General features: G+C 38.6%; 80 protein-coding genes, 4 long non-coding RNA genes, 1 other non-coding gene and 13 pseudogenes across 149 annotated transcripts in view; 53 read left to right on the top strand and 45 right to left on the bottom strand.

Annotated features, from left to right (window-relative positions):
• LOC148295343 (uncharacterized) overlaps positions 1 to 1,255 on the bottom strand; it is a 2,641-nt gene extending 1,386 nt beyond the window's left edge. The window contains exons 1-3 of one of the 7 annotated variants that reach the window (XM_088252102.1): positions 826 to 1,252; positions 178 to 240; positions 1 to 53 (exon numbers count right to left, since the gene is read on the bottom strand). The exon at positions 1 to 53 is cut by the window's left edge and continues 69 nt beyond it. The gene's annotated coding sequence lies outside the window, so the exon portion shown is untranslated. Of the gene's footprint in view, positions 105 to 177 lie in introns of all 7 variants that reach the window. The other 6 variants (XM_088252101.1, XM_088252106.1, XM_088252100.1 and 3 more) reach the window with 6 other exon arrangements.
• Positions 1,256 to 4,181: 2,926 nt separating this feature from the next.
• Positions 4,182 to 12,485, bottom strand: SS3 (starch synthase 3). The gene is made up of 16 exons (XM_088251956.1): positions 12,269 to 12,485; positions 11,681 to 11,747; positions 10,244 to 11,581; positions 9,846 to 10,060; positions 9,200 to 9,470; positions 8,521 to 8,699; positions 7,979 to 8,086; positions 7,436 to 7,545; positions 7,098 to 7,203; positions 6,601 to 6,771; positions 6,178 to 6,306; positions 5,696 to 5,878; positions 5,335 to 5,466; positions 5,110 to 5,221; positions 4,778 to 4,901; positions 4,182 to 4,633 (listed from the first exon to the last, which is right to left on the bottom strand). Exons 1-16 carry the CDS (start codon positions 12,371 to 12,373, stop codon positions 4,504 to 4,506), a joined length of 3,480 nt encoding a protein of 1,159 aa, XP_088108082.1. The 5' UTR covers positions 12,374 to 12,485; the 3' UTR covers positions 4,182 to 4,503.
• Positions 12,486 to 26,234: 13,749 nt separating this feature from the next.
• ATPC1 (ATPase, F1 complex, gamma subunit protein) lies at positions 26,235 to 27,855 on the bottom strand. Its single transcript, XM_021965842.2, has one exon. It carries the CDS (start codon positions 27,641 to 27,643, stop codon positions 26,513 to 26,515), a length of 1,131 nt encoding a protein of 376 aa, XP_021821534.1. The 5' UTR covers positions 27,644 to 27,855; the 3' UTR covers positions 26,235 to 26,512.
• Positions 27,856 to 28,237: 382 nt separating this feature from the next.
• DUO3 (Homeodomain-like superfamily protein) lies at positions 28,238 to 35,899 on the bottom strand. The gene is made up of 9 exons (XM_021965841.2): positions 35,414 to 35,899; positions 33,287 to 35,000; positions 32,813 to 33,173; positions 32,558 to 32,642; positions 32,017 to 32,073; positions 31,679 to 31,738; positions 31,154 to 31,375; positions 29,009 to 30,493; positions 28,238 to 28,776 (listed from the first exon to the last, which is right to left on the bottom strand). Exons 2-9 carry the CDS (start codon positions 34,920 to 34,922, stop codon positions 28,327 to 28,329), a joined length of 4,356 nt encoding a protein of 1,451 aa, XP_021821533.2. The 5' UTR covers positions 34,923 to 35,000; positions 35,414 to 35,899; the 3' UTR covers positions 28,238 to 28,326.
• A 1,553-nt stretch (positions 35,900 to 37,452) lies between these two features.
• Positions 37,453 to 42,548, top strand: LOC110763082 (Met-10+ like family protein / kelch repeat-containing protein). Its single transcript, XM_021965829.2, has 9 exons — positions 37,453 to 38,287; positions 38,481 to 38,880; positions 38,971 to 40,158; positions 40,472 to 40,601; positions 40,724 to 40,959; positions 41,386 to 41,521; positions 41,746 to 41,822; positions 42,044 to 42,150; positions 42,245 to 42,548. Exons 1-9 carry the CDS (start codon positions 37,564 to 37,566, stop codon positions 42,349 to 42,351), a joined length of 3,105 nt encoding a protein of 1,034 aa, XP_021821521.2. The 5' UTR covers positions 37,453 to 37,563; the 3' UTR covers positions 42,352 to 42,548.
• A 2,339-nt stretch (positions 42,549 to 44,887) lies between these two features.
• On the top strand, positions 44,888 to 46,934 carry PRXR1 (Peroxidase superfamily protein). Its single transcript, XM_021965880.2, has 4 exons — positions 44,888 to 45,184; positions 45,290 to 45,478; positions 45,877 to 46,042; positions 46,159 to 46,934. The coding sequence occupies exons 1-4, from the start codon at positions 44,963 to 44,965 to the stop codon at positions 46,569 to 46,571; spliced, it is 990 nt and encodes a 329-aa protein (XP_021821572.2). The 5' UTR covers positions 44,888 to 44,962; the 3' UTR covers positions 46,572 to 46,934.
• Positions 46,935 to 47,978: 1,044 nt separating this feature from the next.
• LOC110763116 (uncharacterized) lies at positions 47,979 to 52,070 on the bottom strand. 2 transcript variants are annotated; one of them, XM_088251403.1, is made up of 7 exons: positions 51,827 to 52,070; positions 51,277 to 51,575; positions 50,014 to 50,844; positions 49,531 to 49,721; positions 49,194 to 49,400; positions 48,899 to 48,959; positions 47,979 to 48,745 (listed from the first exon to the last, which is right to left on the bottom strand). In XM_088251403.1, the coding sequence occupies exons 2-7, from the start codon at positions 51,490 to 51,492 to the stop codon at positions 48,143 to 48,145; spliced, it is 2,109 nt and encodes a 702-aa protein (XP_088107529.1). In that variant the 5' UTR covers positions 51,493 to 51,575; positions 51,827 to 52,070; the 3' UTR covers positions 47,979 to 48,142. The 2 variants fall into 2 exon arrangements, with proteins under 2 accessions (XP_088107529.1, XP_021821563.2); XM_021965871.2 differs by having other exon boundaries at positions 47,979 to 48,742.
• A 2,022-nt stretch (positions 52,071 to 54,092) lies between these two features.
• On the bottom strand, positions 54,093 to 58,517 carry LOC110763059 (uncharacterized). Its single transcript, XR_002527668.2, has 3 exons — positions 54,950 to 58,517; positions 54,774 to 54,830; positions 54,093 to 54,509 (listed from the first exon to the last, which is right to left on the bottom strand). It is a non-coding gene; the product is annotated as an uncharacterized LOC110763059 (long non-coding RNA).
• Positions 58,518 to 58,648: 131 nt separating this feature from the next.
• On the bottom strand, positions 58,649 to 62,963 carry LOC110763058 (calcium-dependent protein kinase 2). Its single transcript, XM_021965796.2, has 8 exons — positions 61,858 to 62,963; positions 60,980 to 61,123; positions 60,735 to 60,887; positions 60,347 to 60,462; positions 59,925 to 60,092; positions 59,691 to 59,818; positions 59,093 to 59,192; positions 58,649 to 59,016 (listed from the first exon to the last, which is right to left on the bottom strand). The coding sequence occupies exons 1-8, from the start codon at positions 62,636 to 62,638 to the stop codon at positions 58,942 to 58,944; spliced, it is 1,665 nt and encodes a 554-aa protein (XP_021821488.1). The 5' UTR covers positions 62,639 to 62,963; the 3' UTR covers positions 58,649 to 58,941.
• A 3,992-nt stretch (positions 62,964 to 66,955) lies between these two features.
• LOC110763083 (protein S40-5) lies at positions 66,956 to 68,068 on the bottom strand. The gene has a single exon (XM_021965830.2). It carries the CDS (start codon positions 67,858 to 67,860, stop codon positions 67,243 to 67,245), a length of 618 nt encoding a protein of 205 aa, XP_021821522.1. The 5' UTR covers positions 67,861 to 68,068; the 3' UTR covers positions 66,956 to 67,242.
• A 6,277-nt stretch (positions 68,069 to 74,345) lies between these two features.
• LOC110763040 (uncharacterized) lies at positions 74,346 to 76,828 on the bottom strand. Its single transcript, XM_021965772.2, has 2 exons — positions 76,518 to 76,828; positions 74,346 to 75,988 (listed from the first exon to the last, which is right to left on the bottom strand). The coding sequence occupies exons 1-2, from the start codon at positions 76,764 to 76,766 to the stop codon at positions 74,477 to 74,479; spliced, it is 1,761 nt and encodes a 586-aa protein (XP_021821464.1). The 5' UTR covers positions 76,767 to 76,828; the 3' UTR covers positions 74,346 to 74,476.
• Positions 76,829 to 79,529: 2,701 nt separating this feature from the next.
• LOC110763132 (uncharacterized) lies at positions 79,530 to 80,173 on the top strand. Its single transcript, XM_021965892.2, has one exon. It carries the CDS (start codon positions 79,604 to 79,606, stop codon positions 80,027 to 80,029), a length of 426 nt encoding a protein of 141 aa, XP_021821584.1. The 5' UTR covers positions 79,530 to 79,603; the 3' UTR covers positions 80,030 to 80,173.
• A 1,341-nt stretch (positions 80,174 to 81,514) lies between these two features.
• On the top strand, positions 81,515 to 85,831 carry LOC110763100 (putative GPI-anchored protein At1g61900). 2 transcript variants are annotated; one of them, XM_021965853.2, is made up of 8 exons: positions 81,515 to 81,829; positions 82,792 to 82,971; positions 83,076 to 83,684; positions 84,256 to 84,501; positions 84,627 to 84,638; positions 84,866 to 85,006; positions 85,162 to 85,206; positions 85,450 to 85,831. In XM_021965853.2, exons 1-8 carry the CDS (start codon positions 81,739 to 81,741, stop codon positions 85,518 to 85,520), a joined length of 1,395 nt encoding a protein of 464 aa, XP_021821545.1. In that variant the 5' UTR covers positions 81,515 to 81,738; the 3' UTR covers positions 85,521 to 85,831. The 2 variants fall into 2 exon arrangements, with proteins under 2 accessions (XP_021821545.1, XP_088108282.1); XM_088252156.1 differs by lacking the exon at positions 84,627 to 84,638.
• Positions 85,832 to 85,923: 92 nt separating this feature from the next.
• On the top strand, positions 85,924 to 89,032 carry LOC110763099 (protein DETOXIFICATION 40-like). Its single transcript, XM_021965852.2, has 7 exons — positions 85,924 to 86,899; positions 87,056 to 87,687; positions 87,878 to 87,934; positions 88,045 to 88,283; positions 88,379 to 88,497; positions 88,659 to 88,745; positions 88,880 to 89,032. Exons 1-7 carry the CDS (start codon positions 86,582 to 86,584, stop codon positions 88,943 to 88,945), a joined length of 1,518 nt encoding a protein of 505 aa, XP_021821544.1. The 5' UTR covers positions 85,924 to 86,581; the 3' UTR covers positions 88,946 to 89,032.
• Positions 89,033 to 91,797: 2,765 nt separating this feature from the next.
• Positions 91,798 to 94,895, top strand: LOC110763048 (protein DETOXIFICATION 40-like). Its single transcript, XM_088251304.1, has 7 exons — positions 91,798 to 92,174; positions 92,354 to 92,985; positions 93,419 to 93,475; positions 93,591 to 93,829; positions 94,145 to 94,263; positions 94,392 to 94,478; positions 94,566 to 94,895. Exons 1-7 carry the CDS (start codon positions 91,860 to 91,862, stop codon positions 94,641 to 94,643), a joined length of 1,527 nt encoding a protein of 508 aa, XP_088107430.1. The 5' UTR covers positions 91,798 to 91,859; the 3' UTR covers positions 94,644 to 94,895.
• A 2,693-nt stretch (positions 94,896 to 97,588) lies between these two features.
• Positions 97,589 to 101,353, top strand: LOC110763128 (protein DETOXIFICATION 40). The gene is made up of 7 exons (XM_021965887.2): positions 97,589 to 97,983; positions 98,133 to 98,764; positions 99,409 to 99,465; positions 99,577 to 99,815; positions 100,408 to 100,526; positions 100,740 to 100,826; positions 101,133 to 101,353. The coding sequence occupies exons 1-7, from the start codon at positions 97,648 to 97,650 to the stop codon at positions 101,202 to 101,204; spliced, it is 1,542 nt and encodes a 513-aa protein (XP_021821579.2). The 5' UTR covers positions 97,589 to 97,647; the 3' UTR covers positions 101,205 to 101,353.
• Positions 101,354 to 101,623: 270 nt separating this feature from the next.
• Positions 101,624 to 105,788, top strand: LOC148295342 (protein DETOXIFICATION 40-like). The gene is made up of 7 exons (XM_088251800.1): positions 101,624 to 102,237; positions 102,360 to 102,991; positions 104,150 to 104,206; positions 104,299 to 104,537; positions 104,801 to 104,919; positions 105,208 to 105,294; positions 105,539 to 105,788. The coding sequence occupies exons 1-7, from the start codon at positions 101,902 to 101,904 to the stop codon at positions 105,611 to 105,613; spliced, it is 1,545 nt and encodes a 514-aa protein (XP_088107926.1). The 5' UTR covers positions 101,624 to 101,901; the 3' UTR covers positions 105,614 to 105,788.
• A 1,114-nt stretch (positions 105,789 to 106,902) lies between these two features.
• Positions 106,903 to 107,557, bottom strand: LOC110763133 (uncharacterized). Its single transcript, XM_021965893.2, has one exon. The coding sequence runs from the start codon at positions 107,338 to 107,340 to the stop codon at positions 107,005 to 107,007; it is 336 nt and encodes a 111-aa protein (XP_021821585.1). The 5' UTR covers positions 107,341 to 107,557; the 3' UTR covers positions 106,903 to 107,004.
• Positions 107,558 to 109,357: 1,800 nt separating this feature from the next.
• Positions 109,358 to 111,296, top strand: LOC110763134 (SWI/SNF complex subunit SWI3B). The gene is made up of 2 exons (XM_021965894.2): positions 109,358 to 110,026; positions 110,231 to 111,296. Exons 1-2 carry the CDS (start codon positions 109,439 to 109,441, stop codon positions 111,119 to 111,121), a joined length of 1,479 nt encoding a protein of 492 aa, XP_021821586.2. The 5' UTR covers positions 109,358 to 109,438; the 3' UTR covers positions 111,122 to 111,296.
• Positions 111,297 to 113,063: 1,767 nt separating this feature from the next.
• On the bottom strand, positions 113,064 to 115,874 carry ABCI8 (ATP binding cassette protein 1). Its single transcript, XM_021965815.2, has 2 exons — positions 114,366 to 115,874; positions 113,064 to 113,514 (listed from the first exon to the last, which is right to left on the bottom strand). The coding sequence occupies exons 1-2, from the start codon at positions 115,794 to 115,796 to the stop codon at positions 113,296 to 113,298; spliced, it is 1,650 nt and encodes a 549-aa protein (XP_021821507.2). The 5' UTR covers positions 115,797 to 115,874; the 3' UTR covers positions 113,064 to 113,295.
• A 280-nt stretch (positions 115,875 to 116,154) lies between these two features.
• Positions 116,155 to 121,006, top strand: LOC110763101 (DNA binding protein). 4 transcript variants are annotated; one of them, XM_088251752.1, is made up of 3 exons: positions 116,178 to 116,301; positions 118,093 to 118,560; positions 119,209 to 121,006. In XM_088251752.1, the coding sequence occupies exon 3, from the start codon at positions 119,264 to 119,266 to the stop codon at positions 120,740 to 120,742; it is 1,479 nt and encodes a 492-aa protein (XP_088107878.1). In that variant the 5' UTR covers positions 116,178 to 116,301; positions 118,093 to 118,560; positions 119,209 to 119,263; the 3' UTR covers positions 120,743 to 121,006. The 4 variants fall into 4 exon arrangements, with proteins under 4 accessions (XP_021821547.2, XP_088107878.1, XP_021821546.2 ...); XM_021965854.2 differs by having other exon boundaries at positions 116,181 to 116,301; positions 118,103 to 118,560; XM_088251753.1 differs by having other exon boundaries at positions 116,214 to 116,301; positions 117,999 to 118,560.
• Positions 121,007 to 121,817: 811 nt separating this feature from the next.
• Positions 121,818 to 123,459, bottom strand: MED21 (mediator 21). Its single transcript, XM_021965882.2, has 5 exons — positions 123,318 to 123,459; positions 122,732 to 122,952; positions 122,402 to 122,479; positions 122,250 to 122,301; positions 121,818 to 122,062 (listed from the first exon to the last, which is right to left on the bottom strand). The coding sequence occupies exons 2-5, from the start codon at positions 122,936 to 122,938 to the stop codon at positions 121,986 to 121,988; spliced, it is 414 nt and encodes a 137-aa protein (XP_021821574.1). The 5' UTR covers positions 122,939 to 122,952; positions 123,318 to 123,459; the 3' UTR covers positions 121,818 to 121,985.
• Positions 123,460 to 123,626: 167 nt separating this feature from the next.
• Positions 123,627 to 127,781, top strand: LOC110763124 (uncharacterized). 3 transcript variants are annotated; one of them, XM_021965881.2, is made up of 8 exons: positions 123,627 to 123,768; positions 124,228 to 124,337; positions 124,462 to 124,512; positions 125,656 to 125,799; positions 126,210 to 126,330; positions 126,668 to 126,773; positions 126,920 to 127,044; positions 127,414 to 127,777. In XM_021965881.2, exons 1-5 carry the CDS (start codon positions 123,660 to 123,662, stop codon positions 126,312 to 126,314), a joined length of 519 nt encoding a protein of 172 aa, XP_021821573.1. In that variant the 5' UTR covers positions 123,627 to 123,659; the 3' UTR covers positions 126,315 to 126,330; positions 126,668 to 126,773; positions 126,920 to 127,044; positions 127,414 to 127,777. The 3 variants fall into 3 exon arrangements, with proteins under 3 accessions (XP_021821573.1, XP_088107881.1, XP_088107880.1); XM_088251755.1 differs by lacking the exon at positions 126,210 to 126,330 and having other exon boundaries at positions 127,414 to 127,781; XM_088251754.1 differs by lacking the exon at positions 124,462 to 124,512 and having other exon boundaries at positions 127,414 to 127,778.
• Positions 127,782 to 128,660: 879 nt separating this feature from the next.
• Positions 128,661 to 132,695, bottom strand: LOC110763077 (polyadenylate-binding protein RBP45). The gene is made up of 6 exons (XM_021965821.2): positions 132,318 to 132,695; positions 131,609 to 132,077; positions 129,514 to 129,569; positions 129,309 to 129,439; positions 129,120 to 129,216; positions 128,661 to 129,032 (listed from the first exon to the last, which is right to left on the bottom strand). The coding sequence occupies exons 1-6, from the start codon at positions 132,591 to 132,593 to the stop codon at positions 128,850 to 128,852; spliced, it is 1,212 nt and encodes a 403-aa protein (XP_021821513.1). The 5' UTR covers positions 132,594 to 132,695; the 3' UTR covers positions 128,661 to 128,849.
• Positions 132,696 to 132,964: 269 nt separating this feature from the next.
• LOC110763098 (zinc finger MYND domain protein) lies at positions 132,965 to 135,771 on the top strand. The gene is made up of 2 exons (XM_088251703.1): positions 132,965 to 133,120; positions 133,211 to 135,771. The coding sequence occupies exon 2, from the start codon at positions 133,488 to 133,490 to the stop codon at positions 135,384 to 135,386; it is 1,899 nt and encodes a 632-aa protein (XP_088107829.1). The 5' UTR covers positions 132,965 to 133,120; positions 133,211 to 133,487; the 3' UTR covers positions 135,387 to 135,771.
• A 1,608-nt stretch (positions 135,772 to 137,379) lies between these two features.
• Positions 137,380 to 138,796, top strand: LOC110763104 (HSP20-like chaperones superfamily protein). The gene is made up of 2 exons (XM_021965858.2): positions 137,380 to 138,229; positions 138,484 to 138,796. The coding sequence occupies exons 1-2, from the start codon at positions 138,094 to 138,096 to the stop codon at positions 138,747 to 138,749; spliced, it is 402 nt and encodes a 133-aa protein (XP_021821550.1). The 5' UTR covers positions 137,380 to 138,093; the 3' UTR covers positions 138,750 to 138,796.
• A 784-nt stretch (positions 138,797 to 139,580) lies between these two features.
• On the bottom strand, positions 139,581 to 147,831 carry LOC110763037 (binding / calmodulin binding protein). Its single transcript, XM_021965768.2, has 20 exons — positions 147,065 to 147,831; positions 146,446 to 146,914; positions 146,257 to 146,342; positions 145,847 to 145,960; positions 145,543 to 145,731; positions 145,366 to 145,428; positions 145,147 to 145,203; positions 144,301 to 144,423; positions 144,092 to 144,208; positions 143,790 to 143,897; positions 143,576 to 143,708; positions 143,166 to 143,303; positions 142,503 to 142,679; positions 141,807 to 142,420; positions 141,472 to 141,649; positions 141,140 to 141,381; positions 140,653 to 140,845; positions 140,309 to 140,534; positions 140,072 to 140,227; positions 139,581 to 139,986 (listed from the first exon to the last, which is right to left on the bottom strand). The coding sequence occupies exons 1-20, from the start codon at positions 147,734 to 147,736 to the stop codon at positions 139,887 to 139,889; spliced, it is 4,155 nt and encodes a 1,384-aa protein (XP_021821460.2). The 5' UTR covers positions 147,737 to 147,831; the 3' UTR covers positions 139,581 to 139,886.
• A 229-nt stretch (positions 147,832 to 148,060) lies between these two features.
• LOC110763079 (derlin-2.2) lies at positions 148,061 to 150,266 on the top strand. Its single transcript, XM_021965824.2, has 6 exons — positions 148,061 to 148,323; positions 148,837 to 148,936; positions 149,048 to 149,262; positions 149,369 to 149,452; positions 149,639 to 149,692; positions 149,886 to 150,266. The coding sequence occupies exons 1-6, from the start codon at positions 148,225 to 148,227 to the stop codon at positions 150,066 to 150,068; spliced, it is 735 nt and encodes a 244-aa protein (XP_021821516.1). The 5' UTR covers positions 148,061 to 148,224; the 3' UTR covers positions 150,069 to 150,266.
• Positions 150,267 to 150,816: 550 nt separating this feature from the next.
• On the bottom strand, positions 150,817 to 155,146 carry TOM1 (tobamovirus multiplication 1). Its single transcript, XM_021965823.2, has 11 exons — positions 154,642 to 155,146; positions 154,187 to 154,277; positions 154,028 to 154,080; positions 153,711 to 153,803; positions 153,491 to 153,562; positions 152,863 to 152,935; positions 152,656 to 152,701; positions 152,461 to 152,524; positions 152,009 to 152,062; positions 151,423 to 151,500; positions 150,817 to 151,320 (listed from the first exon to the last, which is right to left on the bottom strand). The coding sequence occupies exons 1-11, from the start codon at positions 154,795 to 154,797 to the stop codon at positions 151,228 to 151,230; spliced, it is 873 nt and encodes a 290-aa protein (XP_021821515.1). The 5' UTR covers positions 154,798 to 155,146; the 3' UTR covers positions 150,817 to 151,227.
• Positions 155,147 to 157,878: 2,732 nt separating this feature from the next.
• On the top strand, positions 157,879 to 157,950 carry TRNAS-CGA (transfer RNA serine (anticodon CGA)). Its single transcript has one exon. It is a non-coding gene; the product is annotated as a tRNA-Trp (tRNA).
• An 82-nt stretch (positions 157,951 to 158,032) lies between these two features.
• PPR336 (pentatricopeptide repeat 336) lies at positions 158,033 to 159,643 on the top strand. The gene has a single exon (XM_021965828.2). The coding sequence runs from the start codon at positions 158,170 to 158,172 to the stop codon at positions 159,346 to 159,348; it is 1,179 nt and encodes a 392-aa protein (XP_021821520.1). The 5' UTR covers positions 158,033 to 158,169; the 3' UTR covers positions 159,349 to 159,643.
• A 126-nt stretch (positions 159,644 to 159,769) lies between these two features.
• LOC110763080 (chaperone protein ClpB1-like) lies at positions 159,770 to 164,402 on the bottom strand. 4 transcript variants are annotated; one of them, XM_021965826.2, is made up of 9 exons: positions 164,030 to 164,402; positions 163,553 to 163,705; positions 163,212 to 163,441; positions 162,820 to 163,107; positions 162,336 to 162,661; positions 161,901 to 162,237; positions 161,600 to 161,809; positions 160,469 to 160,870; positions 159,770 to 160,362 (listed from the first exon to the last, which is right to left on the bottom strand). In XM_021965826.2, exons 2-9 carry the CDS (start codon positions 163,692 to 163,694, stop codon positions 160,303 to 160,305), a joined length of 1,995 nt encoding a protein of 664 aa, XP_021821518.1. In that variant the 5' UTR covers positions 163,695 to 163,705; positions 164,030 to 164,402; the 3' UTR covers positions 159,770 to 160,302. The 4 variants fall into 4 exon arrangements, with proteins under 4 accessions (XP_021821518.1, XP_088108112.1, XP_021821519.1 ...); XM_088251986.1 differs by having other exon boundaries at positions 163,553 to 163,694; XM_021965827.2 differs by having other exon boundaries at positions 164,207 to 164,402.
• Positions 164,403 to 170,497: 6,095 nt separating this feature from the next.
• On the bottom strand, positions 170,498 to 171,951 carry LOC148295341 (large ribosomal subunit protein uL29 pseudogene; annotated as a pseudogene).
• A 567-nt stretch (positions 171,952 to 172,518) lies between these two features.
• Positions 172,519 to 175,322, bottom strand: CLS (cardiolipin synthase). The gene is made up of 8 exons (XM_021965767.2): positions 174,763 to 175,322; positions 174,541 to 174,607; positions 174,363 to 174,437; positions 174,196 to 174,247; positions 173,512 to 173,597; positions 173,338 to 173,412; positions 173,107 to 173,201; positions 172,519 to 173,017 (listed from the first exon to the last, which is right to left on the bottom strand). Exons 1-8 carry the CDS (start codon positions 175,248 to 175,250, stop codon positions 172,927 to 172,929), a joined length of 1,029 nt encoding a protein of 342 aa, XP_021821459.1. The 5' UTR covers positions 175,251 to 175,322; the 3' UTR covers positions 172,519 to 172,926.
• A 535-nt stretch (positions 175,323 to 175,857) lies between these two features.
• LOC110763049 (putative serine/threonine-protein kinase PBL23) lies at positions 175,858 to 177,873 on the top strand. The gene is made up of 5 exons (XM_021965787.2): positions 175,858 to 176,119; positions 176,432 to 176,613; positions 176,721 to 176,910; positions 177,007 to 177,398; positions 177,518 to 177,873. Exons 1-5 carry the CDS (start codon positions 175,936 to 175,938, stop codon positions 177,800 to 177,802), a joined length of 1,233 nt encoding a protein of 410 aa, XP_021821479.1. The 5' UTR covers positions 175,858 to 175,935; the 3' UTR covers positions 177,803 to 177,873.
• A 139-nt stretch (positions 177,874 to 178,012) lies between these two features.
• LOC148295340 (uncharacterized) lies at positions 178,013 to 178,910 on the bottom strand. The gene is made up of 2 exons (XM_088251324.1): positions 178,416 to 178,910; positions 178,013 to 178,244 (listed from the first exon to the last, which is right to left on the bottom strand). Exon 1 carries the CDS (start codon positions 178,843 to 178,845, stop codon positions 178,438 to 178,440), a length of 408 nt encoding a protein of 135 aa, XP_088107450.1. The 5' UTR covers positions 178,846 to 178,910; the 3' UTR covers positions 178,013 to 178,244; positions 178,416 to 178,437.
• Positions 178,911 to 180,155: 1,245 nt separating this feature from the next.
• LOC110763053 (phospholipase A I-like protein) lies at positions 180,156 to 187,142 on the bottom strand. Of its 3 annotated transcripts, none has more exons than XM_021965790.2 (18): positions 186,291 to 187,142; positions 185,708 to 185,855; positions 185,496 to 185,574; positions 185,217 to 185,370; positions 184,913 to 185,122; positions 184,580 to 184,825; positions 184,329 to 184,491; positions 183,987 to 184,247; positions 183,780 to 183,901; positions 183,228 to 183,389; positions 182,952 to 183,144; positions 182,688 to 182,824; positions 182,338 to 182,476; positions 181,954 to 182,160; positions 181,382 to 181,856; positions 181,077 to 181,293; positions 180,888 to 180,977; positions 180,156 to 180,777 (listed from the first exon to the last, which is right to left on the bottom strand). In XM_021965790.2, exons 1-18 carry the CDS (start codon positions 186,810 to 186,812, stop codon positions 180,328 to 180,330), a joined length of 3,975 nt encoding a protein of 1,324 aa, XP_021821482.1. In that variant the 5' UTR covers positions 186,813 to 187,142; the 3' UTR covers positions 180,156 to 180,327. The 3 variants fall into 3 exon arrangements, with proteins under 3 accessions (XP_021821482.1, XP_021821483.1, XP_021821484.1); XM_021965791.2 differs by having other exon boundaries at positions 181,382 to 181,853; XM_021965792.2 differs by lacking the exons at positions 185,708 to 185,855; positions 186,291 to 187,142 and having other exon boundaries at positions 185,217 to 185,381.
• An 873-nt stretch (positions 187,143 to 188,015) lies between these two features.
• On the bottom strand, positions 188,016 to 191,187 carry LOC110763065 (adenosine/AMP deaminase family protein). Its single transcript, XM_021965808.2, has 11 exons — positions 190,950 to 191,187; positions 190,763 to 190,833; positions 190,379 to 190,470; positions 190,237 to 190,296; positions 189,902 to 190,135; positions 189,732 to 189,808; positions 189,562 to 189,631; positions 189,371 to 189,484; positions 188,900 to 188,966; positions 188,614 to 188,718; positions 188,016 to 188,529 (listed from the first exon to the last, which is right to left on the bottom strand). The coding sequence occupies exons 1-11, from the start codon at positions 191,030 to 191,032 to the stop codon at positions 188,411 to 188,413; spliced, it is 1,092 nt and encodes a 363-aa protein (XP_021821500.1). The 5' UTR covers positions 191,033 to 191,187; the 3' UTR covers positions 188,016 to 188,410.
• A 157-nt stretch (positions 191,188 to 191,344) lies between these two features.
• Positions 191,345 to 195,230, top strand: LOC110763064 (Pseudouridine synthase family protein). The gene is made up of 9 exons (XM_021965807.2): positions 191,345 to 191,740; positions 192,224 to 192,352; positions 192,461 to 192,715; positions 192,791 to 192,872; positions 192,993 to 193,108; positions 193,197 to 193,251; positions 193,428 to 193,539; positions 194,058 to 194,227; positions 194,737 to 195,230. Exons 1-9 carry the CDS (start codon positions 191,505 to 191,507, stop codon positions 195,013 to 195,015), a joined length of 1,434 nt encoding a protein of 477 aa, XP_021821499.1. The 5' UTR covers positions 191,345 to 191,504; the 3' UTR covers positions 195,016 to 195,230.
• LOC110763062 (beta-glucosidase 45-like) lies at positions 195,150 to 206,822 on the bottom strand. 14 transcript variants are annotated; one of them, XM_088251433.1, is made up of 15 exons: positions 205,015 to 205,086; positions 204,801 to 204,888; positions 203,963 to 204,714; positions 203,783 to 203,849; positions 203,329 to 203,551; positions 202,587 to 202,800; positions 199,495 to 199,570; positions 199,326 to 199,400; positions 199,077 to 199,164; positions 198,742 to 198,994; positions 198,520 to 198,635; positions 198,182 to 198,440; positions 198,002 to 198,104; positions 195,660 to 195,795; positions 195,150 to 195,423 (listed from the first exon to the last, which is right to left on the bottom strand). In XM_088251433.1, the coding sequence occupies exons 3-15, from the start codon at positions 204,119 to 204,121 to the stop codon at positions 195,228 to 195,230; spliced, it is 1,965 nt and encodes a 654-aa protein (XP_088107559.1). In that variant the 5' UTR covers positions 204,122 to 204,714; positions 204,801 to 204,888; positions 205,015 to 205,086; the 3' UTR covers positions 195,150 to 195,227. The 14 variants fall into 14 exon arrangements, with proteins under 14 accessions (XP_088107559.1, XP_088107560.1, XP_088107572.1 ...); XM_088251434.1 differs by having other exon boundaries at positions 199,326 to 199,397; XM_088251436.1 differs by lacking the exons at positions 195,150 to 195,423; positions 195,660 to 195,795 and adding exons at positions 196,591 to 197,568; positions 197,797 to 197,905.
• Positions 206,823 to 207,645: 823 nt separating this feature from the next.
• Positions 207,646 to 212,424, bottom strand: LOC110763105 (beta-glucosidase 45-like). 2 transcript variants are annotated; one of them, XM_021965859.2, is made up of 12 exons: positions 212,017 to 212,422; positions 211,837 to 211,903; positions 211,659 to 211,717; positions 210,177 to 210,252; positions 210,008 to 210,082; positions 209,760 to 209,847; positions 209,425 to 209,677; positions 209,208 to 209,323; positions 208,870 to 209,128; positions 208,693 to 208,795; positions 208,488 to 208,596; positions 207,646 to 208,259 (listed from the first exon to the last, which is right to left on the bottom strand). In XM_021965859.2, the coding sequence occupies exons 1-12, from the start codon at positions 212,173 to 212,175 to the stop codon at positions 208,064 to 208,066; spliced, it is 1,560 nt and encodes a 519-aa protein (XP_021821551.2). In that variant the 5' UTR covers positions 212,176 to 212,422; the 3' UTR covers positions 207,646 to 208,063. The 2 variants fall into 2 exon arrangements, with proteins under 2 accessions (XP_021821551.2, XP_088108153.1); XM_088252027.1 differs by lacking the exon at positions 208,488 to 208,596 and having other exon boundaries at positions 208,102 to 208,259; positions 212,017 to 212,424.
• A 2,191-nt stretch (positions 212,425 to 214,615) lies between these two features.
• On the bottom strand, positions 214,616 to 217,912 carry GPT2 (glucose-6-phosphate/phosphate translocator 2). Its single transcript, XM_021965860.2, has 5 exons — positions 217,134 to 217,912; positions 216,768 to 216,993; positions 216,419 to 216,641; positions 215,678 to 215,891; positions 214,616 to 214,958 (listed from the first exon to the last, which is right to left on the bottom strand). Exons 1-5 carry the CDS (start codon positions 217,641 to 217,643, stop codon positions 214,947 to 214,949), a joined length of 1,185 nt encoding a protein of 394 aa, XP_021821552.1. The 5' UTR covers positions 217,644 to 217,912; the 3' UTR covers positions 214,616 to 214,946.
• Positions 217,913 to 219,340: 1,428 nt separating this feature from the next.
• Positions 219,341 to 220,613, bottom strand: LOC148295339 (putative F-box/FBD/LRR-repeat protein At1g78760; annotated as a pseudogene).
• A 2,234-nt stretch (positions 220,614 to 222,847) lies between these two features.
• On the top strand, positions 222,848 to 228,716 carry PCFS4 (PCF11P-similar protein 4). 2 transcript variants are annotated; one of them, XM_021965798.2, is made up of 7 exons: positions 222,848 to 223,427; positions 224,083 to 224,184; positions 224,308 to 224,562; positions 225,052 to 225,783; positions 226,391 to 227,377; positions 227,476 to 228,024; positions 228,410 to 228,716. In XM_021965798.2, exons 1-7 carry the CDS (start codon positions 223,044 to 223,046, stop codon positions 228,452 to 228,454), a joined length of 3,054 nt encoding a protein of 1,017 aa, XP_021821490.1. In that variant the 5' UTR covers positions 222,848 to 223,043; the 3' UTR covers positions 228,455 to 228,716. The 2 variants fall into 2 exon arrangements, with proteins under 2 accessions (XP_021821490.1, XP_021821491.1); XM_021965799.2 differs by lacking the exon at positions 228,410 to 228,716 and having other exon boundaries at positions 227,486 to 227,677.
• A 3,090-nt stretch (positions 228,717 to 231,806) lies between these two features.
• On the bottom strand, positions 231,807 to 237,511 carry LOC110763118 (protodermal factor 2). 2 transcript variants are annotated; one of them, XM_021965873.2, is made up of 12 exons: positions 236,622 to 237,511; positions 235,609 to 235,947; positions 235,391 to 235,508; positions 234,938 to 235,126; positions 234,383 to 234,841; positions 234,183 to 234,284; positions 233,856 to 234,056; positions 233,595 to 233,769; positions 233,208 to 233,479; positions 233,014 to 233,109; positions 232,359 to 232,766; positions 231,807 to 232,269 (listed from the first exon to the last, which is right to left on the bottom strand). In XM_021965873.2, the coding sequence occupies exons 2-11, from the start codon at positions 235,866 to 235,868 to the stop codon at positions 232,386 to 232,388; spliced, it is 2,253 nt and encodes a 750-aa protein (XP_021821565.1). In that variant the 5' UTR covers positions 235,869 to 235,947; positions 236,622 to 237,511; the 3' UTR covers positions 231,807 to 232,269; positions 232,359 to 232,385. The 2 variants fall into 2 exon arrangements, with proteins under 2 accessions (XP_021821565.1, XP_021821566.1); XM_021965874.2 differs by having other exon boundaries at positions 237,287 to 237,511.
• Positions 237,512 to 239,558: 2,047 nt separating this feature from the next.
• On the bottom strand, positions 239,559 to 240,131 carry LOC110763051 (uncharacterized). The gene has a single exon (XM_021965788.1). The coding sequence runs from the start codon at positions 240,129 to 240,131 to the stop codon at positions 239,559 to 239,561; it is 573 nt and encodes a 190-aa protein (XP_021821480.1).
• Positions 240,132 to 240,817: 686 nt separating this feature from the next.
• Positions 240,818 to 243,208, bottom strand: LOC110763127 (COBRA-like protein 10 pseudogene; annotated as a pseudogene).
• Positions 243,209 to 244,201: 993 nt separating this feature from the next.
• On the bottom strand, positions 244,202 to 247,195 carry LOC110763041 (CRIB domain-containing protein RIC10). Its single transcript, XM_021965773.2, has 5 exons — positions 246,640 to 247,195; positions 246,200 to 246,346; positions 245,974 to 246,071; positions 245,688 to 245,799; positions 244,202 to 244,812 (listed from the first exon to the last, which is right to left on the bottom strand). The coding sequence occupies exons 2-5, from the start codon at positions 246,237 to 246,239 to the stop codon at positions 244,610 to 244,612; spliced, it is 453 nt and encodes a 150-aa protein (XP_021821465.1). The 5' UTR covers positions 246,240 to 246,346; positions 246,640 to 247,195; the 3' UTR covers positions 244,202 to 244,609.
• Positions 247,196 to 248,405: 1,210 nt separating this feature from the next.
• Positions 248,406 to 250,430, bottom strand: PMEPCRA (methylesterase PCR A). Its single transcript, XM_021965769.2, has 2 exons — positions 249,371 to 250,430; positions 248,406 to 249,238 (listed from the first exon to the last, which is right to left on the bottom strand). Exons 1-2 carry the CDS (start codon positions 250,347 to 250,349, stop codon positions 248,547 to 248,549), a joined length of 1,671 nt encoding a protein of 556 aa, XP_021821461.1. The 5' UTR covers positions 250,350 to 250,430; the 3' UTR covers positions 248,406 to 248,546.
• Positions 250,431 to 252,735: 2,305 nt separating this feature from the next.
• NTL (NTF2-like protein) lies at positions 252,736 to 253,512 on the bottom strand. Its single transcript, XM_021965795.2, has 2 exons — positions 253,026 to 253,512; positions 252,736 to 252,919 (listed from the first exon to the last, which is right to left on the bottom strand). Exons 1-2 carry the CDS (start codon positions 253,326 to 253,328, stop codon positions 252,845 to 252,847), a joined length of 378 nt encoding a protein of 125 aa, XP_021821487.1. The 5' UTR covers positions 253,329 to 253,512; the 3' UTR covers positions 252,736 to 252,844.
• Positions 253,513 to 255,239: 1,727 nt separating this feature from the next.
• On the bottom strand, positions 255,240 to 256,616 carry LOC110763056 (Oligosaccharyltransferase complex/magnesium transporter family protein). Its single transcript, XM_021965794.2, has one exon. It carries the CDS (start codon positions 256,468 to 256,470, stop codon positions 255,433 to 255,435), a length of 1,038 nt encoding a protein of 345 aa, XP_021821486.2. The 5' UTR covers positions 256,471 to 256,616; the 3' UTR covers positions 255,240 to 255,432.
• A 142-nt stretch (positions 256,617 to 256,758) lies between these two features.
• LOC110763055 (Tetratricopeptide repeat (TPR)-like superfamily protein) lies at positions 256,759 to 258,736 on the bottom strand. Of its 2 annotated transcripts, XM_088251405.1 has the most exons (2): positions 258,170 to 258,736; positions 256,759 to 258,049 (listed from the first exon to the last, which is right to left on the bottom strand). In XM_088251405.1, exons 1-2 carry the CDS (start codon positions 258,579 to 258,581, stop codon positions 256,821 to 256,823), a joined length of 1,641 nt encoding a protein of 546 aa, XP_088107531.1. In that variant the 5' UTR covers positions 258,582 to 258,736; the 3' UTR covers positions 256,759 to 256,820. The 2 variants fall into 2 exon arrangements, with proteins under 2 accessions (XP_088107531.1, XP_021821485.1); XM_021965793.2 differs by having other exon boundaries at positions 256,759 to 258,736.
• Positions 258,737 to 259,250: 514 nt separating this feature from the next.
• XTH8 (xyloglucan endotransglucosylase/hydrolase 8) lies at positions 259,251 to 262,713 on the top strand. 2 transcript variants are annotated; one of them, XM_088252186.1, is made up of 6 exons: positions 259,251 to 259,857; positions 260,382 to 260,445; positions 260,640 to 261,231; positions 261,371 to 261,471; positions 261,584 to 261,786; positions 262,164 to 262,713. In XM_088252186.1, the coding sequence occupies exons 3-6, from the start codon at positions 261,036 to 261,038 to the stop codon at positions 262,564 to 262,566; spliced, it is 903 nt and encodes a 300-aa protein (XP_088108312.1). In that variant the 5' UTR covers positions 259,251 to 259,857; positions 260,382 to 260,445; positions 260,640 to 261,035; the 3' UTR covers positions 262,567 to 262,713. The 2 variants fall into 2 exon arrangements, with proteins under 2 accessions (XP_088108312.1, XP_021821523.1); XM_021965831.2 differs by having other exon boundaries at positions 260,577 to 261,231.
• Positions 262,714 to 263,244: 531 nt separating this feature from the next.
• On the top strand, positions 263,245 to 264,772 carry LOC110763095 (postsynaptic protein-like protein). Its single transcript, XM_021965846.2, has 4 exons — positions 263,245 to 263,400; positions 263,587 to 263,704; positions 264,267 to 264,358; positions 264,439 to 264,772. The coding sequence occupies exons 1-4, from the start codon at positions 263,385 to 263,387 to the stop codon at positions 264,501 to 264,503; spliced, it is 291 nt and encodes a 96-aa protein (XP_021821538.1). The 5' UTR covers positions 263,245 to 263,384; the 3' UTR covers positions 264,504 to 264,772.
• A 298-nt stretch (positions 264,773 to 265,070) lies between these two features.
• On the bottom strand, positions 265,071 to 266,054 carry LOC110763096 (MYB-like transcription factor ETC1). The gene is made up of 3 exons (XM_021965847.2): positions 265,785 to 266,054; positions 265,441 to 265,525; positions 265,071 to 265,326 (listed from the first exon to the last, which is right to left on the bottom strand). The coding sequence occupies exons 1-3, from the start codon at positions 265,840 to 265,842 to the stop codon at positions 265,239 to 265,241; spliced, it is 231 nt and encodes a 76-aa protein (XP_021821539.1). The 5' UTR covers positions 265,843 to 266,054; the 3' UTR covers positions 265,071 to 265,238.
• Positions 266,055 to 267,701: 1,647 nt separating this feature from the next.
• On the bottom strand, positions 267,702 to 270,025 carry LOC110763093 (polyubiquitin). Its single transcript, XM_021965845.2, has 2 exons — positions 269,871 to 270,025; positions 267,702 to 269,262 (listed from the first exon to the last, which is right to left on the bottom strand). Exon 2 carries the CDS (start codon positions 269,260 to 269,262, stop codon positions 267,889 to 267,891), a length of 1,374 nt encoding a protein of 457 aa, XP_021821537.1. The 5' UTR covers positions 269,871 to 270,025; the 3' UTR covers positions 267,702 to 267,888.
• Positions 270,026 to 272,176: 2,151 nt separating this feature from the next.
• On the bottom strand, positions 272,177 to 273,031 carry LOC110763076 (ubiquitin domain-containing protein 7SL RNA1-like). Its single transcript, XM_021965820.2, has one exon. It carries the CDS (start codon positions 273,029 to 273,031, stop codon positions 272,177 to 272,179), a length of 855 nt encoding a protein of 284 aa, XP_021821512.1.
• A 604-nt stretch (positions 273,032 to 273,635) lies between these two features.
• On the bottom strand, positions 273,636 to 278,599 carry TDP1 (tyrosyl-DNA phosphodiesterase-like protein). Of its 3 annotated transcripts, none has more exons than XM_021965816.2 (16): positions 278,357 to 278,599; positions 278,087 to 278,269; positions 277,719 to 278,003; positions 277,404 to 277,601; positions 277,107 to 277,167; positions 276,845 to 276,921; positions 276,498 to 276,755; positions 276,241 to 276,330; positions 276,005 to 276,139; positions 275,510 to 275,659; positions 275,032 to 275,135; positions 274,775 to 274,828; positions 274,559 to 274,649; positions 274,209 to 274,283; positions 273,925 to 274,075; positions 273,636 to 273,836 (listed from the first exon to the last, which is right to left on the bottom strand). In XM_021965816.2, the coding sequence occupies exons 1-16, from the start codon at positions 278,369 to 278,371 to the stop codon at positions 273,736 to 273,738; spliced, it is 2,028 nt and encodes a 675-aa protein (XP_021821508.2). In that variant the 5' UTR covers positions 278,372 to 278,599; the 3' UTR covers positions 273,636 to 273,735. The 3 variants fall into 3 exon arrangements, 2 of the variants coding, with proteins under 2 accessions (XP_021821508.2, XP_021821510.2); XM_021965818.2 differs by having other exon boundaries at positions 273,636 to 273,833; XR_002527673.2 differs by lacking the exons at positions 273,636 to 273,836; positions 273,925 to 274,075 and having other exon boundaries at positions 274,208 to 274,283; positions 275,500 to 275,659.
• A 1,024-nt stretch (positions 278,600 to 279,623) lies between these two features.
• Positions 279,624 to 282,541, bottom strand: LOC110763075 (Chaperone DnaJ-domain superfamily protein). The gene is made up of 10 exons (XM_021965819.2): positions 282,322 to 282,541; positions 282,162 to 282,224; positions 282,000 to 282,066; positions 281,810 to 281,869; positions 281,516 to 281,566; positions 281,304 to 281,384; positions 280,920 to 281,032; positions 280,650 to 280,767; positions 280,360 to 280,486; positions 279,624 to 279,977 (listed from the first exon to the last, which is right to left on the bottom strand). Exons 1-10 carry the CDS (start codon positions 282,438 to 282,440, stop codon positions 279,874 to 279,876), a joined length of 903 nt encoding a protein of 300 aa, XP_021821511.2. The 5' UTR covers positions 282,441 to 282,541; the 3' UTR covers positions 279,624 to 279,873.
• Positions 282,542 to 283,482: 941 nt separating this feature from the next.
• GA2OX8 (gibberellin 2-oxidase 8) lies at positions 283,483 to 286,929 on the bottom strand. Of its 5 annotated transcripts, none has more exons than XM_021965781.2 (6): positions 286,813 to 286,929; positions 286,294 to 286,344; positions 286,093 to 286,172; positions 285,188 to 285,685; positions 284,095 to 284,416; positions 283,483 to 283,943 (listed from the first exon to the last, which is right to left on the bottom strand). In XM_021965781.2, the coding sequence occupies exons 4-6, from the start codon at positions 285,679 to 285,681 to the stop codon at positions 283,713 to 283,715; spliced, it is 1,047 nt and encodes a 348-aa protein (XP_021821473.1). In that variant the 5' UTR covers positions 285,682 to 285,685; positions 286,093 to 286,172; positions 286,294 to 286,344; positions 286,813 to 286,929; the 3' UTR covers positions 283,483 to 283,712. The 5 variants fall into 5 exon arrangements, with proteins under 5 accessions (XP_021821473.1, XP_088107971.1, XP_021821469.1 ...); XM_088251845.1 differs by lacking the exon at positions 286,093 to 286,172 and adding an exon at positions 285,803 to 286,041; XM_021965777.2 differs by lacking the exon at positions 286,093 to 286,172 and having other exon boundaries at positions 286,801 to 286,929.
• Positions 286,930 to 291,101: 4,172 nt separating this feature from the next.
• LOC110763034 (PPDK regulatory protein) lies at positions 291,102 to 292,759 on the top strand. The gene is made up of 3 exons (XM_021965765.2): positions 291,102 to 291,587; positions 291,673 to 292,312; positions 292,441 to 292,759. Exons 1-3 carry the CDS (start codon positions 291,129 to 291,131, stop codon positions 292,542 to 292,544), a joined length of 1,203 nt encoding a protein of 400 aa, XP_021821457.2. The 5' UTR covers positions 291,102 to 291,128; the 3' UTR covers positions 292,545 to 292,759.
• Positions 292,760 to 293,794: 1,035 nt separating this feature from the next.
• On the bottom strand, positions 293,795 to 296,909 carry LOC110763108 (uncharacterized). Of its 3 annotated transcripts, none has more exons than XM_021965863.2 (6): positions 296,532 to 296,909; positions 296,247 to 296,403; positions 295,868 to 296,050; positions 295,345 to 295,459; positions 294,361 to 294,574; positions 293,795 to 294,259 (listed from the first exon to the last, which is right to left on the bottom strand). In XM_021965863.2, the coding sequence occupies exons 2-6, from the start codon at positions 296,265 to 296,267 to the stop codon at positions 294,169 to 294,171; spliced, it is 624 nt and encodes a 207-aa protein (XP_021821555.1). In that variant the 5' UTR covers positions 296,268 to 296,403; positions 296,532 to 296,909; the 3' UTR covers positions 293,795 to 294,168. The 3 variants fall into 3 exon arrangements, with proteins under 3 accessions (XP_021821555.1, XP_021821556.1, XP_021821557.1); XM_021965864.2 differs by having other exon boundaries at positions 296,551 to 296,909; XM_021965865.2 differs by having other exon boundaries at positions 294,361 to 294,562; positions 296,532 to 296,902.
• A 6,579-nt stretch (positions 296,910 to 303,488) lies between these two features.
• LOC110763107 (peroxidase 27-like) lies at positions 303,489 to 305,217 on the top strand. Its single transcript, XM_021965862.2, has 4 exons — positions 303,489 to 303,751; positions 303,831 to 304,016; positions 304,110 to 304,275; positions 304,673 to 305,217. The coding sequence occupies exons 1-4, from the start codon at positions 303,527 to 303,529 to the stop codon at positions 305,080 to 305,082; spliced, it is 987 nt and encodes a 328-aa protein (XP_021821554.2). The 5' UTR covers positions 303,489 to 303,526; the 3' UTR covers positions 305,083 to 305,217.
• A 419-nt stretch (positions 305,218 to 305,636) lies between these two features.
• LOC110763114 (Late embryogenesis abundant (LEA) hydroxyproline-rich glycoprotein family) lies at positions 305,637 to 306,614 on the top strand. The gene has a single exon (XM_021965869.2). It carries the CDS (start codon positions 305,728 to 305,730, stop codon positions 306,406 to 306,408), a length of 681 nt encoding a protein of 226 aa, XP_021821561.1. The 5' UTR covers positions 305,637 to 305,727; the 3' UTR covers positions 306,409 to 306,614.
• Positions 306,615 to 306,724: 110 nt separating this feature from the next.
• Positions 306,725 to 308,513, top strand: LOC110763042 (protein NDR1-like; annotated as a pseudogene).
• Positions 308,514 to 310,113: 1,600 nt separating this feature from the next.
• Positions 310,114 to 311,025, top strand: LOC110763120 (protein NDR1-like). Its single transcript, XM_021965878.2, has one exon. The coding sequence runs from the start codon at positions 310,135 to 310,137 to the stop codon at positions 310,711 to 310,713; it is 579 nt and encodes a 192-aa protein (XP_021821570.1). The 5' UTR covers positions 310,114 to 310,134; the 3' UTR covers positions 310,714 to 311,025.
• Positions 311,026 to 311,110: 85 nt separating this feature from the next.
• LOC110763102 (putative UDP-3-O-acylglucosamine N-acyltransferase 2, mitochondrial) lies at positions 311,111 to 313,809 on the bottom strand. 2 transcript variants are annotated; one of them, XM_021965857.2, is made up of 10 exons: positions 313,597 to 313,808; positions 313,297 to 313,504; positions 313,108 to 313,184; positions 312,840 to 312,889; positions 312,462 to 312,526; positions 312,283 to 312,334; positions 312,139 to 312,209; positions 311,905 to 311,971; positions 311,593 to 311,664; positions 311,111 to 311,447 (listed from the first exon to the last, which is right to left on the bottom strand). In XM_021965857.2, the coding sequence occupies exons 1-10, from the start codon at positions 313,721 to 313,723 to the stop codon at positions 311,379 to 311,381; spliced, it is 858 nt and encodes a 285-aa protein (XP_021821549.1). In that variant the 5' UTR covers positions 313,724 to 313,808; the 3' UTR covers positions 311,111 to 311,378. The 2 variants fall into 2 exon arrangements, 1 of the variants encoding a protein (XP_021821549.1); XR_015835472.1 differs by lacking the exon at positions 311,111 to 311,447 and having other exon boundaries at positions 311,796 to 311,971; positions 313,597 to 313,809.
• Positions 313,810 to 314,617: 808 nt separating this feature from the next.
• Positions 314,618 to 317,485, top strand: LOC110763088 (cysteine-rich receptor-like protein kinase 25). The gene is made up of 7 exons (XM_021965840.2): positions 314,618 to 315,528; positions 315,617 to 315,727; positions 315,817 to 315,989; positions 316,095 to 316,305; positions 316,392 to 316,629; positions 316,772 to 316,922; positions 317,013 to 317,485. The coding sequence occupies exons 1-7, from the start codon at positions 314,742 to 314,744 to the stop codon at positions 317,310 to 317,312; spliced, it is 1,971 nt and encodes a 656-aa protein (XP_021821532.2). The 5' UTR covers positions 314,618 to 314,741; the 3' UTR covers positions 317,313 to 317,485.
• A 734-nt stretch (positions 317,486 to 318,219) lies between these two features.
• Positions 318,220 to 321,556, top strand: LOC110763087 (cysteine-rich receptor-like protein kinase 15). 2 transcript variants are annotated; one of them, XM_021965833.2, is made up of 7 exons: positions 318,220 to 319,256; positions 319,463 to 319,582; positions 319,669 to 319,859; positions 319,952 to 320,162; positions 320,293 to 320,530; positions 320,665 to 320,815; positions 320,916 to 321,556. In XM_021965833.2, the coding sequence occupies exons 1-7, from the start codon at positions 318,473 to 318,475 to the stop codon at positions 321,210 to 321,212; spliced, it is 1,992 nt and encodes a 663-aa protein (XP_021821525.2). In that variant the 5' UTR covers positions 318,220 to 318,472; the 3' UTR covers positions 321,213 to 321,556. The 2 variants fall into 2 exon arrangements, with proteins under 2 accessions (XP_021821525.2, XP_021821526.2); XM_021965834.2 differs by having other exon boundaries at positions 318,222 to 319,256; positions 319,466 to 319,582; positions 320,916 to 321,555.
• Positions 321,557 to 331,374: 9,818 nt separating this feature from the next.
• On the top strand, positions 331,375 to 333,082 carry LOC110763052 (cysteine-rich receptor-like protein kinase 10; annotated as a pseudogene).
• A 2,465-nt stretch (positions 333,083 to 335,547) lies between these two features.
• LOC110761577 (cysteine-rich receptor-like protein kinase 10) lies at positions 335,548 to 338,879 on the top strand. Its single transcript, XM_088252742.1, has 7 exons — positions 335,548 to 336,593; positions 336,788 to 336,919; positions 337,027 to 337,148; positions 337,297 to 337,507; positions 337,625 to 337,862; positions 338,170 to 338,320; positions 338,405 to 338,879. Exons 1-7 carry the CDS (start codon positions 335,750 to 335,752, stop codon positions 338,732 to 338,734), a joined length of 2,028 nt encoding a protein of 675 aa, XP_088108868.1. The 5' UTR covers positions 335,548 to 335,749; the 3' UTR covers positions 338,735 to 338,879.
• Positions 338,880 to 345,129: 6,250 nt separating this feature from the next.
• On the top strand, positions 345,130 to 347,804 carry LOC110761579 (cysteine-rich receptor-like protein kinase 25; annotated as a pseudogene). The gene is made up of 6 exons (XR_015835343.1): positions 345,130 to 345,684; positions 346,229 to 346,356; positions 346,491 to 346,701; positions 346,790 to 347,030; positions 347,119 to 347,276; positions 347,385 to 347,804. The product of XR_015835343.1 is annotated as a cysteine-rich receptor-like protein kinase 25 (transcript).
• Positions 347,805 to 350,580: 2,776 nt separating this feature from the next.
• LOC110761588 (cysteine-rich receptor-like protein kinase 10) lies at positions 350,581 to 354,593 on the top strand (annotated as a pseudogene).
• A 952-nt stretch (positions 354,594 to 355,545) lies between these two features.
• LOC110761578 (cysteine-rich receptor-like protein kinase 10) lies at positions 355,546 to 358,677 on the top strand. Its single transcript, XM_088252741.1, has 7 exons — positions 355,546 to 356,422; positions 356,619 to 356,753; positions 356,861 to 356,982; positions 357,131 to 357,341; positions 357,456 to 357,693; positions 358,001 to 358,151; positions 358,237 to 358,677. Exons 1-7 carry the CDS (start codon positions 355,561 to 355,563, stop codon positions 358,564 to 358,566), a joined length of 2,049 nt encoding a protein of 682 aa, XP_088108867.1. The 5' UTR covers positions 355,546 to 355,560; the 3' UTR covers positions 358,567 to 358,677.
• A 2,166-nt stretch (positions 358,678 to 360,843) lies between these two features.
• On the top strand, positions 360,844 to 364,211 carry LOC110754814 (cysteine-rich receptor-like protein kinase 25). Its single transcript, XM_088252004.1, has 7 exons — positions 360,844 to 361,714; positions 361,848 to 361,982; positions 362,127 to 362,248; positions 362,370 to 362,580; positions 362,857 to 363,094; positions 363,419 to 363,569; positions 363,667 to 364,211. The coding sequence occupies exons 1-7, from the start codon at positions 360,901 to 360,903 to the stop codon at positions 364,000 to 364,002; spliced, it is 2,007 nt and encodes a 668-aa protein (XP_088108130.1). The 5' UTR covers positions 360,844 to 360,900; the 3' UTR covers positions 364,003 to 364,211.
• A 1,495-nt stretch (positions 364,212 to 365,706) lies between these two features.
• On the top strand, positions 365,707 to 368,913 carry LOC148295338 (cysteine-rich receptor-like protein kinase 25). Its single transcript, XM_088252005.1, has 7 exons — positions 365,707 to 366,543; positions 366,676 to 366,810; positions 366,979 to 367,100; positions 367,251 to 367,422; positions 367,635 to 367,872; positions 368,174 to 368,324; positions 368,425 to 368,913. Exons 1-7 carry the CDS (start codon positions 365,730 to 365,732, stop codon positions 368,758 to 368,760), a joined length of 1,968 nt encoding a protein of 655 aa, XP_088108131.1. The 5' UTR covers positions 365,707 to 365,729; the 3' UTR covers positions 368,761 to 368,913.
• A 2,568-nt stretch (positions 368,914 to 371,481) lies between these two features.
• On the bottom strand, positions 371,482 to 372,171 carry LOC148295337 (uncharacterized). The gene is made up of 2 exons (XR_015835213.1): positions 371,915 to 372,171; positions 371,482 to 371,816 (listed from the first exon to the last, which is right to left on the bottom strand). It is a non-coding gene; the product is annotated as an uncharacterized LOC148295337 (long non-coding RNA).
• A 1,039-nt stretch (positions 372,172 to 373,210) lies between these two features.
• On the top strand, positions 373,211 to 376,194 carry LOC110754831 (cysteine-rich repeat secretory protein 38-like). 2 transcript variants are annotated; one of them, XM_088252007.1, is made up of 3 exons: positions 373,216 to 373,860; positions 375,661 to 375,865; positions 375,964 to 376,194. In XM_088252007.1, the coding sequence occupies exons 1-2, from the start codon at positions 373,271 to 373,273 to the stop codon at positions 375,842 to 375,844; spliced, it is 774 nt and encodes a 257-aa protein (XP_088108133.1). In that variant the 5' UTR covers positions 373,216 to 373,270; the 3' UTR covers positions 375,845 to 375,865; positions 375,964 to 376,194. The 2 variants fall into 2 exon arrangements, with proteins under 2 accessions (XP_088108134.1, XP_088108133.1); XM_088252008.1 differs by lacking the exon at positions 375,964 to 376,194 and having other exon boundaries at positions 373,211 to 373,860; positions 375,661 to 375,866.
• Positions 376,195 to 384,965: 8,771 nt separating this feature from the next.
• Positions 384,966 to 385,804, top strand: LOC110754816 (cysteine-rich repeat secretory protein 38-like; annotated as a pseudogene).
• Positions 385,805 to 388,928: 3,124 nt separating this feature from the next.
• Positions 388,929 to 391,631, top strand: LOC110754830 (uncharacterized). Of its 9 annotated transcripts, none has more exons than XR_015835210.1 (4): positions 388,935 to 389,860; positions 390,451 to 390,540; positions 390,713 to 390,985; positions 391,407 to 391,631. It is a non-coding gene; the product is annotated as an uncharacterized LOC110754830 (long non-coding RNA). The 9 variants fall into 9 exon arrangements; XR_015835208.1 differs by having other exon boundaries at positions 390,053 to 390,540; positions 390,920 to 390,985; XR_015835211.1 differs by having other exon boundaries at positions 388,940 to 389,733.
• A 648-nt stretch (positions 391,632 to 392,279) lies between these two features.
• On the top strand, positions 392,280 to 393,412 carry LOC110754817 (cysteine-rich receptor-like protein kinase 25; the record flags this gene model as incomplete). Its single annotated transcript, XM_021955927.2, has 3 exons — positions 392,280 to 392,829; positions 392,937 to 393,065; positions 393,142 to 393,412. Coding segments are annotated over 3 exons (813 nt in total), but the record flags the coding sequence as incomplete, so codon positions are not given.
• A 3,882-nt stretch (positions 393,413 to 397,294) lies between these two features.
• On the top strand, positions 397,295 to 493,528 carry LOC110754829 (cysteine-rich repeat secretory protein 38-like). 2 transcript variants are annotated; one of them, XM_088252006.1, is made up of 2 exons: positions 397,295 to 398,172; positions 493,233 to 493,528. In XM_088252006.1, the coding sequence occupies exon 1, from the start codon at positions 397,342 to 397,344 to the stop codon at positions 398,149 to 398,151; it is 810 nt and encodes a 269-aa protein (XP_088108132.1). In that variant the 5' UTR covers positions 397,295 to 397,341; the 3' UTR covers positions 398,152 to 398,172; positions 493,233 to 493,528. The 2 variants fall into 2 exon arrangements, with proteins under 2 accessions (XP_088108132.1, XP_021811633.1); XM_021955941.2 differs by lacking the exon at positions 493,233 to 493,528 and adding an exon at positions 398,271 to 398,993 and having other exon boundaries at positions 397,300 to 398,172.
• Positions 404,606 to 407,233, top strand: LOC110759112 (cysteine-rich receptor-like protein kinase 7). The gene is made up of 7 exons (XM_088252010.1): positions 404,606 to 405,484; positions 405,573 to 405,701; positions 405,776 to 405,903; positions 405,993 to 406,203; positions 406,315 to 406,552; positions 406,644 to 406,794; positions 406,907 to 407,233. Exons 1-7 carry the CDS (start codon positions 404,656 to 404,658, stop codon positions 407,222 to 407,224), a joined length of 2,004 nt encoding a protein of 667 aa, XP_088108136.1. The 5' UTR covers positions 404,606 to 404,655; the 3' UTR covers positions 407,225 to 407,233.
• LOC148295336 (uncharacterized) lies at positions 408,155 to 412,471 on the top strand. The gene is made up of 5 exons (XM_088251666.1): positions 408,155 to 408,595; positions 409,352 to 410,461; positions 410,579 to 410,751; positions 410,838 to 411,920; positions 412,009 to 412,471. Exons 1-5 carry the CDS (start codon positions 408,550 to 408,552, stop codon positions 412,189 to 412,191), a joined length of 2,595 nt encoding a protein of 864 aa, XP_088107792.1. The 5' UTR covers positions 408,155 to 408,549; the 3' UTR covers positions 412,192 to 412,471.
• Positions 412,889 to 413,744, bottom strand: LOC148295335 (uncharacterized). The gene is made up of 2 exons (XR_015835519.1): positions 413,352 to 413,744; positions 412,889 to 413,265 (listed from the first exon to the last, which is right to left on the bottom strand). It is a non-coding gene; the product is annotated as an uncharacterized LOC148295335 (long non-coding RNA).
• On the bottom strand, positions 414,544 to 415,396 carry LOC148295334 (inorganic pyrophosphatase 2 pseudogene; annotated as a pseudogene).
• LOC148295332 (cysteine-rich receptor-like protein kinase 11) lies at positions 424,094 to 451,810 on the top strand. The gene is made up of 6 exons (XM_088252471.1): positions 424,094 to 424,737; positions 435,331 to 435,491; positions 450,800 to 450,928; positions 451,003 to 451,130; positions 451,220 to 451,430; positions 451,542 to 451,810. The coding sequence occupies exons 1-6, from the start codon at positions 424,094 to 424,096 to the stop codon at positions 451,808 to 451,810; spliced, it is 1,542 nt and encodes a 513-aa protein (XP_088108597.1).
• On the top strand, positions 435,507 to 441,428 carry LOC110761575 (cysteine-rich receptor-like protein kinase 15; annotated as a pseudogene). Its single transcript, XR_015835175.1, has 14 exons — positions 435,507 to 435,522; positions 435,998 to 436,150; positions 436,276 to 436,406; positions 436,550 to 436,760; positions 436,851 to 437,091; positions 437,180 to 437,333; positions 437,445 to 437,659; positions 438,341 to 439,155; positions 439,662 to 439,844; positions 439,971 to 440,092; positions 440,236 to 440,446; positions 440,535 to 440,775; positions 440,864 to 441,017; positions 441,126 to 441,428. The product of XR_015835175.1 is annotated as a cysteine-rich receptor-like protein kinase 15 (transcript).
• On the top strand, positions 449,861 to 450,775 carry LOC148295333 (cysteine-rich repeat secretory protein 38-like). The gene has a single exon (XM_088251812.1). It carries the CDS (start codon positions 449,861 to 449,863, stop codon positions 450,773 to 450,775), a length of 915 nt encoding a protein of 304 aa, XP_088107938.1.
• Positions 458,630 to 459,349, top strand: LOC148295331 (uncharacterized). The gene has a single exon (XM_088252009.1). The coding sequence runs from the start codon at positions 458,630 to 458,632 to the stop codon at positions 459,347 to 459,349; it is 720 nt and encodes a 239-aa protein (XP_088108135.1).
• Positions 477,730 to 478,303, top strand: LOC148295330 (cysteine-rich receptor-like protein kinase 29 pseudogene; annotated as a pseudogene).
• On the top strand, positions 481,914 to 482,922 carry LOC110754818 (cysteine-rich receptor-like protein kinase 25; the record flags this gene model as incomplete). Its single annotated transcript, XM_021955928.2, has 3 exons — positions 481,914 to 482,505; positions 482,614 to 482,742; positions 482,822 to 482,922. Coding segments are annotated over 3 exons (822 nt in total), but the record flags the coding sequence as incomplete, so codon positions are not given.
• Positions 488,492 to 489,124, bottom strand: LOC148295329 (uncharacterized). Its single transcript, XM_088252470.1, has one exon. It carries the CDS (start codon positions 489,122 to 489,124, stop codon positions 488,492 to 488,494), a length of 633 nt encoding a protein of 210 aa, XP_088108596.1.
• Positions 490,752 to 498,755, top strand: LOC110754826 (cysteine-rich receptor-like protein kinase 26). Of its 4 annotated transcripts, XM_088252003.1 has the most exons (8): positions 490,775 to 491,715; positions 493,311 to 493,337; positions 496,977 to 497,094; positions 497,171 to 497,298; positions 497,379 to 497,589; positions 497,682 to 497,919; positions 498,041 to 498,191; positions 498,279 to 498,755. In XM_088252003.1, exons 1-8 carry the CDS (start codon positions 490,918 to 490,920, stop codon positions 498,606 to 498,608), a joined length of 2,001 nt encoding a protein of 666 aa, XP_088108129.1. In that variant the 5' UTR covers positions 490,775 to 490,917; the 3' UTR covers positions 498,609 to 498,755. The 4 variants fall into 4 exon arrangements, with proteins under 4 accessions (XP_088108128.1, XP_088108127.1, XP_088108129.1 ...); XM_021955935.2 differs by lacking the exons at positions 490,775 to 491,715; positions 493,311 to 493,337 and adding an exon at positions 495,893 to 496,858 and having other exon boundaries at positions 496,966 to 497,094; XM_088252002.1 differs by lacking the exons at positions 496,977 to 497,094; positions 497,171 to 497,298; positions 497,379 to 497,589; ... (1 more) ...; positions 498,041 to 498,191; positions 498,279 to 498,755 and having other exon boundaries at positions 490,752 to 493,134; positions 493,214 to 493,528.
• Positions 498,756 to 503,763: 5,008 nt separating this feature from the next.
• LOC148295328 (cysteine-rich receptor-like protein kinase 26) lies at positions 503,764 to 510,613 on the top strand (annotated as a pseudogene). The gene is made up of 7 exons (XR_015835203.1): positions 503,764 to 504,440; positions 506,276 to 506,283; positions 508,994 to 509,204; positions 509,303 to 509,431; positions 509,845 to 509,972; positions 510,056 to 510,266; positions 510,359 to 510,613. The product of XR_015835203.1 is annotated as a cysteine-rich receptor-like protein kinase 26 (transcript).
• Positions 510,614 to 513,050: 2,437 nt separating this feature from the next.
• Positions 513,051 to 515,820, top strand: LOC110754821 (cysteine-rich receptor-like protein kinase 29; annotated as a pseudogene). The gene is made up of 6 exons (XR_015835202.1): positions 513,051 to 513,775; positions 513,925 to 514,045; positions 514,221 to 514,348; positions 514,431 to 514,971; positions 515,104 to 515,254; positions 515,342 to 515,820. The product of XR_015835202.1 is annotated as a cysteine-rich receptor-like protein kinase 29 (transcript).
• Positions 515,821 to 523,707: 7,887 nt separating this feature from the next.
• LOC110754823 (antimicrobial ginkbilobin-2-like protein) lies at positions 523,708 to 525,112 on the top strand. Its single transcript, XM_021955933.2, has 2 exons — positions 523,708 to 524,561; positions 524,677 to 525,112. The coding sequence occupies exons 1-2, from the start codon at positions 523,787 to 523,789 to the stop codon at positions 524,760 to 524,762; spliced, it is 861 nt and encodes a 286-aa protein (XP_021811625.2). The 5' UTR covers positions 523,708 to 523,786; the 3' UTR covers positions 524,763 to 525,112.
• A 10,360-nt stretch (positions 525,113 to 535,472) lies between these two features.
• Positions 535,473 to 541,489, top strand: LOC110754819 (cysteine-rich receptor-like protein kinase 6). Of its 2 annotated transcripts, XM_088252034.1 has the most exons (9): positions 535,473 to 536,434; positions 536,593 to 536,602; positions 536,670 to 536,708; positions 539,535 to 539,650; positions 539,787 to 539,914; positions 540,007 to 540,217; positions 540,330 to 540,567; positions 540,687 to 540,837; positions 540,955 to 541,489. In XM_088252034.1, the coding sequence occupies exons 1-9, from the start codon at positions 535,621 to 535,623 to the stop codon at positions 541,312 to 541,314; spliced, it is 2,067 nt and encodes a 688-aa protein (XP_088108160.1). In that variant the 5' UTR covers positions 535,473 to 535,620; the 3' UTR covers positions 541,315 to 541,489. The 2 variants fall into 2 exon arrangements, with proteins under 2 accessions (XP_088108160.1, XP_021811622.2); XM_021955930.2 differs by lacking the exons at positions 535,473 to 536,434; positions 536,593 to 536,602; positions 536,670 to 536,708 and adding an exon at positions 538,461 to 539,436 and having other exon boundaries at positions 539,525 to 539,650.
• The last annotated feature ends 7,592 nt before the right edge of the window (positions 541,490 to 549,081 follow it).

The raw sequence follows: 549,081 nt of genomic DNA, 5'->3' as shown, positions 1-549,081 counted from the left end.
CCAGGAGAGAGGAGAAGCTTGTGATTGTGAGAGCACTTTCCCCTGGCCCTGGCCTGTTAAATCCCTCCAAAAAAGATCACAAATTTCAATGAGCCAGCAGCACACTGCAGGATACATACAGATTACAGAGGAAGAAAAAGACAACAAAAACGATATATGAAAGAAATAAGTTTTTACTTTTATGGGATAGCTTAGCTGCTCTCCTATCAGGTACTGCTACAGTGCTACAGTGCTACAGTGCTACGGAAAAGAAAAGGCAAAAGAAAATGATGATGAGAATCTCAGTTCCCTTCCCGGACTACTTTCTAACTTACCTGAAAATGGTCAGTGTGTGTGAGGTTGGTTTATCAGAAAACACCAAAGGCACACAGAAAGGAGTAACCAGAACTAGAAAAAGATAGAAATTTGGGGTCAAAATAGGAACAGAGGAGGTGTATTGAGCAAACGCAGAAACCAGCTTGTCATGATCAGGGCATTTTTACCATCTATGGGAAAAGAGTCAGTATTGAGAGACTTCTTGGTATGAGGTTTTATATATATATGCAAATATATATTGTTGTTGTTGATGTTGGTGTGTGGCATTTTTTAATGCATGATGGGAAAAGTATAGATTATATATATATGCAAATATATATTGTTGTTGTTGATGTTGGTGTATGCATTTTTTAATGCATGATGGGAAAAGTATAGATTATATATATATAATAATATATTATTTAGAGCTTCTGAAAAGCCTGGGTGTTGATTGGGAAAGGTGGAGAAGAAGGATTGGTTCGTCTGAAACCAAAAACCTCACTGATTTCCGTAACCTTATCCTCAACTTACTCACTAGAACAGCTCAGCTCATCGTCCGGCGTTACAACAGAGGAAAAGCTCGAAAATGTGAAGCAACTTTTTTAAGGATGCATAGGATGGGGTGCTTAACAAGTAAAAGCACTTAAAAGCACTTGGTTGACTGCGACTCTACTTTTCTGTATCTCTCACTTCTTACTTCTTTCTTCAATGCTTCCTGGGTTTTTGGGGATTATTGCAAAGAGAGAAAGAGAGAGAATAAGAAAGTGAATTTGGGAGCAAACAAAGGCACTGTGATTGCCAAGGTGAAGGGTCTTCTCAAACTCAAATCAGTAAGATCTGTTGGACAATGACCAAAGGGAAGTGTGTGGGTCAATTGCCTCCTCTTTTATCTCTCTCTCTCTCATCAATTCCATCATGGTTTCATTTCATGCTTAGAGTTGCAATCACATCCTTCATATGTGTACATCTGACTTTGCAACTTTACTCCTCGTCACAGGCCTCATCATGTTTCAATGCAGTCACTAGTGTAGAGAGAGAGGTATCTTTGGTTGCTGATCAGGGGTCACCACAAACAACAAACAAAATTTGTGGCTCTTGATGCTTCGCAATTTTGCCAAGCTACCCAAAAAGTTAATGGGGTAAAAAGCTAAAAAGTTGCTACTAACTTTCACAGGTCTGGTTATTTCTCACCAATTTCAAAAGTTATTGCATGCTCTTGTGTGATTCAGCTGCTTCTCATATACGACCCAAAAAAAAAGAAGATGCTTCTCATATGAGCTAGGCCTTCTTGGCCGACGCAAATCATTACTCTGCTAGCAAGTTTACCAAAAATGAATCCTTGCCGTTGTTTTTTTTTTTTCATGGTATATAGTATATGACAGTTCAATACAAATTTTTCGAGCAGAGGAAAGCTAAAGACAGTCATCATGTGAGATCGTCAATGGACGTTAGCCCACAATAGGATCCACACTCTTCGACGATTGATGGTCACCCGCGTATGCCATGTCTTGTATGAGATCATATCCCTAGCAAAACTCTTTTCTCCCATTACTTCTTTTGTTACTTTCTTGCTCAAGTTTGTTGAGAAGGGCGTCATTAACTTTGTCTCAACTGAAAATGATTCTTTCTTTTGAGCTGGAAAATGATTCCATTAAAAAAAATTTGGAAACTATTCTAAACATGTTCAAGAGCCTCCTTAAACAAACAAGTATAATTATAATGAGACGAGGTGATTAGTGGCTCCTAACGTTTCATTAGTGTAATCGAACTAATTGGCTTTTTCCGAAGTCGAAGTTTTCTTGATTCTTTCATACAATTATAAAGCTATAATTCATGTTCCTGAATTATCAAAAACAAGCAATTAACATATTGTAAGTAAGCTTTTGGTCCATTGAATGGCCTAGGATATAGATAGATTACGTACGTTGGAATAAAGGTCACGTGCAAATTACAATGCATGGCAGTATAACTAGTGGCACAAGAGCTGAGCTCAAGTCAGATTTTGCTTTTGGTCACTAGGGGCTCGTTTGGTACACAGGACTGTCTTGGCATGGACTATGCTTAGGGGCTATCTTGGCTTGGCTTGGCTTGGTCTAAGTTGAATAACACTTATCCTGCGTTTGGTGTACGCTTGGACTAGGACTAGATTTTTTTTAGTTTTTCAAAACTATCTATGTATATGTATATATGTATAAATACATATATTATGTATGTGTACACATGTATTTTATAATATATGTGACATTTATGTGTATATACATGTATATTTGTATATTATAAATAATATAAACATATGTATGTATATATATATATATATATATATATATATGTACACATACATGTATATACATGTATATATATTATATTATAAAATACATACATATATATATATATATGTATGTATGTATTATACCCATGTATATATGTATATTATATATATATATATACATTATACATATATAATATATGTGTATATAGGTGTATATATGTATATTATAATATATACATGGGTATAATACATACATATATATATATGTATTTTATAATATATATATATATATATAATATATATATATATATATACATGTATATACATGTATATATGTATATTACAATATATATAATACATATATAATGTATATGTGTATATATGTGTGTATATGTATACTATAATACATACAGGGGTATAATATATATACACATATATGTATATATACGTATATATATATGTATTGTAATATATAATATATATTACATATATACATGTATGCTATTATTATAATATTAATATGTATATGTGTATATGGGTATATTATAATAATATACATGTATATATGTATATGTATATTATATATGTATATATGTGTATGTATATATATACACATAAATGTACATATATACATATATTATAAATTTATGTGTATATACATGTATATATGTACATTATAGTATATGTGTAAGTAAGTTTAATAATAATAATATATGTTATTAATTTTACAATATAATATATGCATTTTATACATTGGTGAGCATTGGAACTAGCTAATCCTCCCCTTCCACATGGGATTACTAGTCCCCTCCTAAGGAGGTGTTTTTGGTGGGCCCGGTATTAGCAATCCCATCTAAGACTAGGATTAGATAAAACAAACATGGTACTAAATTTAGTCCAAGCCAGTCCAAACAAATCTCGTGTACCAAACGAGCCCTAGGAGTACAATTCCAAGAGTACAATCATATACATGGAATCCTAGTAAGAGGCATTTAGTGGAGAAATATCGACTTTTATCAAAGCTTTTCAATGATTGAAGAAAGAATTCAACTTCTACCATCCAAAGAGGATCTGCTTGATTTGAAAGCACTTCTACGATAAGCACGCTCATGCCTGTTTTATTCCCCCTCTCTTTCCCTTTGAGGAGATAAAGTTAGGGTCTTGGAGCCAAGTTGAAATTAAAGCAACTACTGAATATATTTATAAAGTCATTTTATAGTGAGGACTTTATCTAAGACCCTTAGATGAGACCCTATCTCTTACCGTTGAATCAAATTAACGGCGAACAAATTTAATCCTACGATCAAGGGATAAGGTCTCATCTAAGAGCTTTAGATTAGGCCCTCACTATAGAATTCTACGTACTTTATATACAGGCAAGTCATAAGACTGTCATTTTAACAAGGCTCTCGTTCGCTTCAAGGTTGAACTGTGAAGATCCACTCACTTGCAGGTTCTTTTTCGAATTTTAAGTTTTGAAGAAATTAAAATAATGAGATGGGAAAGCTTTGGGATGCACTTATACCTACTGTCTTTCAGATTAGTTAGAAAATATTTTTCCAAATGTATGCAATAAAATTACATCGCAGTTTTCTTTTTGGTCTTTGATATAAGGACATGAAGAAATTCAAACTTATAGATCTTTGTATTCTGAACTCTCTCTTTACTCTCACAATCACCTTTTATGGTACATTGAAATAATTATAATCAACAAATTATTGCTCAGTACAAAGGATACGCTAAAACGCTACAAAGCAACCTATTAACATATGTAACAGAAAAATGGATGAACCATTTTTAGCTCCACAACTGGTGTCACCTTTGCATTATTTCACTTGGGTGAACTATATGCAGCTCTTTAAGCTACTGAATGAGAAAAATTATGGAAATCTATCACTGAACCTGTACAAAACCATCTCTGAGTATCTGATATCTTATATTCACTTCCGTGCTGCGTGATAAAGCTCCATGTAGTCGAGAGCTGGCTTGTTCCAAGACCAATCTTGCTCCATCACTGTCTTGCACAACGAGTTGAACCAATCCCGCCCATCATACCAAGCAGAGATAGCCCTGAAAACATCGTTTATGAGTACTCCACAAAGAAACAAACTGAACAAATTTATTGTCCATAAAGGAACATGGACATTCTTCAAACTTTTGTTTAAAGAAAACACCATGTTTACCCAGTCATCAGCTAAATATAAACCTACACACCTATTCAGAGCATAATCGACACCAGCAGTGTCAGCTCCATCAAAGCTGAATCCATTTGGTTCAACACCCTGGGCATCTGCTCTCTCTTTGTCATGGTCAACATCAAATACAGTATCGTAAAGTCCTACCAAGAAATAACATTAAAATGGAAAGTTAAACTTAATATCGAAGTATGTTTAGATATTTTTTATATCACCATGGTGTCTAGTGGCGAGCTAGAAGCTTTCCTTTGGGGAGCCAATAACGTAGTGACAAGGTTACTTAGGAGCATATATCAATTGCGAAAAACAATATATACACTATTAAAGCACACTGGTAAGGTATGTACACACCTCCAGTTTTACGAACAACAGGTATAGAACCATATCTCATTGCTATGAGTTGTGTCAGTCCGCATGGCTCAAAAATTGAAGGAACTAAGATGAAATCAGCACCAGCGTATATCTATAACAAAATCCAATTAGTCTGTTATTATGGCAGTGAAGAAGTAAGAGGTCAATGACTCAGTATAAATAGAAAAATAAGTAAAACAGAATATAACTTTCACAAGAACAAACCAAATGTGAGAGTGGCTCATCATAAGTCAAACAAAGGCGCGCACGGTCACCATAAGAAGAGCGTAATTGATTTGCCAAATTTACAAAATCATTTTGGATCCGAGGATCTGGAGCTGAACCAAGCAATACAACCTGCAAATCAGTAAGTTCCGTTTTAATTTAGAATTTGCTTTCCTACACTAGGAAATGAGAAGGGAGGATTGTCTTACTAGGAGAACATCCAGTGGAATTAAATAACAGTGTTTGTGCAATATGAGGATTCAAAGTATAATAATTCACTCACAAAAAGAGAGGACATCCATGAAGAACAGTGCTTGTGTTAATATTCACTCACAAAAAGTGGGAGAGAGATGAAAGTAACCTGTCCATTGCGTTCCAAGGTACGCCAAATGGCATGCTTGATGAGATGGATTCCTTTCTGGTGAGTTAAGCGAGTAATAATACCTACTACAGGGAGATCGGCTGTTTTCAGACCAAGCCTTTGTTGCAAGGCTTCCTTGGCAGCTTGTTTGCCTTCAACAACATTTTCAGAAGTATATGATATCTGGAATGATATGCATTCTACATGTTAGACACAATTGTATTCAGAGTAGTAGGGATCAAAAGTTATGAATGTAGTTGTGGCTAACTTAAAATCAAGCACAGAGATTAGCATATGTTCCATCTTGAGCATCCTAATATGACCCTGGTATAACCAGCATCCTAATATATAGCCCAAGTACCAAACACAGAGAATTCGGCAAACAGCTTAATACTTATTCCAAGAAATATATATAAAAAATCCTTAATAAAAGTTTACAATGGTTAAATGCGAATAGAACAAAGAAAGTATTATTTACTTACAGGAATGAATTTATCATTGTATGGATCCCAGATATCTTGATCAATTCCATTTATTATACCATGGAACTTGTAGAGATGTGGAGCAATTGCAGGATTTCCAGCAACCTCCTTAGCATAAGTGTCGGATACCTGTCGATTAGAGATGAAGGACTCAATTGATATTACAGTAATTTTCAGGAAAAGAAACAGCAACCATCACGTGTAAAGGATTGGATTGTTGATATCACAATTCAATCAATTTAACAATTGACAGAACAGAAGAGCATAGAAAGGTGATTCCAGGGCCTACTAAAAGGGAAAATGTTCGAATTCCAATAATTAACATTGATAGGTCTGCTCCTATTATTCACAAAGGCAAAGTATCCTAAAATAAAATAACAAAGGATAAAATGAGAGAGTTTTAGGAAATTTTTAAGTACTTACAGTTGTGGTCTTGTCTGAGTATCCCACAGCTTTTCCAATAAAGTGGGCTCCAAACTCAAGGTTATGAATTGTGAAGACAACCCGAGCTTTACTAAGACCATAATGCATGTAATGATCTTTATATAACCAGGCAACAGGTGCGCTAGACCAATCATGGCAGTGAATGATATCCTGCCATCATAAGCAACAGTTTCAAATAGCTACCCTCAGTTGCTATCCTCAGATTCACACACACACACGCACAAACCAATACAATGCCAAAAGAGCCATACATTAGCCAAAATATGATTTGACTGTTCCATATACATAACTTCCTCTTGCGTAATTGACCTTAATCTACTTTTTTTCATAGGCAGTTTTCATTTATCATCATATGCGTAGGTCTAGATATATGATAAAAGTAGGCAGAAGAACCAACTTCCACTACTAGTAGGATTAATTGAATTTCTCATCGTAGGAGGCGTATATAAACTGCATGAGTCAAGCACTGAACTTACAGGATGAAATCCACTTTGGAGTAAAAATTCTAGAGCAGCATGGCAAAAGAAACCAAATCTCTCTGCATCATTCTTACAACCATATATGCAACCTGTAGAAAAGAATCTGCAAAGAGAAAAGGAAAAAGAAAAAGAATTCTTGTAAAGAACAGGTTGCTGGATCTAGCACCACGGCAGTATTATTTGCAAGATAATCAACTGTGAACTTCCCGAAAATGAAATTGAAATACATATTGACCATTAAAACAGAAAATAAAAGGTAGTGAACTTGATAGAAGTAAACGTGAAAACACATATGACGGTTTGTGACTTTGAAGGATGCAGAAGAGGACATGTACCTATTATGAGGCTCCAAAAAGTAGACTGGAACACCTTCCACTTTACCAAACCAAACTTTTATTTCAGTTCCGCCCCAAGAATAGCTTCTGTTGTACTGGAATTCCTTCACCTGTATCAGAGATTCAGAACACAGCCATTTAGTAACTTAGAAACAAAATTCATCCCCAAACTAAGGTTGAAGAAGAACAAGTGAAAAAACAGCACAATCTAAGAACTCAGCAATAAGTGTCAAAAGATATACTTACAAGTGGGGTTAAACAATGCTCTGATAGTGCCATAAAGCCAAAAAAAAAAAAAAAAAGTTACGAAATCTATGTAAAAAAAAAATTATTTCACAAGAATCCAAGAGGCACCCCATATTTCAAAAATTCCATGACATGGAATTCCAAGACGGGCAGGCCTGGCCAATGCCCACAAAAGTCCCTACAGTGAGCATTCTTAAAATGCAAAAGAAAAGAAAGAATGCAAGCGCTCCATGACAGGAAGAAAGAAAAAGGTAAAAAACTAGATGAGGTAAAAAAAGAAATAGAAACGAAACTTACATTGCTAAGGTTCAAACAGTCATACTTGGGAAGAATAATGTCAACATGGTGATTTAAGTCTTGCACAGCTCGGGATAGACTAGTAACCACGTCACCAAGCCCTCCAACCTAGAATAGATGTTGTAAATAATGGAGGGGATAAAAAAGAAATAAACAACATCAGTAGGGTCCTTATATGCAAGAAAGTACATACTAGATACTGATAATGGATCACTTCACATGGATATTACAATTCATGGTGGCCAAGAACAAAAAATTTCATCCATTGAGATTAAAAGGATTAGAAGGGAACTAAAACAATTAAAAAATAATTGATATTAGGAAACTAATTCTGCTCAGAGTTGACAGTCAAGTATCATAGCAGTAACACAGTAAGCTGTTGTGTGGCTAGAAAGTGAAGAGTAAGATAACTCAAAATGACAGCCCAATTTGAAAGTAGCAAGAAGATTGAAACTAATGTGAAACATCTATTGACAGTTAAATACACTGAAGGTATAGAAGTGTTTCATCCAACATTGCATTAACTTAGTTGCTAAACTTGCCTTTGCAATGGGAGCCATTTCAACAGAAATATGAACAATGTGCATTGGTGACTCCTTCAAAACTCCTCCAAACACTGGAATGTGGTAATCCGTACCGTTTTTGTTGTCAAAGAGTCCTTCATCATCTTCCTTCTCAGAGAAAACAAAGTCCATCACATATGCATCGAGCGGAACTTTAACTGTAGAGACATCAACAAATAGTTTAACTGATAAGTAAAGTTAACCTCATAGCCTCACATTGAGATGCTTAGACATTAAAATGGTTGCAAAGGGTCAAAATAAGCATAAACCAATATGCCAAATGAGCTAGCTTCTTTTCATTCTTTATATGTTGACATTCCTTGTGGTTATGTCACTCACCTATGCATAGGATCCATTTTATAGTAAGACATTCATTTAAATAAGAAACTTCTTAAAAACTCCTTAATCTTATGGAAACGTTAGCATAAAGCAGGGGAATAAAATTACCCAAAAAAAGATTTCGGTGGATGTATTATTATAAATCAAACAGAACTGAAGTGAATTATAACTTGAATGGTTTATGGGTATATATGTATATATCAACCGGGGAGGGGGGCGTAAAAGGAAACAAGAGATTATTTAACCACTTGTACTGAAAAGATAGACCATATAAACATCAAATTGTTCTTATGAAAAGTATCTATAAACTCAAACTCACCAGTTGTCTTGACATGAGAACCAGTCTCTGCAGGTAACATCTTCTGTGGTGGCAATGGACCCTTGCGATGGGTCCAACGGTTAAAAGAGCCTCTGAACCAAACCTCAGGCTTTCCATTCAGAACTGTACTGGCAGGATTGTAGAAGACCGTTGCCATGCTTCCAGCTTGAACATCAAGAGGCTCAGTGTACACTATATGCTTCTGAGACAGCAAAAACCTTTTCAAAGTTCTTTCCTTCATTTCTGCTTTCATATGTGCTGTTCTTTCGGCCTGCAACAAGAGAAGAGAAATGGAATCGGGAAGTAATATGCCATAAGATAAATTTGAGAAGTTGAATCCCAAAGTTGGCAAGATAAAGATAATAAAATTGAACAAACAAATATATATATATATATATATATATAGAGAGAGAGAGAGAGAGAGAGAGAGAGAGAGAGAGAGAGAGAGGAGAGAGAGAGAGAGAGAGAGAGGAAATCTCAAGTACCGATTGGCAACATTTTAAGGATAGTCCAGAAAATCCACACTTTGCATAAAAGAACAAACACTAGAGGGACCCACCAGTCAAAACCTAAGAAGGTGGTCTGAGTCTCACATCATGCAGGGCTCAATGTGATTGTTCTAGATGTAATTTTCAGTAAAACTCACCTTGGCACGTATTGCCTCCTCCCTTAATCTCCTCTCCTCCTGGAGCTTCCTATATATCTGGTGTTCTTCCTCAACCCAATATAGTTCCTCAGGAATGGACTTTGGAACTATCGTATGGAAATCATGGCGGTGGTTGTTATCATATAGAACAGCATTTTGAGGTGGTCCATCGGCAAAAACCCAATCCAAGACAACAGCTTGATCAGGTACAACAACTACAAGAAATAAAATTGACCACAAGGATGTTGTTTATAACATGCTATATTACCATCACCAAACAGAAAATTACACATTAAAGGAAATAGAACTACTGAAAAAGAGAGAGCCATCTCCAACAATTTACAACCTTTTATATACGTTAGAGGAAGAAAAGGACAAGAATATAAAAGAACACATACCATTGGCATACCACCAGTCACCATCCTTTTTCTCAGAGCTAACTAGCCTCTGAACAATAGATAATCCATCCTTCCAATTATTATGCCCCCCATGAATCCATAGTTCCTTAGCATGAGCAAGAGGACCTGAGCTTCGGTTATAGTATAAGTTCACCAAGTCCTCACCTTTAAACTCACTAGGCTCTATGTACCAAACATTCTCTACAGACCTTACAGCCTTTTTTATCAACTCTTGCACCATTTTTCGTCTCCTTTCAATCTCTGCTCTTGCCTCTGCTCTGTCAGCTTCACTTGCTGCCTTCTCTGCTTCAATTCGCCTCTGCTCCTCCGCTTGCCTTTCCCTCTCAGCTTGCTCCTTTGCAAGTTTCTCTAGTTCTTTGCGCTTCTCATCAAGCAAGAAATCTTCAAATGCAATGAGGTCCATTCCACCTTCCACGGCTATGTAGAAATCTTTCTCATCATTATTGTCATAAACATTTTGACCATTGAAGAACACGAAGTCTATCTTATATGATTCTTTAGGAACATGAAACTGGCAAGACCACCAATCCCCTTTGAGTTGTGTTTTGTTCAACCTGAAGGTAAAAGATTTCCACCGCCAGTCATTAAAGGCTCCCATTATGAAAATCTCTGGCTCATTGCTTAGGGTGGATAGACTTCTATTAAGAAAAATATCTATACCTTGATCAGGTTTCACCACCTGAGGATAGGCAAAGATTTTGTTCCCTCTTAAGAAGTTCTCCTCAGCAAGCCTCACAATCTCCTCTTCACGCAATTTTTCTTCCATTTCCAACTTTGATTTTAAAGAAGCTTCATTGGTTAACTTTTTATCAGTATCAGTGCCTTTGTCATCCACAGAGTCATCCATCTTTCTTTTAGCCAAACGCTGTTTGTCAGAAAGTATTGCTTCTGCCACATTCTCATCATCACCCTTGGAAGCTGTTCCTTTTGGCTGTATCTCTGCCAAGTCCTCAAGGACCTTACCTACACTCCCATTTTCTATCCCTTGAATACCTCTAGCAATATCTGACGGTTTGCTAATTGAAGATGATCCCTCAACTTTACTACTAGTTTCACCAATTCTTTTTTCCTCGACATCATTCTCTTGTGAAGGTTCAACTGCCCATTCTCCTTTGGTATCAACTCTCAATTCAATTGTTTTCTTGTTGGGCCCAGCAAGTTCACTGGATGTTGAAGATATAGAACCCTTTTTATCCCCATTACTCTTTTGATTCGTCTTCTGGACGCTAGTTCCTACTGGAGTTTTTGGCACTAATCCCTTGGGACCAGGGCTGTTAGAAGGAGTGGTCAATTTTCTCTGTCTCCTCCTTGAAAAATCTACCAAGTTACAGAGTCGGATTAAGCTAATAACAACAAAGAAAAATTAAGGTCAAGTAATCCACTTCAAAACTAAAATAAAACGATGAGATAACTCACCAGCTGAACTGGCAGTAATTTGGTATGAAACCCCACTTGCCAGGTCTCCTTTGAACCATGAAGAATACTGAAATCAAAGAGAGGTTCAGTTTGAGATGCAGCAGTCACTAAAATGACCATAGTTCAGTAATTTTATTCAGAAAAACTGATTGGAAAAGTAAAAACCATCATTACGCAAAAAAGAAAATTATTACAATTCAATCCTATCCTACAGTAAAATCAACCGAACAGTGAGTACCCACCAAGAAAAAAGGACATGAATTTCATCTATAAAGCTTACACTTTTCCAGAAAATCTCCTATCAATAACACCACCACAAAAAGACCCAGGAAAAGTATCGATGAACAAATATTTAAATAGTTGTCGATAGAAAGGAAAATACCAAATTACAAAAGTCGACCGCAAAGATCAAAGAAACCCGCAATAGTGCTCTCGACAGAAACACATACTCTTACATGGGTGTGATCAATACCAAAAAACTCAAGGAAACGGAGAAATTTCAGAACAAGAAGAAGAAAATGTACACCAGAAACTATACATATATGCCAATGATAAACGAAGCTGATTACTCGTGAGAAATGACTTAACTCTTCCATGAGGAGAAAACCCAGTAAATGGTTTGAGCTTCAAATTGCTTCCTCTCTCTTGGAAGACTGTTCGCCAGCTGAGTGGCCTCTGTGCTTGCAAAGACATTATAAGAATGTTTGTTCTGCTTCTTGGTCCTTCGAACACAAAATATAATCCGTACTGATCAGCATGCCATTTCTCGAAGGCTCCGGCACTGAACTTATCAAACAATTAAATAATAATAAATATAAAATATCTTGATTTATATATAATAAAAAACCAAAACCAAGGAATAAAAAATAATAATAATAAGTGTTAACATGCTGTGGTTTCAGCTAGCAGAGAGAGAAGAAGCCTGCACTCTCAGCCACGTGTTCGGGACCGTTCATTTGCGTTGGTCTTTGCGTTAATTGGTGGGTTTGGCTGTGACGTGGCAGAATTTTAGAATTTTCCAATATTTTGAAGGGAGCATTTTTGCTCACCACTTTAACCATAGGTGTACTCTCACCACCCTTCTCAATGCTTGACACGTGTTCATAGACATAACTATGATTCCATAAATACAAAGTAAAAGTTAACTATGGTTATGTCTATGGACAAGTGTCAAGCATTGATGAGGGTGATGAGAGTACATCTATGGTTAAAGTGGTGAGCAAAAATGCAAAGGGATTGTTGTTTTTTTTTCTAGAAATGAAATTTTTAATGGGTAGGCTTTTGAGAGGCTATTAGCATGTGATATAGACTACCCCATCAGAATTGATGGAATCAATCAGGAATTGCCACGTCAAACGCCAACATGGCACGTGACAACAAACTTTCCTAGGTTTTTTGGTTATTCCTAGGAAGGAGGAGCAAGCAGTATAAAATAATTTAATTACTATATTAATGTTTTTTTGGGTTGAAACTATATTATTAATCAATCTTAGTTGTCCTTCTGATCACTTCTAAGGTTATGTAAAGAATACTGTTTAATAATTATATGCACAAATAAAGTGCCTAGAGGGAGTGCAGCTCTCGTAGTTGTTGTGGGTTGTGATTATTTCTCTCCAAGATTAATCTTCACCATGTTCTGCCATGGCCAGCATTGACGTTGGCACCAAAGTCATGACAAAACATGACTGAACTTGGTAATGGCCAAAGGCAAAGGTGTAAACCAGAGACCTTGAATTAGTCGGTATATTCTTTAACTTGTTGGCTTTGTGATAGAAATAAAGATTAGCATATCTTAAATTCAACGAATGTCATCCGTTGAATCATCGTATTAAAAAAAAAGGATTCTAAACTAAAAAACTAAAATAAAATGCAAAGTGTAACCATCAAGAAAAAAACATCACATCGAAATGAATTCGCATGAAGGCGAGAATTTGAGTACAACAACAACATGCATAAGTCAAACAACAAATTAATTAAAACTCACAAGAGAATTATTTGATGCAAGCATTCATCAACAAATGTTTAATAAGAGGATATGAAGAATATGGAGAAACAAGAAACTAGAGATGAGGGAATATAAGTCTTACCTTAATTAGAGAGACTGAATAAATTGAAACCAGAGATGGAACTGGTTTTGAAGACGAAGGCAGCCAAAGAAAGATAGAGGGAACAAGGAATGGCCAAATGGGAATTGACACCGAACGATGTGGGAGGGAGAAATGGGGTTTTGTTTGGTTGAGATTCAAAGATTACAAGTGGCTTTTTCCATTGGGCTTCTTCAAAAAGCTAAAATTAATCAATGGTCCAAATCTGAAGTGGGTTGGGCTGGAAGGGTTGGCTTTTTTGTTTGTGGGTGCGTTGAAGTGTTTAAAAAAAAGTTATATTGGCTAAGCTGCAGCCCGACCCAATTAACCAATAAATTGGGTCCCCCTCGCCTTACCTAATCCGAAAACCATATTCCTTTTTTTCTTTCTTTTGATGGAAAAATAATAATAATTTCCCAAAGAAAAGAAAAATGGACCGTTGCTTCCCGCCGCAAAGTTCCTCTTTAAAACTGCCTTCAGGCAGGCTAAACATCGATTCAAGATTCCAAGCCATATTTCTTTCTCAGTTTCTCAAAAGCAACATTGATTGATGTGCAGTGCAGGGCAAAGTAAACATTTCATTTCATATCCATCATCAATCCAAAATAGAAACACTCTCTGTTGAATTGAAAGCAAACTCATCATAAACTCATTTTCTAATTACTAGTGTCCACTAAACATAATTAGCCACTAAAACATTATTTTTTACAATAATTAATCAATCAGGGAGCCAAGACTATTTGGGAATGTTCGATATGAAGAAGAAAAACCCGGACATATGTATACGGTGAGGCAATTGTTGAGCCTCTTTTTATCTATTAGTTACAAGAAAACAAACTAATAATTGGATGGTCTATGAACACTAAAAATTAATTACTTTTCTTAAGGGTACAACAATTGCAACTAATGTAGAGATGGGGTACAATAATAGTGATTATTGACTGCCTAACCTAATATTCTTCTAGTGTGTTTTCGGATATGTTTGTTACCTTGAGAACTCATAATCTTTTAATTACGCCAGCTAATAGTAAATTGATTTTCTCTCTAGTGCTTTCTCTAGAGCGTCCTAGGGGATTGAGTCTCAGTCTTCCCGGACTTAAGGTGTTAAGGCGGAAGGATTGCATGCAGTGGCTGAAGGATTGACAAGTGCTAGTCGACTCTATTGGTGTCTGGATTATGAGAGGTTGCTGGTTCACTGACTCCCTCTTCGCTCGTATGGAAGCTATGTTGACCGAGTTCTCCTCACGTTTCGCCCTTACTAATGCTGAACAAGAGGGGGTTGTTATTGATTCTATAACAGTCATTGGAATCAGAACCAAGCGTTTTCTACTCGTGGGCAAGCTTTTGACTGATAAACCCTATAACAAAGAGGCTCTCCGTAGAACCCTTTATTCTATTTGAAGACCTAAGACGAAGGTAACTATTGTGGATATTGGATATCAAAAGATTTATTGTGCTTTTAACTCCAAGAATGAATGCGATACGGTTCTTCGAGGAGATCCATGGCTCTTCAATGGATACCTTATGGTGTTGGCAAAAGCTGATGGCATCACCAACCCAAAACACATTCCACTGTTGAGGCAAGATTTCTAGGTACAAGTTAAAAGGCTACCTCTCGGATATATGACCAAAACTATGGGAAAGATTATCGGTGACGTCCTGGGTGGATACGTGGTGACGGACCAAAGTTAAAAAAAAACTAGAAAAACTGGAGAGTTATCTTCGTATTTGGGCCACCCTGAATATCTCCTAACCGTTACGACGGAGTCTCCTACTCCGGCTAGATGGGGAGCCCATTGAAATTGATGTGCGGTACGAGAAGCTACCCACTACATGTTACTGCTATGAGATCATTGGACACACCGAACATTCGTGTCGCCTACCAAGTGATGAAGAAGATGATGATTTGTCCAAACCTTATGGACGTTGGTTTCAATCTGATACGTATCGGCCTGAGTATCGTAAACCAGCCGGGAGATATTTTGTTTTCCCTAGTTCCCCAGGGTAGTCTATACGTGTGCTGAAAGAGGGTGACACATCCCCGGCAATGGCGGAAGACAACGGCAGTACTGAGTCGGGCATGCCTCACCACCCTCTCATGAATGATTTACATAATATGGAAGGTATTCAAACCTCGCAAGCCTTGGCACTGACACAGTCTATTCCCCACCTCATTCCCAATATTCCGGACCTAAATGAGCAAGTTGACTTCTATGATGAGGATTCTCTAGGTTCGCTGGCCCTTATTCCTTTTAGGGAAAACGCAATAAAATTTCCCATATTTTTAGACGATGATCACGTTCCTGCTTCCCTCCTAGGGCCTGAGGATTGTGGTCTCTCCTTCAATTTATCAATAGGGAGTCAGACCAACAACCATGACTATTGTGATAATGGAATTTCAAGCTGTAATTCCTCCTTGTTGAGCTATACGGATTGGAAACCACGCACTGGCACGACCTTGGGCCCTCCAACCAATCAGCCTATGAACCCGCATATTCTTCATCTTCCAGACCTAAGAACCTCAAATCCTAACAATCGGCAGTTTAATGAGGCAACCCAAAATCTATCACTGGGCTCTGACCCTTTCAACCTTAGCCCGTTGATAAAGCGAACATCTAAGGCCCACAAATGTCAACAGAAACTAGGAAGAGGGCATAGAGCTCTCCAGCAGCCTTTTACTACACGTTCCCAAAGTGATTCTTCGACTACTTCTCTCATAAGCACCTATCATAAACGTGCTCGACTATCCCTTTTTTTATGCAAGTCCACCTGTTCCCAAGAGGTCCTGCATCCATGATGAGAGGAATGTTTTTTCAACGATGGAGACTGAGATTAGGGATTATCTTTAAGCTCTAGCTGCCCGTATGAGTATTTCATTAGCGGTTGATAGGGGTTTTATGAATTTTTTTTTTAGAGTGATGCTCTTCAAATTATGTCGGCACTTTAAAGGTAATCCATGGATCGATCTTTTCTTTGACCGATTATGGAGGATACCAAGACTGTGTTGACTCAGATCACTGGAAAAGGTTTTATCCATATCCGCCGAAACGCCAACGGTGTGGCTCATCGTATTGCGAAGTGTGCAACTCACATCGATAACCTTGTTAGTTGGTTTGAGGAACCAACAGACTTTATTGTTGATCTCCTATTTGTAACTTTTAGTTTTTTCGGACATGTTCTTAGGGGGATAGGGAAGGGGACTCTATTGGAGGTAAGGTTTCTTTTCCCACTTGCGGTTGAGAAGGTAGGCTACTTAGGTAGACCGACGACCACTACGCTTCGTTTGGTGTAGAGTACTCGCCTAATCTTTTAGGACATAGTTTGGTTTTTTGTACTTGTTACTGATCGGTGCATAATTACATATCATTTTGTATCCTTCTAACTTATGATTTGGGTATGTTTTTGAGTTAAACTTGTGCTTTTAATAAGTTTTGTGTTTGTTTCAGTGTAATAAGCTTGAGACTCATTAAATGCATTTTGGAGACGAGTTAGCTCATCGATGTCTGCAGATCAGTCAACTTCACGAATTGATCTGTACTTGCTCAAGAAGAACCAGATGATGAGCCATACATCATTGGAAAGATGCGGAAGTCTAGTTTCTAGAGAATTTTACGGTTCATGATTCCGAGTTTTCATGATTCCGAGTCTTCTAGAGAAAGTTATACAAGTTTTGGCAACTTAAGGTCAAATTCGGCACCATCTGCGTTACTGGGCCGAATATCACATTTGAAGGGCTTTCTGATTTTGCCTTGAGCTGGGCTGCATATGCTTGGAAAGATAATTCAAAGGGTTTGAAGATCCAGATTTTTCCAAATTTTGTAGGAGGGAAGATCAAGCCCAAAACAAGCCCACAAGCTGACTGCAATGAAGTCAATTCCAATCTATTTTCGGCAGTCAAATTGCAAGGCCCAAAACGTACACTTGTACTGCTCATATGGGAATACATTCTTGATAAAGGTTGTTCCAATGGGTGTCTATTATGACATATCCAAATTTGAGCCTCATTGGATACATATTGAAACCTCAAGCCTTCCTACACCAAGTCTGGTTCAGAAGAATCATTTCTTTTCAGCAACCAAAAGAAAACCACATGGGTTGGCAGCAAAAGGCAGCCACAATTGAACACCTTTAAAAACCCATGTGAAGAAAGCTCCAAGAGCAGCAAAAGAAGTATGGGATGGAATTGATTCCAACCACACTAACATAGACAAGATGAAGTGAGAGTTATGGGTTGTATTAAAAGAGGAATGGTGGTGTTGGAATTCATCATGATGTTCCTCCCTCTTAGCCCTATAAATAGAGAAGTCTTCAAGCTTCAAAACACAACCCCAAAGGGGGGGAGCTCTCAAACACTTCTCTAGAGCTCCCCTCCCTTCTCTCCTTCAAATTCTCTTAGTTTCTCTTTCTAGTTTTCAATTGTTGTAATAAAATATTTGTGCTGAAATTCTCCTTAAGTTTTTCTTAGTTCCACTTTACTTTTCATTGTTATGTAAATTCTTTTCTTTAGTTTCAAGTTTGATTAGTTTCCAAGTTTCAATTATGGTTTTTGTTCTTATTTGTTGGCACTAAAACTGAACAGATAGAGATGAGTGCAACTTACAAGCGAGATGGACGATCGAGAGATCGATTGAGTGTTGGATGCCGATTCTTCCTGTCCTTGGATGCTGATCCTGAATAGAAAGAAGTCGAGACTCGTAAGGTTTATGGAACCGGTGTGGAACCAGCCTAAGACCCTCCGATGCCGAAGTAAGTTTGGTTTCTAAGAGCTCTTGCTGTTGACAATATATCAGTATATAAGTCAAGCTGAAAAGTCTTACCCCTGTACTGTGGTGAAGGGGTGTATTTATAGAGGGCATTTTGTATGCTCTTAGTACTTTCTTTCGATGTGGGACTCGTGGGAGGGCCCTGTGAGGTTGACACGAGTCCTTAGATATTTCGGGCGGGTGCTTCGAGGTTGATTGTGCAGAATCGGTAGGGGGCACCGATTGTAGACGGGATGGGCCTGTAGCAGCTGTTGGTAGCTTTGAGACAATGCCATCGGTAGCCGATACCGATTGTTCAAGGCCTTGGGTACTTGGGTGAGTCCCCATGATCCACGTGTCGTTGTATGAGTAGAGGATCAGATATGGTACAAACAGTAGTCCCCCAAGTTACCGATTGAGAAGCTTCTCGGTTGGGGACTTGAATCTGTCCTCGGCATTCTGATCCGGACTCGATGGTCTCATTGTCGCCGATGGTGGCATGTAGTCCCCCAAGTACCCGAGCGAGTGAGCTTGGAAAAGAGACGGCGTTCGGCTCAAGAGGTGAGTGAGAACTCATCAATGTGCGCCTGCCGTTCGGCACGAGGGGTGAGTGAGGACTCATCAATGTGCGCCTGCCGTTCGCTAGTGGAGTTGTGTTTGAAGGTGGCAATTTATGCCACGTCTGGGAAGTTGAAGCGTCTCTAAGGATTTGAAAGGTTTCAACTGACAACGTCTGGGCTTCTCCATGCATGCGTGACACGTGTCGGTATGGCTGTGAAGAGTCGCGTCGATTCGTATCCCGATGCATCGCTTCGCTTCCCGATGCGAGATCGGCTTTATAAATATGAGGGGTAGACGAGAGTTCGAATTTGTACCATATCTGATCCTCTACTCATACAACGACACGTGGATCATGGGGACTCACCCAAGTACCCAAGGCCTTGAACAATCGGTATCGGCTACCGATGGCATTGTCTCAAAGCTACCAACAGCTGCTACAGGCCCATCTCGTCTACAATCGGTGCCCCCTACCGATTCTGCACAATCAACCTCGAAGCACCCGCCCGAAATATCTAAGGACTCGTGTCAACCTCACAGGGCCCTCCCACGAGTCCCACATCGAAAGAAAGTACTAAGAGCATACAAAATTCCTTCTATAAATACACCCCTTCACCACAGTACAGGGGTAAGACTTTTCAGCTTGACTTATATACTGATATATTGTCAACAGCAAGAGCTCTTAGAAACCAAACTTACTTCGGCATCGGAGGGTCTTAGGCTGGTTCCACACCGGTTCCATAGACCTTACGAGTCTCGACTTCTTTCTATTCAGGATCAGCATCCAAGGACAGGAAGAATCGGCATCCAACACTCAATCGATCTCTCGATCGTCCATCTCGCTTGTAAGTTGCACTCATCTCTATCTGTTCAGTTTTAGTGCCAACATTATTCATTATGCTTATAAGTTAATATGCTAGTTTGAATGATTGATCACCATTTAGGCTTGCATGTTAGCTATCTTGGTTTGAATTAAGAGTAGACACCATGCTTTAATTCGAATTGAACTATGAATAGGAAGAGTATGTATGGACATTCGACAACAGGGATTAGATACACACATGGTTGTTTAAAATGTTCTTCTATGCTTAATGGATTCCTAATGCTTAGTTTAGGTTAGACAACAGATGATCAAATTAGGGAATTAGGAATACAAGGTTAGGACCAGACACCATGGCTTAATCATACTTTAGCTAGAATCAATCCGTTAATCTAATTGAACTTGGGAACTTATCTGCTTGAGTTATTTTCTTTTCTTTTTTTCTTGTTTTATTTATTTTCTTTTTTGTTTTTCTGTTTTGTGTAGGAAAACTGAATTGGATTATTCAATCACCAATTCCTGTGGAATCGACCTTGCACTTACATATGCTATACTACCGAACGGCTCGTGCACTTGCGAGTATCACAAGTTGAGGATGCAGCTGAATCGACGCAACAATTACTCCTTTTCCTCATTAAGAACTTGTGGGTTGTGACTACCGTACTGCATTGGCGGGTGAATCAGAGAAAGAAAAAAGTCCAAATGTAAGTGACGTTTTGCTAGGTATGTCTGAAGAATAAGATGATGTGAACTCAAATTCCCTCAGTCCATCTGAAATTGTTGAAAAAGAACACATTGATTCACAATTTTGGTTTATAGTTGGAAAGATGGCAACTTTGGTTTTGCAGAAAGATACCAGTGTTCTGACATTGGTAAACTCAATGTCCCTCAACCCTCCTCTTGATTCTAAAATTGCTAATTCTAAAGGAGTTAAAAAAGATGTGGATGAAGATGAGGAAATGGATGTAGACCTTCAAGGTGCTCCTCATGTTCGAAATGTCAAATTGTGGAGATTTTTGAGAAACAGGAATTGGTTCTATTTCAGGGTCGAGTCAACTTGGCCCGGAGAAGGAGAAGCAATTCTGGTATTCTACATATTTGCTTTATCAGAAATCAGATATTGGTTGAAACCTTTCTTAGTATTTAGTTTCTTAATCTTGTAAATTTGGAATGCTAAATAGGGTCGTTAGTATGAATGATCCTCTAATTTCTGATATGTTAACTTCTAAGGTAGCTAGCTAACGTAGCTAGAAACCCACTAATAAGCACTAATTTCTTGCTTATTTAATGTAGCTGATGCTAATTTATTTAAGGCTTAGGCACATTATATTATTATCTGTGTTTTTGGGTTTCTACTAATTCCAAAAATTAGGTAAGGCAATGTAGTCAGTCTACTTTCTTTGTTGAGCTAAGTTGAATTATTTGAATTATTTGTTCATATATTATTTATTTTTTGTAGTGATCGATCCGCTCTTATGGTTGTCAACAACTTTGAAACTCTAATGGGTCACAAACCAGACCGACTCTCGAAAGGAGTCGTTGTGGTAAGAAAATATATTTAGGGCTCGTTTGGTACACAAGACTGTCTTGGCATGGACTATGCTTAGGGGCTATCTTGGCTTGGCTTGGCTTGGTCTAAGTTGGATAACACTTATCCTGCGTTTGGTGTACGCTTGGACTAGGACTAGATTTTTTTTAGTTTTTCAAAACTATCTATGTATATGTATATATGTATAAATACATATATTATGTATGTGTACACATGTATTTTATAATATATGTGACATTTATGTGTATATACATGTATATATGTATATTATAAATAACATAAACATATGTATGTATATATATATGTACACATACATGTATATACATGTATATATATTATATTATAAAATACATATATATATGTATTATTATACCCATGTATATATGTATATTATATATATATATATATATATATATATATATACATTATACATATATAATATATGTGTATATAGGTGTATATATGTATATTATAATATATACATGGGTATAATACATACATATATATATGTATTTTATAATATATATATACATATGTATTTTATAATATATATATACATATGTATTTTATAATATATATATATATATACATATGTATTTTATAATATATATATATATATATATATATATATACATGTATATATGTATATTACAATATATATAATACATATATAATGTATATGTGTATATGTATACTATAATACATACATGGGTATAATATATATACACATATATGTATATATACGTATATATATATATATATAGATATGTATTGTAATATATAATATATATTACATATATACATGTATGCTATTATTATAATATTAATATGTATATGTGTATATGGGTATATTATAATAATAATATACATGTATATATGTATATGTATATTATATATGTATATATGTGTATGTACATATATACATATATTATAAATTTATGTCTATATACATGTATATATGTACATTATAGTATATGTGCAAGTAAGTTTAATAATAATAATATATGTTATTAATTTTACAATATAATATATGTATTTATACATTGGTGAGCATTGGGACTAGCTAATCCTCCCCTTCCACATGGGATTACTAGTCCCCTCCTAAGGAGGTGTTTTTGGTGGGCCCGGTATTAGCAATCCCATCTAAGACTAGGATTAGATAAAACAAACATGGTACTAAATTTAGTCCAAGCCAGTCCAAGCCAATCCCGTGTACCAAACGAGCCCTTAAAGTTTAAACATCTCATAACTTAAATTAATTATAAGTCAACCTTTTGTTTTCTAAACTCTTGCTTGTTTTTTTCTTGGTTTACAAGGGGACTCGAGGTGATGATCATGGTTTGGTGATGGCGGAAGAGGCGATGGGGATGGTGATGGTTCGAGTTGAGATCGTTCTAGCTCTGACAGTGGTTCTGATTCACTGGATGTCATCCTAGTTATGTCAGATGATGAAGAACTTTCTGCTGGTCATGTCCTCGACTTTAGTGACTGTGTTAGCTCTGCTATCCTACAAGAGCGAGGGAAATATGTGCCAGTCAAAAGGTTCACACACCTAATGTATACCGTCTAATTTATTTTAAAGATTGAAACTCCTGGAAACTACACTACTGTGGACATGGGACGCTGTTGTTGTAGCTAAGCTTGAAGGGGTGTACGCCTACAAGCAATTTGACATATAGTCATCAGAAAGTAGCAATTTCTGTCTGTTCTATGAAATGTTAATGTTTCTATTTTTTTCTTTTGATTAGGTTCTTTTCATATGGATGAAGATGACGGAGTGGATGAAGATGAGGGAATGAATGTAAACCCTCAAAGTGCTCCCGATGTTCCAAAGTTCTGGGTGTGGAGAATTTTTATAAACAGAAATTGCGCAAGAATTGCATATATGAACCTCCCGGAGCCTACGAATCTGATGGAGTTGAGGAGTGGATGACAAATCTTCTCCAGCGGTATGAGCCAAATGTGGCCGAGTAAACTTTTGACTACTATGATGCTTTTGTTTGGTTGTGATAAATGGGGACAAGGAAATGGGAATTGACACCGAACAATGTGGGAGGGAGAAATGGGGTTTTGTTTGGTTGAGATTCAGAGATTGCAAAAGTTGCCTTTTCCATTGGGCTTCTTCAAAAAGCTATAATTAATCAATGGTCCAAATCTCAAGTGGATTGGGCGGGAAGGATTGGCCTTTTGGTTTGTGGGTGGGTTAAAGTGTTAAAAAAAATTAGGCTTATTATCACAAAACGTCCCTGACGTTTGGGAAATTATCACATTGCATCCCTAACATTTTTTTGTATCATTAATGGTCCCTAACGTTAATACAGGTACTCTTAAATAGTCTCTCTGTCAAAAAAACCGTTAAATCTAGGGGTATAATCGTCAAATCAATCCAAAATTATAATATTTTTTTTCCTTCCCTTCTCTCTCTCTCTCTCTCTCTTTCTCTTTTTTTTTCTCCTCTCTTTCCTCTTCTTTTCTTCTTCTTATCCTTCGTTGTTTCTTCTTTCTCTCCCTTTTTTTTTTTCTTCTTTCCTTCTTTGTTCCTCATTTTTCTTCTTTCCTTCTTTCTCTTTTTTTTTTCTTTTCTTTTTTCTCTTTTTTCTTCCTCTTTCCTTCTCTCGGGGTGGTGATTTGGGTGGCTAGAGTGCTGGGTTGGTGGGCTGTGGAATGGGGCAGGGAGAGAGTTGCAGAGAAAGTACATAGAGGGGCAGGGGTATAAGATCCCACGGTGGTAGTTATGGAGGTCGAGGTGGTGGTTTGGGTGGCTAGAGTGGATGGGTTGGTGGGCTGTGGGAGGGGGCAAGGAGAGAGTTGCAGACAGAGTAGAGAGAGGGGCAGGGATATAAGATCCCACGGTGGTGGCTTTGGTGGTCGGGGTGGTGGTTTGGGTGGCTAGAGGAGACAAAAAGAGAGAGAGAGAGAGAGAGAGAGAGAGAGAGAGAGAGAGAGAGAGAAGGAAAGGAAAAAAGAAAGAAAGAAGAAGAGTGAGCGGGGCCAGGCGGAGAGAAAGAAGAAAGAAGAAGAAAAGAAAGAGAGAAGGGAAGGAAAAAAAATTATAGTTTTGGATTGATTTGACGATTATACCCTTGGATTTAACGGTTTTTTTGACAGAGAGACTATTTAAGAGTAACTGTATTAACGTTAGGGATCATTAATGATACAAAAAAACGTTAGGGATGCAATGTGATAATTTCGCAAACGTCAGGGGTGTTTTGTGATAATAAGCCAAAAAATTATATTGCCTAAGCTGCAGCCCGACCCAATTAACCAAGAAATTAAAAAAAAAATTGTATTTTTTTTTATCAGATTTTTAATAAATTCTATCAAAGAAAGAAATCTATACGTCTTTCTGAATTCGTCCAAAAAAAAATACTTTTTTTCCCAATTAACCAATAAATTAAAAACAATTTGTATTTTTTTTCTCAGATTTTTAATGAATTCTATCAAAGAAAGAAATCTATACGTCTTTCTGAATTCGTCCACCAAAAAAAAAACGTTTTCTGAAAAATGTCCCCTGAAATTTTAGCTGTGGAAGCGAAGCTCTCTATGATATCAGGTCAATAAGAACAAAATAGAAGTAAAGAAACATTTTTGTCGGCATAGAAGAAAATTTGCGGGGATAAGTCTACCGACGGATTTTCCGGGCTAGAAGGAAATTTGCCGGGATAAGTGTATCTCGACGACATTTTGTCAGCATAGATGAAAATTTGCCAGAAGTGACAAAAACGGTGAAAATAAAGTTTTTATATTAAAAAGTCCATTTTTTTGCGTCTGAAAAAAATAAAGCAAATTGTATTCATTGATAAGGCATGCATAGATTATGGGCAATCGCGACCCCCCGCGCCTTACCTAATTTGAAAACCGTTTTCCTTTTTTCCTCTTTCTTTTGATGGAATAATAATAATAATTTCCCAAAGAAAAAAAATGGACCGTTGCTTCCCGCCGCAAAGTTCCTATTTAAAACTGCCTTCAGGCAGGCTAAACATCAATCCAGGCCATCTTTCTTCTTTCTCAGTTTCTCAAAAACTTTAAACCATGAAGCAAAAACTTTCATTCTCAAGGACCTCGACGACAACAAAGAGACACGAAGGTTCTCACAAGTTCTCAAGGACCTCAACAACAACAAAGAGACATGAAGGTTTTCACAAGTACCTAAAGCCAGGAACACTTGCCAAACTCAGGGACACCAAAATCACTGCAACATCTCAAAGACACCATCAACATGACCTCAAAACTATGAACTCTCTCTACCAACTTCTTCTATCTTCAAGTTCTATAGCCTCCTCTTTCGGGTCATCGCAGAGTGGAACCTATAACCAAAGTGATCATGGAGGCCCTCATTTTCCTCTCCCCACAGTGAACCGCCCTCGGTGTTTACAGCGAAAGAAATTGGTAGCAGTTAAACCAGTTTTTTCTGATAATTAGCAAAGCGCTTGTATACAGAGTACTTACATGCCTGACAATTCTTTTATTTATTTATTATTTTTATGTATTTTTATTGGCCATTGATCATATTTGCCTATCTGTAAAATTAATATTACCAATTTGTTTTTGCTTTCTTCATGGCTGTACCAATTTGGTCGTTTGATTAGAAAAGGAAAGGCGGAGTTGGGTTTGAAATCTTAATTTAATCGTTGGTTGATTTACTAAATAGCTTGTATGAAGAGATGGCTTGGCTTAGATTTTGTGATAAATTAATACCATGGCAATGGTTTTGGTTTTGGTTTTGGTTGGATTGAAAGTAAACCCAAACATGAGAGGTTCTTTAAGAAAATCTATATGTAATTGAACAAGAGACAATATATGAGAAGAAGGGATCTTTAATTACATTAGCAGTATTATTGGCTATGATGGAGAAAAAAGGACATACAATATATGTGGAATGCCCTGTTGTTCCAAAATACATTTCACTCTCATTGTGTGCACAAAGTTTATGCGCTGTTGAGAATTACAATCAAGTGTGAAATCTGCATAAGTACCGATCTTCATTATATTTCGACGAATAATGGAACATCCATACCTACAAATTAAGACGCACAAACTCATGTGGAGGAGAAAAGAAGCACCCCCATTATCCAGCGATCAAACTAAAGCATTGGCACCAGAAACAATCTCCAATATCTCCCCTGTGATTTTGGCCTGGCGCTGCCTGTTGTAGACCCTGGACAAGTTCTTCTTCAACTCCACTGCATTATCAGTTGCATTGCTCATAGCACTCATCCTAGCAGCAAGCTCACTAGCTAGTGACTCCTGCAATGCCCTCAAAATCTGACTGTTGAGGTACAAAGGCAGCAAAGCATCAAGAATCTGAACTGGATCCTGCTCGAATTGCAAAACCGGTGTGAAATCCACGGTTGTTGTCCTCACCACATCTCTCTCTACAGTCAACTTCCCTTCCTTTGTTGTCAACCTGAAGAACTCATCATCAGCAGCATCCACACACACACCATTAATATCACAAATCTCTCCTTTTGGTGAGAGTGGAAGCAAGGTATGAATCACAGGGTCAGACTTAACCAACGACACGAATTTGGTGTACAAAAGCTCAACTTTGTCAACTTCTTCACTCACAAAGAGGGAGAACACATCATCTGCTATGGCCTGTGCTTCTTTGGCAGTTGGGAGGTTGTTTCCCTCAAGAAACTTATCAACTGGAATGTAAGGCCGCCTTAGAAAATAAGAGTTACCCTTTTTGCCAACGCTGATGATCGTGTATTCGAGACCAAGAGCCTTCAATTCAGATATTCTTCTCTCAGCTTTCTTGATAATTGCATTGTTGAAACCTCCACAAAGACCTCGATCGCCGGTTATGACAACAAGAGCAACTTTCCTGACAGGCCTAACATTGGTCAGAGGAGCATCTATGTCTTCCACTTGGAGCTGCTCATTGATGTTGTAAAGAACTTCCACAAGAGTTTCCGAGAAGGGTCTTCCATTAACGACAGCTTCTTGAGCTCTGCGGACTTTGGCAGCTGCCACAAGCTTCATAGCCTCAGTGATCTTCTGGGTGTTCTTTACAGAATCAATACGTTCTCGAAGCTCACGGAGACCGCAGTGAATCGGAGACACAGAAGACGATCTTGAGGGGGTGGCAGGGAGAGAGTTTTGTGAAGGAAGCTGAAAAGGGCCGATAAAAGAACGGCAGGAGAGCGAGGAGGTGTCAGAAAGGGCAGGTTTTGAAGACACCCACATTGTCAAATTTGAACAAGACATGGTTTTAATGGGGCTTCTGAAGCTCTGAAATGTAGGGAAGAGAAGCTGCTGATGAGGAACAGAGAAGAGGGTCTGATATGTGAGATTTGGTTTCTTTTAGACTGTTTTTTGGGTTTGTCAATTCTTATCTTCATGTGAGTACTTCTGGTGTATGGAGGCAAAGAGTGGGAATGAGTGGAGGGAGAAGGAGGAATTGGATGAGGTTTTGGGATAAGGATTTTGACCGTTGGTGATCGCCTGGGGCTGGTAATTGATTCTCATTTTATCATTAATTCATGGGTGGGTCCTATCTTACGTGGCATGATCTGAGTGGGATGATACTTGGACGGTATATGCGGCTAAGCGGTAGAGATTGCCTCTGTGTAAAACTCCAGTTCAGTTAAGAAAGGGTCAACGTAAAATTTTCTTTTCTTTTTATCGAATAATTGAGAGCCACAAGCTCACACAAGCAATGCATCATTGCCAAAGTTGTCAATTTGAGAAAAATATCAATCTAACCCAGTGAAAGATGCTCATGTCAGTTGAATTGATGTAAAAAAGTTTCAACAGAAACACACCCAAACGTTGAGTTTTAGGCACCACTGGCTTAAAGGGTTGAGGTTCAAGAAGTAAGATATTATTTATTTACTGATCAACTAGAAAGGGGTTAGTATAAGCGCATAAACAAATTAGTATGTCTTGTGTTAGCCATCACTGCTGGAGTTTGAGTTTTCTACAGTCAAACCTATGTTCAAACATGTATTGGTTCTGCACACACGCTTCCTAGGTTTCCTTATTGTGGGATTTGCTAGAGGACCCAGGCTCAGTTGGTGCGCCATGTCCACACCTTGTCTCTGTGCCACAACTTCTCTTGTGCTGAGTTTTGCATTCTTACAAGACCGAGCGGGACGAGATGAAGACAGATCATTGGCAGCAAGACCACTGTCATTTGTGCTTTCGTCATGCTTGGACATCATGTGTGAAGGGCGATCGGGTGCACATGAATCCAAACTTAACCATGAAGAATTACTGGCATCGTCCAAGGATGGAGTGCTGTGAATATTGTCCTGAGTATGACAGCCGGCTTTTGGCTCACACTGTTTGCCATCAGGATCTACTGTTGCAGGTCTTTTTGTTGCAAACGTTGGAACATCCTATAAACAAGAAAATAGAAATTCAGAAAAGGAACAAAATGATATAGATATAAACATTGAGAAAATATTAATAAAAAAACTCCTCCCAAACAAGATTGGTGGCACCAACAACAAGAGAAGATGAAGGTCGCAAGTAGAATTAGTCAGTTAATAACTTAGACCAGAAGATACAATACGTGTTTCCCACAGCCAATAGAACCTTAGAACTAACCAAATAAAAGAGAAAACTCACCTTATTCTGCATCTCAGCAATTCCTTCACACGCCGATCCCACCTCTCCTTCAGAATCAGTCATCTCTTCACACTCAAACTCAACATTTTCTTCATTTTCTTCATTTTCTTCATCAGAGTCACTCAACTCTTCCTGTTCCATCTCAATATCAGGTTGAGACTGCTCACCTGTATCATCTGCATTGTATCTGCTGAGATTATTACTTGGTATAACCAATGTAAGGCCACCTGAAACAGGCTCGCTACCACTTCCAGAAGAATTTTCAGCATGCCGATACAATGAACTATTAGCACATTGAGTTATCATAATAGTTCCAGAATCTGAAGCAGTTGTTCTTGATTTAACTGAATTATGCACAGCAACGTCTCTCCTTTTCAAAGTTTTTTCCTTTTCGGATGTAGAACTTAGGTGGATCTCCAAGTCCAGTTCATTAGCTTTCTCATTAGTGCCCAAAGCCTGTGGATCAGTATTGCCCGGCAATGGAGTCTGACTAGTATTAGAAAGGGGTGCAGTTGAGCATGTCGTTACTGGGACACTACTTACATAATCAGTTCTTTGCATAAGTGGATGAAAATCAATGGCATGTGATGTTGAGTTGGATGTCTTCAATGATTTGTCAAAACAATCAACTTGGCTTCCTTGATGAGGATTATGAAAAAGGCTTAAATTTAGCTGAGGCTGATTTGCTGAAAGAAAACTGAAAGTACTGGAATTTCTGTTGCTGCAGTTCAACGGGTAATAGGGTAGGCGTCCATCTTCAGGGGCTTGGAACAGCAAAGGATGCATATGAAGGTCAGAATCAGTATCTCTTCCTTCCTCTACACATTTATCCTTGACGATCCTAGAATCTTCCGGACGCAAAGTTGTAACGCTGTCTTTTGGAGAATGAGTTTTATTCTGTCTAGATGTCATGGCATCAGAAATCCCCAACCTTCCAACTTGAGAAAATTTAGAAAACAGATTGTCTGTTGCAGAAGAACCACTACCACCTCCAGAAGCAGAAACCGTAGAAGATATCCCACATAAAGAGCCTTTGAAGGCAGATTGTGAGACTATACGAACAGATGGTGGAAGATTCACAGGAGGCAATTCTGGTGCTAACTTAACTAATTGTGCACCATTAGTTCTACGAGCTCGATACCGCCGATAATTGAATTGAGATTTGAAGGCATTTGAAGTCATATGAGAAACAGAATGATTCGTTTGTGTGGTACCGGATGCAAAATGTCTAAAACCAGTGATTAGAGATGGGCTCTGCTGATACTTTGACACAGTCTGGGTTCGGGGACCTTCCTTATGCCCAAAAACATTTGCCCATTCACGGATAGCTTCTTGGGATAGGGTACCACTATGAAGATTTCTTTCTCCACTGGAAGTACCCGGTCTCCAATCTGCTAAAAAGGCCTCATGAACATAAGTTTCACCTGCATTGTCTGTGAAACCATCTGCGCTGTTCTCTCCACCAGACTTTTCAGCCTGGCAGTCCTGCAGTCATTACCACAGTTAAATATAATCATCATCCACTTAATGAGCTTTCAATCATCTACAACCCAAGCTGAGCTGAATTAGAGGTTTGAGGGAAAAGAAAAAGGGTCCAAACGAAATTCTGATACAATTCTGAAAAACGAGTAAAGTCAGAATGGGCGCACACTTCCCGCACATTCATGCTAAACTGGCTAACTTAAAGACTCTTTGATGCATTTCAATGTAACTATTAGAATCAAATGGTATAATAGGCCATGTAAGTGGGGATAGCCCTCTTTTTCCTAAATTGTTTTCTTTCACAGGCTGAACCCAAAACCTCCTATTTCTTACATTTTTTAATTTATTTTTAATTCCTAAACTTCAGAAAATTCTACACAAACTATACTCCTAAGCCTCAATATATTCATCAACATTTAGGAAGCATAGAATATAATTAGCTAAAATTAAGTCTAGCAAGGCAGCTAATTTAAAGCCTACCCATAACTTTTCTAATATAATATTTGATCTCGTCTATGAGTGTTACTATGAGTGTTACTATGAGCAGTTCAGCAGTCAACACAGCATTTCATTTTTTATATTTATCACAAAAAAATTACTTAAAAATTAATGCAAATAGATATGGGATTTTGTCCAATGTTCTAGGTTTAAAGGAAATCAGACCTCTTTCTCATATGAATTTTGCCAACTTGACAAATCTGCATTTTTATGCTTCCTTCTTTTTGATTCATATAACCTTCTCTTCTCCTTTTTTGCTTCATCAAGCTTATATGACTTCTGAGTTCCAAGAGCAATGCGCCACTGCCGGGGCAGCAAGTTTGGATCTCTATGTGGGACAATGAATTGCCATATGGACATCCAATCATATTTATAAGCCTTAAGTCCCTGAGTATGGGGGTCATAATAAATCAGACAGCTTGATTGCATGAGAATCTGATACATAAACATGAATGCACCAATACATACTATATACATAAACATGTATTTATCCAGATGCAGTGTGTGAGATGCATCTAAATGCATGTTAGCTGTCAATTCTGATCTAACAACTGAGACTTGGTACCTTATATGAGAAAAAGTCATTATGCATTTCAAAGCTTTCATATATGAGAAAATGAATGTAATGCTTTCAAAGCTTATATATACATATATGTATGTATAATATTTATAGGTTTCGGATAAAATTACCTCCTGAATACATGCTAACTCTTCTGCAGTCAAAGGTGAGTTTTTCATCCTCCGAACTGCCTGCATGAAGAAATAGACAACTACATGAGTTGCTGAGATAAAAGACAGGGTATTGTCCAACTACCCTAACAATATTTGACTTTTCATGCCTTCGCATGAATTAAACTCCAATAAATGACAAAAGTCACCTTCTCATAATGGTGCTCATTTACTTTTTATAGAAAAATGTAGGAGGTGAAAGCACAAATCATCTCATTCCACCAATAATGCCTGTGTACCAAACAGTAATACTAATAATTTAATATAGAAATATTTCAATTAATAAGTTCATCACATACCTTTATGGGATTTTCTGGTGCTTTTGATGAGCAGCGGTTTTTCTGCCTAACAAAAATCTGTAAAATAAGAAGTTCATGTCAAATAAAATAGGCCACCATTGCTTATAATTTTATGACATTCATTGTACTTAACCATCAAGCAGACACTGAACTGAGTCCACAATAAGAAAGTAGTTAATTCTTAATTGAATAGCAACTGGCAGTATTCTGAGATAAAAAAACTTGAGCATTTTGACTTCAATCTTCTCAGATAAAACATGTGGTTGCTCTATTGCTGAGCAAAACAAACATGAGCAAGCTGAAGTTCTGGTTCAAGCATAAATTACTACAAAATTATGTGGTTGCATTACATTACAAAGAAGTGGGGCTTTATTGAATACAAATGTTCCATACTAGTAATGATGCTTTGACTAGAATGTTCTCTGTACTAAAACATATGGCTCGTCTGCTGATTAGAAGAGCATGAATAATGAAAGACTTAGCAGCAAAGAAAATAATCAGAAAATTTTGTGCTCACAATACATAGTCTAGAAAAGATTACCTGGCGCTCAGATTTGCAAGGAAGAAAACGTTGTTGAATTGCCTTCCAATCCATATTATATTCCATCAACCCCAATGCTAATAATCTGCATTGCAATTCCAAAATAAAACACATGAACCTTCGTAAGAAAGTCTATACAACTACAATAAAGGAATACTGCAGATTGATACTAAACATGATATCTAAATTCTGACAGCAGCAGCAAATCAGGATAAGCCACCAACTTAAGAATAAAGGAGAAAGCGTGCAACTCACTCATCTTCTGCATCAGTGAAAAGCACTCGATTTGCCATGTTTCCAGCCGGTGGCTTATGGGGAAATAATGCTGGATTGAACAAAGGAAAAAATATCTGGGCTAACTTTGATATTTCCCTTGGGACTATAGCAACCGATTGCTTCTTGGTACTTTCAACAATGGTAGCAGCCAGTGACTTCTTGGGTGGTTGTTGACTAGACGAAGATGGAGCAACATTGGAAACTGAGGAACCGGTTCCACTTACAGCTTCAAAATTGGCTTGAACACATAATGGAAAGTCAGGAAGTGGAAACAAAGGCTCTTTTTCAAGGCGTGTATCAGAACTAGTTTCCACGTAACACCGTCGATTTTCCTGAATAGCTGTCAAAACAATTCAAATCAATGGCAGACAGATAAAGATCAAACTTCTCGACGCAAATGTGCTAGCAAAAGCATGAAAAGCATGAAAAACACTTGAGACCTTCATGGTATACCTGTATCAACTTCATCCATGTATCTTCCAACTAAACTAAGTGGAGCTACATCCAAGACAGATAGCACAGGACCACTTATAGAAGGCACCCAGAAAGCACCCCCCATATTCTGAGAGAACCCCACCTGTCCATTAGGAATGCATTCACGTCTACCTTTGGAAGGAGAAATATTTGGGTAAACTGCCATCTGATTATTCGAAGAAAAACATTCTCTACATGCATCATATGCGAGGGATGACACTAAGGCGCTTTGTGTCGTGTAGGAATTAGGGAACTCAGTTGGCACTGCTGGGAAAAAGCAAACAGCAGGATATGGTACACTCTTCCGTGACAGTACCTCGTCACGCTTATGGAGCATCTCAAAGATCAATCTCTTAACCTGGGAGGCAATATGTTGCCGAGAGTAATCAGGAGCACACAGAGAAAATACTTGAATAAGTAGCTGCACATGTTCATGGATCAAGCAGTGCAACTGGCCAATCTGGTGAGCAGTGAATCCATTTATAGAACGATCTTCTACTGTGGAAGACAAACAGCTTGAAGTTGTCCCAGGCATTAGAGTTCTGCTGGCCTGGGTAGAGAAAGAGGACATTGGTCCCTTTGGCAAAACTGGTAAAAGGGGGCGCAATGGCCTTTTTGTCTGTCCTAAAATCTTCTTCTTACATTGAGCAGGAGCTTTTTGGCATCTATTCTGCCTAGTCTTCGGTCGTCTTCCAGCTCCTCCATTCTCCTCCACAACTTTGTCCTTTACATTTTCATCCACATCACTCTCAAGTAACTCTTCAAGTTCTATCTCAAAGTCTGCATCATTATCCTCATCTTCATCATAAGCATTTTCATTTTCTTTAGTTGACTGGTCATCACCTTCACCCTGTAAAACAGCAGTGAGAAATTTCCTGTATTCTTCTTCATCATCAATATTTTGGAGGTCGTCATCATCATCTGTTTCTTGAAGAAAAGTCTCGAGTTCATCAAGTGTGAAACTTGCTAATGAATAGCGGGCCCGGGTGCGTTTACAAATAGCATCCTCATCCTCATCATCTAAATCCATAGTGGGATTCTGGATGTCTTCTGTGTTACTCAACCCTCCTACCATAGCATCATTAACATCAGTTCCACTGCCTGAGACATCATCCTTTTCTTGAACAGTTTCACTGGCTGGTTGAGTGATGAAGGCAGCCATTCTCTTGTTAGTATTTCCAGGAACTGTTTTTTCAAATTCATTTTCAGATGCACCTTCAGGAAAAACAGTAGTTTGCATCACGATTTCTTCCTCCCCATGCTCAGATTCTCCAACAGAACACTTTTGCACCTCACGAGCCACGCTCAACGAATTAATGCCAGCAGTTTCAACAGTGTTTCTGCTGCTGTCAACAACTTCACCATCTAAACCTTCTACTTCAGAGCTCAGACTTGAAGAAGCTTCTGGTGAAAGGGTTCCTTTTAGAAAAGGATTGAAATCTACATCTTCGTCCTCGTCCTCATCCTCATCCTCATCCTCCTCAAGTCTCAAACTACTCTCATGCTGCTCACTCAAGCTTTCAGTAGCAGGAAGAGCATTTTGATGACGAAGATACCCAACTTTTGTTGATTGTGCATTTGGACACGAAGACATTTTGGCCAAGCAATATAGCATGCAGCTGATCCTTAAGATTCTAATTAAATCTTGAAGTCATAACAGGCCCAAAAGTCTCTGGGATGACAATTAAAACACCTTTGCCACATGAACCATGGCAGAAAATGAAAAAAAGGTTAAATTTCAGGCTGACCAGTAATGATACACTGAATTAAGTACGAAGTATGTTTATTAGAAATTGAATTAGGCAATAATGAATAGTTGAACAAATGGGCATATCTCAGACTAAGCTACCAAGTACACTCCCCCCCCCCCCCCCCCAAACGCCCATCACCCAACAAACAAATTCAAAGTAAAAAATCCCAATTTTATATTCGATAAGAGTCTCTAAATAAATCACTTAGCTCAATGCTAAAATCACTCAATTGAACTCTTCAACCTGAACTGACAATTTATTAAAAAGACAAAACAAAACTCAAATTCAACTAAAACCAAACGTTTAAACAAGCAAACAAATACAACACAATGTTGATGCAAAGCGAAGCCCTCACCTTTTAAAAGAAAGAAAATAGATATATCAGATGATGTGTTGCCCTGCCAATAATTCAACTTCTGAATGCCAAAGCTACGATGATTGTGATTGGGAAGAAGAAGGCCGCCTGCTGCCTGTTTTGAACTCTAGTAAACTTGGACTTGGCGTCTAATTACACCAAAAACCCAATGCACCTTCGAATTTTAAGATCAAAATCTAAAATCCACAACCATCAAATTTTATCTAATTTCACTCCCAAAAACCCTACGTCCCAAAATGTCAAAACCAGTGATTGCGAGCGAAAATTGAAATACGGAAAATGAGATGATAGGCTCGAGAATTGTGCAGCCGCTGTGAAGCCTGTAAATCGGTGTTTGCTCCTCTGGGACACAGCCTCTGTAACACCGTTTTGGGCAACGAGGAAGGAGCGGGTTGGAGATGAGCCACGTCGGCAAGTGTCGTTTCGTCCTGTCTACCAATACTCGAAACGCCAGGGATCTTAGCCGTTTCGCTTCGCGGTATTTGCCCTCGTCCCTCGCTTACAAAACGCTGCGTTTGGATGATTTATAAATTAGGCGGGTACTGTGGTGGAAGTGGAACACTAGAAAAGCTGAATTTATGCTCCTTATTTTTTAGTTAAAACTAGACTCTCTGCACGTGCTTTCGTGCCTACAAGAGGCTTTTTTAAAAATTTATTTTAAATTTATTTTAGAATTAAAAAAGATAATGGATTGTTGTGTTCCATAAAAATAGGATCCATTATTTGATTTTTCTTTTAATTTTAATTTTTTAAAATATGAAAAAAAATGTGAATTTACCATATTATCCTCATTTAATTAATAATTTCAATTCTTAATGTTTGCATTAACCAAAGACATTTTTTGGTATTTTGAATGTTTCACCATTCTCTGCCTTTTGCTTTATATATATAGATTTAGCTAAAAACACTATAAAGTTATTTTATGAGTTCTTTATAAAATTTCAACTCCAACCATACTCCCTAGTTTAGAGAATCATAAACATTATTTCTTTTTTCAGTTTAGCATAAATACTCTCTCTTCATATAAAATAATAATAAAAAATAGTTAGCATAAAATAAATACTTAAAATAACATTAAAGTAAAGAAGTATTTAATTATATGGAACCACTATGAGTCATCTCTCTCTCCTCGTATTTAAGAGCTCCTAGAGGTCTCTATTTTAGGAGTTGGATAGGGAGCATGGGTGGAGGTGGGTTTTCTCACTTCCTCCCTAAATTTTATTTAAGGAGGTGGTTTAGGAAGTCCATTATGGATGCTCTTAAAACAAAGAAGTTTTTGACAATGGATTCCTACCACAGTGGTGGTGGCTTCCCCTCCCCTCCAATGTAACCAAAAAAAAAAAACTGATTTTAACCGTAAAAGTCCCTAAATTTCATTTTCGTCCTTTAATTTTTTCAATCATGCCAATTCAGTCTTTCCATCACATTTCATCTATTTGATCAATTTGAACACAAGTATCTTCTAAAACAACCTACCCAACTCTCTACATCCAGTTTTCCCAAATTGAAACCCTAATTCACATATCTATCCCATTTCCCTCAAATAGAAACCTCAATTCACCAAAATCCATCAAATCTCCAAATTCGAACCCAAAGCATCAAAAGAATCCCAATTTAGCCCCAACTTTGCTTTGGATAGCTCAAGATGGACTAAAAAGAGTCGGATTTATTCCCAAAAAATTTCATCACGTGCAATTCACGCAATTAAAATTGATGAGAAATATGACGAAATGACTAATTGACACGAATAAGAGAGCTGAAGAACTAAAATAACATGTTAAATTAATAGAATGACCAAAATGAAACTCGAGTATAAGTTCATGACAACCAAAAAGAAAACTAAAATGTTTTGTGACCCGACCCGACTTAATAGGTCGGGTCAAAAACCAAAATCTCTTTGTACTTGTTCGGCCCATGATACTCTCAGTCTCGAATTAAACGGGGCAGCTCGTTCCCAACTGGGCCGCCTAGTTCCTCAACTTAAAACGATTAAACAATCGAACTTCCCAAACTACCCCTCACTCCTTTGTTTCCCAGACGAACTCTTCCTTCTGCCTCAGCAGTTGAGCTTGAGCTAGAGATTTTGCGAGGGTTTTGAGAAGCTGCAAGTCTGCAACAAGAAGAAAAAGATGGAGTTCGAGAAAAGAAAAGCGGCGACGCTAGCGTCACTGCGGTCAGAGGAGACAGACAAATCACCGAAAGGCACGGTGGACGCCCCCATCATACCTCTCCTCAACACTCTCAACAGCCACCTAAATTACTTCACCACCAGTTCCTGCTCCGGCCGTATCTCTATCCTCTCCCAACCCACACACTCAAAACTCAAGACCAAGAAGAAAGCCTTGGGCGGCACGTGGCTCTTCATCACCCACGACCCGGCCGATCCCGACTCAGTCCTCAACCGCCTCTTCGGTTCCGACTCAACTCGTAAAGACGAACAAGACAACCAAAACGACCTCGTTTTTAGATTCGAGCCTCTTATCATAGCTGTTGAGTGCAAGGACTTGGCTTCGGCTCAGTCTTTGGTTTCAAAGGCAATAGCTTGTGGGTTCAGAGAGTCTGGCATTACGAATTCGAGCAAACGCGTGATTATCGCGATACGTTGTTCGATACGGTTGGAAGTGCCGCTGGGGAGTAGTCACGCGATTATGGTATCGCGCGAGTATGTCAGGTTCCTTGTTGGGGTGGCAAACGAGAAAATGGAGGCCAACAGGAAGCGGACTGAAGCATTTTTCCTGGCTTTGCAGAGTGAGAGTGGGGGATTTTTGGGTCCGACTCCTGCGAATGGTGGGACTGTAGCAGATGGGGAGGCTGAGTTGGAAGCAACAGATGACAATGCCCATTCTGATTCTGGTATTTTGATTTTGATGATTTTGAACTCTGAAATTTACTTGGGTTGTTTTGTTTGTGTTTTTGGTTTCTGTGGTATTTTTTTGAAGTTGCAACCTTTATTTTGATGGAAAATGAAAGTGGATTGCAAATCTGTATTGCAGGACACCTTTCCTTTTAATGTGAAAGCAAGTCTGAGTCTTTGAAACATTGGCAGGGTCCGTGGAAGTTCCTGGTTGTAGTCTGTCTGTGGTTGAGATGGCAATTTCTGGTGAACCCGAAGAGAATCTTTTCCTTTGGGGTCATTCTGCTTGTGCATTAGAAGCTAAAAACCAGAATGGTGTTCTTGTGTTTGGTGGCTTTGGAGGCATAGGAAGGCATGGAAGAAGAAATCATTCTTGGCTGGTTGATCCTTTTTCTGGCACTGTGAAAGCAATTAATGTAGAGAGCAGCCCATCCCCGCGATTGGGTCACACATCTTCTTTGGTTGGAGATTGTGTGTTTGTTATTGGAGGCAGGTCTGACCCTGAGAAAATTATGAGTGATGTCTGGGTCCTCAATACATCAAAGAATGAATGGAAGTTCTTAGAATGTTCTGGGGACGTATTTCCTCCTAGGTGAGACTTTTAACTGCATAATCTACTAAAGTGGTCGTTATTTTTGTTTCTAAAAAATGCATCTAAGTTAGTTATATTTATGTCAAGCAGGCATCGGCATGCTGCAGCAGTTGTAGGCTCAAAGATATATGTGTTTGGTGGACTTAACAATGATACAATCACTTCTTCCTTGCATATCCTCGATACAGATAATCTGCAGTGGAAAGAGTTGTTTGTCAGTGGGGAACATCCATGCGCCCGACATTCTCACTCAATGGTGACATGTGGATCTCAACTATATATCTTTGGAGGGTATAATGGTGAGCAAACACTTGGAGACTTGTACGTTTTTAATATCCAAACATGTAAATGGAAGAAGGAAAAGGCGGCTGGGAGAAGTCCACATGCAAGGTTCTCCCACTCAATGTTTGTATACAGGAATTATCTTGGAGTTATTGGTGGTTGTCCAGTTAGACAACATTGCCATGAGTTGGCAATACTTGACTTGACGCAAAGTGTGTGGAGGCATGCGAAACTTGAATCTACTAGTGAAGATTTGTTTGTGCGCAGCACAGCTAATATTGTTGGTGATGATCTTGTTATGATTGGTGGTGGCGCATCTTGTTATGCATTTGGAACAAAGTTTAGTAAGCCTATGAAAATCAACCTGCTTCCCCTGATGAGTATAGATAATAATATTAAACCAGTTGTCGGAGAGAGGCATGCTCACCGTTATGAAATGGTTAATAGTGAGAAAAGTGGACGATTCCAAGATCCACAGGCTGAAGATGCTCAAAGCTTAACTGAAGCTCTTGATCTGAATTTTGAGAGTGACTTTCCCCGGGAAAATGGCATAGGTCAGCAGGTAGAGTCATATTGGATTCTACAACTCGAAAGAAAATATGCAAAAGTAGGCAAGGATATATTGAAAAAGTTTGGATGGTTAGATCTTGGAAGGAAGGTTTACTCCAGGAAAGGTGGTTTACATATTTGTTTTCCAGTAAACGGAAAATTTTCAGGTGTATTTAAAGAAAATAAGCGTCCTTTGACAGATTTATCTGAAGGAGAGAGTGATCACTTTGTTAAACCAGTTATCGGGGAAGAATGTTTGTTGAATGAGGTCACCTGTTCAAAAGCCTTGGACATTCTAAAGGAATGTGGTGCTACTAAGCTGGCAGATGAAGTCCTTGAAGTCAGGAGAGCTGCCAAATCTCCCTTGAAAGTAATGAATGAAGCTGTGGGCTCTCTGATAAAGGATAAAGGACTACCTGAAGAACTCTTAGAGGAGCTACCAGCAAGGTTTGTGTTTGTGTTCTCCTGTGCAAGTATGTATTTTTTTTTTCTTCTTTCAATTAAGCTTATTATAAATCATGTAAAAAGGCAAAAATTGTCTTAATGGAGTAAGGGTTGATAATGTATAAGAGGAATATTTGGGGAAAGGAAACAAGTATGGACGCAAGAGGAGTTAAGTTAATAATAACACAGAAGATTTGTTAGTTATATATCACATATCACGTTTTTCAGTTAAAACCTATAGATAAGGGCTGCATTGGTGATACAATGACCATGAATGATAGTGATTCTCATATTAAATGGTTTTGTCTTTTGTTAGATGGGAGCGACTTGGAGATATAGTTGTGCTTCCGGCAACATCATTCAAGAATCCATTATGGGACTCAATGCAGGAGGAGCTTTGGCCTGTTATTGCCAAATCAGTTAATGCTCATCGCCTTGCACGCCAAGTAAGTAATATACATAAATACTTATAAAGAGTGGTTTTTCTCATTAAAGTTAAACTATTCTCGAGTAGTTATTTGGTTTACTCATTTTCCATGCCTTATTTTGGTTTGTATATATTCACCAGGGCCGAGTTGCATCAAACAGTACAAGGGACAGTACTTTGGAGATTCTTCTAGGAGATAATGGATGGGTTGATCATCGCGAAAATGGCATTCTCTATTCTTTTGATGCTACTAAGTGTATGTTCTCCTGGGGCAACCTTTCTGAGAAGCTTCGCATGGCCTCTCTGAATTGCAGAGATGAGATTGTTGTGGATTTGTTTGCTGGAATTGGTTATTTTGTTCTGCCATTTCTTGTCAGGTACCTCTCTCTCTCTCTCTCTCTCTCTCTCTCTCTCTCTCTCTCTCTCTCTCTCTCACACACACACACACACACAAATCTTGGTGTATATATAGAACATAAAAATAGTCAGCCTATCAGAGTCTGTTTGTCTGTCTGCAATATGGATTTTATTAAAAGGAGGAGGATAATAAGAATAGGATTTCATACTAGAGATGCAAGTAAGAAAAATATGCATTAAATTCTATATTTTACTTTTACTTTTTCTTGGAATAGGTGAAATTTTCTTCAAGAATAATTATCATAGGAAAACATTTGTGACATTCGTTGGCAGACTTTAGGTGCTTGGATGAATCTTCTAGATACATATTGCTTTATCATTCTTATACCTAAGATGCACCTGATTGCTGCTGATGTTGTTTCTAAGTGATAATGTTGGTTGACCAGGGCCAACGTGAAACTAGTTTATGCTTGTGAATGGAATCCCCATGCTGTTGAGGCACTGCGGCGAAATCTGCAAGCCAATTCAGTGAGCGATCGGTGTATCATTCTTGAAGGAGATAACCGGACAGTGGCACCTAAAGTATGTTCAAAGACTGACATCGTTTTCATTACTAACTGATATAGATATCATTCAACTTCATCTGTTTATGCGTGCGTGTGCACTTGCTTTTTGTTTCACTTCATTTTGTGTTCACATAGTGCAAGCATTCATCATTATCATAGTTATAATAGTATACAAATCAGGGATATTGTCCAAGACGAGGTTCTGCTGTGTGTGGCTATAACTTGATTGTTTTCTCACAGGGAGTGGCTGATCGGGTCTGTCTCGGTCTCATTCCAACAAGTGAGGGTAGCTGGGTCACTGCTGTTAGGGCATTAAGGTGATATGTCCTTATATTGTGTTCTTGTCATCATTTTTTCCGATTTTAAATGCTTTCTGCAAATATTTTCGCTTATGAGCACTCTAAATAATTAGTTCCTATGCGAGATCAATGCTTTAATTGTATGTCCAAAGGATGCTTCAGCATCATAAGCAGTTGAAGCTCTCTCTCTCTAACATATGGACCAATGTACACAATTTGATGTAATTCTGACAATGCAGGAGTGAGGGCGGGATGCTACATGTGCATGGTAATGTCAAGGACTCGGAAGAGAGTTTATGGACTAAACATGTATCAGAATCAGTAGGTGAAATTGCTAAATCTGAAGGTATTATTTCTCAGACACATGGATATTAAATACATAGGCATAAGCCATTTCCAGTTTAGAGGGTGGTGTAAGTGTAAATTGCTTTTGTTTGCAGGTCATTGTTGGGAAGTTTCAATAGAACATTTGGAGAGAGTGAAATGGTACGCCCCACATATTCGTCATCTTGTTGCAGATGTAAGATGTAGACAGAGGCAGAGATGACCAAATTAAAGCCTCTGTCTGTTGTAAAACTTGTAAGCAACAAAATTATTCAAGACCCGCATTTTCACGGGGTCCTGGCCCTCCTGGCAGCACACTGGGGTTACTGAGTCCGATTAGTTTTGGCCTGTTTGATACTATCTTAGTTTATTTTTCATTTCTGATAATCTTATATTTGATTATTAGATTAAACTTCATCCGATGGTGCATATCCTGTCATTTATGTACTTGTTGTTTCTGAATTTAGATTGGTCTTTAAAATTGGAAAGCCTGCATGTTGTGTCATCTATCTACTTCCCCACCCGGGTTGTATTGCCCTCTTCTTTCTATCTCTCTCCTTGTTTAACAAGTGACATGAGAAGAGAGAGAGAGAGAGAGAGAGAGAGAGAGAGAGAGAGAGGAAGAATGGGGTAATACAATGGAGTGTGGAAGTTTTTCTGGTAGATGGCATGTAGGCAAACATCTTGTACTTTGAAACAGTCAAATTAATTCAAGTCTAAAAAATAATTTTGGAATGCGGATTATGGTTGTGGTCCATTTAAATTGATGTAGTAATTCAATGTACGGATGGATTAAAATACTAGGTGGATCGTAGACCCGCCAGGATCTAATGCCGGATCCTTGTGAACTTGTTCGTTGGTCATAATAAATTAAATTGACTCAATAAAAATAAAAAAAATGATGTAATCTATAATCCAAAGATGTTACTGAGATTCTACGTGCAAGAAAAGAAAACTAGTAAATTGCTCCTACTTGTTGCTTTGTCAGTGAGACTCAGACAGGATCATTAATACCATTGTAAATTTAATAATTTTGGGAAATTAAAAATTAAATAAATAAGTGTCCTATTATTTGGAGGAGTGATCCTACACATGACAGGCACGTGCATGAAATGGGGTATCTGACAAAACCATGCAAAATTATTTATTGAAAATGTGGATAAATGTTACTGTTTTTCTTTTAAACTTGTAGTGGTAGAACAAGTTCCAATATATATTATTAGAAATTTAAGATGCTTTGACCAAAAAAGAAAAAAGAAAATATGATCATCTTTAACAGCTAAGATGCGTGCTAATTAAGTAGACAATTAATTAATACGTGACGATGAGTCATAATTCTTGGGCTCCACCCGCCATCTTCCATCTTTCAGTGCATGTAGACCCAACAAATGATGTTCACAATTCTCTCTCAACTTGAAGGCCAAAGTGTCGGTAGCCATAGTGTTTTACTGTTTACAAATGAATAGCACAGTTAATTAGCTTAGCTTAAGTTAGGTTTAACATAATTTAATATAAAACGACACCAAATAAAACCAAACTTAGTTTGTCCCACTCGACTCACCATTTAAATTTTCATATGTTTTATATAATATTTGTTTGTTAATAAGATCTAAATGCTTTTTCTATAATCAAAAATAAGAACTGAATGTCACTAAATCAAATAGTTATTCTCGGTGCGCTTGCGAATAGAGCAGATTTTGTTGGGAGAGGTCCCCGCTTTGCGCCCGACAGTACCTCGAGGGTTAGTCCCCGCAATCACGTGGGGGATACCTTGATTTTCACCAAAAAATAGTTATTCTCGGTTAATTGAATGTTTAGTTTTTGTCTTGAAAGATAATGCTAGTTTTCTTTCATTTTCTTTTCTTTTTGTGGGCCGCCACGTGTCATCATAGTTTTTTTTTTTATAATCATAATGCCATTGCCTTTCCACATTACATTTGGCTTCAAGAAATGCATGGCATGTAATTTTATGTTGTTTAAGTTGCATTAAGCTTGCACATTAGTGGAAAACCTCAACATGAGAGGTCAGTTCAACAATTACCTGACGCTTAATAAGTTAAATCATAGATATAATTTAATGATTATGTTGAAATCAATCGTACTTGCACTCGCATGCCCAAGGTGGTGTCTTCATTGTACTTTCATTTTTGACAGCCTTGGCATTGATTTTCTTTTTTTGGGTGGCTTCAATGATGCCATCTCCAATATCGGGTGTGAAAGTAAAGCAAGGCACTTGTAGCTTACTTTATTGGATTCTCCCTCTCTAATATTGGTTGAAGAAGTCAAATTTATCAAATGGAGGATTCAATTCAATTACGAAGGTGGTGGGCACCGAAGTTTGGAACAAGTTATGTGATGTGAGTCACCAAAATGTGACTACACAAAATTGGGAAAAATAGATAAGTAACGTAAGCCATTTTACACAAATACTTGAAGATGAGGTCGAGATCAAGCAAACTGTGGTCCATCTTTACAAAATATTACATGGATTGTAACGGCTCAACCTTCTGGCATTTTCTTCTGTGAACTGTATATGCAGTGCAAACACGACACAAGTGTAACCACGTGCCAGCTTCCAGCACAAAAATTAGCATATTAAAGTTTGAGCCTCTGCTTTGCGGTAAATGCTTGCGGTGAAAACAACACTGAAAAAGGTCAAAAGGACATCTCACAGAGCCCAAAATTGCAACAAGTGTCTCTTATTTTAAATTTTTAATGCCATTTTTATCCATATTTCTCCTATTTAAGAAGTAGCCAAGACCCCAGAGCAAAGCAAGGCAAGGCAAGGAGCTTTTAGATTTAGTGAAAGCAGCAGCAGCAGCAGAACAGAAACCATGAGTTCCAGAGCTCTCTTCTTCTTTGCTTTGCTAGCTTTCTCAGCAGTGTCTTGTTTTGCTGAGAATGAAGAGGACCCAGGTCTTGTTATGGACTTTTACAAGGACAGCTGTCCTCAGGCTGAAGATGTTATCAGAGAACAAGTCAAGCTTCTCTACAAGCGCCACAAGAACACTGCATTCTCTTGGCTCAGAAACATCTTCCATGACTGTGCTGTCCAGGTATATATATTTATATTTCTGATAAATATTTGCTGCTTTTCTGTTAGTTAATTATTTAACCCTTTTCTTTTCTTTTCTTTTTTGGGTTTTGTGGGATTTTTACAGTCATGTGATGCTTCCCTGCTGCTGGATTCAACCAGGAGGTCCTTGTCTGAGAAGGAGATGGACAGGAGCTTTGGGATGAGAAACTTTAGGTACATTGAAGAAATTAAAGAAGCACTGGAGAGGGAGTGCCCTGGAGTTGTTTCTTGTTCAGATATTCTTGTTTTGTCTGCTAGGGAGGGTGTTGTTAGGGTACTTTCCTCCTTGACCTTTCTTTGTCTTTGACTTGACTCTCTTTCTTCTGTAAAACAGAGATCTCAAGTTGGTACAATTTGGTTTTGATCTTTATTTAGTAAAATTTGACAAGAACTCTAGTATAATTTATTATTCCCTTTCCAGCTATAAGATAACAAGGATTTCTACAGATTTTTGTCCAAAAAATACCGCTAAAGCTGTTGTTACCTTTTTTTCTTGTGGTTTTTGGTACATTTTTCATATTCTGTTGGTCTGTAAAACAGAGATCTGAACTACTTGTACAGATTTTTATCTATTTCTGGGACCCCAAGGCTATTTCCTTTTAATTGTGGATTTGGTAGATTTTTCAAGTACAATTCTCTTAATTATTTTCAACTTAATTACTGTGTTTTCAGCTAGGAGGCCCATTCATCCCTCTCAAAACTGGAAGAAGAGATGGAAGGAGGAGCAGAGCAGAGATCCTTGAGCAGTACCTTCCTGACCACAATGAGAGCATGTCCACTGTCCTTGAGAAGTTTGCTGACATGGGCATTGACACCCCTGGTCTGGTTGCCCTGCTAGGTATATATGCACATCACCATCCATACATACATACATAGTTTTAAAGTTCTTAAACATCATTAGCATGATTAGCATGCATGTTACTTCACTGATTATGGTCTAATTGTAATTAACAGGAGCTCACAGTGTTGGTAGAACACACTGTGTGAAGCTGGTGCACCGTTTGTACCCAGAAGTTGACCCTCAGCTCAACCCTGACCATGTTGGTCACATGCTCAAGAAGTGCCCTGATGCAATCCCTGACCCCAAAGCGGTTCAATATGTGAGAAATGACCGTGGTACCCCCATGATATTTGACAACAACTACTACAGAAACATTTTGGACAACAAGGGTTTGATGATGGTGGATCACCAACTAGCCACAGACAAGAGGACAAAACCCTATGTCAAGAAAATGGCCAAGAGCCAAGACTACTTCTTTAAGGAGTTTTCAAGAGCCTTCACCATTCTCTCTGAGAACAACCCTCTTACAGGAACAAAGGGAGAGATCAGGCAGCAGTGCAATGTTGCCAACAAGATCCACAACTAGATCAAACCTTTACTTTGTTAAACAAAAAAGTCTTGATCCACTCTTTTTCAACCGAGAAAGAAATAAAGTGTGAGAGAGACAAGCTGCATAATAAGATGGGTTTTCTAGATGCTGTTCTGTTTTTATGGCAGTGTCCAGTGCTCTGGTCAAAAGGCATGTGAGCCTTTGATCATGCACTAGTTGTTGATGTAGGTTTTGTTTTGTTTTTTTTTCCTTCTTTGGCGTTGGATGAGATGGGCATGGGGATGATGGGATGTGTGTATGTATGTATGGATGGTTTGAACTTTGAACATGTATGATGCATGGATTTCAATGATGATGGTTATTGATGATTCATGCTTATAAATCAAGCATCTTTCATGATATCATGATGTTGTGGGGAAATACATTATAATCAGTCAAAAAATAAAAAAGTAGCTCAAATTAAAATGGAAACAAAAGACAAAAGATAGAAAGGATAAGACTCTCAATAACACGTAAGCAAATATATGATCAATGCACTAATGAATTAATTAATATCAGTTGGTGGGTAGGGTACTCAGATAGTAATGTGTGCATTGCTTGGAAGGATATGGTTATGAAAGATTTGCATAGACACAATAATTAACTAGAGGATGGATGGTTCCAAAAGCTTCACATTATTGCGATATTAAATCATTAGAAAATTTCAAGATAGACAAAGAGAGACAGGAGGCATCAGATCCATAAACCTTTAGCTATGTATTCTAGAGAGAGAGATTTGTTGACACATGTCATAAGCTATTGCTCATGTGGTTCTCCTTGTTGAGAGTATTTGTCCCACATTGAAAAGTTAAGGGACCAAGCTTGGGTTTATAAGGAGTTGGGACTCCTCCCATGGCCAATTGGTTTTGGGGTGGAACCTTAACTTTCTTCATGGTATCAGAGCAAGGCTTCACGTGTTGGGCCCAACGGCCACACGTGCTCCCACGTCATCTAATATGTGTTGCCCACGTGTTAAGCTTGAAAGTTTGTCACACGTGCGGGGGCATGTTGAGAGTATTTGTCCCACATTGAAAAGTTAAGGACCTCAACTTCCTTCACTCCTCAGTCTCTCGGATAAGAGACTTGGTTTTCTGAAGCATGGCTCATATCTTTATCCATCAATTTTACTGTGGAAATGCGCAGTAAGAATTGCGGTTATTTTTGTACAATTGCACATTATCATGGATTATACTTTGTTATTCATTGAAGAGATGGAGATGTATTTTATTATTATGTATTATGGGATTGTTTTGTCAAATTTAAAGTAAAATGATTCTGTTTAGCTATGTAAAACTCTGAAGGTGATATGTCAAGTGAAAAGTGCAATGTGGACAGGTCATTTGGTTTTCACAAGACAAGGATTGCTTTCAACAGAAAACTGTTGCAGATGCAAGAACAGCATTAGATTGAACAACAAAGAATTTGGAAATTACATACCCTCTGAGAAGTGGAGGACCAAAAATGCATCATTCTTTCATTTCTTAAGAATAAGATAACTCTCTCCAGTTCTGATAATTTACAAGGAAGACATATATGTATGATAATTGATTGGCTGTCATAGCACCTTGCTAATTCTTCTTTGGTTCAATACTGCTTGAACTGCAATCATAGTCACTATCAGCTTCCTCTGAGGCCACAACATTTTTCCCTACTGCTTCTACCATTTTGGAGATCAAAGGACTGCAAGAGGGATGGCTGTAATATGGCCGTGGATGGACAAAGTAATTTCCGGTAGAAGGAAAAGACGGGTAGCCATAACTAGATTGATAAGGTCCAGGAGAAAATGTGTTTGGGGGAGGCCAAAATACCATAGGCACAAAAGGGTTTGCTGGTTGTGGGGGGAAAATATGATATGGGGTTTGGCTACAATAGGAGATATTATTATTAGTACCACCAGCATTGGGGATCAAAGTATTTGAGATTGGTGGAGCATCTAATGGTGTCTGAGACTGAGATGGCATGGACTGGAATGTTGCCATTGTGTGAGTTTGAATAGAGGTATGACCAACTAGTCCAAATTGAGCAGAAGGTGCAGAGGTTGAAAGGGTAGTCGGTGGGAATGAGGACCTCTGCATATAATGAGGCTTGCTATTTGAGTGAGTTTGTTTCTTCCCCTTTGTTTTTGTTGGACAAGTCTTACCATACAACTTCTGAGAACCTGGACTAGCCTGCTGAAGGAGCACAAGATCATTAGCAAATTCAGAATCAGAAACTCAAAACTAGCTTTTCTTTTTGACACATGCATACTAAGTTTTAATAGTTGTCAATCTTTAACATAAAAAGAGAAGTATTCAGACATATGAACTGGGAAGTTGTGATATTACTGTATCACAAGGCATGGGATGTGGAAGAAATAATTCCTCTCCTTCAGCATCATCATCTGTCCTGCAACGAAAAAAAACTATGCTCTGTTAAAATTATGTACTCTTCAGGAAAACCACACAAACAGCATTAGGATGCTTAGAATCCAAAAAATTTATAGATACGAAACTATCCAAATAGGTTTTTCATTCTTTTTTTTCAAAGAGAAAAAAAAAACCATAAAACTGACACTCATCTCATATCTTGCATTCTGCTCCACAACTATCCATTTCCAAGTAGTATATTAGTTCTGCATACCTATAATATTTCTGAAGCAAGTCTAAGTTCCGGTATTTGGTTTCCCTTTGAACCAGATCATCAGGAAAACCAGCCATGAAAAGAAGTGCGATGCCCAAGGCCTTGAAGAAGAAGCTTCCACTGCGAATATGAACTAGCATTGCCTTTCGGCACATTAGTGGCCCAAAAGACTTTAGCTTGTTTCTTCCCATACGCTGCCTCACATATCTGAAAAGTATTAACGCACAGATAATTTAGTTAAGCTGCAAGTAGAAATTCTTAGATATTTATAGGACATGAACAAGTGACCTTGGCCTTGATCACTCACACAAAAAACCAATTACTCAATACTACTTACTCATTTTGGGGAAGATTTCTTGTCCTTCCACCATACTTGATGCACAGAAACAGCCATGATGGGCAGCTAGGATCTGATGGCCGCATAGCCTTCTCTTCTTCAAGTATTTGAACAGGACATAATGTTGGGTTCTGTTGATTTGGATATAATAGCTTTCTCCGAACACCAGGATTCTCATATAGAACATGCTCCTGGTAATAAATAAATAAAATTTCTTTTTTGATGATGAACAAAGAATGATTAAGATCAAAAACTTGTATTTTGGAAGCAAAACTTATCATATGATAAGCCGGCAACTGGATAGGGTTATCTCATAAGAGTTGAATCAGATCATTCATCTTAGCATTAAACACCTCAGTTGGTGATCACTTAAATGTCATAATGAAATGGCATAAAAAGAATTTTGTGTAATGACAACAGCAATTACAAGAACTAGAGCAAGAAGAGACCAACTTTGATAGCATAATATACTAATTTTCTTACCCCAGGATCTTTTGGAGACATATATGGCTCTCCCTTCCTTAAAATGCTAAAATGATTGAAGTCTAACTCATATATATCTTCGCAACCATGCCTAATACCAAGAGATGCAAAAACTATGATCTTCCTTATGGTGTGGGATTGAGCATTTTTCTGTAACAGGGATTCTGAATCAATTATTCTCTTCACTTCTTTTGGGCAGAATGCCACCTTTGGAGGTTTTTTCTGTTGTGATATGCTTGCAGATCCTGTATGAAGAAACTCCTTCTCCAAAGTAAGGATATTAGGTGGTACATTGTAACTTCCGAAATCATTCGTTTCTTTCTTGTTTTGGTTTGTAAGTTCCATCTCATTACAAACTGGTCCTGTATCAGGTAGCTCATTTGTTTCTTGGTTCACATTTGAAAATACTGGCTCACCCACACCTGAGAAATCCTTTGTACATGGCACATCTGATCCTTTATCAACAACTTCATATTTCAGGACACTAACAATTCTTGAAACATCATCAGCCTCCCCTTCTTTATGATCATTATTAACACAATCCTCTTCACGGAAATCATCATCAGTATCATCAGTATCATCAGAGTCTGCTGAATCACCATCTTTAACTTTTTCTAAATGCAAAAACTGGGTTTCCTCCATGCTCATCCAGTTGACTAAACGGTCTTCAGGAATTGGATCTTGAAGGGCCAAGCATTGCTTATCATGCTTCTTCTGTGAAGCCATTTCAGATGGGATAATATTTCTATCTTCAGTCCCTTTACTAGTGAGTTCTATCTTCTGTCTCTTGAACTTCTTGAAGCTTCTTTCCATTGCATTGGAACAACTTCCCTGAAACCAAAAGTTAAGAGGTTAGCATAAACATGTGAACTTGAGTGCAACAGTTATAAACCCTTTGCAAATCAGCATTTGCTTTACTCAGTACTCATCCACAAAGATTGATGAAAAAAAAACATGATCATTGAAAAGAAATAACAGAAATAAAAAACAACTAACATTTTTTACTCCTTATTCGACATGTTCAGATTATCCAAAATGTCAAAACGAAATAGTGAAGACGTGAAAACCAAAGGAATGTGATCCCTGCTTGATAAAACTATGCCTCTCATAAAAAATTAACACATGATTAATGGGACCATAAAGTAAAACGCTTTAACTGAGCCTCTAATTGCTGTAAGTTTGTAATCAAAATTCATAAAAAATAAAGCACCAGATACTAGTGGAAAAACTAAGAAACTACCAAACAAAAAATGGTGCTCCTACTTGTCCATCTGTTCGAGGAGGTTCCTTATCTCTTTCCTGTATTTGAGCTTCAAGAATTAGTATCCTCTCCATAAGCTCTGCATTCTTCTGTCTTTCTCTCTCTAATTCGGCTGAAATTTCAGCAATAACATTGACACTCTCTCCTCGCATTCCTTCCTCTATAACGCATAGTGCAGAAGCATTGACCAAGGGAGCACAAGACTGAAGCTCCACCATTAGGCCAAACACCAATTTGAAAATCTTTAATCTTCAACACCAATTAAGAATCGCATGAAATGGTAGATACCCACCAAGGAATCCTATAAAAAGATGAAAATCATGAAAGAAAATTAAAATATTGAAGCAAAACCCTGATACCCCATGAAGCAAAACTGCAAAATTGCTCAAGAACTAAACTTGAAGACAAACCCATATCAAAGAGATAAGCTTTCAAACAGAGCATATGCATAGTGGCAAAAATAAATATCAATGCATTAGATGAGTAGGCCTTGTTGAAATGGGAATGAAGTGAGTCAAAGTGTCAATCAAACAGAAGGAAGAAAGCACCAACTTTTGTTAGTTTAGGATGATCAGAGCAAGTGTTGAAGTCTTGGAATGTAAGAAGAGAAACACCAAGAAGAAAGTGATATCTCTAATTCTCCATACAATGAGTGATGCTGATCGGAATAAGAAGAGGCTTTTGTGCTTGGTTTTTGTTTCAGTTTTCTAAATTGGAAAGGGAAGAACCACGAGGGGGCAGACATGCAATTGCACGTGCACCTCTCCCTTTCTCTCTCATTGGACTTCAGGGATCCACATCAAATCTATTTTCCAAAAGCAGTTTCCTTTTCTTATCAGAGTTGCTAACAATACCAAAACATGATTGAAAAATACATTTTTGGAAATTGATTGAATCACATTCACAAAATTAAAAGCCAGTGTGAAGAAGAAGACTATGACTTTAAGTAATGTTGGCCATAAATTTTGCAACTGCTACTGAAAACACTGTAATTCATTTGTTTTTTTATATTAGGAACACTAAAACTTAGAACCCAACAAGGCCTCTGACCTATTCAACTTTTTTTCTCTCTTTAAAAAAGAGCTTTGAGTCTCACAATTTGGTGACAACAACTCACAGTTCTGATTAAATATCTAACAACATTGTCTTCTTATGGAAGTGGTGAAGCTGGTACCCCATATTTCAGCAATGCAAGATTAGAGCATCCTATGCACTTTCTCTATATTTTATGTGAATAAACAATGCTTAGTTTTCTCATCAAGTAAAGACATATAATAACTTACCCCTTTACTTTACCTCTGACCCAACCAGTCTTTGTATAGTTCCCTCCCGTTTGGATTAATATGCTTCTGAACCTGTTATATGCTAAACCAGTTTTGCAAAATTCCATTAGTGTAGGGATGGCAATCGAGCTGTATCGTGTCGTGTTCTTGAATTGAGCACTAATTAATCTTAATCTGAAGCATGTCTTTGTATTTTGGTACCCTTAGTTACAGATTAATCATTCAACAATTATGTCAGTAATGCAAAATTAACAATCAAGGGGTGACGATTAGAGAAATGAAAAGTTAGTAATTTGATGTCCTTCTTGACTTGGGGAGTCTCATTGTCATTACCCCTGTTTCCCAGGTATGCATGTATAAAAAAGATGGTGTGCACACGTGCACATAAAATGGTCAGTGGGCAACATTATAGAATTGCAACCTCACGTGGAACGGGAACTTAAATGCTTGTCTCTTTGATGCAATTTGTGTCAGGGAATATGAAGGTTAAAAAAACCTTGGATACCATCCTTCTAATTTTAAACAAAAATCCACCATCTGGGGCGCTTTGCTCTTTCCTAATCAGGTTTCTGCAGAAGACAGATGAGCCCTGGCAACGTTGACTAGGTCAGGTGATCAAGGCTTGATTGAAGCCAATGTAATCAGGGGCAGATTAGTCTTTTCACTTGGAGGGTTGTCCAGGTTATGAAAACTGTGGGTGCCCAAGACCATTGCCATAAACAAATCTGTCTTCAGGGTTCTATGGAAACTGTGCTGCAGTGCTGGATGGAGGGTGAAAAAGAAAGCCCTGATTAGTGCACACAAACACCCCTTGATTCACATTCACTGGCTTTCTAATTTTCAAGACAATAGGGGCCGCCGTTCGGTATCATTTTCTTGGGTCATTTTCACCAATGCCAATCTTTTTAGAAACAAATAAAGGTAGTAAATTAATGCTAGAATTCAAATCACATAAAGCTTTTTCAAACAAATTATTTTCAATAGTGCATGAAATTTTAAAACTCCCTCTATTTTTTCTTTTGTGGAAGCTTTGGTTGCAGGATGGCACTGCATTCTTCAGTTAGTTGGATTTTTCATGATCATCAAATTTCCTTTTCTTGGAGAGGATGTCTTTCATGAATTTTGCATAACTTGACATTTGTTCCAAAGTTGTAGCGAATGGAATGTTGATCTGCACCTTTTTGAACATCTCCAAGAAATTAGAAGATTGCCCATTAATATTTTTTTTTCCAACCTCTTCAGAAAAGGGATAAATGGGACATATGGCTTCTATGGAGGAGAATGAGTCGGCATAGCAGCATAATTTTCTTCTTCTTGAGATTTCTCAACTGCTTCCTCATTTTCTAATTTTTCTTTTTCCAAGTCGACTATTGTATTCATTTGCTTCCCTAGCTAGAAAATTGTATTGTGTATGACAGGGCCTAAAGTACTCAAAACTACAACAACCACCAACAACAAAAACATGGTAACCAAATCCTCATCAACTACTAAAAACAGTAGTTACGCAAAGTCTACACATCGATAAAAAAAACATCGATAAAAAAATTCTACACATTCGTTATAAATAGTAATTAACATACAATGTTTTAAAAATAATTGCTTTGAATTTAGAGTCCCAAAAACTTGTCTACTATTTCAATTGACAGAAGTTGTAAGAAACCTGAAAACAAGCAAACCTCAGAAGTTCTAACAGAAGTCCATCATGAAATATCTTTCCCCTGGCGGAGTGGGCTTGGGCACGTTGTAGGCCAGTGACCAATCTCCCCACAAATACAACGCACCTTGGAAATCGCAAATCCTTCATCTCCACAACAGTTGCCTCTTAAAAACTGACCACAACCCGAACAAACTATCTCACAACCATTGCCAACTGTTGCATTCTTTGGGACACGCTTCCTGTAAGGGCAGTTTGACGAATGATGCTCATCTATCTTTAAACAATACACATTCACCTGTGCAATTTTGCATATCCATTGTTAAATACAATAAAAACAATAAAAGAATGAGTGAATGAGGATGACAAAACCCAAAGATCATTGCTGCGAGCACATGAACTTAAATAACAACACATATATAGAGAAGCTGCATATGCAACGGATGAATGAAAATGCCTGGGTGTGGAAGGGCAGGCAAGGAGTTGGGACAAGAAGGGAGGAGGGAGGAAGCTATCTATTGATTTTTTTTATTTTGTTTTGTCTCTAAAATCAAAAGCATACCAGGAGGAATAGAAGGGCCCCAGCCGAAAGGCATATAATCAAGATCAGCCTTGCTACCTGTTTGCAATTACATTGTCTAATACCAATAAAAAAAAGGCCGTGATGTGAAAACCCAACAAATCAGTTGAATAATAACAAATAAATCAATATAATGACTACATGGAAACAGTTTGCACCTATTTATCAAAAAAATTCATGGAAACAGTTTGCCCTAATATATCATCACGGTCCGCTTGGGTGTCACTGTCAATGCAGATTGGCGTATCGCGATTGAGGGGAACCATATCTGGCGAGAAAATTTCTTTTTCACCGACGTTCTTATCGAGCACCACTGACTTCTGGCGCTCCAAGGATGAGACGAGGTCCATGGCTATGTCTGGCTTTAGGTTAAATTGCGAGAGAGAAAGAAGGGCAATTCTACTTATATAGGCGTGGACAACAATTCTTGTAATCAATATTAATCATGTAATTACTAAATACATTGTATTATTGTAAAGCCAACCGACCATATTAATCAAATAAAGCCTTTCCCTTTTTAAAACTTGAATAATAAATTATTATTAAAAACTAACATAAACCCCAATATAAGTATTAATCAAATAAAGCCTTTCCCTTTGTCAAACTTGAATAATAAATTATTACTAGCCTCTCCGCACGCGCTTCCGCGCCTGCAAGAGGTGTTTTTTTAAAAATTTAAATTTATTTTAGAATTAAAAAAGATAATGGGTGGTTGTGTTCCATAAAAATAGGATCCATTATCTGATTTTTCTTTTAATTTTAATTTTTTTTAATACGCAAAAGTGTGAATTTACCATATTATCCTCATTTAATTAATAATTTTAATTCTTAATATTTGCATTAAACCAATGGCATTTTTTGGTATTTTGAATGTTTCACCATTCTCTGCTTTTTGCTTTATATATATAGATTAAAATCTAACATAACCCCCAATATAGGGCCTATTGTGGGTCTTGGAGGTCCATTTCAAGGAATTTTTGAAATATGGGGTGCCTCTTGGATTCTTGTGAAAAATGTTTTAAAAAATAATTTCATGTTCTTGGGTTTTTTTTTAACATATATTTCGTAACTTTTTTGTTCTTTTTGGCTTTATGGCACTATCAAAACATCAAATTTCAGATAAGATTTTCAGTTGCCACGTGTCCATCAAATTTCAGATAAGATTTTTGGATGAGATTCTCGGTTGCCACATGTCTTATTTCATATAAGATTTTCGGATATTTATTAAAAAAATTCTAATTTCAAATTTCAAATAAGATTTTCATCCTCTAAAATTGCCACGTGTCCCATGTCATATAAGATTTTCGGATATTTATTAAAAAATTCTAATCTCATATTTCAGATAAGATTTTCCCACATTTGTACTTGTATAATTTATTAAAAATAAATAATTGTAAATGCAAGAAAATATAAACAAATTGAAAATGCAAGAAAAAATATTGAATATGGGACATGGAAGCTCCGTGCCCAGCAGATTGGGGTGTTTCCCAATTTCCCATTTTATCAATCTCCCAAAACTTAAATAAATTCACCAACCAAAACCCTCAAATCCCAATTTCTCGTCTTTTAAGCAGCTGGACCATGACAATATATTAGCTGGTGACAGTCCTCTGGATTTGATGGACAAGGCGGTGAAGAGTAGGAGGGGTGGTGCGCAATGGGATATTGAGCCATGCACTTGAACTTGTTCCCAGTGGGGTGTGTATATAGATGTATTAGGGTTAAATATTAAGTTGGATGATCTTTTTTGTCTTTGTACACAATAATAAAACTTAATAGCTTAATGATTTAAGTATTGGGGGAACAAAGAGAACAAAGAGAAGTGTGGGGTTTAAATAAAAAAAACTATTGGTTAATGCAAATATTAAGAATTGAAATTATTAATTAAATGAAGATAATATGGTAAATTCACACTTTTTCATATTTAAAAAATTAAAATTAAAAGAAAAATTAGATAATTGATCTTATTTTTATGGAACACAACCACAGTCTGAAAAATCGATATTATCGCCGAAATATCGGATTTTTGGAACTGCGATATTTTCAGCACCATCCAAATGAATTTCGTGATAATGTCGAAAATATCGGCGAAATATCGCTGCCGATATTATCGTGAAAATTCAACCTGAAATGGGGAGAATATGGGGAGAATCCAACCTGAAATGGGTTGCTGTTGGTGTGGGTTGGTGGGGTGAGAAAGGAAGAGCAGCATTTTTAGGAGGAGAATGAGACATTGGGAAGAAGGGAAGAAGGGAAGAAGAAGATGAAGCTGAAATTGAAAGGATTGACATCTCTCTTTGCTTCTGGCTATGCACTCAAACGCATAGCATGAGCTGCTTTGCACACTTCAGACTCAGAGAGAGAGAGGAAGAAGAGTGAGAGAGGGTTTTCTTATCCTTTCGGAATTGGGTTTTGGGAGAGGATACTGGTATTTGGGACCACCGAAACTAACTTGGGCTTTAGAAAGAGTGACTTTTTGTGTAATTTTTTCCTTGGCAATTCTTATTTCTATTTACACCTCACGACAAGACCCAAAAGAAAATTTTATGATGTCTTTTTTTTTTATTTCTTCAAATTATCCCTTCCACCGCGTCTTCAAAAGGATCAGTCATTTCAATCCATGGTGTCATGGCCAGAGTCTGAAAAATCGATATTATCGCTGAAATTATCCCTTCCATCGTGTTTGTGATTATATTTTCGGCGTGTAATATCTATAATGTCTTTAAAATATATGTAAGCTAATATTTATTATATAGGATAAATTTCTATATTAAAAAAGACACCAAGGGGATTCAAACCCCTCCCATTTTACTCTTTCAACACCTTAACCACCATATCACTTATGTTTTTGTGAAAATATACTAAAATATTTATATATATACGTGGTTTTGTTTTGAATTTTTTTTGCAAGAAACAAATTGTTTTGAATTCTTTTGACCATTCCTTTTCAAGTTTCTACTTTTGATTATGGTGTGTTTAATCTTTTTTCATTAATTACTACATATTTTCTACACTCACAGTGTTTGCCAGCTCGCTATATAATCAACTTAAATCAGTTAAATCCATCATGCAATGCATTTCTTTCCAATTTTTTATGATAAATTAATAGATAATTGACTAAATAAACATCCTGCAAAGTTTTAATAAAAACTTCCAAGTTTTTCTTACAATTTCCGTGGTTTTTATTCAATTTTTATCGATATCGATAATATCCCGATATTTCCATCGAAATTTTCATGTTTTTGGCCTACCGATATTTCCGATATCACCGATATTTTAGACCTTGAACACAACTACCCATTATCTTTTTTAATTCTAAAATAAATTTAATTTTTTTTTAAAAAAAGCATCTCACAAGCTCGGAAGCGCGTGTGGAGAGACTAGTACCGTCTTAAGCAAAAACTCTATTTAGCCCCATTCTTTTCTAAACTCGTCATTTGATATTAAAACCCTTCCTTACACGTGGCAATCACAGACTTAGCTGTTGGTCCGAAGCTCACAGTGAACAGAGAACGTCCTTCTTATGCATCTAACAGCAGCCGTATATTATATGATCATAACCGCCTATATTATATTGTCATTGTGGAAGAAGTAAATAGCAACAAAAGAGGTCGGGTTTACTTGGATCACAGAATTAGCCACTATATTGCTCTATGGAATATCTATGGAAGATATCAATTATCACACAAAAGGGTAAATTCCAAAGGGATTCGAAGCATTTTAACCACTCACACAGTTATTACTGAAACTTCTGCCAAAATCCTGTTGTCTTTCTCGTTTCTGTTTTCTGTCATTGCTCCTCTTACATATTCATCATCCGCATACTATTATTCAGCATTTATTTCACAATGAGAACCTTTTCAGTTGAACAAAATCATTGTATATTCAGGCAAAAAGTTCAAAACAAGATTGAACAGGAACTTCAAAAAAAGAGATAACCGGTAAATAGATGCAGAGAAACACAACCCAAGTAATCAAAACCAAACTCTATCTTCACATGCTAAAACTGCGCATTTTTCAATCAAGATTCACAACGGTCTAGTCTATCTCATACCTCCCGGTGATAATGCTCAGTTAAACTCACTAAAGCAGCTCACATCCATGATAATTCACTTCTGCTTGTAAAATTCAGAAGCACCCATTAGTGGCATTAAAAGAGCTTTCCTGGTTGTTGAGTTCCACTTCTCATCATAGCACAGAACTCCGAATAGTTGATCCTCCCGTCCTATTAATTTGAATAGATCAGCATAAAAAGTTACAGAGAAAAAGTTACAGATATTTGAAAATTGTAAATCACTTACATTATCTGCATCAACCTCCGAAATTATTTCTCTTATGGTGTTTTCATCGCCCATTGCGTGCTCCTTCATAGCAGCCTCTAATTCATCTCTTGTAATATACCTGTTAGTGGAAATTGACAGTGATGAACTTCATTAACTTTCCTTATATGACTGAATGATGTAAAGATATAAAACCCTACAACAGTTTGGCTCCTTAAATTTATATTACAATCTAATCAACCTATTAATTATTAACTGCCTAGTTCTTGACAAACAGGTTGGATAAATTCCACCTTGATTAAATTCATGAATCAAAAGACTTTAGGCAAGCCATAAGCCAATGAAACTTCACTTCAACATCAATACACCATAGTTTAGAAGGTTGAAAAAGAAGACAACTGAAATGTATATAAACAAGAAAAGTATGTAAAGTTAAATATATGGTATAATCATAATGAGAAAGTTATCCAATGCTTTTCATTTCCGCCAGTTGGATCAAGTAATTGAATTTAACTTTATTTATGATAAAAATAAACTAAAAAAGAAAAGAGCAGAAATCCAGTAAGAGATCAGTAAGTACACCGGAAGTACCAAACAAAAAAAAATCAACTCAACTCACCCACTGCTATCCTTGTCAAAATACTGAAATGCTTTGTACAGGTGCTCATCTCTTTCTAATCTTTGTCTGTGCATAGTAGCAGATATAAATTCAATGTAGTCAATCGATCCATTTCCATCCACATCAGCCTGAAATGTATTACACAGAAATGACAAGATTTCCAGACATTTATGAAAAAGCGAGGCATGACAGTCGGCAACAGATTGAGTTCCTGGAAAATTGATAGTTACTTACAGCATCCATGAGTTGCCTAACTTCGGCTTCTGACAGCCGCGACCCAATACGCGCTAAACCTGTCTTCAGTTCTTCGTAAGTTATTGTACCACTTTTGTCAGTGTCCATATTGGTGAACATTGCTTTAAGACCTTTAATTTCTTCTTCAGATAGATTCTCTGCTATGACCTAGAGGAAATTTTCAAAAGGCATCAACATTATTAAGGAATAATACGGGTAATGAAAGAAGGAATCCTCTGAACCCTTCAAGACAAATACCAAGAAAATCTTTGTACTTTTTTTAAATTACGTTCAAGCTTATATAATGCTTCTGTTTCTGGAAATAAACTTCAAGCCTGCAGCTGATATACTATTTGAAATGCAAACTTTACCAATTTTTATTGGGTAAAGATAGGAGCTTTTGAACATAGTTTGGTAATTACCTTCAAAGCAAGTTGCTTGAGCTTGTTCATTGCCCTGAATTGCTTCATTCTAGAGAGAACTGCACTATCTATTGGCTTGTCTGATGCTACTCCACCTACTCTGAGCCAGGGATGCTCTAACCATACAGAATATTAAATGTTAGTCAAAAGCAAACGAGCATAAAACAAGAGCCAGTGGTAATAAGCGCAATGTAAACTGATGAAATTTTATTTTAACTGATTCACTAATGAATAATAACCACAATGCTAAATCAATTATTTTAATGCTTTAAAATTATCCTTTCAGCTTCAGTTTAACTGCTACATTTGGCTTGTTGATGTTATACAGCATGTTTTACGTAGTTAAAACTTTCAGTCCAACCAAAATAGTATTTAAGAGATAAAATACCTAGAACTTCTGCAGAAGTAATTCTCTTTCTTGGGTCCTGTGTTAGCATCTTTCTAACTAGATCCTTGGCACTGTCTGATATTGATGGCCATGGTTCACTTTCAAAGTCAATTACTCCTTCCAATATGGCATCAAATATACCCCTCTCAGTTTCTGCAAATATAAAGGAGAGATATATTGAGAAGAAAACTACAGCCAAAGAGAACATTGAAGGTTTAGCAAGAATACACTGAAGTTGTATTTACCAGCCCAAAATGGAGGTACACCACTCAGTAGAATATACAGAATAACTCCTGCACTCCAAATATCTATTTCCTTTCCGTAACTACGCCGCAACACTTCAGGAGCAACATAGTAAGCACTGCCTACTATATCACGGTACACCTTTCCTGAGATGAAGATAAAACAAGTGTCGCAACACATAAGAATTTATTCACTATACTAAATCTTCAGACTATGATTTCCTTAACTGAAGCAAAACAACCACATAAGAATGAGAATTTTATGGAGGCTCCAAAAGTAATAAATTTGTTTATAAACATCATAATCTAATTAGCAGCACTACATAAGGCAGGAAAATGACAGGGGCTAACTACTCTTACTACTCTTAAACCTTGGCTTTACTAACAATCATAATATGTTCCCAGTAAACTACACAACTTTCTTTTCACAAGGTATAACATCTGCAACTAAATTAGAAGAATAAATTTGTTTATAAACATCATAATCTAATTAGCAACACTACATAAGGCAGGAAAATGACAGGGGCTAACTACTCGTACTACTCTTAAACCTTGGCTTTGCTAACAATCATAATATGTTCCCAGTAAACTACACAACTTTCTTTTCACAAGGTATAACATCTGCAACTAAATTAGAAGAATAAAAATTTACAGCAGAGCATTACTCTAACTACTTTTTAACCACTGCATTTAGAAACCCAATCAGTTCTGCAAAAATGGACAGACAGATGTGCATAAATCAAACATATTGTAACTATATATCATTTTGGCAGTCCAGGAGATGGTTAAATCAGCAAACTGAGAACATCTAGTTCTAAGTTCTACAATTTGCAACTGGATATGGTTAACATACATAGATCATAAAAATTTATACTACTCACCTTCCTCAATGAAAACAGACAACCCAAAATCCGTTGCCTTCAACATTGCTCTTTCATCCTTGCTAGACAACAAGAAATTCTCAGGCTTGAGATCACGATGAAGCACACCCATAAAGTGACAAATGTGCACAACATTGACAATGTCACGTAAAATTGCAGCTGCTGCTCTCTCTGAATATTGGCCTTGTGCTATAATCCTATCGAAAAGCTCCCCGCCAGCACAGAGCTCCATCACTAGATGCACAGAATACCTGTCCTCATAAGACCCCTTGATTTCCACAATGTTTGGCTGTCCAGACAAATGCTGCATAATCTGAATTTCTCTCTTGATGTCATCCCTGTCATTCTTGCTCACAAGTTTGCGCTTGAGGATTGACTTGCAGGCATAAGAGTGACCAGTAGAGTTCTCAGTGCACAAGTATGTGATGCCAAATTGGCCTCTGCCCAGTTCTTTGCCAAGAGTGTAGTATTGCTTAATGTCATCAAAGGGCTTCCCGAGAATGCTATTTGGTGGTGCTGCTGCTGGTTTAATTGGAACAGGGATTGGCTGCTGTGGCTGTGGCCTTGGCTGTGGCTGTGGTTGTTGTGGCTTTGGATGTGGCTGGGGTTGGGGTCTGGATGGTGGTGGTGGGTTGTGGGTTTGTTGGGCTGAGACTTTCAGAGGCTGAACCGCTGGCTGTGGCTGCTGATAAGGTTGGTGGTGCAAAGCACCACCTGTGGCTATGCCATACCCATTAGAACCCGGTTTTGGAGCATTTGCTTTGCTGCTAAAACAACCCATTTTCTGATCAGGACTTTGGTGCTGAATTTCAATGAAAGAAACCAACTTTGGAGCTGGATTTCTTGGGATTTTTCAGAGCCAATCTGAGACGATGAGAAATTAAGAGGGTAGGACAAGAAAGATGAAATGGTGGATGAGGGCAGGCAACCCAAAAATCTGATCTTTAAGGAATTTAAGCAAAAGACAGATCAAGTTTGATAGTTATTGAGAAAGTTGTGCGACCATAGTTTCGTCTACATAGAAAGTTTTGAATATTGCGTGTTGACGCGGAGCTGAATTTCAGTAGTCTAAAAAGAAACAAGAAAATTTGCTTTTCTTTCCGGGAAATTTGAAGGTGTGTGGTACCAATTTGTCGGGATTAAACAATTTCACCAAATATAAACCCAAACGGTAATGCTTTGAGTTATGTAAAGATTTTAATACTAATTTTTTCTTCAACGGAATTTTAATGCCAATTAGTAAAGAAGTATAATTAATAAATTTTACTTATATTGTAACTTGGGTTTGTGATAGTTTTCCTTTCGTTTTCATAAATCTTGGATTTTACCCTTATATTAACAAATCTTAGGCCCCATCCCCATGTGGCAGTTTCCATTCAAAAAGGAGATACCAAACCAAGGTCATTTAATCTGCTTTGCTAATTCACTTGGTAAGTTTATCAAGCAAATTTGCAAATACAAAAACTGAAAAAAAAAAAATCATTATATTAATTTTCCCAAGAGAAAAAAAACAATTATATCTATAAAAGAGACAGAAAATTGCGATTTTATAGAGTTTTTGATATTTTTGTATAGGCAATGTGCCTTAAACTCTAATTCACACAAAAGTGACTGCTTAGTTAGCCCCACCCACTGCTACATTTAGGATTTGCTATATTCTATCCTCTTCTCTTGCATAAAAAGATTGGCGTGTAAAAAAAGTTATCACGCATAATATGTTGTACATAAATATTATTATGCATAACATGTTGTACACAAATGTTTCTCCTTCTCTTAGGCTACATTCTTATTATTATCTTATCATTATTGATTTTCTCCGTTGAGGGCAAAGTTAGTAATTAACTACTTATTACAGCAGAGATGGCGGGCAGTGACCAAGTCCAAAAAGAAAATCATAGTTGGGATTGGAATTTGGACCCATAAAGAAGAATAAGATCATGATTTATTGATAGGCTAGGAGATTATAATTGTTGAGCTTGAATCTATGAAAAATAACAGTTAAAACTATATGATTTCACATTTCCATTATTATTTTCATTGCTTGAAATGGAATAATTTGGAATTTTTTTTAGGAAGCAGTTGGCAGAAATGTGATTAAAATTAGTTTTTTTCGAGCATTCGCAATTATGCTCCTTATTTTTTTTAGTTAAAAATTAGCTAAAACACACACAAAAGCTATTTTAGTAACTCTCTATAAAATTTGAACTCCAATCATACTCCTTAGTTTAGAAGTCATAAATACTATAATTATTTTTTAATTCAACATAATTGGTCCATTTCTATAAAAATTAATATTAAAAAATAGTTAGCATTAATTTAAAGTTTAAAATATGCATAAAACAAAATAGCATTAAATTATAAGGAGCCATAGTAATCTTCTTGTATTTAGGAGATGGATGGGGAGTATGTTGGAGTTGTATTTTTCTAATTCCTCTAAAAATTATCTAAAAGTGTGATTTAGAAAGCTCGTTACATTACAGATGCTCTTCGTCCCATCACTTTCTCTCATTTATTATTTTATTACCCCATCTATGTATGTTCATGTTCTGTCGTGCTGTTTTAATCTCATTGATTCCACGACAAACAAACAAAAAATCAAAAAGAGAAAAATCGTGTGGATTCATTTTTGGTAGCCGTACACGTGTTGAAATCAAAACCAAACCAAACCCAGGTGTTTCACGTGCCCAAGAGACCGACCTCTAGACATAAAGCTTAATGATGGGTGCTCCTCTCCTCTTGGTTTAGGTAGGTTTGTGCATGTATATTATGTACCTACGACTTTGAAAAACTGGACCCCCACACATCTTAATTATCAATAGGGAATGTGTTTGCACTCGCTCTAGTATTACAACTAGAGATTACATTCCATGATACACTTTGCAGCCCAAAATCTGATTCTGGCTCCTCGTTGAACGGGAATTTTGCTACGGTCAATCGCTCAGAAAACCGAAGACGTTCCCTAATTCAACAAATTTGGGGTTTAGTACTATTCTCTTGTACTCTTGGTGTCAACAATTCACATGCAGTCAGTCTGTCACCTACTAGTCCTACCATTCCATTTTCTCACCAGCACAAGTTATCCTACGTAATAATCCTCCCATCACAGCAAATGCACATTGCATATGAAGAAGGCCATCAACTCGTACAAAATGCCAATCCCACTCTGCATTGGGCTTCGGTTTGTGGTTCAAGTTGGATTTTTCTTTTCAATAAAAGCCCATACAATGTAGAGAGAGAGAGAGAGAGAGAGAGAGAGAGAGAGAGAGAGAGAGAGAGGACTTTTGTTTGAATAATAGAAGAGCATGGATGTTTATTTTTAAGTAAAGAACAAAGGAGGGCGGGGAATAAATGCCGGAATTGCATATTAAAAAGAGTCAGAATTAGAAAATATGGACAAAAAATGAGGAGGCCCGCCCACTCCCAGGAGCGAGCAAAACCAGATGCTTTTAGTGGAAGCTGATGGATAGTGGGACAGAAGGGCAGGACAGGTTGACAAGGTCCAAGCCAACGAAAATGCAATATTTACTGTGGGAAGCGGATTAGAAATTTATAAGGAATGATGGAGCAAGAGGTTTATAGCTTAAATACCTAATAACAATAATAATGATCTCTCGAGATATAGTTCAAATAGTTAAAGTAGTTACGCTTACACTCGAGATATTGTGAATCTACTTCTCACATTATCGCTTGTATAAATTTTATTTATTTTTTATAATAAAAAATTGGATGGATGGCAATGCAATGGCATTGTGAAGTTGAAGCATATATAAGTGTATGGTATATGGGCTAAAACTTTTTCAAGAAAAGGACGCAACTCTTTTTTATTGCCTCTCTCACTCATGAACTCACAACTCACAGGCTACGAGAGCCATTGGTTTCACCTTTGTCTTTGTGCTATTAAATCACCTTTGTCTTTGGAAATTTGGATTTAACACTAAGCTTTGGATATCAGTGGCCCCCCGCACCTTATGCTCCAATGCTCACCATCATCATCATCAAACTCTTATTTTCTTTCTTTTTAGATTCCAATGCTTTCTTCATGCAATTGACACGACTTTGAAAATATGAGGTGGATGAAATGAAACCACATACCATTGTGAGATATTTTGTTTTATTTTCATTTTTAACACTAATATTATACTATTTAATTTCTATAAACAAACTATAAATAAATAAAAATCCTACAGCCAGCTGTCTTATTTTCTAGTTTACTTAATATACTAATTTCTGGTTTTATTCTATTGTTTTTTAGTGTTTTGGGTTTTTTTTTTTTTGGTGAGGTTTTGAGGTTGGGTTTGTTTTACAAAAATCAACTGTAGTTTTGTAAATTATAAGATGTTCAAAACATCTTTGTTATGTTGTAAATGGGTTTGGGTGTGTTTCTAATGTTCATTTCATGTATGGTTTTTTTTATAATTTGGGCTCCTATATTGGACATAGTAGTGAAACTAACTAATTTTATTATTAATTGTTACTAGTAGGAAGACCTGATTTTAGTCAATTTTTTATTGTAAAGGGTAAATAATATAGCCACTAAATTATCCATATATATATATATGTGTGTGTGTGTGAGAGAGACTATGAAAAAAAAAATTGGGTATCATGTTATGTGATATTATTAATTTATGTGTTATTATATGTATAAATGATATTGTTGGTTTTCGCCGACTTAGCATATTAATATAAATAAACAAACACACGATTGTAGTGTGACAGTAACACAAATTTAAAAAACAAAACAAAATTCAATAAATAAGATGGTAAACTACAAGATTGCACTCAATGACATTATTATTTTTCATGTTCAGTTTTTGATTAAATTACCACGTATCCTCAAATTTTATTTAACTCAAAGAATGACATTTAAAAAAGGCATCTAAACCATATTGCTGGAAAAGCCTACATAGTTTATCAAGAATTGAGGAAAATATGAGCTAAAAAATTTCATAAAACAATATTCTTGAAAGTTGGCAAAGTTTCATTAATGTAGTGGATTGGAGTAATTGTTCCCCCAAGTAAAGTTTTGGGTTTAAATTCTAGCATCCGTATAACATGTGTGAGTTTAATATTTTTTAAAAAAATAACAGGAGGCTGTACCTGAAGCTCATAAATTACCAAATTATATAAGACAAATTGATTTCCAAAATTCAACCCAGGACAGAAAAAGACCAAAGAAGGAACTCAATACAATCCCCAGATTCAGAATTCAAATGTTTGGGCAAATTGGGCTCACTCGCAACCGAGGCTATTAACTCAGCTGAATCATTGCCCAATGCAAAAATACCATTTCACAACAATAAGATTAAAATCTCCACTACGACGTCTTCCCAAATCCAATCATTTTTAATAATAAAACTCCCTTCCTAATCCTAACACTAATCACAATTAACCATCAAACCCGGTCCGGCTCCACACCGCGTCCCTTACCCGCCGCATGTCCCGGCCCTTCAGGGTCCGCCCCACGCCTTCGAAAACCGACGTTGCGCCGCGCGTGTACTCACGCGCTAGGTACTCGTGTGGCGGGATCATCTCCGAGCCATTCCCATCCAACTCCTCGTCCAACTCGTACAGGGAGTCCACCGAGTCGACCCGGAGAATCTTGCTCCAGTCCGGCACGTTCACGGGAGCTGACGTGGCCATGTGGTGAGCACGTGGGGACGCCACGCTGTCGTGTCCGCGGAACTGGTGCACGATCCTAGGTGATGACGCCGTTTTTCCTGAATCGTCAAAAGCCAATGACAGGCCACCCACGTTGCCATCTTCCCGCGCAATTCGGCGGCTCCTCCTCGACGAGACGCCCCCGTTTGTCTCAGCGGAGGCGCGTGGGCTCCAATCTCCGTGCGAATTCTCGATTTCGGGGTCTTCCCTTTCGTCCACGGTGTTCACCATCGACCAGACGTCGTCTTCGCCGAGCTCCGGCGAGTCATGAGCGTGGCTGTAGCTGCTGTAGCTTCCGAGCAACCGTTCGCTGCGGCTCTGCGTCAGTTTCCGGCCCTTCGCCATATGTCATAATCAATCAGATTCCGAAGACGGAATCAATAATTCCCGGCGACCCAATTAAGGAAAGGAAAAAACCCACGAAACCCAATTTCACAGCTCCATTGAAATTATTTATTATATTGGCTTACGCATAAGCTGGGTTTTGGAGGGCTGGGCATGTATATATATAGAGAGGATTTCCATTTGGCAAGGCCCCCACAAGCAAACCCAATAATTCATTTCATTTGCATTTGAGTCTCATTTTGTCCGCATTTCCTTATGAGCTCTCTCTCTAACAAGATGCATGGTGGTGTGGTATTAAAAAGACGCCGCAAGTTCACAAAACTGTAAAAAATAGTGAAATTCCAATGGAGTCATTCATCCATTACACGCGCTTCCATCAGCACGTGTGGACCACTTGCCTATCTAGCGTGAAACTTTTGTTTTTGGACGAAATACTTGATCTTGATACAAAATCGTAAGAGGAAAGCTAATGACAGTTGTGCACGTGCACCTCGATAAATAATTGTACGGTATTAAAGTACAATAATGTAATATAATTTTTACATATATTATAATATAAGTGCATGATAGGGTTACAATTTCTCACTTTTAAGTATAACATTAGAAAACATAAATTTTTATCATAACAAGAGAACGAGTTATATCACGTACTCATACTTATGCACTATACTATAATTACTCATACACCTCATAAAAGTATCAAATAATAATATTTAACCCGTTAATATACTGTTAATTAAATAATTAATAAGTGATTAAAAACATTTAACATTGTATCCGAGATTTTATTTTAGGTTATTATGTTTTTTGTTATCGGTTGTACATGAAAAAGAACTAGAAGGAAAAATGAAGTTAAAAAAAACTCAGCAATGGAGATTGTTAGGAACGCGCTCTTATGTAAAAATTCAAAGTATCCATCCACCACGTCGGTATTCCCCTCTTCACAAAACGGGGCCCTAACGCCAAACCCGTCTTGTTTGACTACGTCAAATGACAAATGCATATAATAATCAACGTGGGCACGTCCTCCTCTGAAAACCCACCACGTGGGTGCTTCCAACATCTGCGGGTCCCGCTTCAAGGGTCTCAGTCCATGCCAAGTGGATGAACAGTTATCCGCTAAATAATTTGAAGAAGGAAAAATAAAAGGTTTAGGATGTTGTGGGGGGGTGGCTAATGATGGTGACTAGAAAATTAGCCTCTGCATAATTGATGGTTTAGGAGGTAATCAGTTTGGGTTTGTGGTTAAAATAATCCCCACTTGGGATAGAAAAGCAAAGTCTTGTGAAGGCCACATTAGACGGTCCAAAATAACAATAGTGGGGTGGGGGCCAACAAGGACTTGTCGTTTGTGAAGTAAACAAGTGAAGCCTTATCACACTAATCATTTTCCAAGATTTCACAATTTCCACAATCCAATGGCCCAAATTCAATGGATTAAGCTTGATATAGTTAGTAATGGAGTTTTATGCTTGAATTGCTAATTGGACCCAATATATGCTTGAGATTATAAGAAGTAATTGGATTCTAGAAACAGCTGGCCATATTATTGTCCTGTCAAAAATTTTGGAGAGCGCTAACGCTTTGTGTATGTATCATGGATGGACGGTGTCAATTGTTGATTGGCTTAAGTTATGTTCTTGATGAATGATTGATGTATGTAACAAATGAATGCACAGTTGGCATTAGGTTACATAATAATGTACGGACAATTACAGTTGCAATTGTTGATCAGCTCATAACTGCAAGTTGCAGTTGTTATCCAGTTGGGACTCTAAGAACCTTGGAGGATAATAAAAGGATAGGGTTGATATTTCATGTTTCTCTCTCAAGAGAGGACCCCTCTCCCTTTTGTGAGGACCCCTCACCCTTGTACTGGCCTCATTGTGTGGGATTCTGTTGGGGGACCTGGGCTTTCAATGACCAAACATTAGCTGGGACCCGCTAGCCATTGGCCCCATGGATGATGGACCAATCAATATTGCAATCAAAGTATCCTATGCTATCGCTTGTTATGCATGTCAGCTCCACCAGATCAAAACTATAAAATGATCCATCGGTTAATAATGAATCACTAATTGATCCATCGGTTAGTAATTTTGAAGTGTGGCGCGGTGATTGTGTGCATGTGCCGCAGGACTACTATGTTGTGTATAAACCGTCCAATAAGATAGGAACCTGTCGAATCCGCAAGATCAATGACGGCAATAAAACAAGTACTTGCATGGACCCCACCACCCCCATCACCACTGTTTTAAAAAACACAAAAATTATTATATCAAGCTCCATATTACGTCATGCGTACAATGAACCATCTTCGATTGATTGCCAAAAGCAATTATTTTTTCGATACAAGCGAGATATTAGAGATTAGAGATTAGAGAATCGAATTTAGGACTTCGAATGTAAAGATAAATGCTCATAATTACTTGAGCAACAAGTCCCATGCAAATTAGTGCGTTGGTAATGTATGTGTGTCAATTATGTAGAATAAGAATCCCAACTGCTACTTAATTACAAAAATAAAATAAAATAAAATATAAAAACCCTCTGCTAAGCTCAGTGTTTAGCATATGATCTGATGGTGGCAAGATGGGTACTTTATAAAATTCAATTTGGGATTAAAATAAATGGATCCAGAGAATCACAAGGCGAGGAATGAATGATTGTACTAAGGTGAATCATGGGATATTATTTTATTACGAATATGTCAAGAAAGTCACCCCTTTATTTTAACATGAGATTCTTGTATATTGTACTGACATAAAATTATATATATATATATATATATATATATATATATATATATATATATATAAAAGGAGAAGTATTATCAGAGATCTTTTGTTGGAGGTTTTGTCGGGTAGCAAAGGCTTTGTGTTGTCAGGTTGGCCAAGAACATGTTCTTCTTGCACCAGATACTTCGTAATATTTTGTAGTTGCAGCAAACACCTCTGTCCGTGCAGAAAAATTTACTTATAATGGGGATAGCAGCACTGTTTTATAGTCTCCAACCAATAACACAATTATACGGGAAAAGGTTATCTCACGTATCATTGTATTATTGGTCGAGGATAGTAAAAAGTGTTATCTCCGTTGCTTGAAAATCTTTCTTCTGTTTGTGGGGGCTCCAATTAAAATTATCACATTTTAATTTTAATTTACCCTTTTCTTGATTTGATTCTTTTCTGAAGACACCAAATTTGATCGTCCCTTTTTGTTTTCTTGCAGGATTTTCATCATCTGCACTGCACATGAAGAGCTGTAAAGCTAAGAAGAGTGCAATTTGTGTGACCCTTTTATACAAATTTTTTGCTTTATCTTGTTCTGTTTGGTTTTGTTGACTAGCATCCACTCAATCTTTGTGACGTTCTGCAACTTGGCGCTCCAGTTTGAGTAACAAGTTGCATGAATTACCAAAATCCCAATTATATAGGTCCTTTAGGTCTGCAATTTTTGCAGCAACATCCTAGCATGAATTATTTTTACAATAATATTTGATGACATTTTCAACTGGGTTGTAAAATTTTAGAGGGATCCAAATTATAAAAAAAGCTACATGAAATGAACTTTAAAAACACACCCAAAACTCATTTACAACATAATAAAGAGGCTTTGAACCCATTGATTTCTTAAAACAAGCCAACTCCAAAATCTCATATAAAAAAACCCAAAACACTCAACAGGGCATCAAAGTAATTTAATAATCAAAATTAAATTCAACAGGGTCATCATTTGTTGGTTTTTTTTTTTGGGGGGGTTTGTTTATAGAAATTAAATGGTGTAGGGTTAATCTATATCACTAGTACTAAGAATGGGTATATAACTAAATATCTAAAAAAATTAATTAGGGTTAGGTTAAGAAGATCATTATTTTGCGAAATTATTGAGGCCAAGTTTGGTTTGGAAGATTGAATATCAAATATAGCTATCATCCAGATGGAGATGGAGGAGGGAGGGAGGCAAATAGAGGTCACAATCAACCCTTTTTCAAGAAGGAGCTCACCACAAAAAAGAAAAAAAAATCAATGCCTAATATTTCTTGTTAACATTATTGTTTGGTTGTTTGGTTGGCAGCAGCAAGCTCAGCTCAGGTGGCAGGCCTTTGTTTCTCTATCCTTATGCATCAATCAACGATTAGGAAGGACCGATCGTTTTCTCTGGTTTGAGTTGTTACAATCATGTTGGGTCAGCCATGGCTTCTCTGTCATGTGCCAGTCCAAATCTAATCCCCCTTGAGGATTTCATTTTTTGATATATAAATTTAATCTCTTTTTTTTCCCCATTTTTCATGCTATTATCACCACAATCTCAACAACCAGATTGATGCCAATGCCATGCCACTTCCTCCATGAAAGAGCCGACCACCAATATAGCAACCTTGATAAAAAAATAATCAATCAATCTTCAACCAAATCACATTAGTTTATTATCAAACCACCCATTGGTTTTTTTTTTTTTTTAAATCTTTGGTTGCAGTTGCAGATTCAATTTAGTATTTGTTTTCTGTCAATAATAGTTTCCCCACTCTAATCACTGATTGAAAATAATTGGAAGAATCTTAGCCTTTTTTTAATTCAAAACCTGAAAGGGGTCCTCTCAACAACAATGATTTCAATCACCTTGATGCAATATCTAAACCTTTGTTTCATCAGATTCAGAGATCATAACAGCCTTTAAATGGGGTTTCATCAAAACTTACACAGAGCCAGCATCTCCTACACGACACTGATGCACGATGCTGCTCAACTAAAAATGAACGGTTCGAATCATGAGATGATATTGTGGGTTGAGCGTGCATATATAAAAACACGTGAGAGTGGAGATTGGTATGAGGTCATTTTCATTCTTAGAGTAGTGTCCATCAAGTGGTACAAAGTTTGCTAGTTTTGTAATGACAGTTGAGAGAAAGTGTAGGCAGAGTTGAGGTTATTAGGAAAAATGGTCGTCCCACTTGCATGACATGTTGCCTAAGTCTGTGGCTGTGGCATTGGCGGCAACCCCCATTTCTTCATCAGGTCAGGTGGGAATTTTGTTTGTACAATCATTAACTCCAGGACTAGAAAAGCTCTTGTTCGGCCGAAACTCAAAGCATGATCAACCATCAAAATATCATCTTAAATCTTAATCTCTCTGTTTTTTTTTATAGGTAGGCCAATTATGTATTTGCCATGCCTGCTTCTCTTAATTGGTGACTACTTCAAAACCATTCATTCATGAGCATCTTGCTTTCTTTTTTGATGCATGTGTTTGTGGAAGCCTACTTGTGCACTTTGTTTTCTTAATCATAATCACCAAGTCAAGTTGTGTTTGGTCGATTCGTCGTCCAATTCCATCAATCCTTTAAAGGGTTGTCTTAATTTCGTCTCTGTTTTTTTTTCTTTCCCAAATCATCATCAGACTTGAAATGATAAATTGGATCATGAGTATGGTCTTCTAAACACTTACGCCTACCCAAGCAAGAGGATAAGATAAGCATCTAAACTGTGCTTTGAAAAACTGGTTTACTCGGAGAATTTGGGGATTAAATTATTGGTGCCAGGTCTTTTTCAGTAATCGATTTGACAACCCAGTAAAAATCTAACAAATGAGGTTCTGCATCCAAAGTCATGAAAGTTGTATTACTCACTGTATCTTTTTGTCTTAATTTAACAAACCCCACCCCCCCAAAAAAAAAAACCAGTACATGATTTATCCATTGGTTTGGACTGGACCCAGGGCAGATCATTCAATTAATCACCAGTAAATTTGGGCCCACAGGCCTTCTGATGTTGGGCCTCATGCCTTTTTTTTTCAAAGCGGTGTGGTGATTTGATTTGGAGGGGAAGAGGCGGGAAGGATTTCTTGTTTTTTTTTTTTTGGTGGTCTTTTTAGATTTTGTTAAAGTTTAATCCTCCCCTAACCCTAACTGAATATAAACGATATCTGCAGCAAATTAACTGATGTAAAGTATTAGTTAATGTTATTTGTTGGGTTTTCTTTTCAGCTTACTCAACTGTGTACAAATACAATTGCACGCATTTATGTAAAAAGCTATGTTGGTCTTAGAGGACCTTATAATAGTCTACTTTTGCGAGCAAAGTTGATAGCTTTGCAAATTGCATGAATTATTTGGAGACAACTTTGTTACATTCTACAGACATGGGATCCACCACCAGGTCCTCAGCAAGAAGCAAACAGGGGAACACACAACACTCACATTTTTATCAGCTTGTGGAGAAAAAGAGAATCCTACAAATTCCTAGTTCTTCTTTCTTGGGATGGGAGGAATGACCAAAAGAGTGGGTCAAAAACACTCTCAACTGCCCCCTCCCACCTGTATAGAAAAAGCGCACACACAATGATTGGCTGTCTAGCTGGAAATAAATGGCTATAGCCTATAACATGCTTCTCATAATGCCATGCTACTCATAATGCCATGTTAAACAGCACCACAACATGCAATAATCAATACCAGTAAAGAAATATAGCGAGAGAGAGAGAGCTTAAATGAATTGTTCTTTCTCATTTGTGTCCAAATAAACATACAATATAGTGAATTTTGCTCTTTTGTGGATAGCAACCAAAAACTAAGAAAAGAAAACAAGTGTCTACTTCTAATGTGTAAGCTCCTAGTTCACCTAGCCTTCTGTTTAAGAACATGACGCAATTGTGATTTCTGGCTTTCTATTTTTGCATCCAATAGCTTGATCTTCGAACCATTCTTTTGAATGGCTCGGGGCCATTCGATGGACCCTTTCATTCCTCGAGTTATGTGTGGATTCACTGTGTCTGTTGGGATCCTCTGTCCAGCTGAATCCCGGTGTGTAGTATCATGTTCAAACAACCCTTTATTTGAATTTTCTCCCCAACGTGATGTAATCCCATTTGAAAGCCTCCCTTCACCCTCATCGAAACCTATCTTATAAAACTCACCATTGCTTGGACATGATCCCCAAAGCTTAGATGCAGAAGATGTCTTGGGCTTTGATTGCTTCTCTGATGCTGTGCATACCCCACTGATTTCCCTATCTGGAGAACATTGAACTGCATTATCATTACTATCACTAAAGCTCCTTGAAACAGTTTTTCCCTGGCCAACCCTGTCAATTGCGGGATTACCCCCTTCCAATGAATCACAAGAACCTCTGGCATCTTTCTGTAAACAACTATTATAATCATTATGGCAATTCAACTGCTTTAACAAATGAGTTTGGTTGAACCCATTATCCTCATGGCTAGAAGGGGTGTGACAAATGCAGGGTTCAATCTCCCTCTCACTACCTTCACATCGCCAGAGCTCTTCAAAAACAGAGAATATATCATTTGATTTTGGAGGAACATTAGAAAATTCTTCAATACCATGGATATTCAATGACTTAACTGCCTGCAGGATCAACTCAGCTTTTCTTAACTCCGTCATATCCAGAGTGCCAAACCTTGACCTTAAGAAAGTTTCAACATCTGTTATCAGCTTGTTCAACTGACAATATTTATCTTCAAGAGCTAGTTTTGCATCGATCAGCTTCATCTGGACCCGTTCTTCACGCCAAACCTCTGCCATCTGGAACATCTTCCTCTCTTCTTCCACTTCTGCAATAATTTTCTTTGATTCTCTCTTCAATGCCTCAACTTCAGCCTTGTCTTCTCCAATTTGTTCAGCTAGTTCATTAGAAATTTCTTGCATGAGTTTTCTGCTCTTTTTCTCTTCCTCATATTTTTTCATGAAATGCTCCGCAGAGAACTTGGCACCTGCTAATTGATTTATCAGATTGGTGTTAAGGTTTTCCATCTGCTGACGACTTTTCCTTTCCCTACCTAATTTTTCCTTCAATTCGTCAAGAGCACGATTTTTCTGCTGTGCTCTGCTCTTCCAATAGATTCTTTCCTCTTCTAGCTTCCTCAAAAAATGTTTGACTTTCTGCTTAAGGGACTGCCGCTTAGCTTCCAGCGCAAGAATACACAATCTAGCTTCCGTTAGTTCTGCATTCATTGTCGAAACAACAGAGCCAGTAGTAACTGGCCTATCTTTGAGAAGCTTCACTTGGTTGTAAACACGATAGATGTCATCAAATTCTTTTGAGCCGCCAGAGCTCCATTTTGTTTCCCTGTTTGATGCACATTCGGGATATGGCGAAGACGGTTCAAGCTAGAAAATCAAAAGAAAATGAAACATAAATACTAGAAGTTTATAATTTAGGTATTGAAGCTTGAAATCTTAATAATTAGATAAGTCAAAGTTGTATAACACATTAGGTTGCTGAGCCGCAATTTTGTTGTTGAGGCTAAGGGCAGTTTTTGCATAACTGAGACAAGCAGCTTATAGTTTGACAAAAGATCAATCCTTTCCTTGCCCAATGATGAGTTCAATATTAATATATTCAATTTCAAGGCATGAACCATAATGACTGATTTCAAAGTCTTAAAATCTATGTAAAACCTCTAACACTTTGACAAAACAAAATTGGCTTTAAGATCTGAACCCAAAATTGAACATATCCAAATGATACCAATGCAGTCATTCTCTCTGAAGTTCCTATAATAACCATTTCATATGCAAAATTATACATTTCAAATAAACAAACACATAGCAGAGTTCAAACTCACAGTGGCAGTCACATAACAGAGTCAAAAACTAAACTTTTACAAAAACGACATGAAAATCGAAGCAGAAATACCTGAAGCTGAGGCGGGGGAGGATCAGAAGGGCCAGAATTGAACTTGAGGTCTTGATCCCCTGAAATTTCGTTAAAGCGCAATTGCCAGAGCCCCGCTGCGAGCTTCCGAGCGGAGGCCCGGACGACACCGGTGGTTTTGTCGTTGTCGAACTTCCACTGAAGAAATGGACTCGACGGGGGTCCGAAATTCCGGCGCCGGTGCGCCCAAGCTTTCCGGCGACGGGAATGGGCACCGCCTGACAGGTTCATTAGGTGGTCATCCGAGTCTCGGTTTTTGTGTGCTTTGTTTGTTGTTGTGAGTGAGAGTGGTTCCAATCCTTTTATAAGGAAAGGAAGGATGGTTCATTGTCTACGTGTCTGTTTTTACATTATTTTTTCCAAAACCTGGAGAGTATACTATTATTTATACAAAAATAATGTATAGAAACTTAGGGTTAAAATTCAAAAATCTGTCCAAATGATTTCCTACATCAATATATTAAGATGTGACAAGACTATAATGTGGAGCTTGAATTGAACCCATCACGTTTGCAGTGCTAAGTTGCTAACTAATAGAATTAAATTTCCTTTTAAAAATGTTAGGAAAAATACGGTTTGCAGGTTTGCAGCTGATTATCCAAAATCTCAAATGTAATTAGTCACTTTAATGTAATGCTGCCATTATTAATTATTTATTACTGGGTAGTCATGGGAATACGGTAATAATACAACGTTTAAATAATATTCAATTTTAAAACTGGATGATAGTGTGTCCATGTAAGTTGAGTTATTTACAAAAAAAAAGATAATAGGTACGTTATCCACAAAAACATCCTAGATGCATTAAAAATGATAGGTATATTCATTTATACATAAGATAATAATGATGTCATACAAATTTAGCAATAAATTGAATAGCAAACTTTTTGAGAGTATATTCATTCCCTCTATTATTATTATTGATGATGTTGGTGATGGCAATGGGAGTGGGAGTGAAGAAGTTGTGTTTGTAACATATTAAGATGTGCGTGGTGGTGTTTATTTCTTTAACAGGGTGTATATACTCTTTAATATTTATACAAATATTTTAATAGTATAGCCATGCGGTCTTTAAATATATAAGAATATTTAAAAATATACTCTTTAAATATATATATATATATATATATATATATATATATATATATATTTAAAGCGTATCCCGCGTGGCTATACTCTTCAGATTGATTTGAATATTTAATAGTATCGCCGCGCGGCTATACGCTTTAGATTTATTGGAATATTTTAATTGTATAGCCGACCGGCTATACGTTTTAGATCTATTCGAATATTTTAATAGTATAGCCAGGCGGCTATACCGTCTAGATTTATTCGAATATTTTAATCGTATAGCCAGGCGGCTATACTGTTTAGATTTATTCGAATATTTTAATTATATAGCCGCGCAGCTATACGTTTTGGATTTATCCGAATATTTTAATAGTATAGCTGCCCGGCTATACTCGTTAGATTGATTCGAATATTTTAATAGTATAGCAGAGCGGCTATACTATTTAAATATATACGAATATTTTAATAGTAACGCCGGGCGGCTATACTCAATAGATATGTACGAATATTTTAATAGCATAGCCGAACGGCTATACGGTTTAGATTTATTCAAATATTTAAATAGTATAGCCGCTCGGCTCGACGCTTTAGATTTATTCAAATATTTTAATACTATACCTGCGCGGCTATACTCTTTAGATTTATTCGAATATTTTAATAGTTTAGCCGCGCGGCTATACGATTTAAATGTATAAGAATATTTTAATAATACAGCCGCGCGGCTATACTATTTAAATATTTGCGAATATTTTAATGGTACAGCCACCCAGCTATACCTTTTAAATATATATAAATATCTAAAAATATATTTTTATATATTATCTTTATACCATTAAATATTCGAATATTTAAAAATATATATTCAATTCTATACTCTTTAAACATATTCAAATATTTTAATAGTATAAAGATAAGAGATAAATATATTTGCGCCATTTGTGGAGTCATGCATCAAACTTGTGGCTGCAAAACACGTACTCCGTCACTACGATTTATTGTCCCGAGAGAAGTAAAGTTTGTCGGTCAAGATTTTGCCGCGAAAGACTAATTTTCTTGTAGTATATCTCAATTAAGATAGCAAGGAGAGAGCAAGAGGCTTATAACTTAAGTGGTTAAGAGCATTTACCCTTGTATATAAGCCCTATATTCGATTCCCTCCCCTAATATCGCTTGTATAAAATTTAAAATATATATAAAAGATAGTAAATAGAGAGAGGGAGTTGGGTTAAATATGATGATATGGCGTTAAAGCGAGCCAAGTGGAAAAAAGGAGTGTGAAGCTATTGTTGTTTAAAGAAGAATGAAAAGGGGTTTATATATTGTTGTTGACCAACTACGTACGAAGTAGGTGAAGGTTTCAAAGACCAATAATATAGAGATTGACTAATTAAACCCTAAAGTCAAGGATTCCATTTGCATACTTATGTTCACACTCTTCCTTGTCCGATCCCAAATATTCCATTTCAAAAGCCAATTCACACTCCAAAATTGACAATATTCTCCCTGGAACTGGTGTAGGGTTTGACCACTCTGATTCTCTAGAATTTCAAGTCGTAGAAGCCATGCAATTACCAGCCAGCCAGCCAGCTACCTCAACACACACGTCACGTCACGCCACGCCACACGTATTAGAATTAGACCAAACCAAATTAAACAGCTCCATATATATATATTCAAGCAGCTAAGCTAAGCCCAGCCGCGCGCTAATTAACTTCTGGTCGTAGACCCCCTAGACCCCAAAAACAAAGAAAAATTTAACCATGTACGGCCCTTTATATATGTACTATATTCATGCATGTAATTTCCTGGAGGTTGCAATAATATTGTAATTTTTTGTGACGGTCTCACCCCGCCAACTCTACCTACCTTTTCTCTGCTATATATAACACAAACCTCCCCATTGCCAAACTCTCTCTTCTTCTCTCAACAGCCTCAATTAGTTTCTAAAGCTATATAAGCTTAATTATATCTAGTTTAATTAAGCTTAGCTAGCTAGAATGGGAAACTGTTTGAGGTGTGATTCGGCGACGGTATGGGCCGGCGGCGACGAGGACGACTGGGTCGACATTAGTTCTCAGCTACAGCTGCAGCCTTGTGATGATTGTAAAAATAGTAATAAGAAGAAGAAGAAGAAGAAGAAGGCGTACAACCACTTGGTCGAAAAGCAGAGGCTTCTTGATGAGATAAGATCATCAGCTTCATCATCTTCAACTTCAACTAATGGAGATCAGGTGAAGATCAAGATTGCTAAGAAGGAGCTGGATGAGTTGGTGCATGGAGGAAACCTGCAAGGTCTTTCGTCTGTCGAACAACTCTTAGATCGCCTCTTGAAGATGAACGGCCCTGATGAGGATCAGAACTTCTATGAGATGGATCATCAACGGCCCTGGAGGCCAGTCCTCCAAACTATTCCAGAGTATTAAGGACTAATTAGGATAAGGCCCATTTTTTATTTTTATTTTTTGTCTCTCATTTATTATTACTATTCTTTTTTCTTTTAATTTTGTGTTTAGAGATTCAGATTTGTCACCCTCTTTTACATTGCATATATAATAGAGAATAGTTTTCCTTGGTATATATGTTATTTTGGACTGGTCCATATCATGCGCACAATCTAATTGGGCTGCTCAGTCCAATATCATTATAGGCTTCATCCAGAATAATATGTCTCACAAGTCCTACTTGGGCTTAGCTTAGCTTAGTCTTGTGTTTGATTTTGGTATTGTTCGATTGGGAAAAATTAATTTTAGAAAAACAACTTTATCATTATTATTTTATTCTAATGGGGAATGAGGAATCGAACTTAGGACCTCGGATATATAAGTAAATACTTTTAACCACTTGTTTATTTTGTTGGTTTTGAGCTTGAGTGAAGAAAGATTCATCCGAGTGTTGGAAACTTTATTCCATGTCTTTCCTTTTGTCACTAAGGGGGAACGGGAGGTACATTGTTCATTGGGCTAGGCTTGCTAGCTAGGAGTCTATTCATAACCAGTGAAAGTTGATGTTAGCTTGATGCTTTCCACCTTTGTATTTTATTATCCTTAATTGTTCTTTAATCATGCAATGCTTATTGTCGAAGACAAGCAGTGAATTCCCTCCTTGGAAGACATATCCACATCAATTATGCTAATCATTTTCATATGCTTTCCCAAGTTAACACTTAACGAATTTTTAAAGTGTTAACGTACATTATAACGAATCATAAAATCATGACAAAGATAGATTGATTATCAAAAGATACAATATCAAGTTTTGAACTTTATTCTCAAACCCAATTCACTGATTTCATGTTAAAAAATATAGATTGTTTTATTAAATTCAGATCCTTTTATGAATGGCCAGAAGAAGGTCAAAATTTAAAAGGGTAATGCTAGGCTTACCACATTTTTCATACCACATTCATACCACCTCTCTAATAGAGGTGGAGCCCACTAATACAATGGGGCCCACCTCTATTAGAGAGGTGGTATGAATGTGGTATAAAAAATGTGATAAGCCTAGTATTTTTCAATTTAAAATGAAAATAGTATTTAATGACTGCTCAAGCTTATTGCCTACACAAATAAGCACCAGAATTTTTTTGAGCAATGGCCGCTTTAATTATCCCTTGGCCGCTTTAATTATCCCAACAACCACTACCACAGTGCCAGCCCTAGCCTTGTATAAAAGTAGGCCATTGGAGCTTTCGCACTTGTGAGAGACACGAACCAATGGAGCAGGTCATCACTGCCACAGGTGTCACGCGTGCCAAATGGCTGGTGTAGAAAGTAGGAGTTGGCCATTGGGGAGAAAAAGGCAATGGGTGGCGTTAATGCGCCAGTGCTCTTCTATCTCAGTTTTCTGGTCAGTGTGGGGCCTACCTATTCTCTCCCAAGCAAGACAGCTATTACTCTCACACTGCTTCTGGCCCCACCCCACTTTGAAGCTCATTCATGGCTTCTCTCTACTCTGTCTCTATCTCTCATATCTTCCTGTTTTCACAATGTCTCCTTTATTTTCTCACATACGCCAAACCATTCTCTGAGAAATTCCAAGGCAGATACTTGCAAGCTGAGTTTCAGTCCTTCATCTATCTCCTTCTCTCTCTGTTTTTCTTCAGTTTCACTCCACTTGGTTGTAGTCTTTTGTGATGGTTTCACTATTTGGGGGTAAGGAAATTGAAGGCATGAAGGAAATGGTGTCTCTGAAGCTCACCGTCCCTATATTTATGTTGTTCCTATGTGAGTATTCATATGTTTCTTGTTGATTTCTTTACTGGGTTCTGCTTAATTTTGCATGATCTTGAGTTTTGTCTTCTGGGTCATTATTAAAGTTGCTTTATTTTGAAGAATGTAACTGGGTTTTGGGAAAATCTCGTGATTTTTATAGGGGGCAGGGGAAATGGGTTTCGAATAATTTGACCTTTGGTATTTTTGTGCAACTCAGATTCTGTGAAAGGCTCTAGATTTTGATTTCAGTTTCCAAGGATATGGTGCATTTGGCTCTCAAAGTGATTAAACTCCTATTCTCCTCAATCTCCTAATGTGTTGCTTGTTATAAGCCACAGCTTCACTTCCACTACTATTTAGTTCTTTAGTCACTTGTTAGAATGAACTAAAAATATCCCAGGTTTAGGGCAGTGTTGAGATTTTGATTGCTGTTCGAGTTGGTATAGGTTTGCTCTTATAACTTTGTATGACATACATTAGTATGGAACTGCGGAATTAAGATTTCACCCTAATCGCCATCATTGCTAGATTTTGGACACTATTGAGGCACATTACTTGCCTTTGGTTGAAGTATTCATTGCTAAGCAGTTCTAGGATTTATGATAGTTTGTATATAATGCCTTTTATCTCATTCTTTTTCGTTTTTGACTTCCTCTTAGTTACCTCAACAATACTAGTTGATTTAAGGCTTTAGAACTACTGATCGAAAAATTCATGAACCAACATGAGTTGGTCCAAGTGGAAGGGGCTTGGATCCTTTAAACAAGAGGTCCTGGGTTCGATCCCAGGCACTTGCGAATAGAGCAGACTCTGTCGGGAGAGGTCCCCGCTTTGCGCCTGACCGTACCTTGAGGGATTTAGTCTCCGCAGTCGCGCGGGGATACCCTGGGAAACCAAAACCAAAAAAAATTCATGAAGAAACTATCCATCTAAATGTTTCTGATAGTAATCTTTGTAAATGATTTGTTTTATAGGTCTCCATATATGTTGTGGCAGCACGTTAACTTATGTTAAAGATCCAGTCTTGACGATTAAACAAGAAGATTCTATGTTACCGATGATCTCTCCTACAGGGACTCCTCAGCCCTTTCTTCCCCTTCTGGCTCCTTCACCACTGGCACCATTCACAAATGCCACTGTCCCAAAATTATCAGGTTCCTCCCGCCCTCCTTAATTTCTCTAGTTAAATTAGATTCCCCAACGCATTTTTTGGTTAAGATCTGAAGTTATATATTTTCGTGTTGATCTGTGGGTGCAGGACTCTGTACGCTAAACTTCAGTGTTGCTGAGAGTTTGATGAGTGTGACCTCAGTTGATTGTTGGTCGGTTTTTGCACCACTGCTCGCTAATGTAATTTGTTGCCCACAGTTGGAAGCCACTCTCACAATTCTCCTTGGTCAATCCAGTAAAGAGACCAATGTTCTTGCTTTAAATGGGACGGTTGCTAAACATTGTCTATCAGATATTGAGCAGATTTTGGTGGGCCAGGGTGCAAATGACAGTCTTGCACAAATATGCTCGGTTCATTCATCAAATCTGACTTATGCATCTTGCCCAGTCATTGATGTTAATGAGTTTGAGGATACAGTTGATACTTCCAAGTTGCTTGCCGCTTGTGAGAAGATTGACCCTGTGAAAGAATGCTGTGCTCAAACTTGTCAAAATGCCATATTAGAAGCTGCTACGAGGATCGCATCAAAAGCTTCTGATCTTTTGAGCACGGATGGTGCTCATGATATCTTACCTGATGGAGTAAGTAAAGTCAATGACTGCAAAAGTATTGTCCTCCGGTGGCTGGCAAGTAAACTCAATCCTTCTCATGCTAAGGAAGTTCTAAGGGGACTATCTAATTGCAAGATTAACAAGGGTGAGTTTAGAGTAAAACATGGTGCTACACAGAACCTCCATCAAAGTTCTGTACTTTTTCTTTTATTTTTTATTTTCTCTAACAAAATATATATATATATATATATACTAGTTATTATTTTAACAGTTTAAAACATGGGGTCCTCATATATTTTTCTAGAAGTTTGTCAGAGATTTCTCCTAAAAGTAAAGTATCGATGTATTAGTGCTAGTGGTTAAGGAATATCTGTGATTACATATATCTTCTGATAAAAACTCTCTCCATCTTTCTCTCTCTCTGTATGGGAGAGAATTTTCTTGGCATTTCCTACAGTTGGATTGCCATCTTTATGAATTTGGATCAGACATTTCGGAGATATTATTGGAATTTTATCTGTATACCTTCATCATATTCAAGGCTTACACCTGCATTATTATAGTTTATTATTCCATGATTTTTGTATGTGGAGTGTGTGCGAGAGAGAGTACTAGTTTATGTTTGCTCAGTATCTTATATCAGTTTGATTTTACTTAGAGATGCCAATCTCCAATTGGAGTATCTGATCCTGTAATGTATCTGGTGTTCACTTCAGTTTGTCCCCTGGTTTTCCCCAACATGAAGCATGTTGCAATGGGTTGTGGGAATGGGATAAGTAACCAGACTGCCTGTTGTACTGCCATGGAGAGCTATGTGTCCCACTTGCAAAAGCAGAGTTTCATAACCAACTTGCAAGCTTTGGATTGTGCTGCATCACTGGGCATGAAGTTAAGAAAATCAAATATTACTGAAAATGTGTACAGCCTATGTCATATAAGCCTCAAGGATTTCTCCCTCCAAGGTTAGTATGTTCCTCTAGTCCCCTTTTTAAAGCAAACTTTAAGCATTGGATCATGTTACTAATACAAAATTTTATGTGATTTCTCTATGTCAAATTGATTTGGGGATCGGATTTGTACAATTCAGTTGGAAATCAAGGTAATAAACTTGGTTCGTTTGTATTGTCCAATTATATTATACTGCTTAGCTTTACCAGAAAGGTTCACTGTAGCCGAAAGATGAAATTACACCTTTTCAATTGTTAGCATCTTTTTATTGTCAAAGTAACTACTTTTGACTTTGCCAATAATTTCATGCCAGTGCTTTTGCTCTTTTCTTGTTCTAGTCTTGTAAACTGGTCTATTTTTGTACTTTTTGCATCATAGTGTCTGGATGTCTTCTGCCGAGCTTGCCTTCCGATGCAACATTTGACAGTTCAGGGGTCAGCTTCCTTTGTGATCTGAATGATAACATTCCAGCTCCCTGGCCCACCTCTTCTCAAGGGGCAGGTTCATCATGCAGTAAAAGTATGTGTAAGCTATTAACGTTTATTCATTTGTATGGAATACCCTACTATTCCATTTGATATTAAAATTTGCAAGACTTTGTTGTTAATAAAGGTTGTATGTATGTCCTTTCTGTCATGCTCTAATGATTTTTGCCTGACTTGTTGGAATTTCAGATGTCAAGATTCCTGCACTTCCTGCAGCAGCATCCGCTGAAAGTGGTGAGTAGGTCCATTCATTTATCTTCATGGGGGATCATTTACTGCCTCAGTGCTAATTTGGTTTATTTGAGTAGTCCCCAAGTGCAGTATAGTATGTAAGGCATGCTCAGATATTTTGACCTTATGAAAACTCTTAAGAACAAGTTGCAAAACAAATTAATTGTGATTTTGTTTTTTCTTTTCCTCCTTTTGGGCTGTTTCTGAATTTAACTTTAAACATATGTGTGCTCTCATGTTCTTTAGGTCTGTACAATGATGATGTGATGCTTTCTCTACTCCTTGCTTCTGGGGTGGTCCTCATGATGATTTTGTAATAAGTATTCCCTTGAAAGAAACTTGTCGGTCCTTGAAGGAGGAGGAGTGATTAGTTCTTTGTTATGTTAGTCACCCCAAGCTAGTCGATAGAAGACCGTGAACTGGGGATAGAAGCTAGATCTGAGGTGATTTAATGTTTGTGCTTCCAATCCATATTAATTCATGATTCTTGCTTGCTTCTGTAATAAATATTTTTTTTTGTAAAGAAAATTAGGAAAGTGAGGGAGGTTATATTGTAGCTGACACTATCGAGATTGCATGTGTAAATTCAGATTGCAGCCTAAATATAAGTTTAGTTCTTTTTGCCCAATTAGTATGTGCAGTAATATAGCGGCTCCTTCCAGTCACTTTGTGGTACTGAATTATGCACAATGGACCAACTCAACTTTTGTCATGATAGGAGTTTTCATGTGCTTCATTTCTTATTGTCGTTCTTGTTGGCCCTGACCATATTTTTGCGCTAAAACTGCACCAGTATTAAGTCAGTGTTTGGGTTCAGAATTTCAGCGCTGTTCTAGCCAATTTTTCAGAACTGTATAATGAGACCAATCAATGCATGGGATATAAATCTGCACGGTTGGTATTATGATTATGGGGGAGTTTTTGGCTTGTATTTTATCATCCTGTAGGTTCCCAGAAATAGTACATTTTGTCTTTTACAGTACTTGAATAGTATGGACGCTGAGCCGAAAGCATACGCCTCTTCGTGTAAAACATTACAAATCTTTTTCCCCCTAACCTAAATATTAAATAGTGCAGCAAGGGGTGTAGGTTGTTTCATTTTCCCCTTGACAAATTCTTCTAGGCTTGGTTGAACTATTGTCATGTACAAAGGATGGGACGATTCGATCAAGATCCTCCTCCCCAAAAATAAATGGAGTTTACTAAAAGAAAGCAAGTAGGTGTTGGACCATCCAACTATGAGTTAATTTAATCCCTGCAGGGCCTGCATAAATTTCCAATATTTATACACTATATAAGTCATTTGGAGCAAGTGTTGTTGTTTTAAATTTAGAGGCAGAGAGCCAGAGAGTGATCAAGACGAGAAAATCGATCGAGCATGGAGAACATGGACAGCGATCAGCACAATGAAGCCTTGTTACAATCCGAAGAAGCATCAGCAAGAGGGCCTATAAGTTCTGCACTGGAAGATATACTAACCAACCCTGACCTCTCATACTTCCAGCGCCTTGGACAGGCTTCTTGGCGCGAAATTAAGACCCTCTTCTACCTCGCAGCTCCAGCCGTTGGGAATTACTTGCTCAGCAACATCACTGCAGTAGCCACCCTCATCTTCTGTGGCCAACTTGGCAATCTTGAATTCGCTGGTGCCTCTCTAGGGAACACTGGAGTCGCTGTCTTTGCTTACGGTCTCATGGTAATATTTGTCATAAGTAACGTACACATGTCTACTTATTGTTTCATATTTTTATGCACAAATTTTGTGATCCTAGAATTATAATTTTTATCGAAAATACGTGCAATATATATGCATGATGTTAATAATATTATGCTTCGTTTTGTGCATGCATAGCTTGGAATGGGAAGTGCAGTGGAGACATTGTGTGGCCAAGCATTTGGAGCAAATAAGAACGAAATACTGGGTGTATATTTGCAGCGAGCAACAATTCTCCTCACGGCAACAGCAATCCCAGTGATGTTCATCTACATCTTCTCCAAGCAAATCTTGATCGGATTAGGCGAGACGGAGAGCATAGCATCTGCAGGAGCACTCTTCGTCTATGGCCTAATCCCACAGCTCTTTGCCCTGGCTTGCAATTTTCCCTTACAAAAATTCCTACAGGCTCAGAGCATAGTGTGGCCTAGCGCCTGCATATCTGGCGTTACAGTTGTGGTGCACTTAGTACTTAGTTGGGTGGTGGTGTACAAATTAGGGTGGGGTTTGCTGGGTGCATCTTTGGTTTTGAGCTTGTCTTGGTGGATCATGGTGGTGGCCCAGTTTGTGTACATCTTGGTGAGCCCAAGGTGCAAATATACTTGGACTGGGTTTAGCTCACAGGCTTTTACTGGGCTCTGGGAGTTTCTGAAGTTATCCGCTGCATCCGCGGTCATGCTGTGCCTTGAGACTTGGTACTTTCAGATTTTGGTCTTGATTGCTGGGTTGCTCAAGAATGCTGAGATTGCCTTGGACGCACTCTCTGTCTGGTAAGACGAAACTCAAAAATCATTTGTAGTAAGTGGTTAAGAACAGTTACTGCTACACTTGAGGTCTTATGTTCGAATCCCCCCTCTCCATTATCGCTCATATCAACAAATTCATACTTTTTGCTTATGTGGTTTTGTTGTTGTTTAATTATTGGTACACTAAAGAGTATGTATAACTGAGTTTATGCAGCATGGCTGTATCTGGATGGGTGTTCATGATCTCTGTTGGGTTCAATGCTGCAGCAAGGTCAGATACTTATTCATATGTAATTAATTGAAATGGTACATACAACTATGGACTAATTATTAATTAATGAAATTAATTAGTGTGTGGTTTAATTAATGTGAAAAAAACAGTATAAGGGTGAGCAATGAGGTTGGTGCTGGGCATCCAAAATCAGCATCATTTGCAGTGGTGGTTGTAACTACAAGCTCCTTAGTCATCTCCTTAATCCTTGCCATAATCATACTTGCACTCCGCCATTACCTCAGCTATATATTCACTGCGGGCTCCACTGTTTCTAATGCCGTCGCTGAACTTTCTCCCTTCTTGGCTTGTACTCTTTTACTTAACGGCATCCAACCTGTTTTGTCTGGTAACTTAAGAACTATGTTTGGATAATTAAGTTAATTAATACGAAAGATGCTTGTTCATTAATTCTTAATTTATTTATTTTTTGAATTAATTAAGGGGTGGCTGTTGGGTGTGGATGGCAAGCAATCGTGGCATGGATTAACATAGGATGTTACTACATCATTGGTATCCCATTGGGTTGTGTTCTCGGCTTCAAGCTCGACTTGGGAGCTAAGGTACGAATTTAGGGTAGCGATTTTAACACTCGTTTTTCTTAATCATTTTCAGTTCAAAACTGAATAATTTACACTTTGGGGTGTTAAAATCACTAGCCATGAATTTATTTACATAACTTTGGGACTGACTTTTTTTTTTCTTTTTCCCATTGTGTGTGTAGGGAATATGGTCGGGAATGTTGGCGGGCACTTTTATTCAAACTCTTATACTCTGTTGGATCACATTCCGGACTGACTGGAATAAAGAGGTAACGTTGGCAAACTAGTATTTCAATTTGATTTTTCCCTTCCAATAAGTTAATCATACAATCATATCCATATAAATATAATTTGGAGGTGTATCAAGCATTCAAATGTAAATTTATTATTATTATTTTTTCAGGTTGAGAAATCAAAAATTCGTATAGATGAATGGGAAGACAAGAAAGAGCCTCTTCTCAATGAATAGACTCAAGTTTAGGAAACTTGGGACAAAACTCTCCTTTTAAAAATAAAAAAAACTTTGTTTGTCTGAGAGGCAATTGGCATGCCTTGTCTTTTTACATGGGAAATTCTAATTCATTATCTCACTCTTTCGACGCTTAAGTTAAACTCGAGTACTTTTTTAACAAGTTTTAACTCACCACCCCCTACAAGCACAACATAAAAGCGATATCGATGAAGAAAGACGTTTCCCGTTGAATGAAAAAAAACAAGCTAACGAAACAATTGAAATCAACATTTGAACAGAAACTTGTTTATATAACCAATTTCAACAAGAGGGATTCACAACTTCTGAACCGTAATCTGTTGCAGCAGCAAAACTGCCCTTTTCAATTTGAATTCATAATTATTGGGGCTTGACCTAAGGATTCATCTTGTGTGCTCCATTCCGATTCCCATTGTCCTTGAAAGTTGAAAATTATTCCACAACTCTAGTTTGAAAAGTGGAATTACAAGTAGATAAACTGCACAGTCTTATATTGCAGATACACCAAAAGTTTGTCCTCAAGCTCCACTGTGGCAAATGATCCATATGTAAAAAAGATAAGTGGTCTGCATCAAACCTCTTGGCCCACCTGCAGCATCACCTTCCATTCCATTTCATTCCCACCTAATAAATTGCTATCTTCTTTTTTTTTGGTAACAGTAAATTGCTATCTTCTCATCTACAACTACATACACATACCACACCCAAAAAAAGCAACCATACAAATCGTTGACTTCTCAATCATAAACTGCATCATGTTCAGTTGGCAGCAGCTTTTTATTATTTTTATAATACATACGTTATTTGGGGAAGGACGAATAGAGTATAAGAACTGCGATCATGTGGATAAATGTTCTTAACGACTTTTTAGTTACGATATCGTTTTTAAACAAGTTTAATAAACCAAAATTCCTTTTGCGCTGCTGGGATTGATCAAGTAAAGGGATTTACTAGTTTGTTGTTGCAAAGAACAATTGATTGAGGGCTTATTATCACAAAACATCTCTGACGTTTACGAAATTATCACATTGCATCCCTAATGTTTTTTTGTATCATTAATGGTCCCTAACGTTAATACATGTACTCTTAAATAGTCCCTCTGTCAAAAAAACCGTTAAATTCAAGGGTATAATCGTCAAATCAATCCAAAACTATATAAAAAAAAATTTCTTCCCTTCTCTCTTCTTTTCTTTCTTCTTTCTTCTTTCTCTCCGCCTGGCCCCGCTCACTCTTCTTCTTTCTTTCTTTTTTCCTTCCCTTCTCTCTCTCTCTCTCTCTCTTTTTGTCTCCTCTAGCCACCCAAACCACCACCCCGACCACCAAAGCCACCACTCTATCTGCAACTCTCTCCCTGCGCCCTCCCACAGCCCACCAACCCATCCACTCTAGCCACCCAAACCACCACATCGACCTCCATAACCACCCCCTCTATGTACTTTCTCTGCAACTCTCTCCTTGCCCCATTCCATAGCCCACCAACCCAGCACTCTAACCACCCAAATCACCACCCCGAGAGAAGGAAAGAGGAAGAAAAAAGAGAAAAAAGAAAAAAAAAAAAAAGAGAATGAAGGAAAGAAGAAAAATGAGGAACAAAGAAGGAAAGAAGAAAAAAAAAGGGAGAGAAAAGAATAAACAGCGAAGGAAAAGAAGAAGAAAAGAGGAGGAAAGAGAGGAGAAAAAAAAAGAGAAACAGAGAGAGAGAAGGGAAGAAAAAAAAAAGAGAAAGAAGGAAAGAAGAAAAATGAGGAACAAAGAAGGAAAGAAGAAAAAAAAAAGGGAGAGAAAAGAAGAAACAGCGAAGGAAAAGAAGAAGAAAAGAGGAGGAAAGAGAGGAGAAAAAAAAAGAGAAACAGAGAGAGAGAAGGGAAGAAATTTTTTATTTATAATTTTGGATTGATTTGACGATTATACCCCTAGATTTAACGGTTCTTTTGACAGAAGGACTATTTAAGAGTACATGTATTAACGTTAGGGACCATTAATGATACAAAAAAACATTAGGGATGCAATGTGATAATTTCGCAAACGTCAGGGACGTTTTATGATAATAATTTCTTTTGGTTTCATCGTTTTGTGGGGGCAGATGTAGCCAAGTCACATGCATGACTCTGTATGTACTTCAACAACAAACGAATTTGGGAATTTCCGGTTACTGTAGGATTCAAAAGCGAACCTTAATTTATAGCTATTAGCTACTACCGGTTGCTGTCCTAAATAAAACTAACAAATTAGATGCGCATGCGCGCAATATAACCTTAATCTCTCACATACGTAACAGCTTAGCAAATCCAAGTAATGACAAGATCTATGATTACTTAATTACGTGGACAACCAAAAAATCAAAATAATATATATTTTTCTTCTCCAGGGTGCAAAAATGAATATTTGCCTCGACATTACGTTATTATTATAAAATAATTATTATTATTTTTTAAAAACCACCATAATTTAGGTAGACAGATATCAACTCGTAATGGTCGCTACATGAGTGGTATGCCTTTGATCTGATTTGTCAATAAGAAAGCAAAAGACAACCTTTACATTTGATTTCAAAAGAAGATATATATATATATTTTCTCCATATAATTAAGGTGGCCGATATATTTGACCCATACGAGAAAGAAACTCAGAGAGGCACAAACGCCACTCGAGAAGTAAATGTGACACACCATATCCATGTTCCTTTTATTTATTTACATGTAACACTCAATTAATAAGTAAAATCTGTTTTTTTAAATTACTATTATTATAGCTTCTTTTTTTATTTTATTTATTTATTAACATCTGGCAAAGGATTTGCCATCCCATCTATATATATATATATATAAGCAGAGCTTATGAGCTGCTCGCAGTGGAAGGCTATAGAGAGAGAGAGATCGGAGAGCAAGCTAGCATGGAGCCTTCTAGTGATAACGAGCTCTCTGAACCCCTCTTGCTTTCCAAATCATCTTCAATGCAAATAGTGAGCCGTGAACTGGAAGACACACTAAACAACACTGAGCTCTCATACTTCCAGCGCGTCCGAACCGGCACATGGCTCGAGCTGAAGACCCTCTTCCGCCTGGCAGCTCCGGCGGTTGTGGTTTACTTGCTCAACAATGTCATATCCATGTCCACCCAAATCTACTGTGGCCATCTTGGCAACCTTGAACTCGCTGCCTCCTCTCTTGGCAACACTGGCATTCAAGTTTTCGCCTATGGCCTCATGGTACAACTAATTAATTTTTTAATTTTGCCTATGTTCTTTTATCGAATATTATGTTATGTTATTTGACTGTGAAATATGGTATGTCTGATGTACGATTTGACAACATAACATATTCATCGGATTGCTATGTTCCCAGGGATTAATTTGGTATAATTAATTCATGTGTGTTTTTGGTGCAGCTTGGTATGGGTAGTGCAGTGGAGACACTGTGTGGTCAAGCCTATGGTGCACATAAGTACGACATGCTAGGCATATATATGCAGCGATCGACAATCCTCCTCCTAGCAACTAGCATCCCACTGATGATAATTTACATCTTCTGCAAGCCCATCTTGTTAGGCCTAGGTGAATCAGCCTCCATTGCCGCCGCGGCAGCGATCTTTGTCTACGGTCTCATCCCTCAAATCTTTGCCTACGCCTGCAACTTCCCCATACAAAAGTTCCTCCAAGCCCAGAGCATAGTGTTCCCTAGCGCCTACATATCGCTGGGGGCACTGGTGGTGCACATAGTGCTAAGTTGGGTGGTGGTGTACAAATTGGGATGGGGCCTGTTGGGCGCCGCGTTGATGTTGAGTTTTTCGTGGTGGCTTATAGTGGTGGGGCAATTTGTGTACATATTGTGGACGCCAAGGTGCAGACGCACATGGACAGGCTTTAGCATGAAGGCATTTTCTGGGCTGTGGAGCTTTTTGAAATTGTCTGTGGCATCGGCCGTCATGCTTTGCCTGGAGACTTGGTACTATCAAATTATAGTTTTGCTTGCTGGGTTGCTTAAAAATGCTGAAATTGCATTGGACGCTCTCTCTATTTGGTGAGCCAAATCAAAGTTATTAATTCTAATTAATTAGTTTGCCTATTAACCTTAATGATCAGATCAGGACAGGAGGTCCACTCACTACTCTTGCTCTGCTTAGCACCACTCACAAAAAACAACGAAAAACAAAATTTGGTAGCTACTAGTCTGGTAGCTGGGCACAACAACTAGTCAATTTATTTATTTATTTTTAAGCTGTGACCAAAGTCAATGTGTTATGAAACGCTCAGGTATTTCTTTTTACACGGTTTTCATGTGATGAGGAGGAGACATGCTTTCTTTGCTGTGTCGTTTGTATTCGTATCTATCTAATTGTTTTCTTGTACTATTTATGTAAAAGTTGGACATGCATGTATCAATATCTAATATCTAATATCTAATATAAAAAATTATTATCTTTGAACTTATGATGAAATATTAATTGATGCAGCATGACCATAACTGGATGGGTCTTCATGATTGCTGTGGGGTTCAATGCTGCTGCAAGGTCAGTATATTTCACAAAACACACACGACATCGGATACAGGGATAATTGTTCTTAATCACTTGATCGAGCTATAGTAGTTATTTGAAGCCTAATGACGAATAAATAATTATGCAGTGTGAGGATTGGGAATGAGCTTGGGGCAGGACATCCAAAATCGGCAGCATTTGCAGTGGTGGTGGTGACTTCAAGCTCCTTCATCATATCGGTGGTGTGCGCCATAATTGTGATTGTTTTACGACATGATATAAGTTATGTGTTCACTGAGGGAGAAACAGTCTCCAATGCCGTCTCTGACCTTTCTCCGTACCTTGCCATATCTATCGTTCTCAATGGCATCCAACCTGTTTTGTCTGGTACGTGAGATTGATCAAGTTTTGTTTTTTTGTTTTTTGTCAGTATATGTGTTGGCAGACCATGAATGTCTAATAAACTAACAGTCAACGATCTAAAAATCTACGTGATGGACTAGTAGTTGAACATCAAGATCATACGACGTGGTCCTATTTTTTTTATTTTTTTTATTGTTACTTTATTTATTGCCATCAGAATCTGCCTCTTCTTTGTGTCGTTTGTTGGCTTTACCATGCAATGCAATGTGCGTTTTGGAGTGTTGCTCTGGTTATATATGCCCTAATGTAGGATTCTATCTTTTTGGGCCAAAATAAAAGGAGTGGCTGTTGGGTGCGGATGGCAAGCATTTGTAGCATATGTTAACGTGGGATGTTACTACGTCATTGGGATCCCAGTGGGTTGCCTTCTTGGATTCAAGTTCGATTTCGGAGCTCAGGTGACAATACTATTTTCCTATTTTTAGCACTTTAATTATCCAAAATTATATATATATATATATATATATATAGGTTTGTGTTGTGGTTTTATGTATAATTAATTTTAGGTTTGTTTTGTTTTTGTCAGGGAATATGGAGTGGCATGATAGGAGGCACTTTTATACAGACAATCATCTTAGTGTGGGTCACATATCGGACTGACTGGAACAAAGAGGTTAGCCTAATGTATAATAATTAACTACTTTAATCTCACTATCATTGGACAATTATATTTAAAATAACGTTAAATAATTGTTTGCAGGTTGAAAAAACACAGAGTCGTTTGGAGAGTTGGGAGGACAATAAGAAGGAGCCCCATGATGAAGTGCTGACCAATTAGTCGAGTTTGGCGTTGGCCAGTTTTGAACTTACTCTTTTCTTGTTTTTCTGGCGGACGTCGTCGTCGGGGAGGTTACATGGAGAGGTGTGCTTGCTTTTTTACATGCATGGAAAGTTTTGCATTATTGTATTTTTGGGCTAATTTTGTGGTTTGTCTGTTTTGTTGTATTTGGCTGCTCTCATCTTTGTCATTTTGGGCCAACCTATTTATATCAATCCAAGAATTGTTCATTGGCCAACCAAAAAACAAAAACCTCCCTCCTTCAACCCTTTTATTAATTTCTACTGCAATGTGTGTCACATGGAATTACTTTTTTTTATTTTATATATTTTTGCTAATTAAGGAAATTAAAATTACAAAAGAAAACCTCTAGGACACGCGTAGGTTTTTACATAATATACAAGGAGAAAGCATGCGCCACAAAAGGAGGGCTCATCAGATGAACAATATCCTGTGATCGTTTGATGCATGATTTATTTTACTAGTGCGACAACGAGGGCTCATCAGTGCCCAGCCAGCAAGCAATGTCAAGTCACAATTAATATTGTGTAAAATCAATAGAAAAGTAACAACCGTGGGATCCAATTTTCAATACTTGTTTTTCCAAACCATAAATGTTGAATAAGTATAAAAATACAAATCGGATTTGCTTTCCACTTTTCATCCTCCTGCATCATTCATCTGGGCAGGTTTGCTTTCACTTTCCCATTAGCCCGGGGGCCTTTAATCATGCATTGCCTTTCACTTTCAATGTTGCTTCACTAATTGATTGGGTCCCGAAGGCTCCGTGCTATGGAAAAAAAACCTCTTTTATACCGGGTATATTACTGTTTTGTTATTATATGCCAATAGCACAATAACACGCGAAAAAGTTATTTAATAATGTGTCATTGTGTTATTGGTTAGGGATATCTTATCCATATCCCCGTTGCATGAGAGTTTCTCTCCCTACTATGCTATGTATTAGCTTCAGTTTCAATGAAGTACCAATTGGTAATGGGGGAGTAATCCAACTCCTTAGAGCATTTCCAGCAGTGCAGCCAAGGGGAGGGCTGGGGGGGGGGCAAGCCCAAAATCGTGTTTCCAGCAACAAACTTTGGCCCGGGCAAGCAGTGGGGCCTACCGAACTGGGCTGGCCCTCGGGCAAGGCTAGCCCCAGGTCCAAAACGAGGGCAAGGCTGACGTCAGCGATGACATCAGCGCGCGCCAACTGTAATGTGCCATGTGTCAAAACCAGGGCGCTCCGATGGTATTTTCCCTCCAATCCAACGGCAGACAATATTTTGGCAATAAAAATATGAAAAAAAATCCGAAAAAAATTCTTAAAAAGACCAAAAAATACTGGAATTTTTTTCTATAAATATTACCTTATTTTCATTTTCAACATTTAAGTAAATGTCTTTGTCCTTTTACTTTTATTAATTTTTATATTACTCCATTTACTTAAGTTTACAATGTAAATAAGGAAGTACCCCCCATTTGGATTCAAATAAAAATACTAGAAAATCAAATTCCCACCAAATCAAAATATGAAAAATCGGTTTTAGTGCAAAATACGATTTAGGCTAAAAATGATGGCTCATTAAGTCAATATATACTTCATAATAAAATCCCATAAAATCAAGTTTTCTTATTTGATGTGTAAGGAACAAAAGCCGCCAAAAATTATCTTGAGAAAATGATTATTCCGAAAAATCATTTTTCATACTTAGTCAATATTGCACCTCCGCTAAAAAATTCCTGGATCCGCCAGTGCACGTAGGAACCCAAAAATCTTACCCGAAAATATTATCAAAAATAATTATTTAAGTAAAAAAATTTGTGAAAAAAACAAAAAAATGAATAGTAGTTGCCATGGCAAGGGTTTGACTGCTGGAAACACACATAGCTAAAAAAGGCAAGAGCAGCCACTATTCACATGAATAGTGTCAGCCTTAGCCCCCCCTTGCCATGGCAAGGGTTTGACTGCTGGAAATGCTCTTATAAGCCCTTTGTAGCTAACCCTGTTTGCTTCCTCATGCAAGATGCACGCACTTTCCCTTCTTCTCATCTTGATTTCCTAACGCACTCAAACTGCACCTCAACTTTCAACTTTCCTAATTAATTTCTTCGACCGTTATAAAAATAAAAATCTTTAATTGACTTTTCTTGTATTAAAATGATTGATCTACTTTTGTTGTTTTTACCGGTCCCATTGCTTTTTTAAAAAAAGAAAAAAAAGAAAATTGATTCCATGGTCCATCTTGAAATTGAAAAATAAAACATTTATAGGTATAAAAATAAAATGGATTCTACATTTTGGTTTGCGATTTAATAATAAAAATTTATTGGAAAATCGAAGATAGATCATGAATGTGTAACAATTTCTTAAATGAAAAGTCAAGTGAAAACAAGAGAAGCATAATGATGTGGAAATATTTTTGTTCACCATTTTAATCTAAGGTATACTCTAAGCACCCTTCTTAATACTTGACGTTCATAGGCGTAATCATAGTTAACTCTTTGTTCTATATTTGAGAAACCATTGTTACATATCAAGCATTGAGAAAAGTAGTGGTACACAAAAATGCTCACAAAGGATGTAGTAGGAATGTGAGTAGATTTGAGTGTTAATTAATTGGCAGCTAATATCATTAATAACATGGGATCGGTCGATGGCAGCTAATATCATTAATTATTTGAGAAATCATTGTTGCACGTGTAGCGAATTTTCAAACTTAGCACGTGAATAATATATAGTGGGTGACGTGGAGCAAGATGTAGCCGTTGAGCTTTCACACATGAACAAACCTGTTCTGATACTATGAAGGAAGTTGAGGCTCCACTCCAAATGAAAATAAAAAGTAAAAAATCCCACATCGTGTAGAAAACAAATTTGTTCTCTTACATGGGGCCTTGTCGTTTAGTATAATTTCTCCTCAGTATATCATTCCTTCCAAGCACCTTCCTCTATATATTTTGGCAAAGATACCACAAACACCATCAGTATAGTTGTAAGTCCAATATGGTCAATGATCAAGACCAACTCCGGCAACCCATCTTAGACTCCGAACCCAACACAACAGCACCCGAAGCCTCCAACCATGGCGATGGCTTGGAGTCTCCACTTGAGAAGGTGCTATCTGACACCCAACTGCCCTCCTTCAAGAGACTCCGCTTGGCCACATGGATTGAACTCAAGCTCCTCTTTCGCCTTGCAGCCCCTGCCGTCTTGGTTTATGTCGTTAACAACTCCATGTCACTTTCCACCCGTGTCTTCGCAGGCCACCTCGGCAACCTTGAGCTTGCCGCCACCTCCCTTGGCAACAGCGGCGTCCAACTCTTCGCCTACGGCCTCATGGTACGTATAAATCTCAGAACCTTAACTCATGTTATATTGTCCCTCTGTCAATTATTAGAATATGAATTCGTGTGATAAAATGTTTCACATTAATAGTTTAACAACATAACAAGACATTCTTCTATTTTACCGTCTCTTGTCTCATGCAGTTAGGCATGGGAAGTGCGGTGGAGACTCTATGTGGGCAAGCCTACGGTGCCGAAAAATATGACATGTTAGGCATATACCTCCAAAGAGCAACCATAGTCCTAACCCTCACTGGCCTTCCACTTCTTCTCATCTTCCTTCTATCCAAACCCATCTTGATCTTATTCGGTGAGCCACCAAAGCTAGCTGCAGCAGCCGCCGTTTTCGTCTACGGTCTCATCCCACAAATCTTTGCCTACGCCATCAACTTCCCGATACAAAAGTTTCTTCAAGCCCAGAGAATTGTGGCCCCAAGCGCCTACATATCAGCCGCTACACTTGGAGTGCATATACTGCTGAGCTGGGTAGCTGTGTACAAGTTGGGCATGGGGTTGATAGGTGCGTCGTTGGTTCTGAGCTTGTCGTGGTGGATCGTAGTTGGGGCCCAATTTGTTTACATCCTAAAGAGCAGTCGGTGCAAGGAGACGTGGACTGGGTTTAGTTTGCAAGCGTTTTCTGGGTTGCGGGATTTTCTGAAACTATCGGCTGCGTCGGCTGTGATGCTGTGCTTGGAGACTTGGTACTTTCAGGTACTAGTGTTGATTGCTGGGTTGCTCGAGAACCCTGAGCTCGCGTTAAATTCTTTGGCCGTATGGTAAGAACAAAAATCATCTGATGGTGATGTCTAATTAATTTTCATTGTCTACAGTAATTTCACAATGATATAGCTAGCTGGCTTGGTTCTGTTTGGTCAAATAAAAATAGGGGTTTGACTGTGACTACCGAAATATCGAAATCACAATGATCGGTCATCATCAGTGCATTTTGTGGTGAAACACATTTTTATAATGACATCCATGAGACCACTAGTTAGAGAATACATTTTTATTGATCACAAAACGACACATGTCATGATTCATACCCCAATTTTTCTATCAAACAAAAACATATAGACATGTCCTTTACTTTTTGGGTGGACTATAGATACGCATATGTCATTCACCCATCAAATCCTGTTCTTCTAGACTCTATGGGACAAGGAATTTGTGGTCATCACTCTTAAATCTAATTCAAAGGTGTTTATTTTAAATTCAAAGATGATGACCACAAACTCCTTGAATTACAGGTGTCAGGAGAACGGGATTGCTTAAACTAATTAGTCAAATTAATACTCAAAACTTCCTCATGAACCCTAATTAACTATCAACACATCTCTACTACTTACGTGGGCAGGCATGCATAGACGTAGAAATTTATTGATTTAATTTTAGTGTTGGTTTCGTGGCCTTATGCATGCAGCATGGCGATATCTGGATTGTTGTTCATGGTTTCAGTCGGGTTTAATGCAGCTGCAAGGTATAATATTGGATTATTATAAAAATAATTGATCGTATTTGTTGAATAATTAAGTGTGTAATATTATGGATATAAAATTAACATTCAGTTAATGATATTGTATGGGAACAGTGTGAGGGTAAGCAATGAGCTAGGTGCTGGGAATCCAAAGTCAGCAGCATTCTCAGTTCTAGTGGTAACAATTGTGTCGTTAATGATTGCTGTCGTGGAAGCTGTGGTTGTGCTCTCCTTCCGTGACGTCATCAGCTACGCCTTCACCGACGGTGAAACCGTGGCCAATGCCGTGTCCCACCTCACTCCTTACTTGGCCATCACTCTTATCCTTAATGGGATTCAACCAGTCCTGTCCGGTAAGCACTCTTATCCATCCAGCTAGCCACCATCAATTTCGTATAATCAGGGACCAAATTGGATTTTAATTACAGTTACATCCGATATGACATCTTTTTGGCTGGTGTATATAATAATATATGTAAAGACAAGACAATAAAGTGATATGTATGAGGTGTCAAATGGGACGGGTCGGCCCAGCACGGCATGAGCCCAACCTATTTATATGAGGCACGGCACGACCCAATAAATAATTTTAGTAAATAAACCAGCATGACACGACTCAATAAATTAAATGGGTCAGTTTGACTCGACATGAATATGTTAAAAACACAAGTTTAAATAGGCCGGCCCAACCCTACTCGGCCCCTTTAACAGCTCTATGTACGTGATATTGTTTTCGCTGGATTGAACACTAGTTCTTGACTCGTCGTTGTGATCATATAAGAAGACAACATAAGTATATTTCAAAATAGTGGTGGTCCATCTGCAGAGAGTATATTTACAACACACCAAGTTAATCAACATATATATATATATATATATATATATATATATATATATATATATATATATATATATATATGTGTGTGGTAATGAATTGAATTGTAGGGGTGGCCGTTGGATGTGGATGGCAAGCATTTGTGGCGTATGTGAATGTTGGATGCTATTACGTGGTTGGGATCCCAATTGGCTGTCTTCTTGGATTTAAGTTCGACCTTGGTGCTGAGGTAACCATATAATAATACTTGTTTCAACTTAGCATACAATGAGTTTTTTTCAAAAAATAAAAATAAAAATAAAAATAATTTTTTTTTTTTTATGCCATGTGCATGTGACGTGCCACTGAATTGGACAGGAAAATGTTGGGTTAAGAAGGACAAACACAGCGTGAAAACTTTGTTTTGAATATGTGAAAAAAGTAATTGGAATTGAACATGCAGGGGATCTGGTCGGGGATGATAGGAGGAACATTCATGCAGACTATCATCTTACTGTGGGTAACATTTCGTACGGACTGGAACAAAGAGGTAATTTCAACTTGCATATGTTCTTGTGTGAGAAATACTTGTGCATTTGGCACCGCATAACAAAGTTTTCCTAAATAGGAGAACCGAGCCTTTTGATATTCCTTTTATTGTGCTTAAAGCCAATTAGAAACCTAGTTGGAACTTGACTCACTTCCAATGCCGGAAACATTGGAGTCGAGTCTAAGTCAGTCCTTCTCTTCTGAAAAATCAGACCCACGAAACATGGCACTTAATCATTTGCACAGCTTAATTATTTTGAGGTATATATATATACATATATAATTTGAGGTATCGAATTGTTTTTAGGTGGAAATAGCCAGGAACCGTTTGAAAAAATGGGAAGACAAGAAGCGGCCTCCTCCTCTTCTGAAAAGCTGATGTGCTCAAATTTAAACAAGCTTTTCTAGTATGTTGTTGCTCGATCGGGGCAACCCAACTTTATATTTTGGGTGTACAAGTCAAAATTCTTTTTCATCCAACTAGACGTCTGTCTTGTCTTTATGATTTTGGCAGAACCATGTTCATTTTTAGTGGGTCTGATGATGTGGGATTTTTTAAATTAATTAGCTCCCTGGTCCATGCTACTAGTAAATGCGCCAACCAGGCCACGTCAGTGCCCAGCAACGCAGCAATGACAAGTCACAATCAATATAGTATAAATCAATTGAAAAGTAAGAACTAATTTTCAGTTTTTCTTTTTCCAACCAATAAATATTGTTGAGTAAGTACAAAAATACAAATCGGATTTGCTTATGCATGCGCTTAAACAGACGACCCGTCGCCTTAATACTGAATGGATGATCGATAAATCATATATGTTCCCTTTATATATTTTTGCAACTTCATATCATATATCTATTGCAATATAATATATATTATAGCCTGATGCCCAAATAAACTTATTTCCCCCCACATCGTGTCGAAAACGAATTCGTTGCCTTACGGTCAATATTATTCTTTCCAAGCACCCATTTCGTTTTCGTCCAAATAAAAAAACAAAAGCACCCATTTGCTGGATAGATCAAATTGTGGCAAAGCCTCCACAAACGCCATAACCATAGTTTGTTAGTCCAATATGGTCAATGATCAAGACCAACTCCGGCAACCCATCTTAGACTCCGACCCCGACTCAGCAGCAGCCGAAGCCTCCGGCCATGGCAATGGCTTGGAGTCTCCACTTGAGAAGGTGCTATCTGACACCCAGCTGTCCTCCTTCAAGAGACTCCGCTTGGCCACTTGGATTGAACTCAAGCTCCTCTTTCGCCTTGCAGCCCCCGCCGTATTGGTGTATGTCGTTAACAACATCATGTCACTTTCCACTCGTGTCTTCGCCGGCCACCTCGGCAACCTTGAGCTCGCCGCCGCCTCCCTTGGCAACAGCGGCGTCCAACTCTTCGCCTACGGCCTCATGGTACACGTCCCACAACCTTAACTCTTGTTATGTTTCACTCTGTCAACTAAGAGTTGACGTGTCACATTGTTATGTTGTCATTCTTTACCTTTTTCCGTCTGTCTGGCTCTTGTCTCATGCAGTTAGGCATGGGAAGTGCGGTGGAGACTCTATGTGGACAAGCCTACGGTGCCGAAAAATATGACATGTTAGGCATATACCTCCAAAGAGCAACCATAGTCCTAACCCTCACTGGCCTTCCACTTCTTCTCATCTTCCTCCTATCCAAACCCATCTTGATCTTATTCGGTGAGACACCAAAGCTGGCTGCAGCAGCCGCCGTTTATGTCTACGGCCTCATCCCACAAATCTTTGCCTACGCCATCAACTTCCCGATGCAAAAGTTTCTTCAAGCCCAGAGAATTGTGGCCCCAAGTGCCTACATATCAGCAGCTACACTTGGTGTGCATTTAGTGCTGAGCTGGGTGGCTGTGTACAAGTTGGGCATGGGGTTGATAGGTGCGTCGTTGGTTCTGAGCTTGTCGTGGTGGGTCATAGTTGGGGCCCAGTTTATTTACATCCTAAAGAGCAGTCGGTGCAAGGAGACGTGGACTGGGTTTAGTTTGGAAGCGTTTTCTGGGTTGTGGGATTTTCTGAAGCTATCGGCTGCATCGGCTGTGATGCTGTGCTTGGAGACATGGTATTTTCAGGTATTAGTGTTGATTGCTGGGTTGCTCGAGAACCCTGAGCTCGCGTTAAATTCTTTGGCCGTATGGTAAGAACAAAAATCATCTGATGCCTGCCTAATTAATTTTCACTGTCTACTGTAGCTTGACCTTTATAGCTAATCACAATGATTGGTCTATTTTTTTTTTGGATGAAATGGAGTCAGTAGGACTCGGTTAGTCTGTAGTGAGTTGTTACAATTATTGGTCTTTCTTTCCTTCCTACTTTACCTTTTACCATAAAAAATTTAAAAAGTTAAAGCTTTCTACAATAAATATGTACAACCCTACAAGACAGAAGGACAGACAAGACAATTAATGACGTTATCGTTCCACGTCAGTATCCCCGACTAATTAACTCCTGACAGCTGTCAATTACTTTTGACACTTTTAATTTTTTTATTTTTCACGCCTGCTCCGTCATCCGTGTTCTTCTCTGCAACTCAAATCCCTCTTCTTCTCTCTCCCTCTCTTGCCTGCAACTCAAATCCCCTCTCTTTCTCTCTCATCTTACTGGCTCTGATATCAGCCACCTCAACATTTATTTCGTTTGAAAAGGGTTCAAAGTTGTCTTTTTCTTCATTCTTAGAATTCTAATAATTGGCTAGATTATTGCTTCATCTTTCTCAAATTTTTTGTCATAGTTGCATATATCGATTGGTTTGCATTATTATTGATAAAAATTGATTTTTTTTGAATTAGTATTCGAAATCTTTTGTTAAAGTTGCAAGGGAAAAGAGGGAGAGATGAGAGGGAGAGCTGGGAGAGAGAAAGAGAGTAGGTGAGAAGAGGGATTTGAGTTGCAGAGAGAAACATGGACGACGGAGCAGGCGTGAAAAAAAATATTAAGTGTCAAAAGTAATTGACAGCTGTCAAGAGTTAATTGGTTGGGAATACTGACGTGGAATGCTTACTTTGGCATACCCTTTCCTGGAAAGTTTTTCCCGTAAAGGAGAACCCCAGGCCCTTTAGTGTAAGTGTAAGAGCTCCTTTCCATTATTGCCATCATTCACTCGTGCATGCAGAGTTCAATCTAATTCCTTATATAAACACACGTAATTAACCAAATTAAATGTTCAAGTATATGTATGATTATACGTACGAATAGGGATATTTCCACCCACTTATTAATTTATACATGTATAAATGTATAAATTTGTGGGTTAATAAGTAATTAGTGTTGGTTTCGTGGCCTTATATGCATGCAGCACGGGGATATCTGCATTGCTGTTCATGGTTTCAGTCGGGTTTAATGCAGCTGCAAGGTATAAAAATAATTGATCGTATTTGTTAAATAATTAAGTGTAATGTTATGGATATAAAATTAACATATAGTTAATGATATTTTTTGTAACAGTGTGAGGGTAAGCAATGAGCTAGGTGCTGGGAATCCAAAGTCAGCCGCATTCTCAGTTCTAGTGGTAACAATTGTGTCGCTATTGATAGCTATCGTGGAAGCTGTGGTTGTGCTCTCCTTACGTCACGTCATCAGCTACGCCTTCACCGACGGTGAAACCGTGGCCAATGCAGTCTCCCACCTCACTCCTTACTTGGCCGTCACCCTTATTCTTAATGGGATTCAACCAGTCCTGTCCGGTACGTAATATCTTATATACTCCGCTAGCTAGCTATACCATCAATTTTTGGTATAGTGAATTCGGGATCATATTGGGGTTTGATTAGTTTTATTATCCGATATGATACTTCAAAATAGTAGTCTATATATTGTTTTTGCTTAATTGAACTAATAATTTCAGCAAGAGAACATAATTATACATCAAAATAGTAGTCTATGTATTTCCAATAGGTGAAATTGATCAGCATATATATAATTAATTAAATTGTATTAATTAATGTAGGGGTGGCCGTTGGATGTGGATGGCAAGCATTTGTAGCGTATGTGAATGTTGGATGCTATTACGTGGTTGGGATCCCATTAGGCTGTCTTCTTGGATTTAAGTTCGACTTTGGTGTTGAGGTAACTATATAACGAAAGGCTATAATGAGGAGTTTAGAGTAAGGAGTTTATTTGAGGGGTTCAATCGCACCATCAACAAATGTGAGGAAATCAATAGACTTAAACATTTGAAATGATTTGATGGTGGGATTGAAACTCTCAAATAAGTTCCTCACTCTAAACTTTTCATTGTAGAAGCTCACACTATATAATACTACTTCTTCCAACTTAGCATACATCGAGTTGGAAAAGAAAAGTCGGGTGAAAAAGGGGAGGTGAGAAAACTATCTTTTGATTTTGAATGTACAGGGGATCTGGACGGGGATGATAGGAGGAACATTGATGCAGACCATCATCTTACTGTGGGTAACGTTTCGTACCGATTGGAATAAAGAGGTAATTAACTTCAATGAATATGCTAAATTTGGCACCGCAGAACAGAACAGACCAAAGTTTCCCCAATCTTATTAGTAGCCCTATAAGGCCCAACTGTAATTATATGTCAGAAACCAGTCTTGAACCGTCCACATCGCGGTAGCAAGATGACTCGGCATGGACATGATTGAAGTTGTGTCCAAGCCAGTCCTTCTCACCAGACGTGTCGTTTATTCACACTCTTGTGCATCTTAATTATTTTCAGGTGGGCACAGCTATAAACCGTTTGGAAAAATGGGATGACAAGAACCGGCCTCCTCCTCCTCTTCTAAAAAGCTGATGTGCTCAAATTTAGACCAGTAGTTTTTTCTGGCATGCAGCCCAACTTTATATTTCACTGAGGAGATGATCGATTTCATGTTTGTATTCTCATTGGATCTTTGATTACCAATATCAAAAGTTAATAAGCTAGCTACGTTCGTACGTACATTACGTACGTACAAGTATTGTGTTTAGGTAGCTGTTGCATCGGGCTTGAGAGGTGATCTCAATTATACTCGTGAGTTAGCTCAAGTTGATTAAATTTGAACACAAACTTATCCACAGATATAATATAAGTCCGAGACCACATGGCTGAACTGAACATGCTGTCGTCCTAATCAATCACCTTGAAACACCTGTTAATTAATCTGGTGGAGCCGCCGAGGGCCTGACGTGAACTGAACCTCTTGCCATGCATATATGATATGCATCATGCATGAGATGAAATATAAGGAAGGAGGAAATCAATGAGATAAAGGCGTGCCATGCATAAATGATGAAACGAGCTTGCTACTACACTTGCTGGAGATTTAGCATAATTAATTTTTATTTAGATAATATTATATGTGTAAGAAAATGAAACAAAGCGTGCCAAGCATGAATTCAGCCGACGCTTGTGATTAATTATCTTAATTTAGTCAGCTTTGAAGAACCTAATCGAGGCAAGTTAATTAATTACAACATGGGTTTGTCAAGTCTAAGTAAATAATTAAAGCCAAAACCCAGAACTTTTCCAGACGGGAATTAGGCTAGTTGGATTTATGGGTTGGTCTAGCTGGGCCAATTATATGTACCCACTGGCCACTGCCCAACAAAATATATGAAATAAATTGTGGAATTACTTGAGGGAGTTGACTTCTTTGCAAAAACTGAGAATATCTTTGAAAATTGAAACAACATCTATAATTTATATCCCATAACTTTCCAACCTGCCAGCCAAATCCCCAGAAAAATAAGGTAAAAACACTTCAATACGTTACAGGGCAGCCATGTTATTGGTCAGTAAGTATAGCATGTTGATTAGATCCATATATTGATGGGTTCCAAATACTAATTAGTAGAACTATACTTAAGCCGTAAGCTGGACGTGCTTTTTCCCATATATAAGTAATTTTGGCCCTCATAGAATCACTCACAAACGAGTCCTTATTTATCTTTAATTATAAAGTGCGTGTTCATTTGCATGTAATAATTTCCAAGCGTACGAACGAATGTTTGAACCCAAAATTTCTTCAAGCTAAAGCCAAGCTGAGATTGCTTGTTTATGTGAAAAGAAGCATCAAGCAAGCAAACTATTTAACATCCCATATTATATTTATAAATTATATGTGAGCAAAAATCAGACACCAAAATTACAACCTGGTATTTCTCAAAACGATAAGAGACACAACACAACCAAAAGTGGTTCAATTAAGTGAACAAAGCTGGAAGACTGGCGCCAACGGCTCCCTCCCCGCAGCCAAACAAAGTCTTGCAAGTTTTCAGTTGACTAAAAACTTGCTTATAAACGCAGACTCTGGCTGCAGATATACTTAGCAGCATGCTCTTCCTCAACTTCTTTAATCTCCTCCCAATCTTCACCTTCAACTTTCGTATTCTGATCCTCAAATTCAACGGCCTTCTTCGCGTTTCTGCTTGCTGCAACACTTTGTAGATCAAGAACTGCGCTCGTCGATGAATGACCTCTTCTGGGTCCTCCTTGTCTATCTTTGAGTAGGCATATGGCTTTCTGATCATAACAGCCATTTCCTTCAAGAGAGAGAGAGAGAGAGAGAGAGAGAAAGAGAGAGAGAAGAGGAGAGTTAATGTGTTATGGTTATGTGAGCTGAGATGAGATTAATTAAGTGGGATATATAGAGAGAGCCTTGAAGAGTTGGTAATGGAGGTGTAGGGTCAGGTCAGAGAGGAGGTCATATTTTTGCTGATGAAGCAGAAGCATGTGCACTTCTAATGTTTGTTTGTTTACATAAATAATGGAGAGAAAAACTGCAGGCACTGAGCTGGCCTTTAATATCATCTCCTTTGTGTGAATTAACTAAAACCAATTCCATTATAAAACCCAGTTTAATTTTCCATGATTAAAAAAGAAGGGTTCATTTAATTTGTCATGCAGAGTGCCTCAAGGCATGAACATCAGTAGAAAGCCTAGAGCACTACTGAATTATATGTTATAGTATAATTAAAAAGATCTAATCCTTTGGTTTTGGATCAGATGCCAATTGGGGTGTGAATGGTTGATTCAGAAAGGGGTAATGTGTACGTAAACCATGTGGTTCAATCAATTGGATGATCAAGAAATTCAGAGCAATGATTGTGGCTGGTATTTAAGTATCAGTTCATGCATTTACTTAATCGATGCATACAACTTATTGAAAATTGTGTAGTTTACACTTCAAACCAAGAGAGTTTTTTACTTAGGTACATGAATGTGAACACCATATAGTGATCTATAAGGCGAAAATACGTGTGGCGACATATCTCATATCTTGAAATTTATTCAAATTCACAAATTGTTTAACTACTGGAGTTATAAATTTTCGTTATATCGTAACACGTAGTATTATTATTTGTCTTAATTTGAAAATATAAAATTGAAATAAGATTGTATTATTAGTCATTAAAGACCAGCTTTGCAAACATAAGCAAGCACACCGCCAGAGTAAAGTATAGTTTAGGAAGTGAAAGGTGATGCAGGCTGGCCGTCATTGGATGATTGATGAGGTGAGCTCTGAAGTCAAAGGAAGAAGAAGAGGAAACATGAGGCTTGCCATGCATAGAACAGACAAAAACCTCCACCGGCCTGAGGGATCTTTGAAAATAAAAACTCATAAATAATTGCCATTAAATTAAATTATAGAAAGAAAAAAAGCTTTAAAGAGTCAATACAGAGTGAAGAGGGGGCCAAAGGCAAAACAGATCAAAACTCAAAAAACTAACGGGGATAGCAAAAGTTATTCTCGATAATGAAAAAATTATCATATATGTCATTACGTTATTGATCAAAGATAGCAAAAAATAATATCCCGTTCCATGAGAGTTTCTCTTCCAAAGAGGACAAACATGTTGTCCTTCAAGTGGTTTCGCAGTGGCTTTTGATGTATAAGTCAACCCTCCAACGGCTTGGGCCTGACAAATACAAGAGTGACATTGTTGCCATTTTTAAATTCAAGGATGCAACAAGAGAACGATGACGTTTCATCAATTAAATCATAGTATATTATCAGACCATGCTTGCATTCGGCATCATCATAGAGACATCAATAATTAATATTATTCATGTACAATTTATTTGGTTCAGTTTCGCACGTCTCTCATCCCCAAATAGCTATTCAGTTTCCTGCATGAACTAGGAATTCAATTATTTCACATTAAAGTATTCATCGTGAGTTAAATTAGGACAGTAAGTTCGGCCCTTTGCACTTAAGTTTGAGTCCCCTTTCTTGTAAATAATAAGTCCAAACTACTTTAAGTGAGTCTAATTTACAATAAGGGGAAGTTGAACTTGGATGAAAGGAGGTGAGCTTACTAAAAGAGACTCGAACTTGAGTGCAAATGGATGACCTAACAGTAGTACTTTATTTCAAGGTTAAGCCCAAGTTTTCAAGGGTCAAGGCCTTCCCCGGCCTTAGTGGGCTAATTAAGATGCCCAACTCCTCAAGGAAGGGCAGACTGTAAGTATCTGAGTGGGCCTTGTCCAGGCCCAACGATTATTGACAAGAAAGAATAATACACACCAAGACAAACCCCAGGCAGAAACGCTCGTTTCTGGAAAACTTAAAAAAAAAACGCGTTATCTGAAACTGGAAGTGCTTTCACTGCCAAAATCTCAGATCGGCTATAGCCCATGGCAACCTCCTCCGACAAGCCCCCGCCAGCTCCTTCACCGACCTCCGTCAAGCCCGAGACGCCGGGCTCCGCCACTCCACGTCAAACCCAACCGAGCCCGAGCGCCGATGCTAACGTCATCCTCGTCCCCAGCTACTCCAGCTGGTTCTCACCGGACCATATCCACCACTGCGAGGTCCGGTTCCTCCCGGAGTTCTTCGACTCTCGCTCTCCGTCCAAAAACCCTAGCCTTTACAAGTACTACCGCAACACCATCGTCAAGCACTCCAGAGCTGTCAACCCTTCTCGAAAGCTCACCTTCACCGAGGCCCGCAAGGCTCTCGTTGGCGACGTCGGCTCCGTTCGGAGGGTTTTTGATTTCCTTGAGGCCTGGGGTTTGATCAATTACACTCCTTCCGCGCTCAACAAGCCCCTCCGGTGGGAGGACAAGGACAGCAAGGCCGCCGCCGCCTCTCATGGCGGCGCTGAATCCCCCTCCGGCGGTCCCAAGGACTCTGCTTCCGCTCCCAACAAGGAGAGCCCCAAGAAGAGGACTTGCAATGGCTGCAAGTCTCTTTGTAGTATTGCCTGCTTTGTTTCTGAAAAGGTCTGTCCTTTTCCAATGTCATTCTTTTGCTACCATGATATATTGGGAATTGAATTGATTCATTTAACATTTGTTGTAATTATTGGGAATTGAATTGATTAATTTTGATTTTGCTTGTAAAAAAGACTGACTTGCAATCCGTTAGTGTCATATTGCTGCTATGGTTTCTGCAACTGATGTTTTGAATTTAATTGTTGGGAACAGTATGATATGACGCTGTGTGCAAGGTGCTATGTTCGTGGGAACTATCAGATTGGTGTGAGTTCTTCAGATTTCAGGCGGGTTGAGATCAATGAAGAGATGGGGAATGGCTGGGCTGATAAGGATACTCTGCATCTCTTAGAAGGCCTCATGCATTATGGTGATGATTGGAGGAAGGTTGCACAACATGTTGGTAGAAGTGAGAAGGAATGTGTTGCTCATTTTCTCAAGATTAATTTCGGTGAGGAATTGAATGGAGATTTGGATTCTGGGAATTTGGATCACAAGCCTAGTAGTGCATTGCAGGACAATGCAGGTGATGCCGAATTCGGAATGGAGGGTAATGGTGATGGTACAACACCGTCTCTAGGTAAACGAATGCGTCTCACGCCTCTTGCAGATGCGAGCAACCCAATTATGGCTCAGACAGCCTTTCTGTCAGCGTTGGCGGGCGTAAAGGTTGCAGAAGCTGCTGCTTGCTCCGCTGTAACTACGCTGTGTGAGGCAGATTATGAGACAAGTAGAATGAGTGCTGGATTTCGGGCTTCGAATGCAAGACAGCATGAAACTGATGCTGCATTGAATGGAGATACCAACACAGACACCAACCTAGATGCACTGGGGGCAAATTTTGTAGATGCAAATTCACAGCTTGAGAAGGAAGGGCTGGATGTGGGGAGAGCACTTTCTGGGATTACAGGGGTGCAGATGAAAGAGATCCAAGGGAAGATTGATCGTTTTGAGGCGTTGGATTTGCAGATGGAGAAAGAATGGGAACAACTGGAGCAAATGAGAAACATGCTCTTTGTTGACCAGATGACTCTTTTAATTCATCAAAGTTCTGCACCAAAAACTGCAGAACGGATGCAGGAGAAGAATGTAATAATAGATTGATTTTCCATAGTTCATGTAAGCTTTTTTTTAGCCAGAACTCATGTATGAATTAATGTTTTCTTACATAGACGAAATTAATTTGTAGGATTGATTGAGTGATCAATACTGAAACATCTCAGGCTCTGTAAGAGACCTTTAACAGAATTACATCTTTCAGCTTCGCGTTCGTTTTGAATATATTTGAATATAGATATACAATTATGTCATATTATTTTAGGGTTTAGGGCTAAAATACCACTTTAGCCCATTGGGCTTGAGTTATTTATTCAATTATTTTATTTATACAAGCGATATTGGGGAATGAGAATTTAAATTCTTTCTGATAATAAATAATATGGGTTAAACTCATAAATACAACAAAAAATAGGGATCCACTAACATTTTGTTGATCAAGAATGTTGAATTTCAGAGTATAAAATTGCTTGTATAAGAATTTACTTTCTAAAATGTATCCATCGTAATTATGAACTAAACCCAATTACAACCTTTTTCTCATTGCACTTGACAACCTTGCTCTTATGCTATGAGATATATTGTATTATTTGCATATGAAAAATTGGATACAAAATAGTCTAATGAGACAACGAAGAGAAGTTTACAGCTATGTTTTGAAATACATTGAAGGTATCAGAGGTCGTATGGCATTGATATACGAACTATTCTAAATGAGATTTCAAACAACATGTGTTAGATGAGAAGTAGCATCTCATTCTTATATATACAATACCCACGTACACTTGAAATTCCCAATGTGAAGAGGGGAGAAAAGTGCAATACCTATCTTGTATCTCGTAAGCATAGGAAATCCAACCTTTCACGAGGACGCCGGTTTGATAAAGAAGTAAGCTGCATCCAATCATACATTAATACCAGCAATCATAGCCCACAATATACTCAATTTTAATAAAGAGAAATATAAAGTTACCCAGAAGTTGAAGCGCTCAGGATCTCGTGGTGATGGCATCATCGCTTCCACGACGAGAAGTCTCTTAGGTTGTCTTCAATCTATAAAGAGAGACTATCATATATCAAAAGGGCACATAGAGACACTGAACACAAGAATAGGGAAAGAAACTATTCTTATGTACACTGGCATTACATATAGACTGAAAATTTTCATGGCTTGAATAAAGACAAATTGTCACAAGTAAATAAGATATGTTGATCTAGAGATAAAGATCCTCCCCAAATGTTCCAAGCAGAACCTTGAAAATATTCCTGAAGAAGGTTGCTACAAAATACCACACAAAAGATAAAATAATATAACACTTTAGAAATTCACAAACCGAATATCATAGCATAGCCAGCTGGTATTAAACAATATATACTTAATATCTATGTTTTGTTAAATAAACATAATTCCTTCCAATAAACAAATCACTCAATTTCTTCATGGTTTCCCAATATTTTCTTAGCAACCAAAAAAGAGAAACCACACTCACCAAAATGTAGTCGTCCACGTCACCAGGCACGTACCCGGAGGACGAAGGCTTTGCCTCGGCAGACATTGAAAGAGCCCAATCCAAGAAAATCAACGCAGCAGCCGAAACTAAAGAAAAAAAAATCTAAGCTTGAGTTGAAAGAGGCTCAAGACTGAGTCTTTGAAGCTTGGAAGCGCTTATAGAGAAGTGAAATGGCTAACTCAGACTAGGAGTGCAAGCTTCGTGTTTGTTTAGAATATATTTAAAAAGTATAGCCGCCCGGCTATACTATTAAAATATTTGAATATATTTAAAGAGTAGAGCCGGGCGGCTATACCGTTAAAATATTTGAATAAATTCAAAACGTAAAGCCGTGCGGCTATACTATTAAAATATTTAAATATATTTAAAAAGTATAGCCGCGCGGCTATACTCTTTAAATAAATTCTGATCATACGTTATTTGACATACACATCCGTTAGAGAGCTTTTATTACACACGGATTTTTTATATATTAAAGATACGTAATAAATCTCAAATTATATCTCAATACGTTACAGTAGGTACTTTGACAGTAGAGGATAAACATTTACAACAAATATCTATGTACATACTTTCCATCTTCGAGCCATTTTCACAACATAGCTATCAGCTAAAACGTCTCTTGCAATCTACTTGAATTTGATTGTAACAAATTGACAAAAAGATTGAATTTCCTCGACTCAGCTTATTTGCATAAACCATTGCTGTTGTCTAACCCACAGATCCTTCAAGCTTCAAACCAATCAATTGGTTCACCTCAGACCCAAACTCGTCAGGGAGCTCATTGAATACATCCCGGCAAAACCCGGATATCATAGCGGCCATGGCTTTCTCATAGTCGATTCCCCTTTGCTGAAAGTAAAATAGCTGGTCTTCACCAATTTTGGAGGTACTGGCTTCATGTTCAATACGAGCTGAGGGATTCTTGACCTATTAAACACATGAGATGAATTCATTAAGGAATTTAAAAAAAAAAATCCATGATAGTTTGACATTCTATGGGCACTAACTGGATGAAAACCAACAACTTTGGAAAGGAATTTAGTAATTGAGATGAAACCAATGCAAAAACAGCCACTTGGCTAATCCTTGAACCAACCAACAAAAGAATTATACCATTTAGTGCCATTATCACCCAAAAAAATGTATTTACTGCAAATTATAGAGGCCAATTATGGCCATATATATTTATATAATTATAGTCTGAATGCAATTATCAGCCAAAAAATTGTAATGGCAGTAAGATAAGGACCATATAACTTAAGAATTCTGTAATCTACCTAGAATATATTAGATTTTCACCAGATACGGGAAGTCTTGAATGTGCTGGAAATAGTTTGAATAACTAGTGCAATATGTGCCTAAGGCAGTTTTTTTTTGGGTCAATAAAGGCAGTGTTGTATCAGTGTGTCTAATCTTTTCGACTAACACTATTGACTAATCTTGGTAACTATCTCAATAGCATCTTAGGCAAGCAAGTGACCTACATATTGAACACCAGACTCATCAGACCTTTCTCCAAAAGCAAACCAACTTTTAAACGTTCTTCTCCAATTGCTAACACCAAACTCATGTGAATTATTTAAACAAAATACAGTTGGCACAAGATGGGAGGGCCAGGGCTCAGCAGAAGGGCAGAGTAACACAAAGTAATGCAAGAATGTCATCCCATGAAGGATCAATCTAATTAACCATCACACTAAGGTAACCTTGTAACCAAAAACACCAACATACGTGATCTTAATGCCAAAAACAAAAGAGGCGAGATCAAAGTAAATTACCTGGATATATGGGTAGGTGTTGGCAGCCGCACTGTCTCCAATAAGCATTGAATCACACTGTGAGGAGTTTTTAGCATTCTCTGCCTTTGATTGAACCTGCACAAGGCCCCGATAACAGTTCCTTGAATTCCCAGCTGATATGCCCTTTGAAATAATTCTACTTCTCGTATTTTTGCCTTTGTGTATCATCTTTGTACCTGTGTCTGCCTGCTGATAATTATTAGTCAAAGCTACTGAGTAGAACTCACCCACAGAATCATCACCCTCCAAAATAACACTTGGGTACTTCCAAGTAATGGCAGACCCTGTCTCCACCTGGGTCCAAGATATCTTTGAGCGAGCCCCAGCACAAAGCCCTCGCTTGGTGACAAAATTGTAAATCCCTCCCTTCCCTTGCTCATCCCCGGCATACCAGTTCTGCACTGTGGAGTACTTAATCTCTGCACCCTCACCACAATACAACTCCACTACTGCAGCATGAAGCTGGTTTGTATCATAAGAAGGTGCAGTACACCCCTCCAAATACTCCACAAAACTCCTATCATCAGCCACTATCAAAGTTCTCTCAAACTGCCCCGTCTCCAATGCATTTATCCGAAAATAAGTTGAAATTTGCATCGGGCACTTAGTGTCCTTGGGTATATAACAAAATGACCCATCACTGAATACCGCAGAGTTCAAGGCAGCATAATAATTATCCCCAGTGGGCACAACTCTACCTAAATACTTCTTAACTAAATCCGGGTACTCCCTAATCGCCTCCGATATTGAACAAAAGATCACGCCTTTTTCCTCCAATGCCTTCCTATGTGTCGTGGCTATCGACACACTATCAAGAACTGCGTCGACTGCAACATTAGCCAATCGATTCTGCTCATTCAACGGCACTCCTAATCTATCAAAGTACTTAAGAAGTTCTGGGTCTGCCTCATCGAGGCTATTCAAGGCGGGTTTCTTCTTGGGTGCTGAGTAATAACACATATCTTGAAAATTAATCACAGGGTATCGATTATCAGACCATTTGGGCTCTTTCATAGTCAAGAATTTTTCAAAAGCATTCAATCTAAACTCAAGCATCCAATCAGGCTCTTCTTTCAGCGAAGAGATTAAGCGTATGGTCTCCCTAGAAAGCCCTTTTGGAATCGAAAACGAATCTATATCTATATTAAACCCAAATTTCTTGTCGTACTCACGGTTACGAAGAAATTCCTCGATTGAGAGCTTACCTTGTGAGACATCCGGGTCGATCGTTTTCGGGTCGTACCCAACATCTGCTCGGACCTTGAAGACCCTTTTCGGAACAGAGGTTTTCTGACCCGAAAGCTTCAAAAAATCGAGCTTTGGATGAAACCCTTTTGGGAGCAGCTTCGGTTGCTCTGAAGCAGCTTGAGGACAGAAGCTTGAAATACCGTTAGCTAACAGAGAAGCCATGGTTGTGGCTCAGACTTCAGAGAAAGTTGGAGAGGACGCGACGCGAAGACAAATACGAGATGAATTGAAGAAAGCTTTAATTGCAAAAATTCGTGGCCATAGCTTTCGTAGCTATCTCGTGCGCAACACACGTACCCTCTTTGCCTCTTGGGCTCTTGGATCTTTCGGTAGGCACACACACATTGTAAAACTTGGGCCTCACAGAGTCTCTAAGCCCATACCAATCAAGATGGGCTGAAAAACGTTACGGCCCACTAGACTTACGCGACCGTAATTCCCGCGTCCAAACACCTGGGAATAGGTTCCAGCGCCAATTCCTGGTTTAAAGAATCCCACGCCCAAACAGAGCCTTGTTCTGGGCCCAAAAAATAAAGAAGCCCAAGAAAGAAAGAAATAAAAAACAAATGAAATAAAATAACGAACAGGAAAACGATTTTCCCACCATTGCCACGGATTTTGGATTTTCTTGATTGATTTGCGCTTCTCGTTTCCTCGCCAGCCACATGTAAGTGCTTCAACCTGTGTTAGCATTGTGGTGATTGTAATTTCTTTGGCGTTGCATTTTTGTTTTGATTTCATCAATGCATCAGTGAAATATTACTATATTTGATATGGGTAGCTTTAGGGTTTTGATCTGAGGAACCAGGGAGACCCTTTTCTTTGTTTATGTGGGCTGATTCATGACTGAGCTGAAATTACATGTTTGTTTGATTGAGTGAGATGAGTAATGGAGTGGAAAAGAAGGACTGTTTCCATCAGAAACAGATTCTACTTATTGTATTTCTTTTAAAGATTGAATATTTTTTGGTGCATGTGTGCTTATACATTTACGTTGTTAAATTCTTTATTGTTCATAGGGTGTCTGTTTTTGGGTTTATTTGCTTCCAAACAATTGTTTAGTTCACTTGGAGCCAGAATGTTTATTTTAATATTTTTGTGTCCAAATTTGTCTAACACAAACTTGGAAAACTTTCTCCTTCATTTATGCTTGTTAGTGCTTGTAATATTGACTATTCAATTCATTTATTCACACTTTCATAATCCAATTATTCTAAACTTATTTTGAATAAGAGATGTATTGTTACTTCCTCAAGGTTTCTGAAACTTGGGACATTGCAGACATTAGAGTTTAAACGTGTTATGAATGAGAATGCAAAGATGCATAAAAGGAGAAACAATTATGTAATGGTGACCATGAAGAAAACATTGAGAGATAAGGAGATTGAAATATCTAATTAACTTATTTCATTTTATTGCTTAAAATCGAACCGTGATAGTATCATTAAGTTCAATTATTGTATGCTGAGTTGTGATAGTATCATTAAGTTCAATTATTGTATGCTGAGTAGTTTTATAATCTACTGTATTAATTAACATTTATCTCTTTTCAAATAATATATGAATTCAATTCCATATGTGCCACTGAAGGTACTTTTAGGATTTTTTCTGCTCATGGAAAAATAATTGTGGATATCTTGGTGATATGGTAGAAAGTCTTGCTTCATGGGTGTTACATGTGGAAGGGTTCTGGGGAATCGGTGTATCATCTATTATTACATTCTCATTTGGCCTAGGAGTGTTGGGGTTATGTTGTCATTATTTAGAATTTTAATTGGATTATTTCAGGATATGATCAAAACTTGCTACTAGAATGATGTCATAGCTTTGTGGGAAAATCTGATAATGCTTTACTATGTGGTATGTGGTGCTTGTGTTTTCGGGGGAATACAGAAGCTTTAGATGCTTTAGAACATTCAATCATGGAATTAAGGGGTCAATTGTTGAGATGGCTTTTGATCGGTCAAATTCCTTGGTGGATTTAGTTGCTTCCTTTCTGTTTATAAGCTCTTGGATGCAGCTTCTGTACTAGGCTAGGTTTTTATTTTATTTTATTTAATAAATACATTTAACTTACAAAAAGGGTTATCAAACAATGGTTCCTCTGTTAGTTTCTTAAATCTCTTAATGCCTACACGGCTTTGGGGAATTCAATTGTTAAAACTTCTAATCTGTGGCATTTACATGTTGGGAGATTCTTAGAACCACATAAAGAAAATGGAAGTATATGATTATGATTGTGAACTTTTCAATAGCTTCCTCAAAATTAAATATCATCAATGAACTAAAAGATAAAGCTAACATGGTTCTATACATGCATGAAATCATATATTATCTTTTAGTTGGATACTCACTTTAATGCAGTAAGTGGAGCTGCCAATGCTTGCTCGTTGAGCCTGAAGTTTGGGGTGTCCAGAAGGAAAATTAGACACTACTCTGATTAATGGAATTCCATCAGTGAATTGCAGGATTTGGGGCTAGGAAGCAACTCTACTTGGGAATTCCTAAGGTTAACATGACAGGGGGTGGGGGTGAGGGGCACGTCTGTTCTGGACTGTGCCTTTAGGAGGACATTCCTGCTTCTGAGGTTTGAATGCACCGGGCTATGATAACTTCGGAATAGCCAAAATTTGGACTACATTACAGGCCTGACACAATGTTTTTCGGAAACTTCCGGCCCAAATTATAGAAATTTTTTTTTCTCTTTTAGGTAAAATTGTTAATTATAGCTCTTACATGGGCTCTTCAAATGTGGATCTTTGCCATTTTTACTAGGGTTCTTTATAAATAAGAAGCTTTCATCTTTCTGCGCTGCGGACCCTCTCACTCTCTACTCTACTCTTCACCCCCCCTAAGTAGTGTTGATAATGGCACAAGCGTGAAAGAGTCAAGACGGCTTAATCCTTCATCCTGATCATAAATCTTGGTGAGAATTCTGAGGCCTTGGCTCTGACTGTTTTTTTGTTGTTTTTTTTGGGTTAAAAGGATAAACATTTACTTTGTACATAAATCAATGGAGATATAATGATCCAGAGAGATCTAGCTGAGGTCTTTTTCAAAGTAGACTTTCTTAGCATTTTTTCGGTGTGATTTTATATTAAATTTAATTGTTATATTTCTTGGTTATTGCATTAACTTTAAGCTCTTTATAGATTTGTCAATCGATTGAGGTTGTATAAGTGGAGATCTGAAGTTCCAAAGAGATCTATGTTTGGTCTTTTGCAAATTAGACTAAGCATTTCTTGAGTGTGATTTTAGATCTATATAAATTAAGTTAATCATATTTGTCTGTTGTAATGAAAATTTAAACTTTTGATAGATCTGTAAGTTGATTGAGGTGAAACAATATTATGGTGTTATAATTGGTAAAGAAAGAATAGGTGCTTCTCTATGGTTCAGGACCGTATTGTTATGTTTGCACTCATTTCAGTTTCATTTCTTTCCGTTTGTTGTCAATCATATTATAAATTTGTAGAACAATCTTGTACTGTAGTCATACTCATATCATACTGTTTTCAGTTACCATTTGTTCTTACAGATAGGAAAGGTCATGAGATTACCTTTTTCCTTGCAGGGGAGAATTTTAGAACTGGTGCAAAATCTGTTACTTTTGCGTGCTTCTGTGCAACATGAATCAACAGAGTCAAGGAACGAGCTCTTTATCTTCGCCAGACCCCCCTATGAAGCGAAAACGTGGACGCCCACGTAAGGATGAGAATCTTGTTCATGCAGAGAGCGCGACTGCAGTGCCTGGATCTGAAAGTTTGAAGAAAAACAAACAGAGTACAAGTGATGATGTTGAGAGTGAAATGGTAGGTCAGGTAGTCACTGGAGTGATTGAAGGTTCATTTGATGCTGGCTATCTTCTCAATGTCAGGGTAGGAGACACCAACACTCAGCTGAGGGGTGTTGTATTTCTACAAGAGAAAATCGCTCCAATTACTCCAGCAAATGACATTGCTCCTCATATTAAGATGTGCAAAAGAAAAGATATTCCCATACCGCCTCTCAACCTGCAATCTCAGCTTTATGGCTCTGCCCGCCCATCAGAGCAAAGTAATAGGCAACCTGCTGAGGTGAAAAACCAAACACCTACAGTTCCAGACCAAACTCAATCCTCTATCCCTGGCGTACCGGAGTCACTTGAAAGCAAATCTTTCTCTGTTATGATTCCTCCGGTTGATAATTTGCTGAAGAATGATGTAGGCCCTTCATTGGAAGGAAAAGTCATGCCACAGCAAATTTTGGAGCCTCTAACTCATAGCCAATCTGCCCCTGCAATGGGACTGTCAGAGCTTAATAACGTTGTTGAACAGAATAAAGTGTTGGAGGAAGTTGAAGCAGCCGAAATAATGGAAGGACCAAATAGTGCAGAGGCCAACAAAGCATCAAAAACCGAATCAGCATCTGAACCAGTTTCTGACATACCAGGCATTGAAGCGGTATTTAAGGATCCTGAAATTCAAACTCAGGCTGTGGATTCTGAAAAGAGTGCATTGGTTCATGATGAAGTAAAGAGCCTTGATCTTGAACTCAATCAAACTCCTGTAGTTGCTGAACCTGCAGCAACTGGTGTCACACCAGCTGATGAAACCGTAGGTAAGGATCCTCAAATTCAACCTCAGGCTGTGGATTCTGAAAAGAGCGCATTGGTTCATGATGATGTAAAGAGCCTGAATCTTGAACTCAACCAAATTCCTGTATTTTCTGAATCTGCACCAGTTGCTGTGATACCAGGCATTGAAACCATATGTAAGGATTCTCAAATTCAAGCTGTGGATGTGCGTCCTGAAAAGATTGCATTGGTTCATGATGTGGCAAAGAGCCTGAATATCGAACTCAACCAAACTCCTGTATTTGCTGAACCTGCATGTGTGTCTTCTGATCTAGCCAGTAAACCAGTCGACATTGTGATGGAAGAACAGGCTTACCCTGCGCCAAAGCCCAGCCAGAGGTTTGGGGAAGAGACTGTTCCATCTGAATTGAAGCTTGTATCTGAAGGATCTCTTCCTCGAGGAATGGTTGAACCTCAAATCTCTAGTTCTTCTGGTGCCATTAGCAATGTGGATTGTGATGTCGAAGATGTCATTCCACCTACACAATCTTAGATCCATCTTGTAGCATCAAACAATGTGGTTGGGTCTGAGTTCTGTTTGTGACAGAAAAAGCAGGAGAGGTAGACGGATGATGCATGCCGTATCAAGGCTCTAGGAATAAACAGGTAAAAGTAGTTGCTAATGGTTTCAATTCATAGGAGTATGGCAAAGACACAGCTATAGTGTCAGACTTTCTTTACTATTGACAGCTAAGGATGGTTATGGTTTTTGTTATCAGTTTATTCATTTCAGTCTGGTTCCAATTTTTACCGTTTGGATGATGTTGGTACTTGTTCAGTTGTTTGATGGTTATCCCTCCATTATCTTTGAAGGGCTTTCTTGCAGGCAACTAAGAAGTTTCTATACTTTCTGGTTTTCTCTTTTCCAAATCATGTTTTGCTTTGTGCGGTGTTTAAGTATCAAATGCAGGGTGACCTGCGTTCAGGTCGCTTTGTGCGTCTGGAAAATGCGTTCCTTTTGGTACTACAGGACAGGTTAGAACTTGGATGCTGATAAATGATAAATTCCATGACGCAATATGAGCGGAAAATCATATTGCAGCAGGCGGCCCCAACATATTGTTTTTTTTGTTAAGCTGAATGTTTGGTTGGATTTTGACTGGGTTCTTTTATTAATATGTTAAAAGAATGGGATATCTTTAAGGCTTAACCAAGGAATGAGCTGAAAATCAAATTTTCTGACTCAATGAAATGTGTCATTCTCAGATGGATCAATCAAAGTTGATATTGAATCGGCTTGAGATGACCACCCTTGCTAATGGTAACATAAGTAGAAAGGATGTCCTGAAACACGTTACACAACAATCTTTTATTTTATTTTTTGCATAGAAGAAACAAATCTTTTAAACTCATCTTTGTTTGGTTACTCTCGCCTCTATAACATTAATTATGATCGAGTTATTAGTGTTAATTAACTAGTTTATTTTATTTCTTCACCCATAATCACAATGGTCATTGGTCACACCCATCTTTACCATCTCCTCAAGTAGATGGGTTGTCATCGTATTGTTGAGGTTATTATGTCCCTTCCTGGTCATGCGGTATATTAAACAACAAAAGCCAAAACATACACAAGAATCACCTCTTTTCATTTGTTATAAGACCAAACTCTAAGCATTTAGGAGTTCATAATTTATAAATGTTTTCAAAAAAAAAGTCGAAGCTGTCATGAAAATTTGAACAGGGAGACCTGAGAGATTACAGATTGTTTTACATTTACAGAAGACACTACGTCTTTAATCGGGTTTCTTCAAGTTCAAGCAATTATCTGCTGCTTGGCTGAACAATTCACGGACCTCCATTAATTCTTTCTCTGACATCACAATACGATTGAACTTGTTAGTTATCAGAGTCATAACAAGAACAAAGATAAATAATCTGGCGCAAGCACCATGAACCATAGAAAAAAGCTCATGACAAATTTGTATATTTAGTGAAAGGTAGTAGTTCTCAAGAGCACAAGTATGATAAAAACAGCAAGATGGAAGGGAAAGATACACCTGCAGCTTCCAGTTGCCTCTGAAGTTCTTGGCCAACAGCGTCATTTTCAGCCTAAACAATTTCACCAAAAGTTTAAGAAAGAAGGAGTACAAAGTCCAGTCAAATGAAACAATATGAAGACCTTGGATGCAGAAATGTGTGAACTCCATACCTGCAGTTCTGCAATCCTTTTCAGCTGTGCTTCTTCCCCTCCCTCAGCTAATGGAAGTGCTGCAACTAATGCATCAAACTGTGCAAGAATCAGTGGCGGTAGTATCTTAGTTGAACAACTCAAGAAGCGGATGAATCAAATTGATAAATGAGATGTTCTTGGCACATCAAATCATATCACATAACGAAAAGAAAGGATTGCACTGACAAGAGAAGGATTATGCCGTTAACAATTTGACCGCAAACAAGCTAAAACTAAGTAACAACATTTTGATTAGTTGATCATGATTCATGATAATAGTAGATTATCAAACACAGAAAAATGATGCACCTGCTTAGCAGCCTTAACCAGAGCTGCACTCATGAGCTTGGCTTGTTCAGCAAAATTCTCTGCATCCTCCGTCGGATTCGCAGGTGGTTCTGGGTAATTTGGTGAAAGTCTGACTGGAGGAGAATCCCTTTGTAGTGTTCCAAAGGTATTGAAGGCAAGAGAAGCAATTGTGTTGACTTGTTCCTGTAGTTGGGAGATTATGTCCATCGAGCACGCTAGCCCTGCCAAGAAGAATTTCCTCAAAGGTTATACATCTTTAACAACAATGGCATGAAGCAAGGTTCGTATCATATGAACAATTTTCTTCCACTTCAATTCGGAAATTTAAAAAGAGAGAGAAAGAACAAATCTTTGACAATGCAGTTATTTTCTACAATGTACGGTCGATCAAAAGGCAATGAAATTGAACTAGAGAAAACAGAAACAAACCAAAACCAGAAAAAAGCAAAGTCTAGAAGCAAAGAGAAGAAATAGCAATGACAAAAACATCAAAAAGATATTGTATCGTTAAAAGACTAAATATTTGTCTGGTCAGCGACAAAAGTGAAGCGAATCGAAGCTCCGATGAACAGAGAGAAGACTTTACCTCGCCACTGAAACGTTTTCGTCGGAAGAAGAGATCAGAGCGACGAAGCTGTATGTGTAACTGAGAGAGAGAGAGAGAGAGAGAGAGAGAGCGCACGAAGGTAGTAGTAGATTATAGAAGCCTCTAATCTGGCAATCTGGGCCTGTCGCATAACAAGTGACATTAGGTTTTCAAGCCCAATAGGAAACAAGACTTTCAAAAACAATTTCATTTTTTGTTTTCAAAACGATGGGTAGAGATGAACTCAATTCTTTTTGATAGAGGAAGGCAGAAGTTGTAGCAGCCTTCACTCTACCGTCTCGCCGGCATGACCATTCCTGAACCATAGGAGTGGGATCAATTATGTTGAGAAGAAATACTAGATTGAGGAAATATTTGTACAGAAATAGCTTAGAAGGCAAAGAACGCCTTATCTACGAGAAGAAGCGCAAGATTAGAGAAGCTCTGCAAGGTTCCCCTCTATCTTTGTGTTTGCAGTTGAAGTTTTGTTTTTTTCTACTTAATTTGTTGCAGAGGGAAAACCGATTCCCACTGAGCTTCGGAATGAAGAGGCGGTGCTTCGTCGAGAAATCGATCTCGAAGATGAGAACTCTGCTGGCATGAGTGTTCTTTGGTTGTCTAGACCGCCAATGTCCTTTTTGTTTTATGAAAATGTGGCAACTTTTTGTTCTATGAAAATATGGGAACAAAGATGAGGGTTTACACAAACTGATCACATGGTACATGGTTTTTGGATGCTGTAGAAACCTTTTATTCTTGATGTACTAAACAGAAAGTAGGAAACGTTAGTATTCTTCTATAATTTAAAATAAAAACTCGAAATATTCTTAACATCCAACTGCCCTGAAATTTTTAGTTTTACATTTTATCATGTGGTCAATTCTTCATGGTTTTCGTTTCTGAATCCTAGTATCAAGGACACATATCGACGATGAGTATGCAAAGGCAGCAAAAAGAGATCCCAAGATTTTGATAACTGCTTCCTGGAATCCGAGTGCTCCGTTAGTACAATTTGCAAAGGTTGGTTTAGCCTGGTTCAATTTCTTATTCATCTAGCTGCACTTTTTGTGTTCACTTTGTTTGGTCATATTATGCAAATTTGGTTTTGGTTAGTGACATTGTGGTTCACATAACATTGTTGTAGGAACTGAAACTTGTTTTTCCTAATGCACAACAAATGAACCGTGGTGGCCGGGTTGGTGAACTTTTTTTCTCGAACTTGTTCGGCTTATTTTTCTTCCCTATTTGTCTTTACATAAATCCTCTGTTTCTTGATGTGCGTTTTCCAAGTTTTGCTTTTGTTGTTCTTACATTGATATCAAATATATGCCCAGGACTCAGGGGTTTAGTCTGGAAATTAGGACTTAGGTACGTGGGACGTTTTGGTGCTAGGAGTGTTTGTGAGATTGGGCTGGGCTGTTCGGTCTCCTCTTCCTGTGGGCTTGTTGAGAACCCTGATCTGTTGAATCTTTTATATGAATGCAACAGTGAATTATTTCACAGTTCTATTTTTTATGTGGACATCTAGTTTTTGAAAATAATTTGTTCACCATTTTAACTATGTTGTAGGGAACCGACTAGCTCTTAGTCTACTGGTGTTTCTCTTCCTAATGTTGGAAGAGATCCCAAGTTGGAATGCCCCCTCCCTTGTTTATAAAAAAAACTATGTTGTAGGGGGTGTTACACCAGTAACAGAAATTGAGCCTACTATGAAGTTAATCAATTAGGATTAATTGCTATTTGCTTAACATGAACTCATAAATGCAAGACCTGCTAAGAGAAAACTCCACTTACCTTGTAAAAATCAACCTAATCGTTGCACTAGTAATAAAGTGGCTGGACTAGTGTTTCTTCTAACAATATTAATGTACAGGTTGTGTTTCTAAGTCCATAAAAGTATCATAGACCCCAAAGCTCTGTCATTTCAACTTTTCCATAGGCACCAGAAATTAAAAAAGCTCCCCCGGAATTGTTATTTGCTTCTGTTATGTGTCACATCGTTAACCACATGCTACTCCACATTCCGTCATTGGCACATATTTTCCTTCGATTTTTCAGTTCAGTTTGTTCAGTCTTTTATGTTCACCATTTATCTGGTGTTGCGATTATGTCTAGATTGACCCCTACATTTGAGAACATGGTGAATATCTTTTTCCAGGCAAATGACTGCTTCAATTTTTTATGATGTTATTCTATTTATCTCAGATGTTAGAATTCTTTCTCGATGACGTATCACATTTGAGGATATACCTGCCATAGTTCTGATCCCTTGGTCTGTTTTCCACAGTAGACTATCTAATTGACAATAAGTTTTTTTTTTTCCTCCCAAACCCTGCAGGTTATTTCTGAAATTATTGAAACTTGCCGTGCACATGATATTACAGATGTTGTGTTGGTTCACGAAAATCGTGGTGTACCTGATGGTTTGTTTATAATCCACCTTCCCTTTGGTCCAACGGCTTTTTTTGAACTTCTCAATGTGGTAAGTAGTGTAATGATCTGTGTTAATGTAAAATAAATATTTGATGTTAAAACTGACTTAGGACTGCAGAAAAAGAATCCAGACAACAATTTTCTAGGGTTCTTCAGCAGCAAAACATAGGAAAATTGTGGCAGAGATAGAGTTTTTAAAAGTGAAAGAGAAGAATGATGGTCAAAAGATTATAAATTTTTTTCAATATAAAAGCATCAGCTTCCTAGTGCAAAGAAATTAATAGGAAGAGCTGATAGTGACAATTGAAGTATGCCAATCATGATGAACATTGAAATTTAAACCCGTTAAATTAATGAGATTTATGAGCTTGATCCTTTTTTGACCTTGTTGCTTTTTTACTGTATTTCTGCTTGAACTTAATAGTTTGGGCATTTTGCTGAAAATATTTTACTTAATAGGTTACAAGACATTACATCAAGGACAAGAAAGCTATGGGAACGATGCTGCAGGTTTATCCACATTTGATTCTTGACAATTTCACGACCAAGGCATCTTCGTCTTGATTGCTCTCATTACACGGTATATTTGTGAAGAAAGATAAGACCCTATGGATTAATAGCATTGTTCACAGATTATAATTGTTCTGCAAATAAATGACCAGTACTGTTTTCATGAATTAACTACTGACTGAAATTTTGAGGAGTCTCACCCTTTGAATCACCATTTTATCCTCTGCTGGTTTATTTTGGTGCTTGTCTGTATTAATAACCTATCCTGATGGCTTATTATTTTGGGTTTGCATATAACCTTAATCTTATGTATAAATACGTCACTCCTATTTCTGAGTTGGCCTTCTTAGTTATCACCCTATTAACATAATATTATATTATCTTTTCTCTTCCTGATGTATTGATAGTTGAGTGAGAGATAGCAAATATTTTGAAGCATCTCTTTCCAGTGCCAAAGCCAGATACAAAACGCATAATCATTTTTTCCAGTCGGTCGGACTAGATTTCATTCAGGTTTGTTGTCTCATTTGTGCTTTTATTTTCCCTGCTGTGTCTTTAGGTATTGATTTAGTAAGTGAGTTTTCTTATTTGTGATTCTATTCTTCGCTAAATGTGCACATGTTGCTTTGCTTTTCCGTTAACAAACTGAGAACCTACAGGCATCATACTTATGGGAAGCATGGAGGTCCTAAATCCATCGAGCTGGAGGAGATTGGCCCTCGGTTTGAAATGGAGCTTTTCAAGGTTATACCTGTACGGTCAAGGATTTGTGCTTCTTGCATTGGTATCACAGTTGCTCTCTTTTATTCAATTTAATTTACTGTTTTGTGTATATTTTTCTATTTTTAGTCTTTTTGCCTTTATGTCTGTGCACCTTTTGTATTGTTTCATACCGCACCCAAAATGCTTCAATATGTCTGGTTCTAAGGTTTCAGGCATTTGCGGAATGGTAGGTTTTGCCCATTGAAGCATGAACATCTTAGCCTTTCTTCCCTATGGCCCTACCCTTTCTCCTAAAAAAATTGTTGGGAAAGGGTGGGTGGTTATTCTCCAAGACCAAGAGTAGTTATTAGACAAATCAAGTTAAATGTTTAAATTGGCCTGGCCAAAATGGTTTAAGTTGAACCTGAGGTTTCTGTCTATGATGTTGCAGATAAAGATGGGAAGACTGGATCAGACTGAAGCCCGGGATGAATAGCGATACATGAACACAGCCAAGAAACAGAAGTTTATAGGGATTTGAGGTGCTGCAAATTTTTGATCGGTCGCTGTTACTCTCGCTTTGACAAATTATGATTGTGGGAAGAGATCATAACATAGTTCATTCATACAAATATTTCAATCATAACTGAATGCCATAACCTAGTATTCAAATTCACAGATGTAACTAGTTGTCTTACAAACGTTGCAATCATGCAACACAAAATACTTGAGAAACATGAGCAGATTTCATAATCTAGTTCATTCATACAAAGTATTTTGTTGAATGCTTCAATGCCTCCTATGTTCAAATTTACAATTTACAAACAAATTCGATGCTTGACAACAAGAAGTTCAGCCTTTCATTACCTTTCAAGCACAGATCAATCATTAAATTTTAAAGTAACAAAGGTGCGTCGAAAATGACCAAAGAGCCAAAATAAGTTAAAACTGGTTCGCCGTTCCATAAAACTTTACTGGGTTGTTTGAATTGAAGGATCACTCCATCAATTTCTCGTAAAATACTAAATAATTAAGAGAAGCCCATTGTCAATCTTTTTTGGCAAAGTGCCAACAATACCCTTATTAAGATTAAGCTAAAATATATAAAATATAATACGCGTAAGGTACACTTTTGATCTACAAACCCCTTGCTAGGGTTTTGTGGCCTCGGAATGATACACTTTTGAATTTTCATATACTTAAAGCGTATAGCCGCACGGCTATACCTTTTAAATAAATTAATATTTAACGAGTACAGCCGAGCGGCTATACTTTTTAAATAAATTAATATTTAAAGAGTTTAAAGCGTATAGCCGCCCGGCTATAATATTTAACAAATTAATATATAACGAGTACAGCCGGTACCCGACCGGCTATACATTTTAAATAAAGTAAAAGAGTATAGCCGTGCGGCTATACCTTTTAAATAAATCAATACTTAAGTAGTATAGCCGCGCGGCTATACAATTTTGTTTTTGGCCTCTCCAATTGCTTTATTTCCTCGCCACTTGAATTAAACAAAGAACCTAAGAAAAACTGGTTTTAAACAGCTTGAAAGCTTTCTTTGCAATCTCGATCGACTCTGCTCTTTGTTCGTAGCTCTTGTTGAAACCTTACAGATTCATGACTATGGCCTCGACAGACTGCATGGAACTATAATTCAAAGAAAATTGTTCCAATTTTAAAAACAGTGGGTCATTAAAACAGAGCTTGCAAAACTATAAATAGATATTCCAGAAGGCTTTCCACAAGTAACATGCAATCTTGGCAATACAAGATCACATCGCAAAAAGTACTTCTCATAAAACATAGAAAGATGTTCAGCCTCAAACAGTATCACAATATTATTATCGGTCTCTAGTGAACACTGAAAAACGCTCTCAACACTCAGCTATATCCCACTTGCTGCTGCTGCTGCTGTGACGGCTGTTGGTAATTACTGTACCCAGCAGGATATCCTCCATAGTACATGCTAGGGTCTTGAGAAACTTGGGCGTACCCATAACCATCGGGAGTAGGTGCATATCCATAGTAGCCACCACCATTCCATTGGTTTGGATCTGCCTGAGGCTGAAAAAGCCAACATAGACATATCAGTCAAGTTCAGGGGGAATCTGCAAATTTCCAAGTTATAAATGTCAAGTGAAAGCAAAGCACCTGCTTGTTTGAAGGACTGCGGCCCCATGAAAGACGGATATTTTGTGCACCCAGCTGAGATCCATTTAACACGCGCAATGCTTCTTCAGCACAGCTTCTGATGCATAAATACAAAACAGAATAGTTAGTTTCTGTGATATCCCATCATAAAACATCTCCAAAAAGAAGACTATCAGCAGATCTGCCTACCTGTCTTGAAACTGAACAAACCCACATCGCTTGCCCGCTGGTATCTTCACATGTACTAGGTCGCCGTACTGGCTGAAGACTTGTCTCAAATGGTCATCAGTAACATTACCATCCAGGTTACCTACAAATATCTGCAGCAGAAATCATCAAAGTCAGAGATATGTTGCTAAGTGATTTCCAAAGGAAAATTCCAAAAAGTACCCACAGTTGTATTGTTTGGATCACTCTCATTCTTTGAACCTTGAGAATTCTGATATGAACCTGCATGTGGAAAAGTTCAACTAACAGCTGAGATACTTTTGGAACAACAGTTTACAACCCCTGATCCTATCAATCTAAAAAAGGAACACCAGAGGAGACAAGCTGACAAACTTGCTGGCTATTCTTTCTCCCAACAAAGAAAAAGAAGCAAAATGAACAAAAAGAATATAAACAAATCAGCTGCCAATATCCTATAGGTACAGACCAAAAATACAAATAGCCACTATCCTAATACAATTCAAGAATGCTCACGGGATGCTCACTGTGTTTCTTAGTACTTGCATTGTTGAACAAATCAAAGAAGACATTCTCATAACAATTTGAAGACTAAGTCTCAGAATTAATATCATCTATCCACCTTGCACCAATGGTAAGAGACAAGCATCATACACACTAGAAAACCATATGCATGTGCACCTGTATGTGCTGAAAAATAATGAGGACGAGGCTTTTAATGCCAACCTGCTAATCCCTAAACGAACACAATCTATTTGGTCTAACCAACATATGGTGTGAAACTGTAATGCACATTAAACCAGGTAAGAGAGGCCAATAGCAAGCCCGACTCATTAGTTAAATAAAATCAGACAGAAGAAAAAATAGAAAAAGTTGTTAATCTGAATACGAGTTTCCATCAGTATGGATGACCACAGTTAACAATCGATATTACCATAGAAAAAACAGGTCAGAATTTTGTTTGCCAAGGCTAATGCCAAAACAAAATAGAGAAGATACCAGGCTTGGCATACAAGCAAAATAACGGTTGGAGTTATTGACTGGTGTTTAACTGTACAAAAGAAAACATGGAAAAGGATTGTTCAAAGACTGGCAAATCATGGGTATACCGTATACTCATGGTGGTGCCACATTTCTCCATGTGCTACTGGGTCAGAGGTTTGAAACTTAGCATGTAAAACCTACTTATTTGGATGTCAAAGTTGTTTAACCAGTTGCACCAACTAGTTCTTTACCAGCTTCCCAAGTAACATTCCTATCTACATGGAATTATCCAGTTCACAAATTTGGTCCAATGAATCAACCAACCTAAATTAAGTAGCAATGCATGGTTATCTCGGTCGAACAGACTTCGAGACCAGTCTGGCTTATATTACCATGGTAAATCCTAGTCATATCATGACAAAGACTAAATTATAACGCAAGATTCACAATGATGGCCAGCCTGCTAGGTGCAGTAAGTTCCAGTGAGTTGTAAGTTGCAACATGCACTCCTTCCAGAACCCTTTCTCAGGGATTAAAGACTACAAGATTAATCAAAATTAGGAAATATGTGGATCACAAGGGGGAACAATAAAATTTAACTAAATGGAAGAAGGGTACGATACATAAGGAATCACAGATGTAAATTTAGCGGACATATTACTAAAAAAAACAAGCGAACTTCTCTACCAGTAAAGTGGGAACATGCTCGAGTGAAACTAGAACAGTCACAATATGTAACTTATTGAAAGTTGAACCAACTGAACGCGCTGGAAAAAAAGATTAAAATTCGAAAATGTAGCATGACAAATGCCACATCAGAATAAAGGCCAATACATTAAATGGGAAACTGACCTAAGCGAGGCCACGCACTAAAGGGGAAACCATTTCAGCTGAAATCAGTAGCAGGCCCTTAGATGACAGAGCCTCCTGACGCCCTGCTTTGAGACAACAGGAGTTCTTTTAGTTCTCGAGATTTTAATATCATTTACCTTGCCCAAATTTTTTAAAGAAATTATAGGAATTAAATGACTTGGAAAGTACTGCTCATCTTCGAGAGTATAGCTGAAAGGAAGCAAACTTAGCCAACTTAAAAGTATTGTTTGGCACACTGGATACCATATCAGAACTGGAATACATTGCCTCACCATTCCATATTCAAGTTAGTAACGTGTATTGGAAAAAACGAGTAAAGGAATACTAGTCATAGAGAAAGGAAACCCAATTAAAATACTTGTTCTCTCTTCGCAAAACACAACACAAGAGAATTTCACAGACAGCCACAACGAAACCACACATACATGAAACCATCAAGACTATACCTTTTGAATATTGCTGACTACCCCCAGCATTTTTGTTAGCAGCTGGCCCAATTCGCATTGGCCTTGTTGAGCAGAGAACTCCATTCATCTCAGTCATGGCACGCAACTGTTCGGACTCATCTCCAAACTTAACAAACCCATATCCCTTGGTGCGCCCTGTGAGCCTGTCAATGACAACCTTGGCACCCTTGCATGAGGGAAAACGGGCCCGGAATGTTTCTTGAAGCATGTAATCCGTCACATCAGACGCCAAGTCTCCAACAAATATGGTATAATCAGGGGTATCATCAGAACGCTTCTCCCCTGCAGATGCCCAGTTCAATCTGAAATTCTGGGCACCATTTGGCATAGGGGTACCGTTGTACGACTGAAGTACTCTTTCTGCAGCAGCGCGGCTATTGAATTCAATAAATCCATAACCTTCTGATTGTGTAGTTTGCTTATTGCGGATGACTTTCACAGAAACAAGCTGAAAGCACAAACGCATCATTAAAAAAAAAAGTAAATATTGTATGAATACCAGAACGCATTTGTATACCTATAAGCCATCACTATCTAAATACACAGAAACATACCTAAAATAGAAGGCAAACCAATTTTTTTTATAAAGGAATTTCCTTGGGTTGATATAAGGCAAACCAGAGATCTAATAAATAATAATCAGAACTTTCAGCATTGAAAACAAAAATAAATAAGATAAGGCACGAACCTCGCCGGTGTGAATGAGAATATTGTAGAGATAGGTCTCCTCCATCCAGTACTGCAAGTCGCCGATCCATAGCGTACGGACCTCGTCGGCGGAGGCGGGCTGGGGCTGCTGCTGGACGATCTGCCCAGGCGGGGGGGCCACATGGGACTGCGAGGCCCACATCGGGGGTGCCTGGGCCGTCGGCGGGGGAGGGGGCGCCATCATCATGTAGGGCTGCTGCCCGTACTGCTGGGCTAATGCTGACGGAGCCACACCGCCTGCCCCAGGTTGCATCATCGTGTGAATCTAGAGAGAGAAAGAGGAGAGAGAGAAACCCTAATCACAAGGGCGAGGGAGAGAACGAGACAATGAGTGAGTGAGAGATTTTGAATGTCGAGACAGTGATTTGATTACGTTGGATTAGGGGTGGGTTCTAGGAACGGCCACGTAAGCCGTTCGCGTGGTAGAATTTTAATATATTTGGGCCAGTCGGGGCATGTTGGGCCCAGTTTTAATCTAAACAAACGGAAACGGTTCTCTCTCTCAGACGTCCCAATATTCATCAGAACCGACAATCGTGAACAGTGCTGACGAAATACGACCATGAAAAGACAAAAGATGTCGTCCGCACTGTAAAAAAAAAAAGTCAAAACAGTTTTCAGCTTCACTTTTACTTGCTAAGACAAACAGTTGAATGGTTCAATCTTGGGCAATGCTCTGGATCTGACTCTCTCTCTTGAACTGAGTCATTGGGAGGCAGCAGCATCAAACACTTCAAAAAGAGAGAAAAGTCTTCAACTTTACTCAGCCTGCGAAGCTGGTTGGTATGGAGCACTAATCTTTCTGTTCATGAAGTGCTAGAAATTCATATTGATCCCCATTTGTTTAATTCAGCTTTTTATGTAATTTTGTAGCCATTGAATTGAAGTGAATGATCTCAGCTCTCATATTCATGATTTGATGCTTTTTTTTCCTTCTGAAGTTTGGATTTTTTACTTTACAACTGTGAAGTGATCCATGGAGTTTCTGGGTTTTTGTCTTAGAAGCAATACAGAGTGAATGAACAAACTTTGGTCGACAATTTTTAGCCTTAGCAGATTGGAGTTATTGGATTTGCTTGGTATATAGTCATTTTGTATAGGGTTACTGGTGTGATCAAGGAAGTAATTAGATCTTGTACTTGGGGTAAAAATGGATTTGCATTTGAAGAACGTGTTTGATAGATTCCAGGAGCAATTTGGGTCTGGTCCGGGGCTTGGTCCTGGATCCGGGACATGTCTTATGAAGGTAGAAGGCATTTCTCCAAATTTTATTAAGTCAGTGTTTAAAGCTTCGGCAGCTCTATATAGGACTGATCCATGGAAAAGATTGTGCCCAGGGCATCTGTTTGGTATCCGGGTTGGGAAAGATACGGATTGGTCTGGCAAGAAACAGCCCTTCCCATGTGTCCAATTCATTGGAGGGGATGGTGGCGATATTGGCTTTAACATGTTTCGATCTCAAAATGATGCTAAGAGGATGACTGGCTCAAGAGAGACAATTCAGGTGCCCAATGTTGAGCTTTTACGGGTCACATATGAACGCGAGTCATTGATGTTTCCCTCTAATAGGAAAATGATCAAATCTTTGTCATTGGAAGCATCAGGGATCGATCGCTTCCCTGTTATTGATGTTGCCCGCTGCACGTCGTCAGGGACTTTCAGATTTAGGCATCCAACTCCTGAAGAGCTTAGGTTTGTGTATGCATTCATGAAAGCCATAGCTCTGGTGCACCCATTGCTTCAGGAAGACAAAGAAGGTGGTCCAAAGTGGTCAAGGTTAATGTACTTTGAACCATTTATCGAGACGGTTGATGTTCAGTGGCCACAAGAAATGGCCAAAGGTTATGATCTCGTTGCAGTTACAATCTCACACCCACCTGGTCAGGCATATGAAGAAAATACTATTTCAACGGCTAGCTCAACCCCAACCAAATATGCAGAACTATCAAGGGAGGACGCTTTTGTTGATATAAGAGTCTACACAAATGGCAGCTTGAGACAGTGTGCAGCATGTGATAAAGAAATCCACGGTGAACAGGCTCTCTCGTGTGTACGATGTCAAGCAGTGCTCTACTGCAGTACTGTCTGCCAGAAGCAGCATTTGAAGGAAACACATAAGAGCATGTGTGGTCTTTACAAGGCTATGATGGAAAGGGAAGAAGAGCTGGCAATGAATATCTTCATGTTCCCCTGTGCTGCTGACCAACCTTGTAAATGGCTTGAATCATTGGGCATCCATCAGAAGGGCATGTGGAGGAGAAAGTGTAGTTGCTATTCTCACTGCCCCTTTGGTCTTCTTCCTGTTAAAGGTGGACTCTGGGATTCTTGGGGAGGGCTCGATGATGAAGAGTTTCCACGTGACTCATCCTTTCACCATCATGTAAGAGATGGTATGTCAAGTCCAATCCTCCTCTCTGGCTGGTCGGAATACTATAATCTTCGCTCGCTGCCATTGTCAAGCCCCGTTGCTGACATCCTCTCCCACCCATTGACTGTTTATTACATATTGACAACTCTCAACATCAGTTCAAAGAACTTACTAATGAAAGGTAAGGAAGTGGTTGTCCACTACCTAGGTCCAGAGGGAGAGTTGGATTGGATGCCAGCATTTGCAGAGGTTGGTCATTTGCTCAATGGATTGGGCAGTGTACAAATTATTATGGTGGGTTCTGAAGTTCCAACAAATTTGTCAGGGACAACTTCAGGAATTGGTAGCAGAGTGAGAGTGAATCTTGTTAGGGGTGTTTATGAGGAGGAAGCCTCCTATCTACCTTCACCTCATGTTATTGTTGCACTAAACTGTGGATTGAGTTGCTATTCAACTTGGGGCGGAGCTCTTAACTCAATTAAGTCCATGGGCGTTCCCGCCTTCTTCACAGATCAATCTGAAATCTCATGTGCAAACGCTAAACAGGTTTTACGAAGTACTGGACTGCATATCACACATCCTGTGACACCAAATCCTTTCCGCTCACCGGTGAAACATCACGAGCCTTCTAGCAATCTTCCTTCTTATAGCAATGGTTTTGTGCTTGGGGTAAATACATGAGTTGGGAACCATGAAGTTTGAAGTCTCAACCTGAACTTATTTCTGATCGTTATCCTTAATTCTCTAATGATTTTCTCTTTCTGTGATGGCAAATGGCAATGACTTGCTAGGGATGAATGGGACAGCTAATCACCATCTTTGCCATGAAGATTGCAACTTTAGCATTACTTCATCTACTTGTTTTCTCCCATTGAATTGTGAACTCAGTTCCTGCTAGACTTAAGCTTTATCTTGGTTCTATATATTTGTTCTCAGCCACTGTCTCAGGCTGGGATGGCATCAATTCCGGTAGAGGCTCATGTAATAATTCATTTTTGATACTGGGAGTTTTGTGTCAGTCCTCGTGAATGTATATCAGGCAATATGATATTTTCAGTCGCTGGAATCCCTATTTCCATATAAGTCATCTTGAACTCTATATAGTGGTCAACGTTATAACCCGAATTGGGATATGACAATCGACGCTGTAGAGGTTTGCTACGAACAGTCTTCCACAATGTGGGCAATTTTATTTTAATTTTTTTAAATTATTGATGGATGTGAGGCGCCACAAACATCAATGGTCAAATTTTACCCACGCGCATGGACAAATTCTTCGTCAACTTTTATAGCAAGAAAACCTTGACCAGATGGAAATCATACGTGGTCAGATCAATCTTCCTCAAAAATTTCAGGCCTGCCATTCTGTTAGTTATTTTGCAGAACCCATTGCAATAAGGCCCTCCAGCGCAAGGGCCTGGCCCCGGCAAAAGGCAGCCCTAGGCCCCAAACCCATCTCCTGCCCGCACAGTCCAGTTCGGGCAAAATTTGACTGGGCTGTTGCCCGATGGCTGCTGATGTCAGCGGCTGTTTTTCATATATATATTACTGTTGGTGTGTGTATTCCACGCCCCAATAGTATAAAGAACTTGAAAATCAGCAGCTGACATCAGTGCTTACCCACCAACCCACAGAAACCAACGGCTACAAGCCACGTGGCTTCTCCTAGAGCCTCCGATCCAAAAATCTTATTCAATCCAGCGGCTGTCCAATTTTTGGCTAAAAAAACTGAAAAAAAATATATATCAAAAAATTTTGTAAAAAATATTGAAAAAATTTGGAATTTTTTTTCTATAAATACCTACCAATATTATTCACTTTCCACACCAAATCTTCATACAAATTCATCTCCTTCCAATATTTTTCACTTTCCACGCCAAATTTTCTACTACAAAATTCCATTTGTGCAAAAATACAAATGGCCTCTTCCATCGAAGCCGAAGGGTCGTGGATGAACTTTTGAAGAGGTCAAAATCTTGGCGACAAGGTAAAAGAAAAATTTGCCGTTTTATTCAATTTAATGTCATTTAAAAAAAAAAAATCTTGCATTTCCAATTTCATTTTTTTAATAGATTATTTAAGGCAAATCAAAAAAGAGGAAAACCATTACACATGGCTCCTCAAGTGAACAATGCCCGTAGTCGGTTCCAATGGTGAGTTCCATGTCGGAAATAATGGCACTATTATGTCCTCCGAAGGAAAATACTTCCCCACATCGTGATTTGGTGGAACCGCCTCTGTCAATGATTGAGTCGTCCTTGTACTCGATTGTGTCGGACTATGAGGACCGAGAGTATTTTAATTGTATGATGAATGAGATGTGAATTTTATAATAAATATGGACACATGGCAACCGAAAATCTTATCCGAAAATTTAATTTGAAAATTTTATTCAAAAATGTTATCTGAATTTTAGGTGATAATTTTGTAATAAATAGTGACACGTGGCAACTGAAAATCTTATCCGAAAAGCTTATCAAAATTAATGGTTTAAGTATAAAAAATAGAAAATAAATTAAAGTAAATAGTGTTTGCCATTGCCCTTGCCCTTCGGGGTGGAACCAAAAAAGGGAAGGCTGCCACTATTCACATGAATAGCGACAAACCTAATAAAGCCAGCCAAACAACCTTTCTTTCTCTCTGTGTTAAGCTACTGCCTGTCTCATCCCAGTCTAGATTTTCTATATTTATACCCTGCCCTGCAAGAAAACCTTGCCTTGCCTTTGTCTTGCTCTTGCCCTTTGGGGTGGAGGTGCTCTAACGTACGCAAGCGGTAGATGATAAGCTCTTTCAATTAGTCCACCACATTTTGAAGCTTTTGAGCAACTACCAGAGATAGGTCGCAGACAATGCTCTATCAAAGTTTGAAAAGCCAACTCAACCAACCTACCTTGAGTCCAAGTTTTTGGATCCCCTCGGCCTATAAAAGCCACTAGGACTATAAAAGCCAGCCAAACAACCTTTCTTTCCCTCTGTGTTAAGCTACTGCCTGTCTCATCCCAGTCTAGATTTTCTATATTTATACCCTGCCCTGCAAGAAAACCTTGTCTTGCCTTTGCCTTGCCCTTGCCCTTTGGGGTGGAGGTGCTTTAACGTACACAAGCGGCAGATGATAAGCTCTTTCAATTAGTCCACCACATTTTGAAGCTTTTGAGCAACTACCAGAGATAGGTCGAAGACAATGCTCAGTCAAAGTTTGAAAAGCCAACTCAACCAACCTACCTCGAGTTCAAGTTTTTGGATCCCCTCGGCCTATAAAAGCCAGCCAAACAACCTTTATTTCCCTATGTGTTAAGCTACTGCCTGCCTCATCCCAGTCTAGATTTTTTGTATTTATACCCTGCCCTGCAAGAAAACCATTTCCTCTTGGCTCTTGTAAATTAAAGCAATGGAGCTCCCAGCCTTCCACCCTTACCAATATGTCTTCCCTTCTCATCTCATTTATCCATATCACTTGGCCCCTGAAAACTACGTCCACTGGACTGAGACCTCAGAGTCTCACATTTTCTCTGTTGACCTCCCTGGTAAGTTTAAAAATCCCTCTTACTTTTTCTTTTATGGGTTTTTATGCAAGCGATAGTCTAAACAACTGTAAATTAATCTAATTTACCAGGAGGCAATTTGAACTTGGGTGTAAGAAATGGGCTCACTGCCCTAATCAACTGGCATGATTGACGTCTGACCTCTTTTGGTCTTTTTAATTCACCTTTCTTGTTATGTTTCCATTGGAATGGTTATGAAGGTTTGTTTTTGGTTGTTGTAATATGCATATGAGCAGGTGTTAGGAAAGAGGAAATAAAAGTAGAAGTAGAGGACTCAATATACCTCATAATTCGAACACAGAGAATTGATGAAGCCACAGATCCCAGCAGGAACTTTATGAGGAAGTTTCGGATTCCGAGTAGGGTTGATCTCGAACGGATTTCAGCTGGATATGAAGATGGAGTATTGACAGTCACAGTGCCAAAATTTTCAAGGAGGACTTTCTTTATTGACCCAGCTGATGTCCCAGAACGGCTTGAAGTTCTTGCAAGGGCTGCTTGATTTCAAACATGGCAATTATTAATAATTTTATTATTATTATGTTATAATTAGGTGCGAAGTTCTAGTACTGATGAGAGTGATGTTTCGTTTCCAATGAAGGAAATATAACCATATATGGGAAATTGAAGAAAGAGGATAAAACTGTGGGGCCAAATAATTGAAGCTGAACTGTGGGGCTTGTTTTTTGGTCTGAAAATGGCTTTGGATAAAGGCATCAATAGGCTCATCATTGAAATGGACTCAGCTCTTGGTGTTCAACTTATCCATCAAACTGATGTATCTCGGTTCCACCCACTTGCTGGCTTGTTGCAAGATTGCTGCACTCTTCTAAGGCAATTTGAGAATTACCAGTTACATCATATCTATAGGGAAAGGAATTGCCTTGCTGACTGCCTTGCTAGGTGGAGCTACAACCTTGACTTAGGCATTTGTTATTTTGATAATGCTCCTGCGTGGGCTAATGATGTTTTGGTTGATGACCTCTTAGGGGTCTCTCGCTCTTGTCAGGTTTCTATTGCTAATTTGTAGCTTTTTTTGGGGTTTTACCCCCCCCATTTCATCAAAAAAGAAAGAGGATAAAACTAGTGCCAAAAAATATCTTACGTCACGTCCCAATCAAACCAAACAGATAACTTGCACAGTTGGCCACATTTACGAAAAGGATTTTGTTCAGTCAAATTTATTGTGGTAGATATTTTCCGAGGCGGATCGGGAATCTGCTGGGAATTGAACTCGAGAAGATAATTTGCGGGCGGCAGTCATGGGGCCACAAGATGCAATGTCTCATAAGAAACCCGTTTACTTTTTTTTTACTTTTTGTTTAATAAAAGTTTTGGGGGAGTTTGGCTAATCTCACCACCAATGCCTGGGCAAACCCACAATCTCGAGCGGGAGACTTACCCCGGCACCCAAACCATCGTTGGCTGAAAACCATGTGCTTTCAACATCACATTGCACCAACTTTGTACAGTGGTAAAAACCAAGCATTCAATTTGAGATACGTCATAAGTTCTTACCCTACGCAATCAAATTGCCCTGCCCTTACCCCTTCTTTTCCCCATTGAACGTGTAAATTCAATTGCAAATATGCACATCAGATCCTAACAAAACACAGGTTTTTACACATTGCCTGCAAACTCAAAAACCTAGCCCTCCTGCAGTGGCCAGTTTCAGAATTTCAACAGCCTCCTTTAATCTTCTCTCTGTATATTCTCTACCAACTGTAACTCGGGCGTTCCTGCATTAAGATAACACTAAGGCTTAAAGCTCAACTGATAACACAGATCACATAAAAGAAGAGAGATTCTTTGCTGAAATCCAACCTCTTCTCATTGTTGGCCTTCTTGCTAAGTTCCTCAACAAGACTGTGGAGCCTTTTCAAAAGGGCAGGTGATTTGCGTACAGCTTCAACGCCTTTACGACTAGCGCATATCTTCTTCAGAAGCTCAGAAGCAATGAAATAACCCTCCTCCTTGTTCCTGATATTAAATTAGGTTATAGCCCTTAACCCAAGATGACAAAAAGGCCCCATACAATCTAACTTCCAAAATAATACGAACCTTAGGAACTCCCCTACAACAGTTTCTACTGACCCAGGACTATCAACGAGCACTTCAACCAGATGTGGATAGCGGGCAAGGTTCCTTAGAGTTGAGAGGACGTGCTTCAGAACCTCCTGATCAGGTATGCTTCGGCTGGCTGACCGAAAAAGCTTCAGCAGAGTTTTAATAGCTCCTGCCTCCACAAGTTTCTCACAACATTTATGAGAATGTTGTGTAGCCTTGTCTGTAAATAAGATTCAAAAGTAAGTGTATAACGCAAGAATTCGATTTCATGTAGGAGAAATGGAAAGACAAGATGTTGGAAATGGAGTTTTAGCATCATACAATTATTAAACACTTACCCAAAGTAACACAAGTATGAAGAATGCCACTGACACTTTTCATTGTTCGTAGTTCTGAAAGTGCTGCCACAAGTCTGTTAATAATGCGCATGCTATCATCCACATTCGCAGCAGACTTTTGCACTCTCAAGCGCAAATCCAGTAGCTCACCTCCTGTCTCTTTTTTCCTTGCCAAGTAACCTCTCCACCATGACTGTCACTCAAAACAGTTTTTATTTTTATTTTTAAATTTGCCGAATTCCGAAAATCCAATTCAACTAGTTTAACATTTCTAACTGCTAAAACATGCTTTTACATTCATGTCAAATCAAAATCATGAGAAATGTACACGGACTATTACATGAAACAAGTATATGTGTGAGAGCCCATCTGGTACCACTTTGGCCACATCAAGTGACATTAGAGATCCACAGAATAAAAGAAATTAAGGGAACAAAAACATAAATGGTATGATATGGTAAATTGCAACAAATATAGAATATCTTACTTGTATTACAACAATACATTGCTTCTCTCCAGTAGCTTTTTGCCTATCCAACCACCCTCGAATATGAGACTGAATAATGACTGCAGACTTTGTTCTTAACTTTAGCAACATAGCACCTCTCCACCACCTTTGCAATTTCAACACAGAGCAAAAGACTTTATTTAGTTCAGCACTCTTATAGAAGGCTCCTGTGCTCTTTGAAATACAACCATTGGAGATGACTGGACGTAGGGAAGAAGCACCTGCAACAAATCAAAACCATAAACATTTCTAAACTATAAGTAAAATTTAACTCACAACTAGAACCATTCGGGATAATTGTACTAATATACCTAAGAGCCTATTTCGACTAATCTGCCCCCTGACTATCGGTTGAATTTTCATTGCAGCTTGTCTACAACGATGAAATGCCTGACGGCATATGATGTATCGAACAGCACTTTGGATCTTTACTGCAGCCTCTCTTTGACACAAGAAGTAACTTCTGATCAACCAACCACGGCAGTATCTCTGAATTCATTAAGTACGCCTAATGAGATATGATATTTACAAAACAAAAACAAACACAATTGGCGCTCATCCAGATCATAGAAATATTGGGATAATGGAATTAATAGACAATGTTTTTACCACCCTATATGCTCAGAAGAGATGGAAAACTACTTACCTGGATTGCAACAATGACATGCCTACGTTGATCAGCTCCTCTCCGGGCAACGCATGCACGTACATAAGATTGAATAACGGTGGCTGATGCAGTTGCAATTTTGTATTGCTGATAAGCCATCCAACATATTGACATTCGCAAAGCACTTTGGATTTTTATTATTGCTTGCCTTTGAGTGTGAAACCTTCTTCTCAATAGCCAACTACGAAAATGACTTTGAATTTTGGTTGCAGCAAACTGCTGATAGTGAAGAGAGTGACGGACTGAAAAATTCTTCCAAGCAAGCTGGATTTTAACTGCTCCCCATATTTGAAAATCATGCAAACCATTTTCCTGGCACAGATTGGAAGATTTATCAACTAGACCAACCCCATGAATGTATCTTGATCTTGTAAGCCACCCACGAATATGTCTTTGGACAACAATGGCAGCATTGACTAGATCAGAAGTGCATGCATCATGAGTTAAAATGCTTCCACCTCGATGTCTTTGAGTGATCCAATTCCTTACAGCTCGTTGGATGAGCAAAACTGACCTTTTTAAGTTGAGAAACCCATGTCTGCCAATAATGAACATAGCATATCTCCTCCCTGTTTCTCGTTGTCTCCACCTTTCTGTATGATTAGCCAAATCAATCATGTTCATGAAAAATTCCATACATAAAGGGATATGAAAGAATCACAGAAAGGAACATACCACATGCTAACTCTTGAACTTGAATAGTGCTAAACTTTATGCGAGCCGGTTTTTGCCTCACACTTAGCCAAGCACGGAAAACTGTTTGCAAAAAAGCTGCGGCTTTCAACATCTTCAAAAACTTGCGACGTTCAATAGCTCGTCTGAAATGTGATTGTATCCTTTTTGCAGCATTTACTGGAAGTAATAGATAAGGATTCCTCCGTCAGAGAACGAATATAGCATACCATACTCACGATATCAGGACCAGAAGTAAAATGATAGCATAAACTTATATATTGAAAATAAATTCTTCCCTCCCGAGTAATAGAAAAAATAAGAGACAAAAAAAAAAGACAAATCACAAACCAATTTTACTCTGGACTCAGAAAACTGAATGGAGAGGGAGAGGAATTAATGGAACATGCATGATCTCCCGAAGTCAAAATAATTAAAATTATAAACACTAAACCATAGTTGACAAATAATAATAGAACATAGTAACTACTAAGAAAATTAGAAGAGAAAAATTAATGCAAATTACCAAAATATAAACAAAAATATTCCATTTCTCACCAAGATTTTTTTTTTGTTTGGTCGCAACCTAGAACCTGGTAAGAATAAGAAATGGAAACATGATGATGACTACTGTAGCATTGAACTACAGAAGATAATACTAATTACCTTTTTGAATATTAATATTGTCTTCGTTTGTGGAAACGTTATGTAAAGCAGGAACAGCTGGTTTGGTAACAGACTTATGGTTCCTTTCAGCCATATCTTGCCACCAGGCCTGAATGGCCTTAAACTTTATTACAGAATCTGTTTGTATATGCAAACATTAGAATACACAAAATTGTACTAAACAATCAATTTTAACAAATGAATAAAGAGTTCTAGTTAAATACATGACTCCAACAAAAATCATTTCCAATTATGTGAAAACCAGAAAACAGAACTCCTTAAAAGAAAACAATGAAATTATCTCCTTTAAGTTGTCTAAGACCTCTTTTACTCCATACTGGTAAATGAATCAGTTCTAGTGACATGATCATATGCTAAAGGACAACTACTAGAAAGCTTAGAAAAGAAACCTTCAGCACTGTGGTCATATGTTTCTTCTTGGATATGTGCTGCGTCCGGTCTTACAGAACATTGCATACATGAATATTTTCTCTCTAGACTCTGGCAATCACAACGCAAGAGTTTATGGAAATTCAACTGATCCTGCAAAGGAGACAGTCAATTTTAATCTATGATGACAACATCCACATCAATTTCTTTCCACAACAATACATCAGGCATTACCATATTTTTCTTGACAATCAGTTGAGATGACAGGAACACCAATAGGATCACCACACTCCGGTCATTACATGCACCATTATATTCAAGAATGTCACTTATTTGCAGAACCTGTTGAAATAACTCAAGATGACTGTGATAACAAACCATAAGATTAATTATAGAACACCTAACTAAATCTAAATGCAATTCCAACATTATTTTGACTTATTCTCATAGGTATCCAGATCATCCAGAACTAGGAAAAACAAAAACTAGATAGGAAGTTAATGATTAAACGATAATTAGCAAAGACTAGCACAAACCTCTGGAAAATTTCCCAATAATGTCAACAATTTCTGTGATAATAAAAAGTTGTGCACTGCATCTGAGTAATCAGTTGCTAACATGATTGATTCTTCGTGACTGGATTTATCAGGATCCTGTAATGTAACAGAAATTAATGAGAATGAAGTGAAGGAAACTAGATCTCTATATTCACAAAATCTGCAAGGCTGGAACAAATATATAGCACCTTTGATGACCAACCACAACAAAGTTGCTTACGAAAGTAAAAGTCCAGCAGGCACCATATAGCTTTTCCATCCACCAATGAAGAAAAACTGTCGACCTTGCAGTCATAATTTTCACAAATTGCCTGGAAAACCCAACGACAATGATTGTTAAGTGCAGAGCAGTAAAAAAATTTGTTTTTTAAATTGTGAACAGCTTTCAATCCTCCAAAAAATCCAAATAAACATTTAATAAGCCCAGGAATAACAGATTAAGTGATACAGTCCTCATGAAAACACAGTGAGAGACCTGACCAAACATCTATAGTTAATTGCCAAAAGAAGGAGGACACAACACTAATACCAAATCCAGTCTCAATTGAGATTAAAAAAAGCAGAATGATCCACTCTTATCCCATAAACCCCCCCTCCACCCTAAAAAAAAAGGGAAAAGCAAAAAAAATGGTGAAGGCCCTATTCAATCCCATTCTTGAATGAAACTCAAGGGACTTTACCAACTAAGTTAATGGGCACCTTCAAGTTGTCCACTTATTCAAACAGAAAATAACCTCCAGCCACAAGTGACTGATGAAGCCCAAGCTATTGATAGAAAAATATAGTTCCACTTTCGTAGTACAAGATGTTATCTAGACTCTAACTTGAACAGTAGGGGTTAAAAAGAAGAAAGAGCATTCACATCTGATCATGTTCTAGTAAGAAACACACACAGTAATATTCATGATCCATGAGTAGGACTCGGATGAAGCATATGCATCAATACAGATTATTTGTTTGTTAGATTGCATAAGAATGCTATTGAAACCCCAAAATAAGAATAAACTAATTAATTTCACATATAGCGGCAATACCTGAATCCACTTTAAAAGCATTTCCAAGGAAGAGGATTCAAAATTGATCAAGTTATCCTGTGAAACAGAAGAGGATGATTCAAAGATAATTGTGATGGCAACTCTAGAACATGTAAAGATAACAAGGAAAAAAAACGTTTAAAATAACACAAAAGGAAATAGAAATAGGACCAACAGATAAACTAAATTAAAAACTGATCCACATTGAGACAGACATACCCCATTTCCACGAATCTTGCAAATTTCCTCAGCTAAGTTTGTTTTCTTGATCAAAAGAGGTAGCTGCAAGTTCAATGAAAAAGTTAGAGGAGATTGTTACTAACAAGTAGATGATGGTAAACTCGTGAACCTGTAATATAATAGTTCTGAAACAATAGGAGAGAGAAAGGAACAGGCCTGAAAATGAACAAACATGTTCCAGAGCAATGAGAGAGTAAGTTCCTTGTCCCCATGAGCGATATCATCTTCCAGAATCATCATTCCATCTTCATCATGTAAAGCAACACCAGCCTGCCTAAGGTATTTCAGGGCAATGCCACAATTTGCCAAGTGCTTCTTATGCGTATCTGCTGGAACAACCATTTTCTGTTCATCCAATAAAAAATTGAAATCAATAAATAATATATAATATCCTGCTAAACAATAGCTGAACCTGCCTATTCATTCAAAATATAAAGAAAGAAAGAAAGAAAATAACAACCGTGAGGATAGATGTGTCATCTTGCAAAAGTTGAATGATCCTACAGAGGCGCACCCCATCTTGAAGATCAACAAATAAATCTGTAACTCGGAAGTCAAATTCAACAAGCGGATCCTGCTCAAGAACAAATTTCATTGGTAAATTAGCCAGTGCATAAATAATTTTTCTTTACGCTAAAATCTGAGTAAGAACAAGTTTCATTGGTAAATTAGCCAGTTTAAGAATAATTTTTGTTTACACTAAACTCTGAGTTGACTTCATGCCTCATTTTTTTAATATATAGAAATGGCATTCACATTAGGGTAAAGTGCCTAATCTTAAATCAATATTTCTTTCCCTCGCACCCTGAAAACACACACACAGACCAAATCTCATGTAAATGAGTGTCATACATAAAACGAACCACCTACCTGCTGATAAGATACTTTGTATCCTAAAATCACCAGATGTGCGAAAATATTACCTTCTCCAAGCATGACATCAGATGAGAGAAAATCTAGTTTGAACCACAAAAAGACAAAAGTCAACCATACAGTTGATAAAGCACAGTTATAGAACAATGGACGAGCAACTGAAGAGAGGAGTGAATCGACAATTACCATGGATCACCTGATGACTTGATTTAATATTAGATTCAACAGTAAACAATAAAGGAGAACCCCCATCCAGTCCATCAATACCATACTTAAGGGAAAGACTGCTCTGACATTTAGCTCTATCAAGGATAAGAACAAGCAACAGAAATCTCTTCAAAATGACATTTCCCAGAGCTTCATAATAACCGGGTCTGTAAAGACCCTCAACCATCTTGTTATAAGCATAATCCTTTGCTAGACTCGCATGTGCAAAAATTTGCTTCTCAATGATCATTTTCAAAAATCTGATTTCTTCATCAGAATTAGCATCTCTGTCGGACAACAAAGAATCACCACCAAAAACAACGTACAAGCCAATTCGAAGCCAAATTGGGTTGTAGCTCATGAGGATTCTAGTGGCCTTCTCCTTGAACCCTACATCAGTTACTAAGGGGCAATGAGCCTTCATCTTCAACCTCCCCTCATCAATATTCTGGAAAGAAGACAGACAGTCAACATGGTTCAGTGCTTATAAATATTTACAAGCCCTGTTTGGTCAAATGCTACAATTTTCAGACCAACCAAACGTATTCAAATGAAAACATGTAAAGGAAATTTAGCATGAGATTATAAGAATCCAAACCTTAGCTACTTGAGTCATCGCATCAAAAACCTCTTTGCAATTGCCCATGCTCAAATATAGTCGCATTCGCTGCGTCAAATCATCAACACTACACACATGTTCCAACGAAGACCGTAAGTTCGAATACTTGGAGCTTGAGAATGCCACAGCACTCACGGCCCGCCAAGATGAGTCTCGCTGCCGCTTCGGGTCCCGCCACGCCGAGTCGACCCGGACCGCACTGCCGGGCTCGCTATCCCTCTTCCCCTTGGGAAGCGTTCCGCCACGATGATCCTCATCAACTGACAAAGTGCAGCCGCAGGATCTAGGGTTTTGGAAGAGGAAATTGAGCCAGACGGTGAGAGACTTGGCCAAGGACTTGAGCTTTTGCTCCTTTTGAATTTGGACCTTGCGAGACGACTGTGACTGCTCGACCTCGAAGGCCTTGAGTTTTCTGGCCGCCGCTTTGGTACGTCCGGAGTTCGACTGAGCGAGAGATGGCCGGCGGCGAAATGACGAAGAAGTACGCGGGGTCTGCTTGGAGGCTGTGAAGAAATGGGGGCCAGGGGAGTGTAAATTGGAGATTCGCGAGGGGCGTTTCGGGGTTTTGAAATTTGAGATGTCTCTGAAGAGAGAGGAAGGGTTTCTATACGGTGACGGTGACGGGCATGACGGTGGCTCTTCGCCTTCCATTGCGAGGGCTTTGTCTGAAAATGGTTTTGGATTTGAATTTGAAATGCGGAGAAGAGAAGCGGGGAAGGGTGATGATGACGGTGGAGCGTCGCACGTGCCGGGAAGTGAAAGGACTTGAGCCTAACGGGTTTTTGTTTTGTTTTTTGAATTCAAAAGCCCAATGGGCCTTGAGTCCAGAAACTTGAGAATATATAGCGCCTACAAGTCCAACAAGAGCGAAACGAGATGGTTGGTTCGTGAGGAGCACGCGCTCTCTGATTGGAAGAGCATTTGTCATTCTTTACAGCCCAGAAAGACACGAGAGCTTAGCTATACCCGTCTCGTCTCGTCTCGTCTCGTCTCTTCAGCTTTGCGTGGCCCTCTCAGAAGCTCTCTCTGCAAAACTTCCAAACCCTCTGGTTTCAATTCATCTCCTGAGCTCTTGATTTTACCTCCAAGAAAGAAAATTGTTGATATTTTGGTTCGAGCTGTAATTGAATAATACAATCATGGCTCAAGCAGTGGAGGAATGGTACAAGCAGATGCCTATCATCACCCGCTCCTATCTCACGGCCGCTGTTGTCACCAATATCGGTTGCTCCCTCGATGTATGTCTCTCACTTTGAAATTTGAAAATCTCTCTCGTTCTGTAATTACCCATTTGGTTTTGTGCAAATGGGTTTCTCTGATTTTGTCCGATTTCAATTTGGGTTTTGACTGAACTTTAGGAATTAGTCTCTTCTGCCATTGATTTTTACTTGGGTAGCTGCATGTTGTTTGTTTGGGTAGCTGAATGTTGTTTGTTTGGGAAAAAAATTGAGGAATGATTACCTGGAAATTTGTTACTTTATCTAAGTCTATAATTGTTATTATTACTATTAGTGATTTATTCAATGGAACTTAAATTCTGATAGCTGGGTTCAATTAATTAGTGCATGTACTGGTGTTGTTCAAAAATTTCTTAAATTTTGAAACCATCCTTTCTAGATTTCATTTTAGTTTATGCTCTATTGCAATTTTAATGCTCCATTGGATTTAATGGAAGTTCAGAAGGTTAGGCAGTTCTTGTAGTAATTTCTTTCTCCTCTATTACTGATGCCTAATTTTAAAACCTTTTGCAGATAATCTCTCCTCATAATCTATACTTGAACCCTATACTAGTTGTCAAGCAGTATCAATTCTGGCGCCTCGTCACTAATTTCCTGTACTTCCGGAAAATGGGTAATTCCTAGTGTTTATTTATAAAAGATTTCCATTTCTTGGGAGCTACGTTGTGTCATTTAATTGTTAATGTTTGTGTTTCCTAACATGGTTATATCTTGGCGTTGCCAGACTTGGACTTTATGTTCCACATGTTCTTTCTTGCTCGGTACTGCAAGCTTCTTGAAGAGAACTCTTTTAGGGGAAGGACTGCTGATTTCTTTTACATGCTCTTATTTGGCGCCACTATGTTGACTGGGATAGTTCTGATTGGAGGGATGATACCGTATTTGTCAGAGTCATTTGCGAAGATTATATTCCTCAGCAACTCTCTAACATTCATGATGGTTCGTTACTTTTCTTTGTTGGATTGTAATGGATTTGTTTCCAATTCCAAAGCTCAGTATGTTATTATTGTTTTTTTATGCATTGTCATGAATTCTTATTTTACAGGTCTATGTGTGGAGCAAGCAAAATCCTTTCATCCATATGAGTTTCTTGGGCCTCTTCACTTTCACAGCAGCTTACCTACCGTGGGTCAGTATGGTTAAATGTCTGCTTGATTTATATTGTTAATCCGTTACCTCTTCGGAATTATTAGTATTTTGGCCTCCTGTTTTTAACAAACTATTTGGCCTTTGATTTTAATCTTAGACAAGTCCTCCTGCAAATAATTCTTGCCTCCTTGATTATGTTGTAATGTCTGTTTCATTTTTCATCCAGGTTCTTCTAACGTTCTCCGTCATTGTTGGGGCTAGTGCTTGGGTGGATCTTTTGGTGCGTTATCTTTCTATAAGAATTTGCACAAATATTGAGATAAAAATTTTGCATCTCACCTTAGAGTTACAAAATTCAGTTGTATTAATTCATGCACAAATGGCTTATGATTCTGCCCCACCAGTTATACAACAATACTTAAAGGTTTTTCATGTACTAATAATGTTTTACATGTTGATTGGTTTTGAATCAGGGAATGATTGCTGGTCATGCCTATTACTTTCTGGAAGATGTTTACCCACGAATGACAGGTCGCCGGCCCTTGAGAACCCCTTCTTTTATCAAGGCACTATTCGCAGATGATCCTGTTGTGGTGGCACGGCCAGAAAATGTGAGATTTGCACCTCCACCTGTTGAGGAACTTCACCAAGATTAATTTAGACCTTCAGGAAAGCCAGGTTGATGGGGGCTTAGCTTTCAGGATATTGATCTGGCATTTAGGCAAGGCTTTGGCATGTAGAATGGCTTTTTGGCTCTGTAATATATAGACATCTACACAGATATACTAATTGTTTATTTGTGAATTTTTTATAACGCAAAGCTCATGTGCAATCAGAGTTTATTTTTCTCTCTAGTCGTGATGATCTGGTTATTTTAATCTCTAACGTTCACCTCAGGTGCACAATTACTTTGATCAGAGTTTATGCACAATTTCCACTTACGAAAATGTATCACAATGTTCTCCATTAGCAACCATGTCTTGTTTTACTTATCTATAAGATGCACCAATTCCAATTACAAGTTCCTCAAGTGGGGAAATGTATCTTAGTCTCCTCTCTTCCTTACCACATGAGAATTAGTTGTGGAAGATTATCAACAAAGCGCCATCAGATTTCTCAAATAGCATCAATCATATTCTCTTGAGCTTTCACAGTTATTTTTATATAATCTATTCTAAACTACTCTAATGTACAGTATGGGAAGGGAGATCGAACTTAGGTGCAAGAGAGCAGGTACGTTTTCACTTATTTGGCCTAGTCATGACATCTATGAAAAATAAGGAAAAGGAAAAGCAAGCCACAGCAGGCCTCAAGTATTGTTGTATTGGCGACATGGTCAAGCCGTTAATGGACGGAAGAGTACCTTAATTACACTCGTATCGATTGATCATCAAGCACTGGGCATTAAAAAAATGTACTTTATATTATATCACATCAATTGTCTACTGAGGGCAAAGAGAAGCATTATTTCTGCTTCAACAAACCATGATGTGAAACTCTAAAAACAAACAGAAACAACACCTACAATAAAATTACAAGAACATTTCCTTTTGTCACATGTTGATCAAATAAACCGCTAACTGTCAAAATAACCATGGAATTAATTTAACTATTTTCCCTTGGCTAGCTCCGGAGAGCCGTGTAATATACATACATCTAAAAAAATGCCGGCATCATGAGCCACACCAGAATACTGCTTCTGGTCTGTTTTTCTGGCTTTCCTACTGTCGCTCAATTTCATTAGCACCAAACTCCCAATCCGTAAAGAATTTTACTAGGGGGGGCAAAATTAACACAAAGAATAGATAGACCAGGCTAACGGATAGGATGATACTGAGCTGATACTCTCTTCGGGGGCAATTTGCGCAAGATGTAAAGGACTAGAGCTGAAGGCAGGATCTCAACCAGCTGCAGAGGACAGATATTTTAAGTTTTGAAGGGGAAAAAGTAAAAGAGTTTGAAGAATAGGACAAGAAATAGCTGTACAAATAAACAAGCGTAATACACTACCATGTAATAGATCACATTCAAAATTGGATGATCCAAAACATCAAGTGATGCATCTGTATCAAAAGCAGATAGGACAACCTGCATTTTGAATCGAGTTAATGAAACTCCCAGAAAATTCAATATACGCTGATAAAAGCAACACCTTATAAAGCAAATCAAGAAAGCCGTACGGTCATATGACTATCACTTTCTACCAGTGGAACAAAGAAATATGAAGTCTTAAGTTAAAAATTGTTGGGTCAAAGTTCAAAAGTTGATACTAGTTTGAAGCAGAACTGTTAATGCACCCCTAGTAGCCTCAGATGAGTCCTATAGCGTAAAAGCTAATGAAGAAATGTTATAGCTCTCGTGGGTTTCATTTGATTTCTATTCTACTTGATGTAAACACCAAAGCTGTACTTCCTATTTGGGATCTTGCAACTACCGAGACTTCGTTTTGTTTGGCTACAATGTAGATATTTCCCGGGTAAAAGCTCACAGGCACAAAGAGAACTCTTTGTAGACTAGAATGTTAACTATTCTTCTATGAGAATACAAGAGAAGGTTTCTTTGAATTTACAAACGCATAGAATGGTTTGAAGCTTACCACAAAGCATCTTACGAGAAAGCAAGTGAAACATATCGCTGTAACAGATCCAACCTGCAATGACAACCAATTGTTAGTCAATAGCACTAGTTAACAGAATGATTTTTTTTGCTGTAGTTTCTCTCGCTAGTTTAACCTTGAACCTTGATCTACATAATACTCACAATGCTTAAAGGAAGATTTTAAAAAAAACAAAAAAGTTGGTTGCAAGCAATTATGATGGTATCATATTTCAAGATAATTAAAAACCCTCCCAATTTCTGTGCATTGTATGTGTGTTTTAACTGACTAAGGTTTAATCCACTGCCCTCTGCATGCACATATCTAAACGATATCCTAAGAATAGACTTTGCATTCATTCAGAATAAATCTAGCCAAGAAGATTATGTGCCATAAATCTAGCAATCAGGCGTTCTAATCTGATAGACAAAATATATAGGCAAGGCACAAACCTCGTGAAGTTTCTTCCTTCTCCCTTTAGATTCAATGGGGAAGCGTCTCAGCATGAAAAATAACCTGAACGCATTGTTTATAATAATCCACCCATTACAAATGCAAATGCACAGGCACCCAAACAGAGACAACCAGGAGTAAGCTAACAGAATGAGCACAGCTCCATATGCTTAAATACGATGCAGAACACTCACCTTCCTCCGTATATCAAAAATCCTAGGGCAGCCACAAATGACACAGCTGAGACAAAAACAAACAAAATAATGAGTATTCTCATTAAACAAGAGAAGCAATGACGAGTATGCATAACAAGTATGCATAAGGCTTTGAGATGACAAAACAATCATTCTCAATAATGGGAGCCCTGTGAAATCTATTGCATGACTCGAAACAGGCCTTACCTGCAATGAATATCTTTCCAATGAACTCCACTACACTGTTGTCGTCTATCCAGAGGTATATCCAGATGCAAACCTGAAGGGAAACACACATATATCATAAGGCAAATTAAAATTTCTGAAGAGCTCCTTAAGGGACTTATTCCTGTTTATGCTAAGAACTCTAAAGCACACTGTCCAGCTAAGTTGACATGTGCCCTAGTGGTCAGGAGTTGAATCATCAACAAGCCTGTCCCATGCCTGGTTGCTCAAAAAAAACTACAGTTGTATATTAAATAGGCAAACCAGAAAGATGTCTTTTCTCTTCTATGTAACCTAGCCACAAAATGGGTAGGAAATTCAACCTAGGAGGGCAAAACCCAATATTTCGACAGTTGTAAAACTTTTTTCCCCAACCTTCTTGAGAAAGAACATGCAGGATGAAGCAAATGATTACAAAGTTAAAAGCAACCGGAGATCAAGGAGATTGGTAAAGCAAGAATGATTGGAAGGTGAGTGGGCTGCTTATGTAAGTAACACACATAGACGGGAAAAAAAAACATACTAGCCAGACACAGATGTTATGATAACAGCAAGGGATATAGAGAAACCACGTGATGAAGCATGCCAAGAAAACAAAAATGGGGCACACCTGTATAAAGTACATTGCAGCATTGACTGAAATATAAACAACCCTGAGCTTATCTGTTGGTAAACTTCTTGCCTGTTCATTTATAGTGAGAAATGAAGTCAGAAGTCTTCATTGATCAAAAGAAACAACCACATTTAAAAGTTGTACACCACAGTAGAATTGAAGTCTGGCTAACACTAACACTACTACCATGCAAAGAATTAGGGAAACATGCTGTTACCTGGTGATATATCTCTGCCCAGAAGAGAACAAGAAGTGTGTACGTAGAGAAGAACAGCAGTCCAGGAAGATCCAACAAGATCAATATTAGTACCTGGTTCAAGATGCAGCTGCCCAATTTTAGTATACAACCCCAAGGTTCATTGCTTTCTTTTTATGTTCTTGTCTTTCCAATAAACCAAACAGAGCCTTAATGTCCCTCAGAACCCCCAAAGTAAAATGGACAGTTAACAAGATGTAAAAAGTGAATAGAAGTGTCAAGTGGGATAACAGGGGTAGGTTTAAGATTTGAACTAACTGAAGCTTTACAAAACTAACCTTCGGGTGCAAAGCAAACACTTGATGATGAAATCCGAAAACAATTGCTCGTACTGCAAGAGCAACACCAAACAATGACGACAAAAGAATTTCAAACTGAGAATTAAAGGACAGAATAACAGGAGAGACTCTGAATGGGAATAATGCACTGAGTATCACCTCCATTAACAATGAAGTTCATAAGATGAAAAACCTTCTGCGTAGTCCAACCGTATTCGGGCACTCTCAATTCAATCCTTATTAGTTGAAACTGTGCATCACGAACACAAGCAATCAACTTAGGATACTCATAATAAACACTGTTCATAATTTTCTTGATAAACAAGTGGCACTTAGTAACATGTGCACTAAATCCAGCTAGTTTTGTACATCAACAGCGACAGTTGTTGGCACTTAATTTTATCTAAAATTTGAACTACGGATACAAAACTAAATCGAACCATGCTAATGTTTGATGTAATTTCGGGGTGATTGTATAAATTCCAGCTTATTGATGATTCCGATCTCGAAATTCATACAAAATTAGCTACTGAAGAACCAAATAAGAAGCTAAACTAACAAGCACACGAATATCTTTAGCTCGTTGGAGAGAGATGGAAAGAGAAAGACCAGACCAGAGCGACGGAGGAGACAAGGGCGTATGCAGCGCAGAGAGCGTAGAAGATGCCGTCCTGCCATCGGGTGTTCTCGTTGATCTCGTCCCACCAATTGGAGAGGAAATAGGCGAGCTCCATGGGCGCGGAGGTGAATGTGAATGGCATTCTCGTCATATTGGGCGGGAGCTCCTCCGAGGCCGAGAAGCTCAGCGAAGGTCAAAATGTTGAGAAGCGGAGAAAGGAACAGAGAACCTCTCTGCCTAACTCGTCAAAGCAAAAGCACACAGCTCACAGAGAGACTGAGAGAGGAAGATGGAAGGGGGGGTCTACCAGAACTACCCCTACCAGACGGTCCAAGAGAGATCGAGATAGGGTGGGCTTTTCAGGGATTTGGAGGACTTTTGTTTACGCACACCACAGACCATGCTTTGGTCGCTCTCACCTAAGCTTCTACGCTCACGTCTTCCAGCCTCTATAATTCAATTCAATTCATTTTCTTCTTTTCTCTTTACAGTCGCAACTCGCAAGTGGTGGTGGTTGTAAACTTGTACTCGTCTTACTTAATAAACTATAACTAACTGCTCTTATCCTCACTCCCTCTGTCTCTCTCTGCGCTTTTTCTTTTTTTCTTTTTTTCTTTTTTTTTTCTTTCTATTTTCTTATTTGTGCTTATTATTTTAGGGACGTTGAAAAATGAAACAGCCCCTTTTTGTCCTAATTATGGGAAACGAGTCTTATTTACGATTTTACAAACATACGCATCAGTGGACTGAATCCCTTTTCTTACACTCAAGTTCAAATTCTCATTTTCATAAATTTAATTCATTTAAAGTCTATAAATATATATATATATATATATATCAAAAATTTAATTATATGGTATTTAAACATGTACAAACATATTTTAAACTCGGGCTTTGATTTTTGACTTTTGGGGAAAATTTACTTCCACCATCAGTCCGAAAGAAGAGAGCATATGCTTCTAGTTCCAAACAGTTAACCTTTTTTTATAATTTCTAACCTGTCGCAAATTACCATTCCCATTTTTATAATAAAAAAACAAGTATACAAAAAAAGCCGCCCATGTGAAGATGTTATCGAAAATGATAACAGAAATAAAACATTCAGACTTGCTTGTGAATCATGAATTTTCTTTGTAAAAAAAATGTAACATTTAAATGCATAATTTTATGTCTTATGTCTTATAGTTTAAGTGGTTACGAACGATTAATCTTATGCTTTATGTCTTATGTTAGAATTTTTTTTTCTTCGACATAATTTGTATACAAATTAAATAAATAATTAAAAAAATATATTGAATTTAAAACTAAAATTATATAGATGTGCATTATAAAATGAATATGTGTGTGTGTTTTTTCTTTGACATGGAGTTTAGGCGGCAAAGAAATTTAACCATGGCGCCTAAATTTGTGAATTAGTTGGTTTGAATTTAAAATTTTGAAAACGCCTTCACCAAAAAAATAAAAGGATTTTACAACGTAGTTAGGCTGATAATCACGTGATGCAGGTGAGGAGATGCGTTAGAAGATTCGCCGATGCGGTGGGGTCTGCATCTCCCGTCCCATACACCATTGATTGGTCGGCTAATAATTCTATTTTCACATGAAGGTGACGAGAAGTTTCTTGCCAGAATTACGTGGCATGGACGGTTTGGCGGTGTTGGTTTGCGCCAACTCATTTATTCAATTTCATCAAGTACACCACCACTAATTCTCCATGCGATGCGATTTTGATGCAAAGGTGGAACAAGCGAGGATTTTACACCAATATGGGCGGTACATGTTTAAGAAAATGTTGGTCCTGCTCCATTTTTCTGATTTTATTTTTCTGATGTAGGGTGATGATTTCTGTTGGTGGCATTCCGGTTTCCATGTGCAGATCGAAGGGGTGTTCAGGCTTTCTCTTTTTTCTTCTTTATTTTTTTTGTAGAAGATGTCGTCCTGCCATTAAAATCACGCATTAAACCCCAAATCTTAAGTCTTTTTTAAGATCATGCATTTGTTCATGTCTCTAATGCTTGGGTTTTGGATAGTATTGGATGTTTCAGTGCTATCTTTTGTACACTCTTATGGTGCTTATTATTTTTTAATAAAGCATCTTTTCCAACAAAAAAATATATACAATCGATAGTCTAAATAAATTGCTATGCAAGGGGGTTTCCCAAACACACACTATTAAAGTGTTATGGGGGTTCGAACATAAAACCACTAGTTTGCAAATAAAGTCCCATTTTTCATTGAGCTAGACCTTATTGGCCTCATCGTTTAATTAATAGCAAGAACATTGTTTTTTTTGGGGCACCATATCACCATGGCTTGTTATTTTAGGACTTAAGTTGTAACGGCAAGTGGTTTGTGGATTAAGTGATTAATATTGGTAATTTATGTAATTTATGTCGCTAACTTTGTTATGTAAATAAAAGAAAAACAGAAATTTGGTAGATACTAAAATAGAGGAAAAAAACAAACAAACAAAGAAGATGTGAAATGAGGTTGGAAGAATATGTGCCTTTCTTTTGTATGAATTAATTGCTACATGCGCAGACATATGCAAAAATTTAAAGTTTCCCATTGCCTTTCGCGACTTTGACTACATTTTAAAGCAACCCTTTGAATTGTAGTTTAAACTTTGAAGAAATAAAGTAGATAGATGATCATGGTAGCTACTAAGTGTTAGTAATGCGATTTTATTTAATTATTATGTCGTTTCCCCACATGTACATAGATGTGGTGGTGTGGATGTCGTTTTCTTGCAATTCGTTATCAATACATTAGTAGAAAATGTAAAATTATTCATTTCCGAAAAAGGACATGTCGACATAATTCTATTTACCAATACTGATTTGGCATCAGTCAGTCATGTGCCAACGAAATTCTCATTTTAAAAATAATATAATAACAAAAAAAAAAGGTCAAATATTGCAAATCAATATAAAACCCAAAAATGAAAAAAATAAAAAAGCTTGAAGGTACTAAACTATTATATAAAAATTAGAGACCGGCCGCATGCAAGCCCATGTGAGTATTTGATTGACTTCATTCGTTAATCTAAGTGCACCTTAACTGAAAAAAATATATGAAATTAAATTAGTAAAGCAGATCAGATTAGATTCTTTTATTAGGACAGAAGCCACAGACACAGACACACAGACACACACAAAATCCCTTCTCAACAATCCCCAAAAAACAAACACCTTCTGATAAATTCTATAAGATTGCATCAACAACCAATCGGGGATCCGTGGCGCAATGGTAGCGCGTCTGACTCCAGATCAGAAGGTTGCGTGTTCGATTCACGTCGGGTTCAATACCCTTAACCCCCAATTTATTTTTTATTTTTTATTTTTTCAACTTCACAACGAGCTCACCAATCTCACACTTTTCTTACCCACAGCAGATCATCCCCGAAATCATTGCCTCAAGTCTCACTCGCTCTCCTTCTCTGAACCCCTCCCAACCCAATCCCTCTGTAAAACCCTAGCACCCTGCCAGCTCCCATCTCCCTCTCTCTCTCTCTCTAAAACCCATGTCTCTATTATCTCGCCTCCGCCATGCAACACTCGCCCACCACACTCGCCACCTCTCCACCGCCGCCTCAGTCTCCACCAAGGACAAGACCAGAGCTGCCCTCTCTCTCCTCAAGACCGAGAAAGACCCCACTAAAATCCTCGAAATCTGCCAAACCGCGTCCCTAACCCCCGAGTCTCACCTTGACCGCGTCACTTTCTCCGTCGCCATCAACAAGCTCAGAGACGATAACCACTATGACTTCATCCGCCAATTCCTCGACGACCTGTTCGTCTCCCGCCCCGACCTCAAAACGCAGCGTTTCGCTTCCCACGCCATCGTCCTCTACGGCCAGGCCGATATGCTCGACGACGCCGTTCGCACTTTCGAACAGTGCGACGAAATGGGTATCCCTCGGAACGTGAAAACGCTCAACGCTCTGTTGCTTGCTTGCATTTTTGCCAAGAATTACAAGGAGGTAAATAGGGTTTTTCTAGAGTTCCCAAAAGTTTATGGGATTGAGCCCAATTTGGATACTTACAATTATGTGATCAAGGCGTTTTCGGAGTCTGGTTCGACGAGCTCAGCCTATTCGGTGTTGGCCGAGATGGAGAGGAAGAATGTGAAGCCGGATGCGAATACTTTTGGGCATTTGCTTTCAGGGTTTTATACTGAGATGAAGTTTGAAGATGTTGGGAAGGTGACGAATTTGATGGAGAAGCATGGGTTTCAACCTGGGCTTAGTACATATAACATTAGGATCAAGAGTTTGTGCAAGTTGAGGAAGTCTGTGGAGGCCAAGGCATTGTTAGATGGAATGTTGTCTAGGGGTATGAAGGCAAATGCAGTCACTTATTGCCATTTGATTCATGGGTTTTGCAGGGAAAGCAATTTGGATGAAGCAAAGAAGCTGGTTAAGAATATGGTGAACAGGGGCTTCCAGCCTGATTCTGAGTGCTATTATACTCTTGTTCACTTTCTATGCAAAGGTGGGGAGTTTGAGAGTGCTTTGCAGTTTGCTAAGGAGAGTATTGAGAAGAATTGGGTTCCGAATTTTGCAACGATGAAGTCCCTTGTGGAAGGGCTTGTGAGCATTTCCAAGGTATCAGAGGCTCGGGAGCTTGTTGGGCAAATGAAGGAGAGATTCACAGTAAATCAAGATCAGTGGAATGAAATTGAAGCTGACTTGCCACAGTAACTAAGCGAAGATGGTTTATTGATATGCTTTCGTTAATTAGATTAGACCAGGAAGTTTGAAGTGAAATGAGGGCAACATTTGTATGAAATGGGCTTTTTCTTTCTTTCTCATAACATAAACTTCTGTTTGAACGTTTTTGGTTTAGGAAATTTTGTTGATGCCCTATTTACATTTGCAGCTGGATTCTGGACAAATAAATTTAGATTTCTGTGTAGTGCCGATTGGCTTTTATGTGGATGCTTGAATGTCTTGGAAGATAGACAAAAATAAAAAAAAGAAGTATTTTTTCTACAAAGGAATGTTGTAACCATCATACATTTGAATGACCATAGTTCTAGAAATTTATATCAACAATTCAATTACTGAAGTTGCTTTGGTCACTTTATATCGAGTAATTCTGCGCAGCTGACATCTTAACATCTTAACAACTTAGCATAAGGCTTTGATCAGAATCAGATTATGATGAGTGGCTGATGGAACAAAAGTGCTTAGGAGCTGTCTATACACATGCATTCGATCGTCGCCTGAAATGAATTCTGCTGAGACTTTTACAACGTGACTAAAACCTATGTTCTCATAAAACAAAGTTAAGAAATTCCAGTAAATCCTTTGCTGTAACAGTTGGAGAAAAAAAAAAACTTTTTGTTTGGTTAGTATGATGCCTATGACAATTTACATCTAATTGGGACTTCAGTCAGCTTGGCGAAGTAAAAGCTCAAGAATCCTCTCAGCTCATCCTGTCTTTGCTAAGTCCCTTTGAGGAATGGGATGCAGCGAAGACTCATGTTGACATTGTAACAGTCAATGCCATACCCAAAAAGGCAAGTTAGCTAATGGCATTCCAATAAGCTTCAAACATCATAGTTTGGGGCTTCTTCATATGATTAGCTTACTCAGATCAAAAGTTCTGTAATTCGCCTCGCCGGCAAATCTCTTAGCAACTCAACCCTCATTTCACTTTTTAGCCCTCTTGTTCTGCCTAAGCTCATCCTCGTTCAAGGCAGCCATTGCCACCTAAAAACAGTCATGAATAGTGTAAGTATATATTCACCCATACTGAACTTAGTCAATTAAGAAATATTCAGCAAGAGTGAATGCCAGTGAAAACAAAATTACATACCATTTTAGGATTGTCGAGGAAGGACTTGATACCACTGGGAATTGTAACTAGATCCTGAATTGTATTAATCAGCTCTTGAACAACAGCAATAGAATGACCCAATTCAGCATTAGCACTAGTGATTAATTTGTTGTGAATTTTTCTTAGAATGTAGACGTTCTTTGCCCGTTCTTTCTCTTTACGGTACACCAATCTCAATTCCCTCAAAGATGCTAATTGATTAACATCTTGTTCTTCAAGTGAATGTCTGCAATTTGCCCAACTGAAAGACAATTGGTTTGTCTCCGCTGAGGCTTCAATATATATAATAGAAAAATCATTTATCCCGTTCTTTGCAAGCTTCTCGAACAGCACAGGGACCAAGTTCTCTTCAAGCCACATCCTTATTTTCTCCCCACCATTCTGTTAAAATTAAAGAAACAATTAAAAGTTGTACACCCCAAGCTCAATTACAATCAGAAAGAAAGCTTATTGTCTGGTGCAATGAACATATGTTTGATCAATGTTGCACAAAATTTGGAAAAGAGCTGTTTGATAATTATATTTATTAAAAAGCAGGAGAAACTCAAACATTCTATACATTTGAAAATGTATGTGTGTGGACATAAGATGCATGTTCATGGCACATATGAAAATGTGGACACGTGCCCTACACATCAGAATAAACATTTCTGAAAGTAAGATGGATCAATAAAAGAAAAGAGTAAGAGTCTACACATGTGCACTACTGACAAGATTCAATATCCAATAAGATGCAATAAGATATGCATCTGCATGAGTATAACTCATATAAATGTTTTATTGTAATTATCTTGAAAATCATTATTTGTTCCTAATTTCACAAAGAAGCAGCTTTAGTCAGTGCAGTGTTAGGAGTAACAAAAAATCTAAATTGACAGTGAAGTGGAGAGAGTAGTGCGGAATGGTAGACATGAGGTCTCGCAGCATGCACAGTGGTGATCTGTCTATAGAAATGCTAAATAGACTATGGATCCTTTCTCCTCTCCACAATGCATCTGAAGCTTGTTTATTTAGTTTTGCTAGCTGTTTGTTTTTTTTTCTAATAGAGTTATTGTTTCTCTTCCTTTCAATAGTTCCAATAAGAAAGATCATCGAATATGAAAGACATACAATTCTATCTCCAAGCCAAGTTGACCTCTGCACGATAATATCTAATGCAGCTTCAGATGGGTATATGATGAGGCCCTTCTGTGTCATGCAGCTGGCAATGTCCCTTAGCTGGAGCCTAGCAACAGCCTTCAACTGCTGAAAGGACAGAGACCTAAATGCAATCACATCATCCACATTTTCAAGCAATTGAGGTCTGAAATGCTGTTTTGTCTGCGAAAGAGAAGATGCGAAGGTCATTTGGGTGATATGATAATAGTTTCCCTTAAACAAAACAATATAAATCGACCTTCCAACATCTTACCTCCCTCAGAAGAGAATAATAACAGTAATTGTGTTTTGTTTCCCATGCATCTTCATATAACCCTTCTTTGACAGGGAACTTTTGAACTTCGTCGGCACATTTGCAATGCCATGGCCAGAATTTATCACATCCAACATTTGTTGTCATGATTACCAATGTTTTAGTGAAGTCAACAGTGTTCCCCTGACCATCTAATAGATAACCAGAACCTATAATCTCAGCCAGAATGTCAATAATAGACACATGAGCTTTGTCAACATTGTCAAACAAAATGACACCTAGAGGCCTCTTCTTAACAGCCTCTGAGAGCTCCCCCTTCATGCCTGGCTCCATGTGACTACAGGAGCAAAAGTCCAGAAATAATGCATAAATAAGCTCAGGAAATATTTTAGCCTGAAAAAAATGTAAGAATACTCCAGTCAATTAACAAATTACCTTGAGAGAACACCAATTAGGCGCGAGAGAGAATTTGGACCTGTGTGTTTTGCCAGATCGAACTCTGTTATCATGTCTTTGTTTCCAAAAAGTAGTTCTGCCAAAGCTTTGGCAATTTCTGTCCTCCCATGACCGGAGCCACACATGAAGAGGAAGGATCCAATAGGGCGTCGCTGAGGCCTCTGCCTTGACAGAGCAGCAGTAACTGCATGTAGGACGTGTTCCTGTCCAATTACCCTCTTAGCAATTCTTTGTTCAAGGTTCTGAAGCAGTGGTGGTTCAGAAAGCAACCATGGTGGTGGAGCATCAATCAAGGGGCTCACTGCCTACATGAATGTTAACGTAAAAACCATTGAGACCATGGAAATGCACCACTTTTGAATTTCTAATAGGTAATAAAAAGCCAGTCACCCAGAGTGTCATGCAGTATTGTCAGTAAAAGAAGAAAAATTCTAGCATAGGAGTAAGTAAAAGATATATCCACCTTCGCAATAACATGCGAGCTAACGGTTAGCTCATGCCTAAAATCTTTTCGAGTTGTATATAAAAGCTCAGTCACATGGTCATCAATCCATTGCAACATCCCAGAGAAATTGTTCACCTTCTTTAATCTTGCCTCATTTATACAGAACACCAACCTTTCGTGCATCCTTTCCAACAAAAGTGCCTCTCGAGCTCTGATGTCATATCTCTGCCGCGAAGTTTGTAACTGCATCCACTTCATCTCCAACTGGTTCCATGTACCCTTCAATTCTTCATGTTCCTTTGTCACCTGAATAACACCAACCCCACATTACATATTTCTCTGGAAAGCAGTGCATACTGAAAAGACCAGAAAAAGACCAATGTTGCCCATAACAAATAAGAGTAGCTTACACGATCACTCCATTTTTGGGTGGATGGATCTCTCTCTTTCTTGATTTCATTTAACTCAACAAGTGTTCGACGCAACAGGTACTCAAACACATCGAGATCATCCTCTTCTTGTCTAGAGTACTCAAATTTATCCCTCATTTTTACACAAGCTTCCTCTAAAAGCTCAACCACCTTAACTTGCAAAATTTCCTTTTGGGTGTCACCAACTCCTCTACTATCAAATTGAAAAACTGAAAATAAAAAAGAAGAGAAACCCTGACAAATTAATTAACGAAACGTCGAATAATAAGGCATTGCCAAACTAATGATTGTGAAAGGAGTAGTGGTACCAATTGACTAACCATCAGGGTATTGCATGATGATGCGACAAGCAAGAAACACGGCATCTGCTTCAATTTCGACACCATAAGCCAGCTCTAACTTCTCCTGATCTTCAAATTGGAGTTTCTTAATACACTCTCTCATCCATTCCTCTGTATCCATCTTTGTCAAACCTTACAAGTTCAAGATAATTTTCATGTCAGAAAAAAAAATGTAGGGGACAAGCCATCAAAAGAAACACGCCCAATTTAATTTAATTTAATTTAAAAAAAGATAAATACTGCACACGTTTCCTATTAGAAATAGAACTCTTCCCGAAGCTAGCAGAGCAAGAAAAATGGGAAAAGAGCTAGACTTTAAATTGAACTAGGCTTCTATGAAGTGCTCTGAGACTATCGCGATTCATTTATATTTATTAAATTCTCTAGCTTTTGGACTTGTGAAAACAAACCCAAACCCGACATTATCCGCAACAACATAAGACTTGAAGTTCCTACCTTTTCTCGGCAACGAAATGGAATTTCTGCCTAAATTGACAGAAATGATGCGCACGGACGTTGAATTTGGGTTTTCTCCTTCGACGGGAAAGGCATACGAACGAGAAAGACGAGAGGGACAAAGAAAAGAGAAAGCCCTAATTCTCACGTACAACGTTAAAATCTTAAAACCCTAACCTGTTTTGGTAGTATCGGAGAGAGAGAGAGAGGATTCCGCGAGATCGCTTAAAGCCCTTTGCTTACTAGTTTGTAAAGAGAGCGCAAAGGAGGGAGAGTGAGGTTTTTAACTGCCAAATGCCAACCGACCTCACCCGGTCGTCCGAACCGGCTGGACGATCCCCACCAAGTCGTCGTTTCGTTCTTGCTTGGGTCTTAAAGCTCACTATTCTGGGCACCTTCTACAGTGCACCAGGTGCACCATGCACCATTTGTCCTTTATGATGCTCCCAGATTTTTTTAAAAATTGGTTACCGGTTATACAAGTTATCAAGTTTCCACTTTTTGAAAATGTAATTGCATAAGGGTCATGCAATTATGCCCTTCCTGTTTGGCAATTGGCATATGATTGGATAGTGATTTACAGTAGTTTGGATATGAGAGTACCATAACATTGTAAGAGGATCCTAAAACTTATAAGTTACAAGATTTGGGCAGCTGTTAACAAGTTTTTGAACTATGATTACAACATTAGGGTTCACCTAATTCATAGTATTGTAAACATCCCAGTTTACAAGTATAAGGACCCAATTTACCATCCGAATGTTCCTATTTACCCTAATATTGTACTACATGTCTTTATCTTTGTAAATTACGATGTTACAAGATTAAGGATGAGTTTTACAATGTTCTGGAATATAACTATCCATAAAAGAGTAATACAAGACCTTAGTATTGTAAACATCCGAGTTTACAAGTATAAGGACCCAATTTACCATCCGAATGTTCCCATTTACCCTAATATTGTACTACATGTCTTTATCTTTGTAAATTACTATATTACAAGATTAAGGATGCATTTTACAATCAAATGGAACATAACTGTCCAAAACCGAGTAAAACAAGACCTTAATATAGTAAAAGTTTGTGTTTACACATATAAGGACTTAATTTACTTTCCTAATGTCCCTAGTTACCTTAATATTGTACTAAACGTCCTTCTCTTTGTAAATTACGATATTACAAGATTAAGGATGGGTTTTACAATGTTCTGGAACATAACTATCCATAAAAGAGTAATACAAGACCTTAGTATTGTAAATATCCGAGTTTACAAGTATAAGGACCCAATTTACCATCCGAATGTTCCCATTTACCCTAATATTGTACTACATGTCTTTATTTTTGTAAATTTCGATATTACAAGATTAAGGATGCATTTTACAATCACATGGAACATAACTGTCTAAAACCGAGTAAAACAAGACCTTAATATAGTAAACGTTTGTGTTTACACGTATAAGGACCCAATTTACTTTCTCAATGTTCCTAGTTACCTTAATATTGTAATACATGTCCATCTCTTTGTAAATTACGAAATTACCATAATAAGGATGAGTTTTACAATCTCCTGGAACATAACTATCCTAAATAGAGTAATACGAGACCTTAATATTGTAAACATTCATGTTTACAATACTAAGGACCCAATTTACCTTCCGAATGTTCCCCTTGACCCTAATGTTGTACTACATGTCTTTATATTTGTAAAGTACGATATTACAAGATTAATGATGCATTTTACAATCATATGGAACATACCTGTCCAAAACGGAGTAAAACAAGACCTTAATATAGTAAACGTTTGTGTTTACACGCATAAAGACCCAATTTACTTTCTCAATGTCCCTAGTTACCTTCATATTGTAATACATGTCCTTCTCTTTGTAAATTACGAAATTACCATAATAAGGATGTGTTTTACAATCTCCTGGAACATAACTATCCTAAATAGAGTAATACGAGACCTTAATATTGTAAACATTCATGTTTACAATACTAAGGACCCAATTTACCTTCCGAATGTTCCTCTTGACCCTAATATTGTACTACATGTCTTTATATTTGTAAAGTACGATATTACAAGATTAATGATGCATTTTACAATCATATGGAACATACCTGTCCAAAATGGAGTAAAACAAGACCTTAATATAGTAAACGTTTGTGTTTACACGTATAAGGACCCAATTTACTTTCTCAATGTCCCTAGTTACCTTCATATTGTAATACATGTCCTTCTCTTTGTAAATTACGAAATTACCATAATAAGGATGAGTTTTACAATCTCCTGGAACATAACTATCCTAAATAGAGTAATACGAGACCTTAATATTGTAAACATTCATGTTTACGATACTAAGGACCCAATTTACCTTCCGAATGTTCCCCTTTACCTTAATATTGTACTACATGTTCTTTTTTTGAAAAAAGGAATGCATGCACGTTTGCACTTTGAAACTTACGGTTTGTCAATTGCATTCATTTGTTTTCAATTTTCAACTCACTGTTTGGCTATTGTATTATTCTTGGTCAGTTTCTAATTTATCGTTTGTCAATTGCATTATGCTCTGTCAATGTCTTAGTGACTGTTTGTCAATTAAATTATTTCCTTTTCCTCCTGGGCGAGCCAATCTATCAGTGGCCTGTCCATCTTATGGTAACTTCCTTTCAAATTAACTCATTCATTCGATTCACATACAACAATAGACGATCATATTTGACATCATTATTGTTTGTACCAAAAATTAAATTTTTGCCTAAAATGGAAGATAATTTGCCATGAACATCAAAATGGCCAAAATATGGCTAGAATCAATTTCCAGCACTCAAATCAATTTTCGTTCTTCATGAGAGTTGTTCATCTCTATGTCTACTGCACCATATCCAAATTTCGGTATATTTGGACAAATTTGGAATCCTAAGAGCTGAAAACACCAGAAGCATACCAACAACAGCGAAAGCTGAAAACAGTGCAATTCTGGCCTAATTATGGCCCAATTCTGGCCAGCTTCCAGTCCTCAAATGAACCTTCGTCCTTCATGAAAGTTGTTCAGTTGGATGTCTACTATGACATATCCGAATTTGGCGTCATTCGGATAAATGTGGGATCCTCGCGACATCAAACATCAGAAGCATACCAGCAACAGCGATGCACGAAAACAGTGGCAATTCTGGCCTAATTCTGGCCCAATTCTGGCCAGGTTCCAGTCATCAAATGAACATTCGTCCTTTATGAAAGTTGTTCAGTTGGATGTCTACTACGACATATCCGAATTTGGCATCATTCGGATAAATGTGGGATCCTCGCGACATCAAACATCAGAAGCATACCAGCAACAGCGAAAGCTGAAAACAGTGGCAATTCTGGCCTAATTATGGTCCAATTCTGGCCAGCTTCCAGTCCTCAAATGAACCTTCACCCTTCATGAAAGTTGTTCAGTTGGATGTCTACTACGACATATCCGAATTTGGCGTCATTTACACAATTATTGAATCTTCACAGTATTAATCATGATTTGTGTTCGTGACAGCAGTCTGTGACGACCAGTCAGTTGCTAAATCAGATTTTCTACTGCTCAACTAGAATTAAGTTCTTCATGAATGTTGTTCCTACTTACGTAGAGATCAAAATATCCTACATTTGCAGCATTGGATCAATCTAGCATCCCCAGTTTATTATGCATCAAGGCATGTTCAGAGAAGAAACTCAGTGGCTGCAAATAACGGGTGAAACAATTATATACTACGTTTATAGCATCAAACAAGTTACATAAGCTTTGGGGTTAGAAAACTATGTCGAACGGGAATTGAAATCCTATGGAAAACCAAGCCAAAAGGGATGAAAAAAGGCATGGATGCACGTTTGCAATTTCAAACTTACGAATTGTCAATTGGAGTATTCTTGTTCAATTTTCTGCTCACTGTTTGTCTATTGCATTATTCTTTTTCAATTGCCCACTGACTGTTTGTCGATTGCATTATTTCCTTTTACTCTTAGGTGAGCCAATCTATCAATCCCCTTTCCATCTTATGGTAACTTCCTTTCAAATTAACTCATTCAATCCATTCACAGAGACCAATGGACGATCATATTTGACATCGTTATATAATTAATTTATAGCATCAAACAAGTTACATAAGTTCACATCTACCACAAAATATATAATCTCACTTATGAACGTATACCACAATGACAAAATACTCATAATACAATTTATGTTTTCTTCCTTAGCCTTAGCCGCTTACTAATAGGGCGTGGTTCTGGTTTCGGCAAAGTTGTCTTGTATTTTTGTGGTGATGCTTTGCCTTTCCCTTTAATTGCAGCTGCTTTTTCTTTGGAATGCACCGCCCCTCCTTTACATTTTGTTTTCACCACAACTCCTTTTCCTTTTGTGTTAGGGGGTGGTAACTTGGTTGTGGTCTCCTCCACCACATTTTGATATGCTACAAATATCATGTCATTTGCATTACAATTAATAAATTCTATCTAGTGTTTTTCGAATGAGTCACAAACTTTTCAACATCAACAATATGCCCAACATACCAAAACACACACACAGAGAGAGAGAGAGAGAGAGAGAGAGAGAGAGAGAGAGAGAGAGAGAGAGAGAGAGAGAGAGAGAGAGAAATGCAACCAGATTATCATAAATTTATATATTGCAGACCCGAAAAAGGGCCACACCATAGAAAACCAATCATCTCAAAAGAAAGTAATTGTAATGAATGTATTGCCTATTTCATAACAAAAATGCAAGGCAACAAATATAATGTCGCATAATCTAATTGCAATAACAGATTAGTCAGTTGGTAATTGCATTATAAAAATGCTAAAATGTAAATGTATGAATTAAAGAGTGAATTAATGCACATGGAACTAAGACTAAGCAGAATTCAGATAATAGATGATGCCTTAAATAATCTATAATGTTTAATAACATATATAATGATGAAAATTTAAAACTCACATACATGAAGGGTAGACAATCCTAGGATAGTAAGCATGAGAGAGGAGGTAATAAGCAGGGCTTCCTATGTATATGTACACATGATGAATGAAAATCAAGCAATTCATAGAAAATTACAGCACTCTTTCTGAAATACAACACCAAGTGAACATCCAATTGTCAGTTAGTAAGAGAAGGCACAAGGTCAGCAAAAAATTAGAGAGACTAAAAGGAAACTAAAGAAACTAACAGAGGCTTTTATTGTTTGGTTGTTATGTAGCTTTCATTAAAACCCCAAAAAAGAGGCAACCTTCACACGCATTTAGTAGAATACTGACAAGAAGAAAAAAAAAATCAATCATAACAAGCTTCCAAAGATTATATTCATAAATCAATGGGGCTACAGGAGGATGAGAAATCCGCACAACCCATCCCACACGACCAAGACTACAAACAAAAGCAAAAAAACCACATAAAAAAGAAGAATCCGGGCTAAACAAAGGCAAACAAAGCAACACTCCAGAGCCCAGAAAAAAATAAATAAATAAATAAAGAGACTTAAGACTGCCATCATAGCACATTCAGGAATCTGAATACGAAAACAAGATGCAACTTGTAGACACAAGAACCAACTCAGAAAAAAAAAATCAATTGGAAAAGAAAAAAAAACACCAAAAATTGATGAATGCAGCAGTAAACTCAAAATTAAACTAACATTACCAAATCTACATCTAGTTCAACACTAATATGAAATCCTCACATTGTCTCCAAATTAATGGTCAAAATACAAATTAAAAAGTTGAAAACCTGCACAGACCATAGCCCAATATTAAAACCTAAAACTTACAATATAAATTAGAAAACTCAAACCTTGAATAATTAAAATTATCTTTTGGCATAGGGAGTGATGCCCATAAGGATGCCCATTACTAAACTTTCTGGCTAAGATGGTTTCAGTTTAACAAAATTGAAACCCTAAACTTTCTATTTCAAAGGATGCCCATCACTCACAAATTTGTGCCCACTTAGTTTGGTGCTCGTATCTAAGAGAGAGAGAGAGAGCAAGCCAAAGCTATAGAGAAAGAGAATCAAGTGAGGGAGGGAGAGTGAAGGCTGAAACGATTGAGAGAGAGAGAGAGAGAGAGAGGGAGACTAGGGGTGGGCACGGTATGAGATGACATGGGATGGAGGTCATCCCGGTGTCAATCCCGAATAGAGGAATCGGTACGGGATGACACGGGATGGGAGTTTTTGAAAACACGTTCAAATCATACCGGACCCAAACGGGATCGGTATGATTCGGTATCAATGTTGATACCGTAAATAATCTGCAAATTTTCAAGTTCAATCAAATCTGAAAATCAAATGGCTGTTACAAGAGTTCAATCAAATCTGCAAATTTTCAAGTTCAATCAAATCTCATATAGGCTTTTACAAGAGTTCAATCAAATCTGCAAATTTTCAAGTTCAATTAAATCTGAAAATCAAATCTAATAACAAACAAAACAATCAATCAAGAGTTCAAGTTCAAGGCATGTCCCTTTCCCTTTGGATCTACACCAAATGTGTTTGTACTGGTGGCAGCAGCTTCAGTACTTGCATATTCTGCAAAAAATAAATCCACACATGTTCAACACTCTCAAATTAAACCGTCTATTTAATATTTTTGTATTGGTTGGAAAGAATTTAACAAACTAAGTGCTTATGGCCTAAAATTTTTAATGATAGTAAATTAATGCACAATTTATCTGCTTATGAGAAAACAAACCATGTGGGCAAACTGGTGTAGGGAAGGACAGTTGTGAAAATAAGGAATATGGTGAGAAGTGAAATGCATATTTGCTTAGATTCATCCTTGAATACAATTCAGCAAGTAAATTCGGTCTCTTAGATACCATTTTTTTTATAACATTTCTCACAAAAACTAGATTGGGTAAGCGAATTCAACATAATTAAATGAACTCATCCACAACAAAAGAAATGATTATTACATGGCTCATGGGCAGCATCCAAATAACTACGCAGCTTAATATCAACGAACTGAAATGGGTTTAACTGGGAATGAAAAATTAATAGTACCTAATGCTTGGTCAGACGCCTTCTGATGGCCCTGGTCTTCTTTGGGCGCAAATCCAGAGGAAGAAACTTCTTGTTCTTGTAGACTTCCCTTAGAGCCGCTTTTTGCTTCTGGGAAATCACTGTCAACACCTGTGCTATTGAAAGCCTCACCACCTTGCTGAAACCACAAACACAAAATTGTAAAAAGAATTCATAAATCAACAATTCAACATATAAAAATTATAGAGAGAGAGAGAGAGGGTACATTTTGGAGAGCTTGTTGGGAGCTCCACCGGTGACCTTGGCGACTCGGAGGAGGGCAAGCTCTGCCTTCAGATCCTTCAGTTGACCCAAAAGCTCTGCCTTTGTCTTGTTTCTGAGCTCGTGGACCTTGATCCTCGCTTTTTTACATAAAAAAAAAAGTTCACAACAATGAAAAATTAGAACGACCCAGATTCAGTTGAAGAAGATAGATATATTATGAAATATGAATACCTGAGAAGGACCATGAGATATAGAGATTACAGAGACAATTAGGGAGAAGAAAGAGAGAGATACCTGAGAGGAGATGAGCTGTGTTCGTCGCGCTGTCTCGTCGTCACAGAAGGAGGAGAGGAGCTGCTGTGGAAGGAACTCGAAGGGAAAGAAATGAAAAAGCCAACCCTAAACTTGAAATGTCTCTTACTGAGAGAGCAAGTATTTTTTATTGGTTTTACCTACAGCAACCAATTTAACCGGTAACCAACAATCAACGCTTTGGATTACCCCACATGCCCCAGCTACTCATCCAATGGTCTATAATAAATGGCGCATCAGTGCGCCTTGCGCATTGTAGAATTTTCCCACTATTCTGTGGGGCGCACCGCACTTATGAGATGCCCAAGTAGGCCCAAAAGAGGTTCCACGAACTATTGCAACCATTTGCCAAAAATTATAGCTTGTATTAAAAGAAAAAATTAGGATAAAAAACATTTTTGGTCACTGAGATTAAGCTTGAATTTAAATTTGTCATCAAACATTCAATTTTCCCAATTTCTTCATCACATTCCACGTTAGCAAATCAGGCCAAGTGTGTTACTTCCGTTAATTAACTTAAACCCAAGTGCCCAGTGCATGCAGAGGCATTATTGAAACAAAATTTTTAATAAAAAATAAATTAAGAGATGAGAGTTTGACATTGGAAAATGGGAACGGACACAAAACCTCATGTAAAAAGGAAGTTTTTAATACATACGATATTGGGCTGCTCACCCAACCTAAGTACCAAAGGCTTTCGAGGCTTACACACCTTACCTTAATACAAACGATATTGGAAAATGAGAGTTCGACATTGGAAAGAGGAATTCGAACACAAATAACTGCTCTTAAGAGCAGCTTCTTTGCTTCATAACATTTTTTTTATTCTTGTTATGAACAGACTTTGTGTCGAGGAGTGATACACATACGCACGAAGCATGTTCTTTAATCTCATTTGCACGCATTGAGAGGCTTAAGACCAGAAGAGAAATCAATTAATAATTCAAGTAACTGGTGTACGCGAGCTGAAAGAAGCTTTCGAAAAACTATACAAGCTTGGACATCCAACAACTCTTGTCCGACATCAGCATCTGTTACAATTTCCTTTTCAAAATTTCTCTAATTCTATACAGGTCAGCTATCTATCATTGCTACTGTTCACAGCTTTGTTCACAGCTTCGCTGAGTTGACATCCCTTGTCATTATTTCCTTCCACGCAATCTTCGCTCGTAGCTCACGAGAACTGCGAGAGTGATTTGATTTCCCAAATGTGAATAACAAGGAGCTTGTTCGTCAAAATTCTTCTCATAAGTACATAGCTTATGTTGCATTTGAAATCCATGAAGGTTGCAGACTGAAAGATTTGCCGTGTTATTTGAATTAGGATTTCCGTGCAGCCAATGCAGATCTCCTCAAGTGTTGTGCTCCGTATGCTGCTGTAGAAGCCACTGTTGTTGATGCCACTAACCAACTGCAGCAATTTGAAATGAACAAAGGCTGTCTGGGCATATATAATATCAAAGAAGATGATTACAGAGCTAAGGTTCTGCGCCAAATCACCTCAAGTATGTAATGTATATTTGAGTATCTTGGGTTCCAAACTCTGGTTGAAGCAGAGCTGCCGCAACTAAAATCAACTGGAAGACCGTGTTAAGCTGCCAAGATCGACAGTATTGGTTACAAAATTGCGGATGTCTATATCTTAATCATACAGCAATCACAACACGTGCAGTGATTTTTATCCCAATAGAGCCTTGAGCACTGTACGAAAAGTAAAAGAATAATGCTTACCTTACTAATAAAGAGCGGTTCAACCTTCTCGGGACGGGTTTCACCAATGTTGAAAAAGTCGGACCAACTTTTCCACTGACAAAATTCAACAATGTCAAATCCAGATTTTGGCTACACGAGCAAGCAAGTTATTTTGGCCAAAACACTTACAAGACAAAGAGAGAAAGGTCTCACCTTCCACTCCAAGTTACTAGCTCTTTGATATACTGCACCACCAACAAGGCCAACATCCCGAAACACAATGAGTCCAACAAGTCCAGCTTCAGAACACAAAATCAAATGAAAAATTAGTTTCCCAACCACACAATCTTTTAAATCATCTAATTAAAGCAAACCAATTAAGACGTCAGAAACCAAACGAGATAAAAACCAGAAGGTAAACAACAAGAGGAAAATAAGCAAACATGAGCAAAGTATCTACTTAATTTAGTAGGTTCAGAATGCAACTGTGAAACACAAATCTCATTATGAAGCTCCCCAAAATTACTTTGGAATACAAATTCTACAGGTACAATGATAACAAACAACAAGTGCGGGTGAATATAGCCCCTAACCAGACTCTAGAGTATCCCTTCTTTGGGAATTTCTTTCATCCTGCTTCTTTACAGTTTTGGACAGTCTAAAATTTCAGCACAGTGTGTGCATGAATATGCAGGTGTGGCATCTATGTTCGTATCCAAGGCTAAAAGGGGATGCGGTTATGTGTGTGTCTGAGGGAGGAGAGGTATAAAAATAGATGTATGTAACCATTCGCAACAGCCTAATTATCAATGTGATAAAAAAAAAAAAAATGCATATGCAGACAGGCATCACCTTCCAAGTCTCCTAGAAGAAAAAAAGGGACTACTTGGTACTTACGGTGAAGAAGACCCTTATGCACCATGGCCAAAGCAACGCATCCAATAAGAACCTGTATCATAATTAAATGGAAAACTATAATTAAACGCCAAATAAATAATTCAAGTAGGAATCAAAGTGTTACCTCTATCCTTCTGAGAAAAATGAAAAACAAAAAAAGCTTATACCTTGTCAGCAAGGGGATCCAGGTAGGAACCAACAACAGAATTGATCTTCATCCTCCTAGCCATGTATCCATCCAACTACACATGCAAGGAAAAATGAAAATCTCATTGCAGAAGAATAACATTCATCATTAAAGCTTAAATTGATGTCTATGTGAAAGAAAGGCTTAGTAATAACTACCCAATCAGTTGCCCCAGAGATAGCCAACCCCACCATTGCAGAAGAATACCATTCATTTGCAATCATCCTGTATATCAGTTACAAATTCAATTCCCAAACTTGAACAAGAAAAACAAAAAAGATTAAGAACATATATAGAAATCGAAATTAAGCCAAAAAATAATTTTCTTCTCACAAAATAAATTTAGAGCAATTGCACTATTTTAATAACAAAATGTCTACCATCCAAGCAAAGGACCCGAAGCCATCCGACTTATGGAGATCAAATTGGGCAAATTGACGAAATCATCACTGGCCTCTTTCAACCCGACACCACTATCCAACACGGTCGGAGCAGGCGAGAGTGACCCGACCTCAAATGGGAGCGGGAAGCTCGGTCTCCTCCGTAGGAGATTCAAGCTTAAGGAAGCTTCGATCTTTCTGAGAACGACACCGTTCTCACGAAGGTAGAGCGGAGTGGCGGACTGCGAGAGCTTCCATGGAGGGCAAGAGAGGAAGAGCGGTCCATGAAAAGGAATGATCCAATTGGAGAGTGGAGAGAGAAAGGTCCTAGAAATCTGAGACGGCAAGCGAAAGAGAGGGTGAGAGAGAGGGTAAGAGAGAGCAGGATACTGAAGAGGCGCCGAGATGGATGAGGCTGTGGCCGTGAGGAAGGTTCTCGATCTTTTAGGGTTTTCAATTAGGGCTTTCAGGGACCTGAAGACCGCCATTACTGAAACATTTTTTGAAGAAAAGGATAGCCAAGACTTAGCAGTAAATTTGGGTTTTGCAGGGGCTTAGCTTAGCGGTCTGTATGACACGTCACACGTGCATGGCTCTCTCTTGTCTTTACACTTGGAATTTCCACAATTCTTTTATTTATTATTTCAGTTTTTCATGGGCTAGGAATCTAGGATACTTGTAATAATGGACCCATAGAACTCAAGTTACGTAAGAGTTTGGGTTGTAATATGAGCTACAAACCCATTGCGATCAATTATAATTTTCACATCCGAAACTGAATTGAAATTTTTTGGTGGTAAGCAAAATTAGAAAACAAAATTTAACATAACAAAAGTTAAAAATTATGAGACTGTGATGACGTGGTATGATAATCTTATTCGAATTTCTTAAAAGAATAGAAGTTAACTCGGTTTAAGCTTAATAAAAGCGTGTCATAGAGAGCGCGTTCTGTTGTAGCCGACAGCTCAACTCAATGGTTTAATTTTGTGAAAAAAAAACCAGAGGTAGAACTAATATTAACGCTGCTATATAGAACTTGTTGTAACATGCCAACGCACACGTATTAACAACTTGTTACTGGTCTTTTAACAATGTTGGTTTCAAGTCCAAGATTTTCTTGATTTGTTTGTTGCCATTTCCAGGGACTCATTGAGAGAGTTTGCAGAAAAAGTAATGTTTCTGCAGCCGGAGGCAGAGGCGCCAGGGAGGAGAGAAAGGATGGGCTGCTTCTCTTGTTGCAAGCTGGTGGATGAGCCTGAAGAATCTGTAAGGAAGACCAGAACATGGAGGACATATTCTAATTCTAGTGGCGGGAGGAGATTGACCGCCCTTATTGCAACTTTCTCTATTAAGTCAGGTAGGATGGTGGCAAGAAAAGCTATTCATTCATTTTGACATTTTGACATTTTGTTTCAGTCTTGATTAATGAAATGCAGAGGGTTTGGTGGGATTTGATCTGTTCAAGTCTGTGTTTACAAATATGTTTTTGTTTAAAGTTTGGTTTGCTAATTATGAATTAAGGTTGGATCATATATTTGCTTTGAAACACATAAATACAAGTTGCAAAGAAATTTATATATAGGAAAAATGATCTGATATAGAGACCAGGCTTCCTCGGTGAACTTTTTGCGGACATCTCTTATATGGCAGGCATGTGATGAATATGCAGGTAGCAGCCAATGTAGGAATTTGCACAAAGAGATACTCAAAACTGGACATGCAAAAAAATCTGCTCAGCTCTTTACATATCAGGAATTAGCTGCTGCAACTGATAACTTCAATCCTGATTCTCTGGTGGGAGAAGGTGGATTTGGGAAGGTGTACAAAGGACACATAGACAGCATAAAAAAAGTATCTCTCTCTCTCTCTCTCTCTTTCTCTCTCTCTCTCTCTCTCTCTCATGTGCCGATAATCGTAAGAAGGTCCTGCGATTTATGTTTTTGATTTGTTCCTTTCAGGTTGTGGCCGTGAAGCAACTGGATAGGAAAGGATTGCAAGGGGGTAGAGAGTTCTGTTCTGAAGTTATCATGTTGAGTTTGGTTCAACACCCAAACCTCGTCAATCTGATTGGCTACTGTGCAGAAGGAGGCCAGAAAATTTTAGTGTATGAATTCATGGCCAATGGTTCTTTGGAGAATCACTTTCTAGGTATGCACAAAAACTAATTTGGACCCAAAAGTTTCATATGGTGTGATGGGCTACTTTTGTGCAACCAAACTGAATGTACATTTTCTTTTTGTTCAGATCTATGTCCAAATAGAGAGCCTCTTGATTGGTATACCAGGATGAAAATAGCTGAAGGAGCAGCTAGAGGACTTGAGTACCTGCATGAGACTGCCAATCCACCGGTGATTTATCGCGACTTCAAAGCATCTAATATACTGTTAGATGACAAATTCAGTCCTAAGCTCTCTGATTTTGGACTTGCTAAGTTAGGTCCAACCGGAGACAAGGACCATGTGTCTACAAGGGTGATGGGAACTTATGGCTATTGTGCACCAGAGTATGCTTCAACAGGACAGCTGACAACCATGTCTGATGTATATAGCTTCGGCGTTGTATTTCTGGAGTTAATCACGGGAAGGAGAGCTATTGATGATAGAAGGCCAGTTAGAGAACAGAACCTAGTCAGTTGGGTATGTTAACACTCATGAATTAGAAAAGCCAATGTTAAAAGGACAGAAGAATCATATATATAAGACTACATGTTCTTTGCAACATTAATTAATACTGATCCTCTTTTTTCATCATGCAGGCAAAGCCAATGTTAAATGACAGAATAAAATATGCGTCAATGGCTGACCCGTTGCTTGGAGGGAAATTTCCGGTAAAGGGTCTGAATCAAGCTGTTGCAATTGCAGCAATGTGTCTCAATGAGGAAGCTGACTGCCGACCTTCGATGGGTGATGTTGTAACCTCCCTTGAGCATCTATCCTTGCCAATATATGATGAACTGGATGCCAAGGGTGCATCAGGAAACAATGGTGGGCATGTTGAATCAGTAAAAAGAAAAAGTTTTAAAGGAGACCGAGAGCTATAGCAATTTGCCTCAAGGTGCAAGCTGAAGAAGGTGCATTTCAGATTCAAGCTGAATCTTATTTCCATTACTAACTATGGGGATCTTTTATTTGTATTTTCCTGTACCTATTATAATTAGCTTGTTCAATTGATAAAGCTGAATCTGTAGTTTGTGTATATAATCCATTCCCTGTACCAAAATTGTTGACAAAAGAAAAGAAAAAAAATCAAATTCTAAGAGATCATGTTTCAGTTTTGCACTACTGGACTGAAATCAAAAGCCTTTTGTCCACTTTAAATTCTATTACTTAGTAAGTTCGCTGCTCTTCTAGAATCCAGATCAATTCACAAACCACATAATCCAACTCCTACTTTATCAGACTAAGACCAACTCCTATAACAGAGTACTTAGGAAACAAGATGCAGTTTCTGGTTGCCTTGCCCACTATATCCAGTTGCTCTCTCTGGCAGCATGTCCATCCCAATTCCCATGAAAAAGGAAAAAAAACAAAAAAAAAAAGGAAAAGAAAAGTATTAACAGAGAGACTATGGCAAGAGAGAGTCTTTGAGTTTCATTGAATGTATGTTGTGAACTGGCAAAATGGTATATAAAGCTCAAAAAACATTGTCAGCACCTCTTTGAGAAGATGGTCTAACTTAAATGCTCAAGTTGTTCATGTCATCCTTGAGGATCCTGTAATTAAACCCAGGAATGCCATTTAGCCGATTGGTTTCTGCAACTTTTGTAGCAGAGCATATGCTTGATAAGAACCTTCTGCTGCTTCTCCTCTTCTTCCTTTTCCAGGTCATTATCAAGAACCAGAAGCTAGGCTTGCTAGAATGAGTGCAACTGCTGGAAGTCATGTCAACTATTTGTCCCTGAGGCTTCCTCGAGCTTGAGCTTCCACGCAGCCGGTCGAGCTCAAGCTTGCTGAAATACTCGATCTCCTTCCTGACAAGCGAACCTACAGTGCCTCGCGTGCCTATTGCAATTGGAGCTGGTGCAGCCATTGTATTTGTTTCAGGGAGCTTGATTTCTGTTGTGCTGCTGGCTTTATACTGCATATTTTTTTAAAGGTGTAAAGTGATGTAAGAAGCTTCAGGGTGAAGAAAGTGGTGTCCCTGGGGTCTTTTTCATGAGACTTAAGGGAAAGTTTGCTTCAAATTTGGATCATCTTTTCTTTGATATTTATAAAACTCTTTTAATGCAGTGCTTTTGGTAAAGTGGACAGCATGAGATTTTCCATAATTGGTGTTTCGGTTAGGCCCTGGGTCATCATATTATCCCGGTGGTTGCAATAAAAGCATGCATAATCTCCGGCTTAATTTTTTACCCTTTCGATTCACTTGAAACTGTAGGGTTCAGTTCACTATCATGGTAGTAGGGTCAAAACAAGTATCTGAAAAGTTAAAAGAATGCTTTTGTGTGTCATTTCTTAAAAGATTCTACAGAGAGAGTAAAAGGAAGAGAGATGAAGTTTTGACTCTCTTGTTTGTTGCTTGAGTGGTATTTAAGTCTCAGGTGGGTATATATCTTTATTTGCTTTCATTTGCTTTTTTCTATTGTTAATTATTCTGCTGCTGGCTGCTGGCTGCTGGCTGCTGGCTGCTGGCTGCATGAGAGAAGTTGAATGATGCATGCAACTGGTAAATGCAGATAACTTTTTTTATATAAAATATGCGTGGGTTCAAGCAATTGATTAAACTCACAAAGGGTAGGGCAGCGAAGTGACAAAAATCATTTGTTGCAGTTGGTAAGTTGGTAATGGAATAGGATAGGAGGGCCATGTGAAATTCTTAAAAATTGAATGGTGGTTGGTCCAATTGTGTTCTTATTCTGAAGCCAAAGTTGATCCATTGAATTGAAATTTGAAGTGGATTATTAAAGGTTGAACGAACGCCATACCCATCAATAGAACAGAATGAGAGCTTTCATATTAAATGGTGCTCAAATGACACTTGACTTGGCCAACATTATCAAATTTGTTTGTTTCTTTTAGCTTTCATTGGGTTTTTGTTTTTCTTTTCCAGGCACCCTCCTCCCTCCTCAACTAACAACACCAAGGTTGAGTTGATAAAACAATAAATGGACGTTTCAACAAAACGAAACTTTTATGCTAATGTCTTTAACATCTACCAACTCTTCAAGTTAATAACATGTCGATTGCAGCCGCGTAGTTTCTACTTAGGAAGCAGCAAGTAAATATGGTCAACTAACTACATCGGCACGGCACGGCACATACTAAGGAAACATAAAAGTTGTTAGAGTAGAAATGAAAGTTTGGCAAAAACAATTATCAGAAAGGGAAATGAGAACATTTGAGACCATATATATGTATATATTAATATATTATAGATGCAGAACACCACACACGTTAAACAAACAACATTTCATTTTTCTTCTCTGTTTGTAAGCCTCAAAATTGGAAGTTCCCTCTTATTTCTTAACATTCACTAGCTCCTCTATGTTCTTATTCTCTCTTTTCTATTTTTCCTATGCCTTTTGTTTTCATTTTTCATTTTCCTGTATGAGATATAGTTAGCAATCTAGTTTATACCCGGAAGATGGCAGGAATACCTCAACTTCCGATGTGAGGCAAGTGCATGTCGTAGAGAAACATCCACACTCGCACCCTCTCGGAACAGTGAATCATACAATTGACAAACAAATTGTGACACTTCTTCCTCATCATCATCCCAAAAACCTGTAGAGGGGTCCCCGTTTTCACTATCTTCCCAATCACTCACCGGACTACTAGGCTCAGCCTCCTCATCTTCAACGTCATCTTCAGCCTCTTCCTCACCAATCTCAAACTTCCCATTTTCAAAAGCACTGAACTCTGCAGATCCATGGAGTGTTGTCAGCTGTGATTCTGGGGGCTGACCTGAAGAGCATATAACAGCTTTGGCACCACAGTCTAAAAAAGACTTAACCAAGGTTGGCGTAGGCCCATATGTCCCTGTGCAAATAATGATCCTGTCTCTCCAAGCTCCAACCTGTTGTTATTTAAAGGCATAAAACATCAATTCTATTAGTCAGGTCATGCGATGCATATTTTACATAACAAAAGAGAAAATGCTTCAAATAAATAGAGATGGAAGTGTACCATCCAACGAACATCATCAGGTGATAAATGGATAGAAGGTACAGTTCTACGAAACAAATATGCTCCAATTTCTTGGCCATCTTCCATAACCTTAAAGAATGCCATCATACAACAGAACCAGAGTTAAAAGTTATAAATAACTTCCAATAAGTAGCAAAAACTATGGTTTTAATGCTAAAGGGAGCATACTTGGGTTTGGCGTCCCATATAACGGTGAACAATGCCTCCAATTTGGAAGTATGGTCTGCAAGCAACCAAATCAGAAACAGTTGAAATATTGGAGAGAGATGATGCAGCCTTCCTGCGGCGGTTTCGCATCACCGATATCAAACTCGATTTAACACTCTGCAGAAACTTATCTGCAAGCTCTCCAGGTTCAGCAACCACAAATACATCATTCTGCCAACTACAGAAATAAACAGCCGTTAAATGCTAACTACAACTGAAATAACATCAACTTGTAATTATAACAAATCAACCAGCAGCATGTTGACCTTAATATCGAGCCAAGTGAGTCATTCTGAAGGGCCAAATGTACAATGCCCACTTGGGGCGAATTCTGCAACTTCTCATGCAATGACTGGACGGGTAAAGAAAGCTGTCTAGGTCCTGCAGGAGACTCGGGTGGTGACGCGGCTCCCTTTCCAGATTGACCATCTAAGCTTAAAGGTGGGACCATATCAATTCGGCCAGCCCTCTGTGGGCCAAAATCAGGACTGTAGAAAAGTGGGCTTGATGGGATGCTTGCAGGAAACAAAGGTGAAGCAAATGGTGTTGGGAATGTTGTTGCCGGCACCGTTTTCACAAATCCTGATATCCCTTGCATTAGGGATAATCGTATTCCATTACGGGCACAAAATGACTCAAGTACATGAGCATGGTTAGAAGCTCGACCAGAATTGGGGCTATGTGAAGCTTCAACAAGTAGTACATTACGCCTCCAACCTAGAGAAGGGCCTTTTTCATCTACTAGATCAAAGGACAAATTGAACTTAGGTTCTTGTAAAATGTGTACAAAACCTAAAATGCATAGAGATAGATTGAAGAAAAATGTCAGAATCAATACCCTCATTTGATGCCTTTGACTTGGGGAAATGTTGAGATCTCAAATTCTCAGACCACTTCTCATCATGTTGGAATGGCATAAGTAGTCTCTCACAGGCATCCTTAAATGCATGAGAGTTTTTCTGAATATATTCCTCAACGGCAGCTTCCAATTTCAGCCAGATCGCTGGATCAGTCTCATCCAATTCCATATCACACCGTTCATCAACTGCAGGGGAAAACATAGAAGTGCTGATTCAGAATTAGTTCTTTCACTAAAAATCCACCTTAGAGAAAAAGTTAACAGATGGAAACAAAAGTAGTTAAGGTTGCTTTTCTGCGCGAGGGTCAAGATTTCTGACATTTCATCCTCATCTGGACATATTACTTCAGAATCAACACATACCTGGATTAAACCGAAAATATTGCATTCCAGGGAGCATGGGTAGCAATGTACTTAAAGCCTCCTCCACCCTTTCCACAGAGCATGCACTTTCTATCAATACTTGCCCAGTATCCAGATAACGCCAACCACCTTTTCGCACCTACACTAGCAGATTTTGTATGAATCTATAAAGCAGAGTAATCACACTTAAATGCCGTCCAATCTATTCTGGAACGTTTTGCAACTACAATGTTATTAACTTGTTTTTCAGTTAGCACATCAAAATTAGTAGCTCTGCATTTCCTGGGATTCCTAGACAATAAGACCAGAATTTCACAACTGACTCTTCAACAACAAAGGTTACGGTTTACCTTTGTTGGAACAGAACCACAGCCAATGGAAACCAGGCAGTCAATTCTTGTGTCAGGCCATAAAAGTTGTGCTTCTCTAATGGAAAAAATTGTAGGATTGTTTGCCACTATTGCACCATCTTGCCACCGGTTTACATCTATAGAAATGGTAGGATATAAACATTAAAGGATATTAAAACCAAGAAAGAGTTGATATCCACATGCTCACCTTAATCACTAAGGTCCTAATGAAAAGAATATTTCCACAAGTGCATGAGAGATTACCATCGGAGAAATCATCAAGATAATATGGAGCTGCAGACGATGCTCTTATAGCTTGCCATATTTGATGTTTACAACTTCCAATAAAAGCACTGCGCCTATAGCCAAGTTCAGCACCCACAGTAGGTGATCCTTGCACAGTGATTCCTAAACTCTCTGAAACTGCAAGAGGCACTTCTAGTGTTCCCGCCGGGTACTACAAATTGAGTACAACATACCAGGTAAAAATTTCAACAGTGAAGTGATGATGTTTGCACAAAGGAACTACTAGTCTCAAACCTGATAGTTCCGGAATAAGAAAGGCTGAGCTGGCATCACGCTCACCAAAGTTGACACAACAAAAACTTTGGGAATATTTTTTACTGCGGACTCTATTAATAGATCTCCATCCTCATCTGCACACATTTCCTTCAACAACCTCTCAAAGTGATCTGCACTATGCTGCAAGACAATATGTTATAGATATCCTTTCAGAACTCAGAGGACATGGTCAACAGCAACATATAAAGAAAATATTACTTTAATGTGTAGGCTTGTATCAACTATATGCTTTGCTTCACTAAGATTCCACTCTTTTTGCAATATATGAGGTGAACAACAGGATGAGACAGACAATAATCATTGTAGTAAAATGAAAAAAGAAGAGTCATAAAATTAGAAATTTTCTCAATCAGATACATGCAAGGAAAGAGAAGAGAGGGGGGGGGGGGGGGAGGGAAGAAACCTATACAAACTTGCATACAACAAAAAATGCAATATAAGGAAAAATAAAGGCTTGGCATATAATGGAGTCTAATAAATAAAAACAAAGATAAAACATTAGAAACATACTTTAGATCCATGTACAACAACTCTAAAACTCTGCGAAGAACTTTTATAGAGCTGATCTAACTTCTCTCTCCAAGTTGCAGCTTCATTGTCCTTTGGCGCAGGTTCAGCAAAGACAAGTTTTCCTGTGAATCATGATATAAGAACTGATAAATAATTCATCAACGAGCAAAGCTTTATGCAGGCTCATTCCTAATACAGCATACTCACCAAGATTTTTGTATATTTCTTCACACTGATCTAATGACATAAGCTTAATACCAAGGGCAACAGCAAGCATGCCACCCGTTGATGTGCCGCATATGAGGTCAAATAACTCATGGATCTGCTTTCCAGTCCCCTTCTCAATTGCCTTAAGAATTTGCACAGTTGCCAGACCTTTCATGCCACCACCATCCATTGAGAGTATGCGCAGTCCTTGCTTTGGCACCTGTCTCCCCCTTATGGCACGTCGTAGATTTCCATTCTCCCCTACAAAAGGCATGACATGAACCAAGCCTATCAAGCTAAGAATCTCAAACCAAATAAACAAATAAAATTTAAGAGACAAACCAAGAATTGCCAAAGCACGAGCTGCAGCTTTATGCACACGTGGATCAGGTGCAGCCATCAACCGCATGAGAAGTTCACACAAGCTTTCAGAAGTAACCAAAAGACGGCGATTCTCCAAACAGAAGGCCAAGTTTCCTACTGCTAACAGAGCTAACCTTTGTACCTAATGAAACATAAACCCAAATTAATTGACAATACTATACAACAAAAGTATGAAAACAATTGTGTTTTTGAAAAAGTAGGGAACTTGCCTCTGGGGTTTTGTGGGCACATAACACTTTTAAGGACTTCAATACATCCTTGGTCAGCATCTTCTGAGCTACGGCATCAGATGCAAAAGCCAGCTTCACCACAACTTGTAATACAGAAATGACTTCCCCTTCGGGAACAGATTTCAATACCGTTTCAATGGGTTGCATGATGTCAGATTTCATCAACTGCATGGCAACTGAAACATCTGCAGCAAGAGATGAAAGAGCAGAACATGCCTGTTCAACCTGCCAGAAGTTGGAATTCTTAAACCATATGTAGCAGAAGAGTAAATAAGCAAGTAAAATATTTGTCAGGACAGCTAATCGACGTACCACATGATGGTTATCACTGCTTATCATACTTATAAGCTGCCGCACTGCATTCTCATCCTTACCAACCACTACACGGTTTCCGTCGTCTTGCATTATCTTTGCTAGTGCAGATGCTAGTAAAGGGTGATGACAAGAAGAAAAACGGAATATGAGAGAGAAAAAGGCACTTAGCTTATGCCTAGATGCACCAAAATAAGAACTGTTTTCCATCTGCAAGTACCACCAATTTTTTTTCAACAACGTATAATCTGAAATTAGAAGTTCTAAAGCTGAAAACTTCTATACATATTGCATTAATCACTACCTCTATCTGCACATTCACTGATCTCAAATTGTCATCAGCCACAATCCTGATATTTGCAAGAGACAAATGATGAAGTTTGTGGAGCGGCAAGATTTCAGGAAGAAATTCCAGAGGATTCCCAAATAGCCTAAGAACCCGTAGCTCAGCCATAGCCCTGTCATAAAACTGGAGGGAACCATTAGACCCAGAAAAGATCATAGACTTCACAAGCATGGCTGTAATTATGAGTGGAAGAAATGTATAGATTAATTGAATAAGTTGAAGTGCTGACGAAATGACCTGAAATCAAGCAGAGGCCGAATAAGCTTGTTGTGTTCCAATGACAGTTCCACCAATCCAACACACTGTCTCAGTTCTACTGCTTACAAGTGCAACAAGAATCAAACAAATGAGTATAAATCAACAATCTAACCTACAAAACCTAAGCTTAGTTATGTAGCTCTATCTAAACCCTAATGCTGTATAGATTTAAAAAATGATTTCAAACTTACCAGGTACTGAAACCAGCATGTTGTAGTCTACCCTCAGCACTTTTAAGGTTTTTAACTCACCAAGCTCCGAAGGCAAAAGAGACAACTTATTGTTATCAAGGTATAGCTTCTCAAGAAGAGGCAGACGAGTTAGCTCTACCGGTAATACCTGTGAGTAGTATGCAAGCCATTGAGCTAGAAACTCAGAACTCATCTCAACACTCCTTAAACTCAATCAATCACTAAATAGAAAATATATTTCCCTAATAATTTTTAACTCATCGAACAAAACAAAGAACACAAGTGTATCTTTACAGTACCTATTAATCTAAACATACACTTGAAAGAACAGTGGATCTTGCTATTATTAGAAAAGTTAGTAACAGAAAGTTTGGAACTTAGGATAAATACAAGTTCAGGTTGGCTCGAAAGTTGAAAAGACTAAACCAAACAGGTAAATTCAAGACCAAGAACTTATTGTCATTTTTTCCAAGAGCCACGCAGCATTCGATCATGGTCTAAGAGATCAATTACTTATTTATACAAACAGTCGAAAATATAATAAATACAGGAAATGAGCAAACAAATCTACAGAAAGACTCACCGACAACCCACAACCACCGAGATTGACGACGGTGACGCACTGCCAATGTACACCGCAAGCCGCCACACCGTCGGAAACTGCAGGCATTGACGATGTGAAATTAGATCGCAACAAACGAGTCAAGACCCCAGTGCCATCGCTTTGCTGGCCCGACCCGGCGGCCTTGGTCATGGTCACGGCTCTCAACGGCTCTCTGCGCCTCACCACCCTCATATCCACACCCACATTAGCCTCCTCGGCTTCTTCAGGTTCCTCGGTTCTCAATTCGACCACCACCGTGTCCTGTGGCATCGGCAAAGCCACCATTAGCTGGGACTGGAGCCTGAGCGCCACCTGCTCCTCATCGTCTCCGGCCGACCAATCCAAGTCGATTCGAAACCCTAATTCTTGATCCTGCGAAACTATTGAAGACGAGGACGATGACGACGTACGGTTGAAGTTCTCCGGCGGACCCTCGGTGCCGTATGTGAGCGTGAGATGGAAGATCTCCGAGGGCCGCTTCCAGCCCAATCCCCAAGACATTGTGATTTGATCCCAATTAGGGTTCAAATCCAAAGACGATCTGATCGGACGGCGGGGAGTTCAGCTCGAGTGGCATTTGGTTTCATGTCGTGGCCGTGACCATGTTTGTGTGTGCATGAAAGAAGGGATCTAGTGAAGTTGGAAATGGTGATGGGAGCTGGGGTTTGGATGAGAAATGGGGGTTGAAGGTTAGGGTTTTTGGAGGAATAAAATTGGGATTAATGGCGGGAGAGAAGGGAGACGAGTCTGTATGTCAATCGTTGTGTCGCGAGCCTTGGAGTTTTACACACAGAGACAGACAGACAATTTACAAATGTGAAACGGAAACAAACTGAAGGAATATATAATAATATTCTGATTCAGGTTATTTACTTGAAAGTCTGGATACGGCGTCGTTTAGTTCTTATACATACAGTAAAGATACGAGTCTATGAGTTTTGCGATCAAAAAGCTGTGTGTCCAAAAATTGGCCTAGGCGGGTCTAGGCGCCTGGGCGGGTCGAGTGTTTTTCCTTGACTTTGAATAAAGAGATCCTCTGCTTTATGCTCAACTTTTTACCCATGTTTAATTCCAACAAAAAAAATAAAATTTATGGTACTTTATAATTTATATATCCTTTTATTTTGCAAGACTTTAGTATAAATTTATAATACAAAATAATTATAAAAAAAAGAAACTCTGCATAGGCTCTAGGCCCCTGCTTGCCACCCGCCTACTGCCTAACGATTTTTTAAACATTGCCAAAAAGAAAAAAGTTGGAAGGAAGGAGAAAATGATAATTGAATTATTGGGAATACATGCTAAGGACGTGTAACTCACGTGATCAAGAGTAGTTATTTATACACGTCCCATATTCCAATTCCCCTATCTCAATATCGTTTGTATAAAACAGTGCATGGGAGATCTACTTGTAGCAAAGACTAAGACAGTGCCTTGTGTTTTCCATGAATCAAAATGCTGCTTTCTTGAGGGAGATACCGATATTTAGCAATTAGCTGATATGATGGTGAAATTCCAATCAAGAAGCAAAAACCAAGTCACACTATAATGGAAAAAGCACCACAAAATTCATTACCCTCATTTTCTCTTCAATTCATTTCCCTTTCAAACCTAGAGCCAAGCATTGAATTACACCTGACAAGCTCCGAAATGTTGGAATAGCCAAGCTGCATATTGTTCTAATGACCCATATCAGAAGCACCATTTTCAAACATGAGAAATAAATTCTTATATGAAACATCTGTGATAAAGTTTGTTCTATTATTCAATCAAGATTGTGATATACTTAAAAAGAAAATCATTATTTTAAAAAAATTCAATAACTGAAATTGGAGGCCTGGTCTACCAGCTACTTCTGACTTCCCTAGGACATTCTAATAACTTTATTATACTCCAATTATCATATATGGACTTCCAGGACTGGACGGCTGAATACTTGATACGATCGAGCTAAGAAATCTGCAAAGTTGAATGCCAGTGTATCAGCTGGTGCTCGGCCACAATTGAGATATGATTTTTGCTGCAGAAAATGAGTAGCTCTTGTGCTTGCAAACAACTGTACTATGAGCAGTTACGCATGCCCCTTAATGCAATTGAAATCATTGATCAAGCTCAGCAGAATTAAAGATCTCCTTCAATTCTCTCTTCACTTCATCATCAGCAAATATATATTCAATTGCATTTCGTGCTAGCTGAAATATTTCCCTCCTTCCAAGACCTAAGAAGTCAAGAAAGTAAACAAGAAGTGAGTGTTAGCTATCACTCTAATTTACATTACATGCTCCAATGAAATCAGACCTACCAAACGCAGAAGCAGCGAGGTTGTACTCCTTTGAAACACTGGTAGAAAACACCCCAGAATCATCGGTGCAGATGACTAAAGGATGTTTTGAATTATACAGATCAGCTGCATCATCAAATAAACGTTGTTACAAGGGACTTCAAAGCTTGTCTGTAGTAAAGAAAAACATGGGTTCCAACCACCACAAAATTATAGCAAATGCTTGTTTAGGAGAGGAAATTTAACAAATTTTAAAATTATTACTGACTATAGATAATTAAGTCATAATAGAAGCAAAAGACCGAACCAAAATGATGAACTTCAATTGAACGAACTGAATTAGTCCTGATGTTGGATGTCAAACAAATCTCAACCTGAAAAATGCAAATACAAACCAATTTGAAGATGCAGAAAAGTTAGCTAGTCAAATTTAATAAAACTATACAACTAACAACTTCATAAAAACAATGTGTAAGTTACGACAGCAAACATAAAACAAAGGCATTAAAGATGAGAGGTTTCATTGTACATGAGCAACCTAAAAGATGTTTGTCCCTGGTTTCTTCTCATAATGTGTCTAAGCAGAGATGGAACTGGCCAGAAACTCAATACCCTATTTGGAAATAATAGCTCAGCATTTGATGTCTAAAGCTCGTTTACTTATCATCCACAAGGATATTTTAAGATTGAACTGGCATCTATCCTGTGGCAATCAAAAAGCTATTATCTAGAATTGTGTTATAATAAGTTATAATGATTGGTTGCACAATTATCTCACCGGGATATTCAAAGATTTCAACCTTTTCCATTCCTCTTCTTCGAAGCAACATGCATGACCAATCCTCTGCGGTAGTAAATCCAGCATTGCTCGTATCTCCTTTGGATTAGGCACCTATGAGCGCTTAGAGAAATAAATTAATCAGGGTGATTATATGGCACAAGCTGCAGGCATAAGAAGAACAAACGCACCTCTCCACAATGAAGGGTTATATAAAGACCCTGCTCTCTAGCAAATTTTAATGCTGGAAAAAATGTCATCCTGCCACAGATACAATATACGTATATACAGGGTTATATTATAACTATACATAAAAAATGCAACACTCTTCTTCAACAAACTCTCAATGGTGATTAAGTACCATTCTCCCACAATTGGATTTCCAGAAAGGTCAATACCAACTACCCCTAAATCTCTCATTTCCAGTGCAAGCTTCACCTACAGTACGTGAGAAAAACAGTCAAATGCATTGTCCATTGAGAAAAAAACATGTGCTCAAATATTTCTTCAGAATACGGTTTCATGACATACAGTTTCCATTGCAGCCTCTGTGGTTTCCCTACGGTCAATGCTCAAAAGAAGCCTAACATAAATCTTTTTTCTTGTACTTCCGTTACATGTATCATTTATAAGTGAAGACCTCTTGACATTGCTGACATCAGCATTGTGAGGCCTAAAAGCAACATCAACTGTATTGACAGCCTTTATACCCTCCAATACTGCTTCCAAGTAAGAGCGCTTGCTCATTCCTATGGACTCATTTTTCTGCATAGATTTAAACACATTATTATCATATCAATCAAGTATATAATATAGGTCATTTTAGTAGGAATAATTCATACACTTGGCTTGTTTTAGTAAGCCACCTTAGGAGTTGTTCTTAGCTCCAGATACACAACATTCTCAGAAGCAAAATCTTCAATAACCTGTTTGCGAGAAAATCTAGTATCAAGTATCAACATTGAAATGTTGGAAGTAAAGACTAAATAAATTGGAAAGTTATCATACTTCTTTGGTAATTCTTGTGATAATTTTGTGGTCAGTAGTAAGAATGTGGATCAGGTCAAACAACCTGAACACTTCGGTTAAAGAACGTTCATCTGAGTCCAAGAATAGATAGAGTTCCAATGTTAAGATTCAAGAAAACATTGAAATTGCATTGCCAAAAAACATGTGTTAGCACAAATGAACTGAAAAAAATGAGGTAGAAAATCAGTTCAGTCTTTAATTGATATGCAATGGGAACATTTGAGTTGAGGATTTTGACATCCCAGGCATAAAAATGGAAAATTTAAGATGAATGGAAAAGATAAATTCCCTTGCTTGATTTTCTTTCCTACGTTTTCTCAGCAACCAAACAGTACAATAAGCAATTAAAAGAAATGGGCGTACTTTTCAGTATAACGTGCTCCACATCTGAGAAAACTATGACACCCTTCTCACCCAAAACTCTGGCAAGTTCTCTGCAGCCAAAACAAAACACCAAAGATAAATTATGCTTCCTAAAAACACAGCAAAGCTTAAAGCAGCAGATAACCCACTACAAGAAAGACACAGAGAGGGAGAGAGAGGAGCAAACAGTAAAGTGGAGTCTCTGACAGATCCATTGAGGTGAGCGTGAAGTTCCACCTTTGGCATTGACACCCAGCCCTCCATCTCCATGCTTTTCTTACACTTACTTAACTCTGTTTTTTGTTCTTATCTTGCTTTTAGCTGCTGCGTGTAGCTACTACGGCTAAATTAGCTCCTCTCCTCCACTCTCCTCTACCATGAAGGGTCAAGTCAATGACATAATACTCAATGAGTAAGAGAGAGCACGAAAAGAGGAACACAGACACAGAACCAAAAAGAGAGAAAAATGAAAACAAAAAGAGTAACAGAGACAGCACCAAAAGAGCCCAAATTGACTTCAATGGCTTTGACCCATTGAATTTTGACCCGTTTGCTTTCTGGTAACAGAGGCCCAATCAGTCGTGGGTCGAACTTGGGTCATGTTTCACGGACCTGGCCCTTTGCAATGTTAAAACCCGACTCCTACCCGATTTTCTGAAATCAAAATCTCAGTTGAACCTCGCCTCATAATCACCTCAAGCACCGCGGTAGCTGTACTTTCAGCTTCAGGCTTGGAGGGAAGATGGGGTCTGTGAGCTTTACCTCAATGTTGGCCAATGGTTGCCGGAATTTCAGTGCGCCAGTGGCACTTGTGCGCACGTTAGCACTCACCCATGTCGCTCTCAGTGAACACGCCAACAACTACAAGCATGTTAAGGTGGCTTGTTTTTCTCGGAGTTCAAAGAAACGAACTACGTTTGCATGCGAATCCTTGAAACAAGACGTTACCCAACCAACTGCCGTTTCTTCTGTAAATGGGTACCTTCAAATTTTCCAACTTTAATGCCTGAGATTTTGGCTTAATTTTTTATTTTTATATTCTTTTGCTGAAAGTGAGCATTTTACTAAACTGGTCGAAATTTGGTGCACTTTGATTGGAAATGAAGATGCTGGAATCCAAAGTTTTTAATATTTACTGCTTATATGTTGTTGGGTATCTGCAATTTCGGCATTTGGATTGTTTAAAACTTGAAAGTAGATGCTTTAACTAAAACTGAGTGAAACTACATTTCATGAAGTTCTAAGTTATTTATTTTCCTCATTGTTTATGGCTTAAGAATCTCAAAGCATCCTTTTTATTCCCCAACTTTTGTTTTAAAAAAGGGTATGCAATTGTACATTTAGCACTTATTTCTGCCCTTTTTCGTCCTAACCAATGAGAAACTATACATTCTTTATGTAGTTACCTTTTTAGTGCCTACTCTTTTAGTTTACTGACTTTGATAGCATATCTTCTTTCAGCTACCCTGAATATACTCGCTTGCTTCCATGTCCCTCACACAATGGACCACCAAGAGTTGAGCACTTGGTTGTTTCAGAAGGGGGGCCTGTTCTAGAATATATCTGTAAAACTCTGGATCTTCCTCCTCAGTGAGTACTGCTCTTTTGTATTCTCATTGTTTTAAGTTGATGTATGACATATGATTTCTGTCATTCTCAAATTTTAGTGATAAATAGAAAAAATTTCATTCTTTGAAGGTTTGTTGCAGATCTCATCCATTTTGGAGCTGTGTATTATGCCCTTGTATGTCCAAAGCCTCCTCCAACCGCAACCCCAGAGCAAATGAGGGTATTTAAAGAAGTTACAGCACCCTCAGTACTAAAGAATAGAGCTTCGATCAAAGGAAAAACTGTAAGAGAAGCGCAGAAAACTTTCCGGATAACACAGGCAGACGAATTTGTTGAAGCTGGAACATACTTACGTGTGCATGTACACCCAAAACGTTTTCCTAGGTAGAACACAATATTTGACAGGTCTATCATCATTTTTACAAGTGAAATTCTTGTTCACATCAGGATTTTCATCAGGTGCTATGAAATTGACTGGAAATCAAGAATTATAGCTGTATCTGAAGAATTTGTGGTTTTGGACAAACCTGCGGGTACAACAGTACGTATCATTACAGAATCATGTGTTTTGCCATATCTTTTTATGGCATTATCAAATATTTTTCTTTTGAATAGTTAATTAGTTGCTTACTACTATGATTTTATGGCAAATTTTTTTCAGGTAGGAGGAACTACAGACAACATCGAAGAAAGTTGTGCAACCTTTGCCACTCGTGCCTTGGGACTTACAACCCCCCTGAATACTACACATCAGATTGATAATTGTACAGAAGGATGGTATGGTATATTATATTAGTTCTTGTCCTGGTTTTTGTTGAGACATAGAGGTTGTGGTATAAATACTACAGTACTAACTCACTTGCAGTGTTGTCTTAGCTAGAACCAAGGAGTATTGCTCAGTTTTTCATGGGAAAATCAGAGTAAGTTTTGCAATACCATACGTTGGCATGTATTAGATTGAACTAGCCTTAATTACAGGGAGGGGAAGGCCAGCTGCTATATAACTATGAATCTGAGTGGTTCCTTATTGCAGCAGTCCAACCCCGAGCTCCATCTTCTTAGGTCATTAAGTTTATTTTTCTTTTCTTATACCTAGGAGAAAAAAGTGAAGAAGGTTTACCTTGCTCTTGCTGCTGCTCCTGTGCCAACTGGAATAATTACTCACTACATGCGTCCAATTAATGTGGCTCCTAGACTCATTTCAGAAGGTAATAATCTATTTCTAGCACTGCATTGAAATTAGATTGGAGTTTGAGTAGTTTCATTTTGAATGCGTCAAGTACTTAAAGTCATTACCTTCTCACCACATTGTTTTGCAAATTATATTTCCTTTTCTATTTTCCTTGTTGGAGCTGAAATGATGACTTCAGTATGTGCTACTTGTATGTAACATTAGGAAACCATTACTTTCCACAGGCATTTGGTGAGATGATTCACCTAGACAGGCTGTTGTTAAAAACAAGCTTTAGGATTATGTTTCATTTTCTTTTATATAAATGTTGTTTAAAAACTTGCATTGAAACTAGACAGAGTTTAAAGCTTTCTTTTACTTACTGTAACATTGTGGCTACAACTTCAAAGATATTTCTTCACAAACTCAATTGATGAAAGATACTTTATGAATGTAACCTGAAAAATAAAATAAAAATTATACACCATGAGACTTCTATGCTTGATAGGAAACTCCTCTCCTTCTGGATGATGCTCAAAAAGTTGTGGTATGCAGATTTCATTGAAAGGTGGAGTTTGTGTCAACTTGAGGTTATGGAATGCAAGGAGGTTCCCTGGCCAAATGCTGTCGTTGAAGAGAAATATTGTGTTGAAGACTGTGGGTGGCCTTCAAAAGATTATGCGTATGAATGTAAAATCAACCTTTTGACTGGGCGGACTCATCAGGTAAGGAGCAAAAGATTGTATTAATATATGAATTTAATTAGTATCATTTTCTTTTCCCACTCTATTTGGAGCAAGATGATGACCACTCCCTCAATTTGTTTCTCTGAGATCTCTGAGATACTGTCTTCTTAATAGTGGCTTCTGATTGGCCCAAAGAAAGGAAATAAGTTGTGCCTCCTGGATGAAACTACCTTTTAATTTTAAAGAGAGGTCCAGCTGCCTCAAGAGTATATAATACTTCAAAAGGCAGAAATTTCAGTAGTTTCAAGATTGTGGGAAAGTGATATATCAATTAACTGTTCAGAAAACCGTGATTTTTAGGTTCTTTGGCACAAGGGACATATTGCTCGACTCCGTCATGGTTATTGCTTTCTGTTTCATTTAGTTTTGTCATTGACTACTCAGGAATTAAAGATTAAAACAGTATGGACGATTGTATTATTAGTTGGTGTTACAAGTAAGATCAGATTTGGATTATTGCTTTGGAAATAACTACATTTACGATGCAGGTTCGAGCGCAACTGGCAGCCTGCGGTGCACCTATAGTGGGTGATTCCATGTACATGCCAGCTGCAGTTGCAGAGATGGAAAGTCCTGGACTGAACCCGTTTGGCCAATATAAGAAGCATTATACTACTGAAAATGATAAAGAAACAGCCGTTGCAGGGTGGATTGCACGGCATGGAAAGGAACCTAATGTTGCTATCGGTCTTCAAGCATGTCAGATATCATGGGATGATGAGAAGCACACTTTTGAGGCTAGAGCTCCTTGGTGGAGGTGTCAATAAATTTAGAAAAGGGGGATGCCAATCAATTGCATGGTATGGTCTTTTCCGTTTGCTAGAGTTAGGGTGCCTGTCTGTCTCATATGTTTGATTTCTAGAATTTCAAGATAGATTGTACCCGTAATATGTAAACTATATGATTGGGAAGTAATGGCTTTATTGATTGATTAAAAAGATAGCTTGCTCTTGAGTGCTCGCTACATTGATTTTCTTGATCATGCTGTGGCACTTAAAATTTGCACCGTATGATTAGAAATAAATTTTTTGTACCAGGCTGCTGAGAGTCTTTGAGTTCTCTTGAGAGTGGCATAATCAACATGGTGAAGTCCAAACCGAACAGTATATCCACTAGTCCACTCGAAATTGTCAAGCAATGACCACACAAAGTACCCTCTTACATCTGCTCCTTTCCTGATCAAAAATAAAAAATTCAATTAGTTTTCCACCACATTTGAACTGTTTGCAAAACACCACAATGTCACTACCATATATGGAGAAAATTATAGCATCCAAGGAGTGTATGCAGTGATCACGTAATTGATTATTATGATAAGAACATTGCGTGCACTCATTTGGTGACAATGATAGCTGAGTGTAACTTAAAGTTCAAGAACTAAATGCAAGAGGTCCCATATGCCTTGGCATACCTCATTGCTTCTGCTAGTGCATGTAAGCTCATTGCTTCTGCTAGTGCATGTAAGTAGGACCTCATGTACTTCACTCTCTTGACGTCATTGAGTAATTCTTCATTGGTGGAATTCGGAATCTCAGTCTCACCAAACCCTACAAGACCCAGTCCAATGATATAAGAATCTTTTTCCGGATTCAATATTTGACCGGCTGTATTTGGGGGAGGGGAGGGGTCAGTTTTAATCAAATATATGACTTTACACCTTACCATTTTCTGTGATGAAGATTGGAGTATTATTGTATCTGTCTTTTACGTAGGTTACAATCTTGTCCATTCCTTGAGGGTACACATACAGCCAGTCAACGGAAGTCTACATCAACAAAAAGCTTAGGTAAATTGCACAAGAAATTAAGTGTTGTTGTGGTGATGATAATAAGATGAGAGATTACATACTGGTTCTCCAAGGAAGACTCCATCTTTTTCTGCGGTTCGCAAAGTGAAACCCTCCGTCCTTGAAGCTCCTGGTCCTGGTTCACATGCAGAAAAGATACAGTCTTTTATGTAAAAGCTGGTATAGTGGTTGATGCCAATGAAGTCTAATCTGTTCTTCCTCAGCATCTCCACATCAGATTTTCTGAAAATATAGGCAAATCAGCTCCCAGAATCTCATGCATTTCTGCAGGATATCTCCCATGCACAATTGGGTCTAAGAGCCTGCATTGAACATTTTCGTTGTTGTGTGACCATGCTTCAGTATGGATGCATAGCTAGAGAAATATTACATGAGAAACTTCTTATTACCAGTTCATATAAAAAGATTGAGCCCTCTCTGCTGCTAACTTGTCTTCTAAGGAGTTGCTGATGGGTTCAAACCGCTCGGCCATACTCCATAAATAGAATATTTTAAACGTATAACCGCTCGGCTATACTCAATTCAACAGGGCCAATTCATACATCAATTCAAACATTGTTCTTATTTACTAAAAAATGTACAATACAATTTTTCCAACCGGTGAACAGAAGGAAACCTACAATACAATTGTCTAATTAAACCATATCCCGCGGAACAGAGCATGATTTTTTTAACCAAGTCCATGGCTATGATCTTGATGATCAGATACCCTGTGTTTTGATTGTTAAACACTTCAATATAGCATTGTCTCTCTAGATCATTCTATGTTTCAGAAAACCGGGATTTTTAGGCTCTTTGGGAAGATACACACTACATGACTGGGAAGATGGCTTTATTTTTTGACAGACACAATATTATAGAGAGATATTTAGTCATATACCCATTCTTAGCACTAAAACTATAAATAAAACCCACACCATTTAATTTCTATAAACAAACCCCAAAAATGATAGCTGACCCTATTGAATTTAATTTTGATTATTAAATTACTTTGATGCCCTATTGAGTGTTTTGGATTTTTTTTATGAGGTTTTGGGGTTGGGTTTGTTTTAAGAAATTAATGACAGTTTTGTAATTTAAAAGAACTTAAAAGTCTTTTTCTTATGTTGTAAATGGGCTTTTGGTGTGTTTCTAAAGTCCATTTCATATAGGGTTTTTTTATTTTTTATAATTTGGGCTCTTATATTGGATATAATAGTGAATCTCCCTATTATAAACTGCTCTAATGTACGAGGAGGAGAATCGAACTCTGGTGTAAGGCGGCGCATTCACTACTCTATAGCTGCTGTTGAGTGCTCTCTACATTGATTTTCTTGATCATGCTGTGGCACTTAAAATTTCCACCGTATGATTAGAAATAAATTGTTTGTACCAATCCGCTGAGAGTCTTCGAGTTCTTTTGAGAGTGGCATAATCAACATAGTGAAGTCCAAACCGAACAGTATATCCACTGGTCCACTCGAAATTGTCAAGCAACGACCACACGAAGTACCCTCTTACATCTGCTCCTTTCCTGACCATATTATCAAAAATTCAATTAATTTCCACCAAATTTGAACTGTGTGCAAAACACCACAATGTTATTACCATAAAATTATTGTATCCAATAACTGTGTGCAGTGATGACATGATTGATTATTAAGAGAGGAACGTTGCGTGCACTCGTTTGGTGACAATGATAGCTGAGTGTAACTTAAAGTTCAAGAACTAAATGCAAGAGGTCCCATATGCCTTGGCATACCTCATTGCTTCTGCTAGTGCATGTAAGTAGGACCTCATGTACTCCACTCTCTTGACATCATTGAGTAATTCTTCATTGGTGGAATTCGAATTATCAGTCTTACCAAACCCTACAAGACCCACTCTAATTATATAAGAATTTTCTGGATCCAATAATTGGGGTTTGGAGGTCACTTTTTAATCAAAGATCTGAGTTTGCACCTTACCATTTTCTGTGATGAAGATTGGTGTATTATTGTATCTGTCTTTTACGTACGTTACAATCTTCTCCATTCCTTGAGGGTAGACATACAGCCAGTCAACCGAAGTCTACATCAACAAAATGTTTGGGTAAATTGCAGAAATTAATTGTTGTGGTGATGATGACAAGATGAGATATTACATACTGGTTCTCCAAGGAAGACTCCATCTTTTTCTGCAGTTCGCAAAGCGAAACCCTCCGTCCTTGAAGCTCCTGGTCCTGGTTCACATTCAGAAAAGATACAGTCTTTTATGTAAAAGCTGGTATAGTGGTTGATGCCAATGAAATCTAATCTGTTCTTCCTCAGCATCTCCACATCAGATTCTGAAAATATAGGCAAATCAGCTCCTAGAATCTCCTGCATTTCTGCAGGATATTTCCCATGTACAATCGGGTCTAAGAACCTGCATTGAACATTTTCGTTGTTGTGTGACCATCCTTCAGTATGGATGTATAGCCAGAGAAATATGAGAAACTTCTTACCAGTTCACATAGAAAGATTGAGCCCTCTCAGCTGCTAACTTGTCTTCTAAGGAGTTGCTGATGGGTTCATACCATACAGCATTCATGATCATTCCAATGCTACCTCCTTGTTTTTTCTGAGTGTAAAAGACATGCATTAGAACAAAGCCGAATCAATTCTACTCACGAATCAATCTTAAGTTAAACCTACAAATTTGATGAAGACAGGACATTATTGAAAACCTGGTATTGGGTTCGGTATATATTCACAGCAGCTGCATGGGATAGAATGATGTTATGAGCTGCAATGAAAGGCTCCTTCTCTGAATTCCCACTAGTACAATTCCCAAATGGGCTAGAGCAACGAGATGGTGGGTAAACCCCTGACCTATAGCCACGAATAACTACAACATTGGGCTCATTGAAAGTCACCCAGTACTTAACGCTGTCCCCAAAGAATTTGAAACATGTATTTGCATAATATTTGAAATCCTCCCTGCAAAATTAAATTAAATTGCATCCCATAGTTCTTGCTTATTAGTAACTTGTTAAGACAGATGGGGAATCTTGCTACATACTGCAGTTTGGGGCTTAGCCAAGCTCCATATCTGTCTTCAAGTTCCTGAGGAATGTCGTAATGAGACAATGTCACGAATGGCTGGATCCCTAGAACAGGACATGGATATTGTTGAGGAAGTACTTAAATATTTGTCATATTTGTTCAAGAACTAGAAGTTATGTGATCAATCAAACTGAGATGATTTTTGACCAAGTAATACAGCAAAAATGAATTGGATGATCACATCAACAATGGTAACAAAGAAGACCTCTGCTCAGAAGAGCGTCGATGAACTTGTTATAGTAGTCAATGCCGGCTCTATTCACTTTTCCAAATCTTCCTTCTGGTTCAAAGTTACAATACAAGTGACTTAGATATGAGAACATTGGATGCTATTAATCAAAGTGGACACTTTCTGAAGGAATGAAAATACTTACTGGGTAGAACTCTTGCCCATGATATAGAAAACCGGTAAGAATTGACTCCAATGTAACTCATGAGATCTAAATCGTCCTGTTTTTTCATAGGAACGGCAAAGCAGGACAGGATTATCAGCAAATCTAATCCAGATTAGCAATTAAAGTCAACACACATTATTGTTTTATCTAGAGCGATGAAAAGTTTCAATGTCCACACCCGCTCTAATTCTGACTTGGACACGTACATTTCGAACGGTAATGATCTTACTAGCTCAAATCAGTTGATAAACTATCCACCAGAAATTCCCAAAATAAATGGAGGACATTGACAACTGGGGTGGGGTTTATAATCTCATTAGTTTTTCTTTTTTTGGTCTGAGCAAAATTTATTGTTCCATCCTAAGATTCTGAGAGGTTGTCCAGGCTCTTAATCAGCTGTCTATATCCAGAATTTGGAAGGATTTAACATATTAACCACTAGTATTTAGTCATTCCCACATTTAATACCATTCATGTATATAGACAAGGAAATTTGGCGTCTCTTTATGGGACCAGCTCCATGGTAAACCCTTAGTGGCGTAGTGAAGAAAAAAGGAAAATACACAACACATGATAGATCCTGTTTCTGTATGTAAAAGAATGAAAACTGCAATTGTTTAAAGAATCTGGGGTGCAAATCCAACTCAGATAAAGTCTTCTGCTTGAGCTGGGTTAAAGAAGGATATTAAGGAATTCCAGCCCCACACTTAATTCCAAGTTTAACAAAACAGTAAGAAGGATTTTGGCATGTTTACTAATCTGTAATTGGATTAGGAGGAATTGAATTGAGGAGGAGTTGGATTGAGGAGAATTAGATTCCGGATTCCCATTGAGTTAAAGTAGATGGAAAGTTTGGGGTAGGAGTGGTTCTAATTATTAAAATGTCCTTGTTGTTGGGTTAAAGTAGATGGAAAGTTTGGAATTTTTAAAATTGTGTTAGGATATAATAGGTAAAAAAGATGAATTCCTAATGGGTTAGTTCTCCAAGAATTAGAATACCACCTCCCACCTAAGAATTGAATTCCTCCAAAATCAGGAATTCAATTCCTAATTTTGTATGAGCCTCACTTACTTTTTAGTTCCTTGATGCGAAGTAAACTCAAAAATCCTTCACAAGTGGAATTCAGTTCCAGATTAGTAAACACACCCTAAATCAATTCTTCTTATTAATGACAACTGTAAAAAGAAAGGAAAAGAGTAAAAAGGGATTAATGGACATGCAACGTTGTCATCATCATTGAGAAGTAGATTGCAAGTAAGGTTTATTCAAGAGCCTAGCTAACCAGATAAAGATGGAACTGATCAACAGCAATATCTCCATTAGTTCCATCTGAGATATGACCTGTGAGTGTGACAAGCCAAAATAACTCTACCATTGGATTTGAAAAACAATGGGGGCTTGGGAGTGAGGGAAAGTAAAGCATCAAATTCAAAGGAGTAAAACACAAGCATTAATCTAACCAGGCTTATGAGTAAAAACATCCCAGTTGTTGAGGCCTTTACCATCAGTCAGAAAAGCTCCCTCAAACTGAGAAAAAGAATGAAGAAGAAATGACAATATATAACTAAAACAAACTGATTCTGTGTGTGTGCGTGCTCGCTTGCCCGCGTGTATATATATAAGAAGAGAAGGCAAGATACCTGGTAAGAAGAGGATGCAGTTCCAAGGAGGAAGTTGCTTGGGAAAGGGGATGATGAAGCTGAGCTTCCTTTCAAAGATATGTGATTACAAGACACAATGAGAATTGAAAAGAACATCTCAACCACAAGGACAGCATGAAGTGCTGACAAATTCTCCATAAAAATGCTTAAAAGGACGATGAAGTATGAATGAATTAGTATAGTTGTTTTTTTCTTTCTTTTTTTGATCAAACTGGAACTTATGAAGTTCACATAGAAAGAAGCCTATTTAATAATTGGTCGATTTGCTAGCAGTAATCAGAGCATCAGCAAACAGTCTTTGTAAAGCAAGGAATTGAAATGAAGACCAGACAAAGAGATGTGACATTACCGAGCGAGAAAAAAACTCAAAATCATAATCACGTTGACAAAAACGTTAAAGTTTAGAAAAAAGATGCATCTCCTATGGAGCAGGAAATTTGAAACATGTACAGTACCACAGTCACATCGAAGAGATTTCCACATCATTTTGATGGATCACCATTCTCCAATGTCTGGCCACCAAACCAATCATATGACTTGAAATGGATAAATATCTAGGAAACTGTTTTACTAATAATCCTAAGATAATGCAAAATCCATCTAACCAACCAATTGTAACCCAGCTTTGGCAAAATTTGAAGGGCCATATTTACCTTTATCCCTCCAACCAAGCCAATTGTAATCCAGCTTAGGTCTAGGCCAAATTTTTTTTTTGTGGGTCCTATGCAGATGCTTTTCAAGAAAAGAAATTATTAAATGTGGGCAAGAGGTTCCACCCACCCTAAGAACCCTGCCTTCGTTACGCGTACTTTTTGAAGCTGTTGTGCCAATGTACTCTGTCAGGACTTGGGCCTGATATACAAGTCCAATATGACACAGACAACTGTGGCAGTTTGAACAGGCCAAGTTCATTCATCAATTTGGGTCTTACTGTAGCAAAAGAAATTGCGTCGACTTGAGAAGAAGGAAAGATTGCCCCCTTTTTGTTTAGTGGCTCTTGAAGAATTAGAAGGCCACCTTCCGGTGTTTCTTTTGTCACCATATAGACAAGTGGCTTGTCACCGTTTGGACAAGTGGCACGAAGTACGCAGAATAAAAACAATGCACAAACTTTGTCCCAAACTATGCAGCTTATGAAGTGATGCTATGGTTATGCACTTTGATTATCCATGAGGTGGCAATTAGGTGACTTCCAGTTGAGCAATTGTTATGCACTTTGATACCAATTATAAGGGGCTTATGTGATCAGATATCATCTCCAACTTAACTACTCAATGCCTATGGATGAGGAATATAAAGTGTCCCAATCTTAATATTTCCCATATTTCATGGTCTTAAATCCAATGTGAAACTAATTATGTTATCTGCAATTCCTAAAAAACACTTATATAAGAAGGTGAGGAACATACCTGTGAGTAGAGGAAGGTGCCAAGGATTGCAATGGCTGCTCCTAGTGCATTGACGGGTTGAACAGGTGTGTGGAAGATAATGATGGAGGAGACTATGACGGATATCCGCTTCATTGTGTTCCCAATGCTGAATGTTAAGGGAGATATCTGATCTAATGACATGTACGAAACCTGATTATACAAGTGATAGAAGATACTCTGGGCTGCCACCCACCTGTTTAGATATAGATGTACAGATTTCATAAGTAAAACAGTTTAGGAGGAAGGGAGTGAATGCTTTAAACAAGTACTAAATAATCTTTTCAAGGCTTTAGGATCAAAATTAGCAGATTAGCCCTTCTATATAATTTACTGCAGCAACTAAATGCACAAAAACAATCACCTGATTCACTTAGCCAGGTTGGGTAGATTTGTCTCACTAAACCTTAAAGAAAGAAATTCTGAAACCCACTTGTGCAGATGATACCATCTTATTTTCAAATCTTCCACAGATAAGAAAATATATGCTTTTTCTGATAGAATATTTTGAGAAACTGAAGTCCAACTTCATTGTCTAGAATTATACTCCTCTATGTCTATAACCATGCAAGATATCTCTTTTACATTCAACACTTTAGTTAATTGCTGAAAATGGTCAAACATATCGAAGCTACCACAGCAATTATAAGTCCAATACCGTGGACAAACAATAGAACAGAAAAGGCAGCAATTTTACAGACTGTTGCAGGTAATTGAAAATTACCAGACAATATTGGGACCAATCTGTGCAAGAGCTGTGTTCCATCCAGCGGCCCACACCTTGGGGCCCTCCACGGCAATGGCAAATGGTATCAGGATCAGTAGAGACAACATAGACAGACAAGCATAATAGTTCATACCACTGACAGACTTCCCCTTCATCCCTTTCTTCGAAAATATGTTTCTGAACACGAATGCCAGGTTTGATATCATAGCCCCCATGAACCCTGATGCACATAGCAGCATAATTTAGTACTCGGAACAATTAACACCCGCCAAAACTCTAAAACCATAACTCTACCAGCAATATCTCCATTAGTTCCATCTGAGATATGACCTGTGAGTGTGACAAGCCAAAATAACTCTACCATTGGATTTGAAAGACAATGCGGGCTTGGGGGAGTAAGGGAAAGTAAAGCATCAAATTCAAAGGAGTAAAACACAAGCATTAATCTAACCAGGCTTATGAGTAAAAACATCCCAGTTGTTGAGGCCTTTACCATCACTCAGAAAAGCTCCATCAAACTGAGAAAAAGAATGAAGAAGAAATGACAATATATAACTAAAACAAACTGATTCTGTGTGTGTGCGTGCTCGCTTGCCCGCGTGTATATATATAAGAAGAGAAGGCAAGATACCTGGTAAGAAGAGGATGCAGTTCCAAGGAGGAAGTTGCTTGGGAAAGGGGATGATGAAGCTGAGCTTCCTTTCAAAGATATGTGATTACAAGACACAATGAGAATTGAAAAGCACATCTCAACCACAAGGACAGCATGAAGTGCTGACAAATTCTCCATAACAATGCTTAAAAGGACGATGAAGTATGAACGAATTAGTACAGTTTTTCTTTCTTTCTTTTTTTGATCAAACTGGAACTTATGAAGTTCACATAGAAAGAAGCCTATTTAATAATTGGTCGATTTGCTAGCAGTAATCAGAGGCATCAGCAAACATTCTTTGGAAAGCAAGGAATTGACATGAAAACCAGAGGAAGGGATGTGACATTAGCGAGCGAGAAAAAACTCAAAATCATAATCACGTTGACAAAAACCTTAAAGTTTAGAAAAAGGATGCATCTCCTATTAGAAGCAGGAAATTTGAAACATGTACAGTACCACAAAGTCACATCAAAGAGATTTCCACATCATTTTGATGGATCTCCATTCTCCAACGTCTGGCCACCAAACCAATCATATCACTCGAAATGGATAAATATCTAGGAAACTGTTTTACTCTCAAAATCATTAGGCCATAGCAACGAGATGGGGGGTAAATCCATGACCTATAGCCATGAATAACTGCAACATTGGGCTCATTGAAAGTCACCCAGTACTTAACTCTGTCTCCAAAGAATTTGAAACATATATTTGCTTAATGTTTGAAATCCTCCCTGCAAAATCAAATTGAATTGCATCCCTTTATAGTTACTGCTTATTAGTGACTTGTTAAGACAGATGGGGGAATCTTGCTACATACTGCACTTTGGGACTTAGCCAAGCTCCATATATGTCTTCAAGTTCTTGAGGAATGTCATAATGAGTCAGTGTCACGAACGGCTGGATCCCTAGAACAGGACATGGAGATTATTGAGGAAGGAATTAAATATTTGTCATGTTTGTCATATTTGTTCAAGAACTAATGCAGAAACAATGAATTGGATGAACACATAAACAATGGAACCAAAGAAGACCTCTGCGCAGAAGAGTGTCGATGAACTTGTTATAGTGATCAATGCCAGCTCTATTCACTTCTCCAAATCATCCTTCTAGTTCAAAGTTGTAATACAAGTGACTTAGAGATGAGAACTTTGGATTCCATTAATCAAAGTTGACACTTTCTGAAGGAATGAAATAACTTACTGGGTAGAACTCTTGCCCATGATATAGAAAACCGGTAAGTATTGACTCCAATGTAACTCATGAGATCTAAATCTTCCTGTTTTTTCATAGGAATGACAAAGCAGGACAGGATTATCAGCATATCTAATTTAGATTAGCCATAAAAGTCACACACATTATTGTTTTATCTAGAGCTATGAAAAGTTTCAATGTCCACACCAATTGTTCAGCTGCTCTAACAATTCAGACTTGGACACGTACACTTCAAACGGTAATGATCTTACTAGCTCAAATCAGTTGATAAACTATCCACCAGAAATTCCCAAAACTCTATATACAAATGGAATACAAGCGACACGAGGTACAGGACAATGAGTCAACTGGGTGGGGTTGATAATCTCATTATTTCTTTATTTCTGATGATAATCTGTCGTTCCATCATCAGATTCTGAGGGATGGTCCAGTCTTACAATCAGCTGTCTATATCCAAAACTTGGAAGGATTCAACATATTAACCAACCACCAGCATTTTAGCCATTCCCTCGTTTAATACCATTCATGTATATAGACAAGGAGATTTGGCATGTCCCTTTATGGGACCACCTCCATTAGTAGCAAATGGAGTGAAGTAAAAGGTAAAAATACACAACACAAGATGGATTTTGTTTCTGTATGTAAAAAAATGAATACTGCAATTGTCTCGGATAAGGTATTGTGCTTGAGCTGGGTTAAAGAAGAATTTAGAAGTCCAGCCCCAACAATTAATTTCAAGTTTAACAAAACAGTAAGAAAGATATCAGAGGATTTTAAAGCTATTCTTCTTAATTTTTGTTAAGTAGCTTCTGGACTGAATGGATTAATGGAATATTAATAATATGTCTGCATTTGACGTAAAACTGAAAATAATAGACCTGCAATATTGTCATCATCATTGAGAAGAAGTAGATGCAAATAAGATTTATTCAAGAGCCTAGCTAACCAGATAAAGATGGTACTGATCAACAGCAATATCTCCATTAGTTCCATCTGAGATATGACCTGTGCGTGTGACAAGCCGAAATAACTCTACCATTGGATTTGAAAGACAATGGGGGCTTGGGAGTGAGGGAAAGTAAAGCATCAAATTCAAAGGAGTAAAACACAAGCATTAATCTAACCAGGCTTATGAGTAAAAACATCGCAATTGTTGAGGCCTTTACCATCATTCAGAAAAGCTCCCTCAAACTGAGAAAAAGAATGAAGAAGAAATGACAATTTATAACTAAAACAAACTGATTCTGTGTGTGTGTAAAGAAGGGAAGGCAAGATACCTGGTAAGAAGAGGATGCAGTTCCAAAGAGGAAGTTGCTTGGGAAAGGGGATGATGAAGCTGAGCTTCCTCTCAAAGATATGTGATTACAAGACACTATGAGAATTGAAAAGCACATCTCAACCACAAGGACAGCATGAAGTGCTGACAAATTTTCCATAACAATGCTTGAAAGTATGAAGGTAGAAATAGTATAGTTTTTCGTTTTTTTTTTTTTTTTTTTGTGTGTGTGATAAAATGCAACTTATGAAGTTTCACAGAGAAAGAGGTCTATTTAATAATAAGCATTGCCGTTTTGATCCAACATCTGTGGCAGACGTGGAATGGAACCAACTAATTGATACTGTTCGATTTGCTAAACAGAAGCATCAGTAATGGTCGGATGGTATATATATATGCTAACTATGGTCTTTGGAAAGCAAGCAATTAAAATGAAGACAAAAGGAAGAGATGTAACATTAGCGAGCGAGAATAAACTCAAAATAATCATAATCACGTTGACAAAACCATTAAAAAAGTATAGAAAGGAGATGGCATCATGGGAACATTTGGATGAAGCAGGAGCAATTAAAACATGCATGCACCACAAAAGTCACATCAAAGAGATCTCCCCATCACCCTGCTGTGTTAGCCCATTCCTCTTCTTTATCTGTCATTTTATCTCTTCACTTGTAATATAGTTTCAGATTCTATCTTGATCTGTATTTGCTATACAGAAAACTAATGACAGATAAAGTTGATCTGTATATTTTTAAAGAGTATCGCTGCACGGCTATACTCGATAGATAAATAGTATATTTTACGCGTATAGCCGGGCGGCTATACTACATACATAGATTATTTTAACGGTATAGCCGAACGGCTGTACTCCATTAATAGAATATTTTAAACGTATAGCCGATCGGCTCTACTCCATAAATAGTATATTTTAACAGTATGGCCGAGCGGCTCTCCTCCACAAATAGAATATTTTAAAAGTGCAGCTGCGTGGAATATTTTAAGCGTCTAGCCGCGCGGCTATACTCTATACATAGAATATTTTAAACGTATAGCCGGTCGGCTATACGCGATAAATAGTATATTTTAACAGTACAGCCGAACGGCTATACGCCGTAAATAGAATATTTTAAACGTATAACCGCTCGGCTATACTCAATTCAACAGGGCCAGTTCATACATCAATTCAAACATTGTTCTTATTTACTACAAAATGTACAATACAATTTTTCCAACCGGTGAACAGAAGGAAACCTACAATACAATTGTCTAATTAAACCATATCCCGCAGAACAGAGCATGATTTTTTTAACCAAGTCCATGATTGTTTTTAATGATCAGATACCCTGTGTTTTGATTGTTAAACACTTCAGTATAGTATTGTCTCTCTAGATCATTCTATGTTTCAGAAAACCGGGATTTTTAGGTTCTTTGGGAAGATATACACTATATGACTGGGAAGATGGCTTTATTTTTTGACAGACAATATTATAAACCGCTCTAACGTACGAGGAGGAGGATCGAACTCTGGTGTAAGGCAGTGCACGCACTACTCTATAGCTGCTGTTGAGTGCTCTCTACATTGATTTTCTTGATCATGCTGTGGCACTTAAAATTTCCACCGTATGATTAGAAATAAATTGTTTGTACCAATCCGCTGAGAGTCTTCGAGTTCTTTTGAGAGTGGCATAATCAACATGGTGAAGTCCAAACCGAACAGTGTATCCACTGGTCCACTCGAAATTGTCAAGCAACGACCACACGAAGTACCCTCTTACATCTGCTCCTTTCCTGACCATATTATCAAAAATTCAATTAGTTTCCACCACATTTGAACTGTGTGCAAAACACCACAATGTTATTACCATAAAATTATTGTATCCAATAAGTGTGTGCAGCGATGACATGATTGATTATTAAGAGAGGAACGTTGCGTGCACTCGTTTGGTGACAATGATAGCTGAGTGTAACTTAAAGTTCAAGAACTAAATGCAAGAGGTCCCATATGCCTTGGCATACCTCATTGCTTCTGCTAGTGCATGTAAGTAGGACCTCATGTACTTCACTCTCTTGACATCATTGAGTAATTCTTCATTGGTGGAATTCGAATTATCAGTCTTACCAAACCCTACAAGACCCACTCTAATTATATAAGAATTTTCTGGATCCAATAATTGGGGTTTGGAGGTCACTTTTTAATCAAAGATCTGAGTTTGCACCTTACCATTTTCTGTGATGAAGATTGGTGTATTATTGTATCTGTCTTTTACGTACGTTACAATCTTCTCCATTCCTTGAGGGTAGACATACAGCCAGTCAACCGAAGTCTACATCAACAAAATGTTTGGGTAAATTGCAGAAATTAAGTGTTGTGGTGATGACAAGATGAGATATTACATACTGGTTCTCCAAGGAAGACTCCATCTTTTTCTGCAGTTCGCAAAGCGAAACCCTCCGTCCTTGAAGCTCCTGGTCCTGGTTCACATTCAGAAAAGATACAGTCTTTTATGTAAAAGCTGGTATAGTGGTTGATGCCAATGAAATCTAATCTGTTCTTCCTCAGCATCTCCACATCAGATTCTGAAAATATAGGCAAATCAGCTCCTAGAATCTCCTGCATTTCTGCAGGATATTTCCCATGTACAATTGGGTCTAAGAACCTGCATTGAACATTTTCGCTGTTGTGTGACCATCCTTCAGTATGGATGTATAGCCAGAGAAATATGAGAAACTTCTTACCAGTTCACATAGAAAGATTGAGCCCTCTCAGCTGCTAACTTGTCTTCTAAGGAGTTGCTGATGGGTTCATACCATTCAGTATTCATGATCATTCCAACGCTACCTCCTTGATTTTTCTGAGTGTATAAGACATGCATTAGAACAAAGCCGAATCAATTCTACTCACGAATCAATCTTAAACCTACAAATTTGATGAAGACAGGACATTATTGAAAACCTGGTATTGGGTTCGGTATATATTCACAGCAGCTGCATGGGATAGAATGATGTTATGAGCTGCAAGGAAAGGTTCCTTCTCTGAATTCCCACTAGTACAATTCCCAAATGGGCTAGAGCAACGAGATGGTGGGTAAGTCCCTGACCTATAGCCACGAATAACTACAACATTGGGCTCATTGAAAGTCACCCAGTACTTAACTCTGTCTCCAAAGAATTTGAAACATGTATTTGCATAATATTTGAAATCCTCCCTGCAAAATTAAATTAAATTGCATCCCATAGTTCTTGCTTATTAGTAAATTGTTAAGACAGATGGGGAATCTTGCTACATACTGCAGTTTGGGGCTTAGCCAAGCTCCATATCTGTCTTCAAGTTCCTGAGGAATGTCGTAATGAGACAATGTCACGAATGGCTGGATTCCTAGAACAGGACATGGATATTGTTGAGGAAGTACTTAAATATTTGTCATATTTGTTCAAGAACTAGAAGTTATGTGATCAATCAAACTGTGATGATTTTTGACCAAGTTTACAGCAAAAATGAATTGGATGATCACATCAACAATGGTAACAAAGAAGACCTCTGCTCAGAAGAGCGTCGATGAACTTGTTATAGTAGTCAATGCCGGCTCTATTCACTTTTCCAAATCTTCCTTCTGGTTCAAAGTTACAATACAAGTGACTTAGATATGAGAACATTGGATCCTATTAATCAAAGTGGACACTTTCTGAAGGAATGAAAATACTTACTGGGTAGAACTCTTGCCCATGATATAGAAAACCGGTAAGAATTGACTCCAATGTAACTCATGAGATCTAAATCTTCCTGTTTTTTCATAGGAACGGCAAAGCAGGACAGGATTATCAGCAAATCTAATCCAGATTAGCAATTAAAGTCAACACACATTATTGTTTTATCTAGAGCGATGAAAAGTTTCAATGTCCACACCCGCTCTAATTCTGACTTGGACATGTACATTTCAAACGGTAATGATCTTACTAGCTCAAATCAGTTGATAAACTATCCACCAGAAATCCCCAAAAATAAATGGAGGACATTGACAACTGGGGTGGGGTTTATAATCTCATTAGTTTTTCTTTTTTTGGTCTGAGCAAAATTTATTGTTCCATCCTAAGATTCTGAGGGGTGGTCCAGGCTCTTAATCAGCTGTCTATATCCAGAATTTGGAAGGATTTAACATATTAACCACTAGTATTTAGTCATGGTAAATGCTAGAGGCACCAACTTTGGGCACCAACTCTCTAATAGAGCGTGGGACCCGTTGTATTGGCGGGCTCCACCTCTATTAGAGAGTTGGTGCCCAAAGTTGGTGCCTCTAGCACCACCCTTTAGTCATTCCCACATTTTAATACCATTCATGTATATAGACAAGGAAATTTGGCATCTCTTTATGGGACCAGCTCCATGGTAAACCCTTAGTTGCCTAGTGAAGAAAAAAGGAAAATACCACATGATAGATCCTGTTTCTGTATGTAAAAGAATGAAAACTGCAATTGTTTAAAGAATCTGGGTTGCAAATCCAACTCAGATAAAGCCTTCTGCTTGAGCTGGGTTAAAGAAGGATATTAAAGAATTCCAGCCCCACACTTAATTCCATGTTTAACAAAATAGTAAGAAGGATTTTGGCATGTTTACTAATCGGAGGAATTGAATTGAGGGGGAGTTGGATTGAGGAGAATTAGATTCCGGACTCCCATTGAAGTTGTTTACTAAACCATATTAATTGAGGGGAGTTAGATTCCGGATTCCTATTGAAGTTGTTTACTAAATAATGTGTAATTGGGGTAGGAGTGGTTCTAATTACTAAAATGTCTTCGTTGTTGGGTTAAAGTAGATGGAAAGTTTGGAATTTTTAAAATTGTGTTAGGATATAATAGGTAAAAAAGATGGATTCCTAATGTGTTAGTACTCCAAGAATTAGAATATCACCTCCCACCTAAGAATTGAATTCCTCCAAAATCAAGAATTCAATTCCTAATTTTGTATGAGCCTCACTTACTTTTTAGTTCCTTGATGTGAAGTAAACACAAAAATCTTTCATAGGTTGAATTAAGTTCCTGACTAGTAAACACACCATAAATCAATTCTTCTTATTAATGACAACTGTAAAAAGAAAGGAAAAAAGTAAAAAGGGATTAATGGACATGCAATGTTGTCATCATCATTGAGAAGTAGATTGCAAGTAAGGTTTATTCAAGAGCCTAGCTAACCAGATAAAGATGGTACTGATCAACAGCAATATCTCCATTAGTTCCATCTGAGATATGACCTGTGAGTGTGACAAGCCAAAATAACTCTACCATTGGATTTGAAAGACAATGGGGGCTTGGGAGTGAGGGAAAGTAAAGCATCAAATTCAAATGAGTAAAACACAAGCATTAATCTAACCAGGCTTATGAGTAAAAACATCCCAGTTGTTGAGGCCTTTACCATCAGTCAGAAAAGCTCCCTCAAACTGAGAAAAAGAATGAAGAAGAAATGACAATATAGAACTAAAACAAACTGATTCTGTGTGTGCGCGTGCTCGCTTGCCCGCGTGTATATATATAAGAAGAGAAGGCAAGATACCTGGTAAGAAGAGGATGCAGTTCCAAGGAGGAAGTTGCTTGGGAAAGGGGATGATGAAGCTGAGCTTCCTTTCAAAGATATGTGATTACAAGACACAATGAGAATTGAAAAGCACATCTCAACCACAAGGACAGCATGAAGTGCTGACAAATTCTCCATAACAATGCTTAAAAGGACGATGAAGTATGAATGAATTAGTATAGTTTTTTTGTTTTTGGTGATCAAACTGGAACTTATGAAGTTCACATAGAAAGAAGCCTATTTAATAATTGGTCGATTTGCTAGCAGTAATCAGAAGCATCAGCAAACATTCTTTGGAAAGCAAGGAATTGAAATGAAGACCAGAGGAAGGGATTTGACATTAGCGAGCGAGAAAAAACTCAAAATCATAATCACATTGACAAAAACCTTAAAAGTTTAGAAAAAGGATGCATCTCCTATTATAAGCAGGAAATTTGAAACATGTACAGTACCACAAAGTCACATCAAAGAGATTTCCACATCATTTGATGGATCACCATTCTCCAATGTTTGGCCACCAAACCAATTATATGACTCGAAATGGATAAATATCTAGGAAACTGTTTTACTCTCAAAATCATTAGGCCATAGCAAAATATAGTCCTAAGATAATGCAAAATCCATCTCCGGTTATGGGCTGAAAAAAAAATTGGCCAAATTTGAAGGACGACATTTAGCCTTTATCCCTCCAACCAGGCCAATTGTAACCTAGCTTTGGCCTAGGCCAAGTTTTTTTGTGGGTCCCATGCATATGCTTTTCAAGAAGAGAAATTATTAAGTGTGGGCAAGAGCACGAAACATCTCATGCAAATGCATATCCAATCCAACAGCCAATATTAAGGGCGCGTTGAAGTCATTAATGATGTCAGCTAGCCATTAGGATATATATATATATATATATTTTAAATAGCCTTTTTAAATGTTATCAATGTATACGTATCATATATGGAATATTGTCTCTAAATAGTAGTTTAATTAAATTAAACAATACATAGTTGTGAAATGTATGAGTGTTGTACCATAGTTTTTCTCAAAATAATAAAATATGGAGGACTCTAAAATACAGCTCTGCATGGCTGGAGATGGAAAAATTTAACCCTACACTATTGTTTAAAAAATTAATATTTTGGAGGGCTAAATTTATAGCCCTGATGGCCTTATGACATGGTCAACATTGACACTTAAATTCTATGTAACAAAACAGTGGATGGGCTGCTTTTCGAATCAAAATATCTTTCTTTGTCTCTACTTTTGGCTAGTTGAGAGCAAGGGCTGCGCGAAATTTTTTTACTTTATAATATATATTAATATTATAAAAACTGAATATATACTCTAGTGTGTAGTATATTAACACAAAAGTGTATTTGGTGGAGCTTATTTCTAGTGTATCTCTTGGTACAAGGCCCAAGTTTGAGTCTCAATGATGTCATTTTATTTGTATTTTTATTCTTTTACATTATAATGAAATTTAAAATATTTTTAAAAAAACATAAGCACGTGAAAAGAAAAAAAAAGGGAAAAGAACCAACTATACTAATAGTATATATCACACACCCATACGCTTTCTTCTCAAAAAAAAAAAAAGTACTTTCTTCCACTCAAACCAAATAAATAAAATAAATAAATAAAATCATGCCTTCTTCTTTCTCTTGCTCTTTTTTTTTTACTTATAAAAATAATTATTTTATAACATTAAGTCATGGCAAAAAAATTTAATTAGTATTTTTATATTAGATTATGTGAGGGCTCCAGTTTAAGTTTCGTACAAGGCCCTCAAAATCTCAGAACCGGCCTTGGTTAAGAATACTTGTGCTATATTCTTTTTGTTTGTGTTTTGTTTGTTTAATGTTAAACTATTTTAAATTAATCTAATTGGTGGGGAGGGAAAATTTGAACTTAAATGCAAGTAAACAGACTCATGCCTTAACTAACTAGCTTAAGAGCATCCACAATCATGCTCTCCATTTTTTAGTTAAATTTTAGCTAAAAGTATATAAAAGTTATTTTAGGAGCTCTCTATAAAATTTAAACTCCAATCATGCTCTTTAGTTTAGGGAGTCATAAATGCTATAACTTTTTTTAATTGGTTCATCTCCATTAAAAAAATAATATAAAAAATAGTTAGCATTAATTAAAGGTTTGAAATACTCATTAAATAAAGTATCATTAAATTATAGGGAGCCACTAAGAATCTCCTCTCTCCTCAAATTTATGAGCTCCTAGAGATCTCCTTATTTTAGGAGGTGGATAGCGAGCATGATTTGAGTTGTATTTTTTCAATTCCTACGTAAAATTTGTCTAAGAATGTATGAATGCTCTAACTCGTCTGAAGTTCGTTCAATGAAGTTTAAAGTTGATCTTTGTCTCGGTGGGAATAAGAAGAGGTTCCCACCCACCCTAAGAACCTTGCCTTCATTTCGCATACTTTTTGAAGCTGTTGTGCCAATGTATTCTGTGAGGACTTGGGCCTGATATACAAGTCCAATATGACACAGACCACTGTGGCAGTTTTAACAGGCCAAGTTCATTCATCAATTTGGGTCTCACTGTAGCAAAAGAAATTGGGTCGACTTGAGAATTGAAATTGGAATTCCAAGTATTATTCTGCCGCAGAAAGGTCAAAGGCCTCAACATACATTGTTCTTATTTACTACAAAATCTACAATACAATTTCTCTCAACCGGTAAACAGAGGGAAACCTACTATCTAATTAAACCATATCCCGCGAAACAGAGCATGATTTTTTAAACCAAGTCCATGGGTCCATGACTGTGATATTGATGACCCAAAAACAATGAAGTTCAATTGAACATACTCAAATACCCTATGGTTTGATTGTTAAAACACTTCAGTATCTCTTGTCTCTCTTCATCATCTATGTTTCAAGCAACTTGGCATCTTTATATTCCTCAATGCTTGCCCTGCACCCAAAGTTAATAGGAAATTGTCAGCCAAATGGAGCCATAACTACATTGAAAGTCCCAACCTTCAAAAGGATAGTCAAGCACGCTATAAGAACTTTGAAGATGGTAATTCTACTAGGTGGTTTAAATGAAACATCAAACTTTCTAATCATCCATATTAAATGAAAGTGTCACTGTTGTTCACTTGTATGTCTGTGTATAACTTGGGGTGGTCTGCACATGCCATTGTGATCTAACCATGCCTTGAAAAAGGCCAAAAATAGAAGAAGGAAAGATTGCCCCCTTTTTGTTTAGTGGCTCTTGAAGAATTAGAAGGCCACCTTCTGGTGTTTCTTTTGTCACCATATAGACAAGTGGCTTGTCACCGTTTGGACAAGTGGCACGAAGTATGCAGAATAAAAACAATGCACAAACTTTGTCCCAGACTATGCAGCTTATGAAGTGATGCTACATGGTTATGCACTTTGATTATCCATGAGGTGGCAATTGAGGTGACTTCCAGTTGAGCAATTGTTATGCAGTTTGATACCAATTATAAGGGGCTTATGTGATCAGATATCATCTCCAACTTAACTACTCAATGCCTATGGATGAGGAATATAAAGTGTCCCAATCTTAATATTTCCCATATTTCATGGTCTTAAATCCAATGTGAAACTAATTATGTTATCTGCAATTCCCAAAAAAACACTTATATAAGAAGGTGAGGAACATACCTGTGAGTAGAGGAAGGTGCCAAGGATGGCAATGGCTGCTCCTAGTGCATTGACGGGTTGAACAGGTGTGTGGAAGATAATGATGGAGGAGACGATGACGGATATCCGCTTCATTGTGTTCCCAATGCTGAATGTTAAGGGAGATATCTGATCTAATGACATGTACGAAACCTGATTATACAAGTGATAGAAGATACTCTGGGCTGCCACCCACCTGTTTAGATATAGATGTACAGATTTCATAAGTAAAACAGTTTAGGAGGAAGGGAGTGAATGCTTTAAACAAGCACTAAATAATCTTTTCAAGGCTTTAGGATCAAAATTAGCAGATTAGCCCTTCTATACAATTTACTGCAGCAACTAAATGCACAAAAACAATCACCTGATTCACTTAGCCAGGTTGGGTAGATTTGTCTCACTAAACCTTAAAGAAAGAAATTCTGAAACCCACTTGTGCAGATGATACCATCTTATTTTCAAATCTTCCACAGATAAGAAAATATATGCTTTTCTGATAGAATATTTTGAGAAACTGAAGTCCAACTTCATTGTCTAGAATTATACTCCTCTATGTCTATAACCATGCAAGATATCTCTTTTACATTCAACACTTTAGTTAATTGCTGAAAATGATCAAACATATCGAAGCTACCACAGCAATTATAAGTCCAATACCGTGGACAAACAATAGAACAGAAAAGGCAGCAATTCTACAGACTGTTGCAGGTAACTGAAAATTACCAGACAAAATTGGGACCAATCTGTGCAAGAGCTGTGTTCCATCCAGCGGCCCACACCTTGGGGCCCTCCACGGCAATGGCAAATGGTATCAGGATCAGTAGAGACAACATAGACAGACAAGCATAGTAGTTCATACCACTGACAGACTTCCCCTTCATCCCTTTCTTCGAAAATATGTTTCTGAACACGAATGCCAGGTTCGATATCATAGCCCCCATGAACCCTGATGCACATAGCAGCTTAATTTAGTACTCGGAACAATTAACACCCACCAAAACTCTAAAACCATAACCACTAACACCCTTCAAGATTGTAGAATCAAAATGTGGAATTTAACAAGTTTTCTAACCAATCATGTTAAAATTGAGCTCGGTTATAGCAGCAAGCGCACATCCTCCAATAATTGGAAAGAGAGAGAGGTAAACCGACAGAGGAAAGGATTCGCCTAACAAGAACCTTGAAACCAATACACTGAAGGCAGGCTCACTGCTCTTGATGATGTGGGTAAACGAAACCGCAACCTTTGCCATACTCACAGTCGCTGCTACATGCCCAATTGTATGTGCCACGGCAACCTGCACACACATAACCAACCAATGTAAATAAGTAATCAGAATTCCAAAACCCAAGTGCCATGTTTGGCTGCAAAGGAAAAACTATAAAAAGAAACAGAGCAAACTGTAAGGATCTGAAAAGGCACCATAATTTTGCTTACCGGAAACAGAGTCTTCCAGAAATCTAAATCAGTTTTTGGGGCCTCAGCGATCCTGGTGGCCCAAGAAATGAGCATCATGAGCGACCCAGTTGCGAGTGAGAGAGTGGAGGTGAGCCATGGATATGGAAACACATTCAAAACCTTCTTGTTGTAGATATTGAAAACCACATTCAAAGCCCACCAGGTAGCAAAGTATATACCAATCTTGAACCTCTGAGAGGCCGCCTGCTGGTCCGGCAATTCAATGTTGATCTTCAAAGGTCTTGACTTGTCTGCCTCATAGGCCTTGCACTCTGTAACTCGCTTCTGGGTTTTGCTCACCAATGCGAAACTCTCGGTGGAAGAAATGTAAAGGGGTTTGAATGAAGAAGAGAGTGAGTGGTTCACACTCTGTTGGGCATTCTGAAAACTGGGTAGGGAAAAAGACTGAGCCTTTATCGAACACCTCTGGTTCAAGAACTCTGAGGACGTGAAAGTCGAGGTTCTGAGCTTTACTGAAGAGATCTGCATGTTGGGTTTATGTTGAACCAAACCAGAATGGAGAGTTTTATTAATGGAGTTTGAGGTTCAGATTCAAAAAGAAAAAAAGTTTCTCGAGATTGCTCGGTGGATTATAAAACTAATGAACGATTGTTTTATAAGTTTTTGAAGGAAAAGGGGTTGGTGGGCTTGGAGAGAAGGTAGGGTGAGAAAACCGAAGAGAAAGAGAGGGAAAATGTGGGTGATGAAGGAAAGCTTTGAAACGGTCTTCCCTGGGTATAAGAGAGAGGCAGGGGAAGAGGGGTTTATATATGAGTTGGGGGAATGAGGAGGTGAGTGGAATTTTGACCATTCAGTACGCGAGTTTTTGGGTTGTTTCACACCAGTGTTTGGGTGGTGACAAACTACAAGTAAGATCTTTTTCTCAATTACTAACAAATCCTTTAATTAAATGAAGAAACTAAGATTTTTTTTAATTTTTTTTTAAATATAAGTGATAATTAGGGGAGACAGATTTCTTACACACACGATCACGGTGTCATGGGGATTCGAACATAAGACCACTAGCCTGCCAATCAATGCCCTTCTCTGCTAACTAGAGCCCGTTAGCGAGAAACTAAGATTTAGAATAAAGGCATAAAGTTTCGTGATTTTAGGAGCCAACAGAAATAAGTTTGTGTTAGTGTCTACTTCTGATTAGTGGAATCTTTTTTCTGTATTTGAAACAGAATTCTGAGAAATTTCCTCCAAAGACTGAGGCTCTGACTAAAATTTAGAATATGCTCTTCAACTATTCTTTCATCACATTTTTTTTTCTTCCATTAAACTTCATAGATTCCTTTTCATCACATTTTTTTTTCTTCCATTAAACTTGATAAAAACCTTGTCCTCATTCATTCAGGGTTGTCGGCAAGGAAATATACTTCACTTTGATCTTTCCCTCCTTTGCTTCCCACAAAAATCTCAGCCATCATTATTTGGAAAAACAAAACTGCCCCTGTTTTTTTAATTCACCAACTTCCATTCAAGCCACCTAAACACACCTTTTCTCCAGCTGCCGCCAATTCTAGACCGCAAACTCATGCCACGTTCCAACTCTGCATATGTAAACGACAAACACTCTGAGTTGAATGATTGACAAGAAGGAAAAAAATCTGATTGAGAAAGACAGACACCTGGGGCCTTGTTGTGGATAGGTATGCATCTTAAATCCCAACTTGTTCTTTTAGTACATGGTGATGATGCTGATTTCCAATGTTTCTTTTGCAACATATTTTAATTTTGGACAATCGAAATTTGTTTCAATTGAAAGGTATTTATTGACGGCTGATAAAAGATGTTACTAAGTTGGCCTAGTTGGGTCTGTCTGGCTGATAATAACAGAGGTTTTGTTTGGATTAAGGAATGGTGTCTTTATTTGACCCTAGACCGAAGCTGTAATTTGTACATGTATGAGTTTTTGGTCGTGGCTTAAACAAGTGGTAGGGGACCTTCTTGCTTTGAGGTCGTTTTTATGTTTGGTGGGATACATACATGGTGCACTGCTTTACTGCACGTGACTTTAATGCAGTTGCACGTGACTTTAGTGCAGGTGCTTGCAGAAGGTCCATGGCATCTAACATTCACAAGAAAAAAGATTAGTACTTTGGATTATAAAAGGTTTATAAATTAGTTAGTTATGAATTAGTCGGGCAAGCAAAGGCAATCAGATGCCCAGAAAGTAACCCTTAACCATTGGTTGCTAACTTGCTATTGACTGTTTTGCCAAAATGTGCACGTGCCAAGTGTTTCTGCAAATAGTTTACCAAATAACACAGAAGGTCATTGCAAGTCAGTAGGTTTAAAAAGAAGCTAAAGTCTACACGATCATCTTCTTCTACACGATCCGAGGACAGGCCAATCCCCTAAACCATCGAAACTTAGCCGTTTTAACAACATTACACAAAAACACCATACAAGAGAAAACCTTACTAGTTCTTATGAAGTTACCTCAACGAATACCAAAGTTTCAAGACAAGGACAGTACTGGAGCATCGTCAACAGTGCCTTTATTATCAATACATACTGAGTCTTCCAGTACCAAAGTGGTCAGATCGTTGAGCAAGGGCATCTGGGCAACAAGTTCTGGTGCATTACTTAGAACCACCTAAGAACAGGATGAAGCCTATATTCAAGACTGAGTGATTTTAGGCAAGCTACTCATGGCACAGACTGCTAATGCAATAGAAGAGAAGAAATCATACCTCAAAGGCATTAGAATCAGAGAAAACTAATTCCTTCACACTAGAGAGCCCTCTAAGGAGCTTATACAAGCGGTAAGCAGTAGGTCTCAATTTCTTAGTAAAATTATAAGAAAGATGAATCTCAGCTTCATTACGTAAGGACGAGTCATACAAGCAGTATTCATTTAGGAGCTTGCCCCTGTAATAAAAATATGTCAGACTAACTCCAAATATCATAATCTGACAACCATCTGAACCTCTGGAAACGAACAGTAGAAGGAGCCTTGAAAAGGAAAGGAATATCTAGTTCTGCGGCCACCAGTGTTGTACAAGTAAATAAGGAATGAGGCAAGTAAAATGGTTCTTTGAGGCTATGCAGGTAGAGATAAAGCTTTTTAACATTGCGCCTTACAGTGGCATCAATCCATGCATTAACACGACATGCATCATCTAGCACTGGAAACGTAAGATCGAACGTTTCTATATCAGCAGGACCACGAAGAAGAAGTGCTCTTTCCACAATATTCACCAAGGGAGATCTTGCAGCAAACAGCCCTTTATAAAAGTTAAGATTGGGAATTGATGTCCATAAGTATTCCCATCTTTTAGACAGTATGCTTGTTCTGATAATTGCGTCTTTTGTTTCAAGCAGGGAGATAATTTTTTGAATAACCACATCAGGCAAATTGCTTAAACTCTTGCTGCTTCCTTCCACCTCTTCTCCTCCATCCAATTTCTGCCTTTTGGGGTTTAGAATTAAAGAGCTTGCATCCAGAGTTCAGATAGTTTCCCAATTATACCAAATTATCTGTCAGTTCAGAAATAACTTCAAACCTTCTTAAAAAACAGTGAGGTGCGAACAATGATTTACACTTTAACAATGATTTACAGAAATACCGCCGTCCAAAAGTTATTTCTCAAAACATGGACAATTACAATTCCAAGTAAAACCAGTCCCCTCCTTTTGGAATTTATCCACACTTCTATTTACTTCCTGTTCTCTTCTATTAAGTACAGTAAAATATTCATTTTCAAAAAATTTAACCCGTGCTTCCAATTAAGTCATTCCAGATCAATTTTAGCCTTTAGAACAGACAAAAGTAGACACACTTCAACCATAAACAAAAGCTGAATGAACAAAAGGACTATCCATAAAAATAAACTATGGGCATGAATCCCTGAATTCAGCACCAACTATATCAAATTGTTATACACCTTTCTCAGCAACCAAACAGAAGGTAAAGATTGGAAACGAAGAATACCTCTAAATCCAGTCCGAAAATGAAGCAATTCGGCGCAATATCAAAACCTGGGGTTCCAAAAACCAACAATAACAGATTCAATTCGATAAACCTTCACAAATGCAAAGTAAAATTCCATTGTAAAAAAACAAAAAATCAAATGATCACCGATTATTAAGGCGGCAAAGTATTGATTACCAAGTCCACAAAATAATTTAAAATAATTAATTACTATTTATTAGGTAATTTATGAAATTAGTAAAATATTTCAATACTAATTATTTACTCAATAAATAATAATTAAAACATAATTATTAATTAGAGTAATTAAAAAAGGCTAAGATATTACTTAATTACAAAAAAGAAAACCATTTTGTGCATTCTAGCCGCACGGCTATACTTATAAAATATTCGACTATATTTAAATGGTATCTCCGCACGGCTATACGTTTAGAATATTCGTAATATTTAAAGCGTATAGCCGTGCGGCTATATGCTTTAAATATTAATATATTCGGCTATACTTATAACATATTCGAAGATATTTAAATATTTTAGCCGAGCGGCTATACTCTTAGAATATTCGTATATATTAAAATAGTGTAGCCGCTCGGCTATACTATTTAAATATTAATATATTTAACAAGTATAGCCGCCCGGCTATACGCTTTAAATATTAATATATTCGGCTGTACTTGTAAAATATTCTACTATATTAAAAGAGTATAGCCGCCCGGCTCGACTATTTAAATATTAATATGAAATGCATCACACACCATATCACATGAGACTCTGAGAGAGAGAAATTCTGTAGACTTTCAACAAACTTCCACGCACGACTTGATCTTTCCCTCAGTTATATTCCATTTGGATGCAAATAATGCAAAAACATTCATCAAGAACAAAGAAAAGGCAAAATATTCTTATGAGAAACAAACCCAAAACCTCCTTGAAAGGATTTAAAAAAAAAAAGCCAGTGAGCCGTTGAACATATTGATTCAGTATCAGAAATCAGAAATCAGAAATGCATGACTTGAATGAAAGGTAGAAACTAACCCAAAAAGGAGTCAAACTCCTGTTGGCTGTCGTATCGTATTAACTCCTTCTCCTACTCGGAGTGGGTTTGCAGAAATCCTTGTGATGTTTGGGGTTTTGGTGTTGGACGCTATTTTATTTGGCTTCTTAAACATGGAGAACGACATGTCGGGGCATTTACTTTAATCGGAAAAAAGTCACTTTTTAGAGTCCATGTAATTTTATTTTATTTTATGGTAAATACCACGAGGTATCCCCACACCTGAAAGGTGGGATTAATTCCCACTTGAGATTCAACTTGTTCCTAGCCACAAAGTGCTTCCAACGGATTTCGAACCCCAGCCATTGAGTTATCGGATAGCTCGTCAACTGAAGGTGACAATTTACCAACCGCACCACACCTTGTGGTTCATGTAATTTTAGTTTTGACAATTTAAAACATTTAGTTTGACTCTATCACAATTCCCAAATTTTCATCTAATTTCATCCAAAATTCCGTCCAAAATACTTCTCCAAAACACATGTTTGTTTCATCATGAATGCGAATTTAGACGTGTCCTTCAATTGTGATCAATATCAAATTGCATGGGTAAAAAAACCACAGAGAGGAAAGTAGAATTCCGGAGAACTATAGGCACGAAAAATGACTTAGTGCCTACTTTAATAGGGAAGTAGACGACGGTAAACGGCTTGTCGTTCCTTGGAGGAGAAGTAGAATAAAGAAAGAAATTTAAAAGAGGTAACGAGGAGGACAACACGACTCGTAGCAGTTGCTTCCAGAATCAAAATCACACCGTATTCTTGTATTTCTATGGTGGTGGGAGCAAACCCTAATGCAATCCTCACCCTCCCGTGGTGGGAGAAGACCCAGACTTCAATAACCCTAATTTCCCTAACCCAAAGCACTTACCATTATTCTTTCCCAAACTTCCATGGCCTCGGAAAAGCTCTTACTTTCCCGAGAAAACCCTAGAACCCTCGCTTTCCCACACGACCGCTTAATCGCGGCCTCCAGCGCAGCCACGGGTACGAAGGCCATGCCCAGCAATGAGTTAGCTCAGAAGCCTCAACCTCCGACTCCGATAGTCGACCGCTTCAGGGCACTGTTGAAGCAACGAGACGATGACCTAAGGGTTTCGCCCGAGGACGACGTGTCGCCGCCCAGCACTGAGGAAATTGTGCAGCTTTACGAAATGGTCTTGGCGGAGCTCATCTTCAATTCCAAACCCATCATTACCGATCTCACCATCATCGCCGGCGAGCAGAGAGACCACGGAAAGGGCATCGCCGACGCCATCTGCGCCCGGATTCTCGAGGTCTGTTTCGGTACCCGCGGGTTGCTTCTACCTCTTTTTGATTATTGGGCGGAGCTTTGCTGGGGGTTCTCTGTTTCTCTGCATCCCGGATTTAACTCGTGTAATTGTTTGAGTTCTAGGAATTGTAAAAAATAGCAATCTTTACTCTAAAGTTCTAATTGCTACGACGCGGCCCAGCTTCATCTTTTTCTCATAGAAATTTAAATTTTAGATGCTCGATGTCACTCAATTGGGAATAACAACTTCAAAAGTTGTAATATTTTCTTTCTTTCTTTCTCTCTCGCTCCTTTTTTTTCCATTTACATTTGAGTATTATGAACAGAATGACCCGCAAAAAAAAAAAAAGTTTGTTACGCCTGGGTTACAAAGAAGCTTGGTTTTGATGAACAAACAATAAGTGAAATTTCCCAGTGTTTGTAGCTATGATTGAACCAACAACCTTAATACTACACACGCATGGTGATAAAAACTAGGACCAGCACTAATTTTGTGATAATATTTTTAAGATTCCATCATAGTTTCTCTCTTTAATTGAAGATTGAACTCCAGTTGAATTGGAATATGTGTCAAGCCTGCAGCAAAAGAAGTCGCAGTGCTGTTTATATGTTAGTCAGTTTGAAGTTTGCGTTAATTGTTTAATACTTGTCTATTGCAGGTCCCAGTTGAGCACAAACTGCCTTCACTATATCTATTAGATAGTATTGTGAAGAATATTGGCCGGGATTATGCCAAGTACTTCTCTTCCCGTCTACCTGAGGTGATCTAATCTGACCGCAGAATGTGATATATATGTTTTTTTTCCCAATTTTCCAATTATGTGTTCAAATATTTCTTTGAGAATCACACAACTCTAGTTTCACATGAGTTTATATTTGCATAGGTATTTTGCGAGGCATACAGGCAAGTAAACCCTAACCAGTATCCTGCCATGCGCCATCTCTTTGGCACTTGGTCAGCAGTCTTTCCACCTTCAGTCCTTCGCAGGATTGAAGAGCAACTGCAGTTTTCTCCACAAGTAAACCAACAATCATCAGGATCAACTCCTCTGAGAGCTTCTGAATCTCCTCGACCGACTCATGGCATCCATGTCAATCCAAAGTATTTACGCCAATTGGATAGCTCAAATGTAGATAGTGTAAGCTCTCCATGTAATCTCTTTGTTTTGCTCTTCTGAAAATATGCCGCAGCCTGCACTTATTTGATAATTGATTTGGCTTTACCACCAGTGATCTTAGTAAAGTATTTCTTCTCATTTTGCACAGAGTATTTAAATAAGCGAAAGTAGGACAATTGGCTGATTAGGATTTACAATTACTAATGGGATTTGGATTTGATGCCTATATAAAGACGGCTTAGAATTGTATTTGAAGCTTTTCATATTATCAATCAAAATTTGTGACTTTTCTCAACATAGAGAATTCCAATTCATATGTATTGCTTTCTGTAACCAAATTTGCGTACATAAACATTATAAAACTGTCACATTTCGTACATATAATTTGTTATGAATCTTAAAGAACTCAGCGTTTAATAGTAACTTAAACTTAAAAATTTATAAGCTCAGAAACCTGCCATTATGTATGACTAGTATGATCCTGATAATGCAATGGTTTTATCCTTTCAGGTTGGATCCCAAAGATTGAACTCAACTGGAAGTGTGAGTCATTCACCTTTTTCCCTGGGATCCAATCGGTTGCACCCATCTTCAACTACTAGGCTTGCAAGATCATCATCACCTTCAGATATTGGGCTTGATAGATCTCTACCATCGGCAGTTGATGAATTTGCAGCAGAGAATTCCCCTAAAAGGTTTGGTGAAAGGGCATCTCCATCTAATTCTGTGTTTGATTATAGACTTGGTGGAGCAATTGGTAGAGATGAGGAGCCGAATGAATTGCGAGGAAAACGCTATCTTGATGGTAGTCAGAAACGATTTGACACTTCTGTTACATATAATAACCTCAGTAATGGACTTGAACATCAGAGACCAAGAGCTTTGATTGATGCATACGGGAAAGACAGTGGGGATAGAAGTTTAAATGATAAACCTCTGGTTGGGCGGCTGGGCCTGAATGGTCTAGACCATAAGGCAACTCAAATGTCGTGGCAGAATACCGAAGAGGAAGAGTTTGATTGGGAAGATATGAGCCCAACTTTAGCAGACCAGAGTAGGAGTAATGATTACTTGCCTTCAACTGCACCACCTTCTAGAAGCTACAGGGCAAGGCCCAGCCTTGGAACACTGAATGCGAGCCCCTTGGAGTCAGATATTAGGAGTACTTGGTCTACTCAGGCACATCTACCTTCAGCCGAACAGTCCTCTGTTATAACTGAAGATCCAGTCCCCCCGCTTGGTGTATGTTCCCTCTACAATTTTATTGAGCATTTTTGTTTAGTTAGAATTAACATGATATTGATGTTTGCAAGTGTGTTTTTTCACTTAGTTATTTGCATTGCAATTTTTTTAAATGGCTTCCCTGATATTTACAGACTATTCGGTACTATTATCCTGCTATTTTGATTCTTACATTTCTTGTATTTATTTATTAGTATGTTATGGCTTTATTTATTTCTTTTTTTGGGGCGGGAGTTGCGTTTTTGGGCCTCTGTGTGCCACCAGTAGTTTGGACTAGTTAGAGTTTCCTGATTCTGTGGTACCTTTAATTGAGGTCCTGGTCAAATTTATTTCTTTGATTCTTCTTATGTGCATCTGTGACTGCTTTGAAGTTTCAACCACGAATATTTACTTCTTTCTAAATTCCTATCCTTTACTTAACGGAACATTTTTGGTTTTCTTTCCTAAAGTAGCCCAAACTGATCCCAATGTGCACATTTTTTGTTGACTTTTCTCAGTAAAACATAGTAAAGACTCATGTATTTCTTCACTGATGCCCTCTATTATGGACTTCAGTTCTTGAATTTCATTTGTGCTCATCTGTGAAAATTTAATATTGTTCCTGCAGTTCAGTCGTGGATCAACAAGTACGGTATCTCGATTCCAATCTGAGACAAATCATAGTCTGGGTTCTCGCTACCCTCAAGAAGCTTGGAATATTCCTTTCCATCTCTCTCAGTCTTCGCAGAATATCCTTAATGCCAGAGGAAGGGGTAGGAATTTCCAGATGCCCTTTGTGGCAAGTGGTGTATCTTCAGGTGGTGAGAAAATGTCTGCCTTTGTTGACAAGATTCCAGATGTTGATGCACGACTACATGGGCCCATAGCTGTTGCATCAAGAATGGGTTCTTCTAGTGTTGACACTGTTAATGCCGACTCTCGACCCATTATACCAGTGTCAATGGGTTCAAGGCCTCCAGTAAACGTACATAATTCTCACCCTCCTCCTGGCCACTCAATTTTTGCATTGCAGAACCAGAGGAGTCAGTATGGTTCAATAAATTATAGCAACACTGTAAAAAATCAAGCTCCATATAATTCTTTATATGTGCCTGAGCAGCAGTTGGATGGTTATGAAAATAAGTTGTTGAGGTCGACAAAGTTAACTCAATTGACCAGTCAGAATGCCCGGCCGATGCCTGTTAATCAGCGAAACCAGGTGCAGGCCAGTCCTTTACAGCCACAATTTCTTCCACCCCAGGAGGCACGAGAGAATTTTATTTCATCTGCGGAAACTCCCGGGCCACCTTATTTGGGGTTACCATCCTTAAATCACGGATACACTTTGCAAGGGCATGGTGGTGCTGTTAGCACAGTTATGGCAAATCCTGTTCCTCGTATCCCCTATGTCCCAAACAGCGCTTTGCATTTACGAGGAGAAGCCTTGCCACCTCTACCACCAGGTCCGCCTCCCCCTTCCTCACAAGGCATACTTTCCATTCAAAACCCTGGTCCAGTTGTCTCTAGCAACCAGCCCGGGAGTGCATATTCTGGTTTGTTTAGTTCTCTCATGGCTCAAGGTTTGATCTCATTGACAAATCAAAGCCCTGTCCAGGTATTTGAATGATATCCCTCTATATTGTCTAATTTTGAATATTTGATTTTATAATGCATTATTTGGGTCGTATCTCAACCAAGTTATTTAATGTTTAGGATTCTGTAGGAATTGAGTTTAATGCCGACCTTCTCAAGGTGCGTCATGAATCTGTAATAAAGGCCCTATACAGTGATCTCCCGAGACAATGCACAACATGTGGCCTTAGGTTCAAGTGCCAAGAAGAGCACAGTAGTCATATGGATTGGCATGTAACAAAGAACCGTATGTCTAAAAACCGTAAGCAGAAGCCCTCTCGCAAATGGTTTGTAAATACGAGCATGTGGCTCAGTGGTGCAGAGGCCTTGGGTACTGATGCAGTTCCTGGATTTATGCCTGCTGAGACCATTGTGGAAAAGAAGAGTGATGAAGAAATGGCTGTTCCCGCTGATGAGGATCAAAATTCATGTGCATTATGTGGAGAACCTTTTGATGATTTTTATAGTGACGAGACAGAGGAATGGATGTATAAAGGTGCTGTGTACTTGAATGCACCTGATGGATCAACAGGAGGCATGGATAGGTCACAGTTAGGTCCTATAGTGCATGCTAAATGCAGATCGGAGTCAAGCGTGGTATCCTCTGGAGGTTTGGGACAAGATGAAGTGGTATGTTGCCATATTTCGTTTTAATTTGTGTTTATATCTTTTTTCCAGAAAATCTTATCTGAGAACAATAAATACCCTAATTATGTTTTAAATTTTTTTCATCAATGATTCAATACACATTTTCTTCCTTGGAAGATCATAATCTTCAATATTCATTAGTATTATTCCTATGCCCGAGTTTGAATATTATGGTGTGCATGTGAATGCTACTATAGATGTTAGTAATTACTGAGGTTGAAAATGTTTAAGGTTTACTAGAAGTACCATCCTGATAAAAATGGGAACTGTGGGTATGGTATCCTGATAGTAGCAGTATCCAGTTTGTAGAAGCTGTGCTGTAAAATTATGTATTTGTTTTGATTTTTCTTTTTCTTCTGAATCGCAGGGAATTATTGAAGAGGGTAGTCAAAGAAAACGATTGCGGAGTTAGCATAGTTAGGTCGTCTTCCATGTTCACTGTAGCCTTATATGAGTTTCTTCTTTTTCTCTCAACTTGTTTACATTATTGTTGGGGCATGCACCACATTGGCTTCAAGCCAGCTTGTACATGTATAGTGGAATTTGTACCATGCACATTATCTCTGCAGCAAAGGTCACAATTTCTCTTGCCATATTGTTATCTGGCATTTCATCTTTGCTGTCAAAACAACCCAGATGAGGCTCTTAAAAACGAAATTTATTGTCTTTTATCAGACTTTTAGACTATCTTCTACTAAATATGATGAGGGGTTGGTGATGTTTTTCCTTTGTAGGAGAGAACTGTTGGATGAATTCTGTTAAATGAGGGACTTTTCTGCAATCCATATTTTGTGTCTTGCTTATACATTCTGCAGGGGATTGCGCAGTGGTAGTTCTTGTAAGCAAAGTCATTCAAAGGCTCCATAGCTTGCTCTGATCAAGACATCATCATCATGCATGGAATTGAAGATAAAGCTGAATCAAATGTGAAGGATGCTGATGTGATTTGTCAAATTCCTTTTCTTTTCTTTTATTATTTTATTTTCATTTGATTTTTAGTGTCTTTACAGTGTAATAACTGTTCTAGATAGCAGAGTTGTGATCAAGTTCCCGAGATTTCCAAATGCTACTATTCGGAAACCTGCCCTCCATGATAAACTGTACTCCGGATTCTGATCAAGTTTAATGAATTTCCTTTCATATCATTCTATTTGTTTTGTCTTCATTTGCTACGTAGTGCATGAAATGTATTTGTGTCGTGTGCCATTTGCTAATGGTCAATCGACTAGGCCTTAGTATGACTTAGCTTCGGTTTCGTTTTCTCAAAATTCTTAGTAAATATAAATATATATATATATATATATAAATCCATATCAGAATTTTGTTAAGCTGGATACTGTGATATGAAAGCGTAATTAAACTGAAAAAAAAAAAAAAAAAAAAAAAAAGGGGAAAAGAGTGAAGGTTACGCTTAACCATAAAGCCTCTGTGGGGTCGGTAGGACCATGGGACACACTATTTGTGTGTAGAAAGTGTCTTATTGTGTGTTAAAAAATATGTCCCCTGATTTGGGAAAGAAACTCTTGTGTAGGAGAAACACTTGCCTGCATCCTATCCCCCTCCAATCGCAGCCCGTCACTTGTCCATTTTCTGACAAAGTTGGACACATGGCGGGCTGTGATTGGAGGGGGATAGGACTACAGTGCAGGCAAGTTTTTTTCCTTGTGTAGGTATAACACTTTTTGTTATTCCGACTAATAAGACAATGACATGTGGGATAACTTTTTCACTTGTTATTATGTTATTGGCCGAGAATAGCAAAACAATGTTGCCCCTGTTACAAAAAAGTTTTTTTTTCTTGATTCTGACCATCCTATATATATACCATAAACTTTAAAATATCCTTTGTAATCAATAAATTTATTATAATTAATGTCGTTTTCTTATTATTTAATAAAATCAATGCACTTCCCAAGGCTGATGATGTTTCGAAACCGTGAACAAAATCCTGTTTAATTTAGTGGCTCAAGTCAAGACCTCTTTCTCATGACCAGGTTATTCTACTGTTGGGTTTGGTCATTGAAATCGGACAACCATAACCAGATAATTATTATTTTTTTTTTTAAAACCAATAGAACAAGTCACTCTAGCAAGCTCTCACCCACAGAAGAAATAAAAGCACCAAAGCAAACCTAACCAGTATGACTTCTCCCATGAACTCAATAAAAGCACAACTAACCACCATCCGTCTGTTTCTGTGCCTTACCCTAAATTATATAGAAAGAAGGCAAGGAGAAAGATAAGGAGAAGAAGAAGAAATTAAAGGAAACGCGATTTAGTGTCTGCAAATCAACAGTTGTTAATTCTCTGCCAATATGCTCAAAATGTATATATGGTACGTAGCTAATTGGCTATCTTCCTATATTCATTCATCTACATCTGCTGTTCCTTTCGCACGTCCTTTTATTATAATTCAAATTTCTGGGAACGAATTTGATTGCCAAATAAAGAGACCCTGCTCTTCACAACCATCGTTTTTAATTACCTTGTCTCAAGCATCACAAATTATTACTTGTTTTCTTTTTCTGTCTCTCAGTCAGAAATATTTAATTTTGTTGGGTGTGGCATATACGCAATGCTATAAGTTTTTCATCTGTGCAGTTGCTAGTTTACGGCCATCATGTTCATGTGGAACGTTCTAGTTCTTACAATTTTATGTGATTTTCATTTACATCATTATAAATACATGCATGCATATATACATACATAAAATTATGTATGATATGAACGAACAAATAAATATTGAATGCTAGGCGACAAAGGAGGACACAGAGACAGATGAAAGCAGATAAATTGAATATAAAGCTTGCAGTGCAGCAGAAGTTAATTTCTTCCCTCGCAATTAACACCACTTCTATATTTTAAAGGGGATGCGCTGGGCGCTGCGGGGGGCTTGAAATTTTCTGCTACACATTGAATCTTCTCAACAACCATTAGGTTTAAACCATAAATTTATTTGGCCCCATAAAAATCGAGTTTCGTATGTGATTGCAGTGAACTTTTATAGTCATCATTAGGTTGAAACCATAAATTTACTATATATAGTAATAATATTGAAGTTCATTTCTGAAACTTCCAATTTCAAATCATTTCTGCAGATATATAGAGTGAGTGAGAAGAGATGATGCTGTGATTTTATTACTTGAAATATTTCATCACAAGCAATTTATATATGGCATCAAAAAGGCAAGCTATAACCGATGTTGCTGTCACTTCCTAAAACGTACGCGGTTGCATTAGTAAAATATTGCTGTATATATATGTAATGAATTTGGATGTTGACTTGCAAAAACACTTACTTATAACGGGATATCACTGTTTTGCTATTCCCGGCCAATAACACAATGACATGTGAAAAAGTTATCCTACATGTCATTGCGTTATTAGCCGGTTGCATGAGAATTTCTCTCGTTCACTCAACTTTATTTATTTATTATCTTTTTCACATACAAGGAAGGATGCACTTGCTTGTCTTATCCCCAAGGAACTTGAACTAGAACTCATGGGCATTTAGGGATAATTTATTTGTCTAGGTAACTTAAGAGGCTGGTTAAGATATGAGTGTTCAAGAATCAAATTGATCTTTTATTAATTCATATCCAAAGTAATTGGAGTTGGCAATGATGATCATGATACGATGTCGTGCCCCAAATAAAATCTTAGCAAGAAGATTATAGGCTCATTTTTCCTTAATCCAGCATCCATGATTTCTGGATATGATAATTAATTAACACATAAACAAAAATAACCCTAACAACTCTTGGAAGTTACAAAACATGTGAAATTGAAACCATATATTGTTAATGTGATTTCAAAAGTCCAACTAAACATTACCTCTTTTAAACACATACATGACAAGGAAAGTAAGACGCTTAAACAGTAATAAACTTACCACCCTACTACAATGAACCCTAATCTCCTAACCCTACCCCCCTAATCCTAGGGCAAAACAGTAATTTTAAGGTGAACAGAGTTATTCTGAACTTCATAAACTAACAATTAACAAGGCCTGAGAGTTTACTTTCCTCTTTGTTCAGGGAAAGTCAATACCCGAACCCACTAACCTTGCGAGGTGGTGATTTGCTTTTTTTGGGCTTCTGCCTCACCAAAACACCACGACACAAGGATATTACAAAGGTGCGTTCTTGACTTCTTCCCCTTGTAACGTTCAATTTCTAAGTAAACCCACCACACCATTCTTTCCTTTCTTCTTCTACCTCTTTCCCACTGCAAAGACAAAGAAATTTAAATGTAATTAGTCAAGTGAAATTCCTTAAAAACCAAAAATTAATTAACTAATAAATAAGTGAGCTCACCATCTATAAAGGCTTTCTAGCTAATTGTCATGCGTTCTGTTCACATGTGACCGCAGCCCTAATCCGCTCAACCGTGCACTTAATTAGATTGTTAACAGTGGCCACAGATCCCAGAGAGAGTTTGGCAGTAGGAACTGAATCAACCAAGATCTGAAATGCTACGGTGAGTAGGGACCCACCAGACCCAACATCAAGAATTCCTCCTCCTCCTCCTCCTGCGGGCCCAGTAGGCCCGTCTGGTAGGATGGCAAAACCAGATGGCAGAAGTGCAACATAATCTGGATCTCCACCACTCAACACAACATTCATGGCCACAATATCAACTGGAGCATAAATCACGTATGACCCTGTTGAATCTGTGCAGCTCTCCTGAAGTATCAGCATATTGCTTTGGCTTGAATTTGCACTCTGCAACATGAAATTAATTAGCTTGGTCACTATAGTTTTTAATTAAATACTAAGGTTAGGAGGATATATTTATATATTTATGATGATATATATATTTATACTATCACACGTATATTTATCATGTCAGACTGTAAATATGTTTATGATGTCAAACTGTAAATTTGAACCACATAATCATTCAATAATTAACTTGACCAATAGTTTAGATTCACACTCTCTCGATGCATATATGTTCTAGGAGACTTACATTAACCCTCAGTAGGGAGACACAGTTGCCTGGATCACGACCATTAGCTATATGTGCCATCTCTTGCACTAGGCCACCGTTTGAAAGTATATCCCACTGAAGATTGTATGCCACAAATTAAATGAATATGCATGTTCAATCGGAAATGCCCTAATATTTGAGATGATACATTCATGTTTAATTAATATCTATACCTCAGTACGAGAGTTCTCATCTCGCAGGAAATCAAAAACTCTCTTGGGAGGGACTGGAATCCAGAAGGAAGTTGCAGCACTAAGCACAATCCCAGGAGGCCTGCCAGGATCATCCATACTTTTTCTGGTCATGACCCTCACATCATCTGAACCTGTTGCTGATAATGTTGTCCATGCATGGGCAGTAGAAGCACCCACACCAGTGCAGAAGCTCATCACCATTCTTTGTGCCAGCTTCAGCATACTTTTCCTCCCTTCTGGACTAGTTATCACTGTATATATATAATAATATAAGAATTGGAAACCCATGAAGTTGATATAAAGGAAAAAATATACCATTAGTTAATAACAAAGGGAAGTAAATTATTAAGATTAATGTGTGTGTACCACAGAGATCTCCAGCAGGAATGTTGCTGGCCATTGAACTCGCAAGACGTTCGCATTGCCTATCAAGTGTAGCCACCCATCGCTTTGCCCCAAAGGCAAGACCAGAGTTAACTAGAGGCCTGTATATGTTGTGAACAGACCTATCATCCACTTCAACATGTTCCACCCATATAACCTACACAATCATACGAAGAAAACCATGAGGAAAAAAAAACAAATGAACTATATAACTTAATTAGAAGAGTAGGAAACATTGTGCACCTTGGAGTAACCATTTGGTAATTCTTGGATTAAGCAACCGGATGGCCTTCTTCGACTCCTTGAAATTGGACTTGGGCGTAGGTTGTCCAAGGAAACATCAACCACTGCCCAAGTTCCATCAACATGCTGCTTGCAGTACCTTACAAAGTAGTTCTCACGGGTCGGAACCAGTGGCGAGGGCACTTGGAACTCAGCTGTCATCTATACATTATAGAAAGAAAATGTAGCCATTTAGCATACATAATATATATGACTTTTGCTTTGAGGATGTTTTACAAGTTAATTGTTTGAGTCATTGCAAATTCAGATTAATTAGTGTGTACTAACCACTTGTAAGGCTCCATTGTAGTTCCCAGCTACTCCAGTTGATAGGATATCGAGGGTCATTGCTCTTGAAACAATACCACAAAAGACAGTACACCATTGGTTCTGAAACGCATCATGGATCATGAAAAATTTAGAGATATATAGTCAAATTCCAATTAAATTAGAAGTTCAGTTAATGTTCAATTATATATGTTAATTACCACATCCATGAGAATCTCAACAAGGTTAACATGGTTCATGATGACCAGCGCTGATTCTCTTGAAGCTTCAGACTTCAAACCCAATGGTGTGGGGCCAATTCCCCTAGGAAACGTCCTCAAGTATTCATCTTCATTCAAAATTTCATGATTATGAGATGAGTTATGGTCACCAGGAACCCATAAAGGCTCTCCAGCCTGAGCCATTCTAATGAGTTCTTCCATGGCTGCCACGGCAAGCTCAACAATCATCGGCTTATCTGCGTCGGTGGGCACTGAAACTGACCTGAGAAGATCACTTGATGATCCATACATCTCTCCCACAAAACCCGATTGAGCCCCGAAACTGCCAACCCCGAGATCAAGGGAGCGGGAAGGCACATGAGGTGGAATGTGAGAAGAAAATGAGCTTGACAAAGGCTTGCCAACATATTTGGCAGCAATTGAAGATATCCTATCAATCTGTACAGGTCAGGCAATAAACCAAAGTCATTTATAGTGAAAAAGGAATATTAAAAAAATGAAAATGGAATCAATTAATTGTGTTTTGATCATCACCTCTTCACGCAAACGAGCATTTTCGATCCTCAAATGCTGCTCATCAAATGACATCTCACCAAGAGCAGCTGGTCCTCCACAGTTGGGGCATGTGGCATTGCCGAGGGCTTCCTTGTACCTGTTGTTCTCGGCCCGAAGCTTGTCGTTCTCTGATTTCAAAATTGAATTCTCATGGCGTTCATGTTGAGCCTAAGAATAAATATTACAGTTAATGTCAAAACATATACACAAAAGTAAACCAAGTTATTGGAGAGAGCTTAATGTGTATAGAGATTGCATAAAATTAAAGTCCTTAATAACTATTACAAAGTCAAATAAAGTCTCAAAGATAATAAAGGATAATTCCTCATATGTGGAACATTAGTTTGGAACTATATGACTTTAAGGAAACGCATATTGAATTGTTTTATTTTTTCTTTTTCTACATACATATAAGCTTCTGTAATTTTCTACCTTCATTTGGGTGCGCTTGTTTTGGAACCAAAATTTGACTTGCAAAGGCTCTAACCCTAGTTCACGGCTCAGCTCCTTCCTTTGCTTGTCGTCTGGGTGAGGACACTCCTTGAAGAATCTGATAATTTTGATCGATAAAAATTGTGTTCACGATGAAGTTGATGATCTCAAAAATCCTAAAAGCAAGATTAAAAAGAGCGACACAACAAAACGCTTACGCTTCCATCTCTTGGATTTGGCGCTGGGTGTGGCGATGGTAACGTTTTCGTTTGGGGCGTGGACCGGTGTTGTTAGGATCTTGCTCATCTCCGGAGGGAGCATCCGTAGTCGTTTCGGTGCCGGATTTGGTCTCAAAATCATCTTCCAGCAGTCTGCTCTTTCCTAGTACTTCAGTACTTTCCGAGGTTTTGTGGGTGCTGCTGGTCGTCATATGATCTAGGATATGGTGGTGATTCTCGAACATGCTTGGCTGATACATTTTTCTCTCCTCGTCGAATCCCTAAAATTTAGGAATATTGTTCTAGATATATACCTATCTCTCTTGTCTTAATTTCAATCTGCCAACACAAAGAATTTATCATTAAAAAATAAAGGGCACCGCACACTGAGAAACATGTTAAAGAACTCAGACCAACACTCAGAGAGGTTTTTTTGGAATTAAGACTCTTTACACTAGTTTAAAATATATATAATTATAAACAAACAGTGAAGAAATAGAAAAACATTTTTAAAAAAACTAAGAAAAGATAAATAAACCATCTTACTTCGACCCAATCCATACAAAGAAAAAACTTGGGGACGAGAAAATTAATTTGTAAGAAATACCGAAGATAAAAATCTGAGAGCTATAGCATAATAAATGGTGGGTAAGTTTATAGGGCAAGTGATCTGTATTTCCGTTCTGGAACTAGAAATAAATTTCTGTACAGGATAAAGCTGTAAACCATGTATCTACATACATACAAGTCTTCCCCCCAGCCCCACCTCTCTCTCTCTCTCGCTCCCTCTCTGAAGATTTACCGTTTCGACCTAAAAGGATTTTGCTTCAAATGCATCCCATAAAACCCTATATATGCTAATATATTTATGATCCCTATATAGAATGAACGCTTGGGATGACAGAATACACGCATATATACTCGTGAATGTACATGTATCTAGAAAAATAAAAATTCCCAAAATCTCAAAAGTTATATGATACAAACCCCACACCGCCTAAAAGAATACTGACCTGAGATGCGATGATATTTAGCTGGGAAGGTTACAACTTTCTTCCCCTAAATGAAAGTTTCATGCACTTATCCCTTGCCGGAAGCATTTTTCCGGCTGCCATATACATATCTCACTCTCAAAGAAACCCTAGACTAGACTACACGCCATTCCTCTCTCTCTCTTCCCTCTTTTCTCTCTTCTCTCTTCTCTTTGACTCTGAAGAGGTAAGAGGTAGTTGCTGGGTATGGTGTTATTGGGGGTTGACTCTTTGTGTGGGGTTGTTGGGTTTTTGAACTTTTAATAGATTCTCTGGCAGTGTCTGAGCAAAGCTAAATAGGATTAGTTCAAGTAACAAGCGGGCAGAAAGGACTAGAACTACGGTTTTGGGCCTTCAGAAAGTCATTAGCCTTTTTGTTCTTACGTGCTAAATGACTGGGATAATACTTAATGAGTTTTCAAACACACTAAACAAGGATTATAACGCCCACTAAACTCGATCTCGGTTTTCCCAACCTCTCTCTCTCTCTCTCTCTCTGCTGAAAATAACGGAAGTTTTTTTTCTAGAAATTAAAAACGGGACTTAGGAAAGAATATGACAAAATCCGTTTGGCTAATGCATAAATATTACTTAGAAAAAAAGAAAGATGGTGGCTTAATGGGAGCTTAAGGGTCAAAGCAGCTGACCCTCTGAGCTAGCTAGGCTACGCGGAAGAAAGATCTCCGTTCCCGTTGTGATTGTTGTGAGGTTCGGGAGCAGATTGTTGTGATTGTTTTAAGAAGATGAATGCGGTGATGAAGAAGAGAGAGAGAAAGAGGAAGAAACGGACGAGAAAAAAGAGGAGATAGAATCCAAATGGTGAAAGAGAGAGAGAGAGAGAGAGAGAGACTTTAGGGAAGGGGAAAAGAAAGAGGAACAGGTGGAGAGGATATGACAGCGAAGGAGTTAATGCAGAGCGTATTGAGAGGGTGCGATAGCATTTATGGAGGGAAGGAGAGGTGTAAATGCGAAGCATGCATGAGAGAGAGAGAGAGAGAGAGAGAGAGAGAGAGAGAGAGAGAGAGAGAGAGAGAGAGAAGATATCATCAGGGTTTGGCACCTCATCATCCTCATGTTTTAAATTTCGTATAGGGAGTATGGTGAAATGAAGTACGTCTTCTTAACTGCCCTAACTTAAGTTTCAACGTTCACTCCCTCAGCCATTCCATCTGTATTGTAATTTTTTTTTTCTTCTTCTTCTCTTTTATGGGTGTATTCCATAATTAGTTTGATGAACAGCTTCCTATGTTGGATATGTAATCAACAATGCGATTCTAATCAATAATCATGTTGATATCGAGTTCGGCTCATCTGAGTTTGATGGGTTCGTAAAAGAAATAATATTTATTCGGATTGTTAAGAAAGTAGTCAAATTTGAACTTTGGTATGCACAATTTGTAAACCTCGTAAACAAGTCGAGTTTGAAAGAGATAACAAGCTTTTCATTGAAGTATTGATTTCCAAGAACATGTTTGTGATTAAAAACAAGGTTATAATTTTTAGCTAAATTGATTTCCAATAACATGTTTACGATGTGCATATGAGTTTGTATTTACTGTACTGGTTTTAGTCTAATCTTTTATGTGCTTGTGGTACTTTATTTATGCATTCAACTTTTTCAGTCCTTGTATTCTCTGTTTATTTCCTTCTCATTTTTGGGGTTTTAATGAAAATTAATTGACCAAAAAAAACTGTACATAGTTATTTTAAATTCTTATTTCATTGAAAAATGTTATTTTAACATTTGAAATTCATTGCATTCATAAACCAAGTGAAGTTTATTATGAAACTCTTCTAACCAAATGGACCATATAAATAAATTGATAGGATATAATATTTTGTACATTGTTAAATTTAATTGATGTGAAATACACTCTTTTTATATTATTTGTTTCTTAAATTGTTTTCATTTTTCAAAGTGCAATACATAAGAGTAAATTTCACGATCTCTCAATAAATGGTAAAATTGACTTGAATTAAAGAAAATCAAATGGCTCTAAGTTTATTTTTAGTTGTTGATCAGAACAAATTCCTCAAATTGGATATGTCAAATCATCACACACCATATGTATTTACATGACAACATCAATTGTCGAGTACGTCTAGCTTCCAAGATATATATCAAATATTAATATTGGTAATGTGCTGATGTGAAAAACACACACACACACATATACATATATATATATATATATATATATATATTCCTTGTTTTTAAATGTTCACCCGCCATATTATTATAAATTCAATGGTATATATTTGCATTTATTACATTTTTCAGTTTTTTCTGAAAATTAACATGGTGGGTCACAAATTTTAATTCTGCTTGATGTTGTTTTAAAGATCATGTCACTGATCAACAAGGGCCTTAACATTAATGGGAGTCCCTGTCTTGTTTGATTTGCTTGGTGGAACAACACATCTTCATCATCATAGGCCTACAGCTAGCTTTTATGTAAAGGAACATTGCAATCTGGATATGCGTCGAGAGCAATCTCAAGGAATCATGTAACTTCAATGAATTAGTTTTGCATTAATATATCATACATAAATTATAAAACTGCGCTCAACACCTTCTTCAAGTTGGGGAGAATGTACCAATTGGGAGTTGAAATGATAAGTGCTTAGAATAAATTTACACCAATACTTATATTAAGGGGTTCATCTAATAAATAATATTGAAAGCACTACAACAACTTCCTTTATTTCCATGGCAACAAATCAGTTGGTAAATTCCACAACACTAATTTTTATAAATCAAGACCCAAAAAGAAAACAAATGAATCATTAGTAGTGCACAAACTACATATTTATCATCATTTATAATCTCGATACCTAGAATACTACATAAGTTTATTGTAAATTTAAATAATTGATCATAATGTGTGGTTCAAATTAACAGTTTGTCGACGGACATTATTACTTCAGTTCTACTCTGGATTTACAAACTGAGTCAGCGCTCTGGGTTTTGATCGTGATAGAGATGTTGCATTCGCTATAACTAGTTGCCTTCATCTTAAAGACCTTCAACAAGCTCACCTTGCCATGCAGGGTGGTTTCTGAAGTAAAATTCAATACCCCAGCAATAATCAAATCACCCACAAAATGGGTATCAGTAACCAATTTGTCAGCTAAAATACTTACAGAAGTGGTGATGTTATGAGTCGCACGAGCTGGAATTGTGTCCTTTTCGATCGGAGCTTCAGCGACGACATTCCCACGATAACTGATATGAGCTGTGCTGTTTTCATACTTAAAGCCTCCATAGTTTGGATTTTTCACCGTGATCAATATTCCAATTGATACATTCAACCTTACCACTGGAATAACTACCAATTCAAAGCTTTCTAGGGTCACCGGCTTGGTGAAGATTGAAGGTTCTTTGGGTTTTAAGATTGTAACGAACAGAACGACTAGAACAACTAAGATGACAATGAGGAGAATGCCAGTCACAGCAGCACAGATTTTTAAACCTTTGCGAGAGCCTGCCATGGTGAAGGAGTTTAGATTAATGTCTAGTTTGATTTGGATGGATGAAATTAAGACATGTTTTTATGTTTGCTACAAATCTTTGTTTCACATGGTAACGTTGTTGTTAAGTTATATGCAGGGTGGTTGTGATTAAAACAAGAAAAAAAAGGCATTATTGTTTTTTGTTTGAGTTGTATGTTTTTTATTGATGGAGACAACAATGGAGGAGTTTGTTACAATGAGTTTGGAAGACGGTTGTTGCCATCACTTTCATTCTTGTCTTCGTGAATACTTATTACAGATACAATCGAGGGTCTTTTTGTTTTGTTTAAATAATGTGGAAAATAGCTTGGGCCATAAGCCATAATAAATAACAAGAATTGGGCTGGGCTAGGTTGAGCTTTGGAGGGTTGACCCATGCCCAAGTCACCTTTTTTTTCTTTTTCTTTTTTGGTGTGAAGTCTCCCACAATATTATAATATTTCTCAAGTTTTGGACTCGATACGAAATCAATTGGTGAAAAAAGTGGGTCACATTAAGTTTCTACACTAAACAGGAGTTGTAGGAAATTGCATAGTTTCTTTGACCCTTTTTCTTTCTTTCTCTTATCTTCTTGGCAAATTTAGACAAAGATCTTGGTAAATACTTCTACTACTGATGCTACTACTACAAAATTAGATAGAAATTATATCATACAAGGAAGTACTCTAGATTTCTGCAGCTAACTTAATTTGTGTCCTAGGGCATAAATGAAGAACAGCATGATTTAGCCTAAGATTAATTAATTACATAACAAAACTCAGAAGTGAAAGACAAATTGCAACTACAAAATTTACATGATGACAGTTTCCGTATGATAGTGGAAGTTGAGTAGGAAGAGAACATTCTTCTCCATTGAAAAACACCCTTGTAGGAAACCCATCTCCTTTAGCTACTTCTATGTCTGGTGTATGCTTCTTTTTAAAGGAAATCACAGATTGTTGCTTTCCAGGTACCTTGGGATCTTTTTCCGGCTTCGTTCCGTTTCTCTGAGCCACCAAAAAATTCAAGCCCTTCAAGCCTTGGAGGAAGATGATGTTGTCCAGCTTGGGAATTTTGGTCCCATTGAAAGAGTACGCCTTTTCATAACCAGCGGTAGCTTTCTTGAGCTGCACGGCAGTAAACCAATCTTCAAAGTTGGCTTTGTCCCAATTGAATAATGTGATTCTAGCTGTCCAGCCATCCTTGTAATCTGATAAGAGATGCCAATTTACACTAACTGAACAATGGTCACCACAAGGCAGTGGCTTGGGCACATGATGGTGCTTTATGCTTGCCCAAGCTATGGCCTTCTTTGTCCTATTTTCAAAGGGAACAAGAAGTGTTTCTGGAGGGAGAAGAAGGGCATGGGCTTTTGGGTTGCATTTTTTTGTGTCACTGCAACCACAGGCACATGTGTTGCAGGGGATCACAGACTCATTGTAATAAGCAGAGAACGAAACACAACACTTTGGCTTCCTGGTTTTGGCCCTTGTTATGTTGCAAACTATTTGCCAGCTTGCAATGGCTAAGCTTGTAGCCTGAAGACCACTTGGGTCTGGAAATTGAGCAGGATCTACCCTTATAGGTTGCCCACATTTGTATTCTGGATTGAGCACCCCATCCACTTTAAATCTTTCGGGTGGATACAGAGCGGTTCGATTCAAATCAGGAGGTAATTTGAACACCTGCATTTGGAAAGCAGACTTGGTCTTGCTTTGGTCCATTATAGGAGGCAAAATGCTACCATTTCTGCAGCAGTTGGGTATCTTCCCAACTTGAGTATCGTTTGCTTTCTCTCTAGGTAGGTCTCCGATGACCGGTTTCTTTTCACAGTTCAAGACCTTGGAAAAATCCATCTGTTGATAGTATTTTCCAGCATCACCATATATACAATTCAAATAATCAATCGTATGCGGATAAGCGCCTTTCATGTTGTATATGAATTCCCCTCTCATCCATTCCCAGGTCAAGTTCCAATGGTCCAAACGTCCCAAAGGGCTGCAGTTCTCCATTGTCACCTGAGCAAGGTAATTATTTTCGTAGGCTTGAATAACATCATATGCTATTGTGAGATCGCCCTTCTGCCGAGGCAAGAACTTGGTTTTTGTTACATTGGCCTTAAATTTTGGGTTCCTAACACAGCATACATACATAGACCCCTCTGTATAGCCATGACCAAATTAAGAAAGAACAGAAAACCAAAAACCAATATTAGAATGGTAAACATATATGTTCATGTAAGAATCAACGTGACAAATGATTCAGATTGACAGTATGACAAGAGAACATTTCTCAATGAATTAGCACTTACTGCGATTGGTCGGTGAGGGGCACTTGTATCCATCGTTAACAAGCCGTATTGTTTTAGGCATGGGGACCCCAGATGGCTTGACACCAAACATGGTGCCACTGAATTGAATTTGGGCTTGAATTTGGGTGTAATCTCCTGCAGTGCTAATGGAGGTTTTCAAATCTGTCTGTCCTGATCCAGAGAGGTAAGTCCCATTCCCAACATCAGCCGGGAAATCATCACCGTTCATCAAAACAGCACCAGTTGCACCAACTAGAATCTCCTTGTGTTGAAACCCAATATAAATCTTCCAGGCCTTGAGCTCGTATGTGCCTGTGTTGACTATGTGTGCGGTGGATTTGAAGGCCCATGCCTGCTTCTCTGCATTCTTGAGGAAAGGGTAGATTTTGCGGCGAGATTCGAAGTCATAGCTCATGTAAATCCCATCACAATCTTGTTGTGCTGGGGTTGGTGCAGCTGGTTGTTGATCTCCTCCATCGCCATTATCTTGAGCTCTGGTTAACGAAAATGCAAAACCAAACAAGGCAAACATGAGTGTAATTACAACCCACCAAGCCCTTTTCATGTCTTTTGTTCACAATTACAGGGAAGATGTTACAGGGTGGTATGTTTTTTAATAGGAAAATGTGACATGGGTTGATTTCTAAATTAGCTAGCTAGCTCTCTCTGATTAATGGAGGATTTGATTTGATTGATGAAACTTGGTTGGATTGCTAAGTTTTTGTTTGAAATTGCGGAGTGAATGGTGAACAGAGCAAAGGGAGCAATTGAGAAATGGGTGCCGAAAGATAAAACTCAAAAAAGTTGAGAGAGTGATAAACTTGTGGAGGATAAGTCGGACGAAACCTCATCCCCTGAGCTTACCGCTGTATTAGGCAAGGTAACGGTTAACGGTCATTTGAATTTCGCAACTCTCGAAATAATTGAATGACACTAATATCCCCAGGGATTTTTTTTTTGGGGGGAAGAATACAGTGTTATCCCGCCCACATCTCAATGTCTTTATTTTGTATTTTTATATAAAAAATTGTCTAAATTACCCTAAATTAATCTAACTCAAGAAAGGAATGACTCAAACTTGAGTGTAAGGGGCGGACTCACTGACTTGCTAACCCGCATATGCCACATCTCAATGTTTGTTACACAAAAAATTTGTAGCTTTTTATTATTTTGTTTATATTTATTTTGGTCAAGAAACATGATACCTAAAGCCGAAAAAGGTAAAGGGCCAAAGGGTAGCTAAAACCCAAACAGCCAAAGGAAGAAAGGCCGAAGGCAAGACAACGAACAGAGAACAAAAAAACCCGTTAAGTTTCTAGCTAAGACCATCATGTCTGCCCACTAAATTGGTCGAGTTCAAAACCCTATATCCTAAACTTTATGTCTTCCCACTAACCAGGAAATTGAATCCTTTTCCTTGACCTTGATGGTTTGGTGTGAAACCGATTAAAATTAAATTAGATTGGATTGAATCGATCGATTTAGGCGGACTAGATTGGATTTTGCACACCGCTAGAAAAGAGTAATTAGTATGCAAGAATCATTGACAACTACTCCCAAAACACATGATCAGTTTGCTGGTAATTTGGTTTCCCTTTCTTAATCCAATAGTTTTCGGATCATGAATAAAAAAGGCCCAATTTGCTTGCTGGTATACAAAAAGCTTTCCTTTCCTTTCCTTTCGCATTGCTTTTTCTTTTTTAATAGTAGTCACAATTTGCTGGTATAACATTTTTTATTATAAAAAAACTTGAGAATCGTTAGTAAAAGTGAACATCTTGTATTCTTGTTCAAGTTCAATAATCTGAATGAGCAAACCATCCACCAGCACAACTAAATTCTTCACCTCACTGCATGTTTTATTACATTCATGTCAAAACAAAAACTTGGTGTCTTCCTAAATTGGCTGTCACCCTTTGCACAATGATCATCCACTCTTCAAATTCACATATGTTCCAGAGTTTCTCCGACCACTTAATTTCCATCATGCTTTTCTAGAAATTTACATAAGCCATGTCCAAATTTTTGGATCTTAATTCCTTCTTGGCCTTCTGGACATTGCAGAGCAAGCACAAAATATGGGCACCCAGAATCCTTTTCTATGCACATTGGCAGTTTATCTTTAACTTTGATTGACCAAATTTCATAATCTTGCATTCCACTCTTTCTATATTAGCAGGTTTTGTGTTGCCTCCATTTGGGTGTACGCAGTCGCCTTTGACTTTGTTGCTCTTGAGGATCTTGATGACGAGGGAGACGAAGACTTGACCTTTTTCCGCTTTGGTTTCTTGGGCACATTAGGAAGTTCACTACGAGGAAGGTCTCTGAACATGTCCGAGGACGGTTGGTGTCCCATCGAATGCTCAAAATCTGTCACAAAAGATTACAGAAACAAAAGCAAAAGAGAGGTTAAAGTGTCTTCTTCAATCATGGAAAGCGCCACAATCTAAAATAAATTGGTGAAAGCAACACACCACAGCAAGATTTGACCACTTCAACCACACCACAATACCTCAAGGGAAATGATAGGCACACACAAACCTAACGATCCTAAAACCTCTGTAAGATGAAATTATTGCTCGATTTAAGACAATTGATATAATAATCCCAATGATAACGTTCAAGCAACCCTCAAAATGCCTTGACCATCATCGAAAGTAGCTAAAACAATCACACCAGACCAAAGGTCAAAATATTGACAGAGAAGTAGCATTTTATCAACCAAATTAAAGTAATGGCACAAATCTGAAACTTAGCAAAGCCCTGTGGACCACCAAGAACAAGCTAGCGTTTTCTTTCTAGAAGGCCAAGGCCCACGAGCTCTCATATTTCTTCTAGGTAGGAAAGTGTGTTGCCTCGTGACAGAAGAGCCAAAACCTTGCAGTTGGGGCAAAGAATCTTGAAAACTTTTGCACACCTCATAAATTTATACCAATAAACTAAAACAGACATTAATCACATTTCTCCTAAACCTATTGACCCCGTGAAAAGACCCTGCTCAAACTTGTCTGGTTAGAATGATACTATTGCACAACTGCACATGATACAAGGCATAGTTTAATGGAACAAATTGACAAGCAAAGCTAGCCTTAAAATCATTCATATGACACTCAGGTCCCAGCTATCAGTTCTGCATTATTTTGCCTAGTATGCACGCATGTTCTGGCCTAAGCATGCATAAATTAATTCATACATACATACAAGAAAATCTGCATTATAGTGATGATCAAAGGCTCAAAGCATACCTTGAGAGGACCAAGGAGAATAAGCCATAGGATTAGAGGAACCCATCCGATCACCAGCGTTACTACCAAGCGAGCTGGTTGAGAAATCTGGTCCATTTTTAAATTCGTTCATCTGCATAATTACTCATAATTAGCCCCTCATTATTAACAAACAATTAAGTAAATCAGCACATGTTTTGGTTGGTAGGTTTGAATAATCAAACATGGGAGCCACGCAAAGACAAATTAATAACAAGAGGGATGGAAGAACATTATTTTGCAGGTTAGCCTAGCTAGCTATACGCACCCAAGTGGGAGCGCTCTCAGATGGGCCGTCCCAGCCAATGTGTGCTACATGTTTCACATCTGTTGGGTACCCAATTTCCATTTCACGCTCTTTCACAACTGCAGCAACAACAAAAAAAACCCATTTTCCAGTTTAGCCATCAAATCATCAAAATCCATATTGATTTGATATACAAGGTAAATAAACAAGAGATATTGATACATCAGAGAAAGTGAGAGATAATTACCAAACATTTGAGAGAAGTATTTGAAAATCTTGGTTGCCATGGTGGTAGAAAGAAACTACAAACCCAATGAAACAGCCTCTTTGGAGAGTGCAAACAACAGGGAAGAAAACACCAAAGCCAAAGATTGGGAGATATGGATCCTTTTGCCTGCCAGAAAGTAAATATGTACTTAGACGGAATTTTTTCTTAAAATATTTCCAAAGGAGAAAAAAGGGCAAGAGCAGTATCAAATAAGGCTCTCATTGCATGTGATTTGGGAACTTTTCTTTTTCCCTGAGAATGAAGATTGGTATCTGGCTATGGATTTTGTAACATATTAATACATTTATAGAAGATATACGATTCTAAGAGTTCCACAAAGTAAAAAGCAGTTACAAGCCCTATTGTTATTGATTATATAAGAAATCGTTTCACCAAAGAAACAATGAAAAGGAGGATACCTTCAGAGGATGATTATGAAGGTACGAAGAGGTAGCCAAGTTTCATGCTTCATTTTTGCACAGCAACTCTTGATGGATTGCAGAACCTGTAAAGCTCTTTATGGAATGAATAGCTCTTGGTGCAATAACAAAAACCCAGAAACTACTGATTGAAACAAATTACAAAAACAATGATATGAGAAATTTAAAAGGGGCAAAAAAAAAAAAAAAAAAAAAACTGGAAAGAATGGTGTAATGGGATTTATCTACAAATGTGGGCAGGCAGAGAAAAGAGAGTCAGAGAGACACAGAGAAAGAGAAGAGACGGCTCAAGAGGAAAGGACGAAAGGTGGACGAAAGATGAAAAGAGCCATAAAAATGAAAGGTGAAAGAAGGGTGTGAAAGACGGGACAAATTAAGATGGAGAGAGTGGAAGACAATACAAAAGAAATTGGGTGGTGCTGGTTTACTTAGTTTCTTTCAGAGGCTCTCTGAAAAATGCAAGAGGCCAGAGCCCTCCGCATAATAATGCAAGAAAGAAATACTTAAATTGCGGGCTAAAAATCTGATACACACAGAAAGAGAAGCTGTATTTGTTTGTGCAGTGTGTCTGACTAGACTGACTTTCAAGCCTCTCTGTTTAGGCCAATAGGGTATCGCCTAATGGAAAGGACATTGACTTGCAAACTAAATATCTCAAGTTCGAGTTTTCACGGCATGATAGTTGTGTGTGTGAAATTCCCCTCTCTTGTAGTTTAGACTATCGATTGTACCGAAAAAAATGCGCCTCTGTTTAGATTTTAGTATTAATTACGCCAATTGGTAGAGTAAGAGTGTAAGGGGTAACTCTATTTTTTAATGACAAAATGGCCCTGTGACTCTGTGAGTTAAGACCTGCTTTCATGCAGAGCCTCCAGGATATTTTAGTACTTTGGCCAATACCCTAAGCAAACTTGGTAGGAGAGTATCATTTTGTTTATTTATATCTAATAAAAAAAATCCATTAATTAAAAAACAGAAAAAGAATTTTAAGAAAGCAACAGGTTAACACATTTCCCCAATTGAATTGAATCCTTTTCTATGCAGACATTATTTAATTCAAATTTGCAATCCAGCTTTCATTAATTTTTCAGCCAGCTGGTATGAGCTCTTCCCTTTTGCTTTTATATAACCTCAAACAATATTTTTATTTTATTTTTTGGTAATAAGATATATAGTGGGAAATAAGTCAAGCACCGAAATACTATTTCTATCAAGGGTAGCTAAAATGAATGCAGATTACGTATGACAAATCAAATGTGTGGTTATAACAAGCAACAGTGACGTTTTCTTCAGCCTCTCATGCCAACTGTTGGACATGGATGATTTCTTATTGATGAAAAAAGCTTCAGAATTTGATATTTGGTTTTTAGAAGGACCAGTTTTCATGTATTAGTTTATTTGTCAACTACTTTTTGTAGCGTATCATCTCGCAATCATGCTGCTCTGGCTTAGCTGTTTTTAGACATAACATGTAAAGAGCTTTTTGCTCATCGTTGGAAGCACGTTTTGTTGCTTCTTTCTAGGTCTGCAAATTATGCAGCAAAATCTTAATTCCTTGTTTGCCTCATATGGGAATGTGCTGCTCACCTAGAGACCACTTTTGGGGTGGGAATTAGAAACGAAGATCCTCCAGATGCTTTCTATATTCAAAACATGGATTGCATACAACATTTTTTTAAACATTTTCTACCATTTTCTGATTGGTTGACACTAATTTGATCTATAGACAACTAATTGAAAAATGATTAAAGTCAATACTGATTGGTTGACACCTCAATAAATTAAAACAGAGCAGAAACAGAGAGAACCCCACAGCAATACGTTTATTGAAACAGAGTATAAACAGAGAGAAGAAGCCCAAGTCATGTTATAATGGCCCCAAATGATCACAGCCCTTCAGTATAAGCAACCCCTGTAGACTTTAACCATGACCCTCCTTGGATGAGCTGAGCAACAGTGAAAGGTTGGGCCTCTGTTGGGCTTGTGATGACATGGTACCCAGCCCATTTGACTCTCTTGCTGGTCCCAGCACCAGCTCCACTATTTGCATATTCTCCATAGTACAATGTCTTCAATGCAAAATCCCCGCTCCAAATAGACCACCCAGTTGGGTCAATGTGGTCACCAATCTTGGACTGCATCACAACAGTCCTAGAATACTCCTTCCATGGCCGACCTAGGTAGGACCTGATCGTCCCTTTAACAGGCTCCAAGTCCGAACTTGCGATTATGTCACATTTTTGAATAGAAGTTCCAGTGTTTTGATTCGGGTCTATGCGTCCTTGGGCAGTGACCATGTTATTTTGTCCAGTCATGGGCTTTCTGGCCACAAGTTTGCAGTTCTGAAACACAACAGCTGCGTTTCCAAATATGAAGTCCACTGTGCCTGTTATGTAGGAATCTCTGTAGAATTGCCTGTTGGAATGGGTATAGAGAGTGTCTTGGTAAGCATCGATACGACACCGGTTTATCACTGACTGGTCTGCCCCAACACGCAGTGCAACAGCTTGGTGCTTTACTGCCCCGGCTGTGTTTTGGAACCACATGTCCTGGGCTATAAACCCATCACCAACAGCAGCTGCATTGGCACAACAAATTCAATGGAAACCCACAAATTATTTTTTATGCTAGAATAAAAATAAAAATAATTAATATCTTTTTTTAGTACAAGCGATAGTTTAGACTACTTTAAATTAAGATTGTTAATTACCTAGAGTTGCAGATTTGAAAGTGGTTGATCCATCAACAACATTGAGGCTGCCAGTGATGACAGTGTTATCCATGCCATCTCCAACAATCATCAAATTCTTCTTGTTCTTTCCAACTTCAACATTTTCCTTATAGGTGCCTTTTTTCACATGAATAATGTACCTGGTTTTGCTATTGTTTGGGGCAGCAGCAACTGCTTCTTTCAGAGTCTTGTAGTTTCCACTCCCATCCTTTGCCACCACAATATTGGCCTTAACTTCCTTTGCCAAATTATAATCCTGCAAAAGCCTTCTGTCCCTGCTTGTGACCCAACTTGGAAACTCCCCATTCAGTGGCTCATGGATCTCTGCTTTCAGTTTCGATGGGTTCGAAATTGCAACCATGATGGCTAGGGAGGCTCTTGACCTTGAGATCAAGTCACTGAGCCTTGGCTCCATAATGGTCCTGGCTGGTCCTTGTAGACCATCCAAGCATGTGACATGGTTAGTGAGTATGCTACTAAGCCAAGCATGAGCATCTTCAAGAGAATTCTGCAGAGTAAAATTTTGGAGAGCTATTATAGAGTGCATAACTCTGTCTATGGATACATCCATTAGCTCCACACAATCAGCAATAGCTGCTTGATCTTTGGGATTGTTAATCCTAGAAGAAGCATCTTTGGCAATCTCAAGGGCTTTTTCTATGTGTGGTGTGGATTTTTCTAGGAGGGCTTGTAGCAGATCAACATCACTCACTGGCTTGGTTTTGTCCCCTGCTACTTCAGTGACCACGGCTAAGCATGATTTCTGATCATGGGCTTGGTCACATATGTTAGTTGGTGGAGGATAAGAAGATGATGAAGTTATTTTGGTCATCACTTGGATGCCAACAAGTGTAGTGGAGCTTAGAATAGCAGCTAAGCATAGAATGAGATAGAGGGGTTTGCAGTGAAAAGTAGAAGTTTTGGGAGATTCAAGGAGAGGCTCTTGTTGGATTGCCATATTCTAGTAGCTAAGTAAAGATCTCTCTCTTGCTGCTTGCTTTAGTTTCTCTTGTCCTATAGTTCTTAAATAGACCAGAACTTGTACTAGAATAATAAATTAAGCAATGGTGATAATGTATTTTAAAGTGAAGAAGCAGCATCATGATTCTGATAAACCTCATATTTATTAATTACCTAATAGTCATTAGCATCTTAATTTCGATTTTTGTAACCTAGCATGTGCCGTTAGGTCAAAAGAACCATGGCTTTCATCAAAAAAAAAAGAACCATGGCTTACATTAAACGTGTATGAACAATGATGCTTTGTGGGGCTCACAATGATCAATATGGATGAGTTAAAATTGTGCACCACCTGTGACTAATTGTAGCAAAATCATTCCATCCAATGTGAAATTGACTCCAATTTAGAATTGTACAGTGACTGACGGCTAGATTGAAGAGGTTGTAGTGAAACCAAGGATTGAAATATCAGCCTATATGTCAGTATTTTCAACTGTCGACATTGATACTGGGAGGTAAGGTCATATCTTCCCTTATATCGACGATATATCCCCGATAAGTGCGATATCCCAGATATTTTGTCAATATCCCCGATATTTTCTGATACCCATAACAAAATCCAAAAAACAAATATGAAGTTTTGAAGGCAATTGAAGCAAATTGAAACCCAAAAATAGCTAATCTTTGCCTAGAACCCTATAAAGTATTAATATGAAGAATTTATGCACAATCTACTGCCCACTTACCTCCAATCCATCTGAAGAGGACATAGCGATCAATTTTGGATTTATGAGCATAGGAACTAGACCTAGTACTAACTCAAATGAATCTTATGATGGCTATGGTTATATCATGTTTGATTATAGTGGAACTAGTTATGAAGCTCAAGATGATGAAACAGATTATGGATCTACTAGTTGGGTTAATCCTAACTATCCCATATATGGGAGGACAGTAGGGAGCTCAAGAAAGACTTATGTGCACCATGTTCAAACATGGCTTATAAACTGCTCGGGTTATATGACTTGGTATGACTATTGTATGAATCTAGATGGTTGTTCCTCATTGTTTGAACCTCATAAGAGCTCTTCATTTATGTAGATGGACACTAATCTAAATTGTAATCCAATGTTTAAACAAACTATGGAATCATGCATGGTTTATTCATTCTAATCAACATTTATTTTCAAACTTTTCATTAACGCGCATTACATACTACTTATATTTCATCATATGTATATCTTATTATTAGTAAATTTTGAGTTTTATTTGTTCAATATATTCATTGATAATGTACATAATATCTATAAAAGTTTTACACCAAAATTATGTGTTTCAATGCATATATATGTCATTTTTGTTGATTTTTTCCCAATACCTAAAACAATAACGATAAATCCCCGAAATATCCGAAAAGTGGAGGCCCGATATTATCGACACGGCTGATATTTTAATTCTTGAGTGAAACTCGTTTTTGTTTTACAAGTTGACTATGTTTGGATAAGGGTTTGGGTTGGAAAGTATGGTCATGATTCATGGGTGTTGTTTTTAGGTCATAATTATGGTGAGGAAATCTTTGCCTTTGAGACTTTAGAGGATATTCTACCTTAATTAACAGTCTTTTCTCATGGGTGTTGATGAAAAGAAGAAAGTGATGCTCTCTTTTTTTGTGGTCAAAAGTGATGCTCATCATTTGTAGAAAAAGCAATAAACCAAACCAGTGCGCATTCTTTTTTCAAAGAAATAATGAAACAGTGGGATTGCATTCTTTAATCTTCAACACTAGTGGGAGGGGAGTCCCACAAGTCATTCTATAGTGAGGGGCACTTAGGTGATGTCTTATCTTTTAATCGTAGAATCTGGGCACTTAGGTGATGTCTTATCTTTTAATCGTAGAATCTGACTAATCAATTTGATCCTACGATTAAGAAATAGAACCTCAAGTCATAAATAATGCCCCCACTATAAAATTCTTGGAGTGCAGAAATAATGCCCACGCTACAGAATTCTTGGAGTCCCCACTCGGGGCTTTCAAAACGCATATGATTAAACCAAATTGAACACAAGAAAACAAAACCATTCACCCAAAGATTGGCCCAAATTTCATTTCTTGGGCCGTTACATTTATCGTTGAAATGGGCCCAAGAACCAAAATCAAACCACATTGAATATAAATCAAATGGAGCCTAGCAGCTTGGACTTGGTCTATTTGATTCCCGTCCATTAGATGTATAGATAAATGCTAAGCTCGGTATTTTTTAAATTTTCTTCTTGGGTTTGTGGTTTAATAATTAAGGTCATTGGATTTAAATTCAATTTAATAGTTAGGTTAAAAAGCTGATAAGGAATCTGAAAAACCATATGACGATTTAAGGCATGGAAAATTAACAAGAGAGAAACATATTTATTATTCCTTCAAGAGTCAGAGTCACGAGTAGAACAATATTTAAGCGATAATTTGGGAAGCCCAGAGCTTGAGTAATAATTTAGAAATTAACCATAATTGAGACGAAATATGTCATTCTGCAAAAAGAAGCTTCCTTGTGGCGTGGGAATCAAGTGGAACATCTGCAACACAAGAGCATTTCAAAGTGATCAATCCCCCTTTCTTATTTTTCTTTCCATGTAATTGCAAACAAACTAAATAATGTGAATGTTTCCATTAAATAATTACCTGGCTGAATCTTAGGTGGTGTTCTTCCCCTGGTAATTGGAGGCTGCCACTGACAAAGACCACAATGCCACCAGCTGGGGATGATGGCTGTGAATCAATGGTGCTGATCAAATGTTTGCATTGATCAAACGGCAACTGGTTAAGCTTTGAAGTTATATCATCCACCCCAAATATCTTCTGTCCTTCAAAGCTCAACATAGAGGTTGGTTGGTAGAGAGAAGAGAGGGAAGCTCTTTCGGTGTCGAAAAGATGGTAATAATGATCCACAAATGCCCTCCCCACCATTTCAGCTTGTTCTTCCATTTCTGCTTTCCTCTGTTAGATCTCTCTCTCTCTCTCTCTCTCACACACACACACACACACACTCCAATTCTGGCCACGAATATAAGGAAGCTGGTTTGCCAAAAGGTGCCTAACATGTGCACTAAGACACATCAAAGAAAAAGATGACACAAGATTTGTTTGCTTAATTAGCACTAGATGGGCCATCATGCCCCTGAGCATTTTTGCCTCCAGAAAGGGATGCTCATAAAAAATTAAGGGATACAAGGGTAATTGGGCAATCCAAATGGGGGAATCAAAGACTGCTGCAATTTTACGGTTTGTGGGTTCTTTTTTGTAGTGCCGAAAGTATATGGAATATATACTTTCCTCAGCGACCACCCTTTCCAACAGGGGAAAGCTTTACCATCTCTGCATTCTCATTCAAGAAATATAACCCAAGAATGTATTTGCCCAATAAATTACAACTACACCGATTATGGATCTGCCTGCATCATTCAACTTGTCGCATATAATTATCATGTTACATTTCCTTTTACAAGGGACGTCACATGGGAAGTTGGGAGTGTAATATTTGATGTCACATGGTCAATACATACACTACAGAAACAAATATGCATGGATATTTTGACTCACCAATGCACACATTCAACCCTGCATCCTCAGCAGGGCAGTGTCAAGGTTAAAGATGCACAAAAGGTTGCTGAGGTTTCGAATGTGCGTGACTCAATCTACAAGCCTGTGAAATTGATTGAGAGACTAATATGACCAGATTATGAATGTTGGCATATTACAGAGAACATTTTGCCTTCTGCCTACACCACAACATGCTTGGCTAAACATGTTGGCATATTACAGAGAACTTTACTAGACAATACCTGGGTAAGCAGGGGTCCTTCAACTTAACCTACAGAACCTAGTCAGAAGCCACCGGGCATCCCTTCCTGGCTTCAGATTCTAAGCACTCAAGCCAAGAGCTTCTCTCTTCACATTGTCTTTCATACAAGAGCTGAAAGCATCTCTTCACTAGTGCCCTTGGCATTTAACAAACCTGTCCTTCAGCTTGAGTAAAGATTTTATCCTACCATAAACTCTATACCGGCAATTACCACTGATTGCAATACGAATACCGGTATTTCCATTTGCTATCGTTAATCTTGATGGCTAGTCATAGTCAGCCAGTGGATAGGGTTGGTATTCATGCGCATCAAAATGTGAATACCCACCATATACTGAACAATAAGTTTTAAATCAACCAGTATGAGTAAACAGACGCTTGACAAAATGAATACATAACATCTTCATCCATGAACCAAAATGTCACTTCACATGTAGACCAAGTAGCAGAAAGACTAAGGCATCAGCTACTTGCAAACCCTGTATCTATTCTTAAGCACGAAATCATCTGATGCCCACAGTAAAGACTAACAACTGAGAAATATCACAATAAGGATGTATTGTCAACGAGCACAGCCAGCAGCACCATTCATTAAGTTTTTGCATACATTGTCTAACAACATAAATTTTTCTCTTTATGACATATGATGGCACTGATTGTTTCCCACAAATCCTCAAGCATAACTGACTTTTCAAACATCTTGGCAAACACAGGTCATGCGGTTGACATTTCAGTACATAGTTACATGCAAAAACTTATACACCAAAATAAAATTGCATACAACTAGTTAAGTTATAACCAGGGGTAGAAAGACCTGGATGACAGTGTTCATAAGGAGAGGAAATTGCAGCTTGCAATGGTCTCCAGAAGTAGCAACAAGCATACTCGTAACTCGTCTAACACAGAAACAAGTTATTGACTAAAATACTAGCTTTAACAAGGAAGGCATACAGCTTGGTTGCAATGAGGAATTAATATAACACAAATAACTTGGTGCGCCCACGAAAGCTCCAAACCAGATATAACCAACATCATAAACACAAAGCATGTAATCATGATAGAAATTTTGTAACACATAGTTCTCAATTTTCAAACATAATATAAGCCAACTGTCAAAAAGTACACATCTTTCTCAGGAGAAATTCATTATCAAAGTTTTCACTGACACAGATCTATCACCTTTATAGAAGCTCAAGTGGTGAATTGGCATCCTCATCCTAACCAAGCTCAGTTCCAACTCGAAGGCCAAAAAGCATGCACTCCATAACCAGTCTTCCAATTATCCAAGTAGACCACCTTCTTCACCGCCCAAAACGAAACAAGGAGCGCGATAATCATAACAATACGCTGCACCTTGACATTGCGGACGGTAACAAGCACGCGGGTGAGGAATGCCAACAACAACCCAACAATGGTGTACAAGAACCCAACTGTGAAGCCTTCTGTTCCAAGCTGCATTCCGGAGCCCTGGTAGAAAAATATGAGCTTTGAAGGGTCATTTCTATCAACCAAGAACATGGGCATTTTTCTAATGATGTTATGCATAGCGCCCGAGACGCTAAAGAAGTAAATGAAGACAGCCCCAGATAACCAAATTCTTGGGTCGTGCAGCAAAGTCTTGCCACTGATGATCTTCTTCCCAATAAAGGGTAACCAAATCAACCACGCGATGGTAGCGAACATAATTTGCTTCTTGGATAGCATCGGAGGGCGCTGAATCGGACCCACGACAAGTTTGGTCTTGGACTCGATGAACTCGGACATTGACTCAGCCAATCTCGAGAAATCGCCCTGGTCCATTTGCTGGGACTCTTTGAGGCTGTGGTTGGGTCCGATGAGGCGAATGTGAGGCAGCGAGTTGACTCCGAATTGGGCAAAGCTGTGCTGCGAGTCTTGAAACTCGATGTCGCAGAAGAACAACTTGGCGTGGGAAGAAGACGATGGGTCTTCATTGTTCTCGATGAAAGACGAAGCCACGAGAGAGAACTCGCTGCGGAGCTCCTTGAGATGGAGCTCTTGCTTGTCGTGGAGCTTTGCGGCGTCGAAGAAGATGAGAACCCAGTAGGGCCTTGGGGTTTTGACGGAGGTCAGAAATCGAGAGAGTGAGTGATCGTCGAGGCGGATCACGCCAGATTTAGATCGGGCTTGGAGGGAAAGGAGTTCGGCGACCTGGTCCGAGTTGGATTCGGATAACCCAATGAATGTGGTGAGAAAGAGGAGGGTGGTGATGAGGAAGACAAGGGGCAGTTTCGGAATTGGGCCCATTTTTGTGGGTTTTCACTTGTTACAGAGAGCAAAGGGTTTTGCTTTGTGGGAAGAGGAAGAAGAAGCCTCAAGGGCAAAGAGTTGATTTTGAGTCTTGAGTGTTGACCTTTTCATGTGGAGGACGAAAAGTCAATTGGACGTTAGAATGTACGACATGTCGTTTTTTCCAATTGTATTTGTACATCTTTTTTTGGGACTGATTTTTCCACTCCTTTTTTATCCACTTGTGTGAAAATCATTTACCTTTTTTTAGTTGGCTCGAGCCACATTGATAGAACGAATTGGTAATTGCCACAGAGATTGCAAGATTCTCTTTTTAATGTCCAAAATTGAGAATACAAAAACAAAACTCACTTCGCTTCATCACCCTCATTTCTAGTTTCTAAGTTTGATAAGGTTAATTGGAACCCAGATATCAAACGCTTATAAGTTGCTGCATCAGGTTTCAGCCTCATCTTCAACATTTCATCATGAATTTTCATTGCCTTTCTCAACTCCTTCACACCACAGAGCCCATGGATCATGATTGTGAAGCTTGCACTGCTCATCAAGTTGTGTCTTCTCATGTAATCAAACACTCTGATTGCTTCTTCAATCCTCCTTGCTGCAAACAGCCCACTGAGAAGTACATTGTAGGTTGTTACATCCAAGCTGCCATTCAATTTTTCCATCTTATTATGCAATGCAATAGCTGAATCAATCTGTCTTCTAGAGCAGTATCGCCCCACTAATGGGGAACAGCAAATCAAATCCGGTAGAAGCCCCTTGTCTAGAACAACATTCAACAGATACTCTGCTTCTCTCCATCTACCCCTATGACACAGAAATGATATAAAACCGGACAGCTCCGATGCAGAAGGACTACACCCTCTACTTATAACATCCATTAACAACTCAAACCCTTGCTCAGACCGCTCTTCCTTGCAAAGAACATCTGCAAATGCATGATAACTACTGCCATCCACTACAATACCCCTTTCAGAAATCAGACGATAAACCGAAATTGCTTCTTTTGTTCTCACTTCATTAGTCAATGCCTTCAACACAAGCCCATAGGTACCATCTTGGAGTCCAATTTTTTCATCACATGCTTTCTTAAAGAACATTTCCGCGGCATGTATTTTGCCCAAGTCACAAAGCTTCTCAACTATTGAATCATACTCAGATAAAGGGCAATTGGGAAGCAATTTCTTCTCTACCATAACACTTGTTACCCTTTCAACGACTTCCACATTCCCAAGTTTACATGCTCCATCAAGAATAGAGCTATAAGTACTAAAATCAGGGTCCACTTTTCTATCACACATCTCGTTTAAGTGGGAAAATGCAGCATCAAAGTTGCCACTTTTGCTATAACCATCAACAAGAAGATTATACATCATAGAATTATAAATGTTCAAATCCAAAAGTCTAAGAATTCTTTCAAATTTCCCATCTTTACAAAGAATTTGAGCAACCAGTGACCATGTAAATCGATCTGGTAAAACCCCATTCCGGATCATAAGGCCATAGAAACACCACGCCAATCTAATCTCATCTTCTCGCTGTATAGCATTAAGCAGAGCATTGCAGGCAACAACTGAAGGAACACAACCAAGAACATTCATTTTCCTAAATACTTCTAAGCCTTCTCTAAACAAACCCTTTCTTGAATAGCATCCAAGAACAAAACTTAACGTAGTGGATTGAGAATCTGTACCTTTACATGCTAGAGTAATGCACTGTACAAGCTCTGATACAGGATGAGTTTGAATTAGAGAATCCAAGATGGGTTTCACGGGTCGAACAAGGCCCGACCCAAGTGAGACTCGGATGATTTGGCAGTTGGATTTGAGGTCCGGTTCAAACCTCAAATTTACTTTGGCCCAATTGAAGAACTCCAAAGAGACTTGTGGGTTGTTCTGGGTTTTATGGAGGATTTGGAGAAAGAGAGCAGGCGTCAGTTTGGGGAAGAGACTGAGGTTTCGGAGGAGTGGTACCCAGTTGCGTCTTTGTAAGAGAGCGTAGGAGATTTGGGAAGCTAGCTGAGCTTGTTTGATATTGGTTCTCCAACTCAGAGATGAAGCTGTTGAATACGCTCTGCGAAATTGGTGAGCTTTGTGAAGAAGCATTTGGTGCTGAAGTGGTTTTCCTCTGTTTCAACATTTTCCGGCAAAGAGGTATGAATTTGAGATTGTTTCAAATTGGTTTTTGCTCGAGGGTAGACGAACAAGTCGAGTTTTGGGCTTCTGGCTCTAACGGCAGGAGACTGTTGGGTTGGGTTGGGTTCGCTTCAGTGGAAAGGTAAAACCATGAATTTTACTGTAAAACCATTATAAAAAAATATAAAAAAAGGAGGACCTGGTACGTGTCAAAAATGGTATAGCCGCGCGGCTATACTATTTATAATTAAAAATATAGCCCTCCTAGCCCTAGCCACGTGTCAAAAATAGTATAGCCGCGCGGCTTTACTATTGATAATTACAAAATAAAACTCCTAGGCACGTGTCAAAAATAGTATAGCCGAGCGGCTATACGCATTTTTAAAATAAAACTGTAGTATAGCCGTTCGGCTATACCATTCATAATTGAAAAAATAACAAAAGGCCCGCTTATTAAAACAGACTGTAGTATAGCCGCGCGGCTATACGATTTATAATTTTTAAAAATTAAAAAAAGGAGGCCCTCCTATTAGCCGACACGTTTCAAAAAGTACCGCGGCGCAGCTATACGCGTTTTTAAAAAAATAATAGTATAGCCGACTATACTATTTAACCTGTAGAACCATAGTATTTCCAGTGAAAAAACTCACCAGGTTTCTTTGCAGACTTCCCAGTTTCGCTTTAACCTGTAGAACCATTGGCTGGCTCCTGTTTTTGTTGCCGCATATTTGCTTCTTGGGGCCTATTGTAATAAATATATTTGTTCCTGGGGTTGCTTTTGCAGACTTGTTAGTTCTTTTTCGTTCTCACCAATTTTTGCTTACCAGAAAGAAAAAAAAAACCCAAACTTTTGTCTCCAATGTCAATGTAAAAGTCAGATATCTAACCAAGGTGGTTAGTGTGAGTGGTTCGGCATTCTCATTCCTTAAGAGAGGTTAGGGGTTCGATCCCTGCTCTCGTATGGAGTCAACACTTTGGCCAGCACTTTACCCCTTACAGGCCGACCCGATGTGAGCGGGTATTAGTCTGGGTTGTGGTTAAGGCTTAAAGGTACCAACCATAGTTGAGGTCCATCCAGGACCACCTCGTGGTTCGGACCAAAAAAAGAAGAAGTCAGATATCCAAAAATACCCAGTAAAAGAGAAAGGAGTGTTCTGAGGAAATGGAGAAAAGTGATGTTGCTGCTGACCCACATGCATATTCCTACGCTGGTCCATAGGAGACCCAGTAAGACACTGGGAAAAAGGTATTTTCTATTTTCCTACCATTCAAATTTAGCAGATCAATCCAAAAATAAGACGGCATTGCTTTGCTGATAAACAAATGAACAGCTTGGCTTATTGCTAGCCCTTGATATCACCATCAATCCATTAATAATCTCCTCAATTATTCAATTGGTGGGTTCCTCATCACCACATGATCTGGCTGCATCTCAGTTGCCTGGCATATGGATGCAGCTCAATGTTTCAAGTTTTTACTCAAAAATCTAATGTTAATTATTATAAAGCTTCTTGCTTGGCTGCCCACATGACTCATGAGAGGGAGATGGGTACATTGTTTTATTCCTGGTTTATTGTTGTTTTTAATTTTCCATGTCTTTTTCTAGGATATCTTCCTTCTTTATTGGTTATGGTGTTTAGCATGTTGGTCATGTTTTATTTCCAAGAAAAAGCAACCACTGTTTTGGGGGCATACTTCACTACTTTCAGTAAATAAATATCCTTGTTTAATTGTGCTTGACTGTGAATTATTTGCCACACAAAACAAAAGGAAGCCTGCAGCAGAAAAAGAAGGCCAAATTTGTAGACTCTGGAGAAATCTCAGGCTTTACAAGGTACTTTTTCTTTGTTTGATTGACCAAAGCAAGTTTAAGTTCACTTTAACCTTGTTTAATCCTTTATGCTCACTCTTAATTAGAGACACAATACTAAATAATTTGCTGCATTTCTCGACAACCAAATCCAGTTGTCTAGATCCAGGAACTTCCGATTATTGTAATACCAATCACACTCTATCACGTTCCCACAGGCAACACATGGACCCCACCCCACCTCTGTTTTCTGCCAATTGTCAAAGACCATTGGAGGGCAGCCTGGCTTCTTCAGTCCTAATTCTGAGCTTCTTCATTTTAGTCATTTTCATCTAAACATACATTTCACTGATGGATTTTTTCCCCCAATGACCCTTTCTTTAAAAGTTACAAGTCACAAGCAGGACTGTGCAGAAGTGATATAAATAATAACCAAATAAATTAACCAGACAAGGAAATGTGACTTGTTTCCAGTCTTAGCCTTTCCCAAGACATTTTCATATTCTGATCATTTAATGCACACCACCTCCTCCTCCTGGAGATCCAGCTGAAACAAGCTCCCATCCATTCTCACTTTCTTCAGATTCTCTGCCTCCAAAAGTCTTCCACCCAAAATGGAAAGAATGGCATCTCTGATGCCTATTCTTCTTTACATTGCAGTACTCATTGCTGCTTGCTCTTCTTCTTCATCTGAAGCGGCTGCCCCAGCCACTTCTTTCGAAGACAATTTCGACATAATGTGGTCTGAGAACCATTTTAAAACCTCTGCAGATGGGGAGATCTGGTATCTTTCCCTGGACAAAGAAACAGGTAAACATGAACAAGATTGATTTCTGTTCAATACTTATGTGTCAATCTTACTTGAGAATTTGCATCAGTTTCAATACTACTTGAAACTTTGCTAGCAATCACATAACTTTCTTTTCTTGGTTTCTTTGTAATTGAATAGGTTGCGGGTTTCAGACAAAACAGAAGTACAGGTTTGGATGGTTCAGCATGAAGCTCAAGTTGGTTGGAGGTGACTCTGCTGGTGTAGTGACAGCTTATTATGTAAGTCTTCAAGCTTTCATGAAAGCCAATCACAATCCCATGTCTGTCTTTGTAGTTTCTCTTTTGTACTAAATTACATGTCTATAGATTGAAAACGTACTTCTTGTCGCAGATGTGCACAGAAAATGGAGCAGGGCCAGAGAGGGATGAGTTAGATTTTGAGTTCTTGGGAAATAGGAGCGGGCAACCTTATCTCATTCAGACAAATGTTTACAAGAATGGAACTGGAGGCCGTGAGATGAGGCACATGCTTTGGTTCGACCCCACCGCGGACTTTCACACCTATTCAATTCTTTGGAACAATCATCAGATTGTGTAAGTTTAGTATATATCTTCCCTTTGGCTCTTGGTGTATGACCTGAGTTACCAAGTCTCTCTTTTATATCTATCTTCCTTTCATTTTATATCTGCTGACACATACTGATTGATCCCTCATGCTAAAGAGATGTCATTTGCTACATTGTCACATGCTTCTGGTTATATGAGACAGCAAAGTATGGCATACGGCCGAATCGTTAGATCAGCAAAACAATTGGTGATCTTATGGATAACCGTATGCCATACTTAATTGTACAACACAATTTCCCAAATTATATTATGTAACTGTTATGTTTCCTATTTAGAACATTGCTCTTAGCATGAACAATACTGAAAACTTACCAATCTTGCACTTTGGTTTTTGTTGCATACAGGTTTTTTGTGGACAAAGTTCCCATAAGGGTGTTCAAGAACAATGGGGAAGCAAACAACTTCTTCCCCAATGAGAAGCCAATGTACTTGTTCTCCAGCATATGGAATGCAGATGAGTGGGCAACCAGAGGTGGGCTTGAGAAGACAGACTGGAAGAAAGCCCCATTTGTGTCCTCTTACAGAGACTTCAATGTTGATGGGTGCCAATGGGAAGACCCTTACCCTGCATGCGTCTCCACCACAACAAAGAATTGGTGGGACCAATATGATGCTTGGCACCTCTCTGATGCTCAGAAAATGGACTATGCTTGGATACAGAGAAATCTTGTTATTTATGATTATTGCAAGGATTCTGAACGCTACCCAACTTTGCCAGTGGAGTGCCCATTGAGTCCATGGGAATGAAAAATAGTAATGTAAAGTTTTCTAATTTCAATTTGGGAACACACCAAGGTGTGTTTTTGTAGGTCATCATTGTCTTAGGCTATTGGGTTTCTATTAAATTTATTAAATCAATTTTGTTCAATAAAAGGTTTAATTTCATGTATTTCATTCCTTTCCCAAACACTATATAATATAATCAACAAAATCTCGAATCTTTACATTTTAAAATTGTGAATATATTCAAATTTTACAACATCTAGACCATTTAAGTAATCTAACCATTAAGCACGTGAGTAAACTTTGAAAAAATATTTACAATTTATCCTCTTTCATTCTTTATGAAACCCTCTCTCCTTCTTTAATTCAAAACAAAAATCCCCAATTTTTTTAGGATGAAAAACAAAATAATAATCAACTAATAACTGGTAATATACCATATAAGCGTTTTTTTTATAAAAACATTTTCTATTGAAAGGAGCGATAACATAATAAACTCACACACAACACGAATGCTATGACAACACGAATGCTATGACTCAAACCAAGATCTTTCCTATTAGCTTTTAAATAATCTTTTAATGTCATAAGCTTTTAAACGTCGAGATCAGCGAAAGTTTCTATTAGATGAGCCAGCTCAAATCCAACGGTTTGAAATGGCTTTTTTAGTCGGTGGATGGTATTAGTCAATTAATAAATTCACGAGGTGTCAAATAAAACACCAAAACGGTAAGTTGAAACGCGAGACCAACGAACAGAAGACTCCCAATCCAAACCCAAAGGTACAATTAGGGTTTTTCTTTTCCAGAGTGAAATCGCAATTCATAGAACAAGAACAAAGAATGGTGTGCGAGAAGTGTAAGTTTCTTCGAATTCATTATCAACTTTCTGCAAAATTCTTTTCTTTTCTTAAAAATAGGCGAAAAATAGAGATTGGACGCAGTTTCTGAACTCTGATTGATACTTTTTGCCTAAAAGAATTCCGATTGATAATATTTTTGATAATTTGTTGAATTTCTTTAATTGAATTTGTTAAATACATAGGTGAGAAGAAGCTTTCGAAGGTGATAGTGCCAGACAAGTGGAAGGAAGGTGCCAGTAACACCACCGAGGGCGGTGGCCGTAAAATCAACGAGAACAAGCTCCTCTCCAAGAAGAAAAGGTTCGCTTTTTCTTTAATTTATAATTTTATGTTTTTGTATATGTCTATTCTGTGAGGTTTTTACTTGATTTTAGCATTTAAAGAAGAATTTTTGGTCGATTTCAGCACACCTTTTTTTATCAAATTTCTATGTGGACTTTTGCTTGTGTTACTTCTTGTCATACGGTCATGAATTTTTTTATTTCTTTACCAACTTATAGGAGTATACTGCGATCAAACTTTAGATTAGGTAATATAGAGAAGGGAATTAGACTTAAAGAAATTTTCTATTTACTTGACCTGATAAAGAATAAACAGAGGTTTTTCGTCGTGGTTTTTGAAATTGAGGTATTGCAATAGATGAGTTGTGTGGGTCATTGCAGAGACCAGAGACATAGAACATATGTACAGCTTCTAAATCATATAGTTGCAATGAGTTGTTATGTCAGTTGATGATTCATGTGTACAATACCATTGCCATTTATTGAGTTGTTTGTGATGCAGATTGTTTGTGTGATGTATCACATGTGATCACATCTCGCACGTAAGTCGTTAACTTCAATCTCATTTGTTTTGCTTGTAGGTGGACTCCTTATGGAACTACCAAGTGCATGATTTGCAAGCAGCAAGTACACCAGGATGGCAAATACTGTCACACCTGTGCTTACTCCAAAGGTATTATTTCTAATTGTTCATCTAGCTGGTTTGTTATCTTTGGTTATTGCTGGAAATCTAATGTATGTGATGTTATGCAGGAGTTTGCGCAATGTGCGGTAAGCAAGTACTCGACACCAAGTTCTACAAGCAAAGCAATGTATAATGCAAGTCAGATGTTGTTGGTTGGCATTGTCTATTTGGTGTGCTGACTCACAGCTAAACTGTTGATTCATATATTTGGTCCCTCATCCCTGGACCCCTGGTCGTCAAGCCAGAGCATACCATATTTGTAATTCAGGCTGTGAATGTTAACCTTTTAGTTATAACATGTACTTTGTTTAGTTTTATTCTTTGATCATTGAAATTTACTCAAAGAAGCTAAGCTAAATGATTACCTCTGAGCTTTTGAATGCAAGTTATTTATTCTGAACATGCTTTTTCTTTCAGTTTTTGGATACTAAGATTTTCTTGGATATTGATTGATTTGCTGGAATCTGAATCTTATGCTATGGTTCATAGTCTCTGGCTCCTGATCCTGGCCTGAAGGCTATGGTTTGTGGTTCGCGAGTCACGGGTGGTCACTTGTTATAAAATGGCAATATCAAACAATTTTAGATTAGTCTTATATAGTTTGCAAACATTCGTTTTCGGTTACAATTCTCATGGGTCAAATGGGTCATAAATCAATGAAGATTTCTTTTGAACGTAAATAAAGTAAAGAACCAAGACAAGAATGGAATATTTCGCAGAAGATTATTAGATTGGCAACTCTTGGAACATTACTTTGTACATTGATCTTATGTTCAATATTACAAATTGGTTCGGTTCCAACCGCAAATTCTGCAATGCAAGCTTGGGAGAGTTGAGGTAGAGTCAGACAACAGATTGACCTAATTGTTTATTGACTTGTCGAGTTTGTAGAGGACCAGTACTTCTCAATTTCTTCTGCTGTTCTTCCGGGAATCCTCCCAGCAATCAAAGCCCACCTATTCATAATGAAAAAAAAAAACAAAACAAAACTTAGTTTGGGATAAGCAAGCTCTTTGTTTTGTGCTCAGAAAGAAAATTACAATGCTAAAGAAGAAGAAGAAGAAACCAACCTCTCTCCCACTAGATTGTACATTCTTATAATAAGTGCTTCCTCGTCCTCAGAGAATTGAAGCTCAGATTCTTGTCTGCTTTTCTCTGAGATAAACAACTCAAAATCAAGCACAGGAGTTCATGAAAGCCTTTTGTTTTCTCTTTCAAAACGAACTTGCAATAGTTGAGAGAAAATAGCAAAGAGGAAAACATCTGAATAAACATCTGAAAAGCAGAGTCACAAAACCCTATTTGGCAAGCTAGAAACAGATCGAAAGGAAAACAGTTTGAATCAAAACCCTTCGTTAAAGAAAACAGTAGAGAACATAAGTGCCTGTCCCAGACAGTTGAGACAAATAGGTACCTGTGGCTTGAGAGTCCGAGAAAGAGTCATCGGAAGAAGAGTGTTCGGAGTCGGCCATTTGGCATAGAATTCTGGGGAGGAAGTCAATAAGGTGCTGCTACTTTGAGGCAATGGAGCCGCTTAAGTAGTGATTTGCAATGCTAAGATATTTGGAAAGACAGGCTTGAGAGTTGAGACCAATAGTAGATAGATGGTGAATGGTTCTCAAGAAGCAAAGAATGGTAGTTGAATGTAGGCATCTGTAGATGAATAGGAAATCCGAAGAATATTACGAGTCAAATGCATGACAGATAAATCCATATACCATCAGTTTATTTTATCGGATGTCAATTCACCACATTATTTGCATGGTTGTTTGTATATAAATATAAACATACAAAAATCATACCCCAGATTACATATATTAACTACTGGTTCGAAATTAGCCTACCCTTGAATATTAAGTTGTCGGATTTGTATTAACAATTGGATTATCATATTCAGATCACGGTCAGGATTGGATCAGATTCAGAACGAAACAGGATCAAAATTGGATCCATTGACATACTAAGTTGAATGGAAGTTATGACCGGAGAATTATAAAAGTATCTTAACCCGAATCCCTGACGTACGGAGAGAAGCGTGACAAGAAATAACCAACAAGGAACATGAGGGGGAGGGTCTTTGAAGTTAAACCAACGAAAGAGAGCCTTTCATTCTGGTCTGGTTTCCAGAAAACGTGTGGTTTCTGTTTGAAGCTTAGCTGGGCGTGTCATTGTCCGACAACCAACAAGGAACAGGATGCAACGGAGAGTAAAACGCATGACATTGACAATGTAATAGCTTGGTCCCATTACATTACTAGAATTCAGATTAGAAGAGAGTGATAAGTACTTTTGATTGATCATGGAACAAAATGCAGAGATAAAAACGAAAAGACGCTTTATCTTGGATACAAAGATGCAGCAGATAGCCAAAGCAGTGTGTTCACAATCCAAGCTGATACCAAGCAATCAATGTGTTGTGGAAAACTACAACGACATATTTATCTTCAAGTAATCAATGAGTTGAAGAGCAAAACCAAACCACACAATTCGTCCAAATCGGATATAGATATTAGACGTAGACGAGACGAGAGGTCCCATGCGTAGAGACTCGAGAGCCCACCCATTTTGTTTTCTGAGCTGGCTAAGAATCATTTGGATCTAGACTCAAGATCCGATATGTATATCTGTCACTGTCATCCTGCTTCTATCGACTGTTATCTTATATCAATGACAAGCAAGAAAGGACTTTTTGATCTCACATATTATGAGGTGATATTGCAAACTAGTATCAGTATAATATGAGAACCAAACCTTCGAAATTTGAAGTCCCCAAGTGGCTTATTGCGTAAAACTATTTCATCTATTGGATTGGACTTTTTCAAAAGATAACGGAAGGTAAGCTACCAAATAATCATCTCAACAAGAAAACTACCATCAACACAAGAGGAAGAGTGTATTGGCAGCCTAATCATAGCTACTTTTAGTTATCCTGCAGCCTAATATTTCAATCTTCTGTTCCCTTCGCCATTCCTGTTGCCTTGGGTGTGGATAGATAACCACTTCAAAGCAGAAAGCAATCTAAGCCATTTTCAAGGCAACGCTACACATCGGTTTCGGTGGAGAAGAAAGAAAGGCCAGGGGCATTGCAGAGATGAGGAAACATTTTATCCAAATATTAGATGGATCATTAGCAACATCATCATTCGGATCAAATTCGTCAAAACGCGACATTTCTGAAACAAATAATTCCAATAGTATGCATACAAACAAATAATTCAACCGCTGCAAACGATAACCAGGACACATTATGCTGCCCAAATAGCTTTACCATCCGCAAATAGATCATGCAAACAACAGATTTAACTCGAACAAACAACAAGAACAGATCAAATTATTACCCAAGAACAAATTTATTTATTAAACATAAGAGTATCAGGAAACCAAACTAGTTGAAATGCCTCACCAAGAGGCAGAAACAGTACCACGAAACTTGAAAAAACAAAAACAATTAAACATAGTTTTATAGGAACCACCGAAACATTCATAACAAGCAGGGTGACAACCGAGACTTCCACTTCTTAGAAACCACCACGGAGACGGAGGACAAGGTGAAGGGTAGACTCCTTCTGAATGTTATAGTCAGCCAGAGTCCTTCCATCCTCCAACTGCTTACCGGCAAAGATCAACCTCTGCTGGTCTGGAGGAATACCTTCCTTGTCCTGGATCTTGGCCTTCACGTTGTCGATTGTGTCCGAGCTCTCCACCTCCAAAGTGATGGTCTTTCCAGTCAAGGTCTTCACAAAGATCTGCATACCACCCCTCAGACGCAGCACAAGGTGAAGGGTAGACTCCTTCTGAATATTGTAGTCAGCCAAAGTACGGCCGTCCTCCAGCTGCTTCCCTGCAAAGATCAACCTCTGCTGGTCTGGTGGGATCCCCTCCTTGTCCTGGATCTTCGCCTTCACATTGTCGATGGTGTCCGAGCTCTCGACCTCCAAAGTGATAGTCTTTCCGGTCAGGGTCTTCACGAAGATCTGCATACCACCACGGAGACGAAGCACCAAATGGAGAGTGGACTCCTTCTGGATGTTGTAGTCAGCGAGGGTACGGCCATCCTCCAGCTGCTTCCCTGCAAAGATCAACCTTTGCTGGTCCGGTGGGATACCCTCCTTGTCCTGGATCTTCGCCTTGACATTGTCAATGGTGTCCGAGCTCTCGACCTCCAGAGTGATGGTCTTTCCTGTCAGGGTCTTCACAAAAATCTGCATACCACCACGGAGACGAAGCACTAAATGGAGAGTGGACTCCTTCTGGATGTTGTAGTCAGCAAGGGTACGGCCATCCTCGAGCTGCTTTCCGGCAAAGATCAGCCTCTGCTGGTCTGGTGGGATGCCCTCCTTATCTTGAATCTTAGCCTTGACGTTGTCAATGGTGTCGGAGCTTTCGACCTCCAGGGTGATGGTCTTGCCGGTGAGGGTCTTGACGAAGATCTGCATGCCACCACGCAGACGAAGCACTAAGTGGAGGGTTGACTCCTTCTGGATGTTGTAGTCTGCGAGGGTACGGCCATCCTCCAGCTGCTTGCCGGCGAAGATCAGCCTCTGCTGGTCTGGGGGGATACCTTCCTTGTCTTGAATTTTGGCCTTGACGTTGTCAATGGTGTCGGAGCTTTCGACCTCGAGGGTGATGGTCTTACCGGTGAGGGTCTTGACGAAGATCTGCATACCACCACGCAGACGGAGCACCAAATGGAGGGTTGACTCCTTCTGGATGTTGTAGTCTGCGAGGGTACGGCCGTCCTCTAGCTGCTTTCCGGCGAAGATGAGACGCTGCTGATCTGGAGGGATGCCCTCCTTGTCCTGGATCTTAGCCTTGACGTTGTCGATGGTGTCAGATGACTCCACCTCAAGGGTGATGGTCTTGCCGGTAAGGGTTTTCACGAAGATCTGCATCTACAGGAACCAAAATCACATAAGCATTGGTTTCACAGTTTCAAGATCAAAAGTTCTAATTTCGGTAAACAACTTGCAAATCCGCAAACAGATAAAGAAAAAAAAGCCCTAATTTGGAAATGAATAAATCATAAATTAAAGCAATTGAATAAAACACATATCAATGGCACAATTTTTATTCCAAAATCAAAAGACTACCAGGAAAAAAGTAGAAAATACAACATCATAAATAAAATTGACATAGGGGTTTCAAGTTCGATATATCAAAAATCTTAAAAATCAATTTGGATACAGAAAAGATCCCTAATTCGCTAAATCAATAGATCTAATCGCAAAGACTTCAAGATCCGTGAGATAGGATACAGAAAAACCCCTAATTTGTGAAACAGAAACATAGATCGTAGATTCAAGGCAAAATTATCATACCAAATTCCGATTTCCATTCCCAAATAGTCAAAAACTATAACTAAACATGCAAAACTATCAAAGGTATAAGGATCCAATCGACCGATCATAAATCTCAAAGATCAAACAAATTAAACACAAACTAAGCATTTAGATCTAAAATTTTAAAACAAATTAAACAGGAAGGGAGAGAAAGACAATACCTTGACAGGCTGAAAAAGAGGCTTCGAGAGAATTGAAGGGAATTTCTTTGAATGTGGAGAAACAAAACAATTTCAATTGTGAAGTAAAGAAGAGGCGGAGGCCTTTCTTTATAGCAAAAGAGAAGGAGACTTCGTCACGGAAACGGACTAGGGGTGACAAGGAGGTCCACTGATTTCGCGACACGTGTAAGAAAAGATGTGCCGCTGGCGCGGTTTAGACGGCAAAGTTTGGTATCTAGTCTCGTTTGGTGAGCTAATTTCGAGGTCGATGATGACCTCAAATGACTCTATCATTGGCTTGTATTGGTGCGTCACGGGACCCTCACGGCGTTATCTTCCACATTAATTATTATTACTTTTTTAGCCCTATGTTTTCCCGATTATTACGACGACTAATCCGCAATCATTCGGTAGGAGTATTTGTTTTTCTGTTTGCTTTCTCGTCACGTAATTTTTCTTTTTCATTATCTCACCAATTCAATTTTAAAATTTAGAAAATTCATCTTTGAATTATACAATTAATATGTGCTACGACCGGTTACCAAAAAACAAATGGCGGCAAGAACATTCATTGTATAGAAACACTAAACATGATTATCAAAGTTATATTTTATTTGCTTCATTAATTAAGAATATATTAAACAACATTACCCATTTTAAAGTCAAGCCAAAAGAAATATATTTTTATATTTCAAGTGGGGTGGGTGGCTCTTCGTTCTATGAAAGTGGGGAAATTATTATCTTTTATTTATTTATTATGGCTTATTTACTATTTCATTTCCTGGAATTTGTGCTTGCTCTTACTTAAGGGTGGTGCTAAAGGCATCAATTTTGGGCACTAATTCTTCAATAGTGGAGCCTGCCAATACAACGGATCTCATGCTCTATTAGAGAGTTGGTGCCCAAAGTTGGTGCCTCTAGCATTTTCCCTTACTTAAATATCTGGAACTAAAGTTTCCTTACTATACCTCCTAATCTCTAAAAATTGCTAAAAATTTACTTACTTTATTACTTCCGTCCATTTTCGTCCACAAAACTATTAATGGCTCGTTTGTGAGTGATTCTGGATAGACTAAAAAACACTTCTGTGAAGAATCACTTCTCTATATAATCACTTTAAGTGGTTTTAAGTGATTTTACGGAGAAGCACATTCCATGTGCTTCACCCCAGAATCACTTAAAATCACTTAAAATGATTATATGAAGAAGCACATGGGAGGTTCTTTTCCCTAGAAGTGATTCTGGCCTATCTAGAATCACTCTCAAACGAGCCCTAAGTGTGCTAAAGTGACATAGGCATTCTAATAATTTTAGCCCCTCTTCTCTCTTCTCTCTTCTCTCTCTCTCTCTCTCTCTCTCTCTCTCTCTCTCTCTCTCTCTCTCTCTCTCTCTCTCTCTCTCTCTCTCTCTCTCTCTCTCTCTCTCTCTCTCTATCATCCCATCCCCAACCCCCAACCCCCATCGCACCCCAACCCCTCCCATATTCTTTCTTCTCTGTGCCTCTTTGTAATTCCATGAAAGGTTAGGTTTGCGGTGGGGATTGGGTCTAAGGAGGGGAAATGAGAGAAGAGAGAGGAGGAGAAAGTGAGAGTGAGAGAGATACAAAGAGAGGCATATGGAGGGAAAGGGTGGGGTGCAATGGAGGTGCGTTGGGTGTTGGGTCTAGGGAGGGGATGGGAGAGGAGAGAGGCAGAGAGAAGATAAAAGATATAAGAGAGAGGGGTGGGTGCGATGAGGGTTCAGTTGGGGGGAGAGAGAGAGAGAGAGAGAGAGGTCATTTAACAGGAAAATGAGATGGTGTTGAAGAGAGGGGGTAACATTTGAGACGGAGTGGAAGAATGAGTGGTAAAGTGAGAAAATTTGAATTCTGGATGATTCAGTGAGAGTGAGCTCGAGTTCTAGGGGTGAAACAATAAATAAATCTTCCCCAAGTGCACCCGAATTCGATTCACGTAGGAGACAATCTTGAGGCAACCCAATATAATACTCCCCCCTCCCTGGCAAATTAACATTTTTTTGTTGAAAGTACTTTTATTTTAAGTATGTTCAAGTTTTTATTAAAAATCCAAATGCACCAAGAAAGCATGCACTTCCAAGTTCTTTTGTAAAGTTAGAGACGATTTTGATGATCTCAATGCAGTAAAATGGAAAAAAAATATTAAGCGATGGGATTAGGAAACTCATACTTAAGATTAATTTGACATATAATCACTGCTTATTTCCCATGCATAAAAATCATGGTACCTATCGAAATTGCACAAAAAAGATTAAGAGACAAGTTAAGGAAACATGTTCTAACTAGCAATCTAGGATCCACCGGTAACGCTCCCATTGAAAATCTCTATAGTATCACCCTGCCCAACTTGATGCCACCGAAACGACCTGTCGTCCTCCATCACATTCTGCTTATAGATGAAGAAATAGCTCTCTTGTGGCAAATGAAAGTGTAGCCTTTGGTGCAACTTCTGAAGCTCTTTTCTTAGCTCCCCTACATTATCTGATGGGTTCATTTCCACCGGAATTTTCTTCATCCCGCACTTGGGTAACACCATCAGCTTCAACTTATTCCTCGACACCGCCACACCCCCGCCCCCAGGACCACCCATTGCCACCGGTGAAGCCACAGCTGCCGCTGCGGTTGGGGACGGTCTCAAGCTCACCTCGATCTCCGCATTGTCTGAAAGCTCACAATCACGTAAGGAACGATGATCTTGCAACTCATTGCCAAGTGAATGGAGCACCAAACGACCAATTGGGACAGCTTGATCCATCGCTTGAATTTTTTCTTTTAGTTTTGTAACGGTGTCGTTTATGTGCATTTCAACAGGGACATGCATTTTGGATGTGGGGGTCTTCACGTTGAGCTGGATTTTCTTGGAGGGCGACGAGTCTTCCACCTTGACATTGTTGTTGTTGTTGGTGGTGGTGGGTTTTTCGGATTCGGAGGCAACGATGAGTTGAATGTGAGAGTTGTTGAGGATCTCACAGTAAGCAACGTCTTTGTCGTCTTCAAGGACTTGGCCATTGAAGACTAGGGTTTGGTGGGGAACAGAAATGCCTTGGTATTTCTGGACCTTTTCTTTGATCTCCAGGACTGTGTCAAAGTAACCCACTTCAATGGTGAAGGATCTTCCTCTTTGGGGCTCAAAAATCACATCCATTTTTCAATTTTTCTTCTGTTTGTGTGTGTATATATGCATATATGTGTGCATGTAAAAAGGGTGGCATAAATGTGTTGTAACAGTATCCGATTTGCACGTTGTTTGTAAAAGGATTCAAATTCTGGATTAATTAGAAAGAATCAAAGAACGTTATCCATTTATTATGCAATCTCGGATTTTCAGGTTTTAATCTTTCAATGCTGTTGTTATCTACTTCCCCACCCGCTCCCTACTCAAATCATTTCAAATTTAATTGTATCAAAAAAAATTATTTCAGTTTAAATGCACTTAAAATATTATTAAAGACGGTCGTGCAAAAAATTAGAGTCAAAAACTTCGAAATTGAAAAATAAAAAATATATATGTGTACACGTGATTTTGAAGATTTATTCAGTCAAAAAAATTAATTACTTGTGGTTCCATGTTTAAACTGGATTACATTTATTTAAGGCAGATCATCGGAATAAATAGGTGGGTATAAGTTTGGTGAGTAGATTAAGAACGTGTTTGGAATTTTTAACTTTATTTTTTTTAAACAGCGTTGAAGCCTAATCCTGTTTCTGCAATTGTGCAATTTTGTCAGCTATGAGCCTTAGAAAGGAAGAAGGGGGAACGCAAAAGCTCAATATGCTTGAAATTAAAATTAAACAGAATGAGCTGAGGAAAAATATATAAGTACATGGTAGTCAAATAAACACAAAACTTCATGACCCTTGAGTAGCATAGAGCTGAACATGTCGCGGCCAAACTTGACCATAAACATCTTTCTTGTTATACCGCCGGTCCCAAGACCAAGGCACATCTGCTAAGGAGATGAGATAAAAAGACATAAGATGAATGAAATATGCGAATGGAAGGGAAGTATAAATGTAAGAAACAGCAAGTTCACTGACCTTCAATGGTGTATGGTTGGGGAGGGAGTTCATAAGGCACAGGCAATTTGATCACTTCAGATGATGAATCTGAATTCCTGTTTCCATGCCAATTCAGAGTCACAAGTGTTGTTCTCGATGCTTCTGAAGATTCTGGCCGTCCGCGTTTATCCTGAAACTTGATGGAATTAATGTCTTCCTACTTTATTTTTGTGCCATTTTCTTCCTTTATGTTAATCTCTCAAGTGTGATACTAATAAAGTATTTAAGTAGTGTGTGTAAAACGGTCAGCATGTAGCTGTTACCTCTGACGGAACCCCATTACTGGTACAAGAAAATCCAGAACTGCATGTTTTAAACGGTAGAAACAGCACTCCAAGCTGTAATGAGCCACGCAAGGTGAATTAAACATACAGCACCAAAGCTTTGGTAGGAGCAGAGTATAGCTTGAAGACAAATAATTTGTAGAGAATGGGCAATATATATAAAGACATATTCAATTGAAATATATCGTTTGATGTATTGACATCCTCTAGGTCCACGTATGATTTAGGACCTGCAGTAACTTGTATTTGAAAAGCTTGACAAATTTCCCAACTCGGATGAACATCTCGAGTAAACCTCACAACAATGTATCTTCAACTGAGAAACTAACCTCATAAGAACGGATCATCAACTGTGAATTATTCTTCTGGAGAGCTCCCCAGGCAGCCTTGCTAAGATTTGCAGAAGTCAGCAAGAACCAACTGTTGGGACAAAGTAGAAATTCACAGTTACTGCTCAAAATTGACTATGAAGGGTATGCTACTAAACATTCTAAAAACATAAACCCATAAAAACACAATCAATAGGGTCGGAGATGAACTCTTACGCAAGTTTCTGACCATTGTAACGAGTATATGTCTTTATATGTGGCATTGCACGACTGAAATGAAAAGGCAGAACTGTTAATATCAATTTATAGTCTAATGGAAAAAAAATGAAAATAAAAGACAATATTTGTGCGGGTCTTTCTGCACAACAATTAATCAGTTTCTTTAGTCAGATTTTCTAGAAATTTTCCACCTAAGCATTTCAGGGTCAAATATTTCACTAGAGAGAGAGAGAGAGAGAGAGAGAGATAGAGACCAGCGGCCAGTATGGCTTGCCATCCATCTTGCCCAGTACTTTCTCAAGAAGTCTTTCTCCACATTCTTTAGTGGACTTGGAACCGCATTTCCAGCCGCATAACCCTGGCAAAGAGTGTAACCCACAAAAAAGCAGCACTCACTTATAAGGTGCACAAATGAAAGCAAGATGCAGAATATAGAATCTAAGCTGCAACACACATTCAAAGATTACGTGATAGACAGATGACTCTTTTGCCAGTTAATTGCTGAATTACCCCTATATAGTATTTCATTTAAATATGTCCAACATTCCAATTGTTTTGAAGAAATTGTATACCCCTAACCCAACTACATGAGGTCTATTGAGATTTATCCAGGTAAGGTCTTTTGGATTTCTTGCCCATGGTAAAAACCTAGAAACTTTATGGAAGACGACCATATAATATTAAACAAGGTCTATTGGAAAAGGTTCACAACAATGACCTACTTGATAGTACCTCTAGAGAGCATCTGACATCTTCTACTGTAGGCCATATTATAAGTGGCTCCCCAGGACCGAGGGGAGTTCTATCGTCTGATAAACCTGACGACATTGAAGACGCAAGCTCAGCCATCCACTTCTCATCCAAAGAACCTAGGGAGGAGAACTGCAAAAAGCAAAGATCCAACAAGCTAGCTCCAAATTAGATTTGCTTTACTACTATTTCTTTTTATATTCCACAAAGCAAAGCACTCGACAGCATAAAGTTTACCGCATTAGTCATTATTCCATTCTATATATTATGCAAGTAAAGAGACCAATAGATGAAAATCAATTGAAAATGCTAAGTCCTGAATCCCAAAAATTGGACAGAAATCAAATGCAATATATCTATACCGATAGTTACAGAATCTTGGAATAAACACATTGCTCAATTTTTGCACCTAATCAAAGAAAAACACTCAGCATTGACATCGTACATTATATGAGTCAACCGCTTGTGTCCCCGTACCTGATAAGCAAGAGGAGATTTCCGAAACTCTTTATCAAAAGTGCACTCCTGGAGAATAGTGCGTAGCTTCATATGTCCCCACTTTTTCATGTTCGTACCCGTATGATATCCAGGGACAGATGCAATTAACCTCACCTGAAAATTATACACACGGATGAAGATACTAACTTTGATGTTATACTATCCCCAACAAAACAAAACCAATACATATAAAGTTCAAGGAATAGAAAACACACTGCTGCATTGCTGTAATCAAACTTCTTGAAAAATGACGGATTGATTTTGAAGCTTCCCAAGTTAGGAAAATTAACAGAAAACTCGGGCCACTGTTGACAGTCAACCAACAAGATGAAGATTATTACGTTAAATTTGAATTAGCATCATTAAAAATCAAAACATCTGGAAACTAGAGATATAAGGTAACAAAAAGGCAAGAAAACCAAAACAATAAACAAAATCAACCAATGATCCACATAAATTGTTATATTAATACCTTAAGTGCACTGAGATAATCAATTAAGTCATTTTCAAATCCACATCCTTTGCTTGGATTATTTTGATCTTTCCATGGAAAATCTTGCATCCACAAACCTTGGCTTTTGTTGTTCCAGTCAACAAATATTAAGTTTGCTGTGTGTACAATAATTCTCACTCCTCGAGGATACACAAGAAGCATGGCCTTGGAATGGTGCGTCCCAAATGAAATGGGCAATGGTGGTTTGTGTAGAATCCAATTTGCAGGCTTCTTTCTCTAAAATTAGAGGTAACAACTTAAGGTCCAGGTTCCGGAAGAAAGCATAACATAGACAGAGATTAGGCATAAATAGAGCTGACTCAGACCTTCATATAATCCAGTGTACCATCACCCTCACCATGAATAACCAAGACATGCGGGACTTTTGCAATTTTTGGGCATGCTAAAGTGGGGAGGGAAAGAAAAATAAAAACAATCAGAAGCAATCAGGGAAGAATAGAAAGGATGCAACCATGAAATAGCTTATGCATGACACAAAAGTAATATGCCATCAACCAGATTCAGAATATGCACATAACAGAAAATATTTCTACAGGAAACACAATCAAGGTGACAAGAACAACATACCAGGTATCAACCAATCGATGTCTACCATGTAATTCGAAAGGATAGCCACGACAATATCCCCCTACAACAAAAAAATAAATAATCGAAGTAAATTAAATTCCCATCCAAAACCAAATATTCATAAAGTCAATCAATTTCTTCCAGAACGTTTGCATGCTGAATATGAACCTCAGGCGTGCACTATTCATGCAAAACATGAGCTAAAGCTTAAACATACTTCCACAAACAAATTGCCGCATCGAGCACACTGCATATGGAACCAACAAGCTGTTCCTTACAACAGGGTACAATGGTTACCTGAATCACGTCCCCTATAGAAACACAAGAGGTATTTGCCCATTGGGGAAGTCCTTGCACATTCAAAAGCCGAAATGTCTGTGGTAGTTTATCATTAGGAACACGAAAATGCTGTATGGCCTCCACTTGACTGCCATCTCTCTTAGACTGCAAATTCCCACGATTCTCAGCCCCCAAGCTGCTTCCTTCCACCTCAGCCTTCAAAGTCCAAAGTCGATAAAGATGGGCATTTAGTTAGCCTCTCAAAATCACATTTTCCATAATCATCAACAGCAGTTTAATCAATCAAACTATTTAAAATCAAAAGAAGGACACCTTAAAACTTGTATTGGAACCTTTCTCTTGGGGCACTAGCTGACGTGACCGTTTTCGGCTCAACTCCTCAACTTCAGCACCCTTTCCTCTATCGTTTGAACCCCTCTTATGGTTATGGACACCATGCGCATCTAAATTTTCGTTACCAGACAATGTCTTATACTTGAAAAGATAATGCCCCGGAATTAGCTCTATAACATCACCATGGTGTATAGTCGCATTGTCTTTGGGAAACAATTTCTTCCTAGTATTCTCCGATTTAACAACAATGGGATTGGTTCCCTCCTACAGTTGCAATATTAACGTTAGCAATCTATCTACTTCGGTTAAACAGTGGACTGGTTTGGAGGTTTAAATTACGGAATTACCACGGCCAAAACGGCGGAAGCATCAGGAGAGGCAGTGAGAGTGAGGTGCTTGCGGCTAAGTCTTTTGTCGGAGAGGGAAGCTGTGGTGTGGCGGCCGATGTAATTTGGACCTTGGTTGAGGGGTATGTTGGGGATTGAAGTGTCTTCCTCGAGCTTGTCGTTGAGAGGAACCAAATATCCCATCTGCACAGAGCGAACACAAACATCTGCATCAGTAAAAAGAAAATGATAGGTGGGAATTAGAAAGTGGTAAAAGGGTAAGGGAGGGACCAGAAGGCGAGGCATTGGTGAATGTTTGGGTGCATGAGACTGGCGAGAGATATGTGGAGGAGCGACGAGGAGATGGGTAGCTTTTACTGCTCAAGTCTTGAAGACAATGGAAGTGGAAAGCTGAAGAACAGTGAGAAAAGCTTGAAGCTTGAGAGAGATCATTTTGACTCGGTGGGGAAGAAGAACTGAGAGAGAGAAGCACGAATGTTGGCAAATTTGGAGGCAGGTCTCGGAAAATTGTGTTCAGTTCCTGTTTAGAAATTCATCACATGACACTGATGACTTGTTGTTGGGCTCTTTGTTAATAAAGCCCAACTACTTTTCGGGCCCTCTCTGTCATGAAAAGGTCTCATAGGACCAAATACGTTTTGACCCAGCTTACAAGTTTTTCTTTTTTTTTTCTGAGAATGGGATATTTTAAACTAATTTAGGTATTGAGAGGAAGATTCAAACACGGATTTAAAAATAAATATGCACATTGTCGTAGTCAATTGGCTTAATCCACACCCACGAGTCAGGACATATCGTTAACCAACAAAAACAGGAGCCAGCCAATGGTTCTACAGGTTAAAAGAGAAACAGGGAAGTTTTCTAGTATAGCCGCGCGGCTATACCGTTTTTGGGGGGAAAAATTGGTATCGCCGCGCGGCTATACTATTTTTGACACATTAGCGCCTAAAGGCGCTAGGCGGGCCAACCTTTTTTTATTTTTTTAAAATTATAAATAGTATAGCCGCACGGCTATACGACGGTTTTTTTTACACGTGAGCTTCTATTCGCAAGGCGCTAGGCGGGTCCCCCTCTTTTTATTTTATAAAAAAATATAAATAGTATAGCCGCTCGGCTATACTATTTTGGACACGTGGACGCTAATCGCTAGGCGCTAGGCTCTAGGCGGGTCATCCTTTTTTTTATTTTTTAAAATTATAAATAATATAGCCGCGCGGCTATACGACTTTTGACACGTGTATAGGCATATACATTTTTAATTTTTTAATTATAAATAGTATAGCCTACTATACTATGGTTTTATGTTTTTTTCATTTTTAAATAGTATACCCGAGCGGCTATACCCAATGTCAAGTTGAATATCCACGAAGTAGGGGAATTGCATGCTTTCATTTTATTTGTTTTTTTTATTTTATAACTTACTGTGTCTTCCAAGCTAATCGGAATTGCTACACAAACGTTTGTTGTAACACCAACTATTACACAAATAATTAATCCATATACAATCAATGAGCATCAAATGGGAATTAAAAAGTCATGAGTTCAACGGTGATTTTACCTCGAAGTAGTAGTGTTTGTTATATAAATTATCCATATAATGAATCCCAACAAAATACAATTTGCTAATATAGCGATTTGCAACTAAAGTCCTAATACCCTGCCTTCCATCCACCACTCAGCTATTTCAACAAAAATATGGGTTAACTCTTCCATGTATTGGTCTAATTTACCAAAAAGTGTCTTGTCGGTATTTCAAGAACATGAGGTAGCATGGACGGCAAAATTTGCTACCTTCTGCGCTTGGATTCTTTTCGCATCTCAGCAAGGTAGTTCTCCAAGTTCGATTTTTCCCATAAACGTTTATGAATAAGATCTTCCTTTCTTGAGTCGTCTGAAAATCAAACCAATAAACAATAGGGAACAATAAGTACGAAGAAACTCTAGGGTGTGTGTGACAGTGTAGGAGAGCATGCAGAGTCCGGAACTCACAACTCAAAACCATAATTACTTTATCAATTACGATCTGAGGTTGCAGCATCTTGTATGGAAGGTTTTGTGTAGGTTCATGGTGAATGGTTAAAGCTTAAAACAAACAAATTATGAACTAGTTGGTGCTCAGACATCCATCCCCATTCACCCCACGGTGATCTAATGGGATCAAAAGTTAATGACCCTCTTTCACTGTTAAATCCATATATCAAGCCCCATTAACCTTGACCAAATTCATAATGCCAATATAAGGGAAAAAAACACTGAAATTTAAACTTATATACCGAGATTTCTCCATGCATCAAGAGGCGCATTAAGGGATCTCTGTGTTAGGTAGGAGGCATCATCCCATGAATATGGAGCTTGTTTCACCTTGTATCTCCAGAACCAACAGCCACACCATAATAATAGCTGGATCAACAAGAAAAAGAGTTAACATTACAGTAATAGTTAATGTAAAATCATCAATTCCATACATTACTCGGTAGACAAGAAAACGAGTGGAATATATCAAGCATAAAGTACACCCATGGCCATTATTGGTTAGTACTGCTTATTTTAAACGTCAGAATACCTTGCCAATAGTGTAGGGTAGGAGTACGAAGCGGACAACAAGAAGATCCCACATGGAGGGCTGTTCAGCTCCTTTAATCTGCAACTCGAGTTCGTTGCCGAGATCTTCCTCCACTTTCCTATGAAAACAACATCCGCCTTTCTTAACAACAAATTCAGAATCATAGAATGTAATTCTATGTACAATTGATTAATCCTCATGGATACATTATCAATTTTTTACAACCATGCATTTCATTATTTCTCTTTGAAAATGACTAAGAATTCATACTTGTTCATCTGCTTGTTACTCTTCTTCTTATTTGTAGTCCCCCCACTACGCTCAAGTTCCAAAGCCCGTAGTCTATTTTTGTAAGCAGGAGTCTTCTTGACCATGTCCACAGCCTACAGAGACATGAAACCTCAAAAGTGTCATGAATGATATGCATTAGCAAGTCCTGTAAGAATCCACTAGAGTATACAGTACACTCCAAGAATACAATAAGGATAGACAATAAAATCTAGATTTGGGAGTGATGTCAGCAGTCAGGACACGTGTACCAAAGGCATGTCATGCAACTTGTTTAAGCCATACAGTGACATCTGCATTTCAAACATTACTGCTTTGATACTCTTATAAATGTAATGTACACATTATATTGATCTGCCACAGTACCTGATTATACCTTGTCCACTGATTTAGATACTGAAATGCTGAAAGAATCAAAAGAAGGCCAACCAGGACAGCACGAGGATCCTAGAATGCGGACACATAAACAGTTTTAGAAACAAATACATGAAATTGGAGCTTAAACTATCAACTCACAGAATTGTTTCTGAACCAGACAGAATATTAAGTTATGATTTGAACAATGAAAACTCTCTCACCGTCTTGTGACCGTAATATGCTTGATAGTAGCGAGCTGTATTGTAAAACACCTAACAAGCAGAAAACATGGCAACCTTATTATCTTTCACAAATATATAAGCTCAAAGAATATGGAATCTTAACAACTGGAAGCTTACATTACCCATATAAATTGAAAAACACAGCATAATACTTACAAGAATTTTCTTCTTTCATGCAATGTCAATTCTTAAGTCTACGAAAATCGATAGAAAGGTTTCCAAATTACTTTTAGCCCTTAATTCAATGTTCACTCAATTGTTTATATATTTTACCTCCTCCGGATGTGCAATGGCGTAATCATACTGCTCCCGAGTGGCCTCGTCCTTCAGAATCTGCAATTTAGCAATTAAACTCCATCATCACTAGCACATGACAGCAAATAAAAGTCTAAAATAGCAATTGCATTCGAATCAATTTCCAAATTTGGCATCATTTCCTACAAAATTACATGATCCCAAGTACCTCATAAGCATTGGCAACTTTAACAAACAGCTTTTTCGATTCCGGATCCGGGTTTTTATCCGGGTGACTGAGAATCAAAAACCAACATATCAAAGAAATAATAAAACTCTTGATTTAATAATTCCAGAGTTATTTACAAAGTGAAAAAGGGTGCAGACTCACTGTTTCAAGGAGAGCTTGTAGTAAGCTTTCTTGATCTCCGAAGAATTCGCGCTCTGCGTAACCCTAGAGAAGCAGGTGAAATGTCAAGTAAATATGCGATCAAGAGAGGGGTAATTTGGGAAGCAGAGGGAAAATTATGATGGAGAGGAGCGGAGCTGACCCTAGGAGATCGTAGCAGTCGTCCTCGTCGCAGTAGATGGCCGTCGACGTAGTGATGAGATGGCACAGCATTAGAGCTGAAACAACCGCGAACCACCAAATCGCTGCCGGTGGCGCCATGCTTTACCAACGGAGCTCTAGATTTCTCTGAAATGGTTTCCCGATAATTGGAGGGTACTCTGCGTTTAAGTGTTTGAGGAAACCAACCAGAAAAAACAAACAAAAAAATATGAAGGTGGTCAACAGATCTGCATTTCAAGAACTCTTAGCCGTCGGATTTGCATAAACTCATCTTTGTATAGATGAGTAAACGACGTGTCGCTGTGTGAGAGTTGGCTCGGTTTGACCGCGACTTTGCTTTTCTTTTTGGCGAGTCTATTTTCCTTTTTGTTTTTGGCAATAATGACATTCAATTTCAAATACAATACAATATGTTGTTCACTTTTTCTTTTGCCAAAATTAGGAAGGGAAAGGGGGAAATTCACACACACGTATAATGGAAGTTTGAACTTTCAGAATCATTTGGGAGTACACGAAAGACCTAAGCCAATTCAACTAATACTACATTGGTACATGTTGTTTACCGTGTAATTGTAGATACATGTTAAGAAAAAGAAAAAAAAAAACCTATTTCTTAAAGCTTTCCTACGCAAGGTTCTATGTTCAATTCCCTTTCTCTTAATATCACTTGTATATATTCCTTTGTAATAATAAAAAAATTATTGTTTGTATATATATTTATATATATATATATATACAGAAATTCTCTTATGCGGACATCCGGACGTTATTATCGTGCGGACGCTGTGTATTTTGTACTACCTCTTTCTGTTTTCCTGCATGTTTACAATAGGATCCGCACGATAATAATGTGCGGACATCCGGATAAGAGAATAACTGTGTATATATATATATATATATATTATTAAAGTTGTTGTTTTGAAAATATAAAAAGGTTTATAAGATGGAGTACCATTTATAAAGTGCACTTGGAGTTGGAGCGAGTTAAGGCTTTTACAATATGCTTGTTTTCTTCTTAAGATTTCGTTAATCAACCTCAATCAACAATGATCAATCCTTCATATACTATAGCTTAGGGTTTAGCAATGCTTGAGGTTGATGTCATTGGATAAAAAAACAATAAAATGATGATAAACAAAACTTGTTATATACTTAAAACAAACACCCTTGATTAAAACCAGAATAAAAATTATAAACCCCTAATTACAATGTAGTAAATCACAATTGACTAATTAACGAGCTTAATTTCCATTGCCTAATATAAGATTAAGCTTAATTTCCATTGCCCTCACCCGAAATATATTTAGATAACCCTAATGATGTACTAGCAAAACTCATCTGTGTAGTACTAATGGCTTACCTAATTATTAATTATACAACAAACCTAGGAAGACCTATTTTGGAACCCAGCATTTTAACATCCTCTTGGACTTGCCGCCTATACTCCCCGAAGCTGAATTTTCTATACACCGAAGGCTCACGGCAGCTTTGTATCACAGTCTCATACGAAGGGCATAGGAAATATGCAGTTGAGAATCGTTCCACTGCCAAATTCGTGACAACTCGATGTTGAACACTCTTGTACACATTGTTGCTCCATGCCTAGACAAAAAAACAAAGTTAAATAATATATATTGAGAAAAATGACACAAGTGGGCTTGTATTATATTACATAATTAAGAAACGAAATCTTGATATATGTTTGTGTTATGTTGTCAGACCGAAAATATAAGTAATTAAATTGAAACTTGACCTGAAATAAATCTCCGATGTTGATGATTAGGGCCGCAGGATTAGGTTTAACCGCGATCCATCTCCCATCCTTGACCAACTGCAGTCCTCCAACCTGGTCTTGATGCAAAATTGTAAGGAAGTCGCTATCAGTGTGTGGCATCAACCCAAACACCTCAGAAGGGATGGGACATGGTGGATATCGGTTCAATCGGAGATAGCACGTGCTGGGCAAACAATTTGCTTGGAAAAATGTCGACTTGTGACCCAATTTCTCGGCTAAAATTTCAGCCAAGTTCAGTGCCAGACTTGAAACTGTTGTAGCAAACTGTTCCATAGTCGAGCTGGATACCCAAAATCACAAGTGCCCACGTGGCATAAATGAGTATGATGATGGTGAAAACGAAAAAACAATGAGAGGCAGAGAGAGGGAGAGAGGGAGAGAGGCCATGCATGCATTACGTACAGGGATTTGATATCACAAATCAACAACACATGGAGTGAGTTCAATAATTGGCACATTTCTGCAACACAAGGAAAAGTATGGTAGCCAATTGGGACAGCAAGGCTATATAGCTATCTGTAATTTTGTCCCATGACAGCAAGGAATCAATTCTAGCAGAGTGTCCCGGATGGTTCGTACAAATCTAGAACAAATGAGATGATGCATTGCACACTCTATGACGTTTCACTGCAAATTGCAAGGACTGAGATCACAAGATCTCTGCAACTCATTTTGTGGTTCCTATACGACTGCATGTGAAGCAGAAGCTGACGCTTAGCTACTGAGCAGTCTGTTTCATCAACTTTTCCAATTTCCATGGACAACCGGTAACTAAATATGCAAAAAACCAACAACACAACATAAATTACCGATGCCAAAATATTGACATACGCAACCGCTTAAGAGTGGCGGTATTGCTGTATCACACAATAATTTCTCTTCGTATAGCTTACTAGCTAGCTGTATAGTATCCAATTGTTTATTGGGTCGTTGGTTCCTATGGTTTTAGTGGATTCCTATTTTCCTACGGTAGTTTTGAGGTTGTAACAAGTAAAAAGCACGCATAATTAACATATAATTATGTGAATTAGTAAGTAATAATTATATATACCTGGGATTATAATCGAGACCAGCTGCTGATGAGGTGGAAATGTCTTTGAGTGGAATGTGAAACGCTTCAGACCAAGCCAATTGTCTTAGGCATGTGGCTGAAGGCGTTCCCCAACGGTAACTACCGGCAGAGAAATTCAAGTACTTGTCCTCTTGACTCTTCTTATCAAACGACTGCTTGAACACCTTCTCTTGCTCAATCTTCATCTTCTGAAGCAGCCCACCAGAAACCCCATGGTTCACAACCTGAAAGAAACCCCAATCTTGAGAAGCCCTAGCTATCTCTGACTTGCACTCTTCCCTTTCCCTTTCTCCGAGCTCCAACCGCCGCAGATCGATCAGCGGCAGGTCACATTCCTCGACGATGACAAGCTGCAGCATCTCCTCACGGTCCTTGTTGTTGCTGTTGCTGTTGATTATGGTGGCGGTGGCTTTGTCCGCGGTTTTGTCGAAAAGGGTCTTGTAGGCCTTGTGAAATGGTGGGTCCGAGTCCATGATGCTAATTAGAAATTGAAAGACATGGACAAAGTGAGAGAGAGAGAGAGAAAAAGAATTGAAAGGGAATGTTATGAGAGCCGGGAAGAGATTAAAAAGAGAAAGATGGATAGCAATTAACCAGTGGAGGGTTTTTTGGAGATGGAGACAATGAAAAAAGAGATTGAGACAACGCCGCGTTCTATTGTTTCTTATGTTCCCTTCGTCGTCGATGAAAACGTTATGGCGTTTCCTTTTCTAAGTTTTGGAGTCTACACTAGAATTCTGTGTCCGTGTCTTTTTGTTATAGGCACCAGACATGGAAGTTATCTATTTCATTTTAATAAACTTCCTCCGTCTCAATTGTCTTATCTCTTATCCCTGTTTAGATGAGAGAAATTAAAATAGTTATCAAATGAGCCCTAAAATTACCATGTGATTCAACTTTATCGACGATGACCTATGGACAATCATATCAGCAATATATCGACAATAATATTACTGACTAACATCTGCATTTTAAAAACAAACCAAAAAAATTGTAGTTAATTAAACTTTTAATCACTATTTTCCATTAATTAAGCATGTCCCTTGATATCAATATGATGATAATCTGAAGAATTTTCAGCTTACCTTATTAAAGGCTGTGGCCACAGGGAGCTGTCGCTTGGATTTTCCTCAGACCTAGGATGTTCAATATTCTCAGAAACGATATTAAATGAAAATTGAATGCAAATATACCTTCCGAATAGAAGAAAACAAGATTGCGGTCGTACTAATGTGTCGACCACCGACTATACCACATTCCTTGGGCCCATATGTTTAAGCGAGGCATAAATAATTTGCACAAGATAATACTTGTTATCCCTCACTGCAGGGATATGCCCATATCTGGTTCTAATTAAGCAGTGCAAAACAATAGAAACCTTGGAAAATAACACTTGGTGTGATGAAAACTAGCTATTAGCGAACCTTGCTAAGAAATTAATCCTATAAAGCCTGACAAAACAAGAGAAAAACCAGATCGACTACTAGTATTTCAAGACTACATATATATCATCAAGACCATCAATGTGTGGGAGCATACTCCAAAAACGGGATGAGAGCTCATTAAAATAAAATAAAATTGAGTTTACAAACCCCATTCTGCACCTGTTCTGGAACCTTCAATAACATCTCAAGACTCTATCAATATTCCTCCTTTTATCATAAGCAATGAGCCACCTCTAGCTAGCTACCGGATTTAGTGATATATATATATATATATATATATATATATGAACTCGCCTGCATAAAAAGAAAAATATAGCATATTAATCAAACTTCCAAGTCATCATAATGTTGTAGCTCAAGATTCAAGAGTCAAAAAGCCCATTATTTTAGTCTCGGAGTGACAAAGTTAAAAAATATAGCAACACTATGCTTAGACCACAGTCACGTGATTTGTGACCAAGTCCCTTTGGCTGTGCTTGTGACTAACATTAATATAGGCCAAAGGTATATCAGTGGCCTGAAGAGGTTTTGTAATAGTGTGCTAAAAGATAAAATGGAGGTGACTTGCATGGCAATATCACTGCAGGGAGATGTTGACATCCCACTTGTTTGATAGATTATATATCATTATAAAGACTATGAAAAACATGTTGAATACAGTGGTTAATTGGGATCGAAAGACACCAAAAGCAAGAGTACAAGGACAGTGAAAGATCCAAGCAAGAAAGATAAGCTCAAACTTGTTACAAAGAAAGATAAAACACATAAACAGCATTAAAACAAAAATGTATGTGATGCTCTTCTTACATGTATGTAGGAGGATAGATATATGGAGAAGATCGGATTGATGCAGACGTTGGCTTTGAGAGAAAGAGAGAGACAATAGCTAGTGGGAAGAGCTGGCTTATAAGGAGGAAATGGAAATCCCATCAATCGTCTTCACTACTTTTGTATAGGCTGCTAAGAGGATTGAGAATTTATGCCTAAGAGAAGAACACGCGGCTCAAAGTGGCATCAGATAAAGTATGTTGGACGTCGGCCCTCCTTTTTTTCATGCATGTCACAACCTGGATTCTCAACCACACCAAATAAATCTAAATGCATGATCGTCAACTAGCTACTTGTTCTCTTCTTTATTCATAAGTTATTTTAATTAGCAAGTCATGATAATAATTATTCTATTACCGCATTTAAAAACTCTAAGAATTATTCTTTAATAATTAGTTATGGTCCTTAAACGAGGATTCTTAACCGTTAGATCACATTTTCTCAACTAATTGTTGACAAGATCACATGTCACGATCGGGAACTTAATAATCTAATTCAATTAAGGCGCATCTCACCTTAATTACCCCCACTGATATAATCTAGTTGCTAAGAAAGTGTATTAACAATAATATGCATATATAGCTCAAAGGATTAATTCTAGTTCCTAAGTCCATAATAATAACACATCTTTTTACATATTTCTAATCAAACTAAGATAAAACATACTTATCTGAAGGTTTTTGTGTGAGTTATACATGACAAGAGAGAATAATGCAACCTCAATTGAATGTTGAGAAGCTAGGATTCAATTAAGATGTAACTAGATTATAATTATATATATCAAAATTAACCCCTGTTTTATCAAATTATTGAAAAGAATTTATATTGTCAATAAAATTGAGGATACACACATTTTTCTAATAAAATTGAGAATCGAATCGACAAGATTCTATGCATCTTTTCACAAATTGACAAAAAGTAGATAAATTTTCATACATAAGGCCAAATATATTGAAATCATGATGGAAATCCGCTTACTTATTTTAGAGAACCAAGAACCGGTCTTGACTTGAGCTTGGAAATTGCGAGTTATGACCACCAAAAATCAATTCTCTATATACGTCCTACATTGTTCCACGTTTGACCTGTAATTCCAAAGCAACACGTCCTAAACTGTGGATAAAATCTATGGTCTTTTCAAAAGCTCGTACATAATTTAGCACACACAAATCTCAAAAGGAAAAAGAGTGAGTTGTGTGATTATGTGAAGGTCGATCACTTATAATAAGGAGGAGAGCAAAAAACTAAGAATGGTGAAGTGGTAGCCATGGTGCTCAATACATTTATACACCTAATATGAGGTGGTTTCATGAAATCATATAGTGCGTTTCAATCAACGGTTTAGAGTTGTCTACACAATTGTGGTTGATATAATTTATAATTAGTCGTTGAAAGTGACGCTTGCGTGACGAAACATATCTTCAAGATGCTTTATTACATATTCCATTTCAAAAGTTAAATTAAAATGATATTTTATTTAATATACGGAACATAGTACTATATAAGCACATGGAGATTTTGGAGTATTATAAAGATATTTTCCATTTATAGCGCCTTGGTAAAGTGAAAGAATACCTATTTATGGCGCCGACATGATATAAAGGGAAATGTAGACGAAAGGGGCATGGAAGGAGAGACTTGGAGGCAGGACAGCCAGTAATCAATATTGAGAGAGAGAGAGAGAGAGAGAGAGTCGATGGATGGATGGATGGATGGATGGATGGATGAATATACACCAATTGGAAAGTTTGGCTTAAACTTTAAATTTAATATATTATAAGAAAAATATCTCTCTCTGTTCTCTCAAAAAGAAAATGTATGATTAAAAAAAAAAGGGATGAAAGTGAAACAAACAAGACAGGCAGAATCAACTGGACCCAACCGTTTAACATACTCTGATGATCATGTCGGCAGAAACGTGGCAGAATCTAGAGTCACAAAACATTAATTAACGTCGACATATATACAAATTAGAATGCAGGCACTGGCGGGCAGAGCAAGGCCATGCATGTGCAGTGCCTAATTACATATATGGATCCAAAACGACACAGAATACATATGCATGCCCAGTTTCTCTCTCTCTCTCTCCCCAATAAATACATACGAATTTCCCAAAAAACCAAAAAGAAATGCCCTTTCGGCTCCTCCAACTGATCCAACAGTGCAGGGACGGTGGATGATGCTGCACTAGACAGTGGGATCAACATCAAAGTGAGTGAGCGAGAGGTGGGATGGGGGGATCAAACGTCATGTCGTTGTTGGAGGCATTTTACTATCTAAGATTCGCTTCATTTCTTTCAATCATTACGACTTTTTTAGGCACGCCCAACCCTAGGGTCTCAGATTTTGATATGTGATGTTGACTTTCTACCACGTGGCATCATCATGTGTATAGAGAGACAGGGACCCATCCTCACCCCCCCAATTATTATAATAATGTCATGTTGGTTTGCCATTGCTCGCCTTTCTGCATTATTGGACTCTTCCTACCTCCTTCTGCATGTTGCAGCTTCTTCACTGCTCCTCATCAAATTTCCTCTGCACTCTCTCTTTCTAAGTGACCCTTGGCTTATCATTGGGATTGGGACAGACATATTAATGATTATTTGATTTGTGGAAATACAACCTCTCCTTTTAATTACCCAATCAATGAAAAGATAAGAGGCGCATCAGCTCCTGGACTTCAAAACTTTACATCCAATCCAATCCAATATCTATCAACTTGTTTATACCACTAGTTTCATAACAGGTGGACACATGAGACTCACAAAGGAGGCCCACGAAACTCAATTCAAACACTGAGGCCCGCCCATAAAACAACCATCAATACTAAGTTAACCTTTGATAACCTAACTTGCCAATCCGACTTAAGAAGACACTTGCCGCACCAATTGAGTAAAGACAAGTGGTAGCCTCTCAGATGATGCTGCCCGCAATCTCACATCAAAATAATAACTCAAGATCCAACATTTTGGTCCTCTATAAACAGGGCTCAAGTCCCAAGAAACAATGTAGCAACGATTTTGGCTGCTATGCGTTTACTTTGTCTAATTCATTACTCGTTTTATTCTTAAGCTAATTTAAGTATCGGAGAGTTTTCGGTCGATACCTGAGGTCTTACCATTACCCTTTCTCTTGCAGATTATCCTACATCTGTCGAAGGGCCATGAGACCGAAGGCATCACACTTCTAAGTTGGGTCCAATAATGGTTATAAATTTTTGGGCATCAACACAACTCACTACTATTACAGCTTTCCAATTATAAAATCATCAACTTTAATATATAAAAAAATAGGTATATCGTATCAGATGTATGGGTTAAGCCAATTAGTCAAGGTAATATGTCCGACCTATTCATTTGAGTTAGATCCACTCCCTCAAACATGAAAATAGGTTAGAATATCGGATTGTGAAAAGATTAAAAAAATCCATGTTAACCAAAGTAGATGACTGCTGAATGAGACCCAATCACCACATAATTCTTTATTTTATAGTCCATTGAGGATACCGGGCCTCACGCCACCACGTCAGCAGCAGCATAGGAGCTGCTCACTATACCCACAGTCGGCCCAACGGCCCGCACACCCAAACAAAAATAAAAATCCAAAATGGGGAGCGAATTAAATAATAAAATAAAAATAAAATAATGATTGCTTCTTCCACCTTGAGCGTCCCGAACCTCGGTCTCGCACCCAGAACCAGTTATGCAAATCACCAACCAATACTCAAAACTCCAAACGCCTCCGCTTCCTCCTCCGAGCCGCAGGCTCGAAAACCCAAGGGTAGCTCTCAACTGACTCGATGGTCCAGGGCGCGGGCCATACGCTCGGGTCGGAAATTGGACCGCGCGGGCCAGCGGACCCAGTTGATGGAACCGAATTCTCCGGCCCAGCCGAGAGAACGCGTCTCGCTAGACGTCAAGGATGATACTTCAACGGGAAGCGACGGCGGGGATGACGTGGAGATGACGGCGGGGAAGTCGATATACATGGTTTCTGACGGAACTGGATGGACGGTGGAGCACTCCGTGAACGCGGCGTTGGGCCAGTTCGAGCATTGCTTGGTCGATCGGGGCTGCGCTGTCAATACCCATTTGTTTTCTGGGGTAAAGTTCAATGCTATTTGGTTTTTAATGTTTGCTATTGCCTTGTACTGAATCTGATGCAAAATTGTCATGTGAAATTGGTCAGATTGATGATGTAGAGCGGTTAATGGAGATTGTAAAGCAAGCAGCCAAAGAAGGTGCCATGCTTGTGTACACATTAGCTGACCCATCAATGGCTGAGTCTGCTAGGCATGCCTGTAAGCATTGGGGCATACCAACCACAGATATGTTGGGTCCAATTACAGAGGCCATAGCAACCCATCTAGGCGTGTCACCCTCTGGCCTTCCTCGTGGGGCTCCTGGCAGGAGCTTTCCTCTTACAGATGACTACTTTCGTAGGATTGAAGCCATTGAATTCACTATCAAGCAAGATGATGGGGCATTGCCCCAGAACTTGCACAAGGCTGACATTATACTTGCTGGGGTCTCTCGTACTGGGAAGACCCCGCTGTCGATTTATCTGGCGCAGAAAGGTTACAAAGTGGCTAATGTGCCTATTGTGATGGGGGTTCCATTGCCAAAAACCCTTTTTGAGGTTGACCCAGAAAAGGTTTTTGGTCTCACTATCAATCCTCTAGTGTTGCAAACAATTAGAAGGGCAAGAGCTAAGACTCTGGGATTTGGTGAAGGAATGAGGAGTAACTATTCCGAGATGGATTATGTGAGACAGGAGCTGGAATTTGCTCGAAGGATTCTTGCACAGAATCCTGTCTGGCCAGTAATTGGTGAGAATATTGCACCTTTCACATCTGTGCTCATATCAGTTTGGTTTTAGTATGATCTTGTTGGCCTGTTTCTTTTAAGCTTCAATTTGGTTGAGTTAATCATCCTGCTCATATTTGGTTGATTGCAGAGGTAACAGGCAAAGCAATTGAAGAAACTGCTGCTGTTGTACTGAGGCTTTATCATGACCGGAAGCACAAGTGCTCAATGCCAAGAATATCAAAACGTTATTAATGATAGAGGAGAGTTGATGTTAAAATGGTAGAGAGAGCTATCTCATATTAAACCAAGGAAGTGCTTTCTTTTGTTTGAATCAAGCATGCACATATGCGTCTGAAGCAAATGCTACAAGTCGTTTCAAAGTGTACATGTTTGTTTGTCACCGTTTGCATTGTATCCTGATGAATTTGCAGTAAATAAATAAATATTTCCCATTGTGGCTTTCATCACCTTTGGAGCTTAGAGCCAGATGCTACTCTATTTGTTTATTCTTTTGGGGGGGTTGGGTTTTGGGACAACCATGATTACATCTACATGAGAATGTAATATCTGAGGAAGACTGTGTTTTGTTTTGTATTTGGGCTGGATGTTTGGACAGCCTTGATTGAGTACTTAAGAATGTAATGTTTTTTATTTGTGGGCTTGAGCATCCAATTTCTAACGTTAGATCTCTTAGCAAACCCACTGGATTTCCAATGTGACATTGTTTTATTAGTATGTCCTTTTCAATGGAATGCCTTGGTGGGTTGGTTTGTTTTGTTATTATATTTGATTCTTCATCTTAAAATTCTAGATTAACCTCTAAATATGTCATTTCTATGACAAATAATTTTGTAGTTGAATATATCCTTGACTTACTGGAATGAGGGAGGGAGGGAGCAATAAAAGCTGTAACTGCTACCATTCCTAGATGCCCTAAAAAAACCAAACTCTTTAAAGAGGAGGATGGGAGGATGGGAAATTAACTATTACCTGTTACCTAGGGGTAGATGAGGGCGGGTAAAGAAATAGACTTTCGGGCGGGGGGGTGGGGGGAGGGCAGATCAACAAATCAACAACTAGAATAAAAGACGTATTGCCAACTTCAAAGGGTGCTTGTGGAAAGAAGACTTATTGCCAACTTACCAAACCCAATGCTTGATTTTGTGGATTTTGGGATGGATGACTCTTCCCGTTATTCTCATGACATGACTTGTCTTTGGCTTATTTATGTAGTTTTCATGTCAATGTCTGGGAAAGAGCCTTCCACAACAACCCAATGCACCCCTGGACTGCAAAACACTACTTAAAGAAAAAGCTTCGAGTGCGCATGCGTGAACCACTATATTATTATTATTATTATTATTATTATTATTACTATTGCTTGCAATCTCACTCACATGGAAGCCACGTACAACAAACAAAAAGGGCCGGTTGAAGTTGGATTGCCAAAAGAGCAAGCAAAATAAAGGGCAAAGGGGAATGAACGGAAAAGGATGAGGAGGAGGGCAAAAAAGTGACTTTCTTATCATCCACTAAAGCTGTGTAGAGAAACAATATTTTACAAAAGAACACATCATGTGTTTTGATCTCACCCATCTACATTAAAATTAAAAATAAAAAGGAAGATTCCTTCTCCTTGTCACAATGCAGTACGACGTTGTCATCACTTCTAAAATTCTGCAAAAACAAGTTTGGTTTCTGTATGAAGACAAGAGTGGTGGGAGGTTGTTAGCTTTTTCCATCCTTGGAACTAAATCATCATCTTTCAGTTGTGTAATCTTGTCCCAAATCTCTCATTAGAAAGAAGCCGCTTTTTCGAGTAGCTACTTTCCCATGTCTTCCATCTTAAATTCTACTACAAAGTGCACACGTTATGTCACTGCTGCCAATCTAGACTGTTTTCATCTGCATTGTACTTGGCAATTGAAAGGGTGAAGTATATCAACAAGATTGTTCCAATGCTTGACCTGTCACCACAAAAACATACTTGCGTCATTGAGCTGAAGAGGGGAAGCTTCCGTTGTAAGTTGTAACTATAGACTATTTAGAGAGATATTAGAAAACTTACATGGTGGCAAAGAAGAAAAGAACCCTCTTGGGGTCGATGGCCCAAGATGAAGAGCGCCGGAAACTATTTCTCCGAACAACACATCTGCCATCGGTGGTGGTGCCGATGTTGGCTGCTGTGACGGTGATTTGATGATGGACCTGCGGGTTGCTTGAATGATCTATGGTCCCCATAGCCAGTGGGGACTTAGGCGTGCTAGATCCTACAAGAGCAGCTGCAACTCAATAATTCCATACCAAATTGTGCACACATAATATGTTAGCTAACTAGACTTTCACCACCAAATTTTCCATAATGCTGGTTCATAACTGCCTATGGCCCCAAACAAGGAATTAAAACAAAAGGGAAAAGATATACAGTAATCTGTACTTTTATAAAACTAATCAAACTGTACCATCTAGTTGACCCAGCACTGGTTGTATTTCACTGTCATAACTGCAATTTGTGATAAGAGTGGGTTCTACTTTGAATTATGGCTGTGGGTTCATGTTTATCCCAACTAATTTCCAACTAACAAGTTTGAATTTTTAAAGCAAATCAGTCAGAAAACTTAACCACCCTTTAAGAAGATGCTCAAAGGCACTCACATACATCAGCACATCAGATACAGACTGAAACCACCTAAGAGTCTGCACTGAATAATAAAAATAATAGTAAAGATATTATTAATATAAATAAATAAGAATATTTGAATGATAAGGCAGGCCAAGTGTATGGGAGTCACCCACCTCAATGTGAGGCTGGTACAGGTTGGTGATAACAATTATATATTACCACAAATGTGGCACACACTAAGGTATGGTCAAAATTTCTATTTTGTTCTTATTGGTTTTACAAGTGTCTCGCGTTTTGTTTCCAGAGGTCTCATAGATTGCAGGACCATCAAGCCCAGAAGGGCAATTGAGCAATCACTCTCACACACAAAAATTATCAATCTTTTAAACAATTCATGGTTATAGGTGAAGGAAATTAAACTATTATTACCTAAGGGTGAAGATGCTCCTCCAGCCAAAATATCTCTATCAGTTGAAATGGCGTTGTAATTTATCTTCTTCTCCCCATCACGCTGAGACCATTTCCGAGAAAGATTTCTCTGCATCTTTATCATCATCATAAAGAAATTGTCAACAATCACTCACCACCATCATTTTCCATTGACCTTTTTCTTTTTGGGGGGCTTTATACAAAGAAGTGTAAAAGCAGAGTTGCAATGAAAATTTAAAAGAGACCAACTTGCAATGATGATGCTTGCTTGAGAAAGCGTTCGATTACAATGGCCGCAAAGTTTAATGGAGGAGGTATTATTACGTGTTATCTCAGACATATTGGTTTTCCATTTCAAGAAAACCATGATTAACTGAGAGATTAGCCATTAAAAATTGTCACTTTTATGATGTTAATGTAATGTAGGAAATAAAAAAGAAATAAAAGAAATGCAGAAGGAGCTAACTCTTATGAAAATAAAGAAATTAAAAGAATCCCATTAAGTAAATGAGGAAGAACGTACCGAGACTCTAGAATTTGGAGTAATATCTTTATCGGTGCCATGGGAGAAGCTTTCCATATCAATGACAAAGCTGTCAGATTTATCTGCTGTGTAATGAAAGCCGTTTATATGATCGGAAACTGAGATTTTCTGGGTACCCATTTTTTCTTCTAATCCATAAACCTCTTCAGTAGCAGCCGAATCCTGAACAAAATCAAGAACCCAATACAGAAACAGAGGCTCTGTAATGCAAAATTGTTCTGGAAATTTAAAAACATAATCCGAACAGTTACGAAGGACTCAGAGAGCCCAATGGAACAGTTACAAGAATTGAATGGAGCAATTTACAAGAAAGAAACGGAAATGAAAAATAAAGAAAGCCCAGAAAGCCAGTGCTTACCAACTTTGGATTTTCCGCCATTTTCTGTCACTTTTATAGGAGAAGAAAGCAGCCCCAATGAGAAAGAAGAAACGCAACAGAGAAATAGAGAGAAGAAAAGGTCGTATCCACAGCGTTATAAAATTGCGTACCGAATGGGACAATCACCAGCAACCACCTGATTGTCATATAAGAAAATGAAAAAACAACAAAGAAACACCTAAATAAGTCAAAACTGGAAGATTCAACACCAATAAAGAAATACCGTATGAAACAAAGCCCGTGAATTGCAAGAAAGAAACTAACTTGGTACATAAAGACTGACTTTTGTTTATTGGGTTTTCTTCCTCCAGCTGCCCCACCCAATTGGTCCAAAGAAAATAATATCTCAGCCCAGAGCAGACGACGTAAACACCCAGAAGAGAGAAAATGACAGTCTTTTCTTCTTTCTTCAACGAACAAAACCTTGATGAGGAGGAGGCCTGAAGAAAATGGCTGGTGCTTTACAATAATACAATTCTGTTGCTAAAAGCGGAAGAGACAGAAGAATTTTGGGTGAGAGGGAGTGGGAATGTGATCATGTGGGAGTGTTCTTAAGAAAGTGGCTGGTGCTTCTCTTATTTTATACGATCATCAGCCTGAGTTGGTGTTTGATTATAAATTATAATTGTAGGTGGAGGATACGTTTTGAGTATGCAAAATAAAATTTCATTTTCTTGACCAATTTGGATTTACAGTTTACAGGGTGGTGGGGGAGATCACAAGGGGGCCAGTCCATGGTAAATCCCCTACACCCCCCGAATGAATAGAACAAACATCCTGTCATCTTCCGCTAATTCTGGTTGTGCGGATTGCTTAATCATTAATTAAACTGGACAAAATGATTTTAATTTCTAGTCCCTTGTGAAGCTATCCATCTTTGATTTCGAATTTCGATGCATATTTGCTAAAATTGTGTCAATCTCATTTGTCTCTCTCAGCTCAATCAGTTATACACGACAAGATTTGATGATCCGTATAGTAAAGGTCACATGGATTATCCCACATTAAAATCTCAACTTTGGAAAATTCTAAAAGCCAATAACTAAAAATATAATCATGAGTGACTTTCATTATTATAACACAGGTGGAGGTCTAGCCAATGTTTTTCAAAGAGTCGACATTCCTAAACTACCTCGTGGGGATTTATTTATTTATTTTTATTTTTATTTATCTGAGAACGAACATTTCATTGAAATATTATTGTCATAATATAATTGAACAAAAAATTGGATCTCGGTGATGCAACAAGTGTAGCATGGTTAAAACATTGCTTTTAAAAAACCGCAAAAGGAGGAAAATATATAGTAAAATCTACAATTTGAATTTTGAAACTTACTAGGAGGCGAGGAAATTAATAATTCTTGATAATTCAATATGTGGACAGTTTTTAATTGTCTTCCCGAGCTATAAGTTGATTAGCATATGACAATTCAACACATATAATTATCATTTATTTATTTCTAGAATAAAAATCGTTGCGTAACAATTTGTAACGTGCTTGTGTATATAAAGAGTGTTGATAAGATCATCATTCTTCTTTCCAAATCGACACAAAAAGAAAAAGAAGAAGAAGAAAAAAGGAAAGGAAAAAGTTGTCAATTTACATATGACGACATGAAGGAGACGTTTTTTTGGCACCACATCAAAGGGAAGAAAACAAAACGATGGCTCTATAGTTTTTGTTTTTATTATTTTCTTTCTTGTTTAATTTTTTTTATTTATACTATTGATATTAAGGAAGTAAATTCAAATATTAAACTTTAGGATAAGAATAACTGCTGTTAATCACTTGTACACGTCTTCCCTCTAATTTTGCGTGAGGCGGCACAAGCGGCCAAGACCAACCCCCTAAGTAAATGTAAATGTAATACACAAAAGCCTCATGCTTTTTGTTTTGGTTAGTTAAAGAGCACATGAGGATCGACATGCAGGCAACCTTCCTTAATTAACAAATGCTAATTAAACATGAAAGTGCATATGATGAGGCAAGCATGGTTAAAGCAGCAGTATGCCTTGGTTCTTCTTCTTCGTGCCCATCTTTGTCATTATCTATTTCTTTAATAGAAGTATAAAGCAAAACAGTTTTTAACAACTTAATTATGTTATTTTAAAATTGAGAAAAATGCTTGTTACCCTTTTTATTTTTATGGTCAGAAAAAAGTCAAAAAGACACATATGTGTGAGCCCCAAATTGTTGTCTTGTTTCTTTTATGTTCTTTGGCTTCTGCTTTCTTTTCTTTTCAGTTATTATGAGTAGAAAAGGAAATCATCACCGATTTGAATTTTGTTTTTGCAAAACCAGTAATGATCACAACATACATTCTATTTTATTCTATGTGATCTTAGATGAATTCTCAGCAAAATTTGACCCCATATGTTCCCATTGCTTTCAGTTTTTGTATACCAACTCGTAGCAGTTGAGATGACAACGTAAGATTCCAGTTTTTTGTGATGCTGGCAGCCTCAGATAAAACAAAAAATTATGTATCAAAATTTGACATGCAGAGCTCTGCAAATTTGAAGCAAATATCTGTGGTGCCTATAAAGCTACCACTGAGGCTGAAATAAACCAGCTGTATGCATCCTCGTGCAGCTTTCACATTTTGTCCTTGATATTAAATTCACTTTGATTCTTTTTTGACAACTTGTAACACTTGAGAAGGACGACCTTTGTGTTTTTCAGTTCCACAAACTGCAGGCAATGTCAGATAAAACAAACGCAGGATAAAATCCCCTTTTTCTATTTTGACATTTTGGGCAGCTGAACTTGATCCCTTGGAAAAAAGACGATATGGTGGTCACTATCTAAATATAGAAACGTGACCATGAGAGGAAAACCACTTCTTGATATTATTCATTCACTCTCCTTTATTTATTCTTTAGTTTGGTCCCTATATCTCCCTAGCTAGCAATAGCAACTATCATTGACGGCTGTGATTTGCACCAGAACATTCTGGTTTTGATTCACTCCGACTCGTTAGAAGAATCGAAGCAACACCAAGCAGAGACCGAAAAAGGATGAGGCTCTCAAACTTTTATAGCCAGAAGTGCAGAATCAAGGTTTAGCCTTAGGCATGCTATCCTTATCTACAATGATGCACACAAAAAATAAAAAATCTACACTGTATTGAATTAAGGTATAAAGTTGCTTGTCATTACTCAATACCCAAATTAAGAGAATGAGAAGGACAAATATTGGCCAAATTAGGACAAATATTGGCTAGCAATCAGGTCCCCATCAATTTAAATCTGTGGGAGTTGTTATTTCTCAACAAATGGTCCATTTTGCAGAATGTGAAAACCAGCACTGAACTGAAATCTACAGTATTATTAACAAAGAAAGAAAGAAAAAAAATTAAAATTCAATCATGCCTTCCATTCGATGTTTAATCATGTATGCCTTCATTCATAGGATCAGAAGTGTTGTCGAATGAATATTTTGAAGTCCAGAATTGTTCTCTCTGGATTTATCTTCCTAATTAATTTGGTTCTGAATCATAATGTACCAGAGTCCAAATATTGTTTATGCAGACATATATATCCAGGCCAACTATTTAATTATATGTTATCCTCAATGGTTGGTGGTGGAAATCCCACCACCTGTCTATGGCTTGGTGATCTTAGCCAATCACAAATACACACATGGGTTTTCCATTTTCTTTCCCAATTCATTTATTTGTACCCTTTTGAACCTCCTCATAATGTGAATGAATGAATCATATCAAACTCTGTTTTGCTTCGTGGATGGTAGAGAAAAGAAAACTTGTGTAATAAAAAATGGTCCTTGGTTGGATAATATTGGATTGCTTGGGAACTTCCATAAGCAAAAAGTTAAAATTTACATGATGTGGTGGGGTACAAACAATATCAGTAATCAATCAAAGTAATCGATCATTACATGACCAAAAGCATATTTCTTTTTCCTTGTTATTTACATTAATTCCAATAGTTTTAGTGAAAAAATAATTACTTCATGTTATGGAATGAGGAAAATTTTAACTAATCTCTCCCTCGTGAGTCTTAAAGAACAACTCCATATAGGTGAGAGGAGGAAGAACCGTTAAGTGTGCTGACGTGGCATGTACATTTTAGGGAAGACAGGAAGATGGAGGTGGGGCCTGGTGAGTTGACGGGAAGGGAAGAAAGGGAAGACGGGGTTTGTTAACCCTAAAAAAAATTTAAAATTTAAAAAATCTGTTTTTTAATTTAATTTGGATTTTAAAATTTTTATTAGCTAAAATTACTAAAATGCACATGCCACGTAAGCATAGTTAACACATTTGTTGATGGAAATCAATTGAAGAATTTCTGTTTTAGGGGATAAAGTGAGACAGAACGCTCGTTTCATGAGGTAAAACAGTAATTAAGCCTTAATTTAATACATATGTCAAATAATTTAATATAATATATACCTATTACTATATTTCCAGTAGGCCTATATACACATAGCATTATTATTAGTAGGAACTTGTCGAACTCGATGATTACAAGCATCAATAATAATGGAGAAGAGAAAGAAGATGGCCAAGTTCCATAATAATTGTCAAATCTTCCATGAATATATTGTAGATATTATCAGTACCTGGATCATATAATATATAGGGTATATATATATATATATGTGATCCAATAAAGCAAGATCTCTCAAAAGATAAGAGCTATAGCCGTGGCCCTGCCTGCTCTTGGTCTAGCCCTGGCCATCAAGGAGCAGACAAATGGCTGGTGGTTGACTGATGATGACTCTACTATCAGCAGCAGCAGCAGGCTACAGAATCATCTTCTTCTATACAAAATACAAATGGTGTGCATATATAGACGTTTTCATCAAAGTTTCTTTGAACCAACCAACCATATGTTATCCGCTCAAGAAAAAGAACCGTTTATGTTTGAAGTTATGCAGAAAAAAAGAAGACAAAATCATAGTTAGCTAGTTACCGACGCAGAATAGGATGTTGCATGCAGACAATGAAAGGGACAAACATTCAGCAATGACAAAGTTCCAATGCATTTGAAAGAGAAAGGGTATAATATTGGTGGGCTCCCGTACGATTTGTATACTGTTGATTTGTAGTAAATTGACAGCTCTCGTGGCGTCATCTTGGACATAAATTAAGCCCTGGACAGTATCTCACCAGTGGAAGTTAATAATTACATCCAAGTTTTCCTATTAAATCATGTTCATGGGCTACCTTTGTTTTGATTGAGATGAGTTTGCTTTTGCTTTATGTTTCTAAACACTTAGGTCTGATTGATCCTGTCATTGATTCAACATTAACTCATTTTCGATTATCTATTCTTGGATTGGAACATGATTAATTATGCTAAGCTGACTCATACATTTTTATTACTTGGATCGTTACCACCCACCCACCAATGGTGTGTACGCCCTTTGTTTTTGTACTGACAAATCACTTTATAATATATAAAGTTTGGGAAATTGGTAACTCCTCCCGTCCATCCATCCATCCATCCATCCATCACCACCACACAAAGGCTCCCTGTGTCACTGTGTGTCTGAAATTTGTACGAGTCATTTGCATTGCATTATTATTATTATGGCTCCATTTGCATTTTGTATTTGCATGCAATCCATTCCAAACATGCATTTGAATAAAGTTGAGATGCATTAATTGATAGCAATGTCGACCAATCTGGATCTATCTCTCTCTCTCTCTCTCTGTGTCTCTGTTGTGTGTGGTGTGGGGTTTTAAGTTAACATATCAAGCTCTGTCTTTTGTTGCTTGCTACTAATACTAAATCAAAAGATTAGATACATCCATTCTTTGTGTGTGTTGATGTAGACGGGAAGAAGATGCTCTCCGATCCCATCCCATTTTCGTCTCCCTCTTTTTTGAGGGCACACATATTCAAACTATGACCCATGGGCCATGGCTAGGCCACGGGCGGATCACCTATATATGAATTATTCATTTTTTTTATTATATTTTTTAATTAATTATATTATACTTGAGCTAAAAATGAAAATATCTCTGTAGTTAAGTCAAGTACTGAACTTTATTTCTTTCAGTTCGGTAACTGATTCAAGATGAGAATTGAAGATTTTGAAAAGAATATGGTATTGGCTGAACTTTGTTGGGCTAAAGTGTGAACCAAGCTACTTGCTCAATAGTAGGTCCTGCCTGAACTTTGTTGGGCTAAAACTTCAACGGGCTGATGGAAGTGGTCACATTTTTCAGTCCATCGACAATCAAACCAAGCCTATCCAATCCCAGTTTTATAAGACGAACAATATTAACATTAAATCATGGATCTCGAGCCTTTGCATTTAGACATCATGCATTTATCTGCATTTCGCGACAATAATGTTAAATTATAGTTGATTAAATGGATAGGTGTAAAAATGGAAGTGTCGTATCTTGGATCGTTAGATTATTAGAATGGTTTAGATCTCGCAAAATGTGGATAATTGCACAATATTTAAATATAGAGGCTCATGATCTGTCTTACCATGATTGGGTTTTGAAACTCAATCTCAATCCAGCATGGTTAATACTTAATACCAGCTAGCGTGACAAGAAATGCAAAATTTAAATATTGATGGACACATTCAAACTGATAATACTTAACGACATTCTAACATACAAACCATGTGATGTGCTACTGGTCGTATATCATAGGTTATTAGTAGTATGTGTTTAACTAACATTAAGGCGTAATCCAAGCACTCTTATGTGTTCATAAACTTAATTATCACACAACCTGTACACGTCGCATATAGATAATTTAAGCAATTCTCTAATATATATTATCTTTCAGGACTTAACTAGAGCAGGATAATAAATTTGCCTCGGCAGCAGCACTACTTACTTACTAATTAAACAAAGAGATGGACTTTGTTTAGCAACATCACATGCTTTGTATTATGTTAGGGGTCAACTGTTTCTTCGAGCTCCCGAGGAAGGAAGGACTTATCCATCATACAGCTTGATGCTTTTATTCAATGACAATGGAGGTGAACCAATAGGGGTTTAACAACTTATAATCTTGAAATATTAACAAATAACCTATTGCTAATTATAATTTATATGTGATGTGAGGCCGAACCGGCAGACATGTGAGGCACCATATTATAAATCAGTGAAATTAAACAATCAAAAGTCAAAAGTGTGCCAAGTAATATGACATGATTAGCGCGTACGTTAGGACGTCAAAGCTTATATATATATATATATATATATATGTATAAGTTGGTGTCTGTGTTTCAGCACAAGAAATAATCACAAACCCTTGAGCTTGACATGGCTACTTCAAAGCTTTTGTCATCTCTCTTTCTCCAGTTGGCCTTTTTACTTTTTGTCCTTGACCTTGCAAATGCGCAGGGAGGGCTCAAAGTCGGGTTTTATGCAAAGTCATGCCCCGAAGCTGAGGACATTGTGAAGAAAGTCATCTTTCAAACCATATCAACTACACCTTCACTTGCTGCTCCTTTGTTGAGAATGCATTTTCATGATTGTTTTGTTAGGGTAAGTATATATAACCAAAGAAAGAATGTTATCTATTTCTTTTCATGCAACTGATATATATCACTGGTTTTTCCTGCAGGGTTGCGAAGGTTCGATACTATTGAACTCTTCCACCAACCAAGCTGAAAAAGATGCAATTCCAAACCTAAGTCTACGAGGATTTCAGATCATCGACAAAGCTAAGTCTGCTTTAGAAAAGGCATGCCCTGGAGTGGTTTCATGTGCAGACGTCTTAGCCATAACAGCTAGAGATGTGGTTTCCGCGGTACTAAATCATATCATTTTCCCTCCATTACATTCCATTGAATTTGTAAATTTTGCTTTTGAAAAGCTATTGTTCATGATGTGATGACCTCAGATCAATGGAGCACACTGGAACGTTGAAACAGGTCGAAGAGATGGTAGCGTTTCCAATATAACAGAGGCCCTTATGAATCTACTACCACCCACTGCAAACATTACTATATTAAAAGCAGGCTTTGCGCTAAAGGGTCTAAGCGCCAAAGATCTTGTAGTGCTATCAGGTACCTAAACAACACAACATATATATACATAAAACTTCAGTTTTTACTAGCTACTAGCCTCTCCGCACGTGCTTCCGCACATGCTTAAATTTTTTTTTAAAAAAATTAAAATTTATTTTAGAATTAAAAAAGATAATGGGTAGTTGTGTTCCATAAAAATAGGTCATTATCTGATTTTTCTTTTAATTTTAATTTTTTTAAATATGGAAAAAGTGTGAATTTACCATATTATCCGCATTTAATTAATAATTTCAATTATTAATGTTTGCATTAACCAAAGGTATTTTCTGGTATTTTGAATGTTTCACCATTCTTTGCCTTTTGCTTTATATATATAGATATTATGTTCATGAGACAAATTTAACTAAGCTCTTCTATGTGCATGCACTTATATAAGGCGGGCACACTATTGGGACGTCTCACTGCACTGCCTTCAGCAACCGCCTTTACAACTTCACGGGGAAGGGCGATACTGATCCCACACTGGATCCCAACTACATTGCAAGATTGAAGTTGAAATGCAAACCCAATGATCAAAATACTCTTGTGGAGATGGATCCAGGGAGTTTCAAGACATTCGACCAGACCTATTTCACTCTCGTGACCAAGAGAAGGGGTCTCTTCCAATCCGATGCAGCTCTTCTTGATGACAGCGAGACAAAAGCTTACGTTCAAAGTCATGCTGCCGCCGTCGGAAAATCTAGTTTCTTTAAGGATTTCGGTGTTTCCATGGTGAACATGGGTAGGATTGGAGTTCTCACTGGTAACGCAGGGGAAATCAGGAAAGTTTGCAGCAAGATTAACTAAGGTTTTATTAATTTGAACACCAAGTAAGCAGATGAAACGATGTATATCTGCCTCCATATATATGTATTTGTGCCAGTGTATTAGTTATTCTTGATTATTTTCTTTCTCAAATAAATGTCTAGTTAAGATTTGGTATTGGTGGTGTGAACTTCTCCGGATCCAGACGGCCATTATAAAAAAATGCATAGATAACGTGTCAGTTCCTTTTTTTCTGGTGATAACGGACATCGGCACGTTTGCCATTGATCTCCGGACCACAGCAAGACCAATATATACAAAGATACCTAAAAAACAAAAAATGAATAAAGTACAAATAAACATTGGATCACCAGCTCACAAGATTCCTTAGAGTTCGTATCTATACTTTTCACAATCCGTAGGAAACCTTTATGCTTTCTTCGGATACAAGTCTTCGTATGTAATACGGTGATGGATGATACATTATTTGTACGTACATTTCATAAACCAATTGATACAATACATACAACAATGTCCGTTATATTCTTTTCTTTCTCCCTCCTAAAAGACCCAAAATGCTTTAACATCCCTTCACTCTTCCCCGCCACCTTCTTCACTACATAAACATTAACACACCCCTCCCTCTATCCTATTCATCAAATCCTCCCCAAAACTTCCCTGCCAAAAATGTACAACTCCCCCGACCGGTTGCCGATCCAGTACCCCACCCCGGAGCCCCAACGCCTGAAGCGTCAGCACACCCCCCGGTACTACGCCCACCGGGTCCGTGAAAGCCTCACCACCCGGGTCTCCAAGCTTTTCTGCACCATCTTCTTGGGCCTCCTCCTCATTCTTGGCCTGATAGCGTTCATACTATGGCTTAGTCTACGTCCACACCGCCCAAGATTTCATATCCATGCATTTACGGTTCCGGGTTTGAACCAAGAAACCGGGTTTCAAAATGCTGAGATCACATTCAATGCCACGGCCCGTAACGCCAACCATGATATTGGTATATACTATGATTCAATGGACGGGTCGGTTTATTATAAGGACCAGCGGATTGGGTCAATCTCCGGGTTACTGCCCCCGTTTTATCAAGGGCCTAAAAACACGACGATTGTGGCTGGGTCGTTTACTGGGGCCACCTTAACGGTGAATAGCCAGCGTTGGATGGAGTTCATCAATGATCGTTCGAGAGGAACGGTCGTGTTTCGACTTGAATTTTCGGCTACGATTAGGTTTAGGATTCAGTCGTGGGATAGTAAGCGCCATCGGATGCACGCCAACTGTGATGTCGATGTGGGCCAGGATGGCTTGATCTTGCCCGTTTCTAAAGATAGGAGATGCCCTGTCTATTTCACCTGAATTTGGAGAATTATTATTATTATTATTTTTAATTTTTTAATTTTTGCATTTTAACTTGTGTTTTTATTTCGTATGCTTTTGGGGGTTATACAGGGTTTGGGTTTGCTGTGATTTACTTGATTTGTTGTATAATCTTTCTAAATTGAATGGTTCAAAATGATTTATTTATTTGTTTTTATACAAGCGATAGTTTAATATACGACTCACAGTTATGTCCAAGACCTGAATAGTGTCTCCACCTGCATCTTTTAGGCATTTAAAAATATAGTATTCCTCTTTCTTTTTAACTTTTTCTTCCATATATGCTTTCCATGTTTCCTCGGATGTAAATGCAAAGAACATTTCTCCTTTTGATGTAAATATTTTGGACAGAAAAAAGTTACAAATTCTTGAGCTTCTTTTGCCAAATCATGGTCTGCATAGTCCTACAGTAGTGTTCAAACCAAGTCGTGATGAAGTTTCTACAAATGGTGATTGCGTGCGGTCGACTGGTTTTGGGTTGTGAAGTTCTGATGAATGAATGCTAACCATTTGATTTGTCGTCCGCATACTATCTTAGCACAGTAGCACTACAGGCTTAACGAAAAGCTCATTCCATATACAACTAACCCCAGGCACAGCTCTGTTTTAACAATCATGTCGGATCCAAAACCCTAGTAAATTAGAGTATAGATATGATTTGATATGATGAGGGGAAATCAAGATGGTAATCTTAGACATGAAATCATATTCATGATCAAATCCAATTCGGGTGATGTTTAATTGGGTTGCGCCAAATGATCATGTCAGTCTTTCTTTATGCATATGGGATAAAATGAGGGGAAATCAAGATAGTAATCTTAGACATTAAATCATAATCACGATTAAATCGAATTCAGATGATGTTTTGCACTGCATGATCGTGCCATTCTTTCTTTACATACCTGAAAAACCCTCGCATTCTATCGTTTTATTTTCGACTTCTCGGGTGGAAAGTGGAATTAACCTAGGTTTCCAAGGATCAACTCGTGGGCAATCAAATGTATGAAAATTTCACGAACTTAAGCCTTCTGCTCTAGTTTCCCACTTCTTACTTTCTGCTCCAACAGCAAAGGCTGAAATCCCCATTTAACTCTCTCTAGGAGAAAAAAAAAAAAAAAAATCCTCTTGTAACTTGCTACTCAACTTTGATATTACCACCTTTGCTCCCTTCTTACTGCAGAATTCACCTCTTTTTCCTTCTTCTCGTTCTCAAAGTGCAGCCCAATTCATTTTAAAAAATCACAAGTCAATATTTTATCAACAATTGGAAAAAATGTGCGAGATCAAGAATTTCTACTGCTGGCTCCTAGAATTTTCCGTACTCCTCCTGCTTCTCCTAGCTCTCTGTCTATGGCTGGCCATACGTCCAAAATCCCCTAAGTATACCATTGTGGATATCACCATCCCAAAGTCCGATATAGACAGTGGGGGTCAAAATGGCTCTATCATATACGCCCTTGAAATTGAAAATTCCAACAAAGTCTCTAGTATTTACTACGAGGACACAATTTTGAGATTCTATTATGGGTCAGACTGTTGGGGAGAAAACTATACCTTCTTTTCATCAAGGAAGAGGTAAAACCCGTCAAGTGACTGACTCTGTGGATGCCATCCCACACGTTTGGAAAGCTATTCGCAATTCCATATCCAATGCAACTGCAGAACTGAAGGTGGCAGTACTAACTCGGGTTCAATATAGAACATGGGGAGTGAAGAGTAAGCATCATGGATTAGACTTGCAAAGTCAAATATCGATTGGTTCAAATGGTAAGATTTTTGGTAAGACGAAGAAAATTAAGCTACGCCGTGCTTCCAAGACATGGAGGAGGAGGACTAATAGACAACGATTGTTATACTAGATGTTGCAAATTTACAATATAGCTGCCTAAATTTCATGGTCTTGTTTATAATTTACCTGATTATTACTGTTACTGTAGCAGAATATACAATTCGACAATTTGTATATGATCTCTAGACTCTCTGCAGATGATAATGTACATTGCAAACTCATGCAAGGGATCAGTATTAAAAGGTTGAATACGTTTTTGGCTTATGCTTTATTAAAATAAACTAAGAGCCAATAGACCTGGAGCAAACCCACTCTAAAATCCCTCCAGAATTCCAGAACTTTTACTTTTACTATATTTTATAAGGATTAAAGAATGAATCGAATTTACTTCATACTTATATGTTTAAAATATTCACAGCTGATAAAATAATGTTAAGAAGCATCAGGCTAAGGTTCTTTATTCATGTTCGTTTCACATTCACACTTCTGAAAGTAGGAGATGCCCTGTCAATTTCAACTGAGATTGGGGAACTTCTATTTTTACATTAACTTGTGTTTATATTTTCGTATGTTTTTGGGGGTTATTGGCTTTGGATTTGCTTACTGACCACAAGAGCTGTGATTTACTTCATTTGTTGTATAATCTTTCTAAATTGATTGGGGAATTTTAGTGTGATCATGGCTGACTATAATAGGTGGGCATTGCTATCTGTGTATTATGATAAACAAAAGTTTAACTTTCTATCGGGTTGAGCTAGGAAATGCTTTTAAGCTTTTATTTACAAACGATAGTCTAAACTACTATAAATTAATCTAACCTGCATGCATGGCAACTCGAACTTGAGTGCAAGGACGGTCCAATGCCCTGGCCAACTGACCTGACCCACATTTTCAATATATGCTTTCCATGTTTCCTCCGATGCAAATGGAAAGAACATTTTTAAATGTTAATGTTAATCTTTCGGACAGAAAAAAGTTACAGTTGAGCTTCTTTTTCCAAATCATGGCCTCCTGCATAGTCCTACAGTAGTGTTCAAACCAATTATCAAGGATAACATATATCCTAAACATGAATCTGATCCTGCACAATCTCGGAATCTCGGAATCTCAACTCTCAATCCTTGTCTGGTTTCTACAAATGGTGATTGTGTGGGGGTCGACTGATTGGGGTTGTGAAGTTGGGATGATTGCTAACCATTCGCAACTACTAGCCCCAGGAACAGATTCTGTTTCATTGAACAAACAATGTCGGATCCAGACCATAATATGGATCCAAAACCCGATTAAATCGGAATATAGATATGATTTAATATGGGATAACTGAGGGGAAATCAAGATAGTAATCTTAGACATTAAACCATAATCATGATCAAACCCCAATTCAGGTGATGTTTATTAATTGGGTTGCACTATATGATCGTGCCATTCTTTCTCTATACACCAGAAAAACCGTCGCATTCTATCATTTTATTTTTGGCTTCTCTGCTGGAAAGTGGAATTAACCTAGGTTGCAAAACTTTGGTTGCAGGTTAGTCTCCCAAAGGAAAACTAACTCCAGATAAGCATTAAAGCAATTACATCCTACACAAGTAAAGAATCATGTTCCTTCTCTTCCAAGGATCAACTCGTGGGGAATCAAATGTATGAAAGTTTCACAAACTTTAACCTAACGCTTTAGTTTCCCACATATTACTTTCTGCTCCAACAGCAAAGGCTGATACCCCATTCAACTCACTCTAGAAGAAAAGAACATATCCTCTTGTAACTTACATGACAACCAAACACCCTTTGATATTCCCACTTTTGCTCCTTTCTTACTGCATAATTCACGTCTTTTCTCCCTTCTCCTTCTCAATTAGTGCAACCAAATTCATTTAAACAATCAGAAGTCAATATTTTATGTTCAGTCTTAAAAAATGTGCGAGACAAAGAATTTCTACTTATGGGTTCTACAATTCTTCGGCCTCCTGGGTCTCCTAGCCCTCGTTCTATGGTTGGCCTTACGTCCAGAATCTCCTGAGTATACCATTGTGGATATCACCATCCCAAAGTCCGATATAGACAATGGGGGTCAAAATGGCTCTATCTTATACGTCCTTGAAATTAAAAATTCCAACAAAGACTCTAGTATTTACTATGATGACACCATTTTGAGATTGTATTATGGGTCAGATACTGTTGGGGAGAAAACCATACCTTCTTTTCGTCAAGGAAGAGGTAAAACCCGTGAAGTGACTGATTCTGTGGATGTCAACCCACGAGTTTGGAAAGCTATTCGCAATTCCATATCCAATGCAACTGCAGAACTGAAGGTGGCATTACTAACTCGGCTTCGATATAGAACATGGGGAGTGAAGAGTAAGCATCATGGATTACACTTGCAAGGTAAATTATTGGTTGGTTCAGATGGTAAGATTTTTGGTAAGAAGAAGAAAATTAAGCTACGCCGTGCTTCCAAGAAATGGAGGAGTACCAGACAACGATTGTTATACTAGATGTTGCAAATTTACAATATAGCTGCCTAAATTTCATGGTCTTGTTTATAATATACTGATTATTGTCCCTACTGTTACTGTAGCTGCCTAAATCTCTGCAAATGATAATGGTACATTGCAAACTCATGCAAGGGACCAGTATTTAAGGGTTTTTGGCTTATGCTTTATTAATGTAAACTAAGAGCCAAGAGGGCTGGCGCAAACCCACTCCAAAATTCCAGAACTTTTACTTTTACTATTTTTTATAAGGATTAAAGAATGAATCAAATTTACTTCATACTTATCTGTTTAAAATCTCACAGCTGCTAAAATAATGTAGATTCAATCTTATCAAACACTGTTAAGAAGTATCAGGTTAAGGTTGTTTGTTCATGTTAGTTTCACATCCACACTCTGATTTTGTAAGTATTAAATGTAGAAGAATTATCGTTTCTACTTTTGGTTTCTGTTGTTTGATTACAACAGTTCAATGCATGAAGCAAAGGGTGCTATCGGCAGTTCATGAATATAGGAACACATAGTAGAGCAGTGAACAAATTGCATTTATGTCTAGATCATAATCCCTGAGTAGTTATCTTTGCTAAGCGCAGTCCCAGCAAAGCTCATAATAACAGTGCAAGGGTTTAATAACATAAGAGTGAACCTGAGTTTCCTTTCTAATGATTCTAAGGGTTCCGCTTTTTTGATGTTCGACAGTAGTTTGCAACTTGTCTTCGCCACTCATGGACCGGAACCTGAAACACAACCAAATTAAGCTATTTAGAATATCAGTTGGATATCAAACCCAAACATCCAACAATCACCCTGCACCAACTACATTATTTTTGGTACGCAATGCATGAAAAGAATTTCAGAAGAAAGTACAAAGATGGCACTTACAGCTGGGAAGCCACCATAATCTCCAGGTTCTGTAATATCTTTCGTGACACAGCTAGTAGCGGCAAGTCGTACCTGCAAAGTCCATGCAATAAGATATTCAACCATACTCCTAGTCAATTAAAAAATGCGAGAGCATGAAAAGAATGAGATAAAATAACAATGGAAAAATGAAAAAGAACGTGAGATTCTCGGGCTCTTCCAACCTTCAAAACCGAAATGATATTTAAATAGAAGACCGAGTTCTTCCACAAGTGACAAGTCATTACTAATTTAGGCTACTAGTAGATTGGGTCATTTTATGTAAGCAAACACCTTTGATACAATGGAGACATGGTCACGAACTGCTACCCTTCCCCCCATAGTTACATAGTCTCCTATCCTACAAGACAAAAAAGAGAATAAAGTCATTAGACTGGCAGATTTTTTGGAACGTTGACAAATTCATTGAAGTGAAACTGAATCATATTCATATACCAGGGTGAACTTTATAAATCCACAATAAAAAGGAAAGGGAAAGGAGGAGGGGGAGGGAGAGAGAGAACGTACGTCACTGAGCCTGCAATCCCAACTTGTCCACAAAGCATGCAACTCTTCCCAATAACTACGTTATGACCGATCTGCAAACCCAAGCAAACAGATAACCATATGTTCCAGGAAATTCAGCCAACAATGCAAAAGGCAAAAGCCAACCTGAACTAAATTATCTATCTTGGAATGATCCCCTACAACCGTATCTCTCCAACTGCATAAACCAAAATATGTTTTAATTAGTAGTCAAACTTCAACAGTATTAGAGTACTAACTGATTCAGAAACTATAATCATGCATGAAACATCAGTGTAAAAGATATAAAAGGCTATATGTCTCACCTGCCCCTGTCAATGCATGTATTTGCACCAATCTCCACATAGTTCCCTACCCTAGCATTCAGCATCTTGGGTATGGAATGAAGAACAAGAAAGACATACAATAAGATGCTTGCATTCTACAGTTGTATGCATATGCATAGATAACCTGTATGGTCATATAAGTCAAACATATGAAGACTCTCATACCCACATAATGCAATGTGACGACCCAGTATAAAAATAATTATGTTGATTTTCAAACACTAAAGTTCCATAATTTCATTCAGAAATTCAAATTACATGAGAGAAATATGCTCAAAAGCAAAATGAAAGAGAAAGAAAACTAAAATAGACTTCAATTGAAGTACAAAATAAATAAATAAATAAAAAATCACTAACTTGAGGCTTCTTTAACATATTCCCATGCTCATCCACCGTAAATCCAAATCCTGTAGATAAACAACATCGCCTGAATATCAGATGCCAATATCAATCGGCTCACATCAAACAGTATTCATATTAAATCATGATTCATATCAATATTCCCAATATGCTATTGGGCACACTTATAATTCATCAAGATCAGATTCCAACCGAACAGATTTATATTCCTTTAGCTTTCATTAGCTGCATCAAATGAATCAAAGCCTACATAAAGTGGCCTTACCATCTTGACCGATGCATACGCCATTGTGGATTATACACGAATCTCCTATACTACAATTACTGAGTGCAACATTGTAGCTGCAGAGATCAGAAACGTGGTAACTCCATTAACATCAAATAAATTTCAAATTGGCAACTCTTAAGTGTAAACTTTAACAAGACAATGTCAAGTAAAAGATTTGATCACTACCCTATTTTTGTTGATTGCCCAATTGTAACACAAGGTCCAACGACAGCTCCAGAACCAATATGAGCGTGCTGGCCCACCACGGATTTTGAATGAACAACAGCACCAAACTCAATGAAAACTGTTGGGTCAATGCAGGCAAACTTGTGGAAAGACCCACCGCCATTATGCCACTTTCGGAATTCTGGATGATCAGCGCCAACGCCGTCCTCTAATCTTGAAATGCAGAGCATGTACGAAAATGGCAGTTAATGCCAAACAGATTGTCTAAGAGACATTTTCACAAGCAGGTTCGGGACTTACCGGACGAGTCACACGACACGAAGGAACTGTAACTATTTGCAAAGCGCAACGGAGACAAGGCTCGAACGCATTGGAAATGTGGCGGGTAGCCGAATGAAGCTGCAAATCTTCTAAGAGCGAGTGCCATTAAGTGAGGAGTGACTAGAAGTGAGGAGGGAAGAGCGCAGTGTTGGCGGTTTGTGTCTGAACCTGAAGCCAACCAAAAATTAAAAACCTGAAGCCAACTATATATCTACCATTGCTACTTCGCTTTCGCGCGGAGAGTATGTTTATTGGGCCTAGGGACAGCCTGCAACTTGATCTACGTTTGCTGGCTTAAGTTGGACCAACACAAATATTGGGCTTAAAAATGCCAACCCAAGCCCAATTCTTGAGCATAATTGGTTAGGGAGCTGGGCTAATGAGCTTGTGTAGTTACGAAAGCGCTTTCAGATAACTAAAAATGATTTTAGGAGACAAAAGCAAGTTAAAATGATTTTAAATAAGAAATTCAATGTATTAAGCGATTATGAACAAAATCACTCTGTCTGAAACATGTTATAATTCAACAAAATTGGTTGATGTAGTGAGCTTGTCATAGTGAGTTTGTCATAGGGAAGTTAAAAGCGCTTTTATGTAATTAAAAGTGTTTTTAACAACGTTTGACATTTACAGAAGCACTCCAAAACATGTTTATGTCTAATTGTGACGGATTTATGTTATAGTTATTTTATAGATTTATGATGTCCTTGTCATTATCTATTAGTCTCGGTCAATAAATCTTTTAAACTGAACAAATTCCAGGACACTACAGCCAATTGATTTTTCCTGGTCTTCTTTTATTTATATGTGAAGGTTGTTTCCTGGGGTCAGAAGTCAAGAACCTCGTGCCGCACAAAAATAAAGAAATGCATAAAATATGTTTGCCATGTGTTTCAGTGGTAATTACGTCTTAGGACATTCATTGATGTGATTTTACTTTAGCTACTTAATTAACAACTCTTCCAAGAAATTACCTCTTAATTCCATTGTTAAACTTGAGAGATAGCACAAAACTAACGAATTGCTTCTGGTAGTTGTAGCCAAAAGGTCAAGCAGGAAGGAGAAGACTTAGCTATTTAAAAGTGGTATCATTCTTTTGCTATGATACTAGCACAGACTGAAATATGGTTCAATTTCCGAAAACCATTCTGCCACTTTTGCTTTGTTTTCTCATCTCCCTCCTTTTTGATCTAGCTTTTGCTGATCCTCCTTATTGGAAATGCTCGGGTAACGTTAGCAACTATGCAGATAACAGTACGTTTCAGAAAAACCTCCGCAGCCTACTCATTTCATTACCTTCAAATGCTTCTGTTTCCAAGCTGTATAATACATCCACTGGAAATGACCCTGCAGACAGAGTTTATGGTCTCTACATGTGCCTCAACTATGTTACAAATGAGACATGTCGCGATTGCATCAACACCGCACAGTCTGCCATCGTGACGCTTTGTCCCAGCTCGAAAGAAGCCGTTGTGTGGGAGGAAATGTGTCAGTTGCGTTACTCTGATGCGAATTTCTTTGGCAAGTTGAATGTAGCAGACAACATTCCCTTAGATAACAAGAAAAATATTTCGGACCCTGAAAAGTTTGAGTCTGTTGTGAATGAGACACTGAGAGGCCTGGCCAAGCAAGCGGCTTATAATCTTTCGGCTAAGATGTATGCTACTCGAGATGTGCCCTTTGAAGATAAAGTGGTGTATGCTCTTGTGCAGTGCACTGCAGACTTATCTGGAGATGACTGTGGTCACTGCCTTCAGAAAGCCATAAAAGACGTTTTAAGGGAGTTCTATTTCTCCATTGGTGCAAGACTTTTGAGCCGTAGTTGCTACGTGAGGTATGAGTTATATGCCTTCTATGATGGTGCAACTGAAGCTTCTATTTCGAGCAATCCGAATAATAACAAAGGGGATGGTGAGTACTTGTAAAGTTTGTGTCTACTTTGTGCGGCTTTCACAAGGAAAATTAATTATATACTGCAAATGGTTGTTTCTAAATGCAGGCAGAGGAAGGAAAATATGGATGATCACAATCCTTACAATTGTGTCAGCATGTCTAGCCATACTAGTTTTGGGTTCTTGTGTCTGTCTTGCAAAGAGAAGGAACAAAATGGGTAATATTATTGCTTCTGAAAGAGTTTATTTCGAAGCTCACCCTAATTTGTTTTCTGAAAGCAGTATTTTTCTTTTTCTCTGTGTCCAGGAAATAGTGAGAATTTAGGACCAAATGCATTGTTACCTGAACAAAGTTTTAAAAGAAGAAGCCCGAAAGCTCAAGAGTACCCCTATATCAGTTTGGCATCTATACATGCAGCAACCAACAAATTCTCTGATTCAAATAAGCTTGGAGAAGGTGGTTTTGGCCCTGTTTACAAGGTAAAAGCATTGTTTTTTTAACATGTTATGCAAAACAGTTTCACATGATCTGCTTGGTTAGTAACTTCTGTGATTTGAGAAAAGAATCTGCTCTTAATGTCTCAGGGTATACTGAGTGATGGAAAGGAAGTGGCAATCAAGAGGTTATCAAGCTGTTCTGAGCAAGGTGCAGAGGAATTCACAAATGAAGTTCTACTGATCTTGAAACTTCAACACAAAAATCTCGTCCGGCTATTGGGTTTTTGTGTTGATGGAGAGGAAAAACTGCTTGTTTATGAATACATGCCAAACAGCAGCCTAGATGTCATTCTCTTTGGTATGTTTTCTTTTTACTCTAGGAAATTCCTCTGTCTTTGGGATCTGAATCAATTGTTTTATGGCTTCTCCTTTTATGATGGTTAGATTCAAAGAAACGCGCACAACTTGATTGGAGCAGACGTCTAAATATCATTAGTGGAATTGCAAGGGGAATTCTTTATTTACACGAGGACTCTCGACTAAGAATCATCCACAGAGACCTCAAAGCCAGCAATGTATTGTTGGACAATGACATGAACCCAAAGATTTCAGACTTTGGCATGGCAAGGATCTTTTCCGGAAGTGAAGGGCAGGCCAATACTGCTATAATAGTCGGGACTTAGTAAATTCTTTATTTCTAAACCCTTTTCTTTTTCCACTTTACAGAAACTCTCTTGAGAGAATGCTTTTGATTCCAACCATCTTTTAAGATGGATTTGTTTCTGAGTTTCTCAACATTTTGTCTGAATTTTTGTTTGGAATAGCGGATACATGGCCCCAGAATATGCCATGGAGGGAATATATTCTGTCAAGTCTGATGTTTATGGCTTTGGAGTACTCTTGCTTGAGATCATAACTGGGAGAAGGAACGCTGGCTTTCATCGAATAAAACGTGTTCCTAGCCTCGTGGTATCTGTAAGTTTATGCACTTTCTCAAAGTGATCACATTGCCATAGGCTAAACCACTGCTTAATGGCGCTTATCCAATTGAGTGATGATATGCAGGCATGGCAAGTATGGAATGAAGGAAAAGGGTTGGAGCTACTTGATCCCTTACTGCTTGATTCATGTGATCCAGATGAGTTTCTAAGATATCTCCACATTGGATTGTTGTGTGTTCAAGAAGATGCGCAAGACAGGCCAACCATGTCTTCTGTTGTTGTAATGTTGAGAAGTGAAACTGTAACTCTTAACCAGCCCGAAAAACCTGCCTTATCCATGGGAAGATTTACTGATCATAATGTGGAAGCTACTGATAATAACTCCATCAATGGACTAACAGTTTCTGGTGTCATGCCGCGATAACAGAGCCATTTAAGGGTCCATGGAATTTGTGAAGCCTTAACGCCAATGAGGCTTTGTATATCTGCTTGTTATTGACTTGGCATGATATGTAAGCAAGCACAATTGTTTAATACAGAGATCACAATTGTGAATATTGAACTGATATAGATTCCAAATTCTGGATTACAATTGAAGAATATATTTGCTTTTCCATCTTGAACTTCAAATTTTGTCCATAATCAAGTTGTGGGAACTGCACAGACTTTACAACTCCTCCAGTTTGAGGGACCAATAAAAAATAAATAAATAATACTTGATTAGAATATACATACATCCTTCCCAATGGAGGATGAACTTTCAGTTGGATGATTGGAGGCTAGGGAATCCAAAGCCTTCAATAATATAATTAAACATGATTACTGATTTGATATTTAGGAAATCCAAAGCCTTCAACATCTATTGCCTGCATATCTATGCATCTGCACTGCATTTGTCTTTTGGTCATCGATTCACTATTCAGATTCAAAGTAAACATAATAGACAAAATTAGTAATTAAAAAACAATGTTTCTGTGTCACGCAAGTTGCTGTCAGATTATATAATAAAGGATTAAAATTAGGGGCTGCATAAACTCACGTGCTGTTATTTATTTGATGTCACCTCAAGGAAATTTAGTATCAAGTAAGCTCAAATTCTACGGGTCCATGATTCACCACCAATTTCCTGCCACATTCTGTGCTAAGTCCAAATCCTTTACTAGTAATTTCATGGCTTCTTCCGTTCAAGTAGAATGGTCAAACAAATTGTCCTAGAAACATCACCTACAAAATAATCACACTTTTTTTTAATCAAATATTTTAAACATGACTTATATGTGACGCAGGCTTCAAAGTCTTTGATTACTCAAGAATTCAATAAAATCTTCCAAATACAACAATAATCCTGGTCTCTATCACCATATGCAGCAGCATGGCTTTATTCAGCCAGTTTGCATCCTTCAGCAAGAACGTTTCTGTGACGTATTCATATGCAAACTAGTGGCCAAACTTCATTGTCAAAATTGACAAGTCAGAGAGGCCTATCTCATCAAGATAAACCGTCAACAGCCATCTTTCTGTTTCCCTTTTCTATTGGCCTAAATTTGTGTAAATTGGTGTTCACTGTGAATCCATTTCAGGATAATGGAAATGGACAAAGATAGGCTTCCTGTGATGCTTTTCATAATTATAACACTATTGATGCCGGCTAGCCTTTCTGCTGTAGACCCCCTTTCAATCTTTTGTTCAACTGATGCCAGAAACTACACTCCCAATAGCCAATTTGAAAACAATCTCAAGCAGCTCCTTGAGTCATTGTCTTTCAACACTTCCATCTCAGGCGGCTTCTACAACGACACGATCGGAGATGGCCCTAGCATGGTCTATGGACAATCACTTTGTAGATGGGATGTTAACTCCACAGTTTGTCAAAACTGTGTCAATGAAGCAAGCCAAGAAATCTTCAAGAGCTGTAAAACAACAGATGCAATGATATGGTATGAACTCTGTCAAATTCAATATTCTTACCAGATATCCTTTTCATTGATGGTTTATACTGGAAAATATCCAGACAAGAATAATGAGGAGAAGACTGTATCAAATCCACATCATTTCAAGGATGTATTGATGTATTTAATGAGAAACCTCTCAGGAGAGGCTGCGTTTAATTCTTCAAAGCATATGTTTGCAACTGGGAAAGTTAAATATTCAGAAAAGAATACTATTTATGGTCTACAACAATGCACTAGAGACATCTCTGAAAGTAACTGCAATAATTGTTTGAATTCTGCTCTTGCTGATCTTTCGGAATGCTGCTCTTCTCACCAAGGTGGAACTGTTGTTAGTAGGAATTGTAATGTGAGGTTTGAACTGTACTCATTTTTTAACGACACGTCGAGTTCTCTGTTAAATTTCCCATATTCCAAAGGTTAGGGACTTCAAACGTTTTTCTTTCTTCTTTTGGTTAATCATCTTATGTATGCATATTGTTGAAACATTGAGTATATACCTCTAGTAAGAGCCTTACTACATTGTAGAACTTGAATCAAAAGGAGGTCACTGAGTTCTAACAATCTAAAATTTGATAATATTCATGGTAAATTGTAACTCAAGGAGGTTCTTCCTATTAAAAAGCAGGGGATAAATGGAAGACTTGGAAGGTGGTGACTCCATGTGCATCCATCATACTATTAGCAGTCATTTCATTTTGCGCTTTCCATCTTTGGAAGAAAAAGGGATTAGAAAACATCGAAGGTACATGGATCGAAACTGGACAATTCTTCTGAACTTATATAGGAATACAAACTAATATTTACTTTTTTACTTTTTTCTTTCTGCAGATGAAGAAAAAAGTGAGGTAGTGCTATTACATGATTTGGCAAGCCCCACTGGAGTCACAATCACAGAAGAAGGCAAATTCATAAGTTCTGAGGAGCTAGCCTTCATAGATCTAGCTACTATAAAAATAGCAACTAATGACTTCTCAGATTCAAACAAGCTTGGACAAGGTGGGTTTGGTACTGTTTACAAGGTAATACTATGTCCTATGGTTCTAATTCTAAATGAGTTTAGTATTGATTCACAGGCCAATACTTGTATCTGATTTGGGAAATATTATTTCAGGGTTTTCTACCAGATGGGAAAGAAGTAGCTGTTAAAAGACTGTCAAGGAAGTCATGGCAAGGCTTGGAGGAGTTTAAGAATGAGGTCATACTCATTGCAAAACTTCAACACAGAAACCTTGTGCGGCTCTTGGCATGTGGCTTTGAGGGAGAGGAAAAGCTGCTGTTGTATGAGTTCATGCCAAATAAAAGCCTAGATGTCTTCATCTTTGGTTGGTTCAAGTTTCAACCTAGCCTACTCTTCTGCTATAAATGTTCTTTTATCCTTTTATGATTTCACCATGCAGACACATTTCAACTTGATGGCATGTACTGAATTTGATTAGTACCATTGAATTTCAGATTCGGAAAGACGAGCTGAACTCAATTGGAAAATATATTACAGCATTATTGAAGGCATTGCCAGAGGACTTCTGTATCTCCATGAGGACTCGCGGCTCAAAATCATTCACAGGGATTTGAAGCCCAGCAATGTCCTGTTGGACCATGAAATGGTTGCCAAAATATCAGACTTTGGCATGGCAAGGATCTTTTGTGAAAACCAGAACACAGCTAACACTAAAAAAGTTGTAGGAACGTAGTGAGTTTGCTTCTTAAATTGACATCTCCTTTATTTATATCTAGAGTCCTATAACTTCCTTCCAGCAAGAGCATTTCAAATTTAATTGAGAAGAGAATTTGCTAACTAATGCTAGCTTATTCTACATGAAACAGCGGCTACATGGCTCCGGAGTATGCAATGGAGGGTCTATTTTCTGTAAAATCTGATGTTTACAGCTTTGGGGTAATCTTGCTAGAGATTATTAGTGGGAAAAGGAATAGTGGGTTCTATCTCACAGAACATGCCAAGACACTCGTTGCATATGTATGTTTCTTTGTCTACTTTGATAACAGTCGTAGTTCACTGAGTTTGATACATAATAATTTCTTTAAAAAAACATATTTGTTTCTTAATTAATTGATAGGCATGGAGACTATGGAAAGATGGAAAAGAATTGGAATTTGCGGAACCTTTGTTGATGGAATCTTGGCCAACAGCAGAGGTTTTGAAATGCATGCACATTGGGCTTTTATGTGTCCAGGAAGACCCTGAAGAGAGGCCTACCATGTCAGCTGTGGTTGTATTGCTTGGAAGTGAATCAATAGATCTTCCTGAGCCAAAGCAACCGGCAATATTTTCTGTAGGTAGAATTCGAATTAGCGAGTCTACAACTGATCCTACTTCAAATGGGCTCACTCTTTCTATCGTTTCGCCACGGTGAACGCAGACAAGATTGCGAATTCGCTTGCTCTCATGCTGCAAGATTGTAACTGTAGCATAATCTTTAACATAAGAGATAAGATGTGATTTGTATATTCAAAGTAATGGGACACGGAAAGGGAAGTCTTTTTCTGCAAATAGAAGGGGAGCATGGAAAATTCAACATATATTTTATGATATTCAGTACTTAATTAGACATTTGCGTGCGTCCAAAGTTTGTATCTATAGTTCTAAATTAGACATTTGCTAATAGACAAGAAAAAGCTTTGAAGCGGCTAAAGATCCCAAACTACATTTGTAAGACATGATATAATGATCATACCAAAGATTAATTAAAGAGCAAGGGCTTGATGATCCATCAATATCATACCCCTTTGTTTTTGTTTCTCTCACATCCGAGAATTATAGCCTCCCATTCTTATAATAAAATTTGTTCATACATGACTTTGAAAAACTATTTGCTTGCCTTGTACGTAATTGGAACTGTATATCATGGCAGTGGAGCAAGTGTTATCAGCATTTGCTAATGCGCTAAGTGGGACTGATGGAGGAATTAATATCAGGAGGCTCTCTCAATCAGCAAAACAGAGACCCAGCCCAGGGAACTAGTCTCTGTTCCTAGCAATTTGATGACTTGGGAACTATCGAAATGGCCGCCCAGCTAACTTGTTTTCAAAGGACAAGTTAGGTAAAGGCGGATTAGGTGAAGTTTCCAAATGAAGTATAAAAATATACCATGCTAGCTAATTAGTACTTCTGTTTGGTTCAGCCTGTATTTGGGGAAGGTGGGTAGACTTTTGTGCCTTGTTGGTTATATATATATATGATATGATATGATATGATGATCCCAAAATTTTAAGACCTAGCACTTTACATCATTCAAACGTATTAATTGCATGAAACGAAAGGGTTAGAGTCGATGGATCCGTTGTTGAAAGATTCATGGATTTTTGAGATACGTCCATATATATTGGACTATTGCATATTGGATTATTGTGTGTTCAAGCATATGCAAACAATAGGCCTACTATGCCATCGGTTGTTCTAACGTCAAGCTTAATCCAGCGGCAAACCCTATATCCTGAGAGACCAATATTATATAGTGCTTAGTTAAGCCTATGTTTTCCGGGGATTCTTTTCATACCGAAATCTCATTCATGCATACAAAGGTTGCATATACCGAAATCTCATTCATGCATACCGAAATCCTATTTTATTGAGGAATTCCTCAAATAATTTTATTTGAAGGATGCCCTTTAGGGTACTCTACGAAATTTTTTTCAATTATCCAAACTATTTATTTTTTAGATCTTCATCCATAGATCATCTTTGCGAAAAATTAGACAAATCGGAAACCATTTAGGGGGGTGTATTCAATTAAGATTTTAAAAGAGTTTAAAACAGTTTAAAAGTCTGGGTGTATTCAATTCAGATTTAAAAAGAGTTTGTAAAAATTTGGGTGTATTCAATTCAGATTTCAATTGATATTAAAAAAATACATCGAAATCTAGGTGTATTCAATTATGACTTTTTAAAAGTCAAACAAAATTTAGGTGTATTCAAAAAGTAATTTATTTTGAAGGAATTAATAAGTTGCCCGATTTCGTTAGAAATTAAAGTGGCAAGTATAAATACAAAAGGCTTTGACAAATCTTATGTGAACCCTAGAAACTTTGAACGTGCTCTACGCTCTCCAGTCGTTGAACGTGCGTGCTTGTCAAGTGGAGGTAAAAAATTTCTTCTCTTTTTCTACGCTTTCTACACATCCTATATGCCGTTGCTTGTATCCAAGCAATTGTCGTTGCTTGTTTTTTTTTTTCTGCTATACATCATCATATATCCTGGTTGTACATCATCATACAAATAATTGCCGTTGCTTGACAAAGTATATGATAATTATGCAAAAAGCAACGAAAAATATCATAATTCATGCAACAAGCCACGTTAGTAAATGCAACCCTATCATAAGACCATATAACCATGAACCAAAGATTCTGCTTTTGTTTTTGCTTCTTTCTTTTTTTTTTCCTTTTTTTTTTTCTTCTTTTTTTGCTTCTTTTTTTTGCTATTTTTTTAGGGTTGCATTGGAGCTATTGATGGCACACATATACCAGCAATGGTGACAAGGTGCGAAGTAAGTAGTTATCGTGATCGTCACGGTAAAATATCACAAAACGTGCTAGCTGCTTGTAACTTTGATTTGGAATTCATATACGTTCTTAGCGGATGGGAGGGTTCAGCTCATGATTCCAAAGTGTTAAATGATTCTTTATCAAGGAGGAACGGACTTAAAGTGCCACCAGGTATATATTTATTTATTTATGTCTATATTAGGTTGTATTGTAAATATTAATTGGATTTGTGTCGTATATTCAAGTAAATATTTCTTAGTGGATTGTGGATTCCCAAATCGGCGTCAATTTTTAGCTCCATTTCGAGGTGTTCGATATCATCTTCAGGATTTTGCCGGTCAAGGTCGTGATCCTGAAAATGTAGCTGAGTTGTTCAATCTTAGACATGCTTCCTTAAGAAACGTAATAGAGAGAATATTCGGTATATTTAAATCACGATTCACAATTTTTAAGTCTGCCCCTCCATTTCCATATGAGACACAAGCAGAGTTGGTCTTAGCTTGTGCAGGGTTGCACAATTTTCTCCGCAAGGAGTGTCGTTCTGATGAATTTCCTATTGAAGAAAACAATGAGCATTCAGCATCGTCGTCATCACCAGAAACTGAGGGAAATAATTATGACCAAGTTTTTCAAACCCAAGAACAACAACGCGAGAATGCTAACCAATGGAGGGTTGGGATATCTTCAGATATGTGGAGAGATGTGATGAATGACGGGAGTCAAAGATGAGCAATGAAACAGATACTTATTCGTTTTTATGCATTTAGAATTATAGTTTACTTATCATTTTTTTTGTCATGAAATTACTACACATTTGAACAAATTAGATGCCCTTTTTTTTAATTTTCTTTGGATGTATTGATTTGGAAGTTCTTTACAAAATGTTTTTGTAAAGGTACTTTTTTCTTTTCAAAATCTAGAAAAATGATAAACAGCCCCGAAAAAATAAAATAAAATTTAGAACTCTAATCAACTCTTTTAAAATCTACGATTAAACTCTAACAAACACCATCAAAATCAATCTAGGAATTCAATCAAACTCTATGTGGAGTTGATAGAAATCAATTAAACTACATTGAACTCTATAAACTTTATAACTCCATTTAACTCTTTTAAAATCTTAATTGAATACACCCCCTTAGACATCTAATTGTATCTTACAAAGTCAATGAACATAGTGCTTCAAGAAAGCACTAAAATTTCAATAATTTAATTGAGTGATCAAATGATATCGGATTCAAGTGATTTTTTTGTAGAGATGATCTTTGAATGAATATTTACAAAATAGATGGTTTGGATAAGTGAAATTGACAAGCAGGAAGCTCTTTGTATATATATATATACACTCGGCATATAATTAGACATAGATTTGATTGTACCAAAGATTATATACAAAGGTGATAATATTGATCAATTGAATTGCCTTGTGCCGTTTCCTTAGTTATGAAATGTGGACATAGCTAGCCATGAGGTCATTGATCCGTTTCTTTCTCTCCACATGCGCATGCATCCTTTGCTTGCTTATCAGCTTGACCTCTGCCACCAATGAAGCTGCTCCAGCTCCTAATTACATCACCCATAACTGCTCAAACAAAACCTTCACCCCAAACTCCACCTTCCAATCCAATCTCAACTTCCTACTTCTCTCCTTTCACTCCAACTCCTACCTTACCACCGGCTTTTACAACGACACCATCGGCAGAAACTCAAGCTCAGACAACGACACTGTCTATGGCTTCTTCCTCTGTCACGGTGACGTGGCGCCCACAGACGTTTGCGAAAACTGTGTGGCCATGGCCAGTATGGATGCAATCCAACGCTGCCCAAACGGAAAAGGTATTGTGATATGGTACGATGAGTGCATGCTACGCTACTCCGACCAGCCATTCTTTTCCACCGCCGTTAACACACCTCACAACTGTTGTGCGGAAGCGTCAATCGAGTGCGAGTGAAAAAATAAACACAACTAGCAGGAGATAAAATGAACACAAACAACACCAACAAGAACACCAAGATTTATACTGGTTCGGCAATGCCTACATCCAGTTTGGAGACGACGGAGTATTCCACTATAATCAATGAGAACATACAACAGTGTTTATCACTCAATTTCCCAAAGACCCAAATAACCCAAGCTCACACATTTACAATAGGAAGAGAAACTGAAAATACAAAGCAAAGACAACTTGAGAGAATTTTCTTCTCTCTGCCGAATGGCTTCTTGCTGTTTCTCTCCCTCTACTTCCCTCCTTCAGCTGCTGCCATGCTTCTCAATTTATAGAGAAGCCAACGGGTGAAGGCCAGCTAGTCAAATTATGAGGCCAACTATGAAGTCAGAAAGCCAGCCAAGTTTGCATGGCTTTTGTCTCCCACGTGCTCCCATCTTCTGCCAAAGCTTCAATATTCCTCTGCAAAGGCTCTGCAAGGTTGTTATTCTCCTACAAAGCTGCTGCCACCACTTGACAGCATCCACCCACAATATTTGGTCGGCTGACACAATTCTTCCTTTGGCCATGTGATGGCTAGTGTGGCAGCCATCATGAAGAAACTATCAACACACGTGGGTGCAATTTGAGCCAATAATCAACAATCTCTACCTTGGCTCAAATTGTACCAAACTCGTAATACTCCCAATGGTCGTCTCCCAATCCCCCACGGGGCAATCAACAAATTTTACAAATTCCAATCAAGTCTAAGCAATGCTTAAACTTGAGCAACGAAACTGGTTTCGTCAACATATCTGCAGGATTGTTGGTGGTTCCAATCTTCTCAAGAAGAATATCTCCCTCTTCAATAATCTCACGAACAAAATGGAACCTCACGTCAATGTGTTTCGTACGTGCATGATGAACTTGATTCTTTGCTAAATAAATAGCACTCTGACTGTCGCAATACACATCCACATGGTCCTGTTGAACCCCTAAGTCATCAAGCAACCCTTGAAGCCAGATGGCTTCCTTTATAGCTTCTGTTACCGCCATGTATTCAGCCTCAGTAGTCGACAAAGCAACAGTAGATTGCAGAATCGACCTCCAACTTACTGGACCTCCAGCAATAGTGAATACAAAACCTGTAGTGGACCTACGCTTGTCCAAATCACCTGCGTAATCAGAATCTACGTATCCAACAACACATTGACCATTAACTTTATCCTGCTGAAACAATAAACCAACATCCACAGTACCCAGAATATACCGTAGAATCCATTTCACAGCTTGCCAGTGCCCTTTTCCTGGATTATGCATATATCTACTGACAATACTAACAGCTTGTGAAATATCAGGCCTAGTACACACCATAGCATACATCAAACTACCAACAGCACTTGCATATGGAATTTGAGCCATGTAATGACTCTCCTCATCAGTATTAGGAGACATAGAAGCACTAAGTTTGAAATGAGGGGCAAGAGGTGTACTAACCGGTTTTGAATTTTCATTCATCCCGAAACGTTGTAGTACCTTCTTCAAATACTGCTTCTGACACAGACTAATCTTGCCTTTCGCTCTATCTCTTTCAATTTCCATACCCAGTATCTTCCGAGCTTCTCCCAAGTCCTTCATCTCAAATTCATTACTGAGTTGAGTCTTCAACCTTTCAATCTCCACTTTGCTTTTACATGCTATCAACATATCATCAACATATAAAAGCAGATAAATGAAGGATCCATCTTGTAGCTTGCGAAAGTATACACAATGGTCATAATGACTTCTTGTGTACTCATGCCCGATCATAAACCTATCAAATCGCTTGTACCATTGTCTTGGAGACTGCTTCAAGCCATACAATGATTTTTGCAATTTGCAAACCCAATTTTCCTTGCCAGCAATCTTAAAACCTTCTGGCTGAGACATATAAATCTCTTCATCCAAATCACCGTGTAAGAACGCCGTCTTGACATCAAGTTGAGCTAACTCGAGGTCAAACTGCACAACCAAAGCCAACAAAATACGAATAGAAGAATGTTTTACTACAGGAGAAAATACCTCGTTGTAGTCAATGCCTTCCTTCTGAGCGTAGCCTTTAGCTACCAATCTGGCTTTGAATCTTACATTGTCTTTTCCCAAAGATTCCATCTTCTTGGCATAAACCCATTTGCAACCAATTGCTTTCTTCCCCTTTGGTAACTGAACCAGCTTCCAAGTCTCATTTTTATGAAGAGATTTCATCTCCTCATCCATAGATTTCTTCCACTCCACGTTCTCTGAACTTCTGACAGCTTCTTTGAAGGCGGATGGAATATCATCTTCAATAACAGGAAGTGCATATGCCACAATATCAGTAAACCGAGCAGGCTTCCGAATTTCCCTTCTCTGTCTTCTGATTGCAATAAAATCTTGTTGCTGTGGAGGCTCTTGGGTAGGTGCCTCCTCTTCATCGTCCTCATCATCAGAATCAACTGCAGGACTAGTGTCTGTAACATCAGACCTTACTGGAACAACCGGAGTCTTTAGTAACTCCACCTGCTTTGAACTACTCATGGTCTTGGTCGCTTCAGTTTCACCTTCATGCTTGTTCTGATTAACCATAGCAGCCTCATCAAAAGTCACATCTCTGCTTACAACAAATTTCTTCTCATCTGGACACCAGAGTCGGTATCCCTTCACGCCAGTGCTAAAGCCCATAAATAGAGCTTTCTTTGCTCTTGGATCCAACTTGCTTTCCCTGACATGATAGTAAGCAGAACAACCAAATATGTGTAAATACTTGTAATCAGTACAAGGTTTACCAGACCATACCTCCATGGGCGTTTTGCCCTCGTTCGCAGCAGCCGGCAACCGATTAATGAGATGGCTTGCATAAGTAATCGCCTCAGCCCAAAACGCCATGCCTAAACCAGCATTAGACAACATACACCGAACTTTCTCAAGCAAAGTACGGTTCATGCGCTCCGCCACCCCATTCTGTTGCGGTGTCTCCCTAACCGTGAAGTGCCTCACAATACCCTCATCTTGACAAACTTTCAAGAAAGGATCAGACTTATATTCACCACCATTGTCTGATCTGAGAGTCTTGATCTTTCGACCGCTTTGCATTTCAATCATCTTTTTCCACTTCAGGAATATCTTTAAGACTTCATCTTTACGCTTCATGGTGTACACCCATATTCTTCTAGAGAAGTCATCAACAAAGGAGACAAAATAATGGCTACCTCCCCAAGATGCATTCTTGGAAGGTCCCCAAACATCAGTGTGAACATAATCAAGAATGCCTTTAGTGTTGTGAATAGCAGTGCCAAATTTTACTCTAGTTTGCTTACCCAACACACAGTGTTCACAGAATTCCAATTTGCATGCCTTTGCACCTTTCAATAAGCCTTGCTTCACCAATCCTTGCAACGCTTTTTCACCAGCATGCCCAAGACGCATATGCCATAACCTCGTAGTGTCTGTGCTATCTGCGTCAGCAGCTTCGGTGACAGCTGCTCCACCAATAACTGTACTCCCCTGCAAGAAATACAAGTTATTTCGTCTTGTACCTTTCATCACCACCAGTGCCCCGTACACAGCTTTAAGAACTCCACCCTCCATGGTGATCTTGAGACCCTTGGATTCCAAAGCGCCCAATGAGATGAGATTCTTCTTCATATCCGGTACATACCGAACATCACTCAATTCTCTGACTGTTCCATTATGCATCTTCAAACAGATTTTGCCTATTCCTTGTGTTTTGCAGGCATTATTATTGCCCATCAAAACAACTCCACCATCCAGCTCCTCGAAGCTAGAAAACCATTCCCGAATGGGACACATATGATAGGTGCAACCTGAATCCAAAATCCACTCCTCGGAGTGACCATCAGCAGATGAACTAGCCAAAGCAAACTCGAAATCATCATCTCCAGATTTTGCAACATTTGCTTCAGAACTCGCTTTCTCCTTCTCTTTGTTCTTCAATTTGGGGCAGTCTTTCTTCCAATGACCCTTTTGGCGACAAAAGGCACATTCGTCTTTAGCAGGAAACTTCCCTCGCGACTTTGAACGAGATTTTCCCCGCTTCCCAGATTTTCTTTCCTCTGTTCGACCCCTTGCAACAAGTGCCTCGGTTTGTGAATTGTGAGTCTTCTGATCCCTTTTACGACACTCATGATTCACCAATGCCGCAGACACCTCCTCAAGTTTCACCTCGGATTTTCCATACAACAAAGTAGTTGTCAAATGATCATAATCATCAGGCAATGAATTTAACAAACATAGTGCCTTATCCTCGTCAGGAATTTTCACATCAAGGTTTGCTAAATCAGCAAGTATTTTATTATAATCATTGAGGTGTTCATGCATAGAAATACCTGGACGATACTGAAATCGGAAGAGTCGCTTCTTCAAGAAGAGCCGATTTTCTGCACTCTTGGTCATATACTTCTCCTCCAATTTCGTCCAAAACTCCTTAGCAGAAGTTTCCTTCATATATGGGTATTTCAACTCTTTATCAAGGAATGATCGAATAGTGGCACAAGCATGAAGATTAATTCGCGTCCACTGCTTGTTATCAATATCTTCTGGTTTATCCTCCAGAACTATATCCAATTCTTGTTGATACAACACATCCATAACTTCACATTGCCACATACCAAAACTATTAGAGCCATTGAATTTCTCAACCTCTAACCTTGTAGTGGCGATTGGATGTCTATTGGATGTAGGTGCCGACGAAGATGATGCCGACTCCTTCTCCTTCACAGATTCATCTTTATCTCCAGCCATCAAATCCACTCGGCACTATTCACGGCTACTGTAGCAAATCACTATTCACGGCTACTGTAGCGCAGCTACTGTTCACGGCACTGTAGAACCGGTACTGTTCACAGTACTGTAGCACGCCAATTTCCCCAGTCGAAACTGGAGCTCTGATACCACTTGTTGTGCGGAAGCGTCAATCGAGTGCGAGTGAAAAAATAAACACAACTAGCAGGAGATAAAATGAACACAAACAACACCAACAAGAACACCAAGATTTATACTGGTTCGGCAATGCCTACATCCAGTTTGGAGACGACGGAGTATTCCACTATAATCAATGAGAACATACAACAGTGTTTATCACTCAATTTCCCAAAGACCCAAATAACCCAAGCTCACACATTTACAATAGGAAGAGAAACTGAAAATACAAAGCAAAGACAACTTGAGAGAATTTTCTTCTCTCTGCCGAATGGCTTCTTGCTGTTTCTCTCCCTCTACTTCCCTCCTTCAGCTGCTGCCATGCTTCTCAATTTATAGAGAAGCCAACGGGTGAAGGCCAGCTAGTCAAATTATGAGGCCAACTATGAAGTCAGAAAGCCAGCCAAGTTTGCATGGCTTTTGTCTCCCACGTGCTCCCATCTTCTGCCAAAGCTTCAATATTCCTCTGCAAAGGCTCTGCAAGGTTGTTATTCTCCTACAAAGCTGCTGCCACCACTTGACAGCATCCACCCACAATATTTGGTCGGCTGACACAATTCTTCCTTTGGCCATGTGATGGCTAGTGTGGCAGCCATCATGAAGAAACTATCAACACACGTGGGTGCAATTTGAGCCAATAATCAACAACAACTTCCTCCGGTCGTCTACGGATGCAATGCAATGCAACCACCGGTCGGCTTTAACCAGGTTCTGGAAAGTACTATGAATCAGTCACCAAGGCAGCCGCCAATAATACTAATGGCACTGTTCTCAAGTACTTTGCCAATGAAGAAGGCCAAATAAAAGGGTTCAATAATGATACGCTGTACAGCCTTGGACAGTGCACGCCGGACCTGTCCAGTGCAGATTGCAAATGGTGTGAGGAAGCCGTATGACATATAGTTTCAAAAGAATGCCAATACCAAGGAGGACGTTTTCTATATCCCAGTTGTTATATTAGGTACCAACTCTCCCCCTTCTACGGCACTGCAATAGACGAGGTTTTCCCGCCTATCCTTGGATACGGTAAAACTACTGCATAATTAGGACATAAATGTTTGGTCAATCTTTGCAACTCACATTTCCTCTTTTCTTCTCGTCGAGTATAGAACAATAAACAAAAAGGTACTGTTGTTCGTTCATCATACAGATGTCACAATCCTTGTCGTCTTTGTTCTTGTTCTTGTCTGTGAGCTGCTTGTACCTTTGTGCTATTGCTTCATCCGCAGAAGAGCAACAGCGATGTACAAATGCACGACCACAAGAAAAAGGTAAAAAATTGACTGCAATTATTCAAATGCAAGAGGTTATCTTAATTTCCTTCATTTTCATAGGTTTTCTAGTCGTTTACGTGCAACTCATTATTTATTTGTTTAGTTAGAAGTGATATAAACGACACTATTGAGTCATTGCAATTTGACTTGGGAACCATCAAAATCGCCACAAACAAGTTTTCCGACGATAACAAGTTAGGTCAAGGCGGATTTGGTGAGGTTTGCAAGGTATGTAATTAGCAATCAATCCATCTATATTTAGGGGATTAATCATTTAATCTTATACGTGTAAAGTCTCTCTAGTTCTACTTAAGGCACCGGGAAATGGATTGGATAAAATACCTTTGTATACATTCTCAGGGAATACTTGGTAATTAATGGACAAGAAATACCAGTTAAGAGATTCTCCAAAAACTCTGGGCAAGGTGTAGAAGAATTCAAAAATGAGGTTATATTGGTTGCCAAGCTTCAACACAGAAATCTCGTCAGGCTTCTTGGATTTTGTTTGGAAGGAAAAGAAACTATACTTGTTTATGAATATGTGTCCAACAAAAGTCTAGATTATTTTCTATTTGGTATGTCATGTGATGATGAAGTCACTTTATTAATTGTCAACAATATTAATGTAATTCTTTTTAACATCCAACTTTAATGTGGCATTCCTTGTGTTTGGTGAACGAGATCGTAGAACCCAACAAACGAAAGCAACTGGATTGGTCAAGACGTACGGTGCACGATAATTGAAGGAATTGCTCGAGGAATTCTATATCTTCATGAAGATTCGAGGCTTAGAATTATACATTGTGATTTGAAAGCTATAGTAATATCCTATTAGATGGCGATATGAATCCAAAAATATATCAGATTTTGGAATGGCAAAAATGTTTGGAATTGATCAAACTCAAGGAAACACAAGAAGAATTGTCGGCACTTAGTAAGTTAATTTTCAACTTATGCTTCCCCATTATATGATATAATTCATTGATCACACTCATGATATGTGGTTGGGTATGCAAGTGGTTACATGGCTCCAGAATACGCCATGGAAGGATTATACTCCATAAAGTCGGATGTCTTTAGCTTCGGAATACTCTTGCTTGAAATCCTAACGGGGAGAAGAAACTTTTTGGGCTTTCATCTCACAAATTGTGCACCTACTCTTATAGCACATGTAAGATTTTATGTTACTAATTACGTCAGGGTATTTTAATTATACAACATTTTGTCCAACTAAGATCAAAGAGACAGTACTTACATCCGTGAAAGGTATTTATTCCAGGTTTGGCAATTATGGAATGAAGGGAAAGGGTTGGAGTTGATGGATCCATTGTTGAAAGATTCATGTAGTCCAAATGAATTTGTAAGATACATCCATATTGGGTTATTGTGTGTTAAAGAAGGTGCAAACGACAGGCCAAACATGTCATCAGTTGTTCTAGCGTTGAAAGGTGAAACTCGTAGTCTTTCCAGACCAGAGCGACCAGCCTTCTTTACAGGAAGAACTACTAATCACCGTGATCAAGTAGAAGCTGATCATAATTGTTCTGCCATGGTTTGACGATTTCCAGCGATGTGCCCCGTTGAGACAGATGACATAATCTTTACAGCTTTTGTTTCACCAATGACAAAAAAGAAAAAAAAAAGAAAAAAGAAAAAAGAAGAGGTATGAGTCAAATGCAAAGGTTGTCAAAGAACTCGAGACAAGGTGTACGAGAATTAATGTTGTCTTTGTTTGCCAAGCTTCAACATGGAGTTCTTCTCAGACTCGTAGGATGTTGTATTGGTTTGCAGCTGGTAGTTTTCTCCTTGCTTTCTCTGTTTTCTTTCTTCGAAGGTCCTGCCTGGCTGATTGTGGACTTCCTCTGTTGTCTCTTTCTCTTTGTTTTCTCGTGGGCTCTGCCGGTTTTCATTGAAAACAACCTTTCTGACCGAAAGAAAAAAGAAAAAGCTAGCGTAAATTATTTCTCGTTTGCCATGAGGTTAATTCGGCCGAGAAATAACTAATCATAGAGTGAGCATGGTAAACTTGTGAATGCGTGTATTCACCCTACCCTAGCTGTCATTTCTTTGTATAAATTGCTGTGGAAAAGCATGTAGTAAGAGTTGCCCAAGTCAAACTTGGCTGGCATGCACGTTTTTACTTTGTAGGTCCCTTCCTTTGCATGAGTTCCTCATATGAATCACAACACGCTTGAGAGTCTAGGGTCAACGACCAGGGTGATCCTCCAAGTCCAAGTCAAGCTTGCAATTTTCAACCATTTGAACTTAACCATATAACTTACGTGCTACATAATCCTAATTAAGAAGAGCAAGGGCCGGGGATGATGATTAATAATTTAATATATCAGTTTGCTTGCTGCTCAGCTTCATCACCAGTACTGAAGCAGTTTCGTTACATCGTCCATAGCTGCCCAAACACAACCACTTTCACCCCCGCCCAAGTGTGGGAATCCGACCCCGACTGCAGGAAGAAGCAAGCAGTCATCCATTAATATCATTGTCGGCGTCGCTGCTCTTCTAGTGATCTCTGTGGTCCTTGTAGCTTTGGGCTACTGCTTTCTACACAGGAGAGCAAGAAACAAGTACGATGCGGCCCTAAGAAAAGAAAATGATAGAAGTAGATATATTTAGAATTAAAATTTTGGGATATACTTTCATGTCTCTGCCATATACCTTTTTGCGAAACTCTCATTATTTGCCTTTTTTCTTATGCAAAAGATATGAAGACTGTTGAATCCTTGCAATATGCTATGGAGGGACTGTATTTCTTAAAATCTGATGTCTTCTGTTTCGGAGTGCTTTTGCTTGAGATCATAACAGGAAGAAGGAACTTTTTAGGCTTTCATCCCACAAAATGTGCACCTACGTACTCTTATAGGCTATGTAAGGTTAAATCATACAAAAGTTTCTCAAACTAATACATGTAGCTATCTCAATGTTAGATATACATACATGCTTAAAATGTAATAATTGCAGGCTTGGCAATTATGGAACGAAACGAAAGTGTTGGAGTTGATGGATCCGTTGTTGAAAGAGTCCGAATGAGTTTTTGCGATACATCCATATTGGATTATATTGTTCTAATGTTCCCCGTCGAGTCAGATGACAATTTTAATCTTTGCATTATGAAGTTGGAGTTGGCCTTTGATAAAATGCTAATTTGTGGGCAATTAAAATTAAACCCACGTTTCAATCCTCCATTAAATTTCGTTAAACATTGTATTAATATGGCCTCTTCTCCTCCTATATTATATTGTTTGTTTTTTTTATTTTCAGAATCGATCGAGATACATGAGTAATTGTTCTTAATCATTTGAATTATAATCGTTTACTATTATATTGTTTGATAAATTAAGTCCATCAATGTGATGCGTTCTTGTGGAACCTTCTGATGAACTGGGTGGAGAAATAAATAATCCCTTTGGGCACTTCCGTCTCCATCGTCTTATGTTTGATAATATTTTTATTTTATATAGTTTGTTTTGTCATTTCATCTCCTTCCTTTTCTTCAACGAATTTGAGTAAGATGGTTTCATGGCGACAGACAGTTGAAGTGAGATATGCCCGTCAACACACGGAAACATTAAAACTAGTTTCACTTTAGAGTCCTGCTGTGACTTTTCTTTTGTGAATTTATTCACGAAACCCATTTCGATTTGGTAAAACTTTCTTCTTGTAATATTCTTGCAAATAATAATAATAATAATCAATATCAATATGATAACGACAAGAGATATTTAGTCAAATATCTATTCTTATTAGTAAAACTATAAATAAACCATACATAATTTAGTTTCTATAAACAAACTAAAAAAAAACCCAAAATTTGACAATTGGCCCTATTGAATTTAATTTTGATTATTAAATTACTTTGATGCCCTATTGAGTGTTTTGGGCTTTTTTATGAGGTTTTGGGGTTGTGTTTGTTTTAAGAAATCAATGGCAATTTTGTAATTTAAAAGAAGTTAAAAGCATTTTTATTATGTTGCAAATGAACTTTGGGTATAACAGTGAACCTCCCTAAGACAACCGCCACTGCCCTCTCTATCCTTCCCACTCCCGCCTCCCATTTTCCTCTGTTTCAAACTTTTGTTTTTTTGTCTTTTATTTCATTGTCTCTTCTTCCTCTTCTATTTCTATGAATCTGATGATAAAGACAACCACCACTGAGATAATATATCTTTCAAGTTCAACTTGGCTTGAGAAATAAACAGGGAGGGACTAGCTAGCTTAATTAGCTAAGCATAGGGGATGGCCTGGGCTGGCTTCATCAAGATCAAAATGCTTCCCATGACTAATCTCATGCTTGTTTCCATTCTCTCCTCCATATTTGTTGTTACTCTGCTTAGCTTTCCCAGCCCAGCTGAAGCTGATTATCTATACCATGTCTGCCCAAACACTACCACTTTCACCCTGAACTCCACCTTCCAGTCCAACCTCAACCGCCTCCTCTCCACCCTCTCCTCCAACGCCACCCGCCCCTCCGGCTTCTACAACGCCACCGCCTCCTCCCGAACCCTAAACGACGCCGTCTACGGCCTCTTCCTCTGCCGCGGCGACGTCGCCTCCACCGACGCTTGCAAATCCTGCGTCTCCACGGCAACCTCCAACGCCGTCCAGCGCTGCCCCACCGAGAAACAGGTCGTGATCTGGTACGACGACTGCATGCTACGCTACTCCAACGAGTCCTTCTTTTCCACCATGGCCGAGACACCTCGCCTGTTCATGTGGAACACCCAGAACGCCACCGAACAGACCCGCTTCAACCAGGTCCTGTCCACCCGTATGAACGAGGTGGCCACCGAGGCTGCCAACGACACCGACAAGTTTGCGACGAGTCAGGGGAATGTTAGTGGGTTGGTTTCGATTTACAGCCTGGGGCAGTGCACGCAGGACCTGTCCTCAGCGGATTGCAACCGGTGTCTCAGGGGTGCCATAGCCCAATTTCCGAATTGTTGCAGTGGAAAGGAAGGGGCACGAGTGTTGTATCCGAGTTGTACCGTTAGGTACGAAGTCTACCCTTTCTACCAACAGAACTCCACGTCATCACCTCAGCCTTCACCGGGGGCTCTACCTCCTCCTCTGCCGCCTAAAGGTAAAGTGAAGTGACCAGCTTTTCAATTCAAATTATGTCTTAAAATAGTTGGGGGGGAATAGGTATCTATGCTAACTATGGTGAACTTTGGATTGGAACAGGAGAATATGGTTTTGGGATTTGGCTGTTCGTTTTACTAATTTCTTCATATTTAGTTTTATGTATAGTGTAGATTCTTATTGTTTATTATGCAGGAAAAAGCAAAATCCCTACAATTGTTGCCATTGTTGTCCCAATTGCGGTCTCTATGCTACTTTTTGTTGTGGGCTGCTGTTTCATTACTAGGAGAGCAAGAAAGAAGCGCAGTGCAGCGGAGGCACCAAGCGGTAAAGAATATATATCTGAAATGAATTCTAGTTTGTCATACAAATCAAAAGCATACTTTTGTTTCCTCATCTTTATACATGAATGCTTTTCTTGTTTGTTTGTGTAGGTGAGAATGACATTAGTACTATAGAGTCTTTGCAATTTGATTTTAGTACCATTGTAGCGGCCACGAACAATTTCTCTGATGATAATAAGTTAGGGGAAGGTGGATTTGGTCAAGTTTACAAGGTATGTATGTATATCAACGTTTCTGCATCGGAAAATCTAAAGTCTTAATATTTTGAGAAACTAAGGAGGTTTTAATCAGTACTGGGAATTGTAAAAGTTGTGCAAGAATGTACATTCCATCGATTGATTGATTGAAGGTTGTTCTCAGGGTATACTTTCAAATGGTCAAGAAGTAGCTGTGAAGAGGCTTTCAAGGAACTCTGGCCAAGGTGCAGAGGAATTTAAGAACGAGATGGTATTGGTAGCCAAGCTTCAACACAGAAATTTGGTCAGGCTATATGGATTTTGCTTGGAAGGAGAAGAAAAGATACTTGTTTATGAATATGTCTCCAACAAAAGCCTTGACTATTTTCTATTTGGTTTGTGCCCTGAAACATCTGATAGTCTTTTCTCCTGCAAAAACAATGTTACTTCAACATGTATTTGAATCTGTTTCCTTGATGATAACTTGATTGCTCAATTTTGATGATTTGCAGACCCTGAGAAACAAGGACAATTGGATTGGTCAAGACGTTACAAGATTATTGCAGGGATTGCTCGAGGAATAATGTATCTACACGAAGATTCCCGACTTAGAATTATACATCGTGATCTCAAGGCCAGCAATATATTGTTAGATGGGGAGATGCATCCAAAAATATCTGATTTTGGCATGGCCAGGATTTTTGGGGTTGATCAAACTCAAGCAAACACAAGTAGAATTGTTGGAACATAGTAAGTTCTCTCATTCATCTTTTCTTTTCTCATGACCACTTTTGTTCTGCATTATCTGGATTGATGAATTTGAGAAATGTTCCCATCTGCACTCAACAGAAAGTCCACTTTGACCCTTGATAATATCTGTATGAACTCAGACAGGGATGATGTAATTTTTGAATCATAGTTCATGCTCTATAAATAATGAAAGCCACTTAGTCTTACACGAAATTGAATGGATTAAATTATTGACATGAATATGATAAGTTTACTCCTTAAATTTTGTTACAATTTCTATACTGATGGATGGTTGTGCTTCTTGCAGTGGCTATATGTCTCCAGAGTATGCAATGCATGGACAGTTTTCTGTCAAGTCCGATCTATATAGTTTCGGTGTTTTACTGCTAGAAATCATAAGTGGCAAGAAGAATAGTTATTTCTTTCAAACTGACGCAGCTGAAGACCTCGTGAGCCATGTAAGCTTAAACTGAAAACAACGTAGTTTTGTTCTTCTGCACTAACACCACCACAACATAAATAAAACTGTTCAATTTATGCAGGCTTGGAAACTATGGAGAGATGGGACGCCTTTGGAATTGTTGGATCCGAGTATGAGAGATTCTTATTCCAGGAGTGAAGTTATAAGGTGTGTGCATATCGGGTTACTTTGTGTTCAGGAAGATCCAGCGGACAGACCTACAATGAAATCCGTAGTTCTCATGCTTAATAGCTATTCTGTGACTCTGCCATTACCTGAACAGCCAGCATTTTTCCTTCGAAGTCGAACGGAGGGGAACATGCCAAAGATAACTTTGGAGTCTGATCTATCTATCAGTAAGTCAACTCCATCCGTTGATGAAGGATCTATCACTGCAGTATACCCTAGATAGCGTGAATGAACAAGATGTTATATCTTGTATTATCTGTTTATATTTGCAATCACAAATATGAAACTTGTACTCTTGGTTTCATACGACTGTTGTTAGGATTGAAAACATCAAATGGTATTTCTGTCATGTGAGTTACAGTATCTTTGATTTTGATTTTTGAGCATAGATTTATCATCCACATAACGTGATTGACAAGGTTTTAAGTCTTCACATCTGTATCTTGGAAAGATCTCTCCTTTGTGGGTCTGGGTTGAATCTTCTGCAGTTTCGTGACGTCAATACCTAATAAATTTACAACCGGCTTAATTAGGTTGTTGTTGTGCTTGTGGTCATATCACTCTCTTGTATTGATGAGAGTTATGGATGGATAGGATACCATCTTCTTTTCTGGTCATCTTCGTCTCCACTTGGTTGGTTGTATAAAACCGTACTCTTGTATTATTGCAGACTAAAAGTCTCAAAACCCTCTGTAGGTGTAAATATTGAAAAACTGAGGAAAAAGAAAAGGCAAGAAACGCAGTTGGGCTGAAAATTCTACCCAAGTCTCGACCCCCTTGGTTGGCTGTCAGCTTAGAGGACCGCTAACTTAAAACACTCCTGTCAATTTATAATTACATCACACTGATGATGAAGCCGACACCTCTAAAAATTATGACTTGTAGATAAGCTTTTTAATTTCCACATGATTCAACTCTAAGGGACATAATAAATTAGCTTTAGAAATAGAAACAGGGACTGGGCTGATCAGTAATCAAAAGATCATGAAAACCAAAATGTCTTCCGTGCATAATCTGATGCTTGTTTCCATTCTCTCCTCCATATTTGTTGTTACTCTGCTCAGCTTTCCCAGCCCAGCTGAAGCTGTTTATCTATACCATATCTGCCCAAACACTACCACTTTCACCCCAAACTCCACCTTCCAGTCCAACCTCAACCGCCTCCTCTCCACCCTCTCCTCCAACGCCACCCGCCCCTCCGGCTTCTACAACGCCACCGCCTACTCCTCCTCCTCAAACGACGCCATCTACGGCCTCTTCCTCTGCCGGGGCTGCCAAATATAGTGTAATTGAGAGAGTTGAGAATGTATAATAAGAAGAACAAGATAGGTTTTGCAGAGAATTCAAATCTGCCAATTGAGTTTTTTACTTAGTGAAGGGTTAGATATACAAGTATACAAGGTGATTATTAGTTACAAACAATGCACAAGACATGGAGGGAAACATGGAGAGTTTCCATCCCTAAAACAAGGAATATGAAAACAAGGAAAAGTAACAAGGTGGTAGACAAGCCATTTAGGGATGTCTATGTTTTGTCTTTGACTTTACTAACACTCCCCCTCAAGTTGGTGCAAAGATATCACGCATGCCCAACTTGTCCAGTGAGTCATGGAAAACTTTACTTGATACGGCCTTCGTCAAGATGTCAGCAAGTTGGTTTTCTGAGTTTACAAATGGAAACTTGATTATACCCCTTTCTAGTTTCTCTTTGATGAAGTGTCGGTCGACTTCCACATGTTTGGTACGGTCGTGTTGTACTGGGTTATGTGCTATCTCGATAGCTGATTTATTGTCGCAGTACAAGTTTGTAGCTTTCAATGGTTTAATTCCCAGATCCTTCAGTAATTTCCGTAACCAGAGCAATTCACAAACTCCTTGAGCCATTCCCCTAAATTCTGCTTCAGCACTTGATCTAGCCACAACTTTTTGCTTCTTACTTCTCCAAGTGACTAAGTTGCCCCCCACAAATGTAAAGTATCCAGAAGTAGAACGTCTATCTGTGATGGATCCTGCCCAATCCGCATCTGTGTATCCTTCTGGGTTCATATGTGTATGTTTGGAGAATATCAACCCTTTGGCAGGGGCAGCCTTCAAGTACCTCATGATCTGAGTTACTGCATTCATGTGTGCCTCACTTGGTTGATGCATAAACTGACTCACCATACTCACAGCATAAGCTATGTCGGGGCGTGTGTGTGATAGATAAATCAGTCGCCCAACCAATCTTTGATACCTTTCTTTGTCAGTGGGTGCTTGGTCTGGATACATCCCTAACTTGTGGTTCTGCTCAATAGGTGTGTCAGCTGGCTTACAATCAAGCATTCCAGTTTCTGTTAACAAGTCTAACACATATTTTCGTTGGGATAGAAATATGCCATGTGTTGATCTAGCAACTTCTATGCCAAGAAAATATTGTAACTCACCTAATTCCTTCATCTCAAATTTACTAGCAAGGAGCTTTTGCAGATTCTTCATTTCTTCATTGTCATTACCAGTAACCACCATATCATCAACATAGATGATAAGGGCCGTAAGTTTGTCACCACGACGCTTTAAGAATAAAGTGTGATCCGAGTGGCTCTGAGTGTACCCAAAGCGCTTCATAGAATCTGTGAATTTTCCAAACCAGGCTCGTGGTGACTGCTTTAGCCCGTATAATGATTTTCTCAGCTTGCACACGGTGTTGGGACCAAGTGCCATGGAGATCCCTGGTGGTGGTTCCATATACACTTCTTCTTGCAATTCCCCGTGAAGAAATGCATTCTTTACATCATACTGCAATAGTGGCCAATCAAGGTTTGCAGCCAATGACATGAGAACACGTACGGTATTGATCTTGGCAACAGGTGCAAATGTCTCTTGGTAGTCAATTCCATATGTTTGTGTATACCCTTTGGCCACTAATCGAGCTTTGTATCGATCTATGGATCCATCAGCTTTGTATTTAATGGTGTATATCCACCGACATCCAACTGGTTTCTTCCCTTGTGGCAACTGGACCATTTCCCATGTAGAATTCTTTTCCAGAGCTTCCATTTCAATCGCCATTGCTTCAGCCCATCTGGAATCTGTTATAGCATCCTGCCACTTATTTGGAACACATACAGTAGATAATTGATTGACAAATGATGCATATGACTTTGACAATCTATGAGTTGAAACATGGTTATTAATGGGATATTTAGATTTGGCAGTAAGGTCAGGACAATATTGAGGCTTGGGTTTTCCTCTAGTGGTCCTAGGTGGGAGAGTGTATGGTATAGCATTAGGTGCTTCGGGAATTACCTCAAGTGTTTCCTCATCACGAGACGACTGGTCCGATGGTTGAGAAGAAGGGGTTGTATTTTGTTGTTGATCGCAGCAACCATTTGAATTGTCTCCTCCGGGATCTTCACCAAATAAGAACGACAATTTTCCAATACCTTCATCGCTGTCCAAATTTTGAAGTTCACTGGTGCTTGGCGACCGGTCGCTGGATTCTGTGCGACCGGTCGTTTTGTCACGACGACCGGTCGCTTCTGGATTACGACCGGTCGTTTTGTCACAGAGTCGATCTTCATCATCGCTGGAGCAAGGCGACCGGTCGCGGTCTGTGCGACCGGTCGTTTCAGGAAAGCGACCGGTCGCTTCTGGGTTGCGACCGGTCGTTTTGTCACAGAGTCGATCTTCATCATCGCTGGAGCAATGCGACCGGTCGCTGTGGTCAGTGCGACCGGTCGTTTCAGGAAAGCGACCGGTCGCTTCTGGGTTGCGACCGGTCGTTTTGTCACAGACTTGGATATTTTCTTCCTTTTCTTCCTTCTCTTCATTCCTTCTCTCCCCCTGAAGAGAAGGGGGCATAGCAGCTTTAAAGTAGGATAAATCTTCATGAAATGTGGCATCCATAGTAACAAAGAGCTTACGAGTAGGAGGATGGTAACACTTGTATCCCTTTTGAGTTGATCCATACCCAACGAACACACATCGAATGGCACAAGGGTCCAGCTTACTTCTTTGATGAGATGGAACATGAGCATATACAACACAACCAAATATGCGAGGAGGCAGCTTGAGGACTGTAGGAAGAGAGACATGACGAGCCAAGGTGTTCAGTGGAGTTTCAAACTTCAAAACACTACTCGGCACTCGATTAATTACATATACTGCAGAAAGAAGGGCATGTCCCCATAAGTAGTGAGGGACCGATTTATCCAGCATGTAAGCACGAGTAACCTCAAGTAATTGTCGATTCTTTCGCTCTGCGACACCATTTTGTTGCGGAGTGAAAGATGTGGAGGTTTGATGAATGATGCCTTGGTCTCGAAAGAAATGTGCCAAGACATTGTTCACATATTCCCCACCATTATCAGACCGGAATACTTTGATGGAAGCTTGGAACTGTGTGGTAATCATAGCATGAAATTCACGGATTGCAGCGGAAACGTCACTTTTATGAGCTAGTAAATATACCCAAGTCATGCGAGTACAATCATCAATAAATGTAATAAACCATCTTTTGCCATTGGAAGAAACTTTAGCAGGACCCCAAACATCAGAGTGAACCAAATCAAAAGGGAATTCCGTTTTATTATCACTTAAGGGAAAAACAGTTCGATGGCTTTTGGCCAATACACAGGTTTCACACTGAAACTGAGAATGATCTAGGCCACGAAACAAAGACGGAAACAAACGTTGAAGATAGCCAAAGGATGGATGTCCTAGACGACGATGCCAAAGCCAAATCTGATGTTGATTGCGAGCTTGTGAGCTGGAACCTTGAGTATGAGCTGCCCTTGGTGGTGAAGAGACCGTCAAGGAATACAACCCCCCTCTTCGTTTACCATGCCCAATCGTCGCGTGAGTCGTGAGGTCCTGAAAAAGACAATGGGAAGGATAGAATGTGGCATAACAGTTATGTGAGTCAAGTAATTTTCCAACAGACAGCAAATTGCAATTGATGGAGGGAACAAGTAGTGTATGAGATAAAGATAAGGAAGGGGAAAGTGATATAGTTCCTTCACCAGCAACATTAGAGGGGACTCCATTGGCACTAGTGATGTAAGGATGACGAGACTTAGAAGATATTGTGGAAAACATAGTAGAGTCAAAAGTCATATGATCAGTGGCACCTGTGTCAATTATCCATGTAGTGGGTTGTGTACCTGATTCGGAGTCGGAGAGTAGGGTGGAAGATGGAGAGGCATCGGTAGTTATAACACATGCTGCCTTGGGTGTTTTGTTGCGGGATTTGAAAGCATCCCACCACTCAGGATAACCATGAAGCTTGAAGCACTTCTCAACAAGATGATCACCACCACAATGAGTGCACTTCTCAGTTCCCTTTGCATTGTCAGTTTTGGGACCCCGGGGGGGAAGTCCGGAGGACGTACGGTGTGGTGGCCGATATGGCTTGACCGCCATTGCACTCCCACCGCCAAGCATGGAAGATTGGCGATTATCTTCTTCTACCACTAGTGCATAAGCTTCAATGACTGCTGGAAGCGGATTCATGGCAAGAATCCGACTACGAACGGAATCAAAGTTGGGATCGAGTCCTCCCAAAAAATCGTACACACGTTCCACCTCAAGTGCTTGTTGGTGAAGAGCCACATCATCGGGATTGGTATGTTTGCAGGGACGGAGGCTGTCAATTTCCTGCCATATTATGTGTAATTTTTCGTAGAATACATTCACAGGTTCACCACTTTGAGAGGTGGTGACTGACTGACGACGGAGTTGGTACAACTTGGAGCTATTCTGTGTGACAGTATATGTCTTCCGAGCTGCGTCCCACACCGCATAAGCCGTTGAGCAGTGATCAAATAAGGCACGTACATTTTTGGTCATGGAGTTGAGGAGCCATGACTGCACCAAACAGTTGTCTTCATCCCAAGCTTCATAGCTAGGATCATCAATGGCAGGGGCAATCTTTTTACCATTAATGAAACCAGCCATACGACGAGCAGTGATGGCCAAGCGAACACTACGAGACCATGCAGGATAGTTGGACCCATCCAACTTATCAGGAGTAATTGGAGAGTAGTCATGAGAGGACCGGGGTGGTGGTGGTGTTGTGGAGTCGATCTTGGTGGAGTCGATTTTAGAGGAGTCGTCCGTGGAGTCGTTGATGGAGTCGTTGGTGTCACCCATGAGGTAAGTATATAAAAGGATGTAGAGGAAGAAATAGCTTAAAACTTCAGCAAACAAGAGCACAAAAAGGGCTTGTGATCAAGACCAATTTTGAGGCAAGGCAAAGTATGAGGTAGGAATAATATAACAGCAAATTATGGGCAAGGATAGGTAGAGATTTAGGCAAGAACAAGGTTATGCAGAGGCAACCAAAATCGATTGCTCTGATACCATGCCAAATATAGTGTAATTGAGAGAGTTGAGAATGTATAATAAGAAGAACAAGATAGGTTTTGCAGAGAATTCAAATCTGCCAATTGAGTTTTTTACTTAGTGAAGGGTTAGATATACAAGTATACAAGGTGATTATTAGTTACAAACAATGCACAAGACATGGAGGGAAACATGGAGAGTTTCCATCCCTAAAACAAGGAATATGAAAACAAGGAAAAGTAACAAGGTGGTAGACAAGCCATTTAGGGATGTCTATGTTTTGTCTTTGACTTTACTAACAGGGGCGACCTCGCCGCCACCGATGCTTGCAAATCCTGCGTCTCCACCGCAACCTCCGAGGTCGTCCAACGCTGCCCCACCAAGAAGCAGGTTGTAATCTGGTACGACGACTGCATGTTACGCTACTCCAACGAGTCCTTCTTCTCCACTGCCGCCGAGTCACCTCGCCTGTTCATGTGGAACACGCAGAATGTAAGTGGTTATGTAACGGACCAAAACCGCTTCACCCAGGTGCTGGCAGCGAGTGCAAGTGAGCTAATCGCTGAGGCTTCTAAAAACAATCGCAAGTTTGCGACGAAAGAAGCGAACGTTTCAAAGGTCATTACGCTGTACGTGCTTGGGCAGTGCACGCAGGACCTCTCCTCTGGAGATTGCAATTGGTGTCTTCTAGGAGCCATGACACAAGTTCCTAGAAGACATGTCGGGGGACGATTTCTGTCTGATTTGAAGTCTATCCCTTCTACCTCCACAACTCCACCGCAGCATCGCCGTCTCCACGAGATCGTGCTGTTTCTCCTCCTCCGACAGGATCCGTCGGACCCAGGCCTAAAGGTAAAGTGCCTCCCACTATCTAGGCGCCAAAAGATATCAAATGTATTAAGAATCAGCTTGATTAATTTAATAACAATTTCTACCATCCAACTTCTAATTGATTCTCATCTCACTATAAATTAAAGGCTAGTTTTGAATTTTGGCTTGTAAAAAAATAATCTTAATTTGATGATCTAATTATTTCAACCAGTGGAGATTAATAATAGTTCCAACCTTTCAATTCTAATCACGAGAAAATTGCAAAGGGTTGGAATTTTAATTTCACCAAAAGTTAGAGTTTACCAAAAAAAGAGAGTAAAATTGTTCATACAGGAGGAAGAAGCAGACTTTCACCTTCCATATTCATTGGTGGCAGCATTGCTGTCTCTGTGGTACTTGTTGCTTCGGGCTACTTCTTCGTACGCAGAAGATCAATAAGAAAGAAGTACAAAACTGCCCCAAATCAAGAAAACGGTAAAATCTAGATAACCTCGTTATTCTGTCACCAAGTTTTTCGAGTTCTTTTCATGTAATATATGGATAACCTCATTATTTGCTTGCTTAGGTTGGAATGACTATGATACAAAGAGTGTTGAGTCCTTACAATTTGACTTGGGAACTATTGAAACTGCCACAAACAAGTTTTCTGAGAATAACAAGTTAGGTGAAGGCGGATTTGGTGTAGTTTTCAAGGTACGAAGAAATGAATTTATTTCCTCACTTTGCCTTTGAAATTATTGATGCTTATTTATTAATATACAGTGCTGATTAATGCTAATTAGTTCAATTTGTACAACTCTAAACTTTAGATGACAATACTTTGCTAGGGAACACTTGCTAATGGACATGAAATAGCAGTGAAGAGGTTGTCAAAGAGCTCCAAACAAGGTGTACAAGAATTTAAGAATGAGGTTGCATTGGTAGCCAAACTTCAGCACAGAAATCTTGTCAGGCTTCTGGGATTTTGTTTGGAAGGAGAAGAAGCCATACTTGTCTATGAATATGTGCCAAACAAAAGTCTTGACTATTTTCTTTTTGGTACAAGTACATATACATCATTTTGAAAAGCCTTTGCAATTTCTAACTTGAGTACAATAATCGAACTTTTATTTACTTGTGAGTGCAGAATCCAAAAAATGAGAACAGCTAGATTGGTCGAGCCGTTGCATGATAACAGGAGGAATCGCTGGAGGAATTCTATATCTTCATGAAGATTCAAGGCTTAGAGTTATACATCGTGACTTGAAAGCGAGCAATATCTTGTTAGATGGCAAGATGAATCCAAAAATATCAGATTTTGGCATGGCAAGAATGTTTGGAGTTGAAGATCAAACTCAAGGAAACACCAAAAGAATTGTTGGCACCTAGTAAAGTTCCTTCATCTATCTAATTAATAATCTTAAATCTATATTTCGGCTTTAACCCACATGTCAATTATTTTGGCCTTGCAATTAGCGGTTACATGGCTCCAGAATATGCTATGGAGGGATTGTATTCGGCAAAATCGGATGTCTTTAGCTTCGGAGTACTTTTTCTTGAGATCATAACGGGGAGAAGGAACTTTTTAGACTTTCATGCATCCAACAAATCATGCACCTACTCTTATAGGCTATGTAAGGTCTTTATTTGGGTTAAACTATACAAAAAGTTTCTCAAAAACTAATCAATGTAGCTATCAATTTAAGAGTAGTACTTACATCTTTGAAGAGTATTAATTGCAGGCTTGGCAGTTATGGACCGAAACGAAAGGGTTGGAGTTGATGGATCCATTGTTGAAGGACTCATGCAGTCCAAATGAATTTTTGAGATACATTCATATTGGATTATTGTGTGTTCAAGAAGATGCAAACAAGAGGCCAACTATGTCATCGGTTGTTCTAATGTTAAAAAGTGAAACCATTAGTCTATCCAGACCTGAGAAACCAGCCTTCTTTACAGGAAGATCTACTGATCACCATGATCAAGAAAACGCTCATCATTGCTCAGCCAATGGTTTGACGATTTTTAATGACTTGCCCCGTTGAGGAAGATGACAATTAAGTAAAGATCATTGTATTCCATTAATTAAAGGCTTATGTTGCACACAGAGACTCAGACGATGCTGTAAGCTTTATATATTTTGTTTAACACATGTCATTTTATTGAGAAAATGTTAATTATGCACTCGCCCTAAATCTAATTTCAATCACGCTGAGATCAACTAGTTTCTTAGAAGGGGGGTTGTATCCAATTCATACTTATAGAGACTCTTTTTAAGTGAGTGACTTTTATAGAGTTGACAAATTCTTAAATACTTTAATAGAGTTAATAAAATTCACTAGTACATTGGCAAGACTTTTGCTTTTAACAATTAGCCTTGAAAGTATGGAAAAGTCATTCATTTAATAAGCTTTTTAAAAGTCATTAACTTTTTGGATACCACCAAACTTTTAAGTACTTTTTAAAAGTCACAATTGAATACCACTAGACTTTTATATACTCTTTAAAAGTCTAAATTGAATACCTCCGGACTTAGTACTTAATACGTTTCCTTAGGAGTTGAATTTGCTATCCAGTTTGTGATCTAACCACTCCAATTGGTGCATATCACTCTAAAGTATCTGGAAAATTTATCATAAATTCGCATCAAGTCTGCAGATTAACATGAATGGATACCTAACCAAATTGGGATAATTATATATATCAGCTATATAGGCCTTCCCGCTTCAGAAAAATTATGCTTATTTGCTGACATGAGCAAAAAGTGACACTATGAAGTTGTCCTGTGATAAAATAAAATGGTGGAAAAGATTACATTTCTTTTCTGGGTATAGGTAGGTGTGGCTGGGATTACTTCGATTTTTTAGCAACGAGTTATCATCCTACGGCATAGCAGTCCCATGGATTAGGATCAGGTGAAAATCAAAGAGAAACCTTTTCCACATGACGTGATTGACAAGGTTTAAGTCTTCACACCAATGTCTTGAAAAAGGTTTTCTCATTTGTGGGTCTGGGTTGAATCTTCTTCATGGGTTTGTTTGTGGTTACTCACTCCCTTTAAATTCTGGCTCACAAGGTACCAATTCAGTCTATACCAAATTGACAACCGGCTTAATTATCCTGTATTGATGACTGGAGTTATGGATGTATCTCTTTTTTTCCTGGTCATCTTCGTCTCTACGTACGAGATGGTATGTAAAATGAAATACGTACAATTTGTGGAACATTCTTAATAATGACGGCCACCATTGCTACGGTGACATGAGGTGGTGGCAGGAAGGAAATGGGGTCAGCTCAGCTCATCTTGTTATATGAATCAGTCAATGTGTGAGTGTAATATAACAATGACTCTTGCCATATTCTCGGTCAGTTGTATAAAACCATACTCTTCTATTAGTATCAAGATGTAAAATATTGGAAAATTATTGAGTAAAAAGAAAAGGCAAGAACACAGTTGGGCTGAATTCTACCCCTTCCGTCTCCAATTCATCAATGACTTTTCAATAACTTTACTTTCCACATGATTCAACATCACAGGGGCTTCTTCACACCTTCCTTCAATAAAGGACAAAAGTTGACTTCAACCTCAACACTCCTGTCAGTTTATGAGTACACAATGCTGACCAGAGCAAACACGCCAAACTCAGCCTAAAGGCATTTTAGCTCACCTAAACCCGTCTTATTTACACATTGTAGAAGGCTATACTGTTGACATATTCTACTTATGGAGTATAGCCGGGCGGCCGTACTGTTGAAATATTCTTTTGTAGTAATTAAGTAATATCTTATCATTTTTTTAGTTACTTTCATTTGTAATTATGTTTTAATTATTATTTCTTTAGTGAATACTTAATATTAAATATTTTAATTCACTTCATAAATTATATCACTTAATAAATAGTAATTAATTTTTTTGATTAATAAAATATTTAAATACTAATGATTCACTAACTAAATAATAATTAAAACATAACTACTAATTAAGTAATTAAAAAAGAGAAATCCATATTATGCTATTTAACTGTATAGCCGTGCGGCTATACTTCTATTTACCGAGTATAGCCGATCGGCTATACTGTTGAAACTTTCTATTGAAAGGGGATAGCCGGCTATGCTTTTGAAACTTTCTATTTAAAAGGTATAGCCGCCCGGCTATACGGTTGAATATTCTACTTGTAGAGTATAGCCGCACGGCTATACTTGTGAAATATTCTTCTTAAAGTTGAAGCTGTACAACTAGTAAGAGTTAGGATTTAAAAGGGCAAGTAAAGTGGGTTAAATTCGTGGTTGACCCATAGCTTTGCATATGTTTGCGATGAAATATTTCAAGCCTAGGCTGACTTAGATTTAAAATTAAAATGGCAAAGCTCAAATTAAAATTTTTTTTGTGGTAAATATCACGAGGTGTCCTCACACCCGAAGGGTGGGATTAATCCCTGTTGGGGGTTCGAATTGCCGCTAGCCACAAAGTGCTTCCAATGGGTTTCAAACCCCTGCCATTGAGGCACCAGGTAGCTCGCCAGCTGGAGGTGGCAGTTTGCCAACCCCACCACACCTTGTGGTTAAATTTTTTTTTTTTTTTTTGATATGCGTGTTTGATTGATATATTTGAACAACTGCAGCTCAAGTTAAATATTTTCTGTACATAAAGTAAAACCAAATTGTCGTTTATTTGAGAGGCCAAATTAAACTTGACAAGAACTTGTAGAATTATAGTTAAGAGGACCATGGTGATGGTGGATCCAATTTGTTTTGGTATCAATTTTGATATCAAATGCCAATACGGACTGGAAACAAATTTTCAACAAAACCCAAATCAGCCCAAATCCAACCAACCATATAGGAGAATTTCTGAATTTCTGAATTTCCACATATGAGAATTTATATATATATATTGTCTTTTGCGAAACTCATCATTGGCTTTGCTATGCAACAGATATGAAGACTGATGAATCCTTGCAATTTGATTTGGGAACCCTCGGAACTGCCACAAATAAGTTCTCTGAGGACAACAAATTAGGTGAAGTTGGATTTGGTGCAGTTTTCAAGGTAATTAACCGAAAATAAAAAATAAAAAATAAAAATATATATATATATATTTATTTATGCTTAATTTAGTTCAATTTGCACAATTCTAAAGAAAAGATGACCTTGATGACAAACATTAAAATTATTGGATAAATAAGTACTACGTGTTACTTTTCAGGGGATGCTTAGTAATGGACAAGAGATAGCGGTTAAGAGGTTATCAAAAAGCTCAGGACAAGGTGTACAAGAATTTAAGAGTGAGGTTATATTGGTAGCCAAGCTTCAACACAGAAACCTTGTGAGGCTTTTGAGATTTTTCTTGGAAGGAGGAGAAACTCTACTTGTCTATGAATATGTGCCTAACAAGAGTCTTGATTATTTTCTATTTGGTATGTGAGTATCAACTCATAAGTCTATATACTTGGTTGTTATTTGTGTCAGTCAATATATTTATGTATAATTTCCAACTTTAAATAGTGATAAACAAAGTAGGGTAAATATTTAGTTATGCTCAGATACGCTTATATTATTATTCTTCTCCAATATGGAGGTATTTATACAAGTACAAAGATGTGTTAACCCTAAATAAAATAGGAAATATATCTAAATTACAATAGGAAATAAATATCTATTACAATAGGACTAAATAATAATTGGTAAGTAATCAAAATTCTAACTAAATAGGGAACCAAAATCCTAACTAAGTAAGGACTCGCCAACACTCCCCCTCAAGTTAGGCAAAGATATTTCGCACGCCCAACTTGACAAGCGAGTCACAGAACACTATACTTGAGAAGCACCAATTGTAGAGAAGGTCTTTTCGTCAACCACAAGTGAAACAAGTGACAACATAAAAGCAAAGTTCGCTGCGGAAACACAAGAGCAAACCCTAAAAAATAGGGCATATAGCAAAACACAGAAACCCTGTGAGCACGGCAGCAGATAAGGTAGAACACAGAAACCCTACGAGCACGGTAGCAGATAAGGCAGAACACAGAAGCCCTGTGAGCATAGCAGTAGATAAGGCAGAAACCAAACCCTAAAAATAGAGTAAGGCAAGGTAAGGCAAATAAAGGCCAAGCAAAGGCAAGGTGGCAATGCATGGCAAAGAACCCTAAAAATAGGGTAAGGCACGACAAAGGTAAAGCCTTACCCTAAAAATAGGGTAAGGCAAGGCATGGCAAGGCAAAGCCAAACCCTAACAAATAGGGTAAGGCAAGGCAAAGAAAGGCAAAGCCAAAGGCAAGGTCAACGGGCATGACCACAACGGAAACACACCAGCAAAGGCATGAGCAACAATACTGGCACCAACAAGAGCAACAAGGCAGAGACATAACAGGCATCATCAACAGCAATACAAGGCATTGGCACCAGAAAGAGCAAGAAGGCACTGGCAGCAACAACAGCAGAGACAACTTCTCTTCACTCCCCCTCTCCCCCTGAAGAGAAGGTGTCGATGAAGCCATATGATCAATGGTACTTGAGAAACATGCACTGACTAACACTGAGATGTAGCAGAATCAGCCATGGCAGATAGGTGGTTAAATCGCAGCAGAATAGATGAGCAGCGGTGTCACTCCCCCTCAAATCCGACGATGTATGAGAGTCGAGATTTGGAGAAAGTAACACCCAAATAAAGTTGCAACACTCCCCCTCAAATCCGACAATGGTAAAGGGTGGAAGAAGAGAAATTGAAATAATAGTAAAGAGACTCAAACATGCCAGTCTCGTGGCAGAAGCAAATGCAAGAGTGGAAGGTGGTAGCATACGGTTGTCCCATGAAGAAAAAACTTCAGAAAAGGAGAATAGTAAGGGAGGAAACCCAGCAAATCATGAACAGAGACAGAGACAAAGATAAGGTGCTCAAAATTGAGAAGCGGAAAGGTAACTCAAGAGAGCAGCCGAAGAAGACAAAGACTGGCAGAACAGTCAAAGGAAAGGCTCGGCAAGCGGTGACGAGGCTCGCGGAGGAAAGCAACAGCTCGGTGAGTGGTGACGAGGCTCACGGAGGAAAGCAACGGCTTGGTGGCGGCGGACTAGGATTATAGGCTAGATGTATAGTGCAGCAGAAATAGGTACGTAGTGTCTAGGGTTAGGGTAGAGATAGATCAAAACACAGCAACATCATCAGCAATGATCATAGCAACGGAAAGCGAAGTAAACAAAGGCAACATCAACGGCAACAATAGCGGCAACGGTAACATCAATTGCGGTAGTAGAGGCAACGACAACGACAACGACAACAGGAACAGTTTTTCCATATCAACTTTAGCTAATTCACGCAGACACAACTTCTCTTCACTCCTCCTCTCCCCCTGAAGAGAAGAGGTTGTCTGAGTCAAGAAATGGGCAATATCTTCATGGGAAGGAGAAATATATTTTTTTCACTCCCCACTTTACCACTTGCACAATCCTCAGGTGTGGGGTTTTATCACAAAAGGCCTCGGTGTTAGTTAAAGAGGGGTATTTCTATTTAAACTACTTTCTCGTTGGCCCTCTGGCCGATGTGGGACAACAATGAGTTCCAACACTCCCCCGCACGTGAGACCCCATTTTTATGGGTCACACGTGGAGATCCACATCGGCCAGCAACCACGTGGAGCCATGTAGGGACTCACCCATCGTGCGGGGCCAAACGGGGACACACCCATTACGTGGCACCTTTGGCCTACATGGAGCCAAACGGGGACCCACCCATCACGTCGCAGTACGGGCCCGCAACCTGGCTCTGACACCATGTCAAACAAAGTAGGGTAAATATTTAGTTATGCTCAGATACGCTCATATTATTATTCTTCTCCAATATAGAGGTATTTATACAAGTACAAAGATGTGTTAACCCTGAATAAAATAGGAAATATATCTAAATTACAATAGGAAATAAATATCTATTACAATAGGACTAAATAATAATTGTTAAGTAATCAAAATTCTAACTAAATAGGGAACCAAAATCCTAACTAAGTAAGGACTCGCCAACAAATAGTACTACTTGAACTTGGTAAATGTAACAGAACATAAAAAACGAGAACAACTGGATTGGTTGAGTCGTACCATGATAACTGGAGGAATTGCTCGAGGAATTCTTTATCTTCATGAAGATTCGAGGCTTAGAGTTATACATCGTGATTTAAAAGCTAGCAACATCTTGTTAGATGGAAATATGAATCCAAAAATATCATATTTTGGGATGGCCAGAATGTTTGGAGCAGATGATCGAACTCAAGGAAACACCAAAAGAATTGTCGGCACCTAGCAAGTTTCATCCTCTGTTCTACTTAACAATGATCATATTTGAACCTGTATATAGATATTTGACTCTTAGACTCATATTCAATTGTTTTGGTCATGCAATTAGTGGTTACATGCCCCGGAATATGTTATGGAGGGACTGTATTTCGAAAAATCAGATGTCTTCAGCTTCAGAGTAGTTTTGTTTGAGATTGTAACAGGAAGAAGAAACTTTTTAGGCCTTCATCCCACAGAATATGCACCTACTCTTATTAGGCTATGTCAGGTTAAATCATACAGAAGTTTCTCAAACTAGCTAATACATGTAGCTATCAATGTAATAGTTTTTACTTACATGCTTGAAATGTATTAATTGCAGGCTTGGCACTTATGGAACGAAACGAAGGGGTTGGAGTTGATGGATCCGTTGTTGAAAGACTCATGCAGCCCAAATGAATTTTTGCGATACATCCATATTGGATTATTGTGTGTTGAAGAAGATGCCAACAAGAGGCCAACCATGTCATCGGTTGTTGTAATGTTAAACAGTGAAGCTACTAGTCTTGCTAGACCTGAGAGACCAGCCTTCTTTACAGGAAGATGTATTGAACATCATGGTCAAGAAAATGCTCAAAATTGCTCAGCCAATGATTTGACGATTTCTATTGATGTTCCCCGTTGAGACAGATGACAATTTTCTAAATATAATCTTCACACATTATGAAGTTGGCCTTTGATAAAATGGAAGATTTTGTCCGCATTTTTTTCTTTCTCCTGTCAGACCATAAGATAATCACTACAAAGAAGCCCAACGGCAGTTCACAAACTGTAAACAGGAAGAAGGGACAAGGCCAAAAATATAACAAAACAAGTATCCAAAGCCTTGAACCAAAGTAGGCCCAATACATACAGATCAACAAAACAAGACCCGGCCTCCTCCTATGTTATATTGTTTTTTTTTTTTCCTACTAGGGAAAGAGATTTGAACACAGAATCGAGATACATGAGTAACTGCGGTTAATCGCTTAAGTTACAAGCCCTTTACTATTATATTGTTTGTTATAAACTTATGGTACACCAAACCAAAGCCTGGGACAAAATTGCCCAAATTACACGTTTTGAAAGAATGTGATTAGATCTTGTGGAAAATTCCGTTGAACTGGCTGGAGAAATATATAAACCCTTTTGGCACTTCCGTCTCCATCGTCTTCATTTCGTCTCCTTCCTTTTCTTCAACGAATTTGACTGAGATGGTGACAGGTGAAGTGAAATATACAGGTCAACACACGGATACATTAAAAAGTCGTTTGACTTTAAGAGTCGTGCCGTGACTTATCTGAAAGTTTCACATATAATATGTTCGTACTTTTCTACTTGTAATATTCTTGCGAATAATAATAATAATAATAATCAATATCAATATGATAATATCTCCCTCTCTCTCCCCAAACAAAACTGGCCTCACTCCCGTCCCCATTTTCCCCTGTTTCAAACTCTTGTTTTTTGTCTTTTATTTCATTGTCTCTTCTTCCTCTTCTTTTTCTATGAATTTGATGATAAAGACAACCACCACTGAGATAATATATCTTTCAAGTTCAACTTGGCTTGAGAAATAGAAACAGGGAGGAACTAGCTAGCTTAATTAGCTAAGCATAGGGGATGGGCTGGGCTGGCTTCATCAAGATCAAAATGCTTCCCACGAATAATCTGATGCTTGTTTCCATTCTTTCCTCCATATCTGTTGTTACTCTGCTCAGCTTTCCCAGCCCAGCTGAAGCTGTCTATCTATACCATATCTGCCCAAACACTACCACTTTCACCCCAAACTCCACCTTCCAGTCCAACCTTAACCACCTCCTCTCAACCCTATCCTCCAACGCCACCCGCCCCTCCGGCTTCTACAACGCCACCGCCTCCTCCTCCTCCTCCCCAAACGACCCCGTCTACGGCCTCTTCCTCTGCCGCGGCGACGTCGCCGCCACCGACGCTTGCAAAACCTGCGTCTCCAACGCAACCTCCGAGGCCGTCCAGCGCTGCCCCACCGAGAAACAGGTTGTCATCTGGTACGACGACTGCATGCTGCGCTATTCCAACGAGTCCTTCTTTTCCACTGCCTCCGAGTCTCCTGCCGTTTACATGTGGAACACACAGAACGCCACCGAACCGAACCGCTTCAACCAGGTCCTGGCCACCGGCATGAACGAGGTGGCCACCGAGGCTTCCACCGACGCTGACAAGTTCGCGACGAGTCAGGCCAATGATAGTGGGTTGATTTCGGTTTACAGCCTGGGGCAGTGCACGCAGGACCTGTCCGCAGCGGATTGCAACCGGTGTCTCAGGGGAGCCATAGCCCAATTTCCGAGTTGTTGCAATGGAAAGGTCGGGGGACGAGTTTTCAATCCGAGTTGTTACGTTAGGTACGAAGTCTACCCTTTCTTCCTCCAAAACTCCACGTCAGCACCTCAGCCTTCACCGGGGGCTCTACTTCCTCCTCCTCCTCCTCCTCCGCCGCTGCCTAAAGGTAAAGTGAAGTGACCAGCTTTTCAATTCAAATTATGTCTTAAAATAGTTGGGGGAGGAATAGGTATCTATGCTAACTATGGTTGACTTTGGATTGGAACAGGGGAATATGGTTTTGGGATTTGGCTGTTCATTTTACTAATTTCTTCATATTTAGTTTTATGTATCAGTGTAGATTCTTATTGTTTATTATGCAGGAAAAAGCAAAATCCCTACAATTGTTGCCATTGTTGTCCCAATTGCCGTCTCTATGCTACTTTTTGTTGTGGGCTGCTGTTTCATTACTAGGAGAGCAAGAAAGAAGCGCAGTGCAGCAGCGGAGGCACCAAGCGGTAAAGAATATATATCTGAAATGAATTCTAGTTTGTCATACAAATCAAAAGCATACTTTTGTTTCCTCATCTTTATACATGAATGCTTTTCTTGTTTGTTTGTGTAGGTGAGAATGACATTAGTACTATAGAGTCTTTGCAATTTGATTTTAGTACCATTGTAGCGGCCACGAACAATTTCTCTGATGATAATAAGTTAGGGGAAGGTGGATTTGGTCAAGTTTACAAGGTATGTATGTATATCAACGTTTCTGCATCGGAAAATCTAAAGTTTTAATATTTTGAGAAACTAAGGAGGTTTTAATCAGTACTGGGAATTGTAAAAGTTGTGCAAGAATGTACATTCCATCGATTGATTGATTGAAGGTTGTTCTCAGGGTATACTTTCAAATGGTCAAGAAGTAGCTGTGAAGAGGCTTTCAAGGAACTCTGGCCAAGGTGCAGAGGAATTTAAGAACGAGATGGTATTGGTAGCTAAGCTTCAACACAGAAATCTGGTCAGGCTATATGGATTTTGCTTGGAAGGAGAAGAAAAGATACTTGTTTATGAATTTGTCTCCAACAAAAGCCTTGACTATTTTCTATTTGGTTTGTGCCCTGAAACATCTGATAGTCTTTTCTACTGCAAAAGCAATGTAACTTCAACATGTATTTTAATCTGTTTCCTTGATAGCTTGATTGCTCAATTTTGATGATTTGCAGACCCTGAGAAACAAGGACAATTGGATTGGGCAAGACGTTACAAGATTATTGCAGGGATTGCTCGAGGAATCATGTATTTACACGAAGATTCCCGACTTAGAATTATACATCGTGATCTCAAGGCCAGCAATATATTGTTAGATGGGGAGATGCATCCAAAAATATCTGATTTTGGCATGGCCAGGATTTTTGGGGTTGATCAAACTCAAGCAAACACAAGTAGAATTGTTGGAACATAGTAAGTTCTCTCATTCATCTTTTCTATTCTCATGACCACTTTTGTTCTGCATTATCTGGATTGATGAATTTGAGATATGGTCCCATCTGCACTCAACAGAAAGTCCACTTTGACCCTTGATAATATCAGTATGAACTCAGAGAGGGATGATGTTATTTTTGAATCATACTTCATGCTCTATAAATAATGAAAGCCACTTAGTCTTACACGAAATTGAATGGATTAAATGATTGACATGAATATGATAAGTTTACTCCTTAAATTTTGCTACAATTTCTATACTGATGGATGGTTGTGCTTCTTGCAGTGGCTATATGTCTCCAGAGTATGCAATGCATGGACAATTTTCTGTCAAGTCCGATCTATATAGTTTCGGTGTTTTACTGCTAGAAATCATAAGTGGCAAGAAGAATAGTTATTTCTTTCGAACTGACGCAGCTGAAGACCTCATGAGCCATGTAAGCTTAAACCGAAAACAAAGTAGTTTTGTTCTTCTGCACTAACACACACCACAACATAAATAAAACTGTTCAATTTATGCAGGCTTGGAAACTATGGAGAGATGGGACGCCTTTGGAATTGTTGGATCCGAGTATGAGAGATTCTTATTCCAGGAGTGAAGTTATAAGGTGTATGCATATCGGGTTACTTTGTGTTCAGGAAGATCCAGCGGACAGACCTACAATGCAATCCGTAGTTCTCATGCTTAATAGCTACTCTGTGACTCTGCCACTACCTGAACAGCCAGCATTTTTCCTTCGAAGTCGAACGGGGGGGAACATGCCAAAGATAACTTTGGAGTCTGATCTATCTATCAGTAAGTCAACTCCATCCGTAGATGAAGGATCTATCACTGCAGTATACCCTAGATAGCGTGAATGAACAAGATGTTATATCTTGTATTATCTGTTTATATTTGTAATAACAAATATGAAACTTGTACTCTTGGTTTCATACGAATGTTGTTAGGATTGAAAACAAATGGTATTTCTGTCTTGTGAGTTTCAATATCTTTGATTTTGATTTTTGAGCATAGATTTACATCCACATAACGTGATTGACAAGGTTTTAAGTCATCACATCTGTATCTTGGAAAGATCTCTCCTTTGTGGGTCTGGGTTGAATCTTCTGCAGTTTCGTGACGTCAATACCTAATAAATTTACAAACGGCTTAATTAGGTAGTTGTGCTTGTGGTCACATCACTCTCTTGTATTGATGAGAGTTATGGATAGGATACCATCTTCTTTTCTGGTCATCTTCGTCTCCACTTGGTTGGTACTTGGTTGTATAAAACCGTACTCTTGTATTATTGCAGACTAAAAGTCTCAAAACCCTCTGTAGGTGTAAATATTGAAAGGGTGGTGATTTTCCCACTCCCCTTTAATTCACTTACACTCCCTTTTGTTTTTTAGTACTTTTTACTATAAGATAAAAATGAGTATAAGATAAAAATGAGTGTAAGTGAACAAAAGAGGAGTGAGAAGATACAATTTTTTAAAAAATAGAGTGTAAGTGGATAAAAAGGGTGTGGGAAAATCAGTACCCTATTGAAAAACTGAGGAAAAAGAAAACACCTTTGTTGACTGTCAATTTATAATTACATCACACTGACGATGAAGCAGACACCTCAAAAAATTATGACTTTTAGATAAGCTTTTTAATTTCCAGATGATTCAACTCTAAGGTACATAAGAAATTGGCTTTAGAAATAGAAACAGGGACTGGGCTGATCAGTGATCAAAAGATCATGAAAACCAAAATGTCTTCCGTGCATAATCTGATGCTTGTTTCCATTCTCTCCTCCATATTTGTTGTTACTCTGCTCAGCTTTCCCAACCCAGCCGAAGCTGATTATCTATACAATGTCTGCCCAAATTGGGATCTAACCACCCCAATTGGTGCATATCGCTCTCAAATATCTGGAAAATTTATCATCAAATTCGTGTTGAGTCTGCAGATTAACATGGATGGATCCCTAACCAAATTGGGATAATTATATCCTATCAGCTTGGCCTCCCGCATGAGAAAAATTCCTGCTTATATGCTGCTGGCATGGGCATAAAGTGACACTATGAAGTGAAGGAAGTTGAAGTTCCACCCCAAAATCAATTGGCTATGGGGGGAGTAGCCCAACTCCTTATAAACCCAGGCTAGGTCCCTAACTTTTCAATTTGGGACAAATACTCTCAACACGCCCTCGCACGTGTGGCAAACTTTCAAGCCTAACACGTGGACAACTCATATTTGGTGACGTGGGAGCACGTGTGGCTGTTGGCCTGTGATAAAATGTTAGAAAAGATTACATTTCTTTTCTGGGTATACGTAGCTGTGGCAACGACTTATCATCCTACAGCGTAGCGGTCCCATGCATTAGTTACGTGATTGACAAGGCTTTAAGTCTTCGCACCAATGTCTTGGAAAAGGTTTTTCTCATTTGTGGGTCTGTCTAGGTTGAATCCTTCATGGTTTTGTGGTTACCGACTCCCTTTAAATTCTGGCTCACAAGGCACTAATTCAGTCTATACGAAATTGACAACCGGCTTAATTAGGTAGTTGTGGTCACATCACTGTCCTGTATTGATGACTGGAGTTATGGATACATCTTTATTTTTCTGGTCATCTTCGTATGTCTCTACGTACGAGAATATGTAAAATGAAATGCGTACAATTTGTGGAATATTCTTAATAATGATGGCCACCATTGCCACGGCGACATGAAGTGGTGGCCGGAAGAAAATGGGGTCAGCTCAGCTCAGCTGGTTATATGAATCAATCAATGTGTCAGTGTAATATAAAAATGACTCTTGCCATATTCTCGGTCAGTTGTATAAAACCATACTCTTCTATTCTATTATATCAAGATGTAAAATATTGGAAAATTATTGAGGAAAAAGAAAAGCCAAAACACAGTTGGGCTGAAAATTCTACCCCCTCCGTCTCCAATTCATCAATGACTTTTCAATAACTTTACTTTCCACAGGATTCAACATCACAGGGGCTTCTTCACACCTTCCTTCAATAAAGGACAAAAGTTGACTTCGACCTTAACACTCCTGTCAATTTATGAGTACATCACAACAATCCTGACCAGAGCAAACACGCCAAACTCGGCCTAAAGGCATATTAGCTCACCTAAACCCGTCTTACACATTGTAGAAGCAGGTGATCGTGATCATCAGGAAGAGGTTATTGATTTGATTATCAAAATGCCTTCCTTCAATCTCAATGTGTTGATGACCCTTGTGCTTGGCTTGCTTAGCCTTAGCAGTTTGAGTGAAGCTGAATACCGCTCCCACTACTGTTCTAACACAACCAGTTTCACTCCCAACAGCACCTACGAATTCAATCTTAAACTCCTCCTCTCTTCTCTCACCTCCAATGCCACCCGTGAACTCGGTTTCTACAACACCACCGCTGGCTCCCAAGATCCCAACGCTGCAGTTTATGGCTCCTTTCTATGCCGTGCTGATCTCACATCCGATGCATGCCAAGTTTGTGTGGCTACTGCAGCCAACGAAACGGTCCAAAAGTATTGCCCCTTAAGAAAAGTCACTATAATTTGGTACGATGATTGCATGTTGCGCTACTCAAACGTGTCTTTTTTCGGCAATATGGATGAAGCCCCAAGAGTTTCTTTGTGGAACGTGGGAAATATTACTGATCCAAACCGGTTTAATGAGGTACTGGCGGAAACAATCAAAGGCTTGGTGCCTGAGGCAGCAAATAAGGCCTCCGGAGCTAAAAAGTTTGCGGCAAAAGAAGCAAACTTTACAGCGTTTCAGGAGTTGTACAGCCTTGTGCAATGCACGCCGGACCTGTCAAGCACCGCCTGTGATCGGTGTCTTCGAGGAGCTATTGCACTTCTTCCGGCTTGTTGTAATGGGAAGCAAGGAGGAAGAGTTTTGTATCCTAGTTGTAATGTTAGATATGAAGTGTATCCATTTTATACATTTGTTACTGCCCCTCCTCCGCCACTGCTTCTTCCTCCTCCACCTCCAGCTTCAGTTACAAGGTCTCAAGGTATAATTAATTACGAGCTCATGTCTTTGTTCTAATTGGTTAATTATATATTTAGAAAGCAATGTTTGTCTTTGTAGAACTTTTACACAAACATAGGGATGAACCATTAATTTGTGTCTAATACTCTGTGCAGGAAATGATGACCAAATCTCAACTTTGGTCATAGTGGCCATTGTGGTTCCAATTGCCATATTGCTCTTCTTGGTAGGCTGCTGTTTCTTAAGAAGAAGAGCAAGGAAAAAGTACAATGTTATACAACAACAAAATGGTAAACAAACATTGAAACATTTTATAATTTCCTTTCCGGACCCAACTAATGTATTTTCCTCTCCTGAACGATTTGATTCCTAATCGTGTTCAGTAGTTTATTAGTCCGTAATTAATTAATATCTCCTACTTGTTGATTGTGTAGTGGGGAACGAAATTAATAGCGTGGAGTCATTGCAGTTTGATTTGCGTACAATTGCAGCAGCCACAGACAATTTCTCTGATCAGAACAGATTAGGGGAAGGTGGCTTTGGTGAGGTTTATAAGGTTGGGATTTTGGCTTACCAAATCTGGTGAATTTAAGTCATGCCAGAGTTCATCAAAATGTATTAAACTCATGAAAGTTATACTTAGATGTTTGTTGAGATTATTGGTTGCAATATTTCAGGGTACGCTTCCTGATGGGCAACAAATAGCTGTGAAGAGGTTATCTAGCGGCTCCGGGCAAGGTGCCGAAGAGTTTAAAAATGAGGTGGTTTTGGTAGCCAAGCTTCAGCACAGAAATTTAGTGAGGCTATTGGGATTTTGCTCTGAAGGAGAAGAAAAGATACTTGTTTATGAGCTTGTGGAGAACAAAAGCCTTGACCACTTTCTATTCGGTTTGTGCCCTTCTAAAATCATGTGTGATACCATATGCTATTTCATTAGTTGATGATAAAATTACACTTCACCTTCTTATTCACAAACCAAACGAAATCTTGCAACATTCCCAAGAGGCAAAGCCGCTGAGGAAAAGAAAATATCTTTCAGAATTATGTCTCTATTTCTATTAATTTGTCTTAATTTTAGTGAAATGAAATTAATTCCTCCGTAATTATGTCTGTTGCTTTACTTATTCTAACCTGTATACTTTTATTGGACAAATGTGTGCATAGACTCTGAGAACCAAGTAAAATTGGATTGGTCAAGCAGATACAAGATCATTGGCGGGATTGCTCGAGGGCTTCTCTATCTCCATCAAGATTCTCCGCTTAAAATCATACATCGTGATCTTAAAGCAAGCAACATATTGTTAGATGGGAACATGAACCCAAAAATTGCAGATTTTGGCATGGCAAGAATAGTTGGAGTTGACCAAACTCAAGGGAGCACAAGAAGGATTGTGGGAACATAGTAAGTAATAACAGAACTTTGTTTATGTTCACATAATCTGCATAAACGAGTTGATTGATTTTCTCATCCTGAAAAGTAATTACTAGAAAGAAAAGATATCAAATTGATATCTCAAGAATTCACCTTAACTCAGACAAGATGGAGAAGCTCTGTTATTGCAGGGTACATTGTTATGTATGCTTCTGTTAGTGTTATCAGATATGCACTATCGGTTACCCTGTTTATGAATTATAAGTTAATTGACACATTGATTGCCAGATGAGTTTTAACATGTTCACACTGTATTTGGACAAACATTACTTTATTGATGCTGCTGGTTTGCAGTGGTTACATGCCTCCAGAATATGCAATGCACGGACAGTTCTCTGTGAAGTCCGATGTGTACAGTCTTGGTGTCCTGATCTTAGAGATTTTAACTGGCAAGAAGAACACTAGTTTCTATAACTCAGACCGTGGCGAAGACCTCTTGAGCTATGTGAGTATAAGTTTAATATTGTAATATGCTTCTCATGGTAAATATTTTTAGAATGAGTCTCTTACTAAATAAAAATAAATAAATAAATTATTTGCAGGCTTGGAGACATTGGAGGGACGGGACACCCTTAGAATTATTGGATCCAAATCTAAGAGATTCTTATGCAAAAGCTGAAGTAACTAGATGTGTCCATATCGGGTTACTCTGTGTTCAGGAAATTCCAGATGAGAGACCCACAATGCAATCCATAGTTCTCATGCTAAGCAGTTACTCTGTTACTATGGCATTACCTCAAAAGCCAGCACTTTTCCTGCATAGTGGAACAGAGCTGAACATGCCATCATTAACCACTGAATCATCTGATCAAACTACTAGCAAGTCGTTGCCATTTTCTGTTAACGAAGTATCAATTACTGAATTATACCCGCGTTAGTGTATATCGAACAAAGCGTGATCAATCTTTCAGGACTGTACTTTGGAAGTAGTGTGGTTTTGTTTCATTTCTCTCTGGTTTTCATGGTTGCGCTAGCTGTTCTGTTTCTTATTAGTTTAGTTAGTCTCTCCTCCATAGGGGCCCTGTATTCGTTTGCCTTCGTAGCATTGTATGTCTTTGCCTTTGGGCTATTGTACCTTTTATAGTGATATGTGTTGCAGACCATTATTAAGCAAACTTACCAACAAAAGCTTCCACGTTAATATATGATATTTCAGAAATGGTCATTGCCCTTTTCTCAGGATCTTGCATTCCCAAATTACCTTGACATTGTCCTTTGTCGCATATATTAATTTGGGTTTTTTCTCACTCACCCAATCCCATGATATTATCACTTTTGCAATTTTTTTTTCAAATGTATTTTTTCTCTCCTCCGTCACTTGAGCCCCAAACAGCGCACACATTGCCATGAATGTGCAAGATACATACCATCTTCATCCCATTTCTCTCTTATTATGCCCAAACCTTTCTGAAATGATGAGCAGTTGCGGCCATTGACCCAAAAAATAAAAGGTTAAGTTCCAATGAAATAAAAAATGCTTTATAATTATTCTTACAAAAAATATTGTAAGCTCAAGCGTTTAAAATTGCTTACCCCTACATCTAAGGTCTTAAGTAGGAGTAATTTTTGAAAAACCAAACTGAACCCGGGATATATAAAAATTTCTCCTTAGGTAGGGGTGGGTATTGAGATCAAAAAATTGGAAAACCACATGAAACCGGATTGAAAAAAAACGGTTGAAAACCAAGTTAACCAACAAATCAAAAAACCAAACTGAACCAGTTCAACTCAATTCCTATTTTAATTTGACATCTCAAAAACCCGGTCCACATAAAACCAGATCAATTGTGTAAATATATATTTTTTTAAATCCCAATATTCAATAATTTAAGGTCCTATCCCAACTCAAAAGCCTTCAGACCAAAAAAGAAAAAAAAAACTCAAAAGCCCAAGTCAAACTCCAAGTCCACCTTCATTGGGCCATTCCACCAACTAAAAAGCCCAAACGTGTTTTTTCGTCAAACCCCAAACATTCATTCATTTCCCCGAAGTAGCATGTTGAAAAGAAAGGCTCCGCTCTCCCATGCATTGTCACTTCGAAATTTGATCCCACACGCCACGCGCCACATCTTGGTATACCATGTAGTCGGTGTCTAATAGACGTAGGATATGTGGAATATTTTTAATGAAGCAGCACATGTCATAAATAACAATGCAGCAAGTCCAATGTATATTGGATGATTTAGTGGTGTCTTCGAAATATACAAAAATTTCTCCAAAACATTTCTCTCTCTCTTCTTTTTCTTTTTCTACTTCCTCTTTCTTTCCTTCCTTCTTTCTTTGTTTATTTTTTTTTTTCTTCTTTTGCGTTTCTGTTTTTCTCCTTGACCCTTGTACTCAAAAACAAAAAAAAAAGATGTAAAATGAATGTAAATACCGGAATATTGAGGAAAAAGAAAATGCAAAAACACGTTTCCGCATGATTCACAGTCACTGGGGCCTCTTCACTCTTTCCTTCAATAAAGGACAAAAGTTGACTGCAACCTTAACACTCCGGTCAATGTGACGAGAGCAAAACACGCGAAACAGGGCCTAAACTCTTCTTATTTATACATTGTAGAAGGAGGAGATCGTGACCATCTAGTAGAGATTATTGATTATCAAAATGCCTTCCTTCAATCTCAATGTGTTGATGACCCTTATGCTTGGCTTGCTTAGCCTTAGCAGTTTGAGTGAAGCTGATTACCGCTCCCACGTCTGTTCTAACACAACCCGTTTCACTCCCAACAGCACCTACGAATTCAATCTTAATCTGCTGCTCTCTTCACTCACCTCCAATGCCACCTGTGAACTTGGTTTCTACAACACTACCGCCGGCTCCCAAGACCCCAACACTGCAGTTTACGGCTCCTTTCTATGCCGTGCTGATCTCACATCAGATGCATGCCAAGATTGTGTGGCTACTGCAGCCAGAGACGCGGTCCAAGAGTACTGCCCCTTAAGAAAAGTCACCACAATTTGGTACGACGATTGCATGTTACGCTACTCAAACGTGTCTTTTTTTGGCCATATGGACCAAGGCCCAAAAGTTTATATGTTTAGCGCGGGAAACGTTACTGAACCAATCAGGTTTAATCAGTTGCTGTCAAAAACAATCACTGGATTGGTGCCTGTGGCAGTAAATGCGGCCTCCGGTGCTAAAAAGTTTGCGACAAAAGAAGTGAACTTTACAGGGTTTCAGGACTTGTACAGCCTTGTGCAATGCACGCCAGACCTGTCAAGCACCGATTGTGATCGGTGTCTTCGAGGAGCTATTGCGCTTCTTCCGGCTTGTTGTAATGGGAAGCCAGGGGCAAGAGTTTTGTGTCCTAGTTGTAATGTTAGATATGAATTCTATCCATTTTATACTAGAGTTGCTGCCCCACCAACACCACTGCTTCTTCCTCCTCCACCTCCAGCTTCAGTTTCAAGATCTCAAGGTAAAAATAATTAGTAGCAGCGGGGGTAGTTCATGTATTTGTTCTAATTGGTTAATTGTAAGAAAGCAATGCTTGTAGAGTTTTTAAATATACATAGGAAACCGTTAATTTGCGTACTAATATTCTGTGCAGGAAATGATGACCAAATCTCATCTTTACCCATAGTGGCCATTGTGGTTCCAATTCCCATATTGCTTTTCTTGGTAGGCTGCTGTTTCTTCAGAAGAAGAGCAAGGAAAAAGTACAATGTTAAACAACAACAAAATGGTAAACACTGGAAAGTTTTTCTTTGGTCAAGGAACACTGGAGAGTTTTATAACTTCCTTTCCAGACCCAACTTATGCATTATTTTCCTCTCTTGAAGGATTTGATTCCTAATCGTGTTCAGTAGTTACTTAGTTCATAATTAATTCCTTCTTCTTTTTGATTGTGTAGTGGGGAGCGAAATTAGTAGTGTGGAGTCATTGCAGTTTGATTTGCATACAATTGAAGCAGCCACAGAAAATTTCTCTGATCAGAACAAGTTAGGGGAAGGTGGCTTTGGTGAGGTTTACAAGGTTGTGATTTTGGCTTACAAATCTAATGAATATTTTGTCCAAAAAAAAAATCTCATGAATTTAAGTCATGCCAGAGTTTAACAGAATGTATTAAATCCACGAAAGTTATACTTAGATGTTTGTAAAGATCATTGGTTACAATATTTTCAGGGTACACTCCCTGATGGGCTACAAATAGCTGTGAAGAGGTTATCTACAGGCTCCGGGCAAGGTGCCGAAGAGTTTAAGAATGAGGTTGTTTTGATAGCTAAGCTTCAGCACAGAAATTTAGTGAGGCTATACGAACTTATGGAGAACAAAAGCCTTGACCACTTTCTATTCGGTTTGTGCCCTTCTAACATCATGTGTGATACCATATGCTATTTGATTAGTTTTTGATACAATTACACTTTAATTTCTAATTCACAAACCAAGAACATTCCCAATAGTCAAACTCAAAGCCACTGCGGAAAAGAAAATATCTTTCAGAATTCTGCATGTCTATTAATTTACTTATTCTAACCTGTGTATTTTATTGGACAAATGTGTGCATAGGCTCTGAGAACCAAGTAAAATTGGATTGGTCAAGCAGATACAAGATTATTGGCGGGATTGCTCGAGGGCTTCTCTATCTCCATCAAGATTCTCGGCTTAAAATCATACATCGTGATCTTAAAGCAGGCAACGTATTGTTAGATGGGAACATGAACCCAAAAATTGCAGATTTTGGCATGGCAAGAATATTTGGTGTTGACCAAACTCAAGGAAGTACAAGAAGGATTGTGGGAACATAGTAAGTAACAGAACTTTGTTTATGTTCACATAATCTGCATAAACGAGTTGATTGTTTTTCTCATCCTGAAAATTAATTACTAAAAAAAAGAAAAGATATCAGATTGATATCTCAACAATTTATCTCATCTCAGACAACATGAAGAAGCACTGTTAATGCAGTCTTCCCTCAGTGTTATCATATACGCACTATTGGTTACCCTGTTTATGAATTATAAGTTAATTAAGATACTGATTGCTAGATGAGCTTCAACACTCTGTATTTGGATTTACATTACTTTGATGATGCTGCTGGTTTGTAGTGGTTACATGCCTCCAGAATATGCAATGTATGGACAGTTCTCTGTGAAGTCCGACGTGTACAGTCTTGGTGTCTTGATCTTAGAGATTGTAACTGGCAAGAAGAACACTAGTTTCTATAACTCGGACCGTGGTGAAGACCTCTTGAGCTATGTGAGAAAGTTGAATATTTTAATTTGTATTTCATGGTTAATCTTTTTACTGCATCATTTTGAATGAGTCTCTTACTAAATAAAAAATAAAAAATTTGCAGGCTTGGAGACATTGGAGGGATGGGGCACCCTTAGAATTATTGGATCCAAATCTAAGAGATTCTTACGAAAAAACTGAAGTAATTAGATGTGTCCATATTGGGTTACTCTGTGTTCAGGAAATTCCAGATGAGAGACCGACAATGCAATCCATAGTTCTCATGCTAAGCAGTTACTCTGTTACTATGGCATTACCTGAAAAGCCAGCATTTTTCATGCATAGTAGAACAGAGCTGAACATGCCCTCATTAACAACTGAATCATCTGATCCAACTACTAGCAACCCGTTGCCATTTTCTGTTAACGAAGCATCAATTACTGAATTATACCCCCGTTAGTGTATATCGAACAATCTTGCAGGACTGTACTTAGGAAGTTCTTTGATTTTGTTTCATTTCTCTATGCTTTTCATGGTTGATCTAGCTGTACTGTTTCTTGTTAGTTTAGTTAGTCTCTGCTCCATAGGCATAGGGGCCTCCGTATTTGTTTGGTTGCCGTTGTAGCATTGTCTTTATTTGTCTTTACAATGAAGTTATACAGATTATAAAAAATAAATAAGTTATACAGATTATCGGTGTTTGCTTCTTATAATATTATGATTCGAAGGGTTCAATCACCTTGTTAATTATATATTTATTTTCTAATTAATAATCAATACTCTGTTCTTACAATAAACTTATTGCATGTCCACAATTCAACTATATGTGAGGGAAGTATAGTCGCACGGCTATGCGTTTGAAATATTCCATTTAATATTCTACTTGTAGAGTATAGCCGCGTGACTATACTTTTGACATGGTATAGTTTATAAAAAAATATATATATAAACTTAGTATCTTTAGGTCAATAATTTTTTTTTTAAAATTTTATTTTTCGTAATTAATTAATATCGTATCATTTTATAGTTACTTATATTTGTAATTATGTTTTAATTAGTATTTCTTTAGTGAATAATTAGTATTAAATATTTTAATTAACTTCATAAATTATATTACTTAATAAATAGTAATTAATTTTCTACTTGTAGAGTAATTAAGTAATATCTTATCATTTTTTAGTTACTTTCATTTGTAATTAAGTTTTAATTATGATTTCTTTAGTGAATTATTAGTATTAAATGTTTAAATGAACTTCATAAATTATATTTCTTAATAAATAGTAATTAATTTTTTTCTTTAATAAATTTTTTAAATAAATAACGTAATTAAAAGAGAAATCCATATTATGCTATTTAAAGGTCTAGCCGACCGGCTATACCTTTGAAACTCTTTTTAGCCCGTCGGCTATAGTAATGAAACTTTCTATCTTATAGTATAGCCGCGCGGCTAAACGTTTGAAATTCTCCTCTTAAAGAGTATAGCCACGCGGCTATACGTTTGAAATATTCTACATAGTTACTTTCATTTGTAATTATGTTTTAATAATTACTTTTTTAGTGAATAATTAGTATTAAATATTTTAATTCACTCCTAAAATTATATTACTTAATAAATAGTAATAAATTTTTTTGGTTTAATAAAATATTTAAATACTAATTATTCACTAACTAAATATTAATTAAAACAAAACTACAAATTAAAGTAATTGAAAAAAGATATGGTATAGCCGCACGGCTATACGTTTGAAACTTGCTATTTAAAGCATATAGCTGGTCGGCTATACTAATGAAACTTTCTATTCTTACAATAGAATTCAAAAAGAAGAAAAACTTACATGTACTAATAAATGAAAGATAATCATGCAGTGGATATATGGTATATGGCTCCTGAGTATGTAAATCATGGTCGCTTTAACAGGGGTGTTAGTTCTTGAAATTGTTAGTGGTAGAAAGATTGGTAGATTCCTATATGGCGAAAATGAAGAGGACCTGTTAACTTATGTGAGTATAATTACATTAAATAGTGTATTTTCCCTCTTTTACCTTGGTGAAATTTCTTTCTACTATATTGATAGGCCTGGAGAAATTGGAGGGAGAGGATAGAGTTCAAAACATCATAGATCCTGTGTTGACGAGAAGTTCACAATCCAAAACGATGAGATGCATCCACATAGGTTTATTATGTGTGCAAGAAAATGTGGTGGACAGACCAACCACGGCTTCAGTTGTATCCATGCTTAACAGCCAGTCTTCCACTAAGGTAAACCATGTCTTCGTCTTCGTCTTCCACTAAGGTAAACCATGTTCTACTTTGGCAGCGATGAATATCTAGACTAGCATCAACTTTCGTCTTCCACTAAGATAATTTATGTCCTTTTTATAAAGTTTTATCAACATCCCTTTACAAATATTCCAACAAGGACGAGATCTTTTCTGAAATTGCATACAAATATATCAACATCAGAAGAGTGGGAATATTTGTAAAGTAATAGAGGGAATGCTTCTAGTTAAACCAAACCTTATCCGATTTCATTGTTCTACAGGCTTCTAATAAGCGCTTTTAGCAAGCATTGATCTGTTTAACAAACATGCAATATTAATTGGAAGCATCGATTTAACTTGGTGGTGTGTGCACCAGCACCACTCAGAGGTCAGAGCTCTACTTTCTGAGAATAAAAAGCTCTAGCCGAAGCTTTTATATATTCTTATTTCTTATTTGAGAAGCACCAGCACCACTCAGAACAAACACATCAATTGACATCCTTAACCTTATCATATATACCTCTGCAGGTTTCACCTTGTACATTGAGCCAAAAGAAGATGTCTCAACTTCTATATTCATTTTCAAGATTAATGAAAATTAGAAAGAAAGAACCCTAATTGCCAATTGGACATGGTGTGTTCAACTGGGCAGGCAAGGAACCCTAATCGCCGAGCCGACCAGTAAAAATTGACCACTCAGTCTCCGCGTGCACGATGACATACACATATTTTACTGTAGGGGTGCTCAGATTTGATCCATTTTTAAATATGGACCGGTGATACAAAGCATTAATTCAAGATCAGAATGATGGATTTTCTTGCTAATTTTTTTTTTTTTCTGCTTTTCAAGACAAACACACGAGGCACAATATTACTACAGGATGGCCACCGATCCACAGTATCAACATGAGCATGACATAAAGAATTAATATTGTATCAACTTAATCCATCTGGATCTTCCACTTTTTGCCGATCCAACACTGCCACAATTAATTCTTATTATTATCCTGGATTTGAGAAAAACATCTACATGGAAAGCAACTTAAACAAAAATCACTGCCTAACACACTCAAACAATAATAAGCTATCAACTTACTTAAAGACACAAAGCTTCACCAGAAAGAAAAAAAAACACTTGGACCAACCAATATCAACATGCACTGTGCATAGTACTGGGAGTGAGTGTAATGACCGTTTTGGAAAAGGCCAGGCCAAGCCAGGTGCAGGTCCTTTCTAACAAAATTGGCCTGTTGACTTGAGAGAGAGTATATAACTTATAAGAAGCGTCAATCAAGCTAGAGATGCAAACTTTTTAAGCGTGGAATAAAGTATCGTGGATGACGTTAAGTTACCTTCAGATAATCAAAGTCTCCTAAAAAATCAAACCAGCTAGCAGTCCCTTCTTTATCAGCATCTTAGTTTCAACAGTGTTCGAAACTTAACCAAATCCAAGAATGGTTTACCTTAACTTGTAGAGCTCGTTCCTACGATCCTAGTAGCGAAAACAGCGCAAGAATTGGAATTGTAGAATGAAAGTTATGGTAGAAAGAAGTTTGAAGGAGGAAGAAGGCTGGGCTCTCTCTCTCGCGCTTGTCCAGCTAAAAGAAAACCATCCTTTCCTCCTTTTTCTTCTCTTTGGAAACACCAACCCACACATGGGGAAACAAGAGACCAACACGTGTCCTTTCAATCCTATTCCAGCGACACGTATGCTAAGCTGGCAGAAGTGGTCAACACTCAGCATGACACGTGTCCCTTACCTGGCCCAAGGATAGTCGCAGGATCAGATTACCAGTCAAGGATCTGACGCCCAAAATTTAGCCACATCATTTCTTGAATTCCAATATTCCTAGATCTCCAAAAATTCACCCAACTTTTAAAAATACTACGAACTCATAAACACATGTACTTTTCTTTAATCACATCCAAATAACCATTTGATCTCAAGAAAAGAAAAAAAAAATCGTGTACACTTCTAACAAACCCGAAACAATTCTCCAAAATTTTATAAATAGTTTTTAAGCACCATAAAATTTCTAGAGTGTCACACGTACACATACTATAACATATTTAGGTTATAGATTTTGTTTATTTATTTCGCACATGGTATCTTCTTACTTCAAATTCAAATGACTGCTATATCCATCCACAAACAAGAGCAATATCAAAGTTGTCAAGCAACCATCTAGACCGGAGCCACAAGTAGAGTCAAGGTCTTCTCTTAATGTCCTATCCTATACGTCTAATTTGGTAGTGAGTCCGCCTCTAAAATTCTAAGTCTCCTTCCTATATCTATCAGTGGCGGATCCAGGATTCAAAAGTCAAGTAGGCAAAATTTACCTTAAAAACTCAACGATACAAGTGAATTTTATTCATAAAAATAAAAAGATACACTTAGTCATGGGGATGTAATGAGCCTTACTCTCAAATATGCATATCTATACATAAATAAAAGCTTAACAAAAAGATCAAGAATAAATGCAATGCAACACAAGACTAAACTATTTTAATCTAAAACTTTACCCTACAAGGCTTAGAAATCTTAAATTCCTCAATTATCTCTTCATTATCGATATTATTAGCAATAGGGTTTGCTATGCTCCCCAATTTGTTCAAAGGGAGAAGAGGTGGGAACCGTCACTTGATAGGACCGCCCCTTTTTGCTATAAAAGCCGAAGTTATTTTCATGCAGAGGAACAAACAGAGAAATGGGTTCCTCAAGATTGCTAGTTTTCATCATTCTTCCTATACTCTTGGTCTTGGCCCCTCTTGCTCCTACCATAGTGGGCGACCAAACCACCAGCGGTGTTTGCACGATGAGAGCAGAATACTGCTGGAGCTGCTTCAATACTAAAAACACCAACAATGGCAGCATCTACAATCAAAACCTCAATACCCTCCTCTCCTCTTTCACTTCCAACCCCAAAATCAATCCCAGATTTTACAGTTCTTCTCGGGGACAAGCCCCCAACAAAGTGAACGCAATTGCCGTATGCAGAGGGGACGTTGCATCCGAAGATTGCCGCACCTGTTTCAAGGACTCTGTTTCCATTCTCCTGCAGAACTGTACTAATCAGAAGGAAGCAATCATATGGGCAGAGCACTGTACGGTTCGATACTCGAACATCTCGATTTTCGGTGTGCTTAAATATGAGCCTCTTAAGTTTGTGCCAAGCCCAAATAAGATATCAAACGCTGAACGGTTCAAGCAGGTGCGCGACCCCTTATTTGGAAATTTACGTGAGAAAGCTGCAGCAGGGAACTCTATTTTAAAATTTGCAGCAGGGAATGCGTCGGTTAGGGATCATCATTTGGCCCGCGGGCTCGGGTGCCCATGGGGCCCCGCCCGGCCCATCGAGAAAAAGCCCAGCCCGGCCCGTTATGGGCCATGGGCCAACCCGGCCCATCAAAGTGTGGGCTAGGCTTGGGCTAAGGGGTCTAAAGCCTAGCCCGGCCCATAGGCCCGGCCCAGAGAAGCCCATAAAAACCCGACCCGTTTGGCCCATCAAAGCCCAGCCCGCTTGGCCCATGATTATAATGTATAATTATAATTATAATTTATTATAGTGGACTATGGGTGTACTAATTTCTAAAAAAAAATACTTCTTGATTTTGTTTTTTTCCTTTTGGTAGGAACTTAAACTCTCTCTAGACGTGGTTTTTATTTATGGAATTTACTCACAAAACCAACATGAGTATTGAACAAATAAATACCATATTCGTAAATTGTTTTATAAAAGTCACAACACAACACTAGCCCATTTTTTAACCACTGACCGACACCTTTAATCAAAGAGAACCATGAAAGGAAAAAATAAAAGAAAAACACCCAAGATTTGTTTAATTTTATTTCTCTTTTCGGGAATGAGAAAATTCTCTAGAATTAAGAGGGAACGGGTAAAAACATAAAACACCAGAAAACGCAGAGCCACCTGAGGCATCATGCTAATTGCCTCTATTTTCTCTTATTTGTAGAATATGCAATAGCTCCGCATGATCATTGTTTCTCTTCCACAGTGCTTCTACATGCTGGTTGGCACAATAGAGCTGCCTTTGCAAATCCGCCACCTGAGCCTTCAAGGAGGCTACTTCCTCGGTCAGAGCTCCACACTCTCGCGTCCTCGCCAGTAATCTTATGCCCAAATTTGTAGCGGAGACTGCTTGGAGAACAGTTAAATCATGAGACTCCTCCACCGCGGCCTTGTCTGACCTCTGTGCCACGTGCAGATGATCTGCCGGTGTGAGTCTACTAACAGTCATGCCTCCTGGCAGCACTACTCTTTTCGACATTACCTCAGCAAAGTTTGAGGCCGAGCCATGATGATAGGAGGAGTTTGGGAAGATAGGGTTTGGAGGAGCGCCTACTTGAACATTCGGTGGTGCAAGTGATAACTCAATGTTGAGATTATCAATGAGCTTAGATGAGGATGCCATTGTTTTGTTTCTGGATTTTTTTTTATGGTTTTCCTTGAGTTTTCAAGAAGAAATGCGGGGTAATCCTACACTTCACCGATGAATGGTTTAAATAAACATCTACTGATGAGGGAGCCGACATCCACTTCGGTTTTCTGGATTTACCTCCGCGTTTTCTGGTGTTTTATGCTTTTACCCTTTAAGAAGTTAGTATCCCCAGACTCCTCCACCACGACTCTCTCTGCCTCCTCAGGTATAAAGGAAATGACTTTCTCTTTCCAATGGTTTTTTTTAAGTCTTTTGCTTGATGGATGGGGACCATTCTTAGCTTGTTGTTTATGAGATCCAAAGCACAAAAGTGCTCTTCATGATGTTTATTTATAAAGGAAATAATTAGATTCTTTTAATTTTTAATTTTTATTTATTTTATAAAAAAACTGTTTATTTATTTATATTGTTAGCCCATTTGGCCCGGCCCATTTTGGCCCATTTGGCCTAGCCCGATGAGGCCCGTAAAAGCCTAGCCCATGGGGCGGGCTCGGGCTTTGATTTTGTAGAAAAAGCCTAGCCCGGCCCAGCCCGTATATTTTAATTAATCTAATAAACCCGGCCCGGCCTAGCCCAAACCCATTAGGCTTGGGCCGGGCTAGCCCAGCCCGGCCCATTGCCGATCCCTAGCGTCGGTGCCTTGTACAAATCAAACTGTATATGCAAATGTCCAGTGCAGCCCTGATTTGGACAAACAAAAGTGCAGCGATTGCCTTAAAGAGTCCATCTCAAATATTACAGAGTGTTGTGGTGGTGTGGGTGGAGGAAGAGTTCTTAGACCCAGCTGTTATTTGAGGTTTGAGTCAAATCCGATACCCTAATAAACCTTCCGGGCGAACAAGGTATAATAATTTATTTTTGTTTGTTGCTTAATTTCTTGTTTGAGCCCCAATTAGTTAACACCACGTTGCTAACAAACAGAGCCTTGTGATTTTTGCAGGAAATAATACGAGTGGAAATAATACGAATAACATTACAATAAAAGTGTCGCCACCGTCGTTCTGACGATTGGTATTGTCATTATGCTTATTAATATTATCAGCATTTGCATTCTTGTGAGAGTCTGGAAGCGAAGGGCACTCTTCGTTTGTAAGTGCTTGAATTTGTCAAGGCCCATGTAATAGGGATTACTCCCTTTTTTCAAAAAATAATAAAAATAAGGATTATTCTATGGTTTTTTTTTATTTTTAATTTAATACAATACGATATTCTAAACTATTTTATGCTTGCTTAACTGCTTTTTGTATTTATGCTTGCTTAAAATTGAAAAACCATGTCATTGTCTTAGGCTTGCAACTTGCAAGCAATTACGGACTGAACCAATCAACACCATTCTATATGCAATACGCATGGAGATGGCCGACAACAACCACCCATCGAAACCCACAACCAACCCCTCTCCATCCCTCTTGCTGCACCTTTCTGCTTCTTAGTCTGAAAGTGTAGACTTTAATGGACCACTTGTGTTCTTCTCAAGGTACAGGGACTTAGGGTTTCTTTATGACAAGTTTAATGGACTTAGGTATCCTGAGCATGAGTATTTATGTTTGCTTGAAATTGAAAACCATGTCATTGTCTTAGGCTTGCAAGCAATTACGGACTGAACCAATCAACACCATTCTATATGCAATACGCATGGAGATGGCCGACAACCACCCATCGAAACCCACAACAAACTCCTCTTCGTCCCTCTTGTGTGCTCCGTTTCGGCTATACGAATTATTCTACTTGTAGAGTAATTAAGTAATATCTTATCATTTTTTAGTTACTTTCATTTGTAATTATGCTTTAACTATTATTTCTTTAGTGAATAATTAGTATTAAATATTTTAATTAACTTCAAAAATTATTTTACTTAATAAATAGTAATTAAATTTTTTCTTTAATAAAATATTTAAATACTACTGATTCACTAACTAAATAATAATTAAAACATAACTACTAAATAAAGTAGTTAAAAAAGAGAAATCCATATTATGATATTTACCGGTATAGCCGCGCGGCTATACTTTTGAAACTTTCTATTCAACGAATATAGCCGCTCGGCTCTACGCCTATTTTTTGGGTGACTTTTAAAAGCATTAGTCACCTTTTTCGGTGACTAAAGGCTTTAGTCACCATGCAGTTACAAATTTCGAGAGTGTGAGATTTGTGGCCGTTACTATTGGTCTTTTGTCACCAATAATAAAGAAAGTGGCAAACAATATGTTGACTTTTCAGCTACCTTTACACTTATATTTTATTATTATTTTCATCTTTAATTAGTTTAATAATTTCCTGAATTATATATGTTTTAAATAAGTACAATTTCCTTTTGATATACTTTAATGGCATAATAACAGTAATTCCTTTATTTTCTGATAAGATAATAATAATAATTCCTTGGTAATGCACTTCATGTGTAAAAAGAGCCTCTAATATTATTATTTAATTATTCATAAATATTTAATTGATACATGATGGTAATTAAGTAGTACAATATTTTCCTAATGAATAAATAAAATTTATTATCCTCTACAAACAATAATATATACACGCCTAAGAAGGCCTATAGCTAGTACTTTCTAATCCAAGCACTCCTCTGATCTGAACATACAAACGAATGATGCAACTGAAGTGTCCTCCATCCCTGCAATTGAAGTGTCCACCATCCCTGTAAGTAAATCGAAAATAATTAGGAGGGAAATAAACAAAAAAAAAGTTTGCTCTCCAGTTAAAGACCATCACTGACATTAAAAAAAACTGAATTCAAACACACAAGGACCCGTGGGATAAAACAAATACACAGAGGTATAAGCAGCCAAACTCAGTAAATCAGCAAAGAGATTATGGGATATCTACTCTTGGAGCCCAGCACAAGTTCTTAAGACAGAAAAGAAAAAAAAAAGAAAAAAAGAAAGATGCAATCCTGCAAGACAAAATGGAAGAAAAGGCAATTCATCAAAGAAGTTCTACCTGCAATTTCGTGATGTCCCACCAAAAAAGTAATTCAAGCCTGTAATTGGAGATGTACAAAAACATTAAACAGAACTTCATTCAAGGCCATACAATGCGAAGGAACTTATTCGCGTTCATAAGATGGACATCCTGTTTATTTGTGAACCTCGTATTGGTGGGCCAAAGGCGCTGACTGTTGTGCAATCCTTAGGATTCAACTCTTATGAAATTGTGGATCCCATTGGTTTCTCGGGTGGCTTATGGTTATTGTGGAATTCGAATAAAGTCACGGTTGACATTATTGGTACCAATGATCAAGCCATTAATGCTTGCGTTTCATGGCCTGGTCAGTCCCCTTGGCTTCTAACTACAGTTTATGCTAAGCCTTGCAGTAAAAGAAGAGAGAAGCTTTGGGAGTATCTGAACTTTGTGGCTGGTTGCCACCAAATGCCTTGGTTGCTGGCTGGGGACTTCAATGATATGCTTTCAACTGATGATAAATTGGGGGGAGCCACTCTCAGAAGATTAAAAGGTTTCAAATGCTGGTTTGATGATAATGAAATGATTGATTTGGGTTTTGCTGGGCCGAAATTTACTTGGACTAATCAAAGGGTCTTCGAGAGGATTGACAGAGCCATTTGCGACTTGAGGTGGAGAAGTTCCTTTCCTGAGGCCCATGTCAGACACCTTCCGAGGACTAAATCTGACCATTGCCCCATTAAAATTAGCTTGAATTCCCAGTTCACTTTATCTCCCAACAACAGACCGTTTAGGTTTGAGGCTATGTGGATGAAACATGAGGATTTTAAAGGGTTCGTGACTCATCACTGGCCACTTGGGGATGGTAATGCTCTTGATAAGTCTTGTGCATTAGTAAAACCTCTGCATCAGTGGAAAACCTCTGTCTTCGGGCACTTACATCAGAAGAAAGCTCATCTTATGGCTCGGCTTACTGGGATCCAGAAGACTCTGTGCAATGGTCCTAATGGTTACTTGCATAAGCTTGAGGGTAAACTCATGCATGAGTTCAATCTCATCCTTGACCAAGAAGCTTTGTTTTGGAAACAGAAATCCAGAGTTAAATGGCTGCAAGAGGGGGATAGAAATACTAAATTCTTCCACATGACGACTATCATCAGAAGAAGGCGTAATAAGATTGAAAACTTGAAGGATGAAAATGGTCATTGGATAGAGGATGCTAATGGGATCAAAGCCCTGGCTGTTCAATTTTTCTCAGGTCTGTTCTCGCAGGACTTTCACCCGGCTATTAATCTCTGTCTCCCCAATCTCTTCCCTTTGATTGATTCCGCAGTGTTAAATGACTTGGGTAAGAAAATTGATATCATGGAAGTCAAGGAGAGCTTATTTAATATTGGTGGTCTTAAAACCCCCGGTGTGGATGGCTTTCCTGCTTGCTTTTACCAAAATAATTGGCATATCTGTGCGAATGATATTTTTGAGCTGGTTTCCAAAGCTTTTCAGGAGGGGACGTTTCCTATCAACCTCAACCTCACCTTGATCACCCTGATTCCTAAAGTGAGTAATCCTGTTTCCATGGCTCAGTTTAGACCTATTAGCCTTTGTTGTACTCTCTACAAAGTGATCTCTAAAATCCTTGTTGCAAGATTACGCCATATTTTGCCTCAGTTGATCAGTCCCAATCAGGTCAGCTTTGTCCCTGGTCGCCATATTACGGATAACATCCTCATTGCCCAGGAGATTATGCACAAGTTCCATGGCTCCAAAGGGAAAAAAAGCTTCCTCGCTTGGAAGATTGATTTATCTAAAGCTTATGACAAGCTTAATTGGAGATTTATTGAAAGTGTTCTTGGGGAAATTGGGCTGCCCACGGGAATCATCCATCTAATTATGAACTGCATCACCACTGTCAGATACCAAGTCAGCGTTAATGGTGAACTGACAGACTCTTTCACCCCCAGCAACGGTATTAGACAAGGTGACCCTCTCTCTCCCTATATCTTTGTGTTGTGCATTGAAAAATTATCCCATATTATTTATGATGCTGTGGGAAAGAAGAGTTGGAAACCTGTCAAATCCTCTCAGTCAGGTCCTGCTGTCTCTCATTTGTTCTTTGCTGATGATTTGATTTTATTCACCGAAGCCACTACTTCGCAAGCAAGACTTTTAAATTACTGTCTTGATTTGTTTTGTAAAGCTTCTGGCCAAACTGTGAATTTTGAGAAGTCCTCTATTTTCTGCTCCCCAAATACTAGTAAGGAGTTAGCCCATGAGATCAGCCACATTTGTGGTTCTCCTATAACTGACAACCTGGGTAAGTACCTGGGCATGCCTCTTTTGCATTCTAGAATTACTAAGGCCACCTATGGGAGCTTGGTTGATAAAGTCCAGAAGAAGCTTGCTGCCTGGAAATGTAATTTGCTTTCTTATGCAGGGAGGGCTACTTTAATTCAAGCAGTGACTGCTGCTATCCCGGTTTATGCTATGCAAACTACTAAGTTACCTGCCAGTACTTGCAAGAATCTTGATCGTCTGAATAGGAACTTTTTCTGGGGTGGCACTGAAAAGAAGCAGAAGATACATCTTTGCCAATGGAATTTGGCTTGCAGACCAAAATGTTTTGGGGGTCTGGGCTTTAAGAAAACTGCTGATATGAACAAAGCTCTCCTTGCAAAGATTGGTTGGAGGCTGCACATCAATGACCACGGTCTGTGGGCTCAAATTTTCAAAGCCAAATACCTAAAAGGTCATTCCATTCTTGAGCAGACCTTGAAAACTAGACATAATTGTTCCTCCACCTGGAAGGGCGTCCTTTATGGCTCCAATCTTTTAGCCAAAGGCATGAATTGGAGAATTGGGAATGGTGAGACGGCTAATTTCTGGAAAGATAGTTGGATTTGTGATAGTCCTCTTATGCTTCATGAAGGAGCTCTTGATATGCGTGACATGGGGTGCAATATCTCCAGTTTTTTACTAAATGGGTGGTGGAATATTGATAAACTCAGGACTGTGGTTTCTGAGGACTTAGTGCAAAAGATCATTTCTTATCCTGTTGACTGTGATAGCGACTCTCAGGATGACCAGATTTGGAGTGCCACTGCGAATGGTGCTTTTACTGTCACTTCTGCTTACAGATTGCTTTTTACTGATCTTGGAGAGGTTGACCATCTTTGGAAAGTTCTTTGGAAAATGAAGATTCCCCCTAAGTTGATGTTCTTATGCTGGCTTATGTTTCATGGTAAATTGTTATCCAATGAGCAAAGAATGAGACGGCAGCTAACTGGGGATCCTTCCTGTAAAGCTTGTGGTTGGCACACTGAGTCTATTCTCCATATCCTCAGGGACTGCCCACGAGCCAGGGAGATTTGGAGGATAACTTTGACTACCAACGCTCCCCCTCATTTTTTCAGATCTGATTTTAAACCTTGGCTTCTAAGCAATCTTTGTCCTTCATCCAAGGAGAGTGGCAGCTTGAACTGGAACACTACCTTTATGTACACCTGTTGGTATATATGGAAATGGCGGAATCAACTGATTTTCAACAACCAAGAGGATCGTCCTTTTAATCCAAGACAAACAATTCTCTCTGCTGCTAAGGACTGGGTTAAAGCCTCCCTTGCTACTGTGGCTAAGGTGGATAAGGTGCACTCTTTCATCTCCTGGAAACCCCCTGGCCCTGCTCAGTTTAAACTTAATGTTGATGGGTCAAGACGCACCTCCTCTGGTTGTATTGGGGCTGGGGGTGTGATTCGCAATGCTTCTGGTAATTGGATGGGTGGGTTCTCTGTGAACCTTGGCAAGGGCCATATTTTGGATGCTGAAATCTGGGGATTATATTTTGGTCTTAAGCTTGCTATGACTAAAGGTATAACTTGCCTTAATATTGAAATGGATGCTGCTGTGGTCGTCCATTTAGTCAAGAATGTTGATGGCTTGGCCCACCACCCCTTTGCTCCCCTGATTAATGCTTGCTGTGCTACCATGAAGCTCTTTGATAATTGCACCCTCCTTCATATTTATAGAGAAGGAAATAGTGTGGCTAACGAATTGGCAAACTGAAGCTATAACTTAGACTTGGGCATCCTTTATTTTGACGAAGCTCCTGCTTGGATTGGTTCTCTTCTCCTTGATGATATCACTGGTGTAGCGAAAGCTAGATTAATTTGTCCTGTTTCTTTGTAGTTGTTGTTGTGTTCGGGGTTTTTCCCCTCTAGTCTACCAAAAAAAAAAAAAAAAAAGGCCATAAACACTAAAGATAAGAAAAACAAAAGGAAAACATTATAAAAAAAAAAACCTGCGAAATGGAGCAGCCAAGCCAAGTCAAATAGGTGGGCAGCTGTCTGCCAGCAGCTCTTCCCAATGTCACCAAAACAAATTTTATCAGAGCAACTCCACTCATTTGCCCATTGCCATAGCAAGGGGGGCTAGGGCAGCCACTATTCACATGAATAGTGATTGCCCTTGCAAATAGTATATTTTGTGTTTCCACCCGTTGCCATGGCTAAGGGCAATTACTATTCATTTTTTTATTTTTTTCACAAATTTTTTTATCTCAATAATTAATTTGGATAATATTTTCGGATAAGATTTTTGGGTTCGTACATGTCAATATTTATTATAAAATTCATATCTCAATCAGATAAAATTTTGGTATTTATAGAAAAAAAATAAGTAATTTTTTTTCATTTTTTTTATTGCACAAAAATTGGCTGCCGTTGGATTGGAGAAAAAAATTCGATCGGAGAGCTCAGAGCACGACACGTGGACTTTAGTGGCACTGTAGCGCGCAGCACTGTAGCATATACTGTAGCGCTGACGTCGCGCATGACGTCATCCAAACCGCGAGTTGGACCTAGGGCTGAACTGGCCTTCGGGCCAGCCCGACTTGCTGGGACCCGCACCTTGCCCGGGCTTGGGCTCACCGCTGGAAACTGCTTTTTTTGGCATAGTTCAAGGGAAAGAAAGAGAAAAGGGCAGATCAAAATAAAATAAAATCTAAGAAAATAGAAATCTTGTACTCATCTAATGAATAACCCCAACCCACCAATGTTCAAGGGAAGAGAAACCCAGATAAAACAACTTCTTTAGAACTCAGAAATAGAAAAAGGCGAATTACAGAGAGTATATTAATAAAATTTAAAAAAATTTAAAAAAAACACCTGGGAATAGAGGCGCCTCTAGCAATTCCACCGCCCCTGCAGAACTTGATCTTCCAACATCACAGAATATCAAAGAATATATTAATATATAAAAAAGTAGAAAAAAAAGCTTATACAGAAAACAAAATACAAGGAAAGCCATGACTGAAGCAAGCCCTACTCTAGCTCTCAGATCTGAGATATAAGATCTCAGATCTGAGATATAAAATCTCAAATCTCTAAAAGGACCGCCTAGAGCCAAAAAAAACGCCCTAGAAAAACTAGGGATATAACAAACTCTGTCAAAGGCAAGGAGATAGCCAAAAAAATGGAGGGATCGGGGTGGAAACCACCGGATCTAAAAAGAAAATCAGACGAGAAAGGGGTTGCGGGGTTGTTTTGGGAGAGGAGCTTTACAAAACAAAAGGGTTAAGTTATGATTTGTTTGAGTAAGAGAAGAGAGGTTGAGGAGAGAGAACGAGAGGTGGGAAATCCACCGAATATTTTATTGGATTACAATTATTAGCAAGGCTCTAATCAAATATTAGTCATGAAAAATTACTGTTTCAGTGTTAATCACAATAATTAGTTTTATATTTATTATATTTAAATCAACTGTCACCAAAATATTAAAATGTGAGAAATTAGTCACAAATAATAGTGACAGATAAACAAAAGCATTGACCAACTATTCAATTGTCACCAATACCAATAAGTTAGTGACTATTGCTCCCTTTTTTTGTAGTGACGGTTGGAACTTTCTATTTAAAGGCTATAGCCGCTCGGCTATACCGTTGAATATTCTACTTGTAGAGTATAGCCGCCCGGCTATACGTTTGAAATATTCTTCTTAAAGTTGAAGCTGTACAACTAATAAGAGTTTAGGACTTAAAAGGGCAAGTAAAGTGGGTTAAATTCGTGGTTGACTTGACCCATAGATTTGCGCATGTTTGCTCTGAAATATTTCAAGCCTAGGCCGACTTAGATTTAAAATTAAAATGGCAGAGCTCAAATTAAATCTGGTGAGCTAATTCATATCTATCCTGCTCGTGCACAAGTTCAAAAGGCAATATTTTCATATCAATTCAAATTATATTATTTATATACATTCATTATACGGGTAGCATTCACACTGATTCAAATATTATATATAAAGAGGCTGAAATTAACTAGAAATGAATTGACATAAAATGTGACCCTATTTGTTCTGGGTGCAGGCTTATAATCATATGGGTGTGGTCTCTCGATTAATAATTTGTAGAACGGTTCACGAAAATAAATAAACGTATTTAAGTCGTATTCAAGTAACCTTCAGATGGGTTACAATAGGGCTACAAGCCCCCTCCTGTAAGTTAACCATTATAGTTTCATTGTTGTGCCAGAAATCAAAGAAGAAGAAGAAGAAGAAAAATGCTAAACCCTCAAGTCTCTTTACCTTATTTTTTTCATATTTTTCTGATGATCAAGCAATTCCTTGGCAGCATATGAAAATAAGACCCTGGGATGGGAGTGGGAGATAGTATATTTTGATTGTTTATTGTCATTTGTTTATAAACAGCCTTCACATTTCAGGATTTTCTTGTTCTACATGATATCTTCACCAACCATAAAATATAAAGCCTTTGTCGTTGATTGACAATATGTTGTGGAGAGGCATGAAGTTGCAGATGAATTCTTATTTTTCCATTTAATTTAATTGAAAAAATAAGCCATGGACGCAGATCTCAGAGGAGTCCTTTTTATTTGAATAAGCCCCACAACTCTGTCTTTAAACAGAGGATTGATAAAGTCATAATAAATAAAATTGTACTACAAACCCATAAATAAAATTTAATTGTCAACAGCAACCAACTGGGGCAATAACTGGATTGATGATTATCAAAGCAAATACATAATGCTACTAGTCTATTAAACCAAGAATTGAAGACACAAGTTCTTACTAGTTTGTATACAACACTACTTTTGACTTCAGCAACAAGAAATGGGTTCTTCAAGATTGCTCATCTTCTTCATTGCAATTCCTATTATCTTGGACCTTGTTGCTCCTCCTGCCGTAGCCCAAATCAACGACGGTGTGTGCACTTACACAGCCGACTTCTGCTGGAGATGTTCCAATATTGGTACCTACAATGATGGCAGCATCTACCAAGAAAACCTCAACAACCTCCTCTCCTCCTTCTCATCCAACAATACACAAATCAATTATGGCTTTTACAATTCATCAATGGGACAAGACCCCAACAAAGTGAATGCAATTGCATTATGCAGAGGAGATGTGTCCCTCAACGACTGTCACACTTGTGTCAACGAGTCCAGTGTCATCCTCTTCAAGAATTGTTCAAACCAAGATGAAGCAATCATTTAGGCGCAGCGATGCATGGTACGATACTCGAGCAACTTAATATTTGGTGTTGAGGAAGATGAACCTATTAAGTATGTCCCTGGCATAAGTAATGCAATTGACCCCGTCCAGTTCAATTTGGTGCTTAATCTCTTCTTGGATACTTTGACTGAGAAAGCTTCATCAGGGGATTCTCTTAAGAAGTTTGCAGCTCGACATGTGATCATCCAAGGAAGCACAACAAATCAATCAATATATGCACTTACTCTTAAGAAGTTTGAAAATGGAAAATATCATATTCATCAAAAAAAGAAAATGGAAAATATCATATGCTATATGGGATTGGTCAATATTGTACCACAAACATAAGATCGAATTAAGGGTCAGGAAACCGTCAAGGAACTAATGTCTTTCCTTTATAAGACAAGTTGCTACTTGTGAGTTGAGCAAGAAAAATGGGTTCCTCAAGATCATTGCTTTTCTTCTTTAATCTTTCCTTTATAAGACAAGTTGCTACTTGTGAATAGCCTATTATTATCTTAAACCTTGTTGCTCCCACCATATCCCAAGATGATGGAATATGCACAACTACAGCTTATTAATTATTGCTGGAAATGCTCTGATACTGGCACCTACACAGCAGGTGACAAGTACCAAGAGAACCTCAACAGCCTCCTATCTTCCTTCTCCTCCAACACCCAAATCAATTCCGGGTTTTACAATTCATCCAGGGGACAAGACTTGTTGTGTGGATTTCAGCTGCACCAAAATGGATTAAGCTGCATCCTCAACTTGTGATACTCGCAAGTGCACGAGCCGTTCGGTAGTATAGCGTATGTAAGTGCGAGGTCGATCCCACGAGGATTGGTGATTGAATGATTCAATTCATTTTCCCTACACAAAATAGAAATGAAAAAGAAGGGAAATAAATAAAACAAGGAAGAAAGAAAATAACTAACTCAAGCAGATAAGTTCCCAAGTTCAATTAGATTAACGGATTGATTCTAGCTAATGTATGATTAAGCCATGGTGTGTGGTCATAACCTTGTGTTCCTAATTCCCTAATTTGATCATTTGTTGTCTAACCTAAAATTAAGCATTAGGAACCCATTAAGCATAGAAGAACAATTTAAACAACCAAGCATGTATCTAATCCCTGTTGTCGAATGTCCATACATACTCTTCCTATTCATAGTTCAATTCGAATTAAAGTATGGTGTCTACTCTTAATTCAAACCAAGATAGCTAACATGCAAGCCTAAATGGTGATCAATCATTCAAACTAGCATATTAACTTATAAGCATAATGAATAAGAACATGAACCATAATTGAAACTTGGAAACTAATCAAACTTGAAACTAAAGAAAAGAATTTACATAACAATGAAAATTAAAGTAGAACTTGGAAAGACTTAAAGAGAATTTCAGCACAAATATTTCATTACAACAATTGAAAACTAGAAAGAGAAACTAAGAGAATTTGAGGGAGAGAAGGGAAGGGAGCTCTAGAGAAGTGTTTGAGAGCTCCCCCCCTTGGGGTGTGTTTACAAGCTTAGAGAACCTCCCTATTTATAGGCCTAGGGGAAGTGAAAATCTGAATTCAATATGGCTAATGCATACAACACTTGTTTTATAAAATCTGAAATGGTTGATGCACTTGTATTAGAAAATCTAAATTGGGTGATGCACTTGTATTAGAAAATCTTGAATTGGTTGATGCACTTCACCAATAGATCCCACCAGCAGCCCTAGCTCATCTTCATGTCACCATGACCAAGCTTCCAACCAGAAATGATAGCTCATACCTAGCTCACCATGACCAAGCATCCAACCAGCACATGCTGAGGTCAGCATGACCAGCAACTTCAAGGGCTTACAACTTGGGCTTCCCTTAAGCAAATTAAGACTTTAAGCACTCAAACTTGAAGTTCAGAATGTCTTCTTTCCAGCCATATATCATTTGGGCCAATCCAAGGTCGGAGGAGGAAGTTAAGGTCGAAACAAATTGCTAACTCATTTTCCGCGCTGATAAGATCCATCCTGAGCATGGTTCTGTGTTTGCTAGGTAACGGACTCCAGATTTATCCAATGGGGCTGAATTTTGGATATGTTATAGTACACACCCATTGGAACAACTTTCATGAAGAATGCGGCCTCATCCGAGCTGTGTAGGTTGCTGAAACAAATATTACAATGTGACCTACGGAACTGGACTGGGAGGGGGCTATAGCCAAAATGAGTTTGTCTTTAAGCTCTTCATCCATTCATCCAAATTAGGCCTTAACATGCTTGAATTGCATGGATTATGCTCTCTTGCTCTATTTGCCTACAAAACACACAAAGGGAGGCAAATAACTTAGAAATCTAAGAAACTAAGCAAAAGAAGTAAGTAAATAGGGCATGTATATGTATGAAATTATGAGCTTATCAAGACTCCAACAAGATCAATGCAATTGCATTATGCAGAGGACTCTTGTCAAGCTTGTCTCAACAAGTCTACTGATATTCTCTTGCAAAATTGTTCAAATCAAAAGGAAGCAATCATATGGGCAGAGCGTTGTATGGTGAGATACTCATACAGCTTGATATTGTTGTAAAATTGGCTCACATTTAGTATGCAAGTGAAGGAGGAAGCGACCGGTCGCAAGGGAAAAGCGACCGGTCGTTTTGAAGCAGATTCGAAGTATGGAGGAGAAGCTGGAAATCGTGACCAGCGACCTGTCGCTTTCAGACAGATTGCAATGCGACCGGTCGCCAGGAACGTGCGACCGGTCGGCATAAGCGCTGTGTCGTTTTTTCCATGCGTTTTTCAAGGTGCCTTTCACATGTGCTTTTTCCCTACCTAACTCTAAGTGCCTCCAAAGAGTTTTATGGGTTCTAGGAAGTTTGGCAACATGCCTTAGAAGCTGGAACACCATTTAAATGTTGTTTGTTGTCTTGTACCAAAGGGTTTTCTAGGTGGGAGACAAGGAGACAAAGGGTGCATGCTTTATGGCTTGTTTTCTGGTTTGCCTAACCTTGTGTTTAGGTGGGTAGCTGAAAGCAAGAACGTGAAGGAGTAATTGCAGCCCTCTACTAAGTCCAAAAGTCTGCCTACAAAAGAAAAGAAGATGCAAGACAACTATGTGGGTGGTTAATCTCAAGGAGTGGTCAAGTAGCTGGAGCTATTGTGTCCAAGAGATTGAACTTACCAAGGGAGGAAGTGAGAGAGGGCAATCAGTTCAAGAGTGAGTTGAGTTGGGTCTCGAGTGTCTAGACACCAAAGGAGGGAAACACCAAGTGTGTGAGAGTGTTCACAAGTGCATCAAAGTGCTGAGCAAGGGGTGAGAGAGAAAAGAGAGTTTGGGAGAGAATAGACACTACTACAAAAATGGAAAACTACGACGCCTTTTTAACGACGGTAAAATTAAAAAGCGTCGTGTTTTTAAAAACCATGAAAAACCACGACAGTTCCATCTAAAACCGTCGTGTTTTAAAATAAGCTGGCAAAAATTACGATGGTTACTTATAAAAAACCGTCGTGCTTTAAAAGGCGCTCGACAAAAAATTCACTTAAGTTTTCGCTGAAAGGCAACTTTCACCGCACTCTCTCGCAACCTTTAGAAACCCTATCTCTCTCAACTCCCCTTTCTCATCTCTGAAACACTCCATCGCCCCCACGATCTTCACGAGGACACCTCCACAATCTTCGAGATCTCCTTCATGAGGTCTCTCTCGAGCCCACAGGTTTCTTCGCCTCCACGATCTCCTTTGCGATCTCCATTGATGCCGCGAAGCCATCGACTCGGCGACGCCGTGGATGCCATCATCTCCTTCGCATCAGTCATCACCTGCCGCCATCTTCCTCTCAACGGATCTCTCTCGTCGTCTATCTCTCGATGGTTCTCTCTGGTCGGCGCTCTCTGTCTTGTTATCTGTTTCTCTAGCTCGTCCCCAAAGCTTCTCATGTCTACACTCTCAAGGTAACCCTCTCTCTCTGTCACTCTTCTATGTTCAAAATTTTGTCCTAAAATTCGTTTGATTGGAGATCAAGATTTTATCAAGGTATCATCTCCCTCTTTTCCTTTTTGTTTCAATTTTGTTTATGCTATTGTGATTTGATTTGCTGTTTTAATTTCTATATTTATCTGTGGTGTTGGATTTTTTAGATTTGATTTCAGATTCGATTGGGTTAGTGAGGTAGCAGTGTCATTCTTTCAGCCTAATATTCTTTTTGCGTAGTTTTTTTTTTTCCTTAAATTGTAAGGATATGGCTGCTGAGTTCTGTAGGCTATAGAGGTGAAGCTAGCTGCAGTAAGGGAGGCCTGCAAGACAGGTAAAACTTTAACTTGGTTTCTGATTAAGTGACTGTGATATTGAATGAGATATTGGGTTTGCTCTGTTTGGGGCCTTGCCGAGTTCTATCACCCTGAGAAGGAGTATAATGTTCGTGTTGCTTCAAGGTTGTTTTCATATCTTTTACTTCACAAAAGACAATAATATTTATTCACATCTCATACATTCTTATCTGAAACTGTGATAACTTTTTTAAAATTTTCTGTTGTAGAAACTGTTGCTCTTGCCTAAAACCTTCTTGTATATAGAGAATTGATTGTGTGGAAAGTTTAAAATTACAATTCTATATTTGAATGTAGGAATGTGGGAAGACACTTGCTGGACAGAACTTCCCTTATTAAAGCTACATTGTTTTAGGAAACAAGTCCCCTTCTCCCTCCACGCCCACCCTCTTTTTCTTTATTTTGAGGACTTTTTCCCCCAAAACTGCATTCTTTCAAAAAAAAAAAATTCTTTATTTTGACTTGAGGAGTGATATTGGAATAGACCGGATGGAAATTATGCCACATTAGTGCAAAATCATACCTGCAGTATTTGGAGTTATTTGGGAACATGGGAACCACAGCAAAGCAGAAAATAGATGCAGGATGAAAGGGATACTTTTAGTTTATACTATGAAATGATGGTTATTAGTAACATAAATTTTTTGTGTTCAGATTTGTCTTATGCTCTTCCCCCGCCCCCCATTTGATTTCAGGTATTCAAAGGTCCTGAGCTTCTTGTTGATTCACAAGATTATGATTATTCTTTAGACTTGTGGAGTCTTGGTTGCATGTTTGCTGGAATGGTGAGCATTTCCCAACCTATTTTGTTCTATTAAGGCACCTTATATATCACATACTCCTGAGCTCATTATGGTTATGCTGGTATTTGGCCTAAATATATCAAGTATTGTGTATCCTCTTCCCCATCTAGCCCAAAATCAACCCTTGATATAATTAAATTTATGCATTTAGCAGGGGATGCTTGAATATATGCAATAGTTTTTCTATCCTGAAATGAGTACTTCAGATGTGATGGATAAAACTTCTCTTAGTGATGCATGGACAATAGATCTTGATCTGCTTGCCTATTTATCCATGGGTGGCAGATGGCGAGAGTCAAAATTTGATACCATGTCAAAGTATGTGATGCTCTCTTGTGATGCTTAGCCTTGTGCTGTACAGATATTTTGTAAGGAGCCATTTTTCTATGGACATGATAACTATGATCGGCTAGTCAAAATAGCAAAGGTATGCATGCTTGTTAAAAAGCTTTTTTGTCTTTTATTGTTGTTCTTATTGTACTTCAATAGTTAATCTTTTGCCTCTACTTTGTCAAATTGATTCATGTGCCCATCACATTGAGAGAACCAATAATGTGGATTACAAGTTTTTTTTTCCAGTGGAATCCTTCATCATATGCCTATGTGACTGCATTTGACACTTGTGCAAATAAATGTATTTGTGTGTGTTTCTTGTTGTGGTGTGTATTCAATTTATATAACAAATGATGTGGCTTTCAAGAAGAAAAGAAAGCACTGTGTAAGAAAACTATTTGCAGTTTCTGTCCTTTTGTTTCTTGTTTCCTCTTGCAAATGGAAAGGGCATAAAAGATTAGAAATATATCTCTTACTAAAATTTTTTTTTTATTTTTAAAATCTTGGTTTTGCAGTGCAAGAAGGCAGCGCTAACTCATACACACAAGAACAAATTGATGAAATTCGGATCGAATGGGCAGCATGTATGAGCAATCACATGTAGCTCTTCTATTTCTAATTATAGTTTAATGCTATGGATATGTTATTTTGTATGGATATGGTAGGAATCAAGATTGATAAACTATGTAATTACTATTGAATCTTTAAGTTTTATGAAAGAAACAATTTTTGAGTATATATATGTATGGTGTGGGTAATATCATATTTGGACCTGAATTTATTGTTCACAAAGCATTATGATTTTTTCCAGTTAAAATCCTTGTAGAGAACCATTGGAAACAAATAAAAATAAATAAAAAGAAGCCAAAATGTTAATTCACTACGTCCAATTTTACAATTGATAGATGGCAATTTTTTAAACAATACCGTCGTCTTTAGCATTAATAGACGACGATTTTTTTTACAAACTGTCATTTTTAATGTTAATAGACGACAGTTTTCAGAAAAAGTGTCGTCTATTACATTAAATAGACGACGGTTTTTCAGAAAAAGTGTCGTCTTTACATTCAATAGACGACGGTTTTTTCAGAAAAAGTGTCGTCTTTAAATGTAATAGATGACGGTTCTTTTAAAAACCGTCGTTTTTACATATAATAGACGACGGTGAATTACCGTCGTAGTTTGACTTTCAAAAAGATGACGGTCGATTTAACGACGGTTTGAAAAAGAAAAAGACGACGGTGTTTCCCCGTCGTCTATTTCAATTTTTGTAGTAGTGAGAGTTCTAAGGGGGTTTCTTTGTAAACCAAAGTTGTAACTTATTCTTTCATTAGTGAATTTCTCAAGGGGATCACCAAGAGGATGTAGGCAATTGCTGAACCTCTAAAATACTTGTGTCACTTTGTGCTTGGTTGGTTTCTCAAGTGTGTGTGTGTGATTCATTCATCCTTGTGTGTGTCACAAAGTCCATCAACAACAAGATCATTAGGGGAGTGAGTGAAAGTGTTTGTCCATTTTCACAACAGATATTTGGTATTAAACAAGAGGACCCTCTAAAGCATGTGCCTAGCCCAAACTCTGCTAAAAATCCTCAACAGTTTGAGCTGGTGCTTACCCCCTTGTTGGGTATTTTAAGGGACAGAGCTGCGTCAGGGGATTCTCTTAAAAAATTTGCAGCAGGGCATGCAACTGTCCCTGGAGGTGAAACAATATACGCACTAGCTCAGTGCACTCCAGACATAGACAAGCAAAATTGTAGCAATTGCCTTAAAGAGTCCGTCTCAGAAATTCAAACCTGTTGCGGTGGAAAGCAAGGAGGAAGAGTTCTTAAACCCAGCTGCAATTTAAGGTATGAGGTTAGTCTTTTCTTTAGGTCTACAACCGATTCGTTAGTAGATATTCCAGCTCCAGTTCCGGCAGCACCAGCACCTAAAGAAGGTATGTATGCTTATTATGGTTACCCTGCAAATCTTCAATTTGATCCTTGTCTTACAATTGTGTGGTGTGGCTTTGGCTTTTGATAAGATATCCCATCTGATTTTCAGCAAAAAAGAAGAGTAACATAAAACAAACTGTCATCATCATCGTTGTGGTTTTGGTTGTTTTTGTCACTATTTTCAGCAGCATATGCTTTTTCTTCAGAGTAAAGAAACGAAGGGTAAAACTTGAACAAGGTAAGTTCAACTCTGTTTATTTATCTTATCCGAGGTTTTGGAACTCTGTTTGCTAATTCATTTTTCCCCTTTTCAGATGAGAATTCGGAAGACGTTGGTCTGGTGGAATGGTTGCAATATGATTTTGAAACTATAAGATCTGCAACAGATGACTTCTCTAATGCAAATAAGCTTGGACGAGGTGGGTTTGGAGCTGTTTACAGAAACTGAGGCTTCTATTACTGAGCTTTACGCTCGCTAGCTAATATGTTATGATCACTTACAATTGAGTTATTAATTATAGATAATGTGTCATAATAGAATGTACAGTAAGTTATCGATACATTGTGAATATAATATCCTTACAAAATCCGTCCACCGATATATTGTGGATAATATCTATAAATAAAAATTCATAAATTATAAAATTTATGTATGAACTTGGATCCTATCCCTGCCTTATGTGTCAAGGTTTTATGTATCTCCTTGTTTAGTTATTTGTCGCTGTATCAAAACTCATGATTTTGGTGATCCCCTCCATGTTTGAAGACTTGTCTTTCGTTGATTTAAACATTTCTCAGTGAACAATTTTGTTCTCTCTGACAAATTTTTGCCGGGATAAACCTTGCAGGAGAATTTTGTTCTTTTCTGAAAAAAATTGCCGAGATAGACCTTTCCCGTTGAATTTTGTAATTTTTCGACAATTAGTCATCAAGATAGACATCTCCTGGTGAATGTCGTCTCCCACCAAATTTCCGTGGGGAAGGGTTCTTCTTTCCCTGCAAAATTACGACGGGGTGAATTTTGTTCCCTCCCGACAAATTTTGTCTAATATAAACCTTTCCCGGCGAATTAATTTTTTTGCCGACAAATTTTAGTAGAGATGGATCTTTCCCGGCGAAAATTGTTCCTTCCGGACAAACTTTCGCCTAGATAGACCTTTCTCGATGAAGATGTTCTCCCAACAAATTTTCGCCATGTAAACCTTTCAAGGCGAATTGTGTTTCTTGCTGACAAATTTTGTTCGGCATATATTTTTCTTGGCGAATTTTGTTCTTTCCCGCCAACTAATGCTTCCGAATAGAAGATAGACCTTTCCCGACAATGTTCCTGCAAATTATGTCTTTCCCGACAACTGTGTGTTAGGATCGGATAGTGCTAGAATAGAAATCGCCACAACTCAAATAACAGTATAAGCAGAAAAATAAAGAACACCGGGAATTAACGTGGTTCGGCAATGCCTACGTCCACGGGGCAGCAATATAAATTTCTTCCACTATAACAAAATAATGGGTACAATAAGAAAGGTCTTACCAAGCCAATGCCCAGGGCTTGATGATACACACAGAGAAAGTACAATGACACCACACTATACTCTCCTGTTTTACCTCACTCACACACTTGGAGTGGTACACAATTAACTCTCTCACTCTCACAGAATTGGAGTGGAATACTGATGGCTGTTTGGATGGTGTTCTCTCACTTCTCTCTCTTGCTCTCGGCTTCTCCAACTCTCTCTGACTCTTCAACACAACACACACACCACTTTCTTCCGCATGCACACTTGCATGTCCTTTTATATTTGAGAAAGGAAAAGTTTGGAAGCTTTTAGATTTTTCTTCCAACGGATGGCAGCATCATTTGCTTGAGACACCATCATTGGCTAAAGACACCATCATTAGCTAAAGACATCATCATATCATGTTGGCTTCATCATTGTGTTGGTTTCTCTTTTGACCACCGAAAGAATGTTTTTCCATCATGGGCTGGACCCATGGTATTATGCCAACACTGTGCACCGGATATACCTTTCTCAACAAATGTCTCAATCTGTATTAGTTAAAGTTTGCTCTTCAAGCACTTGAAACCCACAAATCATTTAAGTCATCCGGAGTTAGTGGCATATAATTTTATTCTTTATGAACATATTTCTGACCAAGGGAGGAGCCATGACTTTCCAAAAATCCCTTGACGTTTTTCAAACACCCCCCTAATACATAAAAATCATAGAGAGGAAAATGTTTATATCCCTCCCAATAATTAATTACAGCCTAATTATATGAAATTATATATAATAATGTAATTTAGCATTCATTTTTGACGCAGCACTACATCAATTTTATTCAATTTTCTTCTAAATAATGTCTGTAATTTACCAAGTCTAATATTCCTCCTATATATTCAGCTCTCCTAATTATCCATGGTCATCCACCAAAAAGTAAAAAAGGGCATCGCAAACCAAAGGAGGAAAGACTTGTGAGAATGAATATTGGCTTGTTGACGGTGAGAGAGAGTATATAACTTAGAAGAAGCGTCAATCAAGCTAGAGGTGCTGGTAACTAAGAAGTGTCAATCAAGCTAGAGATGCAAACTTTCTAAGCGTGGAATAAAGTATCGTGGATGACTTTAATTTACTTTCAGATAATCAAAGTCTCCTCAAAAATCAAACCAGCTACCAGTCCCTTCTTTATCAGCATCTTAGTTTCAACCGTGTTCGAAACTTAACCAAATCCAAGAATGGTTTACCTTAACTTGTAGAGCTCGTTCCTACGATCCTAATGGCGAAAACGGCGCAAGAATTGGAGTTGTAGAATGAAAGTTACGGTAGAAAGAAGTTTGACGGAGGAAGAAGGCTGGGCTCTTACTGGCCAAAAGATAGTCGCAGGATCAAATTATCAGTCAAGGATCTGACGCCCAGAATTTAGCCACATCATTTCTTGATTTCCAATATTCCTAGATCTCCAAAAATTCACCAAGCTCTGAAAAATACTACAAACTCATAAACACATGTACTTTCCTTTAATCACATCCAAATAACCATTTGATCTCGAGAAAAAAAAAAATTGTCTTGTACATTTCTAACAAACCCAAAATAATTCTCCAAAATTTTATAATAGTTTTTAAGAACCATAAAATTTCCAGGGTTCACACACATGTACACATACTGTAACATATTTAGGTTTTAGATTTTGTTTATTTATTTAGCACGTGGTATCTTCTTGCTTCAAATTCAAATGATTAGTTTCTCTCCCTAAAGCTCAAATGATTAGCTTCAAATTCAAATTCAAATTATTTAGCACATGGTTTTAGATTTTGTTTATATTCATTAAGGTACATCTAAACCTACTTCTAAAACTCGAGAAAATACCCGAAGCTCTCTGTCCCTCTCCACTCTCCATTCTCCATATTTTCTCTACATGACTTTGGCCGCCCGGTTCACACTATACATACATTTTCGTACCCTTTTGTTAGTTATTGTTTCCCTACAAACACTGAAATTAAATTAGACATCGGAGGGCCTTTGACCAACACCCTTCGGGTGTGATCTATTTACTCCGATCTTTTTTACAAGAATCGAGGAAGAGAGAGAATGAAAATCAAAAGTTGAAGAATCACAAAGCGAATATTCTCCCGCGAGAATTTTTGCACAAACACATACTTTGAGAGATGCAATCCCATACTAGAATTAATTAATTCTAAAAACCATTTTGTTTTTTAAAATGCATGCTCATGATCATGAAGTTGCTGAGTTACTCTCCCTTTTCCCATCCAGTCTCCACACATGCATCTTCCAACAAAATAGCTGTGAGGACGTACAAGTTGTTTTCGTAACCTTCCAGGCAATAGACAATTGAATATGAGAATCTTGCAAGTGGATTGGAAGAATCCACACCATTAAGTCAAATACTTTAGTTTGGTTTTAGTTTAGAAACAGAGCAGTTTTCTTATTTATATTAATATATATATATATATATATATATATATATATATCGTAAATTATATAAAATGGATGTGTCGAATTGAATGAACCAGTTTTTCTTTCTTCTCCTTTTCTTTTTTTTCCTTAAATTTGTGGCACCAAGTAATTACTGATGTAATTGTTTGATTACTTGATTGGTAAGTACTAATTAACTGGTTAAAACATATTAACAGTTGTTCTTGAATCTTGGTCATGTCCGCGTGTTTAAGGGGACAACCCGATAACAGTGAGTGCCCAGACACCACAGGTCAGGTCTTCTCTTTGAAATGTCTAATGAGAAACAAAGAAAAAAAACCAAAAGCAAACGTACGCAAAACGCACTCTTGTCCTTTGCCTTTACTTCCCTGCTATATCCATCCACAAACTGACCGTCTAGACCGGGGCCACAAGTAGAGTCAAGGTCCTCTCTTAATGTCCCATCCTATACGTCTAATTTGGTAGTGAGTCCGCCTCCAAAGTTCGAGTCTCCTTCCTGTATCGGGATAGTTTTTGCTATAAAAGCCCAAGTTATTTTCATACAGAGGAACAAACAGAGAAATGGGTTCCTCAAGATTGCTAATTTTCTTCATTCTTCCTATACTCTTGGTCTTGGCTCCTCTTGCTCCTACCATAGTGGGCCACCATACCACCGGCTTTTGCACGGACACAGCAGACTACTGCTGGAGCTGCGTCAACAATGGCAGCATGCAGACTAATAACAACGCCTCCAACGGTGGCAGCAGCATCTACAGACAAAACCTCAACACCCTCCTCTCCTCTTTCCCTTCCGACCCCCAAATCAATCCCAGATTTTACAGTTCTTCTCTGGGAGAAGCCCCGGACAAAGTGAACGCAATTGCCGTATGCAGAGGGGACGTTGCACTCGAAGATTGCCGCACCTGTTTCAAAAACTCTGTTACCCTTCTCCTGCAGAAATGTGCTGATCAGAAGATAGCAATCATATGGGCAGAGCGCTGTACGGTTCGATACTCGAACATCTCGATTTTCGGTGTGCTTAAAGATGAGCCTGTTAAGTTTGTGCCGAGCCCAAATAACATATCAAACGCTGAAGAGTACAAGCAGGTGCGCGACCCCTTATTTGAAAATTTAAGCGAGAAAGCTGCAGCAGGGGACTCTGTTTTAAAATTTGCAGCAGGGAATGCGTCGGTGCCTGTAACAAATGAAATTATATATGCAACTGTCCAGTGCAGCCCTGATTTGGACAAACAAAACTGCAGCGATTGCCTTAAAAACTCCATGCCAGATATTACAGAGTGTTGTGGTCCTGTGGGTGGAGGAAGAGTTCTTAAACCCAGCTGTTATTTGAGGTTTGAGTCCAATCCTTTCTTAGAGTCTGGAGCACCCTAATAAACCTTCCAGGCGAACAAGGTATAATAATTTATTTTTGTTTGTTGCTTAATTTCTTGTTTGAGCCCCAATTAGTTAACACCACGTTGCTAACAAACAGAGCCTTGTGATTTTTGCAGGAAATAACGTACCCCTCGGAAGGTGTGTCGAGCCGCGACAACGTTCCGACTCTGGTGCCTGCACCACCTCCTTCCTGTTACTTGGTTACTACTCTTGTGCCTTTGGACTGCTCTGAGAGTTACTGAATTTTGGGTTAGATCTGTGATGTGGGTCTGTATTATCTGTAATTTTTATTGTTTCAATTTGGTGTTACTACCACATGTTAGGTGTGGATTTTGTTTTACTGCTGGCTTTATGCCTGTTTAATTTTCTTTCGGACGGGATCATGATCTTCATGCTATGCCTATACCGGGGTTTTAGTTAGATCTGGTCCTGTTTGGGTGCTGTTGCGTTAGTCCTTTGCGGGTGCTCCTACTTGGCCCTTTTGTTGTGTTCCTTGCCCTTTTGTGGGTTTTCAATGAATTTGCATTTCGACCAAAAAAAAACATTACAATAAAAGTGTCGCCACCGTCACAATAAAAGTGTCGCCACCGTCACAATAAAAGTGTTGCCACCGTCGTACTTACGATTGGTATTGTCATTATGCTTATTAATATTATCAGCATTTGCATTCTTGTGAGAGTCTGGAAGCGAAGAAGGGCAACAAAGTTTATTCAATTTTGTTTTATTACAATTTGGAATTTAACAAGGGCACTCTTCGTTTGTTAGTGCTTGAATTTGTCAAGACCCATGTAATAGGGATTACTCCCTTTTTTCTAATAATAAAAATAAGGATTATTCTATGGTTTTTTTTATTATTTATAAACAACACGATAAGCCCAATTCAAAATGAAGGCGCATGCCAATTTATAAACGCCAATTCGATTAATTTATAACAATTTAAAATATCCCGAGCATAAACTAAAATAAAATAAAGGAGGGTGCATTGGCACCACGCAAGTGGCATGAGGTGTCTTTGACTGCTTTTATATTTATGTTTGCTTGAAATTGAAAACCATGTCATTGTCTTAGGCTTGCAAGCAATTACGGACTGAACCAATCAACACCATTCTATATACAATATGCATGGAGATGTCATTGTCTTAATAGATGCAGAAATATAAACCCCAAGATTTTAGCATGGCGAGGTTGTTCGTGCTTGATCAAACACAAGGAAGTACCAATCGAATTGTGGGGACCTAGTAAGTACTAGCAATGTTGCTCACGCAATGCTGCGGGTTTTAAAATCGTGTGAAATATGTACAAAGTTGTGAAAATATGGAGGAAAGATGGTACTATTTATATAGACATGGAGATCTAAATAGTGGCATCATGCTTTATTTAGCAAGTCTAAGTTACAAAAAATAGGATAATACATGTTGGGTAAATTACTCAAATGGTCCCCAAACTTGTACGCGATTTACATTTTGGGGCCTCAATTAAATTATTCGTTCAAATGGTCCATCAACTCTATATTAATCGCTACATTGGTCCTACCGTCTAATTTTCTGTTAGATTTAACCAAATTTTAGGGTAAATAATGACCAATTTTCCCTCATATTTAACGGAAATATTGATAGAATGTAACGGTAGGACCATTGGAGCGAATAATATAGAGTTGATGGACCATTTGAACGAATAATTTAATTGAGGCCCCCAAATGTAAATCGCGTACAAGTTTGGGGACCATTTGAGTAATTAACCCTAACATGTTTTTTGTCATGTTAAAATACTGACCATATTTCAATAAATCAAGTAGCAGTCAAAACATCAAAATATCAGCAATATTGAGTTGCTTATGTTCAAAAGAGTTCGGATAGGTCTTTATATATATGCTATTAGGTGATGGAAGAGGATTTTTCTGCCTTGATCTCTGTTAGAGGGGTTCTTTCTCTTGTTAGCTTTGCTGTAGAGGTGGCTTATGTTCTTTCTTGTCCTCTGTAGAGTTCTAACTATGTTGGTACAAATTTGGAAAATGACAGGTGTTAGTGTAGATAAATGAAAATTTTTGAGTGAAGACAATAATTATTGTCACAGAATTAAGTTCAAAAATCCAATAAGACAACACAACAATTTAAGTACATCAAGCATTCTATTAATCTGATGGACAAAAGTATAACCTCAGTCTATTTAATCAATGGCCGCCAAAGCATCTCCAACAGTGAACGCAAATCTTCCATCGCTTCCCCCCAACCAGGCCAACCAGCTAGTTCGAAATCAACTGGAGATGAACTCCTTCTCTGAGCGAACAAAACGTTCGCAGGGGAAGAAAGACAGAAGGAGAAGGGGCAAAATGGGAAGAGCATAAAAGGTTAAGTGGAGGACATTTTCGACAATTTATTGTGCTGATGAGAAAACAAAATTGAAAATAATAGTAAAAAGAGGGGCATTTCTGTCATTACACTGTGCTTAAATACAGTGAAGAGTTGGATTGAGCTTTAGTACATATATAATTTGGCCAGGCTTGATGGCTTATGTGACAATTGTGTGCGTCAATCTATATCAATAATCCAATTCATACTACTAACAAAATCGACTTTTATGTTATTGATATACAACGGATATATGCTTCCAAAGTATGTGATGCATGGACACATCTCTGTTAAGTCGGATGTCTAGTTTTGGAGATAGTAAGTGGACAAAGAAAGAGTTTTCGTCGTGGAGAGAATGTGGAATATCTTCTGAGCTATGTAAGTAAAAAGGAAAATAACAGATTTTTTTTTTTAATCTCTGATTATATTTCTACAAATTGACAAATTAATGGTTGCAGGCATGGAAAAGTTGGAGGGAAGGGACAGGTTCAAATCTAATAGATCCCACAATGGGGACTAATTTAAGAAGTGAAGAAGTTATGAGATGCATCCACGTTGGGTTATTATGTGTGCAGGAAAATATAGCTGATAGGCCAACCATGGCTTCTATACTTCTGATGATCAATAGCTCCGCTCTCTCTCACTCTTCCAGTGCCCTGAAAACCAGCTTTCTTTTTGCACAGTAGTGTTGGATCTGACGTGTCTTCGGGATGTCAACGTAATTCAGAGGTGACAACTGTTGAAATTGGCCCAAATTAATGTTTTCTGCTTTTGCCTTGTGTCGACCAACTTTCATGCAGCCGAAAGTTGTGTTTTGTTGATAAGAGTTATTCATTAACAAATTGGACAAAGGAAAGAGGAAACATGCAGCAACTCACGTGGGCATGCTGTTAAAGGGAAGAAATGATGGTCTTTTGTCAAAAAGAGGAACCAAGGCCATGTGAAGAGAGAAATATGGTGGTTGGCTTTTAGAGCATGTGGAAGACTTTTCTGACTAGCCATCACGTGGCTTCCTTTAGCATGCATGGGTTCATAAATAGGGAGAGAGAGCAGCAAGCAAGAGGTGAGTGGTGTGTGCAAGGGCGGAACCAGGAATTTTTCAACGGGTGGGCTAGCTAAAGTTATTAGCTTAAAATTTAATGATTATTTTTTTGGTACTTACAATTTCTGTAGTCATTCTAGAAATAAAAGTAAACATTAAATCATATAAACCACGCTAGTTCATATCTCCATAGAATAATTTTCAATAAGTTTTAACATAAACCAAATAGGGTTTAACATCATAGTGGATTGAACATCTAAGGCTTTTTACCTAGATTGACCTTAGGTTCCTTCATGCATTCATATCATACATGAAAAATTGTTTTATGTAAAAATATTGACTAAGTATGAAAAATGGGTTTTTGGAATAATCATTTTCTCAAGATAATTTTTGGCGGCTTTTATTCCTCACACATCAAATAAGAAAACTTGATTTTATGGGATTTTAGTATGAAGTATATATTGACTTAATGAGCCATCATTTTTAGCCTAAATCGTATTTTGCACTAAAACCGATTTTTCATAATTTGATTTGGTGAGAATTTGATTTTCTAGTATTTTTATTTGAATCCAAATGGGGGGTACTTCCTTATTTACATTGTAAACTTAAGTAAATGGAGTAATATAAACATAAATAAAAGTAAAATGACAAATAAGGTAAATGTTGAAAATGGAAATAAGGTAATCTATACACCGCCACTGACTAGGCTAATATTGAAAATAAGTTAAATATATATGTTTATATTTTTTTTCTTAAAAAACCACACTGGGCTACAGCCCACTGTAGCCCTTAGTGTGGTTCCGCCACTGGGTGTGTGGGCATTTGTGCCTCACCATTTGGAGGTGCCGTGAGCACCATTGCTCAGAGAGGCTAAAACAGAAGTGAGGGACACTTCCACACAGAGAAAAATACTAGAGAGCATCACCATGATGGTGGAGATAAACTCCTCTTTGGCTACACGAGATGTTGAAGGAAGATCAAGCCATTTCAAAGGTTGAGTCTTCTTCATATGTTTGTGGGAGGTTTATTTCTTTGTATTGTTCTTAGTGTGTTCTTTCCTAGTGAGCAAGAACAATTCCTGTGTTCTTGGCTCTTGTGTGTGTGGTTAGCTTGAGAGTGACTTGGGTGTATTTGGGATTTGGGTTGTGAGAGTTAAACTCTGTAATTCCTAAGATAGGTGAGAGGGTTAATCTCCTTTGGTTGTAATCTCTTTTGGGATACTAGTGGAATTTCTCGCTGTCTTTGAACTGGACCTAGGCTACACACGTGCCGAACTAGTATAAATCCTTGTGTTGTTTGGATTCCTGTATTTCATATTTTGCTCTTGTTGTTTCAACGGTTTCATATCCACCACCCCAGTGCAATCTGCTTCCGCTGCGCACAACAACAACCGGGTCAGATCTATCCAAGAGCAACTCTGTTGTTAAAGCACCAGAAGATGAGCTTTCACTGATCACCCAAGTATATCCTCGATAGTGCCTGCAGATACATGCATGCATGGAAACTACATTTATGAAATTATATATAATATAATGTAATTTAGCATTGATTTTTGACGCAGCACTACATCAATTTTATTCAATTTTCTTCTAAATAATGTTTGTAATTTACCAAGTCTAACATTCCTCCTATATATTCAGCTTTCCTAATTATCCATGGTCATCCACCAAAAAGTGAAAAGGGCATCGCAAACCAAAGGAGGAAAGACTTGTGAGAGAGTATATAACTTATAAGAAGCGTCAATCAATCTAGACATGCTGGTAACTAAGAAGCGTCAATCAAGCTAGACTTGTAGAATGAAAGTTATGGTAGAAAGAAGTTTGAAGGAGGAAGAAGCTTGGAATAAAGTATCGTGGATGACTTTAATTTACTTTCAGATAATCAAAGTCTCCTCAAAAATCAAACCAGCTACCAGTCCCTTCTTTATCAGCATCTTAGTTTCAACCGTGTTCGAAACTTAACCAAATCCAAGAATGGTTTACCTTAACTTGTAAAGCTCGTTCCTACGATCCTAATGGCGAAAACGGCGCAAGAATTGGAGTTGTAGAATGAAAGAAGTTTGAAGGAGTCTCTCTCTCTCTCTCCATTTTTTTATCTCTGGAAACACCAACCCACACATGGGGCTAGAAGAGACCAACACGTGTCCTTTCAATCCTATTCTAGCGACACCTATGCTAAGCTGGCACAAGCGATCAACACTCAGCATGACACGTGTCCCTTACCTGGCCCAAGAATAGTCGCAGGATCAAATTACCAGTCAAGGATCTGACACCTAAAATTTAGCCACATCATCTCTTGATTTCCAATACTCCTCGATCTCGAAAAATTCACCGAGCTTTGCAAAATACTACGAACTCATAAAACATGTACTTTTCTTTAATCACATCCAAATAACCATTTGATCTCAAGAAAAAAAAAATTCCCATTGCTTTGAGTTTGAGTGATGAAGTGGATACATTGTTATCTGAAAACTCAAAAATTTAACAACTCATTTTGGTTACTATTATTCGTAGCTTGCTGTGTTTTTGCTTGATCCTTGATAGGCGTGTTTGATTGTGATATATTTGATCGAACAACTGCAGCTCAAGTTAAATATTTTCTGTACATAAAGTAAAACCAATTGTCGTTTATTTGAGAGGCCAAATTAAAACCAATTTGTTTTGGTATCAATTTATCAAATGCCAAACTAATCCGGACTGGAAACAAGTTTTCAACAAAACCCAAATCCAATCAAGCCACACACAAAACAATAAATTTCGGATTAATTTAGGTTGGGCTAATGGGTTTAGGTCCATATTAAAATTAAAATAAATTTTTGCATCACATTTTGATCGATGGACTGACGTGTCTGTGTCTGGGGAATATACCTCGCAATTGCCTTGTGCTTTTCTGGATAAAAAGTGAAGAAAACATCTGGTCTGGCTATGACAGAAGAAAATTCAAAGAGAAGACTTGAAGAGGGAAAATATGGGATTGGTCAAAACTGGACCCCAAACGTAAGCTCATTAAGGGTCAGGAAACAATCTAGACCTAATATATTTTTAAGTCAAGAAACCATCTTGTCTTTCCTTTAAGACAAAGTTGTTGTTACTTGTGAGTTGAGCAAGAAAAATGGGTTCCTCAAGATCAATGCTTTTCTTCATCACTCTTGCTATTATTATCTTACACCTTGTTGCTCCCACCATAGCCCAAGATGATGGTACGTGCACAGAAAAAGGTGAGTACTGCTCGAAATGCTCTGATACTGGCACCTACACAGCAGGTGACGAGTACCAAGAGAACCTCAAGAGCCTCCTCTCTTCCTTCTCCTCCAACACCCAAAACAATTACGACGGGTTTTACAATTCATCCAGGGGACAAGACTCCAACAAGATCAATGCAATTGCATTATGCAGAGGAGATCTCTCACAGGACTCTTGTCAGACTTGTCTCAACAAGTCTACTGATAGTCTCTTGCAAAATTGTTCAACTCAAAAGGAAGCAATCATATGGGCAGAGCGTTGTATGGTGAGATACTCACACAACCTGATATTTGGTATTGAACAAACGGACCCTTTTGAGCATTTGAGTAGCCCAAACTCCGCTAAAAATCCTCAACAGTTTGAGCTGGTGCTTACCCCCTTGTTGGATAATTTAAGTGACACAGCTGCGTCAGGGAATTCTCTTAAAAAGTTTGCAGCAGGGCATGCAACTGTCCCTGGAGGTGAAACAATATACGCACTTGCTCAGTGCACTCCAGACATAGACAAGCAAAATTGCAGCAGTTGCCTTAAACAGTCCATCACAGATATTCAAACCTGTTGCCGTGGAATGAATGGAGGAAGAGTCCTTAAACCCAGCTGTAATTTAAGGTATGAGAATAGTAGTTTCTTTGAGTCTACAGCCGGTTCGTCAGTAGACATTCCAGTTCCAGTTCCGCCAGCAGCAGCACCTAAAGAAGGTATGTATGCTTATTATGGTTACCCTGCAAATCTTCAATTGTGTGGTGTGGTTTTGGCTTTTGATAATATATCCCATCTGATTTTCAGCAAAAAAGAAGAGTAACACAAAACAAACTGTCATCATCATCGTTGTGGTTTTGGTTGTTTTTGTCACTATTTTCAGCAGCATATGCTTTTTCTTCAGAGTAAAGAAACGAAGGGTAGAACTTGAACAAGGTAAGTTCAACTCTGTTTATTTATCTCATCTGAGGTTTTGGAACTCTGTTTGCTAATTCATTTTCCCCTTTCAGATGAGAATTCGGAAGACGTGAGTCTGGTGGAATCGTTGCAATATGATTTTGAAACTGTAAGATCTGCAACAGATGACTTCTCTGATGCAAATAAGCTTGGACAGGGTGGATTTGGAGCGGTTTACAAGGTAACGAAACACTATCACAAGGAAAAAGATTCATCATGAATGAATTGTTTTGCGTAATTAACTTTTCTAATTTTCTTATAAACCTTCAGGGTAGGCTAGCGAATGGAACATATATAGCTGTGAAAAGGCTCTCTAAGAATTCTGAACAAGGTGATCGTGAATTCAAAACTGAAGTCACGTTAGTTGCTCAACTTCAGCATCGGAACTTAGTGAGGTTGCTAGGTTTTTGCTTGAAAGCAGGGGAAAGAATCCTCATTTATGAATATGTGCCTAACACAAGCCTTAATCACTTCATTTTTGGTATGTTTGCTCTACTTTTTGTCATAATTCATATTCATTTCTGCCTCGATTTTATATTATAGGAAAGCATATTAACAAAATCATGTTTCAATTTGATGGAATTGTATTTAGATCCAATCGATCAAGCACATTTGGATTGGGAAACACGTTACAAAATCATAGGAGGCATTGCTCGAGGGCTACTTTACCTTCACGAAGATTCCCGACTTCGAATTATTCACCGTGATCTTAAACCTAGCAACATTCTGTTGGATGAAGATATGAATCCTAAAATTGCGGATTTTGGCATGGCAAGATTGTTTATGATGGATCAAACTCAAGGAGATACTCAGACAATTGTGGGAACCTAGTAAGTATCTACAAATTTCAAAGTTAAATTACATTGCTGTGCTTGTTCACACCAGAACTAAAATTTTAATTTGATGAATATAATAATGCAGTGGATATATGGCTCCAGAGTATGCAATTCATGGACGTTTTTCAGTCAAGTCGGACGTCTTTAGTTTTGGCGTGTTAGTTCTTGAAATCTTAAGTGGTAAAAGGATTAACAGTTTTCGAAACAGAGAGAATGAGGAGGATCTTTTAAGCTATGTGAGTATGAATATAAGGTTTTACATTACCAAACTCTTGTGCTACCAAAAAAACATAACAAGAGAAAGCAGCATAATTTCTTCTTTAATTAATGTGTTTATAAACTTGATAGGCTTGGAGGAATTGGAGGGATGATACAGTGGCAAATATCATGGACCCAAAGCTGACGACAGGTTTAGGAATTGAAATGATGAGATGCATCCACATTGGTTTGCTATGCGTCCAAGAAAATGTGGCAAGCAGACCATCCATGGCTTCAGTTGTCTCTATGCTTAACAGCCATTCTGTCACACTCTCACTACCCTCACGACCGACAAATTATTTTCAATATAACAGTGGATCAGACATAACAGGGTCCGATGAATCCAAAAACTCTATGCATGTGTCAGGAATTAAGAATTCAGATTTTACTGAACCTTATGCTCGCTAGTGGGGTGGGGCTGAGTATGTATCAGGAACAATTTATTTTCTTTTTTTTGATATGCGTGTTTGATTGATATATTTGAATAAGTGCGGCTCAAGTTAAATATTTTCTGTACTTAAAGTAAAACCAATTGTGGTTTATTTGAGAGGCCAAATTAAACCAATTTGTTTTGGTATCAATTTATCAAATGCCAAACAAGTTTTCAACAAAACCCAAATCCAATCAAGCCAACCCAAACCAATAAATTTCGGATTAATTTGGGTTGGGCTAATGGGTTTAGGCCCATTTTAAAATATTAAAATAAAAATAAATTTTTGCATCAGATTTTGATTGATGGACTGACGTGTCTAACGAATATACCCCGCAATTGCCTTGAGCATCAGAGTCTGGAGAAATTGGAGGGAGGATACAGTTGAAAACATCATAGATCCGGTGTTGACGAGAAGTTCATGAAATCGAAGCGATGAGATGCATCCACATTGATTTACTATGTGTGCAAGCAAAATGTGGTGGACTGACACGGACCAACCGTGGCTTCAGTTGTATCCATGTTTAACAGCCAGTCTCTCACACTTGCAGTACCCTCACAACCTGCATTCTATATATGAATCCGCAACACTGGATCAGACAAATCGACGTTGACTGAGTCTGACCAATCCAAAACCCTCTCTGTCTATGCATCAAAATATGAGACTTGAAATTACTGAACCATTTTCCATCTCCCTCTACTACTGAATTGAAACCCTCCTTTTTGAAATGGTGCGACAGCTTTCCTTTAAGAGCCAGGGAACAAAACCTCATCAATTTCCTCATCAATTTCCCAATAGTTGGAAGGACAAGTGACATAAAGTGTTAATGTCCTAAAGCTTTTACGCCAATATCACCTATCAAATTAACTTAAGCTGCCACATACTTCGCAAGAAAATAAAAGGCAAAACGACTCCTGTAGTCCCTGTGGTTTCCAACTTTTACCACTAAGGTCCCTGTGGTTTCAATTTCGTCACTTTTGCCACTGTGGTTTAAGAGTCCAAGCAATTCGAGGACACTTCTCAATTTCCGTCAAATCTCTTTTAGCTCTGTTAGGGCATCAGCTATTGCCGTTAGTTATTGAATAAGTGAAGGGGCATTAAGGTAAAATCCCCTCTAATTCATAGCTTTTGTGCGACAGTGGAATAACCCTTCTCATTCTTCGTACTTCAGAGAAAGAGAAGACGAAGGCTTGCATCCTCAAATAGAAATGAGGGATTTCTTTTGGGCTGTAAGGTTTAATTGAAAATTTCTCATATGTGCATAAAATTTAATCGATTGAAGGAGCTGGTTACACAACCAAAATGACGAAGAGCATAGGAGAAGGCAATGGAAGCTTGAACAAACCAGGTTAGAAAGAGCTTGATTATTTATCTTAGTTTCAATTTAATATAGGGGCTTTCAATGGTTAAAGTGTTTGTTGCCAATGCTTTGTTTTTTCGATTGTCTGTATGTGTTTTTTCTTATCCCTGATTTGTAGCCTTAGCTTAGTTTCAATTTGATATATGGGCTTTCAATGGTTAAAGTGTTTGTTGCTTTGAATGCTTTGTTTTTTCAATTGTCTATTAGTGGTGGAAAAGTAAAGACTTTAGGAAGTAAAGGGTTTTTTTTTGTTGGAATAGGAAGTAAAGGCAGTGGTCCCGTGCATGTTTTCACTACCAAAGGCTTTAGGAAGAATAGTGTACTTGTTTATTTGCATAAGAAAATAATGACAACTGATAACTTTCGGCAAGCAAAAACCAGCACAAGTGTCTCTGTCAACAACCAAACAAATTTAGATGTGGGGTTCATCACATAGCCATTTTCTCCCAAACCCCTTTTGATCACCGTCACTGTATTTGGTGGCAGAAGGAAAAAAAAAAACCCAAATTTTCTTCTTGGTTCAGCCTTGACTCATATGTTAATTTTTTTTTCCAGACAAATCAATATAAATTTTTTACATTTTGGGAAGATGTGATTTTATCTAATATAAATCGTTGGTTTTGTTAGAAAATAAAGCTTGTCATTTGATCCCATGATGAATAATATGAACCATGATATTTATTCTTATTTGGTTATGCTAAAATTTTCCACATGTTGGGCCACCCCAATTGCTTTATAATGCAGAATTTGATGATGTTCCAGATGCATTTTTTGATGAGATTTTTAATTATGAGTCACAATTGACCCAAGGATATGTAGAACAAGTGCCTAACATAGGAACTGTAGAGGTTCCTGTAGAGCTGGCTGGGAATGTCATTAATGAGGAGGGTAATGAAGAAGAAAATGGTGAAGAAGAGAGTACTGAATCAGACACTGATATTGATGGTAGAAGAAGAAGATTAGAATTTGAAGATAGTGCTGATGAATCAGATAAGGAGATTTATGAAACTGACAATGATGCTGCTCTAGATGACAACAACGAATTTGATGTAAATCTTCAGTCCAACTTTGGGAGAGTAGGAAATACTTATCTTCCTAAAGATTTTGTGGCTGCTGCTTTTGAAGAAGACAGTGATACAAACTCTGAGAAAGGACTTGACTCTCCTTATTACTCTTCGGATGAGGAAGGTGAAAGAAGAAGAAAATTTCCAGAGTTTGGTATGTCTGATTTGGATAACCCTAAATTTGAGAAGGGAATGTTATTTGGAAGCAAGGAAGTTTTGAAAAAAGCTGTGAAAAATTATGCAGTGCAAGGCAATTATCATATTAAATTCGTGAAAAATGATAAGAGGAGGATAACTGCACAATGTAAAAATTGCACGTGGAAATTGCATGCTTCTTTTATGCAGCTTGAGCAAACCCTGCAAATCAAGACATTTATTGATAAGCACATTTGTCATCGAAACCCTACTAACCCATATGTGAACTGTGTGTTCATTGCTCATAAGTACTTAGATCGTATCATGGATGAACCTGATATAAAGTGTAAGCATTTGAGGAAGGCAGTGAAGAGGGACTTAGGGTATAATGTGTCCGATAGTCAATGTGCAAGAGCTAAGAACAAGGCCAAGGAGATAATAGAAGGGACTTATAAGGAGCAATATTCAAGGTTACGAGAGTATTGTGATGAGGTTAGAGCAACTAATGTTGGAAGCACAATGAAGATAAGGGTGGAGCCTCCTCCCCATTTTCAGAGGCTTTATGTATGCCTTGATGCATGCAAAAAGGGCTTTCTTGCTGGTTGTAGACCCATCATTGGAGTAGATGGGTGCCACTTGAAGGGTCCTTTCTCGGGTAAAGCCTAGTTGTTTCAATTTTTTTTTGTTAGTAAAAAACAAAATATTTAGTTGTTTCAGTTTCTTTTCCTTCACTTTGTTAGTTGTTAACTTCAATATTTTTTTATATTTTAAGGTCAATTGTTAGCTGCAGTGGGGGTTGACGCTAATGATAACACGTATCCCATTGCATATGCTGCAGTGGAGTTGGAAACAAAAGAGACTTGGAGCTGGTTTTTGGAGTTGTTGATTGATGATCTTGGTCATGTAAGTGACCATGGTTGGATATTTATATCTGATCAACAAAAGGTGACTTCATTGTTTGTTACTTTTTATTTTGCTTCATTTTGTTTCAGTTTCTTTACAGCTTAATAACTGATTGTTTGTGATTATAGGGACTGGACAGAGCATTTGACATTGTGGTGCCTCAAGCCCAGCATAGATGGTGTGTTAGGCACATGTACGGGAACTTCAAGGATAAGTTCAAGGGCAAAGGCCTAAAGGATCTATTATGGAGTGCAGCTAGGGCATCAAATAGGTATGAATTTGAGGTTGAAATGAATAAGCTGAAAGATATGAATGGAGCTGCATATGATTGGTTGATGTCAAAAGATCTAGATAAGTGGGCTAGACATAGGTTTAGTACTGCCCCTAAATGTGACATGTTGTTAAATAACTTGTGTGAAACCTTTAATAGCTATATTTTGACTGCCCGAGATAAACCTATATTAACCATGCTAGAAATGATAAGGTGTAACATTATGAAAAGGTTTCAAATGAAGAGGGAAACAATGTCAAAACATGAGGGGGTCATTTGCCCAAAGATTCAAAAGAAGTTGGAGAAGATTAAATATATCTCAAGTAGGACTTGTATGCCAACTCAAGCTGGACCTTATGAATTTCAAGTAGGAGAGTATTTGCATGATCAACATGTGGTAAATATAGCTGAGAAGACATGCAGTTGTAGGAGATGGGATCTTAATGGTATCCCTTGCATTCATGCTGTTTCTGCTATATATCTGTATAGAAGACATCCAGAAGATTTTGTTGCCACATGTTATCACAAGGACACATATTTAAAGGCTTATGAGCCAATAATTCATCCTGTCAAAGGCTTTCACATGTGGCCAAGGTCAAACCAAACACCATTGTCACCACCACTTGTTAGAAAACAACCAGGGAGACCAAGGAGAAGTAGAAAAAAAGACCATGAGATGGAGAAGACAGCTGATGCCATAGGTGCAAATTTGAGAAGAAAAGGGACTGTTACTTGCACTAGATGTTTTCAAAAAGGCCACAATAAGAGGAATTGTAAGAATCAGCCACAAGACCCTCCACCTGGAACATATATTGATAAAAGATGGACAACTGGGTATCCTTCAAAGAAAAAGAAAGGCTCTGGTTCTCAAACTAGTGCATCTGTTTCCGAAATGAATGCAAGAGGTTCTCAAACGAATGTGCAAAGAAGAAAGCTTCCTGTAAGTTTCAGTTCATAATTTTGCAATTTCTTTTTTTCCAACTTCATGTATATTACAATGATTGCTAAACTTATTTTTTTCAATGCAGATCCGAAAACCATCTGCATCTGCCTCTGTGAATTTATCTGCATCTGCCTCTATGAATCCATCTGCATCTGCCTCTGTGAATCCATCTACTTCTGTGCATCCAACTCCAAGACAAGGTCCAAGACTATTGGGAGTTAGCAGTAGTGCTCCATGGAAACCACCTGGGAAAGCACCAAGGAAGTGAATGAAGTATAAATTTGACTATTTTGTGAAGTTGTTTTGTTATGTAATAGCATTTTGAATAGCATTTGCTAGGAGCAGTTATGACGTTTTTAGTTGCTGGAACATTTGTTATGTAATAGCCTTTTTAAGTTGTTTTGGAATTGAAAGTGACTTGTTTTGGAATTGCATGGGAGCAGCAACTAGTTAACATAAGTTTTTTAGTTGCTGGAACATTTGAAGTGTTTTAGTTGCTGGAACATTTGATATTGATGTTTAGCTGCTGTACTTCCATCACTACTTCTGATGCTTCATATTTGACATTGTTGCTGGAACATTTGAAGTTGTTTTATTGTTTGCGGGGAAGTGGTTCACCTTTCCCTGGTTTGTGTTTTATAATTTACTTTATTTCTATCATTATAACAAACTCAAAAGCATCCTTAGCCACAACACAAGTCTTGCAAAGACATTTTTATCATCCTCAGCCACAAGTCTTGCAAAGCTCAAATAAAATGAAATTTTGAATTTAGAAATCTTGGGCATACAAAGCCCTCTGCTTTATCATCTCCGCATCTTTGCCATACAACAGGCATATCCCACACTTTTTCACCTCCAACTCTGAATAGTCATCACTCAGTTCGGTGAAGTCAGCATTGACCTCAGTAACAAGTTTGTAAAACGCAGTGGGGCTTTCAGCTCCCTCTACAACTTCTTCAAAGACATTATTATACCACCACACAAACACGTTTATACTTTCAAACCCAAAAGAACTACAAGATTCAATTTACACACTACAACATTCATTTTACATAACAGATGGGAATGGTGCCAACGTTCAATTTTTTACCAACTTCATAACCACAATCATGATCAACAACACAGAAATAAATACTAGAAATCCACAAATCAACAGCAACAAATCCCTAATTCCATTTAATGAATTTACAGTAGAATCTCGCAACTTTTTGGGCTTCTGCAATTCATCTTCCAAGCAGCCATTACTGCCTTCACCTCCTCTCACTGCTTCATTCTCTCTCATTGCTTGATTGAATGTAATTGGTTCATCATCCCATATAAACCCAGCACAATAAAGTGTTCCCTGCATAGCACAATTCCAAAATGAATAACACAAAACCAGATTCACCATTTATACCCAAAAATTGACAAAAATAAATTTGCACTTACATAAGATCTAGTGCATTTCCAGAAACGTCTCCCACGAGTCCTATCTGTCTTGGAGATTCCCATTCTCATTTCGCCATTACAGAATTGACACCTTGGAGCTTGGCCAGAGTTCGACATCTCCTAACTTCCCCCAAATTCGCCTAATTCAAATGGGAAAGGCTAAGCCATCGTTTTAGGTTTATAACATGGCTCGATTGACCGTAATGCCCCTCCATGTGAGGGGCACGTGCTGATGCCCTAACAGAGCTAAAAGAGATTTGACGGAAATTGAGAAGTGTCCTCGAATTGCTTGGACTCTTAAATCACAGTGGCAAAAGTGACGAAATTGAAACCACAGGGACCTTAGTGGTAAAAGTTGGAAACCACAGGGACTACAGGAGTCGTTTTGCCAAAATAAAATGCCTTTTTAGTCCTCCCAACAATATACGCTATTTAGACACAGAAACAATTAATTAACTTAATTAAATCAAATTCACTACTAACAAATACAATTTCATGATAATAAATGTAATAATTTTGTGCTCATCAACCATATCCTCGCTAATAGTTGGTCACCAATTACCACTGTAACATATTTGGGCTTTCAATTTTGGTTTATTTAGTTATCACCAAAGTTTAGTTGGTGTCTTCTTGCGTCAAGTTGGTATGCTTGTCTCCATGCAGTTCTCTGTCTATTGTTCTCTGTTCTCACACCCAGCAGTAGTGGGATAGACGAGGGAGGAGAGGGAGAGGGAGTAAAAACCCTGAAATCTCACTTTTTTGTTTTCAATAATGGGGTGTTTTTGAGCGTTTTATGGGCTTGAGTTTTAAAAAATGGGCATACCAAACGGGTTTTTTGGACTTTGGACTTCTTCAGTTGGACTTCTTGGTTCAAACAACGACAACTGTTGGATATCAATTTGTCGATCTTGAAGTCACTCTCTCGCTCCCTCTTGCTCTCACTCTCCGTCTCTGTCTGTTCGCTTCATCATTCTCCGTGCTTTGGAAATCGATCTGTCATTAGGTGAGTCTTTTCCTTCCTCTTTCTATCTAGTTGTGCTTCTATGGGTCAATTCAGGGTTCTTCAGTTTTTGAGCTAACTTTTAATCAATTGACTTAGGGTTAGGGTTAGTGGGCTTATGATCAACCTCACTTTAAAATCCTCAAATTATGATTGAGAACTTGAATGAAAGCAAGAGAACCCCATCTAAGTTTAGCAAGATAACCCCATTTCAGTGAAGAATGTATTAACTGTGTTGAGCAAGACTGCCCCAAGCTCATCACACTCATTCCATTTGTAAATTTTTGCCTTGGTAAACAATGGATTGGCAGAAATTAAGTCCCAGATAGGAAAATCCCTCCTTGGCATTAGAAAATCTCCTTCGTCAAGCTTCAAACCTGCACAAAAATCAGGAGCTTCATCCCCAACATAGATGAACTGTTTATGTTTCTTCCCATATGCTGCAACAGAAGCTTGGATCTTTTCCATTATTAGACTCTGTAACAAAAGAAACCCCACAAACATACCAATCCAATGTAATTAAACTTGTGATTTTGATTTGGGGTACTTAAATATATGCAATTAGTTTAGTTTAATCACCTTGCACATGCTGGGAGAGCAAATGGTACAGCCATGAGAAGATGAGCGGAAATCATGGTAGAGTAAGATTCTAAGCCTGCCATGTTCATCAATAATGCATGGTTTGGTGTTGATTTATGAGAAACAATCCATTAGCCCATGATGCTTCAATATTGTGTCTATGAAAAATTCATGTGCAGCACTTAACACCCCCATATCACAGAATATAATTAGAATTTATCAGAACAATTATAGCATAATTTGTTCTGTTTTGTCAATTCATAATATGTTTGTAAGGAAAGGAAAGGAAATTACCAAAAGCATGGGCTGATTTGATTGCAGAGGCAAAGTCGAGCTGAGCTGAGCATAATAGTGTCATCTGATCCTTCCTCATTTTGTGTTTTAAGCTCTTCTGAACTATATTTGACCACACCTTCAGCCACAATTCCTCTTGCCTCATCATAAGCATGTATCTCTCTCTCACCATCGCAACCCCAAAGAGTTTGTTCCATTGGACCATTTGACAGGTCAATTTTATGTCTTTCTCTTCCATCAAGATTACTTTTTTTAAATAGCCCTTAATATGAATTAGTATATTTGATTTTGTATTTAACAAGTTGGTGGGTGCTGGTGTTGCAAGGCCTTTACTAGTGCTTGAACCCAAAGGACTACGAGGATGATTAACAACTTAGTAAGTAGACCTGGCAAACGGGTTGTATTAACGGGTTTCGGGTGTTGTTCGTGTCAACCCGTTAAGTTAACGGGTTAATACGACACGACCCGTTAAGTGAACGGGTGACAAATACTAGACCCAAACACGACCCGTTACAATTCGCGAATATCCGACATGACCCGTTAACCCGTTAAGAAAAAACCAAGAAAGAAAAGAAGAAAAAAAAAAAAAAAAAAAAAACTATCACTCTCTACCTAGCCAGCCAACACGCCTTCTCTGTCTTTTTCCCCCCAAACCCCAACCCTAATTTTTCTTCCCTCTTTCCCTCTTCATTTCAGTCTCCTCACCCCAAAACAATATATATCTCTCTCACAGATATCTTAAAACCCAACAACTACATAAATTGAGGTTGAACTTTGATCATAACTCAGAGGGCTTACTTTCTTATTATTTTCATAAGCAAGGTGGCCAATATTTTAAAACTTTTTCTTCACTTTCCAGGAATTACGGGGGCGCCAAGCAGGAAAATTGGGTTTTGTATATGGGGCAGATGTTCTCACTTGGTCAAACACTGACTTTAGTTTCTCATATGCGGTAAGGCTCGTGAGCATTTTTTGTCTGTGTATTGATTATCATGAATATACTTACAAAAGAGGGTTTCGTGGAGTGCAAAAACACATGATATTTGATTGCGGAATAGATGCAGATACCTCATCTTGATCCTTGGTGGCTAGGCTGGCGGAGTCTATTGAGTGGAGAGAAGAAGAGCAGAAGAGAATCATGACCATAAAAGAGCAGAAGAGAAGAAGAGAAGAACGAGAGGAAGAAGAAAAGGAAAAGGGGAAAGAAGAAAAAGACAAAAAGGAAAGAAGAAAAGTAAAAAAAGGAGAGAAGAAAAAGACACAGAAAGAAGAAAACTAAAGAGGAAAAGGGGAAGAATAAAAGAAAAAAATATATTTTGCAAAATTACAAAATTAACCTCCTTAACGGGTGGCTAACGGGTTAACCCGTTTTCGACCCGACACGACCCGTTAGCTTAACGGGTGGCTAACGGGTTCACCCGTTTTCAACCCGACCCATTAAGCTCAACCCAAATACTGATAATTTCGTGCGAATTCGTGTCGTGTTAACGGGTCGTGTGCAATATTGCTTATGTAATGACAGAAAAGTAAGATTTCTTATGTATTTTTCAATTATGAAATATTTGGTTCACACCAAAAGAAGAAAAGAAAATTATTTCTTAATGTTTGCTGAGGTTTTTTTGGCTTGCTGTTTGTATACATGGTTTTGAAAAAGAAAAAAAAAAGGTGTCAACTTTATGCTAATATGATATTTTTGTTATCGAAAAAGAAAAATCATTGTTATTTGGTAAGAATTTTGTAGGATTTGCTTCATATATGCCCATAGAAATTATGAAAAGTTGAGAAATTTTGTACACATCACATATATATGTTGATGAGGAGATACACTATATTTGTCTTTTGGGGTTTGACTTGTGATAATTGGGTTTTAATTATCATTTTTGAGTTGAATATATGAGTAGTTTTGGATTCTACCGTTGGAACCAACTCTTTTCTCAGTTTATCGTTGTTAGTATTTGTCAACTAACTAGAAATGAGTTTTATTTTCGAAATGGATATCTTTAATGGGGTTGGAGGGCCTTTTCTGATGCTCTTGTTTCTCTTTGGGCTGGGGCAAGATAGAGTGGCCACAACATACAATGAAGACATAGTGACAACTTCGCAGCCTTTGTTCGATGTGAAGGGATACATACCCCTGCAAATCACTAGTTGCTTGATGCGAGGGGATAGTTTTAGCCTAATTACCCGTAAATTCCTTTTCCTTTTCTTGACAGGACCCGACTCAAATTCCACTTTAGAATCCGAGCCGAACCCTATGCGTGTCCGACACCTGACGGGTGCCGGGCACAAATGACCAAATTGCCCTTCTAATTAAAAAACCCAATTATCTTCAGGTTCGACTTCTGCTGAAAATTCGACAGTCTCCCCTATAAATTGATCATTTCCCCAAAATTTTCACCTGTCAAACAAGCATATATAAATATATCCCAACGTTCAGCATGCTATGATTTACATCCAGACAATCCAACTATAATACTAGGGCAATTCATCAAAGCAATACCAATTCAGAATTTACAATGAAATGGTATAATTACAAAGAGATCCTACAAAGCATAACAGATGGATGAAGTGTGGTGGCAGCCATGTGGTGGCGGTCTGGTGCACGTCTATTGCATGGGGGCGCAAAACATTGAAAAATGTGAGTGGATCAAAAATAAAGTTTTAGAAAATAACATATGAACATCCTAACCCCTCAGTAAAAACAGTTAGAAAACTCAATTAAGTTGCATACTATACTCGTGTAGGAAACAAGCATGCATATTTATATTTATATAATAATCGCACGCTTACAAAAATCATCAACCAATTTAATTATAAAAAAGAAATAAAGATTTTCTTCCACCTAGGTTTACCCATTATACATTAGTCAATTCCTTAGTTTCCCGTCATTTCCCACATTTAACCGTCAATTTCTCATGTCACATTTGTGACACGTCCTCGCAGGTCTCGGCAACACAAAGTTGACCCGAGCCGCAATCCTCGCAGGATTCAGGGACATTTAGTCAGCCTAATCCGCATTCCTCGCTCCGCACGGTCCGGGTACCCTTAGGACTCATGGGGCAAATGTCAAGCGCGCTAACATAACCGAAGGTAACATTTATTCCGAAGGCTACATTTATAACCGAGGCAACATTCATTCCGAAGGTAACCTTGGGTACCTATGGTGGTTTTAAAACAAAACATTTTCTAAAATAATTATAAAACTACTTCTCATTCTATTCCTTAAATTCTGTTGCCATTACCCTTTGTACTTTCCAAGCCATTGTTCGGTTCATTTTTACACATGATTTTTCATGTTATTCACTTATTATTTTGAGTTAGTTCTTGACATTTTATAGCTTTTTACTTCCTTTTTGTGTTTTCTTAGATTTTACCTTGGTTGGAATGAAAATGAGCTAAAAGTGCATTATTGGTTATAAATTCTGTTTTTGTTCATTTTCGTAGGTAGACTTCTTGGCCTGGGATCAACATGCTCTGGTGCTCGGATGAGGTGAAGATCTTCATGAAACTTGTTCCAATGGATGTTAACTACAACATATCCAAATTTGAGCTCCATTGGACAATATTGCCTATCCAACCAATCCAGCATGTTACCACAGCTCTGGAAATCCGAAGTAGTCCAGCTTTTACCTCCAATGTGTCACTTGATTCTTCTTGTTACCATAACACTTGGTAACAAGAATTTACCTTAGTGAAAGAGATATTTTTTGAGGCAAATAGCATTTTTTCAAGGACAAGGCTTCATCATGGCAAAGGGGACAAGAGCAAAGGCTTTAACTAAAGCATGAGTTTTATATTATATCTATGAGCTGGAATTGATTGGCAAAAGGCACATGGGAGTGCAATCTGAAGTTGAAGAGGTTTTTGAACGTGGGTAACCAGAGCATGCTATTATTCTACACATCGGGAGCAGATTTTGGAGAGCTTGGAGCTAGGAGAAAGCCAAGGTGCAGCCAAGCAAAGTGGAGAAGAAAGCTTCCACCATTGAAGACCTTGAAGCTTTCACCATTTTCTCAAAATCTGTAAACTCTTTCTAATTTTATTTTGAGTTTGTATTTGGAATAAGTATGAGCAACTAAACTCCATAGCTAGGGCTTAGGTTGAAGCCCTAAACATGATTACCTTATTGTTTTGATGCTTGAGTGTATGAATTTCTAGATATTGTTGATGAATTCTTATTCACTAAAATAATATATCCTTGATGTATGTTCTTCTTTGATCGATCACCTTTGAAAGCATGCTTCTTGAGGTTGTTGGGATTATGTGTATCTTCATGTTTTCCTAAGCAATAAATGGATGGAGTAAGAACCATCCATGTGAATTGGTTTCTTGAATACCTAATGTAAACACCATGCTATTAGGATTCTTGTGATGTTCATATTCTCTTTGAACTTAATGGGTTTTCCTTGTAATTGAATCGAAGTACGAACCATACCTAGGTTCGGTTATGAGGAGGGCACAAGTATTGTAGCACGAACCATGCACTTTACGTATATTAGAGAGAATCAATGCGTCTTGAGCCACGACCCATGGTCTTGATTGCGAACATCTTCATTAACACGTTTAGAGTTCATCACTTGAGTATCCATGAACATGGGTAGAATTGTTTAGGGTGGATTCCGAAATCTTAGTGTTTGTTACTTGCTACTTTCACATTTTGATAACTCATCTCTGCCATTCTCATTTAAATTCAAAGTCCATTTACTTTCATGCAATAGAAATATGTCACTTGAAATAAATCAAACCCCCCCCCCCCCCCCCCAATGTGTGTGTGAGTTGTGTGTTCGACACGTGGTGTGTCTTTGTTACTGAATTTTATTTGTTTCCGTAATTGTTTTGGACTTTTGGTGCGCGTGTGTTCTTCCATTTTCTGTGCTGAATCCAACCGTATAAAGAACGTGAATTTTGGACAAACGGTTGGAAAGTTATAGGTCAAAAACTGGACAAAGGTCAAAACTGAAAAACAGAGAAAACGACTCTGTGCAAAAACGACCGGTCGCGTTTACCTGACGACCGGTCGCTCATCACATCAAAATTTGAGTTTCGACTCTGCCCAAAAACGACCGGTCGCTTTTACCTCACGACCGGTCGCCAGACACTGTTCACGCAGTATTTTAGCACTGTTCACAGGTGATACAGTGGTGATAAAATGGTGATAGAAAATGCTGTTTGTGTTTTTCTTTACTTTTCTTGTGTTGTTTCATTTCTTTTACACTTCTTTACTTATTTTTAGTTTCCATTTTGCATTTGTGCATTTGTGGTGTGTCAAGTAAGTGTTCTTTACGTACTCAAATTAGAACTTATAGGAAGCCGACAAGTTCTTCGTGGGATCGACCCCGTACTTACATAATCTATACTTCATTAGATTCGTGCACTTGCGGGTATTTTTAATTGGTTGTTTGCACATTAATTTGTGTCCTTTTAGGAATGCAACAGCCATGCTCAACTTAAATATAAACCTAATATAATAAAGATAGTCGAGATTAAACCATCATGCTTGGAAAGTGAAATTCATAATAACTCTTTCAAGATCAAATAATAAAACTTTAATTGCATCAAATCATTTATAAAACAAAAAGTCCACTCATTGAGCATCCGAGCTAGCTTGACCCTTCGAGGGTCCCTCCTGCAGGTCCGATGGAGCCCGAGTACCTATCTAAATATTTAATTAATAAAACTGCTCAACATAAATATTTAATCCAAAACCCTGACCCCCGGCTTCTAAAAATATGTGCATCAAGTTTAAGACCATTTCTATGCCCACTTAAGCATTTCCAATGATTAGAACGATCTAAAATGACCCAAGCCTTGATAAGTGATAAATTTCCCTATCGGTCAACCCGGGACCCTATGGGGTCCACGAGCTCCAATTATCAATCCGAGAGTTTCCATAGGTTTTACATATTTTAATAACCATGTCCTGCAAGTTTAGTCCAAATCGGACGGTCGGATTGCTCACGATCGCAAGATCGGACGGTTACGATTTATTAACCCTAGGGTTCGCGACTTCGGAGTATCCGGGACTCCGATTCACGATCCGTCGAATCCTATTCGATCCTAGAAATACAAAGTACAATATACGTGAGTTTGAGTTTGATCGAACCCGGAAATCGCACAATAGGAGAAATCCGTTCGAGGCTCAAACGATATCCGAATTGGAATCCGAGCACACCTACACGCTCATGTGAACCAGGAGATCATTTTAGGACAAAATGTAGCTCCACCACACTCCCCACGCGCCGCCACACGCGCTGGCAGCGCGTGGGTGGCTTGATAAATTTTCGGCGGCCGGAAAACTCCAAACTGCCGGCCAAGCTTCCTATCCTAGGTTAAGAACATCAATTGAAGCCACTTTTGTTCTTGGACCTACCCAAAAAACGACCGTAAGTGGCCGGAATTTCAACCAGAAATCCGGCCAAACTTTGGGTTACAAATCGAGGTACCTACGCTATAAATTGATCAAATCCTACCCAACCATCAGCTAGAGCTCACCATACCTCACACGTTAAATTTGGTGGCCGGAGGAGAGAGAACGACAACTGGAAAAATCTGTCAAAATTTGACGCGTTTTTTGGCGGATTCCGGCGGCTGGAGCAGTGGTCGACGGCTGGGACTGGGCGGGGTAGGGAGAGGCGGCAGTGGCTGTTCGATTTTGGCCAGTTTCGTGGCCGGCAGTGCAGCGTGGCGGTGGTTATGGATTTGATTTTAGTTTCAGCAATTTGGTGAATGACCTAATCGTTTGGTGCCTAACTCATTTGATTGATTATTGGCATGATGTTTCGTGTTGAAAGCATGTTTTGTTGCCGTCGACTGATCTAATTAGATTTCAGTGATGCACCTTTTGCATTTTTTGTGTGTGTATATAATTTAATTGGATTATCGTTTAAGTTGTTTTAAAATATTTGGTTAGCAAGGGCGAAACCAGGAATTTTTCTACGGGTGGGCTAGCTAAAGTTATTAGCTTAAAATTTAATGATTATTTTTTTTGGTACTTACAATTTCTATAGTCTTTGTAGAAATAAAAGTAAACATTAAATAATACAAACCACGTTAGTTCATAGCTCCATTAGCTAATTTTCAATAAGTTTTAACATAAACCAAATAGGGTTTAACACCATTGTGTATTAAACATCTAAGACTTTTTACCTAGATTGACCTTAGTTCCTTCATGCATTCATATCATAAATGAAAAATTATTTTATGTAAAAATATTGACTAAGTATGAAAAATGGGTTTTCGGAATAATCATTTTCAGAAGATAATTTTTGGCGGCTTTTATTCCTCACACATCAAATAAGAAAACTTGATTTTATGGGATTTTAGTATGAAGTATATATTGACTTAATGAGCCATCTTTTTTATCCTAAATCGTATTTTGCACTAAAACCGATTTTTCATATTTTGATTTGGTGGGAATTTGATTTTCTAGTATTTTTATTTGAATCCAAATGGGAGGTACTTCCTTATTTACATTGTAAAACTTAAGTAAATGGAGGAATATAAAAATAAATAAAAGTAAAATGACAAAGACATTTACTTAAATGTTGAAAGTGGAAATAAGGTAATCTGTAGGGCTAATATTGAAAATAAGTTAAATATATAAGTTTTATATTTTTTTCTTAAAAAACCACACTAAGGACTGTAGCCCTTAGTGTGGTTCCGCCCTTGTTGGTTAGGTAACACTATTATGTGCTTCATGATAGGTTAGTATTTACGTATCTATTTTTATGACATTTCCTTATCATTTTGTATAGTTAGAATGGTTTTTATGTTTTGATTTGTAAGCATCATTTTGTTTGTGTTCCATTAATCCAGTTGAGTGCTTAGTAAATCATTGGCAATTTGATTGATTATTAGGGGTATGTTTAGTTTTCACATATTCAATTATAAGCTTCCCGTCTACCAATTGGATTTTTATAAATAGTTTTTAAGCACCATAACATTTCTAGGGTGTCACACGTACACATACTGTAACATATTTAGATTTTATGTTTTGTTTATTTATTTAGCACCTGGTATCTTCTTGCTTCAAATTCAAATGACTAGCTTCTCGTGGCTTCATTATTATGCCTGTTTATTTCCATGCAGGTCTTACACTCAATTATTTCTTCATTTCCTATCACCTTTTGCACAAAAGAATAATTGGATGAATTGTCTATCCTCGGTTCAGTTTGAGTGATGAAGTGGATTAAAAGTTTTCTGATTCCCATTGCTTTCAATTCTGGATACATTGTTATCTGAAAACTCTAAAAATTTAACAACTCATTTTGGTTAAGCTATTATTTGTAGCTGGCTGTGTTTTTGCTGTGTTTTTCCATTGATACGCGTGTTTGATTGAACAACTGCAGCTCAAGTTAAATATTTTCTGTACATAAAGTAAAACCAATTGTCGTTTATTTGAGAGGCCAAATTAAAACCAATTTGTTTTGGTATCAATTTATCAAATGCCAAACTAATCCGGACTGGAAACAAGTTTTCAACAAAACCCAAATCCAATCAAGCCACATACAAACCAATAAATTTCGGATTAGTTTGGGTTGGGCTAATGGTTTATTAAAATATTAGAATAAAAATAAATTTTTGCATCACATTTTCATCGATGGACTGACGTGTCTGTGTCTGACGAATATACCTCGCAATTGCCTTGTGCTTTCTGGTTGGCCCGCATCATTAGTCTTCCAAACCAATGATAAAGAGTGAAGAAAACATGTGGTCTGGCTAATGTCAGAAGAAAATTCAAAGAGAAGACTTGAGGTCAAATTAAGGGTCGGGAAGCCATCAAGACCTTGTATATTTTTAAGTCAAGAAACCATCTTGTCTTTCCTTTAAGACGAAGTAGTTGTTGCTTGTTGTGAGTTGAGCAAGAAAAATGGGTTCCTCAAGATCAATGCTTTTCTTCATTAATCTTGCTATTATTATCTTAAACCTTGTTGCTCCCACCATATCCCAAGATGATGGACCATGCACACCTACGGCAGACTACTGCTGGAAATGCTCTGATACTGGCACCTACACAGCAGGTGACAAGTACGAAGAGAACCTCAACAGCCTCCTCTATTCCTTCTCCTCCAACACCCAAAACAATTCCGGGTTTTACAGTTCATCCAGGGGACAAGACTCCAACAAGATCAATGCAATTGCATTATGCAGAGAAGATCTCTCACAGAAGTCTTGTCAGACTTGTCTCAACAAGTCTACTGATATTCTCTTGCAAAATTGTTCAACTCATAAGGAAGCAATCATATGGGCAGAGCCTTGTATGGTGAGATACTCACACGACGTGATATTTGGTATTGAACAAACGGACCCTCTTAAGCATTTGCCTAGCCCAAACTATCCTAAAAATCCTCAACAGTTTGAGCTGGTGCTTACCCCCTTGTTGGGTATTTTAAGTGACAGAGCTGCGTCAACGAATTCTCTTAAAAAATTTGCAGCAGGGCATGCAACTGTCCCTGGAGGTGAAACAATATACGCACTTGCACAGTGCACTCCAGACATGGACAAGCAAAATTGCAGCTGTTGACGCCAAAAAGTGGTTCTCTGACTTTGATGGTCAACTTAGTAATTTTATGTCTTCGGTATCCTTGGTGCCTCGATAGTCTGTGTGATCTGCAATATAAGCAAACGCACGGTAAGACCTAGGGCACCGGTGTGGTACCGGCCGAAGGCTCTCCGATGCTTAAGTAAGTTCGGGAATAGAAAGTTCAACTGACAGATCAATAGGCTTGTATGCCATAAGTTCTGATTACCTCTATTTTGGGATAGTTGGCCTCCTTTTATAGGTCTTGGGAGGTGTGCATTTGTTGATAATTTCGATGTGGGACTGTGGACGTCGCTTGGGAGCGCGCCACGTGTCCCAGAAGAGGGCGTTGCCCTAATAGAGAGATCGGTAGGTAGGGTGCCGAAGGCGCCTCTGACCAAGCCCAGTTTCCTCCACGTGTTTAGCTCTTATTGGCTGTTTATTCTGAGTGTAAACAGGAGTCCCCCAAGTTCTCGAGCGAGATTTCTCGGTCGGGGACTTGTTTGTTCTTCGGTAGCCGCAAAGTTGCCCTACCGTTCGGTAGGTTATCAAGAAGGCATACTGGGGTTCTGTCTTGGTGCCGATTCGTTCAGAAAAACTTGCCGGGAAACTCAAGAGTCGCCACTTCGAGGGTTACCGTTCGGCAGTCTTGTTGCCGATTTCTTGTTAACTTGGGCGAATTTGATCTTTTCTCATGCGACTTCGTGCATAGTGAGGGGTAGTGATGGGACAGAATGACGCTTCGTCTTCTGCACCCAGCGTGCTGTCAGAGATTCCACTCAGCGCACGACACGTGGTGTGTCTTATCACGCGGAGCGGCGCCATTAATGCGCCGTTTGGTATTTCGAGGCGTACTGTTGCAACTTTTGCCCTATAAATAGAAGGAGTCTCTGAGGCAAAACTCACTTTGCATTTGTGAGTGAGGCGAGAGCTCTGTTCAGGCGATTTCTGACGAGAGCAAACGGTAACAGAGGCGATTTCCGGCGAGATCAATCCGCAACACAGGCGATTTCCGGCGAGATCAATCGGTAACACAGGCGATTTCCGGCGAGGTCATTTCGAAGGCGAAGCGACTTTCGTCGTTACACTCCAATCCACATAAGGTACCGTTCGGTAACCTTGATATTTTTTCTTCTTTAATTGTGCATACGTCCTTCCATGGTTTGAACTAGACTTAGAACTTTATGCAAGTGGGGTGTGGTTCGGTAGTCTAGTTGCCATAGGTAGAGGCGTAGGCATGGGTAGGATAGCTCATTGTATGGCCCTTAGTTTCCTTCCGTTGCTTTTGTAGATGTCTGATAGCGAGTCAGGGTTCGAGAGTGAGCCCAACGCATTTGAGGAGAAGTCCCCAGATAGGCGAAAGGATACCGAAAGTGAGGAGATGAGCCAAGATACCGAGAGTGATAGCGACTCTGAGGTTGAGGTTGTTGGCGAGAGGTTCAGGCCTGCGCCTACTTATGGGATCGGTAAGGGGCTTATGACTAGTCAGCCCATACCGTTGGCGGTCGTATATAGCGACGTTCGTCAAGCTGGGCTGGGCCCGCATTCCGAACCTCAGGTGGAAGATGCTCGGATGCCGGAGGCATCTTCTAGTCAACGTGAGGAGGCTTCCACTTCCGGCCGTGAAGAGACTTCCGAGCCAGTTACCCTACCGAGGGTAACAATAGTGAACATAGGGAATCAGAGGGTACCGATGGGGGTAGCGAGGGAGCAGCTCTTCGACGTAGATTACCTACCGCCCAATAAGCTGACCTACCGTGAGCTGGCGAAGATTAGAGCAGAGTACATGATCCCCGATTCGGTAGGGATGAGGATCCCGAGCCCTATCGAATCCCTGAGCAACCCCCAGGACGGCGAGGTTGCGTTCTTCACCGATGTCCTTCAGCAGGGCGTTAGGCTGCCGTTGCAGCCTCCAGTTCAACGGATCCTGGCTCAGATTGGGTATGCCCCAGGGCAGTTCAATCCGAACTTCTGGGCCTTTCTGATGGGGGTTGTAACGGCATTCGGTCTTGCCGATGAGGAGGGGCCTTCATACGAGCAGTTCTCCCACCTGTACAGCATCACCAAGTCCAAGAGTACCGATCATGGTGGCTGGGTTCAGGCGAACTGTCTCAAGGCTTCCGAAAGGGGCCATTTTCTTGTGGCCGTGCCAACCTCCCAGAAGTCCTGGAGGAATCGGCGGGTTCTTCTTTCTGGCAATTGGGAGTCGCCCTCGGGAGTTCTCGTTCGCTTCCACATCCCAACCACATTCCAGATTGCCGGTAGGTTGCTACCATGCCGAACGGTAGGTTTATTTATCTTTGTTCAATGGATTAACCTGTTTTGTGGTTTGTTTTTTTTTTAGGCAAACTAAAGCAACCAACGGCAACCCAGTCAGAGCTTCGGCAGATTGATAAGGTGAGGCTGAAAGTTCCTGCCGGCGACAGGGAATACCCACAGTTCCTCTTCACCGAGAACCTCATCAGAGCCCGCCTTGCGAACCCTGCCGAGAGTAAGTTCACTTGAGTTTTTTTATTATTATTATTATTATTATTTTTTTTTTTATTATTATTTTTTTTTTTACTTCTTCGGCTAACTCCACCGTTCCGTTCTTGCAGTGTCAGAGGCCAGGAAGACTGCCGACGCCAAGAAGATGTCGGAGACTTCGAAGCGGCGCCTCCAGGTGCTTGCGAAGGGGAAAAAACAGAAACGGCATCCCGAGGCTTCGGCAGAGAGGGTCGGCCAGGCTGACGTCGAGGAGCAGCCTCCTTTCGAACGGCAGAGGCAGCGCCATGCCGAGCCTGTGAGTAGAAGGGTGCCGCTCAGCGAGCTGGTCCTCCACCCGGGCCAGGGTGCTGATGCCGCTTCTTCCAAGGCTTCCGGGAAGCGGCCATTGACGGTAGACCTAAATGCCGCCTCCACCCCCAAAAGGGTGCGGCTAGCTGACCCACCGAGGGCCGTCTTTGCGGCCGAGGACGAGGAGGGCCCTACTGAAGCGGTCACACTTGCCTGTCCATCCAAGACAGTCCAGTTTGCGAACCATATGATCGTGGGTTCGCAGATGGAGCTGTCTGAGATCGATGAGCTGCCGAAGAGGGCTCTTCGGGAAGAGGCGGGGTGCGCCTTCCGTCTCTAGGCCACGGTAAACTTCTGACTCCAATTGCGTTTTTGTTGTTGTTATCTTTCGTTCAGTACTAACTTATGGCTTCATTTTTCAGGCGTCGATGGACATGTGGCTGTGTATGAAAAGAGCCATCACTGCTGCCGAACGCGCGAAACGGCTCTATGAGGATGGCCGCTCCAAGATTGCCGATGCTGCGAAGGCTCTCCAGGACCACGCCCATCTCGTGGAGGATATGCATGCTGCCGAATGGCAGATCCAGGCGCACGAGGCGAAACTTGCCGAGATGCACGAGGCCCTGGACGGTGCGGAGCAGGCCGTTAGGGATGCCGAGGGCGCCAAGGTGGCTGTGCAGGCGGCGCTCGAGGCTTTTGAGCGGTCGAAGGCAGCGGAGATAGATGAAGTGGCTTCGGAGATACCGTTCCTCAGGGGATACCGTTCCTTCTCTGAGTTCACCTCTCTGGTGGATAATGAAGTGGCTTCGGAGATGGCGGACCTCATTTACCGTTTCAAGCGGTTTAACCCAGGCCAGAAGCTAAACCTAAACTTCGCTGCCGATCCTCCTCCTCTACCGGAAGGCATTACAGAAGAGATGATCGAGGAGTATGAGGGGGAGGATGCTCCTGAAGAGGCCGAGGGTGCTCCTGATGCCACCGTCGATGCCGTGGTGGAGACTACCGGTGACCAGGGAGATCAGGCTGCCGAGGCCTGAGCTACTTTTGTTTTTTTTGTAATTTTTTATGTATTTTTGAATGCCGTTGGCAAAATTTCTGAACACATTGATGCCGAGGGCATCTTTCAATTCAAGTTATTTTCTTTTCAAATCAGTACGTTTTTGCTTATTTTTTGTTTGATTTCTTTCCGCGTTTGTTACTGCCGTAGGCTAATAACTGATTGGGCCGTTGGCCACTTAGGAGCTTACTTGCCTCGGATTAGCGAAGTGTCCCTTCCTTCGGTAGATAAACCCGAAGTAGCGATACTGCCGTTGGCTTATATCCAATGCTTGTTGCCAAAAAATTGTAAAAAATGGCCAAGGCATCTCTGAATCGGTAGTTAAAGTAAAGAGCGTAACTTTTGATTGCCGTAGGCAATGTTGCTGTGGCTCGTAACTAATGAGCCCTACCGAAACATTTTTTTTTAAAAAGGTGCCGTTTATATATAAGTGCCGTAGGCAAAAATACAAATTCTTCCCTGCCGTTGGCTAGGGGGCTTCATTTAAAATAATTCTTGAGATGGTCCATATTCCATGGGTGACCGAGGGTCTTCCCATCTGTGCCTCTTAGTCTGTAGGTGCCGGACCGAAGGATGCCGACGATTTCATAGGGTCCTTCCCAGGAAGGTCCGAGGGTTCCTTCCGTTGGGTTTTTGGTTGCAAGCGAAACCTTGCGCATGACCCAATCCCCAATTCTGAAGGAGCGCGGTTTGACCCTTGAGTCATAGTACCGAGAGACGCGCTGTTTGTAAGCTTCGTTTTGAAGGTTGGCTACTGTTCGGCGTTCCTCGATTAAATCTAGGCTCAACGCGAGTGTCGCCTCGTTAGCCTTTGGCTCGAAGCTTTCCGTTCGGTAAGAAGACTCACCGATCTCAATTGGGACAACGGCCTCTGAGCCGAATGCAAGGCTGAAGGGAGTTTCCCCCGTGGAGGTTCGGTAGGATGTTCGTATGGCCCACAGAGCTTCGGGAAGCTTCTCCGGCCAAGCGCCCTTGGCACTGTTGAGTTGCCGTTTCAAGAGTTTCTTAATGATTTTATTTATGGCTTCTACCTGGCCGTTCGATTGTGGGTGAGCTGGCGAGGCGAAGAACAGGTTGATTTTGAGGCGAGTGCAGAACTGCCTGAATTGCTCCGAATCGAACTGTCTGCCGTTATCAGTGATGATGGCGTAGGGGATGCCGAAGCGGCAACAGATATTGGTCCAGACAAACTCTTTGACTCTTGCCGCCGTTATGGTGGCTAGGGCTTCGGCCTCAACCCATTTCGTGAAATAGTCCACGGCAACGATTGCATACTTAACCTGTCCCTTGCCCTGTGGCATTGGACCAATCAGGTCGAGCCCCCATTGGGCGAACGGCCATGGACTTACGATCGGTGTGAGGGGTTCGGCAGGCAGGTGGGGAATATTGCCGAACCGTTGGCATTTATCGCACTTCTTCACCATTGCTATTACATTCCGATGCATTGACGGCCAATAGTATCCCTGTCGGAAGGCCTTGTGGGCCAGAGATTTAGAACCGGAATGATCGCCGCAGACACCACTGTGGATCTCTCGAAGGACATACTCGCCCTGCTCTTCGGTGATACATTTCATGTAGGGGGTCGAGTAGCCACGTTTGTACAGAATGTCGTTGATGACAATGTACCTTGTCGATCGGTAACGCAGCTGTCTGGCCTTGGCCTTGTCTGCAGGGAGGGTGCCGTTCGTTAGGTAAGCATGAATGGGCGACATCCATGTGTTGTTGCATTCTATAGCGCAGATCTCGGCAATGGCTGTGCTCGGAAGGGTTAGTATCTCGACGGGGATCTTTCGACCTACTTTGTCGTTGATTGCCGAAGCCAGTCTAGCGAGGGCGTCGGCATGAAACTTGTTTAGCAGTTGGTGCGCTGCCGTGAGGTACGCCGTCATTGATGCGTCCTTGGCTTCGAAATCGGCAGTCACCTAGTTCACTATTAGCTGCGAGTCGCTGTAGATGCTGATCTGAATTGCCCCCATGCTTCTGGCGAGCCGTAGGCCGGCCAAAAGCGCCTCGTATTCGGCTTCGTTGTTGGACGTTCGGCAGCCGAACCTGATGGCATATTCAATTTTGGCTCCATCGGGAGCGGTGAGTACCAGACCAGCTCCGCATCCTTGTTGGTTTGCCGAGCCATCAACGTGTAGGATCCAGAAAGGAGTTGACTGGTCGAGACGACTGCCGTTCGGTAGGCCTTCCAGTGGAGGGGTTTTTTCAGGTTCTGAAGCCTCCGAAGGTGTCAGTTCAGCGATGAAGTCTGCTACGGCTTGTCCCTTCTCGGCAGGTCTGGGTTTGAACTGTACGTCGAACTCTCCCAACTCGATCGCCCATTTCACCAGCCTTCCGGACGTTTCTGGTTTTTGAAAAACTTGCCGAAGGGGCTAGTTGGTCAGAACGATGATGGTGTGGGCCTGAAAATAGGGCCTCAACCGCCGGGCAAAAACGACCAGAGCTAAAGCCAGCTGCTCAAGTGGGGGATACCGAGACTCTGCCCCCTGACGTAAAAAATCGGTAGCTCCGCCCTCTCAGGTATTTGTATTAACATTGAGCTGACGGCAGTGTTAGATACCGATAGGTATAGGGAAAGTATTTCCCCAAGAAGAGGTTTGGAAAGTAGGGGTGCTCTGCCCATGTAGTCTTTCAAGTCTTGAAACGCTTTGTCACATTCGGCAGTCCACTCTATATGGTGTTTGCCCCCTTTCAAGGCTTTGAAGAACGGTGCACACTTGTCTTTGGCTTTGGAAATGAAGCGAGTGAGGGCTGCAACTCGTCCGGTAAGGCTCTGGACGTCCTTCTGTGTCTTCGGCACCTCCATGTCGATTATGGCCTTGATTTTGTCGGGGTCCCTCTGGCTGATCATGAAACCGAGGAATCTCCCAGAAGATACGCCGAAGGCGCACTTCGTCGGGTTGAGTCTCATTCGGTAGTCCTTCAAGATGCCGAACATGAGTGATAGGTTTTTCAGATGCTCTCCTGCCGTTCGGCTCTTTACTAGCATGTCATCCACGTAGACCTCCATGGTGCTTCCGATCTGCTCGGCGAAGATTCGGTTGACCAGTCTCTGATACGTTGCCCCCGCATTCTTCAAACCGAACGGCATGACGTTATAGCAATACAGGCCTTTGTCTGTTATGAACGCCGTGTGTTAGCTGTCGGCAGGGTGCATGAAGATCTGGTTATAGCCAGAGTATGCGTCCATGAAGCTGAGCAGCTCGTGACAAGCGGTGGCGTCAACCAGCTGATCGATGCGTGGCAACGGGAAGCTATCCTTCGGACAGGCCTTATTGAGGTCGGTATAGTCCTGGCACATTCGCCACCCGCCTTTTGCCTTCCGAACCATGATAGAGTTTGCTAGCCAATCCGGGTATACAGCCTCCCGGATGAAGCCGATGGTCATGAGTTTGTCCACTTCGTTCTTCATGGCTTCATATCGTTCGACATCATAGGATCGGCGCTTTTGCCTGACCGGTTTGAATGCTGGCGAGATGCTCAGTTTGTGGCTGATGATATCAGGGGATATGCCCGGCATGTCGTTGTAGGACCAGGCAAAGACCTCCGAATTCTGCCGAAGGAACTGGATGAATTCGGAACGGAGGGTGGCGTTCATCATGGTACCGATCCTTACACACCGCTCCGGTTGACGTTCGTCCAGCGCCACCGTTTCGAGATCTTCGGCAGGTTGTGCCACCGGAGTGGGCGTTTCCTCCCTTGGATCGTCCACTGGTTCATTGCCGTTCGGCAAGCTTGCGACCGTGAAGGCTTCCTTTTGTTTGTGGGGAGCTGCTGATTTCAATACTGTGGCGTAGCAGTTCCGAGCGCTCAATTGATCGCCCCTGATCGCCCCCGTGCCGTAGCAGGTTGGGAACTTCATGAGTAGCATGTGGGGGGACAAGTGGGCTTTTATTGTCGTGAGCGCCGTTCGGCCGACAATAACGTTGTATGCCGTAGGACAGTCCACCACAAGGAACTGGTCGTAGACCATGGTCCTTCGTGGGGCTGTGCCGAAAGAAATTGGCAGACTGACACTGCCGATGGGCTGGACCAGGTCTCCTGAAAAGCTTAGGAGAGGCGAAAGTTGCCGATTGACCTGGCTGTTATCTATCCCAAGTTCTTTGAATGCATCGGCGAAGATGACGTTTACCGAACTTCCATTGTCGATCAGGATTCGTCCGACATCGAATTCGGCAATCTCGGCTCGGATGATCATAGGGTCATTATGTGGGTAGATGATCCCTTCCTCTTCTTCCTCGGAGAAGGTGATGGGTTCCCACCTGACTTTCGGCATCTTTGTGTGGCGGCTACTTTCAATGCCGAGGACTTGGGGGTACTGTGCCGCCCTGACATACTGCTTTATCGATCGGTTGGATGTCCCGACCAGGGTTAGGCCTCCGCTGATCGTGCTGATCATGTTGATCTGCCGGTTGGCGTTCGGCACTGGCGCCTGTTGGGGCCTGGCTATGTATTGGTCCAGTTTGCCTTCCCGAATTAACCGTTCAACGATTTTTCGCAAACTTATGCAGTCCTCGGTATTGTGGCTATTCTGCTGATGGTATCGGCAGAATTTCCCTGTATCCCTGCCGTCTTGCGGACTGGGCTTTCGGAATGATGGCTTCGGGATGATCTCGTTTTCGTTCATCAACACTGCCTCGTAGGAGGTATTGAGCAGGGTGAACACCTCTGTCCCCTGGTTATGTGCCGGTAGTGGGGATCGGTAGTTGTCCCTGCCGTACCTATTCTTGTTTTTCTTGGAATGTCCCTTTTGGGAGCTTCCGGCGTCTTTGCGCTTTTGGCTTTCAAGGTGTCCGGCAGTTTGTGCTGCTGGAGCGAACGACGATGCATGTGCCATGGAGGACCGCTGTATGGGCTCGCCCTGCCGAGCTGTGGGCTCGCCCTGCCGAGCTGTGGGCTCGGCCCTTGAGTTGAAGTATTCAGCTTTGGCATGGATTGCCGCTTGCTTCATGAGTTCGTCATACGTACGCCAGTTGCTGCTGTGTACCAGATACCGAAAGTGGAAGGACCGTAGGCCATTCTTGAAGGCGCCGTAGGCTGCCCCGTCATCGGTATCCGGACATCTCGAGTATTCATGGCTGAATCGTGCGGCATACTCACGCAATGGTTCGTCATCTCTCTGCCGGATGGTATACAGGTCATCGGCAGAGTACAGTCTGTCTGTCTGAATCATGAAGTGGTTCAAGAAGATTTGCTTCAGCTCGTCGAAGGAATCGACCGTCCCTGGTTCCAAACGGTAGAACCAATTTAGAGCTGCTTCTGTGAGTGAGGAAGGGAACAGAAGGCACAGGCCTTCGTCGCTTAGCCCTCGACACCCTACTGCCGATTGGAAAGAATGAAGGTGCGTCAGTGGATCCTCCACCCCTGTGTAAGGGATTATGCGCAGGGGCTGCACGTCCCTATCCTGCCGTGAGTGCCTTATGCGCTCGGTGAAGGGTCCTGGCCGGAGCCTTCCCCAGTCCGGCTCCTGAGAGCGAGTTCGATCGTCCTCCATCTTCTGTACCCTTTGAAGGAGGAGGCGGATGACAGGGTCCCTGTCCGGTATCTCCTCCGCTGTTTGATGCACCGATCGCTACTGGGATCTGACAGGGTTAACTTCAGAAAATTTCATCGGCGTTGGCGAACGGTAGGATGATGACCGATTGGTGGAAGGAGCGTATTCTCGGTCAGACTCTGCCGTTGATTCCAGGACTGGTATCCTCCGTATTGGAGACTTCCTCCCCATGTTTCTCAATCGGGGATCGTCCAGGCGGGCATTTATCCTGATCGGCTATTCCTGCCATTCGGATTGCCGTTCGACTTCTCGTTCTAGCAACCTGTGTCGGCAATCGGAATACACCTTCTTCGGCACATGGGGCTTATTTTTTGGTGCCGGGACCACTAATTGCTTAGACGGCGCAGGCGTTGCCCTTGCCACCTTCTTGCCCTTCTTCTGCCGATGGGGGGTCTGTAGGCTCTCGGAAGATCGATTGGTCTGGATGTTTTGTGTTTGCTGCTGATTGAGCAACTGTTGTGTTTCGTCCACTCTGGATGAGAGGAAGTTGTTGTGTTCCTGCAGCCTAGCCATGTCCTGCTGAAGGGACACGACTTGGGCTAAAAGCTCCGCATTTTCAGCGGGTTGGAGTACAGGTGGATTAGTTGCCGGGGTGTATGGGGGCGGCGCTGGGCTAACCCCGCTAGGCATGCCGAACGGCATCCCCTCCTGCGGTAGGAACGTAGCTTTTGAGGTGGTCCCCATGTGTTTTGGGATAAAGGGTCGATTTTATCGTTTCCCACAGACGGCGCCAAACTGTTGACGCCAAAAAGTGGTTCTCTGACTTTGAGGGTCAACTTAGTAATTTTATGTCTTCGGTATCCTTGGTGCCTCGGTAGTCTGTGTGATCTGCAATATAAGCAAACGCACGGTAAGACCTAAGGCACCGGTGTGGTACCGGCCGAAGGCTCTCCGATGCTTAAGTAAGTTCGGGAATAGAAAGTTCAACTGACAGATCAATAGGCTTGTATGCCATAAGTTCTGATTACCTCTATTTTGGGATAGTTGGCCTCCTTTTATAGGTCTTGGGAGGTGTGCATTTGTTGATAATTTCGATGTGGGATTGTGGACGTCGCTTGGGAGCGCGCCACGTGTCCCAGAAGAGGGCGTTGCCCTAATAGAGAGATCGGTAGGTAGGGTGCCGAAGGCGCCTCTGACCAAGCCCAGTTTCCTCCACGTGTTTATCTCTTATTGGCTGTTTATTCTGAGTGTAAACAACAGCCATTGCCTTAACCAGTCCGTCACAGAAATTCAAACCTGTTGCGGTGGAATGAATGGAGGAAGAGTCCTTAAACCCAGCTGTAATTTAAGGTATGAGAATAATAGTTTCTTTGAGTCTACAGCCGGTTCGTCAGTAGACGGTCCAGTTTCTAAAGAAGGTATGTACGCTTATTATGGTTACCCTGTGTGGTGTGGTTTTGGCTTTTGATAAGATCTCCCATATGATTTAATTCTGATCCCGAAAAAATTGCTAATGGATAAAAATTTAGGGTTAATTACAATTTTGGTCATTGGATTTGGCTCGAAATCAATTTTAGTCACCGTAATTTCAATTTTCCTGATTTTGTCACTATACTTGCAGTCGTTAACAAATCAGGTCACATCTCTCAATTCCGTCAGTTTAATTGCACGTGCTAAATGTGTGTAGAGGCAAATTGAAATCACGGTGACTAAAATTGAGAGATGTGACCTGATTTGTTACAACTGGAAGTATAGTGACGGAATCGGGAAATTGAAATCTTGGTGACTAAAATTGCTTTTTAGCCAAACCCTAATTACCAAAATTGTAATTAACCCTAAAATTTTATTTTCACAAAAAGAAATGGATTTGTTTTTCTGTCTGATACGGGTTATAACAATTAAAGAATATAAATTGTTCATACAGGAAGAAGCAGATTTTCTCCATCCATAATCATTGTCACCAGTATTGTTGCTCTTGTTGCCGTCTCTGTGGTACTTGTAGCTTTCTACTGCTTCGCACGCAGAAGATCAGTAAGAGACAAGTACAGTAACAGTACTGCCCCAAGTCAAGAAATCGGTAAAACCAAATTAAATATCTGAAATCCAAAGCAATATGTTTTCCTTATTTTTTCACCACGTTTTTCTACTACCTTACCTTGCGTGTAATATTTTGAGAAACTCATTATTTTGGATTTTGCTTAGTTGGGAATGATACAAAGTTTACAAACAGTGTCGAGTCCTTGCAATTTGACTTGGGAACTATTGAAACTGCCACCAGCAAGTTTTCTGACAATAACAAGTTAGGTGAAGGCGGATTTGGTGTCGTCTTCTAGGTATGAAAATATGAATTATATCCTCATTTTGTCTTGGAAATTCTTGATTCTTAATATACGGTGTTTACAGTTAGTGCAATCTGTACGTACAACTTTAAACTTAATTAACATGAGTGGATAAAGCACCTCATATACCTTGTCAGGGAACACTTGCTAATGGACCTGAAATAGCAGTGAAGAGGTTGTCAAAGAGCTCCAAACAAGGTGTACAAGAATTTAAGAATGAGGTTGCATTGGTAGCCAAACTTCAGCACAGAAATCTTGTCAGGCTTCTGGGATTTTGTTTGGAAGGAGAAGAAACCGTACTTGTCTATGAATATGTGCCAAACAAAAGTCTTGACTATTTTCTTTTTGGTACAAGCACATGTACATCATTTTGAAAACCCTTTGCAATTTCTAACTCTTGAGTACAATAATCAAACTTTTATTTACTTGTGAGTGCAGAATCCAAAAAACGAGAACAGCTAGATTGGTTGAGCCGTTGCATGATAACAGGAGGAATTGCTCGAGGAATTCTATATCTTCATGAAGATTCAAGGCTTAGAGTTATACATCGTGACTTAAAAGCGAGTAATATATTGTTAGATGGCAATATGAATCCAAAAATATCAGATTTTGGCATGGCAAGAATGTTTGGAGTTGAAGATCAAACTCAAGGAAACACCAAAAGAATTGTGGGCACCTAGTAAGTTTAATCCTTTATCTTATTAATAATCTTAAATTGTATTTCGACTTTTAAACCTACATGTAAATCATTTTGGCCTTGCAATTAGCGGTTACATGGCTCCAGAATATGCTATGGAGGGATTGTATTCTGTAAAATCTGATGTCTTTAGCTTCGGAGTACTTTTGCTTGAGATCATAGCGGGGAGAAGGAACTTTCTGGGCTTTCATCCAACAAATTCTGCACCTACTCTTATAGGCTATGTAAGGTCTTTATTTGGGTTAAGTTATACAAAAAGTTTCACAAAAACTAATCAATGTGCTATCAATTTAAGAGTAGTGCTTACATCTTTGAAGGGCACGTATTAATTGCAGGCTTGGCAGTTATGGAACGAAACGAAAGGGTTGGAGTTGATGGATCCGTTGTTGAAGGACTCATGCAGTCCAAATGAATTTTTGAGATACATTCATATTGGATTATTGTGTGTTCAAGAAGATGCAAACAAGAGGCCAACTATGTCATCGGTTGTTCTAATGTTAAAAAGTGAAACCATTAGTCTATCCAGACCTGAGAAACCAGCCTTCTTTGAGCGATGAAGTGGATTAAAAGTTTTCTGATTCCCATTGCTTTCAATTCTGGATACATTGTTATCTGAAAACTCTAAAAATTTAACAACTCATTTTGGTTAGCTATTATTTGTAGCTTGCTGTGTTTTTGCTTGATCCTTGATAGGCGTGTTTGATTGATATATTTGATTGAACAACTGCAGCTCAAGTTAAATATTTTCTGTACATAAAGTAAAACCAATTGTCGTTTATTTGAGAGGCCATATTAAAACCAATTTGTTTTGGTATCAATTTATCAAATGCCAAACTAATCCGGACTGGAAACAAGTTTTCAACAAAACCCAAATCCAATCAAGCCACATACAAACCAATAAATTTCGGATTAGTTTGGGTTGGGCTAATGGTTTTAGGCCCATATTTTGCATCACATTTTCATCGATGGACTGACGTGTCTGTGTCTAACGAATATACCTCGCAATTGCCTTGTGCTTTCTGGTTGGCCCGCATCATTAGTCTTCCAAACCAATGATAAAGAGTGAAGAAAACATGTGGTCTGGCTAATGTCAGAAGAAAATTCAAAGAGAAGACTTGAGGTCAAATTAAGGGTCGGGAAGCCATCTAGACCTTGTATATTTTTAAGTCAAAGAACCATCTTTTCTTTCCTTTAAGACGAAGTAGTTGTTGCTTGTTGTGAGTTGAGCAAGAAAAATGGGTTCCTCAAGATCAATGCTTTTCTTCATTAATCTTGCTATTATTATCTTAAACCTTGTTGCTCCCACCATATCCCAAGATGATGGTACGTGCACAGAAAAAGGTGAGTACTGCTGGAAATGCTCTGATACTGGCACCTACACAGCAGGTGACAAGTACCAAGAGAACCTCAATAGCCTCCTCTCTTCCTTCTCCTCCGACACCCAAAGCAATTTCGGGTTTTACAGTTCATCCAGGGGACAAGACTCCAACAAGGTCAATGCAATTGCATTATGCAGAGGAGATCTCTCACAGGACTCTTGTCAGGCTTGTCTCAACAAGTCTACTGATATTCTCTTGCTAAATTGTTTAACTCATAAGGAAGCAATCATATGGGCAGAGCTTTGTATGGTGAGATACTCACACGACGAGATATTTGGTATTGAACAAAAGGACCCTCTTCAGCATTTGCCTAGCCCAAACTATGCTAAAAATCCTGAACAGTTTGAGCTGGTGCTTATCTACTTGTTGGGTAATTTAAGTGGCAGAGCTGAGTCAAAGAATTCTCTTAAGAATTTTGCAGCAGGGCATGCAACTGTCCCTGGAGGTGAACCAATATACGCACTTGCTCAGTGCACTCCAGACATAGACAAGCAAAATTGCAGCAGTTGCCTTAAACTGTCCGTCACAGAAATTCGAACCTGTTGCGATGGAATGAATGGAGGAAGAGTCCTTAAACCCAGCTGTAATTTAAGGTATGAGAATAATAGTTTCTTTGCCTCTAGAGCCGATTCGTTAGTAGATATTTCAGCACCAGCACCTGAAGAAGGTATGTATGCTTATTATGGTTACCCTGTGTGGTGTGGTTTTGGCTTTTGATAAGATCTCCCATCTGATTTAATTCTGATCCCGAAAAAATTGCTAATGGATTAAGATTAGGGTTAATTACAATTTTGGTCACTGGGTTTGGCTCGAAATCAATTTTAGTCACCGTGATTTCAATTTTCCCAATTTCGTCACTATACTTTCAATCGTTAACAAATCAGGTCACATCTCTCAATTCCGTCAGTTTAATTGCAAGTGCTAATGCGTGCAGAGGCAAATTGAAATCACGGTGACTAAAATTGAGAAATGTGACCTGATTTGTTAACAACTGCAAGTATAGTGATGGAATCGGGAAAATTGAAATCACGGTGACTAAAATTGCTTTGTAGCCAAACCCTAATGACCAAAATTGTAATTAACCCTAAAATTTTATTTTCACAAAAAGAAATGGATTTGTTTTTCGGTGTGATACAGGTTATAACAATGAAAGAATATGAATTGTTCATACAGGAAGAAGCAGCTTGCCTCCTAATAAAAAAAAAAAAAGCAGCTTGTCTCCATCCATAATCATTGTCACCGGTATTGTTGCTTTTGTTGCCTTCAATGTGGTACTTGTAGCTTTCTACTGCTTCGCACGCAGAAGATCAGTAAGAGACAAGTACAGAAACAGTACTGCCCCAAGTCAAGAAAACGGTAAAACCAAATTAAATATCTGAAATCCAAAGCAATATGTTTTCCTTATTTTTTTAACTACGTTTTTCTACTACCTTACCTTGCGTGTAATGTCTTGAGAAACTCATTATTTTGGATTTTGCTTAGTTGGGAATGATACAAACAGTGTCGAGTCCTTGCAATTTGACTTGGGAACTATTGAAACTGCCACCAGAAAGTTTTCTGACAGTAACAAGTTAGGTGAAGGCGGATTTGGTGTCGTCTTCAAGGTATGAAAATATGAATTATATCCTCATTTTGTTTTGAAAATTCTTGATTCTTAATATACGGTGCTTACAGTTAGTTCAATTTGTACGTACAATTTTAAACTTAATTAACATGAGTGGATAAAGCACCTCATATACCTTGTCAGGGAACACTTGCTAATGGACATGAAATAGCAGTGAAGAGGTTGTCAAAGAACTCCAAACAAGGTGTACAAGAATTTAAGAATGAGGTTGCATTGGTAGCCAAACTTCAGCACAGAAATCTTGTCAGGCTTTTGGGATTTTGTTTGGAAGGAGAAGAAGCCATACTTGTCTATGAATATGTGCCAAACAAAAGTCTTGACTATTTTCTTTTTGGTACAAGTACATGTACATCATTTTGAAAACCCATTGCAATTTCTAACTTGAGTACAATAATCAAACTTGTATTTACTTGTGAGTGCAGAATCCAAAAAACGAGAACAGCTAGATTGGTCGAGCCGTTGCATGATAACAGGAGGAATCGCTCGAGGAATTCTATATCTTCATGAAGATTCAAGGCTTAGAGTTATACATCGTGACTTAAAAGCGAGTAATATATTGTTAGATGGCAATATGAATCCAAAAATATCAGATTTTGGCATGGCAAGAATGTTTGGAGTTGAAGATCAAATTCAAGGAAACACCAAAAGAATTGTTGGCACCTAGTAAATTTCCATCAACTATCTAATTAATAATCTTAAATCTATATTTCAGCTTTAACCCACATGTCAATTATTTTGGCCTTGCAATTAGCGGTTACATGGCTCCAGAATATGCTATGGAGGGATTGTATTCGATAAAATCGGATGTCTTTAGCTTCGGAGTACTTTTGCTTGAGATCATAACGGGGAGAAGGAACTTTTTAGGCTTTCATCCAACAAATCATGCACCTACTCTTATAGGCTATGTAAGGTCTTTATTTGGGTTAAATTATACAAAAAAGTTACTCAAAAACTAATCAATGTGCTATCAATTTAAGACTAGTGCTTACATCTTTGAAGGGTATTAATTGCAGGCTTGGCAGTTATGGAACGAATCGAGAGGATTGGAGTTGATGGATCTGTTGTTGAAGGACTCATGCAGTCCAAATGAATTTTTGAGATACATTCATATTGGATTATTGTGTGTTCAAGAAGATGCAAACAATAGGCCAACTATGTCATCGGTTGTTCTAATGTTAAAAAGTGAAACCATTAGTCTATCCAGACCTGAGAAACCAGCCTTCTTTACAGGAAGATCTACTGATCACCATGATCAAGAAAACGCTCATAATTGCTCAGCCAATGGTTTGACGATTTCTAATGACATGCCCCGTTGAGGAAGATGACAATTAAGTAAAGATCATTGTATTCCATTAATTAAAGGCTTATGTTGCACACAGACTCAGACGATGCTGTAAGCTTTATATATTTTGTTTCACACATGTCATTTTATTGAGAAAATGTTAATTATGCACTAGCCCTAAATCTTAATTTCAATCACGCTGAGATCAACTAGTTTCTTAGTACTTAATACGTTTCCTTAGGAGTTGAATTTGCTATCCAGTTTGTGATCTAACCACTCCAATTGGTGCATATCACTCTGAAGTATCTGGAAAATTTATCATAAATTCGCATCAAGTCTGGAAAAAATTTCAGTTACTTTCATTTGTAATTATGTTTTAATTGTTATTTCTTTAGTAAATAATTAGTATTAAATATTTTAATTAAATTCATAAACAAAAAGCAGCCAATAAAGATGTTTGGCACGAGGACCACCAACCAATGAGATGGCTTATTGGATTCTAACGTGCCAATGCATTCAGGCGAACAAGATATGTTGGAATCTAATACGTTTGCTTTTGTTATTCGTGCCATACTGATGTCCGCTTCTCGTTATTGAATTTAATATTAACGTATATTAAATTCATAAACTAATGATTCACTAATTAAATAATAATTAAAACATAACTACTAATTAAGTAATTAAAAAAGAGAACTTCATATTATATAGCCGCACGGCTAACTTTTGAAACTTTCTATTTAGAGGGGATAGCCGGCTATACTTTTGGAACTTTCTATTTAGAGGGTATAGCCGCGCGGCTATACCGTTGAATATTCCACTTCTTAGAGCAAGTCCACCCATAAAGGCTAAGGCAAGGGCTGCCACTATTCACATGAATAGTGCCAGCCTTGCCTTAGTTGGCTTCACCCTTGGAAGGCTAAGACAAGGGCAAATACTATTAATTGTACTTTATTTTCTATTTTTTTATACTTTAAACCATTAATTATAATCTTTTCAGATAATATTTTCGGTTGCCATGTGTCACTATTTATTATAAAATTCTCACCTAAAATTTGAGATAACATTTTCGGATAAAATTTTTGGTTGCCACGTGTCCATTTTTATTATAAAATTCACATCTCACTTATCATACAATTGAAATACCTACTCACTCATCATACAATTGAAATACTCCCGGTCTTCATAGTCCGACATAATCGAGTACAAGGATGAATCAATCATTGGCGGAGATGGTTCCACCGGATCACGACGTGGGGGAGTATTTTCCTTCGGAGGATGTAATAGTGCCATTATTTCCGACACGGAACGCACCACTGGAACCGATTGAGTGCATTGCTCACTTGAGGAGCCATGTGTAATGATTTTCCTCTTTTTTGTTTTGCCTTGAATAATCTATTTAAAAAAATGAAATTAGAAATGCAAGAAAGAAAGAAAGAAAGAAATATATATATATATATATAAATTTTACCTCGTCACCAAGATTTTGACCTCTTCGAAAGTTTGTCCACGACCCTCTGGCTTCGATGGATAAAGGTATAGCTGGGCGGCTATACTTTTGAAACTTTCTATTTAAAGGGTATAGACGATCGGCTATACTTTTGAAACTTTCTATTTTAGTGTATAGCCATGCGGCTATACTGTCGAAATATTCTTCTTAAAGCGTATAGCCCGGCGGCTATACCTTTGAAATATTCTTCTTTTTAGAAATTGAGTAATATCTTATCATTTTTTAGTTACTTTCATTTGTAATTAAGTTTTAATTATTATTTCTTTAGTGAATAATTAGTATTAAATGTTTAAATGAACTCCATAAATTATATTACTTAATAAATAGTAATTAATTAATTTTTCTTTAATAAAATGTTTAAATCTAATTAATGTAATTAAAAGAGAAATCCATATTATGCTATTTAAAGGAATAGCCGACCGGCTATACTTTTGAAACTTTCTAAAGAATAGCCATCGGCTATACTAATGAAAGTTTCTATGCGGCTAAACTGTTGAAATTCTCCCCTTTTAAAGAGTATAGCGGCCTGGCTATTCTTAGAGTATAGCCACGCGGCTATACGTTCGAAATATTCTACACAGTTACTTTCATTTGTAATTATGTTTTAATTATTACTTCTTTAGTGAATAATTAGTATTAAATATTTCAATTCACTTCTAAAATTATATTACTTAATAAATAGTAATTAATTTTTTTTGTTTAATAAAATATTTAAGGGTAAACTACAGTAAACCCCCTAACCTATAGGATCACTTACGAGTTCATACTCGATTTTGGGGACATTTACGAGTACATACTCAATGTCGTGGAAAACCTACAATTTGCCCTCTCCGTTAGCCAAACTGTTAATGAGTCTGTTAAATGTTGACGTGTCAAAAGTGGGACTCTTTTTTATGATGACATGAACTTCCACGTGGACCAAATAAAAAATTTATTTACTGTTTAAATTATTTTTAAAAATTATAAATATTAAATTAAAATTAAAAACCCTACCCAATTCTCTCTCGATCTCTCCCGATTTCTTCCCCCTTCCTCCCAGATTTCTTCCCCTCCCAGATTTCTTCCACCCACCCAATTTCTTCTCCCTCACCACCCAGATTTCTCTCTCTCTCTCTCTCTCTCTCTCTTATCTTAATTTGCCAAATACTTCAAATAGCAAATACGGATCTGCTTGGATTGGAGATTCATAAACGGGAAGCAAGGCAACATGAATTCAATACTCTTGCTACTTATAAAACATTTTATTCAGAAACTGATCTGCACAAGCACACAATATAAATATATTGTTGAAGTTTCCAGCTTTTACAGTATAATCTGAGACCACCTTTTCATTTCCTATCGAGATATGACAATGAGCAACGATATCACATAAAAGAAAGAGTTGAATAGAAGACCAAAGTTCCTTATTATCTATCACAAATAGATCAGATTTGTCCCTTGTATCTGCCCAGATCAAACAACAACAAAACAGAAAGAAAGAGTCAACATAGGTCCACCTTGTCCTTTGTCGAATCCCAACCCTTGAGAAAATCACAATTAGGATTTCTCCTGGTTCCTAAATCCTAATCCCATCTCCTCTCTCTCTGTGCTCTATCTCAAATTCCGACCCAATACGACGATTGTGAAGAAATGGATCTAGAGGTGGTGGGCCGCCACGCTCTGTTCTTTGACGACGACGCCAGCACCTCATTCGTGAACTCACGCTACGATGTTCGCCACCTCCTCTCCGGCCCTATCACGCCCCGACGACATCTCACGCGTTCATCCTCCTCGCCGCCGCCTCAACCTGATGCCGCTCTCGAGTTCAAGCTCGATCAGGAGCGGTACCTCGATTTGCCGTTCTTGTTCTGGGTTCTGTGAGAGAGAGAGAGAGAGATGTTTTAAAATAATTTAAACAGTAAAATAAATTTTTTATTAATTTTTGATCCACGTGGAAGTCCATGTCATCCAAAAAAAAGGTCCCGCTTTTGACACGTCAGCATTTAACAGACTCACTAACAATTTGGCTAACGCGGGGAGATGGAGGGGGAGGGGGGGTGGGCAAATTGTAGGTTTTCCGCGACGTTGAGTATGTACTCGTAAATGTCCCTAAAATCGGGTATGAACTCATAAATGACCCTATAGGTTGGGGAGTTTACTGTAGTTAACCCAATATTTAAATACTAATTATTCACTAACTAGATATTAATTATAACAACACTACAAATTAAAGTAATTGAAAAAGAGAAATCCATATTATGCTATTTAAAGGTATAGTCCCACGGCTATACGTTTGAAACTTGCTATTTAAAACACATAGCTAGTCGGCTATATTAATGAAACTTTGTCTTCTTACAATAGAATTCAAAAAGAAAAAAAACTTACATGTCTAATAAATGGAATATAATCATGCAGTGGATATATGGCTCCTGAGTATGTAAATCATGGTCGCTTTTCTGTCGAAAAGGATATCTTCAGTTCTGGGGTGTTAATTCTTGAAATTGTTAGCGGTAAAAAGATTGGTAGATTCCTATATGGCAAAAACGAAGAGGGCCTATTAACCTATGTGAGTATGAATACATTAACTCAGTGTATTCTCTCTCTTTTACCTTGGTGAAATTTATTTTTGACTATATTGATAGGCCTGGAGAAATTGGAGGGAGGGTACAGTTCAAAACATCATAGATCCTGTGTTGACGAGAAGTTCACATATTGAAACGATGAGATGCATCCACATTGGTTTATTAAGTGTGTAAGAAAATGTGATGGACAGACCAACCACGGCTTTAGTTGTATCCATGCTTAACAGCCAGTCTCTCACACTCACAGTACCCTCACAACCTGCATTCTAGTGGTTGAGTACCAACCGTATAGTAACATATTTAGGTTTTAGATTTTGTTTATTTATTTAGCACCAAAGCTTTGTTGGTAACCCCTTAATAAGTTAGTATGACACTAACTACTCGTTTTGGCCTACTTCATAATATCATGGGAGCTTTAGTTTTAAACCATAATATAGTTTACTAATTTAGTAGAAAGAAATACAATTTAGTCTAATTAGCAAAAGGCCAAACACCAAAATGTAACAAAAATACCATTACAAAATATGAAAATTACAACATATGCCATTTTCAGTATTTAGTTTTAAACCAAAGCTGAAAAACAACATCAAACTAAAACTGAACCAAAACGACATCAACCGAAACCGAAATTGAATCACAACCCATTCGTGCGACCTTTCAACTTCACCTCCAGAAACCTCTTCAACTTCACCTCCAGAAACCTCCAGACCACCAACGATCGAAGCCACCAAAGATCATCGAAGACCACCAACCCATTCGCGCGACCATCATCGAAGACCACCAACGATCGAAGCAGATTCTTCATCTCAGTTTCTGGTTTTGGTTTTCTGCATCTCAATTTCTGCAGTTTTCTGCATCTCAGTTTCTGGTTTTGGTTTTCTGCATCTCATTTTCTGGTTTTGGTAGAAAGAAATACAATTTGGTTTTCTGCATCTCAGTTTCTGGTTTTGGTTTCGTTTTCGTTTTCTGCATCGCAGTTTCTGGTTTTGGGTTACGTTTTCGTTTTGGTTTTCTGCATATCAGTTTCCGCTTTCGTTTTCATTTTCGTTTTGTGTTTTGAATTGCTCATTTTATATGTCTTCTATGTTTGATTAAAAGCCTTTTGGATTGCTCTTTTTAAAATAGGGTTTTCTGCATAGCATTAATGGAAACTACAATGCCAAGGAAATAGTTCTACTCTTCTCTTGCCCACCCAATTCCTCATCTGGGTAGCCTTTACTCTTCAAATTGGTGAGGTTGAAGGGCGCCAAGGAAAGAGCAAAAATCCAATTGTAATTAAATGAAAACTGCAATGTAGTTTTTGTAACTGCAATGCAGTTTCCAAAAGTCCAATTTTGAGTTCCGTTTCTCTTGGGTAGTTCTACTCTTCTCTTGCCCACCCAATTCCTCATCTAGGTAGCCTCTACTCTTCAAATTGGTGAGGTTGAAGGCCAAGGAAATCGCAAAAATCCAATTATAATTACCAAAACTGCAATGTAGAACCTGTATAAAATTTCACCTACTGAAAAATAAAGAAATATAATGCTGCAAGCAGAAACAAAAGACAGAGACATGAAGAAATACAATCAATCATACCCAAATCGAATATAAATCCAAATATTATGTACAAAAATCATGTAGGATCATCTTCCACCAAATTTTTTTTGTTCTTACACCCCGGCTCAAGGGACACAGATCCACAACCACAAAGCCAACCAAGAGTAGCAGATGCTAGACCTGTAGACTCAGCAAGATAGCGATCGTAATTGCTCTTCATCTTGAGCTAGAAGACCTTGGAGTTACCGGTGAAGGCCGAAGGGATGAGCAGCTTGAGAATTCCATCGCGGCCGCAAGTGTGAGAGAGAGAGAGAGAGAGAGAGAGAGAGAGAGATCTAATCTGATAAAAAAAGGGAGATGAGCCGTTGGAGTTACGGTGGTCGCCGTTGCTGCGGAGAGAGAGAGAGAGAGATATCTAATCTGATAAAAAGGGAGACCAACCCTAATATTTTAATAAAAAGGGTATAATTGTCTAATTTTAGCTGGCCCAACAAATATGGGCCTACTCTTTGGCCTAATCTAAAATACCTATTCTTTTATGGATATTAAAACCCAAACCAAAATACCTAATGTCTCATATCCAAATTACTAAAGTTAATTATGTCTAATACCTAATTTTCCTTAATATCATTTGATATAAATTAATAATATATATATTTGTTACAATCATAATTGTAATGAATTATTTATTTATTTTTAGAAGCATGAATTTCAAATTTTAAATTTGTCTACACTATTAAATATTGAACTTATAATAATTTAAATTCCAACATAGAGAAGAATTAAAAAAAGGTTCATAAATCCCAACACAAAGGTACCCAACTCAATGAACTCATACATGAAACAAGGATGGAAATAAAAAATTTACAAAGCTTAAGTTAAATAAAAGATAAAAAGAAAGAAATGTTGTAAATTTACGAATTTTTGGTACAAATATCATAAATTAACCTAAAAAATTTAAGGAAGATAAATAGATAAGAGATCAAGAAGTTTTTATAATTAATTTATAGACAATGAGAACCTAGTATATTGTTCATTTTAGAATAAATATCCTAAAACTAATATATATAATTGGAAAAAATGGAGTGGGGTCTGGGACCACACTGGTCCGTTAATGGCTCCGCCACTAGCCTATATCCATCCACAGACGAGCAATAACAAAGTTGTCAAGCAACCATCTAGACCGGGGCCACAAGTAGAGTCAAGGTCTTCTCTTAATTTGAGCAGCCCTATTGGACCAAGGAGGAGGAAAATAACACGAAACCGACTTACTTTGTGGTTCTAGAGTAAAGTTGACAACAACCATCATTGATGTCGCAGTGAGAAGTAGACCACATAAATGAATTAATAATGTTGAACCATAGACGCAATAAGTAAATACAATTCTCTATTAATTAAGGTACAAAATAATCAGAGTTCAAATTTCCCTCCTATACGTCTAATTTATAAAACACTTAAGTATTCAATACTTACATGTTTATAGCTAAAGATTTCTAATTGACTCATGTCTAATTTTTTGAAAATGATATTTTAACTTAAATTCTATATATTATATATAATATAATAGAGGAGGGATAAAAATATGGGGGGCCAGGGCCACTCCAGGTGTAGGAGTGGCTCCGCCACTGCTGGTCCTACACTCAATTATTTATTAATTTCCTATCACCTTTTGCACAAAAGAATAATTGGATGAATTCTCGGTTCAGTTTGAGTGATGAAGTGGATTAAAAGTTTTCAGATTCCCATTGCTTTCAATTCTGGATACATTGTTATCTGATAGTTTTTTTTTTTTTTTTTTTTTTTTTTTTGGTTTTAAACCATGAGGTGGTCCTGGATGGGCCCCAACTATGGGTGGCACCTTTAAGCCTTAACCACAACCCAGACTAATCCCCACTCACACCGAGTCGGCCCGTAAGGGGTAAAGTGTTGGCCAAAGTGGTGACTTCGTACGAGATTTTGCAAAATATTTTGTAAATTTAAAGAAGAGTAGGAACATCATTTCATTTTTTTACCTCTTCTAGTTTAGTCATGAGAGTAGGAGCAGAGTAAATTAATCTCAAATTTCCACCATGAATGGTCCTTATATCATCCAGATTCATGGAACAGAAAAAAATAAGTCAACGACGTGTTTGAAAATTCACCGAAGACTTATGCCGGAAGATGCACGGTGGCATTTACAATAAAAGTATTCGGGGATTTAAAGAGGCCCCATCCAGGAATTGATTTTGATTGGTGTAGAATCAGAACGAGGAGAGGATTTCAAGAAAGCTAGACTGAATAAAGTGAGGAGTTTTGGAATTGGGATTATCTAACAGTTTTTGCTTGGCCTTGTGGAAGTGCTTGATATCTTCGAACAACTGCAGGTCAAGTTAAATATTTTCTGTGCATAAAGTAAAACCAATTGTCGTTTATTTGAGAGGCCAAATTAAACCAATTTGTTTTGGTATCAATTTATCAAATGCCAAACTAATCCGGACTGGAAACAAGTTTTCAACAAAACCCAAATCCAATCAAGCCAACACAAACCAATAAAATTTCGGATTAATTTGGGTTGGGCTAATGGGTTTAGGCCCATTTTAAAATATTAAAATTAAAATAATTTTTGGAAACACATTTTGATCGATGGACTGACGTGTCTGAGTCTGACAAATATACCTCGCAATTGCCTTGTGCTTTCTGGTTGGCCCACATCAGAGTCTTCCAATCCAATGATAAAGAGTGAAGAAAACATGTGGTCTGGCTAATGTCAGAAGAAAATTCAAAGGGTCTGGTCTAGACCTTGTATATTTTTAAGTCAAGAAACCATCTTGTCTTTCCTTTAAGACGAAGTAGTTGTTGCTTTTTGTGAGTTGAGCAAGAAAAATGGGTTCCTCAAGATCAATGCTTTTCTTCATTAATCTTGCTATTATTATCTTAAACCTTGTTGCTCCCACCATATCCCAAGATGATGGACCATGCACACCTACGGCAGACTACTGCTGGAAATGCTCTGATACTGGCACCTACACAGCAGGTGACAAGTACCAAGAGAACCTCAAGAGCCTCCTCTCTTCCTTCTCCTCCAACACCCAAAACAATTCCGGGTTTTACAGTTCATCCAGGGGACAAGACTCCAACAAGGTCAATGCAATTGCATTATGCAGAGGAGATCTCTCACAGGACTCTTGTCAGGCTTGTCTCAACATATCTACTGATATGCTCTTGCAAAATTGTTCAACTCATAAGGAAGCAATCATATGGGCAGAGCGTTGTATGGTGAGATACTCATACAACTTGATATTTGGTATTGAACAAACGGACCCTCTTAAGCATTTGCCTAGCCCAAACTATCCTAAAAATCCTGAACAGTTTGAGCCGGTGCTTACCCACTTGTTGGGTAATTTAAGTGACAGAGCTGCGTCAACGAATTCTCTTAAAAAATTTGCAGCAGGGCATGCAACTGTCCCTGGAGGTGAACCAATATACGCACTTGCTCAGTGCACTCCAGACATAGACAAGCAAAATTGCAGCAGTTGCCTTAAACAGTCCGTCACGGAAATTGGAACCTGTTGCGGTAAAAAGAATGGAGGAAGAGTCCTTAAACCCAGCTGTAATTTAAGGTATGAGAATAATAGTTTCTATGCGTCTATGGCCGATTCCATCGTAGATATTCCAGCTCCAGTTCCGGCAGCACCAGCACCTGAAGAAGGTATGTATGCTTATTATGGTTACCCTGCAAATCTTCAATTTGATCCATCTCCATGTCTTACAATTGTGCGGTGTGGTTTTGGTTTATGATAAGATATCCCATCTGATTTTCAGCAAAAAAGAAGAGTAACACAAAACAAACTGTCATCATCATCGTTGTGGTTTTGGTTGTTTTTGTCACTATTTTCAGCAGCATATGCTTTTTCTTCAGAGTAAAGAAACGAAGGGTAGAACTTGAACAAGGTAAGTTCAACTCTGTTTATTTATCTTATCTGAGGTTTTGGAACTCTGTTTGCTAATTCATTTTCCCCTTTCAGATGAGAATTCGGAAGACGTTAGTCTGGTGGAATCATTGCAATACGATTTTGAAACTATAAGATCTGCAACAGATGACTTCTCTAATGCAAATAAGCTTGGACATGGTGGATTTGGAGCGGTTTACAAGGTAACGAAACACTATCACAAGGAAAAAGATTCATCATGAATGAATTGTTTTGTGTAATTAACTTTTCTAATTTTCTTATAAACCTTCAGGGTAGGCTAGCGAATGGAACATATATAGCTGTGAAAAGGCTCTCTAAGAATTCTGAACAAGGTGATCGTGAATTCAAAACTGAAGTCACGTTAGTTGCTCAACTTCAGCATCGGAACTTGGTGAGGTTGCTAGGTTTTTGCTTGAAAGCAGGGGAAAGAATCCTCATTTATGAATATGTGCCTAACACAAGCCTTAATCACTTCATTTTTGGTATGTTTGCTCTACTTTTGGTCATAATTCATATTCATTTCTGCCTCGATTTTATATTATAGGAAAGCATATTAACAAAATCATGTTTCAATTTGATGGAATTGTATTTAGATCCAATCGATCAAGCACATTTGGATTGGGAAACACGTTACAAAATCATAGGAGGCATTGCTCGAGGGCTACTTTACCTTCACGAAGATTCTCGACTTCGAATTATTCACCGTGATCTTAAACCTAGCAACATTCTGTTGGATGAAGATATGAATCCTAAAATTGCAGATTTTGGCATGGCAAGATTGTTTATGATGGATCAAACTCAAGGAGATACTCAGACAATTGTGGGAACCTGTTCACCCGTTCTGATTTACTTCCTGAGATGACAGGGCAAAGTTCCCCATTAATTCAAAGACCATGTTTTGGTCAGCGAATTAACTTTCTTTATGTGTTGAGCGTGCCACTGTTAGCAATTTTTCAACCCTAACAGACTTATGGTAAAAATAACTTGCGCCCCAAGCTACTAACTTTGACCAAACGATTGTGAATTTGGGTGAGGAATATCTCCCAAGTAAGTTCTTTTCTATGCCTTAGACTGGTAAGGACTTTTACAATTTATCTCAGTGCGAAAACCGGTAGTTCTGGCCAGAATGAAAGATGACAGATTGAACCGATTTCAGGCAGAACTCCCTTTTACAAGACTCAAAAAGGGAAAAAAAAACTGACTATACAAGGACAAGAAGAGGGCTGCGCTTCCATTTCTTTCTGGATAGTTGCCTTTGTTCTGGGCTGGACTGGGTACGCCTGTGCTGGACTGGACTTTTAACAACTTCAACTGCTAGGCTTCAGCTGCAAATCGATACCAAAGCTTGAGTTTGGCAGAGCTTTAATCTGTTTCGAACCCTGGAAGGTTTTTGGATGGGCAGAACTGGGACTTCTCCAGTCTGAAAGGGGTAGAAGTGGCTGGACTCGAGCTGGAAATGAGTTGTAATACCTGTGCTGCTTAGTCAGGGCTCTTCACAAATTTGTTGAGTTTTTCATTTTTGAGAAAACTCGAAACTCTGCTTAGCTTGGCTTTTACTGAACCAAATTTGTAACGAGAGAAATCTCGTTATTGTTGACTAGTGAACTGGGATTCAAACCAGAGGTAGCGATTTAGACTTGTCTTTGCTGGGAGAAGACAAGATGATTCTGCAAGCTTGTTGGCGAGCTTTTGAATATCTTAGGCTCGAAGTCTGTTGGGACTTGTTTGGGATTTTTGTGATCAAGTGATCATTTGAGTGTTTGTCTTTTGACTGAGTTTTGGTTGGTTGGTTGATTGATTGTCCTTGCTCTATTCACCCTCTCTTGTATATATAGGAAGTGTTCCTCCAAGAATGGGCGGCAAGTAATCAAAAGATCTTTTAATTTTTAAAATGAAATAAACAGGGGTTCTATCCATTTTCTGGCGAGTAAGCACTCAACGATTAGTTCCTGAGGTGACCACTTCTGCATTTTTGATGGAGTGCCCTGCCTGTTCTTCCATTCCACCTGCTTCTGCAAAAGGTCTGGAGTCTTGGAGATGGCTGGCTCTCAGCTTTTGGACAGTTTCATGTTTCCCGCTTATCTCTCTTTTTATAAAAACAGAGTCTGCTTATCCTCGAAAATGGTATTCCTCCAAAATATCAGAATATCTTTAGATAAACTAAGCGGGTTCTAATCTTCTGGTAGCAAGCTACTTTAGATTTTTTCTTCTTTTATACCTGCTCCTGTTCTATTTCCAGTTTTCAGCCGAAATTATTGACTCCTCCAAGTCAGGGATCACGTGGGACTGTTCCGTTTTGAAGGCCAGCTTGAGTCTAGTTTGCTTTTGAGCCTAACTTTGGATTTCTTCGAGGCCCAAGTTTTTTGATTCCTATTGTTCACAAGCCCTTTAATGTTTTGGGCCGTGTTTTTGGCCTGTCCACTCATTTAATAGGCTGGGTCGTGCTGATGGGCTTGAGGTCATCTGATACAAGCGGCCTAGGAGATGGTGTGGGCTTTTGTTTTTGGCGTGCTAAATTTGGGCCCAAACAATGCCCCCATTAAATCTGAACTGTTTATCAACCGGTTTTCAGATTTAATGTTTTCGGCTATTAATTTGTGCGCGCCAGTTTAAAACGTCCCCTGTCTGCCACGTCCACCTACCTAGACTTCGTGGGAAACCGGTCAGTTACTAGCTGGTCACTAGCTCGTCACTATTAGCTTTCAGCTGTCGCCTTGTCTTCCCTTTCCCACGATTTTGAGTCCTTTAAAAGAAATTTGAAATTTCCAGTTCCTGTTCATCTCAAAACCTAGCTTTCTCAGAGTTCAATTTTCTCGGTTTTTGTCAGAATCCTTTCCCTTTGCTTCGTTCAATCCCTAAACCCTTTTTCGTTCCTAGCCTGTAAACCCAGAAAATGTCTTCTCTAAGGACTCGTGCCCACAGTGCTTCCTCCTCGGTTCCTCCAGACTACATCACTGGGAGTGGAATCGACGCTCACGCCATGGAAGTTCGAAGCAGACTTCATCCTTTTGTTCAGAAAAAATTGGACGAAAACGTCCTTCACTTGTTTGACAGTACTCTGACTGTGGGGCCTCGCTGGTTTGGTCCTGTCCCAGCTGAGATGGCAGAGTTAGTTAAGAAGGATGCCGAAGCACCTCTGTGTTACCAAGGGAACTCTGCCCTATCCTCTTATTCTTGGGTCAGCAAGAATTTAAGCCGTTCATTTCCGTCCGTCAGCAAGAATTAACAAAATCTTTTTCCTTTTTTATTTTATTTTATTTTATTTTTTATTTTTTTAATTTTTTTTATAAAAGGTTAATACATATTACAATAGAAACAAGATAATTGACAAAATCTAAATTTTTTATTTTTATTTTTTATTTTATAATTTCGTTTTTTTTTAATTTTTTAAAAGTTTTATATATATTACAAAACTAAATTATAACTAGTGGAAGAATTTAATTAACCAAAATATGATTAGTTTTCCGTTGCAATCCCCGGCAACGGCGCCAAAAACTTGTTGTGCCTCAAAAGAGGTTTCTTTTTAAATTTATAAACTCGCAAGCGCACGAATCGAATATAGCATAAGCGTGTAAGAGCGAGATCGTACCCAAGGGATTGCGTGAAAAGATAGAAAACCAATTATACCCAAGTTAATTTCATTGCCAACCTAGTTGATTCAAATGGTGATTTGTTTGTTGATAAAGAAAATTAAATAAAGCATAAAACAAATATGGAAATGACAATAAACTGAAATTAAGATTTAAACTTATAAGAAAAATAACTAAGGTATTGGAATCCACACCATCATTCCATAAGATCCTAATTATTTATCTTTCAATTCTCATGGAGTAGCAATCTAGAAATCAATCTACTGCTTTCTCAAGATTTATCAATTAAGCTTGTAATTTAGATCATAAGTAAATTTTCCTTCCCTTCATAAGTACAAATTCTAAGCATAAAATGTAAACAAAATTATTTAACTACAAAGGATCAAAGTTTCCTAAGCATCCTATGTGAAAAAGTTCATTTGAATAACAAAATATCAAAGAAATTTGTAAATTAGAAATAAAAACCAAGGGTGAATTAATAGATTAATCCAAACTCTTAACTACCACAAATACATGTTATATGTCACAATACATGATAGAAGTGGTGAAAAGAAGATTAATCTATTAATCATGTGAAGTGAAAATTATAATCATTGAATACCACAATATTTGAGAATTGATAATAAAAACTAGAACTTTATTTAATAAAGGTGTTTCATCCAACCTTAGTTAGGTAATTTAAATAGACATAATTAATATTTAAAACAAAACAAAGAAACTAATATACATAAATTAAATGAGAACTAGGAAAGGAAGAACAAGTTTAAAAGAGTTATTAGCTCTTGGTTCTTTCCTTTCCATCATTGTTCTCTTTCTTCCTCACTCTTTCTCTCTTTGCCGTGTATCTCTCTTGAATTTCTCTACCCCTTTCTCTGAGAACAATCTGAAAATATATATAGCCTACAAGTGCCAACAAGTGCTGGCTGCCACCTCCATTTGTTTCCAAAGTGGTAACTCAATTCCAACTTGAATTGGTTTCCACCTTCCAACTCCATCACGTGAGTCCAACCAAGTTTGGCAGCCAACTTTTAATTCTTTAATGAGTTCTATCTTTATGAAAGATTGGGGTGGCAAAGTATCTACAAATATCTCATAACCTGAAGATATCTTGACAGTTGTTCCAGCAACTCCTTTGCTGCAACTATTTTTCTCACTTCACATTGCATCATTGGTGAGCTGTTGTAACATGCAGATCAGTTGGATAGGCTACACTTGTTCAATGGAGCTCAAATTTGGATATGTTCTAGTCAACATCCATTGGAACAAGTTTCATGAAGATCTTCACCTCATCCGAGCAACGGAGCATGCTGATCCAAGGCCAAGATGGTGACCTACGAAAATGATCAAAAACAGAATTTATAACCAATAATGCATTTTTAGTTCATTTTCATTCTAACCAAAGTAAAACTTATTAAAACACAAAAAAGAAGTAAAAAGCTATAAAATGTCAAGAACTAACTCAAAATATTGGGTGAATAACATGATAAATCATGTGTCAAAATGAACCTAACACGATTCTTCTGTCTAAGCAATCCATCAACCGGGATGAGAACCTGCTTGCCGCTGCCCTATGTTTCTGGAATTCTGCCAGCAACACGTTTGATTTCCGTGTGGGTCCAATGGCGCCAACTCTGCTGGACATGGCTCAGATCTTTGGGTTTAGGCCCCATGGACGACCTGTGGATGCTGTTGGAGACTATCATCGTAGGAGGAACCAGGAGAAACTAGCCAAGCCTTTCACTGTCTCTCCTGCTACTATCAATCAGAACTGCTCCTTTTCTGTTTTTCTGAGGAAATTCAGTGTGGAGAAGGACAAGGATCAGCAGCATATGCTATTCCTTCTGTATTGGCTGAACAGATTTGTGTTCCCCAATCGTTCTTCTGCGGTTCTGCTTGAGTATAGGCATTTGGCAGAAGCTTTACACAACCATACCGACGTTGGACTTGGGCCGTCAGTTCTGGCTCACCTTTTCAAGAACCTGCATACTGCCACAATGGAGAATCCCCTGAATTTATCCGCTCCTGGCTCATTTTGGATGATCCAGGTCTGGTTGCAGGTGTATTTTCCAGAGTTCCGATTTCCTGATCTAGTTCTGCCTGAAAAGCAGGTTCTGGCTCTCCCTCTGATGTCGGCAGAAGTGCCCAAGCGTTCCATTGACGAATACCTGATGTGGTTCAGACACTGTCTTAAGCGCTCCGCGGCTCAATGGCAAGTGGTGATCAGAAGAACCTATCCTTGGTTCCAGCCTGGGCACCGGCTTTTTGAAAAGGAGCCAGAAGACGAGGCTGCCAGGACAGAATACAGGAAGATATTTCTGAGTGTAGCCTTGCTGAGGGATCTGCCTCATGGAGGTGGGAAGCCACCAAGCTATCATTTGGGGGCAGAAGTCTACCATCCCAATTTCTGTGCACGACAACTTGGCTGTCCACAGGTTATTCCGTTCAAATACTACCGAAGTTGCAATCGAGCCTCGTCCTGGAGAGATTCAAATAATCTAGAGGTGCACAAGGATGCTCGTTGTGCAGTTAATAAAATCAATAACAGTCTGGATGGTCTTTATCCATCCTGGGAGCCGAATTCATCCAGTTCCTCCGATTTTGATGCTTGGTGGAAGGCCAGGTTTCGAGGGATGCCTGCTTCGGCTGCTGCAGTCAAGGTGCTTTTTGAGGGCTGGGCCTGTGGAAATGTGTTTGGCGAGGCTGAGGCCAGAAAATTCACAGTTAAGACTATTCAAGATGTCAATGATCAGATCATAGAAGGTAAATTCTTCGTTCTGTCTACAATTTCTTGTTCTGTCGTTTATACTTGTCTGACAAATCAATTCTGCCTGTATCAGACCCTTCCATGAAGAAAATCATTGGTGAACAGACGGCTCAAGCTGGAGCAATGTTTGGTAAGCTTCGATCTACCCTGTTCCTTTTATTTCCTTATACTGTGTTTTGTTCTGACTTCAAATTTCTTCCTCATATAGTCAGTTCTATCATTGCTGCTGGGGACCTAGAGCCTCCTTCTGGTGAGGAGGATGAAGATCTGGCAGAACAGCCTGCTGTGGCCACTCCAATTGCTGGAAAGAAAAGGAAAGAGAGCACTTTTGCTCAGGGCAGCGTTGCCCAGCCTGAAACTTCTGGTAGGGTCCTTGTGTTTAGGTCCCACTTCCTTTTGACTTGTTCTGCCTTGCTCTTTCTTCTAATCCTTGCTTCTTTTATGCAGCTGAAAGCCCTCCTCCTCCTCCTCCTCGCACCAGGTCTAAAAGACTTAGGAAGAGGCGTGAGATCGATTCTGATGAGACAGAAGAGTTTGCCGCCAATCCGAATGAAGCCTCTGGGACTGATGATGAGCTGAGAGAAGCTTTTGAGGCTGTTGAAAAAGAGGGGCAACAAGAAACGGCAGTGGAAACTCTAAAAACGAAAGGGAAAGATCTCGACGAAGAGGTGGGGTTGAATTCTGGTCATTTGTAGACATGCTCTTTCTGCTTTTCTTTTCTAACTCCTGATTTCTGTTTGTCTGTTTAGGAGGAGATCCCGGCTGAGGTGATCGCAGAGAGCATTGCCTTGGCTCAACAACAGCGTGCCATTCCCCGGACAGAGCTGACTAGCTCAGAACTGGCCGCCTTTGAGGACACGGAGGCTGAACATTCTACTGCAGCTCCAGTATTTGAGGAACAGCCAGAGCCTTCTGTTTCAGAGCCAGTAGAGCAGGTAGAAGTTCCTGTAGCCGCTTCAACCAATCAACCTGCATTCGAGCCTGTAGAACAAACAGAACTCTCTGTCACAGCTCAAGCAGAACAGGCAATGCTAGGGTCTGGGGAGCATATGGAGGCTTTGGCAGAATCGGGACCTGTGGGACGGGTAGAACTTCCGGTTGCGAGCCTGGCAGAACCATCTGCCTCGGGGCCTGTGGAGTAGGTGGAGCTTCCTGCTGCAACCCCAGAATCTGAAGCAGAATTAACTGCTACTATTTCTGAAGCCGTAGGAGCCATGGCAGTGGTTATCAGCCCTTTGAAGCCTGTTCTCGCAGCTGTAAGTTTTCACCATGTCATGAATTTTTCTTTTATTTCTCCCTTTTCTAATCCACAGTTTTGGTTTTGCAGATGCCCGTCCAATCCCGTGCTGTTTCAACCATCACAGCCTCCTTTGCTGACCCAGAATTGGCTGAATTCGAGGCTATGGACTTGGACCCCCAACTGGACAGGCTGGAGAAACTCAGTTCTACCCCTAACAAGACCAAATTCAAAGCAGTGGATGAGGCCATGGAGAGGGTGAAGGTCTGGCAATCTACTGAGCTGGAACTGGAGGAAAATAGGGAAGCTGTAGAACAACTGATGAAAGATCTGGACCTGCTGCACAGGCAGAACATGGCTCCTAGGCCAATTCTTGAGATAAGTCTGAACCTGGCCAGAGATGTGCTTAACCTTCACGATCGCTATGAGGATCTCAAGCCTACCTTCGAGACTTCTGAACTCTGCAAGACAACTCATGACGCTAATTTGGCTGATTATGCAAAACAGAAGGCAGAACTGGATCAGATGGTCGCGGGGTACAAAGAGGCCAAGGCTACTGCAGACAGGCTGGAGAAGCAGATTGAGGAGCTTCAAAAGCGGCTGGCAGAACGCAGGGAGGTACAGCGCAAGCTGGGTGCTGGACTGAGCTCCAAGACTAAGGCCACTTTCCTGGTGCAGACCATGGTTTCAGCCTCCAGGCCAGCCTTAGAAGTTGCAGAGGCTTCAATCCACCAGGGAGTACTGCTTCAGAAGGAGCTCTCGATTAAGAAGACGAGTCTGCAGGAAACCCTTAGAAAACTAGGATTTTAACATTCAGATTTTGGAATTGTAATGAACTGGTTGAGTCACCAAAGTGACTTTTTGAAAATGAAAGTTTATTTATTTTTTGGAATTTCGATTTCTCTTGACAAACTGAAATAAAAGATTATACTAATACCGAGCTAAATCTTAAAACAAGATCAAACAACAGTTTCAAGTTGTTGCCTTTCTATCCCAGGATCTGTCTGCACAGCCTGCGAATCCCACATAGTTGGATAGAATTTCTTTAACCATTTGCCATTGATTGGCGCAGCATGGACTTCTCCATCTCGATCCTGTAGTCTGTACGCCCCTAATCCTAGGACTTGGTTAATTATGAAAGGTCCTTCCCAAGTTGGTGACCATTTTCCGTAACCAGCTATATGTGTTCCGAGGGGCAGAACTGCTTTCCAGACTATTTCTCCTTCTTCAAAACTCTTGTTTTTAACTCTCTTGTTGTATGCTCTTGACACAGCCTGTTTTCCTGCTAAGAGTTTGTTGAGGGTATCAATCCTACTTGCGTCCAACCCTTCCAGTTCTAATAACATGGCCTGGTTATAGTCTTCTCCAACCAATTCGTTTTGATGGGCAATTCTGAGGGATTGGACTGCTATCTCCATAGGCAGAATTGCATCGTGACCATAAGTCAAAGCATATGGAGTCATACCAGTCGCCTCCCTTTTCGAAGTTCTATATGCCCATAAGGTTTCTGACAGCTTCTCATGCCATTGCTTTGGATTCTTCTCAAGCATTTTCCTGATAATATTGATTATCACTTTGTTACTTGATTCTGCCTGTCCGTTGGCTTGAGCATAATAAGGCGTGGATTGGAGTAGCTTAAATTTGAACGCTTCTGCCATGTTCAGCATATCTCCGGATATGAAAGAAGATCCCCTATCGGTAGTGATTGATTCTGGAATACCAAATCTCTGTATGATCTGTTCCTCTATGAAAGTGATGATTTCTTGAGACGTGGTAGACTTAACAGGCTTGGCTTCTACCCATTTGGTAAAATAATCCGTTGCTACAATGATGAAACAATGATGTTGGCTGCTGGCTGGATAAATCTTGCCAATGAGGTCCATTGCCCATCCTCTGAATGGCCATGGCTTGACTACCGGGTTCATGGGAACTGAAGGAACCTGCTGGATCGGTCCATGTCTTTGACAAGCTTCACATCCCTTGGAGTAGTTAATGCAATCTTTCATCATGGTTGGCCAGAAATAACCATACCTTCTGATTAGCCAACACATTTTCCTTCCACCTTGATGTGCTCCACATATCCCTTCATGAGTTTCTCCCATGACCTTCATGTATTCTTTCTTTCCCAAGCATCTTAATAATACTTCATCCTTGCTTTTTCGGACCAAATCTTCATTCCACATAAGATAATTTGAAGCCATGATTCTGACTTTCTTTTCAGAAGGCAGAATTGGATACTGCAAGTAGTTTATGATGGGAGTTCTCCAATCATCTTCAGTGATTATGGCAGAATTGACATCTACCTCCATTCCTCTGGTCAGAACAGATGGCAGACTTTTCTTTCCTACCCTAATAATCCTTTGCACACAATCTTCCGGGATTTGTATTCCTGTAGCTATTTGAGCCAGTTCATTGGCTGCAAAGTTCTCTTCTCTTGGGATGTGTTCCCAAGTGGCTTCCCTGAATTCTGTCAACAGATTCCTAGCTGCTACTAAATAGACAGCTAGAGCAGGGTTCAAACATTTGTATTCTCCAGCAATCTGTTTCAAAACAAGCATAGAATCTCCCAAAATTTCCACAGACTGGACTCCCAGTTCCACCAACATTTCAAGGCCAATGATTAAAGCTTCATATTCAGCTCTGTTGTTGGTGCATTGGAAATCAAACTGGAAAGAATAACAATGTCTGACTCCCAAAGGTTCTTCTAGAACAATTCCTGCTCCGGAAGTTAAATCAGTTTTTGATCCATCAAAATACAGCTTCCATGGTGTGAGATGAATCGAATAAATGGGATTGTTAAGGCAAACATGAGCTCTTGTCAATAGATCTACATTTGCTATATCCAAAGAGTCCATATTTTCAATTTCTTCCCCTGGATGATCGGCTAGGAAGTCTGCTACAGCTTGCCCCTTGACAGATTTCTGAGGGACATATCTGAAAGCAAATTCTGTCAGAGCCAGAGTCCATTTCCCAATTCTGCCTCTTAGCATTGGCCTTGTTAGCATATATTTGATTAGGTCTGTCTTGGCAATGATATAAATGGTAAATGGCAGCATGTAGTGTCTGAGTTTTATAACAGTGAAATATAAAGCCAGACAAAGCCTTTCGATCACAGAATAATTTCTTTCTACTTCTGTCAAAGTTTTGCTCAGATAGTATACCGCTTGCTCCTTCCCTTCGTTGTTGTCTTGGGCTAACAGACTTCCAATAGATGTTCCTGACGCAGACACATAGAGTTTGAGCGGTCTGCCCTTCTTTGGTGGGGACAGAACTGGTGGATTTGACAGATAGTGTTTGATTTCTTCAAAAGCCTGTTGGTACTGTTCCTCCCATTTGAAGATCTGTTCCTGTTTTAGCCTTAACAAGGAAGAAAAGGGCTGAATCTTTCCCGCGGAATTGGATATGAATCTTCTTAGGAAGTTAATTTTTCCCAGAAGACTTTGCAGCTCCTTCTTGTTCCGAGGTGGTTGAGCTTCTATGATGGACTTTGCTTTATTTTTATCGACTTCTATGCCTTTTTGATGGACCAAAAAACCCAAGAAGTTTCCTGCCTGCACTCCAAAAATACATTTTTTAGGATTCATTTTCAATTTATGCTGTCTCATTCTTTGGAATGCCTTTCTCAGATCCGACACATGACTTTCAGCTTCCTTGGATTTAATTATCACATCATCTATATATACTTCTAGAGAATGTCCTATCATATCATGGAAAACAGAATTCATTGCTCTTTGATAAGTGGCTCCTGCATTTCGTAAGCCAAAAGGCATCACAGTGTATTCAAAAGCACCTATGTGCCCTGGACACATGAAAGCTGTTTTGTGGATATCTTCCTCTGCTACCATGATCTGGTTATACCCTGCGTTGCCGTCCATGAAAGATAGCATTTGGTTCTGGGCAGCTCCATCTACTAGCATATCTGCCATAGGCATAGGATATTCATCCTTGGGGGATGCTTCATTCAGATTTCTGTAATCCACACAGATCCTAACTGCCCCTGTTTTCCTTTTTAGAACTGGTACAATATTGGCTAGCCAGTCAGTGTAGATGGCTGGCCTGATGAATCCTGCTTTAAGCAGTCTTTCTATCTCTTCTTTGACTTTTAATTCTGTTTCCATGGACATTCTTCTTCTGGCATGTTTAACTGGAAGGTTGCCTTCTTTGATAGGCAGCTTGTGCTCTACCAGTTTCCTGTCTAATCCTGGCATCTCGTGATAATGCCAAGCAAAACAGTCTTTAAAATCATGCAAAAGTGCGATGACTTCGTTTTTGAGCGGTTCTTCCAATAGTGCACTAATGAAAGTGGGTCTTGGGTCCTCTTCTGTCCCTAGATTAATCTCCTGTAATGGATCTTCCACTTCTGGTAAGGAATCATCTAGTGCTGATGGTGCAAAGTCCAATATTTCCTCTTGTAAACTTTCTTCCTGTTCTTTGATGCTCTCATGCGTGAATTCTGCCATATTAATGGCTGGATTCTGCACAATGAGTTTCTTTTCTTCCCAGTATATCAACAATCTTTTTGTAATGGATCGGATTGTTGCAGCTCGATCCTTTTCCTGTTGATTGGGACTAAACATCGGAGTTCTGGAGGTTCAGAACAAAAGGCCTATTCCAGTCTTCTAGAGAACTGGACAGACCATCTTCAATGAGCCTTTGGGCCGTGACACTATGAGGGCGGCCGTTCTGGTTGACTCCAAAGAAAGTGAAAGGACCAAGGTCATCGTGATAGTATCTTGCCTCAAAACACATGGCAGAAGGCAGAAATGACCGTGGATCGGCCTCTACTATCTAACCTTCTTCATGCCAAAGAGCTAGCTGCTGATGCAGAGTAGAAGGAACGCAGAAGCTTTGGTGAATCCAGTCTCTTCCGAGCAAAGCATTGTAGGTAGTAGAAGTAGTGTCTACCACAAAGAATGCAATTTTCAGCTTTTTGGTCCCAACAATGACATCCACGTCCAAAATTCCATGAGTCTTAGTGATGCCCCCGGCAAAGTTGGTGACGGTCAGACGTGTTGGAATTAGATCCTTTTCTGTTCTGCCCATTTTACTTAACAGTCTGTGTGGTAAAAGGTTAATGGCTGCGTCTCCATCTATCATTACCTTGGAAACAGGAATGCCTCCGAAGTTTGCAGTTATGAATAGAGGCCTGAGGTGATTGGCCATTTCCCCGGTTGGTTTGGAGAAACAAAGCTGTTCTGCAACTAGTTTCATGGTGGTTCCGCCTGTTCTGGCGCTCCTTCTATTTCCGTCAGTCTGCACTCGAAGCTTTCTTGCGAGAGTACGTTTCCCTCTAGAGTGCTTCCTTGTCCTTCTGCTGCCCTGAATTTCTCTGATAGGATAAATACCATGTTAATGCCAAGATCACCTTGCAACAAGTTCTCCAATTCTGCCCCAAAAGCTTCGGTTTCTTCATCTAATCCCCCATCGTATTCCATCTCCTCTGTCCATTCTCCTTGTTCTCCTATTTCGAGGGAACCAGCTTGATCATCTGCAGATGGCTCATAGTCCAACTGTTCCTCCTCGTTTTCTTCTGTCCAGCCTTGTTGTTCTTCTTCTGGAACAGGTTCTGGCCCTTCTTGTACTTGTTGAAGTTTGGGTTGATCGGCGGGAGATGAGGTTGAACAGATGAAGGATTCTGTCTTTATCAGCTTTTGAGACTTATGTTTTGTCTGTTCTGCCTGAGGAATTGTTTCTGGATTTTCTCTTCTCCTGGCAGAATTTGGTTATGTCAACACCTGCACATCTTTCCTGTTTCTAAGGAAGGTGGAATATTGCCTCTGAACCCTTCTTTTCTGAGTTCTGGTTAATTCCAAGGTTGGTCTGCCGCTTTTTCCGACGGAATACCATCTTCCCTCTATGATAGTTGCCAAAGGCTTGTCATTTCCTGGCATCCTAATTGGTATCTCCTCCTTAGGTTGTCCTGGCATTCTTCTGTTTTGCTGAACCGGCCTGAGATAATCCCTTTGTCTAACTCTGTTTCTGGGAGGAATCGGAGCTAGGCCATGCTGGTGCGACGTTCCAATCCGGTCAAATACGCTGTGTATGGGCTGTTTCTGCCTGTCCAGAGTAACTTCTAACTCACTTTCACACTTGCATTTACTGCATAGTACTATCCCGGCCGAGATGGTCGCCTTTGGCCTTTGAAAATTCTCCTTTGTAGTTCTCCTGCTTCTGCTGGAACTGGCATCTTCCCTCCGGTCTGGCCAATTTAAATTGACCATGTTAACTTGAGGTTGGGGAAACGGATCTGTCGTGACTGAAGGTGGTTTTTCTGCTAGTTTCAATCTTCCTGCAGTTATTCCTTCCTGTATGACATCTCTGAACACGACACAACTGTTAGTAGAGTGATTCCAAGAGTTGTGCCATCTGCAATACTGCCTGCCCTTAAGCTCCTCTGGTTTGGGCAGCTTGTGAGGCGTCTCTATTGCCTTTTGTGCCAACATTTCATCGAACAGAGCATCGACCTTGGTTAGATCGAAAGAGTAAACCTTGTTCTGTGTTGGTTTGTTTGGAACAAATCCTCCTGTAAATGGTGGCGGCTTCTGGTTCTTTGGTGGCCTTGTAAGAGCTTTGCAGCTGATAGGATGCTTTAACTTTGCCATTTCTGCCACTGCAACCTCTCTTTCCTCCGAGCCATCTGTGTCTTCTTCTGATTTTACTTCAATCAAATGAATTGAAGAAGAAGGGGACTTGTAGTATGTGCCTTTGGAAGAGTTCCTCTTCTGCTGTTCCTCCCTCAGCAGTTCCTCATATTTGGACGCTTTGTCTGCCAGTTCTGCCAGATCTCCGAACAGCATCCCGTCGAATCTTTTTCTTAATGAAATTTTGAGGGAGGTTTGAGCCATCTGAATGAAATGTCTTTCTTCCATGGGAATTCGGCACTTCATCTTGAGCTTCCTGAATCTGGTTATGAAATCCTGGGCGGGTTCGTCTTCGCTTTGCTTAAGAGCGGCAAGATCACTGATGGTGACTTCTGGCTGGATCCTGAAATAATAGTCATGAAAAAGGTTTTCCATTTGCTCCCAGGTTTGAACAGAATTGGCTGGCAAACTGGTATACCAGGTGAAAGCCTGTCCGGAGAGAGAATTCCCAAAAAGCCTTAGCTTTAACAGAGGATTATTCTCTATGGCTATACACTGGACAGAAAACCTGCCTATGTGTTCAACGGACGAAGCATGAGGATCTTCTCCGTTAAATAAGGTGAAGTTTGGTACTTTGAAACCTGCAGGTAAAGGAATCTGATCTATGTAAGCCGGGTACGGCTTTCTGTAGGTGAGCCTTTCTCCTCTCCTGGCCTCTGGCTCCATCATTTCTCTGATCATTCTCTGTAGTGCCCCTATGTCATTCAAAGCATTGACAGGACGTGGATTTCGTCCCTGTTCTGGCTGATCATTATCAAACCTATGCTCTATTCTGTATGGTCGGGGCAGAGCTTCCTCCCTGTGTTCTTCCTCTTCTTCAATCTCCAGATGGTTTCTCCAATTTGCCCCCGGTCTGTTCCTGTCATTGTTGGCAAAAGGGTTAATTCCCCCTCTGCCCCTCCTGCCCCTTGCTAATGGAGGGAATGGATTGGGGTCCATCCTTCTTGGTCTGTAGGGTGGCACGGCTGGCGCCTCAGGCAGAAGTGGCAATGGTTGATCTCGTGGGGCCACAGGTTGTGGTGCAGGCGGTTCTGGCCGATTCTGGGGAACCTGAACTGGTGCAAGACCTTCTGGCCTGGTGATCGGTTCATAATTGTATATCATTTTGTACCCTTCTAGCTTATGATTTGGTTATGTTTTTGAGTTAAACTTGTGCTTTTAATCCTTTTTGTGTTTATCTTTCAGTTCATTGAGCTTTAGGTAATAATGATGGCTTTAGAGAGCATAATTCATGCAATTCAAGCATGTTAAGGCCTAATTTGGATGAATGGATGAAGAGCTTAAAGACAAATTCATTATGGCTACAGCCCCCTGCCAGTCCAGTTCCGTAGGTCATATTGCAAGCTTTGTTTCAGCAAACTACATAGCTCGAATGAGGCCACATTCTTCATAAAAGTTGTTCCAATTGGTGTGTACTATAACATATCCAAAATTCAGCCCCATTGGATAAATCTGGAGTCCGTTACCTAGCAAACATAGAACCATGCTCAGGATGGATCTTATCAGCGCGGAAAATGAGTTAGCAATTTGTTTCGGCCTTAACTTCTTCCTCCGACCTTGGATTGGCCCAAATAACATATGGCTGGAAAGAAGACATTCTGAACTTCAATTTCGAGTGCTTAAAGTCCTAATTTGATTAAGAGAAGCCCAAGTTGTAAGCCCTTGAAGTTGCTGGTCATGCTGACCTCAGCATGTGCTGGTTGGATGCTTGGTCATGGTGAGCTAGGTATGAGCTATCATTTCTGGTTGGAAGCTTGGTCATGGTGACATGAAGATGAGCTAGGGCTGCTGGTGGGATCTATTGGTGAAGTGCATCAACCAATTCAAGATTTTCTAATACAAGTGCATCACACAATTTAGATTTTCTAATACAAGTGCATCAACCATTTCAGATTTTATAAAACAAGTGTTGTATGCATTAGCCATATTGAATTCAGATTTTCACTTCCCCTAGGCCTATAAATAGGGAAGTTCTCTAAGCTTGTAAACACACCCCAAGGGGGGGAGCTCTCAAACACTTCTCTAGAGCTCCCTTCCCTTCTCTCCCTCAAATTCTCTTAGTTTCTCTTTCTAGTTTTCAATTGTTATAATGAGATTTTTGTGTTGAAATTCTCCTTAAGTTTTTCCAAGTTCTACTTAATTTTCATTGTTATGTAAATTCTTTTCTTTAGTTTCAAGTTTGATTAGTTTTCAAGTTTCAATTATGATTTTTGTTCTTATTCATTATGCTTATAAGTTAATATGCTAGTTTGAATGATTGATCACCATTTAGGCTTGCATGTTAGCTATCTTGGTTTGAATTAAGAGTAGACACCATGCTTTAATTCGAATTGAACTATGAATAGGAAGAGTATGTATGGACATTCGACAACAGGGATTAGATACATGCTTGGTTGTTTAAATTGTTCTTCTATGCTTAATGGGTTCCTAATGCTTAATTTTAGGTTAGACAACAAATGATCAAATTAGGGAATTAGGAACACAAGGTTATGACCACACACCATGGCTTAATCATACTTTAGCTAGAATCAATCCATTAATCTAAATTGAACTTGGGAACTTATTTGCTTGAGTTACTTATTTCTTTCTTCCTTGTTTTATGTTCTTTGTTTTTGTTTCTATTTTGTGTAGGGAAACTAAATTGGATCATTCAATCACCAATCCCTGTGGAATCGACCTCGCACTTACATACGCTAAACTACCAACGGCTCGTGCACTTGCGAGTATCACAAGTTGAGGATGCAGCTTAATCCATTTTGGTGGAGCTAAATCTACGCAACAAGTTTTTGGCGCCGTTGCCGGGGATCGGTAACATTGTTTGATTCTATTTGGCTTTCCTACTTTATTTTTTTTTTCTTAACTAGACAATTTCAAGTTTTAAAGTTAATGACGTTAATGGACAAGTTGTGTTTGTAGTCCAACAGAAAAGGACAATTGCCCAACAAGCAAGAGAACTGGGTTTAAGTCCCAGCTTACACAACCCATTGGTGCTTGTTGCTTTGAAGCATGGAATTGGACTTGTGTTGATTTTTCCCTTTCATTTTTAGTTTTTTTTTTTATATTTTGTAATCCTTTAATTCCGTTTCAAGTTTTTGTATGTGTTTGTTTTAGCAATGTAAATAGCTCAATAAAAATGGAGAGAGATGGCAACTTCAAAGATAGGAAGTGTGGAGTAGTGGGAGAAGTCGTGACCTCCAAGTGCATCCATGCTCGACCTAATCGCTTCAAGGGGGAGCATTTCAATCCTTTCTCTTCTTTGAATTCTGTTTATTTTCGTAGTTGTTTTTGCCTTTTGGTCCGCGCTGAGTTCTTTGTTTTTCTATGCTGAATCCAACCATATAAAGAACGTAATATTTGGACTTACGGTTGGAAAGTTATAGCCTAAAAACTGAACACAGGTCGAAGCTGAAAAACAGAGAAACGAATCTGTCCAAATGGTGATAAACGGGTGATAGAAAGTGCTGTTTGTGTTTTTCTTTGGTTTATTGGTTTGTTTCTTTTAGTACAACAATTTATGTTGTTTGTTTGAATTTGTTTAGAGTACTTAGTTCATTTTCGTTTATGGTTTGTTGTTCCATTTTATCTTAATTTGTTTTTATTTCTTATCTTAAAAATTTTAAAATAAAAAAAAAAGATTTTTCATATGAGCCGACTTATGGTAACCCCAGTGAGCACTTCCGTTAATACAGTGTCTAGGAGTTCTTTAGGCGACACCTTCGGTGTCTAAGAAGTTTGGGTTTTAAGCGGGACCATTGTGACCCCTCCAACCTTCCCGGATCCCCTGGCTGTGTTTTCTGAGGCCCTTAACTGGTCATCCGTGAGTTGCTTGTATATTCGTGTGTTTTTAAATTAAGTTTTCTTTATTTTCTTTGTTTTCTTTTCTGTTGAGTCTTTGTTTTTGTTTTGTTTTTGTTTTTATTTTGTTATGTTAGTTTATTTATTTATTTACGTGGTATGGTTAGTTAGTTTATTTCTGAGTGTTAAAACATTTTTTATTTTATTTCAAACATTGCATAAAAACAAAAACAAAAAAAAACAAAAAAAACAAAAAACAAAAAAAAAACAAAAACAAAAACAATAAAAATAAAAAAAAAACATCATCATCATCTTCTTCATCATCTTCTTCATCTTCTTCATCTCCATCATCATCATGGCTTGCCTCTATTTTCTCGCACTTGTAGAATCTGCAGCAGCTCCACATGGTCCTCATTTTTTCTCTGCAGTGCTTCCACGTGCTGATTGGCACAGTAGAGCCGCTTCTGCAAGTCCGCCACCATAGCCTTCAAGGAAGCTATTTCCTCGCTCATCGCGGCACACTCCCTTGTCCTCGCCAGTAATCGCATGCCCAAATTGGTAGCGGAGACCGCGTGGAGCACAGTTAAATTGTGGGACTCCTCTACCGCTGCCTTATCAGACCTCTGTGCCACATGCAGATGATCTGTCGGAGTGAGCTTGCTGCTAATCATGCCTCCTAGCAGCACTGCTCTGTTCGACAGTGCCTCAGAAAAGTTCGGTATTGCCTCAGCAAAGTTTGAGGCCGTGCCGTGATGATATGAAGAGTTTGGAAAGACAGTGTTTGGAGGAGCCCTTGTCTGGGCATTCGGTGGTGCAAGTGAGAGCTCAAGGTTGAGATCATCAAGGTGAGTGCATGAGGATGCCATTTTTTTTTTCTGTTTCTGGATTTTTTGATGTTTTTCCTTGAGTTGCAGGAAGAAATGCTGGGTATCATCTGCTTGCAGAGGTGTGGTTTAAATAGACATATGCTGATGAGAGAGAGCCAACACCATTTCGGATTTCCCGGGCATGCTCGACCTAATCGCTTCAAGGGGGAGCACCTTTACTTTCACTTTACTTTTCTTTTTTCCGTGTTTTCTGGTGTTTTATTGTTTTGCCCGTTACTTTCATTTTCTAGAGCTTTGTGTTTTTGCCTTTCCCTTTCGGCTATCATCTTTATTTTATTTTAGTTAGGGAACTGTGCTTCCATTTCCGTTTGTCGTCTTCGTTTGATTTAAGTTTGAAAAGTGTGCTTTCTTTTCCGTTTTCTTTTTCCTTCTGCAAATTTACTCTTTTATTTCCAAAACAAAATAAAGACAAAAACAACCAAAAAAATAAAATAAATTAAAATAAAAACATCAATAATGCAGTATAAGTCATTTCTTCACAGTGCTCGGTGTCTCGACCATTGGAGCTTTGAGTTTGGCCCTCTGGCTGTCCTCTTCCTGGGCTTCATGCACAGCCTCTTGGGGCTCACCACTTGAGCTCCCAAAGATCGCAATCTTAGCTTGAGCGTAACTACTCTCGCGATCTGCTTGTTTGCGTTTACCCGGTCGGTCTAGGTCTTCCAGCTGTTTTCGCATGTCGCGATAGTACAACTCTACCATCTTTGATAGGTTTCTATTCTCGTCCCGCAATACTTCTAGCTGGTGTCGATTCACCTCAACTATCCTTGACCTCTCCCTTTTCAAGCTTTTTATAGCAGTCTGACACTCCTCAACCATACTTCGCTCCGCCGCCAACTGACCTTTCAGCACCTCTACCTCATGGGACTTCGCAAGTAGGCGATGACCCAAACTTGCGACTATTGCCGTACTCTGCACGCTCAGTGCCAGGGCATCGCTCACGACCCGGTTGTCATCCCTTGTCCCCAGAACACGTATATCTTTAGGAGTCACTAAATTTCTAGCCACTCCAATGGCAACATCGTTGTCCAGGAGTATTGAGTCAGTTACTGTCACAGGCCCCCGTGCGGAAGCAAAGTAGGGCATCCATACTGGTGCCACTGCTTGGCCTCGTGTCTGAGTCGGTGGAGCTAGGTTGAGATCCAACGAAAATGGGTAGTTAGATGCCATTTGATTTCTCACTCTCTTTTCTTCTTTCTTTCTTTTCTCTTTTGTGTGTTTCTGAGTTTGTGTTTTTTTTTTTCTACCCTTTCTTTTTACCTTTTATAGACTTAGTCTGCTAAACCCTAGCCGCTACGGTTCTGAGTTCTGTGCGGCCCTTACGGCTTATATCTATATGTCGCCGCACCCGTTTCCCAACCCCCTTAATTGCATTTTCACCTTTAACCACCTTCTAGTGAAAAAGTCGTCCCGCTTCACCCAAGAAGCCAATAATTCTGGCTTGGGGGATGTGACAGCTGCTTCTGCGCGCCGACACGTCCCTCACCCCTTTCACCCGTGACTTCCCAGGAACCAAGGCATCAGGGACCACACACTTTCTTTTCAGAAATCCCGCCTTCGCGCTCCCAATTCAAGTTTCATTTTATTTATAAAAAAATAATAATAATAAAAAAATAATATAAAAAATAAAAACATGTGGGCTTCAGATTTCATTGTGGGTTGGATTTTCACCGTTGTTAGGTTTCAAGGTGGTTTAACTTTCTTTTAGGTTGGGCTTTCAATTGTTTGGATTTTGGTTTGCGTAAGACTGTCTGTTTAGGGCTTACTGTTCTGTTTTGTCTGTTTAGGGTTTTCTGTTTGTTTGTTTGTTTTGTAATTTTTATTTTTGTAATTATTTTATTTTATTTGTGTTTTTTTTTTTGTGGTTTATATTTACTTTAGTACCTTTCATTTCTTGTTATGACATTGCTTGTTCCTAATTTTTAAACATTGAGGAAAATGTTCATTTCTAGGTTTGGGGGTATTAGAGTTTAGCATGTAAATTTGGTTTTTCCTTAATTTTTTTAAATTTTATTTTGCTTGTTTATATTTTTATTTTATTTTGTTTGAGTCTTGCTTTTATTTTTATTCACTTTCTGAACACATTTGATGAGATTGTGATAAATGTTTGCATGACTTAAATGAAAATTGAATTTTATTTATTTATTATTATTATTTTTTTCCTTGTAAATTTTTATTGTAAAAAAAAATATATATATAATTAATTTGGCATCGTTCTAGCATGATATGTTCGAAACCTTCTTTGCACTTGCCATTTGTTTCATAATTCTCCAATTAAAGGATTTGCATGACCCAAAGAATTGTATCAAGCATAAATTAGACTTATATAACCATAAATGTGAGCTTTTGAGCCTTGTGCTTCATTTCATGAGTGTTATACACATACTCTTATTTTCTTGTCATCAAAGTTGTTGTTTGATCTCATTATTCATTGATTTGGTTGAATACTTAAAAGTCATTCATTCTTTTGCAATTCGATTTCATGACATTTAAGAAATGATATTAAGGCCCTCTTTGGATCGTTTGTACCTTTCAAGCTAACCTTATGCATGCTTAAGCATGATTTTCCATTGTTAACCATTTTGAGCCTACATGTAAACCTTTTTCTTTCATTTACCAATTATATTTCCTCGCCTTAGCCTGAAAAACAAATATTTACCTTTCTAAGGAACTCATGAGCTTTAATTGGGATGTGTTTTTCATACTAAGTTTGGGAATTTCGAAGAAAAAAAAAATTCACTCAATTGGTGAAAGAAAAGAGAAAAATTGTGATTAAGTGGTGGTGGAATGAAATTTCATTTTTGGGCCTTCTAAATAAATTGGTGTTTGTTCAATTCAAGGAAAGGAGTATGAATCAATGTAAATGAAGGTATAAGGAGTTTTGATCGTGTAAAAGAAAAAATCTAATCGTGATGATTCGAAGTCTTGTAAACAATTGTTTTATGCTCTTATATTTTGAGTTTCTTGGACTTTGTTTTATCCATACCCTTCATTTCTTACTCACCTTACACCCTTGGCCCCATTACAACCTATGCTAAAGACCTAAATTGATCTTAAATGTCATGTGGTTGAATTGCATTTATTTTTCTACTTTTAAGTGTTTGGCATCCTTCTTGAGATCATATTAATGCAAGTTCTTCATCTTTCTATTGCGAGTTAAGTCCCTTATGGTTTAACTCTAATCTCATGTTTATAACTGAGTGTTGCATTGTAGCCCTCTTCCGAGTGATTCATTTGTGAGAGGACAATTTTGGTGAGATTTGAAGTTGAATTTGTGCTTTATATGATTTTTGAAATTATGTGGAAACTAAGATTAGAGAATTTGTTGCATTTGGCTATCACACTATACACTTTGAGCATGTTGTGTTTTGAACTTTGCCGCCTTGTAAATAATGTCTAAAATTGAGTTTTTATTGTTAAAATTTTTGAGTCATGTGCATGAGTCATTTCTCTTCAGAAAATGTTCGGAAAGATTGTTTTGAGTTTTATTTTTATTTCTTTTATTTTTGTTTTTGTTTTTGTAATTATTTTTGTTTTGGTTTTTGTTTTTGTTTTTGCTTAAGGACTAACAAATCTATTAAGTTTTCAAACCATTTTGTTTTGTAGAGTTAGAAAAACGTTTGTGGGTATCGTATCTGTTAAACCCTCAGGAGACACAACTCCTCCTACTAGGGATGCCTAGAGGTTTAAAGGCTTGTTGCATACGCTCAATGCAATCGAGTTACCTACGAAAGTGGTCTAGTTAACTTCTTATTTTGTTTTATTTTTCTTCGTTTTCCTTTTGTTTTGCTTGAGGACTAGCAAAATCTAGGTTTGGGGGTATTTGATCGGTTCATAATTGTATATCATTTTGTACCCTTCTAGCTTATGATTTGGTTATGTTTTTGAGTTAAACTTGTGCTTTTAATCCTTTTTGTGTTTATCTTTCAGTTCATTGAGCTTTAGGTAATAATGATGGCTTTAGAGAGCATAATTCATGCAATTCAAGCATGTTAAGGCCTAATTTGGATGAATGGATGAAGAGCTTAAAGACAAATTCATTATGGCTACAGCCCCCTGCCAGTCCAGTTCCGTAGGTCATATTGCAAGCTTTGTTTCAGCAACCTACATAGCTCGAATGAGGCCACATTCTTCATAAAAGTTGTTCCAATTGGTGTGTACTATAACATATCCAAAATTCAGCCCCATTGGATAAATCTGGAGTCCGTTACCTAGCAAACATAGAACCATGCTCAGGATGGATCTTATCAGCGCGGAAAATGAGTTAGCAATTTGTTTCGGCCTTAACTTCTTCCTCCGACCTTGGATTGGCCCAAATAACATATGGCTGGAAAGAAGACATTCTGAACTTCAATTTCGAGTGCTTAAAGTCCTAATTTGATTAAGAGAAGCCCAAGTTGTAAGCCCTTGAAGTTGCTGGTCATGCTGACCTCAGCATGTGCTGGTTGGATGCTTGGTCATGGTGAGCTAGGTATGAGCTATCATTTCTGGTTGGAAGCTTGGTCATGGTGACATGAAGATGAGCTAGGGCTGCTGGTGGGATCTATTGGTGAAGTGCATCAACCAATTCAAGATTTTCTAATACAAGTGCATCACCCAATTTAGATTTTCTAATACAAGTGCATCAACCATTTCAGATTTTATAAAACAAGTGTTGTATGCATTAGCCATATTGAATTCAGATTTTCACTTCCCCTAGGCCTATAAATAGGGAAGTTCTCTAAGCTTGTAAACACACCCCAAGGGGGGGAGCTCTCAAACACTTCTCTAGAGCTCCCTTCCCTTCTCTCCCTCAAATTCTCTTAGTTTCTCTTTCTAGTTTTCAATTGTTATAATGAGATTTTTGTGTTGAAATTCTCCTTAAGTTTTTCCAAGTTCTACTTAATTTTCATTGTTATGTAAATTCTTTTCTTTAGTTTCAAGTTTGATTAGTTTTCAAGTTTCAATTATGATTTTTGTTCTTATTCATTATGCTTATAAGTTAATATGCTAGTTTGAATGATTGATCACCATTTAGGCTTGCATGTTAGCTATCTTGGTTTGAATTAAGAGTAGACACCATGCTTTAATTCGAATTGAACTATGAATAGGAAGAGTATGTATGGACATTCGACAACAGGGATTAGATACATGCTTGGTTGTTTAAATTGTTCTTCTATGCTTAATGGGTTCCTAATGCTTAATTTTAGGTTAGACAACAAATGATCAAATTAGGGAATTAGGAACACAAGGTTATGACCACACACCATGGCTTAATCATACTTTAGCTAGAATCAATCCATTAATCTAAATTGAACTTGGGAACTTATTTGCTTGAGTTACTTATTTCTTTCTTCCTTGTTTTATGTTCTTTGTTTTTGTTTCTATTTTGTGTAGGGAAACTAAATTGGATCATTCAATCACCAATCCCTGTGGAATCGACCTCGCACTTACATACGCTATACTACCGAACGGCTCGTGCACTTGCGAGTATCACAAGTTGAGGATGCAGCTGAATCCATTTTGGTGCAGTTGTATCAACACAACACCTGGCTGGGGCCTCGTGTTCTTGGGCTAGAAGGGCTCCGCCCCTCTGTCCAGCTTGGATTTCTTCGGGTCCCGGTACTCCAGCTATCTGTGCAATAAGAGGATTCTCTTGATATGGCCGTGCCAGTCCTGGTGGAGGACCGTAGGGAAGGTCCAACTGTTGCACTACGGCGTCAGGATTTGGAATCCTGGCCATAGCGGCCTCGCGGTCTTTCCTGAACTGCCTGTTAACTTGCCACTGCATCATGGCCGTTATGTTGTTCAAAGACTCCTGACTCCTTTGTGTTGTGGCCTCTTGTCGGAACACGGCTTCCTGTATTTGGTTCAGCCTCCTGGAACCAGTTCTGGAACGTCTGCTTCCTGTACTGCCATGAGCTGATTGTCTAGCGTCGCTTTCTTCCGAGTCTGGTCCTTCTTGGAAAGCTGCTTGGTCTCGTTCCATCGTGTGATATGGGTTCTGGCTAGAACTTCCAATATACATATACTTTCAAAATACTGCAGGGTGTATATACTGAGAAGTCCCACTGGGCGTGCCAAATTGTTCACCCGTTCTGATTTACTTCCTGAGATGACAGGGCAAAGTTCCCTATTAATTCAAAGACCATATTTTGGTCAGCGAATTAACTTTCTTTATGTGTTGAGCGTGCCACTGTTAGCAATTTTTCAACCTTAACAGACTTATGGTAAAAATAACTTGCGCCCCAAGCTACTAACTTTGACCAAACGATTGTGAATTTGGGTGAGGAATATCTCCCAAGTAAGTTCTTTTCTATGCCTTAGACTGGTAAGGACTTTTACAATTTATCTCAGTGCGAAAACCGGTAGTTCTGGCCAGAATGAAAGATGACAGATTGAACCGATTTCAGGCAGAACTCCCTTTTACAAGACTCAAAAAGGGAAAAAAAACTGACTATACAAGGACAAGAAGAGGGCTCCGCTTCCATTTCTGTCTGGATAGTTGCCTCTGTTCTGGGCTGGACTGGGTACGCCTGTGCTGGACTGGACTTTTAACAACTTCAACTGCTCGGCTTCAGCTGCAAATCGATACCAAAGCTTGAGTTTGGCAGAGCTTTAATCTGTTTCGAACCCTGGAAGGTTTTTGGATGGGCAGAACTGGGACTTCTCCAGTCTGAAAGGGGTAGAAGTGGCTGGACTCGAGCTGGAAATGAGTTGTAATACCTGTGCTGCTTAGTCAGGGCTCTTCACAAATTTGTTGAGTTTTTCATTTTTGAGAAAACTCGAAACTTTGCTTAGCTTGGCTTTTACTGAACCAAATTTGTAACGAGAGAAATCTCGTTATTGTTGACTAGTGAACTGGGATTCAAACCAGAGGTAGCGATTTAGACTTGTCTTTGCTGGGAGAAGACAAGATGATTCTGCAAGCTTGTTGGCGAGCTTTTGAATATCTCAGGCTCGAAGTCTGTTGGGACTTGTTTGGGATTTTTGTGATCAAGTGATCATTTGAGTGTTTGTCTTTTGACTGAGTTTTGGTTGGTTGGTTGATTGATTGTCCTTGCTCTATTCACCCTCTCTTGTATATATAGGAAGTGTTCCTCCAAGAATGGGCGGCAAGTAATCAAAAGATCTTTTAATTTTTAAAATGAAATAAACAGGGGTTCTATCCATTTTCTGGCGAGTAAGCACTCAACGATTAGTTCCTGAGGTGACCACTTCTGCATTTTTTATGGAGTGCCCTGCCTGTTCTTCCATTCCACCTGCTTCTGCAAAAGGTCTGGAGTCTTGGAGATGGCTGGCTCTCAGCTTTTGGACAGTTTCATGTTTCCCGCTTATCTCTCTTTTTATAAAAACAGAGTCTGCTTATCCTCGAAAATGGTATTCCTCCAAAATATCAGAATATCTTTAGATAAACTAAGCGGGTTCTAATCTTCTGGTAGCAAGCTACTTTAGATTTTTTCTTCTTTTATACCTGCTCCTGTTCTATTTCCAGTTTTCAGCCGAAATTATTGACTCCTCCAAGTCAGGGATCACGTGGGACTGTTCCGTTTTGAAGGCCAGCTTGAGTCTAGTTTGCTTTTGAGCCTAACTTTGGATTTCTTCGAGGCCCAAGTTTTTTGATTCCTATTGTTCACAAGCCCTTTAATGTTTTGGGCCGTGTTTTTGGCCTGTCCACTCATTTAATAGGCTGGGTCGTGCTGATGGGCTTGAGGTCGTCTGATACAAGCGGCCTAAGAGATGGTGTGGGCTTTTGTTTTTGGCGTGCTAAATTTGGGCCCAAACAGAACCTAGTAAGTATCTGCAAATTTCAAAGTTAAATTACATTGTTGTGCTTGTTCACACTAGAACTAAAATTTTAATTTGATGAATATAATAATGCAGTGGATATATGGCTCCAGAGTACGCAATTCATGGACGTTTTTCAGTCAAGTCGGACGTCTTTAGTTTTGGCGTGTTAGTTCTTGAAATCTTAAGTGGTAAAAGGATTAACAGTTTTCGAAACAGAGAGAATGAGGAAGATCTTTTAAGCTATGTGAGTATGAATATAAGGTTTTACATTACCAAACTCTTTTGCTACCAAAAAAACATAACAAGAGAAAGCAGCATCATTTCGTCTTTAATTAATGTGTTTATAAACTTGATAGGCTTGGAGGAATTGGAGGGATGATACAGTAGCAAATATCATGGACCCAAAGCTGACGACAGGTTTAGGAATTGAAATGATGAGATGCATCCACATTGGTTTGCTATGCGTCCAAGAAAATGTGGCAAGCAGACCATCCATGGCTTCAGTTGTCTCTATGCTTAACAGCCATTCTGTCACACTCTCACTACCCTCACGACCGGCAAATTATTTTCAATATAACAGTGGATCAGACATAACAGGGTCCGATGAATCCAAAATCTCTATGCATGTGTCAGGAAATAAGAATTCAGATTTTACTGAACCTTATGCTCGCTAGTGGGGTGGGGCTGAGTATGTATCATGAACAATTTATTTTCTTTTCTTTGATATGCGTGTTTGATTGATATATTTGAATAAGTGCGGCTCAAGTTAAATATTTTCTGTACTTAAAGTAAAACCAATTGTGGTTTATTTGAGAGGCCAAATTAAACCAATTTGTTTTGGTATCAATTTATCAAATGCCAAACAAGTTTTCAACAAAACCCAAATCCAATCAAGCCAACCCAAACCAATAAATTTCGGATTAATTTGGGTTGGGCTAATGGGTTTAGGCCCATTTTAAAATATTAAAATAAAAATAAATTTTTGCATCAGATTTTGATTGATGGACTGACGTGTCTAACGAATATACCCCGCAATTGCCTTGAGCATCAGAGTCTGGAGAAATTGGAGGGAGGATACAGTTGAAAACATCATAGATCCGGTGTTGACGAGAAGTTCATGAAATCGAAGCGATGAGATGCATCCACATTGATTTACTATGTGTGCAAGCAAAATGTGGTGGACTGACACGGACCAACCGTGGCTTCAGTTGTATCCATGTTTAACAGCCAGTCTCTCACACTTGCAGTACCCTCACAACCTGCATTCTATATATGAATCCGCAACACTGGATCAGACAAATCGACGTTGACTGAGTCTGACCAATCCAAAACCCTCTCTGTCTATGCATCAAAATATGAGACTTGAAATTACTGAACCATTTTCCATCTCCCTCTACTACTGAATTGAAACCCTCCTTTTTGAAATGGTGCGACAGCTTTCCTTTAAGAGCCAGGGAACAAAACCTCATCAATTTCCTCATCAATTTCCCAATAGTTGGAAGGACAAGTGACATAAAGTGTTAATGTCCTAAAGCTTTTACGCCAATATCACCTATCAAATTAACTTAAGCTGCCACATACTTCGCAAGAAAATAAAATGCCTTTTTAGTCCTCCCAACAATATACGCTATTTAGACACAGAAACAATTAATTAACTTAATTAAATCAAATTCACTACTAACAAATACAATTTCATGATAATAAATGTAATAATTTTGTGCTCATCAACCATATCCTCGCTAATAGTTGATCACCAATTACCACTGTAACATATTTGGGCTTTCAATTTTGGTTTATTTAGTTATCACCAAAGTTTAGTTGGTGTCTTCTTGCGTCAAGTTGGTATGCTTGTCTCCATGCAGTTCTCTGTCTATTGTTCTCTGTTCTCACACCCAGCAGTAGTGAGATAGACGAGGGAGGAGAGGGAGAGGGAGAAAAAAATCCTGAAATCTCACTTTTTTGTTTTCAATAATGGGGGTGTTTTTGAGCGTTTTATGGGTTTGAGTTTTAAAAAATGGGCATACCAAACGGGTTTTTTTGGACTTTGGACTTCTTCAGTTGGACTTTTTGGTTCAAACAACGTCAACTGTTGGATATCAATTTGTCGATCTTGAAGTCACTCTCTCGCTCCCTCTTGCTCTCACTCTTCGTCTCTGTCTGTTCGCTTCATCATTCTCTATGCTCTGGAAATCGATCTGTCATCAGGTGAGTCTTTTCCTTCCTCTTTATATGTAGTTGTGCTTCTATGGGTCAATTTAGGGTTCTTCAGTTTTTGAGCTAACTTTTAATCAATTGACTTAGGGTTAGGGTTAGTGGGCTTATGATCAACCTCACTTTAAAATCCTCAAATTAGGATTGAGAACTTGAATGAAAGCAAGAGAACCCCATCTAATTTTAGCAAGATAACCCCATTTCAGTGAAGAATGTATTAACTGTGTTGAGCAAGACAGCCCCAAGCTCATCACACTCATTTCATTAGTAAATTTTTGCCTTGGTAAACAATGGATTGGTAGAAATTAAGTCCCAGACAGGAAAATCCCTCCTTGGCATTAGAAAATCTCCTTCGTCAAGCTTCAAACCTGCACAAAAATCAGGAGCTTCATCCCCAACATAGATGAACTGTTTATGTTTCTTCCCATCTGTTGCAACAGAAGCTTGGATCTTTTCCATTATTAGACCCTGTAAAAAAAGAAACCCCACAAACATACTAAACCAATGTAATTAAACTTGTGATTTTGATTTGGGGTACTTAAATATGGGGAATGCTAGCAACCTTCTCTTGGACCTTCTCTTTTGGACCTTCTCTCTTTCTCTTATGACATGTGTCATTTTCTTTACACTTAAAACAATGTCAAACAACCTACCTTTTGTTTTCCATATTTACCCTTATTTGATGTATTGACTTTACTTGAATTTATTAAATTTTTTACAGCTTTCTTAATACTTTGTAAAAAATTATTATATTAATTTATTAAATATTTAAAAAATCAAAATAAATAAAAAAAACCTATCTCCAGTCGTCCCCACCTTCTTCCCCAAAGCCCAGCACCTCCATCTTGCCAAACATAGAGTCGAAGTTGATAGCCGCATCCTCGCCACGGCTCTCCGATTTGGTCGAATACTTCGCCGAGCCGCCGAAGAAATCGCCAAAGTCTTGGGCTTTTGAGGGTCCGAAGATCGAATCGCGATCGTCGGCGAGAGACCCACTGAAGGAATTGGTGGCGCGAGTTGATCGGGAGGGCCCACTAGATCCGAGATCGAAGTTTGGGGCCTTTGAAGAATTAGCTGAAGAAGCAGATATTGGGGCCGATTTGCCCGAGGGTTTGAACCCAAAATCGGAGGCCAAGAGACCCCCGAAGTCGTTCATGGCATTTGGCCTTTCTGGGTCTCCCTCTCTTCCCCCTTATTTTTGTTGTGTTATTGGTTTTTGGCTGTACAAAACAAAATGAAGGATCTCAAACGAGCGTGATCATGTTGAAGAAGAGGAAAGGTTGTTTGGGATCTGAGAAAATATTGAGAAAGAAAGAACGGGTGAGATAGGTTTTTTTTTATTTATTTTGATTTTTTTAAATATTTAATAAATTAATATAATAATTTTTTTACAAAGTATTAAGAAAGCTGTAAAAAATTTAATAAATTAAAGTGAAGTCAATACATCAAATAAGGGTAAATATGGAAAACAAAAGGTAGGTTGTTTTGCTTTGTTTTAAGTGTAAAGAAAATGACACATGTCATGAGGGAAAGAGAGAAGATTCAAAAGAAAAAGTCCAAGAGAAGGTTGCTAGCATTCCCCCTTAAATATATGCTATTAGTTTAGTTTAAGGAAAATGCTAGGGAGACCAATTTGGGAGACCAACTTGGGATACCAACTCTCTAATAGAGTGTGAGACCCATTGTATTGGTGGGCTCCACCTCTATTAGAGAGTTGATACACAAGTTGGTATCCCAAGTTGGTCTCCCTAGCATGACCCTCAGTTTAATCACCTTGCACATGCTGTGTTTTTCCATTGATACGCGTGTTTGATTGATACATTTGATTGAAAACAACTGCAGCTCAAGTTAAATATTTACTGTACATAAAGTAAAACCAATTGTCGTTTATTTGAGAGGCCAAACTTATCCGGACTGGAAACAAGTTTTCAACAAAACCCAAATCCAATCAAGCCACATACAAACCAATAAATTTCGGATTAGTTTGGGTTGGGCTAATGGTTTTAGGCCCATATTAAAATATTAAAATTAAAATAAATTTTTGCATCACATTTTCATCGATGGACTGACGTGTCTGTGTCTGACGAATATACCTCGCAATTGCCTCGTGCATTATGCAGAGGAGATCTCTCACAGGACTCTTGTCAGGCTTGTCTCAACAAGTCTACTGATATTCTCTTGCAAAATTGTTCAACTCAAAAGGAAGCAATCATATGGGCAGAGCCTTGTATGGTGAGACACTCATACAACTTGATATTTGGTATTAAACAAGAGGACCCTCTTGAGTATGTGCCTAGCCCAAACCCTGCTAAAAATCCTCAACAGTTTGAGCTGGTGCTTACCCCCTTGTTGGATAATTTAAGTGAAAGAGCTGCGTCAGGGGATTCTCTTAAAAAATTTGCAGCAGGCCATGCAATTGTCCCTGGAGGTGAAACAATATACGCACTTGCTCAGTGCACTCCAGACATAGACAAGCAAAATTGCAGCAGTTGCCTTAAACAGTCCGTCACAGAAATTCAAACCTGTTGCGGTGGAAAGCAAGGAGGAAGAGTTCTTAAACCCAGCTGCAATTTAAGGTATGAGGTTAGTCTTTTCTTTGGGTCTACAGCCAATTCGTTAGTAGATATTCCAGCTCCAGTTCCGGCAGCACCAGCACCTGAAGAAGGTATGTATGGTATAGCATGGTTACCCCGCATATCTTCAATTTGATCCATGTCTTACTGTTGTGTGGTGTGGTTTTGGCTTTTGATAAGATATCCCATCCGATTTTCAGCAAAAAAGAAGAGTAACACAAAACAAACTGTCATCATCATCGTTGTGGTTTTGGTTGTTTTTGTCACTATTGTCAGCAGCATATGTTTTTTCTTCAGAGTAGGGAAACGAAGGCTAACACTTGAACAAGGTAATTAAGTTCAACTCTGTTTATTTATCTTATCTAAGGTTTTGGAACTCTGTTTGCTAATTCATTTTCCCCTTTTCAGATGAGAATTTGGAAGACGTTAGTCTGGTGGAATCGTTACAATATGATTTTGAAACTATAAGATCTGCAACAGATGACTTCTCTTATGCAAATAATCTTTAGGTCAATATTTTTTTTTTTTAATTTTCTTTTTAGTAATTAAGTAATATCTTATCATTTTTTAGTTACTTTCATTTGTAATTATGTTTTAATTATTATTTTTTCATGAATAATTAATAATAAATATTTTAATTAACTCTATAAATTATGTTACCTATTAAATAGTAATTAATTTTTTTTAGTAAAATATTTAAATACTAATTATTCAATAACAAAATAAAAATTAAAACATAACTACTAATTAAAGTAATTAAAAAAGAGAAATCCATATTATGCTATTGAAAGGTATAGGCGCACATATAACGGCTATAACTGTGAAATATTCTTCTTATAGAGTATAGCCGCGCGGCTATACGTTTGAAATATTCTACTTCTAGTGTAATTAAGTAATATCTTATCATTTTTTAGGTACTTTCATTTGTAATATGTTTTAATTATTATTTCTTTAGTGAATAATTAGTATTAAATATTTTAATTCACTTCTAAAATTATATTACTTAATAAATAGTAATTACTTTTTTTCTTCAATAAAATATTTAAATACTAATTATTCACTAACTAAATATTAATTAAAACAAAGCTACAAATTAAAGTAATTAAAAAAGAGAAATCCATATTATGCTATTTAAAGGTATAGCCGGGCGGCTATACTTTTGAAACTTTCTATGTAAAGGGTATAGACAATCGGCTATACTTTTTAAACTTTCTATTTTAGTGTATAGCCACGCGGCTATACGGTCGAAATATTCTTCTTAAAGAGTATAGCCGAGCGGCTATACCTTTGAAATTGAGTAATATCTTATCATTTTTTAGTTACTTTCATTTGTAATTAAGTTTTAATTATTATTTCTTTAGTGAATAATTAGTATTAAATGTTTAAATGAACTCCATAAATTATATTACTTAATAAATAGTAATTAATTAATTTTTCTTTAATAAAATGTTTAAATCTAATTAATGTAATTAAAAGGGAAATCCATATTATGCTATTTAAAGGTATAGCCGAACGGCTATACGTTTGAAACTTTCTAAAGAATAGCCGTCAGCTATACTAATGAAAGTTTCTATGCGGCTAAACTGTTGAAACTTGCTATTTAAAGCATATAGCTAGTCGGCTATATTAATGAAACTTTCTCTTCTTACAATAGAATTCAAAAAGAAGAAAAACTTACATGTCTAATAAATGGAATATAATCATGCAGTGGATATATGGCTCCTAAGTATGTAAATCATGGTCGCATTTCTGTCGAAACGGATATCTTCAGTTTTGGGGTGTTAATTCTTGAAATTGTTAGCAGTAAAAAGATTGGTAGATTCCTATATGGCAAAAATGAAGATGGCTTATTAACCTATGTGAGTATGAATACATTAAGTCAGTGTATTCTCTCTCTTTTACCTTGGTGAAATTTCTTTTTGACTATATTGATAGGCCTGGAGAAATTGGAGGGAGGGTACAGTTCAAAACATCATAGATCAAGTGTTGACGAGAAGTTCACAAATCGAAACGATGAGATACATCCACATTGGTTTATTATGTGTGCAAGAAAATGTGATGGACAGACCAACCACGGCTTCAGTTGTATCCATGCTTAACAGCCAGTCTCTCACACTCGCAGTACCCTCACAACCTGCATTCTAGTGGTTGAGTACCAACCGTACAGTAACATATTTAGGTTTTAGATTTTGTTTATTTATTTAGCACCAAAGTTTTATTGGTAACCCCAGTCAAACAATATAGGTAGAATATTTTCAGATATATTTCATTCTCCGAAAGAAGGTATTTATAATACAAGGTTACAAACCCTAGTAGGGTTTAATTAGGAAATAAGTGGAATCCTAATTACATAATATCTATACAAAAGGAAAAATAAATAAAACCCAAATAGAATAGGATATACTCGCCAACACTCCCCCTCAAGTTGGAGCAAAAACGTCACGCATGTCCAACTTGTCAAGCGAGTTGCAAAAGATACTTGTAGAAACAGCTTTCGTAAGAAAATCGGCTAACTGATACTCTGAGCGGATGAACGGATAGGAAACAATCTCCGCATCCAACTTTTCTTTAATGAAATTTCGATCAACCACCACGGAAATTTCGATCAACCACCACATACTTTGTACGATGATATTGTACCGGGTTATGAGCAATTGCAATCGCAGCCGTATTGTCACAATATAAATCCATGGGTTTCTTAGGCCCAAAATCAAGGTCTCTCAATAATCTCCTCAACCATAGTAACTCAGATACACCATGAGCCATTCCCCGATACTCGGCCTCAGCACTAGATCGAGACACCACCTTTTGTTTCTTGCTCCTCCACGTAACAAGATTTCCACTAACAAACATAAAATACCCAGATGTCGAGCGCCTATCTGTAGTTGAACTTGCCCAATAAGCATCTGTGTACCCTTCCACATCTGTATGACCGTACTTGGAAAACATTAACCCCTTGCCCGGAGCCCCTTTGAGGTATCTCAAAATACGTGTCATATCACCCATATAATCTTCACTAGGTGAGTGCATAAACTGACTCACTACACTCACTGTATATGCAATATTTGGACGTGTATGAGCCAAATAAGTTAATTTTCCCACAAGCCGTTGATAGCGCTCCTTATCAGTAGGAGCTTGATCAGGATACAACCCCAACTTGTGATTCTATTCACTAGGAGTATCAATGGGTTTACAATTCAACATTCCAGTTTCTGCAAGCAAGTCCAAAATACACTTTCTTTGGGACAGAAAAATACCATACTTAGATCTGGCAACTTCAATCCCAAGAAAATATTTCAAGTCACCTAATGATTTCATCTCAAATTCAGACGCAAGATATTTCTGAAGATTATGTATTTCTACCTGATCATCTCCAGTTACAATCATATTATCAACATAAAATATTAAAGCTGTCAATTTACCTCTGCGTCGTTTTAGAAACAAGGTATGATCTGCGTTACTTTGTACATACCCAGACTTCCTCATAGATGCAACAAACCTCCCGAACCAAGCTCTAGGAGACTGTTTTAATCCATACAATGATTTCCGTAGTTTGCACACCATACCCTCCTAAGAGGTCACAAGGATACCTGGTGGAGGATCCATGTATATTTCTTATTTGAGGTCACCATGGAGGAACACATTCTTGACATCAAATTGTAACAGCGGCCAGTCATGATTAGCAGCTAAGGATAAGAGTACGCGTACAGTGTTGAGCTTAGCTACTGGAGCAAAAGTCTCCGTGTAATCCACTCCATATGTCTGAGTATACCCTTTTACTACCAATCTTGCCTTGTAACGGTCAATGGAACCATCAGCCTTATGCTTCAAAGTAAACACCCATCTGCACCCAACTGCCTTTTTTCCTTTTGGTAAAGGAACTAACTCCCAAGTAGCATTCTTGTTCAAGGCTTCCATCTCAACATGCATTGCATCTACCCAGTTTTGATTAGATAGAGCATCCTGCAACTTAGTTGGCACACATACACTAGATAATTGACACAAATATGATGCATATGACTTAAATAAACGATGAGTTGACATATAATGGTTAATGAGATATTTGGACTTGGCATGTATATCAGGTGAATATTGCAATTCAGGTTTCCTACGGGTAATACGTGGGGTCAAAGAATAGGTAGGCATATAACTAGAAAGTACCTTATTGTCACAACTTGATTGAGGCAATGGCAGGGCGGAGTGGGGTCTTGTATCAATTTCATCTGTACGAGAGTCGCTAGTATCACTGTTATGTCCTTCTGAGATAGGCTCGAAAAAACCAAAAATATTGTCTGGCGAACGGTCGTGACATTCCTGGCGACCGGTTGCTTCACTCGTATCAGTACTGTTGTCGCTCGTCAAGGCTAGCGACCGGTCGCTTCCTATATGCAACCGGTCGTTTCCTAGACAGATTCGTTCGTGACCGGTCACTTCGCTCGTATCGGTACTGTGTCCTTCGTCGAGGCAGGCGACCAGTCGCTTCCTAAGTGCGACTGGTTGTTTTCAGCACAGATTCGTTGGCGATCGGTCGCTTCTTCCCTGCGACCGGTGGCTTCCTGTTCGCCAGAAATTCCTTCTTCGGGTCCAAAATCTTCCATATTTTCCTCTTCGAAACTCTTCAATTCACTCCCCCTCTCCCCCTGAATTGAAGATAAGGGAGAAACATAATAAGGTACTTCTTCATGAAAGGTGACATCCAAAGTGACATGTACCTTCTGAGTAGGCGGGTGATAACACTTACAACCCTTATGAGTAGTAGAATAACCAATGAAGACGTAGCGGAGAGCACAAGGATCAAGTTTACTCTGTTGATGGGAGTAGACATGAACATACGCAACACACCCAAACACATTCGGAGGTAACTTAAAGACAGAAATCAGAGGAGTAAAGGCACACAACACATTAAGTGGGGTCTTGAAATCAAGAACCCGACTAGGAGTACGGTTAATCAAGTAGGCGGCGGCCAAGACACCATGTCCCCAAAGGTGATGGGGAACAGACATATCCAACATCAGAGAGCGAGCAACTTCAAGTAACTGACGATTCTTCCTTTCAGACACACCATTCTGTTGAGGGGTGAATGAAGTGATAGTTTGGTGAATGATACCTTGATCACGAAAGAATTGGATCAAGGTATGATTCACATATTCATCGCCATTATCAGTCTGAAATACTTTAACACGAGCATGGAACTGAGTAGACACCATGGCACAAAAGTCAGGAAGAATAGAGGCAACATCATGTTTATTCTTCAGCAAATACACCCATGTTAAGCGAGTACAGTTATCAATAAACGTAACAAACCAACGGAAACCATGAGAAGTCACACGAGCAGGACCCCAAACATCAGAATGTACTAACTCAAAAGGCAAAGCAGCTTTATTATTACTTAAGGGAAAAACAGTACGGTGGCTCTTGGCTATTACACAAGTCTCACATTTGAAACTAGACTCATCACACGAACTAAATAACGAAGGAAACAAATGTCTAAGATAACCAAACGACGGATGTCCTAAGCGACGATGCCATAACCAAAGTTGTTGCTTGTCTTTGACACTGCCACTCGAAGCTTTATTAGCGACACAACCACGAACTGCTGCAGCCTGCAACTGTAAGTAATACAACCCCCCCTATCCATTTACCATGCCCAATCTTCTCGTGAGTCCTGAGATCCTAGAAAAAATAATGGGTAGAATAGAAGGTAGCAGAAGCGTTAAGTGTATCAAGTAAACGCCCAACAGATAACAAATTGCAATGAATATTGGGAACCAAGAGTGCGTGAGACAGAGGTAAAGAAGGAGTGAGATGGATGGTACCTTCACCGGTAACTGGGGAAGGTAAACCATTAGCACTAGTAATATAGGGGTCACGAGGGTTATGCGACAACTCATCAAACATATTATCATTATAAGTCATATGATCAGAAGCACCAGTGTCAATTATCCAAGTAGTATAACCCATACCTGGCATAGTATCGGAAGCACACAGATTTGTAGATGGAGTCGGAAGACGGGCCTCATCAGGAGTCACAGTGTAAGTGGCCTTGGGGCCATACATACGAGCTTTGTAGTCAGCAAACTAATCAGGATAACCATGCTCCTTAAAACACTTCTCATAGTAACGATTCCCATTACAGTGGCGGCACTTAGGCGGACCTTCAAGAGAGCTAGAGGTAGAGGCAGAAGGACGAGACCCAGCAGAAGATCCAAACTTTCTGGACGAAGAGCGACAGGTCGCTTCTTGCGGGGCGACCGGTCGGTGACGTGCTGGGTCAACCTTGAGAGCCAGCGATCCTCCTCCAAGCATAGCAGACTGATGGGTATCTTCCTCAATGACCATGACATAGGCTTCAAGAGGAGGTGGAACAGGACTAAGAGCAAGAATACAGCTACGAACACCATCATACGGTGGATCAAGCCCGCCAAGAAAATCATAAACTCGATCGGCTTCAATTTCTTTTAGATGACGAGCCCCATCAATAGAACAACTAAACTCATGCGGACGCAGACAATCAATCTCTTGCCAGATAGCATGAAGTTTTTCATAGAACACTTTCACAGATTCACCATTCTGACCTATAAGTATAGATTGCCGTCGGAGTTGAAACAAACGAGAACTATTCTGAGTCACAGTACAGGTCTTCCGAGCAGCCTCCCATATATCAAAAGCAGTATCACCATGTTCGAACAAGGCACGAATTGGTTTAGTCATGGAATTGAGAAGCCATGACTGCACCAGACAATTATCTTCTTCCCATTCGGCATAGGCAGCGGAATCTTGAGACGGAGTAGGCTTCTTCCCATTGATCCAACTTGCCATACGACGACTAGTAATCGTAATACGCGCACCACAAGACCAAGAGGCATAATTGGAGCCATCCAATTTGTCAGATGTAATCGGGGTAGAGTAATCACGCGAGGGATGTGCCTCCTTCGGTGTAGACGCACTAGTACCAGTCACAACTATGGAATCATCACCCATGATAGCAGCGAAAACAAACACAACACGAAGCAAATACGATAAACACAGCACAGGCACGGGCACAAGAACCCTAAAAAGAAATTATGGCATATAGTAGAACACGGGTGGGCACAACACACACAGGTCACCAGAAAGTCGGCTCTGATACCAAGTCAAACAATATGGGTAGAATATTTTCAGATCTATTTCATTCTCCGAAAGGAGGTATTTATAATACAAGGTTACAAACCCTAGTAGGGTTTAATTAGGAAATAAGTGGAATCCTAATTACATAATATCTATACAAAAGGAAAAATAAATAAAACCCAAATAGAATAGGATATACTCGCCAACAACCCCTTAATAAGTTAGTATGACACTAACTACTCGTTTTGGCCTAATTCATAATATCATTTGATATAAATTAATAATATATATATTCGTTACAATCATAATTGTAATGAATTATTTATTTATTTTTAGAAACATGAATTTCAAATTTTAAATTTGTCTACACTATTAAAGATTGAACTTATAATAATTTAAATTCCAATAATATATATATTTGTTACAATCATAATTGTAATGAATTATTTATTTATTTTTAGAAACATGAATTTCAAATTTTAAATTTGTGTACACTATTAAAGATTGAACTTATAATAATTTAAATTCCAACATAGAGAAGAATTAAAAAAAGGTTCATAAATCCCAACACAAAGGTACCCAACTCAATGAACTCATACATGAAAAAAGGATGGAAATAAAAAATTTACAAAGCTTAAGTTAAATAAAAGATAAAAAGAAAGAAATGTTGTAAATTTAGGAGTTTTTAGTACAAATATCATAAATTAACCTAAAAAATTTAAGGGAGATAAATATATAAGAGATCAAGAAGTTTTTATAATTAATTTATAGACAATGAGAACCTAGTATATTGTTTATTTTAGAATAAATATCCTAAAACTAATATATATATATATATATATATATATATAATTGTAAAAAATGGAGTGGGGCCTGGGACCACACTGGTCCGTTAATGGCTCCGCCACTAGCCTATATCCATCCACAGACGAGCAATAACAAAGTTGTCAAGCAACCATCTAGACTGGGGCCACAAGTAGAGTTCAAGGTCTTCTCTTAATTTGAGCAGCCCTATTGGACCAAGGAGGAGGAAAATAACACGAAACCGACTTACTTTGTGGTTCTAGAGTAAAGTTGACAACAACCATCATTGATGTAGCAGTGAGAAGTAGACCACATAAATGAATTAATAATGTTGAACCATAGACGCAATAAGTAAATACAATTCTCTATTAATTAAGGTACAAAATAATCAGAGTTCAAATTTCCCTCCTATACGTCTAATTTAATAGTGAGAGTTCGCCTCTCAAGTTCAAGTCTCCCTTCCTGTATATTAGATTTATTTAAGAGTAATTTACACTATCGGGAAAAAAATCTGGAGAAGGATCAATAATATTCAAACACAGTTTTTGCTATAAAAGCCGAAGTTATTTTCATACAGAGGAACAAACAGAGAAATGGGTTCCTCAAGATTGCTAATTTTCTTCATTCTTCCTATACTCTTGGTCTTGGACCCTCTTGCTCCTGCCATAGTGGGCGACCATATCAGCGACGGTGTTTGCACGAGGATAGCAGACTACTGCTGGAGCTGCTCCAATACAAACAACACCTTCAACAATGGCAGCATCTACAAACAAAACCTCAACACCCTCCTCTCCTCTTTGCCTTCCAAAGCCCAAATCAATCCCAGATTTTACAATTCTTCTCTGGGACAAGCCCCCGACAAAGTGAACGCAATTGCCGTATGCAGAGGGGACGTTGCACTCAAAGATTGCCTCACCTGTTTCAACAACTCTGTTTCCATTCTCCTGCAGAACTGTACTAATAAGAAGGAAGCAATCATATGGGCAGAGCGCTGTACGGTTCGATACTCGAACATCTCCATTTTCGGTGTGCTTGAATATGAGCCTGTTAAGTTTGTGCCGAGCCCAAATAAGATATCAAACGCTGAACAGTACAAGCAGGTGCGCGACCCCTTATTTGGAAATTTAAGTGAGAAAGCTGCAGCAGGGGACTCTGTTTTAAAATTTGCAGCAGGGAATGCGCTGGTGCCTGTAACAAATCAAATTATATATGCAACTGTCCAGTGCAGCCCTGATTTGGACAAACAAAACTGCAGGGATTGCCTTAAAGAGTCCATCTTAGATATTCCACAGTGTTGTGGTGGTGTGGGCGGAGGAAGAGTTCTTAGACCCAGCTGTTATTTGAGGTTTGAGTCCAATCCTTTCTATGAGTCTGGAGCAGATACCCTAATAGTGGGCGGTGTTTGCACGATGAGAGCAGACTACTGCTGGAGCTGCTTCAATACTAAAAACACCAACAATGGCAACATCTACAATCAAAACCTCAACACCCTCCTCTCCTCTTTCCCTTCCAATCCCAAAATCAATCCCAGATTTTACAGTTCTTCTCTGGGACGAGCCCCCAACAAAGTGAACGCAATTGCCGTATGCAGAGGGGACGTTGCACTCGAAGATTGCCGCACCTGTTTCAAGGACTCTGTTTCCATTCTCCTGCAGAACTGTACTAATAAGAAGGAAGCAATCATATGGGCAGAGCGCTGTACGGTTCGATACTCGAACATCTCCATTTTCGGTGTGCTTGAATATGAGCCTGTTAAGTTTGTGCCGAGCCCAAATAAGATATCAAACGCTGAACAGTACAAGCAGGTGCGCGACCCCTTATTTGGAAATTTAAGTGAGAAAGCTGCAGCAGGGGACTCTGTTTTAAAATTTGCAGCAGGGAATGCGCTGGTGCCTGTAACAAATCAAATTATATATGCAACTGTCCAGTGCAGCCCTGATTTGGACAAACAAAACTGCAGCGATTGCCTTAAAGAGTCCATCTTAGATATTCCACAGTGTTGTGGTGGTGTGGGTGGAGGAAGAGTTCTTAGACCCAGCTGTTATTTGAGGTTTGAGTCCAATCCTTTCTATGAGTCTGGAGCAGATACCCTAATAGGGGGCGGTGTTTGCACGACGAGAGCAGACTACTGCTGGAGCTGCTTCAATACTAAAAACACCAACAATGGCAACATCTACAATCAAAACCTCAACACCCTCCTCTCCTCTTTCCCTTCCAACCCCAAAATCAATCCCAGATTTTACAGTTCTTCTCTGGGACGAGCCCCCAACAAAGTGAACGCAATTGCCGTATGCAGAGGGGACGTTGCACTCGAAGATTGCCGCACCTGTTTCAAGGACTCTGTTTCCATTCTCCTGCAGAACTGTACTAATCAGAAGGAAGCAATCATATGGGCAGAGCGCTGTACGGTTCGATACTCAAACATCTCGATTTTCGGTGTGCTTGAATATGAGCCTGTTAAGTTTGTGCCGAGCCCAAATAAGATATCAAATGCTGAACAGTACAAGCAGGTGCGCGACCCCTTATTTGGAAATTTAAGTGAGAAAGCTGCAGCAGGGAACTCTGTTTTAAAATTTGCAGCAGGGAATGCGTTGGTGCCTTTAACAAATCAAACTATATATGCAACTGTCCAGTGCAGCCCTGATTTGAACAAACAAAACTGCAGCGATTGCCTTAAAGAGTCCATCCCAAATATTACAGAGTGTTGTGGTGGTGTGGGTGGAGGAAGAGTTCTTAGACCCAGCTGTTATTTGAGGTTTGAGTCCAATCCTTTCTGAGTTTGGAGCAGATACCCTAATAAACCTTCCAAGGTATAATAATTTATTTTTGTTTGTTGCTTAATTTCTTGTTTGAGCCCCAATTAGTTAACACCACGTCGCTAACAAACAGAGCCTTGTGATTTTTGCAGGAAATAATACGAGTATCATTACAATAAAAGTGTCGCCACCGTCGTTCTGACAACTGGTATTGTCATTATGCTTGTGAGAGTCTGGAAGCGAAGAAGGGCAAGAAAGTTTATTCAATTTTGTTTTATTACAATTTTGAATTTAACAAGGGCACTCTTCGTTTGTTGGTCCTTGAATTTGTCAAGACCCATGTAATAGGGTTTTGCTTTGTAGTGCTCCTTTTCTGTTGTGTAAGATGTGCGGAATGGACAACTCCAAAAAGCCCAATTCAAAATGAATGGGCATGCCAATTTATAAAGGCCAATTAGATTAATTTATAATAATTTAAAATATCCCGAGCATAAATTAAAATAAAATAAAATAAAAGAGGGTGCATTGGCACCACACAAGTGGAATAAGCTGTCCTTGACGAGTCCGGTTTTTCTGTTACCGAAGTTTCTGTGCCCCCATGTTTCCGAGTAATTTTTGGGTGTTCCAAGTACATAATTATCACAAATTAATCGTTTAAAAGCTTCTTGTGCGATGGCTCCAACACCATCAACCAAAAAGGGGAAAAAAAAATTATGAAGTAGAGCCTAGCTTACCTCACAAACCAATGGTCAACGAGCGAAATATATGATGGGGGGTGAGTTTTGGTAATTATATACCCATTACGCAATTCATTTGATAATTAGATGAAGTGGCTGAGTTTTGCATACGATGCTCAAAACCAGCAATTAAAAAGCAGAAGAAAAAACATGAAGAGCATAGCGTGCTTACTTGATGAACTTGCAACTAACAAGCGAACTAGAAAAACAAACCATATGCACGGGCTGAGTTTTGTAGAGCGGCGAAGATAAAGTGGCTGAGTTTTGCAGTGCAGAGAAGATGTAAGGGTTGAAGTGTAGCGTAGAAGATGAAGCGGCCTGCAAAATGTTTTTGACAAACGTGTTTTCTAATATAATATATTTTAAGTGTTTTAATTAAAGAAAAAAAATGCTAAAAGAGTTAACGAAGTTAAACTCCTGTCAAGTTATGTACCATATGTCACAAAATTTGGGAGGAAACATGGGGCACAAGAACTTTGGTAACAGAAAACAAGACTCGTACTTGACTGCTTTTGTATTTATGTTTTCTTAAAATTGAAAACCATGTCATTGTCTTAGGCTTGCAAGCATTTACGGACTGAACCAATCAAGACCATTCTATATGTTGGTGGGGCGGTGCAATACGCATGGAGATGGCCGACAACCACCCATCGAAACCCACTACCAACTCCTCTCCGTCCCTCTTGTGCGCTCTCTGTTTTTTTTTTTAATAAATAATTTTGGCTATTTTTTTAATTTGCATTTTGGGATGAATTCTTATTTGGCTTTCTTTTTTGCAGCTTCCAATTTCTTAGCGTGGGTATCGGTTCATCACCTTGCTGGACCTTTCTGCTTCTTAGTCTGAAAGTGCAGACTTTAATGGACCACTTGTGTTCTTCTGAAGGTACAGGGACCACTTGTGTTCTTTATGAGAAGTTTAAAAATAAAAAATAAAAGAGAGGGAAAAAAACCAAAAGCAAACGTACGCAAAACGCATTCTTGTCTTTTAGTTTCAATCGTGTTCTAAACTTAACCAAATCCAAGAATGGTTTACCTTAACATGTAGAGCTCGTTCCTACGATCCTAATGGAGAAAACGGCACAAGAATTGGAGTTGTAGAATGGAAGTTATGGTAGAAAGAAGTTTGAAGTAGGAAGAAGGCTGGGCTCTCTCTCTCTCTTTTTCTCTCTTTGGAAACACCAACCCACACATGGGGAAAGAAGAGACCAACACGCGTCCTTTCAATCCTATTCCAGCGACACCTAATGCTAAGTTGGCCCAAGGATAGTCGCAGGATCAGATTACCAGTCGATGCCCAAAATTTAGCCACATCATTTCTTGATTTCCAATATTCCTATATCTCTAAAAATTGATTGAGCTTTGAAAAATACTACCAACCCATAAACACATGTACTTTCCGTTAATCACAACTGCAGCTCAAGTTAAATATTTTCTGTACACTAGCCCCTCACGCGTGTGCCAATTGGTTTTTTTTTAAAATTTTATTTTAATTTTAGAATTAAGAAAAAAATAATATAGGTAGTTATGTTCCATAAAAGTAGGACCTATTATCTGATTTTGTTTTTAATTTTAATTTTTTTAATATAAAAAAATATGAATTTACCATATTATCCTCATTTAATTAATAATTTTAATTTTTAATGTTTAAATTAACAAACGGCATTTTCTGGTATTATGAATGTTTCACCATTCTCTGCATTTTGCTTTATATATATAGATAAAGTAAAACCAATTGTCGTTTATTTGAGAGGCCAAATTAAACTAATTTGTTTTGTATCAATTTATCAAATGCCAAACTAATCCGGACTGGAAACAAGTTTTCAACAAAACCCAAATCCAATCAACCCAACACAAACCAATAAATTTCGGATTAATTTGGGTTGGTCTAATGGATTTAGGCCCATATTAAAATATTAAAATTAAAATAAATTTTTGCATCACATTTTCATCGGTGGACTGACGTGTCTGTCTGACGAATATACCTCGCAATTGCCTTGTGCTTTCTGGTTGGCTCGCATCATAGTCTTCCAATCCAACGATAAAGAGTGAAGAAAACATGTGATCTGGCTAATGTCAGAAGAAAATTCAAAGAGATGACTTGAGGTCTAATTAAGGGTCGGGAAGCCATCTAGACCTTGTATATTTTTAAGTCAAGAAACCATCTTGTCTTTCCTTTAAGACGAAGTGGTTGTTGCTTGTTGTGAGTTGAGCAAGAAAAATGGGTTCCTCAAGATCAATGCTTTTCTTCATTAATCTTGCTATTATTATCTTACACCTTGTCGCTCCCACCATAGCCCAAGATGATGGTACGTGCACAGAAAAAGGTGAGTACTGCTGGAAATGCTCTGATACTGGCACCTACACAGCAGGTGACGAGTACCAAGAGAACCTCAACAGCCTCCTCTCTTCCTTCTCCTCCAGCACCCAAAACAATTACGACGGGTTTTACAATTCATCCAGGGGACAAGACTCCAACAAGATCAATGCAATTGCATTATGCAGAGGAGATCTCTCACAGGACTCTTGTCAGACTTGTCTCAACACATCTACTTATAAACTCTTGCAAAATTGTTCAACTCAAAAGGAAGCAATCATATGGGCAGAGCGTTGTATGGTGAGATACTCATACAACTTGATATTTGGTATTGAACAAACGGACCCTTTTAAGCATTTGCCTAGCCCAAACTCTGCTAAAAATGCTCAACAGTTTGAGCTGGTGCTTACCCCCTTGTTGGGTATTTTAAGTGACAGAGCTGCGTCAGGGAATTCTCTTAAAAAATTTGCAGCAGGGCATGCAACTGTCCCTGGAGGTGAAACAATATACGCACTTGCTCAGTGCACTCCAGACATGGACAAGCAAAATTGCAGCCGTTGCCTTAACCAGTCCGTCACAGAAATTCCAACAGTTGGAATGAATGGAAGAAGAGTCCTTAAACCCAGTTGCAATTTGAGGTATGAGAATAATAGTTTCTTTTTGTCTGCGGTCGATTCGTTAGTAGATATTTCAGCTCCAGTTCCGCCAGCACCAGCACCTGAAGAAGGTATGTATGCTTATTATGGTTACCCTGCAAATCTTCAATTTGATCCATGTCTTACAATTGTGTGGTGTGGTTTTGGTTTTTGATAAGATATCCCATCTGATTTTCAGCAAAAAAGAAGAGTAACACAAAACAAACTGTCACCATCATCGTTGTGGTTTTGGTTGTTTTTGTCACTATTTTCAGCAGCATATGCTTTTTCTTCAGAGTAAGGAAACGAAGGGTAAAACTTGAACAAGGTAAGTTCAACTCTGTTTATTTATGTTATCTGAGGTTTTGGAACTCTGTTTGCTATCTAATTTTTCCCCTTTTCAGATGAGAATTCGGAAGACGTTAGTCTGATGGAATCATTGCAATATGATTTTGAAACTATAAGATCTGCAACAGATGACTTCTCTGATGCAAATAAGCTTGGACAAGGTGGGTTTGGAGCTGTTTACAAGGTAACACAACAATCACTTTCACAAAAAAAAAAGTATTAATCTAAGCATGGTTTCCTTATTTTTCTGTTTTAAACATTCAGGGTACGCTATTAAATGGGCAACCTATAGCCGTGAAAAGGCTCTCCAAAAATTCTGAACAAGGTGATCGTGAATTTAAGAATGAGGTCATGTTACTTGCTCAGCTTCAACACCGGAATTTAGTAAGGCTCCTAGGATTTTGCTTGAAAACAGACGAAAGGCTTCTCATTTACGAATACGTGCCTAACAAAAGTCTTGATCACTTCATTTTTGGTATATTTTCTCTGCCTCCAATTTCATATAATTTATAGTAATTTCTTAAAGATTAAAAAAGTTCATATTTCATTTAATGAAATTGTATTTAGACCCAAACAATCACGAGCATTTGGATGGGGAAACACGTTACAAGATCATAGGAGGCATTGCTCGAGGGATTCTTTACCTCCATGAAGATTCTCGGGTTCGAATTATTCATCGTGATCTCAAAGCCAGCAATATTTTGTTAGATGAAGATATGAACCCCAAAATTGCTGATTTTGGATTGGCAAAACTGTTTGTAATTGATCAAACTCAAGGAGATACAAAGACAGTTAGGGGAACCTAGTAAGTACTGTGATAATATGGCTAACTTACACTTTCATATTGTGCTCTCCTTACAACAGAAAGCTTCATTGAAAAACAAAAAAAACTTGCATGTCTAATAAATGGAATATATTTCATGCAGTGGATATATGGCTCCTGAGTATGTAATTCATGGTCGCTTTTCTGTCAAAACGGATGTCTTCAGTTTTGGGGTGTTAGTTCTTGAAATTGTAAGCGGTAAAAAGATTGGTAGTTTCCAATATGGCGAGAATGAAGAGAACCTGTTAACCTATGTGAGTATGAACACATTAAAGTCATTATATATTCTCTGTTTTGCCTTGGTAAAATTTCTTTTTGAATATATTGATGTACTTTTATAGGCCTGGAGAAATTGGAGGGAGGATACAATTCAAAACATCATAGATCCCGTGTTGAAGACAAGTTCACAAATCGAAACGATGAGATGCATCCACATTGGTTTACTGTGTGTGCAAGAGAATGTGGTGGACAGGCCAACCGTGGCTTCAGTTGTATCCATGCTCAACAGCCAGTCTGTCGTACTTCCAGTACCCTCACAACCAGCATTCTATATGCATCACAACACTAGATCAGACATATTTGCACTGGCTGAGTCAGACCAATCCAAAAGCCTCTCTGGCCATGTCACAGAAAATGAGCCTTCAAATATTACTGAACCATATCCTCGCTAATGGTCGAGTACCAACGATTCTGTAACAAATTTAGGCTTTAAGTTTTGGTTCATTTACTATGTTAGCACTAAAGTTTAGTTGGTGTCTTCTTGCTTCAAGTTGGTATGTTCATCGTTAATAAAATGGCTTCCCGTAGCTTCATTGTTATGCCTGTTTATCTTCTTGCAGTTCTCTGTTGATCAAGTGCATGTGTCAGGAATTAAGGACTCAAACATTACTGAACCACATGCTTGTTGTGAAAATGGACAAACACTTTCACTCACTCCCCTAATGATCTTGTTGTTGATGGACTTTGTGACACACACAAGGATGGATGAATCACACACACACACACTAGAGAAACCAACCAAGCACAAAGTGACACAAGTATTTTAGAGGTTCAGCAATTGCCTACATCCTCTTGGTGATCCTCTTGAGAAATTCACTAATGAAAGAATAAGTTACAACTTTGGTTTACAAAGAAACCCCCTTAGAACTCTATTCTCTCCCAAGCTCTCTTTTCTCTCTCACCCCTTGCTCAACACTTTGATACACTTGTGAACACTCTCACAACTCTTGGTGTTTCCCCCTTTTGGTGTCTAGACTACTCAAGACTCAACTCAGCTCTCTCTTGAACTGATTGCCCTCTCTCTCTTCCTCCCTTGGTGAGATAACCTCCCTTTGAACACAATAGCTCCCAGCTACTTGACAACTTTGAGATTAACCACACAACTTCTGTCTTGCTTCCTCTTCCCTTTAATACACAAGCCTTTGGACTTAGGAGAAGGCTCCATCTTTTCCTCCCACGTTCTCCCCTTGGTTTCCAGACTTGGACCACAACTTGGGCAGAACAAAGACTAGGCATTGACAGCTGCAACTTCAGCCACCCTATCTAGAGCCATAGGGTAGGTACTCCTTGAAGCAAGTCAACAAACATCCTTCAATGCTCCCTCAAACCTCCCAACTGATTGCCAACCTTCATTTAACTCAGAAGTGACCCCTAGGGTCCTTGGAAATCGGTGGGAGGCGATAGCCATTGAAAATAGAGTTGGAAACTCGAGGAACAAACAGAAACAACACCTCTGGGCGACCGGTCGCTAGCACTGGGCGACCGGTCGCTTTTACACAGAGTCTTCAGCATTTCAGATTTTCTTCCTGCGACCGGTCGCCAGCTCCTTGCGACCGGTCGCTCGTCGATTTTTCTAAAGGCTTCGAATCTGCTTCTAAACGACCGGTCGCTATTCCCTTGCGACCGGTCGCTTCCTGCGACACTTGCATTGTAAATGTGAGCCATTTTACAACAATGCTTGCTTGTGGGGCTGAGTATATATCAGCCATATTACAACGTTATGGCTTGCTGTGTTTTTTGCCTGGTCTTGTGGGAGTGTATGAGATCCTTGATATCTTTTAATAACTGCAGTTGAAGTTAAAAGTTTTCTCTACATAAAACCAGTTGTCATGTCATTTCTTTGAGAGGCCAAATTCAAATTAGAAGAACTTGTAGAATTATAGTTTGGGGACATGGTGGAGTCAATTCGTTTTGGTATCAAATGCCAAACTAAACTGATCAATCCGAACTGGAAACAAATTTTCAACAAAACCAAATCCAACCAAGCAATCTTTTGGGCAGAGCGTTGTATGGTGAGATACTCATACAACTTGATATATGGTATTGAAAAACAGTACCCTGTTAAGTATGTGCCTGGAGCTTAGTTTCTCAATAATCCTCAACCGTTTCACCCGGTGCTTGACCACTTATTGCATAATGTAAGTGACAGAGCTGCATCAGTGAATTCTCTTTAAAAAAATTCAGCATGGCATGCAACTGTCCAGGAGCTGAAACAATATCAATATATGCACTTGTTCAGTGCACTCCAGACATGGACAAGCAAAATTGCAACAATTGCCATAAAGAGTCCATCTCAGAAATTCAAACCTGTCGCGGTGGAAAGCAAGGAGGAAGAGTTCTTAAACCCAGCTGCAATTTAAGGTATGAGGTTAGTCTTTTCTTTGGGTCTACAGCCGATTCGTTAGTAGATGTTCCAGCTCCAGTTCCAGCAGCACCAGCACCTGAAGAAGGTACGTATGCGTAAAGAAACGAAGGGTAAAACTTGAACAAGGGAAGTTCAACTCTGTTTATTTATTGTTGACGCTAAAAAATGGTTCAGCACTCTTTAGCCCAACTTAGAGATGAGGTGTGATGATTGATGGGTGAAGGTGAGAACCTTCAGCATGTGTGTGAGGATTTGGGCAAGCGATAAACATACAGAAGACAAGATATACGTGGTTCACCCTTAATGAACGGGCTACGTCCACGGAGAAGTATATTCTCATTATTATAACAATGTGTATTTACATTTGTACAATGGGCTGGGCCCAAATATAAAGAGAAGAAAGTAGAGAAGCCCATGACTGAATACAAAGCCCAACCTAGGGGGGATCCCTTCCTAAGTGGAGAGTGGTCTCCTTTTATAGATGAGAGGGAGTCTTCCCTTCTTGCAATATTTCAATGTGGGACTCTTGGCCTTGCTTAGAATTGCTTCTAGTTGCTTGGTCAAATATGGTATAAACATTTATCTTATCTGAGGTTTTGGAACTCTGTTTGCTAATTCATCTAATCTCAAAAAGAAGAAAAACTTGCATGTCTAAATAAAGTATAATAATGCAGTGCATATATGGCTCTTGAATATGTAATTCATGGTCACTTTTCTGTCAAAACTGATGTCTTCAGTTTTGGGGTGTTAGTTCTTGAAATTGTTAGTGGTAAAAATATTTGTAGTTTCAGATATGGCGAGAATGAAGAGGACTTGTTAAGCTATGCGAGTATGAATGCAATCAAGTCGGTAGATTCCTTCCTTTGCCTTGGTTAAATTTGTTTTTTACTACATTTTGATGTACTTTTATAGGCCTGGAGAAATTGGAGGGAGGATACAGTTGAAAACATCATAGATCCGGTGTTGACGAGAAGTTCATGAATCGAAGCGATGAGATGCATCCACATTGGTTTACTATGTGTGCAAGAAAATGTGGTGGACTGACACAGACCAACCGTGGCTTCAGTTGTATCCATGCTTAACAGCCAGTCTCTGACACTTGCAGTACCCTCACAATCTGCATTTTATATATGAATCCACAACACTGGATCAGACAAATCGACGTTGACTGAGTCTGACCAATCCAAAAGCCTCTCTGTCTATACATCAAAATATGAGACTTGAAATTACTGAACCATTTTCCATCTCTCTCTACTACTGAATTGAAACCCTCCTTTTTCAAATGGTGCGGCAGCTTTCCTTTGAGAGCCAGGGAACAAAACCTCATCAATTTCCCAAATAGTTGGAAGGACAAGAGGCGGGTGGGCCCGTGATACAAAGTGATCCTAGAGCTTTCACGCCAATATCACTTGTTGACGCCAAAAAGTGGTTCTTTGACTTTGAGGGTCAACTTAGTAATTTTGTAGTTTTATACCTTCGGTATCCTTAGAGCCTCGGTAGGGAGCGTGATCTGCAAAATGAGAAAACGCACTGTAAGACCCAAGGCACCGGTGTGGTACCGGCCGAAGGCTCTCCGATGCTTAAGTAAGTTCGGGATTAGAAAGTTCAACTGACAGATCAATAGGCTCGTATGCCGTCAGTTCTGATTACCTCTATTTTTGGGGTGATTGGCCTCCTTTATAGGCCTTGGGAGGTGTGCACTTTGTTGATAATTTCGATGTGGGACTGTGGGCGTCGCTTGGGAGCATGCCACGTGTCCCAGAAGGAGGTGTTGCCCTAATGGAGCGATCGGTAGGCAGGGTGTCGAAGGCTTCCCTGACCAGGCTCGATTTCTTCCACGCGTCTTGTTCTCATTGGCTGTTCATTTTGGGTATAAACATCACTCATCAAATTAACTTAAGTTGGCTGCCACATACTTGGCAATAACACACTCCTGCATTTAAATGTAACGAGAAATTAAAACGGCAACTAACAAAATTGAAACCCAATAAAACCACTTGAGTTGGTAGAAATCAAGAAAATAAAATGCCTTTAAATTTTGGTTTATTTAGTTATCACCAAAGTTTAGTTGGTGTCTTCTTGCGTCAAATTTGGTATGCTTATCTCCATGCAGTTCTCTGTCTATTGTTCTCTGTTCTCACACCCAGCAGTAGTGAGATAGACGAGGGAGGAGAGGGAGAGGGAGCAAAAACCCTAAAATCTCTTCTTCTTTTTTTGTTTTCAATAATAGGGGTGTTTTTGAGTGTTTTATAGGTTTGAGTTTTTAAAAATTGGCCTACCAAATGGATTTTTTGGACTTTGGTCTTAAAATTTATTTTTGAGTTTATAAAATTGGATCAAATTAGGATACCAAAGGAGCCCTTGGGCTTTGAAATATACCGTTTCTATTGTTGTAAGGTATCGTTTAAGTTTACATTGATCTCAAAAAATGTGATCCACTTTCTTAATTATTTCTTGATTTTCCTATCACCTTTTGCACAAAAGAAATTGGATGAATTGTCTATGCTCTGTTTGTGTGGTGGTGATTACATTACTGTATGTTTTGATAGAGTAGATGAGAACAGAATCTGGCGTAATCGAAGGTTTGTTTTTATTTTCTTTGTTTGTTTCTAACAAAAGTTAAAAGAAAAGAAAAATAACAAAAACAGAGAGAGAGAGAGAGAATACGTATACCAAAGGCGAGGGACCTTTGAATTTCCTCTCTCTTGTCCTTCCTAAGATACAAAGTTACAAGATCTCTTCAAAGTCACGAAAAATATCGGTACAAAAGTCAAGAAAAAGCCCAAAAAATGCTAGCTAGTCTATTGAAGCTGTAAGTTAAAAGTTTTCTCTACATAAAACCAGTTGTCATGTCATTTCTTTGAGAGGCCAAATTAAAATTAGAAAAGAACTTGTAGAATTATAGTTTGGGGACATGGCGGAGTCAATTCGTTTTGGTATCAAATGCCAAACTAAACTGATCAATCCGAACTGGAAACAAATTTTCAACAAAACCAAACCAACCCAAATCCAACCAACCAATTACCAAATAACCAAGCCAACACAAGCCAATAAATTTTGGATTAATTTGGTACAGACCCGTGGAGGATACGGAAGGTACAAGGTAAAGTGTGGCTGATATCAGCCGACACTATAAGTGGAGACGACTCACATGGCCTCTTAAAAGTCATGAAAGGTGCAAAAAATTCTAGCTATTCTATTGAAGCTATAAGTGGAGACGAGTTGTTACTTGTGAATTGAGCAAGAAAAATGGGTTGCTCAAGATCATTGATTTTGTTCATTAATCTTGCTATTACCTTAAACCTTGTTGCTCTCATCAGAGCCCAAGATGATGATGCCTCATGCACAACAATAGCTGACTACTGCTGGAAATGCACTGATGGTGCCACCTACACACCAGGTGACATGTACCAAGTGAACCTCAAGAGCCTCCTCTCCTCCTTCTCCTCCAACAACCAAAACAACTATGGATTTTACAATTCATCAATGGGAAAACACCCCAACAAAGTCAATGCAATTGCATTATGCAGAGGAGACCTCTCACAGGACCGTTGTCAGGCTTGTCTCAACACGTCTATTGATAAGGTCCTGCAAACTTATTGTCCAACTCAGAAGGAAGCAATCTTTTGGGCAGAGCGTTGTATGGTGAGATACTCATACAACTTGATATATGGTATTGAGAAACAGTACCCTGTTAAGTATGTGCCTGGAGCAGAGTTTCTCAATAATCCTCAACCGTTTCAGCCGGTGCTTGACTACTTGTTGCATAATTTAAGTGACAGAGCTGCATCAGTGAATTCTCCTCAAAAATTTGCAGCAGGGCGTGCAACTGTCCCAGGAGCTGAAACTATATATGCACTTGTTGTTGACAATGACTTGAGACAAAGCTGGAAATATGGAAAAGCTTGTCTACCACCTAGAAACTCACTTCCATGTTTTAGGGGAACACAAGGGGAACACAACAAGCTGGAAACATGGAGACATAATTCATGCTTTGGAGATTGTAATATTGTAAATTGTGAATTGGGGTTGTAACCAACGGATGGCTATCTAGCTATGCCTATACTTGTAGATAAATATTCAATATGTAAAATGAGAAAAATAAGATTTGCATTCTCTGCAAAACCTCTCTATTTTCAGCTTCTATACTCTCTCAATTACACTATCTTTGGCATGGTATCAGAGCAATCGATTTTGGTTGCCTCTGCATAACCTTGTTCTTGTCTAATCTCTACCTATCCTTGCCCATAATTTGCTGTTATATCATTCCTATCTTATACTTTGCCTTGCCTTAAAATTGGTTGTGATCACAATCTTAATTTGTGCTCTTGTTTGCTGAAGTTCTAAGCTTGTTTTCTTAAGCCTTGTCTCTACTTAACCTTATCCTTGCATAATTCAACTTGTGTTCCTTTGGTTACTTGGTTCTGTTGTACCCTTGTTGTGTTCTTGAAATCTTCCGCTGCATTTACGTATCCATACTTTCACACAAGACCCGCAACATGGCATCCAAGACTGCTTATGTCATGACTACCGGTGAGTCTCCGTCTCCTGCCTTACTCTCCGACTCCAACCCCGACTCAGGTACACGCTCTACTACATGGATAATTGATACTGGTGCCACTGATCATATGACTTTTGACTCCACTGTTTTTTCCACCTTATCTCCTAAATCTCATTATCCTTACATCACTAGTGCCAATGGGGCTCCTTCTAATGTTGCTGGAGAAGGGACTATATCACTTTCCCCTAAATTGTCCTTACCTCATACACTATTTGTCCCCTCTATTAAATGCAATTTGTTGTCTGTTGGGAAATTCCTTGACTCACATAATTGTTATGCCACATTCTATCCTTCTCATTGTAAGTTTCAGGACCTTACGACTCACGAGACGATTGGGCATGGTAAACGGAGAGGGGGGTTGTATACCTTGATGGTCTCATCACCACCATGAGCTGTCCATGTTCAAAACTCACGTGCTCAACAACAGATTTGGCTATGGCATCGTCGCTTAGGACATCCATCGTTTGGCTATCTTCGACGATTGTTTCCATCACTATTCCAAGGCTTAGTTGATTCTCAGTTTAAGTGTGAAACATGTGTGTTGGCCAAGAGTCATCGCACTGTATTTCCCTCAAGTGATAGTAAAACAGAATTTCCTTTTGAGTTGATTCACTCCGATGTTTGGGGCCCTGCTAAAGCCTCTTCTACTGGCAAGAGGTGGTTTGTTACATTTATAGATGACTGTACCCGCATGACATGGGTATATTTGCTCGCCCATAAAAGTGATGTTACCACCACAGTTCGCGAATTTCATGCTATGATCACCACTCAGTTCCAAGCATCCATCAAAGTGTTTCGGTCTGACAATGGTGGGGAATATGTGAATGGTTCCTTGGCTCAATTCTTCAAGGACCAAGGCATCATCCATCAAACCTCCACACCCTTCACTCCACAACAAAATGGTGTCGCCGAACGAAAGAATCGCCAATTACTTGAAGTTGCCCGTGCCTATATGCTTGATAAGTCTGTTCCTCATCACTTATGGGGTCATGCTCTCCTCTCTGCAGTCTATGTGATTAATCGGGTGCCTAGTAGCGTTCTGAATTTCCAAACTCCACTAGATACCTTGGCTCATCACATCTCTCTTCCTACCATTCTCAAGTTGCCTCCTCGTGTGTTCGGTTGCGTTGTTTATGCTCATGTTCCTTCTCATCAACGGAGTAAGCTGGATCCATGTGCCCTCCGATGTGTGTTCATTGGATATGGCTTGAATCAAAAAGGATACAAGTGTTACCATCCTCCTACTCAAAAAATCTTTGTCACTATGGATACCATTTTTCATGAAGATTTGGCCTACTTTATGGTTTCCAAGACCCCTTCTCTTCAGGGGGAGAGGGGGAGTGAAGAGAAGGACTTGTCATTTGAAGAGAATATCGAAAAAAATGCTGAAGAAAACGGAGAAGTACCCCAAGCGACCGGTCGCCACCCTACTTGCGACCGGTCGTGTTTACACAGAGTTGAAGATTCTCATGAAGTGCCCCAGGCGACCGGTCGCGATCCATCGACGACCAGTCGCGAAGTGCCCCATGCGACCGGTCGCGACACATTTACGACCGGTCGTTTTGACACAGAGACGAATACAAATCAAATTCCCCTGGCGACCGGTCGTGAAGAACCCAGCGACCGGTTGCTTTTTCACAGAGTTGAAAATTCTGAAGAAAATTATGATCTGTCCAGTCCTGACCTCAGTGAAGACCTTGAGACTATGGAACCAGAAGGTGATCCAGATGCCCCTGATGATCAACTACAAAATACAACCCCTCCTGCCCTGCCATCGCATCATTCGTCTAGTGATGAAGAAGTACTTGAGGTAACTACTGAACCACCTAATGTTGCACCATATACACTTCCACCTAGATCCACTAGGGGAAAACCTAAACCTCAATATTGCCCTGACCTTAATGCTAAATCTAAATACCCCATCAATAACCATGTGTCCACTCATAGATTGTCAAAGTCATATGCATCATTTGTCAATCAATTATCTACTGTATGTGTTCCAAGTAAATGGCAGGATGCTGTGACAGATTCTAGATGGACTGAAGCAATGGCAATTGAAATGGAAGCTTTGAACAAGAATTCTACATGGGAAATGGTTCCTTTACCACATGGGAAGAAACCAGTTGGATGTCGATGGATATACACTATTAAATACAAAGCTGATGGATCCATAGACCGATACAAAGCTCGATTAGTGGCCAAGGGATATACACAAACATATGGAATTGACTACCAGGAGACGTTTGCACCAGTTGCCAAAATCAACACTGTACGTGTTCTCATATCCTTGGCTGCAAATCTTGACTGGCCACTACTGCAATATGATGTAAAAAATGATTTTCTTCATGGGGACTTACAAGAAGAAATATATATGGATCCACCACCAGGGATTCCTATGACATCCGGTCCGAATACTGTATGCAAGCTGAGAAAATCTCTGTATGGGCTAAAGCAATCACCCCGAGCCTGGTTTGGGAGATTTACTGATTCCATGAAACGATTTGGGTACACTCCGAGTAGCTCAGATCACACATTGTTCTTAAAGCGTCGTGGTGGAAAGCTTACGGCTCTGATCATCTATGTAGATGATATGGTGGTTACCGGTAATAACAATGAAGAAATGCAGAATTTACAGAAGCTCTTTGGAAGTGAATTTGAGATGAAGGAACTGGGTGAGTTACAATATTTTCTTGGCATTGAGGTTGCTAGATCTAAACATGGCATATTTTTATCCCAAAGAAAGTATGTGTTAGATTTGTTGACAGAAACAGGAATGCTGGATTGCAAGCCAGCTGACACACCTATTGAACAGAATCACAAATTGGGAATGTATCCAGATCAAGCTCCTACTGATAAAGAAAGGTATCAAAGGTTAGTTGGGCGATTGATTTATCTATCCCACACACGCCCTGACATAGCTTATGCTGTGAGTGTGGTAAGCCAATTCATGCATCAACCAAGTGAAGCACACATGAATGGAGTAATACGGATAATGCGATACTTAAAGACTGCCCCTGGAAAAGGATTGATGTTCTCCAAACATACACCTATGGATCCTGAAGGATACACTGATGCTGATTGGGCAGGGTGTATCACGGATAGACGCTCAACTTCTGGATATTTTACATTTGTGGGTGGCAATTTAGTTACTTGGAGGAGTAAGAAACAAAGAGTTGTAGCAAGATCCAGTGCTAAAGCTGAGTTTAGAGGAATGGCTCAAGGAGTATGTGAATTGCTTTGGTTGCGAAGATTGCTAAAGAATCTTGACATTAAACAAGTGAATGCCACAAACCTATATTGTGACAATAAAGCTGCCATCGAGATAGCACATAACCCAGTACAACATGACCGTACCAAACATGTGGAAGTCGATCGACACTTCATCAAAGAGAAACTAGAAAGTGGTATAATTAAGTTTCCATTTGTAAACTCGGAAAACCAACTTGCCGACATTCTGACAAAGGCCGTATCAAGTAAAGTCTTTCATGACTCAGTTGACAAGTTGGGCATGCGTGATATCTTTGCACCAACTTGAGGGGGAGTGTTGACAATGACTTGAGACAAAGCTGGAAACATGGAAAAGCTTGTCTACCACCTAGAAACTCACTTCCATGTTTTAGGGGAACACAACAAGCTGGAAACATGGAGACATAATTCATGCTTTGGAGATTGTAATATTGTAAATTGTGAATTGGGGTTGTAACCAACGGATGGCTATCTAGCTATGCCTATACTTGTAGATAAATATTCAATATGTAAAATGAGAAAAATAAGATTTGCATTCTCTGCAAAACCTCTCTATTTTCAGCTTCTATACTCTCTCAATTACACTATCTTTGGTACTTGTTCAGTGCACTCCAGACATAGACAAGGAAAATTGCAGCAATTGCCTTAAAGACTCCATCTTAGAGATTGAGGGATGTTGCGGTGGAAAAAAAGGAGGTTGAGTTCTTAAACCCAGCTGTAGTTTCAGGTATGAGATTAATCTTTTCTTTAGGTCTACAGCCAATTCGTTGGTAGATATTCCAGCTCCAGTTCCGGCAACACCAGCACCCAAAGAAGGTACATATGGTTACCTTGCATATCTTAAATTCGATCGATGTCTTACAATTGTGTGATATGGTTTTGGTTGTTAATAAAGGAATCCATGTGATTTTCAGAAAAGAAGAAGAGTAACATAAAACAAATTGTCATCACCCTCGTTGTGGTTTTGGTTGCTTTTGTCACTATTCTCAGCAGCATATGCATTTTCTTAAGACTAACGAAACGAAGGGTAAAACTTGATGAAGGTAAGTTCAACTCTGTTGAATTGTCACACAGTCTTTATTCTTCTTGTTAAATTTAATGCACACTTGTCTTGAAGAATTTAGAAAAAGTTGGCAAGATCAAGCTTTAAGACATAATTATTGTAGGCATGCTAGAAAAATCATAATAAAAATCTTGTAATAAGGTAATACTATTATATTGTAAACTAGTGGTCATGAGAAGAAAGCCAAGTCAGTGGACTTGGATAATGGCAGCAGCCTATACCTATAAATAGGTGTCGAACCCTCTTGTAAATAAGTTGTGCATTTAAGCGCAACACAATATTTGGACCGTTCTAATTATCTAACCGTTCAAGACATGATTCAAATATTGCAAAATTAGGTAAATGCACTACTTCTAAATATAGAGGCTAACAATCTAAGTTGTTCCTTTTCAGATGAGAATTCAGAAGAAATAAATTTGGTGGAATCATTGCAATATGATTTTGAAACTATAAGATCAGCAACAGATGACTTCTCTTATGCAAATAAGCTTGGACAAGGTGGATTTGGAGCTGTTTACAAGGTAACAAAACAATCACTTTCACAAGAAAAAAAAAACTATTAATCTAAGCATGGTTTCCTTATTTTTCTGTTTTAAACATTCAGGGTAGACTATTAAATGGGCAACCTATAGCTGTGAAAAGGCTCTCCAAAAATTCTGAGCAAGGTGATCGTGAATTTAAGAATGAGGTCATGTTACTTGCTCAGCTTCAACACCGGAATTTAGTAAGGCTCCTAGGATATTGCTTGACAACAGACGAAAGGCTTCTCATTTACGAATACGTGCCTAACACAAGTCTTGATCACTTCATTTTTGGTATATTTTCTCTGCCTCAAATTTCATATAATTTATAGTAATTTCTTAAAGATTAAAAAAGTTCATATTTCATTTAATGAAATTGTATTTAGACCCAAACAATCACGAGCATTTGGATTGGGAAACACGTTACAAGATCATAGGAGGCATTGCTCGAGGGATTCTTTACCTTCATGAAGATTCTCGGGTTCGAATTATTCATCGTGATCTCAAAGCCAGCAATATTTTGTTAGATGAAGATATGAACCCCAAAATTGCTGATTTTGGAATGGCAAGACTGTTTGTTATTTGATCAAACTCAAGGAAATACAAGGACAGTTAGGGGAACCTAGTAAGTACTGTGATAATATAGCAAGCTAACTTACACTTTCATTTTGTGCTCTCCTTGCAACAAAATTCAAAAAGCTTCATTGAAAAAAGAAGAAAAACTTACATGTCTACTAAATGGAATATAATCATGCCGTGGATATATGGCTCCCGGGTATGTAAATAATGGTCGCTTTTCTATCAAAATGGATGTCTTCAGTTTTGGGGTGTTAGTTCTTGAAATTGTAAGCGGTAAAAAGATTGGTAGTTTCCGATATGGCGAGAATGAAGAGGACCTGTTAACCTATGTGACTATGAATACATTAAAGTCATTATTTATTCTCTCTTTTGCCTTGGTAAAATTTCTTTTTGACTATATTGATCTACTTTTATAGGCCTGGAGAAATTGGAGGGAGGATACAATTGAAAACATCATAGATCCCGTGTTGACAGCAAGTTCACAAATCCAAACGATGAGATGCATCCATATTGGTTTACTGTGTGTGCAGGAAAATGTGGTGGACAAGCCAACCGTGGCTTCAGTTGTATCCATGCTTAACAACCAGTCTCTCGCACTTTCAGTACCGTCACAACCTGCATTCTATATTCATCACAAGACTGGATCAAACATTACTGAACCGTATCCTCGCTAGCCGTTGAGTGCCAATCATACTGTAACATACTTTAGCCTTTAAATTTTGGTTTGTTTTATTAGATAGCACCAAAGTTTAGTTGGTGTGAGTCTTCTTACTTCAAGCTGGTATTTTTATCGTTAATAAAATGGCTTCCCCTAGTTTATCTCCCTGCAGGTCTCTGTCTCTTGTTCTCTGTTTTTGAGAGACGATGGAAGGACTCAAAATTTTACTGAACCATATGGCTCGCTTTTGTGGGGCTGAGTATATATCAACCATATAACAACATATTTAGGTCCTTTTGGTTTACTTTTTGTTGGTACCGTGAATAACCGAGCAACAGGAGTCCCACATCGGAAAACTACAAGAGATGGAGACTCCCTCTCACCTATAAAAGAAGATTACTCTCCCCTTGGAAAAGGGGGCTCTCTCTTTAGGACTCTCCTGCTGGTCTGGTCTTCAAGTCCTGGGTCTCCGAACCTGGGGACTTGACCCCTGGGATTCAGATTCCTAGCTTTGTGCCTTAGGCCCTAGGCCTTCTTCCATTTATCTTTAGGTCTAATCCCCTTGTACAACTGTAAACAAACATTATCATAATGAGAACATCTTTTCTGTAGACGTAGCCCATTCATTAAGGGTGAACCACGTATATATTGTCTTTCGTATATTTATCGCTTGCCCAAGTCCTCACACACATACTGAAGGTCCTCACCTTCACCCATCATCCACAACACCTCATCACTAAGTTAGACTCAATCTTGGCTGAACCATTTTGAGCATCAACACTTTTGACACTTTTTTTTGGCTAGCTATTTTTAGCACAAGTTATGGCTTGATGTGTTTTTGGCTTTGTCTTGTGGAAGTGTATGAGATCCTTGATATCTTTTAGTAACGGCAGTTGAAGTTAAAAAGTTTTCTCTACATAAAACCAGTTGTTGTTTCTTTCAGAGGCCAAATTAAAGTTAGAAAAGAACTTGTAGAATTATAGTTAGAGAAGATAACAAACCAAACTGACCAACCCAAATCCAACGGTCCAATAAGCAAGGCAACACATCAAACCAATAAATTTCGGATTAATTTGGATTAGGTTAAATGGGTTGTGCGCATATTCAAAAGGGGAACAGAAAGAATACAAGAGTAAACCAAAGCACTTTTCTTCTGAATTTACCCAACATGACAAGCCCATGCACCAAAAGTCTTCAGCATTTGGAGGACTGACTTTGTTCTTTCTTTGTCCAAAAACAAAAAGAAAGACTTTGTTCTTTCTGGGTGGCCCACAAAAGTCTTCCGCATTCTAAGATTGTTTATATTTTCTTTTTTCTAAGAAAGTCACTTGGCTTGGACCCTAATTTCCATTAAAAAGAAAAACACTATCGACCAAAACAAATACACAAGAAAGTTTTAGGGCGACATTAGAAATGAAATGAGGCACACACCCAACCAATGAACCAATGACCAAGCACTAGAGACAACTGAAGGGAAGGGACCTTTGAATTTCCTCTGTCTAATCGGCAGTCTAAAACGTACAGCCACTTCTTTGACAAGAAGTGTCACTTGTCACTTGTCTTTATATTGGAAATGATGAAATATTGACAATTAATTGTATTTCTTTCTCAAAGTGTGGCTGATATCAGCCCGCATTACACAAGAGTCACAAGACCTCTTACAAGTCATGAAACTTATGATATGGGTAGAAAAGTGAACAAAAGGCCCGGTTCTATTGAATTTGAAACTGTTACTTGTGAATTGAGCAAGTAAAATGGGTTGCTTAAGATCGTTGATTTTGTTCATTAATCTTGCTGTTTCTATTATTATCATCTTAAACCTTGTTGCTCCCATCATAGCCCAATATGAAGATCCTATGTGCACAGAAAGAGCTGAGTACTGCTGGAAATGCTCTGATACTACTGGCACCTACAAGGCAGGTGACAAGTACCAAGATAACCTCAACAGCCTCCTCTTCTCCTTCCCCAACAACTCCGAAAACAATTACGGGTTTACAATTCATCAATGGGACAAGACTCCAACAAGGTCAATGCGATTGCCTTATGCAGAGGAGACCTCTCACAGGAACCTTGTCAGGCTTGTCTCGCCACGTCCATTCATAGTCTCTTGCGAAATTGTTCAAGTCAGAAGGAGGCGATCTTTTGGGCAGAAGATTGTATGGTGAGATACTCATACAACTTGATATTTGGTATTGAGAAACAGTCCCCTGTTAGGTATTTGCCTGGTCCAAATCCTGTAATTAATTCTCAACAGTTTTGGCTGGTGCTTAACTCCTTGTTGGGTAAGTTAAGCGACAGAGCTGCATCAGGGGATTCTCTTAAAAAATTTGCAGCAGGACATGCATTTGTCCCAGGAGCTCAAACAATATATGCACTTGTTCAGTGCACTCCAGACATAGACAAGCAAAATTGCAGCAATTGCCTTAAGGAGTCCATCTTAGATATTCCAACATGTTGCTTTGGAAGTCATGGAGGAAGAGTTCTTAAACCCAGCTGTACTTTAAGGTTTGAGGTTCATCTTTTCTTTAGGCCTACAGCCGATTCGTTAGTAGAGGTTTCAGCTCCAGTTCCAGCAGCACCAGCACCCAAAGATGGTACGTATATACGGTTATGGTAGTATGGTTACCCTGCATATCATTCAATCGATGTCTTATACAATTGTGTGGTGTGGTTTTGGCTGTTAATAAAAGAATCCATGTGTTTTCAGAAAAAAAGAAGAGTAACAAAAAACAAACTGTCATCATCATCGTTGTGGTTTTGGTTGCTTTTGTCACTATCCTCAGCAGCATATGCATTTTCTTAAGAGTAAGGAAACGAAGGGTAAAACTTGGTGAAGGTAAGTTCAACTTTGTTTAATTGTCACACAGTCTTTACTCTTTAAAATGCATTTATCTCATCTGAAGTTTTGGAACTCTATTTGCTAATTTAGTTCATCTCGGATTCTGAGGTTCTACATTTAGAGGTTGTGCATTTACTCACATTTACTCGTGATCTAAGTTGTTGCTTTTCAGATGAGAATTCGGAAGAAATAAATTTGGTGGAATCATTGCAATATGATTTTGAAACTATAAGATCTGCAACAGATGACTTCTCTGATGCAAATAAGCTTGGACGAGGTGGATTTGGAGCTGTTTACAAGGTAACAAAACAATCACTTCCAAAAGAAAAAAAAAATATTAATCTAAGCATGGTTTCCTTATTTTTCTGTTTTGAACATTCAGGGTAGACTATTAAATGGGCAACCTATAGCAGTGAAAAGGCTCTCCAAAAATTCTAGACAAGGTGATCGTGAATTTAAGAATGAGGTCATGTTACTTGCTCAGCTTCAACACCGGAATTTAGTCAGGCTCCTAGGATTTTGCTTGAAAACAGACGAAAGGCTTCTCATTTACGAATACGTGCCTAACAAAAGTCTTGATCACTTCATTTTTGGTATATTTTCTCTGCCTCAAATTTCATATAATTTATAATAATTTCTTAAAGATTAAAAAAGTTCATATTTCATTTAATGAAATTGAATTTAGACCCAAACAATCACAAGCATTTGGATTGGGAAACACGTTACAAGATCATAGGAGGCATTGCTCGAGGGATTCTGTACCTCCACGAAGATTCTCGGGTTCGAATTATTCATCGCGATCTCAAAGCCAGCAATATTTTGTTAGATGAAGATATGAACCCCAAAATTGCTGATTTTGGAATGGCAAGACTGTTTTTTATTGATCAAACTCAAGGAGATACAAGCACAGTTAGGGGAACCTAGTAAGTACTGTGATAATATAGCAAGCTAACTTACACTTTCATTTTGTGCTCTTCTTGCAACAAAATTCAAAAAGCTTCATCAAAAAAAGAAGAAAAACTTACATGTCTAATAAATGGAATATAATCATGCGGTGGATATATGGCTCCCGAGTATGCAGTTCATGGTCGCTTTTCTGTCAAAACGGATATCTTCAGTTTTGGGGTGTTAGTTCTTGAAATTGTAAGCGGTAAAAAGATTGGTAGTTTCCGATATGGCGAGAATGAAGAGAACTTGTTAACCTATGTGAGTATGAATACATTAAAGTCATTATATATTCTCTGTTTTGCCTTGGTAAAATTTCTTTTTGACTATATTGATCTACTTTTATAGGCCTGGAGAAATTGGAGGGAGGATACAATTCAAAACATCATAGATCCCGTGTTGACGACAAATTTACGAATTGAAACGATGAGATGCATCCACATTGGTTTACTGTGTGTGCAAGAGAATGTGGTGGACAGGCCAACCGTGGCTTCAGTTGTATCCATGCTTAACAGCCAGTCTCTCGGACTTCCAGTACCCTCACAACCTGCATTCTATATTCATCACAAGACTGGATCAGACATATCGACATTGAAAGAGTCAGACCAATCCAAAAGCCTCTCTGTCTATGTCTCAGAAAATGAGCCTTCAAATATTACTGAACCATAACCTCGGTAATGGTCGAGTACCAACCATTCTGTAACAAATTTAGGCTTTAAATGTTGTTTTATTTACTGTGTTAGCACTAAAGTTTAGTTGGTGTCTTCTTGCTTCAAGTTGACATATTTATTGCAATAAAATGGCTTCTTAAGTAGCATGTTCATCTCCTTGAACTTCTCTGTTTTTGAGCGGCAACAGAAGTTAATTGATCAAAAGACCTGTAATTACAGTTCAATTTTCAGAATGTAGCATTACTCAAAGACATGCTATTTAATTTCTAGACTGAGAATTGTCCGGCCGGCTTGGAGTCAGATAATCAAAATGAAATTAGTTTGAAGTCGTTTGGGTTGAGCTACGGTCCTCGCTTACCTTGCCCCTTGGACAAAGACGAAGAGGCACACAGAAAGCAGAGCATTTGCTTCCAATGAGAATGTATTGTTGACTTTTTCATCTGCACATACTTTCCATTTAGGCTGGTATATCATATTATACTTATTTCAAGATTAATTAAGATCTTGGAATTCACAGCTCAAGCTAGACCAAATAGCCTAAACTATTCTAAATCAAGTGTGGTGGCCAATAAGCCAATAAGCTAAGGAGGTCAATTAGCATACACCAAGCTATGTACTATTCTCCTCCAATATAATAAAATCACTTTGTTTCAACTATTGTCCTATTGTTCTAAACCCCTTCACCACATAAACCAACAACAATATCAAAGCAACACACACAACACACCTCCTAAAATTCGAACATGGAGATATGCAGTGGTCATAAAAATAGTAGCTTTCACATTAACGGGAATGCAGAGGATCTTCTTAGCTATGTATGTATAAGTTATGTATGATGAATATTATTTGCTTCTGAACTATAGGACTCGACGACTGGCTAGTATTGTTGATATAAATTAAAACATTGTTGCAGGCGTGGATAAACTGGAGGGAAGAGACGGCCGGCTTTAAACCTCATAGATTCAAATTTGATGGCTACGGTTTCAAAAGCTGAAATATTGAGATGTATTCATACAGTAATGGGTTACTATGTGTTCAGGAGAATCTAGATGAGAGGACCAACCATGGCTTCAACTGTTCTTGTTAGCTTGTAATAGATTAATTACACAAAGTCCTAGTCCTTATTCTAGGGAACCTTGTTTTAGGGAACCTTGTTTTAGGGAGCTTTACTTTACTTTCTTGTCTTAGGGAAACTTTGTTTCCTTGTCTTAGGGATGCCTTGTCTTGGCTTGTAATTATAAATGTATTGTAAGTAATACAAACACAACATGTTGAAATCAGAAAATATGTTTCAGCTCCAATTCTCTCTACATTCTCCACTTCCTTCAATTAATCTTCTCTATATTTGACATGGTATCAGAGCAGCGATCTTGCTGACTCTAGTCTCGAATTGTTGCTGCTATCATGGGAGAAAACGATTTCTTTCCCACTGAAAGTAGCACTACCGATCCGGCTACTCCTTCTCAACCTACTTTCACAGAATTTGCTGCTCAAATGGCTAAGTTGATGAAGACACAAGCATCTACATCAACTACGACCCCGACTCCGACAATTACCTATGAAACCTCTTCTGCACAAATTGGCATTAAATTGGATGGCTCCAACTATGCCTTATGGTCTCAAGTTATTGAGATGTATGTTGCTGGCAAAGACAAGCTGGGATATCTCACTGGTGAACTCCCAACACCTTCTCAGACAGACTCGACATTCAACCGATGGCGAACAGAAAATGCAATTGTGAAAGGGTGGCTAATCAACTCCATGGAGCCAAGGTTAATTGGCAACTTCATTAGATTCCCGACGGCCAAAGGAGTTTGGGATGCAATAGCCACAACTTACTTTGATGGCACTGACACCTCCCAGGTGTATGATCTTAAAAGGCGAATCTCCCGTATGCGACAAGGGGGAGGTTCGATTGAAGCTTACTACAATGATCTCCAAGGCTTATGGCGAGAAATCGATTTTCGTCGTCCAAATGAGATGAAGTGCGAGCTGGATATTAAGAAATACTATGATATCATCCAAGAAGATCGAGTTTATATTTTCTTGGATGGTTTGGATGATCGGCTTGACAAAGCCCGAAGTGATGTGCTCCAAATGAGTCCGTTTCCTACAGTAGAGCAAGCCTATGCTCATGTTCGACGAGAGGATATCCGACAAGCTGTGATGTTAGGAGCTCCAACACCAACTGGAGCAGGATTGGCAACAAAAGGAACATACCGACCCTCTCGCCCGACTCCAACTCTCAATTCCCCAGTTACTGCTTCTCTCCAGCCACAAATTACTACCAACAAGACTACTCCACCTTCTCGACCTAAGGCTCCCACATATGGGAATGGTTGCACTCACTGCGGGAATCCAAAGCACACTCGAGAAACCTGTTTTAAATTACATGGCTATTCGGATTGGTGGGAGGCTCTCAAGGCTCGTAAACTTGCTGCTGGAGGAACGGGTCGTGCTGCCCTTGTCACCATGGATCCTCCGATAACATTAATTCCTCATGAAGAATCTACCTCAGTACCGGAAAAGAACTCTTCATCTTTCAGTGACTCAGGTAACTGTGGATATGTATTTCATACATCATATACAAGTGACTCCACATGTTGGATTATTGATTCAGGAGCCACAGATCATATGACGTTTGATTCAACCGATTTTCTAAGTACAACTACACCACAACGAACAAGTATTGCCAACGCGAATGGTGTTACTTCTCCTGTGGTCGGTGCTGGAACCATTGGCCTCTCTCCATCTCTTACTCTTCAAAATACTTTGCTTGTCCCATCGTTGTCTAATAAATTGATGTCTGTTGGCCAAGCTACTGAGCAACTAAATTGTTGTGTACTTATGTATCCCGATTTTTGTTTATTTCAAGATATTCTCACCAAGGAGATCATTGGTCGTGGTACTAAGAGAGGGGGGTTGTACTATGTGGATGATTTCAGTATGGGAAAGGCATATAGTGTGAAGCACTCATCGACTTGGAAGGATCGACAACTTTGGCTATGGCACCAACGTTTGGGGCATCCGTGCTTTGGCTATATGAGACATCTATTTCCAGATTTGTTTTCGAGTTCCTGTACCACTGATTTCCAATGTGATACTTGTATCTTAGCTAAGAGCCACAGAGTCTCTTATCCATTAAGTACAAATAAAAGTGTTACTCCATTTGCTTTGATACATTCTGATGTTTGGGGCCCTTCACCTATCTCTACAACTTCTGGCTTCCGGTGGTTTATCACCTTTGTAGATGATTGTACCCGCATGACTTGGCTCTTCATGATGAAAAATAAAACCGATGTGTTCCCTATATTTCAGTCATTTCACAAGCAAATTGAAACTCAATTCTCTACCAAGATTCAAGTCCTTCGTTCTGACAATGGGGGTGAATATATCAACCATGATTTTCAGACTTACTTCCAAAGAGACTACGTGTCCTCAAACTCCTCAACAGAATGGTGTTGCGGAACGAAAAAACCGACACCTCCTTGAAACAGCACGAGCCCTTTTAATTGGAGCTCATGTTCCTCGCCACCATTGGGATAATGCTATAGTTACCGCAGTCTACCTCATCAACCGAATGCCTTCCAAAGTTTTAGACTTCCGGACTCCATTACAAGCACTTGCCCAACATGGGCCCTTGCCCTCCGTTCAGATGCTTCCGCCCCGAGTCTTTGGTTGTGTGGCATTCGTCCATCTCCATAAAAATCAACGTGGCAAACTTGATCCATGTGCTCTCAGATGTGTTTTCGTAGGCTATGCTGCTCATCAGAAAGGATACCGGTGTTATCACCCCTCCAGCCGTCGTACGTATGTCACTTTGGATGTCACCTTTATGGAGTCCGAGATGTTCTTCCATGATCCGATGAACAAGGTGGCTCTGGATATTCAAGGACCTGAAGATTGGAGCAAAACAAACCAAAGCAATGAAGTTGAGATTCGGAACTGGAGCCAAGCGACCGGTCGCCATGAGCCCAGCGACCGGTCACCAGAAAATTCTGAAGCAGGATTTCGAACCTGTCCAAAAGCGACCGGTCGCCAGGAGCCCAGCGACCGGTCGCCAGCAAGTATTGAAGCTGTTTTTCGACTCTGTCCAAAAGCGACCGGTCGCCAGGAGCCCAGCGACCGGTCGTCAGCAAGTCCTGAAGCTAATTTTCGACTCTGTCCAAAAGCGACCGGTCGCCAGGAGCCCAACGACCGGTCGTCAGCAAGTCCTGAAGCTGATTTTCGACTCTGTCCAAAAGCGACCGATCGCCAGGAGCCTAGCGACCGGTCGTCAGAAAATTCTGAAGCTGGAGTTAGAGCCTGCCCAAAAGCGACCGGTCGCCAGGAACCCAGCGACCGGTCGTCATCCCGCCAAGAACACGATATTTCTTCATATTTTATCGACGAGACTGATGAAGACCCCCCTCACATCTCAGTACCCTATGATCAATCTCCTGAGAATACTCCTGAGGTAAGTGATTCTATTACATCTACTGTTTTAGCTGATGAAACTGTTAAATATCAATTACCTGTTAGACAGAACCGTGGAAAACCACCAATTCGGTACTCACCGGATGGTGGCAAGGCATCAAAATATCCAATTGCCAACTATGTGTCTACTGGAAAATTATCTGAATCTCTCCAGGGCTTTGTACATCAGTTATCCGCAATTCATATTCCAACAAAAGTAAGTGAAGCACTGAAGGATCCAAAATGGGTTCAAGCAATGAAGGAGGAGATGCAAGCTCTGGAGAAAAATCACACATGGACACTGGAGACCTTACCTCAAGGAAAGAGGACTGTGGGATGCAGATGAGTTTACACCTTGAAATATAATGCTGATGGGTCCATCGAACGTTACAAAGCAAGGCTTGTGGCAAAGGGATACACCCAAACATATGGTATTGACTACGAAGAAACATTTGCCCCAGTCGCAAAACTTAACACTGTTCGAGTGCTATTGTCCATTGCAGCAAATATTGATTGGCCTCTCCACCAATTTGATGTCAAAAATGCCTTCTTGCATGGAGAACTCTCAGAAGAAGTATACATGGATATCCCACCAGGATATGTTACATCCCCTCATGCTAATGTGGTGTGTCAATTACGAAAGGCATTATTGGATTGAAGCAGTCTCCTCGGGCATGGTTTGGGCGTTTTACCTTGGCTATGAAGACTTATGGTTTTACGCAGAGTAACTCTGACCATACTCTGTTCTTAAAACACCAAGGAGGGAAGGTAACGGCTCTAATCATTTATGTTGATGATATGATTATTACTGGGAATGATACGCAGGAAATCTCTCAACTACAAAAATGTTTGGCAAAGGAATTTAAAATGAAAAATCTTGGTGGACTCAAGTACTTCTTGGGCATTGAAGTTGCTCGTTCACAGCAAGGCATATTTCTTTCCCAGAGAAAGTACGTTCTAGATTTATTGGCAGAAACTGGGATGCTAGATTGCAAACCTGTCGACACTCCAATCGTTCAGAATCACCACCTTGGGGAATATCCCAATCAGATAACCACTAACAAAGAAAGATATCAAAGGTTAGTGGGGCGATTGATCTACTTGTCCCATACCCGACCCGACATCGCATATGCTGTAAGTGTTGCTAGTCAGTTTATGCATTGTCCAAGTGAAGATCATATGGATGCAGTTCTTCGAATCCTTAAATATCTGAAGTCCGCACCAGGTAAAGGACTTATGTTCTCTAGAAATGGTCATCTGAATATCAGTGGCTATACCAATGCGGATTGGGCGGGAAATGTCACTGATCGACGATCAACATCAGGTTACTTCACATTTGTGGGAGGTAACTTGGTTACTTGGAGAAGCAAGAAACAGAAAGTCGTTGCCTTGTCTAGTGCAGAGGCTGAATTTCGAGGAATGACCAAAGGAATTTGCGAACTCCTTTGGTTAAAGCAATTGATTACAGAGATTGGATTTGCACCTACATTAGGAATGCATCTACTGTGTGATAACAAGGCTGCCATATCCATTGCCCATAATCCAGTTCAGCATGATCGCACTAAACATGTTGAAGTGGATCGACACTTCATTAAAGAGAAACTTGAAAACAAAGAAATTCAGCTTCCGTTTGTCAAGTCCGAAGACCAGCTGGCTGATATATTGACAAAAGCAGTTTCTAGCAGAGTATTTCACAACTCACTGGTCAGGTTGGGCATTGGCGACATCTACGCACCAACTTGAGGGGGAGTGTTAGCTTGTAATAGATTAATTACACAAAGTCCTAGTCCTTATTCTAGGGAACCTTGTTTTAGGGAACCTTGTTTTAAGGAGCTTTACTTTACTTTCTTGTCTTAGGGAAACTTTGTTTCCTTGTCTTAGGGATGCCTTGTCTTGGCTTGTAATTATAAATGTATTGTAAGTAATACAAACACAACATGTTGAAATCAGAAAATATGTTTCAGCTCCAATTCTCTCTACATTCTCCACTTCCTTCAATTAATCTTCTCTATATTTGACAGTTCTCATGTTAAATAGCCACTCTCTCAATCTCCTAATACCCTCAGCACCAGCATTCTTCGCCCACAGCAGCATGGACAAGTACAATTCAGGGTTAAAATAATCGAGTGGATCTAGATCTGCTGAAATATCAGAAAATGAGGCTTCAATTACTGAGCTTTACGCTCGCTAGCTAATATGTTATGATCACTTACAACTGAGTTATTAATTGTCGATAATGTGTCATAATAGAATGTACAGATATGTTATCGATACATTGTGAATAATATCCATACAAAATTCGTCCACCACCAATACATTGTGAATAATACCCTTACAAAATCCGTCCACCGATACATTGTGGATAATATCTATAAATAAAAATTCATAAATTATAAAAATTTTGTATGAACTTGGATCCTATCCCTGCCTAATGGGTCAAGGTTTTATGTATCTCCTTGTTTAGTTATTTGTCGCTGTATCAAAACTCATGATTTCGGTGATCCCCCTCCATGTTTGAAGACTCGTCTTTCTCCGATTTAGACATTTCTCGAAGAACAATTTTGTTCTCTCTGACAAATTTTCCCCGGGATAAACCTTGCTGGAGCATTTTGTTCTTTTCCACACAAAAATTGCCTAGATAGACCTTTCCCAGTGAATTTTGTAATTTTCCGACAATTAGTCGTCTAGATAGACATCTCCTGGGGAATGTCTTTCTCCCAACAAATTTCCGTGGGGAAAGGTTGCTCTTTCCCGGCAAAATTACAATGGGGCAAATTTTGTTCTCTCTCAACAAATTTTGTCCGTGTAAACCTTTCCCGGCGAATTCATTATTTTGCCGACAAATTTTAGTCGGGATGGCTCTTTCCTGCCGAAAATTGTTCCTTCCAGACAAACTTTCACTTAGATAGACCTTTCTCAACGAAGATGTTCTCCCCACAAATTTTCGCCGCGTAAACCTTTCAAGGCGAATTGTGTTTTTTGCTGACAAATTTTGGTCGGCATAGATTTTTCCTAGTGAATTTTGTTCTTTCCCGCCAACTAATGCTTCCGGACAGAAGATAGACCTTTCCCTGCCAATTATGTCTTTCCTGACAAATGTTCCCTGCGAATTATGTCTTTCCAGACAAATGTGGGCGGGGATAGACCTTTCTCAACAAATGTCTCAATATGTATTAGTTAAAGCTAGCTCGTCAAGCACTTGAAACCCACAAATCATTTAAGTCATCCAGAGTTAGCGGCATATACTTTTATTCTTCATGAACATATTTCTGACCAAGGGAGGAGCCATGACTTTCCGAAAATCCCTTGACGTTTTTCAAACAACCCCCTAATACATAAAAATCATAGAGAGGAAAATGTTTACAGCCCTCCCAATAATTAATTACAGCCTAATTATTATGTTTTCTGAATTAGTCATAGAAACCATGCTGAATATGTCAACGCAAATTATTGAGAGCCTTTCAGGGATTGCCTCCTATCATAATTTAACGTCAAACTTGCAAACCTGCATGTCTTTTGCACCACTAATTCAACGAACTTTAACGATCGAGCAAAGAAAGATGTCTCACTACTTCTCGATCACTCAAAACCAACCTTAATTACTAATTATAATCCTTTTGCACCGCAAGTTTAAGAACTTTTAACGATTGGAATCGAACAAATTAAGATGTCAGTTTTACATGATCACGCCCTAACAATCGTCTCCCTTTCATTTATCGGCCTACTAAAACTGGTTTTTTGTTCCAATTCCATTAACTACATCCACCACTACTGCTCTTTAGAAGTTAACAAAACCGAAAACGCCGCTTTCCAAGACAACGTCGACCGCCTCCTCTCCGACCTCTCCTCCAAATCCTATGGCAACAGATTCTACAACTCCACATCCGGAGACAACGACAAAAAAGTTTACGGCTTATTCCTTTGTCGAGGTGACGTCTCCCCCGGAGTCTGCCGTGACTGCATCGACTCCTCCACCAAAAACCTCAAACAAAACTGCACCCACAACAAAGAGTCAATCGTTTGGTATGAGGAATGCATGCTGAGATATTCAAACCATTCCATCTTCGCCACAGAGGAGGAGATGCCGTGGCGGTATTGGTGCAGCGTGAACAAAGTTTCCAACATGGACCAGTTTAATCAGAGTTTGTCCACCTTGATGAATGGGCTTGTGGACAAGGCCGCGTTTGGCAATACCACTCCACCGTTTTTTGTGACTGGGGACGACAAGAAAGGCGGTGGCGGCATTTCGATATATTGTTTGATGCAATGCACGCCGGACATAAATGGGAGTGAGTGTCAAAGGTGTTTGAAGGCGGCTGTCGGCGGTTATCAGGAGACTTGTGAGGGGAGGACATGGTCTATGATATTTTCGCCTAGCTGTCAGGTGAGGTATGGGTCTGATCCTTTCTATGGGGAAGGAAAGCCAATCAAAAGTGGCGGTGGTAAGTATTATGAATATGATGATCAAGTTAATGAAGGGATTATAAGTTTTGGCTTAATTAATATTATTGTTGAGGACAGAATTAATTAATTAATTAATTGTATGTGTGTGTGCAGGAAGAGGGAAGAACAAATCATATGTGGCTGTTGCAGCGGTATTGTGCATGGTTCTGTCTGGCTTATTGGTTAATCTACGTGCATGATAGAAATGCTAAAGAAACATCCCCGAGGGGTAAGTCGTAAATTCAATAATTAATGCGAACATGGTCTAGGGTTTTATGCCTACGTTTTGAAAATGAGAAATGATAATGTAGCCATTTTTCTAAAACAACAGAAGATCTCATCCTCTGAACATATGAATTAAGAACAGATTGGATTATTATGGGTACGTACAAGAAGAAGCATTTAGTTAGAGCATCCATAGTGGGGGGGTGTATAACATATTTACACCTCATTTGACCGGAATCAACTGCAATGGAAGGGTGTATCCTGCTGCAAATTTACACAGCCACCGTGAGATGGAAAAATAGATGGAAGTTTACATCTATTTTTGGAAAATGCTAGGCTTACCACATTTTTCATACCACATTCATACCACCTCTCTAATAGAGGTGGGCCCCATTGTATTGGTGGGCTCCACCTCCATTAGAGAGGTGGTATGAATGTGATATGAAAAATGTGGTAAGCCTAGCATTACCCTCTATTTTTACATCCAAGAAGCGGGCTCCACGTCAAAGAAAGTAAGAGAGAGGAAAGAGAAATGCTACAATATTTCCCGACCTACTCTCTCCTCACCCGCAAGTGAACGCAACTCGCCACTTTTGTTTTTAAGAGTTGCAAGGCTGATGCCAGCACACTCAAAGTTGAGAGATTTTGTATATACAAAATGTCAAAAAATAGGACTTTTGCAAGGAAAGGCCAACAGCTTCAAATTCAATGGTGGAGATGGTTTTTCATTCAAAATGAAAGGCCACCAGTTTATACCCTATTTTGTCATAAAATCATATGTTCTCCAAATTTTAATTTTTTTAGGTCCATTTGTTTGGAAAAATAAACCTAACTTAACACACAGACAATTAATTTTAAAAAATTAAAACATAAAAAAAAATAACACAAAAATGAATTAATTCAAATAAATCGAATATACATATTTGGATTTACATCTTTCTCCACTTGAGCAAAAATTACATTTACAACCCCCAGATCTGTAAATGGGATGTAAAAGTGGCTTTACACCCCCAAAAATACACCCCCCTACTGTGGATGCTCTTATAAACCCAGATGTAATGCAACCAAATTGAAATTCTCCTCATGCATGCTCATGAAGTTGGTGAGTTACTCTTCGTTTTCCCATCCAGTCTCCACACCTGCATCTTCCAACAAAATATCTGTGAGTGCATACAAGTTGTGTGCGTAACCTTCCAGGCAATAGACAATTGAATTTGAGAATCGCGCAAGTGGATTGGACGAATCCACACCATTAAGTCAAATACTTTAGTTTGGTTTTAATTTAGAAACAGAGCAGCTTTCTTATTTATATTAATCTATATATCGTAAATTATATAAAATGGATGTGTTGAATTGAATGAACCAGTTATTCTTTATTCTTCTTTTCTTTTTTTCCTTAAATTTGTAGCACCAAGTAATTACTGATGTAATTGTTTGATTACTTGATTGGTAAGTAATTGTTAGCGAGATATCCCTATTCTATTAGGATATTATTTTATTTATTTCCTTTTGTATAGATATTATGTAATTAGGATACCACTTCTTTTCCTAGTTTAACCCTACTAGGGTTTACAACCTTGTATTATAAATACCTCTTTTCAGATAATGAAATATATCAGAAAATATTCTACCATATTATTTGACTTGGCATCAGAGTCGACTTTTTGGTGACCTGTGTGTGTTGTGCCCACCCGTGTTCTACTATGTGCCCTAATTTCTTTTAGGGTTCTTGTGCCTATGTCTTTGCTGTGTTCCGCTGTGTACCCTGTCGTGTTCGTGCCTCTACTGTGTACGTGCCTGTGCCTTTGTTGTGTTCCGCTGTGTACTGATCGGTTCATAATTGTATATCATTTTGTACCCTTCTAGCTTATGATTTGGTTATGTTTTTGAGTTAAACTTGTGCTTTTAATCCTTTTTGTGTTTATCTTTCAGTTCATTGAGCTTTAGGTAATAATGATGGCTTTGGATAGTAAATGATGCAATCCATGCATGTTAGGGCCTAATTTGGATGAATGGATGAAGAGCTTAAAGACAAACTCAATTTTGGCTACAGTCCCCTGCCAGCCCAGTTTCGTAGGTCATATTGCAAGCTTTGTTTCAGCAACCTAAATAGCTCGGATGAGGCCACATTCTTCATGAAAGTTGTTCCAATGGGTGTATACTATAACATATCCGAAATTCAGCCCCATTGGATAATTGTGGAGTCTGTTACCTAGCAAACACAGAGCCATGCTCAGGATGGATTTTATCAGCGCGCAAAATGAGTTAGCAATTTGTTTTGGCCTTAACTTCCTCCTCCGACCTTGGATTGGCCCAAATGATATATGGCTGGAAAGAAGACATTCTGAACTTCAAGTTTGAGTGCTTAAAGTCTTAATTTGCTTAAGGGAAGCCCAATTCGTAAGCCCTTGAAGTTGCTGGTCATGCTGACCTCAGGATGAGCTATTATTTATGGTTGGAAGCTTGGTCATGGTGACATGAAGATGAGCTAGGGCTGCTGGTGGGATTTATTATTGAAGTGCATTAACCAATTCAGATTTTATAATGCAAGTGTTGTATGCATTAGTGAAGTGCATCAACCATTTCAGATTTTATAAAACAAGTGTTGTATGCATTAGCCATACTTAATTCAGATTTTCAGCTTCCTTAGGCTTATATATAGTGAGGTTTCCCAAGCTTGTAAACACACCCCAAGGGGGGGAGCTCTCAAACACTTCTCTAGAGCTCCCTTCCCTTCTCTCCCTCAAATTCTCTTAGTTTCTCTTTCTAGTTTTCAATTGTTATAATGAGATCTTTGTGCTGAAATTTTCCTTTAAGTCTTTCCAAGTTCTACTTTAATTTTCATTGTTATGTAAATTCTTTTCTTTAGTTTCAAGTTTGATTAGTTTCCAAGTTTCAATTATGATTTTTGTTCTTATTCATTATGCTTATAAGTTAATATGCTAGTTTGAATGATTGATCACCATTTAGGCTTGCATGTTAGCTATCTTGGTTTGAATTAAGAGTAGACACCATACTTTAATTCGAATTGAACTATGAATAGGAAGAGTATGTATGGACATTCGACAACAAGGATTAGATACATGCTTGGTTGTTTAAATTGTTCTTCTATGCTTAATGGGTTCCTAATGCTTAATTTTAGGTTAGACAACAAATGATCAAATTAGGGAATTAGGAACACAAGGTTATGACCACACACCATGGCTTAATCATACATTAGCTAGAATCAATCCGTTAATCTAATTGAACTTGGGAACTTATCTGCTTGAGTTAGTTATTTTCTTTCTTCCTTGTTTTATTTATTTCCCTTCTTTTTCATTTCTGTTTTGTGTAGGGAAAATGAATTGAATCATTCAATCACCAATCCTCGTGGGATCGACCTCGCACTTACATACGCTATACTACTGAACGGCTCGTGCACTTGCGAGTATCACAAGTTGAGGATGCAGCTGTATCTACGCAACATGTACTCTGTCGTGTTCGTGCCTCTACTGTCTTCGTGCATCTGCCGTATTTGTGTCTGTGCTGTGTTCTGTTGTATACTCTGCGTGCTTTGTTGAGTTTCTGCTACAATCATGGGTGATAACTCCATTGTTGGTGCTGTTGCTGCTGCTTCTGCAAATTTGCGTGTTTCTGACTCTATTCCAGGTACTGGCTCCAATACTTTGATAATTGACATTGGTGCTTCTGATAATATGACTTATGATGCTAAATTTTTTGATGAGTTGTCTAGTAACACCCGTGACCCATACATAACTAGTGTTAATGGCTTGCCCTCTCCAATTACTGGCGAGGGCACAATCTCTCTCACTCCAACTCTGTCCTTGTCTCGTGCGTTATTAGTTCCCAATATCCATTGTAATTTGTTATCTGTTGGTCGATTACTTGATACACTTAATGCTTCTGCTATTTTCTATCCTACCTATTGCTCTTTTCAGGATTTCAAGACTCACGAGGTGATTGGGCATGGTAAACGGATAGGGGGGTTATATTATTTGACATTGCCTTCTGCACCAGTTCGTGATCGTGTCGTTAATACTATTCAAAGTTGCAGTGTCAAAGACAAACAACAAATTTGGTTATGGCATTGTCGCTTGGGACACCCGTCATTTGGCTATCTTAAGCGTCTGTTTTCATCTTTATTTCGCTCCTGTGATGAGTCCAGTTTTAAGTGTGAGACATGTATTTTGGCCAAGAGCCATCACACTGTGTTTCCTTTGAGTGACAGTAAAGCTGCAAAGCCTTTTGATTTAGTGCATTCTGATGTGTGGGGTCCGGCTCGTGTTACTTCGAACGAATTTCGTTGGTTCGTCACATTTATTGATGATTGTACCCGACTTACTTGGGTTTTCTTGCTGAAAAATAAACATGATGTTGCTTCCATCCTTCCAGAGTTTTGTACTATGGTGTCTACTCAGTTTCATGCTCGGGTCAAAGTATTCCGGACAGATAACAGAGGTGAATATGTGAATAATACTTTGGCGTCTTTCTTCCGTGCTCAAGGTATTATTCACCAAACGACAACCCCTTTTACTCCTCAACAAAATGGTGTGTCTGAAAGAAAGAACCGCCACTTGCTTGAAGTTGCCCGCTCACTCAAGTTGGATATGTCTGTTCCCCATCACCTTTGGGGGCATGCTGTTCTCATATTTGATTAATCGTACGCCTAGCCGGGTTCTTGATTTCAAGACTCCGCATGATGTGTTTGGTGACCATGTTTCCCCTGTCTCCGTCTCCAAGTTGCCACCTAAAGTTTTTGGATGTGTAGCTTATGTTCATGTATACTCTCATCAACGGAGTAAACTTGATCCTTGTGCTCTGCGATGTGTCTTTCTTGGTTATTCTTCTACTCAGAAGGGTTATAAATGCTATCATCCACCTACCCAGAAAGTGCTTGTTACTTTGGATGTCACCTTTCATGAAGAAGTTCCATATTATGTTTCTCCCTCCTCTTCAATTCAGGGGGAGAGGGGGAGTGAATTGAAGAGTTTCGGAGCTGACAATGTGGAAAAAGTTGGATTTGAAGAAAAAAAAATTGAGACACAGGAAGCGACTGGTCGCATGGAAGAAGTGACCGGTCGCCAACGAATCTGCCTGGAAGGAATTTTCGAGACACAGGAAGCGAACGGTCGCATGGAAGAAGCGAACGGTCGCATGGAAGAAGCGACCGATCGCCAACGAACCTGCCTGGAAGGAATTTTCGAGACACAGAAAGCGACCGGTCGCAAGGAAGTAAGCGACCGGTCGCCTTCCTCGACGAGCGACGATAGTGACAATGCAAGTGAAGCGACCGGTCGCCCTGAGTGCGACGACCGGTCGCCGAGTGAAATATGGAATTTTTTGAGTCTTCATTAGAGGGACGTAGTAGTGATACTAGCAACTCTCATACAGATGAAATTGATACAAGACCCCCCTCTGCCCCGCCACTGCCCCAATCAACTCTTGATAATGAGGTACTTTCTAGTGATGTGTCTAATTATTCTTTGCCTCCACGCACTACCCGTGGAAAACCTAAATTACAATATTCTCCTGATATACATGCCAAGTCCAAATATCTCATTAACCATTATATGTCAACTCATCGTTTATCTAAGTCATATGCATCATATTTGTGTCAATTATCTAGTGTATGTGTGCCAACTAAGTTGCAGGATGCTCTATCTGATCAAAATTGGGTAGATGCAATGCATATTGAGATGGAAGCCTCGAATAAGAATGCCACTTGGGAGTTTGTTCCTCTACCAAAAGGAAAAAAAGCAGTTGGGTGCAGATGGGTGTTTACTTTGAAGCACAAGGCTGATGGGTCTATTGACCGTTACAAGGCTAGATTGGTAGCAAAAGGGTATACTCAGACCTATGGAGTGGATTACACGGAGACTTTTGCTCCAGTAGCAAAGCTTAACACTGTGCGCGTGCTCTTGTCCTTAGCTGCTAACCATGATTGGCCGCTGTTACAATTTGATGTCAAAAATGCATTCCTCCATGGTGACCTCAAGGAAGAAATATACATGGATCTTCCGCCGGGTATCCATGTGACTTCTAAGGAGGGTGTGGTGTGCAAGCTACGGAAATCTTTTTATGGATTAAAGCAGTCTCCAAGAGCGTGGTTTGGAAGATTTGCTGCATCCATGAAAAAGTTTGGGTATGTGCAAAGTAACTCTGATCATACTTTGTTTCTGAAGCATCATAAAGGTAAATTGACGGCTTTAATTATTTATGTGGATGATATGATTGTGACTGGAGATGATCATGTAGAAATACAGAGTCTTCAGAAGTATCTGGCTTCCGATGAAATCATTGGGTGATTTAAAGTACTTTCTTGGGATTGAAGTTGCCAGGTCTAAACATGGTATTTTTCTATCCCAAAGAAAGTACGTTTTGGATTTACTTTCAGAAACTGGAATGTTGGATTGTAAACCGATTGATACCCCTAGTGAGCAGAATCATAAGTTAGGGTTATATCCCGATCAAGTTCCGACTGATAAAGAACGTTATCAAAGGCTTGTAGGGAAGTTGATTTATTTATCTCATACCCGTCCGGACATTGCATATGTTGTAAGTATGGTGAGTCAGTTTATGCACTCTCCTAGTGTAGATCATATGGGGGCTGTGACTCGTATTCTGAGGTATCTGAAAGTAACTCCTGGAAAGGGGTTAATTTTCTCCAAGTATGGTCATACGGATGTGGAAGGATACACAGATGCTGATTGGGCAGGTTCAGCTACAGATAGGCGTTCGACATCTGGGTATTTTATGTTTGTTGGCGGTAATCTTGTTACGTGGAGGAGCAAGAAACAAAAGGTGGTGTCTCGATCTAGTGCTGAGGCCGAGTATCGGGGAATGGCCCATGGTGTATCTGAGTTACTATGGTTGAGAAGATTGTTGAGAGACTTTGGTTTTGGGCCTAATAAACCCATGGATTTATATTGTGACAATACGGCTGCGATTGCAATTGCTCATAACCCTGTACAACATGACCGTACAAAGCATGTGGAGGTTGATCGAAATTTCATTAAAGAAAAGTTGGATGCGGAGATTGTTTCCTTCCCCTTTATCCGTTCTGAGTATCAGTTAGCCGATGTTCTTACGAAAGCTGTTTCTACAAGTATCTTTCTCAACTCGCTTGACAAGTTGGGCATGCGTGACGTCTTTGCTCCAACTTGAGGGGGAGTGTTAGTGAGATATCCCTATTCTATTAGGATATTATTTTATTTATTTCCTTTTGTATAGATATTATGTAATTAGGATACCACTTCTTTTCCTAGTTTAACCCTACTAGGGTTTACAACCTTGTATTATAAATACCTCTTTTCAGAGAATGAAATATATCAGAAAATATTCTACCATATTATTTGACTCTAATTAACTCGTTAAAACAAATTAACAGTTGTTCTTGAATCTTGGTCATGTCCGCGTGTTTAGAGGAGTGTCCAGACACCACACCACCACAGGCCTACACAAAAGAGTCTGTCTACAGGCCAGGTCTTCTCTTTGAAATATCTAAGGAGAAACAAAGAAAAAAAACCAAAAGCAAACGTACGCAAAACGCATTCTTGACTTTTGCTACTCCCTTTTGTCTATTGGCTTTACTTCCCTATATCCATCCACAGACAAGACCAATAACAAAGCAGTCAAGCAACCCTCTAGACCGGGGCAACAAGTAGAGTCAAGGTCTTCTCTTAGGGGTCGTTTGGTACGGCGGAATGTCATGGACTGGACTAAATCCTGGGACTATCTTGGATTGGCTTGGATTGGACTAAGCTGGATTAAGTACTGACCTACGTTTGGTGCTGCGTCGGACTAAGAAGCTGGATTGTAAAAATAGTGAAGACCTATGTTTGGTGTTATGTCGGACTAAAAAATAAATATTGTAATATTTAAATTTAATTAGGGATTCTAATTTTTTTTTTTAAAGGCTTTCTAATATACTTTTTTAGAATTATAATATATAAGCTATTTTCAAGTGTATTTTTGTTAATTTATGTTCTAAAAAATAATAAAATTTCTATTTAAAAAAACTAGATAATAACATCATAATTGATATAAACAATTAATAAATAAAATTTAAGCTAAAATAATTAATTAACTATAAACTAAGAGAGAACCACAAATATCTTCTCTTCTTCCTCTTCCCGTCACCTCACCACCTACAATCCCCCTCAAACCCATTTGCCTACCTCCCCAAACCACACAGCTTAGGCCATGCTTTCCACAAACACAACCATGCCTCTTTTCTTCCCTATCACCCCACTTTGCCCCTAATTAAGGCCATCATATTCTTACCCACATTAACAAAACGAACAAGATGGGGATGATTATGATGATGATGGGGTCCTATTGGATTGCTCACAGTTGGAAGAGGCGATGAAAGAGGGAAACGCAACAGCCTATTAATTGGGGAAGAAACATTTCCAAAGGTTACAGACCCACCATTAATCTTCTTCTATTTTCAAGAATCCAAATTCTTCATCCCTTGATTTTTTTTTTCCCAAAATATGTCACTCTTTGGTTTTTAATTTTTTCAAATGGAATTATTGGCTCTGTGGAAATCGGTTGTGCAAGGGATGTTGTGGTTGTGCAGGGGAGGTGGAGACGCCAAGGTTCTGGGTTATGCAATGGGTTGGGTGGTGATGGGTGTTTAATTGGGTATGGTTTATGGTATGATACGGTTTACAGAAAATCTAGTTCCAAATGAAGAAGAATGAGAAATTGGTGTAGTTCGGACTCGCATGTTTTATTTAGCGAGTTCGCTATTTTGTGAACCACTTTTCGACTTTGCTATATTAGAGCAGCGAGTGAAGGGTTTTGATCACTGTTGTGCTATTTAGTCTCATTTAAGTTAGTCCCCTCTTTGACCAAACATGGGTTTCCAGTATTATTTATGCCAGTCCAGTCCAGTGAGGGGTACCAAACACAGCCTTAATGTCCTATATATGTCTAATTTGGCAACCCTATTAGACTAAGGAGGAAAATAACCCTATTAGTCAAGGTCTTGTAATAAGGTAACACTATTATATTGTAAACTAGTGGCTATGATTATGAGAAGAAAGCCAACTCAGTGAACTTGGACAATAGCAGCAGCCTATACCTATAAATACGTGTTGAGTCCTCTATACAAGAGAACTAAGAGAGAAGAGGCCAATAAGCCAGTCAAAAGAAGGAGGTCAAGTGTTGTATTAATAATTGGCACAAATTAATGTGATAATCATCCAATTAAAAATACCCGCAAGTGCATGAATCTATTGGGGTATAGATTTGTAAGTACGAGGTCGATCCCATAAATAACTGTTGGTTTACTAAAAGTTCTAGCTTGAGTACGTAAAGAACACTTATTTAACACAACACAAATGTAAGATACAAATTGGACACTAGGAATGAGTAAAGAAAAGTAAAAGAAATGAAACAAAACAAGAAACTAAAGATAAACACAATCAAGAATTTCTATCACCCCTTTATCACCTGTTTATCACCTAATGAATAGTGCGCGACCGGTCACATGAATAGCGACATCCGATCATTCTGAAGTACATTGTGACCTAAAAAACAAAATGGAAGGCGACTGGTCGCATGAACAGTCAATAGACAATTGGACTTGAGAATCATGCAAGTGGATCGAACAAATCCACACCATTAAGTGCCCGTTTGGCATTGCTTATTCGGGATGATAAGTGATTTTTTAAAAATTTTGGAAAACCCAGCCCGTTTGGTAAATTGTGAGAAAATCACTTATTGTTAAAAATTATTGTGAGAGAAAGCTATAAGGGAGAGAAGCTAATGAGGTGCTTTCATTTTCTTACTATGCAGGAATTAGTTTCGAAGAGGTACTGAGTTTAATGATTTTACAGGAATCATTTTCTGATTATGCGGGAATCAACACCAACAACACTTTTAACAAAAAGTTTACCGAACGCCAAACTGCTTTCTCTTACAGCTGATTTCTCTCATAGCAAATTTGACAGTGATTATTTTCATAGCTTAGCAATGCCAAACTGATCTTAAGTCAAATACTTTAATTTGGTTTTAGTTTAGAAATAGAGCAACTTTCTGATTTATATTAATATATATATATATATATATATATATATATATTGTAAATTATATAAAATGGATGTGCTGAATTGAATGAACCAGTTATTCTTTAATTCTTCTTTTCTTTTTTTCCTTAAATTTGTAGCACCAAGTAATTACTGGTGTCATTGTTTGATTACTTGATTGGTAAGTACTAATTAACTGGTTAAAACAAATTAACAGTTGTTCTTGAATCTTGGTCGTCCGCGTGTTTAAGGGGACAAACCCGATAACAGTGAGTGTCCAGACACCACAGGCCTACACAAAAAAAGAATCTAAGTCCACAGGTCAGGTCTTCTCTGTACAAAGAAAAAAACCAAAAGCAAACGTACGCAAAACGCACTCTTGTCTTTTGGTACTCCCCTCTTATCTATTGCCTTTACTTCCCTGCTATTTCCATCCACAGACCGTCTAGACCGGGACCAATAACAAATTTGTCAAGCAACCATCTAGACCGGGGCCACAAGTAGAGTCAAGTTCTTCTCTTAATGTCCTATCCTATACGTCTAATTTGAGCAGACCAAGAAGGAAGAAAATAACACAAAAGAACCGACTTACTTTGTGGTGAGGCCAGTTGGTCGCGAGTCCTCTCCCCCCCCCCCCCCCCCCCCCCCAAAGTTCAAGTCTCCCTCTCGTATATTAGAAGAGTAATTTACACTCTCGCTTTATCGGGAAAAAAAATTCTACAAAAGGATCAATAATATTCAAACACAGTTTTTGCTATAAAAGCTGAAGTTATTTTCATTCAGAGGAACAAACAGAGAAATGGGTTCCTCAAGATTGCTAATTTTCTTCGTTCTTCCTATACTCTTGGTCTTGGACCCTCTTGCTCCTACCATAGCGGACGACCATATCGACAAAGGTGTTTGCACGAAGACAGCAGACTACTGCTGGAGCTGCTTCAATACTAACAACACCAACAATGGCAGCATCTACAATCAAAACCTCAACACCCTCCTCTCCTCTTTCCCTTCCGACCCCCAAATCAATCCCAGATTTTACAATTCTTCTCTGGGACAAGGCCCCGACAAAGTGAACGCAATTGCCGTATGCAGAGGGGACGTTGCATCCGAAGATTGCCGCACCTGTTTCAAAGACTCTGTTTCCATTCTCCTGCAGAACTGTACTAATCAGAAGGAAGCAATCATATGGGCACAGCGCTGTACGGTTCGATACTCGAACATCTCGATTTTCGGTGTGCTTGAATATGAGCCTGTTAAGTTTGTGCCGAGCCCAAATAAGATATCAAACGCTGAACAGTACAAGCAGGTGCGCGACCCCTTATTTGGAAATTTAAGTGAGAAAGCTGCAGCAGGGGACTCTGTTTTAAAATTTGCAGCAGGGAATGCGTCGGTGCCTGTAACAAATCAAACTATATATGCAACTGTCCAGTGCAGCCCTGATTTGGACAAACAAAACTGCAGCGATTGCCTTAAAGAGTCCATCTCAGATATTCCACAGCATTTTGGTGGTGTGGATGGAGGAAGAGTTCTTAGACCCAGCTGTAATTTGAGGTTTGAGTCCAAGCCTTTCTATGAGTCTGGAGCAGATACCCTAATAAACCTTCCAGGCGAACAAGGTATAATAATTTATTTTTGTTTGTTGCTTAATTTCTTGTTTGAGCCCCAATTAGTTAACACCACGTTGCTAACAAACAGAGCCTTGTGATTTTTGCAGGAAATAATACGAGTGAAAATAAGACGACTGGAAATAATACGAGTAACATTACAACAAAAGTGTCGCCACCGTCGTTCTTCCGATTAGCATTGTCATTGTGCTTATTAATATTATCAGCATTTGCGTTCTTGTGAGAGTTTGGAAGCGAAGAAGGGCAAGAAAGTTTATTCAATTTTGTTTTATTACAAATTGGAATTTAACAAGGGCACTCTTTGTTTGTAAGTGCTTGAATTTGTCAAGGCCCATGTAATAAGGATTACTCCTTTTTTTTCTTTTTTTTTAAATAATAAGAATAAGGATTATTCTATGGTGTACGAGTTCTTACGCAAAGGGCAGACACTGTATGGTATAATCTTAATTTTGCTTTTGTGATGTCTAAGTGTATATTTGTGCCAAATCTAAAGGTCTTAGCAAGATTTTGGTTGAAGGAGATTCTAAGCTCCTAATTGATTGTGTTAACAAAGTTTGTGAAGTCCCCTGGCGTCTCTACACCTTGGTTAAGAATATTCATTTCTTGGCTTGTTTTGAGGAAATCTGCTTTCAGCGTGTCCCATGTGAGGCAATTTTTTCTGCAGACGATTTGGCTTCGGCTGATCATTTGTACATGTCTCCCCATGTTTGGATTCACTCTCTCCCTCCTGCTGCTAAATATGATTGTTTGCTCGATTTAGTTGGTCAGGCAGGGTTGTAGGCTGTAGCAGTGGTTTTGCTTTGTAGTGTTCCCTTTCTGCGGACTGGACAACTCCAAAAAGCCCAATTCAAAATGAATGCGCATGCCACTCTTTTCTGCTCCAAAAAGCCCAATTCAAAATGAATGGCATGAGCTGTCCTTGACTGCTTTTGTATTTATGTCATTGTCTTAGGCTTGCAAGTTGCAAGCATTTACGGACTGAACCAATCAAGACCATTCTATATGTTGGTGGGGCGGTGCAATACGCATGGAGATGGCCGACAACCACCCATCGAAACCCACAACCAACTCCTCTCCGTCCCTCTTGTGTGCTCTCTGTGTTTTTAATAAATAATTTTGGCTACTTTTTAAATTTGCGTTTTGGGATGAATTCTTATTTGGCTTTCTTTTTTGCAGGTTCCAATTTCTTAGTGAGGGTATCGGTTCATCACCTTGCTGCACCTCTCTGCTTCTTAGTCTGAAAGTGCAGACTTTAATGGACCACTTGTGTTCTTACAAGGACATAGGCCCGTTTGGTTTATGGAAAAGGAGACTTGATGATGGGAAATTAATTACTTTCCCATGTTTGGTAAGTTCATGCATGGGAATTGCCTAGTCAATAAAAAATAGGAGGGAAAGTGAAGCTCATGAGAAAGTTTGGAAAAATAAGCCAATATTAAATAAACATTTTTCATGACTATTTTGTCCCCATTAACAATTTAGAATTACAATATATCATTAAATGTATTTTTTTTTATTTAATTTAATATGAGTATAATTAAAAATTTATACAAACTTTGTTTTCCATTTTTAGTCAAAATAAACATGAGAAATGAAATAAATAGTTATTTTCCCAATATTACCAAACGTGGGAAATGAATCTTTTATTTCTCATCCCTTGGGAAATAATTTTTCTTCAAATTCGTTCCGTGAATCAAACAAGGCCTTAAAAAAAATTTAATGAGAAGTTTAAAAATAAAAAGTAAAAGAGATGGAATTTGGTTAGGTAAACTAACGTCGCTAACAGACAGGAGTCCTTTAATACTGCTATGCCAGGTGTCAATTTATCATTAGTTTGTAGTACCACCTGTCATTGTCATGTGGTACTACAATATCTCAATGTGGTGGAGCACCAAATACCAATAATTTCAATTCAATAGAAAATTCAATCAAATAACTCAATGTGTTTGATTCGTTTGACTTGTCGCCAACTACTAGCCCTACTTACCATCTGTATCGACTTTTTCTTTCATTTATTTCATCACAGACTTCATATACCATAATGGAACCCTAGCTACGCTATACCATATCATAATATTTAAATACAATATCCTCATACAGATCCCAAAGGGAAATGCAATTGATGCCTGCAATGGTTTCCTCAAGATTTCTATTTCTCCTTTTTCCCATTCTTTTACTCATCGCTACTCATCAAGCCTTTGCTCAAGAAAACTGGCTAGCTTATCAAAGCCACTTGTGTTCAAACAACGAAGGCAACTACACCACCAATAGTACCTACCACAGAAACCTCAACACCCTTCTCTCCTCCCTTCCCTCCAACAACACCGGTAACGGCTATGGCTTTTACAATTCATCCTACGGCCAGAGCTCCGACAACAACCAAGTTTATGCAATTGCACTTTGCTATATGGTCAATATTGACGACCCTGGTTGCCGCAATTGCCTTAATGTCTCTAGGTACGCTCTCATTGAGCTCTGTCCTAATCAGAAGGAAGCTATGTTTTTCAACCACGGTTGTATGTTACGCTACTCAAACCGTTTGATATATGGCACCATGGAAACTACGCCTTCTCTCTGTATGTCCAACCCACAAGACGCACCGTCTTCCACCGTCAACGAATTCTTTGAAAAGCTTAGGGAGTTGTTAGAGAGCTTAAGAAGTGAAACTGCAGCTGCTGGTTCTCTTCGTAAGTTTGCATATGGAAACAAAAGCGGTGAAAATATCCAAACAATATACGGTCTTACGCAGTGCACGCCAGACTTGTCCGAGCAAGAGTGCAATGATTGCTTAATTGGTGCTATTGGAGGTTTGTACGTGTGTAGTAATGGGAAAATAGGTGGGAGAGTTATTAGACCCAGCTGTTACTTTCTGTATGAGGTTTACCCCTACATTAACATTTCAGCTGTCAAGCCACTGCCATCTCTACCAAGCCCACCATTATCATCACCACCAATATCTCCTCCTCCGCCTTCAACAACCAGGAATTCAGAAGGTTTCTGATTCTCTGAATTTTTGCAGTGCATATATGTATATATATATACAGAATGTTTTTATTATAGAAGATTTTGTGATTTTTGCAGGATCCAACAGATCTCGGAATGTCGTGATTATTGTTGTGTCAATCGTTGTTTCTCTGCTACTAATTATATCCATCTGCATTTGTTTGAGAGTGAGGAAGACAAAGGGAAAGCTTGAAATACTTCCAGGTACTGGAACAAAGTGAACTCTAGTGAACATCAAAATTCCATTTGATTTGCTGAAGCTTATTGTTGTTAAAATATAATCATTTTGGATGCTCCTTAAACAAAGAACCTATTTAATTTTTCTGAAATTGTTCCTCAGCCGAAGATGTAGATGAAATTGGAAATGCAGAATCCTTGCAAATGGACTTTGGCACCATTAGATTAGCCACAGATGACTTTTCTGAAGTTAATAAACTCGGACAAGGCGGATTTGGTTCTGTTTACAAGGTAATAACACATCATTATATATCAATTACATGCAAAGTAACAATAAGTTTAGCTTCCTTGAATACAACTCATTTGTTCTTATATTCTTTCAGGGTAGGCTATTTAATGGAGAAGATATTGCTGTGAAAAGACTTTCTACAAATTCTGGACAAGGAGATTTGGAGTTTAAAAATGAGGTCATGTTGGTGGCCAGGCTCCAACACCGAAATTTAGTTACGCTTTTGGGTTTCTGCTTGGAAGGAATTGAAAGGCTTCTTATTTATGAGTTTGTACCTAATTCCAGTCTCGATCACATCATATTTGGTATATATATATGCTTCAATGATCTTTCATTCTTTCTTTTCACTTCAAAGATTTTCTTTTCACTGGTGTGACATCCAACAAACATGAAAGAATCGTTTTCATGAATATGCAGACCCAATCAAGCGCACACAACTAGATTGGGATCGCCGCTACAAAATCATAGTAGGCATTACCCGAGGGATCATTTATCTTCATGAAGATTCTCGACTTAGAATCATCCATCGTGATCTCAAAGCTAGTAATATCTTGGTAGATGCAGAAATGAACCCCAAAATATCAGATTTTGGCATGGCAAAGTTATTTGTGCTTGATCAAACACAAGGCAATACCAGTCGAATTGTGGGGACATAGTAAGTACTTGACTAGGCTACATAGCTTATTATATTATGATTGTGATGGTTTGCTATATCACTAATCCAAAATTTTCGTTCATGTTAATGATAATATGGACATTTTTATTGATATGCAGTGGATATATGGCTCCAGAATATGCAATGCATGGACACTTTTCTGTTAAATCAGATGTCTATAGTTTTGGTGTGTTAGTTTTGGAGATAGTAAGTGGGCAGAAAAATAATTGCTTTCGCCGTGGAGAGAATGTGGAGGATTTGCTAAGCTATGTAAGTAGATGTGTACATATATATCTAGTAGTTTATGTGCGTTTGCAATTGAATTGAATGGAACCAAGAAAAGAATTTATGTCTAACTCTATTATTTTTACAAATCAATGGTTGCAGGCATGGAAAACTTGGAGGGAAGGGACAGCTTCAAATGTAATAGATCCGACATTGAGGACTGGTTCAAGAGCTGAAATAATGAGATGCATCCACATTGGGTTATTATGCGTGCAAGAAAATATAGCTGATAGGCCAACCATGGCATCTATTGTTCTAATGCTAAATAGTTACTCTGTCACTCTTCCAGTACCCTCACAACCAGCATTTTTCAGGCATAGTAGGGTTGGATCTGACATGTCTTCTTCGGGATGGACGAACAATTCAGGGTTGACAGCCGGGTCAGATCGATCCAAGAGCAACTCTGTTGTTAAAGCACCAGAAGATGAGGTTTCAATGATCACAGAAGTGTATCCTCGATAGCCTGAAGATGCATACATGGAAACTTACATTTGTTAAATTTTTTTAATGTAATTTAGCATTTCCTTTGATTAGGTGCGGAATAAGACTTGTCAATGCATGTGCAGAAGTTCCGATTAGGTGGTTTAGCAATCACAATAGAAGAAAAGGCAATCAATCAAACGACGACTTTGACTAATTTGGCTTGTTTTGTTGCCCACGACTCCCATCTCTGTCAAGTTTTTTATTTTTCTCTCGGACCAGTCTTCGTCACGACTCACATGCCTTGCTCAGAATGAGATGTTCATTGACTTCATTAAAAGTATAATCTACCCTTAATCACACGACATTTATCAAAACTTGTTGTGTTTAGTTTACCCAACTCACACCAGCTGCTGCTTGTAAACTGACAAGGTTTTTTTCAGTTTTCTTGCGAAATTGGCAAGTAAGTTGCCTAGAAAAGATAACGACATGTCGTGGGGGTTGGAATGGGTTTGGAGCTTATAGGCTTTCTTTTCTCGTTCGATCGACTAGCTTACCAGGGTCAACTGAAAAATGTACTATGAAAGAAACAAGAAATCTATAATTGCGCTCTCTTTGTCTGGATCATGATCATGCATGGAACACAGACAGAGAGGCTTCAAAATAAAAAATAAAAAGTACAAGCACTATAATTACAATATGTTGGAAAGTCTTCGTCTTCCACTAAGGTAAACCATGTTCTACTTTGGCGGCGATGAATATCCAGACTAGCATCAACTTTTGCCTTTAGCTCTTTTCACCTTACCTTTTTATAAAGTTGTTTTTCCATCATTCATTAATATATATATATAGGCTTAAATGTTAAAATGGTCCCTGTGTTTTAGCTCATAAGCCAATTTAGTTCATGTGTTATCAATTTGGCCAATTTAGTCCATGTGTTATCAATTTGTTAGTCAATGTGGTCCATTCCCTTAAAAATATAAAATATAAAATATAAAATATTTAAAATTAATTTAAAAAACTGTAATTGATTATAAAATTTTAAATTCAATCTGAAAATGGAATATATTTTTTTAAATTTTCACCTTCCCCAATTTCACGCACACACCTCAACCACCTCCCAAACCCATCTACTCTCACCACCACCACTCCAACCCCAAACCCATAGCCACCCTCACCACCATTCCAACCCCACTTGAACCACAACAACTCTCTCTCTCTCTCTCTCTCTCTCTCTCTCTCGGCTTCCTCTCTGACAAATCACGAAGATCTTCATAGTCGCTCACCGTAACCTTGATGGCTCTACTGTCAATTGATCATCCTCGCTGTAGCAAAAGTCTACGACATTCAGGCCAATAGATCGAAGAGGAGAGAGAGATGAAGGGCTAGTATGAGAAAATCTAAAACATAAGAGAGAAGAAAAATTGCAGCAAGAAAAAAGTAGGCATCAATTCGACTAAGAACCTTTTTTTTTCCTACAGGAATCGAGACCATTGGAGGTTGAAGTTGTGTGCGTTTTAATCATTGTAGCATTATTATTATTATTTGAGTTTAAATCTTTATAATTAATTACAGATTTTTAAATTAATTTTAAATGTCTTTTTTTAGGTTTTAACATAATTTTGACGGAAAGGATCAAATTTGTTAACAAATACAAACACAAAGATTAAATTGGCCAAATTAATAACACGGGGACTAAATTGACCGATAAGATAAAACACAGGGACCATTATGACATTTAAGCCATATATATATATATATATATATATATCAACACCCCTTTACAAATATTCCAACAAGAACAAGAGATCTTTTCTGATGTTGATAACAAGCAGGGACGGATCCAGGAATTTTTCTTCCAGGGGTCAACGTCTAAAAAGTTAAAAAAATTCTATACAAAATACACCCATAAATTTTTTTATATTAAAAAACCCTTAATTTATTCAACTAACAGTAACTAACCAAAATAAAACCTCCTTGGTAAAAAATTAAAAAACAAACCTCAACAACTAATCAAGAAAAACATCAATATTCATCCCATAAAAATAAAACGATAAATTATCATTCATATATAAATCATTGAGAAAACAACATTACAAAACACCTATTAAATCAATCCACCATATTTTTATTAACTATATTAACCAATCCACAAAAGCAAAAACCTTATATTAAAATGCACAAAGATTCAACACTAAAGTAACAAACTTTAAACCTATCAACCTACTAAGAAATATTATAAACATTGCAGGACAGTCAACAATGTAATTTATCTCGGTTACAACTATATCGATGTATTGTGTATTAAAATGCACAAAAACAAATTATAAAATAGAATGAGCTAAAATTATGTAATAAAGAAAAATACATGGAAAGGAAAAAAATGTAAAATAAAAAGTAAACACAAAGTAAAGAGCAAAAGGAACAAAGACAAAAATATATACAAAAAGAAAAAACTGAAATGAAAAAGAGGAGAAAAAGCAAGATTGGGAAAGAGAAAAAAACAAATTGGAAACAATATGTTTAATATAAATATAAATATAAATAAAAAGAGAAAAACAAATTGGAAACAGTACTGCGTTTGAAATGTCTACTGTATTGGGGATTGTGGGCTTTATCGGGTAGCAGCCCCATTGCTTGCTGTTGCCCTGTTTATTTTAATATGTTTAATATAAATATATATATATATCATTAAATGAAACGGCGTCGTTTCTCCGTGAATCAAAAGACTAAAAAAGGAAGCCCTCTTCGTGCAATGCTGCTTGCTGCGCTGAAGTTGAAGTTGCTGCAACCCTTTGAGGCATTTTCTCGAACAGATGGCGGGCATGAATTGCCCAGCCATCTAGCCGTTGCAGGGGTCAATTTTTCTTCCTCTAGAGGCGGATTCAGGAGTTGCAAGGGTCACTTGACCACCCTTGCTCCTCTGTGGATCCGTCCCTGATAACAAGAGATCTTTTCTGAAATTGCATACAAATATATCAACATCAGAAAAGATCTCGTCCTTGTTGGAATATTTGTAAATTAATAGAGGGAATGCTTCTAGTTAAACCAAACCTTATCCGATTCCATTGTTCTACAGGCTTCTAATAAGCGCTTTTAGCAATTTGACAACAACAGAAATAAGCGCTTTTATCAAGCATTGATCCGTTTAACAAACATGCAATATTAATTGGAAGCATCGATTTAACTTGGTGGTGTGTTCACCAGCACCACTCAGAGGTCAGAGCTCTACTTTCTGAGAATAAAAAGCTCTGGCCGAAGCTTTTATATATTCTTATTGCTTATTTCTTATTTGAGAAGCATTCACATTTCTATGAAGTTCAAATACGTACAAATATATATATATACAATATATATGTGATCTTATCTTTAAATTAATTGATTTACTGATAAAAAATAAAAAATAAAAAGAATGCTCCCATTACAACGACCTGTTCCTACTTTTTCTGCACTGCTCATCATGAGATCCTTAACCTTATCATATATACCTCTGCAGGTTTCACCTTGTACAATGAGCCAAAACAAGATGTCTCAACTTCTATCTTCATTTTCAAGATTAATGAAATTTATAAAGAAAGAACCCTAATTGCCAATTGGACATGGTGTTCAAGTGGGCAGGCAAGGAACAACCGAGCCGACCGGTAAAAATTGACCACTCAGTCTCCGCGTGCACGATGACATATACATATTTTACTGCAGGGTACTCAGATTTGATCCATCTTAGTATCTTACATTTCAAGTTGTATTCGTTTGGAATTCGTTTTTCGGTGATACAAAGCATTCAAGATCAGAATGATGGATTTTCTTACTAATTTTTTTTTGGGAGCTGATTTTCCCACTCCCCTTTTCTCCACTTACACTCCCTTTTGTTTTTTAATATTTTTTAATCACTTTTGTTCTTTCTCTTTCCTATTCTACCCCTATCTTACTTCACTTTTATATTATTTCTTTTTCTTTATATTTAATTTTCCTACTTACACTTCATTTTCAATAATTTTTTTTTCAATGGATATAGAATTCTTTAAAATTAATATATTACAAAACAAAAACAAAATATTTTCCCCAGCCCCAATAACCCCCTCCTCCTCCCATCTCTGCACTCCAGCCCCACCATCCTACTACCACCCCTAAACCCAAAAACAAAATATTTTCCCCAGCCCCAATAACCCCCTCTCTTCGTCAACCCCCTCCTCCTCCCATCTCTGCACTCCAGCCCCACCGTCCTACTACCACCCACACCATCCACCACTGCATTGCCCCCCAACCCCAACAACATCAATGGCTCGCTCTCCCTCGACTCCTTTTCTCTACCCCTCTCTCTGCAAATTAAAAAACAACATCAGTCAAAATCATGCTTTATTCCCACCAAATTCTCAAAAGTCTCTGACTTATTGTCCTTCCTTGTAACATTTTTGCTAAGTGCGAACAAAGAGAAATTTCTAATGCTCGGGTCTGAAGCTTTTTGCTTCAAGTAAGTAGCTTTACACTCTGTGATTCAGCTCAACCAATTAAAGTTTTTTTCAACCTACCCCCATGCCGCACCCCACACAGCCACCCACCCACGGATAGAAATCGTTGCCGCAACGCAGCCACCCACAAACGATCTTACCGCCCCACTGATAGCCACACTCAAACCCCAAAACTTTAAAAAAAACGTGGATGGTTGTTGAAGAAAGAGGGGGAGAGAGAAGAATTGGGGCTGGGGAAAATATTTTGTTTTTGTTTTGTAATATATTAATTTTAAAGAATTCTATATCCATTGAAAAAAAATTTATTGAAAATGAAGTGTAAGTAGGAAAATTAAATATAAAGAAAAAAAAAATATAAAAGTGAAGTAAGATAAGGGTAGAATAGGAAAGAGAAAGAACAAAAGTGATTAAAAAATATTAAAAAATAAAAGGGAGCGTAAGTGGAGAAAAGGGGAGTGGGAAAATCAGCTCCCTTTTTTTTTCTCTGCTTTTCAAGACAAACACACGTGGCACAATATTACTATAGGATGGCTACCGATCCACAGTATCAACATGAGCATGACATAAAGAATATCTTCCACTTTTTGCCGATCCAACACTGCCACAATTAATTCTTATTATTATCCTGGATTTGAGAAAAGCATCTACATGGAAAGCAACTTAAAACAAAAAGCACTGCCTGTCAATTTTTTTTTTTTTAAAAAAAAAAACTTGGACCAACCAATATCAACATGCACTGTGCATAGTACTGGGAGTGAGTGGTAGAGACTGTAGCATTGTAATGCCCGTTTTGGAAAAGGCCAGGCCAAGCCAGGTGCCGGTCCTTTCTAACAAAAACTGTCAAATAGTCTGAGTGACTATACATGTCTGTCTGCTGTCTTGACCATATCAACGTCTTGCCAGCATTGCCCACCACCAGCTAACTTAACACCACCCCAAACAGTATTAGTCCATAGAAAATATGATGATTAAATCGTAGAAACTACCAGAAATTTCCCAATAATTTGAAAGGTCTTAATCATATTGTCCAAGACTTTCTTTGTAAACACACAAGAAAAAACCAATTTGGCTGATTCAATTAACAAGTTAATTTTCCTAATTAATAAGTTGATAAAAAGGTCATCATACGAGTGCTCAGGGAGCCATATCCATCGGGGATGGATTCTTTAATTCCGAGTTAAAATACGGATCGTTGCTTGTGCGAATTTTAATGGTGCTTTTCTTTTAGCTAGCATCTTTTTACGTTGTGGTTCAAAAATCACAAGAGAAGATGGATGAGGAGGGTGACCTGCAAAACAGCAGTACACGATTATGTCAAAGCAAAGCCTACAAACAGAGAAACTAGGGCAAAGCACTTGAGTTATCTTTTTATATATATGAAGAATCAAGGATGCTATTATAATTTTATAGTTGTCAAGACTCTAAAAGTCCTTTAAAAAAATGTTATCATAAGTTGATTCTATTTACTAATAATATATTTTCAATTCATGAATATTAATCATGTTTTTTATTCACATTATAATATGTGGATTATTACCCACGGTTGGCCAATGATTATTTGCCAACTTGAGCGCTTGTGCTTGCTCCACAGATCATGAGTTCAATTCCCCGCGAAATCAAACCAAAATTTAAGTGTGGCGCCGTGGAAATGGGTTGTTGCGCTAGTCTCCCCGGGGTTACAAAGTCTTATCAAACTTTGTAATTTTCCATGTAGTGGAAGAGTTCTAATCACTTTGAAATTTTTGGGAGCGCAACCAGACTTGTATATACACATAAGTGATAACACAGACATCCTCAGATATTATATATACCCAAAGGGGGCTGATATATTTGCATAAAAAAGAAAAGAACAAGAAGCCCTGATGGAAAGCAAACTTTCCACGGTTCCTATATACTGCTCACATTATCTATGGTGCAGCTTGGCAGTTTTCTGCCCGTTAGGAACACGTGACTGCTGCAACCTACCTGCTATGTCGTGTGCTTGCAGCTTGCTTGTCTCGGAATGGAAAGACTCTACATGTTTTGATTGAGAGATTAATTGTTTGTCTATTGGTATTCAGTAAATGTTCAATTGGAATTTAAGCCCTGGTTACCAACTTACCATGCTCCCTTTATATCTCTCATCACACTTGTGTTGTATACTCGTCTTTTTCTTTATTTCTCTCGTCGTATATGATTAATTGATTAACCTTGATTATGTGATGAGAAAGATAAACTGAATATAACATATTACATAGGAGTTTCTATCGAAATGGTGGTGAAGTCCCCTGGCGTCTCTACACCTTGGTTAAGAATATTCATTTCTTGGCTTGTTTTGAGGAAATCTCCTTTCAGCGTGTCCCGCGTGAGGCAAATGTTGGATAAATTGGTTTATGGATGCTACTTTTCCTGCAAAACATTATATGAAATAATTATTAGAAAATTGTAATTTACATTGATAGAGTAGATTAAATAAAATCAATGAAAATTACAGTAAAATACTTATCTTTTGGGATGTAGAAGTTGGTCTCCATTGATACTTAATAGTTTTAGGTTGAGGCGTGTAGTCACTGTCCTTAAGAGTAGATTTCGCCCCTCGGAGACAATGTCTCGGTGTAGCAAGGTTGTATGGCGCCCTACTCTCCAGGATACAACAACCTATGACCCTCATAAGCGTACACTCACAATACTTGGGTCAGATGAACACTTGAATCTTTCCCTTGATAAAAGAAAACAAATTGGAACACAAACTCAAGAACGCAGAGAAGAAAATAATGAAGAAATATGTCAATCTGATTTCTTTTTTTTTTTTTTTAACACATAGCTCGAATGGTTTATTATATAGGAGATTACCAACTCCAAGTGAACGTTGGGTTTTTAACTAAGCAATTAAACCACATAAAACACTTGCACGTTAAGAACAAAATTTGATCCCAACTAAGCAATTAACTCACGCAATAAAGATTGGAATCAAAACCTTCACCAACTATTGTAAACCAAATACATTTAACTTATTTAAATGATAAAATAAATTGATATAAAAAGTAACGGTAATAACTCAATTAAAACCAAAGAGGAGATATCAAAACCGACAACGCTAACAATTAATATAAAAGTATCATGTCATAGATTTTATAAATATAGAAAATAATAGCAGTTTTAAAGAAGTAATCAAACCACTCAAAAATCTGGAAATATAAGTTCAACATAAAATAAGTAATAAAATAATTTTGTATTTTGAAATACTTACAAAAATTCCAACAGCAAATGTTTCTGCAGACGCTTTGGCTTCGGCTGATCATTTGTACATGTCTCCCCATGTTTGGATTCACTCTCTCCCTCCTGCTGCTAAATATGATTT

This window comes from Prunus avium, chromosome 4 (genome assembly GCF_965620075.1).
Source record: "Prunus avium chromosome 4, drPruAviu1.hap1.1, whole genome shotgun sequence".
NCBI classification, from domain to species: Eukaryota; Viridiplantae; Streptophyta; class Magnoliopsida; order Rosales; family Rosaceae; genus Prunus; species Prunus avium.
The sequence above is the reverse complement of the archived record's forward strand: the minus strand, read 5'-3'. Positions and strand labels throughout refer to the sequence as shown.

Coding starts and splice junctions, on each gene's coding strand:
- LOC110754814 (XM_088252004.1), top strand. CDS start 360,901: ATGCCTTCCTTCAATCTCAATGTGTTGATGACCCTTGTGCTTGGCTTG. Junction 362,249..362,369: donor GCTTTGGTGAGGTTTATAAG/GTTGGGATTTTG, acceptor GCAATATTTCAG/GGTACGCTTCCTGATGGGCA. Junction 362,581..362,856: donor CCTTGACCACTTTCTATTCG/GTTTGTGCCCTT, acceptor ATGTGTGCATAG/ACTCTGAGAACCAAGTAAAA.
- LOC148295336 (XM_088251666.1), top strand. CDS start 408,550: ATGACGAAGAGCATAGGAGAAGGCAATGGAAGCTTGAACAAACCAG. Junction 410,752..410,837: donor TTATATCTGATCAACAAAAG/GTGACTTCATTG, acceptor TTGTGATTATAG/GGACTGGACAGAGCATTTGA. Junction 411,921..412,008: donor TGCAAAGAAGAAAGCTTCCT/GTAAGTTTCAGT, acceptor TTTTCAATGCAG/ATCCGAAAACCATCTGCATC.
- DUO3 (XM_021965841.2), bottom strand. CDS start 34,922: ATGCTATATTGCTTGGCCAAAATGTCTTCGTGTCCAAATGCACAATCA. Junction 33,174..33,286: donor CATGGATGAAGTTGATACAG/GTATACCATGAA, acceptor TTGTTTTGACAG/CTATTCAGGAAAATCGACGG. Junction 30,494..31,153: donor AAAATTCATATGAGAAAGAG/GTCTGATTTCCT, acceptor TAATGACTGCAG/GACTGCCAGGCTGAAAAGTC.
- LOC110763041 (XM_021965773.2), bottom strand. CDS start 246,239: ATGGCAACCAAGATTTTCAAATACTTCTCTCAAATGTTTG. Junction 245,800..245,973: donor CTGAGAGCGCTCCCACTTGG/GTGCGTATAGCT, acceptor GTAATTATGCAG/ATGAACGAATTTAAAAATGG. Junction 244,813..245,687: donor TTCTCCTTGGTCCTCTCAAG/GTATGCTTTGAG, acceptor CTTTTGTGACAG/ATTTTGAGCATTCGATGGGA.
- LOC110763098 (XM_088251703.1), top strand. CDS start 133,488: ATGGATTTGCATTTGAAGAACGTGTTTGATAGATTCCAGGAGCAATTT.
- LOC110763087 (XM_021965833.2), top strand. CDS start 318,473: ATGGAAATGGACAAAGATAGGCTTCCTGTGATGCTTTTCATAATTATA. Junction 319,583..319,668: donor GGGATTAGAAAACATCGAAG/GTACATGGATCG, acceptor TTCTTTCTGCAG/ATGAAGAAAAAAGTGAGGTA. Junction 320,163..320,292: donor CCTAGATGTCTTCATCTTTG/GTTGGTTCAAGT, acceptor ATTGAATTTCAG/ATTCGGAAAGACGAGCTGAA.
- LOC148295340 (XM_088251324.1), bottom strand. CDS start 178,845: ATGCAGTATAAAGCCAGCAGCACAACAGAAATCAAGCTCCCTGAAACA.
- TOM1 (XM_021965823.2), bottom strand. CDS start 154,797: ATGACGAGAATGCCATTCACATTCACCTCCGCGCCCATGGAGCTCGCC. Junction 153,804..154,027: donor TGTTTGCTTTGCACCCGAAG/GTTAGTTTTGTA, acceptor ATCTTGAACCAG/GTACTAATATTGATCTTGTT. Junction 151,501..152,008: donor TTCTCGTAAGATGCTTTGTG/GTAAGCTTCAAA, acceptor TTCAAAATGCAG/GTTGTCCTATCTGCTTTTGA.
- LOC110763080 (XM_021965826.2), bottom strand. CDS start 163,694: ATGGATACAGAGGAATGGATGAGAGAGTGTATTAAGAAACTCCAATTT. Junction 163,442..163,552: donor CATCATGCAATACCCTGATG/GTTAGTCAATTG, acceptor TTTTATTTTCAG/TTTTTCAATTTGATAGTAGA. Junction 162,238..162,335: donor CTAATTGGTGTTCTCTCAAG/GTAATTTGTTAA, acceptor TTGCTCCTGTAG/TCACATGGAGCCAGGCATGA.
- LOC110754826 (XM_088252002.1), top strand. CDS start 490,918: ATGGGTTCCTCAAGATTGCTAATTTTCTTCATTCTTCCTATACTCTTG.
- LOC110763034 (XM_021965765.2), top strand. CDS start 291,129: ATGATTGCTTCTTCCACCTTGAGCGTCCCGAACCTCGGTCTCGCACCC. Junction 291,588..291,672: donor ATACCCATTTGTTTTCTGGG/GTAAAGTTCAAT, acceptor GAAATTGGTCAG/ATTGATGATGTAGAGCGGTT. Junction 292,313..292,440: donor TCCTGTCTGGCCAGTAATTG/GTGAGAATATTG, acceptor GGTTGATTGCAG/AGGTAACAGGCAAAGCAATT.
- PCFS4 (XM_021965798.2), top strand. CDS start 223,044: ATGGCCTCGGAAAAGCTCTTACTTTCCCGAGAAAACCCTAGAACCCTC. Junction 224,563..225,051: donor ATAGCTCAAATGTAGATAGT/GTAAGCTCTCCA, acceptor TTATCCTTTCAG/GTTGGATCCCAAAGATTGAA. Junction 228,025..228,409: donor GTTTGGGACAAGATGAAGTG/GTATGTTGCCAT, acceptor TCTGAATCGCAG/GGAATTATTGAAGAGGGTAG.
- LOC148295332 (XM_088252471.1), top strand. CDS start 424,094: ATGGGTTCCTCAAGATCAATGCTTTTCTTCATTAATCTTGCTATTATT. Junction 424,738..435,330: donor GACATGGACAAGCAAAATTG/CAGCTGTTGACG, acceptor GAGTGTAAACAA/CAGCCATTGCCTTAACCAGT. Junction 451,431..451,541: donor CCTTAATCACTTCATTTTTG/GTATGTTTGCTC, acceptor AATTGTATTTAG/ATCCAATCGATCAAGCACAT.
- LOC110763118 (XM_021965873.2), bottom strand. CDS start 235,868: ATGTATCAGCCAAGCATGTTCGAGAATCACCACCATATCCTAGATCAT. Junction 234,057..234,182: donor ACAATGGAGCCTTACAAGTG/GTTAGTACACAC, acceptor TATAATGTATAG/ATGACAGCTGAGTTCCAAGT. Junction 232,767..233,013: donor TCTCCCTACTGAGGGTTAAT/GTAAGTCTCCTA, acceptor TTCATGTTGCAG/AGTGCAAATTCAAGCCAAAG.
- LOC110763077 (XM_021965821.2), bottom strand. CDS start 132,593: ATGATGCAACCTGGGGCAGGCGGTGTGGCTCCGTCAGCATTAGCCCAG. Junction 132,078..132,317: donor TTCTCATTCACACCGGCGAG/GTTCGTGCCTTA, acceptor TTGTGCTTTCAG/CTTGTTTCTGTGAAAGTCAT. Junction 129,570..131,608: donor TAGTCAGCAATATTCAAAAG/GTATAGTCTTGA, acceptor TTCCACATGCAG/GTTCATATCAGAATTCTCAA.
- LOC110763134 (XM_021965894.2), top strand. CDS start 109,439: ATGGCAACCTCCTCCGACAAGCCCCCGCCAGCTCCTTCACCGACCTCC. Junction 110,027..110,230: donor CCTGCTTTGTTTCTGAAAAG/GTCTGTCCTTTT, acceptor TGTTGGGAACAG/TATGATATGACGCTGTGTGC.
- LOC110761578 (XM_088252741.1), top strand. CDS start 355,561: ATGGGCTGGGCTGGCTTCATCAAGATCAAAATGCTTCCCACGAATAAT. Junction 356,983..357,130: donor GATTTGGTCAAGTTTACAAG/GTATGTATGTAT, acceptor GGTTGTTCTCAG/GGTATACTTTCAAATGGTCA. Junction 357,694..358,000: donor AGTAGAATTGTTGGAACATA/GTAAGTTCTCTC, acceptor TGCTTCTTGCAG/TGGCTATATGTCTCCAGAGT.
- LOC110763058 (XM_021965796.2), bottom strand. CDS start 62,638: ATGGGTTGTTTTAGCAGCAAAGCAAATGCTCCAAAACCGGGTTCTAAT. Junction 61,124..61,857: donor GTCTGTTTTCATTGAGGAAG/GTGAGTAGTATA, acceptor TCTTCATCTCAG/GAAAGGTGTACCGTGATATA. Junction 59,193..59,690: donor TTTGACAAGGATAGCAGTGG/GTGAGTTGAGTT, acceptor TTCCACTAACAG/GTATATTACAAGAGATGAAT.
- LOC110763083 (XM_021965830.2), bottom strand. CDS start 67,860: ATGGCGAAGGGCCGGAAACTGACGCAGAGCCGCAGCGAACGGTTGCTC.
- LOC110754829 (XM_088252006.1), top strand. CDS start 397,342: ATGGGTTCCTCAAGATTGCTAATTTTCTTCATTCTTCCTATACTCTTG.
- LOC110763096 (XM_021965847.2), bottom strand. CDS start 265,842: ATGGCCGACTCCGAACACTCTTCTTCCGATGACTCTTTCTCGGACTCT. Junction 265,526..265,784: donor CTCGGACTCTCAAGCCACAG/GTACCTATTTGT, acceptor TGTTTATCTCAG/AGAAAAGCAGACAAGAATCT. Junction 265,327..265,440: donor TACAATCTAGTGGGAGAGAG/GTTGGTTTCTTC, acceptor CATTATGAATAG/GTGGGCTTTGATTGCTGGGA.
- LOC110763108 (XM_021965863.2), bottom strand. CDS start 296,267: ATGGCGGAAAATCCAAAGTTG. Junction 296,051..296,246: donor TGGCGGAAAATCCAAAGTTG/GTAAGCACTGGC, acceptor GATTTTGTTCAG/GATTCGGCTGCTACTGAAGA. Junction 294,575..295,344: donor AGGAGCATCTTCACCCTTAG/GTAATAATAGTT, acceptor ATTGAGTTGCAG/CTGCTCTTGTAGGATCTAGC.
- LOC110763099 (XM_021965852.2), top strand. CDS start 86,582: ATGGAGAACATGGACAGCGATCAGCACAATGAAGCCTTGTTACAATCC. Junction 87,688..87,877: donor TTGGACGCACTCTCTGTCTG/GTAAGACGAAAC, acceptor GAGTTTATGCAG/CATGGCTGTATCTGGATGGG. Junction 88,746..88,879: donor GGACTGACTGGAATAAAGAG/GTAACGTTGGCA, acceptor TTATTTTTTCAG/GTTGAGAAATCAAAAATTCG.
- SS3 (XM_088251956.1), bottom strand. CDS start 12,373: ATGTCTTTGCAAGCACAGAGGCCACTCAGCTGGCGAACAGTCTTCCAA. Junction 9,471..9,845: donor AGGAGGCAATACGTGCCAAG/GTGAGTTTTACT, acceptor CTCTTGTTGCAG/GCCGAAAGAACAGCACATAT. Junction 6,307..6,600: donor ACTCAGACAAGACCACAACT/GTAAGTACTTAA, acceptor TCTAATCGACAG/GTATCCGACACTTATGCTAA.
- PPR336 (XM_021965828.2), top strand. CDS start 158,170: ATGTCTCTATTATCTCGCCTCCGCCATGCAACACTCGCCCACCACACT.
- LOC110763128 (XM_021965887.2), top strand. CDS start 97,648: ATGGTCAATGATCAAGACCAACTCCGGCAACCCATCTTAGACTCCGAA. Junction 97,984..98,132: donor TCTTCGCCTACGGCCTCATG/GTACGTATAAAT, acceptor TGTCTCATGCAG/TTAGGCATGGGAAGTGCGGT. Junction 98,765..99,408: donor TTAAATTCTTTGGCCGTATG/GTAAGAACAAAA, acceptor TTATGCATGCAG/CATGGCGATATCTGGATTGT.
- LOC110754823 (XM_021955933.2), top strand. CDS start 523,787: ATGTCAGTTTTACATGATCACGCCCTAACAATCGTCTCCCTTTCATTT. Junction 524,562..524,676: donor GCCAATCAAAAGTGGCGGTG/GTAAGTATTATG, acceptor GTGTGTGTGCAG/GAAGAGGGAAGAACAAATCA.
- LOC110763048 (XM_088251304.1), top strand. CDS start 91,860: ATGGAGCCTTCTAGTGATAACGAGCTCTCTGAACCCCTCTTGCTTTCC. Junction 94,264..94,391: donor AGTTCGATTTCGGAGCTCAG/GTGACAATACTA, acceptor TGTTTTTGTCAG/GGAATATGGAGTGGCATGAT. Junction 94,479..94,565: donor GGACTGACTGGAACAAAGAG/GTTAGCCTAATG, acceptor AATTGTTTGCAG/GTTGAAAAAACACAGAGTCG.
- LOC110763093 (XM_021965845.2), bottom strand. CDS start 269,262: ATGCAGATCTTCGTGAAAACCCTTACCGGCAAGACCATCACCCTTGAG.
- LOC110763053 (XM_021965790.2), bottom strand. CDS start 186,812: ATGTCTTGGGGATTGGGCTGGAAGCGGCCCTCGGAGATCTTCCATCTC. Junction 185,123..185,216: donor CAGTGAATGTGCAGATAGAG/GTAGTGATTAAT, acceptor TGGTACTTGCAG/ATGGAAAACAGTTCTTATTT. Junction 183,390..183,779: donor TTGTTGTACATGGATCTAAA/GTATGTTTCTAA, acceptor ATTGTCTTGCAG/CATAGTGCAGATCACTTTGA.
- LOC148295342 (XM_088251800.1), top strand. CDS start 101,902: ATGGTCAATGATCAAGACCAACTCCGGCAACCCATCTTAGACTCCGAC. Junction 102,238..102,359: donor TCTTCGCCTACGGCCTCATG/GTACACGTCCCA, acceptor TGTCTCATGCAG/TTAGGCATGGGAAGTGCGGT. Junction 104,207..104,298: donor GGGTTTAATGCAGCTGCAAG/GTATAAAAATAA, acceptor TTTTTGTAACAG/TGTGAGGGTAAGCAATGAGC.
- LOC148295333 (XM_088251812.1), top strand. CDS start 449,861: ATGGGTTCCTCAAGATCAATGCTTTTCTTCATTAATCTTGCTATTATT.
- LOC110763056 (XM_021965794.2), bottom strand. CDS start 256,470: ATGGGCCCAATTCCGAAACTGCCCCTTGTCTTCCTCATCACCACCCTC.
- ATPC1 (XM_021965842.2), bottom strand. CDS start 27,643: ATGTCTTGTTCAAATTTGACAATGTGGGTGTCTTCAAAACCTGCCCTT.
- LOC110754819 (XM_021955930.2), top strand. CDS start 538,557: ATGCAATTGATGCCTGCAATGGTTTCCTCAAGATTTCTATTTCTCCTT. Junction 539,651..539,786: donor AAAGCTTGAAATACTTCCAG/GTACTGGAACAA, acceptor ATTGTTCCTCAG/CCGAAGATGTAGATGAAATT. Junction 539,915..540,006: donor GATTTGGTTCTGTTTACAAG/GTAATAACACAT, acceptor ATATTCTTTCAG/GGTAGGCTATTTAATGGAGA.
- XTH8 (XM_088252186.1), top strand. CDS start 261,036: ATGGAAAGAATGGCATCTCTGATGCCTATTCTTCTTTACATTGCAGTA. Junction 261,232..261,370: donor TTCCCTGGACAAAGAAACAG/GTAAACATGAAC, acceptor GTAATTGAATAG/GTTGCGGGTTTCAGACAAAA. Junction 261,472..261,583: donor GTGTAGTGACAGCTTATTAT/GTAAGTCTTCAA, acceptor TTCTTGTCGCAG/ATGTGCACAGAAAATGGAGC.
- LOC110761577 (XM_088252742.1), top strand. CDS start 335,750: ATGGCCTGGGCTGGCTTCATCAAGATCAAAATGCTTCCCATGACTAAT. Junction 336,920..337,026: donor TGCAGCGGAGGCACCAAGCG/GTAAAGAATATA, acceptor TTGTTTGTGTAG/GTGAGAATGACATTAGTACT. Junction 338,321..338,404: donor CTGAAGACCTCGTGAGCCAT/GTAAGCTTAAAC, acceptor CAATTTATGCAG/GCTTGGAAACTATGGAGAGA.
- LOC110763079 (XM_021965824.2), top strand. CDS start 148,225: ATGGCTCAAGCAGTGGAGGAATGGTACAAGCAGATGCCTATCATCACC. Junction 148,324..148,836: donor ATATCGGTTGCTCCCTCGAT/GTATGTCTCTCA, acceptor AACCTTTTGCAG/ATAATCTCTCCTCATAATCT. Junction 149,693..149,885: donor GTGCTTGGGTGGATCTTTTG/GTGCGTTATCTT, acceptor GTTTTGAATCAG/GGAATGATTGCTGGTCATGC.
- MED21 (XM_021965882.2), bottom strand. CDS start 122,938: ATGGACATAATCTCCCAACTACAGGAACAAGTCAACACAATTGCTTCT. Junction 122,480..122,731: donor TGGTTAAGGCTGCTAAGCAG/GTGCATCATTTT, acceptor ATTCTTGCACAG/TTTGATGCATTAGTTGCAGC. Junction 122,302..122,401: donor AAAGGATTGCAGAACTGCAG/GTATGGAGTTCA, acceptor GAAATTGTTTAG/GCTGAAAATGACGCTGTTGG.
- LOC110763124 (XM_021965881.2), top strand. CDS start 123,660: ATGTTGAGAAGAAATACTAGATTGAGGAAATATTTGTACAGAAATAGC. Junction 123,769..124,227: donor GATTAGAGAAGCTCTGCAAG/GTTCCCCTCTAT, acceptor TCTGAATCCTAG/TATCAAGGACACATATCGAC. Junction 125,800..126,209: donor TTTTTGAACTTCTCAATGTG/GTAAGTAGTGTA, acceptor TTTACTTAATAG/GTTACAAGACATTACATCAA.
- LOC110763088 (XM_021965840.2), top strand. CDS start 314,742: ATGGTTCAATTTCCGAAAACCATTCTGCCACTTTTGCTTTGTTTTCTC. Junction 315,728..315,816: donor AAAGAGAAGGAACAAAATGG/GTAATATTATTG, acceptor CTCTGTGTCCAG/GAAATAGTGAGAATTTAGGA. Junction 315,990..316,094: donor GTTTTGGCCCTGTTTACAAG/GTAAAAGCATTG, acceptor TTAATGTCTCAG/GGTATACTGAGTGATGGAAA.
- LOC110763116 (XM_088251403.1), bottom strand. CDS start 51,492: ATGGTGGAGCTTCAGTCTTGTGCTCCCTTGGTCAATGCTTCTGCACTA. Junction 48,960..49,193: donor TTGCTTCAGAAATATTATAG/GTATGCAGAACT, acceptor TTTTCGTTGCAG/GACAGATGATGATGCTGAAG. Junction 48,746..48,898: donor ATCCCATGCCTTGTGATACA/GTAATATCACAA, acceptor GTGCTCCTTCAG/CAGGCTAGTCCAGGTTCTCA.
- GA2OX8 (XM_021965777.2), bottom strand. Junction 285,686..286,293: donor TGGCCACAGCCTTTAATAAG/GTAAGCTGAAAA, acceptor ATTTCTAATTAG/CATCATGGACTCGGACCCAC. Junction 284,417..285,187: donor GGTCTCGATTATAATCCCAG/GTATATATAATT, acceptor TTGGGTATCCAG/CTCGACTATGGAACAGTTTG.
- LOC110763095 (XM_021965846.2), top strand. Junction 263,705..264,266: donor CTCCTCTCCAAGAAGAAAAG/GTTCGCTTTTTC, acceptor TTTTGCTTGTAG/GTGGACTCCTTATGGAACTA. Junction 264,359..264,438: donor CACCTGTGCTTACTCCAAAG/GTATTATTTCTA, acceptor GATGTTATGCAG/GAGTTTGCGCAATGTGCGGT.
- LOC148295338 (XM_088252005.1), top strand. CDS start 365,730: ATGCCTTCCTTCAATCTCAATGTGTTGATGACCCTTATGCTTGGCTTG. Junction 367,101..367,250: donor GCTTTGGTGAGGTTTACAAG/GTTGTGATTTTG, acceptor CAATATTTTCAG/GGTACACTCCCTGATGGGCT. Junction 367,873..368,173: donor AGAAGGATTGTGGGAACATA/GTAAGTAACAGA, acceptor GCTGGTTTGTAG/TGGTTACATGCCTCCAGAAT.
- LOC110763102 (XM_021965857.2), bottom strand. CDS start 313,723: ATGGCACTCGCTCTTAGAAGATTTGCAGCTTCATTCGGCTACCCGCCA. Junction 313,185..313,296: donor GGGCAATCAACAAAAATAGG/GTAGTGATCAAA, acceptor TGATCTCTGCAG/CTACAATGTTGCACTCAGTA. Junction 311,972..312,138: donor GGGATTGCAGGCTCAGTGAC/GTACGTTCTCTC, acceptor TTTGTCTTGTAG/GATAGGAGACTATGTAACTA.
- LOC110754831 (XM_088252007.1), top strand. CDS start 373,271: ATGGGTTCCTCAAGATTGCTAGTTTTCATCATTCTTCCTATACTCTTG. Junction 373,861..375,660: donor GCAGCAGGGAATGCGTCGGT/TAGGGATCATCA, acceptor CCTAGCGTCGGT/GCCTTGTACAAATCAAACTG.
- NTL (XM_021965795.2), bottom strand. CDS start 253,328: ATGGAAGAACAAGCTGAAATGGTGGGGAGGGCATTTGTGGATCATTAT. Junction 252,920..253,025: donor ACCACCTAAGATTCAGCCAG/GTAATTATTTAA, acceptor CTTGTGTTGCAG/ATGTTCCACTTGATTCCCAC.
- LOC110763133 (XM_021965893.2), bottom strand. CDS start 107,340: ATGGCTGTTATGATCAGAAAGCCATATGCCTACTCAAAGATAGACAAG.
- LOC110763040 (XM_021965772.2), bottom strand. CDS start 76,766: ATGAACCTGTCAGGCGGTGCCCATTCCCGTCGCCGGAAAGCTTGGGCG. Junction 75,989..76,517: donor CTCCCCCGCCTCAGCTTCAG/GTATTTCTGCTT, acceptor TTGATTTTCTAG/CTTGAACCGTCTTCGCCATA.
- LOC110763100 (XM_021965853.2), top strand. CDS start 81,739: ATGGTTTCACTATTTGGGGGTAAGGAAATTGAAGGCATGAAGGAAATG. Junction 82,972..83,075: donor CACTGTCCCAAAATTATCAG/GTTCCTCCCGCC, acceptor CTGTGGGTGCAG/GACTCTGTACGCTAAACTTC. Junction 85,007..85,161: donor AGGTTCATCATGCAGTAAAA/GTATGTGTAAGC, acceptor TTGGAATTTCAG/ATGTCAAGATTCCTGCACTT.
- ABCI8 (XM_021965815.2), bottom strand. CDS start 115,796: ATGGCTTCTCTGTTAGCTAACGGTATTTCAAGCTTCTGTCCTCAAGCT. Junction 113,515..114,365: donor ACACCTACCCATATATCCAG/GTAATTTACTTT, acceptor TGTGTTTAATAG/GTCAAGAATCCCTCAGCTCG.
- LOC110763051 (XM_021965788.1), bottom strand. CDS start 240,131: ATGGCAGGCTCTCGCAAAGGTTTAAAAATCTGTGCTGCTGTGACTGGC.
- LOC110763037 (XM_021965768.2), bottom strand. CDS start 147,736: ATGGAAGGCGAAGAGCCACCGTCATGCCCGTCACCGTCACCGTATAGA. Junction 145,429..145,542: donor ACATGTTTGTTCATTTTCAG/GCCTGTTCCTTT, acceptor TTGAACTTGCAG/CTACCTCTTTTGATCAAGAA. Junction 139,987..140,071: donor AAGGCCAACAATGAGAAGAG/GTTGGATTTCAG, acceptor ATCTTAATGCAG/GAACGCCCGAGTTACAGTTG.
- LOC110763132 (XM_021965892.2), top strand. CDS start 79,604: ATGGGAAACTGTTTGAGGTGTGATTCGGCGACGGTATGGGCCGGCGGC.
- LOC110763062 (XM_088251433.1), bottom strand. CDS start 204,121: ATGGAGAATTTGTCAGCACTTCATGCTGTCCTTGTGGTTGAGATGTGC. Junction 203,552..203,782: donor TGTTTTTACTCATAAGCCTG/GTTAGATTAATG, acceptor TATGTGCATCAG/GGTTCATGGGGGCTATGATA. Junction 199,571..202,586: donor GCACCTTCCTCTACTCACAG/GTATGTTCCTCA, acceptor ATGAAAAAACAG/GACGATTTAGATCTCATGAG.
- LOC148295331 (XM_088252009.1), top strand. CDS start 458,630: ATGCCCGTCCAATCCCGTGCTGTTTCAACCATCACAGCCTCCTTTGCT.
- LOC110763055 (XM_021965793.2), bottom strand. CDS start 258,581: ATGCTTCTTCACAAAGCTCACCAATTTCGCAGAGCGTATTCAACAGCT.
- LOC110763049 (XM_021965787.2), top strand. CDS start 175,936: ATGTTTCTGCAGCCGGAGGCAGAGGCGCCAGGGAGGAGAGAAAGGATG. Junction 176,120..176,431: donor AACTTTCTCTATTAAGTCAG/GTAGGATGGTGG, acceptor ATGAATATGCAG/GTAGCAGCCAATGTAGGAAT. Junction 176,614..176,720: donor ACATAGACAGCATAAAAAAA/GTATCTCTCTCT, acceptor TGTTCCTTTCAG/GTTGTGGCCGTGAAGCAACT.
- LOC110763107 (XM_021965862.2), top strand. CDS start 303,527: ATGGCTACTTCAAAGCTTTTGTCATCTCTCTTTCTCCAGTTGGCCTTT. Junction 303,752..303,830: donor TTCATGATTGTTTTGTTAGG/GTAAGTATATAT, acceptor TTTTTCCTGCAG/GGTTGCGAAGGTTCGATACT. Junction 304,276..304,672: donor AGATCTTGTAGTGCTATCAG/GTACCTAAACAA, acceptor CACTTATATAAG/GCGGGCACACTATTGGGACG.
- LOC110763082 (XM_021965829.2), top strand. CDS start 37,564: ATGGAGTTCGAGAAAAGAAAAGCGGCGACGCTAGCGTCACTGCGGTCA. Junction 40,159..40,471: donor TTAGAGGAGCTACCAGCAAG/GTTTGTGTTTGT, acceptor GTCTTTTGTTAG/ATGGGAGCGACTTGGAGATA. Junction 40,602..40,723: donor CTCATCGCCTTGCACGCCAA/GTAAGTAATATA, acceptor TATATTCACCAG/GGCCGAGTTGCATCAAACAG.
- PRXR1 (XM_021965880.2), top strand. CDS start 44,963: ATGAGTTCCAGAGCTCTCTTCTTCTTTGCTTTGCTAGCTTTCTCAGCA. Junction 45,185..45,289: donor TCCATGACTGTGCTGTCCAG/GTATATATATTT, acceptor GGATTTTTACAG/TCATGTGATGCTTCCCTGCT. Junction 46,043..46,158: donor TGGTCTGGTTGCCCTGCTAG/GTATATATGCAC, acceptor TGTAATTAACAG/GAGCTCACAGTGTTGGTAGA.
- LOC110763120 (XM_021965878.2), top strand. CDS start 310,135: ATGTGCGAGACAAAGAATTTCTACTTATGGGTTCTACAATTCTTCGGC.
- LOC110759112 (XM_088252010.1), top strand. CDS start 404,656: ATGGGTTCCTCAAGATCAATGCTTTTCTTCATCACTCTTGCTATTATT. Junction 406,553..406,643: donor CAGACAATTGTGGGAACCTA/GTAAGTATCTAC, acceptor ATAATAATGCAG/TGGATATATGGCTCCAGAGT. Junction 406,795..406,906: donor AGGAGGATCTTTTAAGCTAT/GTGAGTATGAAT, acceptor TAAACTTGATAG/GCTTGGAGGAATTGGAGGGA.
- LOC110763076 (XM_021965820.2), bottom strand. CDS start 273,031: ATGGATGTGATTTTTGAGCCCCAAAGAGGAAGATCCTTCACCATTGAA.
- LOC110763114 (XM_021965869.2), top strand. CDS start 305,728: ATGTACAACTCCCCCGACCGGTTGCCGATCCAGTACCCCACCCCGGAG.
- GPT2 (XM_021965860.2), bottom strand. CDS start 217,643: ATGCAGATCTCTTCAGTAAAGCTCAGAACCTCGACTTTCACGTCCTCA. Junction 216,994..217,133: donor TCTGGAAGACTCTGTTTCCG/GTAAGCAAAATT, acceptor ATGTGTGTGCAG/GTTGCCGTGGCACATACAAT. Junction 215,892..216,418: donor ATTGGTCCCAATTTTGTCTG/GTAATTTTCAGT, acceptor ATATCTAAACAG/GTGGGTGGCAGCCCAGAGTA.
- LOC110763075 (XM_021965819.2), bottom strand. CDS start 282,440: ATGGCGCCACCGGCAGCGATTTGGTGGTTCGCGGTTGTTTCAGCTCTA. Junction 282,067..282,161: donor TACAAGCTCTCCTTGAAACA/GTGAGTCTGCAC, acceptor TTTGATTCTCAG/TCACCCGGATAAAAACCCGG. Junction 279,978..280,359: donor TGATGCATGGAGAAATCTCG/GTATATAAGTTT, acceptor TTTGATTTTCAG/ACGACTCAAGAAAGGAAGAT.
- LOC110763105 (XM_021965859.2), bottom strand. CDS start 212,175: ATGGAGAATTTGTCAGCACTTCATGCTGTCCTTGTGGTTGAGATGTGC. Junction 211,904..212,016: donor CTGCATCCTCTTCTTACCAG/GTATCTTGCCTT, acceptor TCTTTTTCTCAG/TTTGAGGGAGCTTTTCTGAC. Junction 209,678..209,759: donor TGGCTAAGCCCCAAACTGCA/GTATGTAGCAAG, acceptor TTAATTTTGCAG/GGAGGATTTCAAATATTATG.
- CLS (XM_021965767.2), bottom strand. CDS start 175,250: ATGGCGGTCTTCAGGTCCCTGAAAGCCCTAATTGAAAACCCTAAAAGA. Junction 174,608..174,762: donor TCGGGTCCTTTGCTTGGATG/GTAGACATTTTG, acceptor ACTGATATACAG/GATGATTGCAAATGAATGGT. Junction 174,248..174,362: donor TGGATCCCCTTGCTGACAAG/GTATAAGCTTTT, acceptor ATTATGATACAG/GTTCTTATTGGATGCGTTGC.
- LOC110763104 (XM_021965858.2), top strand. CDS start 138,094: ATGGAGCTCCCAGCCTTCCACCCTTACCAATATGTCTTCCCTTCTCAT. Junction 138,230..138,483: donor TTTCTCTGTTGACCTCCCTG/GTAAGTTTAAAA, acceptor GCATATGAGCAG/GTGTTAGGAAAGAGGAAATA.
- LOC148295329 (XM_088252470.1), bottom strand. CDS start 489,124: ATGACTAAACCAATTCGTGCCTTGTTCGAACATGGTGATACTGCTTTT.
- PMEPCRA (XM_021965769.2), bottom strand. CDS start 250,349: ATGGCAATCCAACAAGAGCCTCTCCTTGAATCTCCCAAAACTTCTACT. Junction 249,239..249,370: donor TTTCAAATCTGCAACTCTAG/GTAATTAACAAT, acceptor GTGCCAATGCAG/CTGCTGTTGGTGATGGGTTT.
- LOC110763101 (XM_021965855.2), top strand. CDS start 119,264: ATGAATCAACAGAGTCAAGGAACGAGCTCTTTATCTTCGCCAGACCCC.
- TDP1 (XM_021965816.2), bottom strand. Junction 275,136..275,509: donor ATGTCAGATGCTCTCTAGAG/GTACTATCAAGT, acceptor ACTCTTTGCCAG/GGTTATGCGGCTGGAAATGC. Junction 274,650..274,774: donor TACAATGGTCAGAAACTTGC/GTAAGAGTTCAT, acceptor TTGTCCCAACAG/TTGGTTCTTGCTGACTTCTG.
- LOC110763065 (XM_021965808.2), bottom strand. CDS start 191,032: ATGGAGATGGAGGGCTGGGTGTCAATGCCAAAGGTGGAACTTCACGCT. Junction 188,719..188,899: donor AATTGAAGTTCATCATTTTG/GTTCGGTCTTTT, acceptor TTGATGATGCAG/CTGATCTGTATAATTCAAAA. Junction 188,530..188,613: donor CCTCGCTGCTTCTGCGTTTG/GTAGGTCTGATT, acceptor TTGACTTCTTAG/GTCTTGGAAGGAGGGAAATA.
- LOC110763064 (XM_021965807.2), top strand. CDS start 191,505: ATGGGGTCTGTGAGCTTTACCTCAATGTTGGCCAATGGTTGCCGGAAT. Junction 192,353..192,460: donor ACTCTGGATCTTCCTCCTCA/GTGAGTACTGCT, acceptor CATTCTTTGAAG/GTTTGTTGCAGATCTCATCC. Junction 193,109..193,196: donor GATAATTGTACAGAAGGATG/GTATGGTATATT, acceptor ACTCACTTGCAG/TGTTGTCTTAGCTAGAACCA.